Genomic DNA, 450,758 nt, shown 5'->3' with positions numbered 1-450,758 from the left:
CGCGGGTGGGAGCGGGGCGCATGTCCGCCGCCTCCCCGCCCCCGCGGCCGAGGGGCGGGCGGGGGGCAGCGCGCGGCGCGTGCGGCGCTCGCGGGGGCGGGGAGGGCCGGGCGGGACGCGGCGCCGCGCGGGCTGTCCCGCGGCCCCGGCGCGCGGGGGGGCCCCGCCATGTCCCGCGCGGGGGACGGGCCGTGGCCGCGCGCCGAGGTGGGTGCGCGCGGGCCGTCAGGTGCGCGCGGGGGTCGGCGAGGGGCGGGCGCGCGCCGCCGGCGGGGCGCCGCGCGCGCTCCCGCGCACGCTCTCTCGGAGGGGGCGGCGGCGGGGGGCGGAGGGGGCGCGCGCTCGGGGCGCCGCGGCGGCGCTCACGTTCCGCGGGCGGCGCGCGAACCCTCGCGAGGAGGCCCCGGGCCGAGGCCTGCCCGCCCCGCGGGCGCGCGCGCAGTGCGCCTGCGCGCCGGCGCCGCCGCCGTGCCCGCCCGCGGAGCCGCGTCTGCCTCAGGAGCCCGCCGCGGCCCGACCGACACAGCCTGGCCGGTTGGTCGGGCGGGGGCGAGACGAGGCGCTCAGCCGGCGGTCATGGGTCCCGAAGCGCTGCCGCGGCGGCGGTGGCGGCGGCTGCGGCTGAGTGACTGAGGGGAGACCCCGCCGGGGGAGGGGGCAGGCGGAGGGCGAGGCGCGTGTGGCGTGCGCGGTGTTGACGACGGTGTTTTTAACCCTTAGATGGTCTCCAGCGAGCCGCTGCTGCTGCCGGTGTCACTGGAGGGCGAGTTCTCCAGTAGCATGAAGGAGATGATCGGCGGCTGCTGCGTGTGCTCCGACGAGCGGGGCTGGGCCGAGAACCCGCTCGTCTACTGCGACGGGCACGGCTGCAATGTCGCAGTGCATCAAGGTGAGCGGGCAGGCGAGGGCAGCGCACCCGCTCCGGCCTCCAGCTTCCCCACTTCCTTCTCGCTGCTCCCCGTCCTCTTCCCCTGGGCCTGCTTCCTTCTCCTCCCCACCCTCCGACCGTTTTTCCCCCCTTTTTTCCCTCCCCCTCCCAGCTCCTTCTTTTTACCCATGAAGCCTGTTTCCCTGTTTCTAAGGCCACGTGCTTTCTGGTTTGACTTGCTCTGTCATCTTCTCTCCTTCCCGTCTGTCTGTCTTTTCCCTCTCGTGAGACTTAGTATAGTATGTTCTCCTGCATTATGGCTGTGAGAAAGAAGAACACCACTTTCCAATTTTTTCCCTGTTTCCTCTTCTCCTGCATGTTTTCTGTGTCTGTGCTTCCCAGTCTGCCTCTGCACCCTGTTAACAACTTCAGCTGAGCCTTTCAAACACTCTCTTAAAATTGCTTTTGGTCTTGGCAGAACTTGTTACTATATTCTGCTAGTTACTGCTGTATTTCTTTTTTCCCCCCTATGTAATCCCTGTTGTCTCTGCCTTTCCCAAGTTTGAAAAATTTATGTGAGGGGCAGCCAGGAGATGAGGAGTGTTTAGGGTTGGAAGAGAGGAGTTCGTAGGAAAGACTTAGCTGTCATGTGATTTCTATCTCTGCCTGCCTTTCCTTGAATGTCATTTGGCTGATGTTCCCTGGTAGATGAAGAGGCTTCCTGTTGTGGTTGTGCAGGGGGAGGGTGCTGTTTGGAATGGCTGATGCTGGATTTGTTTGGCTTAGTGGAGGCTGGTTGGTTGGTTTCCAGCTCAGTTCAGGAGCTGGCATGTTCCCTCTGTGTGATTGTTTTGTTTCTGTCAGTGGGTTGACCCTTCGTGTGAGAGCAGAGGAAGAAACGACTCTGCTGCTTACATTGTAAGAAAGGAAGTCATCATAACTTTTCCTTTATGGTTGCAGAAATAAGGAATAAGATTAAGGCAGTTTTTCTGTACCAACTCTTAAGCGGTCATATGAACTCAGTGACTGGCTTTTTGGCTGCTTACAGGTGGTGGACAAATTGGAGGAGACAGAAAATCCTAAATCCAATTCATTAATCTGAATGCCTGGTGCATGTGAAATTGCTACTAATGTGTGTCTCATGCTTGGTCTTAAAGTGTGCTGATGTCATACAGTAGTTGATTGTTCCAAGTATCTGCTCCTTTGTAAGCTGACAAATAGTGAGAAATAGTAATGATTTAAGGAGATATACAAAATAATGAAGTTATTTTTGTTAACATTGGGTTGAACACAGAGGGGAGCTGACAGAACCTCTGAAATTAATCTGGTTTTGAATTGGTTTTCTGTTATCTTAAGGGCTGAGTAATGTTAATCAGTAGGTTGCCTGCTCTTGAGGAATCTTAGGATCATGAAGAAGAACACTAAAATGTGAACACTTCTAGAAGTCATACCTGAAACAGCTATTCCTTTTGCATTATCTTGGACATCTTCCTTTGTATCTAGAGCCTTGCTGATATTTTCAGTGAAAGAATTGGATGATAGCAGCAGTTGGAGCTGAAATAGCTCAGGAACAGAATAGGAACAAAAGTCAGTTATAGAAAGTATTCCTAGTATAGAGACACACTTCAGCAGGTACAAGAAAACGAACATTTTTTTCCTAAAGTCATATCCAAGCCCGAATTGGAATCTGTCAGGAGGTATGCAAAGTACTGCTTTGTATAAATCCAGAAGCTGTAAAAGAGATCTTAAGAAAAGAAGTCCGTGTTTCGATTTAGTGTACTGTTGATGCTTTACATTTTGGATTTGATACATCATGATACGTCATGAACTAAGCTGGTAGAGGAGGCATGTCCACTCTTCTTGTGGACTTCCTGTAGTAAATGTAGTAGTCCTCATAGTCAAAGCTGATGGTCTGTATTTGAAGTACAAACAACAGTGTTATCCATAAAACTTCATTAACTGCTTTGTTTTGTTATTATAATTATTCTTAGTTCAGATTAAACTTCTTTTCAGTTCTTAAGTCTTTGGCAAGTTGTGAAGGACGAGGTCTCTCAATGTGTTTAAAGAAGGTTTGCACAGTAGTGGAAGTATAAACAAAACTCTGTAAATGGTATCATGGTATGTCAGAGCACAACCTGTGATGGACTCTTCTAGGCTATAGGTGTGCTGTGTTACCCTGGCAGATGTAGAAGTGCTTCACTTCAACTTTGGTCTTTGCCCAACTCGTGTTGCCTTTGCATCTACTTGCCAACCCTCTCTCTGAGTTGCATTTTATACTTGTTTCCTGTTCTGCACTGTCACTTGCTACCCTAAATGTATGATTACGCATTTCAAATCTCCCTCCTAATAGCTGAAGAGAAATTCAGAGTTCCCCCTGTCTGTGGTTAATATAGATGTAATGAAAATGTGACTTTTTTTTTCCTCATGTTAAAAGAGTTTTGTTGTACAATAGAAAGGGCTTATCAGAGTAGTTTGGACTGTAAGTACTTGAATGAAGTATTTGGAAATTGGACAACTGATCTTAATATGATTACATGTGTGTATTTAATAGGAAATTATTTCATTGACTTTCCTTCATGGAAATGAAGGTGTATTAGCCAGATGTTTTTATATCACTGTTGCATTACTATTTTTCATCTCCAAGCTACCGCAAAATCAATATATTTGTACAGTACAACTAGAAATTACTAATTTAATGTCAGCTTTCTTCATAACTTTAAATTATTCATATTGTTTTTCTACTTACACACTTAAACCTGATTTTTGTGTTTAAGTAACATATGATTGTTGAGAATTGAGACTGACTTACCTTTAGTACTTTGGGATTATCTTTGGGCGAAATGTTTGGCTTTTTGGTTCTTTGTTATTTGCTACACCCATACAAATATTAGAGTATACTCACAGCACTTGTATTCTTTTATTTTAATTCCCTCTATAGTTCTTGAGGTTACTTGATGTGTGCATTTCAAGCATGAGCAGTGTTGCCAAATTGCTAAACTCTTCTTTTCTGTGGAATTCGTAACAAACTCTTGGGGTTGCTTTTATATACTGCAAAAATATAGATGACTGTTTTGCAGATAAATTTGCATGTCTGAAAATCTCTTTCCTAAGGATTTATGTTGTAGCCTGGCTCACATTGCAACTAATCCAAGTCCTGATGCTCAGTTCAGTTTGTATTTACAGCTCCTTGAATTTTCTGGGGTAAAAAAGCAAACTTCGTTCTGTTCACTATGGATTTTCTGCTTAAGACCAGTTAATTTGCATATAAGAGTATGAAGACTGGATAGTAAGAGTATGAATAAATGTCTTGGGAAGAACTCAGGTTTATTAGTTATTTTTAGTTTTCTCTTAAAAAAGACCTCATAATAACAAGCATCTGTCATTTATAGTGAAGTGTCTCACCTGTTTTACAGGTAAATAAATAGCAAAACAGGTCACATGAAACATTGCTGCTTTTGAATGGTTATGTTACTTTTCAAGCTAATGTGTTTTTTTTCATTTAGCAAATTCTGCATAGTTTCTAAAATCCAAGCTTGTACATAATTGCTTGTACATAATTTCTTGTACTTCTGTGATAGGATTTAATGTGCAAAATATAGATGTCAATTTCTTGATAATGAAAATTATGTGAGATCAACTGACAGTAAGTTTCTTTTAGAACATACTAGCGTTGCTGTTTATATTTGCTGAATTGTTTTGTCTTATTCAAAACAGCTTGCTATGGAATTGTTCAAGTACCCACTGGACCGTGGTTTTGCAGAAAGTGTGAATCTCAGGAAAGAGCAGCCAGAGTGGTATGTTTTTTGTTTATTAAGTAATGCTAGTTGTAATCCTTGTGTGGATATTTACCCAAGTGTTACAGTAATAACAGAAGAGAGCTTTGCTTTCTGTTGTAATTCATCTAAATGCTGTTCAGAAAGACCGCTTATCTTCTTTTTTTAAAGTGGAAATATGTAACTGTCTTTGAAGTATTCAAAGTGTCACAGTGTCAGGGTATGGGGTTTTTATTTTAGATGGTGATTTTTGTTTAGTTGGTTTGTTGATCTGTTTGGTTTTTATCCTTTTTTTTTTGTCCATGGTGTAGGTTTTGGTTAATTTTGTTAGTTTAACACTTGCATAGTTAGGTACAGGAAGTAAATAAAATCTGTCTCTAATTTTCTTTTACAGCAACTTTAGGTTGCCAGTTAAAAGGTTCAGTCTAGGAACACTCTCAATAAGTAGTGTTGCTAATTTAAAAAACTAATGCTTACTTGGAGTGTGATGCTTAGAATTGAAGAAGTATTTTCATTCTGTTTTTCTAATTCTTTTATAGTAGATATTGGGGATTCAGATAATGCTTTTCTTTTTTTAACATGGTTATATGAGGTTTTGTTTTGGTCAGACTTGTATGTTTGTTAGATGAAACTGGGTGATGTCAGGCATTTTTAGAAATAGAGAATAGAGTACTTGGCACTTCCTGGTTTGTCTTCCAGCAAAAGATAAACTGAAAGAAGTGAGAGTATTACAAAAAGTAGGCTGTTCCTTTGCCTCTGAAAAAAATGCCATTGCAGGAGAAGGTGGTGCAGCATCTTAGAGCAGTGTGTAAAATGTTTGTAACTTTTGTATCTAAAAACAAATGGAGCGTCAGAGACCAAATTTTCAGTTACTGTCAGTGACTATCAGTGTGTTTACATGACCTGTTTGCTGCGCCTATTTCCTTCTCTAATATAAAGTGCTGTAGAAATGGTGGCAAGACTTACTGTTAAATGAATTTTTGGCACAGATCTAAAGAATCTCTTTCCTCTGCTTTTTCCCACTAATGTGCTGATAATGCTCAGGGTAATTGAGACTTAGTTCTTCCAAAGCAGACCTGTTGGCGGGAGCAAGAAGGGATTGATTTTTGTATGGTCTTCAAGTATTTGTCAATAGAAAATCAAAACCCTTTGTAAAGAAAGGGTGTTTCTTTTCTTGGGGAGACCATCAGCTGTGAGAAGTTTAAGAGCAGCATTTTTAAAAATTGCTGAGTTTCATGTGTACAGGTTAATAGCAAAGTTAACAATACTGAGGAGAGAGAAGACAGCTGGTGTCTACAAGAGGATTTTCCACGACTGTGATGGGGAATCCTTGTGGTTTGGAATGTAGTTAATCCTGGCTTCTCATGACACAAGGAGTGCAAGAGAGCTGTCCAGAGTTCTATAATAAACAGTGTTTCACAGTATTAGGATAATTTCTTGAGTTTACCAAGAGAATAGCTTTGATAGACTACTTTACTTTTCTACTTGAAGTGAAGAAGGGATAGTAATAATGGAATTCTCTGCTGAGTGTATTGTTATTATTTCCACCAAACAGTGTCTGTTTAGTTCAACATGTTGATTACTGCTTTTGTTTTGAAAAAAGAAATCTCATTTGTAATGTAGTGTAGGTTTAAGTGGTTCTTTGGTGAAACTGATTGTATGTGAGGTGTAACAGCTCAAGTTTTAACAGCTATTTATGTGTTAGCGAGTTAGAAACATGGTGGCTGTATCTGAAAGTGTCTTGGAGCAGCTCTTGACATTCAGAAGCTAAACTCAAGCCCTGACTTCCATATAGAAACTGGAGCTTTACAGTAACCAGACCCAGAAGTTTTAACACACTTACAAAAGCAAATGTCCTTATCATCACTGAATGAGACTTGGTTTTTCTCTTGGCCTTTTTGCCTAAAAAACAAACCAGAATTAAATTAATCATATTACATTGATTATGCTTCTGCTTACTTACTTTTAATCTTTAAAGAGACCTCAGTTTTGTGCTCAAGGCATGTTTTTCCATGCTGATACTGTCTCTGTTGTGTGTTTCCGGGGTGCCTTTCTTGGTTGTTTTTCTTTTTTAATCTTCAGTTGCTGGGCAAATTAATTAATTCTGATAAGCAACTGCAGTTAACGGCTTATACTAAAGTTAGTCTTGCTTTAACAATGAAAAGAAATGGGCTGACTCAGGAGCACATGATGCAGGTTGGTGGGTCACCAGGGAAGTTCACTTAACAGCAGACTAGGACAGGTGGCTGCCCATGTACTGTCAAGTGTTATGCACTGGTGTGTACTGTGTTCCCTTTCTTTTGTGTGCTGCCTCTAGGCTAGTGCATACTGGATGGGAGCCAAAGTGGTGACTGGTTGACCTCTGTGTTTTTGTTGGGAGCTGGGAGCCAGTGTCTTGGCTGCTGAATGGTCAGCTGGAAAGCACTGCTCCATGCTGGACAAGTCATACTGAATTTTGAATCCAGCAGGGTCATGTTTTTCTCTGTGAGAGAAAGTGTGACTTTTCATAAACCTGAACTGTTTGGATAACGGATGTATTGAGATAGCTGGTAATTATTTGTCTTACTTTTTAATCATGCTTGTAATTGAAGATGGTAATCCCAGTATGCGCTTTTTGCATCACTGTGTAAGTTTGTAACTATCGCTTGAGAAATCTTAATTTTCTCTAAATCTACTCATTTCTCCTAGCTGACCTATGGTGAGCTTGAAGTTCAAGTCTCTTCAAGATGGGTGGTGTCTGCTCTCAGCTTTGCCTGTGTCAGCACCAGCTGTTATAACCCTGCATAGTGGGGCCCTTTTGGCGCCTTCAGATGTGTCTGAATTCTGAGTAAAAAAGAAGGGCAAATACATATTGATGTAGAAAAAAGTAATTCTGAGGTCTGTGAGGTTGTATATGTATTGAGTACTACACAAGGGACTTTGGGTTCTGGCTTAAGCAATTGGATGGTGCATGTATGTGTTGTCCAAGGTGTGATAGTTCTGGTACCCAAAGAAAGACTGGAGAACTAAGATTAGGATTTGTAGCACAACTATTGTTCAAAAAGACTTTTTGTTTCCCCCATAATTCTGTTATGTGTCAAACATCTTCCTTGATGATCTTATGTTAAGAATAATTTAAATATAGTATATAGTGGGTTAGAAATAGACAGTGTGTTTATGGTTTACTACAAATTACTACTCTTCATCCTCACCATGAAGGAGCTGCAGTAATCTGTGTCATAGAGTTCAGGTGGGAGTTCATCATTTGTACAGGTAGCTTGGTCAGGCTTTTTATCTTTGTGTAGGTTCTGTTCTTCTGAATCCACCTTGATTCAGAGAGACCAGGAGATCTCTGTACTGAACTTAAGTGTTAAGACTTCCAGGAAGTTTTACTACCTCAAAGAGTAGCTCAGATGCTAAATTTGAGGTTGGATTGCTTGCATTGCAGGTGATTCATTATGTTGATCTGTTTCACTGGAATATGAATATTGTAGCCTGTCCTTGCATCTGGAAGAATCAGTTTGGACTTGATACAAGTTACTCTAATGTCATAACAGTGGTGTTTTTTTTGCTTGGCATTTCTGTGGGTTTTTTTTAGTGCAATGCCTTCTGAAGTTAAATGCAGTCATGGTCCAGAACTGAGTCAGCACATTTGTGTGACACTACAGCTTGTCTAGTAAGCCACCTGGATTTTAGTCCTGGCAGATGTGCTTGCTGAGGGGGCTGTGGCTCCCTGTGGATCTAGCCACCTAAGACTTGAGATAGCATCTATCTCAGCTCAGTCTGGCATAATTGGAGTCTCTTGCACGTGTGTTTTTTAGAACTTGGTGTGGAAATAAAAGGATTGTCATTGCAGAGTAAGCTTTGACCATACAGTACTCAGTACTTAAGGCTTCAGAGCAGTAGAAATGCAGCTATACTGTTAACCCAGTTCAGGTACGCTGTGTGCCCATAGTGATAGGTTCCTGCTGGTTGTCCTATGAGACCTGGGCTGCACCTGCATCTGCTGCACAGATGATCCAGAGTCTGAACACTTGAATTTTAATTAAAAAAAAGAAATATTTAATCTAACAAGAGTTGAAGCTCTCTCCAAATTCTCTTTCTTAAAAAATGGTTCATCACATTTCATCTACAAACTTTTTTTGTAGACTTGCTCATAAGAATTGTTTGATGTATCCATATTTTTATATCTCATCCCCAGCATTTATATAGTATAAAATAAGCAGAGGTGCAGTATCACTTGCCTTTTGCCTAAATAGGAAGAGGCAAAGAAGGAGGAACTAGGAATGCAGCCTTTCCATATGCAGACACTTCTGTGGTCAGAGTTCTGACACCTGTGGCTCAAAAGGCTATCTGCAGGGGAGCGGGATCTGTTCTTATTAACACCTGTAGCTGTAAACTAGAATGAATGTTGATAAATATGATCACAATACAGGTGAACTAAACTTTATTTTAGAAGAATAAAACTTGCTGGTTTTTTTTTCCTTCAATTTAAGTACTGTCCATCAATGAGTATTAATATTCTGTGAAGTCTCTTTGAAGATATCCCTTGAAATAATTCTTAAAAAAATGTTAAAATTAATGTTTCTTTGGTGTGTATCCATATTTTTCCTTAAAGGACACTTCATGTGAGAATATGACTAGAGGTACTTTAAGAATATTGTAACAAACATTACTAGAAGAATTGCTTTAGTTTTGAGCACACTACAGAAAAATTGGTCTTTGTGCTTTTGTTATTTGTCTGCTATTTATGAATGACTCTGCAGTCTAGAAGGCATTGAATATTAGTTTGTAGCTGGATGTCTTGGATAAAAAGTCTACCTAAGGATACTTAGAGAGAACATAATGTAATGGTTTTGTGTGACAAGGTTTTGTTAGTAAAGGGGCAACAGGAAAGAAGGATTTCCCTGAGAAGCTGCCAGAAACATCTCCTGTGAGTGCCAGAGCCAATGCCAGCCCAGCTCCAAGACAGACCTGCTGCTGGCCAAGGGAGGCTGAGCCAATCAGCAGCTGTGGCACTGCCCCTGAGATAACATGTTTAAGAACAGATAAAAAGCTCTGCTGTACAGAAACTGCAGCTGGAGAGAGGAGTGAGAATGTGTGAGAGAAACAACTCTGCAGACACCAAGGTCGGTGAAGAAGGAGGGGGAGGAGGTGTTCCAGATGCTGGAGTGGAGATTCCCTTGCAGCTGTTGGTGAAGACTGTGGGAAGGCAGGCTGTCCCTCTGCAGTCCATGGAAGCCAACCAGGGAGCAGAAACCCCCCTGAAGCCTGTGGAGGACCCTGTGCTGGAGCAGGTAGATGTGCCTGAAGAAGGCTGTGACCCTATGGGAAGCCCATGCCGGAGCAGGCTCCTGGCAGGACTTGTGCAGAGAGAGGCCTATGCTGGAGCAGGTTTGCTGGTAGGACTTGGGATCTATGGGGATTCTGTAGTGGAGCAGTCTGCCTATGGGGCTGCTCCCCATGGAAGGAGGGGCATGCTGGAGCAGTTCGTGAAGAACTGGAGCCTGTGAGAAAGACTTATGTTGGAGAAGTTGGTAGAGGACGGTCTCCTGTGGGAGGGACCCCATGCTGAACCAGGGGAAGAGAGTGAGGATTTCTACCCCTGAGAACAAAGAGAACAAAGCATGTTATGAACTTACCACAGCTCCCGTTCTCCTGTGCTGTTGGGTGAGAGGAGGTAGTGAAAATGGGGAGAGAAGTTGAGCCTGGGAAAATTTGAGGGGTGTGGAGAAGGCATTTTAAGATTCAGTTGTTACTTTCTCATTATCCTACTCTGACTTGTTTGGTAATAAGTTATTTTTTCCCCAAATTGAATTTGCTTTACCTGTGATGGTAACTAGAGAGTGATCTCTCCCTTTTTGTTGACCTAGGAGCCTTTTCTTCAATTTCTGTCCCCTGTCCAGCTGAGGAAGAGAGTGACAGAGAGTGTTGGTGGGCAACTAGTGTCCAGCCAATTCACCATGGTGTGTCTTGGTGCCACAGATGGGGCATTGGGAGGTCAGGATAAGGAAAGTAATTGGGTTGATAGCAGCCAAAACTTGGACTGAACAGAATTAGAGAGAAAAGTGAAATGATTGTGGAGACTTCATGTTGTTCTGATTGTGGTGAAGGTAAAAAATTGTTATTTTGAAATGCTGTTGATTGAGTGATGTGTGTTTCTTGTCCATTACATAGGTGGGTGAGCGTTGTTTGCTTTGCATTTCATGAGTATGAGAAAATATTTTTTTCTGTGCACATTTTGTTGGTGTATGTAGTGAATACAGACCTGAAACCTTATTGTACTGCAACTCAAAAGATGCCAGAATTGCTTAGCATGACAGTGTCTGGCCTTCAAGGTTAGGAGTACAAGAAGCGCAGTATGGTTTCTGTGTACTTCCCCAGTGTATCAAAGTGGGGGTATCAATGCCATTTCTGATTGTGCTTCCTTCATGCTTTTTTTTTTCCTTCCTTTTTCCCCCCTGCTTGTATGTGTACTTGTTAGTTGGTTTGTAAACACACAGATGAGTTCATAAACTTATCTGAAGCACTTTCCTGCAGCAGAGAGAAGGTCTACTACTTTTAAGTTTTGATTAACTACAGTTTACTGAAATGTACATGTAATTTGTGCAGTTGTTTATAATTACATTATACAAATTATGGTTACATAGAGTATTCAGGCTTCAAGGCAGTGTTACATGACTCAAGTACTACTTGGTCAAAAACTTTTAAACATAGATTTCAGTATAACAGGTACTTCAGTGAATAGTTGAAAGGTTCTTTGGCAGAATTACTAACCAAAGTGAGGCTAGAACAAAATATTTTCCTTTATAGGAATTGCATAATCCTTATGTGGAGATGTTTTATGACTGTTTATTTCATTGTATTCATTGGCAGAAGAAGCCTCTAAAGTAAACAAGGAGTTCCTCAACTTGTGAGAAGCTTTGCTTAGAATTGATGCTAACATTTTTCAGTTAGGCATTTTTAGGATTAAACTATGGTATGTTGCAGAAGAACATTACGATTAACCATTGCATACTGTGTTTTCTTCATTCAGATTGAATCGGGTCAGTCGCATACTTTGAGACTGATAAAAAAATTGTTATTATTTAGTTGGAAATGCAGCCAAATGTGATAGGCATTTCTCATAGCCTTCTGATGCTTTATATTGAAGATCATTGTATAAATCTTAAACTTTATGTATGTTTATAATCCGGATTCTTGCAACATCTAGTAGGGCTTACTAGTCTTGAGTATATGGTAGGAGATTTATGGTTTTGGACTTCCAAAGTTGGAGTAGCCCAATCATGATACACCTTGTGTGTCATCACTGTGTTACATTGTACTCTACATTATCTCACTGCCAGTTACCTTACAGACCCCGAGTGAAAGTTTGACTAAATGTCACCTGTAGTACTTACTGAGTGGATGGTCTTGGAAGAATGCTGATTGCATGTTGAGTGCCTCTAATCTTCTTGTCATAGACTACACATTTATTATCTACAGTAGATGTTTTTGACAGAGCTAACTGAATCTGCATATATTTTTATCTGATGCCTTAATAAAAAGAACTAGGTCAAGTATCTTTAATTTATCCAGGTATAAATCCCAAAATGCTTCAGGTAGTCAGTCTGTTTTCTTTTACCTGTCAACTGTCTGCTTTAAAAAAAAGTTCTTTCCTTCTCTTGGGACAGATGACTGCATAGAGATGGGGCAGAGATTTGGCAAATTTGTCAGCATTGAGAAATGGTTATTTTAAGATGAAGATGACTTAATTTCTTAAGTTGTCAAGTTGTAGAACATAGCACTTTGGAAGAGAAGTACTGACAGCATGCATTCGTGTGCTCTATTAGTGGTGTCAGCCAGTTGGGGATTCTTACATGTGGCAGAAGATACTTTGATTCATGTTGGTTCTTCATTGGGGTTAGTGAACACTGAAGTCTGGTGTGAATCATAGTGAAACATTGCAACTTTAATTTGCCTTTTTTTGGATATTTGAAAAATTGTGTAGTTAGCTCCTTGCTGACTTCTGTTCAAATCCTGACATGGTTGTAAGCTATCATTTATAGAGTCATTTAGATCAAAAGAGTGAAGGTGGGTATTTTGTGAGTTTATAAAGTTTATATAGGATTCATAATGTCTGAAGATACCATAGGTGAAGAATATTGACAAAGTGTATTGCTATTCCACTGTAGTTTAGTAACTGATAAATCAGGAAGTGTGGATTTGGTTTTGTAGATAGAAGTCTCTTCTTTGGCTGGGCCACGTGCTCCTAAAGCAGCTCATCCTTTTTTGCTGTATTGAGCTGGGGAAAAATGAACTTTTAACTAGCAGGTATTACAAAGCATGCATGTTAAAATAGAAAGAAACTCTAATGGGAATTTTCATAGTACCTTACTGGTTTTAAAGAAAAAACACAAAAATTATCATTAAAATATCAGAGCAGAAGCATTTGGTATGAATAGATAGCTTAAGTTTGGTGTAAGTAGATGTTCAGTAATTTTCAGCAGCTGCTAGGAATGCTTGTGAGTTTTACTGGACTTTCTGGAGGCTTCAGGGGTGGAGATTTTCCTTAGTTAGTCTTTGTACATTGTCAGTAGTGACCTTGCTTCATTGAGATTGTTTGAAGCAGGGAATAGAAAGATGAGATGTCACTGCATTCTGAGAGCTGGGGGCTGCCAGCAGATGTGGATGTGTTCAGTCTGGTGCATACCCTGTTGCTGGGTCTGTTCTTGTGCTAACTGCCTGTAACTTCGCATCTATTGATAGAATTTATGTAAAGATTTAAATTTCCTGATAAAAATGTCTTGGCAGCAGTGTAGTGGTTTGCACTACTCTGCAAATTGTCTGTGGGTTTTTCTTTTTGTTGTCTAGTCTTGCAAAAACTTCCTTTGTAGGCTCTGAGATACTTGTTTTTCTGTAGATAGCCTCTGATTAGCTGAATTTGAGTTAGGTTTTCTATTAACTATAATCTAGTTGTCTGTGGTTCTTAATTTTAATTAGCATGCATTCATTGAAGCATCTTTAGAACATGCTGTCTCTTTAGACAGAGCTGTGTTTACATTGATTGTTCAGTACCATATTTTTCTGAACTTAACACAAATTAGTCACTAAAATTAACCCAAATTTTTCCAGTTTATTAGGGGGGAAAGAAGAATTTTTCCTGTCTTCAGTGTTTTCATTCCAATGTACATGTGTTGTACTTTTTTTTTTTTTTTCCTGTTGAAGAAAACGTACTAGGGTAAGAGGAATGTGGAAAGTATAAAAGAAAATCAGAAAATATGGGATTCTTTCCCCTGGAGAAAATTGAATATTAATTTCAGATCCTTTAGGGGTAAAGGAAAATAAATAACAAGAACATTTTGAACTTAGAAGATAATTTTTCTTTGAAAGAAGTGAATAAACTTCAAATAGTTATGTATAGGTTGGATGACATATATACAGCATTGCATAACTGAAACTCTAGATGTGATTTTTAGTACACTTTGTGTTCAGAGCGGTTTTCTAAACAGTCTTTTTTTCTCAGAATATTTACATTTTTGACAGCAATAGGTATGTGTCTGCCAGCATTAAATTGTTTGCTTTAACTAAAATAACTACCCATATAAAGATCTCTACCCTGCTAAACCAGTTTTTAAATCCATATTAAGATATTATTAGGTCAATATTATTATTGAGGTATTATTTGAAGTGGGAGTATTGAAGACTACCTGGCATATTTGAAGTCTGTAGAATTGGGAAAGATCATCTCAGATACAATAAAGAATATTATAGGTGACTTCCACAGGTGTCTTTTTCTCTGGTAACACCCAAGGATGATACAAAATGTTACAGAATACTGTGAAAGCAGGTGAAGCTGTACTACAGAACTTGGGATATGAGTATCTGGACGCAGTCAGTTGTGCTGCAAGCTTCTGCAGCTACTGATAAGTGGCAGTCAGGGCTGCTAAGAGCATTGTGGGCTGCCAGGTGGAAAGCCATTGATTAGAAGCTGACCCTCTTGTCAGCTGCTTTGCTCACCTTTGTACATCTGTCCATGTGCTTTGGGAAAGAGTGTTGAGTTAGTGCATCTTGATGTGCACAGAAACACCCAGTAGCGTGGTGTGCTGTAAAATAGATGTATTTGAAAGCAAATTCAGAAATAGAGCAGTAGAAGGCTTGGCAATTGACTCTTTCCTCCTAGGTTAATTTTAAAAGTCATAAGAATTTGAAGATTCGTGGAATCATCTAATGGTTAAGGTTGGAATAAAACTCTATGATGGTAGAATCCAACTGTTAACTCAGCACCACCTTATTCACCACTAAACAGTGTCTCTCACATGTCTTTTTGAGCACTTCAGGGATGGTGATTTAACCATTCTTCTGTTTGTTTAATGATTACCAGGAGCAGCAGAATAACATGTTTTGTCTGGTAACTTTTAACTCCTGTTGATGACAAAAAAGAAAATTGTAAGAGCTTGATTGTTGGCTTTTAGGAACTGTTATGCTGATTGTATGTAACTCACTTTTTGTTATTTGTAACTTCATGGATCATGTACTGCCATCTCATAGGGTTGTTTCTTTCAGTTAAATACTGTTGGGGCTTGGAGTTTTGTTTTTTTTCTCCTGTTGTCAAGCACTATGAAACAGTAATACTGTGATTAAAGTGTACTTTGGAGAATAGAAACTGTTGTGGAAGTGTGTCATACTGAGTATGTGCACCTTGACAGAGAGTTTAAGTTTTGGAATTTAATTACAAACGCAACATTTTGCATATATGGCTGATGCCTTTCCCTTTTTTTTCCCCTTTCCCTTTTTTTACCCCGTTGCGGTTTTTTTCCCCCATTGCGGTTTTTCTTGCTCCTTTTTTTTCCATTTTTTAAATTTTTCCTTCGTCTTTCTTTTTCCTTCGTCTTTCTTTTTCCTTCGTCTTTCTTTTTCCTTCGTCTTTCTTTTTCCTTCGTCTTTCTTTTTCCTTCGTCTTTCTTTTTCCTTCGTCTTTCTTTTTCCTTCGTCTTTCTTTTTCCTTCGTCTTTCTTTTTCCTTCGTCTTTCTTTTTCCTTCGTCTTTCTTTTTCCTTCGTCTTTCTTTTTCCTTCGTCTTTCTTTTTCCTTCGTCTTTCTTTTTCCTTCGTCTTTCTTTTTCCTTCGTCTTTCTTTTTCCTTCGTCTTTCTTTTTCCTTCGTCTTTCTTTTTCCTTCGTCTTTCTTTTTCCTTCGTCTTTCTTTTTCCTTCGTCTTTCTTTTTCCTTCGTCTTTCTTTTTCCTTCGTCTTTCTTTTTCCTTCGTCTTTCTTTTTCCTTCGTCTTTCTTTTTCCTTCGTCTTTCTTTTTCCTTCGTCTTTCTTTTTCCTTCGTCTTTCTTTTTCCTTCGTCTTTCTTTTTCCTTCGTCTTTCTTTTTCCTTCGTCTTTCTTTTTCCTTCGTCTTTCTTTTTCCTTCGTCTTTCTTTTTCCTTCGTCTTTCTTTTTCCTTCGTCTTTCTTTTTCCTTCGTCTTTCTTTTTCCTTCGTCTTTCTTTTTCCTTCGTCTTTCTTTTTCCTTCGTCTTTCTTTTTCCTTCGTCTTTCTTTTTTCCTTCGTCTTTCTTTTTCCTTCGTCTTTCTTTTTCCTTCGTCTTTCTTTTTCCTTCGTCTTTCTTTTTCCTTCGTCTTTCTTTTTCCTTCGTCTTTCTTTTTCCTTCGTCTTTCTTTTTCCTTCGTCTTTCTTTTTCCTTCGTCTTTCTTTTTCCTTCGTCTTTCTTTTTCCTTCGTCTTTCTTTTTCCTTCGTCTTTCTTTTTCCTTCGTCTTTCTTTTTCCTTCGTCTTTCTTTTTCCTTCGTCTTTCTTTTTCCTTCGTCTTTCTTTTTCCTTCGTCTTTCTTTTTCCTTCGTCTTTCTTTTTCCTTCGTCTTTCTTTTTCCTTCGTCTTTCTTTTTCCTTCGTCTTTCTTTTTCCTTCGTCTTTCTTTTTCCTTCGTCTTTCTTTTTCCTTCGTCTTTCTTTTTCCTTCGTCTTTCTTTTTCCTTCGTCTTTCTTTTTCCTTCGTCTTTCTTTTTCCTTCGTCTTTCTTTTTCCTTCGTCTTTCTTTTTCCTTCGTCTTTCTTTTTCCTTCGTCTTTCTTTTTCCTTCGTCTTTCTTTTTCCTTCGTCTTTCTTTTTCCTTCGTCTTTCTTTTTCCTTCGTCTTTCTTTTTCCTTCGTCTTTCTTTTTCCTTCGTCTTTCTTTTTCCTTCGTCTTTCTTTTTCCTTCGTCTTTCTTTTTCCTTCGTCTTTCTTTTTCCTTCGTCTTTCTTTTTCCTTCGTCTTTCTTTTTCCTTCGTCTTTCTTTTTCCTTCGTCTTTCTTTTTCCTTCGTCTTTCTTTTTCCTTCGTCTTTCTTTTTCCTTCGTCTTTCTTTTTCCTTCGTCTTTCTTTTTCCTTCGTCTTTCTTTTTCCTTCGTCTTTCTTTTTCCTTCGTCTTTCTTTTTCCTTCGTCTTTCTTTTTCCTTCGTCTTTCTTTTTCCTTCGTCTTTCTTTTTCCTTCGTCTTTCTTTTTCCTTCGTCTTTCTTTTTCCTTCGTCTTTCTTTTTCCTTCGTCTTTCTTTTTCCTTCGTCTTTCTTTTTCCTTCGTCTTTCTTTTTCCTTCGTCTTTCTTTTTCCTTCGTCTTTCTTTTTCCTTCGTCTTTCTTTTTCCTTCGTCTTTCTTTTTCCTTCGTCTTTCTTTTTCCTTCGTCTTTCTTTTTCCTTCGTCTTTCTTTTTCCTTCGTCTTTCTTTTTCCTTCGTCTTTCTTTTTCCTTCGTCTTTCTTTTTCCTTCGTCTTTCTTTTTCCTTCGTCTTTCTTTTTCCTTCGTCTTTCTTTTTCCTTCGTCTTTCTTTTTCCTTCGTCTTTCTTTTTCCTTCGTCTTTCTTTTTCCTTCGTCTTTCTTTTTCCTTCGTCTTTCTTTTTCCTTCGTCTTTCTTTTTCCTTCGTCTTTCTTTTTCCTTCGTCTTTCTTTTCTTTTTCCTCTGACTTCCACTCTGTTTTTTAGCCAAGGTAGATAATACCATCTCCCAAATAACGTAGTTATATCCTTTATATCTTTTCCTCACCACCTTTCTGTGTTCCTGTTACATTTGTTGTCAGATATTGTGTAGCCGTATGGAAAGGTGGCTCAAAGAAGTGATCTGACTGAAAAAAAATTGAATTATTTTTAGGTTACTGGTTAGGATTTCCATATAGTCAATTGCATACTTTTCCCAGAGCAAGAAAGACAGTAGAAAGGACACAACAGGGGATGGTCAGTGATCTTCTGGCAGCACAGTGCAATTATGCTACCTTAAAGTGAGCCTGTAGTAAAGTCAGCTGGAACTGCAGCCTGATGTCATGACTAACTTTAAGGAAGTATGGTCTGTTTGATCTGCTGTAGATCTTGTGTTATTTAGGTTAACAGGTCACATTGAAAGAAACATTTTATTGCCTCATTGCAATGCTGGGAATTCAGTCCTGCAGGATTTAACTTGGTTGACAGTCATTATTCAGGTGAATGGTTCCAATGGCCTAGCTTGGGCGACAATTCAGTAAATTACTTGCACAAGAATTCTTTGACCTTTGTTTTCTTATAACAAGAGGCAGCGTATAATGGATGTCTGCAGATGATGCTTTATGAATGTGCTCCAAATTTTCAGAACCCTGAGGGAAGAACAATGTTATATTTCTATTACTATTTTTCTTCTCTCCTACTTGTGTAGTCTTGTCCCTGTCTATCTTCCCTATTTACCATGTGCCTTTTGCTCTTTCCCTTGATTTCAACATGAATAAGGTAGTCTGGGATTGAATCAGTTTCTCTATGCCTTTCCAGTTGAAAAATTGGTAGAGCTAAGTTTACCAAAAAGACTTGGAAAATGGTATTTGTATAACGCTACGTAATGCTGCTTAAGGTAGCTCTTAGTCCTGGTTAAAATGGTAAGGCATACTTATCTAGAATAGAGGAAAAACACTTTATACCACAATGCAGTGGAGCCAAGCTGGACTGTAAATTATTCAGTATGGGAAGCTGGAAGTGTTTAGCTCCTTGTTTTACTTTGGTCTTCCGTTCTTGCAGCTTTTTTCTGATAGGTATCTTTAGTGGACACCACTGTTCCTTTATGTGATTATTTCAGTTCTTTATTTCTTCTTGATTAGTTTTACTTTTTAAATAATGTTGAGAGGATAAAAAGTTTCTTTCTTTTTCTGCATGGATCTCTCATGCTTGTGATTTTAGTTCTCTGCTGGGTGGTGCTTTAAAGACTGGACTCCTCAGGAGGCAATGGGTTTTTCATCAGACCCGGGTAATCTCAATTTGCCTGAATGCTCAAGGTATAGAATCAGTCTTTGTTTACTTAATTAAGTTGCTGTTTATGTAGCTCAGAAGTGAGTTATGACAGTCACACTGTCAGACTCTCCAGCTTCACAGCTTTGAGATTGGTTTCACTTTAGTCCTCTACAGGAGACCTCACAGTCCAAAGCCATTCCTGCTGAGCGTTCACCCCAATTCTGCATGGACAGAAGCTAGATCTGTGAATTTAGTCTCTTCCACCAAAGAGCTGGAAAAGAGACATGTCCTTACACTCTGTAGGGACAGGAAAGAAAAGGATTATGTAATTTTCTACAACTTCACTGTGTTCCCTCAGCCAGTATTTGTCTCCACTCTCTTCAGATCTAATTCAGCTGCCTGTACCTACAGCACCACATGTGCTTCTGCACCTCCCGAGCTAGTGCCCTTTAGCACACCAAAAGATGTGATTATTCTCTGGGGTCACAATCAGCCTCCTTAGTGCTCACATTTGCACGGCTTAGCCTAATGATATTTATCTGAATTGTTGGTCAGTCATAGTAGCTTGCCCTATTTATGCTGTGGTATCTTGTAGGTATTGTTTCTGTCTCTGCTACCTACTCTGTCTGCCCTGCACAGCTGGTTTAGAAGTTCCCCACAGTGTTTCTGAATGCTCTGACAATAAATTTGTTTCAGAAATCCTTTGCCAGAGGTAAGACTTACAACACACACCTGGAGAAAAGAGCCTTGTCATGGTCCATGTGCTCAAATATTAGAGACCATCTATATGGATCATCAGTTTATTCCATGTACTGTGTGGCATCGTCAACATGCATGATAAAAAGATCAAAATATTATTCCATCCATCTTAGAACTAGTAATAAAGTGTTAGTTTAAAGAAAAAAATTCTCTGCTAGCTACTTGTCTCAAGGCATGAGGTTCACTGTTCCTACCTGGCAAAGCTCCTGGTTTTACTACGTGGTGTGTGTTGAAACTTGGCAAGCAGAAATGGGTGGCAGAATCTGAGTGTGGAGGCTGGGAAGGTGTTAGGTTCCTGCTGCAGGGAAAGGGTGTAGAAGGGCTCCTGGTTGCTGTGTGCTCTGTTAGCTTACTAGGGTGCTACTTTATTGCAGATTGTAGCCAGATTTCATGGCACCAGAAGTTCTCTGTGTTATCTTAGTGTAATAATCTCTGCGCAGTTACCAATTGTCAGCACCATGAGAGATGAGTGCAATTTGGCACTCAAGTTTTCTTCCTGTGTCAAAGCTTCCTTCTCCACTTCAGTTTTCTGTCTTGCATCTTCTCTGACTGGTTGCAGCCAGGACTGCAGAGGATTAATGAGGGACCTTGGTCCTTGTAGACATAGGAGACAAAAATAGTTCAGGTGAAGCTGATGAGACTGGATGGAGCATGCTTAACTCTTTTGCACAAAGGACTGACTCAAGTCATTGCATCTTAGTATCCTGTGATCGTTTTGATTTATTTTGTGGTAAAGTTTGCACAAGAAGTTTGCTGATTCTTTAATTACTGATGCTGCAGTGCTGTGGCTCCCTGCCTTTAGTTTTGCTGATGCAACTGTTTGTGTCATTATACTTAAATTGCATAATTGATATGGCCTGAATTTAAAAAAAAGAAGTTAAAAAGTTTATTTCATTCTGTTTCACTGATCTGTTCTACAGATAGTTGTGGGAGTGGTGGAGGGAAAAATTAAGGGGGAGGTGAAGGGAAGAAGAGAACCTCCTAAACTGGTTTTGCCACTAGTGAAAATGTATGTCAGACTTCCACAGCTTGCAAAGGTGGGGCAAGGTAGAAGCTGTTAGCGACTTCTCTCAGTTACATCATCTCATCTCATTGGCTTTAAGCTGCCAGCTTGCAGCTTTGGGGTGGGAGCAAACTTTATTGCACTGTGACCATCAATGCATGCCAGACTTCTTTTTTAGAAATCTGGTTCAGTGTATGAGAAATTCACTGAAATGAAACTGTTGCTACTATGTGTCTCTCAGCACTTTAGTATTTAATATTTGGAGAGCTGAAGTGTTAAGATACAGCTCACAAATATACTAAAAAAAAAGATGTAATGATCCAAGTCTGCAGGCAACTTGCAGAATGATTAAGATCACTTTTATATCTAAATTTAACCGTGGACTTAATGCTGACTTTCAATAAATTGCTGATAATTTTAGTGAGAGAGAGATGAGTGAAGCAAAGGACAAAAGGCTACAATCCTAAAGATTCTGCTTTCTGTGTGCAGCTCTTTATACCAGTGCACTGAGAAAAAAAATAAGTTTTCTTCTATTTTACTTTCCATGAAAGCATCTTTGCTGCTAATATAAATTTTTTTACAGGTTAAGAAAGATAGTCTTACAGATTTCTTACAGGTTAAGATAGACCTTGAGATATACTTTAGCCATAGGAATTTCAGGAATGGAATTTCTAGTTCCTCAAATAAGTTTGCACAATCGGTTTCTGAGGCACTTCTAACATCATAGACTCCTTTATCTGCTGTCTTGTCAGTTAGCTGGTAATGGAGAATAGCACTGTTCAGGGAACAGCAAAAAGAACAGGTGTCCCACTCTGAAGGATGTGTGATAAGTTTGCATCTGATGATCTTGATTTGCTTAAGAAGATTATTAGGTTTGTATGCTTTGAGTTGTCCCTAATCTGGAAATATATAAAGGTTGGAATATAGTGATTCCTAGGTATAGGATCCGGTGTAGTGGTGTTCCTGTGCTTGTAATTTGGAGCACTTGATGTGGAATGTGTGTCAAATTTGGTAATTTCTGTCATCTGTGGTTTGGAGTTGGTTTGCATGCTGTAGGATACTTAGACATAGACATGCTCTTAGGAACTTGATAGGAGGCAATGGTAGCAGAAAAACTGTTCTGTTGTGATCCTTGTGTATGTTGGAGGAATATTACATCATAGATGACTTCGACCCAGCACTGGAAGGGACACTGAGCAAGTTTGCAGATGATACAAAACTGGCAGGAGCTGTTCACTCCATCGAAGGTAGAAGGGCCCTGCAGAGACCCCTCAGCAAGTCAGAGGGCTGGACAATCACCAACCACATGAAACTCAGCAAGGGAAAGTGCTGGATTCTGCACCTGGGGTGAGGCAGACCTGGATGTACGAACAGACTGGGGAAAGAGAGGCTGGAGAGAAGTGCCACAGAAAGGGACGTGGGGGTCCTGGTCAATGGCAAGTTGAACATGAGCCATCAGTGCCCTGGCAGCCAGGAGGGCCAACCCTGGGGGGCATCGGGCACAGCATCACCAGCAGGGCAAGGGAGGGGATTGTCCTGCTCTGCTCTGCTCTGGGGCAGCCTCACCTTGAGTGCTCTTCTGGGTGCTACAATATTAAAAAAGACATTAAACTGTTAGAGTGTCCAAAGGAGAGCCATGAGGATGGTGAAGGTCATTGAGGGGAAGCTGTGTGAGGAGCAACTGAGGTCTCTTGGGTTGTTTACCTTGGAGGAGACTAAGGGAAGACATCACTGGAGTCTACAATTTCCTCATGAGGGGAAGATGAGGGTCAGGCACTGATCTCTTCTCTGTGGTGACCAGTGACAGGGCCCCAGGGAATGGTCTGAGTTCTGTCAGGGGAGGTTTAGGTTGGATGTTAGATAAATGTTCTTCACCCAGAGGGTGGTTGCACACTTAACAGGCTCCCCAGGGAAGTGGTCACAGCACTAAGAGTGCTGACAGAGTTCCAGAAGCATTTGGACAGTACTCTTGGGCACATTGGGATGACTCTTGGGGTGGTGCTGCACAGGGTTAAGAGCTGGGCTTTGATGAACCTTGTGAGTCCCAGTTTATTCTGTCATTCTGTGATCAAACTGCTTATTTCCAGACATGTTTTTTGCTAGTTGTTAACTTGACCTCCTTTTTCTGAGACAGAAAGTGAGGGTGGTTTTCGTCTCTCAGTTTATGTGCACCTATGCTGATCATATCCACAACACTTCTTTGTGACTGACCCTCTCGGTCAGTACAGAGAGGCTGGGAGAAGGAAATACAGTAGGGAGTTTTTGGGCTGTGTCCAAGCTTCATGGCATTGAAGTCTACCCTGTGCTGTAGTTTCTGGAGGCTTGTCTCCAGAATTCCATGATGCAATCCAGGAAGAAAATCTTGGAGGTAGAATTGTGAGTAGCTTTAATGTGTGTCATAGTTCCAACATCTGGAGGAGAAAGCTTTATTTTTCGCAAACTGACATTAATATTCAAGTAAAGGTTAAGTGAAAACACACCCATTCACTTTTGAAGAATGGTTGCTTCCTTAATATCAGATAACAATTTTAATGTGTGTGGTTTCTTTTTCAATGCTTCTATGATCATTCCATTTTTTTATTTTATTTTTGCTTTTTTTCCTAGAGATGTGAATTATGCCCTCATAAGGATGGTGCTTTAAAGAGAACAGATAATGGGGGTAAGTTTTATTCTTGCTTTTTGTGAACTCTCTTACTTTGTATGAGGGAAATAAATCTGTGGAAATAAAATTATAGAGATCCTAAACATAAAAGAAAACACTGCTTTGGAAAGAGAGAACTATTTTACAGTAACCCTTATTTGTCCACTTTAGGTTCAATTTACTTTGAGGACATCTATCATTATTCTTAGTTTCATTTTTAGGAAAAAAGTTGTAATAGAAAAACTGCATTTTAACATAAGATTTAATGGGTAAAATGGATGAATTTTATGTGTATTTAGTTGGAGCCTGAGCATTTATAGGAAGCTGTTGAAAGTACACCATTCATGGAGGAAAGTGGAATTTTTATGTCCTTAGCCCAGACTCAGTGCACCAGTGTATTTTCAAAGGTTGACTCTTTCATGCCTGATTTACTAATAGATTCTGTAACAAAGAAATTAGAGCTGGAAAGTTGCAGTAGTGATTACCTCTCCCTTGCATCTTTCTAATTTCACTGTTCAGGTTATCATCAGTTCTGCTCCTGCTGTGTAGAACTGCTAGAGAAAGTCCCCTCTGAATATCCTGTCTTGATTATGTTTATATTAATAGCTGGGTGATATGAGTGAAAAATTTCAATTAACTTTTCAATCACTTTTGGAATGCTGCCTTCTCTCTCTAGTAGATACTTCTAAATTCCTATCCATCATCTATCTGTAAATAGCCTGGTCATTTTGATACTGAGCCCTTTCTGTTGTGAGAGGAGAAAGTATGATCTGTATTCTGGAATTCGCTTGGACAGTAGATGTAAATTGTGTTCTGGAGATTCTATGCTGTGTACGTAATATTCTAGCTAATTAAATCTTAGCTTAGTGTTGATGTAGCTTTTCTATTTCTGTTGCATTTGAGTTGCAGGAACACAGGGCCTGCTCATGTTTGTGCTGATCTACCCTTTCCCTTGTGTACCTTTGACTGCTCTGTTCATATATATATCTCTAGGTTTACCATTTTAGTGTCAACTGACTCAAACATATCACTGAACTTAGTGCCCAGTACTTAAGTCTTATTCATCTTCTTTATTATTCTTCTCATGTTGATACATGCAATGTTGAATTAATTTCTTTAGAAATGGCAGCTGGACATTTTCTTTTTAGGAAGTACTAATAAGAAAGCCTCAAACGTCTTGAAATACACGGTAAAATTTGTGAAGTATGAAGTAGCTGAAATGTTTTCTGGTTTTATACTTAAAGTAGTATTCAGGAATGCTTTGCTATTGTCTGTGGTGGCCTTAACTTTTTCTTTGCATGAAGTCTTGAGAACTTACTTTGATAATGTGCATCAAAGATGTGAACATCCTCTTAGTTATCTCTCTTACGACTCTATTAATTGTAATTATAAATTCTTGTCTGAAAGTGAATTACTCTATAAGATTGAAATGCTTTAAGTTTAAATAACAAAGATATAACACTGTACTATAATTTTAATACTCAAATGTTTCTGTCAGTGAAAGCTTCATACTGAAAATTTCATATCTGAGAGGCTTAAGAATTTATATTTTCTTCTGAAAATACCCAGCCTCTGTAACAGATCTGGTCTGTGGTGTTGAAAACAGCGAATTCTACTTTGTGGACCAAATGCCCTTTAAATAATAGCTTTACAGAAGGATGTGCACTTTGGAAAATACTTTGACTTGTGTTGCAGTTCAGAAATCTGCATTCTTACCTGAAGCTTTCCTTTCAAAGAGTTGCCTAACAAAGGATTGTGCCAGAAGATTTTTAGACTTAAAGAAATACTGTTGAGGCTCAGATAATGGGCTTGCCAGTTGAAAATGGCATTTTCAGTAGGTTAATACTTAATTTTTGTAATGCTGTTACACCTTTTGTTGCCAAGTGAATAATAAAAAGATGCAGGTATTTGAGAAGAAACTTGGAAACAAACATTTCTGGTAAAATCTTGCAAGGATCTAACTTTATAAACTTGTAAATATGCAGTTTTTCTCGAAGTATAGAAAGAATTAAATGGTCTTAGTTTTTCAGAACAAGAGAAGAAATTGCTGATTTTAAGTCAGTGATATAAGGTTTTAGTCTTTCTGCCTTCTGGCAACAAATAACTTCATTTTATGACCTGAATATGTTTGTTTTGAATATGCAGATAACTTAGCCCATACATGGCCTGCTGCTCCTGTGGTTTGTTTTTTTTTTAACAGTCTTCTGTATATTTGCTCTATAATAAGGTGAAGGACTCTTTTGGGCATTGAAGGTACTGTATTTTCTTTTATGTTTGGAAGACTAACAGGGTACTGAGCTTCTTTATAGTACTCCATGCTTTTCTTAACCTGGAGTAAGATGCTGTTACTGCAGTGAGGGTCCTTTCTGTAGGTTGTTTCCTCGTCCTTTGTGATGGTACTAGCTTTTAAAACTTTTTTTTTCTGCCCCTGCATTCCTTTTCAGCTACATGAAAGCTTCTCTAACCTAGCTGCCCATGCTAATGCTAATAGAAGGAATGGCCAGGAGTGTTCTTTTAGCAGCAGCCTAAATTACCTGTGTTCAGTCAGTTGCACAACTGTTAGCTGCAGGCAGCCTAATCTTAGAGCTCTTCTGTAGTGGTGTTATCTTGCCTTTAAGAACTCTAGGGCACTACATATATGACAGTAGTCTGGGAATCAAACTTGTGTTTTTTATAAGTATTATTAACTGACTATAAGTATAATTAACTGACTGTGTATTATGGTAGCATATGGTGTGGTTGTGTTGGTATTCTGTGAGTTTTTTGTCCCTTCCTCTCCCCACCCTCCCCCCCCATAGTGCAAGGTTCCTTTGTGTACATTCTTCCTCCTTCTCCTCTTCCTTTTACTGGGCTGTTGCTGCTTATCTGACCTTTTGGCGAACGCTTTCTTTAAATTTGCTTTTTGGGTTTTATGTTTGGAGTCTGATTCTGCCTCAGTTGTGCATATCAGGCTAATAGGGGTCCTCTAGTGTAATCTATGGCAAATACAGGATTACAGTTTTCAGTGATACCTTAAATACAGCATTATTGGAAATATACTGTTGTGAATTTTACAGAGCACTTAAAAGTGACAGCCTAAGATAGTAAGAGTATATAATGGAGGCCAAACAATATTTGTCCTGCTCTCTTTGTCATTATGAACTGGACTCTTGAGAAGGGTCTTGTGTGCCTTCTCAGAATAGTTTCCCAGCCTACAAGCATTTATACTTTGTGACTTCTTGCTCCAGACATGGTATTTTTGTTTAATGGAAGACGAGTCCATCACACTATTGAGGTACTCCCTTCTGTATAAAGTTCAGTGTCCATAAAGTCATGTGGCAAGGCATTTTGCAGTTGATCAGTATGGTGTGTCCATGGGTTTCTTTTGAACCTGTTACCTCATGCTTTTATTTGATGCCACTTGGTATTTGCAGGCTGAGGTGGCAAAGGTCAATTACTCTGTGCTCACCTTTCCTGTTCCTGTAACCTTTTTGGGTACACTGGAGAGTACACAGATACCTACCTATTCTTGGTTTGGTGATGGTGGCTACTGGTGCTGTAATCAGAGCCTGAAGTGAGCCCAAAGAGATAATTCTGTCTGGATTTGTGTGGAGGTATGTCCTAGTCTGCTTCAGTGACCCTCCTGTACTTTCCATTGTCAGAGACCTGGACTGGCCTTGAGCAGGAGTAGCTGAGGTCCGTTTGCCTGTGCTTGTTCAGTCTCTGCACGGAGTGAAAATGGCTGTTCTGCTCCTCCACGTGCACACATCTTGGAAGCAATACTCTAGCATTTAACTGAGTGGAGGCTGGACTATCTGTGGTGTGCCTTATCTGTCATTGGATTTATCTGTCCTAAGGATTGTTAAGAGTTGACTGTATTTAGCTACACATTTGATTTAATTAATTTTGAAGAATAATAGGATATTGCACAGTGATGAGCAGGGTATTTGTAATGAAGTTTAGGAATTAGCTTTGAATAAGTTTTAATATTTTGTCTTCCTAGTATCTGTGACTGTCTTAGGGCTAAGGTTAAGTTTTGTGAACAAAAAAGAATCCTTCCTGCATGTGGACTTCTTTCTTACATAAACATTAGGACTTTTCCAGTGTTCAGAGACAGGAATTACATAAATTCCATTAGACTATTACCTGTTTAAAAAAAATTAGTTATTATTTTCTTATTGATACTAAAAATAGAACAGTAAGATTGAATTGAAAAAGGAACTTTTCTCTCTGAATATATGACAGAATTCCTCGATAAATTTGGTATTCATGTTCATTTAGGGGAACCATTGTGGTTTTAAACATGACTGAATATTAAAGTTTTTTAAAATTAGAAAACCTGATATGTATATGAGTTACTTATTGATTTTCTGTCATGTGTAAGAAGGCTATTGAAAGATTAATTTTCTTTTAGCTTGATGGATTGGTAAGTGGATTAGCAATTGGATAAACACACTTTTTGAAAAACAGGGAAGTAGCAAGTGATCATTTGTTTGAAGATACTTGAGAACTGTTGGCATTTGTCAGTTTTGGGCCTTTCAGTCTAGTAATATTTCCTTAACTGTTGCGGGAATTTCCTTTGGATTTTTTGACACTCAGTGAGGAGGAAATAAAGTCATGACTCTGGACTGATTATAGCTTTTTAAATCTCAGTTCTTTTATCTTCTCATAATACTGAGTACGCATTCTGTTTTTTAAGCAAATTGTTCACTTGTATCTAATACAGTGCATCTCACTTTCAAATAGATTTCTTGCAGTAGTCTTTTCTTGCAGGAATCTACAAAAAAAAGTTTTCTGTAAGCTTAAAAGGTTTGATTTTGCTATTTGAGTTGTTACTTTGAAATCTGATTCCAGTGGATGATGATCAGGAATGCTGTGTAACAGCATTCTTTGTGTGACTTCACCAAGACTTCTTTCATGCAGCTGCTTGGGGAAAGGCCAGCTAACAATGTGGTGGTTTTATGTCATGGTCCAGACCCTCTTCCCACCCCCTGGGTTAGCGGCAGGATCTCCCAAGTCTGTAAAAACATTATATACTAGGCTTTCCCGTTGCTGTTATTATTAGAGTCTCACTGTCTGGTTTACTGTTCTGATGAGTTTTCTTGGTGTTAATGTCTAAGAATATGGATGATACAATGTTGTATGTACACACTGAGGTGTATGCATTTTGCAAGTGCTTACCTACAAATGTTCTGGCCTTTTACAGTTCTGGCAGATTTTACAGTGGTATGTGTAGTTTTTTTTTTAACTAGGAAAGAATAAAAGATAATAAATTTAAAATACTGCAGTAATATAAATGCATGTATTACCATATAAAGTATTGTATATTTATTATTTACATTATAGCTAATCACAGTGTATATGTTGAAAATTTTTTTTAGAGTTTAGATGCTTATTTATGCATTTCTTCCTTTTGTTGTATGAAAGCATTTCCTGAGAGAGGTGGAAGAAACTCAGTGATTCCATAGCCAGATAAAATAATTAAAGCTATTAGCTTACTCAGTGGACCAATGGAATTTCATTTGTAGCTGTTTAAAAAACCAATTGTTTGTTTTGCTGCAGAGTGATGATTCAAAGGAATCAATTCTTTGCTTGAGGAGCAGATTTTTCTAAATAGAGTATTTTGTGAAATTCAGTAGTAAGACTTGGTAGGATGAAGCTTTTTTCTTCATAGACAAATAGTATTTATTTTACCTTTTTAACAAATTTTCCATTCTATACCAATGATGAGGTTGACTACCAACCTCAACAGTGACAGCTCTAGTGATTAGTATGGCACCTTCTTTTTACCCCTCTTCAAGGAGTGGATCAAACAATATAATATGAATAATGCTGTATCATTCATAGCAAACTCTAAATCTTTATTTAATAGAAAAAGGAAAAGACAGTAACTTCAGCTGATAGAATTCTTATCTGCAAGTTTTGTTGTTTTCACAGGAAAGGAAGATCAGAGTTAAAAGTATATGGAATGTCTTAATGAAGAGACACTTTACTATTAAGGTTTAAAATAGTTGTTAATCTTTTCCCTTTGGCAAAGAGTAACAGTAATGGTCTTAAGTACATGTTTGAAAGGTGAACCCAGCAGAGTTGGATGGAGCTCAGCCTTTGGGTCAGTCAGCAGATCTGATAGTTGTGGAAATGGAGGGTGCAATTTCATGTAATCTAGGACAGCTGTTGACCTCTGCTGAATGAGGGGACTGTGGTTTTCCCCTGGCTGGGTGTTTCTGCACTGATGGTTTTGTGTATGGTAATCATGTGACCCCAGTGCGGATTGCTTCAAGCCATTGACTCATTTGGCTCAAAGGTAAACTACTGAGTTTCCGGCAAATTTAGTAATGAGATGAAAAAGAAATTATCTGCCCTGCTACATAGCAAACTCATACTGCAAGGAGAGGGCAAAAATGCACAGTTGAAAGTGAAGAGTGAGGTGAGATCCTGCTTTTCAGTGATAGTCTACAGCTGAAATGGATTGAGGTGTGTCCTTAACTGACAACTTGAAGCAATCTTCATATGAAGCTGACATTTCAATGAAGAAAGATTTTTTTCCGTACTAGAATAATAAATACATTCTGTTGGTTAGGGAGTGAACTGTAGTTAGAAATAACTTCTTTAATTAAATATAATGGACTCTTTAGGAACTTAGAATGCATAAACAAATTTTGCTTTGGCATTGATGCACGGTTAGAGGACGGTGATAACATCCCAGAACTGTAGTGCTACCAAGCTGGTGCTGTGGCTGGAATTCAGTGTGGCTTCCCAATTCTGGTCTGTCCTGTGTTAGTGCTTTGCTGCATAATTTCAGCACTGACTGTGGCTCATTGTGGAGTCCCTACTCTGTACCTCTTACTTCATAAGCAAGACATGGGCTTCCCTTATTGTGGATGGTAGGATGGATTATATGTTTGTTGCTGTTATTTTATTATGAAGTCAAAGACTATAAAAACAAGGCTTGAAAATGTGCGCTGGAAAGCAGTTTAAAAGTACTGTGAGTTTATTTACAGGGAAGGTGCTTGTGAATCAAATTTTGGGTAATTAAGCAGTAATTGTAAAGGCAAAAATTTAGTTAGATGGGTAACATACTGTGTATTATTTGTCTTCCTGGGTTTTCTTTGTTAATTTACTTTGGTAGAGTTTACTTCTAATTATAGAGCTCTTTGTTGGCAACAGTCTTGTGTTTGCTGATGGTGGAATTGCTAGGAATTGCTTTTCTCTGTCACATTGGGATAACAGATCAGCTATGTATTTTCAGCTAGGGGTCTGAAGTCTGAGCTTTGTTACTCTGAATGTTAGTGAACAATGTACAGTAAAATTATATGCTAAGTATGTACTACTAGGTTTGCACTGAGTTAAAAATCAATAAGGCACCAGAAATAAAAATCTCAGTGAAAGATTGGTAACATCTAGATAGATTCTGTGGTGATAATTTAACATTTTGGGAACTAGAATGAAATAAAAAATTGGCAAAACCCAGTTGTGTGTCTTTCCAAGAGATAACCAAAATACAAATTCATGTAAGTGAAATGCTACAAGTCTCATATTGTATATTTAAACTTGGAAGACTTGTCAGTATGTACTTCCAATTTTTAATATTGGAAAAATTGTTTTCATTATTGTTATCAAATCAGATCTTAGAGTTGCTTTATATGTGGTTTTTTCATGTTGTGTTAAAGTTGGTAGAATTAGTTTTCTAAGATCTTTCAGAAAGAAAAGGTCTTAGTTCTATTTGTGTGATGATTTTTTTTTTTAGAAAGCACACTTTCTAAACTTCTTTTTTTAGAATTTTTAGAGTCTTTTTTTTTTAAAGGTAAGCAGCATTTCCCAAAGTTACTGAATTTGACAGTGCAGTTGAATTAAATATTTTTAACTTTGTCTATCACCAGTAAGTAAAAATTAAAAATAATGTTTTATAATTTCTGGATGGAGACAGTAATTGTTGTGGGATACTGGGGTTTTTTGAAACAAAAGAGGCAGTGACTCTGTCAGCCTGTCATGGCCTGAGGGGTTTTCTTCAGCAGTTTCGGAGAAAACAGTTCTAGTAAGAGTGCACAGAAGCAAGCAAACTTGATCACTAATTTGAATCCTCATGATATGTTTCTTAGGTTTTCTAGTTTAAAAACAAGAAATTAAGTTAATTTTAAAGTAAGCAAGGCAAGCAATATCATCTGGTAAAAATACTACTATTGCAAAGGCATATATGTCAAAAGGCCACCATCTCAAAGATTGAAAAAGAAATAAAATAAAAATCTGAGTAGAAGGGAAAATTTTAAGAACATGTTGCAAGCTGCCAGTGTCTCTATTTGCAAAACCATGTGTCCTGCCCTCTTTTCCAGTTGAAGTTGTCCTGAAAGTGAGATGAAACCAAAAGTAAATTGGATATAAGGAATTCCGTGGGGATCGTAAGTTTGTTAGCAATTACTGCAAGTTTCATAGGTAAAATTTAAAAAGCGAGTAATACATCTGTGGCCATTTGTCTGGATTCTAACCATACATAACTAAAGTGAATAGGAGCTTATAATTGACTTAAGGAGCAAATTATATGGTTTACAGAGATGGGTTTAATAAACTCATTTGGAGCGAAAGTGGTCTCAAAAATAGCATGAGTTCCTGGCTAAATTTGGAGAACAATTAAGAAAAAATAGGAATATCTTGCTGTTATTTCTGTGCAGTGTTTTGGTGAAGACAAGAGCTGATAAAATAATTTCAGTTGCAACAGAAACTAGGGAGAATGTTTTTGCGTGTTATTGAATGTGTATAACAGTGCTGTTGGAGCTTTCTATTTTATAATCTAAAACATGGGTGTACAACAGTATTTTTCACACTTAAACATTGGTAAAGGTTAAAATGACCGGATTTAGCAATGATTTTTATTACTGGGTGAGAAGGGAAAAGGTGTATAGTTGCTGATGAAATTTTAGTTGCCTTAGAATAATGTAGTGAGTGATTTTATTAGGAAGTTTGTAGTGCAAACTTTATGGTTCATATGGAGTAAATGGGAAAGTATGTATTTTAAAGTAGTCTTAAATACCACACATTCTTTTAAATGCTTGTTTCTTATATGGGCTTCTATGTACAGTTTGGATGGGTGTCTTTAGAAGGTTTCATTGTCCCTGCAGACAAAGAAGGCAGTTGTCATCCAAGTAGGAAACAGCAGACAAAAGCATTCAACATTGAACATGGCGATAGGTCCTTTATTCTGCTGGGACTCTGAGCTCTGTGCTCAGCCTCAGTATGTCAGCAGAGGATCAGAAGATGGTTTTGGACTGTGTTACGTAGTCAGGAACACTCTCAATTGGACAAAACATTATGAGTTAGACTGTTTGTAGGTTAGTAGCTCGTTTTCTCATCAGTGAGACCAAGGAGCCCTATCACACTTTGGCTATAGGTGTCCTTAATTCCAAGCTTATGCTTTGGAGCAGGAGTGGCTAGTCTCTTTGATGCTTCAGAAGATGGTTCTTGTTTGCTTTTTTTCTATTTTCCTCCTACTGTCTGGTATTTACATGGCAAAATGGAATCTTTTTCCCTTAACTATAAAAGTTTCATGGAGGAGTCTACAGACCTTGAGTTCTCAGAAGGTAGAGATTGCACAGTACCTTTAGACAATCACTTCTTAACCACATTTGTTATGGAAAAGTATCTTCCTTCCTCTTCGTGAAGGGAACTCTCCTTGACACTTCCAGGTCAGCTGGGTGTTGCTCTCTGACAATTCTGCATTTCTTCACCAGTTAAACTTAGGAGAAAAGAATATTTAAGAAGTTGTGTACAGGGTATCTTGAATCCAAGTGGAAGCTGGTGCTGGGGATAGGGTTCTTTTTCGGTGTAGGCGTTGGAGGCTAGTAACATAAGGGTCCTGCAGCCACCCCTCTGGTTAAATTATTCTTGGACAGTATTGTGATTTTATATTATCTAGCATCTGAAGGTGCCAGATGGAAACCAGTGAAAAATGTCCGTTGTCCTCAGTTCCATGGGCACGTATTAAGCCATGTTCAAAAAGTGGTTTAGTGCTGTGATGCTTCATTTGTTTCATTATAGAGGTACTGGTTTTGGTCTCATGAAAATTAAAAGCCTGCTGGTGGCCACAGCTGTCTTGGATGTGTACTTTCTCTTTGTAAATAGAAAAAAGTGGTTTTTTGTTTGTTTTTGTTCTTTCTTTTTTTGCGTAGTGGTGGAGTACTATTCAATTGAAGTTACAGTAATTTCACGACTATAAGGCGCACACTTCTGACTAAAATTTTCCCTCGAACCCGGCAGTGCGCCTTATAGTCCGGTGCGCCTTATCTGATGGACAAAGTTGCGAAATTTGCCAAACCGGAAGTGTGAGCTGTGAGCCGTGGGGGGAACCGGCAGTGCCACGGCAGCCGGCTGGAGGCGGGCCCAGGGGCCCGTGGCACCGCCCCTCCCAGGTGGAGGCGGGCCAGGGGGCCCGTGGCTGCCGGGTCCAGGGGGGCCCGGTGGCTCGCAGCACTGCCCCTGCCGGGTGCAGGCGGGCCTGGGGGCCAGTGGCTGCCGGGTTGAGGCGGGGCCTCGGCCAGCAACCGTGCGGGGGGAGCTGGGGGCAGAGCCTCGCTGCAAAAAAAAAGTGCGTCTTATAGTCCGGTGCGCCTTATGGTTGTGAAATTACTGTACTCCTGAAACTGGTTCCTTATAGTAAAGATTCTTTACTTACCTATATTTCAGTTCACTTGGTAAGATTTTAGTAACATTGTTTCTCTAATGTCTCTGGTATATTTTATATATTTACATAATGATTTTCCGTTATATGTAAGTGTAACTGGAGTACAGGCTTAATTACATCTGAAGAAAAAGCTTTTGCCATCTGATTATGTGCAGCCAACTGAAGGTTTATTTTTTTCAAAATTTTAGTGTCGCTTTTTTTATTGGTGTAATGGCTTTATTAGATGAATGGTGTTTCTATTTGAGTTAATTTTTTGAGAGAAGTTTTAAAGATAAATATTCACCATTAACACCATGTTAACATTTATTTGTCTTTAGTAAGATGATTCTGGCTTAAGGCAGTTTGCAATTCTTAGAAAAGCCCTTATAAACACTCTTTCCCTGAAGATATTTCAAGTAGACAAGCAAACAAAAAAGGTTGTGGTTTTTATTTTTTCTCAGTCTGTCTGTTAATGATAATTTTAAAATGATCTGTTGGAAAGATTTTAAAAGCAGCTCAAGTTGGCAGTTTATACTTCTTTTACCCTACACTTTTATTAGTCTCATGCCTTTTCTGTACAAAATAATTCTAAAGACTTTTTGTGAGTAAAATTAGGGAGCAGCAGAGATACTGTATTTAGTTGCAGTTGAAATACTAAAACAATATGTGTGGTGTTAACTGTGGCTGTTGACTATAACTGTTGTGTACGTGTGCACTTTTTGTTTTCTGTAGAAATTGTAACTACCAATTTAGTAAATGGAGTGGGGGACAGGGGGATCACCAGATCTGTTGGCAAAAACTTTAAGAAAAGTAACTGGAATTGCTGATGTGTTTTTTATCCTAAGTACCATTCCTGAGTCTCAGCAATACTACTGTGAGCAAGCAGACCTTTGTGTTCAGCTCAGTTTAAGTCAGAGTACAGTTTGGTGAAGAAATTAAGAACTTTTAGATTCTGTAGAAGAGAGAAAAATCCAAGATGAAAGCTCAGAAGGGTCTGCAGTGGGACAGTATATGATGGGTTTTATGTTTAATTTTTTTTTTGCTTTTTTTGGGTTTTAATTATTATTGTTGTTATTATTGTTTTTATTATAGCATGCATTTGCACAATAATTATTTACTTTGCTTGCCTAATCTAATAATCTACTAGATTATCTAATTATCTAAATCTGACATTATATGTCCTTAATGTTTACATAGAAGTAAGCCTGGGTAGGAGGAAAGCAGAATTATTTTTAAAGTATACTGAGAGTCTTTTGACAAGAGACTTTAGTTTTTCTCTTGGGAAAGAATGGAATGATTAGCTGCACCAAATTCACTTTTCGATGAGGTGATAATACTTTTAATAATTCTATTACTAATGTCTGTATAGCAATATGTTGGGTTAACTGTGTAGCAGTTTCTGCTAAATTTACAGCTATGGCATATGCTCCTCCACTAAAACAAACCAACAGCTCTCAGAATCTCTGTCTTGAAAAAAAGGCATTAAATTAAATTAAAACTAAAAGGTTTGTCTCTGACTTCATGCTTTCCTCCATCTCCATCCAACCAAATGTCAGATAATTAAGAATGTTGGCTTACTCAAAATGTTGTTAAAGTAGAGTATGGTAAGTAACCATTTATTGATGGTCCCAAGTTAATGAATTAGGACTGGATATAGGTATTTGGATTCCTGTGAAAAAATGAGTTGACCACAACTTCATAAATGGAAAAGCAAGAGATTTCCTAGAGGGGATGTGAGGCTGTGTGCATGTATTGCAATTTCTTTGTCCAGAAAGAAACAGGAGTCTATTCAAATCAGAATGACATTTTAAAAATAAAAATTACACACAGAAGTCTTCTATGATGCTATGCTTTAAAAATACCAGTTTGGTGAGATGCTGATTCCTTTTTGTAGGACTTTGTGTAGTTTTTTATGCAATGACTGTTAATCCAAGAAATCCAAAAGTAATTGTTTTTGTGTTTGTGTGTCACAGTTTGTATAAATTATTAGTATTTGAATTTCATGGAGTATTACTCACATACATTCTCCCTGACTACATTAAAAAGTGTATTACTGATAATCTAAACTTTGGATAACAAAAACGAAATGTAAACATGACTTAAGTGTAATTTATGTCTTTAATATTCTAAACAGTTAAAATAGTCTGTGGAAAAAAAAGTGTTGTAAAAGGTTCTTTGTACTATAATTGTACTACACTGAAATGTCCTTCAAACTTCTAGAAAACATTAAATACAATTATAACTTTTTGTAGGTTGGGCTCATGTGGTTTGTGCTCTGTACATTCCCGAGGTGCAGTTTGCAAATGTTTCTACAATGGAGCCTATCGTGTTGCAGTCTGTTCCTCATGATCGTTATAATAAGGTACAATTATATGTCTTTTTATATCTAATGTATTTATTTTAAAACTTGTGAGCTTTAATAACATAGAACTACACTTCTTAAAATGCACTTTATATAAAATCCCTAAATGTGTGCAGTAGTGCTGTAAGTTTTCTGCAATGTCTTTATGGTAAATTGAAGAATTAAGAAAGCTGTATTATTAAATTAAGCTGTAAGGTTATCTGCCATGTTTTACTAGTCTTCTAGAGACTGTTTTGTTAATTAAAAATATAATGATCTTTGAATAACGGTTTATTTTGAAAGGAATCTGAAGTATTTTCCATAGCTTAAAATACTGTTGCAGCTTGTATGAGATGTTATTATTAATTACCACAAAGTCCTAGTGTTTCAAGTGTTGATATTAACGTAAACATGTTTATAAACATTTCTTTTAGGACAGGAAGATATGTTAATATATTAAGGCAAATGCTTGCAGACTTTTGCCTTTGTAAACAACATTCACTGTAGTGGGATTATTTGCTTATTGGAGAACTGGTTCTAAATAATTGTCAGTGAGATAGAATGTTTTATAAAGTGTGGTATGACTTTAAAGAAAAAAAAACCCTAAAGGCAGAGCAGTAAGCCAGTAGCTTGTTAGTGTTCTTTATTGATAGTTACATTTTTCTTATTTCGCTTGTTACTTTCTCCTCACTTAACTACGCTGGTCTTTGTATGTTCCCTTCTGCAGATGCAAACTGTCTGAATTTGTGATGAATTGTGTTACATGTTTTTCTTGTCTTGTTCTTTTAATCTCTAGTTTCTTTCTTCACTTTTATTTTATGGTGGTTTGTGGACACTGGAGTAAAGTAGGAATAGACTGGGTTGTAAAAAAGAGAAACAAGAAAAAGGCATGTATCATGTGTTGTGTTCTTCTTACAGGGAGTCCCTGTTCATGTTGCCTCTGAGACTTCTCATACTACCCCTCCATCTCTTTCCAAGTTTCCATCTTTGATTTATGAGCTACCCCTCCATTTTTCTAGCCTTTTTCCTTTTTTCTTTCTTTGCTCTTTTCCTTTTCTGTTTCACTTTCTCCAGTTACTGTCAATATGTTTTGTCCGTCTTATTTACCAGTGTAGCTGAAAATCCAGGAATCAAAGTCTAGGTTTTTCTCAAGCTTTCTCATTATTACCTGAACATCTTTATTGCCGTCTCACTATTTGGTTCCCTCTGCATTGGCAAGAACATGCAACAGTGAGATTCAGTACAGAACTGATAAAATATTTCTGCTTGGACACAAAACAGTAAAAATTTGCTGTAACAAATGAGTTTATTTTCTCTCTCTCCCCAGCTCTGAGGAAACAGAATATGTTTCCTTTATCCTTGAGTAGGAGTCAGTTAATTGGTAGCTGTTATCCCTTAATGTACTTCAAAAATTTCATGGAACACTTTAGATTTTGTTTTATCTTGCACCATTTCTATTGATGGTAATTGGATATTGGATGAGTAAATCCTTGAAACTTCAAAAAATGTACTTTGCATCTTTTTTTATTACTTGTTGACAAAATCTATTGTCTTTGTCTTTAGTCTTTAATTCCTTTTCATAATAACTAAAGTTACTTCTTTCTCTAAGAGTTTTTGTTCTAGATATATGACAATACAGTTGTGTTTTGCTGCTAAAATTCCAGTTTCCATTTTTGTTGGTCTGTGGTTACTGTGATTCTTTTTCTCACTAGATAGTTACTAGGAGCATACAGTTAATGTAGAGAGAGTTCCTGATGTTGTCCAGCTCTTAGTTCTCTGTGCTCTGGGCAGGTGTTCTGATTGAGGCCTATTTTCAATGTTAGCAGTCAGCCTAAAACTGCTTTCATCAGGCCACTACAGTTTATTGAAGTACAATGAGACTGGTATCAGAAATGTCAAAGTTTGGGGTCACGCTCCTAGCCTGTAGATCATTATTATTTGTGTTCTGTTTTTACAGAATTCAGATTTCCCTGTTGTTATTTGATCTCTTTGGGCCAGGGAGATGGCAGCTGCGGATTTCAGGGGAATCCAAGAAATGGCTGTACTGCAGTTGCTGAACCTTCTGAAACCAATGTAACTGCAGTGCCAGCAGCAGTCTAGTTACAACTGTAGTGAATTGAAGAAGTATTGGCTGTCAGGGAACTCTCAGCTCTTGCTAGGTCTGTAGCTGGTGCTGAGTTTAGTACTGCTGTGGTTAAACTGCCACGAGTTCCCAAGTACACTATTATTGAGCAATATCCCCCAAAACCAATAAAACTGTTAGTTCCCTTTTCATGTAGGCTGCAATAATTTTGCCTTCTACTCTTATTGCTATTCAAGATAATTTGTGGTCATTTAAATTTTTTTTTTTAGATCAGATAATTTGTAAAACATTTCACTCTGACTTCAATAATTTGCTTAAAAATGGGAAAGAAAAGTGTTTTTTGAGAAGTAGATATGACAAACAGTTATTGAAACATTTGTTGCACATTGAGAACAAATGCAAACATGTAATTAGGAAGAAATGACTGGAGTTGTTTCTTTTTTTTTAGAGAGGCTTAGTAATAATTTCAGCTCGGGTTGGAATAGGAGATTTTTAAGTAAGATATTATTTCCTGTGAAGTTCTAAATAATTCTTTATGCATGGCTGGATACATACAGAACACTAGCATATGGAATTGGGGGAAAATAGAGCCAAAGAAAATTACCATGAGGGAGAAATTATACTGTAGTCTTTAAAGTAAATATCATTGAAGTTTTGCCAGGACATAGTACTTAATTTAATGTTTGGGTTTTTTTTTCCCTGTGCACTTATTTCTTTACTTAACACTGTGAAATATTACCAAGTACAGTAATCTTAAATGGAAGAAGAAATGCTGTAGATACCAAAGCATGGGGCTTGTCCATATAGAGACATTTGACTGCTATTTCCCTAAAGTTTACCTACTTCTGGGGTAAAAACCATCACATTACATATCCACTGAATGATTTGATTAATGAGTTAGCTATCAGGAAAGCTCTTCTTACACAGTTGCTTCCAAAAAAGAAATTGACTGCTTAGTTGCTCTTCTTTACAGAAATAGGTGTTCCTTATTATTTGGATGGTTATGCATGGGTAGTGTCTTTTTATTTTATGTCAGCTTTGTTTGTCTCTTTCAGGTTCATTTGAAACTATGTGATAATTGTATATAATTACTGCTTTTAGGAATCTCTTTTAAGAACTCATTAAAAGATAAGTGTATTTGGACTTTCTTGATTTGCCTGGTAGTGAATGCAGCTGGCCAACTTCTCTCTCAGTACTTGCTGCAACAATGAGAAACTTCTGTACAATTCCTAGGTTTGATTTTGTGATCAGGGAATGCCATTGGGTAGCTGATATGAGTAAACTATTTCTGAAATTACTTTTTGCCTTATATATTTTCTTTGGCCTCATCTTCCCTTCTGTCTTTACTTTTGCAAAGAAGGTTTACACTTTGAATCTTTGAAGGGAGAATACTGACAGTAACATAAAGACAGCTGTGCAAAATATATATTTTGCCTTTAAAGGAAGTAAGGTATTTGTTGTGTTTTTGAGTAACATTTCCTTGCTGAGTCAAAAGCTTTTGCTTCTTTTCCAGTAAATTTGGGAGAGTACTCTCTTCCCTTAAGAGCTTTGAAGAAGGGTGCAGCTGTAGGTGGTGTGACACATTTTTAAACTTCCACATTTCAGAGGCTTCAGAGCTGTAGCATTTGAATGGATTTGCAAATAACATGCAAGTCTTCTTTTGTGAAAGAAAGACAGAGATTCTCAGGCTTCTGAATTGTTTGTGTGTCTTAAGAGAAGGTACAAATATGAGAAGCTCAGCTGTAGAGATCTTACTGTCTGTTGGAACAGGAGGATGAACCTTCTTTGTCCCTGCTTCATATAGAACACTAGGAAACAGGTTTAATGCTTCTCATGACTATTGAGGGAGTTCTTTTAGCTTCTTAAAATGAGTAGTCACTCTATCATGTTGCATTTAAACTTGTTTAATGTAGTTTGTAGTCATTTTACTGTAAATTGCTCGAAGAGCTCCTGAAACAGAGACCCTACACATAGGGTAAATACTGTAAATGGAGTCTGCATCTCTAGTGGAGTGCTTGTATTGCTTTTCTTTCTGACCTTCAGTGAGGAAAAAACTTAAAGAACTTGAAACAAAACTCTGAAGAAAACAGAAAGTAACTGGAGATTGAGTTTTATGGGGTTTGTTGAACTCTCTGTTTATAGAGGTATCTTACTTTGAAGTTACTCACACTTACTATGGTGACTCAGATGTTGATAGATCATGACCTTGTTCGTTCCTAAAACCTAAATGTGTCAGGTCATGGTATGGAAAGGTAAAAAGCAGCCAAGTCTTAGACCCTGTCAGACAACTGAATTATTGGTATTCACTACCTTGATGTACAAAAGAAGCAAGGCTAAGAATTAAGTAGGATTATCCCCTTTCTGATCTTTTAAATGTTATGTTATAGGGTGTGATTTTAGGATCTATCAGCTTTTTTAAGTAGTATGGAAACTGTACAAGAATAACTCTCTCTCAAGTCTTGCATATTAACAAAAATATTTTAGTTAGCTGACATCTCCTGTTAAATGTTCTGAAAACCTCTGTAACAGGCTGTTCTGATCTCTGAATTTCACTAATTTTCCTGTCTAAGTAATGTTGGTTTTGCATTCTATAATTTTTTTTTTAAATTTCAGTGGTCTTTTGGTCCATGTTTTTCCACCATGTTTTCTACTACCCATGGTTGATGTTATTTTTATTTATTGTTCTACTCATTCTGTGTCTCACTGAAAGGAGGTTGTGAATAAAATTGTAAGTCTGTTAAAATAGAGACAATTTTATTTTTTGGCATAAAAAGTTTCTCTTTTCTCATCAAGGATCTTATAGTGGGGTTTCCGCAGAGATATAAGTGTCTTTAATGTTTACTCAGTAAGATTCTCTCATAAAACACTTAAACCACCTCAGTGCTGGATGATACTTTTATTAAGAATCTCTTCTTAAATTTTTAAATTTTACACATGAATGTGATACGATACAGAATCTCTCTAAACACTGTTTCAATAATAAGAACAGGAAGAAGTGAGAAGAGATTTAGTTTTGCCTGATGTTTCTCCCTGGAGTGCTGGTGAGAGTTTGTATTGACACTTAGTATAGTAGTGAGCTTCCATACAGTATGTGCCACGTGTTAAAAAAAAGAAAAAGTATTGAATAATGAGGAAGAATTTGCATTTTTTTGTCTTAATTTCTTTTTTCTGTTTTACTAAGAACGTTTAGTAACAGATTAAAGATTAAAAATTGCCATAGCATCCCTGAAATAGAAATAAATTGACAGAAATACTATGAAAAAATTTCCAGGTAGTAAATAGGTTATTTTAATTTTAACTTGTTTTGGAGGTTGAAATGGGTTTGGTATACTCATTTAAACTTTTTCAGAGAAGGTTCTTGATCGATTAATCTACAGAGTGTTTATAGAGCTGTCCAAGTCATGCTGAAGTAGTCATCCAAACAAAGCAGAGTTCTGTTAAACACTAATTTAATTAAAAGAGCATCATATGAATATTAAATAATGCTATGACACTTCTGAAAATTCTTTGCACCAAATTTACAAATAAGATTTCAAGTTTGCAGGTTTTTTGTATGTAATTGTATAGACATAGATATGTACCATATGGCATATTGTACCATTAGGCACTCATCTGATGTCTCTGAATGCCACGAATACAGGTTATGTTAAATGAATGTGAAAGTGATTGAGACTTAAAAGGACATAAACAGAAACTTGAAAGCAAGGGCAGCTGGAAGCCGAATGCTGTTAACCCTTGGCTGTTTAACCCTTTGGCTGGTTGAGAGTGGTGTGCAATGTAAGCAAATTAGTATTTGTACTGCCTTAACATTGCTGAAGTGTTACACAAATCCCAAGAGTCTACCAGGTGATCTCTTTTTGTTAACAAACATGATTAGACTTTCATAAAGAAGTTCTTACACTGGCTTAGCTGCAAAATGCAATAGTTCTCAACCTAGAATCTTCTGTAACACAGAATTTATTGGTATGCTTCTTATCAAATTAAGTATTTTCTCTTTGATAGACATGCTATATTTGTGATGAACAAGGCAGAGAAAGTAAAGCAGCCACTGGTGCTTGTATGACATGTAATAAACATGGATGTCGACAAGCTTTTCACGTAACATGGTAAGTATATTTTATTATTTAGTATCTCTGATGTTCCAGAAAGAATCCATATGCACAGTGTAATGAATAAACTCCTTATTTAGTAAATCTTTGAGTAAAGAAGTGCAGTAAATTGGTTTGTTTTTATAATAGTGTTTAGTAACAATATGGCAATGGCAACATAGATTTTGCTGTGACCTGCAAAACCTGTCTGATAATACTCCCTTGGGTGGTATTAAATGGTGTGTGCTCCTGTGAATAAGTATAGGGGAGCTTGGTTTTTTTTCTTGGTCTTGGGTTATTTTTCTTAGAGGATGTTTAATGGAGTATGGGAGTGTGAAGACACTGTTTGTTAGCATTGCCTGCTAACTGTTTTTGATGTTTACTTTTGGTAAATCAGTGGGAAAATGGCTGGACTATACTTAAAAATTTACTAGACTCACCTATTCCAGTACAGATATCCAAACATTTGGGAGTAACAAATGGTACAGATCATCCTGAACTATTCAGATTTCATGTGTTACTACTGTGGGAAAAAAAGCTGTGCTCTCCACAATCTGATTAATTCCACTTTGAGATACTTAGTTTTCCTTGCATTCAGAAGATGCTTGTTTCACTTCATGGACTTCTAAACTGGCTGGATAATTAGATCAGATTAAACCACATGTCAACAGGTAAAAGAAAGCAAAAAGAGTTCCACTCCAAATTTTGCAGGCATTATTTGTTTTTTCAATTTCAGCTGGAGTGATTTTACAGTAGCAGGCAGATTTATATAGGCTATCTAGCTGCATAGTCTATGATTTACCTGTCTGTTTTATGGCTGCCCCAGTATGCTGCTTCATGACTAGTTTAGTCAGGGACATAGTATGTGCACATCAACTTAAATCACTTAAATGTATTTTCTTCAGTGTACCCAAGTGGTAATTTGTATGTCTTGTGGAGATTTTGAACGGTTTAATTCTATTGTTTGGTGCTGATCATCTTGGCAACTCTTAATTTATTTTTTTCTTTTAATTGCTTGACTACGTCACAGGTTTTATTCTTTCACAAACATCTAATTCTTCATTGGATGTGATCAGTGTCAAGATTTTTTTTATGGTAAAAATGGATTGTGTTCCTCAAAGCATGCATACCATGTAAAGGGATTACTTACAGATGTGAAAAAATGTATGCATCCAAGGGCTTGTATGAAAAAGTCTCTTTCCTTTCAAACACTTGGATACATACAAGAGTCCTTTTCATCTTTTTACTTTATTCCAAAACCCTGTTTTCAGTGTATACTGTGAAGAGCATGAGACTTCAGTTCAAAATTAAAACATCTATCTTGCTACTTTTAGAATGTTTCAGTTCAAAAATGTGGTCTATACTACAAAATGATATCTAGCTGGAGAGCAGTTTGACTGAAGATAATTATAGGCTTCTGTAATATTTTTTAAAAATGGAAGAAAAATGTGAAGACTACTAGAAATCCAGGGTAAGGTGTATCAAATTGGGATTATCAGAACTATTGTCTAATGAAAAATGAGCTTGAGTGCATTTTTTTGTAAGAGAAGCTTAGAAGCAATAGATTTTTGCTTAAAGTCATCCTCTTAATTATTTTTTCTAGTTGATACCAGCTGTAGATGTGCATGCATTTAGAATTTCTGGGTTTTCCAAGAACATATTTTTAAAAATATGTGAAAATGAACCACATTATTTACTCTTCTTTCATTTAAATACTCCCATGTATAATTTTGACTGTAACATTGCATTATTATGGTGGCTTGGTTTGAAAGACAGGTGTCTGGCAAGGAAGGCGGGAGCCTTCGTTAGAATGGAGAGCGTGACTCCCTCTGAATTATTATAACTTTGGAATTAAGGTTCTTTCAGGCAAAGATATGGAAAATGGAATAACAGTTCTTTACTAGTATGTACATGTATAACAAGGCAAACAAACAGCAACAATGGCAGCACAACAGACTGCAAACTCCAATAAAAGTTTCTTCTCGTGCTTTAGGCCCGTTCCCCTTGGTGCAGTTCTGGGCGCAGCCACCAGGGGTGCTGCTGGTTCCCGGCCAGCAGGGCAGGTGCAGTGATTCCCCCGTGGCTGCAGGGGGCGCTGTGGCGTGGGCTCGGGGAGCACGCGGTGATGGCTGCTGCACCAGAGGTGAAGGGATGGGAGAAAGGCTTTGCTACACGAACCGCCTGGGGCAGAACCCTAGAAAGGCTTTGCTACATGAACCCCCTGGGGCAGTCAGTGCTGGTGCCCCGGCAGGACCCTCGGGCAGACATTCCTTTGGGGGTGGGATGGGGCTCGGTGATCCAGAGGTTTCTCCCAAGGTACCTGAGCAGATGGCAAAGCGTCCCTGTTTGGTGTTAATAAGGGTGCATAGCAGCTCTTTGGAGCGGAGCTCTCACGGTGGAAGAAAGGCGGCAGGACACTGAACCTCGCATTGGGGACGAATTTGTCCCTCAGCATCCCAGCCTCTCTCCCCTCCCAGTGCTGAGAGCTCACTAGAGCGAGCAGCTGCCCAACCCCCTTCCTCCCAGCCCCATTCGCTGATGGTATCTCTCCCAGAGACACCCTCAGATAAGAGAAGTGCAGCCAGGTACCCTCCTCCCCTGAGTTTGGCAACTTCTTTTGTCTCCCTTAAGTACCCAGTAGTTGTTGTCTCCTAGCAACATATGGAAGAAAATTCCCTTAGGGAAAGAAACAAAAGGAAGAATCCTAAACCCCAACAAATGGGAATGAAAATTATATGGAAAATGTAACAATGTTTGGTTTGTCAATATCTAAGTTGGTTTTGATAAAAAATATATATATATCAACATTACAAATGGTGAGAAAGAAAATTGTTTGGAAAAAATTGTAGTAGAATAAGGTAATAATTAGCCCAGTCAATGCAAACTGTAAGTGTTGATCTTTTTAAAAGAAATTAGCCTGCCACAGTATTTTAAACTAGTAAATACAGTTTGATTTACTATGTAATTTAAGTTGGATTAAAAAACCCCAGTAGTTTTCATGGCAAATCAGAGAAGCAAGTTCTGGAAAAAACTCTTACTTGGAGCTGTAGTATGGTTTTGTTAAAAACTGTTCTTTCCTTAGATATTTTTTTTACTTGAATTTGAGCAAAGAGTCATTGTAGATTGCTTTGTTTATTTATTTGTGCAAGTAGCTGCATAGTAAATGTAGATTTGCAAGCTGTAAGCGTGTGTGAATGGCTTAAAGATTCTGAAAAAAGGCAACAGACCAAAATATGAATTATGCGTATTTTTCCCTGGGCTACAAAGGTTGGTTATGTGCTCACATGCCACTGGAAGTTATTTGTGTGGAAATCTCTTATTAATTGCAGATATAAGCATCCATATGTTATCAGGTGTTACATTGTGGTACAAACTGGTGTAAAATGGTTTTCCTTGAATATTGTTTGGTTTATTTTTAGTGCACAGTTTGCAGGACTTCTTTGTGAAGAGGAAGGCAATGGTGCAGATAACGTCCAATACTGTGGCTACTGTAAATACCATTTTAATAAACTGGTATGTATTTATTAAATTCTATAAATAAATGTTACTGACTTATTTTTTTAATCTGAATTACCATTAGCACTACAAATAATACTTTCATGTAGTTCAAAAAGTAGATTGTATTTCTTGAAAACAATGTTTTAATCACAGTTACAGAAGTACTTGCTGGAAATGTTTTTATAAGTGGTTACTTTATAGATGTGTGGGTTTTCCCCCTCTGCCAGAAATAGCATGCACATTTAGTGGGGCTTTTTTTAATTGAGTTCCTGGAATGTTTTCTTTTGCTGTTTGTTTAAGTACCTTCTAGGAATTCAGTACATTTTGGAATAAACTAGAAAATACTGCTTCTAGAGAATAAAGAAGCACTCAATTTCTTTCTGCTTCCGTTATTCTTGTGCCCAACCTCTTTTGTCCTATCTCTCACTGTGTAGTCAGTGAGTATTCCCCACTCCCATCTCTGAAACACAACCTTAAGGAAGTGACTTGAGGTTTGATTTTTAAAACGCAAACAAGACATGAAAAACATTGAAATTTTTCAGTTAATGCAGTACGTTTTGTATCAGACCTCTGGAGTCTTTCTTTTCACTTCTTACCAGTTTGACAGTTCCAGATACCTGTTTCTGCGTACATGTGCAAGCGTGTGGACTTGTGGGGTTTACTAAAGTTGAAAAAATTAACACTAAAATGTACAGACTTATGTTCAGATAGTGTTGTAAGTATAGTTTAATTTGCAGATTACTTATTTTCACTACTAAAAAAGTTGAATACTTGGTGTGACTTAGGTTGCAGCAAAGTACAGTAATTTCATGACTATAAGGTGCACTGGGAGTCAGCAAATTTCGCAACTTTGTACATTATATAAGGCGCACCGGACTATAAGGTGCACTTTTTTTTTTTTTTTTCAGCGAGGAGCTGTGCTGCGTGCAACAAAGTAATGAATTACTGGCAGGTGCTCAATTTGCAAACATTTTTCACGGATTGGCGTAGCTTTTAAATGCAGCCCTCCCCGTGCCGCGGACCCCGGCATTCCCGCCCGCCCCCAGTGCCGGCTGGCACAGCTCCTGGCTCCCACTGCACAACCATGCTGCGTCCTGGTGTCCGCCCGGTGGCCATGGCGGCGCGGCTTCCCCCCGACCAGTGGCTACACTGCATCCCTCCGGCCGGCGGCCGCGCGGCTTCTCCCCAGCTGGCGGCCGTGGTGGGTCCCGGCATCCCCCTGGCTGGCGGCTGCGCTGGCTCCCGGCTTCCCCCGCCCGGCGGCTGCGGTTCCTGGTTCCCCCCACGTGGCTTCAGCTCCCGTGGATCCCGGCTCGGCTCTCAGCTCACACTTCCGGGTTGGCAGATTTCCAACTTTGTCCATATATAAGGCACATCCGTATTATAAGGCGCACTTCTGGGTCCAGACCAAAATTTTAGTCAAAAGGGTATGCCTTGTAGTCGTGAAATTACTGTAAAATCACAGGACCTGTCAACCATTTTAGTTTCTAGAGGATAAGCTTGATGAGGTTAGTTTTGTGCTTTTGTGAATACTGATGAATTTGCTTCATAATGAAGATAAGTCAGGGCTTTTTAGACCCTTACTAAGCTAAGATTTTTTAAACTATCTTGAGCTAAGTATATACAGAAAGAGCGAAAATGGTCTCTTGGTGGTGAAGGCAAACCCTTACACTGTTATGCCTTTGATTTGAATGTTGCAGTGCTGCTATGATTGAGAGCAGGTATGTTTATTGAAAAACCAAGTTCAGTGATAAAGACATAACTCTATATTTGACATACAGTTAGTTAGCTTTCCCTTATGAAGCTGTAGTGGTAAGAACCGTAAAGACTGGCAAGATTGTTTTAAGTGTTTCAGTTTTTTCTTTAGGATTATTGTGACTGTTAATGCCTGGTAAATACAGGTACTTAGTATTTACTGCTGAAGGTAGTGAGTGTTCTACATCTACTATTCCACTGAAAACTGGTTGATAAAAAGAGTAGCCTGAAGTGTCTTTAAATACTTCCTCAGTTACTAGAAAACCAACATTTAGAATACTCGCCCAGCATAAAGTATTTGCACTCCTGAACTAGGCTCTCAGACATTACAGAAATACAGGCAATTATATCTTATAATCACAGACATGACTGTAGCATTCTGTATCCTGGATTTTAATCCATTTTAATGAAAATATACCAGACAGATCACTTGAATAATAAATAAGTCATGAAGTCACCTTACAATGCATTTCAAGCATGTGTCAGGACATCACTGTAGCTTCACGTGATATTCATTTGTGCAGCATCTTTTTTGTTTTATGTTATGAAAACTTGAAAATGTGTCTAGCATCTTCTAATCTTTAAAAAGTGGCATATTTCATTTCTCTTTGGAAAGCATATCTTGCAAATTTGTGGGAGATATAGGAGTTGATACAGGGATAGGCTTTTTTCCTGGTGTACATTCAGTAGTCTTGTGAATTTTAGTGTCAGTAATTAGTCAGCTTTCCAGTAACTGAAGCACTGAAGTTTTTTTCCTCAAGCAATAAAGCATCTTGTCAGTGGAAATGCTTTATACTTTTTATTTATTCAAATGGTTCCTTTTCTCTGTCCATAAATATATTTTCTCTTTTTAGAAAAAGAGCAAACGGGGATCTAATAGGTCATATGATCAAAGTTTAAGTGATTCTTCCTCTCACTCTCAGGATAAACATCATGAGAAGGAGAAAAAAGTAAGTGGATTTGTCGTTGCTAATTATGTGGCACATCTGCTTAAAAGTAACATTTTTCTGGTAAATTTAATTTTTTCTGAAAAGCGTGAAGAAAATCTTGTTCTGAAGCACTGAATAATAAATCACACGTGATAAACCATAGGTACTGGCATCCAATGAGGAAACCTCTTCAGGTGCATTTGTATATGCTCTTTCCTGTTTCTGTTTGTATTCAGTTTTGAGATACTGAAACACAGCCATTGGGAGGGCTGTTCCATGCAACTTCCTTTGTCTTAATTTTCTGTTAGAGCTATTCTTGTATGCCCTTTGTGACTACAAACCAGCAGTAGGTGTTTTAGCAACTGTGTGGCTAAACACATGCATCTAATTCCTTATGTTTCAACCTGTTATATCTTTCTTTCATCAAAGAACGGACATCTCTTTTTGACACATATTACTGGTGTCAGTGGTCAAACCCACTATGCTGGCAAAATACCTTGTTATTCACCTGGGCAGTCTTGCTGTGAGGGTACAGAGAACATAACTGCCAATTTCTAATGTTGATATATTCTTTTAATGACTTGACTTTGCATATTATTAAAAAATAATTTCAAATCTATGATGATTACTGTTCTAGTTTTTTTACTGCTGCATTAACAGTTGCCTGTAGATTTGTCATCTAAATTCAACAGAGGGTGATAACAGACACAAAAATGCAGATATGCTTTGGCACTTTTTTTAGCCTCTAAGGATACACGCAAAACTGCTCACTAGCACACATCCTGTACAAATAGCTTAATAGGATTTTGTGTGGATGTAGGTAAACTTAGTTTTACATTATTAAAAATCTTTACATAAAAATTAGAATCAAAGAATCTGTTGACCAAGTGTGTATTATACAAAGGAGCTATATTTATAGAAACAGGAAATTGAATAGCTAATGTCAGTCTTTAGACTCTTAGTCTCCTCAATATTTGATTTGGATTTTAAGATCCCTTCCATTTTGGATGAATATTGATTACCAGTTGTTCTTGGATAATCTTGTAAAAAGTCTGATCTTTAGACTTGTTTAATGGTGTAGGTGAATCATTCCGTCTTTATCTGGTAATGCAGAAAAGAGTGTGAACTGTGATGCTGTTGTACCTCTAAATCTAAATTTAGGGCTATAATAATAAAAGTATGGGGTTTTGGCAGACTTTTTTTTTTCTTAGTAACTTTGGTAGAAAAACACTAATTTTGAATTGCAGACTACAGTTTAGCTGCATGGTGAACCCCTACGAATATTTACCATAATTTTTTTCTTAGTTTTTCACTACTGTCATGTTTCAGATGTTTTATCAAAGTATATGCATGGGTTTTTACTTGCATTGACAAAACTTGTGAGTTGATGCGTTCATGGTTCTTTTGTTTTATTTTGGGTTTTATTTTTTGTTTTTCCCAAATGAATTTGACTGAAGATACTATGCTTCCCAGATCATACATCTGAAATCTACAGGGTGCACTTGGAGGGACTTTCAAACTGATTGTTTTCAGTCAATGGTGTCAGCTATTTTTTCAGCTTATGCTGTATATTTGATTTACTGTATTAAGTATCTTGAAGGAATAGGGCACTTCTTTAGGGTGACTTTCCTTATTTCCTCTTTTGTAAATCCCTTGAGAATCTAGATTTTTGTCATATTACCATAAATATTTAGATCTTTCTTCACAGATATAGTAGTGTTTGTGTGTATGTGGCACCCACATCCCCCTCAAGACCACTGTAGTTTCTGCTTTATCTTTCATCTTTGTTCTTTGGAAATTTGGATAATCTGGTAGGCATCATTAAACCTTTCTGTTTTGCCAAGCAGTAGCTGTATGAGTTGTGGCTTGGAACCAGTTTTCTTGCCAAGACCTCAAAAGCTGTCCATTTGTGCATGTGAAATATTACACTGCAGTAAGAAGAGGTTGGTCTGAAAATGTTAATACAGATAACTGTAATTTTTAAAAACAGGCCCTACTGAAAGCCTGTGTTTCACTTCCATAGCATATGTTCAGTCTCTTCTGGCCACTCTGCCAACAAAATTGGTAACAAATATGTAAGGATAAAATAATAAATAAAAAAACCAAACTGAACAAATCTAGCCAAAGCTTTGGTATGGTTTAATTTTCGTGATGATATTGAAGCTACAGAATAAATTCATTATATCCTGATTACTACTGCCTAAGCATTGTTAGTTCCTGTGGCAGAGATGCTATTTAGAAATGATTAGTGATGAGGCTGTGTCCCTTATAAAGAGGATTGGTAGTATGTTGCTTCACATTCCATTATAACATCCCTTTTCTTCAGGGCTCAGGGGTTTATTCAGGCTTTCTTGGGAAAACTTAGGCCACCATGAGGCTGTAGAAGAATGCCTTGCTTTAATGTTACTGGCAGTCTTATATTTGGAAGTACTAAAGAAGGAACTAAACATATGTGGAATTGACCTTTGTATAGTTAGAAGTATTTTTTTTTGCTACTAACATGAAAATTAGGCGTCACTTGCTTTGTATGTTTATAACTTCTGAAAAATGTGAATATATTATGTAGTAAGTTACTGTATAGCAGCTGAATTACACAGGTGCCGTTTTTATTAGAAGTGCTTTGGTCTGAGCTGAGCAGGAAGGGAAAATTTAAAACTCCGCTATAGTGACTCATAAAATGTAAATTAAACAGAAGTGGAGTCATGACTGAAGACTGCAGATGTCTAAGAAGTTGTGATTGAAGAGACAAAAATAAGAAAATAGCAACAAGGAACTTCTTGTCACTATCACAGAAGTTGGAGAGCTTCAGAGGAGAACCTAAAATGCAGGATCCAGGATAAGTGTCCTAAACACTGAGCTACTAATGTTTTGTGGGCATCATTTTGCCGCTTGCCTTTTTCTTAAAGAAACATTACTGCATTTCTGATTTTGTGGCTAGAAGCTTGAACACCTAAGAAGAGGTTGTAGCTGTGCGTTGCACTCTGCAGGTTCTCTGTAGCTGGGAGTTCGGTTGTGGGGCCCATGGGAAGGGAAGACTTGAAGCATGTCTTTGTGCATTGAAAGTTTCCATAGGCTGTGTGTTGGTTTGGAACTACCAAGACTTCGCCAATATGTTGTGAAGGAGCCTGTGCTCATGTGTCGGGGCCATGAATTTCATTTGGGAGAAAGGTGCTTGATGCTTTTTTACGAATTTAATGTGCTGTGTAAGCTGTTACAAGGCAAGTTGTAAACACTCAGATCAAGTGTTCCCGGGGCATTTCTTCATGTCTGAACAAGTGACTGTGAAAAGGTAAAATGGACTTGCTATGCATCAGATAAGATTCTAAATAGGTAAAAATAGGATCAGATTACAGGTTTTTGAGTTATCATTCAGCTGCATAAGCGGTGTTTTTTTAATCTTAAAAAAACAACAACAAAAAATCTGTTTTAGTCCCAAAGAATCACTTTATAGTGCTGTATAGAGTGTTTTAAAGATAATTCTGATTGTGTCATTCCTCTATGAATTGCCTCATTTCATAAACGAAGTGATGCTACTTGAACATCGGGGGTTTTATGTAACATTTTAGGGAAAAAAACCTCCAAACTTATTGCAGTACTGCAGTATTCCATTGCATTTTTATTAAATTTAAAAGTTTTGGTAATCAGTTTAAATATATTTCACTGCTTAATCCTTTCAACTGCTCTTTATGTCTGAAGCAAAAATGTAAGAATGCTAGAGATAACTAGAAGAAAAGTTATTTGCAACCACTTTGAAATAACTTCAACTTTAATAATTGAATTAATACTAGATAAATATTATTCAAATAAGAATTGTGTGGTATAGATGATAATGGTGATGTGTATCTGTGTTAATTTACTCCAAATTCTATCCAGTCAGAGGGGAAAAAAGCACACCTCTAAACAATCTCTAAAAGCTGGTCAATAAATATAAACCACATGTATCTCAGTGTATAGATACACTAATATCTGTCCAAGATGCAGAACCCAGTTCTTGTTTCCTCAGACTGAATTTTTGTGTGAGTTCCATGAGTTCAAAAAGGGGGATGTCTTCATTCTTCAGTCTTTACTGTTTTTGCCAGTGAATAGCATTTCTTTTTCTGGGAGCCTGTTCTGTACTGACTTGTAGAATTGTAGATTTTTCTTTTTTAATATATCTCTTAATATCAAATTCTGTTGAAAGTCTAACTGTTAGGGAAAAATTGAAGGCATGTGTCTGTGTAAACAAAATTTCATTAGAAAGCTACTCTAGTTGAGTATATTTAGTAATAGATATTTTTATCTACAAGATTAAGAAGAAAGGTGACAATCTTGTTTGACTTGTTGCTCGCTAAAATTCTGTTAACTCTGTGCTGTTTTCTGTCTACACTACTGTATTCCTGATGATCAACTGCATCAAATTTACTGGAACTGGCACCAGCACAATGATCTCTTGTGGAGGTTGAGAAAAAATACGTACAAGCTGATTTTAATTTATATTTTCTTTTATTTTAGTATAAGTAGGAACCTTTTGTCTCAATTCTCAATGGAATTAATGATTTGACTACCTCATTTTTTTAACCTTACAATAACATATCATTACTGAAAAAAGAGTAATGCTTTTAGTGTACATTAGCACAACAAACGCCTCAATAGTATTAAGCTTTTGTCAGCTGGGATTAGTTAATTATTATAAAATCAAAATGACAAACGTATCACCTCAGGTATACCTAAAAACTACTCTGCAAAATATAGGGCTGCCTAGGTTGCAACTGTCTTTTTCCATCTCAAAGTACACATTTTGGTCTTGGACTTTTAGTGTGAAAGAAAATAAACTCAAAACCCCTAGCCAGCAGCTCATCCCCACACAGCCACTTGCTCATTCTCCTCCGTTACAGGATGGGGGAGAAAATCAAAAGAGAAAAAAATGAAAAAACTTGTTGGTTGACATAAAGACAGTTTAATAGGTAAAGCAGAGATTGTGCATGCAAGCAGAGCAAAACAAGGAATTCATTCACCAGTTCCCATGGGCAGGCAGGTGTTCAGGCATCCCCAGGAGAGCAGGATGAAGGCTCCCTCACGTGTAACTGTTACTTGGGAAGACAAATGCTATCACTCTGAACATCCCCCCTTTCTTCTTCCCTGACTTTTATATACTGATCATGATGCCATATGGCGTGGGATATCTTAGGTCATTTAGGGTCAGCTGGCCTGACTGTGTCCTTTCCCAGGTTCTGGTGCGCCTCCAACCCACACTGGTGGGGTGAGAAGCAGAAAAGCATTGGCCCTGCATATGGGCTGCTCAGCAAAAAAGAAAACATTCCTGTGTTAGTAACATTGTTTTGAGCACAAATTCGAAACACAGCCCCACACCAACTAGGTGAAGTAAATTAACTCTGTCCCTTTCACAACCAGGATGACTTCAATTCTTGTAGCTTATTACTGTGAGAGATGCAGAAGGTGATTTGAAATACCTTTTTCTAGGCTTTTGATCCTGGATTAATACAGGATTACTAGCACTTTGACTTTGTAACAGTTTCTAGGAGGTAATCTGGATAATTTTGTTTGAAGTTGTGTATTTCACCCCTACCATGCTTTGGGTTCTGGTAGACCATATGCAGTTAGAGATGATCTACGATGTTGAACTGAGACAGGAGAATTGAATGAATTCCTTCTGTATTCCATCCTGCTCACCTATTCCTTGATATATATTTGACAGGTATCTTTATGTTACCTTGCAGACAGTGGAGCATTTCACAATATATAACATAATACATAATTTAAACTTGTAATTTTTATAGGGGTGAATGAAGGTGAGCACTGACAATACATAGTTGCATTGATTCAGTTAATCTTGCACCGCTTTTGACGTTACGAAGTGCTGCTCAAGGGTTCAGCACTGCATATCCATGGATAACAATTAATATTAAACTGTGCAAATAACAGAAGCAGTATATGTTAGTGTTAAATATTAAATGAATAACTTATTCTGGATAGGAGTTGGTAGTCTTGCACCTCATAGAAACTTTAGATGGCACTTTCATAATTGAGTCTTTTTACCATTGACAAGTTGAAATTATGACCATTATTCCTATATTTAAATGAGGCTTTGGGGTATTTTAAGTAACTGAATCAAGAACTTAATCCAGAACTTGTTCTTAAGAACAAGTGTTTGTTTAGAGCTGTATGTGTATCAACAATGCTGGCAGTAGAGTCCTACCTCTCCGTATAAACTATCTCTTGCCTGTATGCTTTTATTACTGTGACTGCAGGAACACTGCTGCTGCACTGAATTTTTTCTGCTGTGGGTTATACTGTTCAAATGTTAGCTAGATGAATGCCTGAGCAAGGGCTGTTCTTATAAAAATAAGATAAATTAGGATTTGAGTTTGAAACTTGGAGACTGTGGTCATCTTTCATTCTACAATTATTATTATGGCTATGTTACTAATAGCTACTGGTCCCAAGCAGATCTGGCCTCTTATGAGCAAGAATTCAGTGGAAAGCTCAACTTTCCATTCGGGGTGTTAGCTGTGATGTGACAGCTCAGGATTTACAGTCTTTGGTGACACGAAGTGCAGAAAATCTATAAATGAAAACCAGTATGAGTACTCTCTGCTAATAGAACATTCTAATACATTGGAAATATTTGAGGAAGTAAAAAAGCAGCTGAAAAATTAGGGGTTTAGGCATTCAGATGATTTTGCTTGCAATAATCAATAAGGAAAGTTGATTTTAAAATGTTGTTGAAGTTTAAAAACTTGGAACAGCCAAATGTAGTGGAGGATAAGGATTTTTGTAATAGAGAAGGCATAAAAATGCAGTAATTCAAGGTCAACCCAAGCAGTTTGGTCTTGAAGGACTAAGCACTGATGGTTTCTGATAATGTGCATGTGTTTTAGTTCTTCCAAAACAGAAGTTAGTCTCCCGTTCCCTGAGCCCATGAGCTCTTGCTTCTCTGTTCTGCATGTCTCTTGTGCCTGTTACTGTCCATCCTTCGTGCTCTTTCACAGAACTAATGTAGCTCACTAAAACAACAGAAAACCCTCCACTTGGTTTTATGTTGCTGCTGATAAGCAGTCTGAGTGGGCAGATGGAAGGTCTGACAAGCTAAGCACAGAGAAAGGTGAGAGTGGGGTGGGATGTAGCAGTGAACTGTTAAATACTGAACTTTGGAATGTACAGTAATTTCACGACTATAAGACACACCCTTTTGACTAAAATTTTGATTGAAACCTGGAAGTGCGCCTTATAATCTGGTGTGCCTTATATATGGACAAGTTCGGAAATTTGCCAACAACCTGGAAGTGTCAGCCGTGAGCCGCATGGAGCTGCACTGCGCGGAGCTGCGTGCCACGCCTCACCTCGCCTCACGGAGCCGTGAGCTGAGCTGGGCGGAGCCGAGCTGCACCGTGCGGAGCCGCACCAGCCGCGAGCACTGTGCCATCCGGCACTGGGGGCGAGCAAGAGTGCCGGGGTCCGCAGCACGGGGAGGGCACCTCGGGCTGCATTTAAAGGCTACGCTGATCCGTGAAAAATATTTGCAAATTGAGCACCTACCAGTAAACCCTGCGATTGCATGATTCCATTGCTAATTCATTACTTTGTTGCGCGTGGATCCTCGCTGCAAAAAAAAGTGCGCCTTATAGTCTAGTGTGCCTTCTGTATGGACAAAGTTCGGAAATTTGCCGACACCCGGAAGTGCGCCTTATAATCCGTTGCATCTTATAGTTCTGAAATTACTGTACTTTAATCATATAAACTCCTGTAGAAACTAGTTTCAAGAGGGCTGTGTATTCCTGAGAAAAAAATTAATTACAAGTAGGTGTAAATACCTTCAACAACTTAAATGATACTTCCATGTGGAAATGTTATGAATTATTAATGCTATTTAAAAGAAAGGCTGAACTCATTTGTTTCTTCTGTACTAGAAATAATTCTAGTTCACTAGAAGTGAACTATTGTTCCCTGGTGTTACTAATTTTTTCCAAACTTCTGAAGGCCAAAGTTTGAAAAGATACATTTTATAACATCTCTTCTTTTGGTAATAGATCAGAGCTAAAATGTAGTTACACACGTATCCTTAATTTGATATTTTGATGAGATGCTGGTCTCTTTCACTCATCTGACAAATGTTTCTCTGAAAGTAAGTTGAAAAAAATGAGTCAGCAAATGCTGATCTTTAGAGTGATGAAACAAGTAAATGAGCTAAAAAAAAGAATTGGAACCAAAGTGTATTTGTGAAGTCGTGTTATGTAATAATTTTGTAGATTGAATCTTTGTGGGAGAAATAGAAGCAATCAGAATGCATTTCCTTCCCCTTCTTCATTCCTCTACCCTCTGCTCTAAAGGAAAGCAATGCACAGAAGGTGCTGTAGAATTCCAGAAATTTTGCATCATATTTGTTCTGTTGTCTAGCAACATGTAGCTGTTGGAGTTAAAATGGGATTACATCATTTTTTAGGTAAGAAGCCAAAGCCAAAAATGAGATCCTTGGTAAGAAATAAAGCTTTCTGATTAATCATGATGTATGAATGTCCTAGTTCGGTGGACAGGTATCTGCTAAGAAAGGCAGGAGCCTCTCTTTGAAATGGAGAATGTAAACCCCCTCCCTCCATATTATTATAATTTTGAAATTAAGGGGCTTTCAGGCAAAGATATGGGAATTAGAATTAACAGTTCTTTACTAAGAAAATTAAAATAGAAATACAGTGCTACAAAGAAAAACCCCAAACACTGACAAAGTCAGAATACAGCCTGACACCCCGTCAGTCAGGGTGTTGGAAGCAGTTCGATTAAGTGGTGGTTGCAGTCCTCTTGCAGTGACAGATGTGATTCAGTTGGAGCAGTGCTCCTGTAGAAGGTGCAGTTTCCCTCTAAAGGTCCAGTGGTGATGTAGAGAAGTCTGGTTTTCCTTTGAAATCCAGTGGAAAAAGGGCTCCCTTGGTGTTCCAACTATCAGTTTTTATCTTGGTAGGAAAGGCTTGGCTCTTCCCACTGGCTGGAGCATCTCCCAACAGGATGAAGTAATTTTATCAGTCATACAGTGGGACTCAGTGGGCCATTAGCAGAAGATAACTCCCTGTGGGGAAGGATGGGTTGTGAAATGATAAAGAACAATGCCCCACCTGGTTGTAAGAGATGGCCCATTAGCAGAATATCTCCCGCGGAGATGAGGATCACTGCCCCACCTGGTCTCAACAGATGGTGACAGAATAGATACTTTTGGTCACATCCTGTATTGCAACCCACGACAATGAACTCAAGGCATTTTGTATTGGTATTTAACTGCGCCATAAATCTGGGCTCTTGAAGTTGTTCAGGATGAATGTTGTTAGAGGTACGTACCCAATGGCTGCATGGCAATCATGCCTTATTTTTCTTAGAGTAAGAAAAATTTCAGGAGCTACCTGAATCTGTTCTGCTCAACTATCTTACTTGTGAACAAAAGTGAAGCATACAGAGTTGTCCATGAGGAGCTAACTGTTTGTTGTTTTTCTGGCAGTAGGGAAGATGGTTAGGTTGGGTGGCCTTTGAGACAGACTTGATTGAAAGCTGTTGTATTTGTTAAGTATTGTGGGAATTCATGTCCCTCTGTTAATCCTCTTCTGAATTCCAAAGTGAGTATTTCAGAACTCTTCCCATACTTTTAATGCACCTTTGTGGTAGAAGAGGGTGCAACTGCAAAAAGTCATTTTGTGGGAGCTACATCTCTTCATCAGCGTGTTGTTGAAATTTTTATTGTTATCAGTGTAAAAGCTGAGCATTTCTTTCAGAGATTTTGCTGCAGTGTTCTCCAGTTATTTGATGTTGTATGCATTTGAAGTCACTTCACATTCAGAAGTAGCACTTCTCAGCTTTCCTTGAGAAGGATAAAGGAGAATTTTAAAAAAAAAAAAAAAAAAGAAAAAATGGTGAGAGGAGGTATAACCTAAAAGAAGGAGGAAATGTAGAGTTAAGGACAGCAGCTGTCTTGTGGACTAGATATTTGTGTGCAGAAGGCCTTTGGATGGGTTACCTGTGCAATAGCTTTGAGTGGAAAACTGTGACCTTGGTAAACTGTCCTGGCAAACTTTGTCTTGATGGTTTGATGGGAGACGAATTTGATGTGGTTGCTGATGCTTCACTTTACAGAAGTCGAGCATATTCTTTCCGGACACATTATGCCTCCCTTCCTTCTGCTTTTCTTGTGTCCTTTGTCCTTCATGACACCTCCTCATGTGTAGGGACTACTGTTGATTTCAGTATGCTACAAAATGTAATTTGAAGGTCTCCTAAGTGTTCCTTTGATCAGAATTTTTTGTTTTTTGCCCTTTAGATGAAATTAACACTGGAAGTAAAACAACAGTAGAAAGTTCATAGATTGTAAGACATGTTCATTTATAAGTTTTCTTATTGTTTTGTGGTATTTTGTGAATTTTAATCTTAAAGTGTACTGAAGTCATTGCCCCTTGGCTCCAAAATTATAAATACATAAAAAAAAAATCTGTAGGATGATTTGAATTTCCCAGTAGAGTGATGAAAGCCAAAGAAACTCAGGCAGTGGCTAGCCATTCAGTAGCTTCCTTCTTGAATCTTGTCTGGGATTCAATGAAATTGTTACTCAAGTTTTTATAAACACATCCACTGATGATGTAAGTTTGGTAGCTTAGCACTGGTGAAAGTCTTTTGTATCAACAGAATCGATGGATAGCATGGCAGTCTTGGTGTAGATGCTTCTATTTTTCCTTGATTCCTGATTGCTTTTCTGTTAGTATGCCTAGCACTTTGGGAACTGTTACATTTAAGATGTTACTGAAAAGACTGTGCAGTGCATGTGAATCCTTCCTCTCCATAGTAGATTTTTTTCTTTCTCATGTGTTTTCCAGGTATAAAAAGAGACAAACAAACTATCTCAAACAAACTAAAACAAAAGAAAACAAGCACAACCTCCCTGATCTAAAGCTCCTTCAAAAAACCTATATTAGGTTTTTAAAATTTGAACCTACCTTGTGGTGTATGTCATTGTAATGATGATATCTGCTTACTCTCTTATGAAGGGAAAAACTCCATATTTCTATCCATGTGGCAGAGTGGAAAAAAAAACCCCAAGTTCACTTGAGTGTGTAAATACCCCAAACCTAGAAATCCCCACCAACTTTTTCCAGTGTACCTGTGTTTGTGTTTTAAGAAGTGTACAAGAATTAAAAGAACTTTATATATAGTATCTAGCAAGTGTAGTTTTACATAATATTTTGCTGCTGAAATTACTTGATTTATGAATTTTCTCAGTTAAATTGTATTTCATTCCTGGCAAAATTAGTTTATTGAAATGGATTTGGGCTGGTTAGGGACAAGGTGGTCTCTTAAGTCAGTCATCTGGTATTTACAGTTCATAAAGGTGAGAGATAAGTTTTTTGCTTTCAGCTTTGCATCTAGCTTGTCAGTTAACCGATTCTACTTTATTAGAGAATTTGAGAACTCATTCTTTTGCTCTCTCAGGCTGATTTCATGAAGTAAGTTTCTGATATTTCTTCCATTGTGACAGAAATAGAAAGGCGATACTTGGTCATACCTTATAGAGTATGCACATATTGCATCTTGTTCTGGTGCTTGGTGAGATGGTTGTGCAGTTGCTGTTGAACAAATGATGTTCTTCTGAAAGGCTGGACAATCATTTTGCTAGTTAGAGAAAGATCAGCATGAGTAGTTTTTAAGATTCAAAACACTGACTGAGTTTTCATATGACTGTTAACTTACACGTCTTTTCAAGGTGCTCAGCGGGGTTTTTAAACCCCTTGTGTCGATCCGTAGGTATGCACGTTTTTAACTAGCTCTCTGTAGAAACAGTCTGAACAAATAGCCATACATTGTGCTGTTCTGCGGAGTTTAGTGTTAATTCACAAAAATTCCACAAATACATAATTAAAGAAATGTAATACTTGAGTACCAGGAGCTTCTAAGTAACTTTCTCTCACAGCTGCAGTTTCTTTGCGTCTTGTGACACTGTCTGTCTAAGTAAACCATATTACATTGCTAAGGAAAAGAATGACTTGTTTATGATTTGACTGGAAAAAATACTGAACTTCTGTGTTCTAAGTTTAATTGTTAGTTTTGTCAGACTGGCTGTTTTTGTATAGTATTTGTGTAAACTATTCAAACAAATACAATTTGGGTCTGATTCTGTAATCCTCCAAAAATTGATTTCTGCCAGTATGAAAGACTTCTGTTATACTACAAAGGCTCTGGGATAAGAAGTTATTTTCTCTCTGTTGGCACCATTTTGTTCACACTGCCAATGCTTCATTCATGTTTTAAAAAATAAAAATTAAACCAAACTGATTACATTCTCAGCTCTTTTAGGAAGCACATTTGGTTTGTATAGCTTTTGATGTTTTATTCAGTTTATCATGGAAAATACTTATTTAATCTGTAAAATGTATGTCCCTTTTTGGAAATGAAATCTAAATCAGATTTCACATTCTTATGCATGGAGATGTCAGTAGGGGAGCCAGAGCTAAAACCTTGCATTAGTTTACATTAGTATCCCAACAAAATTACTGTGCAGGTGCAGAGATGCAGAAAGATAGAAATCTTCAGTGAAAAATGAATGAAGATCTTTGAAATAGAAGCCGTGTCTCTGTTTTTATTCCTGTTTCTTTTGTTGATTAAGTGATTATTGTAAAGATGGGTTATTCTAACAAAAGTGCATTCGTAAATGCTGGTTATAATTGAAGAATTTCGGTTTATGCACTTTGAAAACAAACATAAATACTTGATTTGCTTTTATGAAATTATAAAACATAGCACAGAACATTATTGCCATCTCTCTTCAATTTTGATAATGCTTGATGCAATATAGACTGGATTGTGTTAAAGAAGCTAAACTTAGTTTTTTTTGTTTTTTACAACTTCTAGAAATATAAAGAGAAAGATAAACACAAGCAAAAATATAAGAAGCAGTCGGAGTCGTCACCATCTTTGGTTCCATCTCTTACTGTAACTACAGAAAAAGTAAGTCAATGTTTTTTTTTCTCCTCTTCCACTTCAGTTACTTCTGTCAAAATTTCATTATGTAATAATTCCACCATATATGCAGGTGTTTTATAGTGGGATAAATTGTATAATTATCAAGCACTCTTGGTATTTTTTCCTGTAATGCAAAATCCTAAAATACTTGGAGGTTTACCATATGGAGGAACGCTTTTAGAGTGTTGTACCTAAATTGTGAGTCAGGTGCCAGTGATACTCCAGTAAATTTTACTTAATTGAGGTGTATTTAATAAATTGAGAGGTTTTAGAAAGTCTTTCCTTCAAAATTCACTTGTGTATGCTGAGCTGACACTGAACCTGTAAGCATTTAAAACTGGTTGTTAGGAATTGTAGCTCATGCTTCATATATTTAAAATTTGCCTTATTAACAGGTTGTTCTGTTAGGTTCTCTGACCTTTCCTTCCTGTTGGTATGTTAGAAAATACCTAATTGCAGCAGCAACATACGGGGTTAAATAATGACAGTTCTCGCTGCACTCACCAGAATCACTTTTGCTATCCGCCAATAAAATGACACTAATGTTGACATTACAGAGTGGGAAGTACTGTTGAGGGTTTTCTGATTTCAGAGTTGAGAAAAGTGTGTCCCATTTATGTGGGGATGTTTGACATCAGAGTCAGAGAATCGTGGTTTGAACTGAATTCTGCTCAGTACACAGATCATCATGTTTTACCAAAGGTGTTGAGGCTTGTGTTAACTGTGTGTGGTTTGGTTGCTGAGGTGTTATAGTCAACAAATGTGTGTTTGCATATGGTACACCAAGACCTTATCAGGATGGGGTGAAATGATTGTAATACCAACATCCTCTGGTCTTTGAAAGTATTCTCTCAACTAGTGGTATAATTTTCAGTAATAATCTCCCAGAAAGTTAGATTTTCAGTATGCTTTGCATATTTCTTTATTCTCAATAATATTATTAACTTGAGAATTCGTACCTACTAACATGCCATTATTTGTACCTCATACTTCTGTTAAAAGTCTTGTTTCTTGTTGTACTGTATTCTTTGATGCTATTGTGTCAAGTGAGACTTTGTAGTCAGTGATTTTCTGAAACTCTCAATACCTCTCTCTATTAAAAAAATAGAAGAAAAAGTAGAGTCAATTTACCACTTTACTGGCTTGATTTAAGAGCAATTAGAGATTGCAATCAGTGAGTGTGACAGTTTCTATTGAAATTAGACTGTAGAACACTTTGAGTAGTATTGACTGGTCCACATGATTGGTTATTTAATTTTATTAATTTGCCCCTAAACATACTCATTTTGAGTCTGAGACAACTTCTAAAATTCATAGCCTGTAAGAGAGGCTTCATGGAAACTTGTGTGGAAACTTCTTTAAATTTTACAACTTTTGTTTACATTTTATACTGTGTATGATCTTATCTTTCTTGAATTACATCCGTCTTGTACTTGGATTATCTAATCACCGTAAGTTTTTACAAAAAGTGATATTACTATATATTTCTGTAAAAGTTAAAGAAAATATATGGAAATATTGATTTTTGCATCCTGCCATATGCTTTTGATGCCAAAGACATTTGATTCTGTTTTTCTGCTAAGCTTATTTCTAATTGCTTTGTCCTCCCTATCATTTTCCTAATTACAATGTTTACTCATATGGATAGTCAAAACGATGAGCTAGAACAAACACTAAAGTGAACAGAAAATCTCTAATTCTAAAACTTAATATACAACTTAATTAAACTAAAACAGAATATTAAGTGTGGAATTGGAATATCATCATGCCCTTACAGCATTTTTATTTAATCTTTTGCAGGTGGGTTTTCTTTACCTAACCTGTTTGCTTCATTTATTGCCTTTTTGTTATAGTGCTTCAAATCATCAGGAAAATTGGTGTTCAGTTTTTTATTGGTGTTTTTATTGGAAAATTGATGTTCAGATGTTCCTAAATGCGATTATGTTTTTTTAAAAGTATCTACTGGATATGTGGAAGTTTTTTTTTGTTGTTGTTGTCATGGCTGGTTCCTTCAGTTATTTTTTTTTTTTTTGTCCTAAGTCCTTTTAACACCATTACGTTCATTTGCTTTTCTAGGTTATAAACTCATAATGTGTTCCTCAAAACCTTGAAATTTTAGTAATGAAACAAGCTTTATTTTTTTCTAAGATGAATATTTGGCTCAGAATATTGTATTAATGTATTTCTTTTATGTGTCTTTCTACATAAAGTTACTAGAATTGATTTGAACCTGATCTCTGTTTCACAGCAGTCTTTCTTTGTGTTGAATGGATGACTTTATCATGGTATATAATCACTTCTGCTACCATAATGTTCCTGTGGGGGGAACTGAAATTTGAAATGGAATTTGTTTTTCCTTTTTAAAGATGTTAAACCTTTGTAAATCCAGTAGTAATGACCATTTATGCAGGAGATGTCTTAAAGAATGTTTTTATCTGGATGAATGGTTTCTTTAGATAGAATCATGAAAGGCTGCACGATAAACTGAATTTACCTTCTGTTAGTGTTGAATTGCCTGTTTGTTCTGCAGAATTTAATTTCAAGAAATCTTACTAAGGTTCCAGCCCCTGCTATTTTGAGAGGCACTCCTGTACATCCCTGTAATGTCACAACAGATGTTGTTCAGTCTGAATCAGTAAAGTTTGAGAAAGTTTGAAATAAGAAATGCCTGACTACTCTTTGATTAATGTAGTAGTACTACATTTTTTCACTTTTGGGACACAGATATAGAATGTTTTAAGAAGAACTACAATAATTTAGGAATTTTAATTCTTTACTGCCTCTTCTTCTGCCTGTCTTATTAGTTGGGAAGAGCCATCAGCCCCATATTTACTCCTGGTAAAAAATTTCTGTCTCTTGTTTTGAGCTTTGGCTCCCTCCAGCAGTGTGGGGAGATAGGGAGTGAGGGTTATGATCATGGTCACTGGTTGCTCCTGCAGCTGCTTTAGGAGAAGAGTCCTCCCTCAGCTCCAGCATCACTCCCATGGAAGACAGTTCTTCATGAACTTCTCCATCATGAGTCCATTCCATGGGCTACACTTCACTACAGACTGCTCAATGTGGCTCACTTCTCCACAGGGTGCAGTCCTTCATGCACAGCCTACCTCCAGTGTGGATCCCCCACAGGGTCACAAGTCCTGTCAGGAAACCTGCTCGAGCATGGGCTTCCTCTCTCCTCAGGTCTCCAGGTCCTGCCAGGAACCTGTTCCACAACCTCCTCTCAGGCATCCACTTGCTCTGGTGTAGGTTTCTTACATGGGCTGCAGGTCAATCTCTGCATCCCCATGGATCTCCATGGGCTCTCTGTGGTCTTCACCATGGGGCTGCAGGGGAATCTCAGCCCTGCTGCCTGGAACACCTTCTGCTCCTCCTTTCTTCGCTGACGTTGGTGTCTGCAGAGTTGATTCTGTCATGTGTTCTCAGTCTTCTCTTTGGCCACAGTTACATCTACCCAACAACCCCTTTTTGTTTTGCCTCTTCAGTATGTTGTCACAGAGGTGTTGCCACCATTTCTGATGGGCTCAGCCCTGGCCATCATTGGGTTGGTCCCAAAGCCGGCTGGAATTGGCCCTGCCGGAGATGGAGGAAGCCTCTGGGAGCTTCTCACACAAGTCCCCCCTATAGCCCCCCCTCTGCCAAAGCCTGGCCATGCAAACCCAGTTAGCTCTGGGAATTTTTTGGGTTGGTTGACTCTTGCTGCAACTCTCTTCTTACCATCTGGCATTTTTGTGGAGAATTACTTGCTGTGGTCTCTGCAAGAGTACTGCCTTATACATCTGCGTAGGGCTAAAGGCCACTCAAATCTTGGAACGCACTGTATATACCGAGCGTGATTCTTGCATGTTTACCATAAATCCCCAGAGGTTTTAAGACTTGCTGTGGATGGATGGTGTCACTCCTCAGGGTGCACAGAGTGATAGATGGAGAGCATAAAAATGACAGTAGCTCTCTGTGCTTAGGGTGTATTTCATCATGTTAGTGTTCATGATGCTCTGGGTAAGCATGCAGATTTCAGTACACCTTATCGCACCTTCTGAAACACAAACAGCTGTGGGAGAGAAATTTTCCAAAGCAGAACTGTGTTGTGCATGCATATTCTTCAAAATCTACCAGGAGTGGGATTCAGGCTTGCAGTCAAATCAAATCACAGCAGAGTGTTTGCAAATTAATGTCTACTTGTCATTGCCTGGCCTGGTATGCAAATAGATTGAAATATTTGCTTTCCTCTAAGCTCGTATATTTAGTTGTCTTGTGTCATTTGCAACTGAAAAGTAAGGTTTATGTAAACGTCTTTGCTATTTTAGTAAAATATGGAAAACTTTGTATAGCTGCTATACAAAGCTTTATGTAAAGATGAAGAAACATTCTGTTGTAGGCCTAAATTCAGCAAGCATCCCACTTGGGGCAGGGAAAATGTGTGTGTATGCTCAATTTGAAGAGGTATGTGTTTGTGTGGTCTTTAATGGAGATAACCATAGATATTATTTTAAATTTTGTTCTGTAAAGAACTGAAAAACAGACAAGCTCATTTTGAACAGATGAATAGCTTCTAAGTTTGATCCATTTTTTTTTTTTTAAGAAGCTTTAAACAGCTATTTTACTGGATGGCTTGAGCATAAATAACAGCAAAATTTCTTTTTCCTGGTTTTGCTTTCATTTTCTTTCTTATGTTGTTAGCATTCTGTTACTACAACTCCACTCCAACTTTTTTCCTCCACGAGAACAATAGTACTCTCTGGTATGGCTTCCTAATGTTGTGTATGCAGTTTCCCTGCCCACCTAATTAATTACTTTCTGTGAAACCTCTTTTGACTATTGTTCACCAACAGGAACAATTCTGGCAAAATTTAACAGACAAACAATAGACCCAAAGATGAGATTTTTGAAAGCCCTTTGGAGAGTGTATGAATGTAGGAAAAGGGCCAGAATTCTTGGGGTGGGTAGGGGTTGAGGAAGTAATTTGCATTGGGAGCTCAAGAGAGTTTTCATACCTGTCAGAGAGTAGGTTTGAAGTAAGTGTGTCTCGGCCACATCTCTCATGTGTCTTCTTTACTTGGTGATTCTTAAGGAATTGGATGAATGGAGGATGGTTCACATGCCAGGAGGTTGATTTTAGTTTGGTGTTGAGACTATAAAGTCGTAAAAATCCAAGTTTTAAGGTTCTGATGCCATCAACAGTTCTACTACTGATGGAACAACATTTTCAGTTTAACAAAGAAGGCACAAAAATTGTATGTCAGAAAAACACTAAAAATTTATTTTCTGATTTTTAATTTTAAACATAAAATAACAATATCCTATTTAAATAGACTATAAAGACTGTAGTCCTGAGATTTTTCCATTTACCTTAGTGAAGTAACAATTTCAACCAAAGCCATTATGCATTTATTTTCCACAAAATCATGTTTTATGTACTTCAGTTGTTTGCTGAGAATCTTCATAGTTCAACTGAATTCCTGCTCTTTCTAGCTGCAGTAGTATTTGAACACTTCTGTGTTTGTTTGAAAGAATGAGGTCCTTTAAATAGTTCTTACAGATTTTTGTGTGACTTGTTTCTTCTCTCTTTTGCAATGCCAGACGTACACAAGCACTAGCAACAACTCCATGTCAGGCTCCTTGAAGCGGTTGGAAGATACCTCAGCTCGATTTACAAATGCAAATTTCCAGGAAGTTCCTACACACGTTTCAAGTGGAAAAGATTCTTCAGAGACTAGAGGGTCAGAGAGCAAAGGGAAGAAATCTGCAGGTCACAGTTCAGGTCAGAGGGGAAGAAAGCCTGGTGCTGGAAGAAATCCAGGAACAACTGTGACTGCAGCTAGCCCTTTTCAGCAAGGTACAGATTGTTACGTTGTAACACAACTTCTGCTTTGACTTGAATTAGAAATTTTATGTATGCATAACTTGAATCTTTTATCCTCAATACTGAGAATGTTATTTCACTTTAGGGAAAAACCCAGCTTTTTTCAGGGTAAAGATGTTTGTTGGAATGACATGAAAAAAAGTTGTACATTTTTAAAAGGCAGAACTGATGCTTTTGTTCAGATTGTTTAGGGTGTTCTCTTTAGCTGCAAACAAAAGTGTCTTTATGTGCAAGAAAGTTAGTCTGAGGTAGACTTTACTTATGAATTTGAGTCTAGAGGTCTTAGTTCTTTAAGGGAGTAATACTGATGTTTTTTAGTCAGTGCACTGGCTAAAGAACAGAACTGGACTACCTAATGCATGGGATGCATTGGTTCCTCAATAATTTTTCAAGATGCAGATATATAAAGTATATAATTTTCTTCAGAATTAAAGACCTTTCTACTTAATTGTTTTGCCATTGAAATATATAAACAGAAGATGAGTATGTAAAAAGAACATAAAGTTTATTTACCTTACGTAATATGAAATCTATTACTTTTTAAATTTGCCTAAAACCCACATACATGCACTATGAACACTTCTAGAAAGCAAATTCTTTTATGACATCTTCATCAGAGTTGAAAAAAATGATTTTAAAAAATTAAAAGGTTTTTAAAAAATTTCCTTAATTATTAAAACATGTTATTTGGAAACACAACAAACTAGGCCTTTATAAAGTAATTTGTAGTAATTTTCACTCTGGTGTCAAGTAGCTAACTGTCCTTTATGCTTTGTGATATTTATTTTCCTTAATTTATGCAGTGAACACTTGTAAATTTGTCTAGAGCTCTTTCAATATTTCAGGTTTTTTTACTTGAAAGAAGAGGAAGTGCTTTTTTGTTTTAAATTCTCAAAATTTTGAAAATTGCCTTCTGGAATTCTTCCTTTAAAGAAAAATCTTACTGCAGATGGCAAAATAGATCTTTGCTATGTGTATGCATTTTCTTTTGGGCTGCATTAAGTGAAGTTGATACAACTTACTTAAAATATGACTAAATGATTTAAAAAAAATCTGTTTTTATGTAAATTGTATTTTAAATGGAATTCTTAACAGTTTTTAGTCGAGTACTAATAATAAAACGCTAGGTTTTAAAGGATATGGGTTTTTTTATATCTAATGTCGTGTTTAGGAATATATTCTTGATTTGTCATCAGTCTGAATTCTGTGAAACAGTACCCACATCCACCCACCTGATAAAATTAGTGCATTACAGTGCAAGTAGATGTTTGTCTTTCCCAAGAGTGCTTCATTTTCTGCCTTGAATGCACTAATACAGTGATGAAATGATTACATTCCAAATACTGAAGAAGGAATGTAATTCTGTTACACAAAAGATCTTTATGATTCTGTGACAGTGCTAAAGAAGTCTTAAAATGCCAATTTTATACACTGTTTTACACTTTCTCTCTTGTACTTCTGAAAAATATGTCTTCTGTGGAACTCTCCTCAGCAAGGGAGAATTAAGCCCACTTGTTCCCTTGACCTATGTCAGACTCTTGATTTTAGGTAGAATGGTAAGGAAGATTGCAGTCATAATGTATATGTGATCATAGCACATTTCTATCTGTTTTCTTTTTATATATGTATATGTTCAAAAAAAACTGCTCCAGTTTGCACCAAGTGTTTGTTATGGCTTCAAAACATGATGGATGTTAAAGTTGCCTAAGCAACAAAGTTGTTGTTCTTCTTTTATTCATTTTCACCTTGTTTGTGCCCCAGATGCAAATCTGAATCTCCGACAGGAATCTGAGAGTGAAGTTACTAAAAAAAATTTTTTAGCTCTTATTAAAGAGTTTCATAAAGTCTTTTCACATTAAAGTTTTTAAATCTAAGATCATTACACTTCTAATCAGTTTTCATCAACTACAGGGAAAAACATTATTGCACTTCTTTCTTTTTTTAGGAAGCTTCTTGGGCACCCCTGGGAGCATAAAGTCATCTTCTGGAAGTTCAGTTCAGTCTCCCCAAGATTTTTTGAGTTTTACAGACACAGATCTGCGAAGTGAGAGTTTCACGCATTCTCAACAGGCTTCGTCAACCAAAGATGTACATAAAGGAGAGGCTGGGAGCCAAGAGGGAGGAGTCAATTGTTTCACTTCCTTAATTGGTCTCCCTTCTTCATCAGCAGCTGTTACCCAATCTAAAAACTTTGACAGCTCACCTGGAGACATAAGTAATTCAAGCCTTACTTCTACAGCGTACAAACGAGCTCAAACTTCTGGAATAGAAGAAGAAACTGTAACAGAGAAGAAACGGAAAGGAAATAAGCAAAGTAAACATGGGCCTGGTAGACCTAAAGGAAATAAAAGTCAAGAAAGTCTTTCCCATCTTTCAGTTTCTTCTGCTTCCCCAACTTCATCTGTGGCATCTGCTGCAGGAAGTGTGACAAGCTCTGGTCTTCAAAAATCTCCAACTTTGCTCAGGAATGGAAGTTTACAAAGTCTTAGTGTTGGTTCATCTCCAGTGGGTTCAGGTAGGCATTTATTGGATTTGTTTTCTTACTTCAAAATATGTTTTTATTATTTTAGCTATAATTCTGAGTATGCTTTTCAAGAACATAGTATCATATGAAGTATCGCGAAAATCACACTGGGGGAAAAAGGACTGTTGGAAAAGTAAGTTTTGTTTCATGTGTAGGTGCCACTGTGCTGTAGGTGGCTGTAGTAGATTGACCTGTGTATTGATCTAGAGGCTAATGCAGGTTTTGAAGCTGTAGGGGGAAAAATTGCATGAAAATAAGTTCTTTGAAAATTACATGTAACAGGTTTAGCTAAAAAAAAAAAAAAAAAAAAAGTGGTAGTTAGTATGGACTTTATTGTCTGTGTGTTCTGTTACACAGAGAAAACAAAATTGGTACTCAGGTACATCAGCTTTGCTGAATGTGTCTGTCAATTACATTTTCCCAATTTAGCTTAACTGAAAATAAAAATGTCTACATGGAGAATGACCAGTTTAAACATGTAAAATTATATTCTAAATCTGGACTCCTGTGCACCTGGATGACATTTTCATATTCTCGTGTGCTATTTAGCAATTGATATTGGCTGGTTTGTTCTTCCTCTGTTCTAAATGTTATGCACATCTGGGGCTGTGAGAGGCTTTCTGTTTCCAGTAAACTTATGTGTGGAATGGCCTGACAGAATACTCTTACCTACTCAAGTCTTTGCTGCTCTGAAGTTTCTTTCAAAGCTTTTGTGGTATAAAAAATAACAAATTACCTCACTTTTGAAACTTCAAAATTTTATCCTTTTTGTTGTTATAGTGGGGTTTATTTTTTGCTTAATTTTTCCATTTTGGGTGAAAAGAGAAATGGAGCTTGAATACTTGCTTGTGAGGAGGGTTTTATACTTTTTGTACTGTATTCTTTCACTCTGTAAGCAAGAGATATTTTTAAAATGTACATAGTTCATGGAAAAAACCCTGTATTTCTTTCAGGGAAAGGCAGGTACTTAAAAACTTGATGTCAAAACCACATTGTTTAAAGCAGTGAGATACAGGCCAATTATTGTTTTTATTATGGGTAATAATGGCAATAGCAGTCTCAACTAAATTAAAAAATACTTTTCCTATATTAAAATCAATAGAGAGGAACGGTATATGACGGAACTTCATAGTTCACTATTTATCTTCCTATTTAAAATACAGTTTTAAGAACATGTTCACTTCTTACCTGTTACGAACAGTGAGCATCTAACAGATTTACATCCATGTTTTGTTATTATAGTATGAACTTTCTTATTCCTTTATAATCTCTTTGAGGTGGATTATGTATTGTTGTAGTTGGGGTATGAGATAGAAGTACAAGGTCTTGGTTTGAAGTGAGTGACCCCCATTTCCCGTCTTGTATTTGTTGTTGAAGTCTGCTCTCACCAGCTCCTTGAACAGGCGTTTTCCTGTCCACATCCATTCTTGCTTCCTTTGTCTTCATTACATCTCACTCTTCCTTCTCAAAATGCCAGTGATGATACTAAATTCTTTGTAAGTAAATACATGGATGGAAATACCACGTTGGTTTTATTACTTTTATCATGATATTCAGCCCATAGTTTCACATCTGTTAAGTACACTTAGATTCTTGGTGGCTAGCATTAGACCTGTCCGCTAAAACAGTGATGATACCCAAGAACATGGATATAAATGAACAAACAAGATTCATAAACAAAATCACCCCAGCAAAACCAAGAAAACCAAGAGATACAAAACCAGATGTCTTTGAGCATGAGCTCTAAATTTAAGTGGAAACTTTCACTTGAGTCAGAGCATATTTTTGTAATGTACTCTTCCCCCTCATCTCCCTTTTTTCTTATGGTTGTAATGGCTGCTTTCCTTGCTTCATCATAAGCATTTTTTGGTTTAGCAACCCAATAACCCAATTTACAACAGTTTTTTGTGTTGCAGTGAAGAAGGACATATGAATATTACCAGTATTATCAGAAACATGTATTTTCTCAGGTATAATATGCTAATTTTTCTCTTTTCAATGTGCCCACCACATTTGTTCAGTAACAGGATTCGACAAGTGAATCTAAATTATTTGACCCAAACCTCCAGATAAGATTTTGTGCATGTAAATATAGTGAGTGAAAACACAGAGTACTCAAGTCCAAAAGTTTTTATTATCTCTTATTTGGAATTACCTTGATACCTCAAAGAAACCAAATCAGGAATGAGCTAGACCATACTAAGCAAAGCTTTTGAGGCACTTTTGCAAGAATGTCCTCCTCTGTTTTTTTAATAGTCTTCCTAACAACAGCTGTCTGAAGCTATCATTCTCTTTCAACTTTAAGAGTACTTCTTGAGATCCATAAAAATTACAAAAAACATGACTTCACAGATGTGTGATAATTGTGTTCTTAGTTAATGTTCAAGTGAGATGAAGTGTGAAGGGAAGCTTATTTTAAAAGATAATGCAGATTAATCATGTACTATTTATACATCATTAAATGTCTTCACAAAAAGTTTTATTCAGAATAAGTGTATTCAACTAATTTTGTAAAAATGTTTGTCATATCTGAACTTACCCAGTCTACAGGGCTTCTTTTTCCTGCTTAATAAGAAAAAGATGTACCATGAATATAGGTATAGTATAAGGACATGTTATTAGAAGCTGTTACAACACATACACTCAGGTTGTATTTCAGTTGCCATGCAACAGATCTGGTGTGTTCAAGGTTAAACTTCAATGTTCAATCTTCATACTCTTTATTGTTTTTTTCTGAAATGTATTTATAACCCGACAGGAAACATTTTTTCCATTACTTTAGCATTGTATTCAAAGGAATAAAATTAATTCTAAAAAAATGAAACAAAATTTAAATTGGTAGGGGGATATGGAATTTTTGCAGTAAATTAACATTTTACTAATACCCTCTTTAAAAAAAAAACACCAAAGTTCTTTAAACATCAGCTCATTTACAAACCATACTTCTCTTTTTGTTGAGAATTCACAAGCACTGTAAGTTTATTGTATAAAAAGGCCTAAGTCAGTTGTTGGAGGAGTTATATAAAGTTGATAATGGTTCACCTCAAATAGGGCTGATCTTTGGAGTGATTTCAGGATCTAAATCTTTTAATAGGGATATGTGTGTGTGTGTTGATTTCATCTGAACTCAACAATTTTGTAGAGCTCTATCTAACTTTCCAAGTCATGTTAGCTGTATTCTTAGGATTAAGTTGATTCTCAGCATCCTTCTAGGGAATAATATTTGAAGATTACTAGTCTAGTATTGTAAAGCATTGAGAGCTTGTGTCTGTTGGCATTAGGAAAAAGAACATTTTATGTGATATACAGTACCTTCTGAATTTTGTGGAATAATGTAGCATGTAAAATGGAAAGAATCGAGTATCAGAAGTTAACTGAAATTTCTGTTTCATGATGAAGTTCTTGTGCAGTTGTCTTCCAAGTTCAACCTGGATACTTGCTGCTAGAATTATTTCAGTGCTTTTGGCACTTCACTGCCTTTCTTAGTTCTACTCTTGATTTCAAGCGTACAACAAATTGCATAGTATCAACTTCAGTAGCTAAAGACTTCAGGGATTATTTGCTTCAATATTTTAGTTTTTGTAAAATTGATTTTATGCCTTTGTGTGTACTGTAAACCCTAAAAAAGCTTGTTAATTTTTTTTTTTCTTTAAGAAGACTGGGAAAGGTTAAATCACCAACTGGGCGTTGGAATGGTTAGCCCGTTGTTTCAGAACCCTCACTTGTGTCCGTCTTCTGGAATTCCTTTATCCTGACTGAGGCAAAATTAGAATTTCTCTCTACATTTTTATCTCTGCATCATGTATATTCTGCCCTTAGCCAATCTTCAGTGTACTCTGGTTAGTAACAGTAGGCACTTTTTGGAATGAAGGACTCACCCAAACCCAGTATTGTACTTTATTAAACCAGTATTTCAGATTCTGAGAAACCCTTAATGTTTTTGGCACAGGCACCTCTGAGTTGATCTTGTCTTGAGCAGTCAAGTTTCAGCTTTATATACGAATTTTCTAAATGCTTCAGATTAGTTCCATGTATTTTGTTCTCCTTTCCCATCTGATTCAAGCAGTGCTGAAACCTTTGTCAATGTTACCCACGTTATGCTGTGCAAGATCATCGTACTGTTAAGCTCATTGTCACACTGATGACATAAGGGAGCTCTGAGTTTCAAAGTAGAAGAGAAACTTGAAATTATTCTCATTGAGATACAGTCCCTCAGTACTTATGTTAAATCTTCACGATGCTGTGTTTAAAGTTTGGCTTAGTAGCTGAATTTACTGGGAGAAAGAGTTTAGGAAAAATTTTTCTGAAACAGTTTGTGCTGTTATGTTTATCTGCAAAATGCACCAAAGCAGAAGTCTTGCTGTGTTAAAATGCCAGTTTGTATTCAGAGGAAATAGAATATAAAGAACAAATTGATACTAATAGATATTAATGGCCTTTTAGGACTGAGCAAATAGTATAGAAAGCACACAAGGCAAAATCAATGCGTGGAGAATTTAGTTCTTCATTTTTGAGGCTGAACAAAAGTGGTGTTGAGATTGGTGAATGGTGTGCAAGACTAAAATGTTACGATTGAAGACTGTTGGTGTAGAAAAACATGGAGACATCCATCAGGTAACAGTGAAAAAATCATATGAGGTAGTAGCTTATGAAAACAGGGATTATAATGAAATGCGTCGAAGTTCTTAAGTAAAACAGTTGTTATCAGCAGCTACAGCCAGAAGTATTGGCCTTTCCTGATGATGAATACCTTGTACTTCCATGCTTTTAGACTGTCAGTGTTAAATTTCGTTAAGTCTTTAAAACTCATGAAGTTGTAAGGGAGACTGGCAAGTGGTTAATGTTACACAATTAGGATGTGTCTGACAGAAGAAAGGAAGATATTAAGACATACAAAGGTGTAATGATTAGTGGTGGATATTGAAAGTTATGGAAAATAACTTATTTGACTAATTTTGCTTTTTTAATTTAAAAAGTGGCATAGTAGGTATCTGCATCTCAGTTGATACAGCATGACGCTTTAAATAAAATCTTGTAGTGATAAAAAGTCAGCAAATCCTTGCATTAACTGAAGTTAATAGGTAAGCTTCATTTTATTTCAATCAGAGAATTATTAAACCAATATTTTCTTTATTTTGTTATTTCCCCTTATGCTCAGTTGGTCAGAGCATGGTGTTCATAACACCAAGGTCACAGCTTCGATCCTCAATTCACCTAAGGGTTGTACTCAGTCTTTGTGAGTCCCTTCCAATTCAAAATAGTCTGTGAAATCTATTGGAAAATTCTGCAGTTTTTGAAAAAGTCTGGTTATGAGGACAGGGTAAAATGAATCTCTTGGTCAGCAGTACAAACTAAGAGTTATGTTGGTGGAGCTAAAGTAGAAGGTTGTGTTAGAAAGATGGATGTATACTTGCAGGATAAGGATGGCCTTCTGGGGAAAGAGGGACTGTAGAGAAAAAGGATAAAGGTGATTAATCAGTTGTGTCTGAGTTTCCTGTGCTGAGCTGCGTTTAAAAAGGTTTTAATGCATAAACAGCAAGCTAATGAGAAAGGCAGCTCCACATTCAGAGTGTGTCTGGTCTTTGAATACTGTGTGTGGTTCTGTGATTTGCTCTGTGTAAAGAAAAGAACTGTGAGAAGGATTCAGTGACTGGAAAAAGCACATTATTGGAGAATAGCAAAGGAGTGAGTTATCAGGCTATGGATATCATATGAGGAACTGAAAACTGCTACAATGATCCTTAACCTAACAAAAAAATAAAATGTGATCAAGTGAGAGAAGGTAATAGTTGAACAAATCTTAGTTCTGAACAAATCTTAGTTCTGAAAATGTCTTTCTAGAAAATACAGTTTAGTCGAACATGTTAATTTGATTTGCGAGAGCAGGAAGTTCTAGAGCTACGAAGTCAATGTGTTTGCAGAGATTCTTGTTTGGTCCTTACCTGTGAACCTAATTCTGTGCTGTATTATCTCTTTGATTTTTAAAAGAAAATTTAGCATGGTGCATATGAAATAGTTTGTAACTGGGCAAATAATGCATTTCAAAATACAGTAGTTAGAAGTAAATTTTCAGGCATCATGGGTCTGCTAGAATTAGTTCCCAGCATAGTATGTTTTATGTTTTATCAGAGATTGAGAAGTCATCTTTGCTGCTTGCTCTGAGGCTTCAGGGTTGTTTCTCAAAAACGTATGTTGTAAAAAATATCGATGTAATAAATGAGAATTCCTTGATAAGAAGGATGTGGACGGAAAAATACTGAACAATGAACCTTCAAACAGAGATGTGTTTTGGAAACAGTTATAAAAAACTTCTGAATAATGATGGAGAACTGAACATTATTATATTTTAGGTGAAAATTGTCATCATTGTGACACTCACTTCAAGAAGGGGTAGAAAAGTTACATCACAATTAATTGAAATTACTCCATACATGTTGCAGGTAGCAAAGTGCTATATTTCTATATGATGCAAATTTCCTCCTAAAATATAACTATGTATGAATGTGGAAGTTGAGAAGAAGCATACAATGATTGATATTTTTAAAACATGCTTTTCAAAGAGTCTGAAGCTCTGCACTGGAATATCTTTAATTTGAGAATATTTCAGTTGACAAAAATGTTTAGAAGCCTGATCATAATTATTATACAAAAAGAATACTGTACCTGGTCAAGATCTTTTTTTAGTAATTGCATACTGCATACTGGTAATTGCCCTATTTTCTGTTTAGTCAAAAAAAAAGTTAATAGAAAAATGCAGTATAGTGCTTAATTGGATGGGCTGCTGAAAACAAGAAATGTTCAGCTTGTTCCACTCTTGAAGTTTCCAAGCTTCATGACTTTCCATGGAAGCAGTGTTTGGGGTGCATGAGATGCAAATCAGCTGCCCTGTGAGTGTTGCAGAAACTCTTGGAACATCTCTTTGAAACAAAACTTGATTTAAAACAAGGCAAAGTTTTCCTTTCTCAAAAAATTATGAAGTTTTTCATTTTGAGTGAAAACAGATGGGAGGGCTTTCTGAAGTGAAAAAAAAAAAATGACCTCGGGAAGGGAAGTTCTAATAACTAGGATGGAGCTTCCATGTCAAGCTGCTAAGGCCTGCTGATTTCAGAGATGATCTTGGCAGCTGTAGAAATTACATGACTAGTTAGTTGTTGTATGAGAATGTGTCTGTCAGGTTAAAATAGAAATTTTGAAGATTTTATCTTTAAACTAAATTCCCAAATTATGGTGAGTCTGGGCATTAGCTTCTATTTAAATTTCAAAATATGTCATTATTTATTGATTATACTCTGATAGTCAACAGCAAGTAGTGTGTGTAAATTATGAACTTGTAATACATTTCAGATGCTAACAATACCCACAACAAAGCAAAAAAATCAGTACAGGAAACAGAATGTGTATTTTCTTGACTTCCCTTTTAGGTCTTTCATGTAATAACAAAAAAAAGAAAATTTTGGTAGTTAATAATTTTGGGAGAAAGACATAGTTTTAAACAACTTAGCAAAAAGATGTGACTATTTCTAAACTCTTTGAAATACTGTTGTTATTCAAGCTTTGTGAGTCTTCTGCCCAAATACTAATTTAATACCAAATACAAGAAATTCTGCAGGTTTTGCTCATACAGAATTATTTGCGGAATTGGCATCGAAACACAATCTTTTTGAAACATAATAAGTGTCTTGATGAATACACTGACTGTTTATTAGCTGTATCTGTACTGGTAGAAAGGAAAATGGACTGGGAAGGGCTTATAGGCTACTTAAGTTTCAGTACTTACTACTTTCCAAGTTTAGCTATAAATCTGTTCTGTTTGGTAAGGGAAGGTTTTCAGTGAAGTTCATGAGCTTTTTGTAAACTGCTTGCTTTTATATTATATTTGACCCATAAGCCTACAAAGTGCCTGGTAGATATTTGGTGCTAGGTTGGAACTCCTGGTGAAAACTAACTTACTTTAGGCCTGGGTATTCTGTGTAAACTATGCTGCATGAATGAGATCTGGCTGACAGCTTTGCTACTGTTGTTGTCTGCATAGTGAAGAAAATAAATTGTCTGCTTTTCCAGTGGCTGATTGTCTTTGCAGATACATGGAGTGAAAGTATGTGGTATTATTATTACATTAAAAAAAAAGGGTAGAAGAAGAAAAACTTCCAGTTTTGTGCTTAGAATATGTTAGTCCTTTAACTTTTATTACAAAACTAAGAATTATAATTTTAAATAGAGTGGGGGAATAAGGAAGCAATTAAGATTTCTATCCTATCAGATGTCTTTGTTGCAGAAATTGATATTTGCTTTAGAGATGTATCCCTTTTCTGAAGATCAAGGATATATTCCTTGATTCTATTGCTGCTTGGAAAATAAAGTGAGATACAAGTCTTTGTCTACTTGTAACTGTTTAGTTCCCAGAAACACCTTTAAAATGGCTTAACTTTGAAAAAAGGGCTTTCAAAGTGGTATCAAATTAAGTGAATTTTGTATATATATGTATTTTAAATTTAAAATATTCATCTTCTTGAGTGTGAACATTTTTCAGCATCTGGAGTCCATTACTAGAGTGTGGCATTCTTTGTAAGTCAAATGTGAGATAGCAATCAGTCTTTTAACTCCATAAAATCTGTTAAAGGTGACATGGGAACATAAAAAAGTGCTTGTGGGGGAGGGTAGAGAAGCGGCATGACTATAAAAGGAGCAGTAGGGTTTTCTACCCTTCCTTGAAAATTGTACTTTTCAGATCTTGCAGACTTTCAAGCCTTTCAGAAATCAAATATATCTGAAAAATAAGTGATGTGTATATGTTGATAGTTCTTGAAGCATTTTTGTCCTTCTGAAGACTGTCCAATTCAAATGGTAAAATTCTTTTTTTGTTGTTGTTGTCAGTCAGAGGTGACAACACTACAGTCAGGTTTTTAAAATTAAAAGGAAGTGTACTTAGCATTTAAGTTTTCCATTTATTTGATGTGAAGAGCTGCAGTGCCAGAAGTTAAACTGACTGAAGGTTGTCTCAGGATTATATCTGGGGAGAGGCTGTGATGTCTAGAGCTGTTCTTGATTATCATAATGATTTCTGCAATTCCTTTGTAAAGTTTCTGAAAGAAAATTAAAAAAATAAATAGAAATGCTAACATAATACAGTGGCATAAAAAAGACTAGTTATCTTAAAATAATTGAGCTTTTCAGTGAAAGGTGTTGCTCAGGGACAAATACATTAAGACTTAAAATGGAGAGATTCATGTGACACTCATATAGGATGACGCTCACATTCATATAGGAGCTATACTACTTTTTCTAACAAATATAGCAGAGCTGAGTGTCTGATTATCAAGTCCCTATGCTATCTTCTTATGTAAGTAATTAATTTTTCTTCCTTAAGCAGGTTATATGGGTGTGATAGGACTAAGAACAGCAGCTTTCTGAAGCTCCAGGTTGCCTGTGGTAATGTAGCATGTCACTTAGCACAATGCTGCAGCACATGCACCCCAGCAATTCCGGCTCTGTAGTGGAGGATTTGCAACCAGGTGGTACCCTGGTAGCTCCATGTGCATAAAGATTTGCCTTGGGTACATTAAGTGACAGTGTGTCCCAGTGCCTTTTCACTACATGACATTCCTGATACTGTAAAACATTACCTGTACCTGCACGATCTGCATCTAGATCCATCTGAATGTGAGGTCATTTTTAGAAATCTCCCCAACATGATTAAAATGCAGAAGATTGGCAGCAGTAAGCCAACAATGCAGTTCCAGGAGGTTACTCAAATAAAACTCTATTTCAAGAGTATTAGGCATACCTGAAAAGGTGTTGTAGGAACTTGATATACAGGTATGTCATATATACAAAGTGTGCTGTCAAAATTCTTAGCAGGACAGTTGTTGTAAGGGCTTTTGTGGTGGTTATGCAGGAAATAGTAAGTGAAATAAACTGTTGTATTGTTAGAAAAGCTGCTAGGTCTCCGATTCTGAATTTAAAGCCATTTTTGTCCATTTGAACCAAACTGCGATTTAACACCTAGTTTAGATGCAAATTCATTGCTTCACATCGCTCTTTATATACTTTTTATTCAGTTTTTAAATAGAAGTCTTCATCTTTCAGTGTCAGATTTGGTAGATATGTGAGAAGACCATAAGGAAAACAAGAAAAAAACTGTTCATTTTGACAGTGATCTAGCTTCCTGCATGTGTTTTTGTGAGAGAATTACATGCAGTGGTAGAAGGTTCAGAAAAGGATTCTCACTAACCTAAGTAACAGGAAAAAATGGAAAATTTTGGTCATAAAAAAGTTAATAAGCATCTATTTTCCTTGGACCAGTATAGCTCTAGAAATCAGAGTTGAGAAGGGATTCCTGGAAACTGGTGAGGGAACTGAAGATACGAACATGCATGGACTTGTGCCATGAGTAATCTTGTTAGATCCTATGTACAGTAATTTCACGATTATAAGCCGCACCATTCTGACTAAAATTTTGGTCTGAACCCGAAGTGTGGCTTACAATCGTGAAATTACTGTACTTGACTTGATTTTATTTCTGTTTCCCATTGTTTATTTGTTTTTAACACCTGTGAGATGAGAATGATTAGAGATTCCAAGTAAATTAAAAAAACATCAACAGAACCCCTGAGCAAACAAACAAATAGCCAAACACACCCTTCATTCCCCTAAACAAAAAAGTGGCTCATAGTTAGCTTGCATATAAGAATGTCAAATGCAAGTTGTTGGTATTTGTTTTGTTTGGATTTTTTCACTTTTTTTTTTTTTTTTTTTTTTTTCGTTTGAAGCATGATAACTGTCATGGACAAACACCTAATCTGATGGATTTAAGGCTTGGTTATATCAAATAACATCCTTCCTAAAGATGAAGTCACTAGGCTTTTTTCTGTTGTGTAGTAGTGGTAAGCTTAGAATGGAACTAACCAATTCCCTTAAAAACAAGCCAGAGAGTGGTGGCTTGGATGTAAATATTAATGCTGAGTCGTTTCAGAAATTGAAATGAATGAGCTGGAAGCATCATGGTTTTTCTGAGCAGAGTTGGTTTTAAGGAGGAATAATTTTAAGGTTCTAAGTGAAGCAGACAATAACAACTGCTGTAAGGATTGGATGAAGAGAGAAAAGATTTAGCCAAGACTGATACGAAAGCGCAGGAGGCAGCAGAGATGGCAAATGAAGGAAAACAATGAGAAGTGAAGTCCGGTTATTACAGTACATATATATAGATATGGATGTAGTTACCTTTCACCATCCCTAACCTTTCTTGACACCTTAGCATGTTGGATTTCAATTTGGCTGTACATTGTAGCAGAAAACTGGGAGGCTGGGAAGGGGGGTGCTTCAGTGTAGGAGTCGGGAAAGATGTAGCTTTCAATAAAGGCAGTTACACAGCAACTAAGACAGTAGCTCTTTTTTTCTTCCAGAATAAAACACCTTTTTTCATCTGTCTTCTACTAATTTATGGAGTGTGGAAGGGAGTGATGGTAGAGGAACAGTTCTCCTTCTGTTCTGTGGAGAGGCTTGGGGGGGAGTCTAGAATGAGCTCCGTCAGTCACAAGCAGGACTGATCTAGTGTTAGCCCTTCCTTGTGTAGTTGGATGAGGTCTGTGTTAGAACAGCTAATGTTTTGTTAGCTCTTTAACTGCATCTCTTCCTCGTTTGTCTATGAAGTGTTTTCTTACAGTAGTAAATTTTGCATTGGAACATATCTTGTCTATTCTGCTTTGAAACTTTCTCATACCTCTTGGGTTATGCTTGGGAATATGTTGTATATGATTGTTTGGATTAGTGGTGGCTCTTGTTTGGTACAGTTTTAAAGAAAGAAAAGCAAAATATTTGGCAGTCTAGGTCTGAGCCTGTTTAAATAAAATAAAAAATAAAGAAAACCCCCCCCCCACCACCCCAAGCCTCCTTCCAAACGTACCCAATAGCTTCTTAAATTTGAAAAGGACTTTCTTTAGTGTTGAAAGCAATGATGGATCAAAATGGCTGCTATTTCTTGTGCACAAAAATTGAGCATAACTGGAGAGAACGGATACAATTATAATCAAATAAAGGTTGTGGAGAGTAGGTGTGGGTGAAATGATTCTGCACTTAAGAGTGGCAGACTGCAGTTGCATTGTGTCCTCTTCGCCTGAGAAAGAATTTGTCCGTGTAAGTATAATGTGGTTCCAGTCATATTAGCTCTGTGCATTTTAGTAATTTTTTCCTTGTAAATTATGGGTGTTAGTTCTCTGGAAACTGTTAAGAAGGTTAATTAAAATTATCAGTTTCATTTATTTCAGATTAATGCACTTTTGTCAAGAATCATGCAGTATTTTGTACATTGTGCATTTTTTATGTACCATAAAATTTAAACCTCCAAACATTAGTATTTATGTTTTTAGAGAACACACTTTGTATATAATGCTTTAATTTAAGTATTCAAAATTTTAGAAGTATTTCCACTGAAGTACCTTTAGCTAGTTACTCAGTTTTAGTCAGTAGGTGAAAGTCAAAGCTTTTAAATTTTATAAAATTGCTTCTTAGTTATTTTTGTAATCTTTGAGTATGAATGACAGAAGTTTAAGATGTCTTTGTTCATTCATATTTAAAAAATTTTGATGTTCAGAAGACCCTTCAGAAGAGTAAAAATTTGGCTTATGACAGGACTGTTTAGTACCTTCCAATTGTGGCAAGAGTAAAGAAGAGAAAAATAAAGCATTAAAGGCAGTTGCCCGGTTGGAACCCAGATAAGTTACTGCAGTCAGATCTCAGAGGCTGATGCAGGTACAAAATTCCCCCATGGGAATATGACAGAGGTGTTCACCCCACTCTGGCCTGTAAAACCATTCATTCACTTACCTTGTCTAACCAGATGTGTAAACTGAGGGCTTTGTTCCTTAGTATTGTGACAGAGTGAAGGAGCAAACTGAAATGAAATTGATTCTGTAGTCATGAGGTCCCAAGCAGGAGTGAGCTGGTGGGTTAAGTGGGAGGGGGCTGGTGTCTGCATGACTGCCACCACTGTGCAGCTGGGCATTACAGTGCTGAGGTGCTGTGGAGACTGTGTTGGAGACTTCAGCTGCAGGGCTGCGCATGTGAGTGTGTTCTGGCACTTCAGGACCGAGATCAATACTCTCGAAAATCCCCAGCCCATGAAGGAAATTAAGTTACGTGAGCATCTCCTGTGGTACCACTAGTTGGATATTCTGTGTATGTATCTGAGTTGTTCTTGAATTGAGCTCTCTGAAGTCCAGGAGACACAACCGTTTTCTGTTAGACTTGATTGCTTGAGTTCATCTCAATCTATCAGTGAAGCAAAACAGATGCCTTGTGATTAAAATTAGCAAGGCGACTTCCGTTTGAGTTTCTAAATTTGTTTCAGACAATGAAATTAAAATCAGTCTTTTCTTGGGAGGACTGATTGCCACTGGAAAGAATTTGAATTTTTATTTGTAATACTAGCTTTAGAATACAGCTAATTGGCATGTACTGGAATGTTCTTATACTCGACATTTAATATCTAACCAACACTGATAAAAGAAATAGAAGTAAAAAATTATAGTAGATAGAAATAAATCCATTCTACAATTTGTGCTACTGTAAATGATCAGAGCTCTAATACAAGAAAGATGTATTCAGGTATATTATTGTCCACCGAAATTCCTATCTATACATACATTCTTTTGTGTGTCTGTTAAACATGATCTTAACATGAAGCCCTTTTTCTCCTAACTCAAAAGCTTTTGCGAAGTTGATGAATGCCATACATAATGGTAAGTTATATTAGAATCTTTTTCAGAGGTTCATTTATCACAAAGGGTAGCCTTTTGTGGAAAAGCCTGATTGAAGGTCTGCATATTCTATGGATTGGGTGAAATACAGGTCTGCAGTGCGTCAATTGTTCAGTACTTGAGTGAAAACTTTTGTAGATTGTCTGCAGGAGCCTGATAGGTCAATAGTTCCTCAGTTCTCTTTTTATGATCTTTTTGTACGTGTGAAGTAAAACGATAACAGTTTTATTCCAGTTCTGAGATTCTTTTCTTTAATTTTGTGAATAGTGTTTTCTAGTCCTTCTTCTGTGCTCCATTCATAGGTGTGTTATAGTGGTGTCTACTTCAGGCATTCTCCCACTTCCCTTCCTGACTACTTAAATTACTACAAGTAATGCATGTGAAGGTAGCCTTGTTTAGTCCATTCTTTGTTCTGACAGCCTGATGCTACTCATTTGTGTCACTGATAACAGAACTATCAGTTTCAGAGGGAGCAATATTGAATCTTTAATGTATCTGATGGCTGTTTCCTTTTAGTATTGGCTTTGTACCCGTGTTTCTGTATTCACTCATAGCCAGTGGAAATGAAATATCTTATTAAATTAGAACTTGGTTTACTTTTTCAAGACTATTGTTAGTTTGTAGGAAACAGTCATAGCTGTATTCACAAGTTACTGGAAGACTGAAAACTTTCTCAAAAGGCTAATTTTGAAGATTATCATGTTTGTTTCTCAATGTGATATTTAATTGGTGTCAGGTGATTTGTTAATAAAAATTGGAAATTTTTATCCATCTGTGCCAGCCACAAATAGAAGTTTTCTTACTGCTGTGCATGTATGTTAGAAGAGCAGTGCTGTAAGCATTGCTAATTGTATTGACTTAAAATTAAAATTCAGCATATGCAAACAAGTTTAAATGTTTGAAACTGCATGGTCAAGTTTTTTGTATTTTAAGCTAGTAAACATTACAGTTTTATAGAACTTCTGCTTTTCACACTGGCAGAGCCATGAATTTCACCAGTTAGGCAGAAGTCTAGAGTGGTGGGTCTCTTAAATAATAAAAATTTCAATATTGCGTTAACGTTATTTTTCGTAGTCTACACGTGGTGAGAAATGTTGAAATTTCTCTAGATTTGCTTTGCTTTAGTAAAATAGGTTTAGCTTTTTTCCCTTTTGATATAGGGTTTCCCTCTCACTCTCCCAGGTATACAGTGCTCTGAACCAGCTTTGAGATGAAGGAAAGCAAGCTCACCATTTTTCTGAACAAAAGTAAAACATCTGAAGGGTATCTGACAAAGTGTGCTGAATTTGGACTTGGTGAGTTTCTGCCGTTTTATAAGCAGAGCCCTTTTTGCTGTTCAATGTTGAAGAGGTATAGATTCACAAGAGGGTTCAGAATAGAAATCAATGGAATGCCATTTGTGACTTCTTTCCCATTGCACTTTTTGTTTTTTAAACTAATGGCATAGATAGTTGGAAGGGCATGTATTGCCAAACAATAGTAATGCTTTATATAACTTACTGTTGTGGAACAGCATAATGGTAGCTAGAATGGTGTTTGGACAGGATTTGTCATCTAATTACCTTCTTTTGGGGTGGTTGGGTGGTGATGATGTTTTATGATACCTTCTGAGTGTAAGTTGGTTACTTTTTTCCCCCAGTATTGCCTTTCTCCCTTCCCTCCCTCCCCCCATCCTGGTATTGTAGGGCTCTTGTTTGTCAGAAGCATGTATCTGGGTGAAATCAATGAGAGTAGGTAGAAATTTTGAAAATATGAATAGTGAGAAGAGATCTTGTCATGGGTGTTTATATAGGATGAAAAGAAAGTATTACAACTTGAGATAAATGTTTAAATAAAGAAAGATCAGTTACTCCAACAGCATATTCAGATTATGTGTCAGGTAATGCTGAGGATTGTAAATGTCACTGGCAGGAAGAGTTTTGATGGAGTCTGTGTGAGGAGCTTGTTTTTTCATTGCACTGAATTTTAACTGGCTGAACATCAGCAATAAAGTACCAAAAAGAAAATCTGTGAGTTTTAGTTTGAGTGGAAACAAATACAAGTTTGGAACAGAGAGGTTTATTATTAGTGGTTTTACTATAAAGGTGGGCAAACCCTGTCAGTTGAAATTCGGTGCTGACAAACTGTGAAGGAGGAAAGATAGCTAAAATATTGAACTACTTTGAAAGAATCTAGTCCTAAAGAAGAGGACTAGAAAATGGAGTCATGAAAGCTGTTCCATTAAGATGCCTGCCTTAATAGAAAAGAACCAAAACACTTAAAGGCAGACAGTGGAACACTGCAGTTTTGCCTGTAACAGACTTGGTATACTCAGTGCTGTTTTGTGGTTGTATAGTCAACTTCTTAAATCTTTCATGCTTTTTTCAAAGCCTTTTTTCTAAAAACCACAGAATTTGCAGTTGAGAGATGTAAAATTGTCACTGCTATTTGCTGTGTGATAATGTGCTTTGTCCTTCCAAGTTGTACTCTAGATCTTACAGTCAAACTTTTTTGACTTGACCTTGCAGTCTCATTCTTCTCTTCTTGTATGGGTCTACCACTGAAAAGGAGCAAGAGGCATATACGTATCTGTAGATGAATATATGTACATATAGAGCATACATATCTCTTGGCAGTTTTAGTGCATACTTTAAAAAAGACTGTGAGAAGCAATGACTTGATTACTTTGTTAGGGATAGTTGTAAATTATAATGTTTGCTTGTTGCCTTTCTGTGGTTGCTTCAGTTCTTGCTTATTCTGTCTTCTGTCTGTTTTATTTCATACTCCTGTTGCTGTTTTTAGGTCTTTGTTATTGATTGTTCTGTCTGATGCTGATTTTTGAGTTGCAGTGAGGAGAGTCATAATACAGAACAGACATCCGTTGTGCCAGTCTCAGTGCTGTGATTGTTTTTAGAAGACAACATGTTTCCAAAGAAACTTCAGTTCTGTAGTCTTGGCCTCTCTGTCAGTGCAGGCAAAATTCAGTATATATGGTAGGATTTTTAAAATAAGATAACCTAAACTAAAAAGAGTCTGTACTGAGCATGAATTAAAATTTTTTAATCTAACTTGGGCAGAGTTTTTCAGTGTTGATAAAAAGGCATCTGCTTGTTTTGAAGCATGAAGGCAGTAGTGCTTGGCTAAACCATCTAAATTGATAAAAAAAGGGCAAATTAAAAAGTCAGCCTGAGGTAGTTCTGTTACGCACATTTTGAAATACTGAGTACAGTAATTTCACGATTACAAGCGCACTGACTATAAGCCGCATCTCTGGGTGTTGGCAAACATTTTGTTCTTTGTCCATACACAAGCTGCACCCAATTATAAACCGCTCTGCTGTTGGCAGCGAGGACCCGCGTGCAACAAAGTTGTCAAATAGGAACAGAATCGTGGGATTGGGGGGGTTTACTGGCTTGGCTCGGGCCGTGAGGGCTCGGGGCTGCCAACAGGGCCAGGTGGCCCAACTCAGCGCTGCCGCTTGGCAGGGCCACTTGGGGCTGACCGCCACCGCCGCTGGGCTCGCTCGCCCTGGCCCGGCGCTGCCCCGCGGTGGCAGGGGGGCACGGAGCCCATTGGCACCTGCGGCGGTGGTGGGAGGCGGGGATGGAGCCTGCTGACAGGAGCCCCCCGCCTCTCCCCGGGCCGCGGGGTGAGCAGGAGGGAACCCTTTGCCTCCCCCGGGCTGCGCTGCCTGAAGGAGGGAACTCCCCCGCCTCCCACCCCAGCGCTGCCTGTACGGAGCCTGGCTCCACCCGCTGTGCAACAGAGTAACCAATTTGTAACAATCGCGTAAAGCCGGGTTTTACTGGCAGGTTGCTCGACTCGGCACCTCGGTTTGCACTTCCGGGGTTGTAAGTGTCAGAAAATTATTCGCATATTGGCCGCTCCTGAGTGTTAGTCGCATTTCCGGTGTGGGAGCAAAATTTTAGTCAAAACGGTGCGGCTTGTATTCATGACATTACTGTAATTACAATTTGGTTGTCAGATATTGCAGTTGTAAGTGTAACTATCTGATCATGAGGTTCTAGAATACCACTTGAAGGCTGTAACTGTTGTTAATGACAGCTATTTGTAAGCCTTCAGAAATTTGGGCAACAGCTGTCCCACCTTTGCCCTGCTCCCTCCCTACGAAGACATCAACCTCCGATCACTGGAATCCAAAAGGGAGAAAATCCCGTAAAAGACTGTTATGTTGACAGTGAACAGAAATCTGGTGCTTCTAGTGACTCAACATCCAGCACTGAGGTAGATTGCTATCACAGTGGTTTGAAGCTGTGCTATGTTTTCAGAGATCTTAAGCAAACACAGTAAACTTTTCTGAAATCATTAAGAAATGTAGATCACAAGTCATGCTCATCTCTTAATGAATACTCCTTAAGTGAGCCTAAAACTGCTTTGGTTTTAGTTTGTTGTATTTAAGTAAATTGTATATATTGGCTCACTGTTGCAAAAGCGGACATTTTAAATGTTGAACCTCAAGAAGTTAAGGTCTTTATGAATTGTTCTTACATATCTGTTTAACTGTTTCTTTTACAAAGATCTTTCTTTGTGTTGTGGCACACTTGAAGTACAGGTCTTTTTTGTGGTTATGAGCATATGTGTCTCAGATATGATCACAGAGCTCTTTATCCTAGTATTCTATTCTAGAAGAGTACTTGAAAACTTTCTGACTCATGGTAGAACAAGCATGAAATTCTTAACATGTCCTATTTCATAAAGCTGAACTAGTTGTGAAACCTGAACAGGCAGTTATAAAGCATTTCAAAGATTTTTGTGAGAAGTCAGAACACCTGGAGGAAATAAGTTAAAGGAGTTTTGTCCCTGTGTCAGCCATCTTCCACTCCAAAAAAAAGACTGCACAGAGGTGTAGCTTTACCATGAGATACGTTATGAAAAGTTTCAACTCTTCAGAAGGGATTGGAAGATATTCATTGGGGCAAGGCTGGAAGCATATTTAAGGCTTATAATTACAAAGACCATTCCTCACACTCAGATTTTATACATTACAGATTTCTAGAGGCTGGGGGAACATTTGAGGATGGTATTATTACATGCTTGCCCTTTTTTGTACTTTATCTTGTATGGCTGTTATTGGTCACTGTAAGAGATGAATATAGTGAGCTAGAAAAGCAGCACAGTTCTCCCTTGTCTTCATAGTCTATCACGTCATTCATCTGTCTCCTCATGTCACAGTCAGACCTTTTCTTTCAGAGAAAATTCATCTTGGGTGGACTGTGAAAAATACGGTTTTGAGCCCTTCTGCAGTGGAGGGCTGCCGTGTAAGACCTGTATAAGCTTGAATTAATTCAAAGTGGGAGCTTGACTGCTGACATGAGTGGTCATCAATGAACACGGAATCAAGTGTAAAATACCATGTTCACTCTAGCAGTTGGGACTAACTGAACACAGTAGATCATTTCAGTAGCACGTGGATCTTTTCTGATCCTTTACTGCTACCCTATTGCTGAACACATTTCTGATTGATTATAGATAGCTATACAGTTGGTTTGACTATAGGGATGGAAATAGAAAGAAGAGATACCTGCATATCTTTTGCTGGCTGAGCAACCAAGGATTTGGGGTTAATTGTAATGGAGTTTGATAGCAGACACCAGATCTTGGCTGTCTATATAGATGATATGATCATGGATTCACCATATATATGCTATATTGCCCATGCTGGATCGCGTTCCTCAGTTGTGTCAAGGTTCTTGTTAAGTACAGTAATTTCATGATTATAAGCTGCACCTGATTATAAGCCGCACTTTCGTTCGCAATGAGGATCTGCGTGCAACTTTCACAAAGTTGCCAGTTAGTAACAGAATCGTGGGATCGCGGGGTTTACTGGCTCGGCTCAGGGCCAGGCAGGCTCTGGCTCGGCTCAGGGCTGGTGCGGGCTTGCACTTCCAGGTTGGCAAAATTCAGATCTTTGTCCGTATATTGGCCTGAGTATAAGCCACACTTCCGGGCTGGGACCAAAATTTTAGTCAAAATGGTACGGCTTATACTCATGAATTACTGTATTTTGGTATTTGACTATAAATCCACTCTCCAGAGTATTCTCAAAGGTAATAATTGTGGCAGTCTGCTTTCTACCAGTAAGTATGAAACTGGAGCAACTGTTTCAAAATAGTTAGAAAACCAGTTTTTGAAAATATGTAGACATGTACTTGTATCTTCCTTCCTCCCCTCCATCCCCAGCAGTGTGCATTCTTTGGGTATTTTGAGTCTCTTAACTTTTGCCTCAGTTATGGAGAGTACTCAGGATGCCATTTGAGAAAGGAAGCCATTGACTGTTGATCTGTGACAAGCTACTGTGCCTCCTTCAAAAAAGGATGCCCAGTCACTGAAAGGGAGGGAAGTGTTGCTTGTTATCCAGTTGTAGATCAGTAACTTTAGTTTTTCCATGCACCTCTGTAACTGTTACTGCAGAGTCTTGTAGAAACCTGCCTGAAAGTGAACTCTACCACTTTCTTCATCACCAGCAGGAAAACTGTGTGATTATTTGATTCTTAAATTTCAGATTTCTTCATGAAGGAAACAGATTGGCCGTAGCATCCAAGCTCATTATCTCATAAATTTAAGTGAAATATTGTTGCTACTTTGGCAGTTTCAAGTGCAACTTCTCCTTTGACAACTGTCAAAAATAACCTGTTTTTATTTGTTTCTGTTTTATATTAGATTCACTTCAGTTTATGAGCATATTAAAAATAACATAGTGGGGTTCTTCTTCCACTGTTAACATTGTACTGGAACAGATGTGTTCTTTCTTGTATAGTGCAACTTAATCAGTTTTTTGTACTTGTTTAGTTACTAATGAATGTTACTGCTTCATGCAAAGACACTTTTTCATTTTGCACTGTATAAGAAGTTGCCATGGGTTTAAGGAAGACTTTTTGAGATTGCCACATGAAGTGAAGGTACTGAAAACGTGCTTATAGTTTCAGTTTGTGTTAAGAAGTTCTTGTTCTTATAACTCAAGATTTCCTTTTATTTCTGCGATTTCTACTGTGAGTTTCCTTAAGGTTGTTGTCCCAACCCCATTCCCATCTGTCTTCCCTCAAGAAGGGGGACCTTCCCAAATAGGAAGGTTTTGTAGTTCTCTGCAACTTCTGTGGGCCTACAAGTTTACATTTGAAAAATTGCCTCTTTGGCCATAATCTTTTTATTCCTGAAGTTTTGACAAAATGCTAACAGATATCTCAGATAACTTCCTCTTCTCAGAATTGTTGTAATACTTTGAAATTTCTGACCTACAGAAGAAAATGCAACTTTAGGGAGAACATTTTATGAACTTCTTAAGGAAGCAGTCTAGGTGTTGTCTGTCTTGATTTTGGCTCACAGTAAGCTTTAAGTCTGTTGTCCAGTTTACAGAAAAATAACTCTAAAACATACATTCCTGTAGTAGGAATGGATGGTGTATGGGTACAGAAGTAACCAACCACTGCCTGTTTTTTCTCTCGTGCTGAACTAGGCAGTCACCAGCATAAGAAGGGGATGTAAGAGAGCTGGATAATGGAGAGTGCTGTAGTACTAGAAAAGAAGTGAGGATTTCATAGCTAGGTACAGAAATTGTGGTGGGAAAGCTTAGTGTATTGATGTCATCTGTGAGATGCAACACTATGGAAATGCCGGATTTAATCAGTTTTGTTACCTCCTCTGCTCATGAAACTACTTATTTTTGAGATTTTAAATAAAACCACTAAAATGGTTTTGTGTGCCACCTGGTATATATTGCTAGTTTTGATTTGAGATTATTTTGATTTTCACTATTCTTGAAGTGGTATTATATCCTCTGTTACTGAATTTGTCATTGGTGGTGCATAAATAATGCATTTTTTTCCAGTCTGCATTATCTGATATGTTCCCTCCTCTATATACTACCTTTCTGTGCTAAGCAGGCAGTTATTTGTGGGCCAGAGACACTTTATTTTTTTTCTTTGCAGCTGCCTTTTTGTTAAGCCTTTCAAGCCAGAGGTGTAGGCTACATGTGCATTTCATCTGTTAGAACCTGAAGTCTGTGTTCTGCAGCTGTGTTAGTGGTGTTATGCACAGTCAGACTTTACCTGAGCAGCGTTGTGTCCATTTGCACCTGGAGCTGAAGAACTGTGCTATGGTTAATGCTGAAGACTGTATTTGGTCATGCTGTCTATGCTGCTGGCAAATTACACAATGCCATTCATCATAAGTTTCAGCTCTTTGGCTTTTCAGTAATATAGGAAGGACTTCAAGGTGGTTTGTTTGTTTTAAACATTAATGTAGTTTACAGAGATTTGCTCAGGTTTTTGTTATCATTCCTTGCTGATCCAGAAAGTGATTTATCTCTCTCCAAACCCCATAGGACAACTTAGTATGTTAGAGACATTTCAGATGTGTACTGTCTTGGCTTTCTAATGTGATACATACGTAGTTTTTATACAGGTATTTTTGAAACAGTGTGAAAATCAGTAATTTATTTGAATGTTCAGCATACAGTTCTTATTTGAATGCTGCATGAAGTAGTATCTTGGCTGCATGACTAGTTTCAGAAGGTGCATGCACTTTGTGTTAAGTAAGGGATTGATAAATGGAGATACTTACCCCAAAAAGAGTGTGCTGATAGGTCATATATGTCCTGTATTTCGCAGCAACAACAAATAATGTTTTTAATACTACTACAACAACTGGCAACAAATGTTAGCTTACCTCATTCCACTGGCAAACCAGTTTGCTGCTTTTCTTTCTTTTGAGATATTCTTTTGCCTGTGATTTCATAACTATGCTTGTATTCCAGAATTTTATTTTTAAGAGGAAGAATAAACCTTATCATTAAAATAGAAGCAGCAGAATCTCTGCAGTTATTAAATATGTAAGATTGTTAAAAATTAAGAATAAATAAATCCATAATAGCATTAAAATGTTGGAGTTGTTTTCCCTTTCTGGCAAAATATCCTTCATTTTTAGTACTTGTCTCTCACCAAAAATTTTGTTTTCTCCTCTCATTGCTGTTGATGTTTTATGAGAGTGACAGTGTTTGCGGTGATGAGCTCTTATGGTTTACTCACAGGTGTTGTGATATTTCATTATTTTTATTCTTAAAATTTATGGTTCCTGAAGCCTGATAATTCATGAGAATCTCATATTTTCAAGAAGGTTTGTATGTTTAATTGTTTTATTGCATTCAAAAAACAAAGGGTCAAATCTCATCCTTTTTATTAATTTGAAATTGTTGATTAAAAGCAAATTGAAAAATCTTTTGAGGACCTGGGTTATATTTCAGTTTTTGTGGTTGTAATTATGTCACATTTAAGAGTAGACTCAATAGCAAGGCTTTTTGTTTATCCATGGTCATTTTGGTGGTGTGTAGGGACAAATAAGAGCAGGATCCATAAAATGTGCTGTCTAGTTAGATGATCCAGCTAGAACTGGAAAAAAATCGTAGCAAAGTGAACACTTGAAGGATCTTAACTGCTAATAAGGCTGTAACTGTAGGTGTTGGGGATGGTGACAAAAAAAACCCAAGGAGGGGGAGGTATGCTAAATGGTAAAAGAGACAAAGGTTAGTAGGAAAGCAGAGCAGGTGTGGAACTTCTCTATGATGAAGAGATTGGGGAGAAGATGGTTAGGCAGGAAAAAAGTGTTGTCGCGAAGTGTCTTCAGCTGCTTTTTCGTATCTTCTTTCTCTAGTGGGTCTGGCTGATTTTCTCTTCCATTTTTCTTGACAGTTAATAGAGGCAGGGAATTTAAGATGCATCAGTGTTTGCATATTATATGTGGGTTTGGATGATGTTAGTTTCCCTCGACTGCCTGTGCTCAGAGGGATATCTGGGTGGCGAGTGGTGTTTTAACATTGCGTATCTTCTTATTGTCACTGACTTCTTCAAATCATTATTTGTATGAGTGACAAACTAGCTCCACCCTTTGCCTTCTAACTGGCATTTCAGTTCTGTTGCTTTTTTTGATCTAACCATGTTCATTCTACTTCTGTTTACTCCCTGTGGCACTCTTCCTCTAACTGCAGTTCAGTGCTACCATGCTTGATATTCCTTGGCCAGCTGACAGCTCACTTATCTAATGCACGTGGAGCCTAACGGTTTCATAGACAGGTACTACTTCTTGTCCTGGGCTTCTGGTCAGTAGGGTTTTTTTTCCCAACCTCTATAATGAACTTTACCCTGCATGTAGATGAACAGAAGTAATGGCTTCACAGAGGGGTGTGAACTCTTCCTATTTAAATTGCTAACTTGCAAGTCTGAATAATGTTAACGTGTTTAGTCATTTATTTGTTGGCTGTTCTAGCAGAAATGTTAGTCAAGCATTCATTTAGATCATGGATGGAATTATAGTTTGTGAATAAATGAAATATCACCAGTTCTATTGGCAAATCTGAGTACCTTGTCCTCAGACTTGCTGCCAATATTTTTCTGAAAAGGCACAAGCAATCCTTAGTTGCCAAAATAACAGTTTTGAACAAATGTATGTTGTTTAGTAACATTTGCTTTAAAGTTAAAAAGTATTTTTTCCATTTGTATGGTGTGTGTTCAGTTATATAGCCCAATACTTCATTCTTTACTTAACAGTAATACATTGAAAGAACAAACTCTGATAGCAGACTCAGTTGAAGGCAGGCATTTTAGCCAAAAATTCTGCCACTGTTAATATTTGAGCAGTTTGTAATGCACATAAATATTTGATTTATTGCACATGTTTTACAAAAACTTAAAAAGTGAATCAATCTGTGTTCCCTGAACTGTAGAATGTTAAATAACGAGAGCACTTTTATCAATCAGCATGGTTAGAATTTCTACACAGGAGTTTTCTACGTTATGTATTAAGTGATCTTGTTTGTCTTGATTAATTTTCTACTGCATATTTACATGGTTACTAGTAAACAGAGGGAGGGGGAGAGAGAGATGCATGTAATCGTTTTTGTAATTTTTTTCAGGTATTTTTAGCAGCAATGATGTAGCAGTATCATTTCCAAATGCAGTATCTGGCTCAGGATCTAGCACTCCCGTTTCCAGTTCTCATTTACCTCAGCAGGCTTCAGGCCACTTGCAGCAAGTGGGAGCTCTATCACCTTCAACTGCGCCTTCTGTAACTACTGTTGTTGCTGCAACTCAGGTAAACTATCACAAGAGTTTTAAGATAGAAAACAGTGTTACTGACCTGCTTAATTTCAATGTTAAAAGAAACTAATTTGTTTGGAAAATAGGTTAATAAACATTATATTTGTTGTGAAATGTTGTAGTGGCTGGAAGTTCCCCATAGTATTACATAGTCTTAATTTGTAAAGCACATAGATTTTTTTAAAATGTAGTCTGAGGAAGTGCTTATTAATAATAACTATATTATGACTAGTAGCATAAATGCTGGTTGCAGTTCATCAGTGTTCTAGCCAATGTTTTATCAGAACATAAGATTTTAAAAAGTAAAATATGTAAAGTTTTCTGTGTTTTATGCAAAAGTGATGGTATCAGTTAAAGAGTGGTTTGTTTGGGAGATTTAACAAATGGACACCTAGGCTAGCTCTAGCAAAGAGATGACCAAGGCTGACATCTTGGTAGCAAATGAATGTTGATGTATATGTTATAGTTTTGTATTTGAAAAGTCATGCAAATGAAGATCCATAGTTCATGTTTGATGGTGAAGGAATAAGGGAGGCATGGGAGAAGTGCAGAAGGGTGGCATAGTTGAAGTAATGAACCAGAAAAAAATACCTTTATGATAGTATTTTGTATGAATTTAAGTTGGACAAGATTACATTTATCAAGATAAGAGAGTACGAGGTTATAGTTGCAGAAAGTCACTGTAATTACTGTTGAAGTATGAAGGAATACTACAGTATGCATTATGGTTTATACTCCTTGTTTCTTGCATTTTTCATTTTCTGATTGGAATCTCTCTTACAATGAACATATCAATTATAAATCTTTTTGTGTGCTTATAAACAATGAACTTGGAAGTTGTCTACAATGATCTAAATATAAACATGAAAAAATCAAGCTTAATGTGTGTGTTTGCGCACAAGCAGATATGTATAGTGCCTGGATAGAAATGCTGTGTGAAGACCAACACAGATTACATTTCAGTATCAAATAGCAATTTGTTCTTATAGGTGGCAGTTAATATTTTTACATCATTCTTCTGGACTGGTTTGCTAGAAAAATGAGGTGGTTTCACCCAAAATTGAGTGCTACCTCTTGCACAGATTGATGGAAACTACTTTAAAGAAATTAATTAAAATTTTGGTACTTTAGGAAATTCTCCTCTTTTTTTCATTTCCAGAGATCACTGCACACTCTAACTCAGTGACAACACTTTAATAGAACAGTTTGGAGTTCGAGGGAGGGGTTGTGGCATCGTTCAGTAGCAGGTTAAAAGTTTTTAAGAAAACCCAAATAAGTCAATGCTCAGTTTTCACAGAGGAGAGCTTTGCCAGCAGTCTTGGGAAGACTCGGCCTTTTGTACTGCTCAACGTATTCATAAATGATCTGGGGAAAGGAGGAGGAGGAGCACACACCAAGTTTGCTGATTATGCTGGGTTATGCAGTGAGCCATTATGAAGATCAGCTGTCACAAACTGCTGAAAGACCTCACCAGCCTATGTTGACAAGGTGGTGAGAGGGCAAATAAAATCAGTGTTAAAGGGAAAGCACAGTTTCTATTCAAAACAGATACGGTACATGCCAGAAGAGGTACAAGAAGAGCCATGGTAGTGAACAATGGCAAAGAACTTCTTTATAAGGAGTGAGTAAATAGTGAGGGACTCATGGCCTCAAAAAGAGACACTGAGATGGGATAAGACAAAGGTCTGTAAAATCAATTGACATGGAGAAGTTAAATAAGCAGGAGTTGTGCACCATCACTTCTGTTTGTTAACCTCTGTCAGAAGATAAACAGATTGAAAAAGCAATTGGACAAAACCCATATTTTATGAGTCAGGAAAATAAATACCATAGTATTTTTTTTCTCTTATGTTCTCACAAAAAAAGGACAACTATACCCTAAGAGAAGGACCTTCTCTTACTGTTTAGCTGAACTAGAGAGCCCTCCATAGGTTAATTGCTTAAAATTCCTGTCCTTTCTTTGCCTTTGTTTCTAGTGAGTTGCCTTGGGGGCTTTGGCTTTTTTTTCATCCGCAAAGGAGTTGTGTATCTTGCCTGACTACCAAACTTGTTTTCAAGTGGTCATAGATTTACTTGTCAGGATCTTATTCACAGGTACTACTTAGAGAGTCTTGGGTTTGAGATATATAAGGAGATTGAAATCGTGAATTTTGGTTGACAGCCGTAAAGGTGAGCTCCTGTATTTGAATTAACAAAGTCTCCGCTGCTTCAGTGAGTCTCCTTTCAGTGCATAAGGTCTGTACTACCTTGGTGAGATTCAGTCAGGAGAGCCTAGTTTACCATGTAGTTGTTCTCCACTTGAAGCAACCATTTATTTATTTATTTAGTTTTAAAAAATCTCTTTCCCAACCCCCCACCCACTTTCCATTTAGCATAAATGACTGATTATACGTCAAGGACTAGGGTTTACCTACTTACATCTGCAAAGTTCCATCAGAGTGCTGTCTGCTTACTGGGCTCTTGTGGATGTATTCTCAGTGTTTACCCACCTCTCTAAATAAGAGTGTGCTAGTATGTTTCTTGTGTAGTATTCTGATTGAAAGAAAACCATCATCCTAGGCTATAAGCTAAGGTAAGCTTGTACCTCTATAGCTGGTAAAAAGTAATAGTTAAAAAATTAGGTTTTACTTAAACTGTTAGTTAAGAGAGCAAGTATGACTGAATTTTGTCTGCTCATTTATTCAGTCATGTTAGCAGATGGACTACTGGAATAGTGCTAGAACTTGGAATTGCCTCAAAGATGTGCTGCTAAGGTGCATCCTGTAAGATTTCAGCTGGTTTTTTAGATCTCTGTTGGGCATTTGTAATTATGATTTTGGGGACATCATAAATGTATCCATTTTGAAGGTTTTTTTGTATGTCTCTTTTTTTTAAAAGGGTGTTAAGAAATTCTAAGAGAATGTCTTGGGAAAAAATACATTCCCATAGAATCAGTCTCAGAATTAGCTGATATGTTCTGATTAGAATGGCATGATAGACCTAATGCAGAAAATTTTGTTCATAGCATTGAAAAAACTTGAAAACAGTTGAAAGCAACTGCCCTAGATTAGGTAATACTATTATTAAAAACTGCTAGTAAATTAATACTACTCAAAATGACAAAATAACTTCTATTATTTTTAATAACTTACTGGCCTGTGTAAAACTTTGGTGATTAAAAACTCAAAGTGCTTTTTTTTCTTCAACAACTAAGCAACACTGATTTTAAAGCTTAAAAAACCTCACAACTTGAAAATCCTGGGTTTTGAATTTTCGTTCTATTGACTAGTATGATAATTTCCATACTGTGGTTTTTGTTTGTTTGTAAGACAAAAGCACTGTATGGACCTTGTTACAATCTCCTTTTCTGCCTCATTTTCTTTTCTCTCATGCCACTCATAATTTTTTTTCATAATTTTTATTCCAAACTAATAAATCCAGAAGAGATTGTGAACTTGTGTTCCATGATATGTCATAATGGATTTGAAGTGCTGGTGTTCCTCACCAGGTGGGAACTGGTGGACAAGTGAATATGCCATGTGCTGGAAATGCAGATTATTTTGCATTTTATTTTTTTTTAAATATGTCTTGGGCCTAGACTGCTTATTCAAAATATAAAATATATATTAAGCGTACACTGCTTAATTCAAAAAGGCTTTATTAGCTAACGATGCATTTAGCAGTTGCAAAATGTAGTAGAAAAGGGGTACAGGCCACACAAATATTTTCTCCTGGTTTTCCATGAATTGATGCTCTTGACATGGTTGTGGGTACTGCCTATTTCATATGTAACAGTAAATTGCTGTATGCCAAACTTGTGTCTTTTCTCTCAGAAGTGTGTCTTTAACTTTCATATGGTTATTGATATGTGCTCTGTTATTGAGAAGAATCTCTTTCTTCCATTTGGATTTTGAGTATCATCTTTAACTTTCCCCTTTTAAACCAGGTCATGAGTTGCACCACTTGAACGTTGTATGCTCAATTTCTATCTCAAATATTTCATAGTGCTTCATTGTTAGAGCAAAAATGTTTGTTAGCCTGTTCTGTAACAATTTGCTGTACTGCTCTTTCTGATAAGTTATTCTTTATTATTAACATGTTCATAAAAATGTGGTAATCTGGGTGCCTCAGCATCTCCTAGTCTTGTACGGCAGGATTTGTTTTTATTCATTTAGTGCTGTATAATTGAATGTCTACTACTTTGGTTGGGGTTGAGATTGAAATTGCTTGAGCTGTGTGTTCTTTTTGATGACTTAAATGAGTGAAATTACCCTACTGGAGCTCTGTGGCCAATTGTTTCTGGCATCCCCAGGTGCTGAATGCAGAATCAAACTGCAGAATTGGGAGTAAAGGTTTTTGACTGGGCTTTCTTCGGTCATTGATTGTTAAAGCCATTCAGTGGTTCAGACTGTATATCTTTAAAGAAAAAAAAATGTGTTTAAGTGTCTTGTAATCTCATTTCAATAGTGCTTTTAGTGGGAGTGGAAATGACATGTAGTAGTTTGCTTAAACACACTGTCTTTTACTTAAAAAAACTGTAGCTCATCAAATTTCTGGGGTTGGTATTGTATGATCCAGTAAGGTATGATCTTTACATTATAGTAATCTCAGTTCATTGAGACATTTTAAGATTTTATTCTTACTCTGAAAATTCAATATCAAATTTTCACTTTGATTTTTTTTCATTCTTCTGTGTGATGGTATCTCTGCTCTTGGTGACTGTAATAAGTACATCTGTGAGACAATTTCAAGCAATATGGCATATATTGTTACTAACCTCTTCTACAGATACAGTCCCGAAGATTTTCTTATGGTGGGATTTTTTTGCTGCTGCTAGATTCTTTTTTCTTTTCTAAGTGTTTTTTCTTCTGTAGCTTCTGTTTTATTTTCTTCCTAAATTCCCAACTCTTGCTTTATGCACAGTGCTTTCTTTGCCACAGAGGCAGATAATGAAGAGAGAAAAGGACAAGAAATATCTGTAACTGCAGTTCTTGTGGCTTGCACAGAGATAGGGAAACTGAATAGTTGCTGTTTGTTATTCTTTACATCCAGGATTTATTTGTGATGGCATGATAGGTCCTCTTCAACATAGTGTAATGTACTGCTGCCTCCAGGATGCAGATGTGGTAATTGGGAAGGTAGGTACTGCTGCTGTGTTGCAATTCTGAGTGAAGGAAGTTTGCTTTTTATCACTTCCATTGTCCCTTCCAAAGTTCCTTTGGCTTTATTTCCATTAGGAACAGTACAAAAGCAGCAGGGTTTTCTTTAGCATTCATATAGAGGTAGTTATCCTCCTTTGTCTGATCCAGCTTCTAGGGGGAGATAAGGCTTATTTTTTTCCAGTAGATTTGGAGTTATTTGTTAACAATAGGGGAATGTGAAAGCTAAGGAATCCTGAGATCTTTTCTGAATGTAGGGCATCTGATGTTTCAGATGCATCTGTCCTGTGGTTTTTATTTTCTCATTTTCTGAATTAATCTAGTCCCTAATTTTGGATCTCTGTATTCCCCTGCTCTTTCTCCAAATTACTAGTCTACACTATTTTTGGCTTTCTGTCTTAGTGGGTTTGTTTCTTGTCATAGTTTAAGTCTGCTCATCATTTTTCATGCTATCAAGGGAACTTTCTTGTCCTTTTTATTTTATATTCTGGCACTCATGGGAAAATAAATGAAAAGACAGGAAATAGGAACTCTATTCTTAGTTTTTGTTCCTTTCAACAGAGAAGTTAGGAACAGTTTTGGGACCAATCTTATTTGTAACTTTCCACAACAGGGGTGGAATTATGAAGGAACTTAAAAGTACATCTTAAATAAGTAGATGTTCCTCTGCTGAAAATTCAGGTTGAGAGGGGTTTTTGCAAGTCTGCGGGAGGGGGTTGGGCATTTGCATGGGACAGTAAAATGCACCCACCTAATCGATACTGCTTCCAAGTTTACAGTTGTAACCTGAAGTTATGGATGCTGCATTCTTAAATTCAGTATGGCCAAGGAACATACTACTTTGTGCACTTTTTGTTTTCCATTCTTGTTCAGGGAAACATTCCCTGTTCCTACTGGTTTGGATTTGTGTTTTTTAAAATTTAATATTCAGCAGAAAGTAAATGTGAGGAAGGAAAGAAGAAAAGTTTCAGGCATCTGAAGTCTGCTAGAGCTAGGCAGACTGCTGTGTTTTAAGGGACGGCTCTGGGCCATCCTCCCTGTGGATAGTCTAATGGCAGGTCTATCAGCCATCAGTGTTTAGTCAAATTTTATTTGGTGAGTAGAATAAATGCATGGGAAAAAAAGCCAAGCTGCCCTCAGTTCCAGGACTTTAAGATGCAACAGCTGTGACTTGCATTAGATGTTTGACTGCTTAAGTGAGCTTCCTACTCCACTCCTGAAGATGCACATCTCAACCATATGTAAGTTAGGAGTTGGTGTGAAACTCCTGTAGTCACCTTTGGATCAGAACATCTTAAAACTGGAGACTTTGACATTACCTCAACAAACTTATTTAAACAATAATCCTTTTTTTTTTGCAGTGCAAAGGAACTTAGCATAATTACTGTACATTAAACTGCATTAGACATGTAATCAGAGTTGATTTCCAGAATTAAGAAGTTACTCCCTTTTTACATTTTCTTCAGGCCACTTTTTGAAGTCTGTTCCTCAACATGGAAATCATTGAGATACTGAGTGCTGTAAGAGCTGTTAGGAAGTCCAGAGTGCAGATAGTATAGATTTCTACTGCGTATTTGGTGGGTGCTTTGTGGTGAAACCTCTCACCTCTTAGTCATTAAGATAAAGCATAGACAGCAATTATGGCAATGTTAAAATATTGCTAAATTTCACCAAAACAAGTAAGTTAGTTCATTTTTTTGAGTTTGGTTTATACATTGTCATACAGGGTATGTTGTTGGTTTGGAGAAGGGGTGTTGTTTGTTGGGGCTTTAGTGGCTTTTTGGTGTTTTAGGTTTGTTTTTTTTGTTTTACCTTTGATATGAATGATAATTAAATAGAGACTAATAAAACATCCGGAGATAATGACGTTGCATGGTTTAAGCAGCATGTTTCCAGAAAAAGGAAATTGGATCCTTACTGTGGTACTAGAATTTTCTAATCGATAGAAATGCTGGATACATGGAAACCAATTAACATATTTTATGTTACTATCAAAACACCTCTTGATGATAAAGTCTCTTGAAAGAGGCTCCTACTCACTGGGTGAAAGGTAAAATATCAACATGGATCACAGGCTGTTTGGATGCTGAAATTATTTGGTTTTCTTTATCTTATAACTTAACAAAAAGATACAAATGGAAATCTCAGTCCATCCAGAACAAAAAGAAATAATTCTTAACAGAGTACGTTGCTCGTCTTTAGGACTCATTGCCACAGGAAATTGCCAGTGCTTCTAGATTTGCAAAGTGTGCTTAATGCATCCTTTAGTATGTTGTAGACAGAGAGGTTTGATATTTTGGTGTTGGATGTCAGTGCAAAACAGAGACTTTCTTTCCAAACCTACTAAATCATATTTGTGTCATAACCACTTAAATTTCAGTCTTGCAAAATGAAAAATGTGAAAGAACTGTACCAGTAAAAGTTTTTCCATCAAAATTGTCTTGTTTCTCACTTTAAAGCTGTTTTAATTTCTAGCTACTTCTGGGCAAAATGGGTAAAAATCTAATTTTCTTTTTGTTCAGTCTAACTGAGGATTTTTGGGGTGGGGGAGGAGGAGAGTAGCAAGGAGGAAGAATTTACAGCCAGAGGGAAAATTCCTTCTAACATGTGACTCAAGTAGAAGAACAAAGGAATCATAGTTGCAAATAATCTAGTATTTAGCCCAATGAAATTCTTGTTTTCCTCTTGCTTCAGAAAGCTTGTCTTCGTGTAGACTTGTGCAATATAGAGTAGTCTGAAAGGCAGTTGGGAGGTTTTGCACAGTGCCGCACGCTGAGACAACTGCATCAATGTTTCGCTCTGGCAATAAACGTTTTCTGCCTTCAAGCTGAAGCTTATTTAGCTTGGCTTATCTGGTGCTGCTGTAGCAACCATCAGTCTCCAGGCAACTGAGGCACATTGACCTCTTCGTTGAACTGAGTGTAGCACTACTTCAATTTAGCTGCCTGAGACAATAATAATGGTGTTGAATGTAAAAAGTGTGAAATTTTCCAGTTTGTATGCAATGGAAATAATAAAACTATTTAGATGAAACAATGTCTTACTTGAAAAATATTTCAAGTATGTATGATGTGTGTTTGTTGCAAGCTACAGAGTTGGTTGCTGAGGTGTTGTTGGCCTTATAGGCCTTGTGTATATGTTGAGGATGTTGCAAGCATTTCTGCACAGCAGCAATTCTGCTACTGTAGGTGTTTGTTTCATCACTTAAATTGCAGAGACTGCTGATATTTAGATAGTTAAAATGTCCGTGCTTATGAATAAGTAACAGATTATTTATTGTTACTCTTTTTGAAATTATGGATGATCTCAAAAGCAGTTACTTTTCTATTAGATCTATTAGACATCTATTATTTGATATATTGCAAGTGTCTGGCTTTCTTTGGAATACTGGTATGAAGAAAATAGATTCCTCTATGGGTATACTGAGTTTGTTTCCTAATAAAGTAATTTTTTTCTGCTAGTTAGTGTGAGAGTGAAATTGAGATTCTTCATATATAGATTAAAGTTCTTAAGTAAAACAGATTCTTGGGCAAGGTACAGCTTCCATGTCCATGTAGAGCATATACAGTTTAAGTGCTGTGAAGACAGAGGTAGATGGAAAAGATAGAGCAATCAACTTAAGGTGAAAGGGCTTTGTGTTGAAAGGATGGCTCTGTTTTCACTTAGGTCTGTGGAGGAATCCCAGGGTCTTATCTCTACAAAGACTCCTTTAAAAAACAAACCAAACCTGCAACAAAACAAAATCTCCAAACAAAAAAACCCCAACCTAACAAAAAAGACCTCTTAATGATGTAGCATTCTAGTAAGTTTTTTTTTAAGTCTCTTTTTTATGCTGGTATATAAATAAATAGATCTTAATTGGTTAAAAATTTATATAATGTCTAGTTAGTTAACGTGAAAGAGAGGAGCAAAGTGGTAGTACAGTTGAGGTTATAGTGTTTTCACATTATTGGAAGATGGGCCTTCTATCCATGTGGTTTTTAATGACTTTATGTGCCCTTGTTGTACACTGGGCAGAGGTATAAATTAGTTTCTGTAGGTGTGCCATTAATTTTTCATTTTGCCTTTCAAATCCCACTGTGTTTCCCAGTTGTATTCATTCATACCTTTCTTGGAAAATACTTGACTGCTGGTGTTTGAAGGTTAGGTGGTTTAATTTAATTGAAGGATTTATTTGTATGTTTAATCAAAACAATTGATTCTCAAAGACAGTATTTGATTATTAGCTTGTTCATAAGCCAGAGTCTTCATTACAGGAAGAAGTTCAAAGGATTTATTTTTGCTGCAGACAGAAAAAGTACTACTAATGTGAATAGTGTATCCATGGAATGATGTCACAAATACATTTTTCCTGACAGATTTAAATTACAACAATTTTTACACTTGTAAATAATGTTGTTTTTCTTCTTGAATGGAAAATTGCGTCTTCTAAGACATCATAAACCCTTTTTCTGATTTTATTTTAATGTTTCCAACCTCTTAATTATACTTTCCAGGTAACTCTTTTATTTCAACCAAGTGGTGAAAACATTTTTTGTGCAATTGTACCTTGATTATCTGTTTTAAAAAATCCCCAAACTTTAAGGGTTTCAGAGTGCTTGGATGGTAATGGTGGCAGTATGGGAGGGCTATCTTTTCAATCTCAGTGTTGCTTTCGTAGAAAGAATGTATAAAAAACTACTGTAGATGTTTGGGTTTGATTTCATTGGTGATTGTGATAGCAGATGAGGTGAGGTTTGCTATAAAAACTCACTCTGATTCCAGTAATGAGTAGTGCTGTAGTAGTGTTTTAGTCAAGTGGTCAGTATTGTTTGCTTTAAATTCAGTTATGTTCAACTTAAGAGAGCCAAAACATATATTAAAAAGATGTAAACCAAAGTATCAATTTAATTAAAATTTGTTAATAGTAATTATTGTACTACAGATTAGTATTGTTTTGTGTTGTGCTAGTTGTTTTGAAAAGTCAGATGAAAATTTTTGGAAGAAATGTGGGGACTGTGTTTTATTAAGGATTTTCTGTGTTGTCTTCCATCTGTGTTTCTTGGCATATAGGAAAAATGAAGAAGAATTTAGATTTTTGTTTTTCCATTGGAAACAAGGTCTTGATAAGCATTCTAAGATATCTAAGCAAATTCTGTATTTGTGGTGAAAATTTTCAAGGGTTGTGTCGCAGGAAGTGGTGCATGAGAAGAGGTACCATGTGGCAGGTCTCCTCTGTATTGCTGTGAATTGTGCTGTGAGCACCCTTCTGTGGGTGTGCTTTGCCATCCCAAGGAGCAGCTGACAATTCACAGGAGGCGAGTGATGGTGGGTGTTGCTGAGTTCCTCACCTCTCCTTGATGCAGTTAAAGGTTGTACCCTGAGTCCTGAAAGAATAAAAGGAAGCATTGGCATATTCTTCCATTTGCCTTCAATACACAAGCAAAGGCCTTAAAAATTCTAGGGATAAAAATATTTCTTCACTTGCACAAGTTAAGTAGGAAACACAAGGCAAGTTTGATTCTGCTGCTGTAATTTGATAGGCAGCTCTTTTCACCTCTCAAGAGAAGAAAATAATTTTTATATATGCACATTATAATTTTTTATTATAATTATTTGTCTAGAATGTGTTCATATTTAATCTCATTCAATTTCAGTGCAGGTTTTAATTAATTGTTCAGATAAATGTTGCTTGCCATAGACCAAAATGCATCAGCTTAAGATGTCTTCTAGATGAACTAAACAGATGCTAATACTTGGTCCTGTGTTTGAATTTCCTTCCATATTTCATGAAGCTAGACCTTCATGGAAAGTATTTGTAACATCTCAGATGTGTAGCAGAACAGCTTGCAGAAAATTTAGCTTTAAATTTCATCTGCATCGAATTTTTTTGTATTATTTCAGTCGTAGTTGGCCATAAGTTGTCATTAGTGGTATCTCTGATTCTCTTTATTTCTTGACTTTGTGTTAGTAGGAGTAAGGGGGAGTTCCGCACTTTGTATCACAGCATCATGCTGTGATGAATAACCTATATGATTGGTAAATGGTGTGACCCCAACCACAGGAACAATTATATGTTTTTATTTTAAACAAGAAATAAAATTAACCTTTGAAATGATTTTTGACAAATAAATATTGGCAGAAATAGGTAATTAGGTAATGCGTCACTAATTGTAAAGCATTATGATGATATCACACAAAGCTACAATATAGCAATCACAGTTTTTAAAGTAGAGGGGGAAAGGGGTGTTGATTGGATATAAACTGATTAAGAAGCTGTCTTGGAATTGGTTGTTCTGGCTATCCTTGTTGCCCTATCACGAAAGGAAGAGAGTTCAGTAATGGTTTAACTACAATTAAATCCCTCCCCTTTCTTTGTGGAAACTCAACTGTAGGCATTTCAGCATTAGCCTAAACAATGGTTTTGAATATGTTAAGCCTCTAACAATTAGGGAGCAGTTTGGGGCATTGAATAATGTGGAATGATGCAATTGAATCTGACAGCTTCAACAGTCAGCCTACTCATGGGACCCAAAAGTTGTTCACACTTGGTTTCATCTCTCATCACACGCTGAGTATTAAAACCTTACTGGTGTGGAGCTGAGACAGAAATGAGGCCTGTTATCAGAAAATATTTCATAGCATAAAACTTGAAAGGAATGGGGAAAAAGGCATGTTCAAAGAGTCTCAAAGTTTTGCAACTCAATCTGATTGCATGCAGCTAAGCATTATCTCATTTTTCTCCCATTTGTTTTCTTGTACTGAAAGAACATGTAACTTTTGATTGAAGAGACTGCTTTCCCTGGAAATTTCAGATGGGAGTAAATGTTCAGATATGAATGCTCTGGAAACTTTATAGTCATAATGTTAGATACTATCCTGGAGTCATGCAAGCATATAAAACTTTTCTAAATATTTTGGAGGACATCTGTATATATGAGTTAAATGTAGTTAACTTGCAAGTCTTGTTCTTTAATTAGAGGAATATGCTTGTACTTTCTCTCTTGCTGTAGAGGAAATATTTTTAAACATCAGTCAAATATCAATCATTTCTTACTGCACATGGGCATTCTCTGAATTACAATGCATCATCCTTCTGCACTGCTCTGCTGCTTACGGCTTTACTGATTTATTGAACATGCCATAGAGGAAAGCAGTGTGTGTGTACCTCTAGATGGCTTAAATCCTTCTGCTAAAATATTTTCAGGAAAATTTGCTGCCTTTTCAAAATAAATACTTGTTAGTCTTGAGTTTTATTAGTTCATACATTTTGATCATGTATTGTGCTGAGTGTTTAAATAGAAACAGTTGAAATAAAGAATAATATAGCATTAAAAGTTCTGCATTTTAGAACATGTGTCAGTCCTGTGACCTTAATATGTATTGACAGGATGATTTCGCATTTTTAATAAATGCTTGCTACAGCTTGTTTCGACTGTGAGTGAAACATGAAGCCCCTATTTCACCTTTAAATAATGTAGCACTCCTCCACCTTCTCTACTTCCTTGTCAGATGAAGTCGTCACATATATAAGAAAGCTTCACAAATCATTATTCTTGTCATTTTACGTTGCCATTTTAAAAAAGTATTTTCAAAGGTTTTTTTAATTTGCCTTCAACTTACTTGAACAATTTTATTGTGTCTTTTTGCTTTAAGAGTTGCATAGGATGCAGGATGGCATTGGAACTTATATAGTTCCAACTTTTAAGACACCTTTATTATTATTTTAAAATGCAAACAGGGTAGCATTTAGAGTGAAACCACTGCTTGTGAAGAAACTCAAGTTCTTAGATATTGTTTAAATCCTTCTAAGTCTTTTGATCTGTTACATCAACCCACTTAGCAAACGTTTAATTCCTTTGATGTCTTCTGTTTCGTGGTGTGATAGTTAACTCAACAAACTTTAGCAACTCCCTTCAAGATACTTAGGTACTTTCAGAAAGTTCTTAATGCTGTTTGTGTATGCTCCAGTCAAATAAATGTGTATCCCCCTTGCTGATTATAGCTACCCTGCCATCATAAATTAATATATAGCTGCTATTGCACAGTTTTAATCAGCCTTGCAGTGAATTACATGGACTGAGAGCTGAGTATAGAAGCTTCTGTGTAAAATGTGAGCTGTACATACACTTACTGGAAGTAAACGAAATCTTTTAGGGAAAAATGCTAAAATTAAATAGAAATAAGACCTGGTGTTTGGAGTTTAAAACCTGCTCCCACCCTACCCCTGGAGCTATGAGTAGAACTCATACCATCATATAAACTTCTATTTTCCTAGTCTGGCCTTTTAGATATGGTTGAATGATAATACTGGTTGAATCTCTTAATAATCCATTCTCTAAGGTTTTATCAGTGAAAGGATTTGACTGAAGTTGGTTTGGTTTTGAGGGGAGAACAGCTGAAGGTTGCTGGGAACAACAATAGTTAAGTTGGAACTGCCCTATAGACATTTTTTAAAAGGAAAATAGCAGGACTTGTGCAATATTGCTGCCTTCGTCAGTGTCACAGTAATACAGATTGTATTTCTGGAAGCTGTTGTACCTGGGTAGGTGGAAATGCCTGCATTATTTTTAAGACTTAGAAATAGTTCAGATGAATTCTACTAAGGATACGCAATTCTTTAAAACAACCCCAACAAACAACCGAAAGAAGTAACAGCCAAATTTGAAGTGAACTGTGGTTCCATGTCTAGCAATCTTGCGTGTGCCTAGAAACTGAAAAGTGAATGAACCCCTGATCATTCTAAGCAATTACTTGTGGCTTTTTCTAACTTTGTGACAGTAGAAGAATGTAAATATCAGGCACAATTTCTCACCAGTATATAGTAAATAAAGCATCATTGAAAACAGTTGTGTGAATTCATAAAAGTCCATTCATCAAGTTTAATATGTTGGCAGAAAGCCAAAAGTTAATGGTAGTGTGTGATTCTTTCCAGAGACATAGTTTATACTCTGTAATATTTTGCTGTAATAACCAGTATGTTTCCCCTGTCTCTTGTGTGCAGTTATGCACGTCAAAATGTCCCACAAATTGAGTTCCTTACTGCTCACCTTCTTTTTTAGTTTTTCAAAAAAAGTTTCATTTATAAAGGTTGTTTACATTCTCTTAGAAGATTAATTTTAAAACCAGTGATCACACAGATTTGTGTATCTTTGATTCCACCTCCTCTTCCCCCCCCTCGGTCTTTTCTTTGTTCTGAAATAATTTTTTTATCAGGTAGGAAAATGCTTTTAAAATAAGCAGCTGTGCTTTAATTTCTTTGATTGCCTGTCTCTGCAACTTAGCATTTGATACAAATCTTTTTTTCTTCGAAAGGGAAAAAGCATAAGCAGCCAAGGAAGAAGGTATTTTTATTGCATTGGATTATGCAAGATTTTGGCCAGCCTCCTTAGCTTCATCTGTTTAAGGGTTCATTTTCGCTTGTTTGGCACAAGTCCCAGCAGAGACCTTCAGAATTGTGGTTAGCAACATGAATGAACACAAACTTTGGGAGCTCTTCAATAAGTAGAGCTGGCCAACTGCCAAAAATACAGTTCCTTATATGGGGTCAGGGCAAAGCTGTGGTTCCCGGAGCCCCCTATTGTATAGAAAACATACTTGTAATGGCTGTTTGCGTTCTTTAAAATAAAAACAAAACAAAACAAAAAAACACCAGGCTTCCAAGTCTATCAAAATAGGAAGTAACAAAATACTGTGCACGTTTTACTAATGACGGAGTCGAGCAAAGGAAATATGGCTCTGTGTAGTTAAACTATAGAGCTGAAAGTTGGACCTTTTGACCTCCACAGCCGGCTTGTGATGTAAGGAACCCAAGCATTTGTGAGACATCTGTTGTCTACCTGCCCTTATTTTGTAAATGGTTTAATAAGATTAAATAATTAGTAGGATAACCACATGGTCGCCATGCTACTAAGTCCAAGCATTGAGCGCATACTTCAGGATTGCAAGGAAGTCTGCCCATCCTGCAAACTGTGGTTGTTTTATAATGCACTTTAGGTATTTTTAATATTTGCTACAGTACTTTTTTATTAGAAGGGTTTTCTGTAATTATAAGATCTTGCCAACCACAAATGCAGCACACATTAAAACCTGATCTATTTTTTGAAGTACTGCAGTTGTATTTCTATGCTCACAAATGGAAAACTTTTTCTTTTAAATACACTGTTTTAAAAAGCATCCTACTTACAAAAATAATAAATGTGCATTTAGGAAGCTTCTTCAAATACATTTAGCATTTCTCCCCGTTTATTAAAAAAGGATTAAAGTTTTAATTGGTTTCTTGCAGGCGAACACCCTACCTGGATCTTCTCTCAGTCTGCCTCCATCCCACATGTACGGCAATAGGCTGAATCCAAATTCAGCCATGGCAGCACTTATAGCTCAGTCTGAAAACAGCCAAGCAGGTAAGCTTCCTCTGCCGGTGCAAATGTGCAGCTTGATAGAACTCCTTGTTTTTCAAAAGGCTGTTAAATAGTATGTTTGATTTCTGCTCAACTTTTGGTTATTAAATGTCTGTACAAAGTTGTTCTGTGTTGGAAGTAAATTCTAGTTGTTCTGTGGAACAGCGTGGGTTTTCTTCCTCCTTTTTCTCCCTCGGTGTGTGAAATGTAAATGTTTAAGCAGAGCCATCAGCAGGCAGGAATGCACCAGTGTCTCTTGTGACTCCCGTGATTGATGCGCTCAGTTCCCAGCTCTTTGCAGCCGGAGTGACACAGCTCTGGGTTTTGTCGTGAATAGTTGAAACCTTTATTTGCATAATTCATGAAATTGCATTACATACAAGTTCGTGTGAAAGAGATCCCGTTAGAGAACTTGTGCAGCATTTAATAATCTTGTGAATATTTACCGATTGGCATTTGGTACCGCGGGCTCTCCGCTGCGGTTTTAATGAGCCGCTGGCTTTGCTTTGTTTCATTCCCTCCGTAAGGATTTGTTGACATGTCGTAGTAGTCATGCCTGTTTGGGGGAAGGGAATGAGTTTAGCAGTTTACCAAGAATGGATCAGTCATGTCTTTGCCCTCCAAGGGGTCGGAGGTCGCTTGACTCAGAATAGGGGGAGGGCAACCTTGAAGGGGGCAGATAGGGTTATTTTATTGAGAGGCCATAGGGAAAATAACCCTTTTGAGTCCTTCCAAGCAAAACGTTTTCGTATATTTAATGAGGCCTTTTTTGTTTGTTTTACTACCTTTTTAGCAAGGGGCTTTCCTATGCTTTGCTTATAAATAGGAATTAGTGAATTATACGCTTTCATAAAGTTTTCAGTAAATTTGCAGCATAATGTGTTCTTGTTAGATGGCAGCAGTAAGTTTACTACGTTATATATTTTATGAGTTGTTTTGGGATGCAAAGTGTTAAAAAAATACAGAGCATCAGGATTTGCTGTGATAAGCATACAGATTAGCTGTCCACAGCTGTGATTCATTACTTTCACCGTACAAATTAAAAGTGGCTGAGGGGAGGGTACTGCAAATGCAAACCACGCTTCTGTGCTGTAAAACTGAAAGGAATGAAAGAAGTGAACATAATCCATGGCCTGGTACAGCCTCAGAAATGTGTAAGGACAACACCTTACATGCTACAGTTCAGCAATCCTAAACTAGTTACTTATTCACTCTTCAGCAGTAACTACAGATAGAAGTTGAGATTGAAGGTATTTTTAAAATATCCACATCAGATATTAAAGCTCTTATCTAAGAAAAGGCGATTTATCAGCTGTGAAATATTTACACTGCAGATCAAGATCTCGGAGATAACAGCCGAAGCCTTGTTGGCAGAGGAGGATCACCCAGAGGAAGTCTCTCACCACGGTAAGCGTTATTTACATTGGAAAGTGCAGGCAGAGGAAATGTTTTAAGATTTGCAAACTTCAGTGTTTCTACCAGCAATACCAAAGTGTTTTAAAAGCCCATACATAAAAAAGTATAAACACACATGTATAAATACATGTATTTTTATATCAATATGTCCTTCTAAAAAAATCCCTTATACATCCAGAGAGCTAAAATTGTGCTGAAATTTACTTTTGTATCAACTGAAATTAGGCTTATAAATTAGCATTTGTAGGTAAGTTAGTTTACTCTCTTATTTAAGAAATGGAGTGTTGCTTTAGAGGGATTTATCTATTATTTAATCCATATGTACTGCTTATCTCCTCAGATTTGTTACCAATCCTAGTTTAGTAGTATTTGCAAAAATTCCAAAATCCCATATACTTGACAATGATCACAAGAATAAGATGGTGTGAAACATTAAATATCAGTAAAAATTCCAAGCAAATATTTTCTTCTTTTTCCCTCACAAGTTCAAAATTTGTAGCAATTCTCTATAGAAAAAACATATTTTTTTTGTTCTGCTACAATTCACATTTGCTAGAAAACTTTGAGATAAGAATTCTGCTGAAACTGTATCATGTTATTTTGTTTTAAAATATTTGCTTCTAAAATTTCAATATTATGTTTTAAATATTTCAGTAATATTTTCTGTATATTTTAAGCAAACCTTTGTTTTAGAGGGCTTTATTTTCCATGCTGACTCCAATGTGAGCTAGACTTTATGGTGTTATTACTGTGGTTTTTACTTGGGGACTAATCATAAAAAAGATATATCTGAAAAAATATTTATCCTGAGAAAGATTTTAAGATAGTTCAAAAAATGCTAGTTACACAGAAATAGCATTATAATAATGAATTTCATTGCTATATCATGTGTTTATTATGGTAATTTATAACAAATATCTCTAAATTGGATAATTTAATGTACATGCCTGGCGTTGTTGATCTTGTATTATATTCCTTAATTAATCAAAAGACATCTTGCTGGGGTGAGATTATCCATTATAATACTTAGGTGTTATTACCTAGTCATGAACTTGTTTTTAAGTTTTTCAGTATGTGTTGCTTCTAAAATAAAAATAGAGAATTTACAAATTAGTTTAAATGGTATTCTTAGCATAAATATGTGTACTTACATTAGCATATAAATTGATCTGTGCAGACAAGGAATTTCAGAGAATTTTGCAAAGGGAAATGCTCATCAATTAGGAAATTCCAGAACTTTTGATTTTATATTATTTATATTATTTTATATTATGCATACATGTTGTGGTAATTCCGAGTTTTAATGCCTTCTTAGTTAATACGCAAAGACCTGGTCTTTGCACGATTTGCATCGGTCATAGCTGAGTTCAGTCTGTCTTTTGGTCAAATACTTGGGAAGGTAAACTTCTTAAATGTGATACTTCTACAGAGTTTGTCTGTTCAGGTATCTTCAGTCCATGCTTGCAGCATGTAAAATACCAACTGGTTTTGATGGGGATGCTGAAGGGTAACCAGATGATACAAAGGCCACCTCAGTCCACAACTGAAAAGCTTCCTGCAGTGTATGGAAGCTGTAGCACTTTGCAAAGAGGAGAGAGATTTTGCTTGGCAGGGTTGTTCAAAAACAAGCCAAAAAGGGGAGGGGGGGCGGCGGTTTGGGAGTGGTGTGAAAGCAAAGAGGTGAAATTGCTGCTGTAGTAACAGAATTGGAAGATGGAAAAACTTAGTCTGAAATACCTAGCATGGAAAAAATGTGGAAAACCTACTCATTCAGTTAAGTTCAGTAGTAAGCAAATTTCATCCCTGGTTTGCGTGACAAAAAAGACTAAACATATGTCAGAGTTTCTAAAATGTGTAGGCAACTCCCCACCTTCCCCACTTCAGTAAATAAGTAACTCTGGTTACTTAAAATACAGTTTATAGTGAATAAAAAGCTAATGTAAAAAAATCTGCTGTCTGGAAACTTTGCAACTACGAATGTTACCTGCTTTATCTATTAAAATTATTTAGCTGCAAGTTCTGACTCTGTTCCCTTTGAAGCTTATGAGATACATAAATAACACAGTTCTCCGAAAGAACCATGTGATTTTCAGCGAGTTGCTTAAAATAAAAACACTTGCAGAACATTTGTTTGCTGTTGATGACGCAGCTGATTGCAGCTCTTCGGAGAAGACATATGTGACTCATGAGCTTGTATGGTCATTTCCAATTCATATTGTTATATCTTTGTACCCCAATATAACCACAGCGTTTGATGTTTAAGCTGTCGTATTTTAACTTTTAATATATATATGAGAAATATAAATATACCCGGTAAATGTGAGCTGTTTCCATTTTGCAAAGGAATTGCTGCTTTTCCCAAGGTAGCACTTAAACTTTTTTTTACTCCGTATTTAACCTTAGATTTTAAAATGTGTTATGTAATACCTGCAGTGAAATCTGTATGTCTGCTTATATCAAAATGCAGTATTGCTTCTAATTAATGCTCTATCGTATGGGTAACTTTACCAAACTTAATCAAAAAACAGTTGTGAAAGCAGGCAAGCTGTGAAACAGGGTTCTCATCTCCGTGGCAGGATTGGACCACTCCAGAGTGCATATTTATAATCCTCTTGGAAACTCTGATCAAATACTATTTGGAATAAGGATTCAACCCTAGCACACAGGAGCCATATCCTGTCTAAAGGATGAGTTAGGGGTTCAGTTGGAAGAGGAGAGATTGAGTAATATCGCAATACACAGAAATCTAGATTTTATTTTTTTTATTCTTGTTTTGTAAAGGCTTCCAGTGAAGGATTGCAGAGGTTATACATCATGTACTGCTTTGTTTCTGCCTTTGCAAAATTGATAGGAAGCAGTCCAAATCCCAGAAAGAATTTTGTTGGTGATTTAAAATTCAAAAGGCACAATCTCTTAGGGCAGCATTATGTGCTGCTCAGGACCATGCAGCCAGAGAGAGAAGTTTCTGGGGGAGTTGTTCAGGGGTTTTATGTATTTGTTTTCTGGTTTTGTTATGTTTTTTTTTTTTTTTTTCTTCTGAAGTGGGTTGTTTGTGTGAAGTGTAAGTGTGGTACCTCTGTGTAGAATATTTCTGCATAAACTTTCTTATTGCTTCAGCACATAGTGTAAACAGTGCGTTTTAAGACTGTTTTTGCTGTCTCTGTGCTGAACTGTTGCATGCTGTTGTCATCTCTTGTCAAAAAACACTACCTTGGTTACCCATTCATCAAGGCTTTTTGTTTTAACAAGTGCTTTCCTTTCTTCCTGTATGCAAAAGAGGAACTATTTATAAATACTTAACAGAGCTCTTAAGTCACCTACTTAAAACCTTTTCTCGTAAAAAATTGCTTTGCTCTGGTGCCTACAAAATGCTCGACAGTCATTAGGTAGCTAATGTGCTGTGACCACTGCTTATTACGGTAATCATAATTAACACACTGATTTCCTGAGCTCTCTGTGTTGTCCTGTACTGGAAGTGTGGTGGTCTTGTTGATAAGTTTGCACTACGGGTGGAACAGTATGGCTGTGATCCCACGATGCCACCAATTGCTTGCAGTAGTAACTAATACCTGAGAATCTGAGCTCACTGGAATTGATTAAACCTGCTCCCCACCCCCTCCCCAGTAACCAACAGCAAAACCAAGAACCAGCATTTAGTGGGCTTTGGTGTTGGTCCTGTAGGAGGAATGGGACCATGCAGACATGAGACCAGAAACCTGAGTCAGAAATACATAGAACATCTGGCTTTGCCTACAAGTTAAATTGTGCCCCATCCAATGCAAAAGAAGCCTTCTCCTAGGGCCTGAGAGAGGTAGCCAGTTTTCTCAGTGGCTGTGTGCTGAATATTTAATTTTCTCCTGAATGAGAAAGACATGTGGCAAGGGGATTATTCTTTCAACTGTGTGTGATCATGAGTAAAAAAGGAGGTATATTAAGTGTTCACAGTACAGGCAGAGGGTAACTTCTAACTTGCATTAGATCACTTGTGAACTAATATTTTCATGTAGTCCTTCAAAAATCCAGATTTACATGACTTTTTAGAACAAGTTAGTGGAATTATATATGGACTTTCTGTATGATGATTTTAATAAATTGGTTTTATTTTCCCAGTTTTCTCAGGGAAAGGTTTGAAGTTTGGTGTGGGTTATTTTTTTTGCCCTCAAAGTCAGTGCCCTGTGTATCCATATTATAATGATTTCCTGCTGTAGAAGTGTGTTGTATAATTTAATTCAGTGCTGTTTGTCAGTTACTGTCTTTTTAGTCTGTATGCAAGAAGAGGTTATGTGCTTTCTCAGTATAAATTCTCGCACTGTAATAATATGTCTTTCTTTTATTAAAGCCCTGGCAGTGAGAACCAGGAGTTCTTCGTGATTTTGATGAATTAACTTAGTCTTGGAAGCATAAGATATGTAGGTGCTAAGAGCTGATATAAGATAAGAAATTTCAACAGCCTTTTTCTAATACATTTCCTTTCATCCTTTTCTTTAAACAATAAATTCAATATTTCCCACAGATCCCCTGTGAGCAGCTTGCAGATTCGGTATGATCAGTCGGGGAATGGTTGTGGGGAAAATTTGCCCCCAGTAGCAGCCAGCATAGAACAACTTCTTGAGAGGCAGTGGAGTGAAGGACAACAGTTTTTATTAGAGCAAGGCACTCCCAGTGACAGTAAGTATTCACAATCTGTTTATTATGACTTTTGCCAACTGTTACTCAGAATTGCTATTTTGTGCTTGTCCAAGAATTTTAATAAAATTTGTTTTCTGCTGTGAATTGAAGTATAACTGTGGTTATATGTAGCACATGTCATCAATAGATTGCAGAAGACTTCTTCATAATTATCTACGTTTTTATAGATAGGGAAATTGTCATGCAAGAAGAAGTAACTTGCAGGTCCAATTGCAGTGTTTGGAAAAGAATTCTGAACTCTTAGATCCACTACAGTAAATATTGTAGTACAGTTCCCCATTTTTCTTTATATTGTGTGATATAAATTGGCATAATAATTTTTATTGTTCTATCTTTTATTTTTAAATCTGACTTTTCTACTTCAGTTGCTCTTTGAAAAGAAAATATTTACAAATGTTAGGCAGGTGTCCTACTGGGTTTTCGTGTCTTTATTATGTTCTGCCTTTCTTGTGGGTTCCTAAAGCAAGCAAATTATTATTTTCTCAAGTTATGTTTAATAGAGTGGAATAGTCTAAGAATGAATGTGTTAAAAGCATAAGTGGTCAGTAGATCACGTGGATCTCCATCTTCAGCAATGTATCAGTATCAAAGACAATCACTGAATATGTTAAAAATTTTATTTTATTCCAGGTTATGATTTGTGTTATATTTTATTGAGCCATTATTCTTCTCATTGGTAGTGTAAAGAAGTATCTAGTTAGTATTTTTATGAATGGTATCCTGACAAAAATGCTAATTGTGAGGAAATTCATGCAGGGATAATCCTTTAAACATGATAGCTGGAGGACAGGTTTAGCTAAGTCTTATTGCATCTCATTTGAGCTCACTGAGGGTTCCTTTGTATGTTCTTGAAGAGGAGGGATAAAAGCTAAATCCTTGGGAAATGACCAGATGTGCCTATACCAGTAGACTTATGTCTGTAGTAGCTCCAGAGGTCATGTTAAACAAATACAATTTAGAATTAAAAAAAAAAAAGAAGAAAGAAAAAAAAAGGAGGCTATCCCTGTGGCTTTACAGTCACACTCTGGTACTGTTTGGGAAGTCCAAGTTCTGAAACCAAGTGGGAGTTTGAGAAAACTGTGCTTGGTAAGAATGAGGTCGGTGGAGAAGGTGATGCCCTCGGTATGGAAAGGCGGGGGGTAAGTGTGGTGCTCACAGAGTGCTCCCTGCTGGGGGATTCCGAGATCGCCGCGCGCAGCTCCCGCCAAGGTGCGCTGGGACAGCTTCGCGTCGGAGGACTCCTGGTTTTTCATTGTTCTAATCGTTTATGATGCAGTGTAAAAGTCATTAAATCAGAAAAATCCCTTTTCATAAACTTGTTTTTATATAGACGTTGTTGGTTGCCGGTGCTGTTAGTTGAACATATTCTTGTCAAACTTCACTGCATTATAAGATTTGCAATTCCTAATACTGCAGGTGAGCTGGATTTAACCCAACTAAGCTACTAACCCAACCTGTGCTACTAAAATACTACTGCTTTTATATTTTCATTTGGGGCTAAGTTATTACATACTGCTGTTTACTTAAAATCTTTGCTGGCCCTAATGATGCTACTCTATCAGTATTTAAGCCAGGATGTAGAGATATTCCAAAATTACTATCACAGCACACTGTGAACTTTTTTCTGCCATTTAAATTACTCAAAATTAATCTTAAATCTTTCCACTAAAATTCAGACATCTGTAAAATTCTGTATTTTCACATATATGCTAGTCTTAACGTAATGCAGAATTTAAAACTGAATGAAAGTGTTAGGCGTTCCTTGAATGTGTCTGTGGAATATAATGTGGCATTTTTGTCTTAGTTTTAGGAATGCTTAAATCATTACACCAACTTCAAGTTGAAAACAGGCGATTGGAAGAGCAGATAAAGAATCTGACCGCAAAGAAGGAGCGACTGCAGCTTCTCAATGCACAGCTTTCGGTGCCCTTTCCAACAATAACTTCAAATCCCAGCCCTTCTCATCAAGTACATGCCTTTCCAGTACAAGCACGTAAGTAGAGGGGATTATTAAAGTGTCAGAGTAATTTGAACATGTATTTATATGAAATAATCTATTTCATCCACACATGCCGTTGATGGGAGAGGAATATAAATGTAAGATGAATATAGACCAAGTATTTGCTGATGTGTTAAATGTTTAAACATCAATTGGTTTTTACATTACTACTTGTTTCAATGCAGTTTCTATTTTACTTCAGTTTGGATCACATCTGTTTGAATCTATTGATTCACCAATTACTTAGTTAATAATTTACTATTCAGCAATGATTTTAAAGTTGACTTTGCATTTTCTATGTTTAGCTTTGTCATAATTTTGAAATAATTATTCTGGATCTTTTTACATGTTACAGAAATTTAACCACTGTGTGTTTTTTGAAATAATTACCTAGCACCTAGCACTGATTCCTTGAACAGCAGTAAAAGTCCTCATCTGGGAAACAGTTTTTTACCGGACAATTCTCTTCCTGTATTAAATCAGGTAATTTTTATTTCTTTCTTCTAAACCTAAACTTGTTACAAGTTAACTCATCCCAGTCCTTGCATTGTGGTGTTAGGTGAAATTTTATGCAGCTGAGGGGGCTTTGTTGTTTGTTTTGACACCAGGAGATAACCTCCAGCGGACAAAGCACCAGCAGTTCATCAGCGCTTTCCACTCCACCACCTGCTGGGCAGAGTCCGGCCCAGCAAGGCTCGGGAGTCCCCGGAGTTCAGCAGGTCAATGGTGTGACAGTGGGGGCACTGGCTAGTGGTATGCAGACTGTAACCTCCACCATTCCTGCAGTGCCGGCTGTGGGTGGAATAATTGGAGCACTGCCAGCCAGCCAGCTGGCAATCAATGGAATTGTAGGGGCTTTAAATGGGGTAATTCAGACCCCAGCAACAATATCACAGAACCCTTCTCTCACTCATGCAACTGTGCCACCCAATGCAACGCATCCTCTGCCAACCACGCTAAATAACAGGTAAGAATTTGCTGATTTTATGTTTTTCCTCATAGTGCCTGCTGTTCTTCAGGTTAGCTGGGTTTTTTTGTCTTACTCCAAATACATTGTTTATTCCTTCACCTGTAATTGTCAAAGTAACTTCTGCTCCTGGCTTGTGAATGAAAGTGAGGAGGCATTTAATAGAAGCACAAATAGTCAAGTTTAAGAAAAGATGTTTTCTCTAGAGCTTTTGGGAATCCTTGTGAATTCCTGTTTTTTAATCAAGTCACATTCCTAAACAAATGTAATTATGTAAATGTGCTTCAGCTCCTTTTTTTAGTTCAGAAAACAATATTCTTTGCCCTGCCAATTGTTCTTCCAGGATTAAAGGAGCACTGGAAAAGCTACCATTTGTTGCAGTAAGAAGGGGGGAGGGGGGAAGGAGAAGGGTATATGGTCATGTAATTCAAGATGTAAAAGGCATAACTAACGAAAGTTGTAATACAGTTGCATGGTTTTCAGTTGCCTGCACTGACTCCAAACCCAACAAATTTAGTTTTTCAAGCAGTGTTCTTACGGATTTCTAAATTCATAAAAAGATTAATTTGTGAGGATTCCTAACAGCCCTTCCCCAAAGCCAAGTACTGTCAGTAGCATAAACTGCTGCTGCTTGAGCTGCAAGGCAAATGGGTAACAAAAGAAACAGCTGCTTTCCAGGAGGAGGAATGGACTTCTTGGTCTGGAAGTGTTTTGGGATAGAGCAGAACCTGGGCCAGCTCTTTCTCGCTGCTCCCTTTCTCCACATACCTTGTGCTATCCTTCACTTAGGAAGGAAAGCTACATATCTATGTAGAAAGAAGTGCCTGTAAATAGGGAGTGGATTGCTTGTCTTTAAGTAGAGTTTATTTTGGGAGATTATGGTGGATTATCCATCGAAAAAAGACATACGCGATTGGAATGAGGCAAGGGATCCCTGATTTCCTAGCTTGCTTTTTCCAGTTTCTTTGCTTCCTGTTGGTTTGGCAGCTCCTGAATATTTGTATACTGTATTATTTATTGTGTGGTATTGCTTCAGTAGGCTCATAAAATCTGACACTTTCTAGTGTACACTGTTGTTTGCATGTGTCATTACGTTTTTCCTGAGGAGCCTGTATTTTTCATAGTTTATATCCTCTGTGAACATGAGGTTTCATAGGATAAACAAAACACATTCTGTTCATGAAAAGTTTGTGTCTTTCTTGAGCCATCAGAGGTTTGCAAAAAACACAAAAATTTTGCATTCTTTCCCCCAAAAGTGTGAGAAAGAGTGAGAAATACTAGACAAGATCAATCATATTAACCAGTTGCATGCTGCTTTTCACTTTCAGGTACTGCCAGTGTATATCAGTTATGCTAAATACCAGTCATGCCACTGTTTTCTCAGATGATTTTGTTTTAACACAGATTATTTGCTTCTCTTTGTATTGCAAAAGTTCTCTTTCTTTTTTAATACCCATTTTTAGTGCTGTAACTCTTAATTGTGTAGCCTAGTGGTAGAATGTTCCAATTCATGCAAAATACTGCGGCGAGTGTCCTGTTCTTAAGCTCTCATTCTAACCTTTAGTAGAGTCTGAAATACTCCCAACGACTCCCTGTTTTCTGCCACAACAAGCTTATGCTGTACAAATCTGTCAGCACTTCCACTTCTCTGTTTCTACTATGGCATACTCTCTTTCTGCACTGCTCCCTCAGTAATACTAATTTAAAATTAATGTTTATATTAAATTTATAAGTGCACTTTTCACACAGTTCTCTGCTTTATTTGAGCTCACCCACATTATTTCCCAGGCCCTCTTCCTTTTGAGGTGTTTCACAATTATGCTCATTTTCTGTGACTTCTCAGTATTTCTGATTGTATGTTTAGAAGGGAAAAGCTCAGAAATGTTAGTGCTATTATGATTCTGGTAATGACATGTGCATTCCTCATTCCTGTTTGTCCCACTACAAATGCTTTAATGAAATATATGATAAACCATTTTGTTATGGGAACTGAGTTTGCAAAGAGGCTCTGGGATGATTTTGAAGGAAGGAAAAAAAAAGGGACAAAAAATACTTTCCACTGGTTGAAATTATTGGTTCTGGAAGTCCATGGGACACCTGCCAGGCTTGAGTTTGGTGCTTCAGTGGCAACTGGTTGACTATTTATTTAATGCTGTATTTCCCAGCGTACCCTTGCTCTTTGAACTGCCCTGGTGGGAAGGTTGAATGGTACCAAGCTCAGACAGGCTCAAAGGTTAGGTGCTGTGGTGATGTGAGCTCTTGGACCTTGGTTAGATTGTGTGCTGGGATCAGGGTTGGAGGTGGTTTAAATTAGTATTGGCAACATGTTGGAAAGCCATGTGAGAACTCAGCCATGCTTTCTAACTTCAGGGTATTGTTCTGTAACTTTAAAAGACTTGCCAGATGTTCCTGGAAGTTGCTTGTTACAATAACTTCCCAAGCTTCAGAATCTGATCCAACAGTTTAATGTGAAAAATAGGCCAAGTGTTCACCAATCCATGAAGACTTCTTTATGCATATTGTCCTTATTCATATGAACTCTCTAACTGTGGCACACAAGGAGGTGAGAGAACACTGATTTGTTGGAGAGAGTTTCAAGTTGTAGGTAAAAGAACCCACATTCATTCAGCAGAGAAAAATACTTGATCCTTTTCTGGGGAAAAAGATGGCTTAGTACAGATTGCCAGCAAGTGGGAGATTAAGTGATTTGAGGAAAGAGATAGGATTGTTTCTTTACATTCACAACCAGAGAAGAGTGTAGGATGGGGAGTTTCAGACCGATCATATACCTTTTAGTGAGAAGCTGAAAAGGATTAAATTTACATTCCAAGCTGGTCCGGTTTAGAGAAAGCTCAGTGGTGAAATCCAGTGAACTGTCTCTTCTGGGAAGCTTGGGAGCTGCAGCATTTTGTTCTCTGCAGTTCAGTTTTGTTTCTAGACACCAAGATCTCAGCAGCTGACTGAGGGTATTTTCTTTCAAGTGTCAATGCAGAGCAAGAGAGGCAGGCAGAGTGATTAAAGAGAAGTGAGAGCAACAGCAGAAAAAGAAGTGCAAAGGTAAAACATGATCTGAGAGAAATATAGAATGGGCTAAAAGAACGAACTAAAATAGTGGAGAAGATTTATTCTAGTATAAAAGAATACAGAAAAAGTGAGGTAAAAAGAGAAGGAAATTATGGTAATATTAATCAGAATACTGTGGGAAATAGTGTGAAAGGCTTTACCTAAGTTCTGGTAGATGCATTCTCAGCCTTTCCCTCACCCACCAATCAGGTCATCTTGTTTGTCACAGGAGATCAGGCCAGTCAAGCAGGAGCTGCCTTTCACAAAACCTGTGCTGGCTGGGCCTGATCCCCTGATTGTCTTGTACGTGTGATGGCTCTCCAGAGGATCTTCTCCATGGCCTTCCCTTGCGCAGAGGTCAGACTGACAAGGCCTGATGCTGAGATCCTTCTTCCAGACCTTCTGTTTGCTATCCATTTGCTATCTTGCAGTCAGCTGGGATCTCGAGATCCCAGTCAGCCAGGGCTGCTGGAAGATGGTTGAAAGGGTCTCTGTGTGCACTTCCATCAACTCCCTCAGTAGCCTTAGGTGGATTCTGTCCGGCTCCATAAACTTCCCATTGACGTAGGCTTCTGTTTCCCCATAGGAAATCCTAAGTGCAGCCCACCAGCTGTGTCCTGTAGTGCTGAGACCATGCAACAAAGAATGAGATAAAGTTTATATGTGGCTTTCCCTGTCCCAGTAGGAGAGAATGGTTATCTTTGGGTATTTTCTGGTATATTGGCTGGTTAACACAAAGTCACATTACAGCAGTTGGACCACAGTTTGCTGGCTGCTGTAAAAATGCAAGATAAATACTATGCCCTGAGGAGCTATGTGATTGTAGCCTAATGGTGTGGATTTGTGACTGATTTAAGTGAATAATTCCTTACTACCAATCCCAACAAGCAATCCTGTCATCCTGTACACACCTTCTTACTAGAACTTGTGCATCACACAGTGACCTCATTTACATGAACAGAGAATCTGTCAGTGTGTTCTGTATTGGTTCAAGTTTCAGCTCAGTTCCCACAGGTTGCAGTCCTTTGTGCAAGACCCAGTATGAGGGGAGGAGACAGAAGTGTACAGCTGAAAGGGAGATACTTACAGTAATTTCATGACCATAAGGTGCACTGGATTATAAGGCGCGCTTCCAGGAGTCAGCAAATTTCCGAACTTTTGTCCATATGTAAGGTGCACTGGACTATAAGGCGCACTTTTTTTTTTTTGCAGCGAGGATCCGCTGCCGGCTCCCCCCGCGTGGTTGCTGGCCAAGACCCCGCCTCAACCCGGCAGCCACGGCGCTGTGGGCCCCTGGGCTTGCCTGCACCCGGCAGCCGCGGCCCTGCTGGCTCCCCCCGCGGCTCGCAGCTCACACTTCCGGATTGGCAAATTTCCGAACTTTGTTCACATATAAGGCGCACCAGACTATAAGGCACACTTCCGGGTTCAGGCCAAAGTTTTAGTCAAAAGGGTGCGCCTTATAGTCATGAAATTACTGTAATTTTTCAACAGCAGGATAAACCTATCATGAAACCACCTTTAATATTTTAATGGGTGTTTAAAACTAGTAAAAGCTAACATTGTACTGAAAGAGTAAATCCAGCTGTCTTCCGGGTCTTCTATTCCCAACACCCTCATTCATGCTGTTGGTTTGCAGTAAACTGGTATAGCTGAAGAAACCCTTCATTTACAGCCTAGTTGTCAGCTGGATCTATGCCCTGCCCAGGTCCCTAAATATTTGCAGACAATTTTTTGTAGGCATGAAAATAGAGACTGGGAGCGAAGTAGTTGGCAAAAGCCCAGGCGAGTTCATTCAATAGCAGCATCCCTTGGCCCCTTGCAAGGCTGGTGTTTGCTGAATTACAGACAAAGTGTGGGTAATATGAGTGGTTTGAATCACACAAAAGATGGGAATTAGAAGGAAACCAAGGTAAAATAAATGCTTAGTAACTAGGTGTTAAAGTTTGGCAAGAGCTGTCTTATAATATAAAATCTGGTTTTTCTATACAAAGTATTTGAAAAGTACTTTATAATTGGTAATTATTATCGAAGTTTCAAATAACATGCATGGAGTAGACTTGTTACAGGCAAGATGTTGCTGTTGCTCAGCATAAATGAGACTTGGGTGGTGTCAGAAATTGCAAATGGACAGTCAGACAATATTTGCAGTATGAAATCAAGTGCAAAATAGGGTCTGTCCGTTCATGTACATCTTTTCTTTAATGGAAAGCTGAAGCAAAAAGTTCCCATACTTCCATATAAACCACAGTATTGCCCTGTCCAACCCTACAGTGCCTCGGGACTAGGATTGCTTTCTGACCAACAGAGACAACTATTACTCCATCAACAGCACCAGCAATTTCAGCAATTACTAAGTACCCAGCAACTCACATCAGTAAGTTTTTCAGTTAATTATGATTTATTCCTCTACTGTATTCTAAGGCATGGATAAACTCCTCAGCTTAATAGAAACAGTAGTAATGCATTTAGCTTGATATTAAAGGCTTTGATAATATTTTAGTCTTTCAGTTGCTTCAACCTTTTTGGATTATAGTCATGTAAAATGTTAGGATATTATTGGGCTGTGTGTATAGCTACAAGAATCATTCCCTACTGCCTTCAGTTCCATTTTGTCCTGTGTGGACATGGAGGCTTGTCTCTCTCAGCATCAGCTGTGGGCAGCAGAGCTTGGGAGCATGTGTGGATTCTAACAGTATTGTGACCTGTCTTTGATTCCACTGGAACACTAGTAAATACTTTGGGTATCATCTCATGAGCTGTCTTTGCTCTGCTTGTAGTATTCATATAGGCCATTAGGTAACCGGTTTACTATTTGTATCATTAATTGTGTGGTTTTAGTACAGAGGCCTGATGAAGCCAGCAGGCTTAGCTGAACTTGTGCTGAGCTACTGATTTCAGGAAGTCTCAGGAACTTTGTTTCCCATAGTCTCATGGAGCTTCATTAGTGTAACCAAAATTAGCTGGGATTAGTTTAAGGGTTGCACTGCCTGAAGATCTGGATAAGCAGGAACCCAGGGAGGAGCTATTTTTCAGCAACTAATTATTGATCTTTTTTTCTTCCTCCTCCCTCTCCCCATATTACTCAAGGAACAGCATCAGGCCCTTTTGTATCAATTAGTACAGCAACAACATCACCATCACCAACACCATCAGTCTGAAGTACAGCAATTGCAGATTACTGGAGGAGCACAGATACCCATAAACAACTTACTTTCAGGCACACAGGCCTCACCACTTAATGCAGCTGCTACCAACCCATTCCTTACAATTCATGGAGATAACGCAGCTCAGAAGGTGACAGTAAGTATACTTCTCACCTCACTTTCCATGCAGTACCTCCAGGAGGTACCTAAAAGATAAGGAGCAGGTTATGTGCCTGTACTCACAAATCAAAGATTGTGGATTTTTTGTCTTTATTTTATTTTTCTTGAGCCTTGGGCTGCACTTAAATGAGGCTCGGAACTCTGTGAACTTGTAGTCGCATCAAACATGTCTGCTGCATGCTGTTGCTTCCCTGGATCAGGACACCAACCCAGTGACCCTTGCCTTCCTCTTGTAATTACAACTGCAGCCCTAGTCCTCCTCACCCTACTTCTTACCCAGCATTGTGTCCACTGTTTTGTGCATCATTTCTTTTACCGCCTTGCTGGTGAATTTGCCTTGGCCAGGCCTCAGGCCCTGTGGAGCTGTGGGGATTAGCTGATGGCTTGAGAGGTGAGAAGCCCATTGCTGGAAAGTTGGAATCTGTGTCAGGAGAATGAGCATCTTGGTGCTGGCCTGGGAAAATGAGGCTGTACATTGGGAGGCTGAGCAGCTCTTCCGCTTCATAGAGTAATAAACCTTTCCTGGACAGATTAAAAAATGAGACACATTTTTCTGGCAAAGATGTTTCATTATCTTCAGTATTTGCCTATGATCTCCATCCCCAAGACAAGACATCATTCTTCAGGAAATCAGAGAACAGGCTTCATTCTTTAAGGATCGTACAGTTAAGATGAGAGGATAAAGGAAGGAGCATATGAAACTTGGTAAACAAAGGATGAATAGAGCAGGAAGACATAAAGTTTCAGCATTCCTTGGAGAAGACAGCAAGTGGTAGTGGTAGAGAAGAAAGAGAAGCTTGTCTGCAAGAGCAGGTGGGGAGAGTGTGGGCTAAATGTGAATCCCCTCTCTGCTTCCCACTCCCAAATCCTCCAGCTACTTTAGGAGCACTGTGCTGGAGGACTGGGCTGTGCTTCTGTGGTACTTCCAGGCAGTACACACTTCCAGACACAAACCACATAAATGATGAATTCTCAAGATGATTTTTCCTGGAAACAGCTCCCTTCCATTCAAAATTGTGAACACTTACTTTTGTTCAGCTTTGGGCAGTTGTGACATCGCGGCTGCGAACGGTCACTGTGGTCAGGCCCTGCTGTCAGGGTCACTGACTGTCACAACAAATGTGCTGGCATTGCCTCCAGGCCTTGCCTTCATTCATAAATTTTCACAGTTTGTTCTCATATGTTTAAAACTGATCTCCCCGTATTTTCCAAAAACTAGTAGTGAATAGAATTAAGACCCTATATTTGGTGTACGTCCAAGCAAAAATATCTTATTTTTTTCTAAATGGCCATTACTAGGTCTGTGCCCTGCAGTACTTTTACAAATATGCCATTACAGTTTTCATGTTAACAGTTAGCTGTAAATAATTCCAAGAAATCTCAAAACATCTTTCGAACAAATCCCTTACCAAAAATTTATTTTTGAAATAGATTTTTTTTTTAAGGCTAGAATTGAGACAAGTTGCACAGATTGTTGAACTGTTTTTAACAAATTCTCTATTTGCCAGAGTTCGACTGTTTTAATCTCATTTCTAGTTTAAACAGGTTTTCAGGCATTTCTGAATGCTCAGTGAATGAGATGAGATTTTTGCTCACTCCTATTCATTACTTGCAGGAAATGTCTTTGTAGCAATATATGAAATAAAGAATTGTGATGGGCAAATTGGAAATTGTATTTGTCCTGGTGGAGAAGTGTAGATTTCAGCCCTCTCTAGTGGGCAAAAGTAGCAGAGGTCACCTGGTGTTTCTCTTGACCGTCTTGCAGTTTTAGAGAGACCCATGGCCAGGAATAGCCACTTTTGTTGGAAGGAAGGAGAGTTGGTGTTTTCTAATGCTGCCTGGCATGACCTTAGCATTAGTTGCTTCAATCCAGGACTGCTCCTTTAATTATTCTTTCCCACTTTTTATTCTACAGTACGTGGTTATTTTTTACAATGATGAAGTTACTACTTAGATTGCTCTAGTGAATGTACCTCAGCTGCTTTGTCATCTTTATGAATTGGATTTTACTTAGCTCTGTATGGTATAATCTGATTTTTAGAAGTATTTTCTCTTACACAGAGGCTCAATGATAAAACTGGACCAGTTGCGTCAGAGAAGAGTTGACATTTGAATGACACTTGAGCCGTGCACGTCCTGCTGTTATAGCACTTCATGTGGCTGCAAACCCCAGGTTCCCTTTCTGCAGATTGAAAAAGAGCAACAAGGAACTCTTACTGCACAGCAAGAGGTTAATAATTTTCATAAGGATATTTTTGGTAGGCTTTCATTTGCTTTCTTGTTGCACTAAAATGGATGTACTTTTTAATGTCTCAGACTGTGAAGTAGATAAAACTCTGCAAATCATAATTATTTTGTCAATATGATGGTACTAAGTACAAATTCAACCACAGAAGAACATCCACTTCACTCTTCAGTCCTAATCTCACAGACTGAAAGGCTGTAACCTGTCTGCAGTGCTGCATTGCTTTGGTTTCAGAGCAGTAGTTTTAACAGCCCAACCCCAGCCCATCTGATCTTGCTGCTGCAGTTATAACAGATCCTTTTGGACTGAGCTTGTAATGGCAGCTGGGACTTGCTGTTCATTGTTTCTTTTTTAAAATGCCTGTTTTGGAACCTGACTCATAAGGGAATTGACTTCTGAACTTTTTATTCCTTTAAATTCCTATTGTTGTATAGTTGGAGTTTTTCTTGAATAAGAATTATGGTATGGAATCCAAAGTTTATTAATTTTGGTGTAGGTTTTAGAGTTCTGAGGTTTTTAAAGGAACCAGTTTGGTTCCAGTGACAAAGTTTTCTTACCAGATGAGAAGGCCACGCTGGAAGAAGTTTGTGTAGTGTTTGGCCTAAACCAAGTGCCTGTTGCTACCTCCATTTTGTTGAAATGGCTGCAAACAGCTGATCATGCACTAGATGTGTCCTTGTTAGCAGCGGGAATATTCTGTCTTGCACCAGCAGCCTTGTTCTGCCTTTCCTAGAGGTGTTTATACCACTGTAGAGAGCTCAGGCAGATTGTTACCTGGGTCACTTTTCACTAATAAATTACCAAAAAAGTGAGTTACCATTTCCCACTAAAATTTCCCAGTGGTTGAAACGGGTGAACTTGTGTTACAACACTTCGGGCAGTTGCTGATCTCGTGGCGAGTCTATGCAGGGTGGTGAAGGACAGTTTAAATGGGGGTAATGACCACTAATCAAGAGAGGTGGGAATTATTAGCGGAAACGACCCAGCTGTAATTAGACCTCCACTGTGTACTTATTTGGAAGAACATGCTAATTCTGCAATATGTTTCTTAGTTAAACATTGCACAGTTCTTACCTCATTTCTGTAAATAAAGTTTTGTGAATCTGTTTTGTATTGTGAAGAATTCATAAGAAAACATTGATATTTTGATTTGTAATATTTCTAATTAGTAGATTTAATTGAAAAAGTAAAAATAATTTATTTTTATATGTTCTGGGGAATTTTTAAAAAATGTCGCAAATCACTTTTGTAGATACTTTACAAAAGTAAACCAGTGGTTTATTTTACTTACTCGCCCCACTGGTGGATATTCTGTAACAATTTGTACAAAAGGTAAGATGGAAATGTGCTGTTATTTTGACTAGATGTAAAATTCCAAGTGTATGAAAAGATATGTACAAAGCTTTTGTTAATAAACTTTAATAATGTTTATCATTGTATATGACTTGTGTGAATGTCAGTCTCGTAGAAGAAAGGAATATTTTTAGTAACATCACACAAGAGGGTTTGATTTGCACATGGCTACTAAATTTTATTACAAGAAGTTTGAAGAACTATTTTTCATGTAAATTTTTGCTTTCACAAGACACCGATGTAGCTGAAAAACTGTCCAGGGATATTTCTGCTTACTGGACAGAAATGCCTGTTGCAGCCCTGGGTCTGATGTCAGATTTTGCTTTCACCCTTCAAAGAAGAATGACTGGAATGACAGGAGCAGTGGCTGTTGTCCTGCAGCTCCAGTTTGTTCTGGTGTAACTTGGTGAGAGCTCAGTGGGCAGGGGATGGTGCCTTATCTGCACCGTGCCTGGGTGAGGGGAGTGAGGCTGAGGTTGTTGCTGTAATCTTTGAACTGTACTTTCTGTAAAACCAGCACAGTCCTTGTTTCCATGAATTTTGTTTACTGTCCATGGGAAGGTTGGTAAATAGCTGAACTCCTGGTCGGGCCCCAAAGTTACAGTTGGTACTGCCAGACTGAGAGGAGGGGGAAGAAAAGCCCAATCTGCCCCTGCTCTTGGCACAAGGCCTCCAGGCAATCCTTAGTGCCACTTCTGGAACCATGGACTGCTGCTTTATTCATGGACCTAAACCAAAGGAAAAAGTGCTTAGGCAAAAGTGCAAAGTCACCTTGCTCCAATTGGAGCAATACCATAGGGATCAGTAAAAGTGCTAAGTCCTCCCTTTCCTCGTGTATTTCTTTATTGGAGGGACTGCCTAAAAGGAAATAATGGAAAGGACAGTTCTGACATCCAAACAAAAATTCAATTCACCAGCCCTTTAAAGAAAGAGACCACATCAAAGCCAAGTTCACATGAGGACCAGATGCAGTCAAAACCAACCTTGTTTCAATGATTTTTCAGGTCCTGACATGAGAGGTGATGGTCTGTGGCTGATTTGGCACCAGTTCAGTAAAGCCTACAGTGCTGTCCCTGCAGAATGCTTTGGATGCCAAAGCAGCCTGGGCCCCTGTTCAGGTCCCTGGCAGCCAAGCTGCTGAGCTCTCCAAGTGTGCTGGGAACTGCTCTTGGCTCAGTGTCACGACAGCAGCACAGACTAAAGTGGCTGCATTCAGAAGATTTTTGACCAAACCCTCACTTTACTCACAACAATGACAACAAACCTTGCAGAAGCCAACTAATTCTGGACAGTTTACAACACCTGAAATCCTGCTTTTATCAACTTTATCCATTCAAGCTGTGTTAGCAGGAGCAACTCATTCAGCAGTAACACTGTGTGACCTTTAAACTGACCAGTTTTCTGATGCCTGTTTTTCATAAGCTGCACTAAAATCTTACTGTTGGGTCTGCCTAAAGGAGAACTCTTCAGTTGCCCTCTTGTTTTCAGGTCCTGTCATCTCACAAAGAGGTCACGTTGCAAAATCTTTCCTGAAACATACCTGTTTTAAAAATTAGTTCAAACACTGAGAACTATAAAGTTGAAAGTAATAAAGTCCAAACACCTACATTTACAAAAGGACACTGCTGAACAGCATCTGCTGGTCTTTTCTCTAGAACTAAATGAGAGCACTTCACAGCATCTCAGTCATATTCTACTCACTTGTGTATGGTTGTCAGGATCCTCTAGCTTGGCAGTGGACTTTATCCTCAGCATGTAAGGGAGTATTGCCCTCCCTGTCTCATCTGCTCCAAAAAACTCCTTTCCATAGTGCTCTGCCTGTGCCAGCAGCAGAGACAAGCAAAGACGCTCAAAGTAGGCTCAGATCAGACCTGTTCAGGTGCAAGTCAGAGTCTAGGACCTACAGCACAGACTGTCTGTAGGACTGGACACAAAGTTATGGTGCAAAAGCATTGCTGAGATGCAACTCAAAACTGCCCAGGAAAGTAAATGTATTTTGCTAGCAGGCAAATATTAGTATTAGTGAAAGGAAATCTGCTAGATTCTGTGCTAGAACAAAAGTTGGATGAAGTTGCTTAAATCCAAAGTCTTGCGTGACCTCGGTTTTCATGGACAGAAAATTTTAGAAAAACAAGCTGTTGTGGTGGGTAACAGACCCGTGAGAAAACAAAGCCTGGCTACAGTCTTCCACTTCTCTGGTGAGCATCATGTCTGACCTCAGTCACCACAGACTAAAGGTACTGCTGAACAGGCTGTGTCATTATCCAGAAAACACCTGGCAACCCAGAGAGGACCCTGAAAGGTTCTGAAGGTCTTGGACTCCTGTCCAGGCCTCCTTCTTCCCCACTGCCAAACACTAAAGCTAAGGCTCAGGGTGGGCCAATTCCTCTTGAACTGAACATGAAGCAGGACTGGATGTGCCCTGGATGAAGCCTTCACTAACCCCCTCTGTGAGGGATGGCTCCCAGATGGGATCTGAACATCTGGTTGCAGAGCAGAGATCCACTGGTGCAGGGCACTGATGTACATTCCCCATCCAAGACCTTCAGTTCCAAAGGACCCACCCCTGCTTTGCAAAACCTTCCCAGTTCTTGATGCTGAGACAGTTGGGCCTGTCACCAATTCCTGGTGCAGTGCGACTGTGCAAGAGGTGAGTGCATTTCTCTTACACAGCCAGCTTGCCTCTGCTTTCAGGAAGGTTCAGTCTCCAAGCAGTAAGGATGCAATCCATTGATTCCCTCCATACAGGCATAAGCAGCACCTGTGATTAGACAGACACCCAGCACTTCAGGTGTTCAACCCCACAAGTGTGACAGCATGGCATGTTTAACCTTTGCCCATGCTTAAACATCTTCCCTCTGGTAAAGTGGATTTGTCAGGAACGTTGTTTTAAGTTTCTCAGTGTGAATGGTCTTACAAACAAAAATTCTTACCAGTCAGCAGTGCTTGTCCTTCTTCCTTTGACCCCTGTGCAGAAAGGCTGTGGTGGAGGGAAGCAGAAGGTGTTGGGAGAACAGTGTGTGACTATTGCCACACACCCACTGGGGATGTGGCCACTCCTGAGCAGGTGCTTTCGTTAAGTTTACATCTCCAGCAATAAAGGTGTCAATAGTCCTCCCTTGTTACATTTGCCACTGGATTTTTTTGCCCTAACACCTAGCTAAGATAGTTCTCACTCCAAACTAAGCCCATTGTTATTCTTCACAGCCACAGCAGATTTGTAACAGTTCCATATGGATCACATCAATTGCAAAGTTCTCTTCTACATGCCTGGAAGATTTTTCTCTCCCTCTAGTCTAGAGCAAATACCAACAATTACCTTCCTAGCAAATCAGGCAATGCAAACACTGGATCATTCTCTCTGCTCTCTTCTGGATGGTCCACATCTCAAAGTGTGATACACTGAACTGTCCCAGGTCTAGTCTTGTAAAGCCAGAGTGAAAAAGAAACATGACTCTCTCTTCCTCACAGGCTAAACTCTTCCATTACTTGCTTTCTCTTTTAGAAACTGCAGAAATATTCCCATTACCAGTCTGGTTTTTTCATGAACAGTACATCTCCATTTGCTCATGTTCTACCCCAGCTCCACCCATTAATTTTCACCAATTTGCTTCACCATTTTAGCAGCTTTTCTTTGCAGCCATTTCAATTACTGTGCTTTACATCTAGTCATCTCTCATTGAGTGTTCTGGATGACTAAATGCTTTTGAAAGTCAAGTTTTTCTGGTACCTCTTGAAAATACCTCACTTAGCTCACTAAGATTCTTCCTTCAAAGTAGCACAGAATTCCTGTTCCATTGATTAGCACCCAAATCACAGCTTCTAAATATGTTTAACTTCCAGCGCAGTTAAGCTGTGAAGTTCTCTGTGAAAAAAAAATAGATACATTATTTTGTATCTATGTTTCCAAAAGAAGGTATTGCAGGTGCATATGAATATATGTAGAAGTTACTATTAAAAATACTACTTATTTCAAAACATTACTAGATATTTATAAGAATAAGGTATTTATAAGCATATGGTCTTGGATTTAGAGGTGCAAGAAAGAAAAATATATTTTGAGTGCAGAGATTCATTACTCTCATGCTTCCTTAACAGTTTCAGGTCAATTCTCTCTTTCAAAACAAATATAAGTTATTTGTATATTCATTGGCTGCAAACCTACCACATTCAGTATGTGGTTATCAGAGGGAGTCTTCCTACAGCTCACTTTTAGACTGTCATCCACATAAGCAACTCTTCAATACAAACACACCTTCATTCTTCAACACACAAACCAGGTAAGACTGTATAAGATTTATTAATATTTTCTTCTACTAAGGCACATGACGTATAGAAATACTGAGGTACAAAAATGCAATTTCCTGCACATGAGATTTAAAACCCCATTTTGACAAAGATGAGCTATATCTCTTCTTGCTCACAACATTCAGCTTTTAGCCATTTTTTTCTTTTGTACCAGTTCAACAAGCAGCTTGTATCTTGCTATACACTCCTCCTGAAAGGAAACACAAAAGCGTTATTCAAAGGTTGATATTTTAGTACTGCTTTAACTCTATACATGCTACTTTATTCCAGAAGAGCAGCTGGGTTCTGGGGGTTGTGTAGGGGCTTTTTATTTGTTTGGGTCTGGGTTATGTTTTTTGTTTTGTTGGGATTTTTTTTGTTGATGTTGTTGTTTGGTTTTTTGTTTGTTTGTAGGGGTTTTTTGTTGTGGGTTTTTGTTGGTTTTTTTCTTGGTTGGTTGGTTGGTTGTTTTCTTGTTTTAAAGCTGCATGCTGGATTTGAGAAGGGGAATCTACATCTAGTGAAGAGGGGATTAGAAAAATGAACTTGAAATTTACATTTCTTAGCGGTTCATTTATCTGTTTGAAGAGCACACAAACCCAAGAAACAGTTGCCCAGTACTTTTTGACAATGACTGCAAGAGCAATTATAGAACAGCTGTATTGCAGCATCCATTTAAAACAGTTACTCAGGTGTGAGCCACACTGCAAGCAAGGTAAGCCGAGCCTTTGAGGTCACTAATGCAGCACCTGCTGACACCAGAACCTGCAGAACTTTAGAGCCAGAGAGACCCAAATCCTTCCCCAACGCACTCCCTGCTCCCTCACTGTGTTTGGCACAAATATTACAGGGCTTTTCTGCAGTACTACGGCTGAAGCAAGCAAACTAAGCTATCACAACTATTAGGAAAGTCTAGTACAGACTGTCTGTATCAATGACAATTAATGCTATTTTTAAAAACTACACTTACAAAAAGAACATTACATTGATTATTGAGCATTTAACACTTGCAGATGGATTAGTTACTTTGTTTGTTCATTGAGATGGGTTCAGAAAGGTATTGTGAAAATGTAAGCAAAGCAGCTCACAAACATTTGGTTACTAATTATGAATCAAAATTTGTTTTAAGATCTAATTTTGTCCTGCAATTGAAGATCTGAAAGGCAGAGGAAAGGTAGGTATTTTAAATGAAACAGGAGTTATTTCAATATTTTCTGTATTAGATCAAAGAAGCTGAAATAAATGGAAAAATGTTTTAAATAAAGCAACAGACACAACAGTAATGCTCTTTAGGTCACCTGAATCTGGACTGAGAGGCCAAGTAAAGGCCTCACCTTTCTAATGGACCCTCATTCTTAAGGTAATTATAAATTGGTAGCAAATATTTTTCCCCTCAATTTATACTATAGTTCAGTCAAAATAAGTCATACCTTGCTTTTTCCAGGAACGCATTTTGCTATTTTATCCCAGCGGTCTGATGTTCCCTTTGGATACTGCTGCAAGGCCATTTCAAGAAGTTTCTGTTGATTTTGAGTCCACAGTTCTTCTGGTGCACGGCTTTTCTCCCTTCTTCTGCTTTCATCATCACTCTCTCCCTCTTGCTCAGTGTTATCAAAATCTTTCTGACGTCTCCCTCTGCCCTTCTCTTCTGGTACCTCTTTTGTTGCCAGCAGAGCCGCTTCAGGTGCTTTGACAATTTTTCGTCTGCGGTGTCTAGTTTCACTTGCCATGGTCTCCTTTGGATCTGTCTGGATATCCATCTGCTCTGACACAAGATTGTAGTTCCCCTCCTCCTCCACCTCCTCTTCCCTTTCCCGCTGGGTGATTATGTGATCTGGCAGATTCATGTTGACTTTGAAATTTTTGGAATTGTGAGCCAGCGTTTTAAGCTCCGAGAGCCTAATGATACCTGTTAGAAGCACTGCTGTTACACTTCTCAAAAAGTAAAACACCCCACAAACAAGCAGGGAGCTGCCCACAAATTAAAGGTTCTCAGAATAGTGCAGAGTGGACAAAAATCTCTTATGGACTGACTTAAGAAAAACAAAAGCTTAAGAAAAACAAAATAGAGAAATCAAGGCATTCACTTGATCATCAAGGTGATGAACTTTGCCAATTTGGAGCTTATCTGATCTACAGGAAGTGCTACTTAAATTCCCACATGATATGAAAAAAAAACAACCTAAACAAATGACCAAGCCCCACCAAAAACAAAATAAGAAAGTCTGGGAGGATGTAACTAAAGAGAAATGTTCTCTCAGAATACCCAGCAGTTCTCTTTTCTCAAAGTAGGGCAAGGTTGCAAAAATCTCTCTGCAGAGCAGACTCTGAAAGGCACAGCTATCACCCAAACCCAGTAATTTTCATAAGCACACACCTGGTGTATGTGTAACAGAATCCTTCACTTGTTTGGCTTTCAGGGTAACCTGCATGAAAACAACAAAAATTATATCATTGGGGTATTGAAGAGTTATTACCTTACCACAAAACACCTACATTGAAGACACAGTAAATATGGTGAGGCTGTTTTCTTTGGCTGCATTTGCTCATATGTGGAGTTCAAACTGGCTTAAAGTACAGTAATTTCACGAATACAAGCCGCACCAATTTGACTAAGATTTTGCTCCTAAACCGGAAATGCGGCTAATAATCAGGAGCGGCTAATACAACCTCAGAAGTGCCAGCCAGAGTGCTGAGCCGAGCAGCTGCAAAGTCGGCATTTTGCGATTGTTACAAATCGCTACTCTGTTGCACCGCGGGTGGAGCCTGGCTCCCTGTAGGCAGCACGGGGGGCGGGGAGAGAGGCGGGAGAGCTCTCTTTCCTCCTCTGCCACAGCCCGGGGAGAGACGGGGGGGGCCCGGCGCCGCCATTGCCGCGGCCCAGGGAGGAGAGGGGGGACCCGGGCCGCCCCTACCGTGGCCCGGGGAGTGGGGGGGAAGCCCGCGCCACCATTGCTGCGGCCCGGGGGGGGGGGGAAGCCCGCGCCGCCATTGCTGCGGCCCAGGGAGGGGGGGGGAAGCGCGCGCCGCCATTGCTGCGGCTCAGGGAGCCGACAGGAGCCCCGCGCAAGCCATTGCTGTGGCCCGGGGAGCCGACGGGAGCCCCGCGCAGCCATTGCCGCGGCTCGGGGAGCCGACGGGGTGCTTTGTCCCCGCCCGCCGCCGCCGCGGCAGGAGCGGGGAAACTCCGTCCCTGCCTGCCGCCGGCGCCACGGGTGTGGGAAAGCTCCGTCCCTGCCCGCCGCCGCTGCCGTAGGAGCGGGGGAAACTCCGTCCCTGCCTGCCACCGCGGGGCAGCGCCGACCCGGGGTGACTGAGCCCAGTGGCAGCGGCGGCCGGCCCCGAGCTGCAGCACCGTGCTGGGCCACCTGGCCCTGTCAGCGGCCCCTAGCGGGCCGAGCCTGCACAGCCTTAGCTCAGCCAGTAAACCCCGCCCTCCCGTGGTTCTGTTACTAATTGCACGCGGGTCCTCGCTGCGAACGACAAAGCGGCTTATATTTGGGTGCGGCTTATCTATGGACAAAAACCGAAATGTTTGCCAACACTCAGAGATGCGGCTTATACTCAGTACGGCTTGTATTCGTGAATTTACTGTAACCTTCTAGATTTTTGTTCTTTCTAAACCATTCTTGGTTTATTAAAATAATATAAATGATGATACACATTTCTGTTACTATCACCATAATACACCCCAGTTGATACTCAAATTTTATTTTCTTTCCTTGTCAAACCCTAATTTTCTGGCCTAAAAATACCACAAGAATAGGGGGGAAATAACCAAATGAGTTATTTTCTACATATATATTAGTTTCTCAATACTGAACAAAAGAACAAAATAACCCACATAGGTCCAGATGATGAAGCACACCAGTGGACAGGTATTCAGTCACCAAACAAAAGGTAACAGTTTGACTACCAAAGATTAGCAAAGACACCTCCTAAGTCCTGGTACTGCAGCAAAAGTTATTACTGATAGTCCAGAGGATAGAGAGCTGCTTAATTCAACCTCTCCGGGTGTACTGAAACCTCAGTCCTGGCAGAAAAATAGCACTAGTTTTAGTATTTTTGGATTTTTTAGAGTAAAAAGTGATTGTTTCAAATTCTGTTTGTAAGCAAACAGGCTTTCTCCTCACCCAGAACAAGGAGCTTCCTCATCCCAGTTTTCTGGACTTCACTACAGATAACAAGCCAGGCTTCACTTAAAATTAAGATTCTTTAATTACTTAGCATCTTTGTTATATAAAATGACCACAGATTTATAGAATGGCTTGGGTTGAAAGGGACCTTAAGGATCATCTGGTTCCAACCCTCCTGCCATGAAGACACCTTCCACTGGACTAACCAGGCCTTGAACACTTCCAGGCATCCATGACTTCTCTGGGCAACCTTTTCCAGTGCCCCACCATCCACACAGTAAAAAAATTTCTTCCTAATATCTCACCTAAATCTACTTCCTGTCAGTTTAAAGCCCTTGCCCCATGTCCTATCACTGCAGGCACTTGTAAAAAGTCCCTCTCCAGCTTTCTTGTAGCTTCTTTTAGGTAGCAGCCTACAGTCCCAAATTCAGGTATCACAAAAAACCATCTTAAAATGCAATATTCAAAGAGTTATACAATCTTTTACTGAAAATGTTTGATGAATACTAGATATCAATTTCTTTTTTTCTTTTTGAATGTGAAGACTTCCTAAAAAAGCTAGAAATTGAAATTGAGTAGTCTGAACCACTCAAATCAAATTTAAAATGTGAACAGGCAACAACTGAATCAAACCTGATATTACATGGCACGGGTTCTCTGTGCTCCCTGAATTTAAAATGTGAACAGGCGACAACTGAATCAAACCTGATATTACATGGCACGGGTTCTCTGTGCTCCCTGCGCCTGGGACCTCATATGTTAACATCCATTTAGTATAAGGTGTGTGGTAGTGTGCTACCCAGAGCAAAAATAAAAAATACATCACTTACAAAGTCAGGAATTCCTCTATAGAGGATTTATGGGATTTAACCAAAATAGGAATCAATCTTACCACAGCACAGACTTAGCTGTTTTAGCTACCTAATGTTAACAATTATTCCCTACTCAGAGCAGCACTAGAGAGCAAACCTGCCAAAGCATTGTAAAGCCTTATGCTGTGAAAGAATTAAATATTAAGATTCAGGATTTTTGTTCTATGACAAGATTCATAAGTAAGCACCTCAACAGTTAAAATACCTTGGTACCATCTGCTTCTAGTCTGGTCTGTTTGCTTCCCCCCACCCACCTTTCTGCCCACAAAATTGCAGCAGTTTGCTGTAAAAATAGGCTCATGCTGGATCTCCTTAAGGAAATGACAGCAAGACTTAACAAGGCAAAGTGGTCTATTTTCCCTACAAATTAAGCCTCATTTTCTGGGATGATTAAGTTCAAATGAAAACTCTGTGAACAATGAAATCCCAACTCTAATTAACCAAAACCTTTATCCAGAGGTAGACATCTGGCACGCAAAACTCCAGTTCCTAGTGTTGCAGTACGATGAAGTTTTAATTGTTCAAAAGAAAAATGTCAGCATACTGTAATATGAACAGATAATTTTAAGTGTCACTAACAGCTAATAGAAATTGCCTTCCTTAAAAAATTTATATTCTAAAATAATCAAAACTAAAATGTTTGTGTTCCATCTTTAGCAGTGTCTCTACAGTACCAATGACTGAAAAGGCTCAGAGGAACAGAAACCATTCTTGACTGCTGAACAGAATGGATGCTTAATGGTGTCCTGCTATGCATCTCTTAAATAGAAATCATGTTATATAAACTGGATTATAATAGATTATTTTCAAATGAGGGAGAAGAATTTGCCATGCAAACAAGTAGCTTTTAGAGCCTCCTGCTGTGATGCAGTGGATTCATTGTAAATATGACAAGGCCCTGTCTTGTGTATTCCAGAAAACTGGAATACACAAAAAACTGGAATAATCCTTGCTGTCTTTAAAGTAGGTCTTTCAGAGATCTACAGCCTACTCATAAAGACACAAAGGCAAGAAAAAGAGAGCAGAAAAGATTTCCTGAATAAAACAGAGCAGAATGAATTGCCAGCAATGACAGGTACCATGAGCTGCTGCCTCAGTGCCAACTGGGTTCAGTTTTCTCTCAGTTGAACCTCTGGCATTTTCAGAGATCAGCAATTATCATTCTATCTTTCAAGCTGAAACTGCGCATGCAACACAGACTTTGCTTTGGAACTGGTGCATATCAGCTGAATTTCAGTTTTCTTTACAAGACAGGTGTCCCCAAATTCAGTTACTGTATGTATCCCACCGTGGGTATAAATTTTGCTGCACATTGCATCTAATTAGGCTGGAATCTAAACTGTACCTCTCCCTTTGACCAATGAAGGATTTTGGCTTATTCCCAGATCTGATTGCATTTTGTATTTTCCCTTACATGCAAAAAATTCAGGAGTAACAGTTTTTCCATAGGTAATCTTATGTTGGCCAGCTTCACTCATTATAGCTTGGTGAACCCAAGTATTAAGTTCATTTACTACACCTAATATTTCCAAGACTATCTTTTGAAGGCTTTATGATATCAGTTCATATTTTGATGGACTTTCAATTTGAACAATCACCAGGTAAGCTGGAAATAACAACTGTGTGTATGGTTTAGATACTGAAAATCTACTATTTCAAACATTGAACAAGCACCTTCAGTTGACATAAGTTTGACAACTCATCAAGCTTCCCACAGCTTTACTATCACCACTCACAGGTTACAGGGGAAGATTATTTGTCTATTATTATTTTTATCAGCTTTCTTCTTCATACAGATGTTTGCAAGTCCTTTTTCAGGTGCTATGTACAGTTCATGTTTACTGCAGCTCTGACACTGAGAGTTCAGGTATCACTTATTTAGGCTTCAGATTTATGTGTCCATCAGGCTCAACTGTCATTGTCATTCCAGATGCTGACACAGGGCAAGAATCGTTAACATGTTGGTATTAAACTGCTGAGGATTATTAGGAATCCAGCCTATGGAACATATGAAATTGTATTTCAATTTGATCGGTTGGAGTTTAATCATTGTTCTTGCCACTCAAGTCTGCAGACTCTTCTGTTGCCCATTCCTCCATGCTTTTTGACATCCTTAATATCAATTTAAATTCCCTCTCCAGGGGTGAATAGTGTTATTTACTAGCTAGTTTCTAACTGATTCATAAAAAATTCACTAAGTTATGCAGCATAAGTTGCTCTATTGCTTTCTCTCCTCATTACTTATCATAGCTTGCTTATATAATATTATTACTTTTTCATTAGTTAACAGATAACATACTTGGAAAAAATTATTCAGAGTATGAAGTAGTTGTAGAATACTCTCTTGTAGTTATTATTGCTATTTTATCCTGCATAATGCTTTAAAATTATAGTTCTCATGTATATTAAATTATGAGTTTTGTCCTGACTGTGAGAAGGTGTGCTAAAAGCCTGCTTTTATTGACAACAGCTTTCACCAGAATATCAGCCAACCCCCTTAAGAAATCCTGGGTCTGGGGACACCTTAAATAATAAGGATCGAGACTGTGAAATTGATTTAAAACACAAGACAGAAGATCTCATATCCCTGCAAGTATTTGTACTGCTGAACAGACACACTGCATTATTTTATAGGAATCAACTTTAAATGTTGTAGTCCACCAGGGATAACAGAAGTCACAAATAAAGTCAGGTAATATCATACACAGTGAAACAGATTTCCTTAGACAGATAAAGATGACAAAAAAACCCCTGGATGCAAGCAATCAAATTGCTGAAGTAGAAATCAAACTATCTTACTGTGGGACCTACAGAAAGAAACCACAGGAACAATTTGCTTCTGGGAACTCCCTTCTGAACTCAGTTTCAATAGCTCTTCAGCTATAAAAAGATTCTATCGAAAGCAAGTGGGATTAGTGGGATGATTTTATGTGATGAAAGCCAGGCAGAGCTGGTTTCCTCCTGTACTGCTAACAATTAGTCCAGATCACAAAGACTAGTTGCTACTTAACAAGACACCTAGCAGTAAAAAACATTCCTCGTCATGACCATCCAGATGTTAAATCTCTTATTACCCGGGACACCTGCCACCTCTTTCAGATGGGACAATTGATACTTCAGAGATATATAGGGGAAAAAAATCAGCTTAAAAATCTCTTAGATGCACAGGCAAAAGCAAATTTTTCTATCACACGAATGAGAGGGTACTTTTCACACTGCAGGGAAGGTAGACATTAAAGAAGCACAGAACTATGACAGACCTAGAGGGAAAACCCTGTAAAGTCAGGTACAGTGATCCTACTGGTGCTAAACACAGAGACAGAACCCTTTTGCAGAAGATGAAGAGCAATTCCCCATCCTCACAGCAGCAGCCACCAGCTCAGCTGAGCCCTCCAGCAGCACCCCCAGCCCAGCTCTGCAGGGCACACATGTGCCATTGAAGCCTTCACCATTCGCTGTGTCCTGGGAATCTTCTGTGGGCAACAACCTACCCTCCTTCTCTAGGATAGCATTTTGTCTAGGATTGCAGCAGATAGTCACAGAAGTACAAACCTCTTGGGTTCTAATGATATTTTGAGAAAATAATAGAGATATTTTTTAAAAATAATTCTTCCTTTGTAAAGAAAGAAAATTTATATTTGAACACCCAGTTGTTCTCTTCCCGCATGCTCTCCATCTAGTTATGTCACGAAAAATTGCCAAGACCTGTGGAACTACAGGAAAAAATACTGTGGAGACAGCCTATGAGTAGCTGAGGTCATATGAAGCAATAAGAAATTTCTTGAATCTTTGAGGCTAATTTGAGTTGTAATCACATTTTTTCTTACAAGGGAAAGCCAGATACAGAAGGATTTTAATGCCTTCGCGGCTTTGTCAAAGTAGTAGGTTTTTACAGATCTACAGTTTTGAGGATCTTCCAGAACCACACATAATAACTTGCCAAATTTAAAGTTTTCCTCTTGTAACCAAAATACTACCTGCTGCACTGAATTTTCTTCCAATCTAAACTTTTTTCATATGAGCCATAACTCTCTCAAGCACTGTTTGACACAAGTCAAAAAACAATAATGACCCATTCTTTTATTTCCATGTAACTCAGAATTTGTTGCTTTATACAATGACTTCCCTTTTAGACACTATAAGAGCTTCTAAAATGGTCTTTCAGTTTTACCACATTGGGGAAGCTTCAAATACTGAGGCATTGAGCCAAATCATTCTCCATTTTTCCAAGTAACCTCACTTGCAACGTACAAGACCACTTGAAATAAACATTTCAAATCAGATGAATCTTTGTTTTGGCACTGCTTGTAACAGTTCACTTTTCCCAAAAGTTGTTAATGTAACTGATCTCTAGCCACTGTGTAGGTTGAATTTGATACTAACACTGCAAATTAGCATTTTAAGGACAACATTCTTGCAAGAACTACAAAACATGTTATGAATTTAACTGAATTTGCTCAGAACCACCAGTTGCAGCCAGCACCAATACAGTTTTCTTATGCTTATGGACTTTGAAGCTATGTGTGATTCTGAACTTCGCCACAGCAACAAATATCTCCAAAACAACCGTAAGTTCATGAGGCAGTTTAAGATGTGGACTGCCAAAAAGGCAAATTTGACCTAAATCATCAGATGTAGAACTTTTTCCAGTTAAAGTCCCCAAACAGTTAGTTTAAAGCAGCAAAAGAACTGGTCCTTTTTTAGGACACAAGAGGAAGAACTTTGCAATTAGGCTTGAGAAAATGCTGGAGATTTCACACTGTGCTTGGTTTTTGTCAGTTAAAATCCATGAGAGAATCTTTAGCTCTATCCTATGCAGGACAGGAGTTTGACTCAAATGCCCACAGTAACAATTACTTTGACATCTTATTTTGTTACTGATGATGCAAAATGAATTTTTTGGCAGTCAGAAATTTGAATTCTGCAATGAAATTCAAACCCAGCTCACCATGAGCTTTGTGAGATATTACATAAATTTACTCCACTCTATAAAAAGTTGCAGCATCACTGGCTTAACCCCTTCACAAACCATCTATCTGGACCAAAATTGCTGTCCCACTGCCTTCTGTAAAAAAAACTTTTCCTTAAAGTGAGAAGAATGTTCTGGTCATGCATTATGAGATGAAAATCCATTTTGTTGTAAGAGGCATTTTACTGCCCAATCCTGTAAAAATGGCAGGGGCCACTGTAGGGGTGCACAGAATAAAATTGTACAATGAGAGTGTTGTGAAAACAACTACCTTTTCTTGCCTCCAAGTATCAACAGAATCACTCTGGTGTGTCTGGGATTAGACAGGTGTTTTGAAGACTTCACTCTCAGATTGAGGGATCTACATGACCTATATATTATCTAAACCCCATCTCAGATATTCATAACCTCTCTTGGACCTCGATCTAGGTCTTTATACTTCAATAAGCAACTGGGAAACCTATTGATTACATAAATATATGCAAACTGCTAAGGGTGAATGTTTCAGAATATCCACAACTGGATTGCACTGGAACTGAGTTAATACAGACACAATACACAAAATGATATGTAAAACAGTCTTAGGAAAACAGTTAATCTCCATAAGCAGAAGACCTAATAAATTCATGAGCTTTTACATATGGACCATTTCTCATACAGATGTTTTCTTGTTGGCAAAGTCATGAGCTTGCATTTGTCAAAAATAAGAAATCTATTTTACAATGGCATATAAAATGTAATGAGTATGAACTCACACAGTCAGACTTTACAGGCTGAAACTGCTGCTTGGGCATACAAGAGATATCACAAAATAAGCACCCACCCCCCCAAACCTTATGCTTTCAGGTTTCATGGCAATTCAGAATGTCTACCACCTGGCTTTTGTTTTGCTGTCTACCTCAGTTTCTTCTATACAAGCAGCAAATCCCAATCAGTCTGTTTTTGCAACACAAATGCATGAGATTAGTGGCTGCAGGAGCAAACAGAATCAGTTTAAATCCTGTAAGACAAGTGAATGATATTACTTCACAAGTATGAAATCTGAGATCTCTTTGCCTTTAATTTAAAAAACCTGTACCTAATAATCACATTAAAGTCTGTTTGGCATGCCAGACAGCTTTTACTTCCTCTATTATTTTTACAATTTGAACGTCCTTTGTAGTTACTGAAATTAATTTATGCCTTTCAGCAAATATTTTTTTTAAACTTTTTATCTATAAAGATTGGTATTGTGAAGTACAATATACTTCTATAATTTCACATCTAAGTGCATTTTCTCAATTTTTTGAATTCAGCAAAAGCTGACAATCATTATTATCAATCTTCATAAGGCTTAGCATTTGTCAAATCAAATAATATAATTTTGCAGAAATAGTAGTATTGCAACTCCACTCCATTCATTATTTATACTGTGTTGTAGAGTGTTCACAGTGCTTAGGAAATTCAAACGTAACTTTTACATTTTGTTTTAAAAGGTCAATTATTTCCTTAAGTATTGGCAGACAGGAATGAGAACTAACCCTGGAGCAACAAATTCAGCAAGGAAAATGGGTCAAAGAACAGATGTTTGGAGGATGACAGAGAGCAGTGGAACAGGTAACCAGGTCAGCAGGCAGGAATCCTGATTAGAGTAAACTGAACTCCATTTCCCTTTCATAATCAAAATACTTGAAAACCTAATTTACAATAACAACCAATTGCAACAAAAATTACTTAAAAAGCTGCAGAAGCTTTCAGTTATGAAAGCAATAAGATTTCATTATACTAAGCCAGCTGAAAACCATCTTTATAGGGAAAGATTGCTAAATTCCCTATATGCATATACTGAAGTGACAATTAGCAATTTAAGTAATTTAAATAATTAAACATACTGATAAACGAGCACAGCTTAACCTCATCTATTTTAGGTCGATTATTCATTGGCTGTTAAAAGATGTCTTCCTGAAGAGAGACAAGATAAACATGTCCTCCATTTACATGACAGAAGTTAAAGTAGTAACCCTTAGAGTGTCTGCATCATGGCTGCAAGCCTACCCTGGCTCAGGTGAAAAGCACAGGAATATGCTGCAAAGACATTTATGCTGCTATCACATGAGGCAGCATAAATAGAAACAGTAGAGCTGAATGAGCTCAGGGGCACTGCAGCATGGATGTAGCTGTTCATTGCTGGATTTTGGCTGGCACTTTCCCAGCAGCCTGCATCACACTGGGTGGAAGTCCTTGTTTGGACAGGGAATCTGGTCGACATATCCACCCAATGGGCCTTACAGTGATCCTTATTTGGGCTGTGCTTTGGGAAATAACAATTAACAAACTCAATGTCTACAAAACACCAACCTAAATAGTAGCAGACAAGAAAAAAGCTGAAGGAACGCTATTAGGAATTACTGAATTTAAGAAGTCAAGCTAAGGTATATGCAGTGATTACTGACCAACTATGGTGACTATCTGGCTTTAATTTTACATTTTTAAAAGTGAATTCACACATGCTTCCAATTGTAGGGAAGGGTTTGTTTCCTCCCCTTTTCCTCCCAGATAGCTTGCACTAGTGTAATCACAGACCATATGAAGAGAAGGACCTAACCTCAGGCAGAACAACTATATTGATGTTTTTTCTTGCAGATGTTTGTGTAACCTGTTCTTAAAGGCCCACAGATACAGAGACTCCACAGCAGCTTATTCCACTGTTTTATCATCTCCATTACAATTCTTTGTCCTTCAGTGTCTAACTCTGCAGCCTCTGATTAAATTTGAGGCAATAACTTCATACCCTGTAAAACTAATACAGGGGACAAGACCCTTCCTCATTATGGTTTTCTTTTTATGTAGTTGAATACTTTCTCAGTTCAGTTTTTTCCTTTTCTTTTTTTTTTTTTTAATTTCTTTTTAGCTCAACAGCATGAATCCCTTCACAATCTTCCCTTGTAGATAACATTTTAGGAACCTATTATCCTCATCTGGACTCTTTCTATTAAACCACATGTTCAAGTGCAATACTGAAAACTAGAAACAAACTAAGGATGTAGTAAGTTAAAATAACACCATGAAGCTGAAAAGTTAAAAAAAGTCAAGAACACTCTCCTGAAGTCACTGATTCACACTGCTTAAAAATTGCAAGTGGAAACAGTTGGATGTAGTAGGAATTTAATTCTTTAAAAAAAGAATAAATTTAAGACAAAACAATTTCTTTGGGGTGGTTAGAGGGAGTGAATTTCATTGATGCTCTTCTGATATATTTGAACAGTTTCAGTTTATTCTATAAAGAGTTTTGGGATTTTTTTCTTTTTTTTTTTTTCCTGAGGAAGAAAGCTTTGAGACAGAAGCAACAATGGAGACAGCATTTTGGACTGGATTACTCCGAGCTATTTTTATTAATACCTATTTAGCTAATCTACTATTAAATAATGTTTGAATGTGTAAATTCCCTTGGAAACAAGCACATTGTACCTTATCAATTCTTTCTGTCATAATTCTCTAACTGTGAAAGGAAAACCAAGCCTTACTGCTCTTGATGCTTTGCAGGAGAAGAAAGAAGCAGACACTAATCTCAAGTTTTTAAAAAGTATTTCTTATAATAGAAAATATTAGAAAACCAAATTAAAATTTCTCCTTGAATGTTTTTCTTAAGACCCAATGCATTTGCTAGATAATACATATTCAAACCCTCTCTGGCTTGACTCCTGTTAAGCCAGCTGTAAGCAAGGCATTCCCTACCTCTGTTACACAAGCTGTTTCAAAGCAGCACCTTGTACAACAGAACTTATCTCCTCACCCTGCTCTCAGCAGAAACAGGGAACAGCTGTTTGGGCAGCAAATGCTGCCTTGCACATGCAAACACCTTTTTTACTGCACACAAAGTTTTAACAATCCAGAAGTTTCTCCTGCAGCTTTAACATAACATTTCTTATCTAATTATGGTGATGCCCAAACAAAGTAAGAATCCTTGCTGTAAATTGAGATTCTATATTATCTTTAAGAAATATACAGGATAAGTTGCACATCTTATTGAATATTGAAATCTTACTGAATGGATAAATCTGAAGTACTTTCCAGTTTCACCATTTCTACTGATGCAGTAACAATCTGAGACCCAAAGAAGTTCCCATGAAGCTTTTGTTTAAAACATTCATTTTGTGAAACATTAGTTTTTGTTTCCTCGTCATATCTAACTGCTGCAATTCTATGTAACATAATGATAAAAGTAGCAGAAACTTTAATAAATCAGTTTGTGTCAAGAAACCTGACCCAGCATTAGCAGCAGTTGAAAATTTTTAGAGAACTAAAAATTTGTGTGGAGAACAATTACATTAATAATACAGTTGGAGGTTACTAGAAGTAAAAGGATTACACTCAGATCTTTCTCCACACATAAAAATCCTGGGAATTCCTTTTTTCATACAAGAAAATGACATCTCTTAGGACAATCACATTTCTTTCATTTCTCTTTCCTACTCAAACAAACAAAACAGCAAGTTGCTGAGGACCTCTCATCTAATGGAAGAAACAAGTTAGCTTTGTTTTTTTCTTCCCAGCACTGGATGTGTGCAAGTATGATGGCCAAATATATTATGCAAAGGATTCTTAATATACCCAAGTCAAGGAACAAAGCAGACAGTGGGTGCAAAAGGCAATCTGAAGATAGTGTTAGTTTTCTGATGGATATATGAAGAACCATTACACATGTCTGTACTATCTGTATCAAGATAATAAAATTTTCCGAAGCTATCTCAAAAGCTCTTTGCAATGAACTCTGTATACTACCAACATATTTGAAATATTTTTGCTGTTAATATCAGTAAAATGTAGCATCTTTTTAATAAAATCACTCCAGTTCAGTAGTATGAATCGGTCAAGAAATATAATAATACTGAACACAATAAACCTTAAAAACCCTAATTTCATTTGATTAGCAGGTTAGTAACTTCTTGTTTACACACACTATTTTGCAAATAATGTATTGTTCTAAAATTAGTATAGTGCAAAAAACTTATTTTTTTAGTATATTTATCAGAACAGTATAGGTGCATTAAAACTTTAAAAGCAAGTTCTAAAAATATCTTTTTGTGATTATATCAACAACAACAAAATATTTAAGAAGTACACAAATTTCCCAGAGGGCTTTAATATTTCACTGTAGTCAGCGGTTTTGTTTCCCATTATTTAAGATACTTCCTGAAATATGATAAATAAAAACCATCTAATCTCAAAATGTACATGAACAGATTCAAACATTTCTCATTAACCCCTACAGAGCCTATAAAATAGGGTCAGCTGAAAGGGCTTTCAAATGGTCCTCAGCAGACACTACATCATGTTTTAGTGATCTATAGCTTGAAAAGGAAAAGTCTTTTACAGCCTAGCCCCTAAGGGTTTTAAGATCATAACACTTAAAAAACGTAAGTACAAGCTTGCTTTGGTATCTGGTACATACTATAAAATGTGAATTTAGAAGGACATTAATTATTTTACATAATATATTTTTAAAGCATGCTATAATACTGAAAAAGGCACTGAGATAGTATCATACACATTACTTGTTTTAAAATTTGTCAAGATATTTCTGCTTAATTAATGGAAACCACCTGTCTAAACACCATTAGCTCATATGCATTTTTTAAGGACTGACTTGAAACAGAGATGTAAACTTTAACCAAGTCACACAAACATTCACTTGCAGTGAAAGGAGGTTGCTACAAAACCTGCAGCACATTGTTTTTCTGTTGTTGGGTTACAGTAGCTGAAGTTTGCAAGCACCAGCATCCCCCATCCAGCTGATCAGTTACAGCTGTTAATTGTGGCGGGAGAGACTGGCTGACATCTGCTTCTTGCATAGTTAGTTAATGGTTCACTTCCAGGTCCTAAAAGGATTGTAGCTTCTCTCAAAAGACAATGTCAGTCCCCATATATGTCTGCCTTCTACACTGCCTGTCTTGTTCTGGTTTGTCATCCTCTACACAATGCAAATCTGAGTGAACTCACATCTGCCACTGATCGACCCAATTCGTGAGCAATCTTTTCCCATCGACCGGGGGTCCCCCCTGGGAACTTAACCATACTTCTTGTCAGCTGGCTCAGGTCCTCCTCTGTCCATTCAGGTGCCTGTAAAACATTTGTAAAACATTCATTACACTGGAATACTGGACATTTATTTGCAAGGTAATATATGGACAAAAAAAAAATCTTTAAACAAATTAATCTAATAATGTAAAAAAATAAATCTGAGTATCTTCTCTGTGTCTTGTTGCTGAAAATGGATAAAAAACAACAGACCAATAGTAAAATACGAGAAATCCTGAACATGCAAAAATTGCATTTTATCTATTATGTAGACAAACACATTTAATTTCTATTAACTTTAATACAACATACATAACATAACACTATAAAATATAATAAAGATAATATTCAACAGAATTTTTTATTAGTTTATGGGGTTATGCAAAAATTAGATGGGCCCAACTCCCAATTTAATCTGACTACTGTTGTAAAACACAACAATTCACAAATCCACGAGCAACAAAAGGAGAGCAAAGGAGAATCTCCATCCTCTTCCAGATGCAGGCAGACACAATGACACAGGATGAGGAAAAGGCTGAGGTATTTTATATCTCCCCTTTGCCTCAGTTTTTAATGGAAAGATCCATTGGTCTCCATGTACCCAGTTCCTGACCTGAAAGACCAAGCACAATGAAGCCCCCATAATCCAAGCAAAAATGGTCAGTGACCTGACACACACAAGTACATGGGGCTGGATGGGATCCATCCAAGGGAACTGAGGGAGCTGAAAGAAGTCCTCACTGAGCCCCTTTCAAACATTCACCAAGATAACCAGCTGACTGGGGAGGTCCCAGCTCACAAGAGGTTTCCAAATGCAATACCTATCTAGAAGAAGGATTAGAAGGAAGATCCAGGGAACTACAGGCCAGTCAGTCTGACCTTGGTGCCGGGGAAGGTCAGGGAGCAGACCCTCTTGAGAGCCATCACATGTCCAGGACAACCAGGGAATCAGGCCCAGCTAGCACAGGTTTGTGAAAGGCAGGTCCTGCTTGACTGACCTGATCTCCTTTCCTATGATAAGATGAGGGGATGAGTGAAAGGCTCTGGATGTGCCCACCTGGACTTTAATAAAGCTTTGGGCATCATTTCCCACGGCATCTCCTGCAGAAGCTGGCTGCTCATGGCTTGGCTCTGTTGGATGTACACAGAACTGTTGGGATGGCCAGAGCAGAGGGTGTTGGTGAATGGAATTCCAGACAGTGCTGTTCCCAGGGCTCAGTGCTGGGACCAGCTCTGTTTAATATCTTTATCAGTGATCCCTGTGAGGGGATTGAGGACACCCTCAGTGAGTCTGCAGACACACTGAGCTGGGTGGGAGTGTTGATCTGCTGGAGGGCAGCAAGGCTCTGCAGGGGGATCTGGACAGGCTGCATTGATGGGGAGAGGCCAGAGGTCTGAGGTTCAACAAGGCCAAGTGCTTGTGCCTGCTCCTGCCCCTGGGTCACAACAACCCCTGCAGGGCCACAGGCTGGGGCACAGTGCCCGGAAAGATGCAAGTTGGGAAAGGTCCTGGGGGTGCTGGTCAACAGCACCTGAACATGAGCCAGTGAGTGCCCAGGTGGCCAAGAGGCCAATGGCATCCTGGCCTGGATCAGCAACAGCGTGGCCAGCAGGACCAGGGCAGTGACCAACCCCTGTGCTCAGCACTGGTGAGGCCACACCTTGAATCCTGTGCTCAGTTCTGGGCCCCTCGATTCCAAAAGGACATTGAGGTGCTGGAGAGAGTGCAGAGAAGGGCAATGGAGCTGGGGAAGGGTCTGGAGCACAAACCTGATGAGGAGCAGCTGAGGGAGCTGGGGGTGTTTAGCCTGAAGAAAAGCAGGTCAGAGGAAACCTTATTGCCCTCTACAATTGCCTGAGATAGAAAGGTTTGGCGAGGTGCACACTGGCCTCTTTCCTAAGTAACTAGATCTGAGACAAGAGGAAATGGCCTCAAGTTATGCCAGGCGAGCTTTAGATCTTCACCAAAAGGGGTTTTGAGCATTGTAACAGGCTGCCCAGGGAAGTGGTGTAATGGCCAGACCTGGAGGTATTTAAAAGACCATGTGGATGTGACACTTGGTGGGCTTCATAGTGCTGGATCAATGGTTAGAGTCAATGATATGAATGGCCTTTTCCAACTTAGATGATTTCTTGATTAAATCACAGTTTAAGACACAAAGTTTTAAACATTTACTTAATTGCCTAATATTTTTTCAGCAAAGACACAGAAAATATCTCCACTTTGACATATTAAAAAAGCCTCTGAATGAAACAGAACAGTCATCTTAGCTTTTTGTCACTGTCACTATGTTTTAGCATTCTAGAATGAGCTAGGAATGAAATCTGTTGACTCTAATATTCCATCAAGACAATTAAACAACACCCTTCCCCCCTCCCTAAAATGCAGTTATGCCACAAAACCAGACCGGATGCTTCCACTACCCAATAACCAACAGATATAAAAATGTTTTGCTCTAACTACATGCCAAGCTGTTAACAATGACTGTCTTCATAACGGCCAAATAAAAGTGAACAAAGCAAGGAACACACAATTAGAGCAGTTTAAGGCATGAAATCGCAGTTGCCTCAGAAGGCAAAATGCAGTAACCATCTTTGACATTTGCAGAATCTTTGGCAATGACTGCAGAGCCAAATCTTTGTTATCACCAGCAGTTTGCCATTTTATTTATTTTTAAGGAATTCTTTATGACATACCTCTTCTAATCACCATTTCCGATAATGAACAGGCACATATCAAGCGGTTTGCATTACAGAGCCATCAGCACAGAACAACAGTCAGAGGTGAGTGACCCCAGGGACCATCTCCACAACTACAGCAAAGCTTCTCCCTGACACTAATCCTGCCTGTCATTCTCCCACTGTGCTCTAACCACACTGACATCCGCCCGCCGCACTGCAAGCTTAACGGGGCCCTTCCTGACTTTTTACTGTCTCCCCCAATCAATGGTTCAAGCGTGCTCTTTTCACCATGTCCAAATGGCAGCTTCACTCATAATCAAAGTGCATTGCTCCCGTTAAAGGGCTTCCCGAAAGGCTTCACCATTTGCATTCATTTGCAAAGCAAACTACTTTTATTCACTTTGTTCTGCTATCAAGAGTGTTCCCTGAAGCAGATAAATTGGCATAAATACAACCTGCCACTTAAAAGACAGTAAATAATAGCCAATAGTAGCAAGGATTTTATCAATCGTCCTGGTTTGGATCCATGTAGTTCTTTATTCAATGCTGAAAGCCTCAAACATTCATAGTTTTTAATACAAGAATAAAATGAATTATCTCTGATGATTCAAACACAAGATGTTTAAATAATGTGTCTGTATGTGAGAGATCTCACACATACTTTGCTTGCATTATATAATTACACCCTGGCCTACAGAAGAAATTACATACGTAGAAAAATCTCCACATTGCAAAACAGCCTTATTACTTTTAATTTTTTGGCTTAACCAAGTTAATTTACTAAATACCTTTATTACATTATACTCCACATAGATAATTTATATGGAAATATTTCTCAGGGATTTTTGTAAAGAAAGATTTCCAGTGCCTAATGTTCTACTTATAAAAATTTTTACCACTGTAATAAAATAATTAATTCTTCTAAAAAGGTCTGGTAAAACGTCTTTTGTTTAAAAACCAGCCAAATTTCATATTTCAAAATTAGGGTTAGTATGCAGTTTACTGCATAGGTTTTGTTTGTTTGTGTTTGTTTTTTAAAAAAACAGATTCACAGCTACATTCACAGCTATTCTCTCTTGCCATATCCAAAGCATATCTAAGCAATTACACATGGAAATCAAGATGATCTTTCAGTGATGTACAGATGTTGGAAGCTTTCTCCTAAGTTTTTTTTTCAGACTTTTTTGTAAGCTTTGATTTGTGCTCACAGTTTTACTAATCACTTGTAAATATTACAGAACACCTGAGGTTATCTTCCTAAATAATGGACAAAACTACAATAATTCTGTAGATCTGAAGTTAATTACACAACTAATTCAGGGCACACAAATTCATTAGTTACATTAAAATATCAACTTCTTAGTCTTATTTCAAGCTGACAATAATTTCAGAATGTGAAGATCTAAAACATTTATAGACTTGGAAAATCTCTGAAAATCCACTCTCAACAGCAAAAGCTGTAAAGGAGCTTTTGTGAATTTGCAATTCCTCAGCAACAGTTAATTGTGTCTTTAGATGCAACAGCGCCTACTGTGATCCAAGTACTACAAGCAGCTACGAGGGTGGTCATGGTGTGAATGTATTCTCCCTGTTCTAATCTGCAGCCAACTGTAACTGCGAGAGTCAAATGAATGCATAAACATACTGCTTTGTCACCTAAAACCATGTGTGTCCAATATTACTGAAACACTGGGCCAAAATTCATCTCTACAGTAAAGCAGTGGAAGACACCACATGGTGAGGGGACAGCTGTTGTTACTACAGAAGCATTCAGATTTTGCATCCAAAAAGCCCCATTCTGGGATTAACTCCCCATACTGAATACAAAATTAAAAGTAGAGAATTATGGTCTGAAGTCTTTAAAATGAAAATAAGCTAAAAGTGTTGATACAAAAAAATTCATAGCATTCCCATAAATAATAATCCTTTAGCATGATTTATCGTACATAGCTGGCAATATTGAGGGATTAGTTCACTCAAACCACTATGTACCTTCTATAGAAAAGAAATATGAATGTGGTTTATTGTTCAGCATCACTCTTACATGTGCATCTGCACTTGGCAATTCCATCCCACCTCTTTCAGCATGACAGTTTTACACTATTAGGATTTTTTAAAAATATGAGCAACACTATTTTCAATTACATTAAAAGCAAGTTTTTAGACAACAAAGCATTTCTTGTCAAGATAAGTCTGACTCATTTAATCCTGTTAATAAGTATAAAACTATATGTGCTTTTATTGATAAAATGGGAAAGTGGCTGGTATTAGAGAGTTTTTAAGGAAACTTTCAGAGTAATTTACAGTACCTTGACATTGAAATAATTAGATTTTTCTAGATTAAATTTTTAGATCTAAAATTTAGATAATTTCTTCCTGTCATCAATATACTGTATATTCAATTAAAATCACTGTTGTATGGAAGTTTGCCTAACATTTCAATCTACTTAGAACTTTGTGCCACACTTAATTTAATTTTGGTGATTCACTGACATCTAGTCCATGATCTTGCAAATAAAACATGAGGCATCATCTATTTAAAAATACCTGTACAAATATTTTTAGACCAAGGGTCCTAGTAAAACTATGGACAATTTTACAAATCAGAAAACATTTAACCTACTAGATGGTGGTGTTTTGGTCCAGTAACTAAGGAACAGAATATGAAAGTTTTCCTGATTTATAATTTTTTTCTCATATTTTAATTTTTATTACAATATTTTTCTATATTGTTTCAATTTCTTGATTTACCTACAAGAAGTCTGAAGTCAGTCTTGTTTTATCTAGTCGAATACACATTTGGCATCGTGATCTAGCTGTTGCTGAATGCAGAGTCTTGCTTCAGTTCTAAAGATCTGTTGTGAAGCTCTGAAGATCAGCTAAAGGGTATTAATGACCTGAACTCATATTCAAAGCCACATGTTCATATATAATCCTTTGGTCCTTCAAAGCTCTTACTCACATCCAACTTTCACTAGTACTGTTTTTATTAGGTGAGCCAACAAAAAGACAGCTATGCTGTTTCAGACCAATGGTCAAAGCAGGTCAGTAAGCTCATCATTTGTGCTCAGGGAATGCAGCAGCAGAAAACTTTGTGATAACAAGAAAGATTATGTTTATCATTCATTCTTTTCAGTCCCACCCTGCTCTGAAAAAAGAGGGACCATATGCACATACAGGAGTTAGATGAAGGCAAGCATATAGGTTACCTATGCTTCTCCCAATATTGTCCCAACTCCAATTATTGTAATCTCAAGCAATTTCTCTAGCCTGATATATTTTATCTATTTAGATTTATTTATCTCAATCTGTTTTTAATTTTTTTCCAGTTTCCCGTGAAACTAAGTAAACTTTCTGGATTTGCAATATTGTTTATCGTTTATGAGGAGCTGCATGTATCTGCTACTCACTATACACGAATTAAGCTTACAGTAGTTTCACGAATACAAGCCGCACCATTTTGACTAAAATTTTGCTCCCACACCGGAAATGCGGCTTATACTCAGGAGCGGCTAATATGTGAATAATTTTCTGACATTTACAACCTCAGAAGTGCCAGCCAGGGTGCCGAGCCGAGCAGAGTAGCTGCCAGTAAAAGCCGGCATATCGCGATTGTTACAAATTGTTACTCTGTTGCACCACAGGTGGAGCCTGGCTCCCTGCAGGCAGCACGGGGGGCGGGGAGAGAGGAGGGAGAGCTCTCTCCTTCCCTCCTCTGCCACAGCCCGGGGAAGAGACGGGGGGGCCCCGTGCCGCCATGGCCGCGGCTCGGGGATGCGACGGGGGCCCCGTGCCGCCATGGTCGCAGCTCGGGGAAGAGGCAGGGGGCTCCGTCCCTGCCCGCCTCCACTGCCGTGGGAGCTGGGGGGGCTCCGTCCCTGCCTGCCACCACGGGGCAGCGCTGGGCCAGGGCGAGCGAGCCCAGAGGCGGCGGCCGGCCACAAGCGGCCCCGCCGAGCGGCAGCGCCGGGCTGGGCCACCTGGCCCTGTCGGCAGCCCCGAGCGGGCCGAGCCTGCACAGCCCGAGCCGAGCCAGTAAACCCCGCCCTGCCGCCATTCTGTTACTACTTGGCAACTTTGTTGCACGCGGGTCCTCGCTGAGAATGACAGAGCGGCTTATACTCAGGTGCGGCTTATTTATGGACAAAAACCAAAATGTTTGCCAACACCCAGAGATGTGGCTTATACTCAGTGCGGTTTGTATTCGTGAATTTACTGTGTTTTGTGTTTGAAGCTGGCTCCCACTAGCTTTGCTGACATCTGGCTCTTGGCTTTCAGAGTCACCTCCAAATAGTCTGCATCTACTGACTTCCATGTCACTTACAAATTTGTTCAAAATACCCCTCAAGATTATTCCTCTCTAAGTTGTCTCTTTCTGGCTAAAAAGTTCTGATCTACTCAGCTGTAAAGCCATGTTACACATAGTACTTCCCACGAAGCCTTTTTCTAAACCACCTGCAATTCCATTGTAACCAACCACTTTGAAATGAGGTACCAAGCTGCACAGAGCAGGATTAATTGTAAGTTATACAGTGGAACAATGGATTTTTCTGTTTTGCTCTCTATTATTTCTTAATAATTTCTGACAATTTGCATTGGTTTTTAAAATGATCCTGAGCTGATGTTTTCAATGAAGCCAGCACTGTTAACTCCTCAAGGATCAAGGTCAGCTCAGAGCTTATTATCTTGTGCATGAAGTTTGGACAGTCATCCACTGTATCAACCTTTACATCACTAAGTATTTATATACTGGGAAATTCTTCTGCTATTTTGTTGCCCAAGCAGTCAAACACCTAAGATCACTCCGCAGTTCTTCAGTGTTTGTTCTCATGTTCACTCTTCCACACAACACTCTCTCATCTCAAGAATCATCTTTTTACCATATTACCATCTTCACTATAGGAATACATTGAACAGCACAATTCCTAGTAGAAATTCAGCCAAACTGCACTGTTCTATTGAAAGAATATTGCTGTATTGAAAGCCATATTTATTTCTACCCTCCATTTTCCATCTTTTAATTCATTATTTGTCTGGGAAATAGGCTTTCTCTTTACCCCATGACTGTTTTCTTTCCTTAGAAACCTATGAACCTTTTTAAACCCTTCTGGAAAATAATCAGACATTATCAATCAGATGACCTTCTCCCTGCATGTTTATTTAACTTTCTATGAAGCACAAAGGGTTTAAGACAGGACTTCCCATTATAGAAGCAATGTTCAGGACTCCCTGCAGGTCATATTTACCTGATGCTCACGATTTCTTCTCTTTGTATCAGTTTTTTTTTAGTTTTCTCTAAAGAGCTGTTGGAAGTACAGGCCTGTAAAGGTCCCTGAATTCCACTGACAACTTAATAAATATGCAGAATGACACATTTGCCATTTCTGTCCCCAGGCACCCGTGAATATAAACAGTTACTTGAATTATTTAATCCTTAAATTTTCTTTGAACTCTGTGTTGCACATCCTCTGGTCCCAGTAACTTAAATAATTTAATCTTAAACAATATATTACAAAGATTTAAAGGAACATTAATTTTAGAATTTTTCAAAGTAACTACATGTAAACATGAAGATGTAAGTAACTGTCTTCTCTTATAAAGTTGTCAAAATAATAACCTAACCATAACCATTTTTTGTTTATACTATTCCTCAGACAGGAACGCCTTTGGCATTAAAAGCATTAAAATATTAAACAATATACATAAGTAGACAACAGCTCCTAGAGAAGAGTGAGAACCTAAGAAGAAAAGCATGAATTTCATCTGCCTCAGTATCAGGTCTTCTACCACATGCAGCAGCAAATATTTTAGGACAGAGATTCTTTCCTTGCTCACAGCTTGGATTAGTGATTTCCTAAGCATGAAGTTGAGTCCATTTTGGTTACAAAGCCAACGATGAAGTTGTCCACTCTCCTCATCCCATTTTTGTTCTAAATCAACATCATAAGTGAGATTTCTACACATTCAGTTTCTCACTTCTTACCATACCCTGATGCCTTTTCATTTCTCTGTCCTATATATTTCTGCTGTGCTCTACAGCTTCAGATATAATATAGGAGGGAGAAGGAGAACACATTAAAAAATAAAACCCACCAAAAACCCCACTACCAGGAAGTAATGTGATTTCTTTACTTTCTAAACCCAGTTTCTTTACTTTCTAAACCACAGCTGAAGAGAGTCCATAAGAAAAGATAGTATTCCTTGGAGAGATTTTTCTAGACCTTGCCTGTTTGAGAACGAGGATTTCACAGACATTTCAATTAGTGCTGCCCTGAATAACTCTGTTACCCCTTGCAAGTCACTGCACTACAGGCCATTTCCAGTACTGAACAGATCCTTGCAGATTGATATGAAACTCCTCTAGTGACATTTTGCAATAACAAAAATGTATCTGTTTCTTGTTCTTGACAAGCATTACTCTAAAGATTTTCCTTTCCATCTTAACATTACTTTGTGTCTGTAAGAAGTCTTGCTGACAGAACCTGTCAAAACCTTTATAAAATCCAAGTGCATTGTAAAGCTCTAATAGTAGGGCATAACTTTTCTTTAAATTCACACTGAATTCTTACTGTTATTTTAAAATTGGCATTCTTAATAGTACCATTCATTTCATAACTTAAAAAAATTACCCAGTATAGAATTCATGCTAACCAGTCTGTACTTCCCAGAATCCTCAAGCAAGCTCAAAAATTGGTATCCTATTTCTATCTTTCATTTCAAGGCTCATTTAAGTAATTGCTAAAATATTAACAGGAGTATTAAATGGATTTGATATTGGAGTTCTTTTCAGGTCAACGAATGGTGAAGACCATTGTTCCAAGCAATTTGTTATTTATCATCCTCAGATGAACACTTCAATCTAAAACATTCCCTTCTCACTTGTCTTCAATATATGATGTCAAAAGTCTCAAAACTTCTTGTAGTAAACATGGGTGAAAAGGACTTTTGGCCCTAGCATCTTCTAGAAACTGCTTTATATTTTGATCATCCAGTATTTAATCAAAATCCTTTCTCTATTTCTTGGGAAAACAAAAAGTAGTAATTTTTTGTTCTTGGGCTTACCTTATTCTGGATTTGCACAAGCCTTTCCCTTTTTGAAGCTCCTCACCACACTGACCCCCCCAAAGCAAATCTTCACTTTGTAGTATGAAACAAGAATAACTTAATTCCAGTAAAATGGTTGTATTTGTGATTCCTCCTCTGGCCACCATATTAATTATACACAATTTTGACAATTTTGTTTTACCTTCAAGCTATATATTAACCCATCCTAACTGCATGTCAACAGATGACCTGTAAGCATTGAAACAAACAGGCAAAATCAATCCCCCCATCGAAAAAAAACAAAACCAAAACTCAACTCCGAGAGTTTGAGCATATTACAAACCAAAATGCAAATATGTCCATAAACATATAATGTCAATACAAGACATCCCACATATTTTAGGGAAAACAAAACCAGTTGCCATCTATTCAGAAACAACAATGAAAATATTTATTTACAAGTACACCTCACTAATGCAGCTAATGCAGGTCCAAAAGTAATTACTATTCAGTTCTCTCATTCCTAAGATGTGCCTCTCTCTCTATATATATATATGCATAAATATATCCACATCTATCTTACTTAACCTCAGCAGGAAGCTGTAATGAATGAGAGATTCTCCCATCACCACCTTCAGCAGTATTTGGTGCTGCCTGGGTATTCCCAGATTTGGAATAAGACATACCTTAAGATTGAAGAATTTGTGTTCAAAAAGACAGGCAAAAAGCAGGGGAGAAGGAGGAGAATTAAATATAAATCAAGTTAAGAACCAGCTACAGGGAGCAGTAAGACATTTTGTAAATTTATGACTATATTCAGAAAGTTGCAGATACTTGAAAAACAGTATTAATCAGTCATCTTACAGAAAAGGTGGCAAACAGAGACTTGAAAATGAAGCACAAGATGTGCTGTATACTCACAAGATGAGTGCTATTATTCTACATTCAGTCCAACATCTCTGCCTTTCACTGTCTTCCTCCCAGACCAAGCAAACCTTTAATAACAAGTATTTTCTCCCATAAAGGTCCCTCTCCAAGTATCAGTAGACAACATTTCCAACTCTTCAGTAATTTCTAGATTTTCTTTATATCTATTTTTCACATTTTTAATATAAATCTCTAAATGACAAAAAAGCCAAACATTCAGAGTTGATTATTCCTACTTCAAGAATTCAGAGCCAAGAGGAGTTTTGAATACTGACTTTAAAAATGCTCCAGTTCTTAATCAATAATCTGTAGAGGAAGGCACAGCTAAGCAGAATTCTTAGGTTTTGCAGAACAAGAATACCTCAAAAACAACTTTATATTACTTTAATAAAAATACTTTCTTGTCAGTAGAACTAAAAATGCTCAAAAACAATGACTTGTTAATGCCTAGTCATTGATATGAAGTAATCTGGTTAAAGCTACATCACCTTGGAAAAACGGGATGTAGAAGAATGAAAACAGTATTTAGTTGCAAAAATCTTTAGCAATAGGACAGAAAAACTGACAACTTTTTAATCAGCTGTGGGCAGAATTTTGGTAGCCGAGGCAGCCTCTCTAAAAGGAGGTGAGGAGCTGCTCCGTGTTGGGCACTGCAGACCCACTGCAGGACACAGCTGAGCCTGTGAGCCAAGCTGGTGGCAACTCTGGAACCTCTGGTGGCACTATATTTAGGAATGGGCAAGTGCTGTCCAGCAGTGTGAGGGGAAGTGTGAGGAACAGCCCTGCAGGACCAAGGTCAGAGGAGGGCAGAGACTCCCTGGCAGCCTGTGGAATAGACCATGCTGGAGCAGAGCCCCGTGCTGCAGCCTGTGAAGGACTCACACTGGAGCAGGAAAAGGTGTGAGAAGGAAGGAGGGGCAGTGAGCAACTGTTCCAGACTGACCAAATGCTCCCTTACCTCAACCTTCCAGGTTACTGGGAGCAGGGAAGAGGAAGAAGAATTGGGAAAGAAGTGAAGTTGAGCCTTTGACTTCAAGGGGAATGGGAGAAAGGTGTTCTAGGTCTTGTCCTGATTTCTCACAATCCAATTCTATTTTACCTGGCAATAAATTAAATTTTTCCCAAGTCAAGTCTACTTTGTCTGTCTCACCAATGGATTACTTAATCTCCATACCTTTACCTCAATCCATGAGCCTTTTCATCTTATTTTCTCAGCCAGTTGTGTTGAGAATAAGGAGTGAAAGAGTGGCTGGGTAAGGACCTGGCAGCCAACCTCAGTACACCCACTGAAGAATTATGAAGTACCAAAATAAATGGTTTGTATCTAGGAGAAGTTCTGGGGAAGAAGTTTTTGGTGATATCTCCTTAAAACTACAGATTACCACCATCTACAATTGCTGCTGTTGGTTGCAACAGCACAAATACCAGATTTTAAGTAAAACCCTCCTAGCAATAAAATAGTCTGCAGATCTACCTCAACAAGAAATAAATATTAAAAAAATATTACTTATTGGTACAACATAACAAATTGGTTGAATTTCCTACACCAACTAATGATAATTTTAATAAAAAGTTATTCCCTCAGTGATTTAGGTGATTCTGGGGAAAAAAATACATTCAGAATTTTTCTTTTCTTACTATGTTATAAAAAAGGGAAATCCTCCATAGATGTCTAAATTCTAAAAATTGTTGTCATCCCTTTAAAGTGGCAGAACATACTGGTTAACTTCACTTAAACGCTGAAGCCCTTTCATGATCTCAAAGGTTCAAAGAGATTACAGATAAAAAATTACAATTCTATAAAACACAGATAAAATGAGCACATATGAAAAGGACACACAACCAAAAAGGAGGCTGTTAGACCATAAATGACCCCATTTGAAGTCAGAGAACAATTACAGTAATTTCACAATTACAAGCTGCACCGTTTTGACTAAAATTTTGCTCCCACCCCGGAAATGCGGCTTACACTCAGGGGCGGCTAATACGTGAATAATTTTCTGACATTTCCAACCCCGGAAGCGCAAACCGAGGCGATGAGTCGAGTACCTGCCAGTAAAACCCGGCATTTCATGATTATTACATATTGGTTACTCTGTTTCACGGTGGGTGCAGCCGAGCTCCTGGTGGGGAGGCGGGGAAGCTCCCTCCTTCAGGCCGCGCAGCCCGGGGAAGAGGCAGGGGGCTCCCTTCTGCTGGCCCCGCGGCTCGGGGGGAGGTGGGGAGCTCCCGTCCCCTCCTGCCGCCGCTGCCGTGGGTGCCAGTGGGCTCCGTCCCCACCTCCCACCACCGCCACAGGTGCTGGCGGGTTCCGTGCCCCCCTGCCACCGCGGCACAGCGCCGGGCCGGGGTGAGCAAGCCCAGTGGTGGCGGCAGCTGGCCCCGAGCGGCCCTGCCAAGCGGCAGCACTGAGCTGGGTCACCTGGCCCCCTCGGCAGCCCCGAGCCCTCATGGCTCGAGCCGAGCCAGTAACCCCTGCCATCCCGCGATTCTGTTGCTATTTGGCAACTTTGTTGCACGTGGGTCCTCCTTGTGAATGACAGAGCGGCTTATAATTGGGTGCGGCTTGTGTATGGACAAAGAACGAAATGTTTGCCAACACCCAGAGATGCGGCTTATAGTCAGTGCGGCTTGTAATAATGAAATTACTGTACTCCCTACAGTGCACGCAAATCAGAAGTATAAGAAGCCTAAATGAACTAATGAACTTTCTACCCTTGGTTTTCTTTAACTAAAGGTGTTTGGAAGAATCCCTTCTATTTCAGTTTTACTTGACCAGGAAGATATAAGACATCACTTATATCTGATGAATATGATGTTTCTCTTACAATACTTTCTTACAGTCAATTAAAACTGACATCACTGTGGAATTGTTTGAGATTAGGATTAAAGTCCATGAGTAACTACACACCACTTAATACAGGGAGCTGAGCAGCTGAGGTTGGAAGGCACCTTTGGAGGTCATCTGGTTCAACTTGGCTCAAGCAGGTTCACTACAACCAGCTGCAAAGGATTCTGACCAGTTTTTGAATATCTGTCTCCAAGGAGGGAGACTCCACAACCTCTGTGGGCTACCTGTGCCAGTGGTCTGCCACTCCCACAATAAGAGAGCATTCCTGATATTCAGAGACACTCACGTTTGCACCACTCTTGTATCCTGAGCCACAAAGACCTGTTAGAACAGTTGAATTTGGATGAAGGTTCAAGTGATTTATCAAACAGGAAATTGTTAAGAAAAAGACAATGTTTTTCAAAGTTATACTTGTTAAAATTCTACACAGTTTTCTTACACTGTACTCTTTCCCCTTCCCTAAGCAGATCCACCAGTCTTGCTGACACTGCTGTTTGAAGACACTAAGTTAGGAGGTTGGGACTTGAACTGAAGGACTCTTCTGGTTCTTGCCAGAACAGAGTTAGTTTTTGCAGTAGCCAGAAGGAAGAATGGTTAGAACCAGAGGTTATTCTGTACCACCTCATGTCATCTTCAGGGGGCCTGGGGAAGGGCTCCCTTACGGGTGGCAAGGGCTGAGGTCAGGTATTGTCAAGGGGTTTCTGTGGGAGTTGAGCAATCACATGTGAATTGTTCACCTTTTCCTGTAAACTCTGTTATTACTATTGCTACTGTTCACCTTTATCTCATTGCTGTTTGCAGTAAATTGTTCCTATCTCAACACATGGTCTTTATCTTTTGTTGCCTCCAAGTCTCCTCTGCAGCCCATCACAAGGAGAGGGGGAGTGATCCAGCAGCAGAACATGGTTTGTAGTGTTTCACTGAGAACCCTAAATCGGGAAATAGCATTGCAAACCCACAACACTGTCCTGTGATGTCCTCTCCAGCAACAGTCTCTAAATGATACTAAGAGCCCTTCTTGGTAGTGAAGCTGCTGTGTCCTCACCGCAGCATCTAACTGAGGCACAATTCGTGGCAATACCTGAACTTGTATAACAGAAAGAAATACAGAGAGGTTCATTCTTAAGGTTAATTTTAGCCCTAAGATACAATTTTTCATGAAACAGATCTGAAAAGAACTTTATGAATCTGGTAATATAATTGGGATGGCATTAAATAAAGTGCATGATACTTTCAATTTATACATAAGCTGGAAACTCATCAACTGCATATTGATGCATCAACTGCAACATCATTCTGTGATATAGAACCAGAACTGGTAGAAGGGTCACTATAAACTTCCACTGTTATTCAGAGATCAAAACAACAAAAGATACTACCAAACGGATGAAATAAGATCCTTCCAGAGACACAATCTCACTTTAGGCCAGGTTTTGTTTAACTTAATCACAGTTTTCCAATTATATTCATACCCCTTCAGCCAGTAACCTGAACAGAACAGAGTAACACATCACAGAAGAGGAACATGAACACTTGGCTTATTATTATTTACCAGGAGCTTATTCTGGACAGTAGAAAATCCTTCAGTGTGATTTTTAGCATGCTAAAAGGACCTGGAAGGTTCAGAAGGGAAAAAAAATCTTAATCTACTCTGATAAGGACCTTGTTACATAGCAAGTTCTCTCTAGCATTAACATAAAAATGTGTTAACTAGCTGTTCTCAACGCATCAACTCACAAACCATTTCCTTTATAAAAGAAGGAGCTAAAGCCAAAGTAGTAAAGCATCTGTCTCTAGCAATACACACCTGAAAAAGGTGACTGCTCTATAATGCCATTTTTCACACTTCAGGTTCTACCGGGCTTTGGGTTTAGACTTAACACAAAGCTTTCTTTAACCTATAGCTGTTAACATGACCAAGTACATGCATGGATGTTTCAAATACCCATCTATACTACCATAGAGCAATCTGAGTATTCCTCCTCTGAAATAGATAGTTTTTAAAAACATGAAAAATAATTTGGATTTCAACATATTTTTATGGTTTTTGAAATTAAATTGTTTCATCATATTTACACAATGCCCAGGTAGTTCTATTTCTTTTTGTCATTACAGCATACCATGAGGGGGAAAAGGTTGCCACATTCTCAAAATCAAATCTACTTTTGCATCATGCATGCCAGAGGAAAAATGTCACAATTAAATAGTTCATAAGTATAACACTAAAATTACTATTTAAGTCAATGTAATTGAACAGAAATTAAAATGTAGTTTTTAATTGCATATTACAACTTAAATGGTAGCACTTAGCAGAAAGTGTTAACTCATTTATTTTTTAATTGTTAGCTGCTTCAAGGCAATTGTTTTAATGCAGAAAAAAGTGAGAAGCTCTTCAGTAAATTTGATTGTAGGACACTCAGGCATGTAGATCAAATAAAATATAGGTTGAATAGGTAATTAGGTTTGGCCTGTGATACATTAATGTGGAGACAAATTCTGAAAGAAAAGGAATGAATGTTTTTCATTTCATTTAATTTCATTTCATTCTCTCTCAAACACCACTCTATCTGGATTCTTACATGCAGTTTGAAAAGTATTTCCATTTGATAGAGAACATGAAATTGAAACTCTTCTGTAGTACATAGGTCGATGAATTCTTCAGGAGAATTTTGTGAATTTCATAAACTTCAATAAGTACATGGGGTAGTAAGTCTCAACAGATTGCACATGGTAGCTTATTTCATAATTACTTGACACATTAAAAATCTTCAGCTATGCTAAATTCACTGGAGAAGACAAGCCCAAGGGTATGCAGATACATTAAAGCATATGATTAGTCTTTACTAATAAGGAATGTTTTCCTTGCAAGGTTATTGTTTTACTCATGAAAGTGTCAAATATTTTACAGCATTAGGCTGTATACCCTTCTTTTATCGACTTTAGTACAACATGGCATGATACGGGTATTCTGAAAACATTAAAATATGGTATTTAAATACCACTGAATTCACTAAACCATCCTGTGTTGGTGTCATAATGAACAAGATACTATTACACAGCTAATCCTGCTGACTGCAGAGCAGTGCTGTCCTCTTCTCCTTCTTCTATCTTTTGTCCAGCTTTTCTGTCGGGTTTACTGACACCATTTACCATAAGCTCATCTCACCTCAATAACTTTTGGATTTTTATTTGGTTTTGTGGGTTTTTTTTACATTGGTCTGTTGCTGGCAACATATTTCTTCTACCTTCATTCATCTTAAATACCTTATCCAAAATCAGGGGGCTTTTTGTGTCCCTTGACTTCCTTCAAATATAGTTTTAACTGTCTCCCTCTGAAGTATTTAATCACCACAGATAATGTCTAAATAATGTTCTTCCTTTCACATCAAATGCAGCTAAATTATTTTATTAGCAGTGTTATCTTGCTCTAATGCCCTAAACCAGCCTGAATATTCTGATCTCTTAATATTCAACTCAAATGTAGGAGGTACTTTGCATCCTCAAAGTGTGTAGATGTACTGTGGAATCCAGTAGTATATAACTAAGGTCTACCAGTATGCTAAAACCCAAAGAAAAAATCAGCATCCTTCTACAAAGGGACAAGATGTCCAAAGATGATAACATTCTGCTAGGACGAATATCAAAACTAGAGATTTGCTTTCAACACACAAGTTCACTTTTGCAGAGGACAAAAAGAGAATGGTATCTAGCTGACAATCTAACAGATGTTCTGACACGGCTCAAGGCAAGTGAGAATCTTGGCTATGAAGTAGAAAAAAAAAGAAAAGGAAAGGAAAAAGAAAAAATCGGCCGTCCCAGCAGGATATGCCTGAAAGAATGAGAAACACTGTATGCATTTAGGACCCTAAATGGGCAACCTGGACAATGTCATGAACATGGTCCATACTAAACTCAACTTCAGTTCTGTTTTTCAACAGTCTTAAGTTGTCAAGTAATAATTGGGGGGGGGGGTGTGTGTGGAATCTGACAAGTTTTCACATATTCATAAAACACACATTTGTGATGACAACCTCAAGCAAATCGCTGCTAAAAACCTCTCAAAATTCAAAATTGTTAATTGTCATGAAATAGTATACATGTAATTTAAAAGAAGGGAAATGCTAGTAAAACTAGTTAAAACATATAAATAGTGAACCTGCCTGTCAAATTCCCAAATATAACCACAATGTTTGGCCTAATTAACAATCAAAGGTAGCCTTTTTTCCATATGCACAGATTTTCCTTCCCATAATTTGTGGCCATTTCAAAATGTCCCATTAACGTCAGGCTCATTCTTCCTGTGCTCACTTTCTCATTACCAGGCAAGTTTTCCAACCAAGGACAATAAAAAGAAAGTGCTCAAGGCAGTGATATATTTCAGTTAGTGGTATATATCCAGTCATTGAGACCAGTATCATTAAAAAAAACTGAAACACACTCATACACTAGAAACTACAGACTTAGATCCTCTACTAATATATTTTCTTACTAGACTATTCCAATCCAGATTTCCAATGTGAATTACAAATATCACCAAGTAAATAGTAAAAACTGAAGTATTGTTTTTTGTGTTCATGTTTGTATGCTTCTTAAAAAAAAACAAAAACAAACCCAGCCACGCAGTTCACTTTATGATTAAAAAGCACACCACTGGGAGAACTTTGGATGGTCAGAATGCTAATGTTCCCTACAGAGGTCTGTGTTAAAAATCCTGCTGCTATACAACACATCAGGTAAATGCACACTGTAAATGCATGCTTACTTTGTGGCAGTCTGGGGGCTGCAAAACAACACAAGCTTTCCACAGTACTCAATTACAAATGATGCAAAAACATCCACTCCTTCACAATTTGCATCTCAACTCCTAGTATTTTAAAAATTCTGCATTTTGGAAATTATAGAAAGTGCTATCACTAATGTGATAAACTAACCTTACTACAATGTACCATTTCTCATACTGTGCCAACTTTAAGAGTGTTGTCCTCTTTTGCAGGTTTGGGTAAGTAATATATTACACAGTAGCATTTTATAAGAATGGTTATGGACACAACTCCTATTCCTTTAAATGGAATACAATTGCATGCTCAAGTATGAACGGAGAGTTTGAAGATTAAACAGGATCATTTCAACACTGCATCCTGCCTGACAAAACCCATACAGAACACCATTAATTAACTGGATGAGATTCTCTGAAAATTCTGAAGTGACAAAAGGTTTATGGCAGAAGTATTAAATTCTTCCTTAGCAAGGCAGCATTACATATTTATCTTCAGTACAATAACAAAAGCCAAACATCTCTCATACTGTTCAGTTTATTTTTAATGATTGGAGTTTACCATAGATTACAGTTTCTGGGTAATTTCTATAAATAATTCTATAAATAAATCTATAAATAAATTTGACCAAACCTCACTGTATTCATAGGCCCCAGGGAGAAAAGGAAAGGAAGGGAAAGGAAAGCAGCAGCACTATGCACTGTGAAAGAAAGTAAGATGCTGAATCTAACCAATTTTAATTGGTTTGTCTGGAAAATATGATATAGAAACATCACTATGGATTTACACTTATAAATTAAAACTGGATTTATTTGAAGCTAACTTCCTTCTCCACCTTAAAGATAGCTCAAATCATATGAAAAAAAGTAAGTAACTGTTTTGCAACAGTTTGCACTTTTCAAATTCATGTTAAAAAGTCAAAAAGAGCAGCAGTGAATTGAACTACAGAAGTCAGTGCTATCAACTGCAAATTCTTTCTGATCCCTAAGTTGTGGATCCTGTGAAAATCCCATTTCAGGGATATTTAACATTCTTGCCTCTCATTTGTTGCCAAAATTGTGAGGATACAGGGATTGTTGAATTGCTTTCTCCCTTCCCTTGGATGGGCAGGCAAGTGGGGCAAGGTCACAGTGATTAACCAGCTTTCACATCTTCTTCCAGCTCCTACCCCTGATATGTGCAACTACTCCCCTTGTGTTTCTTTACTCTTTTGTAGTTGAGATAGGAATAACTTTGTTTTGGGAAGTGAGTGAGGGAACTCTGCCTAGGAAAACTAGGTTTCCACCATCCCCTGACTCCAACTAGGCTCAATCACAGCAATCCCATCAGGTGTTTTTCTGCATCTTCCCAGGCTGAGAGGAAAACAAAACTGGTGCACCAAAAACTATTAATTACAAAAGCACTGCACAATTTCTTGCAAATTTATGTAGATATGACCTTCAGGGCAGAAGAGACACCGACAATGACAAAAGTCAGATCTTCAAGGATTGACTGGGAAAGTTAAATTTCCAGTTTCTCCTCAGAGGAATGAGGTTTCTCTTCTGTCAGCTAGCATGTTTTTCTGTGATAGACAGCTACCAGGTCAATCTCAGAAATGCAACAGGACTCGAGACCTGAGGTAGATTAACAAATCCAACCAGAGCTTTGAAAGTTAATATAAAAAGCTATACAGCCCTAATCTGGACCCAGCAGGCACCTGACTTGACATAATAGTACTGCCCAGTGCAGAAACAGAGCTGCATTTTAAAAACACTGTGTGTTTGTCCCCACAGGTTAATACTTTGCACAATTAACTGGAGCTCTTTGGTAGTTTTCAAGTTGACAAGACTCAAAAAACCTGAGGACTACTGAAAGTACATGTGTGAAACTAGTCAGATTGAATTATGGCAGCAAGTCACATCAATCACTTTTTCTGGAACACAGATTCAGTTGGAAAACTATTGAAAGCTAAAATTTGACACCACAACATCTATAGCATGGTGTTGAAATCAGCGTATTACTCTTGTCTGTACAAGACAAGAACCCATGCCACTATATTTAATTAGAAGGAAAGTTTAAAAACTCAATCAAAATCAGGAAATATCAGGCAAATGTCAACTGTATTGCCTTAATTCAACACATATGCATGGCTGATTTATGTTTTTAACTAGTGCATAAGTGTTTATATAACATAATGTTACTATCTTTAGGAAATGTCCTTAGGGAAATATATATTTTGGCTGTTTCCTTTGCAATTTAGACCGAATTTTGGTTATGCCTTGAAACATACCATTTCCAAACTCCCTTCTTTTTCTGGTTGTCATATCAAATAATTTCTCTATATCATTTAGATAAATTTTAATATTATCTTTAAATGTTCACAGCATGGCTTTCTTGCTTGCAGATCCAGCTGGCCTGAGCATGGTATATTTGAAAGCAGGATATTATTGAATGATCTATATTCTAAAAACACACCATTACTTTCTAAAAATATGAGAATATATAAAGAAATAAGGTTTCCTATGCTTTGTTAACCTAACCTAACTAAAGGTCAAAGAGAGCAAGGCAAAAAAGAAAATACATAAATTACGCATACTTACACAGCAGTTATTCAGTTTGTGTTTATTCAGTCTTTACATAGTCATGACCTATTTCAGGCAAAACTCTGTAACTTGGTTTAATGCTTACTATTTGTGGCATTTGTCTCAGCCATAGAAACTATTTTCTCTGAATCCAAGGCTAGCAGAAATTAATTACTTCATTATGTGTTTACAAATACAATTTGTTCTTTTAAGTATATTTGCCATACCACTGAAATCATCAACTTGAGATGCTAGTAAAAGAATGTATCATCATCCTGTCATTTTATTGTTCTTTAAGAAAACCCAAGGACTAAAAAGCCTTGCATGTTTAATGCTGCAGATTAAATTAGATTCCTGACCCTAATGATTTGATATTCACAGCTCAAAAGCAGACAAGCCTTAGTCTAGATTTAAATATGTGGGTCATCCTCTCAAAGGAAAACTTAATAATTAAAAATAATATTTTTTTAGAATCACATATATTCTCTCCTTAAAGCTATTCAAGTCCAAAGTAAAGTACTTAGAGGTTCAAATACTCAAGACAGAAGCCTGAAAAGAAGGTTATTGTCTGCATTTAAGATTACTCAGAGAGCACATAAAAGTAAATAAATTTATTATTTCTAAACAAAATAGATAGACTGGACAGAAATATGCTAAATGCACTAATTTCCTAGAAACAGATGGCTCTGGTTCAATAGTCACATAAACAAAAACAAATTAGACAGAAAACCAAAAAACTTGACTGTCAGTTAAAATGCTTGAAAAATTGAAAAAAATCTTTCTGGTTTTCTTCTGTTCATTAGGCTGAGTTGGTGGCTAGCAAAGAGGAAAATAAAGAGGAATAGAATCACTAAAATGTAATTACATAAACATTTTAGAATAACCAAGAAATTATTTTACTGGTATATCCCCTACTCTTCATCACCAACACCATGTAACAAAAGGATGCCTTCTCCACACTCTCCCTGGGTGCCAGGGAAGGTCATGGAGCAGACCCTCTTGAGAACCACCACATGTCCATGACAACCAGGGAATCAGGCCCAGCCACACAGGTTTGTGAAAGGCAGGTTCTGCTTGACTGACCTGATCTCGTTTTCCATGATGACACACTTAGGGGATGAGTGAAAGGCTCTGGATGTGCCCAAGTGGACTTCAGGAAAGCCTTGGACACCATTTCCCACAGCAGCTCCTACAGAAGCCCCCATAATCCAAGCAAAAATGATCAGTGACCTGACACACACAAGTACATGGGGCTGGATGGGATCCATCCAAGGGAACTGAGGGAGCTGAAGGAAGTCCTCACTGAGCCCCTTTCAAACATTCACCAGCACACCCAGCTGACTGGGGAGGTCCCAGCTCACAAGCGGTTTCCAAATGCAATACCTATCTAGAAGAAGGGTTAGAAGGGAACTACAGGCCTGTCAGTCTGACCTTGGTGCCAGGGAAGGTCATGGAGTAGACCCTCATGAGAGCCATCACATGTCCAGGACAACCAGGGAATCAGGCCCAGCCACACAGGTTTGTGAAAGGCAGGTCCTGCTTGACTGACCTGATCTCCTTTCCTATGATAAGATGAGGGGATGAGTGAAAGGCTCTGGATGTGCCCACCTGGACTTTAATAAAGCTTTGGGCACCATTTCCCACAGCATCTCCTGCAGAAGCTGGCTGCTCATGGCTTGGCCAGGTGCTCTGTTGGATGCACACAGAACTGTTGGGATGGCCAGAGCAGAGGGTGTTGGTGAATGGAATTCCATCCAGTGCTGTTCCCAGGGCTCAGTGCTGGGACCAGCTCTGTTTAATATCTTTATCAGTGATCCCTGTGAGGGGATTGAGGACACCCTCAGTGAGTCTGCAGATACACTGAGCTGGGTGGGAGTGTTGATCTGCTGGAGGGCAGCAAGGCTCTGCAGGGGGATCTGGACAGGCTGCATTGATGGGGAGAGGCCAGAGGTCTGAGGTTCAACAAGGCCAAGTGCTTGTGCCTGCTCCTGCCCCTGGGTCACAACAAGCCCTGCAGGGCCACAGGCTGGGGCACAGTGCCTGGAAAGATGCAGGTTGGAAAAGGTCCTGGGGGTGCTGGTGAACAGCACCTGAACATGAGCCAGTGAGTGCCCAGGTGGCCAAGAGGCCAATGGCATCCTGGCCTGGATCAGCAACAGCATGGCCAGCAGGACCAGGGCAGTGACCAACCCCTGTGCTCAGCACTGGTGAGGCCACACCTTGAATCCTGTGCTCAGTTCTGGGCCCCTCAATTCCAAAATGACATTGAGGTGCTGGAGAGAGTGCAGAGAAGGGCAATGGAGCTGGGGAAGGGTCTGGAGCACAAACCTGATGAGGAGCAGCTGAGGGAGCTGGGGGTGTTTAGCCTGAAGAAAAGGAGGCTCAGTGTAGGTCGGATGACAAGCACTAGAACAAGAGAAAATTGCCTCAAATTGTATCAGAGAAGTATTAGATTGGTCAGTCAAAAAAATTTCTTCTCTAAAAGACTGGTCAAGTATTGGAACAGGCTACCGATGGAAGCAGTGGAATCACTGTTCTTGAAAGTTTTCAAGAGACTGACAGATGTGGCACTTAGACGTGGCTTAGGGTGAACGTGGCTGAGTTGGACTAGATATATTGAGAGGTCTTTTCAAACCTAAATGATTATATCATTCTAAGTTATCAATATTTCATCACTAGAATTCTGTTGCATAGAAGAAAAATATATACATTGTTCCATACCTCAGACAGGAGGCTCCTCACACATGAGCCAAAGAAAATAGGTAGATTTAAACAATTATTTTAAAAAGCATGTGTATAATTTTTCATTAATAGTAATAATGCTAATATAAATATGCCAGCTGCAGGAGTAGCCTAAGCAACATAAACTGTAGAGTTTTTTTAATATGCAGACCCCAGTATTCTGCTCAGGCTAAGCCTGCAATATTCGCAGTGACACTAAGCATAAAAAGCCACAGGAAAGTCTGAACTCTTAACAATTTCAGCAACACTCTAATGCAGATTTTATTTGATTTTTTTTAAAATGAAGCATCTTTTCAGTAACATTCCATTTTTAAGAGTTTGGTAATAGAATACTGAGATTTTCACCTCAGGGTTACTAAATTCAATATGGCCCAGATCAATAATGACTCAAAGTCATCAACATTTGATGAGAATTTGGAGCTCAGGTTAAAATGTATTATGAACTTAGACTAGCTTCAATGAATAGCTTCATAACTGACACTAACATGTATGGCTGCTGGCAGTCTCAATACAGAGCCTTATATTCACTGGGAACACAGATTTACTTTCTGGACCTACAGCAATCCTTCTGAATCAGGATTACAGCCCAGAAACTCGCACTATGAGGAAGTTCAGACTGCTAGCTGCTTATTCGTACCCGTCCCAAGAATAAAACAGCATTAGAACCCAGACACACTTTTTAAATAGCACATTTGCTTCATTGCTTAGAAAGAGAAAATAAATTATTTCAAAGCTAGATGACCTCAGGCTGCACACCAGAACAGAATAACCCTTCCCCTCAAAGACCAATTTATTATAACATCTGGTTTACACAGCACCTTAATCCTGCTAAAATACAAACTGCTTGTTTAAGAAATTAACATTTTTTAAAAGCTTGGAAACTGTATTCAGGTAATCTGTCATATGACATCTGATTAGAACAAGCACCACATTATTCGCTACTAAAGAACAAGCATACTCAGATTTCAAAGCAGCACAGATGTGGGAAGATCCAAGGCAGAAGAGAGCAGGTGGCAGGCTAGCTGGCAATTATAAAATGCGCACGGTTATAAAATGACTAAGACTTAATTGTCAAACCTATACATTTTAAGCTAAGAAAATAGTAATTGAGCATTTGTATAGCATTTTGCCTTTTAATATTAGAAAGCAGAGAGATCTCTTCTGTACATTTAAAGTTATGTCGCTGTTCCACAGCCAGCTTTCAAATAAAACCTTCATGATTAAAAACCTCACTCAGTTATCAATATCCTATATCTGAAACACAGTGCTTTGATAGCCCAGGTTGAGAAAAACAAAAGCACAAAATGCATTTTAACCAGAAAGGAGTTCAGCACCAGAATGATCAGAGTCTACAGTTCAATAATTAAGAAAGAATGGTAACTACCTCATTTCCAGCATCGAAATAAACTGTGTAAAAACAATGCTTATGTGTACTTTTACTTCCAGTATTTTTGACAATCCTAATTTAAAGGTTAACAGTATATCAAATACAAGTGACATATACTAAGTTTCCCATGCTCTGTGCACAAAAAAAGTTTTTACTACTCCTGCTTTGGTAAAATCAAGCCAGGTGCTCCTGCAATATCAGAAACACCCAAATGCCAAGAAGTGCTGCAGGATAACATGAAAAACAAAAATAATGAGAAACATCATTTTCTATCCATACATCTGGTCCAGCTGGAAGGGATCAGGCACTGTCTTTCTCCACCTTTATCTCCTCTTTACAGAGCAAGCAAATATCAAAAGGTCAAAAGTATTCACCAGTCATTGAGACAGAACTTGGAACTCTATCTTCATAGATTAATGAGCAAAATAATGATATGAAATGGAGATTCCAATGGAGATGATGAGGAATCTGTAAACCAAAAGGAATTATAATCCTGGCCTCACTGAAGGCAATGATAAATCTCCCAATGATTTCTTAAGGGCCAAGATTTTCATGCAACAACAATATTCTTCATACAAGCAATGAACTCTTACAAAAACAACATGTGTTACATATCACATAAAATCAAATCAGAACAAAGAGTATGAGGGAAATCCCATTGAGAGAAATGATTCATCAATAGTATGATTCCAAAAACAGTGAATACACATATTCTTGCACGAATATTTGCAGAAATGATTGAACAAGATCAGATGTAACAAAATATGTCCTTCTAATAAGTTCCTTTTCTTTTTTCTACCTCCACATAATAGGTTGCTCAACAGGGAAGTAAAGGGTTAAATGGCTAGTAACTAATGCAATAATGGCTTAACAACATATTCAGGCTACAAAATACTACATCTCAAAGGAAGTCCATTGCCTCTAAATTTCCCTTAATTACTAATAAGCATACATAGAACAAGTTTTCCAGTCACCTTTTAGTGAGCTATAGGAAAAAAAAATTCAGAAACCTGAGCTAAGTAAATTAAGATCTCAACAACCTGTAAGATCTTACAGATCTTTTCCTTTTCAGAAACAGAGCACAGACATTCAGTCATAAACCAAAAACGATCTTTTAAATAAACTTTTTCTTGGCTTGTTTTGCTTTGAAGAGTTTTGTTGATCAGCACGAGAAGAAGTTTTTAGCAATTCCTCCCAGGTTCTTACTCATATGCAGTTTGCATGAATAGTAGAGCCAGCACTATATGAATATGCAATGTAGTCCTGGGTAAGTATATGAGTTCCTATATAGCAAAAAAACCAAAACCAAAAACAACCAAAAAACCCTCTCTAGAGCCCCATTACTTCATTTCCATGCTCTCAAATACAACTGAGTCAGCAACAGATTGAGTTCAAGAACAGGACAGATGGAAAGGTTTCATAAATTATACAGGTAACACGCTCTTGGTATGTGCCTCCACCTACATTTGTTCCCAAATCTGAATTTAAGCATCCTGACTGCAAAGCAAACTGAGTATTTTTTCTCTCAGAATTTGTGAAAGGTAGTAAGTCATAATAAATTATTGCAATTTTACCTAAAACAAAATGGGAATGGACTGGAAAAGCATTGTATCCTATTATTTCCATACAGCCTCCCTTTTTTTGTGGTCTAAAATTCCAACTATTTAACCTTCCCTCATAAATATGATTTTCTAAATTTACTATTACTGTTGACTTAGTCTTTCTGTTAAGTATTCTTTTTCTCTTTTTTTAAGTACCACCATTAAAACTACACTAAAAATGTACTAAAGGCGTTTGGATCACTGCTACAAAGAAATACAGAAAAATTACCTCTCTGTTTTGCAATACTGATACTATCAATCTCCCAACAGCTTGATTTCTTTTATTATTTAATTTAATTTTCAGTCCTAACTAAAGAGTGACAACATGGCAAGACTAGCTCCTTATGGACATAAACTCAGTGCATTCTAAAACTTGGGCAGAGAAATAACTTTACAATGCTGTAAGCATGTTTTCATCCAGCTATATAACCTCATGGAAGGAAAAGGGAAAACATTACTCTTTCTCCTTCCCTTGGTAAATCATTTTACAATGCCTAAGAAGGAAGCTGTTTTCTTCTCTACAAACCATTCTTTATCTACTTTGATACTTAAACCCTATGGAAGCAGTAATCAAAAAGAATAAATTACAAGGAAATAAAAACCTCAAAGTATCCAAAAATAATAATAAATCAACCTAAGAACTGAACATAATCTAATCTTTCTATCAAATTAGGCACTGTGTACAGTATAGTGCTTCCAAAACACTAGTTCATGTATTAACAGGCATCTCTAAAGTACAAATATCAACAGTGCAGTGCAATTGATGAACAATATTAAATTACTGTAATCATCTACACTTGGGATGCCAATAGCAGGGAAAGCAACTCCACTTGTTACTCCCAGAAGGATGAAAAATATACTACTTTATCAAACTATTTTGATGTTGGCTGGCACACAGTCCACATCCCTGAGCTACCAGAGAAGACAAGGGAAAAAAGAAGCTAACACGTTTCCTTAGGAGTGAAGAATGACAATCCCGAGAAAAGGTCTGATGACAAAATGATTTAAGACAGAGTAACATTTTGCTAAAACAAGCAGAACTGAGAGGTGGACGTTACACACCACTTGGTTTCATGTCTGTGCAAGAGGCAGAAGAGGGATGATGATCCAGTTCACATCCATGATGTGATGAAAAATATATACAGTAATTTCACGACTATAAGGTGCACTGAATTATAAGGCGCACCTCTGGGAGTCGACAAATTTCGCAACTTTGTCCATATATAAGGTGCACCGGACTATAAGGTGCACTTTTTTTTTTTTTTTTTTTGGTAGCAAGGGGTTGTGCCACACACAACAAAGTAACGATTTAGTAACAGATTCGCACAATGGTGGGGTTTACTGGCAGGTGCTCAATTTGCAGACATTTTTCACAGATTGGCGTAGTCTTTAAACGCGGCCCCAGGCACCCTCCCTGTGCCGTGAGCCTCGGCACTCCCGCCCACCCCTAGCGCCAGCTGGCACGGCTCATGGCTCCCACCCGGCGGTCGCAGCAGGTCCCGGCTTCCCCCACCCAGCGGCCGCGGCCACCACTGGTCCCGTCTTCCCCCGCGCAGCCACGGCTCCCGTGGGTCCCGGCTCCCCCCACACGGCTGCAGGTCCTGCGGGTCCCAGCTCCTGCGGGTCCCAGCTCCCCCCGCACGGCCACGGGTCCTGGGTCAGCTCGCAGCTCGCACTTCCGGGTTGGCAAATATGCAAACTTTCTCCATATATAAGGCGCACTGGACTATAAGGTGCATTTCCAGGTTCGGGTCAAAATTTCAGTCAAAGGGTGTGCCTTATAGTCGTGAAATTACTGTATTTCTAAAATGGAAAATCTGTCAAATGACAATTAGGAACAATTCACTTGGGGTACAACCATTTTCCCACTGAGCTTATTACAAATCATGTGACACAGCCCTTCTCCTATTAGATACAAATGGCTCCTACAGGCTCCTAGAGCCCATGACATACATTCTCCATTTCTTCGTGCAGTTGATGAGTCTGTTTCCCTACACAACTGTATTAAATGCTGATGTTGCACCCTAATAACATATTAGCTGTCAAGAAAAGGAAGCACGACTCGTTCAGGTCAAACACTTTACCCAGCCAGCATACCTACAGACTGCCTTATTGTCCCTAAAAGGTAAAGCCCTTTTGTAACAGAATATTATTTTTAAAATAAACTACTTTATCAAAGCAATGGGATAATACTAGAGCATCCAGATGGAAGTACAGAAAATCAAGTTAGTTTTGTTGAGGACATCTGGAAGGACGGACCTACAGCTAGTTCTCCTAGCAGTGTCTCTGAAGACACAGCTTCTATATATTTTGTGAGGAGGTGTAAATTTATAGATAGGAATAGGGCCAGTCTTATTCAATTTCTCAAACGTCATGGAAATTCAAAGACAGACTTGATTTCTCTCTTTGGGGAGGGGAAGATTAGTTTGGGGATCCAGATGATCAAGCACACAACCAACCCAACTTTGCTTCAAACACACCCTTTTCACTTGTCTTCCAAGGGAGGCAGATTTTCAAGACAGCAGACTAATTTACAATGCTTATTCTCAGTTCCAACATGAAAATTATACATTTTCAATCTAGTATGATTCAATAAAATTTACCAGAACACAGTTATACTAACTGCCATTAAAACCCTTATCTCTGATTAAAAAGAACCTTAACAACAGGCCTAAATCGAATTGTTAGAACTGTTCCATGCATCAGATAAAATGCACAAAGTACCTAATCAGTTCTATCATCAAAAGATAATATATCTGCATATTACAAAGAGAAGGTATCTTCTTTTTCCTTTGCTTTTCTTTTAATAGAGAAGAATCTATTTTTGCAAGTAAAATGTTATTAACTGCAATTAAGAGAAAGAATCAAGCCTCATACAACTTGACAGCATTATGTTCTACTAATTTTTAGTGAACAAGAATAGTATTTATATTAGAAACCATAGAGAGCTTTCATGTGGCTTAATCAACAACATCCTATTATAACAACATTTCCAGTATCATTACACAAATTACACTGAACATTAATATAATTTTTTCTGTTGTATCTCTGCCAGACAATTAATACTTCTCTACACTTTAATGGTATATGAATACTGTGGTGGTGTACACACAATATTCTGTTTTCCTGAGAGGCAAGCAAATGAATCAACATTCAAAATATATAACAACATGAAAGATTTTGAACCTACCTTCTTTTTCTGGGTTCTGTTCCTGCCTCCCAACCAATCATCCATCTGCTCCTCAATCTCTTCAATTGAAGCTCCATGATCATAAGATGGTATATATGCATTTGATTCCAGAGCTGTGTATACAGGGAATTCTAATTTTGGTTTCTTGACTTTAGGCTTCTTCTCTTCTATACAAAAGCAAAAAAGAAGAAAAAGTAATGCTACTAGTACTGCAGGCATTACTGCAGGTAAAACTTCAGAAGCAGGTTTAGCTCCTCAACTCTTAATCCTATCTTAAAACTTCCACTGAGAAAGTGGCTTCAATTTCTTTGTTAAAAAGAGAATCAGAGTTTTGCATAATTTTATTTTTATTAGAAGTAAATAGCAATGCACTCACTTAGCCCCTCTTCCATCTGAACTATGTCTGAAAGGGCCAGATGAGTTAGCTCTTGTTACTGCTACACCACTTGGCAAAGATTAGTACAGGCAAAAGCACAGGAGCTGTTAAAAGATTCTGAAGTTCAGCTAGCTTCACAGAACTTGGCAAAGGCAGAAAGGTGAATTTTAGACAATTCTGTATTACTTTATGGTCAGCTATGCTAAGTAGAAGCCTCTGAGTCAACAGATGGTTTCTCTATTCTCAGATTTCTTCTACCACAAATAGCTCTGTTCTAGCACTTACATATCTAGGAAGATTTAAATGTTGGGCCCCATTTCTAACACTGATTACTCTTTTCTGCTCTCCCTGCCTTTCAAATGATATGAAATGGGAGCAGCAAACTCATGGGAAAGGAAGGAAGGACCACAATAACCTAAACCCCAGCACCTAAAAATGCATCCACTATATAAGATGATTTCAAAAATAAGATTTAAAACGGACAATTGACAGAACTTTAGGAAAGAAGATGAGTAGTAGAAAGAAGCTTGAATATTCAGAAAGCATCCAGAAACCTCAGGTGTGCCAAGTAGGACTCTTCTCTTTTTCCCTCTTGTATTCAAAATATGCTGTATTCACAATGACTAAACGCTCCTAAACTGAAAGAGCTGATCTAATATTCCACTGCAATCAAGAGGGAAGTTCTACACCCCACTCCAACTTTTCACTTTCAACTGCATGTCTTTCTATTATGTTTCTACAATCATCCAATCACTCAGCAAACTACTTCAATTTACTATGCAAGTAGAAAACTACTCTTAATACTCAAAGAAATAGAAAAAATCCAAATAATTTAAAGGTGGTGGGTAAGGAAAAGAAGAACCACACTTGTCTGATCAGTTTATCTGCCTTTGCAACCACACCCTAATATTTCAGAGGAGAAAAATCTCTTTTAAAAATTCCTAAAGAGGACAGAGGACTGTTCCCTGCACACTCTCGAGCAGAATTTCTTTTTCTAAAAGTATATGTGCAGAAACAGCACACTGAAAAAGACTCTATGGATTTGACAAACCATAGGAACTGAGTATTTAGGAAAACAATAAAGGGATAGAGAACTGTTTCAAGTCCAAAATGAACAGAAGAGCCATAAAGATCTTGAAAGTTAACAGGATGACTAATGAGCTTTTAAACTTTTCACTGTTCAGAGTTTCAGAGTTTCACTGCACATTGTTCAGAGACCTGCTTTTGTAAAGAATTTTCAAATTTACCTTTCAAATTTCAATAAATAAAACACTAAGTTCAAATTTGTATTTGGATTTTTTTTTTTAACATCCTTCTGTAAGGATGTGTAGAAAATATAATGAAATGACAGATATCCCTCAAAGTTAAGAGAAAACCCAAAAGTGTAATACTAGCATTTGTCTCACTATGCAGATAATAGTAAAGACAACACAGGTACAATTTTTTTTGTCTATTTTAAAAGGTAATTTTTATAATAAATAAATAAATATTATCTCGTTTTACTCCAATATTGCCATGTGTAACAGCTTCTAGAATCCCTTAAGAGTTGTATGGGAAAGTAACAATAGCTATACCAGCTCTTTATTGCAAACACTGATACTGGCAAAAATATTCTAGGAAGTTAACTTCCATGACAATTTTCACCACCTTATTTCAATCCGTCAAAATAATCAAGCACACTGTGTGTGTTCACTAGGAATTACTTAACAGTGGAAATACCCTATGACAGTTGGCTTTTCCTGAATGTTGCACTCCATTAGCTACTGCTTACTAAAATATGCAAATAGTTAAAGCCTGAATGCTTCTAACCAACATCTAAAAATTAAGAGCACAGCCTGAAATAGGTCATCTAGGCTCTTGCTGTAGTTTTGGAAGTATTTCTGTAACAATTTCCAGAGGACACTGTGCTCCACTTTAAAATGAGGTATCAAAGACAGTATCTAGGCTTTCTTCAGGCAGTTAAGTGACAGAGGAAGACCTAACACAGATAAGACACCCTGCTGTTTGCTGACTATCAAAGGAATGAGAAATCCCACCTAGAGAAGATGGCTGTACAACCTCAAACAAGCACTCAACCAGAATTAAAAAATCCTTATCTCTACTGTCTCCCATGCATATACAAAAAGATGAAGGAGTTCAACATATCTCTTGATACCACAATGGTTGTCATATTGAATTAAAAAAAAAATAAATAGAATTGAAGTCACAGCAGCTTTGACATAGGGCAGCCAAGTATTGGTGCTCTTTCAGGTTAATATGGAGAAAGCAAAACAAAGCACTGGAACTATTTCACCCAAACCACAGAAGTCCACAGGAGATACTCAGGAAGAAACTTTCCCTCTTTCATGTTATCTTTTCACTATCAGCAATTCAATTGGCAGCCTAAAAGACACTTCCGACCTGACCAGGCACTTTGCCCTGAAGAGGATACTGATCAGGTTTTCCAAATAGTAGATGACGCCTAGACAGCTGAATCCTGTATCTGCTAAGGCTTGACAGACAGCCAGGAAGTTGGTGCAGCTGCCCACCACTATGACCTAAAGTAAGGATGTGTTTGATCGTGCTGACAGTACAGACAACTGCAGCTGTGATTCTGAATTTTGAAACACAAGTGTTCCCTTAATATTTAGTGTTGTTTTCCAATGGTGCTGGGTTTAGGCCATCCACTATAACAGAACAGGCTTTAAAAAGATGTTTTTCTCCTCCAGTCTCAAATATTGTTTTAATATTGTTACACACAAAACTATCTAAAATGCAGGGAAAACATACAGAAAAGATTTTCTAGGTTCCTCTCAGTTCTGTGACAGTGAGGTCAGTATCTGCTGGAGACCCAGTCAGACCACAGTGCCCTGTGTGGGCACCAATATCCAGCAAAACCTTCACTATAACCAGAGTTACTGGCACTCATACAACTAAACACTGGGGAGAGAAAACAATCCTGGTAAAACAGAGCCTGACTTCAACAGGGTAAATTAAAAGCTTACTCTCATTAATATTTTCTGGGAAGATGATGTACTTTAATTGCCAAATTATAATGTAGTAACTTTTTTAGTTTATCAAATAGAATTCAAAAACAAATGGAAATTTTTTGTATATATGGAATCTAAGATCATAAGGACAATGGAAACTGTTTAATATCTACCAGTTCAATGTCAATGGATCAGTATTTTATATGACTTATAACTTTCAAAAAGCTCTACTATTTTTTAGCAGAAGGAATTTTGTTTTATCATTTCCCAAATTCACATGGTAAAAATACTAATTTTCTGTAAGTATTTACACCTTTAGAACTATCAAGTTCCTTACCAGAAGAATAAAATCTACTGTGTATTTAACAACTTAAGAGTTAAAAAAAGAGAGATGCAGCTATGTCCCCTATGTTTGAACAGCATATGAACACACCTATCACTGGGATGCCCAGACTTTACAGATAACAATTAGCTAACTCCCCTAAAGTACAAAATGTTATGTTTTAAAGGCCTCCAATACTGTTCTTCTACTGGTTATACATTTTACTAGTTTATGGTGCCATGATTAGGGTTTTGAAGTCTGATGAATTACTCGCACATAATCAGACACTTTGATCTTCCTCATTAGTTCTTCCACCTTGCTACTACATTAATTTTACCATTGGCAGAATTAATAGTTCTAGCTAATGGTTAGTTGCTTTAAGATACATCAGGTGTCAGATAAAGAATCAGCTATACTTTATGGATCAAGTGGCATGTAATAAAACAGTGATGCTTTTCCCATAAGTATCAGAGGTGCTCCATTTTAAAGTTTTCAGAAAAAATCATATTGATTTTACACATTAGCTGATCTAAACATAAAGAATGTAGAGAATTTCCACCAAAAAAAGCAGCTGCTTCACAGAGGAAGAAATAAAACCAAATCTAATTACTGAACTTTTGCAAAGAAATTTCGACACATCAAGTTGTAGCTCTCCCTCTCTGCAAGGCTTTTAAGCATGAACAAGAATTCACAAAAAATACAGTCAAAAAAAGTCAGTGATATCTTGAAAATCAAAGGGACAAACTGCCTGATATCTCATGCATTAGTAAACAAGAAATATGACCACACAAAATATTAGACAGCAAACATCTTTTTGGCAAATCAGTATCTCTTTTTTCAACACAGTTCACTTACCTATGTAACTATGTAACTATGAAAGACAATCAAAACACTTGTAGCATTAAAATTTTTTGAAAACATGACAAGAGAAAAATTCACTTACATGTACAGTAACATAGACAGAACACAAAGAACCCAGAAGTCTGGGGGGAAAAATGTACTAAGGTTTTGACAGACTATTGAAAAAATGGAGCAATTTATGTTCAATGTAAATACAGAGCAAACACATATACGCTTAAAAAAACATTTCTATCACAAAGTCAATGGGATTATATGAATGTATGAAGAATCAGACACAGATATATAAATCTTCTGTACTGGGACATACAAGCTACCTTATTTTTGAGCAAACTGACTAAAGACATGCTCAGGGATGAATGCATCCTCAGCTACAAAAAATGTCTCAAGCAACAGTTTTGATGATTTTCATCTTTTTTTCTGAAGATCTTCCCTTCCCAAAACTTCCAATTCCCCCAAAATACAAAAGGGTTAGAAGAAACAAGGCACCAATATTTGAGCACTAATTTGCCTTCCAACCGACATATAATGAAGCATTCATGTCTCTCTCAAATGAGACTCGTGCACTGTATTTTTGTGGAATATTTTCCATACAGTCTAAAGCAAGTTTTGTGGGAAGAGGTACCATACAAGTCTAGTTGAAACAACTGAGAAAAATACACAAGCTTAAAAGTTCAAAATTCTTTCAGCAGTCCTGCCAAAACAATCAGTGAAATGGATGATACATAGTTTGCCATAATTAGGCATCAGAGGTAACAATTAAGTGATCAGAACATTCAAACCCATACCGACCAAAGAAGCGTGTATTGCATAAATTAATTTTCTCTGAACCTGCCTGTCAGGAAATCATTACTGAGCAGCCATGTCAACACTGCATTTTGAGATTAATATTAAACACAATTACCCCAGATATTTATCAATTATTTGGAAATAAAAGAAAAGTAACTTTCAGTGTAGTGCTAGATTCCATAAATTTGGCCCAAATGGTTTACAGTGAAGAGGAAAGCACAAGAAGTAGGAACATGGACTGGCTGGCACTCTGGAACCAATCAAATCAAAAGCATTTTTGAAAATTACACAATTAAGGGCCTTATGCCAATCTGTACTTAGAAGGGACTTTGGGCAACGAACCTTTGAGGTGAATAAGCAACCTGAAATGAACTATCAGAGCAGTGGGAATTAATGTAAACTATGATTCTGTAATAACTACAGAAGAAACATGATTTTATAATCAGAAGATGACAAACTTTAGAGCATTATATACAAACCCAGGGCCCAATACTTCTAGATACATTGAAAAAACTGAATCAAGTACAGAAGACCCACAGAAATTACGGGCTCAAGAAAGGCTTTATATTCAGAAAACCTGTAGATAAATAATTTTTTTTAGGCACAGACATGCTAATAATGAACAACTGAAAGTTAAACCTGGAGACATTCATACTGAAATTAGGATATAACTATATAATAGCAAAATTAAATATCTGAACAAACCACGAAGAACAGAAGGCATCTCAAAGTTTACTGATCAAGGTTGTATCTTGAGTAACAAGGAAGCACAAACCTGAAGTGCACCACTGGTGCAAGCCAAACAAGACAAGTCAAGAGATTTTCACCTGTAAGAGTGTGAAATAAACCCATTATACTAAAAGACCTAATGATGTCTCCTGTCGCTAGGTTTCATGAAACAATATAAAAAGCTACCCAAGCAGCATGCTGTATTCCAAGCTGTCAGGAAAGGCTGACCAACCAAGCCTAACCAAACCTGATCAAATGTATTAAAGGTTTCACTCCAGCTCTGGATGTTTGGTGGCAGGCACTTGGGTAAGAGTGCTGTAAGACCCTATGGAGAAACATAAATACCACATCAGAAAAGCCTGACACAGAAAGGCAGCTCATAAAGCAGCCATAGGGCTCGTAATTTTGTATTTCAGTTAAAGCCTGAATGATGGGGGTAAGGAAAAAGGAAAAAACCCACATACTATTTCAACATGGTTTAGAAACAAAACAGTTTCTTGCCATAGGTTGTTCCACATGCCTTGTACATTGTGGCAAGAATTCTGGATTTACAATGCAATTATATTTTGTAACTGGGATGCCAGTGAAGAGCTCACCTGCAATACTTAGCAGGCACCATTTTTTAAAAAAGTCATATTTTAAAAATAGATGTAAGTTTTCATACTAAATGTCAGGGAAAACAAACAAAGAAGAAAGGAAAGTAAGAGAACTGCCAAAGCTAAGTATAAAGAAAGAAAAATTGATGTGCTGATGTGCTTCCCTCCAAAATGGACATGATGAAAGAAGTACTCCATGCAAAAACAGCTAGCTGCTAGAATTTCTACTGATAACTACTCAAACCTTGCAATTTAAATTTAAAAACTGAGTGATCTGTCCTGATTGTATGCCCATGTCATCTAAGTTTAATAATGCCTATTCAGTGCAGCTAATACCTACTGTACTTTATATCCTGTGACTACAAGGAACAGGGTTCTTCATTGTGAAAGAACCATTTCCTGATGCAGGGATCACACATATGACATGACAGGAGAGGGAGAAGTTGGAAGAAAGTTTATTAATTAAAGCACTTCCATTTAAAAATAAAACTTTGTGTTCTCACATCTAAATGTGAAAAATGCATCAAAAAATGAAATGTAAACAATTTGTACCATTTCTTCTTTTGTCCCTAAAATACACAGCTCTCTGGAATTCCTACAAAACCATATTTTATAGAAACCTAAGATTATATTGTAAGTTGCTCTATTTTTGTAAGGTAAAGTTGCTATATTTTATTAATGTAGTAACGACAGTTTTGGATGAATTGAGAAGTGCTGCAAAAGTGCCAGAAAAATAAATCAAAACTGCATAATATTGACTTCCCAATACATTATTTTTTCACACTCCTTCCCAAAAATAGAACTTTAATGACATCTCAGTACTGTCCTCTCTTTCCTGCTTAGCAAACTGTATTTTCCTCTCCAGTACCCTACTCTGGTTTTAGTTCAAACTGCCTACAGAATACTGCACAGTTTCAGTGGGAAAGCAGACAGGCAAGGGGGCAAACTAGCAATTAGGGCATGAAAAAACAAGCACTGTAAACCAGCTATTGCTAATCAGCATGAGATATGTTTACTCAATTAAATAGATGGAACCTTTATTATGACCTTGCATCCCAGGAACAGTACCTAAAATTAAGAAGAATGGGGGCAAACAAAATGCACATTTGGTGATTTACAACCTTTCTATGCTAATTGTGATGTGACAATGCAGAGTAACGTAATGAAATAAGCAAATTTAGCCTTGCATGCAAGCTTCAGGAAAAAAATGTTATTTTTTTGCCTACAGTAACATGGATGCATCACTTGTTCCTCTCTTGGGAGTCTTACTTATTAGACAAAAAGGTAACTGACAGCTCATTCTGCTGCCCAGCTATAGCACTGCTACAGCTGACCAAATAATTCCATGGCAAATCTCAAACTGCTAATTATAGGTGATCATTCTCAATCCTCCTTGCTCCCTGCCTTCAAGCCTAGGAGGGGAGGGCAGGATGCCAGTCAGTGAGACTGGTGAGGACTGGCCCCTGCTCACACGAGTGGCGCTGGGTCACCTGGCAGACATGGGAGTGCCTGACAGGGGACAGGTGAGAGGTCGAGATGACCTGGGAGGCCAAACTCACCAAACTTGTGCCTCTCAGGAGTGGGCACTAAACTACTGGAGGTAACAAGGAAAAAAGTGACTTTCACACCTGGCAGCACTTAAAAGTTCACACGTGGCCTTTCAGTGACACACAGGAATGAGCACACAATGATTTTAATACCTTGATACTTTCATTTGCACTTCTGTTTTCAAAAACCAGTCCTTCTAAAACAGTAGTTCACAGATTTTAACGAGGAATGCATGCCAGCTATTTTGAACAATGGTAATACATCGCTATCTGAAAATTTAACGAGTTTTTAATAACCTGAGTCAAGACCTTTTTCAAGGGCCCATTTTGTGGTAGGTATCTCAAATATAATGGCAGGTCTTCCTAACAAGCATTAAATGCACTATTTTGCTAGATTTGGCCTGGGCCCATGATGCTCACTGAGATGCTGAACGTTACTCATTTTCCCAAAATAGATTCAGCTACAGATAAGTTGGGAGTTATTGCTGGAACTGGATCTCTTCGCTGATTTTACAAAACTAAGCTATTTTGTAAATATAAATAATGCAGCTGTATTTTAAGTACCTAAAGGCTTATGCTTACTCCAAGCTAGTAAATTATCACGAAGCACTCAATGCACTTGTCAGAATAAAGGAACTTAAAAGCATGCATTTCAGTACAGTAAATAAAGCAAGCATGCACATACAAACACAGACAAAAAACTGTTAAAATTGTATTCGGAAGAGGGTAGGCTTAATCATTGTCAAAAGTAAATAACAAAGAAGAAAAGTCACCTATAATTATTCTGAATACTTTATTAAAGGAAATGTTAATTGCCTTCTCTGGTCTTTTATAAGAGTATAAAAACTTTAAAGCATTTATTTCAACAACAGCATGAATCCATCTCTGAAGTCTGCATCCATGCTTTTGGAAATTCAAATTAGTGTCACTTTCTATCAAAAAACAACTCCATAAAGAACTTTTAAACACATTATTTAAAAAAAAAATTACAAACAACAAGAATACAAAAATGCTCAAAAACCCAAGAGGTCACTTCTGAAAACATACAGTACATTTGAGATCTTTCCCTCCAGTAAAGCAACATTTCTAGCAAGATATGTTCTTCTTGCTACAATCTAACTGACCATCTGAGTTGTATGTTTCTATAGGAACAAACCAGCAGCCTACTGCAAAATTAGTCACGAAATTAAAAGCTTATTTAAATTTAATAGCAGTAGAGTAATATATAAAGCATGTATTTTAGAAGATTAGAAAAATGTCTGTTCATATACATCCAATGTAGAAGGTATATCGTATTACATCTTTGTTTATTAAGACAGTGGTAAAAACTCACTCTGAAGTGTTTCAAGTTCAGCCTTAGCCAGGGCATCTTCTTTCGCCTTCATTTTTGTTTCTTTATATTCTACATATAATTGTCTGGCATCCTTTAAGAAAACGTTGCAATGGCATTAGCATCCTTATACAAACAAGTAATTGCAATGGCTCTGTTTTAAGTTCTCACTTAACCTCCCAAAAAAAAAAAAAAAAAAAGGAAAAAAGAAAAAAATATTTGTTTCCTTGAGTTACAGTAATTTTCAGTCTAAAACATAGAATTTGTGTAATAAATGTTCAAATGCAATAGCGTTCATATTACAGACTATGATGCTCATTGACAGCCTGAAAAGCAAAATAGTTAGAGAAACTACCTACAGCTTTGCAGACACCATGCACCCACTTTGCTCAAATCAGCAATCTGGAAGTTCAAGGGAGAAAGAAATGTTTTTAATTAGAGCAGTGTGTGCAGGGACAAACAAAGGCAACTGCTGTTAGGCAGCAATCACCTTAATGTGAACTCATTAAGGTAACACTAACTGCATGTGCCAACTTGTTCCTCCCACTTATTTTTTTATACAACTTCTACATTGCTATAAGTGTTGAAAATACACTTTTTTTCCCTCAAGGATTAGATTCTAGTCCAAAATCGATAAAGCAAATATACACTTAAAACCAGAAGTCTTATCACACATAAAGCACAATAAGGTACACCTTTCCAAAATCTGATTAATGAGTAATTACAGATTTCTGTTGAATGCTTTCCAACATGAAAAAACAGATTGCTAAAGTAAGAAATATGGAGAGCTTTCTTACTCTCACCAGTTTAAGAGACTTATTTACTCATTGAAAAACAAGAAATCCATAATAGAAATGCTGAAACAGAGAAATTGTTATTTATCTTTATCAAGCATGCAGAATACGTGTTATATTACATAAAAATTAATTACATTATTAGAGAGACCAAATCTTAGATCTTTTTACCCAAAAATGCTTTTTGGCATTATTATACTAACAGTACTGCTTTTTACAGATAAAGGGTAACTGAAATTTGAATGCAGAATGTATTGTTAAATGGCAGTAAATACTTTTTATCATTTCAACTGTATCGGAACAAAACCTGGTATGAACATGAAAAAAGACACCCTAAGTAATCTTGAAAACAAACATCTGGCCTATGCAGTCATTACTGCTGACTAATAGTAGAAATCATCCCATTCTCCCTGCAAAGATACAACAGTTGTTCTTCATGTTATACCTGCATCTACCCTTTCAAAGCTACTTGAAGGAGGCTGGAAAGCACATGACAGGAATCGTGACCAAGCTCTGAGCAGAACTTTGTAGTGGTTTGGAGACATCTCATAGATACAGGTCAGCACACTTGAAGAATAACTCCGACAAATTCCCACAAAAGATCAGTAAAGTTCCACCTCCTTCCAAAACACCTTTTTTAAAAAAAAAATATTATTATTTTTAAACTGGGTACAGGAAATATAAATTTTGGGGGGTTTTGCCAGTTTTATGTAGGACATCTCTGCACACAAAACTAATTTTAAAGGGTTTACATAACTTTTTGCTTCTGAAACGTAACAGAAGAGAGCATCTCACGTGCTAATAGTTTTAGGATTAGGAAAAAGGGCATTCTTTAAGTAGAGTTGTGGCTAAAAAAAAAAGTGTAGTTACAAAAGGACTAGCATTACCAGCAGATACGTACATAGAGGAGACATATTTGAATTACAAAATTAGGATCAGCACTGGTTCTCTTTGTGGTTAAATTGAAATAAGAATTCATACCACACTGGAAACTTTCCTTACACTCTCAAGGTTGGGCCTACTTGCAAAATTAAGAAACAGAAACAGCCATAAATGCAATAGCTCATTTCTGCTGAGTTTGAGACATTTGGGTTGCATGGCATACACAGGATTCAGCTTTATGGATATCCAAAAAACGCTTTTGTTTAAGGCTGTGATTTCAAAATGGCTACAATTAACTGGCATTTAAATTTAACCCATTTGACACTGAAAGCCAATATTTGATGCTAAATTCTGGTGTAAAATCCATTATTGCTTGTGGGATCTCCAGACAGCAGGCACTAGGGGGTAACTGTCAATCTCTCCAGCATGTCAATCACAGAACAATTGGAAATGTGGCTCAGATGAAAATGAGACACAATAGCTGAACAACAAAGAAAACTAGTCAGAAGCACGTAAATGAAATTTGTAGTATTGTTACTTTATAGATATAGAATGGATTATCACTACAAATGGAGTAATACGCAGGTAACAAAGGCAGCATCAGTCTTTTATCTTATCAGTAATATTATTATGGCTAGTACCATAATAACAAAAAAAAAAAAGGGAAAATGCACACTTTGAAACATACATAAGTGTATACACCCAAAGAAAAGCAAAGCAAAAGCCAACGAAAAGCTTTACTGAAAATGTATTTTGAAGATTTGAAAATCAAATCCTTCCCACAAAATATAAGAATGGCTCTACAGGTTGTAAAGAAAATTAACAGGCACACCTGAGTAAAGACTTTAACCACAGACACAAATTTTATGTGTATTAGACCTTATAGGTCAAAATGAAAAAACACTAGAAAACCATTTAACATAGGAATTTCTCTGAAGAAAACTTCTGCCTTAATGTAAATACATCCCTCTCAATTTATTCTTCATTAGCTTTCAGTAAATCTAAACAGGAATAGTTGTTTTCAAGAAAATTGAGTTTTTGTAGTGTAAGCATTTAAAAATAGATTTATGCTCAGATTTTTTATTTTTCCAAAGTGATAAATGTAAGCAGTCATTTTGTATCAATACAAGGATTTTAGGGCTCTAAAGACACTGACAATATAGATACAGTCTCTTCCAATCTAATGCTCCTTTCCCATGATTCAGTAACGATTTTACAGCTCAAAACATCAGCATTTAATACTTAATGTATACTTCACCTTCAAGAGGTAATAGACATAAGAAAAGCAGCATTTTTGTACTCCTGGGGTGGAAAGATACAGAGAAAAGAAAAACAAATACATAGCCTGGAAGAGTACTAACTAAAACTCCACCTTACCTAATCAGAAATATGTTTTCATTTGCAGGAGTTTAAGAAGTTTTCAAAAAAAATTCAAAACAAATACATTTTTTCTTCTCACCATTAAAGCAGTATAACATGTAATTAGTTAAGTATAAAGAATAAGTAAGAGGGCTGATGTATGCTGGTTTATTATACTATAAATTAAAACAGGAATAGAATAAATTCAATTCAAGGAACAGAATGAAAAAAGAATGTATTGGAAATGCAAAATTCTGCTATTAGTATACCTAAATAATAGTTAAACTGCCATATATAGGAAAATCCTGTGATTACCCTCATATTTAATCACAAATGAGAATGAAGAATATTGAAAAATTCTTGAAAATACAGTTTCTCTCTTTATATCAGTATCATCTCATGTTATTGAGATTGCCCAGACAAAGCTGAGCCTGAGTTATGCAGAAATACAGAAATTCCTGACACTGAACTTTCAAGGCTTTCTTTCCTCTCTTTGTTTTAGGGTTTGAGGTCTTGCTTGGGGTTTTTGGTGTTTTTTGTTTGTTGCTTTTAAATCAAGAGATACAGCATTTATTCAAACTGTACTAAATCCAGAAGTAAAAACTTCCATTCCGAGTAAGATTCAGTCATTTTGGCTTCTCTTTGATTTTTGGGGAGGGCGAGGAGGCTTTGTTGGTTTGTTTGCTTTCTGGGTTTTGGGTTTTTCTTGTTTGAGTATTTCCCCTCCAGTAAATATCAAATCCTTCTGGCTTTCTGGTCTACCTCCTAAGAAACTAGAGATTAAGAGAAATAAAGCAAACAACTTGAAACAACTTGCTGTATGAAAATCTTCATTTCAGATTTTGTGATAAAAACAGCTTACATTTCAGTTCTTTGGGTAAGCAACTGATCCAAACAAAATTCACAGTTAACTGAAAACTTTCTCAAAGGCATACTTAAAATCAGTATACTGAAGTAAGTTTCTTTGGACTAATTTTTATTACAGAAAAAAAACTTTTTTGGAGCTATTGAACTAATTTTCATCTTTTTGAGCACAGAATTATTGTACACAATTTATATTAAAAAGAGAGAAAAAAGTTAAATTAAATTTACTCCACCAGCCAACCTTCAATTTGATACTGCAATAAAAATTCCACCCATTACATCACAGCAAAAATACTCTTTGGATAGGATTCTGAACTAGTGATATCAATGTGTTACGGTAAGAAATAACATTTCAAAAAAGAGTTGAACATTATGATTTATACTTCTTTTTGGTATTTTTACCTCTTTGCCCAAAGGCAATCTAGTAGACAAATAGGAATTGCATTACTTCCTCCTTTATAATCAAAAAATCATGCTTTGCCTGTAGAATAATCCCAGGTGTGGGGAGGCTCTTCAGCTGTGTACAGCCTGTGGGCAGCTGTGGCGTGGCTCCCAAGCCTCAGTGCACTGTGTGACCAGCAGCTGGCTGTGCCACTGCAGTCCCTGCTGGGAATTCCATGTGCCCAGCGCTGAGACAAAGGCAGCCAGAAGGGGAAACAGAGGTCAGAGCTGCAAGGCCTTTCTGGGACCCATTTCACACCCCATGAAGCCTCATACCACAGCAGACCAGTAGCAATAATTGAGAGCCAATATTGACTCGTACACGAGCTACTCACACTCTTGTGGTAGGACATGTAGACTTACTTTATATTTTTATACATATAAAGAAGCTGCCACAGCACAGGAGGCAACTAAAAGCAAATTTCTTTACTGTCTTACATTTATTAAAAACTTTTAGTGTTTTTGCAGCACATTTTTCATCCAGAGCCTCAAGCAGTACCCTGTTAGACACAGATTATTTTTGCTCACTTGCATACACCCAGAATACTTGTTTTACAATGCACTCTCCTCTGACCTGCTTCTAAGCTTCTAATTGACCTCAGGGTCAAGAGCTTCATCCTTACTTTGGTTCTCCCAACAGCTGCGAAATAGCAAGAAACAGAGCAAATGGGCAATCACTCGTGCCACACATCCTGCAATTGCTCACTCCCCACAAATTATACCAACATTGGTGCTGTACAGTAAATTGGAACATGTCAAAACCCTCAAAACCCTGGAAAGCTGGGAAATAGAGATATTTAACCTTACATACGTCAATAAATTTTTTTAGAATCTTTTTAAGGCATATGTTATTAAATGCAATAAATTTTGTTTTAATCTCACACAATTTTATAGAAAGTCACAAGTGAAGACAGAAACAACTCACAAATACATTTGCTGACCTAATCAAATCTTGCTTGGAAGCTAACTTGCCAAAGGAGATGCCCTGCTGGCAAAGCCTCTTGAGTTTAATGACACATTGCCAATCCGTTTAAGGCCAAAGCTGAACCATCTCTAAACAGGTGTTGAATTGTGATCATGGATTAAAAGAAAACCTGAGGAAAAAATGCCAAGAAATTAAACACCTCTGGGTCACTAGTTTGAATCTATTCCAGACTACTAAATCAGCTACAGTAATTACCATCTGGTAGTCTACATAAAAATAAATTACTGGCTTTTTTGTTTTAATTCATGTTTTGCTGTACAAAGGTCTTTACAAACCTAAGTTTCAATTGTAATTGAAAGCTTTGTTGATAATCTCACTAGGTTATACCTAGTGCAACTATGTACTAAGCTCCAACTGCCCTCTCATTACTGGTGAGCCACCAGTTCTCCCAACAGCTCACTGCAGGAGTGTGCTCTACACCTACAGGATTACAGATAGAAGAAGGAAAATTTATTTTCCTAACAGAAAACCATTTCTGTCCGAAACAAACAAAAATGCTTTCTGCTCCATTACCCTCAGGACAACAGCAGGCTCATAATTCAGTCGGTGTTAAAATAAATACATTCACTGCTAAATTCACCACATCAGTGAGGAGGGAAAGTTGAAGAACCACTAAGAAACATGCCTATCTTCTGTTTTCTGAAGGAAAAAAATTGTGAAGAATAATTAAAAACATTTTTCAAAAAGACCACTTTTCTTAAGTCATATGTCCGAACACACAAAAAAATCACCCTCTGGTCAGCTGGTTTTGGAATAAACTGCACTTTACTTATGGCAGCTCTCCCTCAAAACATAACTACACTTAACACAACTGTCTGTTCTGTACAGCATACACAATTTGAACAGAAATTCTTGCACACTACGTTTATTTCATTCTAAGAAGAAATTTCAAACTCAGCAAGCATTTTAATTAAGTTTTCGGGAGCTCTTTTCCTCCCTTTCTTTTTAAATATGCTGCTATTTTCCAGGTCATTCTCATGAAAGCGTTAACTAAAATGGCCTCAGAAACAATTTCTATTTTTTTCTTATCCTGTATTACAAGAATTAAACTTGGTAATAGGCAATGTAATTTACACTCCACTTAATGTTTCTTTCACAGCACACATATTTGATTTATGATACATTTTATGTATTTTTCTCCCTTTGCTTCTTCAAACAAACTTAAAAATTCTTTTTTCACTCCTAAATTTAACTAAATTCAATGTGTGGGTATAAAAACCCATGTAGTTTTTCTCAAAATACAATTGTCAACAGTTTAAAAAACCTGCTCATTTTCTTAGTTTCTCTCATCTTCCTCTCACACATTTTTCTTCCAATTTCTTGACATAAAATGCAGGCTACAATAAAATGGCATAGGCCATCACAAGGGCATGCAAACAAAGCATTTTTCTTCAGTAAAGGCCCACCTTAATTATTTTAAGTGCCTCCTTCTGAAATCTGACATTTTGAAGGAGGAAGGGAAGTAGGAGAAAGACACTCAATTGGATAAATGAGAGCCAGGCATGAGCAGAAGCTCAGCAACCTGAGTCCTCAGACACAGCTGTTGCAAGAATATTCACATTAACTAATAGGGGGAGAGATGGATGCTAGGTAAAAAAAATTCAATACAAGAAGGGCTAAAAAGTTTTATTCGTTGTTATTGTTGTTATGCTGTTTTGTTTGATTTGTTTTGGTTTTTACAGTTCAGCTGTTTTACTGGCAGGGCTTTGAAAACCTCAATGGCAGAGCAACATTCAGTTAAAAGCATTGCTACCTTTTCCCCTTTCCTGTCCCAAACATGGTTCATTTAAATATGGATGCACTTTTAGAAGTTCATCTACAATTGCATGAGTTGCAGCTGAACAACAGATTTTGAAAACAATATGTTGGCTGTAAAATGACTGGAGAAATAATTCAAATTAAAACAATAAACAAAATCCGTAGCATCCATCCTGATATCAACCACTTTCAATACAACATGTGACACTACTCAGTATCTGTACAATCCCTCATCTTCTACCTTTGTGATTTTACTTATATTAAAAGCATTAAGTATCCTGAAATCTCAAGCCTGTGTATTATTAAGAAAAAAACACTCAGATTTAAAACAGGACCTCTGTACCAGGGTATAATCTTGCAAGTACAGATAACTTTTTGCTCCATGCTGGTCATTATGCCAAAATGTTAAATATACATGAAAATCAAAAATCAGAAAGAACCCAGAGGTCTCTCTGTCAAGTTACAACACACCAGGTATCTTTTCAACTGTCATTTCAGAACACAGCTCCAACATGAGGTCACTGCTGTTCTTCTGCTCTTCAGAAGAGCTGATACCTCTTTAAGCATTGTTAATTAATAAAAAATAAGCTACAATAATTTATTTCAGTCACCTGAAGTCCTGAATAGTTTTAACACTGAAGATTATTTATGGTTTATTGCATTTTAACTCATGTAACTAGCCAGTCATGTTAAAAAAACAACAAAACAAACCCTCCAGTTAAGCAGCAGTGTCATTTACTCTGGAACCCCTATCTCTTTCTTTGCTCTTTGCTTCAAAGCCTTCCTGCTCTGAATTCCTCTACAACATGCTTCCCTTCCCCTGCCACCAAGTCCCTGCTTGATGGTCTCCAATTTTCCAGGAGTTACTGGACAGCTTCTTTGCCAGTACTACTAATTTAATGGAATAGGAATCCAAACAAGGGCTAAATTCTACAAAACATGAAACATCACTTTTGTTGTATTTTTTTCCTGCCAATTCTGACAGGCAAAGGAGATGCTTTTTGAACAGCAAACCTGAAACCTCTTATACTGACATAACACTACCTTAATATCATGAAAATTATAACAAGCCCATAAGAAGTCCTGACTTTAAATTACTCACTAATCTTACTATATTGTGTGATTTTTAAAAATTTTGCAATTAAAGCAAAAGGGAAAGTAGTATAATTATTAATAAAGTTTCAAAAATGCAGCAACAGAGTTTGCTGACCTTAATTATTTTCTATCTGACTCACCTTGATGAGGAATGAACATCAAAGCTTAATTTGGACACAACAGTTGATTAAGCATAATCAACTTGCTTTACAAACTTGAAAAAAGAAAAGGTTTTTTTTTAATAAAACAGCCCCAAAGTTCTGATGAAAATTTTAAGAGAGAGATATTAACTTTTGCCTCTGTTTGTAGGAACAGTTAAAGGCCATAAAAATGCATGCTGGAAGACCAGGCATTATTGCATTTGCAACCTTTACAAGGGTTTCAACAAGGTAAGTTTTATAACTACAGTCCTTTTCTAGCTTGAACACAGTCAAAACCCAAACACTGATGCAATTTCTACTACTTATACTTTTAAATTAATATTCAATATTTCTGTAAACCAAAGTAAAATCCACCTCACATTTCCTGACCCATATTACCAGTGACAAAGGTATTAAAACCAAAACAATGTATTTAAGGAAGATGCAAAGAAAAAGCAGGTGATATTGAAAAATTATTCTGGTAACTGATCTGACAATCCTTCTATTGGTTGAATACCAGCTAGATTTTACAGTTTATAGTATTAGATTAAAACACAATAACTGTGAGCAAGCCTGCCACACTGATATTTATAAATTATAACCATACCTTTGTTATTTTACCTCAGCAATTTCAGGTATCAATTTGTACCATTATCCAGTGAATTAGAGAAAGAAACTCCATCATAAAAAGTAATTTTTCACTGTTACCCCAAATTTAAATGGCATATTAAAATTTGCTATGGAAGTACAGCATTTGCTGATTTGAGATTAAAGTACTTTTGTTAACATCACTTAAAAAACATTGCTGTTCCTAATGAGATGGATATATATCACCTCTCTCACATCATTCAATCTTGTAGTTTTGCCTAACAGACACTGCTTTCCTAGCTTGTTAAGATTAATATGCATTTAAAATACATTAATATTTCCATGAACTGACGATATCAAATTTGCCTCCAAAGAGTAATTTTTATATATATATATATATATATATATATATATATATATATATATATATACATACATATATATGCTATGTGTTTGAGCCAAAAAATAATTAAGAACAAGTGCTACACATCTGATTATGCATTAATAACACCATCAAGAAAAATTAAGTAACACAATTTAACGTTATTACTGTTACCTGGAATAACTGAGGTAAAGCTTTCACTGTGAGACAGAACCATATTCCCAGCTTGCATGGAAGTAAGTCATGCCACTGTGGTTTGTCCAGTACCCTGCAGTCAAATAAAATTTTAAGTTTTTCATTATTGCCACACAATCTCAAAGCCAGAATTTTCCCATTACACTTTAAGATGATTAGCACTTGTCAACTCCCATAAAAATGTCTATAACTATATAATAATAAAGGTATATTTTAAACATTCAATTCAAAATATGTAACAGCTAACTTCTAATAATTTCTGTATTTTGATCTCCTAAAAGGACTTTTCTTCAAGAAGATAAATTCATAAGCCACATAATCACTTTAGTTTAAATAAAAAAACAAACCAAAAAACCACTCAAGCCTCAACCAAGTGTTCTCAAGTGCTGACAACCAGATATGAAGACTGTAGCATAAACAAAACAATACATAAAAATTAATGTCATTTGCAGTTCACTGGAGCATTACTCACTGATGTCATCAGGAAAGACGACAGGCAGAATGGTCTCTGATCTCTATCCCTCATTGATCCAGTTCATGCCCCTGCTGTGTGAACTATTTAAACCCTTTATTTCTTTCTATGAATCAATAGAAGAAATAGTGGTATCTTTTGGAGTGTCCTGAAAGTCACTATTTCCCTATGTGTTCCTTGACAAACAATATGTTAGAAGCCTTTACCAACATGCTCATTTTTAAGTTAATCACATAAAAAGAATTTATTCAGACAAGCATTAAAACCCCATAAAAACTCCTTGCTTGGAATAAATAGTAATAAAGTAATAAATTAAAGTTCAAATAAATTGAAATTTGTTAACTGTAATCAAAGGCAAAAACCCTTAAAGAGGGAAAAAGTTCTAAAATCTTCTAAAAATCAAATTGTAGAAATAATACCGTTTTCTAAGACAGATGCCTTTAATTCAGCCTTAATCTTTCAATGATTATTGATCTGATGAATAAACACCACGTGTTTATTTACAAATCCAAATCTGAAAACACATCTGCACTGGCACACTTTGTATCAGCAATAGCTGTTACTATAAATAAAGTTATTTTTCTCACAGAAAAAAGAAAATGAGCGAACTAAATCAGTAGCTGACAGAACGTTTTAAAATGCAGAAAACAAGAGAGTTCTTTCCCACCTTTCATTTTTGTCTAGAGTAGCAAGTTTGGCTTCATCTGTACTCCTGCCGCCTGTTTTTTTCTTCTTCTCCCTCTTTTTTCTGCTAAGCAGTTCATCCTTGATGTAGAAAGAACTATGGTTACAGGTTATCATTAGCATGTAAACCACAAATGTTACTGGGACTCTTCTGTGAAGGGTAAACAGTAGAGTAGCATTTATGCAAATGTATCTGGGGTCCTACATGATTAAGTAAAATGATCTATCTTAACAATAACTGTTGCCATGGTATCCAGTCTTTAAACACACATGAAGTCCAGTTCTGTCACTCATGTGTATCTCCATAGCAATCAAAGTTTTCTAAGAGGAGAAAGCATTCAACTTGCCTCCTTTCTCATTCATCAACTTCAATAATGCAGTGGAAAATAAAAAAAGTAAATAGATGCTAATGTATGAATATTTTCAAGTTATGCTCAGTTTTTTTCTTAGTCTACTAAGTGCAACAGACTTTTATACGACAAAAAATAAAATTATCAAAAAATAATGTGATTCATACTGCTTACCAATTCCCATCCTGTTAAGAAGAACTCCAAACAAAAAAGCTTAGAACAAAGGCAAAGCAAGTATGACTTTTGAAGCAATAAAACCTGATTATTTTTAAACCCTAGATATGACTACAGTAGCATATGATTCTTCATCAACAAATTATAGACATTTTTCTTCTTCCTTCCAGCTAAAAACTCAGGACCAGCTCTTGCAAATTATTACCAATTCTAGAAAAATTAAGTAGCTTTTAGATTACTATTTCTGAGATGCTGAATATCACATTCTGTAATCATAATAATTTTAAATATAATAATTTTAAAATATGAAAAATCCAAATTCAAACCAGGGGAAGTGGTAGAGATCTCTATAATACGCAAACTTCTACAGGAAATTCAGTACTAATAATTGAAGCAAGTTTGATTTATTACCAATACTTACCAGCTGTTTTTCCAGGTAGATTGACCAAACCACAGCATAATGACCCACTGTGAGTATAATGAACAAGAGTAATGCCAGCTCAGCATTGCTCATTTTTCTCACCCGCCTGTAGTAGAACACAGGCTGTCGCCAATCTGGTAGTCCATTGATCAGAATATCATCATACCTACAGTAACAAACATAACAGGCTTTCATGGAGAGCTAAAAATGAAATAAGCCAAACCATCCAATTATAAAACAAAAGATAATCCACAGAGTGCTTGAATAATACACACACAAAAGATCATTTAGTAATTTTTTTTTTAGAGAGCAATGCCTTGTTTTGTCAGCAGATAGGCTTGCATGTGGAAACAAACAGGCTCCAAACACTGGGGCAGGGAAAAAAAAATTTCAAATGTTTGCTCCTGCAACACTTACCCCCGCTCCCCCTCCAAGTTCATTCACTCTTGAAGTAAGAGACTTCCAGAAATGTCGATTTGTTCTATGCGCTCAGTAGTCAGTGGGCAGGTCTCAGTGATCGAAGTAACAACCCACTAACAACTAAACAGGTAGCCAAGAACAAATGTCTCAAACACTAGAAACCCGGTTGTTTTTTGCAAATTAAATGCACAAGTGCTGGGGGGAGGGGAGAGATACCTCTGCTTTTTGTTTTTGTACTTTAGTGCCACAAAATCCATTAGGTAAGAACATGGCAGACTTATCATACCTTCTTTGTAAGATAAGAGTTGAAATCAGAGGCCTGATATTGATGTTTGTAAACAAAGTTCACCAGTTTTTGATTTTCCATTTGAAACACTGCCTTCAAAACCACTCTATTTTAAAACTGTTTAATCACTAACCCTACCAATTGTACAGAAACTATTTTTGACAATTCCTTTTCCTTCACACAAATGTCTTCAAGTATCTTAGTACGTCTGAGGCCTTTTATTTAGAGTATTTGATCAATTTTAAAATAAACAAACCACAGACATGCAAACCAGATTTTTTAAAATTAACTTTTCAGAGTAAAGTTTCAAATAAAAATCCCTACAGTAAACTCAAAAACCTGTATGTTCAAGATGCACAACCTGTTAATCTCAAATTGAACACAACTCATTACATATTCTAATCACACCATTTCCAGAATTAAATCTGCACTGAAAGGCCTAATTTGGTGCAACACATTGACCAAAATATTTTAATTAAAAATATTCTGAGTTAGTCGCAGGCCTAATTACAGGAATAGAAATAGGGCCTATATTGTCATGCAGGTCAGTAGAACTCAGTAGTAGGTTTTTCTCAAGTAAATTGACCAATCCAGGAATAATAGCGCAGCTGCTAAACTGCCAGTCTTGACATGTAAATCAATTTAAATGCAACAACTGCACTAGCTACTTTGATAGTTATTAAATTGATACCTTGGAGATGTACTAAGAAAAAATTTTCTACAAGCAAATTCATTTTAAGCAGAAAAAGAAGCAGTGGTTTTCAATTAAAAACTATACCTCAATATAATGCTTATCTGAAAAGCTAACTTCTGATAAAACATTTGTTCAAGTTGGCATCATTATGTCTGCATAAAAGACTTAACACCTCAGGCTTCTGCTGTGTTCTGAATGATACCAGAAGTAAAATTCATATTATAAAATTTTATCTTCCATTACAACTATGAGAATACTAAGGTTAACATCTATTATTGTAAAATTTGTACTAATAACTTTTTTCCTTTCCCAGTAAGTCAGAACAAATTAACTACTGATACCTTAATACAAACTGTTCAGAAAAATAACTTATTATGTTATTTTAAAATTAAAATTTCTACTTAAATTTTGTTTAGAAAATAAGTAGAAGTTTCAGCCTTTAAAAATATTAAGACATCTACAAGATTTTAGTGATAATAAAAGAGAATACTTTAGAAACAGAACCATCTTTAAAACAAATTAGGTTGATAACAAGGTTTTAAGATGTTCTTCCTTTGAAATCTTCAGAGAAATACACGTACAATCCAATTTAATACTAATATACATTTATCAAGCAGTTGCCTTCTTAAATACTGAGGGCTGTTAACTGACGTACTGAAAAAGTGGCAACTGATTAAATAAAATCCATATATGCTGATGGTAACAATACAGTAATATGTAAACCAAGATTTCAAACTAACATTTGGCACCCATGTTCTATTATAAATTATCTGTTAAGAAAAAATAAATGAAGACAGCAGAGCCTCTTGCATTAAGTGCTTTAAACAGCACTCGGTATTTACCAGGCTATGTCCGCTGCTCGGAACAACAGTCTCCACGGATTAAGTCCCAGAATCAATGCTCTATTGATTTTACTATCAATGAGCATTATGGCTCACACGACTGGCCATTTTAAGGGAAGATAGCTTCTATTATAACCCACTTTTTAGAATATATACTGTTAAAAGATAAATCACTGCTTTCAATAGTAATTAAGCTCTGTATTTGAAAAATAAAGATATCAATGATTTTTAGGTTTTCAACTGGAAAATGATCCTACTGAAACTCAGAAGCTTCCATTATTTTTAAATCTTAGTTTTCAAATTTAGAATGTGATTTAATTAAAAGCAAGTTTCTCATTAAAGAATTTCTGTATAGACATTTATATTGACTATGAAAGACAGTTAATCCGTGCACATCAAGAACTACATTTGGAATTTAATTACAAAGCATTCTTTTGGCAACCTATATTAATTGTAACTCTATGTAGGGAAAAAAAAACAACCTGAAAAGATACATCTGCAGGGTTTTTTCCACAAGCATACACACACAGAAAACAGCAATTTTTTCACATATGAGTATGCCTACCAGTTACCTCTGAAATGTAGTGGTCAACAGGCTAAAAAACCCCAAAGCACCATTACAGAAACAGAAAGCCAAAAACATTCCCCATTTAAAACTAGGTTGAGTATTTATTTTAAAACTCAGTAGTCTATAAATAAAGACTCGGTAGTCCTGTACTAAAAGTAATAAATTACAAGATTATCAACATTTCTTTTTTTCTGTAAAATTTTGTAAAATAGTCTTTAGAGTTCTTTGTGAATCAATTACATTGCAAGTAAAAAATCCATTAACTGTAGTAACTAATTACAGTATCATCAATCTTAATATCATTATAATTTACTTTTCCCTTTAAGAGAGCCACTGCACTTAATATTTCAAATAATTTCAGAGATCTAATATAGTTTATATACTATAACCTTGAATTAATGAGGAATATTCTGAACTGTGGAAAGATTGCACTGGTGGTTTTTATTTTGGGGTTCTATTTTCCTCAAGTTGTCAAAGACATCCAGCACAACATCAGCCAGAACAATTTAAACCTACAAATACAGACATTTAATTATTAATAAGAACTAAGACAGACACTTTTCTTACTCTCCACAAGTGTATTTTGATCCCTTTGCAAATGTTTCCTGTAATCAAGCCAACATTGTTAAAGAGGATAGGCCTGGTAGGAAAAAAAAGCTCCTTAAATGGTAACAAACAATGAAATTAAGACCTTAGTTTTCTTTTTTGTCTAATTACAACTAACAGAAGTGCATAAAACTATTTTTTCATAAACTAAAATAATCAAAGGCTAAAATAAAAAATAAAATAAAATAAAATTTATCACCGTGAAGTTGATTTACCAGTAAATTACCTAAAGGTGAAGTGTATTTTAGGAAATGCACCTACTCTATATACCCTAATGATAAAATTTTCTGTGGAATTTCACACTGGAGTGTGTATACAAAACATAAAATATTGTGTTCTGCTTCATGTATGTTTAAATTAATGTTAAACAGTGCTACATTAAATGATGCTGCAAGTATGTTTATTGTTAAAATATTTGAATATTTTGATCATGTTTCACTCAAAAGTGTGTAGGAAAGAAGTACTAACATGGTAGTAATGCTATATTACGTAGTACTACTAATGATACTGGGATACTTCATGAGAACTATATAACTTTCTCAAAAAAGAAAACCATAATTTAAAGCCCAGTCATATCACCGCCAGTAGAGGAACTGTAATATTTTAAGAAAGGCTTTTGCCATTAGATGAAGTAAAAATTCACTGATAAATAAGAAGATGCAAAGGCTTTAGAAAAATAATTACTTGTAGCTGGCCAACAGATCTGCCTTTTTAAAACACTGTTTCTGTACTCACACAAACGAACACCACTGACATTCACCAAGAACGACATTCAGCAAGAAGGGGTTTTATTGTTTCAAAATGAGTTCATCACTCTCTCGTACAGTGCAGGACCTTATTCCTGACTTTGCTGGCTCCACTCTTTGTACACACACCAGGAATGATTACACCACTTTTGAGAGGAACAGTAAGAGTCAGGTACACCTGACTTGACTGCACAGAAGTAGAAGCCCACAGCTCGCTCTTCTCTCGGTGGTACTAAGCCATGCCCACGCAGGTGTCCAGCTGGGAAGGGATTCCCAGCTCAGCTGCCAGCATAAGGCTGCTGTGCAGCTTCTGCCCAGTGCAGGGGTACTGAGCAAGCTTTGAGCCTATTCCACTATGTTCATCACCTCACACAATTCAAAGCCAAATATCAACATTTAAAGTAGAAAGATTCCAAAAAGTAGTAACTCCCACCCTTTCCTTTGTTGCACAGCTGCAAGTAAGCCTCGAGTCACCTTACAACAGAACCAATATAACAGGGAGAGCAGCTCCTATCACACTTACTGAAGACTTGTATTAGAGACGTGCTACAACAACGCCTTACAGGCCACCCTCCGTTTACCAGCTCAGCTGAGAGATTATCGTTACACTCTGCAATAAACCTGATCAATACAGGCCTTCTCAAAGCAATGAGACCATATAGCTCTGCTCTACAGGTTATTTCTAAACTCTGCATATTATTTCCAGATAACTCTCTGAAAGTAAACACTGTTTAATCCACCACATTTCTATTTATTCAACTATAAAATCAGTATCAACCATACATCCACATTGTGCAAGAAAAATATGTACAAAATAAGTTAGTGACAATTAAATCAATCTAAGATAGAACACTGCTACTTTAACTTCTCATTTGTAATAACTGATGCATTTATTAACACTATTTGAGTAAGCTAGTCACATTTGTAATGTATGCAAGGCTTATACCATCATTTTTGCAAGCTACGGCATCACAGTTCAGTGCAAAAAGCTTCTATTGCTGCTGCAAGGAGATTCCTACAAGTTCCATGATGGAACTAAGTTCCAGAGAATCAACAATTTGAAGTGTATGCAAACAATGTTATAAACAAAAAGTTGGGAAGATATGGGGAATAACTCACTTTAAATGGCCTGAAATAATTTAACTAACATTTTTTTAAACTTCACAATTAAATTCTTCTTAGACGGATGAAATAAAAAACCCCACAAATTTCCAAAAGTGCTTCTATGAAGTACATTTTCATGACACTTGAAAAGGGGATTATCAAAAAAGTAGATAATCTGTTCTATAAACCCTGGACTCCTGCCAAGACATCCACAAAGCCAAAATCCCTTCAAGAAATGTCTCATAAAACCCCGTTTAAAGACTTGTAAGCTGAAAGATGATCTACTAAAACATCAACCTAAAAGCAGAAGTCTTTCAGTGTCTCAGTTTTTCAGATAATCATTGGCTGAAATTCCTATTTGTTTAAAAACAGAAAAAAAAGTTCAGAATAATCTTCCAGAAAGCAAATTAGCCCCAGGTTTCCAGTTCTTTATCCTACCCCTTCAGGTACTGCTGGAACTGTTCCTCAAGCAGCAAAGACAACTAGTGTTTATTTTAAAAATATATAAAAGTTTGCACTATTAGAGATAATACACCCAAAAGAAAAAAACTCCTATGAACTAAGCAACAGAAAACAATGCTGAAGACAACAGACAATGGAAGTAATCCCTAAATATCATGCAACAAGGTTTTTACTGATACAGGGAGATATGACTGGCATTTGAATATGTGACAAATATTTTTTAATCACAGTTTTTAAAAATTGACAACTGAGCAAAAAAGCTGATATAGTTGTTAAGTATTTTTAAAAAATGCTTGAAGTAACAGTTAGCTTTCAAATGTCTTTCAAGTATTAGTTTTAAAGGAGAAAAAACCAGTACGTCATGCAAAAACACCACTTTGCCTTTTAAGCCACATACAACCTTTAATTAAACAATTACATAGAATTTACTAACTTAAATTATGAAAAAAAATCTGAAAAGTTACAACTAAGTCAAATAGGGCTTGAACATAGCACTGGTATGAATGCTTTATTTCAAAACCTGTGCAATTTAACTCACCTCTGCCTCCTTTCTTCATCCTTTAAAACCTCATAGATGGCCACCAACTAAAACAAACAAACAAAACACCAAATAAGAAAACACAGAAAGGCTTCACTTTATGATTGAATTTATAAAATTTTAACAGCAGTATCATATTTACATTTGCCAACAAATGACCTTTGCTAGTTTTCATTTTTCCTTACACCACTAAGTAGCAAACCCAGTGTGCAAAAAGCTCAGTAACATTCATATAAAAAGTGTCATCAGACACAAACAAGCAACTCTTATACAAGACTTTCTTCCTGTCCTCACTTCTGTCAAACTGGGTCTTGTCTCAGGTAGGTATCCCTTGTTTCATCCTGAAGATCTTACTAAAATGAAGTAAGCTGAATTTAGCCAAAGAGTAAAGCCAATTACAGTCCTGTTATTTCACTCTATAAATATTTAAAAATAACTAAAATGAAATATTTTAATTAAATTATGTCTATCTAGGACATAATTGAGAACTGTTGAGAACTGATGAGAAATTTTCCCCATTGCTTTTGGAAGTGCAAATCATTTTCCTCCTAAGAGTATAAGTATTACATTCAAATTAATTTTGATATACAGGCAAATACAAAATCATATTAATGAATAAGTTAATTTCAAAAAAAGTACACTTGGTTTTAGTCTAGCTACATCAGCAAAAATGTAATTCAATGTTTAACTTACTAATTTCAAAGGTGTACCACTGTTCTTACTAAAACAACATCAACATAAAAATTCTTATTTTCCCCTGTAAGTTTTATTGCCACAAATTGCACTTACTTGCCTAAACTGTATTTCTGCATTCTCATCTTTATTCTTGTCTGGGTGTAAAATTAGAGAAAGCTTTCGATATGCTTTCCGAATGTCTGCAGATGAAGCGTCCTGAAAAAAAGGAAAACAAAGTGAATTGTGAAAAACCGATTCCCTGAACTTTTTGAGGATCTGAAGACAGTCAACCAAGTGTAGGAACTAAGGCAATGTCATTTGAGACATCTAACAACCAAACCTGCAACCAGCCCAGCCTAAATCACTTAACAGCCATTCAGCCCAATTCATCTTTCATCTTAACTCCTTTCATTACCATACACCCATTACAACGACATTTGCCAATACTTCTAAACACTTTCTTGCTTAAAACCTAGCCTGGGCACCTTCTGCACCATTTAAAAGTTCAACTGAAAACTGAAAATTATTGCATCTGCATATCTTCAAGACAGACATAATTTCAGCAAATTATCATGCTCAATTTCCCAAACTCAGGACTTGCTAGGAACTCTTCCCTTATTAATATTTACATGCAATTCACTCCTAATAGGACTTCCATTCAAGTTCAGCTTCACCATGTCTAAAGAACTGTATTTTTCTAAAGTAGCTTCAAATTGCAGTCTTGGAGCTATACTGTAGCACTGACATCAATCTTTACCTTAACCATTATAAGAATTGCACACATTTTGGGAGAAAAAATAAAACTCAAACCACAAAATGATGTACCAACTAAGCTGCACAAATGCAGATTTCTGAATTAATGACTGCTATTTAGTACATGCTGTAAAGATATCCAGAAATGAAGATAGCAAGAGTTGTATTCTATGTCATATAGGTGTTATCCTCACCAGAAGATACACAAAGCATAACATTTAAACAGAACTACTTGAATTTTTCTGCTAACATGTCCAAGGCAGCACTTTAGAACTGAACTGCTTATCTGACAATTTTTATTTTTTGATTTTATACATATTGTTCCTGAGTATATTATCTCTCTCAAAATTACAGTGTAAACAGGGATTAAAAACACAGACCTGAATTAGCTGTGGAACAGAGCGAAATAAGATAACAATTAATGCAATACTGTAATTAGTCTGCCAGGCTTTTTATTACAGATCATTACTTTAATTTTAAAATTTTCGGTTTTATAACATAAGGCTATTTAAATGCTGCGTACAAGCTTAGGCCCAGAATGAATAAATAGAAAAAGACTGAATGAGGGGAAGGAGAAAAGCAGAGGAAAGTGCAGAATTTGTGGAAATTCAGCACGGAAACGATATTTTAAGAAAGTTGGCATTTTCCCCTAATAAAAGACTGAAGTTTCCGTCGTCTCCTCTCTGTCAAAGGAAAATGTTTCTAACACTGAAAGAAGATTTCTCCTAAAAAGACCACATATAATTTTTAAATTTTTCCATTTTCAGTAGCTACTTCTAAGGCATGTGCATACCGAAGCAGAATTCCTCTGCTCAAACAGAGGCTCGCTTCCAGTTTGATTACTGCCAATGAGTTGCTTCATATTGCCATTGTTTCATTGTTTTATTTTTAACTCTCAGCTAAGGGGAAGGAAGAGACAGTGACTAAATATCTATTCTAAGCTCAAAGAATATCAAATCCTCGAGACATAGACTTAATAGAACTATATTAAATACATGTCAAAATGAGATGTAAAAGTATCTTTTAAAAATTAGGGATTGAAACCATGATAATCTTGACAAATGAGTACCTCTAGATTTGCATTTTGGATAAACTACAACTTATTCCTTCTCTACCACACATTTAGATGTGCTGGGCATTATTTTTGGAGCACTCATGGTTAACAGTTAAAAACCTGATAAAAGCATATTAAAAGCTGTTCTGCAATTGAAACTTCAGTTTTATTTGGGAGCAGCAGGATTATTTGAGTAAGAGATCAAGACAAAAGATAGTTTTTCTTTTCAATGCTTAAGCAAAGCAAAAGATCCCAAGACAACTCTGAAATAATAAAGTTGCTTAAATATTTATGTTGTTTCACCTCAAGCAGTTAAAATAAAAATGTATAAATTTACAAAACCAGATTGTTCATCTTAGTTACCAGAAATAATGTAGCGATTGCTTTGTTTCCCCTCATCTACCAACCCAAACAGCTACTTCATAAACAACAAGGGCTTGTCTTCTAACAAAATATAATTATTTAAACACTACTACAGCAAATAGAAAACAGGAAATAGTTTACAGGCCATTGTTTTACCTAAATCATGAAAGTGATCTTTATCAACATACCAGTTTATTGCAATTAAGCCTCCAAAAACTTGAAGAGTGTATTATAATATCAACAAATAATTAAATAATGTGATATTACTGTCAATTATTTCATTACAACTGGCACACATTAATTTCTAAAGTAGTAAGTCTGCTTGCTAACCCATTCTCCATAATACCCCCAAACATAACACAGGACCATTGTATATTCCAAATATTTTGCCAATTAATGTCCCTATGGGTAATGTTAGGCATCTTCAGGAAGTGTGCCAGATCCTCTAGGACCTGCCCTGAACAAAAGTAGCTGGTTTTTGAGAAAAGACTCATCTCTACAGAACCTCCTACCAGTATATGACTCCAAACAAGCTATAAAGAATGATTATTTTCCAACCAATAAAGAAATACCTCCCACATTGATGTCAGCTGTTCTAAGAGACCCGATTCTGCTGGCGACCTTCAGTAACATTTCTATAAAAACTAAGGCTTTATAGGAGTCAGTGTTTTCTGCAGAGTAAGACATTATTTTACATATTACAGCAGAAGTCTGGAGACCAGAGAAAGCCATGAGCACACTAAGGCTTTGCTTGTTTTAAAGAAACAATATGTTAGATTGCTTTGTTTACAAGTGAAATCTCAACTGCATCTAAGGAGGGAAAAGTAAAATCCGAAGAGGCATCTCAGTTAATAGCAGAAGGAGCTGGTGCTGTTAGCACTGATTTCTCCAACACTGCTTCAGGTTGGCAGGTTTTGCCACCAATTATGGCAAACAAGCCTGTCATAATGTCACCCTCATGTGGATACAAACACCATGAGTATCACCTTATCTTCTGCTAACTATCCTTCCAATGCAATATTGTTCCATCATACTTCCAAGGTTGAACATCTTTGTTTTGTGCTAGAATTAGTTCTCAGAAATACAAAACCGCAAGTTTGCACTCAGGTAAGGCCATAGTCTGGCTTCTTATGGATGGAAATATGCAAGTATTCATTTTTTAATGCCCAACACTCCATCAGAGTGTATCTAGTTACATGACCTCTAGGCAGAAGTTAGAAGTTCAACCTTGTACATTTTTTAAAAGAATACCTTATATTTCAAACATGTATTTTAACAGAGAAACAAAATTAACATTGGAAGGAATCAACAGAATGTCAAAAGTTAAACACGTTTCTTAAGGTTCTCTGTTGGACTTTCACATTTTTGTCTAAAGCACAATATATTTCAGATTCAAAGAGTGGGACAGAACAGGAAACATTCTTCTCCCTATTTATGATGTACCTTTGGCAGCTTATTGAATTCTGACAATGAAAACCACATTACTAAATTTTATTTTGCTCAGCATCATTTCCATATTCTTTAGTATTACCAAGGAAAGTTCTCTCATACTACAAATATATAAGTAGGAATACAGAAAGGAATTTTGTACAACAAAAAATAAATAAAATACACAAATGTACATTTGCCTTCCATTTTTAAAAAATTAAATTCCTGCTCAAGATGCACAAAGTTTTAAATCTGGTCTCCTTCAATGGCTATACAAATTCAGAGTCCCACAGAGTTCATGTCCACCTTTACAATAAATCAAACAACTGGTGTAGTACACAGTACCAGCATATTACTCCATTGCCTTCTATTCCTAATGTAACTATGATTACTAATGAAGCTAAAAAAAAGCCTCATTGTGTTCCCAAGACAATTCTTGCTGAACACATATCAGATATTGCCATAGGCAAACAGTGATTAGGTCAAGGGGAAAAAATAATCAATGTCTAGATAGTTTTCACTTACCAACATACACAATTCAAAACCTAAATTGTTCCCTTGAGTGCAATGCAGTTATACAACAAGACTTAGTTACTCACAATTTAGCAACTGCTTCTAACACAGTAAATGTGCTCAATTCATCTTGGGTTTTAAATATGCCTGCCAATGTCTTCAAATAGGTGGCAGTATCTTTATTAGCAATGGGAAAGCACATGGTCCAGGAACCAACTATGCAGATAGAAATCACGTTTGTATTCACTTGCAGTTTGCCCAATCACTAGCTAAGGGTGAAAGGAAAATGACTTCAATATATCTATTCATTCCAATGCTGCTGAATGACTGGGTAGAATTTTCCACAGCCATGTTTACTGAAGCTATAGGGCAAAGAGTGGCAACTGTATAGAGCACCAGCTGACTGCATTTCATGTCTGAACTTGTAAGTAACATCAGTGCAGGCAAGCTTTCATGAAGCCTTTTTTAGCCTTCCCAAACTATAAATCAAGCCTATGAAACTTCTGTGTTTGGATTTTCTGATTTTCTTTTTTAAAAATTCTAGAGCAACTCTAGAGCAATGTATTGGGTTTCTTCAATAAAAATATTTCATTCGGTACTTCTGTGCAGAAGAGAGGGTATAAATCACGACTTTCCTTCTGGTGAGCATCAGCCATACAAGGGGAAGCAGAATGGTACAGAAAAGGAAACAAAGTAAGCTTTGTAAATTCACAATCACCTGATTTTCTGCTATGATTTCAAACTGCAGGATGTACAGCCTGTCCCACCAAACTCACAAACAAGCAGGTGCAGATAACTGGACAGAAGCTACCACCGTCCATTAAACATTGTGTCAACACTGATACTATCTATGTGTTTGTCTTCATGTGAAATCCACAGAAAACTAATATCCCTAAGTGTCAGAGAACAAACAAATGTGACTGTAGGTCAACAGTTAAATATCCACTGTCCTCATTCCTTAAGCAGCATTAAGGAACTCAGGGTGATCGCCTCCTTAGTGTCTCTTCATCATATGGGGACAGAACAGTGACGGCTGTGACTCCACAACCCCTCTCTAGGTAACCCTTAGAATGGAAACCATACAGCTGTGACCCTTCTTCCTCATTCTTTATCCCGTCTTTGGTTTAGCACAGGCTGACACAGACCCTCTATACCACTCCCAGATTTACTTCACACATACTCACTGCAACCTGGTCCTAGTTTAAGCTCCCGTGATCAGATTAGTTCCAAGAAGTACACCTGAATTTGCCAAGTCTGCATGTGGAAAAACATTTATGAGGGAAATAGAATCTTGTAGAAAATTCCAGAGGTGGGAAGGACCTGCTGGCAGTCCTGAAGAATATAACTCCAGGAAAGGAAAACAAGTGTCTCCCAGAAGACCAAGCATTATCTGTGAACTTTCATAGTTAATAGATACCAGCTGAGTTTTGGCTTAAATTTCTCGCTGCATAACCTTTGTTCAATTACCCTTCATTTTTACTGAACTTTTTTCTAAGACACTCATCTTTTCCAAGGATGTAAAATGAGTTAAACTCGAATTTTCTGCTTATCTACAGATGAATACTTGAAGCATACGCAGGCAGGAGGAGAGATCTGCTCTGCTGCAAACCCAAATCACAACATTCCGTTGATTTAAACTGAATGACAGCACAGCAGGGAAATACATAGGAACTAAAAATAATGCTAAAAAGGTGTTTTAATGCTTTTTTATGCTGCTAAGTTTTAAAGCAATTCATGAAATAAAAATGAATACAAACCAGCACAATGTATTCCTGTAAGCTTCTGATAACTAGCACAATCCCTTCACTGGCATGTTTGTTTCCAGGGGAGTGTGTCAAATGAAAGAAGACTCTGTTTTCAGCCTAGCATGCCAAATGAATGAAAATTCTGCTGTCTCATGCTTGAGAAACCAAAAAAAGTGTACTCCTCAGCATATGTGCACAATTACATGGGCTTAGGTTTTCTTGACCAACTTGAACAACAGTATTTAAGTATAATTTTTTTTCTTCCTTTCAACTATTTCAGCTTCTGCATTTTTTCAGAAACTGCTTACGTAGGAAAAATTAGATTGTCCAAGAGAACAGTGTCATGTACAACCATAAGCTTATATCTTAACATAAACTTTGTCTCTGAGATGCAGAAAAGACTTATCAGCTCTCAACAGTTTTAGAATTACTCTTCAAATTCACAACAGATAGACACTATCAAACAACAACTAGGACAATTCAAACCAATATTGACTTATTAAAAATTCTTCCTACTGCCGTATTTTATTTCCATTTAGTTTTTTATTCTGATAGTTCAAAAGGAAAGAATTAGTATTTCATATGCTTTTCCAGAAACACTATTACATATTTATTTTTATTCTATTTGATACATTACATTTATTGTTTACATAGTTACATGTGTTACGTATTTTTATAATATAGATAGTTGTATATATTTATACATACATGTGTGCATACACCTTACAGTCTAGTTTCTAGTGAGTTCTCTTAAAAATCTGCCTATTACATCTCAGATTTCCAGCCTACAGCTCTCACATAAAAACACTACCTACAAAATTCCTGATCCTGCAACATTTTCAGAGGAACTAAGTTGCTATAAAGAAAGACTACTGCTTTTGCAGCCCAGGTTGGCAGGGAAAGCAAAATACGGCGTTTCCTGCAGTGCATTTCATGCTCAATGCCTTTGCTCTCAGATAGCAGAGCCCCTTGATTGACAAGAGGTGACACCATACCCAAGGACAGCTGCATGCAGTCCACATTCACTACTGTGGAGCCTGAGCAAAGATTTTGGGGTGTTGCATCTGACAAGTTCCAACCCTTCCCATGAGGTAATGCCAAAAATATGCTACCATTTGACTGTTTGTACAGTTTTCTTGCCACATTTCTGCTTCAGAACGTTTCTAACTTCTTTTCTTAGGGTAGGGAATTAAAGAAAATTATAAAATCGGCAAGGCTACATCCATACCACACCTTTACCTCTTCCTCCTTTTGCTATTCCTGCTCTCATTACACCCTTCCACCAGAACTGTCCCGTGCACTCCAACACACCTAGGCATCTTTTCAAAAAACGCTTCCCTGATTTCAGGTCAAGGGTAATTTTTTGGAGGTAGATTTCTAACACCTACAGACTTAGGTCTTAACAAAAACTAACTACTTACTAAAAAAAAATTAATAAATTAATAATCCCCCTAAAATTGCTTGAGCTTCTAATTACTGAATTCCTGTGTCACCTAAACAGTTACTGCCACTTCTGTGACTACTTTTTCAATTGTTAAAACTTTTCGTATTTTTGTAAGGTATTTATTACTCTCCTTCTGATGGCCAAAATATGAAGAAACAGCATGTGAAGGACAGGATATAGGACGTATTACTGAAAACATTATAAAGAAATGTCACAAGAAATGAACAGAGCACAATTGCCTTCAACACAGAAGTCTTCAAAAACCTACTCATTATCTTATGCATCAACAACATTTACAAGGTGAATAATCCCCACAGGCATTAATTTCTAGAATAAACATTAACTATTTATTAGCAACTTCTTCAGCTTATCAGCAGTGAAGGACACCAATTTATATGCCAATGTACCCAGATACATCCATCATATATATTTTCACATACATACATACACACACTAGTTTAAAAACAGGTATAAACAACCTTGTATCCCCAGCACTCAATGTTTATGCAATGTTCAAATTTATACTTGCAATTGTTGCTTAACTTCATGAAACATTTTAAGAACAGTGAAATAAGCTTGGAAAGAGTAGTGTGACCATTTTTGTAGGCTGACTTTAGTAATGCTCTTAGTGTACAACCTTTTTTTAAACAAATGACAAAAACATGGATATCATAAAGCTTCTCTTGCAAGCACAAGACAAAATGAAAAGAAAATAAATCATACCTTGAATAGTTAAAGACTCTAATAGTCAAAAATGAAAAGGTATATAAAACAGCATTTTATGAAGCCTGTCCCAAGTCCATACTCAGTATTTTAACAGGCAGGTAAATTACAGAATCATGATTGACTAGTTAACACTAACCCAAAAAACCTACATAATGCAAAGAGAACTAGAATTTTAAAATAGCTGGACAAAATGGAGAATTGCTGTAAAAAAATATGACATTATATCCTAAGTGAAAGACTAATGGTCTACATCTGGACAGAATGCATCAACTACAAAAACATAGGATAGAAAAAAGCAGTTAGGCAGAAATGATCAGTAAATCACAAGCTGAGCATGACTCAGAGGCATGATGCTGCCTTTCTGTGCTGCACAGCACTGTGACACGAGCAGTATGGCAACAAGCAGCCGTGCCATGTCACACAGCAGTTGTAAGACCTCAGCAGATTGCTGCATCCAGTTCAAACAATACAATTAAAGACAGCCAGGAACACGCTCAGATGATTAAAAAAAAAATCTTACTAATAAGAGGTCTAGAAGAATAAAATAGTGACTTGTTTAGAAAAAGCAAAAGAACTAGGGTGACTTAAGCTTACAGACAAGGCAGCTGACACAAAGAAATAACATCTTTAAATATGCAAAAGGTAGTTTTAAAGGAAAACTTTAATTATTGCTTTGTTTGATCAACCCAGGGCTGAGCACTACCAGTCAGCTGGCAGCACAGGAAAATTCAAGCTAGGTACCAGGAAAACATTCCATAAGCAACACAAGCACATCACTGGAACAGACTGCTGAAGTCTCCTTTACAAGCAAGTCTTGCATAGATTTATCAGGCGGGACTCAGATTTAACCAGCTCTGTCACAGCAGGGTACAGTAGGTCACTAACAGTCTTATCTTTTAGAATTTAAATAGCCTTTTGATGATCAATTTAATAATTACTCTGAAAATATTCTAACTGGATTTACTGCATCTGTTTATGTAGTTTTAACAGGTCCTAGCTGAAAGACAGTATTCTTGTCACATTGAAGATGACAGATGTTCGTGCCGGAAGAGTCCATGAGATTTTCACAAAACCTAAAAGGGCCTCGAAAGGAGTGGCAAATAAAAAGGGTGGCAGGAAACACTCCTTTGCTATGAAAACCCATGGGACCCCACTCCATGACTTGCACCACTAGGCATTAGGCTTATTTTTCCTGTTACACTGCAGCTGCTCCAAACTAAGAAAAGTCATTCTGTAGTAGATGATACGAGTAAGGCATCCATATAATTTGAGTTTAGAATACTTTTCCATCCATTACCAGCTTTAACCTTGAAAGTTGGTAATACAGAACAGATATGTTCTGTATTTTCATCTTGACAATGTCAGATGAAAGTAAGGACTCAGATGAACAAGAAAAACAAGCAGAAATTTCTACAAGGAAAACTTTACTTTTAAAAATTAAACAATTCCTTTAAAAATGTTCTGTAATTGGTTTATTAAAAACACGTCCTTACAGGCTACAACAAAAACCACACAAATTAGGATAGGGTAGAGCTGCTGTAGTAAACCACATCCATGCACAGTAGGCATAATTTCTTCATTTAAGGCAGAGAGCAGGAGCATCTCTCTCCAAATCTTACACATATTATACATGTTCACAATATATTTATATCTTTTTCATTTAATATATTTCATATTTGCTTCCACTCTCCTTTCCTATAATATTACTGAAGGGCTCATTTTTAGAAACAATGTTATATTTGTCCACTGTACTTGAGCTGTGAGATCCAGGTGTACCTGAGTCCACAGTCTGTTTATCCTCCTAGAGCCTGAAAGAAGACATCAAGTGAGATCAAAAAGTTTTTCATCTCACTGCTGCAAAATCCACATTGTTCACTTTGGATAAATTCTTAGCACCTTTTTCCAGAAAATAACTGTAGTTAAATAAAAAAAAAAAAAGAAAAAAAAGAAAATACAGCCTCATATGTGAGGTGGTTATGTTTTCCATGAAAAAAAACATATTTGGGGAATGCCACTCTCCTGCCACAAGGCAAAATTGTTCCACTATTTATTTTTGGCATATAAACCAGAAAATGTCTACAAATCCTGAGCTATGGGACAGTCATTTAAGAGTTGGACTTGACCCTTGAGGGTCCCCTCCAACTCAGAATATTCTGTGATCTTAAAAAAACATCAAATGTAAGCATTTACAAAGCAAAAAGAATTTTCTCTTTTCTTTTTAACTTCAAACCCAACTGATCAGAAGTGGCAAAACGCTGCATATTTTTAATAATAGATGCTTCATTACACTATGTTAAGGGAACTTAGGGATTATACAGGATACTAATATTTCTGAAAGCCCTAAAATACATTTTAAAAACGGAATTAATTTATTCAAAATTTATTTATATTAATATTTTTCTCAAAACCATTGCTTTAAATAGCTAGGTTTATAAAGAACCACCAGCAGCATTTGTCAAATTCTTTCCTTCTTTATTCAGAATACTTTCTACTGAACTAGTTAGGATTTAGCCCTACCAGTCATGTAGGAGAGTCGTATAATGATCCCTTTATACTCATTAACTACCATTTTAATGAGCTATTACTACCTCGGGACTCAGAAGACCTCAGGGAGGTTGTAACATGCCACTACCTATATAGTAATTCACTGCTGAGTTAGTACATAGCCTCCTTGAAAGAATAGAGGAATGCCCTCCATCACTCTCTTTAGTTCAGATGCCAGCATCAGCAAAATTTCTGCATGTAAGACACATCCCAGCCTAAAACTTAAAAAGCATCTCAGTTAAACTCCAATAAGCTTAACAGATTACTGTAACTATAGCCCACCATGTTGCTAAATGTTTGCACACTCCTAACAAAATGAGCTGAAATCATGAGCACTGTCTGATCCCTTCAGCTCACAGTTTGATGGCATAAAATACTGCAAATCTGATCAAGGGCCAGGGTAGGAGGCAGGGGACACCATCATTGCAAAAGGCTATTGGCAGAATCTGTATGAGTCATAAATTACATAGCTGATGTCCAAAGGTACACAGATAAAGAAATCAAGTTTAGCATTAGAAACCATCAATTAAAATTCACACACAAAATTAACTTATAGGCAATTGAAGCCTAAATAATGCTAAAATTTTAAAATTGCAGACATATTTTAAAAGCCACATACATGCAATGACTTATGATGGGACTGACTTGAAGACAGCCTTTCCCATTCAGTAGCAATTTTGTATGGAAAACTGGTATTATGGTCTCTAAAAATGCTTTTCTGACATTATTTCTAGTGAGAATGAGCCAAATAATCCTTAAGGAAGATAATTACCTCTCAAGATTTATGGCAGCTGTGGGCAGATACAGTTACACACAGTGGCATGCAGTTCCCTGAATTGCCCTCTGTGTTTTTCAAATCAAAATGTTTTAACTGAACCACACAAGTCCAAGCAAGGGGCAGAAAGATCCCTTCTCTGCTTTTTATAAAGCCACTCCCTGCAAGCAGTTATTGCTCTTCTCTTCCACTACTTTGGAGGCATCTTTTGCATCAGGGAAGGAGGGGTAATTCGTGCTGATCCATAAACTGCCTCCTCTCTTGGCCTGCAAGAGCTGAACCAGACCTTGAAACACAGACAAGAGACAGAGCACAGGTCTGCACAAGGAACAGAAGCAGAGAAGATGAGCGTGAAGGAAACACTTCTGATATACTTCAAGCGTTCTTCAGTCAGCTGAGTACAACACCCAACAGCCTCACCACTACAAAAGGCAGTGGGTATCAACCACATGTGTGTGCCTGCTTCTCCTCTTATACATAAAAATAACTCAGCAAAAACAAGCCTTTTGTGCCGGTAAGACAGATAGTTCATCACCACCCTCAGAACACCGAGAAAGGCACAGTAATAGCCTTTACTCAATACTCCCCCTGAAGTCATGACTGAAAGAGACTGGGAAATGCTCCCTGTTCCTGAGAGAAAAACAAGTAAAGGAGCCAATGTAAGGTCAGTTTTTCAGCCATTGATATTCCCATGTAGCAGATGCATGGATTGTATTTGCCTCCCATCATGTGTCATCCACCCATAGAGACCTGTCCGCAAGTCACAGAAGCAGAGCTGGAACTGAACTACTAAAGAAATCTCTTGCTTCCTCCATTTCCATTTTCATTTCCCTACCATCATAAGCAGAAGCAACAGATAAGAGGAATTTTCATATGACATCTCTATTTCAAGGATACCTCCTCATTCTGGAAGGACTACAGAGCAGAAAAGAGAGCAATAGCCAACTGCAGGACCTACAAAGTTGGGTGAGCAGAGCTGGTAGCAAGACAAACACTGAAAAAGCAAAAAAACCAAAAGTATGCCTTTTTCTATGCCTGTGGAAAAGAAGAATCAGCAGTTGAGTGAGCAGCAATAAAAACTTGGCACAGGTTACATCCCATTAACTGTGCTACCAGAAATCTGTTTCAGCCAACAGACGGCGGAAGATAGTGGCTACTACCAATTCATTACTTGCCTCTCAACATGGGATTACAGGATTATCAGCATCAAAGATAACAGTGAAAGTTGGGAGATAAAACTGTGGTCCTGCTGCCTAAAATAGAAACACTGGCAAATGTAGAATATTTCAAACGCATAAGGTAAGATTTAAATGAAGCAAGGATAAATCCTAACATGGGTTCTATCCAAGTTTTCACGTTATGAAGTCAAGGCTAAAAGAAAAATAAACATACAAGCAAAAACAGAATTTATTAGGTAACTTTTCATATAGGGGGAGAGGAAAGGCCTGCAAGTATACAGCTACTACATGGAAATAAGCATTCTGTTACTGACAATCCTGCAAGTCACAATAATACACCAAAACTGCATTTCCCTCTGTGTCATAACCCCAACCATGGAATCTAATCCATGGAGAGATTTTTCCCATCAGATGAAATGCCTTCTTCTCATAACTTATCTTTTTTGGAAGGAAGAAAACCAAAACACAAAACAGTGTAGCAGAAATACTGCAAAATTAGTTCTGAAAAAATCTCTCCCAGTAAGTACCACTGGACAACATAACAAATATTTACTTCAAAGTGAAGAAACCAGGAAGCAGGAAGAAAGGACTAAAATTAATCTGTTTCCTCATCTAGCTCCCCTCTTCCAATTAATACCAACAAACCCTGAGCCAACTTTAAGCAGATGCCAGCAGTGGAAGCTGAATACCCTGTGGCAATGTCAACAAAGAGCAAACAGACCTAAAGGGTAAAAATATTTGGTCAAGTTCTATTTTTACTCTTTGAATCAAGAGAAGGGGTGAAACTTTTTAAGTAGCAAGAGATGGTTAGAAAATAATGAGATTACAGAAGATAAGAGGCTAATTTGAATTTAATTCCATCTAAAATGTAAACTTACAGTTCACAAATTAGGAGATAACAGCAATATGATAAAGATAATACATGCTACAAACAATAATAAATATTCCAAACAAGTAAAGAGGATTTGGGAAGAAATCAGTGATTCCCTGAAAAGGAACTACAATCTGTTGTCGTTACTCCTGCCACTCTGTCTTTATGTGACACACAGAAGATGACTGCTTACCCAGCGAGCAGCTATTCAGGATTTTTCTCCACGCATTTATTCATGTGTGGCCTCATCTGCTCGTAGCTGCATGCTGTTCAAACACGTTTGGAAGCGGTAGTTATTTGTTTTGAAGCTCATCTCAATGGCATCAGAGTTCATCAATATTATTCACCATTGTAGTATCTTAAGAGACAAGAGGACATTACTTGCCTTTTCTAACATATCATAAAATGAGGCACAGATTAAGGTAAAATCCTCAGTAATCTCAGGTGCTAATTTTATCTCAGATATGATTTTTCCAAGTGCTCAGTATCAAACAACATCTCATACATTCAGGGCACAGACTTTAATCGACTTCAGCTGCAGCTGCAAACCCTCAGCATTTCTGCATATAAGGCCCTAGTACCTCAAATTATGCAACCAGAATTGCAGAGCACTCAAATCAATTAGTCACCACTTGGGAAAAGTTTCGTTTAAACGACTTGCCGAGCATCACATAGGAATTCTGTGGCAGAGAGAGGAACAGAATTCAATCCTCAAGGGCACTTTTCGTCTGACTAGCTTACCCATGAAACCATTTCCCCCCGCCCCTTGCAATCTTCTCCCCCACTCTCTACATACCCTCAACATCTACAGGTTAAACAGTTTTTACAGACAACAGTCTCTTTCAATACATAAGCCTGAAGCTGCACTGGGGCCAGATCTCTCCCTGAGCCTGAATAAGTAAAGACCCTGTAGAATATAATGTAGTGAATTAAAAATCATCACAATGAACAAGCACAAAGAAACCAAATTAAGATTTGAGACATTCTGAAAACTGACATTCCCTAATTTTAGAGTATGAAGCCCCAGAAATTTGTTTCTAGTCTTTTAACAGTGATATTAAGGTACATAGCTGCTGTACAAAAAGACAGAAACAAGCAGATTCGGAAAGGAAAAAAAAAATTGATTTGCATAACCAATGCAGACCTGCTTTATAATACTAACTCACAAGCAGTGTTTTCCCCCCTCCCTTAAATAAACCCCAGCTTCTCTGAAGCATCATTTTGATTCTAACAGGCTCCACTAAATTGCAGAACAATCTTGCTAGTTAACAACTTGCCTATTTCAAATTACAGATCTTAACACAAAGACAACATAAAATGGATTTTTCCTTAAAAGTGTAATGTTTCTGTGAGAAGTGCAGTAGTACTGGTGACTGCACAGAACAAAAACCCAGAATATCATTGTAGAAGGAAAAACCAGAATATCATTGTAGAAGGGCTTGGAGAAATCAGTAAAGCAAGTGCATCAATTAGGAAAGGAAAGGAGACTGCATTTGAAGCAGATGAGCCTGGGTGTGGATGGACAGGTCTGAAACACAGTGTCCACGCAATCCATGATTCTCTTACAGGAAAATGTACTTTTTGTCTCAAAAGACCCAGAAGTATTTACCAAGCAGTTTCTGCAAGGCTTATGTATTTTTATCATCTATGACAAAGCAGCCCAAGACCCAGCACCTTGCAAAATCTCTCAAGTATAGTGAAAGTAATGAGATTCTAAAAATAATGGCAGCCACATGAGAAAGTGGTAAAGTGTTTTAATTACTAATTCTCTTATGGTACAACAAAGTTCTTCCTTAATAATTCAACAGAAGTTCCCTACACAAGAGGATACTCCAGAAAAACAAATGGAGATATCTATTTTTAAATCACAAATAACTGCAAAAAATTTTTAACCAAATTATTTGGAATCTTACTGAAATATAATTTGTGAGGCACATTTTCAGAAGTTATAAATAATCCAAAACCATTTTACTTATGTGAATGGCATTGCTAGCATTTATCAATACAAGACATATAATACTTTATATCACTTCTATCTCAATTTATCACATTAAATGTAAAACATTTGACTAAGAGTTGAAAAGCTTTATATACCCTGGAAGACAAATTCCATAAAGCTGAATAAACATGACTAATCCAAGCCTTTCCTTAAAAAAGCCCCAAGACTCTAAGTATTGTAGTAATATTTTTGAAACAATATTTCATGTATTTGATGCAGTTTTCCTGCACTATATAAAAGAATAACTTAAAATATAGAATCATACTATTCCCCTATGGAGCAATCAAAATTTTCATGCAATGAAACCCACATTGTTTTAAATACTGAAATTCAAACTACAGGAAATTCAAACTTTCAGGAATCCTAGGACTCATGGATGTACTTACATGGGAGTCAAATGCAAGTGCTGCCTAAATACTGATGGAAATATGCTCTCAAACTGACAGGCATGCTAAAGTTTAATTTGATAATATTTACAGATTTTCAGTCAGGCTCATATCTATAAACTGAAAAATTTTGCTTTCTTTATGAAACGAGTCTACAGAAATCTTTAGCTGGATCTGAAATACAAGTGGGTATTGAATAAGGGCACGCAAACAAAAAATTTGCTGTTCACTGCAAAAATAAGTTGCAACAGAAATTCAAATTCTGAAAGGCTCTCTCCTGGCAAAAATAAAACAAAACATGAAGAGTTAATTCTATGAGCAATTTTAAATTCTTCATATTAATTCTGTTCTCACTAATACTTCAACAAGAAATGCTAATCATTACAGTTTTCTATAATCAGTTTCTATACTTGTAACAAAGTAAAATAGAATTGTTTAGTAGGTCTCTTCACTGAAGTGAAACTTCTGACTCTTTTCAGTAATTCAGTAGCTTTGAATAGTGAATCTCCTCTATCACTATTAAAAAGCAAGTAAATGTGAAAACAAAATCCACAATAGTCTTCAGTTCTCGTAAGGCATTTTTATTTATAAATTACAAAGTAAAGTATTGCCTACATAAAGGGAATTAATTCTTTGTTCAAAATACACATCAGAGTAAACACAGGAATATTCAAGGATATTAACTCCATATATTGGTTGGTAATTTGTTCAATTTAATGCCTTTTCCAAGAACTGACTTGTTCCTTCTGCCCACACAGGAAGTAACCATTTGGGATTTGCTCAGCAGTCAAGGATAAATAAAAATGCCATCAACAAACCTCAAAGTTTTAATGATAAAGTTAATATAAAGATATAACTAAGAGACAGTTTCAGGGCAAAAATTATCCCAAGTGTTAGCACAGTAAAAGAAAAAGGCCAGAGGATTTCAAAAAGATCAATATGAATTTGCTGACTTCCACAGAGATAAAACCCAGAAATTGAGACCTTTACTATTATCTGCAACTCTTTACCAGATAAGGAGAAATAAAAGTAACACATTGCTTCTGGGGAATTGCTACTACTGCACTGATTAATATAGAAAGTATTTAGCACAAACTAGTTACCCTCTAGGAAGCATGAGAGTTGCATTATACTCACAGCCTTTGTTTCCTCTTTTATAAAATGTGATTTCTTCCACACAATATTTAACAATTGCATGCAGTCATATAACATGCACCCTTGAATAAGTTGCCTATCACCTAGATAAAGTTTATCTCTAGGATGAAAAAAACCCAAACAAACAAACCAGATTTTTTTTAAAGTTATATTTGCTAAAATTCTTAACAATCACCTAGAAAAATAAAATTTATTTTGCGCAAATACACGTATTCTTCTCATATCTGATTTTTGGCTTTTATGTTGTTCATCCTGGCAAGCAAAACACAGTAAGATTAACATTAACTTTTTAAAACAGATTTCAGTTTCCAAATGCTACCATAATTTTCTTCTATCTTTCAAATTTCAGATTTCCCTAAATTGAACGGTAGCAGCTAGAAAAGCTTGTACCATCTTATCATAAAATTGTATTGCCCCACAATAGCTAAGATTTTCCAGTGACATTAAATAAATACAGCCATACCATATAATGAAGTAAAATTACATTGTTTTCTAACAAATCTTACTAAAAACAGCATTGACAAGAAACCCATCCAATACCACTTTATGCCACACAACAAACTAATGCCATAGATGAAATGCTATGGTCTCACCAGGGCATCTCCAGCAAATGAGTCTCCCCTGACTAAAACCATCAGTCTAAATACTGCACTATCTTTGACTCGATCTTCTAACCTTTTCTTTCTACCACTAGACAGAATTTGTATTTGTTACTTATTTGATAAGATAAACTTGAATTTTTTCCAGTAAGTATGCACTGGCTGCCCTTATACTAAACCAGCACAGCAATCCATCAATTTGAATTGCTAACACTAATATGAGGAATAATACTAATTACGAGGAATAATGTGCTTTAATGCTTTTTAAAAATAAGAATGGCATCTGAAACCAAAATAAATATTTGATAGCTCTGGAAATTTTAACTTATTTTCAACTATGAGTTTATATAGTACTAGTATAGAACTAGAAAGATGCTAATAATGATTAAAACATTCAATAATTATGCAAATTTAGAGTTTGCTTTTTGACATTATCTTAAATTAATAACAGGCTGAACACATGGAAACTTAAACCAAGTTCTTTACTTAGCATCCAATCAAAAACATAACTGCAAAATATTAGCTATGTGTATTTTAACAAAAAAGTTCAATCAAGTTGAATCTGCATGGATGTTTTTGATACTCATTCAAAATCACTTACACGTCAAAGACACTGCATGAAATTGAAACCTTTACTAATGCCAAGGTTTGACCTAGGATCCAAAATAAATCTGCATGTACAGACCCTTGTACCTACACAAAGCACCAATTACTTCAAATAAGGTTTTGTCTGTGCACTAGAGTCCACCCATGTGGAGCCAATTACTACAGCAGGGCCATTATATGGTTCATTTCCCCATACCAGCTTGGCAAGAGGTGTACATGGGTGTAGGAAGTGCAAAAGAACCTTCACTAATAAAGCGCCTCAAACACACATCCGTGCATTGTAATATTTAATGTTACAACAAACACTTCTTCAATGGGACCAGACCACGCACAGTAAATACTGCAGGGAAGTTTCCACTGAACAGTATTTTTCAAGTTTCTTTTTTTGGTCACCAGTGAAATCCAACTATCTTCTTTTTACAAAATCTTGAAGAATTATGTTGATCCTTAATCTACAACACACATTTTTAACAATACTTGAGAATTCCTAAGAATCTTGAGAGGTTGTAGGATTTGAACAGAAGGTGTGAGAAAAATGCCAGAATTGACACTCCTCACATAGTATGCATATAATAGCAGAAGCACTGACATTACTTATTGATAATGTCTGGTATCATTCCAGGTCTAAATGGGAAAGTTGTTGTTAGAAACAATTATTATAAATAGGAGAAAACCACTTGAGTATAAAAATCTCTCCCCCATTGAAAGTACTGAAGCTCCATCTAGAGGCTTTTCTCTATCTACTGTCATTTGTGGTATATGTAATATCACCTAGAAATGTGAACAATATTAAATGTCAGAGGCTTCCTTTGTACCTCCTCTTTTGTTATTCATAATGGGTTCTTGCCCTGAACCTTTGCCCGGCAACACTAGCTCCTTCACTGCCATCAAGTGGTAAGAAACCCAAACTGAACTTAAAAATGTAAAATTGCAATCATCAGATTAAATGATCAGTATGGTAGAGAGATAACTATAATTACTGAATACTGAAAATCTTTATATATTCTTTTAATTGAAGTTCTGGTATATCTACTCCAGAGCAGTACAGTGCCTCACACAATAAATTCAACAATGGTTTCAAATCTCTTTTTATAACCTTTATTTTTACTACAAATAGCACAGAATAAAAATCTACATCCATATTCCCAAACACTAAATTTAGAAAAAGAAAGGCATTACAATAAAAGAATTTATTTACTTAAAAGGAATAATATACATAACGCTTAACACTTTAAAAATACTTAATTTGGCAGTTAGGAAGAATTTCATAACATAATTAGAAGGAACAGCACAAACATCTCCTCAGACTTCGTGCTGCCTGCTGGCAGTGTCTCAAAAGCAAGAGCGAAACAGCAGCTCATCTCTCCAGCAGTGTCTAATGCAGCAAGTATGCAGCTATGTCAGGCTCTTTGTGCTCCACAGCTGTAATCAACTGTGGACATTTGTTATGTCAAGAGAAGCCTTAATGCTCTACAATCCCAAGTTACCTGCTGGGAAACAAGCACACAACACACCAAAAAAACTGGGAGGGTTTGTCTAGATCAAATAAATAGGAAAAAGAATTAACAAAGTAACAGCAGAATGGAGCCAGGCTGCAAGACCTTGATTATTTCAATTTCAGCCCCTCGGTGACTTATGGTACAACTACTCCCATCACTCCCACACAGAGTGCTCTGAGTCACAGAAAGCCACAAGCTCTCCACCATGACCAGGAATACCACTGATATAAACCCCCTAGCACACATCCAGTGTCACTGCATTAAGAACTTCTATGTGCTCCTATGTGCACACAATCTTATTTCACTACCTTTTCTTTTCAGCAGTTATTCCAATTGGGTATTTTGCCCATAGCAGAAGATAAAAAACAAAGACTTCTTGGTGTTGTCCTATTAGACAGAATAGTGACCAGTACATGCAACAGAGCTTAGAAATTCAACTTTGGTTACAGAAATTTAAAAACAGAAAAAGGAATACGTATCAAATTAAAACGAACAGGCAAAAAAACCCAGTTTCGATAACAGAGATATTCTATGCCTTATCATTACTTCATTGGTAAAGAAAGAATTATTGATCTACTTCTATCAAACCCTCTGTTCACCAGTCCGCAGATTCAACCTGATCTGTGTAAATACTGGGTGGCCACTTACCTACTTCTGAGCAGAGTGATCTCTGCTGAAAAGAAGGCTCACAGAAAGCAGTCTGCTAAAATTCTCCCATTTAAAAAGCAACCTCCAGACAGTCAAATTTTCCAGCTGGTAGATGTCAGTCTGAAAGATTTGACTTCTGTGTTTGCTTGTCCCTGGAACCCAGCCTCCTCATTTGAAGACACTTAGTTTCTAGACCAGCAACTTTCAAACATAGTTGCAAAATATCTTCCTTCAAAATAATAATTGATACAACACCTCCATATTGAAATTTAGAACACATCAAGTATTTATTTGAGAATTACTTTTAAAAGCCACAAATAATAAAAGCATATATTGGGAAACTTAGGACAATTATTTCTTCTACAATGTTGGGAAAGGAGGGATAGAACTGATCCTGGCAGGCAGAAGTAAAAACGGATCTTCAGGAATTACATGAATAAGAGAGACTAAAAATTGAACAGAAATCAGTGAACTGTCAAAGACAAAAAACAAATAAAAAAGCACCACAACACCAAACTATATGAGGATTTTAAAAAAAAAATAGCAGGATTTTAAAAATGGGAATATAAAGGGCAACTGTAACGTGCAGCCTAAAGCCATGTGTAGCTTTAATATCAAGGCAACACTAAGTGCCTGTTGCTTGGCAATTCATCTCCAGGTCCAACTGAAAAGCCAAAACCAATTTTAGACAGTCATTTTAGTTACAGAAAGCAGAGGGATTAGATAAAGAGGGTGTTCCTGAAGTAATTGAAATGTAAGTTAACCAGGGTGCATGCAATCACTTTAGCTCCAAGCTGAAAGGACAGACTGAATTTATGATGAGCAGTGAAAGCCTCAGTAAAATTTGATGGCAGCAGGAATACATTTAAAAACAAACCAACCAACCACACAATAAAGAGAAAAGATGACCTCAAAGATTAGGAGTGACAAACAGAAGACATTGGAGATTAAAAAGAAATTTTAAACTCCTTAGTTTTTCCTCACAAACATGATTACGCGTAGTTTGAACTGATTACAGATATCTCAGAAGAATCAAATACATTGATAAGAAAAAGTAACCAGAAAAAGGGTACTTTAAAAGTTACAGATATCCCTGTAAAGTATCCCTGATTGGTAACTCTGGTTCTTAATGAGAGGATAAGTTAAAAAAAAAAAAGAAAAGGAACTCAGAAGGCAATGTACAGTATAACTCAAGTAGAACAGATAGGACTGTCAGATGGCTCATTCTTGCAGCTTCTAAAAATTAGAGCAGAAAGAAAACCAAAAAACAACTAGCACAGAATCCATGGAAAATCCCATCAACTAATATGGAATTAATATTAGCTCCAGAACTGCATTGCAGAAGTTTCTTAGGATGCGCTTACAAAGCTGTAACACTACAAGCATCACAACCAGCACAGCAGTTCCCAGCTGCGGCCACAGGGGACCTCAGACACTGCCCTCATTAAAGAAACACTCAGTACTGGCTGGGTGAAAAACAAAGCTTTAGGCATACCAAAGAACAAGAAACCATTTACTCAACTGTCTCGTACTTCATCAGTATTCTAGGATTAACAGTTAGAAGAAAGGGATTTCATTTGGGGGAAAAGGATGCAAAAAAAGGAAAAAAAGCAAAAAATGGAAAAAACCCAAAACAACAACACATCAACAAAACCACCAGAAAGTCCAGCAAGCTAAAGGCACCAAAAACTGTAATCGTGTTGCCAAATATTTATCTAGAAAATGAAGTCATCATAAGAAGATCTATTATGAAATCTAGAGAGAAATGAAGAGACTGAAGAAACGAAAAATTATCAGTGTAGGCAATTTTGAGTTTTTGTTTGCATCTTTTCTGGGTAAAGAATATAACAAAGCTCAACTAAAACAATACATGCAGGAAGTCTACATGGAACCATCATCTTTCTTTTTGGGGCCACAGGTGTTATCCTAGTGGTAATCAGAAGAAAACCTGCCTTTTCTCTGTCAAGAGTGGGACACGAGAAGAAAGGCTATGGTCTAGAAATTGAAGATCAACTCATTCAAAATACAATCTGAACCAGGCTTTGTCAGAAGATGGGATAGGCATTCATATTCTATCCAAATAAAACCACCGAGGTCCAACTTAAACAGAAACCAAAGGACAGCATAATAAGCAAGATGTAATTCAAAATGTCATCAAAAGATCAGCAATTAATCTCTTGAAGATTAGCTTCTCTCCTTGGGTTTTATTAGAAACTGCAGTACTTTTCCTGATGCTTGAAAAGAAACACAATTTTAGAACAGTTATACCAGAGCACATGCAATAATTCTTCCCAAAACCATCAATTAGATATTTATCTTAAAAATTCAATACAGAATACCTCAGGCCTGTTAGGTCAGCAAGACTGACCATAAGAAACTTCCTTGGAGTAAGCTGCTATTCCAAGCACATGCTGGTTCACTCTATTCTTCTGCTCTCCTTCCTCTTGCCTTATGTTGGGCCTCAGCAAAATGCTGTCCTGCACTGTGCATCAGCTGAACCGATAGATTTTACACTAGTACAGCTCATCTAGAGTATTATCTCACCTCTTGCAATAATGCTTTTCCTTAATCAAGTCATTGCAAGAGAGAATACTTGTGAAAACAAATCCTGTTTTCAATGGACCTATGGCCAGTATACAAATCTGTTACTACCAAAATCCCGGAACACAAGCCTTGGGCTGAGAGTCAGAACAGCATTTTCAAGACCAAAAAAATTATCTCAAATACACTTACCATAGCCTAGCAGGGAGGGAGGGCGTGAGATCTGTTAATTTCCACGTTTCACTGGATTTTTCCATGCTTTTAGAGTATCTGAGAGATCAATGTCCTTCATGGAGTCTTAATTTTTCTTTTTGCCTTTACTTCAGGATTCATACCATCTCATCTTTAACTGGCAATACTGGTTTCACTATACAACTGGACAAAAGACTAGATTTTTATCGTAACAGTTTGTTATTTTTCAGCTTTGCCAACTCATACAAGATTCCAGCTTTTCAGGCATTCTTACCTTCATGTCTAAATCCACTAATAGATTGGGGGAAGGGGAAGGTCAGAGGGAATACAGAGGGGTTTTTTGTGTGAATCTTTTTATCCATCCATGCCTTGCCAGTGGAGGGTCCAAGAAGAAACTCTAAGTAAGCTACCCCTCAAGAATAGTCAAAATAATAACCTTACTAAATTATCCTATGCATCTCATACTCAGGTGAAGCATGGCAATATACGTACTCCTTTCAGGCTTGCAGTATATATATCTAAGTACATATATAAGTAATATAAGTACAATATATGCACTCCTTCCAGGCTTGCAGCCAAACACTCTGAGACTACACAAGCAGCCCTGGCGTAAGCTGGGGGCAGGGAGGTGTTTGCTTGTATGACAACAGCAAGTTCTACACTTGCAGCTGGAATGGGGAATAGTTTGTATATTTGTCTTAGCTGAATTGCAAAATATTGAATACTTGATCAAGATACAATTCTATCTTGACTGAGAAATCAATTTCAGAAAACAACCTAGTCCAGTACTGTCTTTCCTGGCCATAGTATCAATCCAATCACATCTAACCAGCTGTCATGTAAGGCTCTCATATCTCATGACAGCAGACAGGATAACCAATACCCTGATAATAATGGGATACCATTAATTCAATGACAGTGTCTTTGAGTTAATCTGTTAGAAAAGACCCCAGAAGCTACAGGAATGCATCTTACATATTCCAGAACTAAAGACATTCACATTTTACAGCCTTTTGCTTCTTTTAGATCAGAAATTTAAGAAGATATGCTCCTGTTAACAGTTGTCTAAATGCCAGTCATATTGTCTTTTACAAAAAAAAAATTTTTTTTGTGTTAAAATCTGAACTTTGAGGAAGTCAAACATACAGAAGACAAATGAAAGGATGTTTCTTAGAAAGAAAATGTGGATATCCACATCCAATGTTGAGCAGTATTTCTTTACACAAACATATTTACAAGGGAAGTCAATATTCTGCAATGCAAAATGGCAACCTATGCAACAGCACTTTTTAAACCAAGGTGTCCCAATTTACTTTTTAGACTTAAATTATTATGAAACAAATGCAACAAATGTTTTGTACTGAAAACTTTAAAACAGTATGATTTAAAAGAGGAAGGACAATATCAAGATTAAAGTTCCTTATTATTTAGGGCATGATTTTTAATTTAAATGCCTTTCTCTCCAACTCTATCCCTTTTTATTGGAGAATGTAGTATCCAAATACTTTGGATGTAAATACAGTCCACTCAAGAATACATCTTCAGAGACTGAGAGAATTAAATATTACAGTTTTACCTAAAAATCAAGATAAAGCTACCTATATATTGCAATTTTCTGTCACACTAAGACAAACTGCAGCCTTAAAGAGACAATCCCAAATGGAAGTCAAACCAGGAAGCATTTACCACCAACACCTCTGCTTCCATACTCTCCATCTGAACTCTGCACCCAGTACATTACACGTACAAAACTACTGTTCCCAGAAAAGTCCGATTTAATCTTTCATTACTCCACACTTATTTCTAGATAGTGTTTGTGTTCTCAAACTTAACTTCTCAATGCAGCACATCAGACATGCAGATGCTAGCAAACAGCAGTCTACCCTAAATTCTCATCTCTTGATGATAGTCAAAGGTGCATGCACAGCACGGAAGCAATGCATAGGATTAGAGACAGGGTTTAATTCCTTTAAATAGGACCTAGAACTACGATTTTATTACGTCCCTGAACAGATCAACTCTATTTACAAGAAAATTGATTATACAATAAATAACTGTACTAAAACCTTGAAATTCAATACCCTTTATCTGATACAACTTTTAGCTTTAGTATGTTCAATTAAAGCTCCTCTATTCTGAACTAGTTCCCTGCTGCAAAAGTTATTTCAGTGAGTCTCTACCTCTTAGAAAGTTCTACAAGTGACGGTATTTCATAAAACCTTGTCATGTTTTTCCTCACAATCCCAACATCTGACAGCAAACACAAAGTTGAAGTTTCCACTGTGATTTATACAACAAACAATGCAATACCAAAATTTTGCCTAAACACTAGGAATAAGCAAAGACATAGCGAGTAAGTGGTACCATCAAAATTACAATAAGTCGATAATCTTATTGCTTCCAAAACAATATACTTAAGTACATCCCAGTAAGAACTTTGCTGCAGAATTAATAAATCCACAGATTTACTATAGTATAAAGAAACCATAAGTCAAAAAGGAGGAAGGAGGAGGGATGACAGGACACAAACCAACTCTGCCTAAGTCTTAACTAGAGTAGTAATACAAGCCCCAGCCCTCTGTCTTACTGCCTGAAAAGAGAACTACTGTCCATTACTGAGATGTTACAGAGTTGAGGCCAGTAACCAAAGCAGTGACCAGAAGCAGATAATATATTCCTGAACTCCCTATGGATATCTCAGTTAAAAGCCTGAGTTCCTATGAAAATGTGCTCAATCATTCATGTGTAGCAGTTAATCAAACAGGAAAAACGATGTAACAGCAGCTATTCTTCCTTCTAATGATAAATAACCACAGCAGTAACATGGTGGATTTTTGTGCCAGCTCCATTAGAATTCATGGAATGCATGGCTAAAACATGTGTTACCTACTTCTTTCCAGCATGTTACTGAGGACTTTTGCATTTGGCCAAGCAAACTAGAGTGGTAATTTATTTGATTTTCAAAATCTTTTTATTTTTTCAGATGTAATCAAAGCCAGGGTGTTAGAGACTGCTTGATGATAAAACTATGAAAAGTTTTATTCAGGAACAAAAATACAGCCAAGTAATTTAATAACTTATTTAATGAATCTTCCCTGTTGGAGATGTTCAAGAGATTGCCACACCAACATATTCTTTGCAGGTCAAAAGAAGCTAATTCAATTTGAAATATGTATTAAACCTATTACCACAAACAGACAAACTAGATGCTAGTAAGTCAGGACCAAAGCTATCACCTGAAACTGTTGAAAGAAATTAATACAAAAAACCGCACACCTGCAGGTGAGGAAGATAAGCCAGTGCTGCAAAGAAAATACCACCAGGGACCCAGCAATTTTGAAAAAGCTTTTGACAAGGTTCCATACCAAAGGCTATTAAAGTGACTAACTTAACACAAGATGGGAGGAAAAAGTCTTACAAATAGAAAATTAATGAACAGGATACAAAAAGCAAGGTCTAATGGCCAGTCTTCAGGGCAGAGAAGAGGCAGCTGAAAGGTCTCCTGCTGGGGGATTGGTGCTGGGACAGGCTTCATTCAGCATTTTCAAAGACAACCTGAAGAGCCAAGCATGCAGTGACATTAAATGTTTTGGGTAGGTACCAGACACAAGCAAGGGAATACCAAACCAAGTGATCTAGCAAAAAAGTGAGAGATGAGATTTAATGTAGGTAAGAGTGTTGCCTTAAACTACACCTTCCCTACATAGTGCAGAGCTTGCAGCTGGAATTTATAAATCGCTGAGTGATCCAAGACACATTGCTAACAGTTCTAAAAATCCACTGTACAGCACTAGACTGAAAGGTACCACCAGAAATGAACCTTTGATCACTGTTAATCAAAAACTGTGGCAGCTGAAAGGTGCAGGGGGCAAATGGACTGCAAAACATGGTTAGGTTACATGTGCTCCTCAGTGACACCATCTATTGCCACTGGCTTTACTGCTTTTACCAAAGAAAGAAGTTCAAGGATAATACAGAAGTGCATAAATAATAAGAAACAAGAGTAGAAACTAGACAGCACATTGATAGCATTCAGCCTTCCTTGAAGGTATCCAAGGAGTTTATGGATGACATGGAGAGGTGCTCTAACTGGAGACCAAGAAGACGAAGGATGGAAACAGGCCCTCACAGACATCAGCATGCACTGCTCAAGACAGCTGCAGACTATTATTAAACATCTACAACCCAGACAAGGCAAGCGTGTTTAGTACTCTCAAATGCATTAAAAATCACATTATTTTTTAACTGATACAACAGCTATTGTCCTTTAAGTTCACTAAACAGAGGTCATCCAGAAAATTGAGGTGTCTACAGATCATATCTGTTTGTAGGTAAGAAAGTTAAGTATAAGTGTATGAAAGACTTCAGGATTGATGAAATTCTGAAGTCAGTAGCTCGTTGATAGCTTAAGTCTGTATCTCTCCAGCAAACAACTAGTTTCATTTTATTTCCTTTAAAACAAAACCAAAAGCTCACACAATTGCTTTCTAATGAAACACCTAGTATTACTCAACCAGAAAACACAAAGATCAAAAATATTTACTAAATGGACTAATGATGAACTCCAGCATGGGAACTCTGTACTATGTAAGTGAGAATGAATGTAAGTCAGATACAATTAATTTTCAAATACAGTATACAACTTATGTACAGAAGAAGTTCTCTCACCATATTAAGCTGCTAAAAACAACTGATTGGCTGATCCCCTCAATCTGTATTTCAACTATGGAAACTCCATTCCCAACAGACACAAGCCAACATTTGAATTTATTGCTTTGTTTTGAACGTTGTTGGCTTTGCTTGTAGTAGCTTTAGTAGCCTTGTGAAAAGGCTACTAAAGTGGAAATAGAAAATTCTGAAGTAGAACAGAAACTACAAGCTACACAAGTTACAAGATAGAGAATAAATACTTTTTATTCAATAGATAGGTAGACTCAGACTGGAAAACATATTTATTTCAAACCCTTAATCAACTGAAAGAAATGCATTAATTAAATAAGATTTTTAATAAATCTTAATAGGAAATGGGAAGAAGCTTCCATACAGGATTAAGTTTTACAGACTTTTTTGTACTACAACATTTTAGCAGCTGCTGTTAGACACAACATCCAGTAAAGCAATTCATAATATGACTTAGACTGTCACAAAGTTCAATGGCATACAAACTCTTTTACTCTCCCGTCACAGCATTTATACCCCATAGAAGAACACAAGAGAAATCACAGAGTTTGAAATGGTGAATATAAAAACTAGTCTAAATCAGTTTGATAAAACTGAATTAAAACTGATCAATTTGATAAAACCAATTTAGGCTAAATAAATAAATAAATAAAATTTAATAAGGCATTGATCAATCACACTAAAAATAATTTGCAATAGTTTTAGGGGTAGATAAAAACAATCATTGCCACCTTAATGGAGAAGCTGTTCAACCCAAATCAGTGCAATAAGGCTATTTCACAGCTTTCTCCTGTTCTCATCAGCACTGAATGCTTCCTTCAACAAGTGAAGGTACTTTACAGTATTTGAGACAGCAGCATTTCATAATTACAGCCCATGTGGCAAGATCCCTCTAGTTCTTCCTTCTCTCTTCAGTCATAAAAGGATTGCCACGTGACTTTATTTCAACAGCTCCTATGCATTGTCTGGTTTCCTCCACAAATTTTCCAGATTAACACTGATAAGGGTGAATTTCAGATCTATCAGAGATTGCACATGAACTTTCTTCACTTCTCATCCCCCTGCTCATTTGACGTCAGTAAGAAAAGTTTGCAAGGCCTGCAACCAGGTCCTTTAGAAAGAAATCTGCACTTAAGCAAACCCTCAGATGATAGCCCAGGAACACACAGTCCTGCTTTAAACTGCTACTGTTTGCATAACTGTAACATACACCACGTGTACAACACATTGCCACGTATGTGAGACAGTTTACAAATCAGTTGTACACAGAGTTAGCAACATCCAAACAAAATTGATATACAAACAATAAGCAAAAGAAACCCAGAAACCCCAAATCTCCTCATGATTTAGGGAAACCCAACAATTTTACACTGCAAGGGAAAAAAAAAAAAAACAAAAGAGAAGCAAACTTCTAATTTGCACAGCTTCTAGCTAAGCAAAAGCACAAAGACTAAGAAGCAAGTCAAAAGCAAAACTGCAGATTTTCATATGCTACATGAATTTTGTCAGCCCAGTAGGATTCTGTGGAAAACCAAAACATTTCAGATATTAAAATGAATAAAAGGAGGAAATTAATGTATATCAGACCCATTCTCAGAGACAAAAAAACCCCTTTGTTATCACTTATACTCTCATTCTTACTGGCTCAGCTGTGCAACAGCACCACAGGCTCTTTGTTACCAGCTCTGCTGAGAGCACAAGAAGCACCAAGCCAATTAAGAAACATCTTACATGCTGAATTCTCATTTTATTTTTTAAATTTTACCACATACTTAAAGTTAAAATAGCACCATGGATACCTCCAAATATCTCCCTTCAAGCTACAGTTTTCTCTAGATCCGATTAGAAACCCATGTTAATCTTAATTGTAAAATGACTCTAGATGGAGCATAAAAGCTTTATCATTCAACAGAATGAAATTAGGGCTGCCTCTAAGATTTTTTTTTACACAGCTTTACAGACAATCCACAGCAGTCAAGAAGTAAAAGGCCCACTGGGAAGTTGTTCACAAAATTCCATGTTAGATCAATTATGTGGCTGCTTCAGATACCAACATGGGCACATACTTAGAACTTCAGGAAAGGAGATGAAGTTTGAACAAGCATAAAATGTAGCGCCTCTTGTAAGCACCAAAGGACACCAGCACAGGTTACCTAGCCTTTTACACTAAGAAACTGGTCAACCCCTTCAATGAATTACAGATGAAACACAGAACCACTGGGGAAAAAAAACCAAACATTTTTTATTTCGGCAATTTGAAGATCAAACTATTATGGATACATCCTTAAAGGATTAGTGAAGCAAGAAGTACAGAGAGAAAAAGTTGAAACATTATTGCTGCTGCAGACAGAAAATAAAACCAAAACCAGCTTAGGTTTTGATGGGAGAATTGTGGCACTGATTGCTGAACTCATACACTATGTCAGAAGCTGATGTTGACCACAACTGACAACATGCAGAAGGCATTGTGGGAAGTGCAGTAGCTCTCAAACATGCTTTGGTGATGTCTCTGACGTGGATTTTTTCACTCAAATTGGAGAGAAATGATTGGGGTTTTGTTTTGTTGCTGCTCTATGCCTGCAGGAATACGGATTTTGTGTTTGGTCATTTTGAGGGCCTTGTGGAAGCCTCCTGGCATTGTCAGGTAACTCATCCAGCTCTAGTAAGGAGTTAGGTTTGAGGTGCTGTAGTGTTTTCTGATATCAATGGCAGAGATAGTGGATGATCTAAGTGAAGTGATTGTTGTGGCTCTGAATGTGGAATGACAAAGTAAGAGTAAGATTGTGACTGGTTTGGCTGTTAAATAACTGGCCTTTGCTTCTGATTTCCAAGGGGGATTGGCTGAGCAATCTACAAATACTCATGGAATAGTCAAGGTTGGAAGGTCCCTTGTTAGGTCCCTTGTTAGGACTGAGCACCTAGATTAAGAAGTATCTGATTTTTATACAAGGACACAATCTATCTATTTGGGTTTTTATCAGATGAAATAGTAACATAGCATGAGGAAGTCTTGCATTTTTATGTTATTACTATTGCTGTTCTGACCTATGTGGGAATTGCTCTACCTTCCCTTTCTTTGGTGGTTCTTAAATTGATGTGATTAACTTAAATGACTCATTTAAAGCATTGTGTTTTCAAGAAGTTTGACCTAGCAGAATGAGGATGTAACCTTTGGCTTGAAAAAAGGTTGCATTTCCCTGTCCCCCAAGTGATTACTGAAGAAAATAGAACCATTGCCTCTTGACAAATCTGATGTAATAATAATTTCAGTAATCACTTCAATATAGCCAGTTTCAAACCAATAAAGGGATCAGGACCAAATAGTATTAATCTAAAAGACTCAGATGAAGCAGAAGAATTAAACCAGAGGCTATGCAGACTCAGTAATATGATGACCTGTTACCTGAGAATAAGACCGTAGAAATGTGATGTTAACTTTTTGGAAAAATTCCAGGAATATCTGAGGAGCTGCAAGTTTATATGGTGGACAAATGAATGGGTCAAGTAAATGTTACCATCTCTTACAGCTTTTAATGGTTGATACCTTCATGAATATGATATGCTTTGGATAAATAAACCTTGCATCAGTTGAACCTGTGGATCTCCTTCCCAAAATAATGCTTTTGATTATAACTTTTAAATATGGCTTCAAGGGAATTATTTGTTCCTCCACTTTTTTGGCTGGCAGCCAGGAAGGCACTATAAGCTTCAGAATGTCTTTTGAAACTTTGCGATACAGTTCTTGGATACAAGGAATCTGATAAAGAAATTTTTAGGTAATGTTTGTGAAGGTATATTAGAGTGCATAAGCTGTATTGCTGGAATTGAGCTGTGTGGAGCTGTCAGGAAGGTCTGCATAAGACCTTGGCTTTCACTGGTAATCACGTAAGGAAAGGGGCTGGTATTGAATGTTCTGCTAGGCCTGTGCAGTGTAGGGAAACAAACACAGAAAGGTTCTCTGAGCGCTCTTTGAGGTAATGGAGGAGGCCCTGAGAGCTCAGGTTGTTGAGGGAGAGTTAACAAGCAGGACTTGCTGGCCAGTGTGGTGGATAAATATAAACCTGAAAAATGCTGAGAGGGATATTTATTCAGTATTGACTTATGGCCTTCTTATGGAACATGAGCTTTATATTGAACCAGCTCCAATGTGTTTATGTGACTTTACTGTAGAGAACTAAGAGCATTATATCCGCTGTAAGACGATGGGTTTGCTAGATGATGCTGCAGCAGAAAGAACTGCATGTACAGAACTTGATTTTGGTCTGACAGCCTGTGAGACATTGGTATGCTAGCAACTCCAAGAAAGTGCATGACATGAAAACCAAGGAGCTGGATTTCCATGGCTGTGGGAAACCACAACCTCTCCAGATGAGCTGGATGTGTTGGGCTAATAGGCTTCTTTCAAGAACGCTGGAACAGATGAGCTGTTGTGTACTGCGTCAAGTAGCAAGATCTAACAGGCTTATGTCTGTAGAATGCAGTGTTTGGTGCTGCAGAATTGATGTCCATACTGTTTGCATTTCAGGGATTTTTTTTTTTCTTGTTGTTGAACTAATTCCAGGCTGGCTGCATGGACTCAATGCCTGTTTGTGTTGAAACATGCTGTTTCTACTCTTGGTTTCACATCTGATGGTTCAGTCTTCTCCAAAAGGAATCCTGTTCATCCACTCCAGAACTGTTTCATGATATGCAGTGAGTAGATACAATAAAAAGGTTTGCTGTACACATGGACTCCTGGGTTGCACTAAAAATGAGGTAGCTGCACCTTTAAGACTATAGTTTCTAGTAAATGTCTGACACTGAATTTTACCTCTTGGCATTGCTCTGTAAGAAGAAAAATGAACACAACAAACTGTGTGGCTTTTATGGTATTATCTAGTGTTACTGGAGATGGAAGAAAATTCTCCTAAGATGTTTCCATGTGGTCTGTTTTATGCAACTGCATTGACTATTGGCATGCAATGAATATATCACCACAGTTCCAAAGTTGTGAATTTCTATGTTATAGAAGTAAAGTTCTTAGATGTAGATTTGGTAACCTATCTTCAAAAAATAACGGCAATCTCAGAAGTTATCAGTGTTGTTTTGTCTGGCCCTGTTGCCGTTCTGGCTTTGAATGGGTTATTGTCCAGGAAAAAAAAATCTACATGAAACTAATGTTCCCATAGAACTTCTGGGGAACTCTGAGTATGTAGACTGATCCCCTCAAGCAGGAAGAAACAGCCCTCCCTCATGTGTGTCCGTCCAAGGAATACTTTTAGTCTGCATCAAGAACAGTCTACCTGTACCCACGCAGTTCTGCCTTTCCTGGCAGGCAAGGTACACATAATAAGAGCAAGGAAGGAGGGAAATAAGGAGAGGTAACCTAGAAGCTCAGCAGTTTGTTTGTTCTTCCCAATGACAAGGCTGGATCGCTCTCCGTAGACATATTTTGGTTGCTCTTCTAACACTTCAGACTGTTCTCCTCCCTGCTGCTTTTTAAGGTTAATGTATGTGGGAGCAATGTTGCTAAAATCCTGGAGTGTGCATCATCTACAAACGTTTTAGCAAAAATCTAGGTTGGTGATAGCGGTTCAGTCTTCCCAGCTTTGGAAGTATTTGAGCAAGTGAGACAAGACTTGCAACTGATTGTGTCAAAACTATAAGCTGTAAGCTATTCTTGATTTGTTTTGCAAGATGATTTTGTCTTGCATGGCAAGTAAGATATTCTCTATGACCTTCAAAAGTGTTGCACTGTGAAGTGACATGGAGTCACATAGCACGTTGGTGTCTCACTCGTTTCTGACAAAGCAAAGTTGTTTGGCTAGTGATTAAACATCATGTGTGATGTCTCAGCCTGTTTTGAGATTGCTTTCTACTTCTTGTTCAAGGTATATGTTAAGGAGATCTAAATCGGAAAGCATTAGATTTTAACGCACTGTCAATTGCAACATCAGAGTTCTCAGTTAGAAAGATGAAATGTTTCCATTTTCCTGCTCCAAGCTTTCAAAAATAATTAACTTCCATAATACACAACTGAGTGATAGTAGTAGCAGACCTTTATTTGGACACTGAGGGATTTTAGTAATTCCTGAAACTGTATTTCTTTTAAGCACATGAATATGCAGTCAGCATTGAGGCAGTAATAGTCCATTGCAGTGGTTCAAACAAAAGTAGTATCAGAAAATCCAGTTTTGTTTCTGGTGGCTTTAGCTGTAATGTCAGCTGGTTCGCTTTAATGCCTTAAGGAAGCATTGGAGTCATTCCCTATATTTTTTCAAAACACAAGATGACATGTTTAGAGGAAAACTGGCAGCTCTGACACACGACAGTTAACAAACACAGTTGAGCATCCATATCTCAGATGTAGAAGTTACATCCTGCACGATAGAGAAGTAGTCCCTCTCCCAGAAGTATATGAAGGAAGAAGGGATTACCAGGACATGACACAAGACAATAAAATAAGAATGGGTGGGAGGAAAATCAAGCTTTGATGAATGAAAGATAATTAAATAGTTCAAAGGTGTGGCCATAAAGGCTATTGTCACACACACAGTCAACTCTTGTTGACAAGAAAACCACCTGAACTCAGGGAAGGAAACCTCTAGTATCAGAACTACAAAAAGTGAAATTTCAGCACTATAGTAAAAAGTATCCCATCTAAAACAATCATGACATACAAAACAAACAAGCTCCATTAAATCATAGCATTAAAAAATAGAAGACCTGAAGAAACATGCAAACATCACATGGAAACATTGCGGTAAAAGACAGCTTTGTGTTGAGACATCCAAGGCAGGATACAGCACACCTGAGATTTGTGCACTTCCCTTTATCCTGTCACAAGACCAATTACCCTTCTCATAAGGTAACTTAAACAGCAACAGCTGCCTCGAGAGTCACTGCAAGACAACATCCCTTCAGGATGACACAAGGACCTTGCTGGAAGTCTCAGATAGAGGTCAGAGCCTGAGAAGCAAGCAGCAGGAACAAAGCATACGGTGCGAAAGAACCTGTAAATCCACACAGCATTTTCCAATCTTACAAATTCCTGCTGAAGATCAACTTCCAACACTGCACACTCCATTATTCTCTCACAGGTCTATTCTCCTGCATGTGTAAAGTATCAGCACTATGTACACTTCCAGTCTTGGCTACAATGACATGATGAGTGACCATTTCAAAGAAAAGTACACTTTAAACAAAAAAAACCCCTTAGTTTCATTTGTGTTGCACTTCAACCAACTTTCTCCTTGCTCCCACACTGCAAGTGATACAAGTTTTCCATTATGACTAGGAGTAGAAATGTGAACTAGAAGAATATTTGCTTGTTAAAATGAACGATTTTCTAAACATACAGGGCAGGGTACAGATTCGACCCTAAAAGAAACGACTGTGAAGATGTTAACAAAGAGTTGAATACCAGACCTGAACATCGGTAAGAGAAACAAAGTTTTGCATTCCTACATTATCTAACACTAAAAATGTCTTTTAGAATTAATACTTATTTTTTAAGAGCCTTGAAAATGAAACATTAATAGCAGTGCTTGCTGTGTTGTATAGATGATGGTATTCCATAGTATTAAACACTGGATGCTTAAGAAGGACTGAAGAAAGAGATGAAACAGAGCCAGAACAACCACAGCCAGTAGTTTCCAAAACTAGACCCTGATATATTGCAGACCTCTTCACCCTCTTTTTAGACATGGCCTTAATGAAATGCACCTGAAAATACAGTCATTACTCTCAAAATCTACAAGAATTACGTAGGTATAACTTCAAAGTGCCAGGGATCACTCACCAGAACATAGCACTGGAGAGAGCTGTACTAGGGGTACAGAATGTACTAGGAGACAGAGAAAGAGCAAAATGTCTTTTGGGGACTCTGGGTGAAGTAACAGCATATAAAGAATGTGTATCTCATTATTGAGGAGAAGAGCACTGACTGGAAGAAAGTTGAAAAAATTGTTAAGATGCATGTAGAGACACTAAGCAAGGTCACACACAGAGCAGAGCACATAGGGATAAGAAAGGGCATCACATCGGGGCCCAGACAAGTGATACAAGTTGAAGATGCCAAGCGGCAGTGAAACCAGCAACCACATCTAAGATGTACACAAGAACCATGGGATAAAAATGTTCCTAACAGGAGTTCCTGTCTTGACCACACCGGCATGAAAAATTACCTGAAGGTGCATAAAAAATTCTTTCAGATAATCTTAGGTATTACTTATCAAAGAGAGGTGAAAGTCACGCACAATAACCAAGATACAATGAAAGTAAACAAATATAACCATCTACAATCCATTAACACAGCAAAGGGTCACAGTCTACCGCATGGCACGAGTGAGAAAACATGAAGAGCAACACATGGTGATGCATAATGTTAAGGAAGGAGCAGCTATGCAGAACGAGGGAAAGGTGAGAAACTGCCACATCGACGATATGAATGGGAAGTGTGAAAAGCCTAGAAGCTACTTTTGTCTGGCTGTAGATGCATTTGGAGAAAATAAGGTATGTTCAGGAAAGCAACAGGCAGCAGCAACACACAAAGGTGCAGTGGGGGAGAGAGAGGGCTGATTTCTGGTGGGGTAGGAAGGAGAAGCAACAGAGCAGTAGCTGAGGCAGAGCAGAGCCCCCGCGGGGGCAGCGGGGAGGCTGGACAGGGACAGACGCGCGGCCCCAACCCAGGGGAGCCGGGGCAGGAGCAGGGTGACAGCGCCGGGCGAGCGCCGGGGGGAGCCGGGCAGCTGTGCCGGGGTCAGGGCCGGCGGTGACCGGCGGTGACCGGCGGGGCCCGCGGCAATGGGCTGGGGCAGGGCACGGGCGGGCGAGCTCGGTCCCTCGCTCACCTGCTGCACCCCCAGGAAGTCGTAGAAGTTCCGCGGCACCTCCTCCACCAAGTCGAAGAGCTCCAGGTCGCCGCTGTCCCAGGCGCGGGCGCGGGGCGCGAGCAGCGCCAGCAGCGCCAGGAGCGGCAGCAGCCGAGGGCGCCGCGCGGGCCGCAGGCGGGCCATGACCCCCGCCTGCGGTGGCGGCAGCGGAGCGGCGGCGGAGCGGAGACGCGCCCGGGAGACTCCGCAGAGACCGCGCTCACCGCGGCGGCCGCTCCGCACTGAGGGGACGCGCGAGGCCCGGCCCGGCGCCGGCAGCGGCGGTCCCACGGCGGGGGAGGGGAGGGGGGGCGCTCCCCGCCCGGCCAATCGCCGCCTCCGCGCTCGTGACGTCACGCGGCCCGGCAACCGCCGGCGCTGGCGCAGTGGCGCGGCGGAGGGGGAAGGGCGCGAGCCCTGTGCGCGCGGAGGCCCCGCCCCGCCCTTCCCCCCGCGCGCGCCCTTCCCGCCGGGGACAGCGGGAGCGGGGACGCGGGGCGGCGGGACACGGGGACATCGGGACACGGGACATCGGGACGCGGGGACACGGGCAGGGCTCCGCTCCCTCGCGGCTGCCGCCGTGGCCCTGGAAGCCCGGTGTCTGCGGGGCCAGCGGGGCCCCCGCGCGCTAAATCGTCTTTCGATTTTCTGTCTTCATTAACTCCTTACGGGCGTGCTCGATTCCTGTAACCTCTCTTACTCTAAAATCGCTTCACCCTGTTGTTAGAAAATCAAAATCAACCCGATTTTTAAGGTGTTGTCCCCAAACCTTTTGTTCTTTCCTTGCTTCAATTAATGTGAAATGTTTCATCTGGGACTCTAGATGAGAAATTAGATGGAAACTTAATGGCTGAACAATACAAATTATCATCATTAAATCACTTTTCTCTAGCACGGGCACACTCCTCGGCACACCCCATCTGTTTAATGTCTCTCAAAACTAGGCCTGGTTAATAACTCACTTATGGGAATCTTTCTAAGAAAAGACAGATTCACTCATCTGAAAAGTATCCATGAACTAAATTTTTTAAAATAGGGTTTGCAATTTATGAAAAAAAATCCCAAATGCCAATCTTATCTGCACCTGGATTTACCTAAGAGGAGCTAGCTACTATTTACAGAACCACTGTACAGTATATCACTTACTTGGATACTCCATGGGAATATCAAGATGTGGCTTTAAAATACATTCTGCTCAGTTCTGAGTAGGGATTTGAACCAACATAGCCATTATCAATTTTCCAACTCATAAAGTATAGAGTAGTGTTAGGTATTCTCTACAATTGAAACTGTTCCCTTTTGTATAAACTACTTAAATATTAATTAGATTGATATTTAAACTCATGTTTCCATATCCCATATGCATGCCCACTGGGCTTTTAGGATCACAATTCTGCCTCCGGCTCTGCTTTCTGAAGAGTCCTAAACCCATTTGCCAGGAAATTATAATTTAGCCAACAGTATCTTATGTAGACTCTTTTAACTTATCCTTCACAAAAAGGTGCACTTAACTGTTCATTCTTATCATCTTAAAAAAGGTTCCTCCCACTTGATCACAAAGAAAAAAAATCCAAAACAAAACAAAAAAACACCTTATTTTCTAGAGGATGACAAAGACAAAGTAAAGAGAAAGTCATGGGGTAGTTAATTTATCAGCTGCTTTGTTTGGCTGGAGCAACTGAACCTGGTATAGATCAGTTTCTTCCCACGTCCTTACTTTGTTAATCTGTTCCGTTTTGTATGCAAGTATCCACATTATAAATTTGTTGCCCCATATATTTACATTATCCTTCCTTTTAAGTCTGAAGCTTTATTGCACAAAAATAACTTTTGATTCTGAACATTATCTACTCATAAGGTTGTAGAACAAAGTTTAAAGATGCAAAGTATCCTCAGAAACCAGGGGTAAATAAAGAATTTAATAAAGTAGCTTTATTTTTAAACCAGGTGGAAGATTTTTTAAAATGTGAGATTAGTGGTATTTTATTGCCCTTACTAAATTCTTACAAATTCTCCTTTCCTTCTGACTCCTGTATTTTTCATGTCTATTCCCTCTTGCTTCATTAGCTTCTAAGCCTCCTTAGTTATGTTGATCTAGAGTGACGATGAACCTTCAAGAGGAGCACTTGTTATTTTCATCTCATTTTTTGGCATTTGGAATTTATTATGAAAAATTTCTCCTTTCAAAACCCACCTCTGGCTGCTCTTGCTGAAACTGTTGAAAAAGCCTTCAAAAACCCTGATAAAAATAGGTCACTTATTCCATTCTACTGAGACCAGAGAAACCAGTCCTAACACTGATCACACATCGCAGGTGGTTTGTGGCACCAATGCTTCTGAGAACACAGCAGATAATAGCTATTTTGAAAGATATACCTCAGAATTGTTCAGATAAATTATGGGCTTCTTTTAGTCAAGGGGAATGTGGATTTGGAAAGAATAATAGAAGAAAAAATGTGCTAATGTTAATGGGATTATGATTATCTAAATACATATTTAAGAGATCTCTTAATTTATGTCAGCATAGTTAAATTATTCCAATTGGTTTTAACAATGTGAGAAATTTACAACTCATTTTTATTCTGCTCCTTAAAGCATTGGAACAGAAGGCCCAATGGAACATTTCCAAGAGATTTTTTTTTTTAATTCTGTAATATGAGATTAGTTTAAATGTTTCCATTAAAATTGTTCTGTACTCCAAGCATAAATACTTAAATTTTGGGAAGAAAATGCTGGACATGCTATTAAAATGCTATAAGTGCCTTCATAATAATGACATTTCCTCATTCTTCAGTTTTCTTCTTTAAAGTCATGAGAATGAATCATGAAGAGTACTTCACCCTTCTCCAGCACTTCAATTAATCCAAGTCACATTAGGCCTCCCCAGTATATATTTACAAAATCAGTTAAATTACAAGTCAGTTCTCTCTCTTGCCTTCAGAGAAACTTAAAATATAAAACAAACATAATCAAATTCAGCAATGCTTGGCCTTTCTATGAGGCCAACTACACGTGAGACATCACAGACTGGTGAGTTGGGAGACTGGTGATGACAATTTAAATTTTTCCTGTTGCAAACTCTGACACAAAGGTAGAGGGGAAGGTAAAAGATTACACATGGCTTTTTCATCATTGTCTAAAATTACTCCTGCTGGGAAGTATTAGTATTTTTTCCTGTGACTCAGCCATGACATTTAAATGCAGTTTTAATCCTGTATGTAGTCTCTGCAGCTGGGCAGCTCCTTTACCTCAAGAATATGGAGAGCTATGAAGGCAAGGGTAGCATTTTCTTCCTGTGCCCCAAGTTTTTTGCACATGCAGATAGATGTCACTGAAACAGGTCCACTTGGGCATGAAGCTCCACTTTACAAAGCTTAAGGGAAAGAAGCATATACAGAAATAATTTGTTTAAATAAATCTCTGTTCTGACACTAATTGACAGTAGCACCCAAGAACCCGAGGCATGAACCAGTTATTATGAGCGCTTTTAACAGCACTCAAAGACCAACATGCTTCATAAGCCCAGTAGGATTCACTCGATCATATTCTGAATAGCTAAACAGCCCGCGATTTCGGTGTCTCAAATGAAGAGCAGACGTCTGGGGGAAAGAGCTTATTAAGGGAACACCCCTTTTCTTCCTAAAGATAAAGCCTTATCTCCAGCAATTGAAGAGCCTGGCTGCTCTGCGGTCTATTCCAGCTCTCTCTTCTGGCTGCTTGGTGCAGGGGCTCGGCACGGTTTTGTAGAGCCACAGAACTTCTCTCTGCTCACAAAGCTGGCTGAAGAGTTTCCTGCGCCCTCCCCCAGCCAGGCGCTGCTTCCACCTCTGCGCCGCTGTTCGCTGCCTCCTCTCTGTGCTAATTCATCTCTTTGTGGGCCACATTATGAATTAAATGACTGAGATGATCCAGCTTTAAAAGGGAAAAAAAAAAAAAAAAAAAAAAAAAAACCAGAAAAAAACCAAACCGAAAGAAAAAGAAAAACCACAAGCATACAAACAAAAAGCCCACCACAAAACTACCCGCGCACACACGAACACAGGCTCGGATGTTCCACTGATCCATGTACGGCTCAACCCACGAGCAGCCGCACCCGCACAACCGCGGGGACAGCGAGCCCCGAGCAGGGAGCAAGAGCGCCGAGCAGGCAGGAAACACCCGACTTAAAGCGGCTTTCCCAGTGTGAGAAAAGCCCTGTGCACAGCCAGAGGCGGAGGGTGCAGGCCAGCCGTGCCTGGCAGCAGGGCTGGAGCTGCGGCAGGAATTGTGTCCCGGCTGGCAGGACGCGCCCCGGAAGGGAAGGCTGTGCCCGAGGCGGAGGCTGCGGCAGCCCCGCTCGGAGCACTGCCCCGTCCCCGCCGGCCAGCCACCCGCTTATTGCCTTCTTAAGGGATTTTCTTCTAAAGTCAGATCATTTGGAGATGCAGTTTAGCGTTCAGCCACGCGAACAGGCGAATGGAATGGAGACCGGGAGAAGATGACATCCAGTGTGGCAGCGGGAAAAGAAGGACGGTGGGGACAGGACCGCGTTACAGCAACCCTGCCCACTGGAAGATTTGTGAGGAATATGCCATTTGTGTACACCAGCTGTTACCTTAGGCCAGACATAAGTCGAAGTAATGAGAAAGAAATGTGGGAATGAGAAGAGAAGCAAAAGCAACAGAGCCAAAACCAGTCCATCAGACATGAAAGAATATTATTTAGGAAACAGCTCATTTGTGCCTGGTCTGGGCAGCTCAGTCGTCTCTTTTAGTACATTACTCTTTTTTTTTTTTTTTTCTTTATGTTACATCCTTAGTGCCAACATCCAATAGTGCCTGCTGAGCATGCCATACCTTTGATGCTGTTTTCCAAACTGAAAAGCTACCCGAACCACATTTACCATCATACAAGATATGGTAATATACTCGGAGAAGTGAGATCATCTTCAGAATATCAGCCATATCCTAATAGTGTGAAGGTAACATATGAAAACCCTGATCATTACAAATGGCCTTTTTCCAGCATAAATGTATAATGTTTTGCTGCATGACATGACAATAGTCTGTCATTAAATTTTAATATATATATTTTTCTGAAGAACATCAACATGGGGAAGCACTCTCAGGCAGAAGTTTTGGAGGCACAATAATTAAAAGATAGAACAAAATCAGTGATTAGAAGGCTAATGGCATATTTTTAAATAATGTATTCTTGACACCTTTCAAAATGATCTGTGGCTAAAATTGCAAGTGGATGACTACCAGTGTTAATTTTGTTATTACTATTCCAAGAATGACATCCTGGTAGTCTGTTCACATATGGAGATGCTCAGCATATGCAAGCTGAAAACCTGCAGAAACTAATAGAAATATGTACAGCTATTTTAAAAGTTGAATCCAGGGAATGTTATTCTAGTGGCCCAGAATGGGAGCTCTCAATGTATGGACAGCATACAGAAAAGGGCAGATGTAAAGATGCTGTTCAGATGAATATAATTTCCATAGTTCATTTCCAATAAGAATTGCAAGACTACCTTACATTCTCAAGACATTTGTTCTAACCCTCCCAAAAAATCAGAGACATGATTTTGAAGTATTGAAGGTTTCATGCAGTTTTCAAACTATTTTTCATCTATTCTGCAGTGACTATCAAAGATTGATGGAGCTTGCTTATAATAGGATTTTTCGTAATTATGTTTGAACATTAAGTGTTGCTTAGCAGTTTATTACTACTTGTATTCAATGAAGCAATTAGCATTTATTTTTCATTTCAAGTAAATTTTCCTAAAAGTGTTTTGTAATATTTTTCAAAATTAATTCACCACCAGGGGGCAAAGAACTATTTCTCCGGAGGGAACATTTTTATATTGGTTTCATAGGTGCATGACCCTTCCGAGGTCCTTTTCTACTTCACAGTAATTGCAGATGTGATTAAAAACAGAAAGTGTGCAGACCTGAAAATACATCAGAGGGACATATTTACCATTTTTGCCAACTTTGACTGCTCCAAGGTTAAGACAACTGTTGGGAGAGGGAGCAAGCTGGAGGACCAGAAGAGGTGGTACAAGATGGCTGTGACATGAGCGCTGCTTTGGTCCTCTGCGTGTGGCTGTTCTGCACCTCTGTCAGGAGCATGCAGTGCCGTGTCTTGTGCAGAAACAAATGACAGCCATCTAGGCATTAAACCAGGCAACCAATTATTGTAAACAGCATCATAACACTTATCACAGAATCATAGAATCATTCTATTTCAGCTGATTTTAATTCCTCGCTCAATTATGTCAATGCTGTTTTGTTTCTGCTTGGTCCCTCCTATTTTTACCAGACATGAGCTGATGTTTGGAATAATTAAAAATAGAATTTAATTTTGCAAGTGAAAAAAACATTTTGAATATCACCTGGAAATTTTCTATGAAGATAATACAATTTCATTTATCAGTACATAACACTAATTTCCCCATTTATTAATGTGGTAGGTATGTATGTTAGTGAAATTTGCTAAGGCACCCTCCCAAGAAAGGAATTCTATAGGAACCATAAAGTATTGGAGAAAAGAAAAATAATTGGACAAATCCAAAACTAAAACCACATCACCATAAAATAAACTAGTATGACTGTGCATAGAGAGACTGTGCAACCAGCAGCACAACATACCAGCAGTGTAACAGAAGAGCCTGCTACAGCAAACACATGTAGGAATTAATCATGGACAGCATTTGGTTTGTGGGATATCTTTTCAATAAAATGATTGAATCCATTCGCAGAGGAAACTGAAAGCTGTGATGGATGAACATAGAATACACTATTTACTCAAAACTGCTGTTTCTGTACCATAGGGGTTTTTTGGTGGTAAATTGCTGTCCTGTTCAAAATTGAGGATAATACTTTGAAATTTGCTCAGGATATTAAAAATATTTTCTTCATAAAATAAAGTTAAATTTCAAGTTAAAACAGTTTTCACATTTCAGGATTGCATTAACAAAGTAGTTGTACTCTGATTGCACAGTGCAAAACCAGCAGAACTAACTAAATATGGGAAGACCATTAATATGATGTATATGTACAAGTGTCTTTCTAAGAAAAAGCCTATTAAAATTCTTCAAATTCCCCTTTAATGTAACAGTGCATTTAATTGTGACTGGAAAAAAAACCCATTGAATTCTCATCCACAAAATTCCAGTATATGCAGATATGGAAAAGAAGATCCTAGGAATACCAGTCTGGATTGAATAATCACAACTACGCAGCAGAAAAAGTACATTGGTAGAAGCCAATATAAAGAAATCAGGTTTGATTATTCCATGGTTGTATTTACCAAAAAGCACCTTTGAAATCCTACCTACAGCTACAACTGCAAACACATATCTGCTAAAATAAGCATTATAATGTCTGACATAGCTTTTGTTACATTTGTATCATGTCAAGTAAAGATATATTTACTTCATGATCACTTGCTTTTATTAAATTAAAAGTTCAGTGTTAAACATGTCACAGCATCTTGCTGGTGGTGGATTATATTTGTGATTTCTTCAAATCATGTAAATGGCCAAAATCCTTCCTCTGCCTGGACAGTTGTGATCTCTCAAGGATTATATTTCAGAAAACAGAGCAGGGCATGTTACTCTTATTACAAAACATTATTTTCAGAAAAACAAATTACTGTCCAAAGCACTTTCTTTGCCAAAAATTCCGCAATGTAATTTCTCACAAAATCCCATTAGCCAATACAATCTCTCTAGTAAGCAGTCTTTAACAGAGCTTTAACAGCTCTCAACCACATGGGGATTTTGTTGCTGCTGTTGTGACTAGATTTTGCTGTGGTATGAGTTTTACTCACTACATCACAGACTAAAACAATGGAAAAGTATAAATGAAGATTTCTCATACTAAGATTCTGTCATTGAAGATAAAAAGTGCCCTAAACGTGGAGAACCCAAATGGTCCAGATCTGATGTGAAGTGGCTCATTTCTGGAGTTTTCTCGAAGCAACACGTTTTTAGATGAAACATGGCTGCTGTTAATAGTAATTTACAATCTCCTTAAACATTTTTTTTCTTAAATTTATTGGCTTTTAAATTCTAAAACCTAAATAACTGGACTTCTCTTGCTGTTTACTTTTTTCAGAATCACTACAGTCGTGTAGAAATATTTCATGTTCCATCTGTGTCCTTTAATCACTTCTTCTTCCTCCTCTATTTGCATTCTCTCTCATCTCCCCTGTATCTACTGAATTGTGCTAGCAAATAAATATTAAATATGTTGTACTCATTTAGGTCTTAACTAGGCATTCAACTCACATAACAAATACTTCTGTGGGCAAATATTAGACAAGGAATATGTAATATAGAGTGTTATTTAGCAAAATATATTTAATGAATTCTATCAAGTGAGAGGTATAAATATTGACTTCTCCTCCATATGGCATGTACAGGAAGAAATCACTTAGTGGATGCTCTTGGAACATATTCCTGGTCACTGGTAGGCTGAGGAGGTGGATTGCAGAGCACAGAGCAGGAACACACAGAATGGTATTATGTGGATCCACTTCTATGTGTGTAGTACTAATGAGCTATACCTTCAACACAAAGCATCAAAAGGTTACAAGACAAAAACCTCCCAATAGTATGTCAATCCTCCCAACATCAAAACTATCTGTGAAAACTACAAAAAGCAACCTTCCTTAATAGTTGTGCTAATGGAAGTGGTTAGTTAAATTACAGATTCACTAATTTGTTTCCCTTGTGTTGCAGAGGCCAGATGAATATCCTCTCCTTTCTTATCTCATAATGAGAGCTTCAAAACTCTCCTATAACCTGCAAATAAAAAGGAATTTGATGTCCCTTGCACACCTTCAAGATATCCTTGAATATAAATATTAATGTCAAAGAACAGCCCACTTGTCCTTATTCCACTTATCCTGCAGCCATGCAGCCCCTTCCTGCTGCTTCATACAGCCTTCTTTTCCCCACTCCACCCTAGACTCTGTGTTCCCCTGCTGCTGCTCCAGCCTCTGCTCCAGCGTCTGTGCCAGCCTCAGCCTTGGCTATGGAGAAAGGAGCTGGGCATATCTGTTCTCATCTGCTCATACACCTGCAGAGTGACACCCAGAGCTGGGCCCCTCTTGCTCGCTCCTGTTATGTACCAACAGCCACTCCTGCTGACTTTTCGAGGAGAAAAAAACTGATTTAGACCATGCAGCTTGGGCACTAGTATTAGGTAACTTTCCAAAGGTTGGTCATAATGGACAAGTTCTAACCCAAAGTCATACATTCCCATTTTCCCAATTTTCCTGTAACAAGTGGCCTTTTCCTTTAAAGGACTTTGGGGCAAACTCAGCCTATTCTGTCAGCAGATCCAACTGAGAATGGATCAAGTACTCTGGACATGAAAAACAAGCTAAAAGAGGTCAGTGGAGCAGGAGATGCATCTGTGACCATCTGCCCTCTAAAGACCTGACAGAGGCAATGAATAGCCCTCTGGATGCTGTAGCTCCTGGCAGGAAAAGGAAGAAACCTGTCCTTGTATTTTTCTGAAATTTGACATTGAAGAATGCAGTACATTGAAACATAAAAGGTTAAAAAAATAGGTTTTCTGTTTAAAAATATTAACTGTGGAGGTTTTTAATCTGTGTTTTGATTTGGAATAATTTTTCCTTACCCCTTTGGGTACACATGTGATTGTTAGTGTTGTCTGGTTTCCCAGGAGTATTAAAAAATGTAACCTAGGCCTTTCTGCAATTACAAGCAAGTGGACTTGCCACAGCTGTGTGCCGTGTTCAGGCCCAGTAGCAAAGTCTTCCCCCAGTCTCCACACTGCTTTTCCTGTTCCCACTGGGCACAGGACTAAAATTCACCAAAATGACAGTACCTCCTTAACTACAGTATACTTCCTGCTGTGCCAATATCCCATCATCTCTGCAGTCATTTTAAAGTACAGGAATATTGAAAACAAAACCAATCTGGAAAAAGGCACAAGTGCAGCAATAGGTCCCTCCTGAGCTGGAATTTCTGTGTGTCTTTATAGACAATGTTAAATACTGTTGTAATCAGATACCTGCTGCTGTTGTTGCTCCATGGTTCACTATTGAAGATAATAACCTATTTATTTGCATTAAAAAACATATTTGTGTTATGGAAAAGAATATTCAGTGAACATTAACAATAGTATGTACAGGACAACACCATGTACAGACACACCACATCCTCCATATTAAAGACTGTACAAAATAGCAATGGCAGTCAAAGTAAACTGTAAAATGGTGATCATGATGCTGTCCTGGTTATCATTTAATTATGCCTCAGTTATTGTGTGGTTGATTCTTTCACTCTTACCTACATTTTTGAAGGCTGGCTCCTGAAACTGCACCCCACTCCAGAAAATCTTGGATATGCATCAATCTACATGCCTGTTTATAGAATGATCTCAACCTGAAAGGAAAGGAATCAGGCTGGTCAGTTTAAATGTCTAAATTGCCTTTAGCCATCAGCTCGCTCAGCCAGAGAGCTGTAATTACCATTAAACACCCAGGGAGGCACTTGCCATTGTTGCTTTCTTTTTGTACTAGTCTGTTATATTTGGAGTTATGACAGATTATACTACAGTTACTATAAAGTAGTATTTCCCAAGTGAAAAGACTCTTCACAAACTATTGTCTTTCTTTCTGTTTTCATTTTTGCCAGCAAGAGACCAAAACATTTGTTAGAAGGAGAAAGAAGCAGCATAAAGATTTATTTTGGAAAGCAGATTTTGTAGCTGAGGAATAAACAAATTGGATCTTACTGTTTTCTGGTTACATTTTGCCTTTTCACAGTAAGTAAAACAAAATGGTGGTTTCTCAGCTATTATGATTTTAGAAATACAATATTTAATTAAATCTTTTTATAGCAAAGTGTTGTACCTGCACTCTTTGTGTTTCTTGTAGGTCTGAGGCTTGCCAACTTTCACTCAGTTAGAAAGAGATCAGTCATTCCAGAACTGAAAGCAGTTTTCTGGAATACCTCCATAAAAAACAACATTGAATAACTGGATGTAAGAACCTCTAAATAGCAAGGCATTACAAGCCAATTTTTAATCTTGGTCTTTTAAATTTGGTGCATAAATATACCATTTCACTCCTTCCTCATTTAACTTCAGAGACAGTCTTAAGTACATAACACCTCTGAACATTCAATAACACTCACAGTAAAAGGCAGTTTAAGAAGAATTTTATTCTGGATTAGCTTTTGCTACACTCAGTCAGTGCTGAGCACCTGATGGAGTAAAACATACCGATCTTTCCCCAGCATTAATTTCTTTTCAGTTATGAGGATTGTTGTTCTCTGAGTCCTGATTTGGAGCTCTGTTTCACTGCCACCTCAGAAGACAATGTAGTACCAGCAACAAAATAGACACACAAGTAGAAGAAAAAATAGTGAGTAAAGGATATCTTAGGGAAACCAGTAAAAACTGCAGTATGCATCTAACTTTTCAGAAAAACACTAGAGAACTGAACAAAGAGGACCAGGACAATTTTTTTTTTCTCTATTCTTGACAAGATTAAAAAGTGGCCTAATACATGCTGAGGCTCAGATGCACCAGATTAGACCAATAGACTATGTGCAGGTGAGAAAGAGCAAGCCAGCTGTCACACAGCACTAAATAAATGAAGACTATTCTTCAGTTACAGAAAGGTAAAGCTGCAGAGGGATCCGTTTCCTCTAAGAAATCAAAAAGGAGATGTGCGATGCTTTATATGTTTAAACTGTAAATCCATAAAGAGATGCAATTGCGAAACAAAACTGAAGGCTCTAGAGAAGTCCACAAAATACAGTCAGAATAGATTTGCAAGATGTGACATAAAAGATTGCACAAAGGCTTGAAATAAAATATAGACCCAAGCAGCCTCTGGGTAAATCCATTATATTTGTAAGAAGTAAAACAATTCTGCAAAAGTCTGTGGCCAACGGCTGAAGAGAGGCAAAGAAGAGCTAGAAAGAATCAATTGTATCAGAAATTTTGGAAAGCAAAGGCTGGATTATCACTTTGGATGTGAAAAGACTACATATGGTTTATATTTGGACACCATACACAAGTTATACTATATTTGAAGTCCCAGAAATACTTTTGAAATGAAATTCTAATTATATTGTGCACAAAGAAGCAAAAAACAACAACAACAACAAATCTCATAGGAGTTGTGCTGTGGGGAATGTGAACTGCAAGCCTAGACAAGACAAAATTTAGAAAATCTAATATTTGCAGTGGTTTCAAAAATGAAACACTGTATCTTTTTTTAGGACTGGAAATGTCAGATACTAGATGATAATGCAAATTATGAAGTCCAGAAAGCAAAAACATAAAGCGAAAGCAGAACATAATGAAATGGAATAGAGAAGTAACATAGGAGAGGTAGCTTATCTGTATCCTCCTCTTTGAGATGTGTCAAATACTGTCAATGTAACTATAGCCAAGGAGAGTTAGCCAGATAATTTATGTGTTGATGCAAGAGACACAGAATCAAAGGCATGTCAGACAGCTCCATCCTGGGAGTATGTAGCTTGAGAGCAGCTGATAGAAGCCACTCTCCCATCCAAGAGAGAATGCTGACACTGCTTGGGAAGGTATTTAGGATAAAGCACAAGCATTGGTGTAAAGCATAAACTCTAAAAGATGTACATGCCTGTCTGTAAATAAAGGCTGCCATCCTTTCTACCCTCCTGGCTGAAATAACTGATGCTGATTTTACTGAGAAACGAAGAATGGAGAAAGATTTGGAAAGTGTACAATCATCTCATCTGGCAAGGAGGACCAAGACCCTGATGGGAAGAAACTTGTGGAGTTTCAAGAGCATTCAGCAAATCCAAGTGGAAAATCCTTCACTTGTTGACACAACCTGGGTATGACTATGAGGGCCATTTCAAACAAGCTGATCAAAACATCCTGTCCTATAAATCATCATCACACATTAGCACACTTTGCTGCATGTGCCTGCTGAAATCTCCACTGTTGTTTATCAGGGTATCACAAACCAGAATAAAGAGGTAAACTGCAATCCAGGGAGGCATTGCCTACTGTGATCTTTGCTTTGTGCTTTTGCTTATGGAGTAAGGAGTTTCTCCAGAAATATCTAACAAAACATTGGAAAGCCTTCTTGCCTTCCAGGGAAGATAAAGAACAGATTACAAGTCTGACTGAGTCTTCTGATTTCTCTTCTGCAGTGTAAAGGGAGTTGTAAGGTAAAGGTAAATGCTGTTGAATCAGAGACCAAGGTTCACAATAATAGAAAGGAAAACCTCAGAATACAAATAAAAGCTATTAGAAGAGAGAGTGAGTATCCAGGACCTATCTATGAATGACTCTGGGAGGAGCAGAGTACCACTGTGGATCTCAAAAATGTGAGAGGAATGACTTCTGAAAAGTCTCATGAGTTGCTGTTCCAAACCAAGGGGTGTTGGAAGACATGGCCTAAGCCAAAGGTGAAGAGCCAACCTTTGCAGACCTACATCTGACCAAATCAAAAGCTTGTTTCTTCTTTCTGGTTGTAAGAGCATGAACTAATCCAAGAGCTGTCAGCCAGTTCATTCTCCAGGCTGTTTGACTTTGTAGAACTTTTGGATGTCCTCATTAAGTGTTCTCAGGGATAACACCAGTGATCCATGCTTCTGAATCCAACTTTGAACATCTTGCCAGGGATTGCACTTCCCTGCAGCATTTAAGAAAACAGCAGACATCAGAATCGGAAAAATAGGTTCCCCAGGGAAAAGTCCAGCAACCTATGCCGTGCAAAGGAAGCCGGTAACTTCTGGTGAAATTTTGGCCAAAAAGAAGCTGAAAATTGCCCAAAGTTTATATTTACATGCACTTATATTGACGCAGAATTTTAAAAATCCATACTTCATATTATTTACATATGGATTCTGCCTAGACATATATACATCTATGTGTGTATATATACATTCTATAAAGAAGCTTTTTTAATAAATAATTCCATCTGTACAGAACTTTAACCAGGATCTAGGGTCTTGATCCAAATCAGATGGACTACTAAGATGGGGCAACAAAATCCTTCAACACTGAATGCCTGGAATGAGGACAGGGCTGCCTGCATTTTGCATCTCCCACTGGGATCATTTTGCTTCCTCATCAGTACATGACAGTGTAGAGACATACATAGATAGGCACTCAAAAGAGAAAGCCAAGTTCACAGCCAACTGACAAAACCTCGGACACAATAGGATCATAAAAATATTGGTAAAGTATGCCCAAGAGAAAGAAAGACCACAACCTGATGCTGGAGACCAAAATGCCGAACACAGCTTTTCCACATTGTAATCCTCATTGATTAGAAAACTGTATCAAAATTGTTAGTTCTTTATAAATATCAATAAGTATATTTAAGCAACCACAAGACAGCATGTTTTTTATATATAGATACAACAGCAAAACAGAGGCTCAAAAGGCATAGAGATAGTTCTTGTCACATACAGACTGCAGAGGGGTGACAGACATCCACAGTATCCGATGGAAAAGAAGGAGGAAAATTAGTAAGATCCTAAATTTACAAATTCCAAAGCAGAGGAGACTATCAGGAAGCCAGAGGATGATCAGCTAATATGAGGAGAAGACTATGCACAGAACAACACACAAAGTGAAACCCTGTGGGCAGTCACTCTGCAAGCACTCAGGCGCGGGCTCCATAAGATGGAGACCAAACTGGCATTGACTGAGCTCTGTAGAAATACACTTCTTTCTTTTAGAGGGGGAAAGATTTTTTGATGGCTGGCACTTTAAAGCTTTCTGCCTTCTGCTTCAAAACATAAGTCAAGGTGACTAGTCACCAGGTGCCTGACAGAATGGGAGTATTTCTCCTGCAGATTTCTCCCTCCTCTCTGTGATAGCTTAACTTTCAATAGGAACTAAATTCTTTCTTTCACTAGCATGTGAGAATATGGATTAAGTTGCAAAATTTAATGCACCCAATAGATGAAAATGTCAGTGTTCACTTTCATATTTCTTTTTTCTTAGCTATAAAATAGGGATAGTAAATTTAACAATACAGCTCGCATGATTCATTAGGCTTCATTAAGATTTCCACAGATTGTATTTTTTAGCTACTGAGTGTTATTATTTTTATCTCTCTCCCTCTGATAAAAGAATTTAGAAGGTTTCTCAGCATATTCCTTATCGCATTGCCTCTTTTTTTCTAAAATTCAGACATTCAGGAACTGGTTCTTGAAAACTCTGTATAGTATCTGGGTTGATAAAGCATCTTGAGACTCCTCTAGGACAGTTCCAAGTGTTTTACGCATACACTGCAATTAACATTCTTTGGTTTAAATTACAATACAACCCCAAATCCTACCCCCTCAGCTAAGAACCACAAATACATTTGTGCAGATAATCTGGAGGGGCCTGCAATTTATGAGCCTAAATTCACATTCACTAGAAGCTATATGTAAGGAACATTGTTAATATTGTGAAGGCAAATATTTGAAAGTTAAATACCAGAATTAGAACCAATTCCAGAATAATTGACTTCCTGTTGACTTTACGTTAATGTCTAGATACAGAAGTAGGAGTTTTGCACTGGTCACTTAGAAGTTGCTTTACAGGGCATGCTCACCTGAATATTCCAGTACCTTCATGCATCTGCACAGATTTTTCAGTTCTTTGTGAACACTTCTGCTTAGTTCAACACCCACACACATCCCCATCAATGCCATGACAAACCCACTGTATGACCTATAGATGCATTTTCTCAAATAATTGAGTTTATTATTTTCATGCCAAAATGAACAGATTTATGGAATTTATGCAGTGGAGTTTCCTTCTGTACACGATAATATTCTAAACTATGCGGACAATTTTAGGGTTTTAAATCACCAGAAGAACAACTAACAACTCTTTATGATACCACAAAATGACTGTATTGTGCTCTGGCTGTAAAAAGCTGATGTGAAAATTACAGCTGAGGTTTTACCTTGGTTGGGGTTTCTTTTCTTTTCATTTGTGTTTTCAGGCTAGTCTGAGATGGATTTTCACCACAACATAACAAGCAGTGACAGCGGCTGAACAGAACATTTCTTTACAATGAAAGTTTATATCCTTCTGTTTTGGCTAATTATGAACTCAAGGAAGTTCCTTAGCAAAATAAAAAATCACAATAATTTTTTATTAAAATAAATTTTAAAAATTGTTATCTATAAACATTTTATTAAATATTTTGAACTCCTATTTTCCTACTTTCGTTGCAAATTTTGATCTAGTAAAAGCCCAAGCAGGCTACAGGGATAAAATATTTCCCCTACTTATTGGTTACTCTCATAGCACTATCAGACTGCATTTTCAGTTACAGCTTCTCTTCCCCTGCTGTTTTTTAACCCTAAATTTTCCCATTACAGAGCACCCAGAGATGCTCTACAGACCACCCATATTCCAATTAAGCTCTGCTTCACATGCTTTAGCAGGTCTTAAATGATATGCAGAAGCCAGCTTGACTTCTGCCCATCCTGTACATGTGGGAGCATTGGGTGGATGGATTGTAAAAAACCCACAAGGCCCTACAGTGCAGAGAACTTGACCCACCCTTCCTCCCCAGCCCAGGCAGTAGGACCCTGACCAAGCTGCTTGTATGCTGTCTTGGCATCCTACTAAAGGCAGGAGGAAAGGGGCAGTAAATATTCAACAAATGGCTGGAAAAACATGACCCAAGATGAAAGTTGCAATGTAACATTCAAACCTATATGACATTTTCTCTCTCTTTTTTTTTTTTTTTTTTTGGCAGGGGGAGGGTGGAGAGGAGTCACATTTTCCCCCATCTGGGTTGCTGAGTAAAAGCACCTTTTTGGAATTCTTGAATTTACATTTTTTTCAAAGTGCTGCTTTCCATCCCTACATTTATAGGGCAAACTAAATACTTCATTTAGATGAGCAGCTTTTGGGCATGAATGATAACAACTGTTCATATGGATTTTTATTATGCAGATTAAATACTCTCTAATTACACATAGTGGAATACTTCATAACAGTCTGCTGTGTTATGTCAATAATCCATTAAGATATGAATAGATGCTTGGTAAAACTTCTGCTGAAAGCAAATGAGCGTTTATAATCTTATTGGGGAAAGCACAACAATCCTATTGACAAGAGCCCGATGGGATTGCAGGGATACAGTCTCATGAGCTGCACTTGAAATCCAGAGAAAAGTCCTGTGATGCTGACAAACTGTAAATACTAAAGAAAGCACAGAACTTCAAAACTAAACTTCTTTTTTTTTTTCTAGATTAATTTCTCATTAAAGTAGGACCAGCTCCACTAAGCCCTCTGATGCTTTCTTTCTCCTGCCCATAAACAAGTTTAGACCTAATTTTCAGTGTTTTCTGTCCTCATCACATAGTTCATCATACATAATAACTTTTGAGATTCCCTCAGTTCAGAGCTAGAACAAGGACAGATTGAGTCAGGAGATGATTCTGGAAGAGATAAGAGGGTATCAAGGTACCCGTGCTCTCTTCCACAGTTTCACAGAATCAAGGAATGTCCTGTGTTGGAAGCTACCCACAAGGATCACTGAAGTTCATCTCCTGACCCTGCACTGGACACAAGAGTCACTCAATGTGCCTGACAGCATTGACCAAACACTTCTGGAGCTCTGTCAGGCTTGGTGCTCTGACCACTGCCATGGGCAGCCTGTTCCAGTGTCCAGACACTGTCTGGGTGATGAATCATTTCCTAATATCCAACCTAACCCTCCCCTGACACAGCCTCATGCTGCTCCCTCGGGTCTTGTCACTGGTCACCAGAGAGAAGAGATCAGCATCTGCCCTTCTGCTTCTCCTTGTGTCCTCTGTGCCTGCTCTTGCCACCTCTCTGACACTGGGTCAAGGAGTCAGGGGAACCAGTTAAAAAGGGCCAGGAAGATCAAATCAGAAAGGATGGATGATATTCAAAAATGATGATGATCAGAAAAAGACATTTTAGACCACTGATCTGAGTCCTAAGCCCAACAATGTACAAAACAAACAAATAAAATATAAAGTTATTTATACTTTATATTGACTTCCCAAAAGCAGCAAGAGGTATTAACTTAAAAACACTAAAACTCATCAACTGCTAATATAACTATCCTGTAATATCCTTTGCAAACTGAGTTTGCTGCATCTGCTTGTAGCTCCAGTGTGATTACAAGATAGATGTGCCTTCCCTCCATGTCACAAAGTATTCTCCTTTATTTCCAGACGCTTATGTGGCTGTCACTGGAGCATCTAGGCATCCATTTTCCAACAAATATATTCAAGGGAAGTTGTACTTTCTCAACATTAATTGCTCTGAAGAGGTAGCAAGAAAAAGCAGCACGTCCTATCCGTGTCAACAGTGACAGGTACAAGAGGAAGGAGCCACTTGACTCAGGGCAGAGAGAGACAGTGCTGGCAGACCTGGAACCAGCCAGACAAGAAACCTGAGGGCAGAAAGGCAAGACAAAATGGAGAATGGGAGGCAGGAGAGACGGGATTGAGAAACTAGTTGTCTTTAAGGGACGTGCTGGTATTTGACGAGGAGCCTCATGAAGAGGAGTGACTAAGTGCAATGTGGTTTTCCAGTGGTATCATTAATTAAGGACTATCAGAAATACTCAGAAAGTGAGATTTGCAGTCACAAGGAGTGAATTTCATTGAATCAAATTATGGTGGTTTGGAGAATAAGGGCTTGGAGAGACAGACACTTCTTTAGGTCTTATATAGTGCAATCTTCAACATTAGGTACAAGTGCTAAGATTTACTGGCCATGAGAGTCAAAACAGTTATAAACTCATAATTGACTGGAGTTACACAAAACCCCATTTGTGAAACTTCCTAATTTTTGTGAGTTTGATTTTTCAACCTCATGATCATGATTTATATGTGTATTATATACCTGTAACTCCTGTGTTATCCCCAGAACAGAGGAGTGTGAATGCTTAGAGGATACCCCAGCATTTCAAAATAATAGATTTGGGATAGTTCTTGAAAAAGACCCTTCTTTTTCTTTGATAAACTCATTCAGTATATTATGCTAGTGCTTTAGTTTACCAGGATAAAGTTTGTCTCTTTCCAATTCTGTGTTAGATTAACAGGATGCATTGTAGGTTGTCTAATTTCACTGTATTCCTCTCCTTAGCTCAGTATTGTAGTCTGTTATTCATTTTGAATAAAGCAGCCTCCAGATGAAACAAATAAAGCTTATTTACAATCTATTAGCAATAAAAACCTACACAAACCAAAAAAATACAGGATGCTTTTATTTATCTTTTGATTTCTAAGTCTTTGGAGCATACATGAACATAGCTTGCAGCATTGTTCTGCAGGCAGGGACTTACTTCAAATTTAATTAAAGTTGGAATTCCCGCTGTAATCATATGAATTTAAGAGTTGGGCCTGTAAAAAAATTACTAAATATTTTCTGACTCTCAGCTGAATTGTGAGTTATCAACACTGAACTGCAGAGCTGCATGATTCACTGTGAAATTGATTTTATCACATGGTTCCACAATGCATCCTATGGGGGGTTTTTTTCATATTTTCCCATGCATTTTTAATGCATTGCCTGATCTTTGGATACAAATTCCTTTCCCTTCAGCAAATTCTGACTTTCTAAACACCTGAGCAGTTTCAAACACCTGATATTTAATTTTCATCAGTCTTCTAGGGAATTATTTTTGCCTCTCACATGTGAATATCTTTCTGCTAAAATTATATACTTCTGAAGTACACTATTCAATCTCAAAACATGAGGAGTTGAAGGGCTAAAAGTTAGATCTCTGTCATTATAGACAGAAGTGGATATAATTTTCTTATGGAGCTCAGTGCTTGCTTCTGTCACTGGCAAGACAGTAACAGGTATTCACCATTTAAATGTTTATACTTTCATTAAAAGAAGAACCTACAAATTTTAGAACTGGCTTGTCTTCAAGTTCTGCTACTTAAATTCTCTCACAGGCCTTAAGTGCATTTCTTCAGGCACATTTATTCTGTTGACACCAGTGTAATTCCATGCCGTAACGTACTTAAATGCTTTGCAGAATCATAACCCTGCAAACATGGGCCCTATAGGTGAAGAGTCCCAAAGCATCTTAACTCTAATGTAGCTAAAATTTTATTTTTAAAAAGAAGTGACTGTGATTCCAGATATATGCATGTCTGTCCATGGTAAAGGTCATATGACAAATCAGCTTTTATTGTTACTTGTTTGGAGGGATATATACATGCACACATAACTAGCTGAGTTTTATAGAGGCTCTGTTGTCGAACCATACAGTGGCCAAAACACAACTATTTTTAATGATCAGGATAACCACACTCCCTATTTACTTGGGTAATTGGCTAAATGGCATAATTCAGCTTCATATTTAAAAAATGAGGGGTCTATATTAAATAATTTGAGATAAATCATGGACTGCTTGAAGGACTGTAAACAATTAATAATGATAAATAGGTTGCAATTTGTTGAAATAGATGCAAAGAGGTATCTGGGGAGATACTGAAGACATCAGTGTTGAAACAAATTTACTATAAGCATAAATGTTCTACAAGGGGTGGTTGATTAAATGAGTAAATGATATATCTTTAAATTTCAATGTAAGGCCAAGATGGGGGGGAAAGAACTGTAGTAATTGAAAGAACGTAGCAGCGTGAGGTTACTTCTGCTGAAATGTAAGATAATAATATGAGAAATATGAATTACAATCATAATTATCTTCTCATGCAATTATCTTCCTATATAGTTATTGTTTAAAATAGATTCAAGAACTTAAGGCACTGCTGGCTTTAGGAGCCTGATACACAGGCTGTTAAAATGAAAGGGAGCCTTTCCCTTAATATCAGTAACTTTGGATCCAGCCTTACAAAATCTTCTGGATTTAGGATGGAGTTAATGTAAAGAGTGATAGAAACCAAAGCATGTTAAGGGATACAGCTAAAGATAAGGTGATCAAATAATGGCAAAATTTCCCTGTAAGGGCACAAAAAACACTACAATGATAATTAATTGAATCACATCAGTATTTGTGAACACAGGTTGGGGTAAATGCTTCAGGTAACCTTACATTGTGTAGTTTTCTCCTTCTGTCATAGCATGAGTACAAACTGTTACAGTTCTGGGGTTATTACACAACATGCAGACTTCAGAAAAATAAGTAATTTATTTCTATGTATTTTCTTGATTTTGGAGAACAGAGCTCTAGGAAGTCAAACAGCTGAAGAGATGTCTATGATAAAATATGAAAGTATGAAATTTAATTTTCAAATAATATAATCTTCCCGAGCCTGATGTGCTAAGCATAATAAATGAACAAGCATGCAGTACTTTATGCATAAGCAAAAATAAATCAGTGCAAAGTCCCTGCAATTCATCTGGTCAAGAAGACTTATTAGACAAGGTCAAATTATCTGAAAATCAATCTTCGTAGGCTGAATCTGATTTGCATTAGTAGATAAATGTTTACCATAATTCCAAATCAAGAACAAGACCATACAGTAATTCCTTCATCCACGCTCGTGGTCTGTCATACCTAGGGACACACTGTTACACAGGCTGGGCTTGTGCTTGCCTCAGCCAAGGAGAGCTGTGCAGAAATGCAGCTCTAAGCAGGGACACAGAAATCATTTTTGTCTGACTTTGGGGAAAAACCCTGTCCTGAGTTAACCTAAACCTATTTTTTAATCAATTTTTTAAAAATTAACAAAATTTATTGTTTTCCTCTATCCTCTCTAATATCTTCAACATTAAGGAAATCTGCCCTCCAGTCCCTCTCACTTGACCAGATGAGGAATTTCACTTTATCTCCCATTTCAGAGAGCTATACATGGTCTTCAATCTGCAAGAAGTTTGTCACCCTGCAACAGACTCATCTTCCTCAGTTATGTGGGCTGTACTCAGGTGTGCCTATGAATCTAGTCTGAAAAGGACTCAGGAACAAGTTCAGAAAATGCCAAACTGATCTAATTTACTTTTAAAAAAAAATTTTAATCCAAATCTATTTGCCAATTTCAGCTCACATTTGCAAATAACTTTGGTTGTCCTCAAATTTCTTTTGGTGGCCATGTAAATAATTGAAAATCCTAAATCCCAATCTTAGTTCTAAACATATATTTATTCCCCCACTCTCCCCTTCAGTCCTGGTCTAGGTAAAGGCCAAAAGAGCTTGTAGTGCAGCTCTAGTATAACACCAAGATACCACTTCCTAAACTCTTCTATATTATGTTGCAGCAAAAAGCTGAGCACTCTGTTTAAAGTATTAAATTGCAGTGCACAGAAGGCAGAGGGCTGGTGAGGGATACTCACATGAGGGAACACTTAGGTAATTTTTGAGATGGCTTCAGCACCCAAAGCAGCCATACAGCAGGTCCAGAATAAAACCATCACATCTGAAGTGCAACTGGAGTAAGATTTATGACCTCTTTATACTATATATATATACTTTAAGTTTGTTCACACTGGGCTTTATTCTGATTTTTCCTATGGTGGCTTTACATTGATGTAACTCTGCTAGTGGGAAATAGAGCTGCTCCAGATTTCACCTGACATCAGACCTCTCTGAATGACACTTTATCGACATCTGTAAGACAGTCCTGGGTCACAGGCAGGCATCTACCCTCCTGAGTTATAAATTCATCCTGTCACATGAAGTTAGCACTAGGAGAGACTGCACTGCTGCTCTCAGGGAAGCCAGCAGGGCTGGAGGGTGCTCATCACCCTTGAAGGATGAGGGTTCCTGGAAGCACCCCCTGCTGAATGTCCACGTCTGGATTCAGCAGTAACAGCTGTACCGAATTTTCTTTCCTACACTTTAAATAATTAGAAAGCTTTAAAATCTGAATATGACTCCATATTTCTCAAATTCAAATAAGAAGGCTTTTCACATTTGGGCCAAGCTCTATTGCAAGCTGTCTGGCTGTGACACAAACAGTGGACCTACGCCAATGAAATGTGGTGTGTGTCGTGCTGCAGTCTGAGCTGTCTTCTTGGGAGGCTGGGAAAGCCTGGAACAGCTGCATCATTTTAATTTGCTTACTCTTTCCAGAGTTTTTCTAGCACCAGAGCTACTTTCTGCTCTATCAAATACATGATAAATTATTGGAAACTACTTTTAAAATTAAGCAAAAGATGTAATGGATGCTGGTGAACTGCTGCCAGAGAGCGCAGTCCACTGCAGGAGCACAGATGTTGACCTGATCAGTACTTCCTTGCAACCTTCTCCCTTTTTAATTCCTCTTCTCTCCCCCTCTTTGCTCTTTTTTCTGTGTGCTAAAGAAAAGATGACTTACTAGCCAAGCTCACCTCCCTGTCTTGCTCACCTCCCAGGTCAAACCCAACAGGCCCTGCCATGGGGTCATGCGCTAATCAGAGCCACCTCCTCATGATCTGGGGAGGATTTCTCTGCCTCCATCTGTGACTGACACTCCACAGGATCCTGTTAGATTACAGTTTTGTAACTAATGGAACTAGAAATTGCTTTAGGAAAAGACATTTCTCACCTACAATCTGCAAAGTACCCCCTCCAGAACAACCTCTTAGAAATGAAGAGCCTTCTTTGTTAGCTATCTAGAAAACCTTCCCAAAGCAGAGGCATCAATCCATTTCACCTGTAACAACAGACACCTTGTGAAAAAATAAGAGGTCTGGCATGGGAGCTAAAGAATATGTGACATCTGTGCTGTTCTGCTAACAGTATCTGTGCCTCCTCTTCCCCCTGCCACAGAAGAGAATTCGGCTGGGCAGGGCTAGAGCAGAAAAGTGGAAAAAAGCCATTGGCACAGCTTGTCATGGTGATCCCACCCATCTCTGCTGAGTACAGCATCCAGCCTACATCCAGGGTGTTCAGTCACAGCAGCTGTGCTCAGGCTCAGGTGTGCTGAGCCAAGGGACAAAGATCAGGCACCTGCAAAGTGTCACCTCAAGCTTTGCTTCCCTGGTTGTATCCATGTATCCTGGGTCCTGCCAGGACAGAGTAAATTTTTGCAGTAGCTGTGAGGGGGAGGAGCCTGGCACTGTGTGGTCATGTCTGGGTTGTGATTCTCTATCACTTACATCTTCACCAAGGGTGTAAGGCACTCTTGCTTCCAAGATGAGGGGCATGGCTTTGGGCTGAGAAAAGCATGGTGGGGGTGGGAAACCTGTCTGCCATTGTTCTTGTTGCTGTGGGATGAGCATTTTGCATGTAAGTCGCCCTCTCTTTTTGTACCCTTTTGTAAGTAATATTGTTGCTGTGTCTTTCTTACCTCATTGCTTGTCTCATTGTTTCCAATAAATTGATCTCAGCTCATTACCTGTGCGTTTTGTCTCTCCCAGCAGTGTGGGGAGACTGTTTTCATTTTAGTGGGAGTACTTAACTGGGGACTACCATTCCTAATCCGTGGCACCTTGCTATATTTTGGCAGGAACAAATGTAGGATCATTAATACACTTTAGTATGGCCCCTGGTACTCACAACTCTGGAGAAGGCAGAACTCTGCCAGGTGCCTCCTGAAACAGGAAACGAGCAGAAGAAGGTGGGATATGGCTCAATATCTGATCTCCAAAAAATCCTTACAACATGAAATGCACACCTTGCACTACAAGAGGACGATTTTGGGTCCTGAGCAACTTAGGTGACCAATTTATAGTTTATATTTCCACTGACCAGACAATCTTTAAGGACCATATCTGTCATGATGAGACATTATGCTTCTGTTCCCATAGAACATTTATCCATGAAAACTTCCAGGCAGTGACAGAGACTTACATCTCCTCTGCTCTCCAGATTCCCACTTTCTGGGCTGCCAACACAGCTCCCAGAGAAGCTCTGGAGAAGAAAGGGAAAACCACAGAAGAGATGTAACGCTCCAGCTGGTGCCCACAGCAGAGATGCTGAGGGCAGGACAGGGATGGTGGGTGGGTTACTGAGGGTGAGTGTGGATGTACCCGGGGCCCAGCACAGGATGGCTGGGGTGATCCAGACCCTGGGGAGATAGAGCTGGCCTGTGAAAACTGAACTCTGCTCTGGGGTCCTGCTCAGCTTGTGCCTGAGTTTCTTGACCAAAGACCCCTCGGGATCTCTCTGCCATGGGCTGGGCTGCCAGCCAGGACCCGGCACCATGTCAGTGACAAATGAACTGCAACTCTCAGCATTTTGGGTATTGTTCTTCCAAATCCTCAGTTCCTTCATAAAATATTGAAATAATGAAGTCTTGAGATGATCCTGTACTTTACCACTACTATCGCCTTAAATTTAAATCCTGTAGCAGTTCTTTAACTAATCCATCCAGATAGAAGCAGTGTCAATGCCCACCTCTGGCCTCACCCCTCTGCCACTGCTTTCCAGTTAATTTATGTGAGAGGAAAGGCCCTTGAGATCTGGCCTTTAATACCACAGCTGTAATCTTCTCTGAGGCCAGGAGAGAATCCTGCTTAGGGGATGTCTGCAGAGCTGTGTGGCAGTCCTGTCTGGTCTTATGTCATCTGTATATTTAAAAAATTGTTTTATATTTTCTTTCTCTTATTATTAAAAGCAAACAAACAAACAACCCCCAAACAATGTTTTTTTAAAACAAAGAATATAATGTACATATACATAATTTGCCCAAGAGGCGAATACAAATTAATAGATAAAATTTCTGATGCATATTAGAAAAATAAAGAGGGAAATCAATGTGCTTTAATGTAGAAGACAGACAAGTTACTGACAAATTAAAAATTAGAATTTATTATTTCCTGTTGTTGAGGTATCAGAGTACAGGAAGAAATCAGAATTGTCCCCAGACTTCAACATTTGAGGGACTGCAATTGCCTTGCTGAAAAATTTGCTGTTCAGCCCCACTGCTTCCACCCTGAAATACAGTGAATGAACCCACCATTAAATGTTTAAGACAGAAATACTTTATCTTTTTTCCTTTTAAGCTAATCAAGATCATTCTGGTTGAAAACCCACATACCTCTCTAACAGTAAAAGTTCTGTTCAGATGTCTTGAGCTTCTGCCATCTCCTCCAGATTTTCTGCATGGCTTGAGTGGTGGGCTGTATATTCAAACCATGTACAACAATATTTCTTACAGATGTCAAACATATGCAGTAGGAAAATGAACAGTATGGCAGACTTAGTGACTGTGTAAAAGTGACTTTTATGTTAAAGAAGTCCCCTTGTAGAGTGAATAGAAAGAGCTGGTGAAGGACTTGGAGCTATAGAACAAAATACTGCTCCTTGCTGTCACATTTCTGCTGTGCTCAGGGATCAGGACTGTCTGTGCACGGTCTTTGAAAATAATCGCAACAGCGTCAAAGAAATACATTCTTCTGCCAGCAATTTCTTATTACATAAAAATACTCTTATGAAGCTGATTTTTGGTTAACCACTCACGTCAAGAACATGAGTAGCTTTTTTTTCCTAGGTCCTGTCTTATTAAATGCCAAAATGTCTTCTTGATTGCTCCCTTTGACCACAAGCAAGGGTTTTATGGTTTCCTTGCTTTAGTGATAAACAGAATCTCTGAATATTCTACTTTGGAAGGGACCCACAAGGATCATCAAGTCCAATTCTTAAATGAACGGCCTATGCACGGATCAAACCCTGGATCCATGGATCAAACAACCTTGGCATTACTAGCACCAGGCTCTAACCAGCTGAGCTGATTTCAGGGAGTGGCTACATTTCTTCACATCCTCGTGAGATGATAGTAAGCCTGGAAGCAGTTGCCTGGGGAGGCAAGCCATGGTTTTACCTCTGATGGCTGTAAAATTCACAGCCACTCATCCTTCTCGAGGCACAGATACCATGACCTTGGATAGGCACTTCCCTGCAGATGGAACTCCAAAGAAAAAGACAACTAGCAGCATAGAGGCTTTAGAGTGTGAATGCAGCAACTTTTAGCCTAAGCTTATGGTTTAAAAGGTGAAGCAGAATGGCACAAATTGGCAAGATGTTTACACGAGTAGGTAAAGGTATTGCTAGAGGGTTTTTTTCCCATAGATTCTGAGTTAAGATAGATCAGTTTATCTGTGTTCGAACTTTGTGTGTGGTTCAGCTTCTGCTGGTCAATCAGGCTAATCCTCATTTTCCATACACACCTTCGAATGTGTCATGAATTATGTGCATCTTTTTAAAAGGGTCTCATTCTCATTTTAGCCCTTCCTCACCTTCCAATTATAATAGGGCCTGTATTATAGTTTACTACTACATTTCCAAACTGTACATAACTTGCACACTACACAGTTGAATTTGCTTGCAAATTCTTGAACCTTTTTTTTAATAGTCAATTCAAAGAGAAACAGAAGCATAATTTTTGCAACATGATGTAATTTATATGCATACATATATTACTTGACCCTATTGCATGTCTTTTGTGTGCTAATGTGCTTATTCTTACACAAGACTAGTTGAGTGCTACATATTTGTGTGTTTCTCTAATAAGAGTTTACCTACAGAATATTACTGATCCCTATTTCATTCATACTGACTCGGAATTGATATCCCGATGGCTGTTTATACTGTTCGTATGATTGTCTGCTGGTGATTAATTTTAGAAGATTCCACCTGAAAATGTGGTGTTTGCCATGATAGTGTGGGCAGAAAGTCAATGCTGCTGGCATCCACACTTCTGCCCTAAGCATCTTTTTTCTCCTTCAGCCAAGGACCAGGAACAAAACCTTCATTGCAAGACCCTACAGGATCACACCTAATCAAGATGACACAACTCCCAGGCACGGATTATGGAATACATACAGAGAACTCTCAAGTCACTTCATAGTGATTACACAAGTTATGCAAGCACAGGAGAAAATGATAAATTTATCAACATATTTGGGAAAAAAATGGAGCAGTTCTCATGAGTGCCATGGAAAGGCCAGATCAAAGCAGCAGCCCATGAGCCAGAGCTGGCTGCCAGGACTGTGTCAGCTGGCATATTCCCTCCCCAGGCACCTCCACATGCCCAAACACTTACTCTGTAAACTGTCAGCCCACCTGTGTTGGAGGAGAACCCTGCTCTGATGGAGCTCCAGAGATCGACTTACAGAGGTGCCCCAAAGCTGACATTTGGCTCACTGCACTGAAAAGGCTAAGCCAGCCTAGGCTGAGTTTTTATAAATGACTGGCTTGCTTTCTACACCTCTTTGTCACCTCCAAATCAAGAATTACTATAATCTTTAAAGATTATTTATTATTAGTGCAACCAGAACCCCTGTTTAGAGACCAAGACCACCTGGCACAAACACAGAACAAAAGACAGTCCCTACTCCAAAAGTTCACATGTTAAGCATGTTCCCTGGAAACAGTCTTCCAACTGGGTGAAAACCAATGACCTGACTTGTGTTTTGCTGTAAATCCCACTCTTCAACAAAAAGAAAAAGGGACCCTAAATGATCTGCATTTTGCTATCTGTCAGTGGTAGAGTTCTACAATAAGTGCAGCTGACAGCATTTAGACCTGATGCAAGAGTTGCACTTATGGAAGAGCTAGAAAATACTAAAAATGCAAAACCTGGCCAACATTCTTTGCATATTTATGCTCTTCAGATCTTTATTTCTCTGAGGTGGCAAGGGACATATGGTGAATCAACATAAAATTTAGCTCTTTATGTGCAAACCATTCTTTTTTTATTTCCTTTTGCCAATTTAGTTGGAGCAGCATATTTTACATAGTTACAGCTGATAACAAGTGAGTCAGCTTGATCTGAAGCTTGTAAAGCTGACAGAATCTCACTGATAGTTATATATTTTATCCCAGCACTATCCTTGGGCAAACAATGGTTAAGTATTTTATTCTTCCCAGTCTCTTTTCTCTCTCCTCTGATTCCATCCCTACTCTACTAGCTACTGTAGTCTACAGTGAGCTGCTTTTTCCTCCTTTTCTCTTAGTAATGATGTCCTGTTCTACAGAGTCTTCCTTCTCAGTTTCTCTCTCTTGTGGGGTGCCCTTCCCACTCTTCTTAGAAGTGTGAGAATTTTTAGACTGTAACTAAGTTGATAGTGATGCTTTCATAACTTGCTACCAATATGAAATATACCTTTGCATTTTGGATTCTAACGAGATAACAGGTAAATAAGGTATCTGCATTATTTTATCTCAGGGCTGAGGCTTCTCTGAAGTTTTCATTTCCTAACAATTGTTCTTTCAGTACCCTCCAAATAGAAAGCTATTACTCTGGGACTGTGACATTATCTGCACATCAGTAGACTATATGACTCCAGCACCAAATAATGGAGACTATGGTGATAGTGCTAAGTTAAAATAAGTTGCAAATAAGATTGTTAGCTTTATATTTTTGTATGAATTTGTTTCCATTCTTCAGCTCCTCCTATTGCAAATACTTCACATTCTACTTTCTCCAAAAATAATGGTTAGATTTATGCAAAGTTCTTAAATTTGATTGTAGATAAAATTTTAAAGCACAGTAATTGTTCAAACAGAAAATCATCAACTTTGAAGGAAGTTATCCCTGATTTTAACTAACATGTCTTAAGTTTTTGCGTTTTATCTAAAACTCAGCTACATCTTGAGTTCTAAAGCTGCAAAATCGACCCCATATCCAAATGAATATCAGTCATTTGTATTCTTTATGGTTGATACAATAATCCAATTATCATGACTAGGGAAGTGGTACTGAAAATCTCCTGAGCTGCAGCTCTGGTCATGCAATTGTGTACAAAGCAGATGTGCTCCAGGGAATGCCCTCAGAAAGAGCTGACACTGACCTAGCAGATCTTCTCCATAGCCTAAGCCAAGGGAACAAGAATTTCTATCATCCTAACTAGGAAAACAAGGATTATAATCAAGACAGGAAAGACTTGTATTTTCTTAATATTATATTAAATGTATGTATCTACATTGTCAGTCTCCAACACGGCAATCTATCCTGGAAACTGAAATCAGAATTTAATAGGGTGGAAGCTGAAAATTAACTTCTGAACTGGAGGTCATTACCATGACAGAGAGAACTGAGAGGCTCAGGTTTTTCACATGTTGCTAAAATGCTCAGGTACTGAAATAGTTAATGCAAATGCAGCTGTCACAATTAAGTCTTGGATTTTATCATTCTGCTGAAATGGAAGCTCCCTGTTTTCATACCATCTGCAGACTCAGGCAGACAGTGCCGCAGCTCTGCTGTCTGCTGGCGTTTTGATGGGTTCCCTCCCAAGAGCATGGAGACAACATCCAGCTCTCTGTAGCTGCACCACGAGTGACAACAGCACTGTCACGAAGCTTGGTTGAAATCTGTTGAATGTTCATCAGTGAAAAGCAGCCAGCGAGCAACTGTGACAAGCATCACACTGGTAGGCAGAGAAAAACACCTGGGAAGTTTGTGGCCATGCCTCAGGCTCTGCTGATTAAGACACCACTGTTATCTGTCAGGTTGCAGCTAGCAGAGCTCCTCAACTCCTTCTTGAAGTTCTACCAGGGATGGATTTCGAGCAGGAAGAAATAGAGTAATAATTAAGGGAGCCTCAATGCCTTTGCGAGACTGTTACAGTGCCGTAGCTGTTTGTGATGCTGTAACAGGAACGAGCTGCCTGCTACCATGTCTATCTCTCAAAAAAACCCTGCCCCATATCCTTGTATGTGACAATGCTCACGTGCCCTGTGATGTGCATGTGATAAAGCTCTGCCACTGGAGCTGGGGGTCAGAGCTGTGCTCCCTGGGAGGAGGGAGAGGTTACAGGGTGTTTGGACACAAACAGTGGTTGTGGTATAATAACCCGAACTGAGCAAAGGGGACTACAGACTACTGTAGTACTTTTGACTTACAGTACAGGACAGTACTGTAGACTTTTGCTTATATGAGATTTCAAAAGATGAAGCAAAGCTCTGCAGCATGATTGGATTCTGCAGTTAAAGGCCCAGAATACTTAGGGAAGGCTTAATACAGTTCCTGCCTCAAGAAAGACATGAGTAACAATGAAGATGTCACTTGCCCACCGGTAAAGAAAGAGATTTCTCCATCTTGTATAAAACTCCTCTCAAGCAAAGGTGCAAACAGCATCACTGTGTGAGCAGGAGGTTTCCCAGCTAATGGCTTCATCTGCAGGAGGCAAAGTCCTTCTGTCCTGCTCAGCTGTGCAATAGTGACCAGGGCTCAGCACTTGCTCAAATCTTTCTAGTGAGGTAGGAGAGGCAGAGCAAATCTATAAAATAAAAATTATGGTAATTTTATCCCATAGTTTTTCCGAGAATCCTTGCACTGTAATATCAGCATGTGCATCCTGTGCTCACAATATTTAAAGTTCCTCTGGACAGAAGGCTCCCTCCAGCCCTAACCTTCTTTCTTTCTCCCCTCCAAGCCCTTTTTTCTCTCTTGATCCAATTCAAGGATCTGTCCCTCAGTGTTTGTCGTCAGGCTCCATCCTGTATCCCTCAGTGCCTTCAGGGTGTCTTCTTTTTTCTCTGTTCCAATGGTTCCAGGGTCATTCACTGCTCCTAAGGGAACCTGGCTTTTTTCTTCAATCCCCAGACATCAGACATCTCTGGACCCCTCTGTCTATTCCTCTGTCTATCTTCCTTCATGGTTCTCTCTTTCAATTTGCAAAACCTTCACTCTATCAAGTTTTAAGCAACAATATTTCAAGGGAATGGACAGGAAATTCCCATGCCCATAATTAAATTTCACATGTAGGGCTGTGCGTGCCTTAGTGCCCACACTGACAAATACTTCTCATAATGAGCCACAGCTAGTACAAATCAAGTGACACAAAACCTGAAATGATTGGAGAGAAAAGAATGTGACTCAAATACGTAGGACCTTTCTTTTAGCACAGAGAGCTTTTCATTGTTAAAAATATGCTTGAATACAGCATTCAAAACCTGAACAAACTGATTAACCAGGGACCAAGTCAGTAAAGGAGCAGTGGCACTCTGTGTTATCATGTGAGAGGCCCTGGTTTGGGAATGACAGAGGCTGATGATAAATGGCTGCAACATGGCCATGATGCCACAAGTCTCTGTGGAACAATGCTGGCTCTGCTGCCCTTCCTTGACAGCAGCACTCAAATCTCTGCAAACAAGGATTGCTCCAGAAGGCCATTTGCCCTTCTCCTGTTGAAAAGGTTGTCTGGGGAATACACTGGTCGCTAGCTATGGGGACACACTGAAAGGATCTCTGGTGCACAGCTTCACTACATGTCCCTGTCCCCTTCCATTGGGGCTGGGGACCTCTGTACCAGGGAATGAGCACAGAGATATTACACTGCCAGTGGAAACTCTGTCTACCAACTAACTTAGAAAGCAGCCAGCAAACACGTCTCCTAATACATCCCCCTAGGTCATGATGATCAGACACAGTGTTGGAACTGAAAGAACAAAATACTAGTTGACCAATGAAGCTTTCAATTTTATTCTCCCCAGGTGATATTTTGTGTTTGAAGTCCTTGTGAGCAGAGGCAGGAGGAGACAGAGTAAATGTGCTTGAAGTCCACAGCTATCCATCCATGTGCCATACAGTCCATCCTATGGAGCTGATTAGAAGCAATGCTTTCTTTAAAAAATAATTACAGTTTCTAAAAGTTTCTGGTTTCTAGTTTTAAGAAATGTTGTTGTTTGTCCCTGTCCTCTGCCCTTGTATTAAATAGATGAAAATTATTTTATGAAACAAAAGGAATTTTAGACGAGTCCTGGACTATGCAGTGTCTCAGCAGAGTGATATTGTGGGACCCTTTACAGGGTTGTTGTTTGCTCCCTTACAGATTAACGTGCTTTGGGATCAGCTGTCTGCCCCACCCCCTGCATTATCACATGGCAGCCTCAGCCTCACCTTAATAAGAATGTATTTTCCACTCTTTTAAGTTCTTCAAGTTACATCCTCAAAAGTACGTGGTGCCCTATATAGGGATTAAATTGGGAAGTTTAGACATAGCCAGTGATTAAGGTGGATATTTATGACCTTCTCACTGGCAGGAGCCAATCTGTGGGAAAGCAATCTGCAGCACAAGCTCTACAGACAAAGCAAGGCATGATGCTGTAAACCATACCCCATTCTGTTGTTGTGTTATTCAAGGAGCTCCATCAAATTATTACCATTATTTATACCCTAATAAAATGTAGAGGTCTCTTTCAGGTTTCAGGTTCTGTGGTGCCTGATTCCCTCCAAACACACAATGAAACATAGCTTTAAGACTGGTAAAATGAAAACAGTTGGGAGAATTTAGCAGAATTCATAATGAACTATTTTCAGGCATATGGTTGTTTTAAATGCTTTCTCATAGCTGGTAGTATAGCAGGGAAAAATAAATAAAAGACATGAAGCCAGCTAGGGATTTCATTGTCTTTAAGTAAAAGAACATGACATAAATCTGATTTAGATAATCCCATGTCATAGCAATGGTGGCAACCCAGGTCCCATCCCAGTCTGCTTCTCCCAGTCCCAAGACAGGGACGAGACACTTCCTTCCTCCAATGAAACAGAAGGAAGAATGGGTGTCCCAACTGTGGTATGGCCCCACATGCCCTGAGGTTTTACACATATGGCAACACTTTGTACAGGTGCTTGTAAACATGATACAATTTATTACTGTTTCTCCTTCCCAGTAAACCAGAATCAGAACACTCATTTTCAGACAAAATTCTTTTTTTTCCTAACAGCTGGAACACTTAAAAGTTTAACTGTAAGCTTTTATTTTTTCTTCTAATTTCCAGAACTAAAGCTACTCCCAAAAGCAAAGACATGCACCCCTCTTTCAATTCATCTATACATATATGAATGTATGTGGCATCTATTCTGACACCTGGTGTTGCTAAAAATGTATTGGGAATTTCTGATGCTGAGCAGCAGCTTTCTCTTAACAAAGAAACAAAGACCTCTCAAAAAAAATCTTATAAGCATTGATTTAAGTGTTGATAATTACAAAATATTGTTTTATAATGTTTACAGTCTTGATGAAAAATAAGAAGGAAGATAAATCTCATTTTAAACAATCAAACATCCTCAAAATATTTAATGACTTTTCCCAGTATCATAGAGGGAAAAAAAACCCAAAACAAACAAACAAATAAATAAACAAACAAACCTAGTCTTACTTTTTCCTCCTTTCCCATGTTACTTTAAATGATGAATGTTAAATCTTTACGTATAATTAGTGCCCACTCAATAGGCAGCTTACCAAAACATAGTCAGAGGTTTAGTTTGCTTTTGAAATATGAAGAAAATTTAAGGAAAGCATGGGGGAAATACTTCAAAACATGATTTTGTTGGTCAGCTAGAGGTAGCTCCAGAGTCTGTATTTGCATCCTCCGGTTAGTAGAGCTCTCCAACAGTATCCCAAGAGGTCTTGCTTGCATCTTTCCATAATGTAGCACATCCTCCAGACATTTTAGAATTTAGTTGAGACTATGAATGGGAAGTGAGATACAAGAGAGGCTGATGAGATTGTTGTCAAGAAAGAAGTCCATCAAGCCAAAGAATCACATTTGTATTGTCTGCCTTCACATTAGATCTGACTGGCACAGTGCAGAGCAGGAACTTAGACAGCAAAGAACTTGAAAGTCCTGGACCCAGACCTGGGAACTGAGCTTCTCTCTGGGCACTGCCAGGTGGCCCAGCAGCCACAGAAAGCCATGGCACAATAATGTGGTTTTTTTCTGGCTGCTACAGGAGGAGAGGAGCTGGAGAATATTTTAAAAACTAAACCCTAAGAATATGAAAGTCTAGGCTTCAAGTGCTAGAACTGTTCAGTGTGTATGTTCCTCCAGTGCTGACCTTATACCTATGACTGCACCTTCAGCCACTGATCTACAAATTTCTTGTTCATGTGTTTGAGACCAGAGCTCCACGCAGTGCAGAGACCAGGCAAACTCCATCACAGGCTCATTGCTCAGCAAGCAAGGTAAGGCTTCAGAGAAGGGCCACACCATCACCTGTACTTACCAAAAACCACTCCTGATACTACCTGCAGGGAATGCTGGTACAGTGTGGAAAGCCAGTTTCCACCAAAATCTTGATTTGGGTTCACTCAGTGAAAGAGCAACAGAGAAGACCACGGCCATCTCTGCTTGTGAGCTGCTCTATGGTGCAGTCAGCAGCTCCTGGCAGACAAGGACCACACAGGCACAGTGTCCAGGAGCCAGGCCCAGGAGTGGGACAGCCCTGCTTCACTCTGCTGCGTGCTGGCCACACACCAGAGGAGAGTGAGAAGTTTATTGGAGACCATCCCAAACTCTGTTAACCCTGAACCGGCTGGGGAATATTTCAACTATAGGTTGTCTTGCTTGAGGTTGATCCACAATACAATTTAAATTTAAAAAAAAAAAAAAAAAGTGTGCAAGATCCTACTGAATAAAAAATGGCCTTTTCTAGGATCAAAATAAAGCCGTACACTGGATGACCACTACCACCAGAGTCACTTCATGCAACAAGTGACACAGTTCCACATACAAAATTAGTCCAAATACATTAGGGATATGTTTCTTACAGATGTGTGCATGTGACCAGTACATAGGACGCGGGAGACTGCAAGAATGGCATTGCAGACTTTTGTCACCAGTATTAATGGTAGAGTTATGCTAAACTGGTTGTCCAGCAGTGATGCTGAAAATCTTCCTGTCTGAAATATTCCTTTATTAAAACAGTAATTAAAACTTGTGTCTATAAAAAGATGAGAAGCAGTAAGTAGATTTAATTGTTTCTACAACCTTGTGTACTAGGCATGTGTACCTTAATACAGCCAGGCATGAAGCCTACATCAGATGGATTAAGAGGGGAGTATAGACATGATTGAGGTCACTGATTGCTTTACTACCACAGATTTTACTCCATTCTCAGGAATGAAATTTAAGCAATATGCTGTACCTGAGCTGCTTAGCTAGCAGATACAATTTGCAAGCAAAAGACCTGCAAGAGAGGTCAGCAGACGAACTGAAGCTTTCTGGCTTTGAAGCAGAACAATACCCCAACACTCAGAGTCTCTTGCACTTTTCTTGTCCAAAGGAATAACCAGTTCCTTCAGCAGCTCTTCAGACCATGTGCTGCCAGTACAGGGACCTTGCCATCCTAAGTCTATTAAGAAAACCTAATTTGTCAAGAATATGCCTGGGAAGCAGCTAAGTAAACAAAACAAAAACGTAACACATTGCTGCCTGAAAATACACTGCAGTTAATGCTCACACAGGAAAATTCTTATAAACATCAAATACTTTCAGACTCTTTTAGCTCTACTTGCTGCAGCAGATTTAGCCTCCTGTTATAGAATCACCCTGTTGTTGGAATATTACCAGCAGTGGTAGCCTGCACTGGAGTTTTATTCCTTTTTCTGGGCCAGTCCTTTCATCTTTCTATTTTTTTTTTTCCCTCTGAAGGTTATTTATGCAAGTGTGACATGCAGTTACAGTAAAGTTCCTTGCAATGAATGGAGTGCAGGGCAGTGGTAAATTCCATTCCAAAATCATTTTGAATTTTAAAGGTTCCATTTAAGGGATAATGATGGGAGCAAAGGGCATTTCTCCAGGATTAATCACTGGCTGGGTGAGATGATAGCCCAAGGCAAAGCCACGGGCCATTAACCCCTGCAGGTCACCTTATCCCTACAGGAAATGCACCGGGTCAAGTTCACTGTTGCTATTATAAACTCTTATTCGAGAAAGGGGTTACACTTCTGTGTTTATATATGTCTTCCATTCCCATGTTTGTAATGATAGTGGATAGCTTTTGGCAATGCCTCTATATTGTACCACTGAGAGATGTAAAAACAAGTTCTATTGTTATATTTGATGCCAAAGACACAAGTGGATTTTTAATGTTTATAGCGAAACATTTAAGATTCTTGGAAAATAATGAAAAATGAAATGACAGGAAAATACCACATGAAAAAGACCCAAGGAAATTACATTAGAAAAGAGGGAACCTCTCTTCAGCTGGTGTAAATCATCATATCTCTGAAGGCAAATGAGCTACATGAATTCACACCAGCTAAAGAACTCAGACAGAAGTTGAGGTTGAAACATGCTGAAGAATAAATTTTAGGCTTGGCTTCTATACCATCACATAGGGAACATCACATAAAGGAGCAGTTTGACAAAAATACTGCTAAATGGGATTTATGTGCTTGTGAAAACAGCATTTTAAAGTGCTGCCTGAATCCTCTATTATTGGCATGGCTCCCAGTCCCACAAATGTCAGTCAGGTTCAATAGTTTCTAGCCACAGCACCAGGCAAAGGCCTTCCAATCAACCCCTTGCAAGGGTAAGGCTGTCTCTGTAGCTCCATGGGTAGAAGCAGCAGGAATTTCCCTCACAGTGAAGTTTTTCTTTGCTCACATGAACAGTAGCCCCAGAGTTCAAACTCAGATCCAGAAGGAGAACTGTGCAAAATCTCCAGGATATTCACATTTGAATAATAGGGCAGCAGACAAGGTCAAATCAGGACTGTGTGAGCTTTCTGCCTGCCTTCCCAGCCTTTCTTGAAATGCAGTAAACAATTTCAACTTTCACTAGAGAGCAAACAGTCCTTAGCCCTCTGCTAGAGGAGAGCACTGAGGGCATGGGCAGTTCTCTCTCCCTGCTCGAGGCAGCTCCTCTCTTCCCTTGGGGCTGTAGTATCTGTATCCTTTGGGTAGGCACTGTCTGCAACTCTCTCTCTACTTCCAGCCTCTCTTTCCAGAGGTGGAGCAGGGATCACTGGTTTTATGATGCCCCTGCAGTTAGCAGCAGTAATCCCTTCTATAAAATCGTTTCCTGACTGAGGACTTGCACAGGAACAGCAGACTTAGCCTACTTCTCCACAGACTGAAGGGAGTTCAAACACTCCTAGATCCCATCCACAGAGCAAATCTGCAGGGGGTGCACTTAACCCCTTCGTTTTGAAGTCGTGCTGAAGTTCAGCCAAGAAGTGAAGATCCACTGAGCCACAGAAAGTGGCCAAGAGTACATCACCATACTGAGCAGCAGAGGTGGTGCCTGAGACAGGGAGTCCATCAGCTACTCCTGCAGCATTTCTACATCTATCCAGTTACAACTAAACTTACAGTGCATAAGCATCCCTGCTTATATCCCATCCCATAAGCCAGGGTGTTACACTCTCCCTGAAGTAAATAGAAATCTCTCTGCAGAGAGAGAGCTTTCCCCAGCAACGCGCCTTTCCCTCAGAGACTGTCCTGGTGCCTCTGTCCCCTGGGAAAGGAGCACAGAGCAGCAGAGCTGCTTGCTGCAGGCTGCAGGTCCTGCACACACCAAGGAAGCTCCTTCCTGACCACAGCCAGGTGCTCCAGTTCTGGAGACAGGTCAGATTTCAGATGGACCTCTTTCTCTTGCACAGTGTAGGTGGCTTACAGACTCTGAGTTTGTTTAAATCCCACTAGGAAGTGGCTGCCTCTCCTTGTGTATACAGTGTCCAGACAGCTAACCTGCACGTCTGATTTCTCTAAAGAGTTTTAAATTTGCAGAGGAAAACATTGTAATTTCCCAATTTCAGAATACTACACTTTGCAGTTTTTATGTTCCTTTAATGGAGTTTGTAGGTACAATATAAAAGTACAAACATATTCAGCACACGGTAATAAACTCCATAGTAAATAGAATGACAATAGCTCTCACCAAACTGAAACCTTTTTCATTTTACTGTTAAATGACTAAAAGGATTTGGAAATGCTGAAAACAAAACTTTGGCATCCATATTTAATCAAATACAGCAATAAGATACTTTTCATCTGACAGGATCAAGCAGCTAGATCATATGATATATGATCAAGTGTAGAACTGATGGTGCTCTTTGCTCTCTAATTAATTCCTAAACCAACTTTCAAACAACATAGAAGATCTGGGTTAGGAAAGCTGTTATTGCTATTCAGTTTGAGGAAAGACCCATTATGTGAGTGAAGAGCAATGGCTCTCATGGCCCTGACCCCTGTGAAGATGCCCAGGTGTAAGGCAGACTTCAAAAGGAAAAGTCCAGCAATGTGTCTTGCAGTGCCAGTCAGGAGGAGCAGTGCAAAGCTGCTGCAATTGGAGTTTTCCACTGCTTGCCCTCCCACAGGGAACACATCGTCATTTCACAGCACCAAAGCCTCCAAAGCAGGTAGAGCTGTAACTCAGAGTAACTGAGGTACCTGAGATGATGTCTCCTCCTTCCCCTACATTCTCACTTGCTTAGAGAGAGCAAGGAAAAATTACTGCAGAAGAGGAATGGAAAAACAATATTGCTGCAAAACCTGGGCTACCTCCAGCACATGATCCAGTGTAGGAGAGGAAGCGGTGGGAGCAGTGAGGGCAGTGGGAACAGGGGAGCAGTGGAGCAGTGGGAATGGGAGCAGTGGGAGCAGGGGAGCAGTGGGAACAGTGGGACAGTGGGAGCAGTGGGAACAGTGGGAACAGTGGGACAGTGGGAGCAGTGGAACAGTGGGAGCAGTGGGAACAGTGGGCAGGATCATCCAGGTGCTGCTCACAGGTATCAGCTGACACAGACCCCAGGGCTATTAAGGTGCTGCCACATCCTGTGCCTGTCCAACTCCCCACCCAGTGATTACTGAGCAGTGGCCAAATCCCACCCTGCACATCTCATGTACAACTGCAATGTGTGCCCTGCTCTGTTGTGCCCACACATCCCCTCTCTGTGTTCTTGTATTTGCCAGCCTCCTGGAGGAGGTTCTCTTTTTTGTTATGCAGAAACAGTAGCTCTCAATTTCCAGCCACTAGTGCCTCACTACTGCTGCAGTACACAGCAATCATTGTAGGAACAGAAAACATCATTCTTGGAAGATGAAAAAGAGGCTGAGAAAAAAATGCATCATAGTCTTAAATTTAAATAGTTAATAAGAAAAACTGAGAGAAGCAAAATGTAGTTTGTTGCATATTTGGAGATGGCTAAGATTTGGAATGCCCCCTTCAAGTACTCATCTCTTGCAGAATTTTACATATATATATATATATATAATTTTTTAATATATATATGTTTGTATATATTGCAGCAGTTGTTTTTCATCAAACTGTTGAAATACTGTAATGATCACATGTTTCACTTTAAATAGAAACTCCTACTGAAAAGATCTGGTAGGTAATTTTCTTTCACATCTGTGATGGGAGATGTATTATGCATTTGAAGTTTGAGCCAGCATTTTCTCCTGCTTCTTTTTTTTTTTTTCCCTCAGAAGAGCCAGCAAGAAAGAATGCTTCATTTTACTGCTCTGCAGTTTTGAAAAATGAAATGGGCTGGCCCATCATGAAAAGCTGAATAGTTTGATCCGTCTGTGCTTTGGCTAGATTTTGCTACAGCATGAGGAATTCAGATCTCCCCACAAAAAGTGCTCTAATGATAGGGTACCACAGCCTAGCCCCAGTGGCAGGGGAGCTCTACTTTGGCCTTTACTCACTCTGATATGCTTAGTCCAAGTTTTAATTCTTTCAGGAATAAGATTAGAAACTGTGCAAGTCTGCATCTCTGCCCCATGGCACCATCTTTATGCTGATTTTACCACATTAGGTATACGTAGGAGTGGGGGCTGGACAGGATCAACACTTTTTTTGGCTGCCTCCATTTTATGCTATGTTGTTTAGCCTGCAAGTTCAGGCCATTTTCAGAGGAATAGTTCATAACATCCATCAAATTTGGTTTTATTGATCAACTACTTCAATTTGCAACGAACACAATAAAGGATGTCCTCCATATGTTCAAGCAGCAAAGGAAAAATTCTGTGAAAAAGACACATCAGCAGTTATAGCATATACAGAAGGAATTTCCTTCCTTCTTTCCCAGGACTTCCAAAGTCTTCATTAAAGCATTTGGGCCCCATTCTTGACTCATGGACATTGGTACAACCTCGTAAGTGTCAGTGGAAATCAGGCCAATTTAAACCAGCCCAGAATCTGGAAATGAGAAATGGCTCCTTTTTATGCCTTGAACAATAGTCGAGGCACAACAGCTATACATAATAATTTGCATAAAACGCTAGACTAAAAAATACCCTTATACAGAATACTTATTTGTTATTTGTTACATTACTTACCATGTTGCAAGATGGTGTTCAGCTAAAATATCCCCAAATCTATGTTCTATGAATATTTTCTGTCCTGCTTTTATGACATCTTATCCTCAAACTATTAATTTGCTTGTTTTAATCAATAGGTAGTGTGGTAAAGCTGACACAAGAGATTACAGCACATGGCAAAGGAATTCTGCTGCTCCTCAATGATGCTTCTAGGTGATCTTTGTCTTTAAATGCTCAAGAAAAAAGCCAACAGTGATAAAGAATTGCATTTACATCACTGTATTTAGGTTTATATTCCTATTCACCAACAATGAGGATTTGGTATCTTCAAACTGTAACATATTTTATAATGTGATCCAAATACTTTATCTTGAGTTACTACATAAAAATATTATAGATCATCCAACAATATGAGAAAATGTCACCGTATTCATTTAAAATAGCTATCTGGGAAATGTGTGTTACCGTATTTTGCTTGGGGCAATATATTTCCATGCTTTATGAAATTATTAATTCTCATTAAATTCTAATGATCCCATCTGAAAAGAGCAGAACTAATTAACTGCTCCATTAAAGTTATTACTTACTCCTGATGAGGCCTGTAAATGTTTCTACTTTGTTAGGCCAGTGAAAGTTTTCTGAACCACAGCTCCTGGCCTTACAAAGAAAATTCCCATTATTCCATAACAGTAAAATTACCAGGTCCTAACAACACCAATGTAGCCTCTAAGATTGAAGTCTTACACCCTGAAACAAGTATTTTCCTCCTCTCACAAATAAAAGAAGATGAAGCTCATGCTGGCAGGAAGGATGTGCAGAACCTGCATCCCACAGGTGATGTCTACTCAGGGCCAGCGTCTGTACAGAAAATAGTTGTTTAAATATCTCTGAGTATTTGGATTGCAGTGTCTCTGTACCTCTGCTGTCATTTGTAAAACCAAAATGACTTTGCCACTTTTCCAGAGGGCTGTGAAAAACGATGACACCCTGAGGTTGTCACAGGCTGTGTCTGTTTGGGTTCCATGCCTGCCCCATGGACAGATGGCAGAGCCAGGAGCAGCAGCAGAGCCTGGAGAGCAGCACTGTCCCCTCAGATTACGCACTGAGCTGGAGTGTTCAGCATAAATTGGTAATTTTAAGAGGATATAGGATCATCTTCAAAAATGGGATCTGCTGGAAGACCATCGTAACTGCAGGAGGTGAGTTCCCAACATGGAATAAGGACAAGTGAAACCCCTTCAGCAGTCTCAGCACTGCCAGGGTCAAGATCACAGAAACTCAGTGAGATGTCACCAGTGGCAATGAAGGAAGAAAAACATTGATCAGAGCTGATAAGAAAAGCTTGCAGACTGAAACAGCAAACAAGCTGCAACAGCTGCTTTCACAACCACGTAGTGTACAAACATCCTTATGTGAGGGAGTTTTTAAACAGACACATGTAAAAATCTCCCATGATAAGGCTGTGTGCTGATCTGACCACAGAACTGGAACAGAGCCTATTATTGCTGCTACAACTCTGACCAAGAGCTGCTCCACACAAGTATCAAATGCTTCAATCCATCAGGTAATAATTAAAATAGAGATATATTAGTTTAAAAATTTGAAAAAATATTATTTTAGTGATCTTTTAGATTATTTACACACAATGAGTAAATTATGTTTTTAATTATTTGCTCAGCTTCATTATTAAGACATTTTTCATACTTTTATGATTCTTGTTGGGGGGACAAGATGTTGTTGGGGTTTTTTCAGAGTTTACTCTTTTCTAGATAAAGGCTGAATTTTTAGGGAAATTAAATAGTTCTTAATATGCTCCTCAGAGAGTAAACATGATTGTTTTTTTACATTCAAGTCCCATCACTCCCCAAGAAGCACTTCAGTTTGCAAGGCTTCTGCCACAAAACTAGGTTTTTTTTAATGGTCATTGATAATTTGGAAATGATCAGAAGTTAGATTGGCAATCTAAATCGACAAATGCATGCTGTATTTTGACTCATTCCATGCCAATATCTGCTGTGTTGGCTCTGGGGTTTGGCTGAGAGTTTTGGATGCTTCTCTGCAACAAACAAATGCAAATACTTTTTCCTCTGCTATGTCACCCCTTTCAGTCACAATAATAAAATTATCAATTCTTATAATTAGACCCTTGAAAAATGTTTTGCCAAACATTTGCAGCTGCAGTTTTTGACAGCACAAGCTTTCCTTAAACCCCTCACCCTTCCCTGCTTTCCCATGGCCTCCATGTGCACTGGGCATCCCCAGGAAGGGAGCTGACTCACCATTTGGGGCAATCCCAATAGGCTGGGGAGTTGGTTCACCATTTGGGGCAATCCCAATAGGCTGGGGAGCTGGTTCACCATCTGGGACAGTCCCAATAGACTGGGGAGCTGGTTCACCATCTGGGACAGCCCCAATAGGCTGGGGAGCTGGTTCACCATCTGGGACAGTCCCAATAGGCTGGTGATCCACTGCACTTCTTTCAGTGGTGGTGCACACCAAGGTCAGTAATGCTGTCTTGGGCCCCAAGGCAACTGTGCTAGGAAGTGTTTCTAAGCAAGGAAATTCCAAATTATTTGAGTTTTCTCAGCAGCAGAAACAGCAATAGGACCTAAAATACACTCACACTATCAGGCTGGACTCCTCTGCAAGCAAGCACCACACAATGCCCCAGGCTCAGCTGCTTCCTGGGGGAGGCTCCATCATTCCTTGGGGGGACCTGGCTCCATCACCACACCAGCGTGGTGTTTCCACCACCCACACACTCCCTGGAGAGCTGTGCCACTTGCCGAGAACTTCCAAAATAGCAACTTCCCAGCCCATGAGCTAGAAGCTTTTGAAAACATTTGCAACCAATTTTACAGTTAATTAAACCCAGATTTGCTCTATTCAGTCATTTGTTCTATAACTTTTAAATCTTTTTTTGGTTTAAAGTTTAGGGTTTTTTTTAAAGTCGTGTGCAAGCTTTTGCTGTAAATAGGTTAATTGCAGCTCTGATCTTCCTCCAGCATCTGCCAGTAAAGACAAACAGTTTTCAAACATCCAGGCCTAACATGGATCACAGCATTTCAAGGTGGGACCAGTCCCATGAAGCTGCCAGCAGAGAATCCCATGCCAAATCATACAGCTAGTAAATAGTATGGCATCAATTCCTCAAAAATTTCCATAGCAAGAGTTTTAGGAAAAGATCCAAATACTCCATCAGTAAATCTCACAGAGTAGGTAAAGGCTTTGCAGTTGCCATTTATTTCAAGAGGTCTTTCTCTCACATGTGGTTGCAGTCCACAGATCCAAAGCTTCCACAAACTAGATATGTCACAAATTTTGAAGTTCTCCTCTGTCCTCTTCTCAGAACAAATGTAGGAAAATTGTATGATGCGTAATCACTTTTTTTTTCTCAACAAGACAAAAAAATCGTTATTCATGTTTTTCTTCTAAAATCAATATTTCTACCAAGAAAGAGAAGTAAGTTGTTGCAAGAAGGAGTGTCTGGCTTGAGTTTAAAGGCAGGCTTCTCCTAACTGGCAGTTTCCCCAGCAATGTGCCTTTCTCTAGCTCCAAAGCAGAATCTCTTATGACTCTTACATTGGGTATGTAAATGAGGAAATACCACTTAAAATTAAGGTCCTGCTCACCAGAGACTAATTGTTGATTTTCTTCCTCTTTTTACTCAACGAATACAACAGACAGTATTTTAAAAGATTTTTAAAAACTTTGGGAAAAAAAAACCTATTTAACAACTTCTGCAGTGAATTGTAAATATTAACAAAAAAACCTCATGTCTTGCCTCCATTTCTGGTGAGTGCTATAATTTTTTTTTGAGAAATAAGTAATCCACATGCAATGAATAAGATCACAGAAACATCCCTGTGCCTCGAAGAGCAGCTGGAATCACAGACATCCTTGGCAGCTGTGGGCACCTACACTTAGCCCTAGCCCTGGACAAAGGAATTCTTCCTACAAAATCTGAGGTAACCAAATGCATAATGTGCTGGTATGTTCCAGAGACACGCAACAGATGCTATGGGGAGCTACAGGCTGTCCTTTGCAGCAAATAATTACTGATTTACTTAAAATGAGACCTTAAACCCTTCCTATACTAACCTGGAAGGTGTGAACTGATGTCCAGTAAAATCAAAAACCATCATGTGAACCCAGATTAATTATCTGCTTGGTTTTGAAAGCAAGTAATTTATTTATTCCCACAAACAAAGCCCATTTGTGAGTTAGAATTATGGCAATGGCTTAAAACAACTTTCAGAAAAGCTTTCCTATTTAGCATCCAGTAGACTGAACAGTTGGAAATTTCATTTCTGGCATTAAAAAACCCCAAAACCCTCTGGCGTCTAGTACCTCCAAATTGATATTAGATATTGTTATAATTCTTTAAAAAAAAATCACCGTGCAATTCCTTAAAACGATGATATTGGTGCCACTTACCATCATCTCCTGCTGCCGGGGAGGGAGCACCGATGCCAGTGAGAGTCTGACTCAAGGCCAGAGCCCCACCCCTGCAATCCTGCCTGTAACAAGCAGGGTGAGATTTCCCAGACCACATCCAAGCACTGGGGATCGGAGATCACTTGTCAGTCATTACCCACATGGGAGACAACGCCTACTCTGAAAGCACAGCTGCATTCTGGCACTTTTCTGTCTTAAATTGCACATCCTCACAACCATTTGATTTTTAGACAGTTGTTTTTATTTTGCAGAGAACACCCTGTGTATTTAGGCAAACCTGCACCACACTCTAATAGACCAGAAGTAAGAGTCAGATACCATCCCATCAATCTGTGTCAGTCAGGCCATTCCCTTAATAACTGGAATCAGGAATCGTTGGGTCCATCCCAGTTCAGAATATTCTGTGAGTGTGTGTGAAGTCTGACCCAATACACAGCAGCTTATGCAAAATGTGCAGGATATACAAAATCCACATCAACCAGAGATATCACCACAGCCTTGATATAAATCATGATCCACAGATCAAAATCCAAGACTCTAGTTTAAATAAATTGGAGTCCTGTATAAGATAAGGTTCACAAATTCTTCTTCTTCTTCCTCTCATTTGAGGAAGTGTGCAGGGCTAGAAGTTATACAGAAGGATGTTTAATCTTATTTAACAAAAAAAAAAACCACAAAAACAAACAAACAAAAAAAAAACCCTGCAGATTTTGTATCCAGAAAAAATATTATGCCAGTCTCATAAATATTCACTTTTTGAACCCATTCCAAAATTCACCAGAACTCATGCCAGTTTTTTCTCCAATTGCTTTCTGCATCAGTGAGACTCCTGACCTCACACACAGCCACTTTCCTCTTTGACATTTTGACATCATCATTTAAAGGCTGTTGTTTTCATGGCAGGTTCTTTACAGCTGGAACAAAGAAACAGTATGGTTTTACTTCTTGGGAAGAACATTTACTGAACATCCTGCTTCCAGTCTACTCTTAATCCGTGGAAACCAATGGTTTATGTTCTGGGGAAGTCAAAGGATTTGTGGCTACTTACTGTACAAATCAGAAGGAAAAAACATATAGAGTTTGTTGCTGAAATTGTCAGTGATTGCAATTAAAGGTGAATTAAAGGAGAGACACAGAAAAGAACCACCAAAGAATGGAGTATCAGGTGAAAAAAAGGTAAAAAGTATCTTCTTTTAAAAGAGAGAAGTATTCATTTTGCCTTCAAACTGCTTACCAAGATTGCTCTGTACAATGGATTATATATTATTGTAACCTGTTGTAATTCCTGCTTAATTAATAAGTAGTCTACTATTCTTCAAATGCGGCTCTCTCCTCTGTTTTGGATTCTATTTCTAATCAATAAAAAACCTATTAAATTTTGAAAAATAATCAACAATTTTATGGGGCATACTGCATGAAGTACTACTGTTTCTTGTTAATTTGAACTATTTTGTTCAGTTTAATTGTTTTTGAAATATTAAAAATTTCTGTCAAATTGAGATGTGCAGAATTCAAGTTGCTGAACTAATTTTAAATAATTTATTTTAAAACAAAACATTTTACATTTCTATAAACATGGTTTTCCAGGAAAACCTGATAAAAGGAGATTTTCTCCAAAGGATTGACTGGAATCAGTCTGGCTCATTCAGGTACATTTTCCTCTTTAACAAGTTTAAGGTACCATGGCCTAATTTTAGTTTAACCAAACACTTGCTTGCTAAAATTAACATTCAGAGTTGTCATCAAAACTTCAAAATTAATTTTTTAAAAAACATTGTAATTTTAAATTTCAAAGTTACATTTAAAAGTACAAGAAATCCAAACTGTAGAAAAAAGCAAAACTGTATTCATTCATGAGTATGTTATTGCTAACAAGAATGGGTAACATAATTATATAATTGTATTTAAAGGTTATCTTTTAGCAGCATCGCTGCCCTTAAGATCAAAACTGTGTCTGGAAAAATGTATCAGTCATTTAGTTTACATTAGCAGTTAAAACATTTCATGGGATCGTTAATTTTTAATTTTTGTCATATTGTTTTGACTCCCTGATACCCAAAAAAGCCCCCCACAAAAATCTAGAGAAAATTACTTCCTACTCTATTGCTTTTCAGTGTGTTTAGCAACCACATTTCTAGGCGCTGTCATATAGCCAGACATACAGGAGCTATGAAATGCACTTACAATTTATTGCCTATAATTAATTACACTCACAATCCTTTACAAGGAAAAAATTGTACCAATAAAATGGAGACCTTATAAAAAGAACTGCGTATTACTTCGAAATGACAGGCTTCTCTAGCAGTTTCACTACTGCTTTTTGGCTAAACTCATTCTTGTTCAAACAGTGAATTCTCCACCTGGGCCCGTCCCAGCTCTCTCAAGAGCTCTGACTCCAGACTGGCAGCAAAAGCTGCATTCTTCAGCAGCAGTTAGCAACCCCCAGGATTCTACTGCAAGTCTTGGTATAGTATGGTCTTGTGATTTTTTTTAAAGCTTCACCTCTTGGAATTAACAGATTACATGAAAAATTTAGTTACCTTGTAACAAAACTAGTTTTCAACTTTTTTGTAAAAACTTGGGGATGTGGAAGGCAAATAAAGCCAAGTTTTTCTACAGTAGAGGTTTTCTAGGCTGGCATGTTTAGTTTATGTTCTATTTCATATTTTTGGTGCTCAAGATTGACAACATTAACAGTGGAGTTTTATATCAAATGTTAAACACTGCAGAAGAGCAGCCACCCGTCAGAACCATTTACAGGACATTTACAGGTTAGAAAAGCCGAGTTCCCTATTAATAACCAGCTACAAAATCCATTGCTTATATAAATGTGAAACGGGGAGGGGATTAAGCATAGTAAGGGCTTTGTTCTGGTGGACTTGTTCAGTGGAAAGCAAAGTCATGGTTAGTACAAACCCACTTACTTGAGAAAGTGAACGGGGACAAGAGAAATCCCCCAAACCAGGAAATGTGTTTCCCAAATTATTTATTTTTTAAAATCTGGTTATAATTTATTTTAAAATGTGATTCCTAGCTATCCTACTGCAAACCCTGGGCAATCTCAAGCCCCTTGCTGTTGTCCTCTTGAGTCTGTAAACAGGCAGAATTAAACAACAGCATTGCTAAGTGCGACTTACTCCATTCATCTTAATGGACTGTTAATTATGACCACTTAAATGCCCACAGTGTTAACCCTGTCACCGCTGGCTGCATTTCACCCAAAAAGGCAGTTTATGGATGTTGATTTATACACAAGCGAGTAGATGTAAAACTCTCCATCAATCCACTGTTAAGTGAACCAAAGGATTAAGAAAATTATGAATATGGATTATGAAGCCAGTTGCAAAATCTAATAATCATCTTCTGAAGTTTATTCCTTTCAAAGATTAGAGCAAGGTGCTGCTTTCAGAGCCAACACTGCTGGCTAAATGTTTGAGGGTTGATAAGTTTGAAATAGGATGGTGGTCGGTTTGTAGTGAATTTTCATATAGTGACTTTTCAAGGGCTGGTGGGGTGTAGTTAACTGATTGACTTTGCATGTCCTAAGTGATGCAGTAATATGTGATGTCAGGATATAATAAGGCCAGTTGACTTTTACTTCATTCCAGAAATTTTTATAGAGCTATGCAAGATATGAAACTATTTTTAAAAGCCAGGTAAATATTTTTTTAAAGTAGTAGATTTTATATATTGCTACCTATAAAACTGATGCAATTAACAGAATTAACAGGTATGACAAATGGAATCAATTTTTTGGACACGACTATACATGTTTTTGGAGGGAGCACAAAAATCACAGTGGTTTTGAAGAATTTAACAGAACAGTATTTGGAGTACAGTCATTGTAGGAATTGCATTTTTAGTATTGTATGTACTGCAAAAATAATAACTAACAAAGCCTTAGGTTTCATTGTCTCTCTGGTTTTCCCCTGGCATCCCTGGCTATTTGAGGAAAATCTTGGCACCAAAAGGGACCATGTCCATTTCTTCTGTCATGCCATAGGTTTTTCAGTCATTCCTTCCATCAAATCCTGTGGTTGCTCCTCGCTTGCACGAATCCCAGAAACTGGGGTTATGTGATAAGCTGGGTAGCACAGGGAAACATTCATAACATGCAATCCCCTTGTAAATATTTTCTCAGTCTGCACTGGCAGCTACAACCAGCATACTGCAGCACCCCTGGGCACCAAGCAATGCAGACTCTCATTTTTGCAGCATATTCACAGTTCCCAGAGTCCATGAAACAGCCAATGTGCCACTCCACAGTGATTAGAAAACAACACATCCACCAAGTAAAGCAACTCTGAAACCAGAAACCATATTCCAAAACCCTGAGAACCCAACAACAATTTGTACTCAAGCGTGTGGTCTCTTTTCCCCATTTAAGCACTTTGGGGGCATCAATTTTTTTAAAAAAATAAGAAGTAGTTGTAAATGAGCAGTCAGGCCCGTGTGGTCAGCACATAACGCTGCCAAGAGCAGCAGTACAACAGCCCGTGGGCCGATGCTCTGGGTCTAGCACCACTCTGGAGACCCCCCTGATAGTTACCATAGAGATAGTGGGAGCCACAAAGAGCTTCGATCGCATTACCGGCTGGGAGGGGGTCAATTTGTATGCGCGAGCCCTGCTGGGATTGAAAGAATGCAGAGGAGGACAGGAAAGATAATAGAGAGAAAAATAAGTGAAGGGAGAATACAAGAAATGAGAAAAATGAAAGAATGAAAGGAAAAGGGGGCAGGGGAAAATGGGAAGGCGACCAAAGGGAGTGAGGGTTCTCAGAAGAAAAAAAATCCAGCAGAAACACCGAGGGAAAATGAAGAGAGGGAGAGAAAACACGAGTGAGAAAATTCATCTTGTGCAGACAGCACTCGAGTTGCTGCCTGACAGGAACTGCTGCTCCAGAGGAGCTAAGTCAGTAGTGTGGGCAGCTGCAGGAGGGATAAAGGGATGGATGGATGGATGGATGGATGGATGGATGGATGGATGGATGGATGGATGGATGGATGGATGCTTGCAGCACCTGACCCACACCAGGAAAAACTGCTCCAAACGAGAGGTTTGTTTCTATATGCCCACATGTGAACATCCTGAAGCTATTGCAAACTGTAGCAGCACCACCAGCAAATGAGTTTGTTTCTTTCTTTTTTTACTCCTCAATGAAGGGCACTGAGGGCTCAGGGAAGGACAGCTTTTGCCTCTGAAAGCTGTGACTGCCAGGTCTGGTGGGGCTGGAGCTTCAGCAAATGCTTGGGGTCTCTGTGAGGACCACAGCATCGTCCCCATCCCCAGCTGCCTCCTGCAAACACCTAAATCCCGACTCCTGAAAGGCTGAGAAGAACAGTTTGAAACACTAACTAAATCAGCAGCGTGTCCCAAACACCAAATTTGGGAAATAATCTCTTAGGGATGACAGTGACCACTGTAATAAGTGGACTGTGCTGCTGCAAAAATCTGTTTTTCCTCTGCAGGTTAGTAATGTCACAGGCAAATCTGCTTGTCTACCAAGAGGAATTTTAGCAAAGTCAGAGACAGAGAGAGAGGTTTTATACATAACCAGTAACAGTTAAAGGAAAATGTCTTATCTGGTGGTGTTCCTCAGCCCTGTACCTCCCAGAAGGTAGGGGTAACAAAGGATACCTTGCTTTGGTGCCCTCATTGATGCCATCGTGCTGCAGCAACTCACCTTGCAGCTCCCAGGACACTTCACAGCCTTGTGCTGGTACTCAGCTGGGATTTTAGTTTGCTGCCAGAGGAATGCCCCAGAGGTTGGCAGAGCAGCAGGCTGCTGCAGTGTACTGCAGCCCCATGGCTGAGCGACAGGACAATTTTTCCTGGGGAGAGTGGCCATTTGCTGAGTTTTTCTAAAATACACCTTTTTTTTCTTAGCAGGAACACCACAGTATTCCTCACCTGGAGGGCCATCCTATTCAGCCCTGTGAGAACAAGGCAACATCCCTTACATTTTCTTACAGAGAAACAGATTCAAACATGTTCAGTGAAAATTTAGCATGGATTTCAGAAACAATTCCCAATTACCAATAGCATCAATTGGCCCAGCTGTATCATGTGCTCAGTACACACAGACCAGCCTGGAACTGAATGTGAAGGTGGGTTGTTTTTCTTTTTAATGAACCAATACTGGGTTTGTATCATTCCACTTTTCAAGCCAGCTGCCAAACTGACCGTAAAGTAGATTTCTCCCTTGCATATTAACACCAACGTCAAGTTACCCCTAAGATCAACAGTACTGCCTTTGAGTTAAAAGCACACAGATGTCTGAGTAATAGTAAAATTACTGAAGTATGTAAAAGCCTTTGGAAATGTTGGAAAGCAGCTTTTCCATATATAACAGTGTCACCATTTAAGTCAAATACATTGTGATTTTAGCTTAAAAAGCCCTCCAAAGCAACACAAACTAAATTGAAAACACATTCCATTCAGAGGAATATGCTCTTTACACAAAGCTGCAAAATAAAGCAAGAAAATGGCATGTATAAAACAGCAAAGTGCATTTGTAGGAAAACCTGAATAGTTTTATGCACAAGTTTCCAAACTGTCCTATGCATTAGAGCTACTATCTTTTTTAATGTGATTTATAATACAGAATCATTTTAAAAAGAGATGGTGGCAGTCCAGCCACAGATATACTCAGAGATTTCCAAGCCTTTTTTCAGCTCTTCCCTTATCACCACCACACATGTAGGGAGGGGATCCTCCAGTAAGCCCTGTAGTTTCCAGCCAAGCCCAGCCCAGCCTCAACAGCCTCAGGCTGCTGTAGTCATTAAGATTTTTATGAACATCTACTAGCCAGATGAGTCCTCATTTCCAAATCCCTTACAAATTTTTCCACCACAAGAATACTTTCCAAAAGCTGGGTATATAGGCCCTAAACAGTTCTTTCAGTACTAATGTGAACTGGAAACTAAAAACCACCCAGCAATGGTAATTTGTACAAGTCTCTTAAATCTTGAAATTGAGGCTATTCATTTTCTAATAATAAATCTTTACTGCAGATAATCTTATCTTCCTTCCACAATAAACTCCTAATTATTACCTTTCCAGCAAGCATATCTGGGATTTTAAAAGTATGTGACAGCAGTAAAAGCCAGTGCTGGATCTTAGGACTGAAAAAAGGGACGAGTTAGGTTAGGCATACAGAAGTTTTTCAGGATCTGGACAACATGCTATAACAGAACAAGTTACAAGCTGGGAGTGAACTATTCATACACGAAAAGTCAAGGACAGCCATGGCCCCACCAGCTGTGGGGAAACTCCACCTTTGGTTTGTCTAGACCTGTGCTGCCCAAAGGAAAATGAAAGAGGAAAAGTCTTTCCTTTTTTTTTTTTTCATTTTAAGTTAGACCCGGTCAAACCCAGAATCCATTGCTAAATATTAAGGGAAAATGAACAAAACATTTTTGCAAATATTTGTCTAAACTGAAAGCTTTGCACATCATCAATTACAAGTTTTATCTCTCATTTATACTGGAAGTACTTCAGGGCTGACAACCCCGTGAGGCCCAAGAGTACCGAGCACAGTGTGTCATGGCACAGACCTTTTCTGTACCACTTTCACTCTGCTGAGGCTAAGCAAATTATGGAGAGCATCTGCAAGGCTAATTTTTGAGCTTCAGAATATTTATGTCACCCAAGAAAAAGAGTCAGATAAAGTATGTCCTCACATTTAACTGAAGATCTTAATTTTGAGTAGTAACCACTTTTCACTGCCTATTTTCAATTGAACCGTAGGAGAGGAAATATTTAGAGATAGGATCTGAAGAACACATCTGTCTTAGAAAACCAGAAACGTTTGCAGGGAATCTGTGAAGTGAAAAGGAGACCAAAATTGTCACTCTAATCCTGCCATTTTACTTCACTGCTTTACAATCATCTTTTAAACAGTACAAGGGATTTAGCAGCACCAACTTTTAAGCAGAATGTTTACAAACAACTCTCAGCTTGTTAAACCAATTATTCCTTATCAATATACGCACTACTCTAGCACTTGACAGTTGCTTGCAGAGCCTGATATGCCAATGACACAACAAGAAAATAAAATAAGCAGAATATCCTGTCCATTTGGAATAAAATATAAAATCACCAGTCCCTTGGCCTCAGTTATTTGGAAATTCCCAGATACTCCTTGCTCTTCTGGAAGGTGTAGATAGAAATATTCCCACACCTTTCCCTGTCTGTTTAACTGTGAAGGTGCAATTTAGTTCTCTTTGCCAACAAAGCTATGACAATGACAAAGGAATATAATACTTAACAGAAAAAATTAATCAAAGCCTATCACATGTAATAATGCTTTAAGTACATTAGGGCAAATGAACTTCATATTCTTTAAAGGAAAAACATTTTACTGGTATTTCTTTTCTTGTGAATGCATTTCTTTGGGCAAAAGATATATTTTGAGTAATCATAGAAGTATTTTAAAACATTTTATATTTTATTGATTTATAATTTCAAAATAAATTTATTTATTCTATTTATTTCAACAAAATTTCTCTGTCCTTTGTATCTGTGGGACAAAATACAGTGTTATGTCTCCTTGGTCCTTCTTCACACCCTGTTTCCTTCCTGGAACCCCACATACCTTTCACACATAAATCGGATTTCCATGACATTTAAATGCAGTTCCTTAAGCTTTCAGCAAATGTGACACAGCTTTCCTCTTTGGGCCCTTCAGCAGTCCCCAGTATTACTCAATCTGGTTGTAATCTTCCTGTTTCCCAGATAATATTAAAAATCTGAGCTGAGTGTCACTTTCATTTTCTGAACAAGGCTTGTCCATTAAAAAGTCAGTGCTTTTCTAAATTATTGTTTCTAATCTATGCATTTTTTTTTTCTCACAAGCACAAGTTAGTAATTTTAGCCTTTGATGGAGCTTGTCATTTGCATTTTAGTAATTTTGCTCACTCTACTTTTCACAAACGCTATTCTTTGGAGATTCTTGTGTGCTACAATTATAAAAAAATAACTAGGAGGTTGCTTGATTTTATAGTGCCTTTGATTCAAAGAGTCTCAAGAAATGCTGTACCAACATCAGGATGTATAGGAAAGAGGTGTTTTTATGTATTTTATGTTTTTATGTATCAATCCATGGGGAAGGATATGGAACTGAGAAATTAAAGGAAAAATGTTCAGTTACAGAAAGTAAGCTGTACCAAGATGCTGAAATAACCAGGAACTGCATATGCAGTATCTCCGAATTTCCTTGAAAAATTAAAAAATTCCTTAAGAACAATACAGTTCACAACAGGAATATTATCCTTAACAATTAGGATTAAAACTGCTGCCCAAATTGACTTTAAAGAAACCAGTAAGTGAATAAAATCAAGCAGCTCTGTCTCAAAATCCTATTATTTAATCTTCAGACAATGATCTCCAGCCATCCCTGCATTATATTTTTTTAGCTGTCTTTGTTTCTTTGAGTTTTTGCTTTTTTTTTTTTTTAATGCATTGTTTCTGCTGTGCTTATCTTTGAAGGAGTAGGTCCAAAGTAAGCAAACAGCAACGAGAAAAGAAATAAATAAATAATCCCGGGGAAGGAGCCTTTCTGAGGCTGTGTAGCTGAACCACTGACTTATTGTCTCTGCTCTCACCACACCCCCCCCTCTCCAGTCGGTTGTTTCTCTGTGGAAAAAAAACAAACCAGAAAACCAATAACAAAAAATTTTAAATTTGTGAAGGCCTAACCGTATTAACAGCCTTTCAATTCTTGGGGGAAAAAAAATCTTAAAAACAAAAAAATAAACAACTAACCAACCAAACAAAAAACCCATGGAAAATCTATTTTGCAGTTATATGAAAACAAAAAAGCATCTGAAATCAGCATGTTGTATTTGTTTTCACCATCAGTTTGAGGTAGGGGGAAAAGAAAGAAAAAATAAAGACAGCTGCTAACCCATTTTAGTAGAAGTGGAAAAAATCCTGGGGACTTTTTAAGCCTAATTTCAGCCTAGAGTGATTTTTATGGCCAAACAATGAATCCTTAAAATAATTGGTTCATATCATGAATACACAACAAATTCTGAACCCAGGCCCTGATTCAATTTCCAGGGTAATCGGTAGAAATACCTCCTTTGATTTTGGTGATGGCGACAACATACAATATCATAAAAAACAAAAAATCTTTACCGATGTGTTCTGGTTGAACACAGACCAATTGTTTCTTTATGTTGCATGAGCTCTGAGAGTGTTTTTGCAGCATTACATGTGACTTATGTCGATGAAAACAAATCGATATAAATCGTGGGTTAAAAAAGCACCATCACTTAGAGAGGTACTAAATTTCCAGACCACAGTATTCAGATTATGATTATTTATTGCCATTGTAGGTAGATGAAAGGCTGCGGCGTTCCTTCCAGTCTCCCTGCTTCGTGCCAGCTGAATTCTGCGAGAGGGATGGTGTTAGAAATGGAAGGCTACAGTAATGTTAACTATGCTGTTTCCCTCCAACATCCATTTTGTTCCAAAGAAACACTTGCCAGAGATTAAAATATTCAAGATGGCTGTTTTCTGCACCCTTTCTGCGAGCTGTACAGTTTTTCATCTTTCCAATACTCCGGGTCCCCGTCTTTATTGAGACCATGAATATTTTATTCCCCATCTTATCTGCCTCCCAAGTCATTAAATATTGGCCAAAGTTCAAAGGGAGTTGCTTCACCCCGGCCTCGCTGGCAGCCCGGACACCGCAGGGCCCTCCGGCCGCGGCTCCGGCCGCTCCCGCACCGCCGCTCGGTGTCTCCGCACCGGGACACGCCGGCCGAGCCCCCGCCCGCCCGGCCGCGCTCGGCCCCGCCGCCGGGAGGCAGGGCCGGGGCAGCGCCCGGAGCGCGGCGGCTCCGCGGGGGCGGCGGGGCCCGCGCCCCGCACCGGGACTTCCGCGCGGGCCCGCGTCCCCTCCCGGCGGCGGCCGAGCAGCTGCGGGGCGGGCCGGGGGCCGGGGGGCGGCTGCGGGGGGGTCCCGGCTCCGCGCGGCCCCGCCCGCCGGCAGGAGGCAGCGGGAAGCCCCGGAGAGGGGCGGGGAGGCGCGGATCCCCCCGGCTCCCACGCACAGCCCACCTCTCCCCTGGGGCTTCCCGTGGCGGGGGAAGAGTGTTCTTTGTCCCCGCGTGTCCCCGTGGTTGTGAGTGTCCCGAGCAGCGGCCGGGTGCTCCCCATCCCCCAGGACTCCGCTGGACGCGGCGGGGAGGGGGCCGGGATCCGCACCCGCGGGGAGCGCGGGGTCCCCGAGCTCTCCATCCCTCAGCGCCGGGCCACGCGCGGCCGGCGGGGGCTGCCCCAGCCCCGAGAGCCGAGTCCCGGCGTGCTGCCCGGACCGCGGCAGAGCTGTCCCTGTGTCCCCAGCCCCGAGAGCGGAGTCCCGGCGTGCTGCCCGGACCGCGGCAAAGCTGTCCCCTCTGTCCCCAGCCCGAGCCCCCGGCCGCCCCCAGCCCCGCGTCCCCGTCCCGTCGCCGCGCGAACAAAGAGCCGCGGCGCGTTGCGGGTTGCTGGGGCTTATCCAGGCGCTGGTGATGCCAGGTTGAGACTGCCGGCGGTCCGCTGGATCTGGGTTCTCCTGAACGTCTTAACGGCGAGTCTTCCCCAGCTGCCTTAGAAATTGCTTGGAATATCGGTTGGAAATACTTACTCTGGAATTTATCTCGGTGTTGGTTAAGAGGTCACTTTGAATATGTCAAGTCTTTTTCCTAAAAGCATCAGACGGTGCAGTCCCCCATTACATTAAGAACAGCGTTTATCCTAGACTGCGTATAGATAAATGGATTAAGGCAAGGACCGGCTGGTTTGTCTGGGTACATTACACAGCTACGAGAAGCTTTTTCCATGCCTTAGAACTGAAAGCTTCACTGACCTCTGAAAAAATTTTACTTCATACAAAGAAAGCTTCGATTCCCTGTCTAGTCCCAAAAATGTATCAGGTTTCCCGTTCTCCACAACCTTAATTGTAATTAGTTAGTGAGCAGATGGGATGAGGCACTTCCCATGCACGAGCTTTCCACTTCCACAAAATGAGTTTATCAAGCACTGCCTAAACGTCGCTTTGTATTACCGAGCCCATGATGAGCCTCCTCCTGTACACGTGCCGCAGGACCGCGGTGTGGATGCTCACACTCCGCACCGATTTTAACAGGTTTGACGGTGCACGTTTGTACAGCGACGTGTGGCAACTGGAATGAGCCTTAACAAACCCCGTGGTCAGCAATAACCACCCCTATAAAACGCATCTGTGACTTGCTAAGGAGAGCAAGACTCGCTTTATGGGAGCAGAAACGCCTGTCCTCCCTCACGAGCCATCAGTTAATTTTAGTTCCTAAATTGGTACTGGTTTTCCAGATACTGCTGCTTCACATTGACAAGATCAATTTTTTGTCGGTGGTGGTTCCTGTAAGCTCTTGATGCCTGCCTGCTAGCGCGACGGTCCAAGCACTGGCAAATGCAGATTTTTAGATTTCATCCCCTGCGAGGCTTTGCTGGCTGCAGTGGATGCAGTGCTACCGGGCTGAATCCATCCTGCACTGCAAACAGCGTGGAAATATCGAGCAGGGAATCTACCTGAACCACTTTAGTTAAAATAAAATTCTCCCTATCAGCAGGAAATATTTACTGGTTAAGCGTGGCTAACGGTGATAGGAGGGTCCTGCAGAGAGCTACAACTCCCCTGATGTTCAGCACACGGCTGCCAGTTTTTCAAAATGTTTTACCGAAATGAAAAATATATGGATGATAGGGGAGGAAAATATATTATCACACCAACGATTTAAGGTTTACTACTTTCAAAAGATTTTTCGGTGTTTCTAAATACATGTCTCTTCTCTGCTATCTTGGCTAGCGAGGGCCGTATCTTGTCATCGATGGTAAATCAATGGCACAGCCTGACCTTTAAGAGGGTTGTATCCCTTATTCAAACCAGGCGGGTTGAACAGAAAGATCTGTGAAATACAGCTTCGCTGGGGAAGGGGCATTTTTAATACGGATCCTGTTCTCTCTGAACTGTAAATAGATCTCCTCAGAGCTGGCAGAGGTCGGGCTGGAAGTCAGCCGGATTTCACGCAACCAGAGCGCTCGTTGGAATCAGCTCTCGGGCTCGGATACGGCGAAGGTGCCAACTTCTAATTGACACGTTTAGGCGAAGCTCCCAGAGTAATTGCTTTTAACATCCATTTATGTAAAGCGGCTTCGCGCGGGCAGGGCGAGCCCGGAGCGGCCGCGCCGCCTGCCAGCAGGGAACGGGCCTGGAGCGCGTCCCGCCCCGGGCGGGGAGGGACCCGCGGGGCACGGCGCTGTCCCGGTCCTGCCCGCCGGGCCCCGCAGCCGCCTCTGCCGCCGGGCTCCCGTCCCTCCCCTCGCTGCACCCGGCTGTGCGGGCTCCGTCCGCCGCGGAGAGACGGGGCCGCCGCTCTGGGGTGCGCGTCAGCAGCGCCGGCCGCAGCGCACTCGGCAGCGATCACGATAATCCTCTCGCAAGCGGCGTTTGCCCCCGAGCCTCGGCTCCCACCCGGGCTGTCCGCTGGCCATCGCTCGAGTGCTGGAGCGCCGTGAGAGCCTCCCGGAGCAAACCCCAACGGCCCGGCAGCTCGGTATCCCGGAGCAGCTCGAAGACCGTACTTTCTTTCGCACCTCCCGCCGGGGGAGCAGGGGGTGCAGAAACTCCCGGGCACTCGGATCCCCGCCAGCCTCAGGACAGAGCCGGCGGCGCTCGGGAGCCGCTCGCAGCAACCTCATCACCGCACGCAGGAGCAGGTCTCGGGTGTCCCGCACCCCTCGCTCGGGAGCGCCGGGCCAGCTCCGTGTGTCCCCGGCGGAGCCGGGTCTCCGTGGGCAGGGCGTGCGCTCTGCGCGGAGCTCAGGGCTCGGGGCGGGCCCCGCCGCAGCTGGGGCCGCCGCGCTGCGCTCCCCGCCGGGGGCCCCCCTGCCCGGCAACACGCGGCGCCTGCAGGGCCGCCGGCGCTAATCTCACATCCTCCCCCGGCGCACACGCACAAAACGACGGCCGGCGGCGGGGGCGGCGCCGAGCCCAAAAGGGGAACCCGTCCCTGGGTGGGCTCGAACCACCAACCTTTCGGTTAACAGCCGAACGCGCTAACCGATTGCGCCACAGAGACTCCGCTGGAAGCGCCTCCGTCCTGCTACCCAAGTGCTGCGGCACCGCGCTCGCCGCGTCCCCGCCACCTCCTCGGCCCTGCCCCGGCCACCACGGACCCGCCGAGCCCGGCATCCTAAACCTCGGACACGCCAAAAAAACACCGAGGAAACAGCGAAACGGCGGCTTTTCTTCTACCTAAAGGGAAACTCATTCCCCAAATCATTGTTCCCAGTAATGCTCTTTATTTCAGGGAATATATTCACGTATCAGACTTAAAACTGCTTCTTCTTGGGTGCTGCTAACTCATAAGTTACATATGCAAACCAAAATATAATTTCCAAGTATCATGGCAAACTTCCCCTATTAATATATTTAGAAGGTAATTTTAAGTGACTGCAGGGAACAGTTAGACTGTGCAAAACAGGCAGCAGTCCTCTGTGTGTATTTGCTGTTCTAAGTACTGGAACCAGCCGTGAAGAAAAGCTAACATTCCTATTTATTATTTTATCAAAACCTTCTTCCCAGAGCACCTTACAATACCTACAGCTCTGCAAGCACAAAGTTTCACATCTGAACTTGAGCAACTGTTTCCCCTTCGCTTTCACAGGCTGATGCTGTTTGAATCTCTTTGAACTCTTACAATATTGTTGGCTTCACGTTGTCCCTATGTCTCCCTGAAGCTCTGCCTGATGACTCTTTTGCCCATTAAAAGCCCTTGGAATGGGACAGGCACACGGCACTCAGAACACCAGGACAGGCACTGATGCTCTCCAAGCACTGCTGTTGTCTCCTGTACCCACCCATCCATGACCAAGAAGTCCCAGCTCACTCCTGAAAACAGAGAGTCTCACATTTTGCACAGTACCTTGTTCATCAAGACTGTTTGACTTCATTCCTCATCCCAGTAACTTTAAACTGATCATTTACTGATTGCAGCTCAACCTTTCCAGTTTTTCCAATACTTTGAAAAGACCTACCTAAATCCCAGCATTATCTCAGGATGGCTCAATTATCTTTGATTGTGTATTTTTGGTACCTTACTGACTGACACCTTAAAACCTGAAAAAGAAAGACAAGATATGCAAGCTCTAATTGAAATAATTATTTTATAGATTGCATTTCGGGACACCGTGCCTGCTGCTGCATATTTTCCTAGCCAGGTATCTGCTATTCTCAGGGTCAGAAGAATCAATTCACAGGCTGGACCACTTCTGCCTGCTTTGTGTAGGAGGATAAGGAAAAAGTCCTGTGATTTTATGCACAAGCCAATGGGTATTTAGTGGAACAAACAAGATTTCAGTCTGACTAAAGAAGAATGGGTGTGGGTTTTGGGCCCTGAAATTTTTCACCTTATGCACATGAATACTCACATGAGTTTTAATGAACTCATTAGGCTATTTTCAAACTCTGTGTCTAGAGGCCAGGTCTAAAAAGGGTTTTCACTATGTTGATATTGAACACAAACTCTAACTCTGAGCTGTCTGACCTGGTGTTGGACATCCAAGGCTGCCTACTCAATGCACTGGGACAGTGGGAAAAGTGCTGGAGGTGAGGCTACACAGCCACTTGGTACCTTTCTTCTCAGCAGTCTTCCTCAGAGTCTCAAATTTCAAGTCTCACAAGCTAAAAAAGAAAACAAAAAGAACATACACAGCTGTATTACCCCTCCAAGCTTGAAACCCACAGATCAACAGAAGACCCAAACATGGATGATTTGGCTGACTGTGGAAGCACGAAGCAGTGAGACATTGTACCAGAGGGCAGCATTATCTATCACTGCTCTGCAAATGGAAAAGATTTTCTATCTATTCTTGGAAGAAGGTGTCTGACTGTATCTTTAGAAGAAAGGAAGAGCCCAAGTAGTGTTTAAGGCATTCAGAAACTAGAAAGTGCTGCTACTTTAGAATAATCACCCTTCCTATCAGGGTTTTGTTCTTTCTTTCTGGACAGCTCTGTTCCTTTATATGCTGTTTCTTGTGGATTTTATCTGCAATCTAGTTGTTTGCAATATCCAGTGTATATAATTTAAATACTATTATTGCATTCACTAATTATGATTTATATTATGGTTTATATTTTTATTAAAACATAAATGCATAACAATATATTGCATATTAATATATTAAAACAAGATACTATATAATGTGAAGTAATTTGTGTTTTATAACTTTTTTAAAAAATTTTAAAATCTGTGCACTTAAATGTTCATTGCTATGACATCTGTGACCTTCTTCAGATATAGTGGTCCATTCTTAAATGTCAGAGAAAGTTACTGCAGGACAGAGGGTGAAACTGGTATTGTTTACAAGATTTATAAACATACCATATATTAATCTCCTGTTCAGAAAAAAATAAATCTAGTTTTTCACGCAAAACATTTCCTAAAATCAATTCCACAGGATATAGCAGAAGCAAAAGAATCTTTCCACTTATATAGCAGAACTACTCTATTTCTACAATTTCTACATGGGAAAGGACCATTTCCCCCCAACAAGCACATGCACCTACTTTATTAATTATCCTCTGTCATTTTTGGTTAGCTATTTGTCAGCTCTCAAGTTACAACTCTGTCCAAACTACAAAAATTCAGTCACAAAAAAATTGTGTAACAGGTACTCAGTTTCTGCCCAAATGCATTTCTGATTCCTTACTTTGTGACAGAAATCTCAGGTTGCCATCCAAAGATTTCTTGTGTTTTCCTCAGAAACATACGATTCTAATCCTTACAAGAACAGGGACATTAAGATAAATGGACAGATAATGCAATTCAGCATTGCTATTAGAGTTATTATGGGCAGAGAACAAGATTTCCATCATAAAGGATTTTTCTTTATGGAGCTGCAAGCATCAAACCATGGAAAACATAATTCTTGAAGAAGGATTCAAAAGGTTGGAAGAAGCAGGTATTGACGGTTTTTCTTGACCAATTGCAAGACTTCTGCTCTTTTATTCTTCCAATACAATGCATGTATATGGGGGTTTTCTAGTTGTTTGTATACAGATACAAAGATGTCTTATATTTCTTTACAGACTTTATCAATTAAACACTTCTATTCTTGGGCCTGTTAATAAAATCAGAAAAGTGTCATAACTGAGAGGACATCCCTCCAAATCTCATCAACTTACCCTAAAAGCAAAGAACAAGACCAAATAATAGTATTTTACTGAGTTATTTAGTTCATTTATCTCTGGCTTCTCTTCTGATGTGACACAAAAGATGACTAGGTGAGAATATCCAGAAATCTTGGGTTATTGTCAACTGCAGACTGTTGGGTAAACTAAGTCAACCATACTCCCAACCTCCATGTTTACCAAAAGGAAATGGCACAGGCTGCCTGGTTCTAGATCACAACACATGTAGTTGCACTTATGTTCAGGAGAGACAGAAAGTTGTTTCAGTGTGACTTGTGACAAAATTAGAACTGCCATTGCTATTATCAGTAATTTGAAATACAGTCTGCAATTGTGGGAAAAAGCCACCAAAACCCCACAACAAAAACAAACAAAACAAAAACAAACCCCAAACTAAGCAGGGCTGTATTCAGAATTGATCTTCAGATCTCAAATGACATACTGTAAGGGGAATTTTATTTTGCCATTCTCTGCAATGTATCTGTTCTGAGTGACTATTGAAAAGAGTGCAATCATTGTGGCAGTCAATTCTATAGTTTACATACACAAAAACATAACAAAAAAAAATTTAAAAAGCAAATTAAAAATCCCATATACAATCTAAAGTGAAAAGAAGAAAATTTTACTGGCATAAGAAATGAGAAGAGTAATAATGATGCTTCCCACATAGCATTTATTTATCTCAAGCATTTATTATCATAGTAAGAAAGGCAGAACTTTCCTGTCCTTGCAGGTTTTTTGAGCTGCTCTAGGAATGTCAAAGAGTTCTTAAAATAATAGTGAATATTATGAAAATAAGAATGAGTCTTATGCAACTGAACTTCAGCGTTGTCTATACAATACACACATGAAAGCACAGGAATTTCCAGCCGGGGTTTTCAGAAGCACCAACCTGTTTTACCTTTTTCTGAAGTCCAGAACTCACATTTAAATTCTCAGCATAGGCCTCAGTTCAGGAAAGCAATTGCATTCAGAATAATATGAAAGTATACGTTGCCTCCAAGTAAATAAGATTTATACCATACTAGCATGGTATAAAACTCCTTTCCTAAACAGCTTAAATTTCAGGGAAAAAAATAAGAGGCAAATTTTAGAGTAGACCCAAACCCATAGTTTGTTAAGAAATGAGAAGAGCACAAGTTTAGTATCCCTGCAATGCTGAACACATCTCCTTGATAGTCTCACCAGAAAATACCAGTTCTAAGTTATTTTGCAGGTCATGACACTAGTCAGGTTTACATCTGCCTAAGTGCTATAATTCAGCCAGAATGTCTGAAGGAAAGGCAGCGAGAAAGGAAAACATGGGTAAGTTTTGTGGATCCAGTCCAGATATTTCCAAACAGGAATCCAACATGTTTGGCCAGGCTGCAGGCTTAAGAAGCCTGTGCTGACAGGTTGTATTGGCAACACCGCTTTTCAAAGAGTAAATAATAAATCAGATTCCAGTATCAGAGCTCTTTTCAGGATGCATTTACAGGCTCAGAGTGTTCTTGCACTGACTTCTAGAAGAGCTCTGTGTGACAGATGGAACAGAGGGTTCAAAGAACCATGGAAAAGCCAATATATTTTAGTTTTTCCATCTGCATATATTTTCAGCTAGCAAAATAGCAACAAAGGTTTATAATCCTGTAAATCTGTTGCCAAAAGGGAGGGAGGTTATGATACCCAATCCTGAAACCAAACTTGAGTTCCTATGGTTATCGTTACCTCCAGCAGAATTCTCTCTCGAACACCTCTTGCGCAAGGAAGTTTCTTCCATTGCTGTCCCCTAGCTGTCCCTTGCAATGTGAGCAACATCCTGTAGGATGTCAGGATACCAAACCTGTTGGTGGTCTGAACCTGCAGCAAAAATCTCCTTCCTGGAGTTGCAATAGGAATGGTATACAAGAGATTTTTCTTGTACCTTATAAATACTATGTAAGAGATACTCAGAATATTCTTAGTAATTCACAGCAGAGAGAAACTAAAGGATACAGCTCCCTATATACATTATAACAAATCCCTTTTCTTCATATGGTCTCAGACACAGACGAGTTTCACAATAACGGGGCCTCAAAAACTAAAAGCAAAACTGTAACTAGACATTAGTCTCTTCCAATTCAGTGGTAGAGAGAAAAACTGAGCAAGTTTGTATTTACATTGGTTGAAATAATGGTTGATGAATTTCTACTGTTCTCTGATAGCTTATCATCACTCAGCATGGACAGGAATTCAGAGGGGGTGGAATATTTAAAGAATAATTTTTTAAAACCCCAAATTAATCACCTTTAAGCCCTCAAATTAAAAATACCTATCCTAATCCGAAGTCCTGGAAAGTATGAGGTAGAGGAAGATTAGAGTAGGGACAGTAAAGAAAAAAGAGAGAGATTTGGGAGAAACTAAGGAGGACAAAGTTGAGCGTGAAGGAAACAAAAGGATTTAAAAAATCAGAAAAATTAAAATAAATCTGAATTAGATCATTTTTGAGTCAGGCCATATTCCTGCTTTCAGAGATTTTACAGTGGAAAGGAACCACCATATTTTTGCAGCTTCAATAGCTTTCAGTGAGACTGAAGGCAAAAGGAGAGCACAGAGGGAACTGACCTGTGTCCTGTTGCTCCTGTCCTAAAGGATGATATAATCTCCACTGCAGCAAAGGAAGAGAGAAGGCACTTGGTAACTCACAGCCTCCTGTCCCCTCCTCCTCTTCTTGGCCCCCAGTTTCTCAGATCTTTCTATTAAACTTTAATAGTGGGGACCCCCTCACTCAGGGCAGCACTGCAGTCATTCATTAGTGTCCACCTAGGGAGCAAATAACTCTTTAGCTGCACTGTAGGTGTCCAGCTTGCTTTGTGCCTGGAGGGGGATTTGTAATCGAAACAGGGAAGTGCGGGAGCAAAGAGGAAAAATGGGCAGTAATAACCCATGAACTCGCCTTTCATTCAGGTAACACACAAGACACATGTTAATGATTTCAGCTTAAGTACCAGGAGAGAACTAACTGTACGCTAACCAGGCAGAAACCACCTGCATGTGCCAACGTCCCTCCTAAGCAGGGACTTCCTGGAGAAGGGACAGCAAGAGCTAACTTGCTGAATTTGCAGGAAATTGTTTTGTTGTGTATTTTACTGCTCTGCCTTTGCAAAGTCACTTTGCAGCTCTCACCCGAAAGGATTGGCAAGCTAAGATTTGTGTCAGGTCTTGTGTTTTAGCTTGTCTGCACAAAGTTCCTGTGACTGGATTAGGAGAACCCATGAGTCTCCAGACAGAATGTGCTGGGATTTCAGCAGCTCTGCTGTATGATGGGACCAGAATATCAGCCAGCTATGGGCTATCTTAGGCAGGACTGCTTCAGGCCTCATGGCGTGGATCATCCAGATATTTCTAAATACAAATTAATGAAAAGATAGACAAACAGGAAATGGGCTTTGCTTCCTATAATCTCTGTCAAAATGCATGCATGTGCAAAAGCAATCAAGCAGTCCTTATGTAAGCACTGTCCTTCAGTTTGCTCTTACAGGTTTTTGGTGGCTGCTGGCCCCAGCAGGATGAGGCAGATGTTTGCCAACCTTCCCAGTGCCCTTCGATAAGCACATCAGCCTCCTGCACATAAAGGTGAGAAGACAGAGAGAAATACAAGGAAAGAAAGCTCTCTAACAGAGGAGAGAAGGCTGCAAATACCTTTGAGGACAATGTTTCCCTTTTCATCCCTAAATATTTGCAATCAATAGAGCTTCAGTATTTCACAAGCTAATCAATAATGCAGTGACAGTGAAAGAGATGTGAGGGTCTTCTTGGCGGCTACAAACTGGCAATGATGCTTTGATGGCTCCTACTGAGGATTTATCATTTCTTGGATAATCTCCTGCAGAACACTGTGGGGTCTGAGAGTATAATACACAATATGGCTATAGGAAAGAAACTGGACAGATGATTGCACTTTATCTGAATTCCCTATAGCATCATCTGCCATGGAAATGAAAGGTAAAATAAAAGCATGATAGATGTCTAAAAGTATGAATACAGTGTACAAAGATTGTTGTTTAGACATTTAATATAGCTAAGGTGTCCGAATAAGACAGATCAAGAGTGTTATGAGGAGCCACTTTCCTTTTTTGCCATTGTCCTTGCCATGAGAAATTTCAGAAGGACTTTATCATAACTAAAGTTGGACTATACTAACGATTATTTCAGAAGCATCCACAAGCTAATTCTCTCTCCTTTTCCGCACACATCCAATTCACTGAGTGTGAATAAAATGAAAAATTGTCCCTAAATACAGAATCACATCTCCAGAAGAAGTCACATCTCCAAAGTTTAATACGTTTTGGTCAAAATGCCCCTGACCAGAACATTTAGTGAGATGTGCCACCCCTGGGGGAAGGGATCTTCCATTCAGACACCTGGACTGCTATGCAGAACACTGTCCCTTACACACAGCACAACCCTCTCAGGAAAAGGAGATACAGGCTGTGCACAGCAGCACTTTCTGACAGTATCAGATCCTCCTCCTTCTCCTCGAGGCTGTGATCTAAAGCCCTAATAATAAGCCCAAGAATAGTAGACAATACGTTAAAACTCACCATTTCACCTGCCTAAGAACCCTCTAGGCCTGAAAGGTCTAAAATTATTCCTTTCCTCTTATCCTTTCTCCTTTTCTTTCCTTAAATAAAAGCCTTTCTAGATTTCCACAGGTTTGTTTTGTGATTATTTACTGTCTCCAAATCATTATTGCAAATATTTTAAATTTTACTTCTGGAAAAAATGGTGTATTAATAAACATCCACTGCAACACAACCCAGTTGCTACTGAAGAGACTCCTAATGATGCAGCATTACAAGTTAGTACAATTTTTTAAAATAACACAATCCAGCATTTTCATTTTTCCACACAGCCAAGCTATAACTCTAGGACCATTAGCTTTTTCTGTATTTCCACACTCTCTGCTAATACATTGTACATTGGTTCAGCTTCCACAACTACTTACCTAAATGTAAATACAAAATACAAAGAACACCTGATTGTGTACAGCATATTTCTAAGTCTTACAGCCCTTCCTACTCTTGGCATCACTACATTAACTAGCTTCAGAAAATTCTGCTAACACTCAGAGCACTTTAACAGTTGCTTTCCTCATGTGATTGGCATTTCCAGATTCTCAGAGGTTAAACCTTTTTTCTTTCTTGCAATTTATTGAAAAAAAAAAAAAACAACTAAACAAAAAAAATCCCCAACCCCTACCCCTTAAAAAACTCTCACAGGTGTGCATGAGTCTGTCAGTCACTTGGAATTTTTCTATTTTTTTAAAAAATTAGGATAATCAATGAAATTGTAGTGTTAAAATCACTCTCAATTAAATTCTCAAGCAACCTTAAGACAGATTATTTTCTGAAATTCTTTCATTTTTAAACTCATGATTTTTTAGAGCATGTTAAAATATTATGCTTAAACCATCAAGCAAAAACACATCAAAAATAATGATGGTATTAATGATAAAAATTGTATTTATGTTCTTTTACAAATCACAGTATCCAGTTCAATGACACACAAGCAGATTTATAACAAAACTAATCTCACAAGACTACAGAAGCCTTTTAAAGCAGCATTTCTGCCATCTTCAACAGGCTTTTGCAGCTTGGTAGGTACAGATAATTTGTATTTCATCAGCTAATGGTCATTAAAGACTCCCCCATATTTCTCTTAAATTGCATAAATTAGAAAATTGACCATTTCCTCTTCCTCCAGCTCTGTTTTCATGTATGATGAATTTAGGCATGTTTTGCTGAAAATGGGCAAGAGATTATGCTGCATAGAGATATGTCTGCTAAAAACAATTCAATGAATTGAAAATAACTGTGGACTGCAACTGACCTTTCATATAAACCATATATCTCTATATTTTTTACATGCCTTAATGATTATTAGAGTCTGGCACAATGAAAGCAACCAAAGAGTACAACGTTTAGCATTTGTTTTATATTATTTATAATTTCAGTGTTCTGTTTACAGATGTTTACAATCCCCATCCTGGCAATGTTACTGAGATGAGTAATCCAATCTCTTGATTCTATTACTGAATGGAAGATGAGCACTCAAGTATTCTGAATGGAAGCTGCAGGAGTGACTCTTTTATTCGGATATAAACACGAGATAAACGGGCAGACACACCACAGAGATCAGCTTAGGTGGGGGATGCCTCCTTGCTGGAGACAAGGAGTCTGCACAGGGCTCGCAGGCAGACGAGCACAGCTCTGCTGAATCCTGACATGCTCCGAGAGCTCTGCAGCACTTGTGATGGAGACCTATCACAGCCAGCTCTGCACCGCGTGTCTCCTCCTCCCCAGCGCTGAAAGTTCACTGTCTCCAGCACCGCTGTGTGCATCAACATTCTTCAATATTGCACTTCAAGTGTTGCTGCTAGTCAATACAAGGATGGCAGTCTTGGGTGTATGGGTTTACCTCCCTGAGGAAAAGGATATCTATGACATCATTTCCATCCTAAGTCCAGCTTTTAACTAAAATTACTGCAGAAATGCATGTTTTGAACGTTTTGATATTAGATGAGTGGAGAGTCACAACTGTGAAAAGTAATTCTGTGCCTAGCATCTAGCTTAGAAGATTAAATTCTGTAAATACATACTAAGCTATTACTCATGAGGATTTTTAAATAACAAATCTTAGCAACACATGGAATAAGTGTATGTATAAAATATGATAGAAGTTTTATGCATTTCTAGCTCAGAGCAGATGCAGCTATGGCTACATCTTCCTCATGATGATTTTTGGTTTCAGTTCAAAGGTTTGCACAGTGAGTTTCATGCACGTGGATTTTCTGACATTTTCAGGACCTGGCCTTACAAACACTCAAGTAACTTTCTCCAGAGGTGCAATCCAGCTCTGCTCCAAAACTTCTCATCTGAGCCAAGCTGCTTTCATATTTGCCGGATGAAGCTTCTGGTATTGACACGGATACACGTGGCTAAATGAGATTTGGCTGCCAATTTCACAATGTGGTATTCTGTATCAGACAAAGCAACAAAGAAAAGGTGACTTGTTCCCCTGTGTGAGCTGTAAATACCAACCATCACACCACTTAATAGGTTTATTTTATTAATAGCATATATTTAAAGACTTCAATGCAAGTTTCTTTTGAACGATGAAAGGCTGGCAAATTCTTAAAAGATAATAATCAGCAGTACAGCAGTTCTTTGATGGTCTGTAATTACCCAACTGTCCACTATTTGAATGACAGCAGCAAACTACCACTCACTGTTAGTTTATTTTTATTTATAACTTGTACTTTAGGTAAGAATCCATTAATTACAAGCAAAACAAATTGCTTACTCAAAACACTTCCCACAGAGGCTATTTTTTCACATGCATTAATCTAGCTGAGATATACATGACATTTTAAATGGAGGTTAAACTGATGTAAATAAATGCAATTATTTGAAAGCAAACAGGATTCAGTCACATTTATTTCTGTGCAGGATTACTGTACTTTCTCCCCTTGTGACCAAGCACTGAACCACAGGAATTCTGGAAGACTGTGGATTTTAAAATTTCCTACCGACATGAAATTTGAGGATATATCACTGTACCCTTTCTTTTAATTTTATACAATCTGCTTTAGTTGGCGTCTTGTGTAATTGTTTTTCAGCTAGAACCACTAAGCTGGAGGAATGGCAAAGGTTTGGATTTCACACACTTTTGTGTTTTGCTAATAAAAGAGGTACAGATGAGCTACCTGCAAGGCTGAGCTCCGCACATGGAGTTGCTGGACCCTGCTGGGAACACCATGGGATGGTCACCACCATGGGACCTGCCCTGGGCGAGCCATGGCCAGCCTGCAATGCCCACCAGCACCCACCCATAGCCATCCTGAGAGCCTGGCCTTCAGCCAGCTCCAGAGCACACCTCAGCCACCCCCAAGGATGCCACAGCATCAGGGCTCCTTGCCATTCTTCTCCATCTGGCACCACCCATCTCCCCTGGCTGCCACTGAGTAACGCAAAGCAAGCTCCCTTGACCCAAGGCCAGGGTCACCTCAGGCAATGACAACCCAAGAGACATGCCAGAACTGATAGCTGAAATCCTTTTACAAGGGATTTAAATTTCAGAAGTGCATTTGTTTTGGTGTGCACAGTTTTGGTGTGCTTCTCTCATACTCTGAGCTCTGCTAGTTTCACTGCTGTGGAGCAGCCCTTGATGAAGCTCTTTGAGACAAAGAAGAAAGAGAAATCACTGCACACCCACAGCAACTCTGAGGAACCACCCGATTTCTATGCTGCAGGCACTGGGAAGCCCAATCCTGATTCTGACAAAGACAGTAAAAAGCGGATTTTGCCACCAGTATCAATGGCAGTGAGATCCAGCTGCCCACAGCAGCAAGGTTCCATAAATCTGTTATGTGGTATGATAAAGACTCTGGGACACAATGATCTTATTGTAGTCAGTAGGGACAAAAAAATCCCACACAATTTGATGCACCAAACTATTTCAGTCTATTTTTGCCTTTTGCCACGGCGGAGGTCTTCTGAAAATTATTTAAAATAATATATCAATATGAGTGCCAAAATGTCGGTTTTACATCCTGCCAATTTTAGCTAACGTGCCATGTAAGGGACAATGGATAACCTCATAAAATCTAATCAATAAAATCAAAGCATGCAGCTGAACAATCAGCCTTCCACGAGCTGACCAGCAGTCTTGATGATGGTTGTTTCAAACTACACAAGTTAGGAGTAATTGCAAAAGGGCCAATCTTTCTACAATCACACCAGTGTATGGACATTGTTGGCTTCTGGTACCTTTAGCAAGGCTGTTCTTGTGTCGCTGGAGAGGCATAAGCATGACCCTGATGTGTTCTTGCTCCATTGGAGAGGTTATCCAGAGGGCTGGGCTCCCAGCTCTCTCTTACCAGACTGGATCTCACACGCATTTTCAGCAGTGTTACTGGGTTAGGAGCAGTCACAGGCATAGTCTGGTCCATGTAATCCATTAACCCAACCAGAGATCAATTCCTGGGAGCAGTCTATCCCATTTTTTAAGAATGGCTTTGTCGCCATCATTGTAAATCTAGCAATAAACTGTTGTGAAACTCTATCCTCTCTCACACTTAAAGAGCTTTGCAGAAAATGGATCTTGAGGGATAGGGAGATGCAGGAATATTTTTCTGCAAATATTTCAAAGAGAAGTTTTTCTACCTTGGACTAAAAACATTTTTGTATTTTTGAATATTTCGGTAACTAGTACATTTTTAGAATGTTATTTTTATCATTATTTCAATAAACCATAGCTTTGTATTGTCAATTCCATAAAACACAGGCAGGAGTATCTTTGTCAGAGTTCCATATTATCATCAGACATACATATTTATAACTCTCCATTTCCTAGAATGCTCCACATAAATAGATGCTCAGTGCTTGTCATGTAACATGTCTTGCAGATAGTAAGAACAAAAGAAAAACAACAAAGCAACAATACCAAAAATAATTTTTAAAAATCTCAGCTGAAAACATGAAAGAGAAATGCTCAGGCATTCACTGGTAACAACCATACATTTGAAGCCAGTGAGACTGTCCATGTTTTGCTTTCCTCATGCTTATGAATATGATTAATGTCATGTAAATGGGAAGAAGATTATTTAAATCTAATAATATTCTTTATGTAAGTGTATTTTATATTGATACACTGACTCAAAACCTACACTCATCTTTACCTGCATTATAAAGTTCCAGCCTGCAGGAGCTCTAGCAACAGGCTAACCTTAATTTTTTTGCTTCATTCACATGAACCTGGCCAGAGTCATGAACAGTTACATACAGCCTGTCATATGGCACAAGGGTCAGTATATCTACTAATTCCAGTGGCTACTGCTACAATATTCAACCAGCAAAAGTTTCAGATCAGAAGTTGAAAGTTTGAGACATTTATGAGTGAGAACAGAGGGTCCTAATTTAAAACGTGTGTGACCTTAATATAGCATTTGGGGGTTCAGAATGTTCTTATGTACTTTGTCTAATACTGCAGTTTTACAATACTCCCTTGCTTCTAGTCATAAAACCTTATCTGTAAATTTTGTAAGGATGTCTGAGAAAAGCAAATTTACGTTGACTATGTGAACCAGTAACAGGCAAACAGTTTTTCTTTATGCAAAGGCAGAATAAAAAGAACATGCATCTAACCCCTAATTCCAGATGCAAGTTGGCATTTTTCACAGATGTGTACATTTTTCAGAATGTACAATAAATCAGAATGATTCTGTACTTGTCAATGATAACTCTGTTAATGTAAAATAATCTTATAACAGGACACCAGAATAATCTATCTTAATCAAAGACAGATTTATATCCATACAGTCCAGTTATTCACAGACTGTAACAAACCATATAAAAATGTGGATCTGACATCACTGTAAGTCTTGCATACACAATTGCTTTCTTCTTGTATTGTATAACAATGAAAACCTAACACTTACTTCTGCTCCCATTGAAATCAGGGACACATTCCCATTTACCTCGTTGCCATTTGGATGAGAGATCAAGACTAATTCCCAGCATTTGAAAACTCCTTGAGACTGAGTATCACATGTATTTGAATAACTCTGATTGTTCCACAACTTATTGAAAGTATAAATTTTTTTCCTCATAATTAGCCCAAAAAATCAAAATGAAATTCAGAAAAGGATGGACATGCACAATATTTTCCATAATTCTATCCATACATTTTCCGATAATTACAGCTTAGATTACAAGAAACCAACTCAGAAACTTGGCTCATCTAATCATTTTCTTGAGGAAATTACTTAATAAATGGCAGTATGAAATAGAAATAGAAGATCTGTAGGTTGTGACATATTTAATTTTCTCTGGTGGAAATTAGTATATTGTGGATGAACAATATTTGGAGCAAAACCTTTCTTTATTTAATCATGTGTACTGTTTCTGAAGCCAAAAGTCAGTCTATCTATAATATAACTACAAAAACTGTGTCACCAAATATGATCAAACCTACAGTCATTATCCAGTCAAAATATCCATTATTTACTTGATGACTTTGTCTATGGTTCCCAGTCATGTTTCAACAGCTTTTTTGATAAAAGTCTTAATATATGAACTGACAATAGAATCATTAAAGAAACAGATGAACATATTTTTAACAGTATGCAAAGGTTTAATACAGATATATTAATTACCTGGTTTCTGTATCAATGTCAGTAAAATTTCACGATAGGAAGGTAAACTCAAGAGCAATCAGAATTCTTTAAATGGGCTCTGGTTTGGATAAAAATAGTTACATTTTATTCAAAGTATGAAAAAAACACAATAAAGTTTTAGTGAGACAGAATAGTGCAATAACTCAAGAAAATTAATGCCATGAGCAGTTTTTCCTCTCTTTTTGACGGCAATGGTCAACAAAATAAATGAAGAACAACAAAAGAGAATCAATGCAAAGGCCTAGAGAGTAACTCCAATTTTTTTAACTATTAATTTTACTCTTGGTGTCAAAGGCAATGACAGTAAGCATTGAATAAATACAAAACTTCTTTGGGAGTGCTGTTTTTTTCGAGATGAAAAATGCACTGGTTTGGAATGTTTATTTGAACCAGCTGTATGGTATTACTATAGAGAGTCAGGAAGTTAATATATTCTTTGGAAGTCCAGTATCATAACATGTTATTCTAGCAGGCACAGTGAATGAACAGAGGACGTGCAATGGACTTGGCAGCCCAAGCACTGACACTGCAGACTCTCCTATGTTCAAGCTACACAGCAGCTCTAAGTTACCAGCACCATGTCTTGCTGCTAATTAGTAGAGTGACTGGTAAAGGAGGCAGAATGAGAATTTATATCCACATTTCCTAGCAGAATCCATGGGGCTGATCCTCTCTGAAATTTACAGAATGGAATCTTCTGACTGAGATCTATCATGTAATGGGATCAGGCTCACAGCACATTGCACCTTTTCTTGTTTATTATAGTGCTTTATTCTGGGCATTTGTCTCCCACGATTTATGCAACTGTGTCCTCATTGTTATAGTCCTGGCAATTCAGCAATATGTTGTGATAAGAAAGGCTGGAAAATCAAAAATTTTTCTGCCAAAAATTTCCATGGCAAGCTGAGTGTTGTAGAGATGGAAGGGTATATATTCAGATATTCCAGTTAAGAACAGTCATGAAATCTGTTTATATTCTGAATCTCTCTCATAAAACCATTAAATGTGAAATCTCTCATAACATTACAATCAATCTCTCTGTAGCCATTTAATAGCTATGTTGAGGCAAATCAAATTATTATCATAATCAGGAATAAAATCCAACACATTTTGCAATCTATCAAGTAGAAGATCTCTTACTAGTGCAATTAGTGTCTAAAGATTGTAGTGGGTTCACCCTGGCTGGATGCCAGGTGCCCACCCACTCTGTCACTCTCTTCCTCAGCTGGACAGGGGAGGGAGAATATAACAAAAGGTTCATGGGTGGACATAAGGACATGAAGAGATCCCTCACTAGTTACTGTCATGGGCAAAACAGACTTGACTTCGGGAAATTAGTTTAATTTATTACCAAGCAAGTCAGAGTAGGGTAATGAGAAAATAAAACCTAAATCTTAAAATACCTTCTCCCCACCCTTCCCTTCTTCCCAGGCTCAACTTCACTCCCCGTTTTCTCTTCACTCCCCCCAGCCCAGGGGCATAGAGAATGGTGGCTGCTCAGTTCATCATGTTTTCTTCACTGCTCCTTTCTCCTCAGGAGGAGAACTCCTCACACTCTTCCCCTGCTCCAGCGTGGGGCCCATCCCATGGGAGACAGTCCTTCACCAATTTCTCCAATGTGAGTCCTTCCCAGGAGCTGCAGTTCTTCCCAAGCATCTAGAGCATAGGTCCTTTCCACAAGGAACAGTCCTTCAGGAACAGGCTGCTTCAGTGTGGATCCCCATGGCTCACAGGTCCTGCCAGCAGCCTGCTCCAGGGTAGACATCTGATACAGTCACAGCCTCCCTTGGGCACTCACCTGCTCCAGCATGGGGTCCTCTGTAGGCTGCAGGTGATCTCTGCTCCACCTTGGACCACCACAGCCTTCACCACAGATTGCAAGGGAATCTCTGCTCCCACACCTGGAGCTCCTTCTCCACCTTCTTTCTTCAGTGATCTTGGTGTCTGCAGAGTTGTTTCTCTCACATATTCTCACTACTCTCTCCAAGTGCAGTTGCACAGGATTTCTTCCCCCTTTTTAGGTATGTTATCCCAGAGGCTGTACCAGCATCACAGATGGGCTTGGCCCTGGCCAGTGGCAGGTCTGTCTTGGAGCAGGCTGGCACTGGTTCTGTTGGATGTGGAGAAAGCTCCTGGCATCTTCTCAAAGAAACCTCCCCAAAGTCCTCACACTACAAAAACCTGTCCAGGCAAACCCAACACAAAGATCAACTGCCGTGTTTCAGAGTATTAATTTTATTATATGAAGTGTAAAGCAAATAATTTAAAGTTAGAGCTGAATTTCAAAGCTAGATGTATACTTTTATGGCAAGATGATGTAGGAACAGAAGTAATGACACTGCAACAACCAGAAATAACAGGGTAAATAAAGTTACCATAACAGATGTTTCGACTTTGCATTCTCTTACTCTAGCTAAAGTTGTCACAATCTTCTAGTTGCCTAAATATGGATTACTGCTATCAGCCATATCCCATCATCCTTAGGCAACTTTCCCAAAAAGGGAAAGGGGGATTTTCTTTGAGTGACAGATGCAGAATAGTGACAGATGCAGAAAGCACCATTTTTTATCCTCTGTCTGCTATGTAAGATACAATGTAAAACAATTCTGGAATACCTCTTCATTGTAAAGAAGGACAAAAGCCTCTTCCACAAAGTACCACTTTTACCTATTTTTTTTACTTTCATAGGGTAATAGAGATGTTACCAAAAATTTACTGGAATTTTAGAATGTATTAAGCACCTGTCTGAATTTATTTATGCTTAAAAATGGGTTATACTCTAAGCTAATGTATCTTCACTTTCTTTAAAATTCAGAAGCAATTTATTTTCCAAAATATGAACAGACACATATAATAGTTTAGTTATTTAAAGCGGTCTAGCCAATAAATGGTACACCTACATAGATCCCAACAGGGTGTTATTAGATTGTGCTAGAAGATGCTTTGGCTGAAAATATTAGTCTAACACAGTCCTGTAAATAACAGAATAAGTGAACAAGTACTCTGGAATGTGCTTACATTTTAAAGCATGTATTATCTACCTGATATAAGAACACTTCTTAAGTTAATCAGGTATTTTACTATATTCACATGTTATTTAAAAACTGGACTAGGTAACAGTGCAGTATAGGATATTCTAAAATCTGCTTGGTTTATTTGGGGGTTTTTTTGGTTGGTTGGTTATTTTTTGGGTTTTTTTGAGTGCTTCAATATCATGATAATATCTAATCTTAAATACAGATTACTGCCATAAAATGCATGCTTGTCCTAAGTTCTATATACAAAATTCTTACGGCATTTTTCTAGTGTGATGTGGCACAGTGATCTTACTGGTAGGAGGCACAAAGCAGGACTCTACCTCCAAACCTGAGCAGCATAACTTGCCCAGCCTGATCAGCTCTGTAACTTCCATGGAGTGAACAACTTTCAGCACTGAGAAGTTCCAACACTAGCAAAGCTATCCCCAGCATTCATTCTGAGCTAGTCATTGAACCCCAGCATTCTTCCCTTCTCCTCTGACTCTCATTTGTCACAGCCACATTCAAAAAATCTTGGACTTTCTGCCAAATGGTGGTCTCCAGTTTTACTCTGCCTTTAGGGAACCAGGGGAAATGAGAAAAATCCTAATATTAACTGGAGGGGTTTGCACTTAGGCTCAGGCCACTGGCTGGGAGATGAAGGCCACAGTGAAACAGGGCAGGGGAAAAGGTTTCTGACAGCTTTCCCTGCCACTGGGAGAACTCCACAGATGAATGCACTCTTTTCAGTCTCATCATACAGCATGAGAGACAAAATCCTACCATAGAACCTCCCAGGGTTTCCAGCCTCTCAGATGTGCTTTGCCTCAGAGAGGACGCCTTGACAGGAACAGATGTGATAACAAATGACCTTTAGAATTGCACCCTGAGAGCTGTTGACCGTTTCCTGAAAGCTGTTCATCTTCCTGAGTTCCTGGCTTTAGTTTGGAAACCTTGAGATCCTGGCATATAGCAAAAAAGGGTCAACAGCAAGAAATAGAAAAACAGAGTGTAAGATCTAAAGAAAGAGGGGACAGAACCACAGTACATACACATTTAAAGATTCTTCCTTTGTTAAAATCCCCAAATGAAAGAAAAAATTCAGAGATGACACAAAAGGCTATCCAGTCATAGTACAACAAAAAATTGATTCAAATCTATTTAGTTTTTATTCCAATTCAAATTAAACCAAATGTATCATATTAGATAACATAACATTTGTACATTTCTGTGGAAGTAGTTAGATTTGCTATGTAACACACAAAACTGTCTTTCCCAATGACAGCTTACAGTGTAAGTGGAGCACAGAGAGCAGTACACCTCGGGAAGTCCAGAGAAGAGGCTGCACATGCAGATGTGTGTCCACAAGCATGAGAGAGGCAGATGGGAGATAGTTTATTTGTGTCTCTTTGACTTCATAAAGAAAAATTTCTCAGCACTGACTTCTTGCAAAGCTCCTCGAAATCAAGACTATGACCATATCCCATGACTGACATGGAGCAAAAGTCACACTTCACTCATATGCTCACTTAGGTTTCTGTTGAGGATTTCAGGCTGTCTCCACCGAGTCTTGCAGGGAAATGAGGGGAGAGAAAGGCTGAAAGAACAACAACATACTGGCATTCCGTTTTTAAGGCAAGTTCAGGAAAAACCTGGCCCTGCTAATACAACGATATGCTACATCTCATTCATTGCCTGTGAGAGGCAGAGAAGAGAAAAAGGGGAGGGGTAAGCAAGAGACGGAATGAGACAGAAAGCAGAAGCAGAAACAAAGATGCAGCATTGGGAGAGAAAATGAAAGGAGGGATGACATGGGGGAATGTGCTCAAGATGCCTCTTCTTACATTTGTTAAAACTAAATACACACACAAACTACAAAGCAGAAATGAAAAGCACAGGCGAGCTTATTTGGTTTAATCCTTTCAGGCAGTGAAATGATTTTCTCTATGATTTTTTTTCCTGTCAGTTCCTGTCATTTCCTTGCAATGCCTACTCCTTTCCCACTTGTCTTTTCTCCTTTTTCTTTTCAATGCCATCTTGCTTTGTTCCTTTTTCTTTGGTTCTGTCTGCTTCTTTCTTCCTCTTCCTTTCTTCTCTTGCTCTCCCTTGTCTTTTTTGTCTTGCTCTCGCTCTCCCATGTGTTCTCTAAGTACATGAAGAACATGAGCACAAATAGTCGAAAAGCTTTTTTTTTCCTGATGCTCCTTTTCTATCCCCATGTGGTTTTGACTGTTGTAGCTCTGTTAGGTTTTAAATGCACGTGGGGAACCCACTTGTAGTCCCATGTGTTTTAGAACTATCTACAGTAGCACACTGCAGGAAAAACATGTGGGAAGGGAATGTGTCAGAAGAGTTTCTTGTACTCCCTCCAACACGTGGGCCACATTTAACAAGGTCAAGGGACAAGTGTGGCTCACAGGCATTAGTTTGACCGGTATGATAAAAAAGGATCAGACATTTTACTTTCTTTTACCTGCACACACTCTGCAGTTAATCACTCACCCAAACACAGCTCATGGAGTCGCAATTGATCTACTTTTTTTTAGGCTAGATGATCAGCTTAACATATTTTAGGAAGAGGTTATTATATCTTTTTTCCTGATTTGATGATTCCAAGATAATGAAGTATATCAATGTAACAGAAGGAAATCTTTTTTCTTTCCTTTGTCTTCCCTCCTGCATGAGAGCATCATGCACGCTGTGATCGAGCAGACAAGGCTCTGCCTGTTAAACTGGCTGGCTGTTCCTAAGGCAGATAATCTCTGCTGAGGGTTCCTTCTAAACTTTCCTGATTCAATACCAAATTCACACAAAATGCCTGTGAACTGTTGGTTCATGTTATGCACATTTTGACACCTTTCAGCTGGCTTTCACAGATTTTCAAAGCACCTGTTTCAATACAACCTGCTTTTTTGGCAGCAACCGGTACCAGTAAACCCCTGATTTTCTTTCCTCCGTTGCTTAACCATTTTAAATAATGTTCATGTCAAAAAGCATAATCAAATGAAAGAAGGCAAATACTGTCCAGTTTTCCTAGATACTGGACCACACTTCCTGCAGGAAAAAAAAAATTGTTTGCATTGTTACAAACTAACTGAACTGTTCTTCCCTGTCACTCATTTCTTAGAGGAAAAGTCCAGCTCACTTGCAAGTGGGCTGCTTGCCATGTGAGCAGATGGGCACAGGCTTTGACAGCCAAGAAATGATGGATCAAATTTTGAAATTTGTTGCTCAGTCTCCACTCTAGTAGTTCCTAATCGGCCTCAATGGAACTTTATTGCTGTAAAAATGGTGTAATGGCAACAACATTTGACTGAACAAACACACATCCCGTGTAGGTGCTGCAAGCACTTCCTGGCTGACAGAGGCAGGACCACACCACCAGTGAATATCTGCTGCAAGCTGACGTAGCCCTCTAAGGTTAACGTGCTCCTGGGAGAGCACACAGTGGAGCTGAAGGGAGCTTCCAATGCTTAATTTGTAGGGTGGTCTAAGATACAGACTTTTGCCTGCAAAGATCCTTTTAATAAATATAACCATATAAACAAAGAAAGGCTTTACTGATGTTTTGTAACAAGCATAAGGCAAGAGGAGGGAAGAGGATTTTTCAGTGACATGCTGTTTATAATACATTATCTAAAATTGTTATCACCTTTATGACAAATGCAATTCAGGATTTTATATAGAAAATTGACCAAAATTAAATTCTATTTGACTGCTACTAAGAAATTAGGAAAACAAATTTGCCTTTAGAAAAACATTGTTTCCCAGATTTCTAAGAGCTGCTATGGCAGTATACATTCACTTCAAATTCGTGTGTACTCAGTGAAAACAACAGATTTATAATTGATTTCATTGATCTATATATATATATATAAAATAATATAGTTCTGGTTTGTATCATCAGTAATTTGAATTATTTCTGATTAAGTGCTATTTAACCCATGAAATAGAGACTTCTTAAATTTCATATTGATTGTACAGAGCTGTGTAATTTTAACTCTGTCTTTCTGTTCCCATTTTAACTGCATCAGCAGTGTATTAACTAATACCAGTAGCTGCAAGACAGGATTTTAACATTTTGTTTATACTATAATTGGAATTTCTCGCCTTGTGACGCTTTCTTCTCTACATTTTGACAGATTACTGGTGCATTTGCAAAAATAGTTGAATTCTATGATTGCATAAATAACAAGTGATTATTATTATAATTAGTGTTATCTTTAGAAATTACATTGTATTTTTTAATAAAATTGCAGATACAGAAAAGATTATAAAAATCTTTATAAGCACCTATACAATAAATTTCATTAATTTTTTTCCAGGAAAAGAAAGCAATTTCCCAGGGTCTCTTCCAATTTTTCTCCACCACCTTAGGCCCAGTGCTATTTGGTACGGGCAGATTAGGGTAGCTGATGATTCCTATTGATTTAAATGTCGTGCTAGGAAGCCTAAATCCCCAAGAGCAATAGAATCTCCCCTATCACTATCCTACTGCTTATTGACCTAATTCACTAACCAACCATCAGGGTTTTCTCTCACAACAAATAAATCTTGCATGAAACAGAGAGTACATGGACACTCGTAGTTTCCAGTGGTGTTGCTATGTGTAATAAATTTAGAGTCACCAAAGTGTTTCTCTTTGTTTTCTCAGAGTGACCAGAATGTCATTTGCTATTTAAAATGAGCAGAAACCACAACTGTATTTTTAATAGCAAAACTATTTCCACAGCCTGAAGTAAACTTGATGTCATCTAAATGATGCAGACAATTCAGCATGTGTAAAATTCCATGTACTTCAATGCTTCAATTTGCCCGTAAGTTATTGCTGGAGCATCTGCTGAACAGGTTTAATGGTTGCAGCATCACATCCACTAATTGAGATACTTCTTAGTTCCTGTGTTTACTGCTCAAAATTCGGAAAACTGGTAAATTGTCATTAATTGAGCCAAACAAATGAAGAATGAACCAGGGTTTGTTATGTTACTCTGTGTCTCACAGGGTCGTCATTTCAACTACAACTTTTAACTTGGAACTCCGCAGATGCCTCTGTGTCTGAATTCACTCTTGGTGACTTTACTGAGTTGAATAACACATTTGTTTATATGTAAAAGCCAGGATTCTAAACTTAGTGGTTCTGTAAAATGTGGTTGTTACAAGATATGAAATACATGCAGCAGGAGAGTACGAAAAACATACTACAGATATAAAATAAATTTTAAAAAGGAAAAAACCCAAACCACATCATACTATTTTGATAGGCAGGTCTGTTTCAGAGGAGAGGCCTCATTCTGCTCCTAGAAAAGTTAATTAGAGCAACAGAAAGATCCTAAATTACTAGTCCTCTCATCAATATCAAGTTAAGCTTTTATCAATGTAATTTGAAGCAGCATTAAAAGCAATGAGCGCTAATTTATAATTGTTGATATTATCAAAGCAAGATCCTTTGCATACCATACATAACTGTGCCAGATTTTTATCACACTATAAAGGTTAACATAAGTGTTACAAGAAACATCAATGAGCTACGTACACTACGTTTGCTTTTGGTTAGATAAGTATGCTTTGTAGTAGTTGATATTCCCTCTAGATAATGGATATGGGCCAGATTCTCTGCTGACACAACGCAATAGAAGCAATTTGAAGGCAGATATGCTGATTCACACGAGGTGCAGATCTAGCCCTAATTTATTTAGATGCAACAAACCATCTTAAGTAAGTGTGATTCCTAACTATTACTCAGCCATTCCTCACTGTTGCCAAAAGGGAACTGTGAATGCCAAGGTCTGCAGGACTTTATTTATCAAAGCTTCTTTTAAGGCATCTTCCATTTTGGCATGCAAGTCTCGCTTTATGACCAGAACCAAACATTTTCATGAAATAGCAGGTCCAATTCTAGCAAAAAATGCCACATAGTGCTTGTTCTTGCTGCAATATTACAACATCTTTTTCAACAAGTTTTTTATAAAAACTGTTTATTACATTAGTAGAACTAGATATTTTTGCTGCTTGATACTGTGGAACTGTATAAAGAGAATTAAAAATGCTTTGTCACATACCTCTAAATACTGGATTAATGATAACTCACTGTCTGTATTTCTGTTTTTATCTAATTTGATAGGAAACTAAGTGCAGAGCTACGAAAATCACATTTCTTTTTGTTATATAAATACAAAATTATTTTACATAGCAAAATTAGGTGCTATGCTGAATAACATTTTAGTGTCGTGACATTAAACATCTGGAGACAAATAGTACCTAAGCCACACAGCTTAATTTTCCTTTGAGGTTTATCTATTTTTACTTACATTTCCTGGATGTCAGCTTATAATAATTACTCTTCTACACACATCTCCAGCACTAATGTGACAGACTGTGAATGCTTCTTGACAATAGAACATAATATCCTCCTTACAGGTTTCCACCAGCAAGGCTACAATCTTACCATCACGTGTATAAACATGTAAAAAGCCTTACTTTAAACATTAACAAATTTCAAATGTATTTGGCTTACTGTTAAAAATCACATACAGATTAAACTTTTCTCAATAAATCTACAAAATAAAGCTAGATGTAAAGAACCTCGGGTACAATGTGTGACATTTGTACCTGAGAGCTGCCTCAACTTTGAAGCATCTGTAAATTACCTAAGATCCTTTGAAAAGTAGCAAAAAAATTCATTTAAGACCTGCCTCCAGTAAGTGTTGCTTACAAAGACAGAATGCCAACATAATAACTAAAAAGCAATTTCTAGTATTTTTGTGAATATGACAAACTGTTCATCTGTGACACAGGACCAGAGATGGAATTACAATAGTAATTCCAGTAAAGCAGCAGGGATGTTTGTATTTCTCCATCTGACATTAAAAGCAGCATGCTTTCTGTAGGCCTCATTTGTAAACCTCCACGAATTTAATCAAAGACCTCAGAGTTTTATCCAAAGAAAGAGCAAACACATTATGAACTATAGAGCTTTATTTCTCTGTGAAAGAAAAAAGAAGGAAAGAGAACGACTGAAAAATCAGAAAATGCAGGACTTACATTTAATTAGAAAGAATTCAAAATAAGTCAAAACACATAAAACAACAATTCTGGAGGATGTACTGCCTAGCACATCGCAGTACACATCCAGCTCACATCCACAGATCTTTACTGATTCTTTTATAACTCAGTTTTTGCATGATCTTAGACAGAAAGTATGCAAATTATCCCTGTGATTTTTATTTGGCAAGAAATTGTAAAATATAAATTCAAATAAATTTCTAGAGTTTTGATTTGAGTTTTCATAAAATAAGGGGGTAATGGAACTTTTATAACATATAAGATTTTCCTGAATTGTTAAAAATCAGAGGAACTATAATGTTTTAAGCAGTTTCTTTAGTTACCTCTATTCCTGAGCATTTAAATAAGGACTGAAATATCAGAAGCTTAAAAGTAAAATTAAAATGTGAAAGCTCTAGATTTTTTTTTTCACAGTCTAGGAATATCTGACTGTTTTAATGTATAAAGGGAAAATCAGAAGACTATAAGTTCTGACAAATAGAAGATAAAAGTCAATTGAATAAAGCTAATCAAAAGGCACATAAATAAGACCTACTTCTTTTAAAATAAAATAATCTGATTTATCTCCAAAAATACTACCAGTAGAAAAAATGGTTTTCATTTTAAATAGTCAAAAAATATTAAATATCTGGTAAAAAATGTATTCAACTACTATAGATTCTACCTTAACAAAATAAATCAAGTGCTTTCACATATTTAAATAAAAAGCTAAGGTCCTTAACTGTTAATCAGAACTATTTGTAAGCAAACAAAGCATGTTTTATTGAATAGTCCTCGTGTCTAGACAAACAATGCATTTATTGAAATTAATACATACCAAAAATTTCTGAAAGCAAATATTTTCTTCTTAATATGAGACAAGTGCTGCACTTTCACCAGATATGAGCACTGTCTACAATAATCATACCAATTAAATAATTCACATAATTGCCTGGTTCAAGGCAGTATTTTATTTAATATATTGCACTTTTGTGCCTGTGATTATGAGAGAAATTTTCCTGGGCTTTCTGGCATATGCAGACACCTTTTCTTTATTTCTGTCATCATGTCAGTTACTGGTATTGGATATTATGCTGTCTCTAAAGATATCAATCCAGCAAAAAATAAATTTTGTAGAAAACACTGACTTATTTTTATTGCTTTGATCTGCTTAAAATATTTTATTCAGAAAAATATATTTTATAATGAAGAAGGCTTGATATTGACTTAAAAGAAAAGTTCAAGGGGCATTCTATTAATCTGTGGAAGAAACCCTTGGAATTCAGGAATACTTCAACAAAAAACTGGTATCAGAATATCATCTTTTGTTACTATCTCTTAACTCTATGTAGAGCAATACACAGATGAAAACATGTTAATCTGAGACTTTTCAGAAATATTTATGCCAATGTTTAAATTTTATTAATTAGTCCTCTGGAGATGCTAATGATTTCCCTTCATTTTGAATGGCTGAACTATTTTGTTTTAAGTAACAAAGTTCAAGCTGTAAAAATTACTATCTGGCATGGGCTGAGGCAGTCTGTTTCCCTGATTAATTATTATTCAAGTATTTATGCGTTTCTGTCATAATTTCTTTATTCAATATAAAGGTTAGACTTCTCTAAGAAATTTTAATGAACAGCTCTTTAAAATGTGTGTATGGTCTAAACAAGTAGTAAATTCTCATACCAGTCTTTCCATCTGAATCTATCTCATGACCTTCTTCGAGGGAAAAAGAAAGAACAAAATGTCAAGCTGAGAGACAAGGTAGAGGACTTGATAATACAAATTTTGTGATGAAATTTTGATGTGTTACATGTACTATATAATCCTGCAATGAATCTTTAGCAGTTGTGTTAATTTATAGATTCCAATATGGTATAAATGATTAGGGGATGTTGAAGAAGAAATTTCTGTAATGTACAATCATACCCTATGTGTACATTCTAATATATTTTAGGTGACAACTCTTTTCTTATAGCCCTGGTCTCTAACTTTGTAGTTCTACAGCTCAGAACTCTCTCTCTCCTCCATGTTATGGTTTTTCTTCTCCTCCATTTTACGCTGGCTTTTCTTAGGCATCCTGTATGTATTTGATAACCATACCAAAAAAAAAGAGAGAAAGTCTTATTCTGTCAGCCCACCTGCCAGACAATACCCCTTTCTTGTTTCTGGCAAAAAAAAAAAAATTTAAAAGACTGGGACTTCTTTCTGCCAGACTCTGACTTTGTAAATTCAGTGGTATTAATTTTTATGTATCAGGCCAGAGGGAGTATTTCAGATCATGTTCCAAAACATTCCATGTTCGTTCCTCACAGTATCAGGAGGCCTAATATTATACATGAGAGTTATAACTGAGAGCCAGATCCTGCAGCCAGTTGATTTTCCTCTTTACATTAATTTGGGCACAATTAAGACCTAGGTATACAAACATGTTTTTTAATAACACAGTGACCAGACAACCCACAGGAGGCAGGGAACTGGAGGCAGAATCTTTTGATAGCCTGCATCCACAGTGAAGGAGATGCACACACAGGCTTGGTTTACAGAAAATATTAATTAATTAATTAATATCACAAACATAGTAAAATCACAAAAAAATGAAAAAGAAAAGAAGTTGAGGGATTATCTCAAATGGAGCATGATTCAAATAAACATAAAAGGCACTGTGGTGAGATGTGATAAAGTCTAATCTTACCATCTGTACTAGGACAAAGCTGGAACTGGCCTCCAAAGCTGGACCAAGCTTTTAGATGGTGGATTGCAATTAGTGAGAGTGAAGGATACAAAATTCCAAAAGGCTTTTTAATTAAATCAGCTACCAGTCAATTACCATGAAAGTTCAGAAGAAATTAAATTTTTTGTTCTTTTTGACATTGTATAGACATTATTTTAAAATAATGAATCTGGCAAAGGCCTCTAGCTTTTACGCATGTTTTTTAGGCTGAGTAGCTTTCAGCATTGCATTTCCCTTTAAGAAATGTTCAGCAGAAATGTTTGTTCAATAAAGAATGCCAAGTAACACAGTAACATTCTTGACCATTCAGAATAGGCACACACGAAGAAAAAATAAAGATATCTAAAATATTTTCTGTACATAAACTTCAAAGGTCATATACATCATGTTCCATGTAACACACTAAGGCCTTTACTTTTTTTGATTACATCAGTCCCAATTTGGTCCTTAGCTGAGATATAACCACACAATATTTCATTGTTTACTTTCAAGTTACTTAAGTAAACTTTATTATTTTTGAGGATTATGGCAATGTTTCAATAGTTAAAGAATAGATGCTGACAAAAGAGGTTGATACCTCGTGAAGAAATTATTAGATTTTCATGGAGATGTTTTCAGACAGCAGTTGTACGCCTTTCGTAAATCACCATAAAAGGCTGTTTGTATGCCAAAATGTGCAAAACCTTTTGCCAAAACGCAACAGCAATCCTGGCTAGAAAATCAGTTTAGGAAAACAGAAATTAGTTTAGCAGTAAGTTCACATTTCAGCTGACCATAACCACAGGTAAAAAACGTGGTTTGACACACAAATCTATAACCACGGGGGCAGGGGAGAATATCTGATGATACACATAGACGTTTCAGAAGCAAAATAACATTCTTTACTGGGAGTGGTTAAGCATTGGAACAGGCTCCCCAGGGAGGTGATGGAGTCACCATCCCTGGCAATGCCAAAACCCCCGAGCAGACCGTGGCAGTCCGTGGTGTGCTTGAGTGGACAGGGTGGTATCTGGTCGGGGACCGGACTGGATGATCTCGAACGTCTTTTCGAACCTCAATGGTTCTATGATACCACATAACGAAGGGATAATCCTGTTCCTGAGGATTTCATACTGCCAGCAATACATTTTTTGGTTGAAAAGCTTTACACATACACATTCACGTTAGACATCTATTGAGGAAAAGAGCTTTAGGGATTTCATGATGCACGAGCACTTTTAAGATTCATTAAGGGCTAATTACACCCCAAAACACGCCCTTGCGACACATCTGCCACCAAAACAGCATCGCACCCCACTGTAACCCCCAGCAGCGAGGGGCCGCGCTGAGAACACGCGTGGCGAGGACGGCGGCGGAGCGGGGTGGGGCAGGGGAGCGGGGCGGGCGCGGACCGGCACCGGCTCCGACACCGATACCGACACCGGCACCGGCACCGGCACCGGCACCGGCACCGGCACCGACACCGACACCGACACCGACACCGACACCGGCTCCGCCAGCGGCGCCTCCTGCCCGGCCCGCCCCGCGCGCGGCCCCGCCTCGCGCCCGCGATCAGCTGCGCGCGCGTCACGTGGGCGCGTGTCGAAGGTCACGGCGCCCACAATGGAGCTGTCGCCGTACGCGCAGGGCGGGTGGCGGCTGCTGGGCGACCCCCGCCGCTTTCCCCGCCGCCCGTTCGCCGCCCTGCTCCGCGCCGCCTTCCGCAGCCTCCTGGATCACCCGCAGGCCGGGTTGGGTATGGCGTGGCGCGGGGGGGGTGCGGGCCGCGCCGCTCCGCGGGGCGCGCAAGCGGGCGCGGGGCTCCGGCCGCCCCCGCGGGTGTCCGCGCGTGTCCGCGGAGCAGCGGGCGCTGCCCGCGCACCCGCCCGGGGCGGCTCCTGCCCGCGGGCGGCTCCGGGGTGCCGCTGCGCGGGGTGTCATCGCCAACGCGCGCCCGCTTCGAGAGAGCTCCGAGCTGTCCGAAGCAGAGGGGGCGGGTCGGGAAGGGACCCCGCGCGTTCGTGTCCGCGGGCGCGGGGGGCTGAGCGGGCGCCGCTCCCCCGCCGCTCTCCGCGACCCGGCGGGCGGTTTCGCGCGTGGACACGTCCTGCGGCAGCCCCGGGACGAGGGTGCACGGCCGTGCCGGTCATTTATCGGTGTCAGTGACTCCGCCGCCCCTCCGCGGACGGAGGTACCGGGCGGGGGCGGTCCCGGAGCCCCTCTCGGCCCGTGGCCCCAGTCCTGCTCCTCGCCATTAAGCGCCTGCTGAGGATCGCGGACAGGGCTCGCAGGGGAAATTGAGGTTTTCCTTCTTTCTTGCTTTTTTTTTTTTTTTTGTTCCCCTTCCTTTTTTTAAAATTTATTTTCTTTCTTACTTTTTTTTTTTCCCTTTAATGGGAAGGGGCTGTGGAGGCGGCGGGGCGCTCAGCGCCGCACAGCCCCGCCTGGTACGGCTTGCCCCAGCCAGTGCTTCAGCCCCTCACCTTCTCCTCCGCCTCCTCGCCTTGCCTGTCCTTCGGCTCTGAAACACCGAATGTGTTTCATTTTGAAGTTTTTGTGGGAAAGATAGCTTTCAAAGGGCGAGCAGCAGCCTTTGGTACCGTGTGCAGGGGTTTGGCAAATGAGTGTCATCAGTAATTCATTTATTTTAGACGATCCAGACCTGAAAGATATTGACCCTACAGTATTAAAACATTGCCATGCTGCGGCTGCAACGTGTATTCTGGAGGCAGGGAAGCACAAAGCTGACATATCTGCTATAAGGTATACTTGGAAGCTACACCATTTCTCTAGCAGTTGTTACTTAAAAGTGTACTACTGAGTTAATGTTAACAGAAAGCTAATAAATTCTTTTTCCCCCTAGCACATGCCTAGAAGACTGCAAACTGGATAAAGAGAGAATAGAAATATTTTGCACCGAATATCAGGTTTTTAAACCAATTTTAACGTATTAATTTTTCTCCTTTTATGGGAATTTATTTAAACTAGCAAACTTTTTTTTTTTTCTCTTACTCCAGAAAAACAAGGATGCATTGGAAATCCTATTGGGAAGGTAGGTTAATCACTCATCAGAGACATGGTTTCACTTACAGTTAGTTTGAAACTGTCCTGGAAAACACTTGTGCATACTTTAGGTGATTAAAGTAAGTAATATTGTTCCATTAAAAAATAAAGTGCAGTTTTAACAAACTCTAGAAAACAGCTGTTGAAACTTTTATTCATTTGGAATTCTACCCTGAAATAATCTTTTAGAGCTTCCCAAGGAACATTACCAGGATCATGAAAAAGTTCTTTATTGATGGACAGCTTGAAAAAATAACCTTTTCTTTTAGCATAGGGAATATGTAACTGTTGTGTTTTTCAGCATAGGCAGATCTCCTCTCCATATAACTGATGTGTCTTGGCGCTTGGAATATCAAATCAAGGTAATTTTAACAGATCGAGGTGTTTCTTTAGTCCTTTTTAATGCTGAGACCTGGCTTTTTTATATGTTTTTTGTTTTTTATTTAGAACAATCAACTTCATAAAACTTATCAGCCTTCCTATTTGGTGACCTTAAACGTAGAGGTACTGTAGTCCCAGCACCCTCAAAAGAAAAAATGCAAATGCATGATATTTTGAAAATAAAATAGACATTGCTGTTTCTTTTTCCCCTTCAGAACAGTGATTCAGGATCACACCCAGATGTTAGTTTTAGTTGTACAATGGAGCAATTACAGGTACTTGTTTCCTTCATCATTCTATACTTAGCCTCAATTGTGGATGTCCATGTTTTTAACAACTTACCAGTCAAAGAGAAATCATATACACTATTGCTTAAAAAAAATCCAGTACTGGGAGGGTAAGAGAATTTTCATAAAAGTTATCCAAGTGTATTTTTATTGTCTTTTCAAATAAAGTTGGAAAGTAACTGAATTTAGTTGCGTGGGGAGTATTTTACATACGTGCATAAATATTTTGTCTGTTTTCATAACTGTAATCCATATGTATATGTGGGAGGAAGATCATCATTTTCTGAAACTCTGATTTCCGTGCTTTAGAGAAATGATTAAAGAAGCTGGTTCAGTGATTTAAATGTGTCGTGATTAAAAATAGAGAAGGAACTGAAGGCTCTTCAGTGGTGTTAATGACATGTAAGAAATGTCCTGAAACAAACGTTGATCTTTGTTTAGCGATTTAAATGTGTAACTGAACAATAGAGGTATTGTAATGCTTGGAAGTGACCAAACTGTGGAGGATCGGGAAGAGGCTTGGTGGGAGAGGAAAAGCAAGATATTAAAACTTAGGGTTTACACCTCCTCTTTTTAAGTGTGTCTCAAAAGTTGTCCTTTCATCAGTAATGAGTGTTTCTAGTTGGTTTGCTGGCACAGTGAAATCTGATGTGATTTAGCTGGAGAATGGTCCTGGTACAAAATTGTACTCAAACTATTTTCAGTATTTTAGAAATCCATGTAGTACTTCAGAACCTGAAGCAAATGTCAGCATTAGCCATTGTGGCAATACCAATAAAATCAACGTGTTAATAGTAATGATCTATTTTAGGAGAAAATACATTTTTAAAGAGTTTTCCTTCAGTTCCTACTTTTCTGACTACATTATGAAATACAGAGCTATTTAATTATTTGCTTGCACTGTTCATCAGTTGCAACACTTCTTTGTGCTACAAGGTGCTGGTTTCATTGCATCTCTATATAAAAAAAACCCTCTGTTCTTCTGGCTGACCTTTTAAAAATATTCTAAGATACTGTTTCATCTCTTAGGACTTAGTGGGAAAGCTAAAAGATGCTGCAAAAAGTCTAGAACGGGCGACTCAGATGTGACTGAAGGAAGGGGTCAGCCTGCTGAAGCACTCTCCTTCCTAAGTGTCTCCTAAATGACAAATGTCTTTCATCTCTTGATGCAAACTGGGGTTTTTCTTAAATCCTTGGATGTGAATTAAGTGAAACAACTTTTTTTACATCTGCATTGGGTATTACTTGCTCATGTAATTTTTTTTATTAACTCCTCTGAAATATTTGCTGAACTGTCATGTCATCAAAGTATTCCTTCTATCTTATTTTGTATATTTTTATAACTGTCGCTGCTTATTTTTCTCTGTGATCTAATAAAAGTTTATTCACGCCTGTTGTGCACGTTCTATGGATGAATTAGCTGTACCTAAAAGATGCTAAACGTTAGATCAGCTCACTGAGGCAAAAGCGCCTCTTCCCGTGCCGCGGCTCCGGCGCGGTTCCTGAATCGCCCGCCGCGCTTTGTCGTTTCCAGCCCATCTCACATCTCTCCTGCGAGGGAAAGTTGGACCCCGGCGCGGGGGGACAAGAAAGGACTCGGTTTAATCTTGTGGAGCCGGGGCGCCTCACGGAAAGCCGGCAGACGCCGCGGAATGGAGCGGAGCCGGGTGGCGGCTCCGGCTCGACGGCGCGGCTGTTCCCGGCATCTGCAGCGCGCCTTGGGCCGGCCCGGCAGCGCCGGGCTCCGCGGGGCCGCTCGCTGCCGCCGGCAGGTGCGGAGGGGCTCCGAGCCGCGGTCTGTCCGCACCTGCCGGCCCGCGGAGGATGCGCGGCGGTGGCCGCTCCATCGCCGCGGAGCGGGGCGTTTTGCTCTCCGCTACTGCGCGCCCGAGCGGCGGGCGGCGTCTTATCCTCGCCAGAGGCGAGCACCGCGAGGGTTTCCCCGGTTCCCTCCCTCCCGCTCCGGCGGGGTGTGGGGACACCGCGGGTCCCCGCGACAGCCGCCCCCGCCGCCGCTCGGGGCGGAAAAGCTCCCGCGCGGCCCTCGAGGGGACGCGCCGCCTCGACGCCGGCGGCTCCGCGCGGCCCCGGCGGGGCGAGGGGCGCGCGGCAGCGCGCACGCGGTGGCGGAGGCGCGAGGCCGCGGCGCGGGTCCCCCGGGGGTCGCTCCGTCGCCGGACGGGGGTGGGAGCGCGCAACAAGTGCGCGGAGGGAGGCGAGGGCTGCGGGGGCAGTGGGGCGGGCGGCGTGTGGGGCCGGCGGGCGTGCGGGCTGTGGGGCTGCGGAGCTATGGGGAGGATGGAGAGGGCAGCGCCGGGCAGGGCGGGGGGCGCGGGGCGAGAGCGGGGAGCGCAGCGGCTGAAGGGGAGCGGCGGCGAGGGCGGAGGGAGCGCGGAGAAGGAGGGCGGGAGGCGCTGGGGCTGCGGCGGGCGGGAGCCGCGGAGCGGGGCCGGGGGTCGGGGCGGGCGGTGAGGAAAAGGAGGAGAAGGAGGCATCGGCGGCGCGCGGGCGAGCGCGTGCAGGGCCGGGGGGAGGGGAGGGAGGGAGGAAAGGCGGAGGGAGGGAAGGGAGGGGGTGGCGGGCGGGGGAGGGGAGGGAGGGAGCGAGGGGGGAGGCGGAGGGGGAGGAGGCGGCCGGGTTGCGGGATTGGGTCACGGGGAGGCTGCCGGGCCCCGGCGGCAGCGCCGCTAATTCCCAGGCCGCCCTTAAGGAATGAGGCGCCCCACGTGACGCTGGCGGGGCGGGCGAACTCCGAGCCATTTTGGGGACGGTGTCAGTTTCCACTGTGTGCCTTCAGCGTTGCATTCTTCCCTCCTCCGCCCTCCTCCCGCCCGCCCGCCCGCCCGCCCTCCTTCCCTCCCCGGGTCCCCGCCACCAACTATGAAATAACAACAACAATAATACTCGTAATAATAACAATAATAATAAAGGAAGGAACGCGAGAGAGGCCGCGAGGCGGAGCGGGGGGCAAAGGGAGAGACAATGGGCTGGTGGAGAGAGGACCCATCCGGACCGGGGAGACTGTGCGCTCCCAGCGCCTGAGCCGCCCGGGCGGCCAACTCGGAGGGAGCGAGAGAGCGAGGGAGCGAGCGAGAAGGGCCCGCGAGGAGCGGAGGAGACCCGGGCGTTCTGTAACTAAAATGAGCGGAGCGCAGCGGCGGCGGCGGCAATAAGCTTATTGCAATTGACAGCGTCTGCAGTTCATTTCAAGATGGCCGCTTGGCTCACATTCATTTTCTGCTGAACGACTTTTAACTTTCATTGTCTTTTTTGGCCGCTCCGATCATCACCCACCGGCTCCGTTTTCCGGGTACGTATGAAGCGAGGTGTCGCCTTACCAAGGGCGGGGGGCGGAGGGGGCTCGGCGGCGGTTTTCGGCCGGTTTGGGGGCTGCAAAGGGGCGCCTAGGTGTCCCCCGAGCTCTCCGTATGGGAAAAGCGCTGACAGGCTGCTCTAGCCACACACACACATACAGACACGCAGCAGCAGCAGCCTGTGCACTCGCTCGCGTTACGCACCCACATTTGCAAATTTTAGTTCCTTTCTTTCTCCAGACGCCCCCTAAAACCTTTCTGTGCACATGGCCCCCGAGGAGAATATTTATATTTCCCGACCCTGCTGCCAGCCCGGCCCGAGCGCCCTTTGTTTAAAGGCAGATTTTGATTAAACAGGGACGTTCGTGAAATCTGGAGCTGCCTGGGTCAAGTGATTTCAGTCCTCCCCGAAAGAAATGTGTCTGGGGGGGGTTAAAATGTCAGATAACGCACCCATTTTATAGAGACGGAGCCAGCGGGGGGTAGCGATCCTCCTGGGGGGGTTGTTAGGCGCCGGGGCACCCAGCAGAAAATGTTATTAACTTAAGTTGGACAAGTACTTCTGTGAAATTGGATGGGTTGTAAGATGGCGGTTCCCAGTTGTTTCCAATGTCTCCTCTTACATTTCTGCTCTAAATGCTGAACTTTAGGGGTTTGTGCCTACTGGGAGAGGCAAGGGGTGGTCAACGCCGAGAAATAACTTTTTTGGGGGGTCAGGACAGCACTTTTAATGCGGTCTTGGGGAGCTGGGACGAGCGGTTTGCTGGAGCCTTTAGAGCAAAGGTGATGTGTCTGCGGGACGCGGAGGGGGGGTGGTGTGTGTGAATTTCTCTTCTCTGGTCGGTATTTTTTACCCCTCCCCTGAGCCCGGGAAGGGTAAATTTACATGAAATCCTTTGTCAGATCTCAAAGATGTCACGAGTGGGCTCCTCGTGCTCTTTATGGGTAGCACTTGAAAGTTGCTGGTGTTATGTTTTTATAATTGAATGGCCTTGGCAGTATACAAAGCGGGATGTTTCTGTGTGTTTGCTGTAAACATTTGCAAATAATCTGGTGAAAATAAGGAGGAAAAAAATCGCATTTCCATAAAAGTGAGGCAGTAACTTTTCAGCCTCTAAAAACTTTCATTCACTTCTCTACTCTCCAGAAAAGTCGAAGAAAACCTGGGCATGTGTGCCCATTTGCAAGCTTGGCGCTAAAAGAATTTTTTTTTTTTTTGCGTAGTCTGTAGTGGTGAGAGCAGCTTCTGTTATGGGACTGTCTCTAAGAGCAGGGACGTTCAGTACAGTACAGTCCAGTAAAACTACTTTGAGTGACTCTCTGCATCCCGTCCTGGAAACTGAGACTTGTGTTGCACTTTGCCAGAGACACGAAGCCTTGACCTACCTGATCGCTTAGATATTACAAAATAACATTTTAGGGTATTTTTTAAAGTAGATAGGTTGCGTCTTACGCCTAGTCCCAGGAAGGTGATTTAAGAGACTGGGGTCCTTTTGCACTCTGTTGCCAATATTCAGGTCTTTTCTCGCTACACCGAGTTGTGCAGAGATACTTGAGGTTCGTGTGCCTCTTCTGAAAGAAATACTGTCCTCTCTTTTAAAACATATGCGGCCATTCTTAAGCGAAAGAGTAATAACAGGCTCGATAGTTCAAGTGGCTCTGGCTGATAATGGGTGAAGATGTAGAATGAAGGCTTGCTTTATTCCTGATGAGAGTTTTCCGAGAGGAGATGGGTACAAAGTACACAAACCTACCCGAGCGATGCTTCTATTCTTTATGTATGTATTTTCTGTTAGAGACCTGTCGAGCAAGGTTTGATAGCTTATTGCCTTTATGGATTTTTAATAATGCAGCTGATTCTTAGCAGGAGAATGCACTTCTGTTTTTCTTCATTTTGACATAACTTGTTTAAGGCCTCTGTATAATCGGTTGGTTGGCAGTGTTTACTTCTAGCAGGTATTATCCACATATATTTTACGTTTAGTTGTTCCATGTGTCAATGTGTAAATATATATTGTCCTGGCTAAGAGGCTGTTTGTATTTCTGTGAAGTGTTGGCATTCACCGTGTGATCAGCAGGAGCAGAAAAAACATCTGAAAGGGTTTCCTCGTACCAAGATATTAAACTCAGGCTGCTGTAGTAAAATGTGCTGTGTTCATGTTGTATCCCCGCAGGCACAGACACTCGTGTGCCTGTGCGGGTGGCTTTTGGGGAGAAATTAGGTGCCTAGTTCAGCTCGCTGGGGAAAATCACTGGTTTTCAAGATAGCTCATAGCACGTTAAAAATGTGCTAACTTTGGGCAATAAATAATCCGCATTTAGGGGTTGCTTCGACAAAACAGGTTTCACGGTTGAATTTAATCCCCCTCCATTTAGGAAGGGGCTATGCCTGCGTGAAATAAACGCGTTAATGTCTTGAAAGGTTTGTCCCAGTCTGTCAGGGCTGGGAAGGAATTCTCGGTCAGCCGACTTGTGTGACCTCGGTCACTGCTGGGTTGTTGGGGGGTTTTTTGGCTTTTTTTTTTTTTTGGTTTAGATATTTATGAATTATAAGGTACTGACTTGAACAAATAAAACACAGAACCGTGAAAGCAGCCTGTCCATGTGTAAGTACCTAAAGGGACTCCAGAGCCGCCGGCTTCAGGGCACTGGGTTCTTCAGAGAGGCGTGCAGAAACTCCGTCTCTGCCTTTTCTGGGAAAAGCAAAACCTCGGTATCAGTTTAAAAGGAAGAAGCGGAGGGTCAGGGACCCTGGAAGCGACATTTAAACCGCAGTACAATGCAGCGGGTGTCTTGCTTTCCCGCACGGTGCTGGGAACAGCTTTGGGGACCTGGTCTGTCTTGGTGCTTCTGGAACTTTGCTTTTCTTCTTGCTGGCCGGCTCTGGTTTGATGTTGGGGTGTTTTATCTGCTGTTCACTCGAGGGTTCTCCTGCAGCAGCAAGAGAAGTTTCCTGGTCAGGGTCGCTCGTTGGCGCTGTGCACACTTTTGACAATATTGTACCCCTGTCCTGGTCAGTTTGGCTGACGTTCAAAGCTTTTAGAAAGCGTGATGTGTTGCCTCTTTTTTTTTTTTTTTCCTTCTTTTTTTTCGCTGCCTAACATTGAAGTTTGCGAGTGGCTGCTCGCATCTTGAGCATACGGTGCTGCGGTGAGAGGTGGCTCGCAAGCTCTGCCTCGGGAGGAGAGGGGACCAAGGACTGGAGCTGGTGTGCTGGGAGCACTGACCTGGGCAAATTAATAGCTTGGACTGGAGCAACGTTGTTACATTGCATTTTTCAGGATGTGGTTGACAGAAAATAATTTACTCTACAATTGATGTCGCTGACAGGGTTTTTTCCCCGTGTGTGCTTTTCCCTTTATCTGTTATTCCCTCTCATTTTAAACAGTGTGCGTGCGTCTAGCGTTGGTGCCAGTGCATCCGAGGGGGTTTTATGGATTTCAGACTATGAAAATGACATTTGTTTTTCACTCTTGTCTCTGCATTGTGTTGACAAGGTGTTGATTTAGCTTTAGGAATGATCTGGTCACATGGTCCTTCGCATGTTTACACTAATGTACCGTTTAAAGTCGGTTTGGGCTTTCCCCCCTTCTCGGTGTGCTTTATTGCTGAAAAGGGGGGTTACTTAAGGATCCGGAGACTTGTTTTTTCCCGTCCAAGCACCTTACTCGGGTGATGCAAATCTCTTTACATCTTTTGCAAAACTTTGCACCGCGCTTGCCTCGTCCGCGGGATGATTTTCAAACAAGCGTCAAAGGTCGGAGAAGGAGAGAAAAAGAAGGAGTTGGGCGTCAGAGAAAGCTAGGAAGGGGAAAAGTGAGGAAAGCAGAGAAGGAGGGAGCGGGGATGCCGGCGCGGTGGAGCCGGAGCTGGGGCTCGGCACCCCACTGGCGGTGCAGGGGGCTCGGTCCCCGGGAGCGCGGCGCGGTTCTTCTCGCCGGAGGGAGGGCGCGGAGGGAGAGAGGAGCTATCTCAGACCAGCTCCTCGCACCGAGTCGACGTGGAGAGAGGCCCCTGAGAGGATCCGAAATGGCCGAGGCTCGGGAGGAGCCTCTGGCACTCGCCTCCGCCAGGCTGAGACCCCAAAGCCCGGGGCCGCCCCCGCCGCCCGGGCTACCCCACATCGCGCCCGGGCACCCTCCGGGCTGTGGCACCCGACCCCGCCCGGGCTGCTCCCGCCCTCCCCCTCCCCTCCCTTCGCAGCCGGGCTCCCAGACCCCCGCGGGCTCCCTGACTCCTCCACCCCCTCCGCCAGCCCCCGGGCCCCGCGTCCCACCCCCTGGCCCGGCCCGGCCCGGCCCGGCCCGCCCCCCCGGCCGCCCCCCGCCCGGCTCTCGTGTGTTCCCAGCGGTGGCAGGATGCCAAGTGTAAGTGTAAGTTGCTATAGCAACCCCCTCGGAGAGCGGAGCAGATCCGGATCGGCACCGAGCCGCAGCGGCAGCCGCCCGGACCCCCCCGGCGGGCCGGCCCCGCCGTCCCGGTGCCCGGCCCCGCTCCGAGGTGCGTGTGTCCCCCCCCCCTCCGTCCCTCCCCCCGCCGCCCCTCCCCGCGCTCCGGAAATGCCAGGGCAGCCGCACCGGGAGGCGCTGGTTCCCCTTTGTGCTGCTCGCCGGCAGCCCGGTGCCCGCCGTGTCGCCCCCGGAGCTCCCCGCCGCATCGCCGCCGAGCCGCCCGCGCAGCCCGAGCCGGCCGGGGCCGCCGCGCCGCGGGAACGGCCCGTGCCCGCCGGGGAACGGAGCGGTGGGTGCCGCGGAACTGCCGCCTCTCCGCGGGGCTGCGCCCAGGCCGGCCCGGGGCGGTGCGGTGCGGGGACGCCCCGCCGGCCTCGGGACCGGCCCTCGCCCGCCGCCCGGCCCCGCGCCGCCGCCGCCGCCTTCGTCTTCCGCGCTTGGTCTTCCTCTGCGCCGGAGGATGCGATGCGATGCACGGGGGAAGGGGATGCGCCGGACCGCGGCACCTGGGACGCCGCCGCGCTCGTCCCCGCTGACCGGTCCTCTGTGTCTGTGTGTCTTTCAGAGCCGCTCCTCGCCACGCCAAAATGCACCGAACAACCAGAATCAAAATAACCGAGCTAAACCCCCATCTCATGTGCGTGCTCTGCGGCGGGTACTTCATTGATGCAACAACCATCATAGAGTGCCTCCACTCCTGTAAGTACGACCGGGCGCTCCGCGTTTTCCCCCCGCCGCTTCCCTCCTTTCCCGGCATCCCGGGAACACGGAAAAAAAAAATCCTCCCAAGCTCATATCCCCCGAGGGGCTCGGGACCGACGCCCTCCTCCTCCTCTCCGACGGGAGGGGAAGTAGGTGTTCCAGCCGCGGTGCAGATTTTCTGAGGATGGCCCTGCGCTCTTTGTTAAAAGTAATAATATATGTACCATAAGCGTCTCCTTTTCATGGTAATTGCCGCTTATTTGGGTAGTTGTTTAGCTTAAGCAGCGTGTTGCTGACAATGGACGATTTGCACTAGCTTGCATAGTTTAGAAAATCGCACCTTTATCTATGCATATCTGAGCGGCACCTAGGAGCATCACTAAAAGCCTGTGGTGTTTGACTTACAGTCTGTAAGACCTGTATCGTGCGTTACTTGGAGACCAGCAAGTATTGTCCTATCTGTGATGTCCAAGTTCACAAAACTCGACCGCTTTTGAATATAAGGTAGGAGAAAGTTGCGAACTGCATCTCTCGTTTTGCTTTATATGGGGAGACCAGCAGTAGTCGGTGTCAATGTTATCTCTTCGTCTGCAATTTAAATCTGAAAGGGCTTGTCAATTTACAAGCTACCTCGTGTGTATGTGCTCTCTTTGGAGTTTCTTCACAGATTGAAGCTGAAGATGCCTCTAGATGTTTTTGTTGGGCTGTTTTAGCCTACCCTAGTCATTGATGCCTCTTCCCTCTCCCCATTCTCTTGTACCACCCCGACAGTTCTTGCCTCTACTTTCTATATCTCCAAGACAAATCACTTCAGCCACAGCTCCTAGTCATGAAAAATCCTGCTGCAACTTTACAAACTAAGAGGCAAAAAGCCTTAAAATTAGGTTTGCCTTTCAGAAACGTTTTTGTTGTCAGCACTGCATTTTGCTCTCTGTACTTTCTAGGGAGGACATGGAGTTTTTAAGGCCTTCCTTCAGAGAGAGTTCTTTTTCAGTTGTGGTAAAACGGATGAGTTTGGGTTCAGAGTGGTATTTAGAGCAGGGTTAGTTTGATTACAAGGTCCTGTAAGTCAACTTTTTATGACTGGCCTCCCACTTTGTAGAAAATGCCTCATTGTTGTGAAAGTTTATAAGTGAGGAACTGCCATTTGGATTAAAATATTGCTTCATCTGCTTAATTTTATGTTGTGGGATTGTTCTTTTTTCAGGTCAGATAAAACTCTCCAAGATATTGTATACAAGCTAGTACCAGGCCTTTTCAAAAGTAAGTAGTTAAATCAGGTATTTTATTAAGAGCAGAAAAACAAAACCAGAGCCGCTATCCTATATCAATACTGTGAGTTACAGAGTAACTACTAAAAGAAAAACTATATGCTTTTCCATCTAGATGAAATGAAAAGAAGAAGGGATTTTTATGCTGCTCATCCGTCGGCTGATGGTAAAAGCTTCTCGTTCGCAACTTTATTATGTGTAGCATTGAGTTAGATGTTTTTACTGTTTCCTTTTTAACTTACAAGTGATGTATTACCATCACGGAATTTTAAGAAGTAAAGTCAGCATAATAAAAGTTTATTGTTTTAACAGTCAGGTAGCTTTCATTCATTATCTAACTGTGAAGATTTTTTTTTTCTTGTTACTGAGAATTGCAATTCTTCCTGATTTGAATTTCAAAATGTAAATTATTGTGGAAATTTCTGTGCAGCTGCCAATGGCTCTAATGAAGACAGGGGAGAAGTGGCTGATGAAGACAAAAGAATTATAACAGACGACGAGATAATAAGCTTATCCATTGAATTCTTTGACCAGAATAGGCAAGTTCCAGAATGGCAAAATTTTTCAGTTTACCTGTTTGATAGCACCTGTATTTATTATTTGTTGTAATTGTGTAATTTCTTCTTACAGACTGGAGCGAAAAGGAAATAAAGAGAAAGAAAAATCAAAGGAAGAGGTAAATAACTTTCCTTTACTCCAGAGGAAACATCCCACACACGCACACAACTTTGGGACAGGTCTGTAGCTGAAAAAAATACGTAGGTGTGTGTATTTAGAACAAAGGAAGCACACCTCCTATTATGGCACTGAGTACAGAAGAGGTAAAACATTTTTATAAAGCTGTATGTGTAGGCAACTTTTTAAAATTAAAAATACCCACAGTATTATTTTTAAAGCAGAATCTGTTTTTTTGGCAAATATTTAATATTTGAAAATATTTAATATTTGGAAAAATATTTAATGATTTATTTTAAAATAATATGTATTGCATATGTGCCTTAAAAAGATATTAAATATAATACAAATATTTACGTATAAATTCAGTTACAATTTTAAATTACTTTCTTTAGAACTATAATTTACTGTTTATTTCTGATGTGCCCTCTAGGACAGCAGGCATTGTTGTATTACAGTTCACAATTTAGTAAGGTGCACTTTTTCCAACATGAAACGTTAGAATACAACACTGGTGGGGGTAATTGCTCATTCTCTGATGTTCTTTACTATGCCACTAGGTGAATGACAAAAGATACTTGCGCTGCCCAGCAGCAATGACAGTGATGCATCTAAGAAAGTTCCTGCGGAGTAAGATGGATATACCTAACACTTTCCAGGTACCCATGGGAAAGAGTGATTTGTTTGTTTGGAGGTTTTGGGGGTTGTTCTTGATAGGACTCATTTTCTCATTACAGCCAGTCCCCAGCAAGTGGTAACAGTCAAGTATTTCTGGTGTGTGCCATTTATTATTCGGTCTATTTTAAAAATTTCTCTCTGTAGACTTTGGTGACACTGTAATTTTTTTAGTGCTGTAAATACCAAAGAATTAAGAAATTGCTCCTTGATGTATTTGTGATATCTGTGACAGTGGGGCTACTTTTACCTTAGAGCAGTGTCGTGCTGGGGGTAAATGCCTGGATGCTCCTTAATGCAAGGGTTCATATCTTGAACAGATCGATGTGATGTATGAAGAGGAGCCTCTGAAGGATTACTACACCCTAATGGATATTGCCTACATCTATACCTGGAGGCGGGTGAGTATTTCCAGTGTGCCTCCTGGGAGGGTGCAGGTCATGGCCTGGGCAGGGCACTTACCAGGGTCTCCCTTTTGCTTTGCAGAATGGGCCCCTGCCCTTGAAATACCGTGTCCGACCTACTTGCAAGAGGATGAAGATCAGTCACCAGAGGGAAGGCTTGAATAATAGTGGGGAGCTGGAAAGTGACTCTGGGAGCGACAAGGCGAGCAGCCCAGCAGGAGGCATCCCCTCCACCTCCTCCTGTTTGCCCAGCCCCAGCACACCAGTCCAGTCTCCTCACCCCCAGTTCCCCCACATCTCCAGCACCATGAATGGCACCAGCAGCAGCCCCAGCAGTAACCACCAGTCCTCCTTTACCAACAGAGCTCGGAAAACATCAATAAATGGCTCCTCAGCCACTTCATCTGGTTGATGTGCCAACCAGGCTACCACCCTTGCCCCTCCTTTATATAGATCTCTCCATGCCATTACAGCTTTATAGATGCTAATCCATGTGACTATCATCCAAATTGCTTTCTTTTGTAGTAACACTGAACTTGGCTATAAAAGGCGGACTAGGTGACATTCGGGATGGACCTTAATGGAAACACAAGATTGAAATGTAAATTGTTTTCAGAGGACTGGGAAGCAAACATAAGTTACACCTTCACCTGTTCTGAATGATGTGGAGTTGTTTCTGTCCCCATCATCTGGAGCCAGGAGTCTCCAGAAGTCAATACAAATCCTGGAAAGTAGTTTGTTAATCCAGACTAACTCCTCCATTGCGTTCTCTTCGATTGTTATTGTTCTTATACTGTTTTGTGAACCTGTAGAAAGCAAGTGCTTTTTCATCTTGAAATCCAACAAAATTGAAAGAATATGCATAGAAAAATGCATATATGTAGCCATGTCACTGTGAATAACAATTTTTGCGTATTAGCCATTTTGATTCTTATGTTGCATCTTTTACTTCTCTGTTGCTGCGCAGAACCGATCAAAAGAAAAGTAAACTTCAGTTTTACAATCTGTATGCCTAAAAGCGGGTATTACCGTTTTATTTACTGACTTGTTTAAATGATTCGCTTTTGTAAGAATCAGATGGCATTATGCTTATTGTACAATGCCATATTGGTATATGACATAACAGGAAACAGTATTGTATGATATATTTATAAATACTATAAAGAAAATATTGTGTTTCATGCACTCATGATATGGTTGTTAAATTTCTAAACTGGTTCGACCCTTGCAGATGCCGCCTGTTTGAGCTTTGCTCATACTGCAAGAAACACGTTGTGTGTGAGAGCTACAGTATTGGGAAAGCACATTCAAGTCTCTGATAACCTGGAGGCAATTGGCAATCTTAAAAGGATTTTACTTGCTTTGTCTTTTTTTTTTTTCTTCCAAGTGGAATATTTTTACTTTACCAAATGTTGAAGTGATACAGTGAAAAAAAGAAATCAAGGGACATGGAAGTTTTAGACCTGTTTGATTACCTTTTTTTTATTTGGTGTGGTGGGACTGTGTTTTTAAAAGCACATGGAATCATTATAGAAGCCATAAACTATTTGATATAAATTTTAAGGAACCAGCAAGTGGCTGGGTGAAGGCATTTTATCTAAATTTGTTTTAATATATATGTACATGGTACAGTACTAACTTCATTAAAATTTAACTGGTACTTTAATATTTCCAATAAATTGTGGAGAATGCCTTCTCTTCAATGGCCTGCAAGTAGGTGCATTTTGTTAAGAGGCTTCTAAGGGTGGGGTTTTTTCAGTAGGAGGAACTTTTCCACCATAAAATATGAACAGCCCAGAACACTTTTCAGTTTGTGCTTTGCTTTGGTCGAACTTTGTGTGTGTTCATCACCCATCAGTTATACATTTGTGAGGGTGTTTATTCTATATGGATATTGTTTCATGTTTGTACGGAAAAATTGTAGTTAAACATTTCATTGTCTCCAGTCTGCAAAAGAAGCACAATTCTTATTGCTTTGTCTTGCTTATAGTCATTAAATCATTACTTTTGCATATAAATTGCTGTTATTTGTCCTGCTTGTTTTTATAGACCAGGTGATTGCAAATCCTCCACAAGGTTATTGCTTATTGATGTATATGTCTTGTTAAACAAGAGTTGATATTTTTTCCTGTAGTAAACATGTACAGTTCAATTTCAACAGTAAAAACTTCAGTTTTATATACACGAATAACTTTCATTTATAGCTGATCAAAGAAATAAATAAAAGGGATAATTCATTCAAAAGTAGCGAATTACCTCTGTTGGTAATGTGGTGTTAAAGGACAAACATCTTGTTCTCATGGGAAGGATTTCTGAGTGTGCCAAAGCTTTTAGTGAACAGTACAGTATAGTATACTAAAATCACAAAGGGGTGGGGGGAAACACCTAGAAATTATAGTGATTTGTTTTGGTTTGGCCTGTCTTGAAAACGTTTGCTGTTCTTTATTTGACCACAATTTATTCTTGAAAATAAGCAAATGGTGCATCCTCCCATCCCATTCAGCCACCGGTTTTGCCTTCTATCTGTTCAAACTTAGCCCCTGTTAAACTGTACTGAAAGGAAGAACTTGATTTTTGTGATGGCGAGTGCCATGTTCTGGCTGTGCTGCCCTGGATGACTTTCTAAAGCCTCAGTGGAACTAAATACGTTTTAATACAAAGATATCTCTCAATGCGACTGAATGTCTTTCTTGGCATGATTCCTTCAGCTACATGAATGAATCACACTGCACTGGTTGAATTATTTCACCCAAAATCCGACACTGAACCTGCAGCAGAGGCTTGTACGTCCGCACACTGAGCAAAATGGGCTTAATTTTATTCGGAATAGCAGTTAATCACTACTTCTAGCATCAATACGGAGCTGTTCTCAGTCTTTGTGGAGTGCCCGTGAAGCACTCGGCAGTAAAACAGGAGTTGGATATTCCCCTTCGAGATTTACTAAGCTCTTGTAGTATTTTCGACATCTCCCAATTTGACATCTCCTGTCTGATCAAGAACAAACGCTCTGGTAGCTCTCTTGCCGAGCTGCAAAAGCCGCCGAGGATGTTTGTGCTGCCATGTGAAACTTTTGTTTTGCTGCTGGCCCTGCGCAGATGGCACTGCGATGCGTATATACTGCTAAGCACAACTGGGAGGACGATCAAAGATAGCATCTTGGTGTTCTACTTGTGAAGCTGCTATGTCAGCCTTCCCGGTTTCACAATATTTTCCTTTGCATATACATAGTGACAGGTTTTACATGTACCTAGATTCTCCCTGATAGAAAAGAAATCTCTGCTCGGTACATGTAAGTGGAATCTTTTCATTATCCGACGTTGCATTTATATAGATGGAGGGATAAAGGCGAAGTCTGCTGCGTTTCCTGAGCTTGTTCAACAAGCAGTCTGGTCAAGGATAGAGGCAGCAGCGGTCTGTGCCGACTGGAAAAGGATGTTTTTCTGCCTTCGTCCGACCAAATTTTCCGCCCTGGTTCAGCTGCCTGCAGCTCCAAGCAGCGCTTTTGTGTCCGGCGCGAATGGGGATCCAGCCCCGGGGAAAGCAACAGAGAGGGAGCATGAAAATCTCCATACGCTTGTGGGGAAGACGGACAGAAACAGCGAATGCTGAAATATGCAGGGAGAGAAAGAGGAGCATGACGAGCTTGCTGAGCCGAGATGGTTGATCCCCAACACTGACCATTTCTCTCAACAACCTGCGCCCATGACTTCCAGAAAACCGAGGCTGGCAGGCGGGTACCACCCGTGAATTTCCGACACCGGCAGCGTCCCGCGGCCAGGAGAGGGAAGCGGAGGGCGGCACCGCCGCGGAGCCGGGGACCCGGGAAGCACCGGGGGAGCTCCAGGAAACGCCGTGAGAAAACGACGCTCCCCGAGTTTTGAATGATGAGGGGCAAAGAAACCCGACGGCGGAGGCAGCGGCAGCGGCGGGCGCCCTTCCTGACGAGGCGATGCCTGTGGTGCTCTGGCCGCGGCCGCCGGGCCACCGCCGCCACCACCGCCGCCACCTCCGCCGCCACCTCCGCCGCCACCTCCGCTGCCGCACCGCTGCTCCAGCAATCCGTCGTTTCGCTGGGGATTTTCAAAGCCAGTCTTCCCATGGCCAGTACCGGGGCGAACTCTCCTTCCTTCCGCCTCCGCCAACCCCGAGCCTCTTTTCTTCGCCGCGGCCCCGAACCGCCGGCTCCTTAGCCCCGGTGGCAGAGTACTCCTACCTTCCAAACATCACTTCTGGACTGTTCATCTCTCACCACGCAGGAACTCCTGCAGTTCCGATCTTTGCCACCAAACTAGCTGACGAGGATCGGGTTGTCTCGTCGTGCCGGGCTCCGATTTCTGGCCCCGGAACGGGGCGGTCGGCGGCGGCCCCGTCGCCGGCACCGCAGCGGGAGGAGGGTTGCGGCGGCCCCGCCGAGCACCTCGCGCCCTCCCAATTTTAAAACGGTGAAATTCTGAGACAATATTTACTCAGATAAGTGTTTCCTGTTTCCGCTGTTAATTTTTAACGTTCTTGCTCCTACTCTGGGTACTTGAAACGGATTTCCTTTATTTTACTATAAACAGTTTGTTTTTCATCTTTTCTGCCCGTCTCCTGCCCGGAGGACGCCTGGAGAAGAACCTGCCCTCACCTCCCAAGGGCCGCGGATCTCCGCTTTCCGCAGCTCAATGTCGTTGCCCCGTCCCGGGAGTTCCGACCCACGGTTGATTTGTGTTTTATTAACTCAAGGATGGCAAGGATTCTGCCAGCGATGAGTTTTTTCCAACTCTGGCTCGTTCACTCGCTTTCCCCGCGACCAACAGAGGAGTCCCGCCAGGAGAACAGAAAAACTTGTAAAGCCCGGTGTGGACCAGGCAATTCTCGATCTCGCCGTCTTTGGGGATGGGATATTTGTATTTATTTAACAGTGATGATGTGGGTTAAAGAAAAAAAAACAAAACAGTGTCAGTAACGGGTAGAGCACGAAGGACACGTAACATCCACGGCAAAGGAGATTTTCCTGCGGGATTGGGCAGGGAGAGGGACTTCCATCCCCGCTCGCTGCCGCGAAGACGCAGCCGCGACGGGCAAGCCAGCGGCAGTCACGGAAAGGCCGCGAGTGGCGGTGCCGGAGGCGGGCGCTGCCCCAGGGGTGCGAGGAGCCCGCGGGCCTCCCCGCCGCCGGGCGGGCGGCCGCTGCCCGCCCCGGGAGCCCCGCCGGGAGCTGCGCTTCTGCTGCGCTTCCCTCCGCGTCGCCTCCGCCGGCGGGAACGCGGCTTCTCGGGCCGGCGTTGAAACGTGGCGCTGGGCGCCGCCGGTGCCGCAGGCGCGGCCGGGCCCCCGCCCGCTGCCCCTCCACGGGCGGGCCGCCCCGCTCCGCGCCCCCCGCGCCCGGGCAGAGGCCATCTTGCGCCTGCGCACCTCTCGCGCCCGCGGAACTTCCCCCGCGCCGCCAGATTCGAACGGGGCTGCGCGGAGCGGGACCCGCGGGGGAGCAGCGGGGGAGCCGCCGGCCGCTCCGCGCCGCGCCCGCCGCACACGGACCCCGCCCGCGCCGCCCCATCGGCCTCCGCCCGCGGCCGCGGAGGGAGCACCGTCGCGCCTGTGGCAGCTCTCAGGCCGCGCTGGGTCCGGCCGGGGGGCGGTGGGCACGGCTGGCAGGCAGCACCCTCGGCCGCAGCCGCCCTTCGCTGAGGTGTAGCGGTGCCGCCGCAGGCTCCGCACTGTCCTGTGTCCAGTCTGCCTTCCCCCGCCTCCGGGCCTACAGGGTGTTCCAGCTAGCCCTGACATTAGGGGATGTGCGCAGCGGGACGGGAGCACTCCGGGTTTTCCAGCTGCGGGGCGCCGCGGTCCTGTATCCCCGTCAGCCTTGCCGCAAGCACACGGCCTCCCGCCGAGGCCGGCCGGCACCAGCCCTTCCCGGGGCACGGTGGGGCCTCGGGGCGAGCCCACCTCCCCGAGGGAAAGGAGGGGGTCGCGGTAGCCATTTGGCGTATCTATTTCCATGGCCCTCAGCTGAATATCGCACCTCGTCTAGAGAGACAAAGGGCTGTATGTTCCTGTCGCCGGGGACAGGCTGATGCCTTGCCCGTTCCGAACAGCGATGCTCTCAGCGGTGTGGAGGGGGTATATTTTCCGGGAGCGGCCGGGTGAAAACTCCCCGGTGGCAGGGAGGCACTTTCCAATAGCAGAGGCAGCCAGCAGCCCTTCCCCCTCAGCGCCCGCCGCCGGGCTCCGCGCCCCCGCTGCCTCTCAGCCGCCGCATCCCCGGTGGAGGAGGCCGAGGCCGGCAGGAGCCGCCTCGCATCGTGGGGCCTCCGCTGGGCGCAGAGCTCCCAGGCACTGCTGTCAGTCGTGGCATTTCTTACTCCTCCTTTTCCATGTGCTGGGGATGCTCGAGGGTTGCCTTCTCAACAAGGCACTGTCTGATCTGTGAGACAACATCGTGAAGCTGATGGAGGCCTCCAAGGTGGACTGAGACTACAAAAAAAAAAAAAAAAAAAAAAAAAAAAAAAGAGAACAATAACCCAAAACAAATCAAACAAAAAAATTCCCCCCAAAATCGGAAAAAAAAACCCTAACAAAAAATAGCAAAAACCCCCACGCTCCACCAAAGAACTCCCAAAAAACTCTGTATACACAATTCCAAAACTTTGAAGGGGAAATGAGGGAAAAACCCCTCAAATAAAACAAACAACAAAATAAAAACCAGAAGAAAGCCCAAGCAACTGAAATCAAGATACCCAAACAGCAATGCCAGCAGGGTGCTGACAGGAAGGTGTTGGCATGGCCAAGGTGCATGGATGCTGAGTGAGTGATGCCTCTGCGAGGCAGCTCTCGCTGCGCGGGGTGCGGAGCCTGCGCGCACCCTCCGTAGGTTCCCGACACCGGCAGCGCGCGAGCCGCGCTGGATGCGCGGTGCGCGGAGCCGCCGCTCCACCCGGCCAACGCGCGCTTCCATATAGCCGGTCGGGACGTGTCCCTTCCGAAGGGATGGCACTTCGATTTCTAGGTTGGGTAGGCTGGCTGCGAAGGGCGAAGGGTTGCGGCTGGAGCCCCGGGGGACACCGCGCTGCTGCTCCCCGGGCTGGGGCTGTGGTGCCGGGCAGGCGGGGAGAGTCCCCAGGCACGGAGGAGATGGCAGCAAGGGGGGACCGGCGGAGGAGAGACAGGGGCTCAGCGCCGGGAAGGATGCCTACAAACCATGAGCTGCCATTTTGTCTCTTTTAAGAGGGTTGGCTTTCCCCTCTCCTGGAGCGCAGTGCGCGGCGGTGGCAGCATCTCCCCTTGCCCTGCCCCTCCTCGGCCGTGCTGCAGGGAGGCAGCTCGGGGCGGCACGGGAGGTCCCATCGGGAAAGCGCCCATCAACCCCAGCCTTCCCAGCCCCGGCGCTCTCCCTGCCACCTCCGCCCTAGGTGCTCGGGGTTTGCAGGCTGTTCAGCTGATTTGTTGCTAATAGCAACCACACGACAGCGATTTGCAGCCTTTGCTGCTGCCAGCGCCTCTCGTTACACCTTCTTCTGCAAACCGGGATACGGTCGTCTGGCTGCTGCCTGTCCCCACCCCTCTAACCGCAGCAGCCAGGGACAATAACGGTGCAGGAGGACGGGACGGCCTCAGGGCGAGCTGCGGGCTCCGCTGGGCACTGCGCAGATTTGGTCCTTCCACATTAAGAGCTAAATACTGGCTTTCAGCCGCAGCCGCGCAGGCTCCGCGCATTTCGCATTGTGTGGTAGCATTGTTGAGAGCAGCAATCCGACCGGCGCGGGGGGGAGAAGCGCTGCTGGGTTTACATATGTAGATGCGGGCAGCGTTCAGAGCCAAGCCAACACACACCCTCCCCCGGAGCATCAGACACAAAGGAAGACGTCGATCCTTTCAAGTCCCCAGAATAAATTAAGCTCCGGCTTTCAGTTTTGGAACGTCCCAAAAATATTTTTTTTGTAATGGCACTGCACAGGCGCGGACGGTTCCGCAGGAAACCAGAGGTGTAACCATACGCACGTGGTAAAAAGGGCTCAGCCCTAGTAGCTAATATTTCCTGGTCCCATCCTGCAAGTCAACCTAACATGTTTTGCCCTTTTCCGGTATATTTATCTCTTAAAATTTTTATTCAGCCTTTCCTAGTGTAATGGTGATACACCAATCTCCACTAGCCAAATCTGTACCGTTTACACGTTCACAGCTACAAATATCTGCTCAAATGCCAGCGTCGTCCTCTTGGGTGAAGGAAAAGGAGAAGTCCTCTTTCTAGTGCGTCTGAAGTGCCTCGACGTTTCTGTCTTCGCCTCATAGAAATAATTTACTCTATAGGAAGATCTTACAAAATAAACTCACCACCGAAAATCCGGAGAGGGGACCCTAGAATAGAGTGAGTCCCTGCAGCCCCGAGCCAAAGCTTAGGGAGAAAAAAGAGAGAACTCTCCATTCCTACGGTCTCTCTGACAGAGTTTTTGCTAAAATCAGGTAATGGCATAGCCCAACTTTAATTTGAAAAATAAACTATTCAAGGATTCAAATGAACTTTAGTAGAGGCTGTACGTGGAGTTGGAGATCCTTCACTCAGTGTACTCTTTTCCAGAGAGCACTTCAGTTCCCTACATCCCATTCACTGCCACGAACCTTTCCACGTTCAAACTCCTGCCTCTTAAAAACTAAGCACTCCCAACTCCGATCCGTGGGAGAGTTCGCGCGTTGCTCTTCCCACCAAATGAGCCGAGTCGTGCAAATACGGGATTAAAAGCCCTAATTTCTGTAACCCTATGAATATCTCCTCAACGCCTTGATCAATTTGCCAGGCGTGTGGCAGGAGGAGCAGACCTTCCAGAGGCAGATGGGCGACCCAGCTCCCCGCCGACGGGCGCGGGGGGCGGCCGAGGGCGGTCCGGCTCCAGCCCGGGTGACCCGCAGCCCCGGCGGGTCCCGAACCGCTGGGGAAGCCGCCGCACCAAGGCACGGGGAGACCTCACCTTTGAAGGATGTCGAGCAGTTTTAAGCCGCGGCGGAACATCCGCGGCTTGACCAGCCGAGGCACAGCGGGGCATGAGCCGTCGAGGGGCAGAGAGCCTGGTCCTGGACCGGCCACCCAGTGCCCTTCCAGTCGGAGGGTCCTGCGGGGGGGATCCGGCAGCTCCCGGAGCTGTCACCTGTTGCCCCTCGCACCCGCGGGGACGAAACCGAGCCAGGAAAACCCACTCCCTCGGCACGCCTCACCCCTCAAAACACCCCAGCAGCAACTTCGCCCTTCCCCGTCTTGGGGAAAATGATGCTTCCCCGCCCCGTTCCGGGCGTATTTCAGAGTGAATCAAAGTCTGAGATTAAAGAACACCCACCAGAAACCGAAGGCACGTTATTTATTTGGATAACTGTTGCCTATTCCCCTGGTCTCCGGTTTGTTTTTTAAGCTGACGTGTGCGGTAACGCAGTCATTGCTAACACCATCCGCTTAAGGATATAGGTTTCCTACTAATGAACACCCCAGCAGTAGGCAAAGAAGTCTCACAATTACGTCATTTCCATAAATGATTTTCCGTCTTCAGCACTTTTGCGAGAACCGGTGACATTTCCGTAGACCGCATTTGCATGGTGTTTATTCCTCATTATTATTACTAACCATGTGAACAGACTTAGTATCAAGCAACGAAGTGTAACAGCAAGTCTTGGTGGTACCCAGGGTGCGTTTTGTTGTTCCTTATACAAACATTAGACTTAATTAGACAGATAAATCAATTTATCTGTAATCGACACATCTGCTTTTTTTTTTTTTTAACCTCTGGAAGTAATTAATCACCATTTGTTTATTTTTTATTTAACTTAGGAACAGAAATAAGTATAAAGAAATGTGTTTAACAGCTGTTCCCTTCTCAAGTACACATGGTGATAATTTCCCAAAATATTTTCTGTGGCAAACTACCTTCTCACCAATCCGATTTTATTTGTCTCCTTTATTTGTAAAGAATAGCACACCGCCTGTTTAATTTGTTTGCTTAAAGATTTTTTTTTTTCGCACTAAATACTCTTGGAAACACATAGCTCATTTCAGACCATGATATTGTGTATGTTAGCCCCTCTCTTCTCAGCTGAGCAAACATAGGATTTCTAAAAAAATTAGACGTCTCTCATACACTTTTCTAAACTTTAAAAAGGCAGCTGAAGTACCTTCAATGTGCCAACTTTCAAGGTATGAGACAAAACTTTATATTACCTCTCAGATAATATGTTTATATAGTATCAGCCGTCTGATTTTGTACATTTACATCTTTGCAAGAAAAATTACCAGCCTATGAAATCTTGAAGCCACTGTGCAATAATGTGTGGCTTTATTGACCATTAACTCTGATTTTCTGTTGTGGATCACAATTTCACTTGGAGCAGCCTGATCGATAGCAGAGCTAACTATTACCTTCGTTCACAAGTATCCTGCGTCTTGGGAATCGCCCTCAAAAGATACCGGGGGAGATGCAGAGTCTATTTCTCTTCAAGCCCTGATAACACTGATTTCATTTTCCAGTCCCACCGTTTGCATTAGTTGCTATACAGAACTCCAAGGTTGTGTTTACTCGCAGATGCAACCATGTCTTTGCCAACAAGTTATGAAGAGAATTATTCGTAATTAGTCCTTACGGCCGGACACCAAGATGGGGAAAAGTGAAAGGCAGTGCGCAGCTTATCTACCAGAATGACACATTGCTGGAAAGAAAAAATAAAATTAAAGCCCCCCTATTACAGTGCACAGGAATAACTTGTGTCTGTGCCAGGCAGAGCTAGAGGGCTGGTGCCGGACCATCCTTCCCCACCGTGCCCCTTTCCGCGCCGCTCCCCCTGCACCGAGAGAGCGGATGCTGCTCCCGGCCACCTGCGGCCGAGCGGGGCGGGGAGCTGCCGCTGCGCGAGTCTTCTGCGCGAATGGGTGCGCTGGGGCAGATCATGAAGTGCGCTGTGTATCCTCGGAGAAAAGCCTTCCCTTCCAGCGGGGCACGGCGTTTTCTGCCGCACTCCGGTGGCTCCCGGCGGAGGCGGTGGCTGCAGCCCACGGGCTCGTCCCTGCGCGTCCGCACTGCCCGCACCGCCCCAGCGCCTCCGCGCTCCGCGGCTGGACGGGGGTTCCGCGGCCCTACGCGGGACAAGTTTATTTCCCGCGAGGCGCAAAAACCCCTGCGTGGGTCGTCGCGGCAGCGCAAGGCAAGAGCGGAGATCCCCGAGGAGAAATCGCGACGGTAGTGAGAAAGGAAAGAAAAAACTAAAACCAAAGGACCCCACTTCCCGAAGAGTAAAGGCGCGGCGGGGGGCGAGCAGCTTCGAGCTGCCCTTATTTTTCTTTTTTAATTTTTATTTTCCCTCCGCACCCAGGGAGTGGAGGGAAGCGGGACGCAGGGAGGTGGACCCCAGAGGACCTGTCGGGAGATGGGCTGGATTTCTCCAGGGCGGCGAGGCTCTCCCTGTCTGCCCGCCGAGCCCTCGGCAAGCTGCGCAGCAGCGGAGCGGGACAAGGGACGCGTCCCACCGGTGCGCACCGGCGGGGCGGCCGCAGCGCCTCTCCCAAATGTCAGCGGGGGCGGGCAGGCCCCGGCCTGGCTGTCCGACATCTCCCTGGCAGCCTCCGCTGAGCGGGACTCGGCGCCGCGGCGGTGGCCGGACACGTCCCTGCGCTGAGCCCGGCACCGTCCCGCGGGCGCTGCCCGTCCCCACCATGCCCGGCGCTCCCGAGAGCAGCAGCTGCCTGCCGGTGGGACGGGAGCGCGCACAGCCGCTGTTCACGTTTTCACGTCCTGCTGATACACCCCTACAGGTGCTGCGCTGAGCTGTGCGTGGGCTACCGACGTGACACAGCGGGGCTCCCCTCTCCGCGGAGCTGCCGGGGACGGGACGGGACGCGCGGGGGCCCGGCGGGCTCCGGCAGGGCATGTGACACAGGTGTGGGACCCGCCGCCAGCTGGGCACTGCCCGCCGGGCCCGTCCCGTCCCGTCCGGTCCCGTCCCCGCGGGCACGGCCCGGGCGCGGCGGGCGGGCGCGATGACGTCACGGGCGAGGCCCCGCCCCGCGGCTCGGCTTCCGCCCGGTTGCCGGGGAGACGCGTCCACAGCGCGGAAATCCCCGCGGGCGCGGAGCCCGCCCGGCGCCGCCATGAGCCAGCGGCAGGTCCTGCAAGGTAGGCTGGGCAGGGGGCCGGGGCCGGGGCAGCGGGGCTGGCGCTCGCCCGCCCGCCCGCTGACCCGGCGCTGCCGCCCGCAGTGTTCGAGCAGTACCAGCGTGCCCGCTCGCAGTTCGCGCAGGCGGTGGCCAACCTCGCCGCCCGCCCGCAGAGCATCGACACTCTCCGAAGTGCAGGTACGCGGGAGCGGCGGGGCCGGGCCGTGCGCGCCCGCGGGGTTTGGCGTGCCCCGGCAGCGGCGCGGGGCCGCCGCGGCCTTTCCCTGTTTGTTTTTTTTAACTTCACTCCTCCCCCGTTGGCCGCTCAGTTTCCGGAGATTTTTTCCCAGCAGGATTTGGCTCCCACTCTGCTTGCCGAGTCCCCCTCGTTGCGATGGGAAAGCAAATTGCGCTGCTCCGCTGCGGGCGGTGCCCCGCGTGCCTGTGCGGGGGTGGATGTCTGGCTGAGACCTCCGGGTTACTTCAGGGAAAATTTCTCAGTATAATCCTTTCTAAAATTTACTTCCTCCCGGTTCCGATACAACTTTATGTAAAGTGCAGAAATTGGAATTCCCGATGAAGACAGCACTAATTTGCCAAGGAAGTTCTACTTTTAAAATAAATACATTTTTAAACTGGCTTTAAAAGTTGTTCCTAAATTCTTCCATGCTTTCTGCCGGCAGATTGGCTCAGTTTAGGAGGGATTTGCTTTCGTTATATTGCTGCCATGGGATGTCGTGAAGCAAATTGAACATTTTTAGAAAGAGGAGCTGCGGGAACACTTCTGCCAGCTGTTGTGCTGCTGGCATCTGGCAGACCCACTCCGCTCGGCCAAAGTTCCTGAGCTTAAAAGAGGAAAAAGAAATGCCTGGTAATTGATTACCTGAATGATGGTTTGAAAAGATCAGTGCTTGGTTTGCCATGTGGTATTCATGAATTGATTATGTTTTGGTGTGTCTAGATTTTGTTTTTAGTACTTGTTTCCCAGATCTAATAAAGCTATCAGTCTTTTCTTAAATACAATGACATCTAACAAGCAAATTAAAAAGAAAACCAATAATGTAAATATTTACAACTTTCTATTATTGTATTTACAACCGTTTATTAAAATTGTTTTATTAAAAAGTCTGCCACTTAAATTCTTGCTAAGGAAACATTTCCTTTCATTATGTGAGTGACATGTTCACACCAGGCCTTTTGTATTACATTGCTGCAGCTCTCAATTTTTTTGTTTTGTTTTCCATCTTTTGGCGAGTTAATGCCACTGCTGTAGTTTATACAAGTGATGTCTGTTTGCCAAAGGGACATCTTGGCTATAGGAATAATTTATGCCTTATTTGTTTGAAGAGGTCCCTCTGTGTCCTTTTACAGTTCTGGTTTTAGCAGCTCCCAGAGAGAGATCCCAGATAGGCAGGCTTCTTTCAGCTCAGCGTTTTAAAAAAGTAGAAATTTTCTGTTTTAAGAAAACAATCAAAGTGCTAGTCTAACTTTAAGTGTATTGTATTTATTTTTAAAATAACTATTTTCATGTAATTGGTTTGGTAACTTTACTTCAAAACTGATTTGTTGCTTGTGCAGAACAAATAATCAGTTCAGAGGCCTGAAACTTTCTTCTGCACATGGCTGGTGTTGGTCTGAAGGTTAAATGTGCAAGGATCAGGCTCTGGGCATCAGTGTGGAAATGTGCATTTGTGTAGATTATCCCACTTGGCTGTTTCTGGTCATGAGCTGCTTTTCCACAAGCTTTAGTTTTTCAGATGCTGGACAAGAGGGGAATGTCTGCAAATAAGGTTGTTATATTTTTTTTGGATGGCCCACAAATATTTTACCATCTTTCCCACTTGTATTTTAAAAAAGACTTTCTAGTTATATAATTGCAATGAGAGTTGTTCATTTTGGCCTTTTCTCCATGTGCTAGACACAAGTTTTAAAACCTCCTCCTAAATTATGTGTGATTAAGTGTTTTGCTTTAAAACCTCCCACCAAACAAAATTGGTCCTTTTAATAAAACAAATATTTTGGGATGCTGCTGTCCATCAGATAACTGGTGTGCCTTTTATGGTCTTAATCTAGTGAGTGCTGGAGCAATGATTTAAGTAATATGCCTGTCTATATGTGTATCTCTGTATAAATCTGTATTTAAAACAGTTTGGGGCTTGTTTCTTTTTCTGGTGAATAAGAATTCTAGCCATCTGTTATGGAGATCTCTTTTAAGAAGATGAGAAAAGTCTTTACCTGCTGTCATTTTACATTAGCTATGGGAGTCAGGGGCACCTTGCAGGGTTCTTTTGTTGAATCTCAAAAGTTGTCAGGGTTTAGTATCTTTCTGGCAAAAGCAGAAGGCAAGATTACAGTGACTTGAATTTGAACAAAATGAAATCCTTAAAATGTACATGTACTCTTGCATTAATGGCCTCAGTTCATATTCCTGGAATAAGAATGAAAGATGAGTGCTCAAGGAATAAAGCATCTGATCCCATTTTAGAAGTCCTTTTGATAAATACTTAACATCTTATAAGGAAAATAAATACTAGTTTTAGACCTTAATCTTTGCAGAGGTGTCTTTGAATACCATGCTAACATCATGAAAGATGGAAGTGTTGAAAAAGTAATTCTTTATTATCCTCTAAGCCCTGCTTCTGTGGTATTAAACCAGGTACAGGCAGTGGTATTGTTGCACAGTTGGAGCTTGCAGCCTGGAGGGGAGCAAGCAGCCAGGATCAGAGGCATGAGTTCCTTATGCTGGCTTGCCTGTTGGCAAACCTTAAAGTACCATTATTGTGGAGACTCCTATATATGACCTGTAAGGAAAACTGGTGGGAAGCTGAAAAGAAGGTCGGAGAGATACAACAGGAAGCCCACCTTTTCTCAGGGCATCTGTCGTCTGAAGCTTCTGTATCTCATCAAGTTCTGGGGCTGCTTTTCCCACTGGGCAAAAATCTCAAAGATGGTGTAACCAGGGAATTGGAATCTGGCCCTGGGCTTTGACACATGTGCATGGCACTGGCTCTGTCCTGGTCAAGAATGGGGTTTAGTGCCTGGGAGCTTAACAGCTTTCTGGTGGCAAGAAAGTGCAAGGAATGATCAGAGAGATTCTTTTGTTGGAACTCATTCCTGTGTGTTTTCCAGCTCTCTGATTTGCTTTGATAAAGTTGTTCCTTATGATGAAATACTACCATGACTAATTATAGGATTTGTCATTGGAATGTTTAATTGGTTGATACTTGGGGAGAAAAGTCTGCTCCAAAACTCCTAAACCTTTTCCATTTAGTAAATATACATGCAAAACAATGACAGACATTTTATCAAATCTTGTTTCTGGAGGGCTGCTGACTAATGGGAGAAGCTACTTTGATAGTAACAGCTTTAAATATAATCTTTTAAAATAAATCTATTCATTTGGCAGCTACTGCTCATGAAGTTTGGTACTGGAATGCATTATTCAGCTCCACACCCCCTCATCCTTCCAAAATTTAAAATCCTAGAAACAGGCTATTTTCAGTTATAATGGCAGATGAACTTGAGCTCTCATTCTTGCACTGAGATTTAGGCAGCTCTGCCTTTTAGAAGAGCTAGATGAAACTCTGAAGTGCTTCTAGTATGTTTATAGCATTTGTAGTCACTGGGTCTAATTCTTTGGCTTTTTCCTTGTGAAGTGCAGCCCTCTGTAAATAAACAACCCCTTTGAAATTGCATTTTGCTTTGTTTTTTTTGGAGGCATTTGCAATTCAGGATTCATACATGTATCAGAATAATTACTTCTGGGCATTTGTTTTTGATTTTTTTTTTTAAATTTATATTTATATTATATTATTTTTATTTATCTTGCATTAGACCATATGATAAGATTGTTGCTTTTAATATGTGAGTTATTTAAGGCTATCATTGTGATTAAGAAACAGTTTAGTCTTGCTACTTTGACTTTAAAGATCAGCTCTTTAAGCCCTTCCTTGGGGCTAATCACATTCTTAAGTGTGATGGCTGCAGAAGTCATGGGGAAGGCTGAGCATGGAACATGGAGAAACAGATCTCTGCTGGGGCCTGCACACCTGGCTGCCCTTCACACTGCTGCTGGGATGTTTTTGTCATCTCGGACAGATAACTTCAATTGCTGTTTGTCTGCCTTGCTGGCCAACCTGCAGGGTTCCAGGAGAGTTCCAAAATGTCGCTGTAAATGAAGATCCTCTCCCAGTGAATCTCTTCCAACTGTCCTCCCACTCCATCAGCCCACAGCTCTGAGCCCAGGTCTCTCATTATTCCTGGTATCAAACTGCTTCTCAGGCCTTATACTCCAGTCCTGAGCCCTCTCCTCTGCTTTTACCTCTGGGCTTTTTCTCCTGTACCTGTTCTACACAACCCATGTTGGTAAGAGGCTAAAGCCTGGAGGCAGGGCTTATCTGAATCAGACTAGGGTCCACCACCAGCCCTTGTGGCATGGCAGACTTTCCCCTATTTCGTGCTCTGTTTTTTTGTAGCTAAAGGGTGATGTCATCAGTGTTAGTTCTTTCCTGGCTCCAGACCTTTTCCACTGGTGACAGGTTTTAAAGCTGTATTTCTGAATCTCTGGGTTTGTTTTAGGAGCCTTTATTTTTAAGAAAACACTGTTCAAATTGATTTCTCTCCTCCAATTTAATTGAATCTTTTTGCCTGTACTTTTCTCAGATTTTTGTTCTGATGTTTGTATTTTAAATGTACTGTTTTTGAATATGACAATTGGACACTTGGCCCTGTGTAATCAGAGCCCGACCCTTGGGACAGGATTTTAGGGTATAGTTCCATATTTCATATAATATAAAAGAAAGTGATTTGATAGCACTGTGCTTAATAGAAAGCCCGGGAGCATTTGGATCTTGCAAGTGGATATGCATGACAGACTCTAAGTAGCCAGTTTCAGCACTGGAGTTTATGTACTCTCTTTTGTAAAGGATGCACACAGGTTTGGGGTTCTTTTTTTGTAGGTTGTTTTGTTGTTGTTTGTTTGTTTGTTTTGGTTTTGTGTTTTCTAAAAATATTTTAGTTTTTAGTTTTTAGTTAAAAGCTTTACTAAGCTTTAGCAGCAGGGGAAGTGGGAGAGGATTATGCAATGTGGCATAAAAGACAAAAGGTTGTCTTTGCAGTTGTAGTACATCAGGTATGGGGAGTGGCTTTCCCAAAGGCCTGATGACATTGTGGTGAAGATGGCCTGATGAAGGGAAGAAGGAGACTGTTTAAGGAAAGTACAAGAGAGAGGACAGAGAAGGAGAAAATAAATGCAGCTGAAGCTGGAGGATTGACTTTTTCTGTAACTCAACCAAGCTCAACTGTTCCAGGATACCTCCTCTTCTCAGTCTTCTGGCCTGGAGATTTGCAAGTAAGATGTCAAAACCAGAATTTTTAGAAACTTCAGTCACATCTTAACAAGTGGACGTTAAAAAGAAGCAGCTCCTTATGACCACCTTGGTTTAGGTGTGTCTGTGCACAATTGCATGGTGGCCACCAACAGCCCTGTAAGGGGTATTTTCAGAAATTTGTCCTCCTGTAAGAGGATTAGTTCTGCTTCATTAATGCAGAAACAGGGTCTGGCATCTAAAGAGGAGAAACTTTGTGTTCATCCATCCTTCAGGAATCTTCAGTGATCCTGTCAAACTGAATCCGCGTTATGTCCCACACCATCTGGTAGTTGGTGTATGAATTACTTGATCTCTGTACCAAGCTGTATTTATGTTCCCTTTGGTTTCTGAAGGATGCTAGTTGGGCTGTGGATGGAACTGTGGCAGTGAGGAGTCCTTTCTTGTGACGAGTCACACTTGAGGAGCATGTACTTGAGACTTGCATACTCTGCTGTCTCTGGAACAGGCTATGTCAAGATGAGTGAGTGTGAAAATTCTCTCTCACTGCTCTTCTGGAACATTTGTTTTAAGTAGGGATTTAAAACCTACTGCTATGCAGCTCCTGGAAAAGGGTAGTTGAAGATAGGGTGTTGGGGTGAGGCAGAAATAAATTTCCATTTTATTTCCTCGTTAAGTCAGTTGAATTTGACATGAGGAGCTCTGAAAAATCAAGCTGATATGATGAAAGTTTGAGTGCTAATGTTAGCTCTGTGACTGTTCTAAATGTAACAGGTAACATGCAAAAATGAGAAGACATTATTTTGGTCCAAAGCATAAATTAGAAAGACAGCATCTTCAAGACAAGAGTGTGTCCAGAGACAACAGTAGTGTAGAATGGTATTTTCCACATTTTAAAACAGAAATTATTTGTCCTTTAAGGAAGAAAGATAAAGTAGCAATAGTCATCTTCAGATGCAGAAATTGAAAGAATTTCCAGCATAATAATGTTTCTCTGTTTTGTGACTAGTCAAGTTTGACAAGGATTTGATGGGGATGGGAGGAGGGTAGAAGTACTTTGCGTGCATTCCAGGTTGTTTCCCCCAAAAAATCGAAATGGCCAAGCAAAGATTGCTATCTCCAGAACAGTGACTGTTTGTTTCCTACAGAAACTTAGAATGAAAAAAATTGGAACCTGCTGCTGCCCCAAGTGATTTTTTTTTGTTTGCTTGTTTTCCAGATAGGCAACAGCCAACACGTGCTTGCTAAGAGAAAGTGCATCAAGCCTGTATGTAACAGCTCCACTTGAGAAGTGTGTGTTGAGAGTGATTCAGCTTCTAAGTGTGTCATTCTTTGAAACAAATTTGAGTGGGAAACTGAGGATAGAAAGAGGAATCGTTCCTTGCCCAGTGTCAGTCAAGGTTCTATGATGCAAGAGAGAATATTTGGCAGTAATTCTCTGTTACTCAGTTTCTGAGTGCTAGTGGGAACTCTTCCAAAATAAATCTAGTCCAATAGTCTAAATGCCTTATTTTGTAGTTTACTTTCTGTGTGGTTGCTTTTGAATTAGAGTTAATGAATTTCCTACTGCTGTCACAACAGACTTATTTAGAAGAAGACCAAAGAGTTCTAAAGTTTTCAGCCACAAGACACTGCTACTCCATGATCTCTATGGCCCTCTTCACTTGAGTGAATGGTCAAGATAAAAGGAAGTAGTTGGAAGGTTCTTGCCTATTTTCCTGCTCTAAGTAATGTTAAATATATTTGAATTTAATTAAAAATGCTGATAGTAATCCTGGCTTGGACCTCTTTGGAGGAGTAGACTTTGCTGTAAACAGGATAGATGAAAGGAGGAGATCACATAGAGGAGGTCACCAAATACAGCTGGAACAAAGAGCTGGGTTGGGCCCAGTGCAGGAAAGCTGCATCCTGTGTCAGGCACATCTGTCCTTTACAGCACTATGTTCAAAACTCATAGAAGAAAAGGTTGGATTTCTTGACTTTCCTATAGGTGTTTTAGAGGAGGTCGTAGCATCTCTGTGTAGCTGTTTTCATACTCTTAGAATTTTTTTTTTTTAAAGTGCTGTGAATAAAGAAATACTAGGTTTGCTGAGGACACAAAAATTATGACAATGGTGAAAGCTCCTCAAGCAGTTGGTCTTGCAGAGTAATTGGAGGTGATGGAAAGCATCTTGGCACAGAGAAGGAAAGTGGTTTTAAGAGAAGGTAGAAAGTAGAGGTAAAAGCTTTTAATTATGTTCAGTGCACAGGCATAGTCTAGGCCTAAATGTACTTCTCTCAATTCTCAGTTAATTTGATGCTAATATAAGGCTTTTACAGCACCAGGAATAAAATAATTTGTCTTGTTTCTCCAAAACTTGTTCCATTATAATTATTTGCCCACTGTCTCTTCTTACATTCAAACATGACTGTTTGAACGGACTTATAGGACCAGCACAGTTATTATTTCCTAACATGATTTTTTTTCTAACCCTGTTGTAACATTTTGTGTCCTTTCTTCAAATAGTAACTCCCATTTCAGTTTTCATCTCTTTCCTCACTGTAAGTTGTACCAGCTAAAGTAACTTGCAGTAGAACATTCTGTGCTGATGCTTAAATGTCATCACCAAACTTTACATGGTTTATACTGTCATGAAATGAAAGGCATTGGTCATGGGGAGGCATGCTGCTTGGAAGCATTTTCAGATGGAAGGCTTTTTAGGCTCTTCCAAAAGTGAAAGCTGTATTAGCTAATTTTGAAAATACAAAATATATGAATCTTGCATTTGGAACAACTCAAAGCATATATGTATGTAAACCTTGTGGTTTTACATTTTGTCGTGTCTAAGTATGTCATAAAGGTTAGAAATGTGTCACGTGGTCTGGACCTAGCTTCCTGGTAAAGTAATTCTAGTCTGTTTAATTTCACTGGATTTGAAATCGTCAGAATTGAACTGTCTGACATATCCTGGTTTAATGTCCCAGCTACCAGGCTCTTGGCAGTTTTAGGGTCAGGACACTGCATGCTGAAGTGTTTCTTTCCCTCTCCCCCAACTGCTTCTGACAGGCTCTTTTATAAAAAATCAGTAAAATTGCTTCCCCCGCACTTTTTTTTTTTCTTTCTATTTGTTAAATAATCTTGTTTTCACATTATCTCAAGTCAAGGGCTCAAATGTAATATCTATACGGTAAATACAAGTGAACTATTTCTAACTGTTCCTGCTTCACTGAAGTACCTTCAGTGTAGATCATAAGAACAGTGTGAGTTCCCCTTAGAAATTTCAGCAGCTGTTTGACCATGCAACTGATGTTAGAGGGAAGGACAAGAAAATACCCTCCCCCAGAGGATGTAGATGAGTGGCTAGAAGATAATAAATGATACATGGCATTGGCCCAACTCATGTGTTTGTTTTTATTTCTAATATAAAGTATTTAGTGGTTTTTGATATGAAGGGTAACTTGCTAACAACACCATACCTGCTATGGAGATTTCATGAGAAGAAGTTAGTATGATGACCACATTCTGAAGTAGTGATTTCTGCAAGCTGCTGAATGAATTCACATTGATCTTACAGTACTAGAGGATCTATCTTTTGTCATTTGGTAATAGGAGGCCTCTTTCAGCTCCCAGCAGCTTTAACAGAAGGGTGAGCAGGCCCCAGCTATATTACAGATTTGTTTCCATAGGTTCAGTTTACTTTTCTGCTTTTGTTATGTGTCCCCCTGAAACCTGTGTTATTTTGTCTTGTGAACAGGCTGGGAGGCTGTACCTCTCATGACAGTGCAGCTTTTGTGTAGACTATTTAACCTCCTACAAATTTGTTAGTGGATAGCGTGGCCTCCATGGTTAGTTTTCTGTGTCCTCCTTCCCAGCCCCTTCAGAGCCATGTATAGACAATTCAGCTATTTTCTTCTTGCTGGGAGAAATTTGGTTTTGGTGTAAAATAAAGGTGAGAATTTTACTGCTGCTCTACTTCCATTTTTTTTCTTTTTAGGGAAAGAAGTATGTTACAGGTGTAATTTGTTATAGCCTCCATCTCTTTGGACTATTCTCTGAGGTCCTCAGCTTTTCCTGATGAATGAGGGACATGCCAATGTCTTCTCACCAGGATCTCCAGATGGAGTTTCCTGTGCACACTGTAATAAATGAATTTTATGTATGTTTGAATATAACTTGAGTTTATTGTGTAAACTTTAAGATATATTTTATAGATATTTGAATACACCTTATTTCTACATGTGATTTTTTTTTTACATTTCAGAATTGTTTTGTACCTATGAAAAGTGAGCACAAACATTGCCATATATCAGCAGTGCTATCTATCCAAGTGCCAACTTCATTTCATCGGAACACCTGGATTTCCTACATGTTCTTATTACCTGGAGGACTAATTTAATAGATTTTTATGAGTAAAGGCAAATGTTTAGAAAAACTTCTGCTTACCAAATTGGTTTTTGTCTTCCCGCTGCAACTCAGGTGTAGTGCGTTTGCTGAGACCTCTTTTGCTGGATGTCATCCCAAGCGTTCGACAGACCGCTGCCTTGGCTCTTGGGAGGCTTGCTGATTATGACATGGAGCTGGCAGAGGCAATCGTGAAGGCAGGCATTCTTCCACAGCTCATATGTTCATTGCCTGAGGAGAATGTAAGGCATGATTGTTCTTTTAAGTAATAAATTTTTTAACTATTATACAGGGAAAGGGAAATCTTTCTGTATCAGCATCTGCTGTTATTCTAATAGGACATTAAATGTATCAAAGTCAGAGCATCATGTGAGTTTGAACCCCTGAGAGATCACTGTGTACTGTATGCCCAAGTCTGACTTCAAATAGGCTTGACTTTAAAATATTGTATTACCATTTAATGGACTATAGGAAATACATTCATTGCACTATAACATTTTTAAAATGTTGAGTGATGCTTTGTAAAAGGTTCCTCTTCAAAAAGGAGACAGTTTGGTAGCTGTGGTGGTAATGGACTACGTTTTGTCCCTCATACCAGACACGTGTAAAATACCTATAAAACCCCTGAACTTCGGTAATGAAATACTTTGTATCTCCAAACAAAGGCCTTTGGAAATCTGTAGTATGAGAAATAACAGACTTCTGACACAGGAAAATATATGGAGAGGTTTTCATCTTCATATTTGTCAAAACCAAACAAAGTACAGTTACAATTGCAATGCAAATAAATCTTTTGGTCTCTTTCACTCCCTTCCTAACATTTTTCTTCAAGCTCTGTGTCTCTTTCAACTTTGATTTTTCAAATGATGCTAACCCAGATTAACAGAAATACTTTCAAATAAAGTTCCTAACAGCTGGAAACTGATAGCCAAAAGGTTAAGTGTACTGATATCACAACCATACTTATGTTGCAACTTTGACCGAGGAAAAGTAAGTTTTCAATGGAAATATAATTTGGAAAACCATATATTTTCTTTTTCAGTCTTTTGAGGAAAACAGATGTAAATGTACTCATTGTATACTTTTTGCACGTATAGAATCATTGCCTATACAATTAAAACTGAAAAAGAAAATGCTAAAGAAAAACTTTCATGGCAAATACTGGTATAGTACGACAAGAAAGTGATGATTTTAATTAGACAAGGTTATAAGCATTTTGGTTATTTTATTTCTCTTTTTAACGGAAGATGCGGAACAAAACTCTACCCACTGTTGGTTTGAATACTACTCCTGCTACAACTTGAAACCCTCACTAAATTAGCTTGAGTACCTAGAGACAGAGTAATTAGGGGAAGCAACATCAGGACCTGTGTGAGGTTATGGAAAGCCTACTATGCCTTGGTGACTGAGGGCAAGTGAAAGAAACTCAGCCAGTTCATGGAGAGTTTAGCAAGCAGACAGTTTCACTTCACACAGGCAAAATAACCTTTTCCATTCCACTCTTTACTGTATCAACATCTGTATTTAAGGATGAGATTCTTTGAGCACACAATGAATACTGTTTCTACTAATCTATGGGGAACAGTCACAGGGTAACATCCCAGATCAATGTTTTATCAATTAAACAGAGCAAAATTCAGTTTTACAGCATGTTCTGACTATGCCTGTGAATATGGTTTGTTTGTGAAGAATGTGTTTTGAATAATAAAAACAAAGAAGTGTTTTTCTTTGCCAAGAGCATAATTACTTAAAAGAAACAACATACCCATTTTTGTACAGACATAGACTTACGTAAACAAATATGGCTCTGTCAAGTTCAGCAAAACTTACATTATCTAGGGATTTGACCATTTGTCTCTACTGTTTCCCTTAATTTCTGTTCCCCCTAAATGAGGTTTAATGCTTTGCTTGTAAATTATGTTTAGTGTAAGGTCTACCTGCTTGTAGACCTTAACTTAGAAACCTGAATTTTTGACATGGGAATTATATCAGTACTGGTAAACTAAGGAAGGTGAGGCCATGTGTTGGAGCTCTGAAAGATGACTGTGCTCAGTAATTAGTAGCATGCTCTCTGATGTGGTTTTAGCCAATGCCAGCCATCAAACTGCTCAACAATGCTTGGACATGGTTTAAGGGATAGCACAAGGCAGGAACAGTTTCCAGTAGCATAGATGAGGCCATTGTACTTTGAGGAAGGAGGAGTTTAGGGGGATGGATGTGTTATGCTGTGTCACCTTCCTTTAGGGCCAGGGAGTGGGCCTGGGTACATTTTATTTCCTGAGGGGCCATTGCAGATACTGTTCTGTTGTCATATCTTAGTGCTTTAGATCAGGCTTTTGAAGGTGTTTGGGTACCTTACAGGATGCACAAAAGCACTCACATGGCTCTTTGTTTTTCTGGACTTGATCCAGAAAGGATGTGGGCTTTGCATTGTTTAAATTTTGGGTACCCTGACAGTAGAACTGCGCTGTAAAGTGCCCAGGCTCCTGTGCAGAGCAGGGGAGAATCAAGCATCTTGGGATGAGATCAAAGCCAGCTGGCATATGGAGAGAGAGCCCTCTAGAGCTTGTCCATAGGGATCATCTGTCAATGGCCAGGCTGGAGGGCATACTCCAGGCACATAGACATAGCTGCTGGTTACTGGTGTCCCCACAAATTTGTCCTTCACGAGGGAGGGGGGAACTGTCTTTTCCACAACATGGTTTTCTCTGGCCAGAGTACTTTAACTGGGCTCTGGATTTGAAAATGTAAGGCAGTAGAAGAAATTTAATCTTCAGCATACATATCCTGATGATGGTTATAAAACTGCAGGAGGAGACTGAAATGTGGCTTTTTGAGGAAAGACTTAACTGTGCTTTTAGAAGAAATCACCACTGCAGTTTGCCTGGGAACCCCATGCTGTGTGCAGTGTCATGTATTACATACGTACTGAAAGCATTATTTGGTCCAGCACTGAAGGAGATGGACAGAATTGAGACAAGAGCTTAGACTTCATGTGCTCATATAACAAAAGGGCCAGGGTGCTTAGTCTGTTCAAATTGAGTTTTTTCTGGATACAGTCAGGAGTAAAATTTCAGGCTGATTGATCAAAATGGAGGGTTATTCAGTATTGGGTGTTGGTGAGATAGGTTTTCAGTATCCTAGCTGGGGGTTTTAGGCAGTATTTAGGCATTGCAGGATTCAGATCCTAAACTCTTTTATTGGATCTAATTCTCTATGTCTCAGTTTCCTATTTGCAAATGTAAGTAGCGTTTTCTCATGGAGATGTTGTGAGGGTATCAATTTTATAAAGTGTAAAACCTTGGAAGTGTTACAGGTGGGTAGAATTATTTTAGGAGCTTGCCCTGCATAACCTGTGTAATCTGGTTAAATATGTTGAGCTATTGTTTTTTCAGCTCTTGTTGTTCACTACTCACTTAAAAGAAAAAGACTTACCTAGACTAGTTTTTTCCCATATCCTTCTAGCTCTCTCATTTTTTCTGTTTGTTTATGCACTTGCTGCAGATTTTATATTGTGAGCTGTCCCAAAGAACTGTAGGTTCATTGTTTGTGTGATGTCTAGAAGTCCTGATTTGGATCTGTATGAGATACTGGTGCTACTAAAAAAGTCTAATTTAGGCATGTCTGTACAATGTTATGCTTTGAACTTCTTAATGTTAGTGAAAGTTTGTTTGTTTTATTCTGATTTGTCTAGCGTTACTACAAGAAAGCAGCTGCATTTGTGCTAAGAGCAATTGCTAAACATTCTCCACAACTAGCTCATGCAGTAGTTCAATGTGAAGCACTGAAAATGCTGGTGATTTGCTTGGAGGATTTTGACCCTGGAGTCAAAGAAGGTGCATCTTGGGCACTTGGGTATATTGCCCGCCACAGTGCAGGTAACAAGTTTCATGTGTGTTGTCCTTTAGCCTAATGTCATGTGATAATAATAAATAAATAATAAATAAATAAATAAATAAATAAAAAATAATAATAAATTGTGTTATTTTGGTGAACAGAACAAGATGTTTTTTCTTCTCTACTGTTACAAAATTTTAAACTTGGGATAAAATCCTAGTGTAACTGTACGATTCCAACAATGCTGTACCTTTTTGTGGGAAACTGGCATACCTGACACCAGCAGTGCCCAGTTATGAGAGGTGCTTTAAGAGGAGATGTGTTGAGCCCATGGCCAGAAAAGGACACTCTGCTTTATTCCTCTTCATGAAGAGATTTCTGAATCTTTATATATTGTGTCGGTGTTACTGCAAAACCAGGTTTCTTTTTCTTGACATTAGTTCTTCTTTTATATACATAGTTGAAAGGAGAAACCTAAGAAGAAGCAAGTTTCATTCCATTTACAGTAGTGTTTGCAGGATAAATAGACCAAATTTATTGCAGTATGTTGTCATTAGCCAGTGGACCACACTACTCTCTGAGAGTCAGGAATAGATCCTAGGAATCCAATATTGGACAGTTCACTGCTGTCTCACAGGCAGTTGTATAACTCACTGGTGGTGTCATGTTCCTATTTAAAAGCTGATCCACGTGGCTGATAGTTCTTTTACCAGCTATTTATATAGTTCAAGTAAAAGTTTAGACTGTGAATGAAAGAACTGAGGGAGGAAACAGCTAGCTGGAAGTGGTGGGAAAAGTGGTTAGTGTTTGTATTGTTCAAAGTTAAATTAATTTTAGGATCATAACATTAAGTCATGGTTTTATATTTGGTTTTGGCTCTAAAATGTGCATAGACTGATTTTTAAAGTGATTTTCTTTGTTTTTTAATCAATACAGAATGTTGGAGTGCAGAAGTCATGGGGAATTCCCCTTTCCCACTTAGAGGGTTAGCTTACTGGGACAGTCTCCAAAGTTGCTAGCACCTTTCTAAGAGACTGCATTTTTTGGGGAACAAATTAATTCTTGGGATACCTCTCTGGTAATGATCTTTTATCGTTTGATCATCAGGGTTGAATTCCACCCTTGGTGGAAAATAATTGTCCTCCCATCAGAAAGTTATTTATTTAAATATCAAAGGCATTAATTTGTATAAATGTGTGTAGTGTGTGTGTATGACTGTGTTACTCTTAACATAAACATTTCTGCAGTTTTGTTATGTCACTAAATCAATATTGACTCACTTCAATTGCCCTTCATGCTGTTCACTCTGACTGTTCACTGCTGACTGAGCTTTAGGGTGATCCAGTTCACTCTGTGACAGCATTGTCTGCAAAGATGGAGGTGATGTGGGGGTATGGAAGACAACAAATTTCTTGTACAAATTTTTATTCCATGGTTATGAATAATTTATTTGCTGATGGTGAATGGGTGCATACTTTATGTCAATTTGCAATGACAATAAGAACAGCATCCTCAGAAATTAGGTTGAAATTGTGAATGTTACCAAGCTGCAAGCAGATAGACAGATCGCTAGATGTAATCAGTAAAAACAATCTGAATGCCAACAAAAGCCCACCAAAAGACCCCTGAAAAAATTGCTCAGGTACAGCCAATTTAGAGGGTTTATCTGCCTCTATAACACAGTCACAGGATGTCTCTAAAATGATTATTGAAAGTAGAGGAGTTATACTGAAAAAAGATTGCTCTGTGCATCACATGTTTCTTACACAGCTACAAGCATGCCTTTGCAGCATAATATTGTTGGAGATGGGATAAAGAGATAAGAAAAAGTCTTTCTATCCCTTTTCTCTATCAATAGATGGTGTTTGATGTTCAGGAAACTCTGGATTAGAGTGACATGCTCCTATTGACAAAGTTTTGTGGTTATGATTTTCTGTCATTGACTGTCTATGGACACATAATGCAGCTTTAACTTTAAAAACAGAGCTGGGTGTGAAATGGTTTCCCCCAGCCACAAAAGGTTTTTCGGTTTCAAAAATTGTTACAGTTCTGGACTGGGACAATATTAAGACAAGTCTTTTTATCTCTCCTAAAAAGTTTGGGGGGTAGGGAGATTTGTTTGCCCCAGCAAGACAAGTTCAATAATTAGGGCATATCTTTGAGATTAAAGTCCTGGTTTGTTTTAGGCAGGATCTGAACCTCTGTCTTTGTGAGTGCAGTCAAAGGTTCCTGGCATTCAGTGATAACTGTTTGCAATGGTGAGGGTCTCTTTCCTTTTAATCAGAAATTGCATCCATGACCCAGTAAAGATACTAAGAACTGCAGTGTTTTTGAGAAAAATTTTGAGAAAATTGAGAAATTTCCATTTTGAGAAATTGAGGCTTCCCCCCACCCCCTGATGAAAACACTGTCTGCTTAGCAAGTTCTATACTGACTTCATGCAAAAATCTCTTAAAATGCAATTCTTCCATGAACAGAAGGCCTGTGAGATTTTAGGTAAAGACAAATGTCTCATGAGGTTTCAAGATGCTAGAAATCTTTCCAGGTCAGATTCCAAAACTACTCTTGCAGTTCTGCTCTTTCTTTCCCTTTGAGCTGAGTTTCAGATACTGATCTTACTCCAAAGTGTGCAAATCAACGTGCTGTGATTTTGCCATTCATTATTTCTGCTATTTGTGTTTAGAAAGAAGTGTAAAGTGTTTGAAATGTCATAAATAACCATCAGGTCCATGAAAAATATTTTGTAACATTTTACTTATACCATATTCAGTTAAAGTGCAAAATTGTTTTCTTTGAAGTATGCAAATAATTTGGACTTCTGTTTTCTTTGTCTGTATTAAAGGTGTAGTTTATTAATTGTCTCATACCTACTTCAGTATATTGTAAATTGGTAGGAAAACAAAAATAAGCAACACTGTTTATACTGAAGTGTATTGCTAAGAGCAGAGTTTTGCTAATTTTCTGTCATACAGTCGATCATAGCTCAGCTTAGAAGGGACCTTGGGAGATCTCTAGTCCAACTTTCTGCTCAAAGCAGTGTCAGCTACAAGAAGTGGTTCCTCAGCTCTTCAGTGATTTGAGTCTAACCTCCATCCTCCTGATGAAAGGTTTTCCCACTGGTTCAGTGGAATCTTCAGCACTGTAGTTGTAGTGGCCTGCATAAACCTCTGATTTTGAAGTGCAGCCTTTGAGCTACTTGTGGGAATTAGAGTCTTTCTATGTGGCCATAACATGATCACACAGTCCTCAGAAAAATACAGTATTGGTGGTTGTTTTGGTCAAAACCTGTTGTTTCCTGTGGAGGCACCTGCTACCACAGCAAGGTCTGTTTGAGAGCCCTGGTCTCGACTGAAACTTGCATTTCCTTCCAACCAGGGTGTTGCTGCTGCTCTACTATGGGAGTATTGTATATTGTCAATATAATATTGAGCTGATTTTCTTTCTCTGGGGACAACCTGGACATTTTCTCACCTTCATCTTTTTTATCCTCATCTGTTTTTTGAAATCCATACTATTATTGCCAATGTGTTAATATTAGTAGGTTGTTTTTTCAACACCTTAAACTAGCTTAAAATAACCCTGTAAGACTTCACATTGTTTTTAGTGGGTATATAGGTAGGATCTTGACTCCACTTTGTTGGCTTTTCCTCTTCCTGATCATATAAACTCATGACAAATCTTCAACTTATTTTGATTAAATTTCTTCATCCCTGATAAGTACTTTTGTGTTTTGTATTTCTATTTGAACTAGAACTGGTGGCATCTCAGACTCCAAAATCTGTTTTTATTAACCTTTCTTCTACATCATTTGAGTCTTGTCTGCAGTATCTCCAGTTGCTAAAATCTTCCTCATGTAGATCAGGGTGAAAGTGATTAATTTATGGTCAGTTTTGAGCCATAGTTCTCTTGTGTCTGAACATGTGGAGTTCAGTTTTCTGTTTACACTCACACAGGGAGAAGTTCAGCTTTATCACTGTGTACTTAGACAAGTTCCTTAAGTTGTACCCCAATGTGAGTTCCAAGCCCGTGTTTCATAACCTTCTGTAGAATTAAGTGAGATTCATGCACTAGCTTTTCTATGCTGTCTTTCTCCTCTGCAGCTATGGGTCTTGTCTTTGCCCTTATAATACAGCCTTGATGTTGTATTTGGAAGAGTATTTTTGTAATTTGTTTCAGTTATTTTAATTTTTTCTGACTGAATATTTGGTTTTAAAAATTTAATATTGCCAAGTTTGTTTTCGCTTCTAACTCCTTCTCAGTCTAATTTTTTTCCTCTGTGTTTCTAATTGGATGGCAAAGTTTCATGGTATATAATCTCCATTAAAGGTGTTCTACAAGTACGAAGATTAATCAGCCTTTTCTTGAGGAAAAAAAAATTGCAATTTATAATAGAATCATTAATACTTAGAATTGTAATTTTGGACTGAATTTTCAGGGAAACATGATGGGAAGTACTGTATTTCCTTTCTTCCCTGCCTCAGCTTTTCTGTTTTCCTGACAGTCCATTTACGACTTGTCTGTCTTGACACATGGTCCAGCCCTCCATGTGGTAAGTTATTAGCCATGAACCTTATAAACACCACTGGAAGAAAAAACCATTTAATTACCCATGACCAACAGTAACCATCAGTATTTAAATGATATCAGACTCCTAACAGCAAGAGCTGATCTAAATTGAATCAGATTTAGTTTGCTCTTTTGAAATAACTTTTACAGTTACTTTTGCATGCCTGAGTGTAGCTGTGACCTGAAAGTATTGCTCTTTCTTTCCCTGCTGGAACTTCATGATTTTAACTCATAAGACATGAAAGAAGCCCATTCTTCTAGCACTGTGTCCTTCTTGACATCAGATTCTTGATTTGAGCATTTCCCAGCAGACTGTGGGCAATGGAGCTGGTTGGTCTGAAGTTCTGAGGCACAGTTGGAGAGGTTAATCTGGACTGTTGGTCAGTAGGTCACCAGGTATTCCACTTGGTCAGTGCTCAGCAGCAAAACACAATCTGAGAAGAATCTGAGCATGGCTTTTCCCATTAAAAAAAAAAAAAAAAGATTGTAAATTTATTAGCTCCTTTTCAGATTTGTTTTTAAATATTAAATAGTTCATTTCAGATTTTTAAAACTGAAGATATGGCATTCAAGTTTTTTTTAAATGTTATGATTTGTGTATTTTGAGGATGCATGCACTACATTTTCAATCAAATATTTATTTGAAAAATGAACTTTGTAGAGTTAATTTTACAGATTCACAGAATGTTCTGAATTGGAAGGGACCCACAAAGATCATCGAGTCCAGCTCTTAAGTAAATGGCCTGTACAGGGGTTAAACCCACAACTGTGCCATTATTAGCACTATGCTCCATTCAACTAAACTAATTTCAGGGTATTGTTTAAAAATTACTGCATGATTTATTTTTTTGATGTAATATTTATATTTATATACTCTAGCCAACTAAGCTAATTTCAGGGTATTGTTTAAAAATTACCGCAAGATTTAATTTTTTTGATGTAATATTTATATTTTCTTTAAAATATTTTATCATAAAATAACATACAGCGTAAATATTTGACTTATCACATGTATTGCAGTGTGTGGCTATAACTCACTAATTGAAAACCAATCTGGTCTGGAACATTATTTGGATATTAACAATGTAATGATGACATGACTTACAGATTTCATGAAAAACTATATTAGTCTATGTATATTTAATGAAGTATGCTGTATTTTTCTTAGTATGAAAATCTCTTTATGGATGGACTATAAATCAAAAGCTAAGTTAGAGTCTTGAAATACAACAGCCATATGTTGCCATGGTACTGTAAGTCAAGATAAATGTTAAAGATAATAATGGATATGCATAATAAGGTGTAGCAAAACTGAAGGAAGAACCTAATAGATTATTGACTCCCCTATGGTTTTTACCACTTTTTCAACACTATTTTAAAATAGCACAGCTTGGTTATAATATAAATTTTGCTTCTGATATCCAGTAATTCTCGTTTTAGAACTGTGATTAATGCTGCATACACAGAGAGAGCTAATGAATTTCTAATAGTGTAATTTTTGTCCATGTCAGCTAATCACATGCTCAGATTTTTTTTGTTGTTTTTTTTTTTGTTTAAGGTGCAGTTAGTTAAGGATATTGTGCTAATCTCAGACACACAATGTCACTGATGATATTTCTCGTTTGTCTAATTGTGTATGATAACATTTTCTTGTCATTAAAGTATAAATTCTGTCTCATCCCATGTAGCAAAGACTAGTTTTGATCAGCAAGTTCCATTTTTGCAATCTTTTATGTAAGATAAATATTTTATGTGTGTTTTTTGTATTTTTGTTTTTGGCATTTGATCTATGCTAATATCTGCTTATCATTTAAAGAGGGTAAAATGCTCTCTAATTAGCTGGTTGATAAAATTTTGGTACTTTGGCTTTCTGTGTTGTTGTTAGCCATGCATAAAATGCTTTCCTATTGATCAGTGTAGAATAGCCAGGGTTTAAACAGCTGACATCTGCTTACTTTAAAAAAAGAAAAAGAAAACAGAATAACAAACCATTTCAGCCTAATCTACCTCAAATGTGTGCATGTAAATGGGGGTCCATCTATTGACCTGCATTCTTTTCAGTTGTGGATTGGTCCACACGGTTTATGAAACCAGGAGGGCTGATTTGAAATGCAGATGTCGAGACAGTGAACTACACCCTCCCCTTTTTCCTTTGCTGTATCTGTCAGGGTGAAAAATGGCTTGCACAAGGGTCAGTCACCCATACTCACTTAATTACTTTCCTTGGACCTACAGAACTGTCACAAGCTGTGGTGGATGCAGGCACTGTTCCTCTTTTAGTGCTCTGTATCCAGGAGCCAGAAATTGCTTTGAAAAGGATTGCTGCTTCAACTCTCAGTGATATTTCAAAGCATTCTCCAGAGTTAGCACAGACAGTAGTGGATGCAGGAGCTATCGCTCACTTAGCTAAGATGATCCTGAACCCTGATGCTAAACTGAAGGTACATTTAATTTTTTTTAAAATCTCCATTATACCGGTCATTACTTGAGATTGAATCAAAGACACGGATGTGCAGATTTATTTAGAAGCTCTTGGTTTGGGTATTACAAAATGTAACTATGTAGTTAGTGACAAAGAGTTCTGAACATATTTACAAATTTAGCTACTGGATATAAACTGCAGTTCTGTGAGGATTAGCTAAACTAATCCTTAAAGTGAGTAGTATGGGGTTTTTTAGAAATATATAGTATATGAAGAATGTGACAGATACTTTTAATAGATAAAATTTGCACATTTCAGTTACAAAAAAGGTTTTGCATACTAAAGATTATACGATAAGCCAGTTAATAGTGAACTTATTGTATTTTAGAATGTACTATCTGATGTGAATCGCTGTTGTCAAAGGTTTAATCACTAGCATTTAATTGACAAAAAAAATTGATTTTTATTATAAATTTTCTGTCTAAATCTACCAAACAGAAGACAACATAGAAATGCCACAAAAATGTCTTAATATAAATCTGACAGAGCCAATTTATGTAAATAAAAATACATTGTATAGCTTTTACTGAATTTTAGATTGCAGTTTTAAATGGTGTTTATATATGTATTTATTTTTTAAAATACATACAAGCTTGAATGGGATAAAACAAAAGAGAAACTTTTATTCAGGAACCAGCGAATGTTCTGTGCCATTATATTTGTGCATGAATTGACTCAGTGAATTGTAAAATAGCTGTAATTGTTTTCCCTATCCCGCTTTGTTTTCCTTGATGCAATAGATTTTTGTGTGCAGGGGTAGTGTGTGTTGTTGAATGTTTGTATACTATTGATTTTATAACAATTTTTGTTTACTAGCGTCAGGTGCTGTCAGCTCTAAGCCAAATAGCAAAGCATTCAGTGGATCTTGCAGAGTTGGTGGTTGAAGCAGAAATTTTCCCAGTTGTGTTCACATGCCTGAAGGACTCAGATGAATATGTCAAGAAAAATGGTGCAACTTTAATTAGAGAGATAGTAAAGCATACGCCTGAGGTAAAACCTTGAAAATGCAAATACAAGGTCATATCATTAGATTTTACACTTTAAATAAAATACAGGATTATTCTGTCATTTGCTTTTCGAAAGGGAGGGCAAATGGCTGTTTGGCATGTTCATTGGAAAATATGGAAATGCTTGCTGATATTATGAGATGTGTATTGAATATGAATTGGGTTAGGAAACTGGGAATCATAAAATGTATACCTAGCTACTTCATTCTGTGAGATATCAGCACAGAGAGGGAGTTCTTGGCTGACAGTACTGTCAGTCCTAGATATTAAAAATATTATGAGAAAAGCCTCGCAGAAGTCACGATACCAGCTAATAAATTGCAAGATCATCCTTTAACAATAATAGATGGTGTGTGTCTTTTGAAAAATCTTCAGGGGGGCTTGGATCACATTTTAATTATTTTTCCAATGACAGCGAAGGTCAAAAATTTTCTTATTTATTATTAACCTGATGGTAACTTGAGTCTGTAATTTGAGTTTGAGCATTTACAGTGTTTTTGCCCATAGGAACGTGGGGATGTTTGGCAAAGTCAATACAAAATAAATAGAAAAACCATGTAATTATAACTATGTTAATCTGTCAGACCACAGAGATAATTAAAAGGCTCTAAATATGACTTTGGGATGAAATATAAGCCATGTATTTGTGGAACACACTAATGCTGAGCATAGTAATTTCAAAATCATGATACTAACTTAACAACTGAGAAGTGTTTAAACATGAATATTGTGCAGTTTCTTCAGCCTTCCAGTCTTTAATCTGGTGATAAAAGTTTATAGTCTTGGCACATTTGCTGCTTTCTCTTTGTACCTCATGGGGAATGCAACTTCACTTCCTCAAAAAAGTAAAGGATTTCTCATTATCTAAAGGGCGCCCTAGAGTCAGAAGCTAGGAGAGAACAAACTCAGGATTGCAGGTACAGTCAGAAAAGATGCTCCACCAGTTCCTCCATGCAAGAGGAACTGACTGTGTTAGCAGCTCTCCAAAGGAGCAGTAGAAATATTTGGTGACTCCCAGTGGGAAGTCACAATCCATGTCTGACTTCAGAGTGACAGAGATGACTGTCCAGCTCTGGGAACTCTATTTGAGCAGCACATGTTGCTCAAACAGGCTGGCAAATGGCATTTCTAGAGAACTTGGCTGTGTCATTTGACTCATGGCTGTTGGATCTCAGTGCCCTGTCTGCATATGCAGTGAAATTCATGTGCAGGTCAGCAGCAGAGGGACTCAGAGCGAGGGCTGGGGGACACGGCAGGAGCTCTGCACATCCGGCTGCACAGGGCTGTGTCCAGATGTAGGACTTGGTTGCCACTGGCTGTAATTCACAGTCATGTGAACAGATTTTCCTAAGTACTAACTGAAAATTTCACCTGGCTATTTCATGAAGAAAACAATCCCCTTTTAAAGGCTCTAAGACAAAGGTATATTTCATATTCGCAGAAATCAACTGGATTGGGAATTGACATGCTTCAGTATTGTTAATTTAATTTAATTTGGATTTTTAAGAACATGTTCCTTTTGCTTTGGAATCTGTTGGGAGAATAGGATATACCTAAAAAAGTGAAGAAAATAATAATAATATTAAATAATTTAAATTTCTATGCATTATTTATATCATACATATTCTTCTGCTGTCCCTCAAGTGATGTGAGAAGTTTGCTTTTGGTAGAAACCCACGTTGCATAGCTTGATTATAATTTATAAGCAAAGCTATGTAATTTGGTGTTCTGGGGCAGACTCACCCATCAAGTGTGTTCCCTGGACACTTCCCTCAGAGCATGCTGCCATGGCAGAATGGTGCAGCCCAAGTCAATTTTGCAGATCCAGAACAGTCCTTGGCTTCATGCCTTGGCATGAGGATCCACAAAGGATTTTATGCCACAGAGGTAATTTAGAATGGTGAGAGGAGGAATGGGCATTTCCCTCTGTCACTGCACAGACCATAGGATGTTAGTTTGGGAATGAGGGGGCACTAGGATGAAACAGTATCTGGATCAGTAGGTGCATCTTCAAAATCAGTCATGTGATAGGCTGTTATTTGCACATCTCTCTGGTGTGTGATGATGGAGTTGAGAATACATCATTCCATGCTGCACAGCATCAAGGATTCAGAACCCTAATTTCCTTGCAGTAAAGTCAATCAAACACAGTAGCAGATTAGCCTCAATCCTGAAAACTTGATGCTGCACTTAGCTCCCAGCAGTCTGTATGATACATCACTTTTATTCCAGCTTTATTTTGTAAAACAGGAGCAACACATTAAAAGGTTTCTCTGACATGGTTCTTTATGCCTGTTGATACTTCACAGTATATCTAATCTCTTGTGTTTATCTTTTCAGCTCTCACAGTTTATAGTAAATTCAGGTGGAATTGCTGCTGTGATTGATTGTATTGGCAGCTGCAAAGGGACTGTCAGACTGCCTGGCATCATGACACTTGGTTATGTGGCGGCTCATTCAGAGAACCTGTCAATGGCAGTGATTGTCTCCAAGGTTAGCTATCACTTTGTTGTCTTCCTGTAGTTCTTCAGCAATATTCTTTGCTACAGATACAAACTAACATAGGCAGAAAATGTATTTTGTGACAGGATTATATACTGGCTCTTGATGAATGCACTTTCTCCTAGTATTGCTGCTTTCTATGACTGAAATTATGTGGTGACCTGATGAAAGGGTGTCCTCATGGTGTTGAACCTTTTACAAAACCTGTAAAAGGTTTGTGTTGCAATTGCATCAGTACAGAAATAAATTTTCTCTAGTCTGCTTCCTCTTAAAATGTATATTTGTTACTGCATAGAAAGCTTCTTTGAAACAGCTGTTTAATGGCATGTTCTTCATTGTACTAGTGTGACCCTGCTAGTACTGCTAGAGTATCTTGCAACAGCAATCTTCAGACTTGAAAAGACTTCAGTTTCTAATGTAGTGTAGTTTGATTCAGTTGTGCAAGTGACATTTCAAGTGAGTAAGTTATACATTTTCAGTTTAAATAAATTCTACTGGGCAATGATATAGAAGAGGGAGAATTTGCAATGTTTGCAATAGGTGAAATTAGTACCTGGCTTAGTAGTCTGATGTGAATAATATTAACTAATGACAGAAGGAAGGAAACAATTTCACTAACATTTTTGACCCATTTTCACACTATGTCAGTCATTTAAAATCTAAGAATGGAGCAACAAAACAATACAAACAAAGGAACAGAAATGTCTTCTAGTAGAAATGCAAGCTGAAAAATGGAAGTTGCTGTAACATAGTGTAGTATGCAGGGAAAGTAGGAATGATCAAAAATTGCTCTTCTGTATTTTAAAATTAAAGAAATAGATGCTTTTTTTGCCATCTCTGGAGGCCCTTCTTCTCTGGATGTGTCTGTCTTTCCACTTTCAGGGATGCCTAGAGCAAATATGCTTCTGCTGTTGAGTGCTTGACATTAAGTGGGATGAAACCAGGATTAAGTTCTGGAGGAAGCCCCTAAGTTAGATTTTTGAAGAATAGTAATGATTCCTGTCATAACTGAATGGAACTGCTGGGAGAGCTGTTGCAGGGATCTGGGCAAACTTTGATGAAATTAAATATGTTAATGAATGATCCAGAAAAGAAATAATAATGAACCCTAATAAACGCAAAAACCGTTAAAGAAAAACTGCTTCAGGGGAAATTAAGCTTGTGGAGTGGTACATAGTGCTGAGGACAGGGCTTGGTAAACTGGAACCATTTGAAAGAAATGCACTGTGACATAACCATCTGCAGTTAGACACTGATGATGTTATGATGTAAAGTGATAGTTCCATTCCATGGTGCTCTAACCTGGAAAGGATGAATTTTGAACAATGATTTTTGGGATCATAGTGGACAAACACTTTATTGTGTGTGTACTGTAATGCAGTGGCAAAACTCCCAAGATTTAGTCCTTTGTGGTATGAAAGAGTAGAAAATGAAACATTATTGGAAAAGAGAATTTAATCTATTTTTTGTAAAAATATATATAGTTCCACTGTCTGTATCTTGTGGATAAAATCCAAAAGAACAAAGCAGAAAACTAGTAAAGAGTAAAACCAGTAAAGAGTAAAAAAGAATTCATGGGATGGAGAAAAAGGTTTTTGGGATAGAGGTTTAGTAGTCTTTCTTTACCTTAAGTAACATGAAATGTTTCCTGTTGGAGTGTTTTGGCATAAAATACCAGCTAGTAAATAGTTGTGTAGAAAGTGTAAAGACCCTGAACTGGAGCAACTTTAGTAACAGCTAGATGTGAGATCTCCATCTCTTGATGCCTGCAAATTAAGAGTTGAAACCCTTCCTGAAGTAATTGGGTGAGTCAAACATGAACTACTGGCCTCAAGAAGAGGTTGATCAGTTGAAATTTATTGCTGTGGGTACTAAAAAGGAAAGACTCGGTGATTGAACCCTTCTAGTCTTAAACTGATTTTGTAGAATCACAAGCACTCAGATTCTCTTATTTTCAGTGTGAGAAAAACTGCCGTGTTTACTCAGTACAGCCAGAATTATGTTGTGTATTCTTCTAATACCTTAAATTTGCGTGTTCAAACTGCTTTCTATCTTAGAACACTGAATCTATTTCTTTTTAGCTATATTTATTAAGATTTATTAAAAATTTTTGCAAATCATGATGCTGTAAAAATATGACACCACTAGCATGCCTTCTCTTGTAGCTCTTTTTTAGAAGAGTGTAAATAGAGAAATATTTCTATCTATATCTGTTTCGCATTGTCATTCCCTGGTCTACATTTGTAAAGGTTGTGCTTTTGATTAATGCTACAGGGAATATCACCACTGAGTGCCTGCTTGATAGAAGAACATGAAGATCATATTAAGGCAGCAGCTGCTTGGGCCTTGGGACAGATTGGAAGACATACTGTTGAGCATGCACGTCATGTTGCAGTAGCAAACGTGCTGCCCACACTGCTCGATATCTTTATGGACACAAGCAGCTCAGAAGATCTTAAAATAAAAGCAAGTAGATTTGTAGTATGGTATATTAATTGTAATCAAGAGGTTTAAGTGCTTAAAAACTACTAAATTATATGTGTTTTTAGTGATGTTCACTGAGTCACAGCTTTCCTGGGTGCAGAGCGTCTGAAGGCTGTGTCATTTATTAGGGGACTGGCTGGTCCTAATGCATGTGCATATGCTGTATACCAAATCATATGCTACAGTCACCACAGTCTAATCCCTTATTTTTTTCCCAGTTTAGATCAGAGTTGCACAGACCCGTAAATGCTGTAATTTCTTGTGACTCATTTCCAATTATCCACTTCTTTTTTTGCAAGTATAAGCTCTTGTAGAAAATATTACAGTCCTCGTGATAATTTTGCCTACATTTTTATGATTATAATAAAACTGTAACAGCTAATCAAGGCTCTGCTCTTTAAAACATGCAACTGCCCATGTTTAGGGCCTTTCCTTGTGTGGGAGCTAGTAGAGTTGCAGTTTAGTAAAGTGTATTTCTGAGTAACAGTAAGAGTGCAATAGGACAGGATATGATCTCCCATGTTGCACTATGCTGCTGTACATTCCACTGAAATACCACATTCCAGATTTGTAAAGTAACTTCTATAAAGTAATTTCCAGTGGTCTCAAAAATATTGAAGCCAAGTTAGCTGTACCTGTAATCCTGCCCGAGAAGGTCACTACTGCTTGTATCAGTCAACATTGAGTTTGTTTTCAGAAATGTGCACCAATGCAAATTATTTCACTCTCTCTTTTCCCCCTTGCCTGGACAGTACTGTACTTTGCTATCCCAGACCAGCAGCTTCTCCTAGTAAGCCACTTCTAAAATACAATCTTTTAAAATGTGTTTTACTCTAACTTTTCTTATTATATTAGAGTACTTCAATTTACTTAAAGAGTCTACTCCAGCTTTCATTACAGTGAAAGGAAAATTGCCATTACTTTGACCATAGATAACATAATAATAATATGATGTACTGTAGGTTTTGAGGTTTAATAAATGTAAGTAGAGAATTGATTCTTCATTAAGTGACCTGATAGATATCATAGTTTCTATTCAGAAATTGCTCATTGAAAATTCTGACCAATTTGCTTTTTTGATCAGACTTCAGTGATATATATATGAATTCTTGTTGTTTTCATTGGTATCTTACTAGAGAAAGTTTGTTTTGCATTTCAATAGACTAAGAAAGCCTTAAAGAACATTCTTCAGAAATGCACATATCTTGCAGCACTTGAACCACTGCTTCATGACGCCCCTCCCAACATTCTGAAGCATGTTATTGCACAGTATAGTAAGGTAAGAAAGAAAAGGCTCTGCTTGGTGAGTAATATGTTCTTTGCTAATTTTTTCCCATTTAGCAAGGAAGTTATCTTTCCAAAGAAGTCAATCTAAAGGTGTCATTGTTTTCTCAGGATCCTTAAACATGCCTTTCAAATGCAGTTTGAATCCTGTCCTTTTGTCTAATACAGCTGGATACTGTTTCATTTGGAATCTGCCATAATTCATCCTAAGACTGAGAAAACAGTTTCTTATAAGCAAGGTGTTTTTTTCTTCCTTGCCTCTTGAGATTGAGTGGAATATTAACTCACGTGCAAATATTTTCGCAGAGCCAATGTATCACATAAATCCCAGTCACATCTGTTTTAGATAAACTACAAGCTGTCTGTACAGGAGTGACTTAAGTCAGATATTCTACAATAATATAAAGGCATCACTCCTTTTATCCTCATTAATTTTTCTTAAATGAGTGTAAAAATTCCAAATCTTTTCTCATGCCTCTCAAAATTTAGAAAGTTAGTTGTTCTATTGTTGATTTGAATGCAGCAGGTGAAAGTGATACAATTTATTCAAAATATTTTAAATTTGTAAGTAATTGCTAACTAATTGAGAGAGTTGGAGTGTCTGTCATGTTCAGCTCCTGTTGGGAATCCTGTTCAAGTGTAGACTATGGTTTGTACAATACTCTGCAGTGTAACCTGTTAGCAGGATGTACCAAGCTCTGTTGGTGAGATGTTCTCCTGGAAATGGCTAAGTAAAACACTCTTGATACTCAGTTCCGATTATGACAGGTCTGGAAGCACTGCTGTTGGTAGTGCAGATTCCTGACTTCGTTGCTGCAGTTTAATTTGTCCTGTCTTCTTGCTAAGGCTGTTCAAAGACTGGAGATTTGCAGAGAATCCAGTCCTTTTTGCTTCCCCATTCTTACTGGAGCTGTCAATGAGCCAAGTGCATAGCAATTGGTTATCCAGTGTATATTTGAATGTTGCTTGCTACTGAAATGGTTTTATGTCTTTCATATCAGCTGATATTTTGTTTTGTTTCATTTTTCTCCTTTGCCTATACATTATTAAATTATACTTGCCTGGCATTTGCTCTTCTGAAGTATATGCTTAAAATTAAGTTCTCTGCAGTAAAAGCATTTTTCTCTCCTGTACCATAGCTTGGGAATTTCCTATTCGTAGAGCTGTGGTCTGTTACTTCTGTGGGCTTATTTATGACACAGTAAAAGCCTTATTTCCAAACTGTACTTCAAAATGGGGTGCTATTTGTTTTTCATGCTGGGCTGTGCATTTTAACGTTAGTGTTTCAGGGTTTGTGCAATTCTGTTGCTGTCTCAGGTTGAACTGAGGGAAGGGTCTGTCTCTCAGAGGTGCTCTCTCTCTTTAGGACCCCTTCCAAGAGAGTTTGCTGCGTCTTATCCAGCCTGGAAGTCACAGTGTGGAGGAGGAAGGCAGGGAAAGGGCCATATCCTGTCTCCTTGCTAGTTCCTCCTTGGCAGTTCTTGTTGTGGGAGATATGTGAAAACAGACGTCTGTTCAGTTCCCACAACAAAAAAATCACAGTTGTTCCTGACACTTCTGTGGAGCATATAATAGAGAGAAGTCTCTGTGCTCTCCTGCTTTTTCTTTACCTGTATGTTGATTTTGTGCAGCCTAGAGGAACATATGAAGGTTGTTTGCCTGTACGCATGGAAGAAATCTTGTTCTTTTTCTTCATCCTTTTTTGAGGCTCTTGTTTTACACTGAAATACAGTTAAATTTATGGCTTAATGTCTGACCAGTGTGGAAGCTGACAAAATGCTTTTGCCCTCATAATCTGCAACTCTCAGAGTTGGTTTTAAACACATCTGGTTTTGCTGTAGATGCAGCTGACATCTTGCATTATCTTTCTGTCTTTTTCTCTCTCTATTTTTTTTTTAATAATATTGCAGCCCTATGGGCCTATGGACTACATGCTGTCATTCTCCCTTGCCTTGCCCAGCCCCCACCTCCCTCCCTTCTTTCCTCCCTCCCTCCCTCCTTCCCTGCCGTCCTCTGGACAGAGCTGCATATTGGCATCACTCAGGGAGCACAGAATGTTATTGTCTGATCATTTCTGCTTCTCATCCCCTTTGGCTGCAGAAACTTCACGTTTTTGCTTTGTGTGTGTTTGTAAAAGGCTTCCATGGCTACACAGTGTGTTAAAGGATTTTAATATCTAGGAATTTAATAGTAGCATGTAATGCTTCAAGGCTGTATTGTTCACTTGCAACAATTCTCAGTATTGTTTTCATGCACTAATCTATACTAGATCATTATAATGATATAAAATTCAGCTCTACAATTAAACTGTGGGAATTGACATAAAAGACCTGAATAACTTAGTTTAAGTGGAACAGATGCTGTTGTTATTCCATGTTAGTGTTCTGTTTTTATTATCTATTTATTCTGCACACTCTTATTGTCTCTGTAGAAATAATTCAAGAAATATTATTTATGTAAGGATAAATATTAAATTCATTATTTTTATATGTTATGTATTAAAGTATGATAAATTATGTTGTAATCATAAAGGCCTGGTTTATGGGTTTTTTCCCTATACAACTTGGTGTTATAATACAGTGGTCATTACAGATGTTGTTTCTCTGATTTTCCATTTTATCTGTCCTCTGAATTAAAAACAAATAAGCTATATTTGAGCCTAGTGGCATACAGATTAATTCAAAAGAATTTTTTAAAATGTACTATTCTGTGTGTAGGTGTTACCACATGACAGTAAAGCACGTCGTCTCTTTGTAACAACTGGTGGACTTAAAAAGGTTCAAGAAATAAAAGCAGAACCTGGGTCACTTCTTCAGGAATATATCAACACTATTAACAATTGCTATCCAGAGGAAATAGTAAGGTAGGGAAAATGAAATTTAAAGAATTCATACTTCTAACACTGTTAGATGTTTTTCACAGGAACAACACAAAGGAAGGATGTAAAATAGTAATTTAACTCCTATATGAATTTTGGTTTTAATAAAACCAAAGCGTAACTTTTGGTTAATTGCTCCAGCAGTAACACAACCTCTGGACACAGACATTAGAATGCTTTCTCTTTTTGTATTTGGAATCAAATTTCTTTGTCTGTCAACAAAGCCCAAATAACCAGGTTCTTGTAGGAAAGTGCGCTGTAAAGTCAGTCCTGCACTGCCCACGTGGACTCTGAGTCTTCAGTACAACACTCATATTTATGAATGTCTGGGGAAATTGATTACTCAGGCTCCACAATACAGGTATTGGTGAATCTTTGGTCGCATCCTTGACTTTCATAATAGAGTGTCTGAATTAGTGTATTCAGAGGCTCCTTTGAAACTTCCTCTGATGTACAGCGGGTCCAGAGGCTCTCCTGCACAGTTGGTCTGCCCACAGCTGCCCTTCCTCCCTGAGCCTCATCACGAGGCTTAAGTGTTATATAAAAGGACCATACACCAGCTGTCTGCACCAAGTTGAACTTTGCCCTTAATGAATACAGAAACACTATTAAATAGCTTACAGTCAAAATGTCACCATCCTAAATTGTAATAATGAGAGAAATGCCCTCCTAGATTCTAGATATCCATTTACCAGTCCTTCACTCCATCAACACATCAGAAGGATGTTGTACTCATGTACTCCCTCTACAGGCTCTGAAAATCTGCATCATAAATTTTAATTATAGCAGCAGAGTTCTTCAGCTAATAGTAGCTAGAAACTAAGTCTCACTAAATGAAACCCTGCTTGTCTTTACAAAGAAAAGCCAGTGGCTGTCAAATGGGAAAAGCAAAGTCATAAAGAAATTTTAGTCTAGTACAGCTAGTACTTCAGAGGGAAAGAGGAATTTGTTTATGCTTTTCTGGTTATTAATAATATTTCTTTGTTATAGCTATTTTCCCCCCTGTAAATGAAAAAAGATTACTCATCTAATCTGGGATGTAATAAAGAAAAAAGGCCCCTTCGAGCATCTCTTGCTTGCCTGTTTGTGCTGCTGCCTGATGGTGGTTGTGCTGCCTGAGGCACAGCAACTGTGATAGAATCCAGCTCTGGGTTTGTCCTGGAGACCTGTTATTTTAGGCTGTTTGCAGACTGAACACAGTAATGCATTGGAAAGTTAGCTTTACAAATCACAGAAGTAATATGAGGTTTAAAAAGAGTTAAATTATGCAGAAATTATCCAGAAAAATGAAAATCAACAAAGTAAATAGATTTTCCTTTAAGGGAAAACATTTGGGATATTTTTTTTTAGTATATTTTAGGCCTACATTACATGAAGGTGTGTTCCTCTCTCTTTATAGTTGAAGCTTTCAGGGCTCAGAGGTGGCAATTCACATGCCTGCAAAACTAGAAATATACTGAGATGTATGTTTTTAGAATAATACAATATTAAATTTCAGATACTCTTAACCTGGAAAACAAGAACTAAATGCAGCATTGATGCTTGCATATTGGATGCATGTAGTTGGTCCATTGTGGAAAACCAGTTGAATGACAGCAGGACAATAATGGCACCATAGAGTCCTGCTGTAATGAAAATGTCCAGGATAATGTCCATCCATCCTTGAGTGGCATTAGAGAGAGAAGGTCACTGTGACATATTTTTTTGTTCCAGAACCAGTGTCCCTCTCATGGATGTATGCTTCATCTGAGTTTCTGGCTGTGTGCTTATGTCTGACAAACAGCAGCAGACTATTGTCATTTGGAGCCTACAGTTCTGTGTAAACTCACACTTTTTTATTAAAGGCCATAATCTCACACTTACACTTCTTAGTAAAGACAATGTTTATGGCAGCTGAAGTTGAACCAGTCTAAAATGTAGCTGCTTGCCTACATGCCCTAAAAGAAGCTAAATATATTTTAAAAAACCTGACTTCCAAGTATAAAGGATAATGTAAGTTGAAAAACAGGTTGCTAAAACATTGTAGATGAGTAACTGTAGAATTCCTTGACCAGTGTTTAATGCTAGGATTTTTTCCTGATTTTCAGTAGAAATATGCATAGTATTTCATTGCACAGAACATGCCTTGTAGTCTAACACACAAACAAAATGTTTCTCTTTCAGGTATTATTCCCCTGGATATTCTGATATACTTCTGGAAAAGGTGGAAAATTACCAACCAGTTTTATAAACTTCAGTGTTTTATTAGAGCTGCATTTCACATTTATGCCTTTATGACTGTAATACAAATACAGCTGTTAAAAACCTTGGTTGATTCTCAAATCTCCTCCTACTGTTTGAACTACTGAAAAAGCTCAGCAATTCTAGCAAGCTGTATTTTGTTCTTTATAAACTTGTTTGTTGCTAAGTTTTTGTTCCTTTTTGTTTTTCTTTAACATTACTACCAGATATTTCCACATATATGAACGGAGTTTCATGCAGGGGTGATGATTTGTCACAGAAGCTTTTTTAGAATCAGTCATTTCCTTTTCCTTCCACAAGAAAGGTTTGTTATCTCATTCAAATTTTAGCCTTCTCAGTACTATTACCATTTTCCCCTTCTGCCTTTGCGTGTTGTTTAAAGCTTTCCAAGCTTGATGAGGGGAAAAAAGCTGGCCCCTGTGCTTTTTCTAATTATGGAATTCTTTCTGCAGTGAGATATCTCCTACTGCTGTCTTTGAGGAAATGTTGTGATTTTGCATCTTCAAACATGTTAGTAGCAGTAAACAAAGAAATAATCAGATCTGCAGATGATACAAGGGCAGAATTCTGCATGATATGATAGTGTGGTGATCTTGGCCTGGTAGGTAATACATCTGCAAAAGTCCTCCTAACTAAGGCAGGATTCACTGTGGAGGAAAGGAGCAATACATTGTTTGGTCTGGGCATTGTTGTTCCTCTTGGGAAGGACAGAGTGAACTCAGAACTTCCAGGAATGCAAAGGGAAGAACCTGGGAGCTTTGGTTCTGCAGGGGTCAGCAGCACATTTGTGTAGCTCAGAAGAGAGGAGATTTGTTTGGCTGCAGGAACACTGTTAGCAAAGTTCTGAGCACCTTCAGAGGAAATCTGAGGACACTCGAGTCACACTGATTGGACTGATGGGACTAAGGTGGCCTAGGATTTATCCTTCAAGAGCTGAAATAGCTGAAGTGTTGAGTTAAAACACATTTGGAACTTAAGTCTTGAAGCTGCAGATCACATCCACATAGAGGTATAAGCTCTTTCCCATCTATAGAACATCCTGAAACTATTTTTACCTTATTTTGGAGAGTGAAAAGATTTTTACATTCTGCTTATTCCTCTGGTGTATCACACAGCAAACAACCCTCTAGTCTTCCCTAATATGTAACTGTGTAACTGTCATTTACTATTTCTTTTTTTTTTTTTTTTTAATTTGCAGTGGTTTGGGGGATGGGGTTTTTTTTGGGTTTTTTTGGTTTTTTGTTAAAATGTTTTGTGTTTTTTTGTTTGTTTTTTGGTTTTGTTTGGGTTTTTTGTTTTGTTTTGTTTTGTTTTGATTTTTGGTTGGGTTGGGTTGTTTTTTTTTCCCCAAAGACTAGTAAACAGTGTTTCTGGAATGAGATATCGAAATACTGGCAACCACAAGGAAAGACAATATTTGAAAACCTCCACTGGAGAGAAACTTACCTACTTTCTTAAAGATATAACTGAATGGATTTATGAAAGTCTCATCTATTACTTGTAAAGCAGGAACAAACACTGATTGCAGTTGGAAGTTATTTAGAGTGAGTTTTATTTGCCAAATTCCAAATGACTATTTTTTTATTTTTGTCAGCATATTTTTCAACAGTTGACAGAAACATTGGTGGGCTGTCCTGTGTTAAAATTTATTTCTACAGAGGGCTGTGAGGTACTTGGTGCTCTCGAACTCTGCTTTTCAGGAGGGGCAGGGGATGCACAGTACCTTACTGTATGGAGACTGAGACAGAAACTGTCACAAATGTTGGTATAGAATCCACACCAGAAGGGTTCTTTCCTTAGCCCCCAGCTAAATGAAAAGCCTTGGAACTGACTAGCTTTTACCAAATGTTTTAGTGTTTATATTCTGACATTAATGCTGGGATATTCTGGCACTATTAAGGCTAGTGGAAAAACTTTGAGACTCTTCACCAGATCGTTGTTAAGAGTAATACTCAATAATTTTCTCACGTGCATTTTGAATATTTAAAAATCAAATCTTGTACAATCTCTGAAACAAAATGCAATGGAAGGGCTTCAAGACAGTCTTGAAGGATCTGAAGCCTCTCTTTTCCCTAAGAGTGCAGAGGGCTGTGTGCAGATGGGAGGCAGCAGAGGCTGCGTGTCCCCATCGCTGCCTCGTGTGCTCGGGAGCACCCCCACCCCACACAATGCTAATGTATATGTTTTGTGCAGAGAGAGCACAGAGGCTTCAGTCCCCTGACAAATGTGCTCCTGCTGTGTCACACTGTGCTACACTGTAAGGATTCCACAGGGTTAAATTTCAATGCCTAAACAATTTGTTCACAGTCTTTTCACAGTCTTTTTCTGATTCCTGACAAAGGAAATGATTGCACAAGGCAAACCTTCAAAGCGATCTGATTGTGTAGAGCACAATCTAAATCAGACCTAGCATAAATACATCTTTACATCCACTGGGCAGCTCTGGCCCAGGCCAGTGGCTGTTTGGCCTCTTGTTGCAGGATTCCTGGACGATGCCACATCCCATTAGGCTGTGGCAGTGCAAAGTCCTCTCCCACGTAGTTTGAGACCCCCGCAGTTGTTCTTTGCTGGCAGACTCCTTCTCTGCCTTGCACAAACACCTTGTGGCTGGAGGCTTCCCTGGAGGTACATGTCTACACAAGACAAATCTAGCCCATTACAGCAGAATTACTGCTAATTTTTATTTTACTAATGTAACTGTGGCAAGAGTTGCTTTTTTTCTGGTAGTGTTTCACGAGGTGTTTCTTCAGTGTTTCTATTCCATCCTCTCATTTGGTTGAAGTCATCATCTAAAACTGTATTAATGTTTGTAATAGGTACTCTGGCAGGCTTCAAGTGTGTATCATTTGTCTCAATTTCGTATAATAAAATGTAGATTTGCATTTTAATTCGTTCAAATGCTGTTTTCATGCGAGTGTGTGACTGTGGTGCTAGAGAAGATGAACAACGGGCTCGTTTTGTAGCTTGGGCTTTGGATGTTTGTCTCAGCTTACCACTCAATGGTGCCTACTTTGCAGCTTAGGACATACAGGCATTTCAAGTAAGAGTCCCTCTCACAGAGGTGGCTTATTAAGACACACAAAGAAAATTAAGCCAGTGCTTTGGCAGAAATAAATGTAAGCCCTTAAATCATTTTGCCCATTCCTTTGACTGCATCGGGACTTTTCAACTCAATTCTCTAAAGATCTTCTCTGGGGGCCTGAGCCATGATTTTCTGCATTACTACAGTTATTATTCCATCTACAGATGTAAACCAGGGCCTTGACAGAACATGTGGATGTGTAGAACTATTACTATATTTCATTCAGTGGATGGATTAACTAGCCTACAAAAGCTCCTTTCTTTATCTGAATGACTGGAAACCTAGAGGATCTGAAAAGAGGAAATTCAAGGAGTTCAACTCTTGTGCATATAATATGTTCTGCATGTCCAGAGGGATTTACCAAGGGATTGCTTTGTCTCATCTGAAGTGATCAAGCTGCTGGAGATCTGCATCTTAACAAACAAATGAACAAAATGTTGAAGGAGCTGAATGGAACTGGTGGAGGAAATTAATCTCATTTTGTGAAGTAAAGCATAAAGTTACTGTAATTAGGAAGTGGATGGAGTGTGAGTAGATCTTCAAGTGTTCTTGATTTGGTCTAGGGGATTGTGAATTAGCCTGGCTGAAGGGGGGTTTTAAGCATGGAAAATGCCATGGGATACTTTCAACTTCGTTATAAATTGGAGTCCTCTGATTTCTGGGTATGTAGGGATGGCAGACAATTGTCTCACCATGTGAGGAATCTGTGAAAGCATGCTTACCTCAATTTCTTCCATAGTGGCTGCTTGGTTTCCAGTATCTTGGTTGTTGGAATTTTAGATCTCCCTTTGTGACCAGAGGGAAGGAAATATGAAGTAGGACTGGATTGCAACGCCAGTGTTTCCACTTCTCACACTGACATAGGATTGCTTTTATGGTCTTGGATAATTATTACAAATCCCTATGATTCATCATCTTCATCTGTGAAGTATCTGTTCTACTCCTTTGTTAACTTACAGAAGTGCTGGGAAAATTAAATTCATATGAGAGATTGATGCAGCAGAACTAAACTTCTTTATAACTAATACCATATTCAGAAAGAAATATTGTTCAAGAACCTACAAAAACTTACCTAGGAAATCTTGGAAATGCTTTTTTAGAATTGGAGTTGAACTAAGAGTCAGTGGATTTTGTGAGTTTCCTCATCTGACGCAATTTAAAGGGATCACCGAGAAAGGAAATTATTGTATCTTGTGACTATACTAAAACTATTGATGTTATTTTTTGTATAATGCTTAACTGATAATATTGATGCTACTGTGCTTTATTCTGCAGCCAGCTCTGTAATTTAGCTAGTGAAAATACTAATTACGTTATTACCGCTGTACTGTATTTCTAGATACAGCACAAAAGGCTGAGTTAGAAAATATGTATAAGCAACAGTAATGTGTACTTTGATGATGAGAGTGCCTTTTAAACCTGGAAATGGTTTTGTGCTGCCTTCCATAAGAAGTTACCCCTGCTTGGGTTAAACACGTTTCATGGCTGTGTCTCTCCTGCCCGGAGGTTGGCTCACGAGGCTCCGAGTGCTCAGTGAGCTGCTGAGGGCCTGGGAGCTGCTGGCCGTAGCAGAAACCGGTTGTGTTCACTCTCATGCATCAGCAAGCCATGGAGAGGAACAATGCAAGGCTACTAATGTCATCCATTTAGCATATTTCCACTGAGATTTTGAAGGCTTGCTTTTTCTTCATAAATTTATGCTTGTTCTGACTTCCAAATTGAGCTAAATTATAGGTACCCAGATTAACATTAGCTGTTCTGTATTTTATTCCTTTCGTAACAAAAATTAAACTTAAAGAGGTGACAGAAGTGTGTTAATGTATTATGTATTTCTTTAAAACAAAGCTTTTGATTACTTTTTTGTGTCAAATTTAGCAGCAAAACTCTTCATAATCTTATGACAAGATCTGTGCCCTTTGCTCTCAAGGAAAATTTTGTCATCACTGATGCAGACTAGTGATGTGTTTTATCCCTGTTGTCCTATATATAATTAGGTATGGTGCCCTCTGAACACATTCACCTTTCAAAATTAGGTCAGTGTTAAAGCTATTGTCAACCTAAAAGGTTGGATTACTATCAGGATCCAGCCTTTGTTGCCTCACAGTGCTATAAATTATATTACAATCTATTGTTAAAAATTAATAATATGCAACATAGAGGTCTGATGGAATCATGTTAATGAGAACACTGAAGCTTCATTGACTTGCAATATCATTAGAGCTCTGAGACAGGTTTATAGCCTTGTGCAAACTATATTTGTGTTGGTTTAGACACAGTATTTATTTGGTCACACCCAGCCAAATATTTCCTTACTAAATTAAAATAAATGCTGGTTAGTTCAATGAACTACCAAGATATATAGTGTAATTTCAGGTTCTCAAGTCACAGAAAATAAGCCCCAGCAATGGAAATCAACAGAGAATCTAAAATGAATATGAACAAAGAGGGAGGGGAGTTTACTGGGTTGGGTGCGGTTAATATTTTGTGACTCAAGTAATGCGTAAAATTTGGAAAGAAGAGCTCCCATTTATAGCCTACCCTATCTTAGTGTAACTCCTCTCTGTGTACACATATGTACAAGCATAATCAACCAAAATGTACAGTAATTTCATGATTATAAGCTGCACCATTTTGACTAAAATTTTTCTCCCACCCCGGAAATGCGGCTTACACTCAGGAGTGGCTAATATGTGAAAAATTTTCAGAAATTTCCAACCCCAGAAGTGCAGCCAAGGTGCTGAGCACCTGCCAGTAAAACCCAGCATTGCGTGATTGTTACAAATTGGTTACTGTGTTGCGCGGCGGGTGCACGCGGGCTCCGTGCCGGCAGCATGGTGGGGAGGGAGGTGGGGGCTCTGTGCTGCCATCTCCGTGGCCCAGGGGGGAAGCAAGGGGCTCCCGCCCCCTCCTGCCGCCGTGGGTGCTGGCAGGCTCTGTCCCTGCTTGTCACTGCGGGGCAGCGCCGGGCCGGGGCGAGCGAGCCCGGCAGCAGTGGCAGCCGGCCCCGAGTGGCCCCGTCGGCAGCCCCGAGCGGGCTGAGTCCGCACAGCCCAAGCCGAGCCAGTAAACCCTGCGATCCCGCGGTTCTGTTACTACGTGGCAACTTTGTTGCACGCGGGTCCTCGCTGCGAATGACAGAGCGGCTTATAATCAGGTGCGGCTTGTGTATGGACAAAGAACGAAATGTTGCCGACACCCGGAGATGCGGCTTATAGTCAGTGCGGCTTGTAATCGTGAAATTACTGTAATCAAAATTATATCTGTCTGCTTGCACAAGACTGGCCTCTGTAAAGCATCTGTAGGGGCTGGTGGAAAGCAGGTTGTGGGCAGCTCCTTTGTTCACTAATTCCAGCTTTATAGCTTTAATTTCCAAGGCCAGCAGCACACATCTGAGTTCCATTGCAGTAAGAATCGGGCACTAGATCTGCATCACTTGTACTCCAAACAGCTCTGCTTTTTACTGGAAGCAAAGCAGAAGTGAGAAAATTACTTCCCTGCTTTCTCCTCCAGCAGTGCTACAAATGAGGGAATGGTAGGAAAATCTTTCTAGAGTTGGGAATGGCTCATGCTCTGTGTTGGAAACATGACATGCAGCCATGCAGAGCATGAGATAGAAAGGGAAGTTTTAAGAATCAGTAACATGCTGGTGTTGCAGCTCTTACCTTCTTTGGGAAATGGGTGTTAACGAAGCTTCAAGTTTCCCATCTCCTTTCATGGCTAGCACCTCCTTGCTGTTAGCTGTCTCTGAGTTTGGTCATGGGGATCTCCCTCCTTCTCTGGGGACAGGTGATTGCATCAGTGACACCGTGGCAGTGCTGCTCTTGCCAGCCAAGCATTGGATCATGATTCATACAGATATTTTTATTTTATGGAAATGGAAAGGAGGATAATTTAAGTGATTTATAAGCAGTTTAACAATATGAAACTTACCTGCTTTCAGTCACTCCAGAGCAAATCCTGTACCAGCTTATCTAAGAAGGCTACAAGGTCTTGGAGCACACAAGACACAGGGAAATTTGGCAGTGGGAGGCTGAAGAGGGTTCAAGGAGAGTGGGCATTGTGCTGGTGCTGCTTGTATGCTGTCACAGCTAGAGGGTGGAACTGAAATTGGTCTGTCCTTAATTGCGTGGGTCAAGACCCCACCCTACCTTGGACAGAGTGTATTCTCACCCAGAGCATATGCCTGCAGGCTTGAGAGATTACAGATTCCTCTCCCTGCCTCCATCCCATGTCCACTTGGTTTTGGTGCACCAACCTTACCTAGCTGACTCCTGCACAGTGAAGACTTCCACCTCCGCAGGATGTCCCAGGGGTGATGTTCACAGTGCTTTGAAGTTGAAAACTGCTATGAGTGCTATGTGCTGTTTCCATTCATCAGTGGCATCAATGTGCAGCTGACCAGAAATTGTTCTCCTGCAATAATTCCCTTGGTTAAACTGAAGAAAATGAACTGTTTTGAGGACAATGTTTTAAGAAGCTACCATTTCAGAAGCTATAGCTATGCCTGTGATGTATCACCCTGACCTACAACAAGAGCAGAAACTTGGCTTTCCTTCTGAAATGTGGAGCTCAAGTTTGGACCACTTCCCCTTATTTTTTTATTTTTTTTTCATGTCAGACATGACCTACTAGTAATAAAATCTGTTAAAATTTTTGCCATGACTCGAATTATCGCAAGGTCATGAATCACTACCTTAGCCCTTCCCCTCCTAAGTGTTTTCTAGAATCCAGATTTGTGTTTATTCTAATGTAGTCGTGCAATGCGAATGTTTGGTAAAATTGCCATTTAATTTACAATAGAAGACTGCTTTAGCAGCTGTTTTATAGCAGTTTAACTACTCTGACCTAAATGACTGTTCTTAAGAGACTGAAAAGTAATTGAAAATGTAAAAAGTCCAGGACCACCCTTTTTTTAAAAAACATCTTTCAAATGGCTTATAAACAACTTGAATTCCTCTGCAGAATACAGATTAGAGAGGAAAGAATGTCAGTTTACTAGGAATTGTTCTCTGACCACCTGAGAAAAATGAGTTTTTCATCCCCTTGAACATCATCTGGAGTTATAATAAAACATTCTCTCAGCTGGATTCCTTCTGTGTGAAAATAGACAGAGCTACATCATTGCACACCTAAAGGAAGCACACAAAACTATAAAAGCAATCTGAAATCTGGATTTTTCCTTCTTCTCTGAGGCCACAAGTAATTTTCTGTAATCTCAATGAATATTATTTGAATCTTGAAAGAAGGATATACCTCTTCCTTCCTCTCAATGTGAACAGTCCAAATGAACAGAGCTAGACATATTTTATACAGAGTTAAGTCACCTGTCAAGATCATAGAGTGAAAACCCTTAAGCAATAGCTATTGAAGGAACTGCAAAAATCCACAAAACTAGAAGGTAATTTGTGAAAATCAACAAGTAAGTTAATAAAACTTCAACTGAATGTTCATTTCAATCTGTAACAGATGAATGAAATGTGGTGCTAGTGGTGTTGGAATCCTGTGGTGATAGACACATGAAGAATAGATAAAAGATGGTTGTTAGTTAGCTAATGGTGCAGACAGGCCATCCTACTTGTCTGGGGAGCTGGTCCTGAAAACCCTCAGCCAGGCAAAAGCTTTTGTTCATCTGAGGGCGACTGTGCACAGAGGGAACGTTCTGGGCTGGGGCATATGGCAGTCAGATGACAATGGTGCAGCTCCCATGATGTGCTCTGCACTGGTGGGATGGTGAGATGACAAAACTCTGCAACTTCACACAAGTGCGGTGTAATTTGAAGCTGTTCTGCAGGGAAACCGTAGGCAGCAAGTACCGTTTCTAAGTCTGATATAAATTCCGTCCTGTTTAACTGCCACCAGTTCTACTGCTGCAGATGAGCAAACCAAGTGAAAGAACAAAGCAATGGAGGAAGTTGATCTGGCTCCTTACTGCAATTGAAAAACTCTCCATTAGAAGAGCATTTGCCATAGCCCCAAAAGCACAGAACTCAGGTCTTTGCTGTCATCTGTTGCCGTATTGCTGTGCCTTAAGCGGGCAGCTGGTCCATTTGCTTCCTTCTCTTTCTCCTACTGAGCAAAATAGTAGTTCAGTCACTGTCTTCTGGATTTCCTTCACCTCTTCTCTGTCTCTATTTTTTTCCCCTTTCGTTTCTTTAACTGAAATTCACTGATGCACTTATCTCCTACATGATTTTTTTCTGTGGGACAAATGCAGGAATCTCAACTTTAGCTCCTTCCAATGTTTTCCCAGTCCTCACATACTCCCTCTGTTCCTTGATTCCAAGTCATGATGCACTTAAATAATTTGTCCCGTTTTTGTTTATTTGGCTAATTACTCTTCACATCTCCTTCAGCCCTTCTGAATTACCACTCCACACATTGCTTGTCATAGTTCACACTCCTTTTGTTTGACTTTGCTTTATCCAAAGCTAGTTACTGAGTGTTGCCAGAATTGTTACAGCATCTCACAAACAGCTGTTTTTTGCTGTGACAATAGGCTGATGTATGCTCCAGAGCGAACACACAGCCTGCATATTAAATACTTAGTGTCGTGACAAGCACAACCAAGTTTTTAAACACTTCAAAAAGAAATTAACATGGAGATTCAAAATAAGAAATAATTGAAAAGAAATAATCCCAAACTAAGGAGCAAGCATGCTTGAGATGAGACACACGGTATCAGCTGTCAAATAAGATCTCTTGCAGTAAAAGACTTTGGGAGAAAAACATCACGAGCTCCATGATGTCCTGTGCATAGGCAATGCAGTGTATGGGTGCCTGCACAGTTTCTCCTGGGTTGTACCTGAGTGAAGGGATCACAGAGCAAATGCAGCTCTATATTCCTATGTTCCTGATGTTCCTATTTCACAGAATGGATTTATTTCTTCAAATAAACTTTTAGCAGACAGCTACGTCATGGTCACACTGAGAGGATATTCTGCTTTGGTTTAAAGCTGTGGGGAGTTCACTGCTGCTTTCATCCTTCTCCCTCCTCTCTGTATCTTTCCTCCACCTTTCCATTACTTTTCCCAATTAATGTTCGATGCACGCTCTAAGGTATGTCTGTCGGTGGGTATTACTTTCAGCAGCCTTTCCTTGCAGTAGTATGTCTATAAATGGCAGACAGCATCATTCCTAATTACATGTTGCCCCCAGATGCTCCAAGGGTGATGCTGATGGATTGCTGTGTGGGTGGTGTTGAAGGGGCTGGGGGAGGGGAGCTGGGATGCAGCTCCTCTAAGTGGTAGCAGAGATCTCTCTTCGGGCTGGGCTCATCAGTCCTCGCTCGGTAAAGTGAGCTCAAGAATCTCCGAGATCATGGAACTGGGCATTGGGAAAGGGGACGCGGTGCAGGGAAGGCTTCGGAGTACAGCCCAAACAGCAGGGGAAGCGGGAGGAGCTGGGAGAGACAGAGAATTCACCCTTTATCCCCCGTGCAGGAGGCACACAGCCCGGGGGCTGGCAGAGTACACAGGCTGCCAGAGTACACAGGCTGCCACACCTCGCTTTCCCCGGGTTCCGCGGGGCGCGGAGCTCAGCGCGCAGCCGGAGCGCGGCTCGGCTCCTTCCCCTAGAGCTGCTCCGGACAGCACCTGCCGCGGGGTCAGACAGCCCTGATTGCTGGGGGCAGGCTGCCCTGATTGCTGGGGACAGGCTGCCCTTTGGCATTGGATCAGGCGGGTTTGGCTGCCCGGAGCGTGGCCGTGGAACTGGTTGAGCCACTGACTCCTACCAGCTACTGCTCTGGAGGAGCAGGCAGAGCCTCTGCCCGAGAAAAGCGCCACGAAAAGCACCAGGAAAAGCCCTTCCCCAGCCCAGGGACGGGCATTCCTGCACCGGCAGGCTGAGGAGGAAAAATGAGGTGGTGAGTGATGCTGGACCTTAAACGTATGCTCACCAAACCCCAGAGAAATGCAGAGAACGGTGAGGAGGTGAAAGCTGGGATCTCCGCTCAAGCGTTTGTCGGTTTTGAGCAGACCTTTGCTCTGCGAGGTCTGTCAGTGGGGAAGGAGGAAGTGAGAGAACGCACGTGTGCGAAAGCACATCTGCAGGATCTGTTTCCTTCTCTCTCTAACTGTTCTGGGGTCCTTGAGGGGGTTTATATTTAGTGTGCCTGCCAGGTCAGCCTGCCAGCTGGGCAGCTACGAGGAAGACATGGATGGAATAGGCAGTTCTGGCTTTGGGGACTGCGGCAATTGGACTACAGGGATTTTTACATCTCAGCCTTAATGCCAGGATGGGAATTTGCTCCATCACGGTGTGCACTGAAACTGGGAATTGTCTAGGAATGGTGTGCAGAAGCACTTTCAAGAATGTAAACATCAGCTGCTGCATCAGATCAGTGGTCCATCCAGCCCTGAGTCTGACAGTGCTGCCCACAGAGAGCAGGTGAGCCTGTCCTCTCTGCAGGGTGTGGATGTTGGAGGCTCATCACTGCCTAAGCCTTCCAGTGTCTGCTTTAGAGCCATTGCCAACTCACTCAGTTTTATGAAGTCCTTCTAGAGTTACTTGCCTGAAATAACTTGTGACATACAAACTTGAGGACTTCACTGTACACTTGCTGTTCAGGTACTCACTGAAAATCATCAGTAAAGCCAGTTCCACCATCAATCCCACAGTGTGGAGATCTTGCTGATGCCTGTTTTCCACCTTGAAAAGTGGCTTTTAAGCCTCATCTTTTGCTTCATGTCCTGCCTCCAATCTTCTATCTCTAAAGAGTCTTCTCATCATGTGGTGAGTTATTTTCTCTGAGAAGCTTTGATATAGAACCTAATCTATCTGTCTTTTCTGATGCACTCTGAGGGCTGTGGTGGGTTGGTGAGTCAGGGTTTCTCTCCACAGAAGCCACACTGCCTTGTTTCCAAGAGACCATGTTTATGCTTGTCTACAGTGACTCTATTTTTTCAGACTCTACTGCCATTAGTGAGGATGGATGGCAAACTTCCTGGTCTGCAATTCCCAGGGGCCCTTCTGAAGTCCTTGTATTGGCTGTGAGTTGCAGTGGCAGGTTGCCAGCCCACTGACAGCCTGTGCTACCCTCCCCATCCTGTGCAGCCTGAGACTGAGGGGTGTGGATGAATGGTAGTCAAAGTGGAGCTCTACTCAGGAGTGGAAACCACCATCCAGAGAAGTGTCAGTAACTAATTTATTTTAACTTCAAAACACATTTGCTGACCATCTGAAGGGAGTACTTAGGTGCCAGTTATTTCTCCCCCTCTTCCCTTCAAGGCATTTTACATGGCTCCTCATACAATGGTCAGCAAAATACTGTAGAAATGTGAAGAGATTAGGTGAAATACAACTTCTGTCATGGGTCTCATAGCTACTATTGATATATAATTGGTACTTGGTTTGATATTCCCGAAAGTGTGATGGAAATATCTGTATTGGCATTGTATTGGAGTGAAGTGGGGGGAAGGGAGAGATTGTACTCTCAAATCATCTAAACCAGGATTTAACAGAAGGCATGAGCACAAAACTGAAAAACATAGCTAAATATGAACTGTGGGCTACAGAAACACCACAATGAAAAGGTTTTGGCTCAAGTATTAAAGCAGGTGTCTTATATGACACCTAATGAGGGACAAATGCTGCAATAGAGTCTCTGAGAGGATCCAGCTTGTGAAAGACTGTAAGGCAGCAATGCAGATTTGCAGGTAATGCTCTTTACTGATCATCACCAAAACAGGAAGAAATGAAAATACAAAAGCAGAAAAGAAATAGCAAACAGTAAATAGAAACACAGGAGGCAGAAGTAAAATGTCAATTTTTTGTTGTCCTCAATGTGACTGCCAAGGAGCTTTGTTCTGGAAAGAGAAAGTGCCACAGCAGGATGGGAATGCTTGCATTGGATGGGTTGTCATATCTGTCATCATTATAAACATGGACAGATGATGATGATCTCTCCATTCTGTTTCTAGTTTTTCTTAGTCTCCAGAGATGCTCATCCAGCTGTTTTCACCGGAAAATTTATTCAGCTAATTTGTTCACTTTCCTTTCTTGTTTTCTTACAGTGCTTCTTTCCTCCATCAAGCTGGTAACATCTCTGTGCTTACTGCTGCTTTAAGCCCTTCCTGTTCCTGGAGATGCTGACTACTTTGCAGTGCCTGGAGGTGTGTTTGTCTTCCTCCTTCACTGATTTTTCTGCACAATGTGGCATCGCACACTGCTTGAGAAGGGGGCAAGGTGAGAGAAGAGAAGCAGGCAGTGACTGAGGCTCTTTAAGCAGGTCACTCCTCATAGATACAGGTTCCTTCCTCTCCTCTTACACGCTCATCCCTCAGGTACTGACCCCACGTTTATTTTCTAGCCTGCAGCAGCAGTGTGTCTAAACCCAGGCAGCTGACAGCACAGCTTGAGAGTTCAACTGCTGCTGTAAGATTTTAAAGACAAGCAGGTTTCACAAGGCTGCAGCTTAAGGTAAAGTATTTGTAGAAGCCAGTTCCTCTCCAGAGTTTCCAGAGAGGATGTGTGTGTTCAGTGATGCTTTCCAGTCTTGGTCTTTGGTAAGTGAGTTGAAGAAAGGTACTCTAGGTATGTTCCTTCTTTTTTCTCCCCAGATGATAACTAGGATATAACAGTCCTTTCTAGTTATGTGGCTTTCCTCACCCTGTGCTTGTCACAGCCTGTGTCTGAGGAAGACCACTTCAAATGAGATTTATGTGCATTTGGTATAATTTGAAACAGACTGAAACTTAATGTCAGGGCATTTTGTGACATGCAGAGCCTTAAAATTATGATGGAAGTCATCTGGGGAGCTGCACTGGCAGTGTACAGCCCTTCTCACTGGAGTTGTTCCTACCTGCTTACCACAGCCTGCAAAACAAACAGCCACCCATGCAATCACAGCGCAGAGGAAATGCCGTGGTGATGGATGATGTCCAGGTGTGACCTTTCACCTGCTACAGTAGCCAAAAATCTTGGTGGGAAGAGAGCATGATGGAAAATTGCGGGATAATAAAATAGAAAATGATCAGTCAGGTGTAGAATTCTGTTGTAAAAAAAAGTATTAATTATTTTGAAATACCCACCCATCTGACAGGCCAGGCCACACCTGAAAGGGCGACTGGCAAAGCCCTGGTTGGCTGAAGTGGTTCAGTCCAAAGGGCAACTTCTGCTGGCAGGGGCAGAGCATTTCTTCAGTGAGCTGCTACAGTGGATGCAAGAAACTGAGCACACAGTCTATTATCAAATGCAAGGTGGAAACTTGACATTTCAGCAATGTAATGTGCTTGTTTTTCCAGTAGAATGAGACTAATATGCTGCTTTTCTGTGCTTGATGCAGCGTCATTCACATCTGAGCAAAATAAATGGGGAAGAAGACAATTTTGGTAGCTATTCTAGGCATTGCTAATTTTAGTGCCACTAAGGATAGGGATTTTTCCCCCCTCTCTTTTCCTTTTTTAAAAAAGAAATTATAACAAAGCACATGAATCTTAGAATAAAAATTATTTTGAAGGGCAATATCTCTGCTGATTCTTTGATATGGCACCTTGGTAGCTGCAGTACATCCCTTGTATTGTCTGGAACGAAAACCAGCCATCAAACTCTGACACAGTGGAGTTATGAAATATTTCCAGTTTCTCTGAAACCCCAAAGCGAACCAGTGTTTGTGTAGCTGAAATTAATAATCACCATTTTGACACCTTCTGAATTCAGTGCCATCAATACAAAAGATTCCATCTCTAGTCTGTGTGCAAGAGGTTTTGAATCCTGATTTTTGAATCAGTCTCCTTCTCCTTTTTGCAGCTCCTCCTTCTGCCATTGTGGTAATTCATAAAAAACCAGACTCGTGTATCGAAGGAAAATGGTGGAGAAAGGCTTGTGCTTGGCCTAGCTTCTTTGAAATGCATGCAGACATATTTATTTCTCCTATGATATAGCCCCTATTATGTGCTTTGCATCTTTAAATGTGTGAAGCATCATGCCTGCCTGGCAAGACCCTGAGATTCAAGATGGAAGAGAGACAGGCTTTGTTTTCTCTCTCATGGAGATTTTGCTTTGGTCTTTCTTTACCATTTTGTTGGCTTGTCGAGAAAGTTAGTAAAAACCCTATCATATTTTACCAGTTTATTCACATTTTATGTGCACAAAGAGCAAAATGCACATTTTCATCCTGAACAAGGAAATGCTAGGAAAAGAAAATGTGCAAAGCCTCAGTGCAAGAAGCAGTGTATCCTCCACTGCAGAGCCTTCTCACAGCAGACAGGCAGGCTGCATGCTCACATTGGAAACTGCTAAACAAAGAAGAGAAACTCACAGGCACACATTCTGGAGTGCCTAAGAACTATTTCTGTTCCTGCCAACCTGCTCCCAGCCGGGGCAATAATGAAGACATGCTGCTGCAGGAGGCCCCATATATGCCACTACATTTTCCAGACGGGGCATTTGCCATCACAGTTTCAGGTTAATTTTCTGCCTTGTTCATCCATATTCTAGAGTACAAGAAAGTAAGAATACTGTGGAAATAAATCTTCACCTGTGGTAGATTACTAGTTAAACTGGTTAAGCCCTGGTCTGATTTTTTTAGTTGTTCTGCATGAGCAAAGTGAAGGAGCTGCAGCCAGCAGGGAGCGAGGCTTGACTGCATTCAGTGGGGGTGACTTTCCTGCAGAGTCACAAATTCAAGCCCTGATTTTTCAAGAATAAGTTTCCTTCTCCCCATTCCTATATGGGCTTTAGCAGCTGCATGGTGGCTGTTTTCTGAAAGGAGGTGAGTCTAAAGCAAGCCAAAGTGAGTGAAGCCACATTAGCATTAGGGTTTGTTTGTATGGTCAGAGGCTTAACCATGCTGTCAGTCCTGATGAGTTCATGAAGAAGTTGTGGCAATTTGTGGGGAGGCCTCCAGGCTTTTGCATGAGGTGTGGACTGACTGTGGTTAGAGCTGCATTCTTTCTTCCCCCTGTGTAAGTGACCTCCTTGGAAAATAAACCCCAGGACTTATGTCAGAGGAGTATTTGCATGCATCGAATAGTGACACCACTGTGGTGTGTGTAGAAGTGTGTGTACAGGGAATAGCAGTGCTCATACCAACATCCTCCCTCAAGAGTCCTGTTTCAGGAGGACAGTTATAAATAACTCTTTGGCCACTATAATTGTTCTGCCAGTACAGGCTGCCAGGGAAACACATTGACTCAGCACATGCCTGAGCAAGGTCCTCTCCCAGGCAGCACCTCCCACTGTAAAACGTCCCTGCAAAGTCCTGTAGGTGCCTGGTGGGGCAGCCAGCCCCATCTGGCTGCTGCTGCACGCTACCATGAGCCAGTGCTGAATCAAATGAATGTTTGTAAAACATACTGGAGACAAAAAAGCACTGCTTAGGCACTAGTTAATATCATTTCAGTGCCCCCAGTTACAATTCTGTTGTTGCAAGAACCGCAGGTGCCGTTCCCTGCAGTGGTAACTCTGGGTGTTCCCAGTGGAGAAATGGATGTTGTCCTGCCACTCTCACAGAGCTGCACTGGTCTTTACTGAGCCAAGTAAGATGGCCTGGCATGTGTTCACTGACAAGAGGAACAAAACTGTGCCTTGTGCTGGTGTTCCTAACATCTTAACATCTACTGCTGCAATGGCTTTTGTGCTCTTCTGGCTGCCACAGTCTTACCAAAGACACCTCCCTGGCCCTGTACTGGTAGGAGTTTACAGTCAATTTTTGCTGTTGTTCCTGAAATTATATGAATTCTTTTTGATAATTACATGGGAGACTCTTTTTCTTATTTTAAAAATTGCTTTCAAAATAGTAATTAGGAGACTGTCATTGTTCATTTTTTCAAAGTGTGTTCAAAGCGTGGAGTAAAGAACCTAGAGATGCAATTTAATTTTTATCACTTGGAGTACCAAAATGGCTATAAATGAATCCAAAAGTAATTTTCCTGGGAAAATAATTCCTCTGTTATACAGGCCCTTTTTGCTATACATTTCAGGTCCTGTTTTAATGGTGTAATATGAAATTACTCAGAAGAAATCCCTGATTTTTTGTTTGTGTGAATATCGATTCTGCATTTTTTATTCTGCTAATCCTGTCTCTGATACTGTTTTTTTATTAATGTCTACAAGTAATTGCGAACTCTAACTTTCCAAGAGCCAATTTGAATATACACAGCATGTTCTCTTGACTGCATGTCTCCATTTAAACCAGTGCAATAACTTGGAGATACCTAGGTCTACTAGTGTGTTACTCTTACAATGTTGTATCTCTTTCCTGAAATGCATCAAACCTTTATGTGAGTAAAATTGCATGTACAGTAAATGTTTTGCCAGTATAACTACTTTGGTAAAATAAAATTATATCCAGTCTAATTATAATGAAAATACCCAGGGTGTTGACCAAGACTCACCTGTTAATTCTTTATTACAGCACGTTTCCAGCTGCAACAGAATTTAAATACCATATTTTCTCTTGTGGCTTATTTTAATTTTTTTCCATAATGTCACGGATTTATTATTTCTGAATGCAATTACAACATCTGTTACAATGGGAACATTTTTATCTTTGCCCTGTGTCCCATAGAGACAAACCTTGAGAAGTCAAACAGTAAGCTTTCAAAAATGAGCTTATCTGTGAGGTTAAACAAGGTGTGGCAACCCTGACATGGGGCTCCTACATCAATAAAATGTAATTCTTCTACACCCTTGTAGTGGTCCTCATTCTGTACTGTGAAAATAGTTTTATAGACGGGTATTTACATATTTTTAGCACTGTCATATACTGTGTTTTCAATGGAGATGTTATATTTAGAAGTTTCTCAAAATGTGGAGCATGTGCTAAGTTTTTTTGCGTAATCCATCAAGACTAATTTGATTTGAGACCGGTGCCTTTTTTTCCCCCCATCTGTTTGGAAAAGTGCAGTTGTAGAGACATCAGTCATGTAACACTTTCTGTAAAACAGCTTTACTGACAGTTGGGAGTTGTCAGTAACCATGTGGATTTCAAGCTCTCAGTCTGGCTATGATGAGAAAAACCCTCTGACACATAATTTCCACAGAACCACGGAATCTGAGGCTGGAAAGACCCGGAGTGCTCATCTAGCTGACCTCCCACCTAGCCAAACCAGAGGTAAGTCATATTTCAAGACTAATAGCTGCACAAAACACCAGTTTTTGGGACAAACATACACTCAATTTAATAGCATTTACTGACCAATCACCACTGATTCAATAGTTAACTACTGTTATTTATTTTGTATATATGTTGTGTACATAACTGTGGCTTGTTTTCTATTTCAGTGGATCTAGTTTCAACTTCCAACCTTTGGGGCAGCTTTAAGTGATGCTGAGTCTGTGTTCCTTGTCTAAATACATGGAGACCAAACTCTGTTGGGTGAGGGTAGAACAAGCAGATGCCCCAGAAATGCAAATTCCTGGAAGCAGGAAGAGTTCTGCGGAGGTAAAACCATGTCCCTGCTGCCCATGCCCACAGCCCACTGAGTTTGTCACCCAGTGCTGGGGAAGAGGCAGGAGCAGGAACTTGCAGGGCTTGACACAGGCTTGGTGGGCTTGGCATGGGCTTGCAGGGTTCTCTGATGGAGGAAAACACTTTGACGTGTTTTCCTCCATCTCCTACACAAAGGCTTCCTCCTTATTGTAGGAGATGGAGGAAAACACATCAAAGTGCCCATAAAAGCTCTTTTCTTTTCAACTTAGAAGCAGCAAAACTCAGTTTCGCCCCTATGTCATTGAGAAATGTGGGATTGTCTCCTCAGACCTGTGCAGCAATCTGCACTGTGTTCACCAAAGGTACCATACTGAAATGTTTCCATCTCTCACTGTAAGATGTTCTGTAGCCTCTAGGACTCTCTCCTGTTCATTTGTGTCCCACTCAGGAAGTGGCCTGGACAGAATAGCCCATGAAGGCTGAATGCAGAGATGACATAATTTACTGCATTGTACTTGGCTTATATCCATGTCTTTTCCCTAACCTCTACTCATCATCATGGGCTCTCTTCTGCTGCGAGTATTTCATCTCTCTATGTGTCTGAACTTGCTTTTGGCTGCATTGGAAAGCTTATGGTTTCAGTGTGTCCATGCAGATAACCAAGTTGACTCTTCGGGTTACAATCTTTTCTCCTTGTTGCATACTGTTGCACTGATTTTGGAGTTTTTAAAAATATTACTCAGGAATCAATGTGTCATATTTTGTGCAGTGCAAAAATATGAAATTGTGCATATTTACCTACCTTCTTGCAAATTGGAAATAAATTCACTTAATCTTATTTATAATAATATTTTTCTATCAATTCATACTGTTATCATTTTATTTAGATACTTCTAGAATCAAGGAGTTCATCTAGGTCAACATCCTGCTTGAAGTGGGGCTGTGTAGTGGATGAGGTCAGCCACACTACAGGTAAATCTTGAAACACCCACAGGAGCAGAAGTTGCACAGCCTCTCTGGGCAATCCCAGTGAACATGTCCAGACCTCAGCACACATCCACTCCTAAAGCCTTTAGCACTAAGAAGACAAGTTTGATTCTCTTCCATACAGCCACTCTGTTCCAGCAGCCCTTAGCCTTCCCTTGATCAGATTAAACAGGCTCAGCTCCCTCAGCCCCTCTCATGTTGCTCCAGGCCTCTGATGATCTCAGCAGCTTTACTGGACCCTTTCCAAACTGACACATTTGGCCTTATGCCCTTTGTAATCCCCAGCTCCTTTTAACCAGGATGGCTCCTCAGCGAGGTGCTTCCCAGCCTGGAGCAGATCATGTTTCCTTGTTGAACATCATGAGGTGTCTGTTGGCCCGGATCTCAAGGATGTAAAGGAGCCTCTGCATGGAAGCTTTGCTGTTTGTCAGTGCAGACAGCTTAAGCCATCAACAAACCTGACTGTCACCATCAAGGTATCTGATGAAGATGCTGAACAGTGTGGATTTTGGTACTGAGCCCTTGGGTGCACCTCTGGTTGCTGGTGACCTGTCAGGCAGTTTTCAGTCCCTCTTTCAACCTGTCTTTTTAGCCCACACCCTCTAAGCTTCCAAATGATATTATGTGGAATGGTGTGAAAACCTTACAGGGCACATTACAGCCAGCACTTTCATATTCACACATTCACTAATTTCATTTTAGAAAGCAGGCTGATCAGTCAAATTTGGTTTGCCATTGGTAAGTCCATTTATTTGTTCCCAAATAAGCTTTTGTCATTTATGACCTTAGAAGTGGGCTCCAGGAGGGGGACACTCCCTGATCTTCTAGTGACCAAGGTGGTGATCAGCAGATAGTTCTTGCCGTTCTAAAGATAGATGAGGTGTAAGATTTTTTCCAGACATTGGGGATTTCCCCAGTCTAGACAGCTGTCACAGACAGCAGTGTTACAATCCCACTGGCCAGCTCTTTCAGGAAATGGGTACTGTGCCTCATGTCCATCTCTTGAATGTTCCCTTTTTGCATCTGGTTTCATCAAGAAGATGCTTCTGTAGCCAATTAAATATTCTGCTGAAATTCCTTCTTCCTGCACAACAGGATAATTTTTTGCTGAGCTACTCAGTAAGTTGTCTTTAAAAATAATTCAGAACTTCTGGGCACATTTCCACACCATGGTTGCATCTCAAGGGATTTTATTTACCAACCCTGTGAGTAAACTGAAGTTTCTTGTTCTGAAATCCAGAGTAATTATTCTGTAGCTTACCTTCCCAGCCTTGTTCTGGATCCTGAATTTAATAATGGTGACAGAAGATAAATCCAGGCTGATACTGTGACCATGTTCACCACTGGAAGTCGAGTGTAATCCCTAGCTGTCCCCTCCAGCATTCACATGATGGAATTATCACTTGCGCTGTATAAGGAGCTCCTGGATTGCCTGGTCATTGCTGTGTTACCCTTCCAGCAGATGCCTGGTTTGAAATGCTCTGTAAGAATCAGGGACTAGGAGGAGATTTCTGCCAGTTTTCTGGAGGAAAACGCTCCTCCTGGCTGGACATGCTGTGAGAGGCTACCCTGTTTCCAGCAGGGTCTGTCCCCTCTGCTCCTCACCCAGAGGCTCCTTCCACTCTCAGCTTTCCTGCTGGAGCTTGGTACAGTCAGAGAACTCCTTAACAGAGAGCACATGATTGTTTGGGGCTTTGGGGTATTAACCAATAAAAAAAGAATTCTGCTTTTCAGCCTGATGTTAATGTTGGTGCAGTACTTTCATTAGCACAAAAATTTGCTCACATGCCCCTCTAATACCTTCCACCTTCACAGCTGTAGCATTCTAGGGCACAAACTCATATTGAGAGCACAACTCATATTGTTCACGTTTGATTCACTGTGATTCACATCTTCTTGATTAATTTTGAATCTCTTGATTCATATCATTCTTGTTTCCTAATCAAGATGTCACTGATCTCTAACCTTACAGTCAAATGCAGTCAAAGATAAGAAATCTAATTCATTTTCTTATTATCTGGGCTTGGTACAGAATTGTAATAATAATAATTACATATATTTCTTTATCCTCAAATTCTTTGACCCTGACCTGCACAGAATTTAGTGTTCTCCAAGTCAAGCCTTCTGCACATGATGACATCAGAAGATGAAGTTCTGTTTGCCACAGAGAGCTGCATTTGTGCCCTACAGCTGTGAAGGTGGAAGGTATTAGTGGAGCACGTGTGCAAATTTTTGTGCTAATGAAAGTACTGCACCAACATTAACATCAGGCTGAATAAGCAGAATTTTTTCTTTATTGGTTAATATCCCAAAGCCCCAAACAATCATGAAAAGAATAGACTCTCATCTTTTGAATGAAAGTCACACATTATGTTTTATATTTTCTCCCACACCAGTTGAGAGGTTTTGTTTGTTTGTTTGTTTGTTTGGGCTTTTAAAATTTTTTTTCTCCCCCATTAATTCGTTTGACCAGGTTTTTGTGTCAAAAAACTGAAGTAAAGTTGGTGGGGTATTTTTTGTTTGTTTTTTGTGGGGTTTTTGTCAGTGTGGTTTTGTTTTGGTTTTGGTTTTTTGGTTTGTTAGGTTTTTTTGGTTTTTTTGTGAGCAGAAAGCTTGATACAGATCTGGGGCTGTTCCTGTAGCCAGAAGGTGCAGCAGCCTGGCTGCACGGTGACTCATGGCCCTGTGCCACATCGCAAATAATGCTCTTATTAATCTCCCCAGGCTTTGTTCTGGCCCCCCTCCTTGCGGTGTCTGATTTCATGGTGTGGCGTAGCCAAAGGTCAGATAAACTACATGATGGCCAGAGTTGCTACTGCAGAAGGAAATCGGAAATGCCTCTCCCAGCAGTTTTAGCAATGAGAAAGGAGAGAAAAATAATTTCTTTTCGTACTAACCTGCCTGATGCGTCATCTGTTGTTGCTGTTTCAGTAGAGGAAAGCTGTGGTATAGCGGTAACCCAGGGAAGCAGCCAAGCCCAGCTGTGTTGCAAATGCTTCTGGATCTGCCTGGCTCAGTACATTTTTCAGCAAATATGTTCTTTCTTTAGGTGTTTGATCATTTGCAGCAAATGACAGTCCCGAGCTAGAAGAGATACTGAGCTTTGTCCTTAACTGAGCTGGTGTCATTGACTGATTCATTAATTACCCACTTTTCCCCAGATTAGATTCAACATACTGTTCACAAAGAGATAACCAGTCACAAATTAGTCAAGCTGAAGTTTGATGTGCTTGGTTACAGGGCCATTTTTTTGTTACCAGTTTCAGATGAGTGATTACTCTTGTGAAACTAGCAAGTGCTTCTTGCAAGTTGTTTCTTTTCCTCCACGGCTACCCAAAGTGTTTTTTTTTTTTTTCAAATGAAATGGAGCCCATACGCACTGGGCTGGGCGCTTTGTGAGCAGCTAGCACAGCCAGATCAAACACGTATGCTTGCTGTAAACTGGTGCGTGGTTTTCCTTGCTCTCCTTTGAACCAAGCTGTCTGTGGTTTCTGGTGACTGCAGTCTCTGTGCTATAGGCTCTGGCTAATGCTGACACATAGAGGACTTATCTGGAAAAAGAGGGGGAGAACAAGACAGCATCACTTCCTGCACACACAGTCCTGGCCATTTCTATCAAAGGTTGAGACTTTGCTGAAACTCTTTCCAAGAGAAGCTTCCTGCATCACATTTGAATGATTTTGAGGGCAGCAGAACCTGCTGTTGGCTAGACAGATGCAGGAGAGCAGTAAGATTGTTCTTCTAAAACCCCATAATTTCATGGACAAGCATTGCAATACCAGCCTTGCATTACGACTTTCAAAATCACGTTAGTGCTAGTCTGCAGTGTGTGGGGCTCTGTTTTTCTGTCACATAGACACTCTGGCCCTGCTCTCCATTGCTGTGTTTGGGCTGTCCCTTGCAGCAGGGCTCCCACTGCCCGAGTGGGCACAGAGCTCAGCTGGTCGGAACCAGCAGCTCCCATCTGGAGCAAAGGCCAGTGATTGCATAAAGCACAGAAAAGGGAGAGACTGGCCCAAGTGGTCTCTGTTAAACCTGTTAGGACCATCAGGGCCAGGTGGGGCTTTGCACCGAGCAGATTTGGGGCTCGTCAGCTCCTGTTCCAAGGGGAGCAGCCCCCAGCCCATCACCCTGTTTTCCAGCTGCCAGCAGCTGCCCTGGGCCGACACCCTGTGGGTCCCTCAGCCCAGAGCTCACCCTGTTTCTGCACCCCAGCTCACCTGCTCTACCACGGACCATGGCAGGCACTGAGGAGGTGACAGCCAGGGCCAGCCCTCCTGCCTCGGCCTCGATGTCCCCTTTGTCCCTGCCAGCCCCTGCCTGCTCTCAGATTAACCTGATGGCTGCTGGCTGGTGGCAAATTGAGCCCTGCCCTCTTTGGCTCGCTCAGCCAGGGGGGTTTGCTTGGCGGAGCGTGGTTATTACTGCTCTGCTTTTGTTCTTTGTCGCCAGTCCTGCCTTATTTTTACGTGCATTAAGTGTTCACAATAATGTGAAGCGTTAAGCTTTGGCAGCCAGCTGAGCTCTGCACAAATCCGAGGATGGCACGGCTGCTGGCACGAGGCTGCTTGCTGCCACGCGGACACAGGGACACACAGCCACATGGACACACAGCCACACGGCCACATGGACACACAGACACATGTCACACGGCCACACAGACACATGGACACACAGCCACACGGCCACATGGACACACGGCCACATGTCACACGGCCACACAGACACATGGACACACAGCCACACGGCCATATGGACACTGGACACACAGACACATGGACACACGGACACATGGACACACGGACACATGGACACACGGACACATGGACACCAGACACACAGCCACACGGCCACATGGACACACAGACACATGGACACACAGCCACACGGACACATGGACACTCGGACACATGGACACACAGCCACATGGACACACGGACACATGGACACACGGCCGCACGGAGCGCTCAGTTTGGCCGCCGACAGGAGCGGGCACTTGCCGGTGTCCTGGCAAGGCAGCAGGGAAGGGGAGGGCAGCCCAGCACATGGCGGCACAGAGCTCAGCGCTGGCCTGGCTCTCCCAGCACTGCCCCTTGTGCTCCTTCCCACTCTCCGGGCTCCTCGTCATCCCTCAGGAAGGCGGCGGGAGGAGGGAGGAGCAGAGGGATGGATGAGAGCTGGCTTTACTCACAGCTGCTGCTGCTGCAGAGGGAGGCACCACCACGGGAATGTAGACGGACAGGCAGAGGTGATTAATAGTGATACATATTATTTTAATTGAGTCATGTTTGGCCTCTTGCTTTGCCGGTACTCAATTTTTTTGCTATTGTTGTGGTGTGAATTTGGAATTAATTTAAAGTATAATAAGAATCTCTCAGCTGGCAAATGCAGGCAAGACTGAAAATTAAAATGCTATGTAAATCTCACAAGACTAGGGCATAAACTGCAGCAGGCAGTGGAATGGCTGAAGCTTCAAGAAGCTGGAAAAGCCTCTCTCCACATTATTCCTGATAATACAAAATCAATTTACATTGAATGTATTTTTTCCCAAATAACCATCCACCACATTCTAATTGATATTACTAATGAATGCAGAAATTGGATACTAATACATTCCAGGGAAATATCCTGCAGAGGTTTTATTAGTTCTAAAAATACTTGGTGGCATCGCAGTACTTTGTCATTAAAATTGCCAGGTTTTGTGATACAGATACCGTGGAATTGTAATGAGAATGCAGCGGCGGTGGCAGTGGTAGCATTTTGTTTTGAAATCCCAGGTCCTTGCTGATTTTTTTGGAGCACCGTGTACAAGAGGCGCTGCCCCCACCGCTTTCAGCTCTGCCACGGCAGCAGCGAGGCAGGGCGGGGATGGTGCAGGGGACACGGGAGGTGTCAGCCACGCTCACGGACAGCACCGAGCTCACAAACACGGCTCTGCTCGGAGCTGCCTCGTCTTCCCCTGGAGAAAAGGCACCAACAACAATTACACGAGTTTCTCCCGGCTGGGATGCGGCGGAGGCTCAAGGCTCCGAGGTCCCCCCCTCGTGCTTTGGGGGCTGCAGGCGCTGGCTGAGGCTGCTCTCCCGGGAATCCCAGCAAACCCCATCCAAAGGAGGGCAGGAAATCCCAAAGAGCCTGACCAGGAGACCTCCAGGGCTGAGCACAGCCTGGGCTCACCATTCCCCTCCCCACCTGGATGGATGCTGGCACTGCCGGGGGCTGGCAGTGCGGCACGGAGGCTGGGAAATCACTGCCGAGCCCTCTGCGTGCAGGGCACCCGCTGGATCTGCCTCCAGTTAGGAGGAGGTGGAAGTCCCCTGCCTTGGCTGCTGCTTGGAGCTCCATCTGCAGCACTGCTGAGGAAAGTATCGCTCTTCCTGCGCGGAAGCCATTAATGCCCAGCTGCGGGAGTGATCCTGCGTGGGGAGAGTGCAGCCCTGTGCCTGGAAGGAGGGCTGCGGAGGGCTCCCGGCAGGTCTGGCTCACCTCACGCTCTTTCTGACCGGCCCAAAAGTGCTGCTTATCTCGGCAGATGAAGGGCAGAGCCGGGGCTCGCCTGCAGCCCCTCCGCGGGGCTGGGGCGGCCAGGCTGCTCCTCCCCTCCGCTGGCTCAGCTTCCTCACCTCGGGAATCCGGATAATCCTATCTGCCCGTGGGAGCTGCATCGCTTACAGCCACTGCCTAAAACTGTCAAACCAAGTGAGAGAAAAGGGCCGTGCCTTGTTAGGTTTCCCATCAAGATTTCTACATCCCCCGCCCGCCGCCTCCCGCCCCCATCTTTTATTGGTAAAAAAAACCCTATGTGGATTGAAAATGAGATACCTGGAAAAGAAAAAAGAACCCCATGGAATCTCAATGAGACCCTGTTTGTGTGAGGCTTTCTACTGTCTTTAACTATTCTATTGTGCATATGGACAGCAATGCAGCTCTGGCCCAGAGGAAGGTGAAGATCCCCAAAATGAGGGCTGCTGGAGGCAAAGAGGAGAGATGAGCTACAACAGCAGCATTAATACTTTTTTGACATCCTTTTCAGACATGGTTGCAACTCCCATCTATTCTGCTACTGATTAATTTGATCAAACATTGTGAACAAATAATTTGTATTAAAAATCGTGCGAGTTCCACCCTTCCTGTAGCTGGCTTCAGGCAGGTATTTATTGGATAACATAGTCTCAGACTAGTGAATGTTGACATTTAATTAATATGGAAGCTTAGCATTGTGAATATGAAGAACAGAAAAAAGGCCCAAGAAAATCCTGTGATAATGAAAGGAGATGACAACCAGGTTCTGGTAGTCAGACATTTCTGTTGACATTGAAGGGTCAAATGCAGATATCTGGTGGAGGGCTGCAAATAACCCTGTGGGTCAGGGTTTGCCTGTACAAATAGTTCCACACGATGCCTGACTTACACTCGAGCTGCTTGCACTTGCACTGGCACTGCTGGGGTGGATATTTTTGTCATGACTATATTAGGAAGATACTACCAAAATAGGGAGAGTGGTGTGACGTACCAGCACAGTCCTACAGCTGTGAATGCCCACCATACAACCACGGGATTGCTTTCCACACAATGTAGAGGTTAAAACCCCCAAAATCAGGCTAGTAAAATTGAATCTGTGTTAGGGGATTAGGTACTGTGACCAAAAAAAAAAGCAAAATTAGGCTAGTAAAACTGCATTTATGTTAGGGGATTAGCCACCATGACCTACATGCCTATGCCAGCAGAACTCTGGAGTATCTCAAAAGTACTTGTGTCCTGTCTAACTTGTGACGGGTAACATCTGTGCCCACGAAAAGCAAACAGACTGCAAAGAACTTGATTGTAATAAAAAGAGAGTGTTTTATCATAGAAATGTACGGGAAGTGCTCCTCTTGTCCTGCATAAATCAGGAGCGTGAGGTTGCCTGAATTTTCCATTCCATTAACTCTGCACTTTTTGAGTTGAGATGAAAATAGCTGGCAAAAGGAAATATTCTCTGCTGCACAGTGAGGATATCACAGGACAAATTAAATTGCCCTGCTACTTTGTTGGGCATTAGTCTGCTACGGACTTCTGTTTATTATATGGTTTACCTTACAAAGTAATTGTGTTCAGAATCCTGTTTATTGCATGTGCAGGAAGGGCATTATTTTTTTCTTACACTATTGGGGTTTATCCCCTACACTTTGATGTACTTCATGCTGAAATAAAAAAAATTTAAATAGAGGTGAGAGTGAATCTTTTTCATGTTTCATGTTTAGATTCAACAGAGAGGTTTCTACTTAGTGGAAACAGATATTCCATTAAAAGTCCACTGCTGCTGTATAATTTAAATGCTTTTTCAACACCACAAACTACCTCAAGCCAAACAGCTGGTGTTGACTAAGAACGGTATTTCAGCCTGTTACATGCTGTGATTATTACTTCCCAAACAAGAGTTTATACTTCATTTTCTGTGAAGATTAAATTAATTAGGATGGCAATGTGATACGGGAATAAGGAGTTGAGTGAAATTAACAGTTTTCACCTACTCTGAGATTTATTTAATTAACTATTTTAATTTGGAAGTGGTGGTCTGGGACTATATTTTAGCAGTAATACTTCTTTTTGGGTAATGCAGGGAAGCACAAGCTCATCAGAAACTGAGCAGTACTTCCATTTTGACTATGCATGACATACTAAAAGAAAAAAAATCCTATTGAACAGATTTTAAAATCTGCCTTTTCATAGCATGTACTGAAAATGAGTAGTATCCTCCCAGTAAGTAGGAAGAAATGTAATGTATGAAGAAATTGTATTCTGTATATATTTGAAGAAATTCCTTTCTCATGTTGCTAGAAAACTGTCACAGTAGAGAAAGCTACTAATTCCTCTTCTCTCCATTAAAATGTAGTGAGCATTCTCCTAAACCATCAATATTATTGCAATGCTTCTCTCTTCACAGATCAGGGGCTATTTCTCTCTCATCAATAATAAAGTTTCATGTTTAAAATCTTATTTCTGCATTTATAACGAATCGTTGATAGAAAAAAAAATCTTCAATACCCTTACAGTTGTCTTGAGATTTCACAAGTCATTTAAAAAAGAAATAAAAATGAAAAACATCTGCTTTAGAGACCAACGCCTAGGAATGTGATTCTACAACAACGCTGGTTGCCCTCACATGCCCTTAATGACCACTTATTGGCAGTAACATAACTTAAGGTTTTAATTGATGTTTTAGCCAGGCTTTTGACTTCAGAGTAGTATTTGTAAAGATTCTAATTATCATGATATAGTAGAAATTAGAAGGCAATTTGTAAATGTTTAGATCAACGTGATTAATACAGTAAAACCAGAGCAGCCTGAACATGTATATAGCTTTACTTAGAGAAGCAGTCTGTGCTTAAAAAAATACTGACAAATAACTGCAGATTCAGGTCTTAGGAGGTAAAATACCATCAGTCTGACCAGATTTTCATTTCCACAAAAATCTGTGAGTAGTACCACTTGTATTCCACCAATCCCACATAAATAATTTGTATTCCATAATTTATATACAGAAAATTTATCTCTTCTCCTGTTTGAATTTCAACCACAAATGCATATTGGAATATCTGAATGTATTTGCTATTCTGAAATACGTAAGCAAGTAAATCTTAGTGTTAATCTTCATGAGTTTTTGAGAAGCAGGTAGACATCTGAGGTACCTTGACTGAACCTTGAAGAATGTTTCTTGCCATGAAATATAGCTCTAGAAATCTGTATTTCCACTATGTGCCATAGTAAATTCCAGATTCCCTTTCTGTGATGATTTTCTCACTTTTGGTTAAAAATGACTGTATCAGTGGCAGTCTCACCAAAACTGGACAGAATTTTGTCCCTCTGAAGCACATTTGAAAACACTGGATACAAAAGGAGTGTAAACAAAGTGAAAACAAATTAATTAAACAACAGTACTGTTTTGTAGTAACATTCTAAGGCTTCTCAGCCTTCTGCCTTAACCCTCACCATTTAAGAAAAGACCAATTTAGAGGCTGCATTTGCTGTTCCAAACAAGTGAGAAAAGCTTTGACTGTGCATTGCTTACAGTTGTACAATTCCTTTACAAATACAGTAATTGAACATTTCTGATCATAGCATTTTTACTCACCTCCTAAACTGTACCCTTTGCATGCAAAAGCCAGCCATCAGAGTTTAAATAGGCTTCCCCCTACAATTCTTCTAAAAATGGCTTTCCTTTCATAATTTTGGTACAACCTGAGGCACCTTTATTTCACAGAGGCAGAGAGGACAGAAGCAGTTTGTTTCTGGGCACCATGGAGTACCTGTTTTGAGTTAGCTCTTGCTTGTCTGACTCCCCTGAATGATTCTATTGATTTCAAGGGGTCCACTTGCATGAGAAAAGTGAGCAGCAGAGACTGGATGCTCCTTTTATTGTTTCATCCAGCACAGATTCATTTTATAGGATCAGTTATTCTGTGTGATGAATGGGAAGTGCAACTGAAAAATTGAGCCTAGAAATCTAATGTTAGCAGTGAGCGTATGAAAGTCTGATTGTGAAATATGATCCAGAACACATTTACTAACAGACAAAACTCAAGACTCATTTCTCACACAGGCAGGACTGTTAAAGTCAGTAATACTTTGCTTTTCCATTACAGCCAACAGGATTTCTGCTGCACAAAGGCTAAGCAAAGCAAAGATAGAAAGATCTGGTGCTTGGAGCAGTAATGCTTTCATTTGCTAAAACCTCGTGTGTGCAGAAGGTAGAATTAATTTAATTGCAAATAAATGTCAAGAAATAAATTAATGAAATAATACTAGATTTGCCAAGAGAATATGTTATGTGTAAGCTATTCTTTTGTGTCAGTCTTCCTAAAGAGAGGGAAACAAAGGAAAATGGGTAGGGGGAAAAAAAGGCTGTACTGAAAGCACATACAGAAATCAAACACAGGAAAACTGTTGGGGACTTAATAGTGCTAGAGGTAAATTGGCCACTATTCTTTCTATCAGAAAGAGACCAGAGTATTTGATTAAGTTAAACAGAAGCCATTTCTTTGTTCCTGAGAACAGAGAAAACGGCATTTCAACCAGACAACTGAGACAGAGAACCCAGGAAAAAAAATCTATTAAAGAGATAACAAAGGAGAAAAGCACTTACACTAATTCTGTCAAAACTCATGAAGCATCCTGAGAGGTTGATAAAGGTGATATTCTTCTAAGGCATGTAGAGACAGCTATAGTAGAATATTTGTGGTAGGTCCAAAGGATTGGTGATTTCTTTACAAGTTAAAGGCCCAGTAATGACTATGAAATTAGATAAAAAGATATATTTGTGAGGGTCAACAAAACAGCACAGCTGTGTGGCTTAGAAATTAAATGTCATAAAGACAAAAGCATTCAACCTCTTTAATAGTGAAGTTATTTCAAGAGGCTCTGTAGAAAGGCAGGCCAGCAGATTTAATGAATATTTTAGTTGTTTTACCTAGAACAGGCACCTCTTATGTCCTAAATAAGGGACCAACACTAGTATTGATTTAAATAAGAAGATAAAAAGCTATGATTTCTGGAAACTGGTCATATCAAATCATCATCCTTTTATCTTCATAATAATTTTTTGTATTTACCAGGGTGTAAAATAAAACAAAACCCTCACCTGATTCACTTAAATTAATGTCGACCATCAAGCAAAATATAATTCTAGCTATCTACTATTACATATAGTCAGATTTTCAGATGTGAAGAAATAGTTATCCTATTGAAAAAAAAAAAGGCTAATTTTCCTATTTCTCATAAATTCACACTGGGAGTATTTTACAACAGTTTGTAAACTGAACACATTTTGTGCAAATACAAAGGTATCGCAGTATGGCTAATTTAGGGTATGTACTGATTTCAGAGCAAAATATGGCCCATCAGCTTCCATATTTAAGCTAATGCAAAGATTTATTAGTCCTCTAGGTAAACATTGACCTTGGCTTCACCTTGGTCAATATTTACTTCTCAAGTTAATAAATCTTTACATTAACTGCAATTGAAGTCACTCTCTGCTTAAAAGATAAAGACCAAACAGGTCCTCATAAGAAGACAGCATTCATCAGATAAACGCTGCTGCTTGGTTTATCTTTTTGCCCACTTGTCTTAAAAAAATGGTAATCCATAGATGGTGAAAGATGTTCCTCTCTGGAGGGAAAGAGGCTTTTTTGGGTGTGTGGCTTTTTTTTTTAACCTGAAGATTTGTGCATTTTCCTTACATTTTAAGGTAATGGAACCCGCTTTTTGTCTCTTGCACTTAGGAATCTTCAGAGTTTCCAGGATGTTATTCCAAAGGATGTTACGTCCATCCCTACCTAATCTATTTACCTATGGGCAAACCTGGAGACTACTTTGCTTGCTGGACAGCCCTCTTGGCCACTGACTTGGTTGCTATTTGGTTTCAGCAAGGTGACAGGTTTAACTTTTTGAAATTCATAGCTATTTTGGAAAAAGGTGCTGACTGGGGTTGATGAGAATGACACTGCAATGAAACACCAATAATACACAAATCAACTAACATGCGAGTACCTTGGAAAAAGAGGAAACTTTGAACTTATCAGAAAGAAAAGACATCAAAGACTTGACTTAATCCAGCTACCAGGAGTGAGAATCTGAATTACTGTAAAAGAAATTGTCTCAAAGAGCAATTGGATAAGTCGAGGATGAAGTTACAATTAGAGATTTCCCTGAAATTATAAATGAGAAGGAAAACCAGACAAGAACAGATTTACACATCTTCTCTTTCCATGATTCCAAACATTATTGCACTGATTAAAACCTCACCATGCTGTTTTCTCCACATTTAACTTGTGCTTTTATAAGCCAAAACAAACAACATATGTTTTATCCATGGGTCTCTCTGATTGAGTCCGGATTGGATTAAATTATACCATATATCACTTCTTACTGGGTTCTGAACAGTATCAAGCCTTTCTGCTTGCACAAAAAAATGAGGACTTGCTGAGAAATACTCAATTACAGAGAAATTAAAAATGGAACTTTCTGAGGAAGAGAATCAAAGCAGCAGTAACTTCAGAAACTAAATGGCAAAGCTGTTTCATTTTTAAAACATATTTAAGATCTCACTTAAACAAACATCAACCACTTCACTTATGCAGGCATTCCCTTTGAAGTCAATGGGATTAGCCATGGGTAAAATTCATCCGAATTCTGTGTAGAAAGCCAGGTACAAAGTCACTGAATCACTTAAATCCCACAGTCTTGGGCTTAAAAGCTGCAAAGGTTTCTTGTTAGTCCTTTGGACTGGAGTGCTTAAAAATGTGGAAATCTGGGGGGCAGGATTTGTCCTCACCGGAAGATGCTTTGAGTTTTTCCAGTTACATTCCTGTCTTCATGCAGTTTCAGCATCCTCTTGTTTTCCTCATGCAGTGCTGATGAGTTTACAATGATGCTGTGGTGCCTTTCTGCAGGCAGTGCAGGGAAATGTCATGCAAACTCCATTAATAAATCATCCTATTGGCATAACTGTTTGAATGGCACAGCCAGCTCTACTAGCAAGACAAATGCATTGCATGGTAGTGCGTGTGTACAAAATATATATATATATATATATTCATCTTTCAACCCAAAAAACCTGATCCACGTTTTTATTTCTTTTTTTCTCCCCTTTGAAAACAGCAGCTTAGTCACTAAGTGACGAGTCATACAAAGGGGTTGTATAAAGTCAATGGTGACTGGCATAACACACCTCTGACTTTCATTGTAAATGGTGTAACTGTTCAGAGCTGTACTTCTCTCTACACTTTCTTATTTATAGTTAATGAAAATAAAACACAGAATTTCAACATAGTTATAAAATCTGCCAGGATTTTAAAATAATTTCCAAAAGAATAAGCATGAATAAAGACGGTTTAATTTACTGGCACGAGAACTGAGGGCTGGGAATATAGCTGTTTGAAGGCTGTACTGTGAGCAAGAAGTGGCAATCCTCAGAGACGGAAAACCAAACAAATTACGGCTGCTGACTCCCAATATTGCACTTTAATTGGTGGGGGCTGTCCTGGAGAAAGATACATGAACCTTTCCCGGCGGCAACAGGAATCTGACATACATAAATACAGGGGCCCATTTGCGTTTGAGACTTTCACGCACCCGCATGCGAGGCTGGCTCAGGGAGGCGGCCCGTGTGCCCCCGGCGGCAGCGGGCACGGGCCCGCAGGGCTCGGGATGTGGGACCGGACCCGCCGGAGCAGGAGCGCTGCTCCGCCGCTTCCCGCACCCCCGGCCCGTCCCGGGCTGCGGAGCAGGGCTGAGATGCGGTGCGGGGCTGAGATGCGGTGCGGGGCTGAGATACGGGGCTGCTCGCAGCCCTCCCGCCCTGCGGGCTCGCCCGCCCGGTTGCCATGGGACCGGCGCCGCCGCCCGGGGCCGCCGCTCCGCGCCCGGCACCCGCCGCCCTCCGGGAGCCGCCGGCTTGCGGGCAGGGGGAGGGGGCTCCAGGGCGCTCCCGCTAATTTTAACAGCCTTCTCCTTTTTCTCTCCCCGAAATCAGGCGGCCGAAATTGCCGGAGAAGCGCCCCCGCCCCCGCGCCGGGGCTCTCGCCTTTGTTGTGCGGAGCCCGGCACCGGCGGAGGCGCCGCTAAATGAATGGCAAAGTGTCTTTAAAAGCGCTGGCGGGCGATGCCCGGTCCCGGCGAGCCGGCGGCGGGGGCGGGGGGCGGCCAATGCCTGGCGCTGGGACACAAGAGGCGCGTTCGGGAGGTTTCAGACACCTTTCTTCCCTCACTTAATCCCCTCTCACCCTGGCGTGACCGGGTCCCCACACACTGAGTGCCGAGTGAGCCGGACACACAGGGTGTGCAAGGGCGCATGTGTGTAATTAATAAAGTAAATTAAAGGGTTTTAAAAATTAATTCTACTCATTTAGTCACCAATCTGTTAATGAGGCATGGAAAGCCCCCGGGATCGATAGTCGGGAGTAAAACCGAACTAGGTGAAGGAGGTGCCTGCTGAAAGATAAAAGCTTTGTAGAGGAAGTATCTGTATCTCGGCCGATACAAATATATATAAAAGGATGTGTATAAATCTTTGCCTGCTCTGGCGGGGTCTGGATTCCATCGGCGCGATGGAAGCAGCCGCCGTCTCCCCAGTTTATGGGGCTCCGAACTTTCCCTTCGCCGGTACCGCGGGGCTTCAACCTTTGCTCCGCCGCATCCTCTCAGCCACAGGAGCCTCTGGCTCCTACCATAAATATTAATACTCTGCGCTAGTGCGAGGCATAATTATCTCCCCTTAATTGCAAATTCAACCAAAAATTGAGCCTGCTGTCATTCAGGCACCTCTAAATTATTGTAATTAGGGCTTTTTTTATGTCAAGTGAATCCCTGGGCTGAATGTTAGTCCTTGTATGCAGTAGTGCAACATGTAAACCATATGCTGTGCCGCTGCTCGGGAAACCCCACGGCCGGGAGAAGCCGCCCCCTCCCTGCTCCCGGCGAGCGGCTCGGCTCCAGCAGGGGTCCGGGGGAGCGGAGCAGCCCTCGGGGAGCCCCGCGGGGTCTGCCGGCCTCGGCAGCGCCGTCCTGCACCGGGGCGATGAGGGGTGATGAGGGGGAGATGAGGGGGAGATGAGGGGCGATGAGGGGCGATGAGGGGTGATGAGGGGGCGATGAGGGGGAGATGAGGGGGCGATGAGGGGGAGATGAGGGGGCGATGAGGGGGAGATGCGGGGGAGATGAGGGGGCGATGAGGGGGAGATGAGGGGCGATGAGGGGGCGATGAGGGGCCATGAGGGGGAGATGAGGGGGCGATGAGGGGGAGATGAGGGGCGATGAGGGGGCGATGAGGGGCCATGAGGGGCGATGAGGGGGCGATGAGGGGGCGATGCTCCGCACCGGCACCCGCGGCTGCCTCCCCATTTCGGCACCGGCGTCGCATCCCCCGCGAAATGCCCCTTGGAGAGCAGACCCGCTCCCCCTGCTCGCCCCGGCCCTTTGTTCGGGGGCTGCAGGGGCCTGGGGGGTCTCCGAGCCAGGCAGGACGGGCTGCGGGAGCGCCAATTCCTCAGCTGGGTGTTGAACCAGCTGCCAGTGCCGGTGTGGGAGCTGCCGTCAGCAGGCGCTGCCCAGACTCCTGTCGGTTCCCATCGTCTTTTGGGAGTGAGGGAATGAGCCGGTCTCCAGCACAGACCCCCGGAGTGGCCTGGCACGGTGCAACTGTGCTGGAAGTGAGGCTATGGGAGGGCACCGGGCAGCCCAGGGTGTGCGGACACAGTGTTCCAGCCGTGCCTCTCACTCAACCAGCCCTCTGAGCCCTGCTATTCCTCTGAGTGCTATTCCTGCAGCCTGCAGCCCTTCCCAGGGCACCCGGGGTCTGGGGCCTTCCTCAGGCTCATGAGAAGAGCTTTGTCTTTCTCCTGAGTGCAGTGGTAGCTAAGGACACTGTTCCTGACCAAGGACGTGCATCATTCTGTGTGAAGCTGGGGTGCTGTGCCAAAAAGAATACCAGGTTTGTTGGGACAGCAAGACAGACAAGAAGAGAGTCCGAAGTCCATGCTGAGGACCTTCTTCCAGGATGCAGGGAGCCTGGGTCTCTGTCTCTTGTGAGATTTATGCACTTTATGCAGGAATTCTCATACAAAATACATAAGCAGCATTTATGTCAGATGTTGGAGTTATCCACTTGCACGTGGCCTGCTAGTGCTACTGTTTGCAAGTCTTAAATCTTGCCTTCCAAGCTGAAAGGGTGAGAACTAATAATTTGAATGGGACGTGGCATCAAGCTTCCAGAAAACTGCTTAAAACTGCAAGTTTTAAAATTGGTGCTCAGGAAATAATCTAGCACAGCACTAGGTACAAGAGCCATGTGAGCACCATGTGTTGTCACCCAGACAGAAGGTGATGCTGGCTCTGGTTGTGATCTCATGTTGCGTGGCAAAGCTGTGTAAGGAGCCCTTCCTCTCTTATCTCCAGTTTATTCATTCCTGTCCTTGTGCTGCCTGCAGTGCTCGACTTGCAGAGCTGTTTGTGTGGCCATGAGTGATGGAGACTGAAGAATTGTTATGGCTATTTTTTATTCTCCCTCAATTCTAATAACTCGGAATTCTGCTGGGAAGTTGTGCACCTCTCTTTCCTAGGCACATCCTTACACTGGGCCTTCATTAGCACAGGTCACACAGGATTCACCTGCAGCTTCTGATTTCCCAAGCCATGTGATGGAGGGCAGCATAGATGGAATTATATTCAGTGGAAAATTTCCTTTTTCTGTAATGTGTAGTGTTCTCAGTGGAAGGTTTTTTTCTGAGTAAGAAACTCACAGAATAAAATATCATCAAAAGTAAAAGTACATAGTATGGACCACTCAGAAGTAGAAAACGATTGGATGGAACCTTTCCCTGCAAGTTAATGTGGCCCTACTATAAAGGGTTTTTAATACATTTAGATTTTGCCTTATCTTTGCTGCAAGACTGTCTCATTTGATGCAGAAGATGCCTCCTGCCCTTCAAGTGAGTCCAGATTGTGTTTTTGTCCTTCCTTGGCATGGGCTGCAGTGTTGGGTGGGCAGCAGGAGCAAGCAATGGTTTTCCTGAGGGGAACCCCCACAGGCAGCAGCTTTGCATCCGATGTGACAGCTCATCTCCCACCTGGACTGACCCTTGCCACAAAATTTTCTGATATGGCTGTTCTGTGCTGTGCTTAGTTCTGGTCCTCAAAGAGCAATCGAGACCTGAGGTGAAGGGGACCTGATTTGGGAAAAACTTCTGTTTAAGTTGCTGAGACCTATGCTGTGAATCCATGAAGTACTACAAAACCTGGAGATATCACAAGACTCAGCTCAGAGGGTTTCCAGTTTGGAGATCCAAAACTCAAGACACTGACACATCCCACTGCGCCTGCCCAGCCTCACCTGGGGCCTCCCTGGCCCTGCCCATGGCCCAGGGTCCCTGTGCCAGCCCAGCCCATGGCTCTCAGTCCTGCCCTGCTGACCCCAAGGGAACAGCCAGCCCTTATTGCTCCCTGAAGAAAACCGTTCAAGAGATCGGACGTTTCAGCTTTAATTTTTCATTTTATGCCTTGCATATACAACTAAGAGAATAATGCCACCTTGCCTCACAGTGATGTAGTGCAAATGCATCAGTATTTCTAACAAAATGAGCTGGCAAGGTGGGAAGGTCAGAGAAAGCCCCACAGGGAAACTGCTGACAAAGTGAGAGGCTGGAGAGTCCCCACTGGAACGCAACTACAGCAGCTCCATCTTAAGGCAAACACATGGGAGTGGAGAACTGGATGCTTCACTCTTTGTTGCTGTCTTGAGCAGCTAAATTGCTTAAAAGCTTAAAAGTTCCTTTGAAAGTCACCAGACATGTTAGCTGCTCTTTAAATCTGAAAATAATGTTACTCTCTGATATTTTTCAGTCTTGCCTCCTCCCAAAGTTTTACTTGCTGAAGTGGTTTGCAGTGGCAGAAGTGATCCTGTTCTGGCCCTGTTAAAGTCAACGGGAATTTCCCTGTGACTCATGAGTGTTAGTATTTCCCATGGGGCAAAAAAATTTGCATTCGTTTACCTCATTGAATTCAGCCTAGGTCAGTACAGATTTCATGAGTCCTAAGTGTTACAGGAAGCTCTTTCCTTGAGCCTGCAGATACTGCCCCTGTTTGAGATAAACTGAGTTGTGTTTTAAGTTCCAATTTTAGAAACAAACACAGATGTGATAATTACCACCTATGAGCAGGAAACCAAGATGGTGTAAATGGGTCAACATGCTGCCTGGGCTTGAGCCAAAGAAGTGTTTTATTTATGTAATAGAAGCCATAGTTTGTTTAGAAGGGAAGTCTTAGTTTAAATCATAGGCCTTTAGAAAGAGGAATGGTCAGTGCAGCTTGTTTTATTGTTAGTTCTCAGCAATTCTGCAGAGTTAACATCTGCTGTGCATTTTATTTATTTTGTATATTATTTGCAAGAGTGTTAATAACATTGTTTGCAGTATTGATAGTACAGTATATCTGTGGACTTGTGCTGAGCTGTGCAGGAGAATGGTTTGGGATGGTACCCATGGGGCCAGTACCACAGCACCTGTGAATTTGCAGTTATTAATTAGCAGCTTTGGTTGGCAAGCCCACCGTGCAGAGAGCCCTGCCCTCAGTCCCAGCTGTGGCCCGGGGCAGCATCCCGGCCCGAGGGGCAGCAGGAGGGGGCCCGGAGAGCGGGGCTGGCTCTGCGTGCCTGGACCCGGGCTGGCAGCGCGGGAATGGCACTCAGATGTCTCTGGCCCGCTTGGTAATGGAGGAGGATGTGAGGGTGAGCTTCCAGAGGAAGGAGGACGCTTTTCCGGAAAATACATTTTTGCGCTGATGAAGAATTTCCGCTGAGTACCTTCGCAGCAAAGAAAAGCGGCTAATGAGATGCAGAGCTCCCCTTTCTCTCTGCCCAAGCTCTCACAGGCGCTCCCTGCCAGGATCCAGCCCTTGCTAGCTGTGCTGACACAGTCTCAACCCAGATTTTCTTTGTGCCGAAATAAAAAAGCAGTTTTGGGAAGCGAGCGCTGTGCCCCGCAGCTCAGGAGAGGAAGGCAGGAGAGGGACCGTATCCCATGGAAACTGCAGGGGGCACAGTGTCATTACTAGAGGGCCGGGATAATTAGATGCTGTTAACTCGCCTTCCCTAACGAGGAGCTCAGATGGGGCTGTGAGCGGCAGGAAATCGAGCCCGGCTCTGCTCACCCAGCCCTGCAGAGGTGCCGGGGTGTGATGCCAAGCCAGCACAGGCAGATCCTTGGCACGGCTGCCCGGTGCCAGCGAGGCCTGACAAGAAGCCGCATGTCCATCGGGGACACGGCCCGTGCCATCCTCTAACACTGCACTGATTCCTCTAACACCGGCTGCTGCCCCAGCACAGCGGACCCGGCTCAGGAGGATGGGCTAAACACCCAGCGCTGAAAATTTACGGGAATAGGTCTGCCTCACCTTTTCAAAAACGTTAAAAAGCACTGAATATAAAGGAATTCTTCTTAGCAGTATGCTTTCAGGTAATACATAAATTGTTTTATCTTTGAAATATATTAGTTTGGAAGTCCAATACGTTCACTGTTACTTTTGGTGCATTTTTCTTACATGCGGCCGTGAGGCTCAGATCCCTCTCACCTGTTCTGGGTCAGCAGGATGAGGCACTTGCTTTCAATGTGGAGACATAGATAGGGCCATTCCAATGGTATCTTGTGGCTGTTTTTTCCCCTGCAGAAATGCTTTGCATAGCTGACATCACCGGTTCAGCAATCTACAGTGCTGAATAATCATAAACATGTTTGCCCTAGTTATTCCCCTGGAGGATTTTACTACCTAAGATATTTAAAGGAATATATTCTTGCTGTCACATAGCTCTACTTTAGAAATACTGTCAAATTATAGTACTGCTAATGTTCATGGATTTAGTAATTGTTTGCCCACAATTAAAACCCAAAAGTACATACAGAACCCTTTACCAGCTGAAAATGTCATAGCTGGCTAAGCAAAAACATTTATTTCATTTATATAAAAACATCCTCTCAAATACGTATATGTGAAGTGACTGTTTTGTGGTCCTAGAACCACAAAGTAGCTCTGGAAACATTTTTTTCTCTGTGTGTCATCTCTGTGAAATATGGCTGGGTACAAAAGGAATGTGATAATATTTGAGCACTTGCTCTTTCGATACATTTTGGATAGTGTTAGATTTTGCAAACTTTCCCCCTTTAATATTTGTCTCAAGGGATCAGAGCAAAAAATACGGCTTTTTTTGTTTTTCAAATTATGTCCAGGAAAATGACAGTTAAACAAGAGAAAACTACTAACAAATTTTAAAAACAGTATAAGGATTGCTTACTCTTATGTAAATTCAATTTTTGTGAAAACAGGGGAAAAGAGAAAATTATTGGAGAAATGGCGTTTCCTGAGCTTCCAGGAAGCATTACTAAAAGTTTATTAGAATTTGTTGTAGTAATTAAAATAATTTCAATGAAAGTATTAATATTATTTAATAATAATCATAGACTAATTAGTAATTATTGATTTTAGTAGTTTCCTTGTTTTGTTTTTATCTGATACCAGTGTTATTTGCAGATTACCAGTCAAATAGAGCATTAGGACTTATTCAGATACTTTATTACAGTTAAGCTAGTTAATTAAGGAAGTTTATGAAATATTATCCAAAATACACTATTATAACAGTAAAGTGGACCCTATATTTCCCTAGTAAAAAAATAAAAGTATCTAGTACTTCTGACTATATTTAACATCAGAAGAATTCATTTAGGTTGGTAGAGGTTTCACCTATATTTAGGTGACTGCATCTTTAGCTAGTAAAGGAATCAAGCAGAGAAGAACCTGTCAGCCACTTTCACAGATGGAATTAGGAAAGGAGTCCAGTGGAGAAGAATCTGCTGAGTACTTTTCATACATGGAGTTACTTATAATCCGTTTTTCAGCTCAGCAGGTTCCTGTGATGAAAGGGAACTGATCAGAGAAGATAGGGGCGGGGGATTCCTGCAGGTGCAGCATGGCTCAGCTGCAGGGAAGATGAACCTTCCGTACGGTTTCTCCCTTCTGACGTGGCAGCACCACCTTACCCTGACCTGGCCTGCTCTGCCCTGGTTGTCCTGGAGCTGTTGTGCCAGGCGCCACTCCGAGGGGCAGCTTTCTTCCCCCTCCCTTGACTTCTGGTCTGTCAGCACCTTCCAGCATCTGGGGCTAAGCTCTGCTATTTCTGAGGGGAACCAGAACAGATAATTCTGCCCATCTGGCTTCACCCCTTCCAGCACTTCCTACAGATCTGTGTTTTGTGATTGATCCTGAGTTCCTAATGGAACTTTGCTGTGAGTAAATATTCACATGGTGTCTCGGTTGGTGACTGGTACATTGGGGGGCTGTTCTTTGATTTTTGCTTGTGTAGGATGCTTAGTCCCCCTTATCAACCTGAACTTCTGTTCCTCTGAAGATGTATAGGAACTTGGTAGCTCAAAGCAATCTGTACTTCCTTGTTAAATTTGGTTAAAGCTGGCCAGAGACTCTGTACAAGAACTGGATCAGGCACATACAGAGACACATGGTGCCTTTGCGTCTTGGTTTCCTTAGGAAACGAAGTTAAAAAAGACATCCGACTTTTTCCTAAGATCAGAAGCCAAATTAATACATCTGTGTCCATGGGGAAATCCTTCCTTTGTGACTCCTGTACTTAACAGCAGAAAGCTTAAATGTGATTATTGAAGAAAATAATAGCTGGCTTCATGGGAGGCTACAAAACTTTCAGGTCTGGCCAGTATCCATAAAAGAGTTGGGTGGAAAACTAGTTCCAGGGTCAGGAAGGACAACAGCTATCCAGCCCAACTTAGGCACGCAGTTGTTCCTTGGCTCACACTTCTATGACTTGTTTTCCAAATTTTTATCACATTTGTACAGCTGTCTATAAGGAAGCTGAGAGATTTAGAAAAGTCAGCATCACGATTGCACATAGAACTGGTCTTGGGAGCAAATTGTACTGTAGCAAAATCAATTCCTTTCACTCAATATTTCCATTTGCACCTTATGCCACAAGCTTGTGTTCTGGATGGCCTTTTCAGCTTCCCTCTGAGAAGCTGATTTTCAAAGTATCTTCTGTCCTTCCAGCATCCCTTGCATTTCTGATTTTCATTAGACTTTCCTGAAATGTCCTGTGGGGCTGTGTCCATTTGTCAGAGCACATACGAATAACGTGTTCACCTCTTTCTGAAGTCCTGGATTTTAGTGCCATGCACAAGCTCTGCTGACCAAGCTCTTACAAGATTGAGTAGACCGTGATGGATAGATAAAAAGACAGAACTATATTAAGGAGGTTCTCCCAAGAGAGGCCTGTTCAGATATTTTCTCATTAAATGACATGTTACATTTTGATATTCTTCATTAAAATGGTTTTTAATCTATGTGTGCCTTATTATCTTCATATAAAGCATCACCTGTCGTGTGGTTCCACCTAAAAGAGATCCAGTTGTACTGGCACGGCCTCCCTCTGCTTTCTACTCAGCTGTCCACTGATGTCAGGTCCGTAACTTCCGAGCCATTTTCCCATGTTTTAAAATGAGGCACAATTTGGCATTTTCTATACTTCTAAGGGAACCAGGGCTGTCCTGGCAGAATTTGAGCTGAGAAGCTTGGTGTAGGGACAAAGGCTGTGGGGAGTCCTGAAACACAGAGCGGAGGATGGGGCAGAAATGGATCAGTCCCAAGGACAAAGACTGGAAGTCTGTGTTGATTACTAAAGCAGGGATGGGATCTATGGTTTCTGAATCCTGCCTTTCTTTTGCAATCACAAAGTAACTAAGAAGTTTTCTGGTGAGTTGTGCCTTGTGTTCCCTCCCAGTGTGGGGATGCAGATGTGTTTGAGGTGAACCCAAGGGTGTCAGCCCAAGTGCTGAGCCGTGTGGTCCAGCATCCATCATCCATCCATCCATCCATCTATCCATCCCTCCATCCATCCGTCCGTCCATCCGTCCATCCATCATCCATCCCTCCATCCATCATCCATCCATCCATCAGAGACAATTGCTGCTCCTTGGGGGGTTTTGCCTTCAATAAATTTTCCTCATTTGCTACAGAGGTGGTATAACAATTGTTTAATGATTAAAGCAGCCAAGTGATGGTCTGGAGAACTGCAGCCTATCCTTGCCACTGCTGCAGAGTTCTGTATTTTCCTCATCAGCTTATTATTTAAGCCAAATCCTTTCCAGGTAGTCACTGTTTTTGTGTTTGTGAAATAAGATCTGTGGGAATGCAAGACACTCAGAGGTGGAGTTGGCATGATGAGAGATGTGCTTTGAATCTATGAAGTCCTATATAATATCCAATGCTTCGAAAATAGGTTACAGGCACCACAAAATGAATTTCTTTTCCCCTAATCTGTCTCCAGTTCCTGGTCCATAAAATGGGAGTAATAATGGTGTCTCAGATCTAATGTAGCAGAAAAATAGTACAAAATTAGAGAAATAATACATTTGATGCAGAGATTAATGTCCATAAGGAAATGAGAAATTAATTTTGGATAGTAGAGTACCATGTACAAATAAAGTCTTGGATTATACCTTGAATAACAGGAAAAAAACAGAATGTTGGGCCTCTGTTCAGTAAATTAACACTGTCTTCTCTGCATGGAATAACATAAAGATCTCATGGCTGAACAGTGTGCAATCATGTAATCAAAGATCATATATTAAAGTCTGATAAACAGATATGCATCTGGAGGCAAATTAAAGTTGTACAGATCTTCAGTTCTATTGTTTTCCCAAATCCAGCATCAGAAATCCACTGAAGTGTTAAGCATTTTGTTTCAACAGACTGCCTGAAAGATTATTTATCAGAAAAACAATATAAAGAACATGACGAGGGGTTTTGTGTGTCCGTCTCCCCGTCCTCCCTCCCTGCCTGTTGCCTTATCCATGTCGTAAATCCTCTGCATTGTTGCTCTCTAAGGAACTGTGCAACTGGTTCATTGTTCGTTTGTCAGTTTGCATATGCAAATGGCACGGCGCCATACATTTCAGCAGCAGAAAAAGCTGTTTCTATAATCAGGAAAACTAGCAATTAATGAGGTGGGAGTAGAGCAGATATTGCTATGGGCAGGAACAGCAGGCTTTTGTGCCGTTCCTCCACCACTTTCCGTGTCTCCGCCTGGGTTTTAAAACTCTTACGTGGTCGAGACAGCCCCTGCTCGCTGTCTTTCTGGTCAGTTCTGTCTCCCAGGGGCTCAGCACTGCGTTAACATGCAATTGAAAACTCATTTGCTCTGAGAATGAATCTGAAGGTGAGGAGACTTGATTTGAAGAAAGCAGCCCAACTGGATGGCTTTTAGAAATGTCGTTTCCTCAGCACGTGTGCTGCTCTCTGGGCTGCCTTGCTGCAGAAGGTGGGAAAATCAGAAACTCCAACAATTGAAGCAGATAGTGACTAGAGATATGTATGTGCATGAGAGCTGGGTCACCATGCCTGGAGGGACCATGGGCAGGAGATTCTTCATTCTGGGCATTTGCTCTGCTGTATTTTCTGTGTGTACTTCCACATAAGCCCTGTATTTATCTAGTAGCACTCCACTCTGGTATAAACTGACATATTTTACAAATGGTTTGGATTGTAGCATGGTATTTAAAAGGAAACACAGATGTTAGAGAGCAATTCAGAGAGGAAATGAAAAGAGGAAGAGCATCTGGAGACTTGAGTCTGGGCTGGAGCCCTGGTTGTTGGTTGATTTAGTACTCTGAGGTCTTTGCAATCAGATCTGGCCTTTCTGCTTTTAAGTAGGTGCTCTGAAGCATTCCCCAGCATACCTGACTTTGTTCTGGGTATGGGACTATGCACAGTGCCAGTTCGAGGCTCTGAAGGAAGGACAGACACAGGAATTACTTTGATGCCAACTCCAGTTGCAATATCCACAGCCACAAGTTTTAGATCCTTTCAGATCTTATCAACCCCTTCTAGTAGCACTGGTCCACAAACAATCTAACTGCCCACAAACAGCTGTTTTACAAAAAGTTGGGAAAGGACAATCACCCAAAGGAGACTCTACCTAAAGGTTTTGTGTTTCAGTCACTGCTCTGAGTCCAGGTAAAGCTGAAAAACCTGCTCCTTTCACAGGTTTAATAGACAGGCTTGTGAGCATCTGCACAGCAAACTGCTACACCACCTGTGGCGATGATAAATATTTTATACTGTGCAGAATTTGTGTCTTGGTTACAATTACTTGCATGTTTCTGTTGTGCTTGTGTCTGTTTGCTGAGTTTGTGCAGATGGTATCTGTGCATCTGAACAGGCTTGACAGAAAATTCTTGTGTTATTCATCTTCTCTCAGGCTGAGGAATAGAGATTTCAGGAACAGTTTTATGTTGGAAATGTAGTGGTGCAATGTTATTTTAATTCCCTGGTATTTGTCGGGAGGTGTTTCTTTAACTTCCCCACAGCCTGGTACTTGGTTTCCCTCAACCTCTCTTCGTCCTCAGTGAAATGTTAGATTTAATGAATTCCAAGGCTTATACATAGCTAATCTCTTTTCTCAGCTAATTTTATTATTTAAACAAACATTTTTTATATTTTGTACCCTTCCACTGACTGTTAAGCCCTGGAAATACTGAGCAATTTATCTTTTACTATCAGGGATGTAGTTCATGTCTCCTAATAAGTAATAAAGCCATTATCTGTGTTTAATGTAGAAATTTCTTTCTTTCCTTGAGGTTTGGTGCTGTATATTATATGCTATCTAAATCTTGTCAAACTTAAAAGCATCATAGAAGACATTTGATGGAAACCAACCTTAGGGTTGATTCTTCATTGCCTTTGGAGTTTCTTGGGAACAGTGTGAAGGAAAAAGAATCATGCAGATTTTTTTGCAATTTATATTTAAACTTATCAAAAAGTGTATTCTGAAGATAGAGAGATAAAATTCCTTTTATTTAATTTTTTTTCAGGTAGTTTTTCCCTTTCTTCCCTTTCTTCTTTTTGTTGTTGTTGTTGTAGGAATATTTCAGTCCACTCTGGGATATTGACCACTTTAATCCTCTAAACACAATATTCAAGCCTCCTGGATGTTTCTGCCAGTGCAGCTAATTCAGGCTCCTAGGGCTGCAGTGACAGAAAAGTATGAGAATACATGCAACACTTGTGGAGGCCAAAGGCATTAAAGGGTTCAGGGAGGGGTGGGTCCACTGAGGGCTATTAAACATAATGGCCCAGATGCAACTGTGGTGTTAGTGGAGATGTGGACTCTAAATGCAAGCTCTTTGGTTAGATCAGAAGATTTTGTAGTATTATGTATGTGGGTTTGGAGATATTTTTATTTAGTGTGTGTCTGTTTTCTAGATAACTAAATCATGTGTGAGTGTTGCAAGTGTATCAGGGTTTTTATTTCTCAAAGATAGAAAAGAAAATGTACCCTTTATGTGGGTTCCTTAAAATACTATAACATTTAGGAGAGTATAATAGATTGAGCTCCAGGCAGGCTACACAATGCTTGTTTTTGAGGGACTTGTTCTGTTCTTTTTGGAAATCTGGTAGAATATTATCAACATGAATAGGATTGAATGGTAAATGTTTAAAATTATCAAAGATAAATACATGCAATTTAGCCAGCCACAAATTACATACAGTAACGAAAATATCACTAGCAGAACTGGTAAAAGAGTGTACATATGGGCTATGGTGAGCTTCAGCATTTAGAGGAAAAATGATGAAAAGAAAGAAGAAAAGCAAGCTGCTTATGGAAATCATTTTCTGCCTATCTTAGACCATAAATAATCTGTGCCAAAATGCACAAAAAGCACTAAAAATGTTTCTTCAATGCATGTTTGACTGTTCTGGTATTGGACAAAGCAGCTAGGTTTGCACAACTGCGTAACTGCTGTGTGCACAGGCTGCCCAATTTTTAAAAAATTGCTGTTATTCCTTCTGGTATAATGAAGTCTCTATGGCTAGGACACAGAAAAGTTTGCAGCCTTTAGCATTTTACAGAGTTTAGAATAAACTGCATACATTAAAAAAAAAATCTTAATTTCTTTATAAAACCAAATGGCACCACTGCTAACTCTATGTGAACAGGAACTCGTAGGTTGTTTTTACCCCACATTCATTGTCTTCTAAGGATAATGCAAGTTTTGATGGTGCCTTTATGTGCCATGATTCTCTTCATATTGTGAAAAATGCTTTCATGTTTCTGATAGGGAAATGATAATTTGCAATCTTGAAGAGATTGTCACATAAAGGAGACTGCATGTACTGAGCTGCATATGCTGCACAGATGAGGTAATGTCTGTGGTGCACACTTGAGATTAACCTGTTTGAAGCACAGAATACCATTTTAATGATGAATTAAAAACCAAAGGGGGGATGTGTGTGTGTGAACATATTACTTTGAGCAAAAAGGTGAAATCCTTCTCTAAAAAGGTTAAACGTGAAAGTAAAACACTGTGCTGCAGAAATGAGCTGGAGAATTAATGCATTTTCAGAGGGAGTTTGGAGGAAAAAAGAGTATCTTCCCAAGATGACATATGACTTAATGAGAGGGTGAAGAAATGTAGTGGAGGTGTAGAGGGGAAATAGATAAAAATAATTCCTGTTTCCTCTGACCATCAGACTTCCAGGTGTTACATATTTTCTTTTGCCTCTTGAGTCTAATAAAAGACTGTGGGAGTCAATGAAAACATTTTTGCCTCTGTATTCTATTTTCCCCCAATAACAGAAATTTTGAGAAAAAAAATGAAACACCATGGTAGTCTGAAAGGCATTTGTTTAGACGATGTAGATGGCAAATTATTTTCTTACAGGACAAGCAGTGCAATCTTGGGTCATAGTTCTGCTTTTACACCAGTTTTGATCAATTTTCACAAAAACAAGGCTTTAAGAAAAGTAATTGCCAGACAGCTTTAAAATCTACTTACTATTGAAAGTAATATATTGAAACATACCTTTAGGAAAATAATTGAGATATCATCAGTCCATATACTACCTGAAATTAACTATTTTATATACAAAGAGAGGAAAGAGCAGGTTTCATGAACTACCACACTGAAGCTTTAGAAATACAGCACAGTATTGAATATCTAGATAGACTTAGTAATTGCTGAGATTTTGTAGCCTAATGATTGAGTCTTCATTTCCAGCCTCTGTTGTGCCAAGAAACTTCTTGCTTTATTTGCATTTCTTTTAAACTGAAATTGTAAGCTGCTTCACTAACATGCTCCATTTATTGTGACACTCACAAAAGTACACCTTAAAAATGGATTTTGTGTTACTGAAGAAATGGAAAACTGAGAGGCAGTTTTAGTAATTGAAGAAGGTTAATCTTGTATGGTGGACTTCTTGAGTGGATAATAACAAAGGTCAGCAAAACTTTTATTGTTTGCTGATGTCCCATTGTCACTAGTTACAATAATATATATTATATTAACAGGACAATTATATTAATATAGAAGTCCTTAGATAATTGTTTTTATTATGGTAGTTTCTAATTCTTGATAAACAAGTGGAAGAAACACCTATAATTAAACCACTGCACATAATGTTGATGGTTTTATGGCAGCCAGGAAGAATCTTTCCCCTGGAAAGGCAGCCAGAATACCAACAGAAGCATGATGCAGGTCAGTGGATTTACGGATTAATGACATGAAGGTGTGTCAGGGGAAGTTTAGGCTAGTTATTAGGAAAAGGGATCTTCACCCAGGATGTGGTTGCGCACTGGAACAGGGTCCCCAGGGCAGTGGTCACAGCACCAAGCCTGACAGATTTCAAGAAGCATTTGGACAATGCTCTCAGGTACATGGAGTGACTCTTGGGGATGGTGCTGTGCAGAGCTGGCCTCGGTGATCCTGATGGGTCCCTTTCAACTCAGCAGATTCTGTGATTCTGTGCTGCTTGAAGTGAAACTGCAGCTGCAAGTGGTAAGTGATTTCAGTCGATGCACCTTCCTATACAGCATCTAGAGGACTGGAGGGAGGAGTTCTTCCTGGATTTGTTTCATGTTACACTGCGGAACAGGGTGAGGAGTTCATTACTGTCCTTGTCTCAGCCCCATCAGCAGCGCTGTGGCCATGCCATGGTCATTTAAACCACAGAGCAAAGGCTGCTGTGCCACCCCAAGCCCCTGAGTGCTGGGGTGTTCCAGACAGAAACTGCAGCACTTCTACTGGCTCAGCCTGTGCATTGAGCCTGAAGCTTCTGGAAAGTGTTGGATCCACTGTAAATGTGCAATAAATTTAGTGCTCGGGAAGTATTTCGGGCTGACTGTGAATGTGTGAATCAGTTGTGCAGGCTGTTAATGGCAGATCTGAAGCTTCCAGGCAGTGTCAGACCTATGTGTGTGAATGTGCAGTCAGAATCATAGGTGGGTTGGCTTGGGTGGGACCTTTGGAGAGCAGCCAGTCCAACCCTGCTGTCATGGGCAGGGTCAGCTTTCACCAGGCTTCTCAGAGTCCCCTCTGGCCTGGCTTTGAACATTTCCAGGGATGGGGCACCCTCAATTTCTAGAAATGGCATGGTCACCTCCCTCACTGTAAAAAACACTGTATTTTATTCCTAATCTAAATGTCCCCTCTTTAGATTAAAGCCATCACCCCTGGTCCTATCACACTAGGTCTGGACAAATCTTCAGGAAATGCATTTCATTTCCAAATGACAAGTAGCTGGAAAAGGGGCTTTGTTTGGAAAAGCCTGGGCTAAGGCAGTCCAGCACAGACTGCTGCAGAGCTGGTCAGTGCCTTCTGACAATCAAGGACACTTCAGCCTTGTTCTTAGGTTTGTTCCTGTAAGGTTAAGGTTAAGATTTAAGGTTAAGGTTCCTTTAAGAGGGCTATATAAGGCCAGAAAAAAAAGAAAAGTGTTGTTTTTTTCTTTCATTATGGTTTTGCATTGTCTTCCCATAAACCATGTATGACGTAGTGATGGAATGTAGAATGTAGAGCTCCTGGAGAAGAGTTTTGGGGGAACAAGTATAGGTATATATCCAAGATAGCAAAGTGTGCTTCGCCTCTTTCAGCAATGAATTTGCTGAAGAATGGATTTTTTACTTTTAATCTCATTGAGAATAATTTTGTTGCCTGGTCTTGAACCTGGAGGCTATTTTTGATTTTAAGAGAATTTCTCTCTTGATGAGGTGATAACCTAAAATGGCACATGCAGTATGTTTTCATTCAGGGAGTCTGTTTTACAGTCAAGCCTAGCAATACAAGAAGGAAGCTTGAAAAGAAATTGTTAACTTTATTGGTCTAAGGTTGTTCACTTTTTTGCACATGTGTATTTATAGTTTTGAACACTACACCGCAACTTACATGCCAAAGAAATACTTGGATCCCATGTGATCGTCCAACTGCTTATGTATATCCAGAATGTTGCTCTATACATAGAAATAGACATATTTGCGCAAAAAGTGTCTAGAAGAAGCTAGGGAAAGCTACCCAGGACAGGAGGGGATTTGAGGATGGACTCCAAAAATAAAAATAAAAATAAAAATAAAAATAAAAAGAAGAAAATAATCTACTCATAGAATTGTTTAGGTTGGAAAAGACCTTTCATATCCCTGAGTCCAACCATTAACCCAGCACCAAGTCACCACTAAACCGTCTCTAAGTGCCACCTCCACACTCATTTAATACCTCCAGGGATGGGGAGTTGTGAAAGACTGAGCTGTTAAGTGGCAATGGCTCATTTGAGGAGTGTGTAAGGGCTCAGACAGAAGCGAGCTTTTGGGTGTGTAGCGGCCAAACCTCTGATCTGATGAGACAGAGGTGGAAAGAATGAGGGGCTGTGAGTGAGATAGGAGACGATCCTGTGGAGATGGATTGTGCCTCTCATCATGCTAAATTGTCTCCCTCGCACAAACCGCAGGGGTGTGGGGCTGTCCCTTCCTCCCCCGGGGAAGGAGGACACTGCTGTGGCCCGAGGGTGTTGGTCTCTGCTGATGGGCCATACTGGACCCAACTGTGCTGATGTGATGGGCAGCTGTTCTGTCTTAGCAGGCAAGGGCTCCCAAGTGTGCCACCATCAGCACTATTGCATCCATCTCCAGGGGAGGTCCCTGGGGGTCCTGAGTGGATATAAACCCAACAGATGGTGTGCTCCCGAGATTTTTCCCTGCCACTTGTTTGGGACATCCTCCTCCACCCGATGCATCCAGTCTGTGACAAAGACTACAAGCAGCCAAATCTTGTCGCAGGGCCTGTGGATGGTGACAGCTTCATTCTGGTCCCTTCTCTCTCTCTCTCTCTCTCTCTTTATTTTGTGCTTCATGCTGTTGTCCTTTCTCTCTTTCTTTTCCCTTGTGCATGTCCTTGGATGATGTTGTACTTTCATATTGCAATACTCTTATGTTGTTCTATTATGCAGATAGTAATAACCAAAATGGCTACATACCTGCTTTCCTTTGCAACCAAATTGTTCTGCAATAAACTCTACATGTGTGTGTTCACTGACCCCAAGCCTTCCGTGTTGTTTCCCTCTGACCTGCCCCAAAGGGTCTAATAACAAGAACCTGGGCTACCCTCACCTTCTGCAGGGGGCTGTAACAGACTCCACCACTGGGCAGCCCATTCCAGGGTTGATAACCCTCTTGGCGAAGATTTTCTTCCTATTAGCCAAACTTACATCTCCCCTGCTGCAACTTCAGGACATTTCCTCTTGTCCTATCACTTGTTACTTGGGAATAGAGACCAACTCCCACATTTTAAGCAGAAGTACCCCAGGACAACCATGACAAGCAATTGCAGGACTTCTCCCAGCTGCTGATAGAATTTTTCATCTGCCTCTTCATGGTTGGGAGGTCTGTAACAGACTCCCACCATGATATCTACCAGGTTCTTAACCATAAAGATTTGATCCCACTGGTAATATCATTAAGCTCCAGACAATCAAAACTGCCCCTAATGTGCAGGGCTTCCCCACCTTCTCTCCTTCCTTGCACATCCATTCTGGAGAGTTTACACCCATCCATTGCAGCTCTTCAGTTGTGTGAGCCATCCCACCACACTTCTGTCACAACAAGTATGTCAGAGTTTTCCTGCTGCACAACAGCTTCCAGCTGCTCCTGTGTGCTGCATTGGTGCAGATAGATTTGCACTGGTCACAAGGTTAAAGCCCAAACAAAAGCCAGAGGGCAGAAGGAATGTCACCACGTCGGGAAATATGCACTCACAGCTAATACTGTTGCTGTAGATGGATTTTTTGGGCACAATAGCTGGTAGCTGTCCCAGAACCAGCACAATTGGTGCTTCTGCCCTACGAACAGCTGATCGTGGGTGGTGAAATTGCTGCCTTAAAATCAAGTCAGGCCATGAACATCCTTTTTCTCTGCCCTTATTGTTCTCTCTAGAGTGACTTCCAGGGCAATTTAATAACAGTTCCTTGGTACATACACCAAAGGTATCTAATTTTTTTTTCTCCCACTTTTTTTTTTTACCAGAACAGCTCTTTATTTCTTCCTGTTTGCAGCCCCCGCCCTCGCCCTGAGGACATGGTAGAAGGCTGTGAACTTCTGGAGCCCAGGATCAGTCCCTTAACTGCCATAAAAAGTAAAAAAAAAAAAAAAATCTGAATGAATCTTGGCGTATTTTTCTAATTGATGTGAATGAGATGAAAGGCATAGCTGACTTCCATGACCTCTGCAGGATAATTGTGTATCATGTTTTGCATGAATAAAGGGGTGTGCCATAGCTGCAAAAATGGGAATTGACACCACTCTGCTCTTTAACAACATCCATTGATGTGTGACATCCAAGTACATTAACAGCTGTCACCCTTCATTTCTCTTCTGCTCACCTCCCACTTTCTTTGTTCATTTGCATGAAACAAATGAAACTTGGTGAGTGAAACAGTTTGATGCTTACAATTGTTGAGACTCTTGTTCCAACTTATTTTCATAAATGTAATTATTAGTCTGCTGGTACTCTTTCCATCTTTATCAGAGCATGACAGCAGGAAAGTCAGTAGAACATCTGGGCAGGTTCTTCCACATCTTGCAGTATTGGAACTTGGAGGAGGAGTGCTTTGACAAAGGTCTATGCTACAAGTAAGATACTTATGAAAGGAATAGGTTCTTCAGTGGTGCAAACTGATATGTGCATGGTTAGGAACTTAAATTGCGCTCCAATATTTTTTTCCAATAAAACTATTTTGAGTTGATTTTGTGGTATTTCTTTCTCAGTCAAGAATGAGTAGTATTGAAAAGGTTTTGAGAAAAATCAAAAAATTATATATTTGTGAAAGCAATATTGCTTCCAAGTTTTTGTTTCATTAAAGCTTTTGCATCTGGCTGCAAACCAAGCTTCTGTCACGTCTTACTCCTCATGGAAAGTTTTGCAGCAACTAAAGCTGAAGAACATCATCTTACTCCATCATTTCAGTCAACTTAGAGTAGAAATGGTCATGCTTGTGTTTTAAATTATGTATTTAAGTATCTTTTGGAATTGAGAAAGTCTAACACAGACAGTGTGAGCCTGCTTTCCCCTCCCCTGGTTAGGGCAGAGTTCTCCTGTTGCACAGAGAAGCTGCATGGTGCTAATTACACTGTAGGAAAACTAGCACATACTCTGTGTGTATGGTGGAGCTGGATTTGTTCTGCTCTCATCTGGTCTGTGGGAATTTATTTGACAGTTGAAAGGATGTTTGAGCTGGCTGTTAAGTACTACAGGAGCATTAGGCAAGCGGGACTGAAGATTCTGTTCAGGAGAAAGTCTGCTCAAACATCTGTCTTGCTAACTCATAATACTTAATATAGTTTTACTCAGTAAACCTTTTGGCGAGAAGTTTGACTCTCCTTTTAAAGCTGCAGTTATGCTGTAAAATTTTAACTTTTAGTACAAGAACAGTCATAGGTCTTATGCTGGTACAAAGCAGAATAACTTCAATAAGCATCATAAGGAAGTACTGGGATATGGGCTAACAATGTTAGTACTTTTACCAAAATGTATTTAGATCCATGGTAAGAAGGACTGGAAATTCGAGTTTATGCTGGCACTGTTAAAATAGCAACACCTTTTAGTTTCACAGGGACTAATTTGTGTGAGTCATGGATGATGAAAAGGTTATGCTTGAAGAACCTGGTTCAATAACTATTGAATTTAGAGGGAGACTTTCCTTGGCTTTGGATCAAGTTATAATTTCCAACTCAAGTTATTTGTAAGTTAGAAAATACTTCAAATGCCTCTGGATTTCTTTTGATGTGTTGAATGTGTTCCAAAGCGAATAATGGTTTGAAGGAATAACATGTGCTTGACAGAGTGAACTTTAGAAATAGTACAACTTGCTTTTTACCACGTAAATCTTTGCTATAGGAAACTCATAGCTAAAGCCAGACCTGATTGTGACTGAACAGGGGGGCAGTGCAAAGTAAGTTGACGAGACCATTTTCTGTTATTCTGATTAAAAATCAGAGCACTGCACTCCAGGCTGTGAATTAGTCTGGAACGTAACATTTTGATTTGTGGAATAAACAAGAAGGGTCTGAAGCAGTTTCTGTGAACAGCTTCCTTAAAAACCACATTAAGCTACACAGGAGGTCTTTTTAAAATTACTTTGTTTAGCAAAAAGCAACAATTAGAATTAGAAACACTTTGGCTGAGACTTCATGGCCATATCTGTATTATATGAAAGACCTAAGCCCAAACATTGGTCAAAATATCCTGTAAAGGTCCAGGAATATGTATGGTGGTCGGTGCCTGGTTTCTTTGAACTATCTGAGCTTTTCCACCTTTTATCTTCAGGAGAAACTGTAAAATGTTTAACTGTAAAATGTAGCTCTCTGGTTATGCTTGGCCATGAAGTTATGTTTGTAGGAGCTGGCAAGTCCTGTAACTCTCTTATGCAACCTCTCGTCTTTAGCTGTCCCATGTAATGACAGAATGTATGCTTGGAAACATCGCAAGTCTGAGCACATGGGCTTCCTTTCCAACCACTCCTTTCTCCCAGCCTCTGTATTTATGTGGGCTGTGGCTGCTTTGCAAAAGCTACAGCTGCCCTGGTGCCCACGAGGTCCAGCAAGAACAATGCTCTGAACAGGGTCGCAGCAGGGCTTCTGCTCTACTCACAGCTTGTGCAACTCATTTACTCCCTGACTTCAGTTACTCTGATCTTATTATGTCCCAGCTGCACTTTTCACACTGTCTGCCTATAAAGTATGGATTAATTCAAGCTGATAATTTTGATCTATAAAGCATTTAACAGCATAAAGCTTGGCTGTTTGAAGATCATCTTCAGCCTTCACCTTCTGGATATCTGTGATCGACCATGGTTCACTGTGTAATATTTCCCAACCTCCTGCTCTAAATTAGAGATGCATACTTGTCCATACTAGGGTGCAACCTGCTTTGTTTCTCATCTGTTTGAAAAAGCTTATGTTTTAGTTTTAGAACGTAATGGAATTTGACTAGTAACAACAGCCCTGTAAATTCTTTCTCTGCTGTTTGCCAAGAATCCAACAAATGCTGTTTCAGTAATAATTTTGGTACTAAATGTGCAGCTCAGTGGTCATGTAGGGGACTGTGCCTTTGTAGAGGGTCCGGATAATGAGCCCTGACCACCAGCACAAGAAAATATATGACAGCAGGCTCTTCTCTGGATGTTTTTAAGTATAGAACCCCATTTTGGGAAAGCGTTTTTTATTTAAAACATTTTATTCTAATTCTTCAGAATAACCATACCTTTAAAGCATGAGCCTTCAACTGCTATGTAGGTATCAGACTAGGTGACTTCTGGATGTGAGCTGTGATCTGCTCTTCCACTGCAGCATCATCCAATGAATTGATGGGCCACATGATGCACCTTCCCCAAGAAGGCAAGCTGGAGCCCCGTTTGCTAACTTAAAGGCTGAACTGAGGGTTCTAAGCCAACTCCCAATACTTGAGAAGGAAGAGCTGCTTCACAGTGGACCTTAAGACAACGACAGTCCTTTCACACCCATCTTCTCTTTTGAAGACACTGTTCCTCTATCAGCTCTCCCTTGACCAAATGTGCCCATGAGAACAATTGTGTTAGGCCAGACAGCTCAGCACTCTGAACGAAGGCACAAGGTGTTTGTGGGGACTGTGTCTGATGAAGAGGCTGAGTTAAAATGGTGGGAGATACAGGCTACACAGAGCATGAGGAAATGTTTCTGTCCAAAGAATACCCCATCCAAATAAAGCATCTCCACAGACTGGTTTGGGTCACAGAAAGAGCTTATTTTGATGATGGAAATATTCCATGTAGCCATCTTCCTGCTCAGTCTTTTCTGTATCAACATACTACGATATGACCCAAGTCCAGCACTTTAATTGTTTTACAGGAGTATTTCCTTTAACATTTTGCTACACTGTTTTTAAATACGCTGTGGGTTTAGGTTTTTTTTAGGGTTGCTGTAATCTGTTCTCTAGGCTGATCAGTTCTCTCTGATTCACTCTACTGCTCTACTTCCACTCTTACACCATAGCACTCTTCCCATTATTTCAGGTGAAAAGGTAATTATAGTAAAATGCTTGTATGGTGTTGTCAATGCAGTAATTTATGCCTTTCCTTTTGCATCATAATCTTTATGGTCTGAGACTTCTTCTCTTCTCCCATGTGGCACTGTCCTCCCTGACCCCAGAGCAGATGCAGATAATGCCCAACCCAGGGAGCATATTCTGTGTTGCTTCTTTGTATTTTGTTTCTTATTCTCAGCTTCATTTCTTTACTGGCCTCAGTACTGTCTCTTCCTTGTCACTTCAGAAAAAGTCTTTTGGTTTGTGCTCTCCTTTTACCTAAACCCTGTCACTGCAATCTGTGGAACCCCACTGGTGACAGGTCACCAGTCTGAGGTCACTCCACTCACTGTAACCCTTTGTGCCTGACCATGAGCCAGCTGCTCTCCCATCATATGATGTTTATCCAGCTGTGAGCTGGACATTGTGTGCAGGACACTGTGAGAGACAGCACTGAAAGCTTTACAGAAAGCCAAAAATCTCATTGTATCAGCTGGCTCCCCTTGATCAACCAGCTGGGTTACCCTGTCACAAAAGGAAATCAGGTGTGATGAGCAGGACTTTCCTCTCATGAAGTCATGCTGGCTGTGCCCAGTCACTGCATTGTACAGAAAGCACATTCTTCTCCCTCCAGACCAGGACCTCCAAAAGCACCAATGTACTGCTGGGTCCAGTTTCAAGACCACAAACACGCTCAGGTTTTCCATCTTTCAGCTGACTCAGTGCCATCCCACTCTCCTGCATCCTAGGCTGAACGAGCAGCCTGTGGCATGTGAAAGACAACTTGCAAACTTCTGCTCCAGAGCACTTCACAGTGCAATCAGATCAAGCACTTTAACTCCTTCCACACAGATCTCTGCTGATTGAAGCAGCAGAGCAGTACTAAGCAGGCCAGTATGCATATCACTGCTTAACTAAAAGCAGATTATTTCCATTCTACCTTATGAAGAGATGAGCATCATTGCACAGTACAATTTGATATTTTAACACCTTAAATAGAAAGTCTGTGGTGCAATCAATGTACAAATAAACTTCTTTAACTTACTTCTGAACTAAGAGAGGAGAGTGAAAACATTCAAGGCACAAAATGTTTTGTTTTGTTATGCAATTCCACAGTGTGAAAGATAGGGCCCTGACCCAGAGTGTAAAGTTCAATTTAGCACTAGGTGCCTGGTTAAAGTAGGCACTAATTAATCAGACCTACCTGGCAGAAAGGATTCTTCTGCATCACTCAAATCCAAGGTGCTGGGATAAACAGGCACATCTTGGGAACACAGGACTGTCTCTTAACCAGAATAAAACATGACCCTGTTATCCTCACGTGATGAAAACAAAACAGAATTGTTGTCAGCCCAGCCCCTGGAGTCAGCCCCTCTCTCTGCCTTGGTATGACACATGCACTCTAGACATTAGAGTGACTGAGATATTCTTGTAACAAAATAGCTTTATGCATCCACTTAGAAATATAAAGTGGAAAAGAAAGTAGAGTGCTTTGGCCTTGGGCAAGGTGAAATACCAGAAATGTAATGAGTTAAATTACCTTCCAGGCTTGTGTGGAAGTGCTAACGCTCTTCAAAACACAAGGTTCTTACACAAACACCATTTATCCCAATAGGACACACATTGCTAAACAAAATGAGTCACTATGAATGAATCAAATAGAGTTGGAATAAAGTAGAAGCTTTTTATAAGCTCAAAGCATATTGGGCAGTAACTAATATGCCTACAAATATTCAGAGTACTGGGTAAGAATGACTTTATGCTACCTTGCAAAAGGTATTTTTTGTATCTTAATACTTCTGGCCAAACAATTATTTTATTTGATTATCACTAATGGACATGAGGCAGGAAACTGTGAAAACGGAATATGATGAGAAGAGCTAAGATCGTGATATTGTTTAGTTTGGGAAAAGGGAAAAGCAGTATTTTATTGCAGTTACAGGAACAGCTACAGCCAAGGATTAGCTGTGCTCATTTTGAAACTGCACTTTGTGCAAACGGCAATTATGACAATTTTTTTAGTAGAAGGTAAATGAATGGCCAAAAAATTCTCAAAACAGAAATTCAAGAAGCAAGAAAATTTTTTTCTTTTTTAATTACGCATTAGAGAAAATGGAATAGGCCATTCTGCTTTGTTCAAGCTATTCTGATAATTTTTTTAAATAAGAGAGGGAATATTCAATTTAATATGTGCAAAAGCTAATATTTACACTGCTCAGTACATAGAGGCAGGATCACATTAAGAGAAACTGGAAGAGGAAGAGAATAAACTGTTCTTAGGGTCCACTGTAGATAGAACAAACATTAATGAGCTTAATGCATAGTAATATAGTCAGGTAAGATTTTAGAAAAAAGATCTTCATAATGATAGAGCTAGTGAGGCATGGGAAAAGATAGCACAGGGAAGTCATGGAACTACCCTTCCTGGAGGAGATTAACCCAATTTTCACCACTGTTTATTTACAGCTGAACTGCTTTGAGACAGACTATAACTACCTCTTCAAGTCCTCTCCAGACCTCTTTTTTAACAGTTTTAATAAAGCAATTGTTAATGATTTCATCTTATGTACAAGGCCTTTGTCACTTGGCATTTTAAGGGACATGCTGACTGCCAGAAACAATTCCTGCCATAGAGAAATCAGGACAGAGATAAAACAGATTTCTCCTTTAACTGCTCTCAATTTTTTGTATTTTTTTCCCCCATTAAATATATGAGTTTGAGAGAAACCAAATGGACAGCACATACAGAGATCAGACACTGGATAAAGGCAGGCTTTGAGATAATCAGAATGCAATGGTCCCACTTGATGCAGGGACTTTCTAACTAGTATTACTTTGGAAAAGAAGTGGGCACAAGGGAGGTAGCTGGAAATTCAGATTATGCCTTTAGGTTATATAGCTGACATAGAAAATTATTGTTTCCAAGAATTTTTAATTTACTTATTTATTTTTTAATTGCAGTCCTTGCATTAATGAGCCAGCTGGATCTCCTATGTGGAATATCATCACTGCCTTCAGGAAAGATAACCTTTTCTTACACATTGCCATGTACACACTTCTGCTGAAGACAGGGTCCTGCAGCTGCTTGCTGCCCACCGTGGCTAATGGTCCACGTAATTTGAGCAGCACTCCTTGAGCACCATGTTCACACTAAACTCTCAGCAGCTGGAGCAGCTGTGTGAAGTGCAACCTTAGATTACTAGAGACATCATTAAGTGAGTAATTAAGAAGCTGAATCTCTCCACTCTCTATCATCTCACTACTTTTAATAGAATAGCTCCTCAGGTACCTTGTCTTTGGGGTATATCTGCTTTATCATTAATTCAGTCACGTATTTTACAGGCAGTACTGGTGAAAATACTGTTTTGCTAGATCTGTGCAATAAACTGAAAAAACCCAGAAAGTGACAAATGTATTAAAAAATTAAAAGTTAAGTTAGAATAAATACAAAAAACACTTTTCTGCCGTTTGCTCACAATGTGCAGCACAGGCTGTATCATACACTGAAAGCCCCAACAATCAGTCTTGAAATTCTAGAACTGAAATCCCTCCC

General features: G+C 39.6%; 5 protein-coding genes and 1 non-coding gene across 16 annotated transcripts; 4 read left to right on the top strand and 2 right to left on the bottom strand.

The window, feature by feature from the left end:
- The first annotated feature begins 640 nt into the window (after positions 1-640).
- MLLT10 (MLLT10 histone lysine methyltransferase DOT1L cofactor) lies at positions 641-129,416 on the top strand. Of its 6 annotated transcripts, none has more exons than XM_033052913.1 (20): positions 641-889; positions 4,583-4,662; positions 23,186-23,240; positions 36,105-36,214; positions 42,279-42,382; positions 45,784-45,877; positions 48,472-48,567; positions 61,420-61,515; positions 67,108-67,363; positions 69,336-69,905; positions 94,572-94,750; positions 110,158-110,275; positions 111,607-111,679; positions 116,202-116,356; positions 118,182-118,370; positions 118,771-118,859; positions 118,985-119,343; positions 124,681-124,783; positions 125,497-125,709; positions 127,794-129,416. In XM_033052913.1, the coding sequence occupies exons 1-20, from the start codon at positions 721-723 to the stop codon at positions 127,836-127,838; spliced, it is 3,153 nt and encodes a 1,050-aa protein (XP_032908804.1). In that variant the 5' UTR covers positions 641-720; the 3' UTR covers positions 127,839-129,416. The 6 variants fall into 6 exon arrangements, with proteins under 6 accessions (XP_032908804.1, XP_032908800.1, XP_032908840.1 ...); XM_033052909.1 differs by having other exon boundaries at positions 721-889; positions 125,497-125,703; XM_033052949.1 differs by having other exon boundaries at positions 721-889; positions 127,777-129,416.
- Positions 129,417-133,611: 4,195 nt separating this feature from the next.
- DNAJC1 (DnaJ heat shock protein family (Hsp40) member C1) lies at positions 133,612-244,147 on the bottom strand. Its single transcript, XM_033068521.2, has 12 exons — positions 243,983-244,147; positions 207,567-207,668; positions 206,778-206,824; positions 200,512-200,677; positions 199,550-199,647; positions 198,390-198,483; positions 188,931-189,021; positions 179,412-179,578; positions 149,574-149,693; positions 135,995-136,043; positions 135,048-135,526; positions 133,612-133,828 (listed from the first exon to the last, which is right to left on the bottom strand). The coding sequence occupies exons 1-12, from the start codon at positions 244,145-244,147 to the stop codon at positions 133,760-133,762; spliced, it is 1,647 nt and encodes a 548-aa protein (XP_032924412.1). The 3' UTR covers positions 133,612-133,759.
- Positions 244,148-303,361: 59,214 nt separating this feature from the next.
- TRNAN-GUU lies at positions 303,362-303,435 on the bottom strand. The gene has a single exon. It is a non-coding gene; the product is annotated as a tRNA-Asn (tRNA).
- A 28,686-nt stretch (positions 303,436-332,121) lies between these two features.
- On the top strand, positions 332,122-335,642 carry COMMD3 (COMM domain containing 3). The gene is made up of 8 exons (XM_042779697.1): positions 332,122-332,275; positions 333,171-333,282; positions 333,383-333,446; positions 333,537-333,571; positions 333,884-333,944; positions 334,030-334,086; positions 334,179-334,238; positions 335,280-335,642. Exons 1-8 carry the CDS (start codon positions 332,143-332,145, stop codon positions 335,337-335,339), a joined length of 582 nt encoding a protein of 193 aa, XP_042635631.1. The 5' UTR covers positions 332,122-332,142; the 3' UTR covers positions 335,340-335,642.
- Positions 335,643-337,091: 1,449 nt separating this feature from the next.
- On the top strand, positions 337,092-347,760 carry BMI1 (BMI1 proto-oncogene, polycomb ring finger). Its single transcript, XM_033070568.1, has 10 exons — positions 337,092-337,560; positions 342,581-342,714; positions 343,125-343,221; positions 343,925-343,980; positions 344,104-344,154; positions 344,419-344,527; positions 344,619-344,664; positions 345,224-345,322; positions 345,659-345,739; positions 345,825-347,760. Exons 2-10 carry the CDS (start codon positions 342,603-342,605, stop codon positions 346,152-346,154), a joined length of 981 nt encoding a protein of 326 aa, XP_032926459.1. The 5' UTR covers positions 337,092-337,560; positions 342,581-342,602; the 3' UTR covers positions 346,155-347,760.
- Positions 347,761-357,789: 10,029 nt separating this feature from the next.
- SPAG6 (sperm associated antigen 6) lies at positions 357,790-391,003 on the top strand. 6 transcript variants are annotated; one of them, XM_033070180.1, is made up of 11 exons: positions 357,790-357,867; positions 357,951-358,046; positions 367,632-367,798; positions 371,251-371,434; positions 378,195-378,400; positions 379,258-379,431; positions 381,789-381,941; positions 384,225-384,416; positions 385,597-385,713; positions 388,436-388,581; positions 390,760-391,003. In XM_033070180.1, exons 1-11 carry the CDS (start codon positions 357,843-357,845, stop codon positions 390,824-390,826), a joined length of 1,527 nt encoding a protein of 508 aa, XP_032926071.1. In that variant the 5' UTR covers positions 357,790-357,842; the 3' UTR covers positions 390,827-391,003. The 6 variants fall into 6 exon arrangements, 4 of the variants coding, with proteins under 4 accessions (XP_032926071.1, XP_032926077.1, XP_032926078.1 ...); XM_033070187.1 differs by lacking the exon at positions 357,790-357,867 and adding an exon at positions 358,532-358,719 and having other exon boundaries at positions 357,958-358,046; XR_004419114.1 differs by lacking the exon at positions 390,760-391,003 and having other exon boundaries at positions 384,225-385,224; positions 385,646-385,713; positions 388,436-388,457.
- The last annotated feature ends 59,755 nt before the right edge of the window (positions 391,004-450,758 follow it).

The sequence above is a fragment of the Catharus ustulatus genome, chromosome 1, assembly GCF_009819885.2.
Source record: "Catharus ustulatus isolate bCatUst1 chromosome 1, bCatUst1.pri.v2, whole genome shotgun sequence".
NCBI classification, from domain to species: domain Eukaryota; kingdom Metazoa; phylum Chordata; class Aves; order Passeriformes; family Turdidae; genus Catharus; species Catharus ustulatus.
This window is presented reverse-complemented; position numbering and strand designations above follow the sequence as displayed.

Bases quoted from the DNA above. Each gene is read 5' to 3' on its own strand.
- MLLT10 (XM_033052949.1), top strand. From the start codon at position 721: ATGGTCTCCAGCGAGCCGCTGCTGCTGCCGGTGTCACTGGAGGGCGAG. The intron at 45,878-48,471 runs GTATGTATTTAT...TTCTCTTTTTAG, and splicing joins AATACCATTTTAATAAACTG to AAAAAGAGCAAACGGGGATC. The intron at 118,371-118,770 runs GTAAGTAGAGGG...ATAATTACCTAG, and splicing joins TGCCTTTCCAGTACAAGCAC to CACCTAGCACTGATTCCTTG.
- DNAJC1 (XM_033068521.2), bottom strand. From the start codon at position 244,147: ATGGCCCGCCTGCGGCCCGCGCGGCGCCCTCGGCTGCTGCCGCTCCTG. The intron at 206,825-207,566 runs GTAAGTGCAATT...TGTTTGTTTTAG, and splicing joins CAGAAATACAGTTTAGGCAA to TTGGTGGCCATCTATGAGGT. The intron at 199,648-200,511 runs GTAAGTATTGGT...TTCTACATCAAG, and splicing joins TCTACCTGGAAAAACAGCTG to GATGAACTGCTTAGCAGAAA.
- SPAG6 (XM_033070180.1), top strand. From the start codon at position 357,843: ATGAGCCAGCGGCAGGTCCTGCAAG. The intron at 384,417-385,596 runs GCAAGTAGATTT...GCATTTCAATAG, and splicing joins CAGAAGATCTTAAAATAAAA to ACTAAGAAAGCCTTAAAGAA. The intron at 388,582-390,759 runs GTAGGGAAAATG...TTTCTCTTTCAG, and splicing joins TATCCAGAGGAAATAGTAAG to GTATTATTCCCCTGGATATT.
- BMI1 (XM_033070568.1), top strand. From the start codon at position 342,603: ATGCACCGAACAACCAGAATCAAAATAACCGAGCTAAACCCCCATCTC. The intron at 344,155-344,418 runs GTAAAAGCTTCT...ATTTCTGTGCAG, and splicing joins TGCTCATCCGTCGGCTGATG to CTGCCAATGGCTCTAATGAA. The intron at 344,528-344,618 runs GCAAGTTCCAGA...TTCTTCTTACAG, and splicing joins GAATTCTTTGACCAGAATAG to ACTGGAGCGAAAAGGAAATA.
- COMMD3 (XM_042779697.1), top strand. From the start codon at position 332,143: ATGGAGCTGTCGCCGTACGCGCAGGGCGGGTGGCGGCTGCTGGGCGAC. The intron at 333,945-334,029 runs GTAATTTTAACA...TTTTTTATTTAG, and splicing joins GCTTGGAATATCAAATCAAG to AACAATCAACTTCATAAAAC. The intron at 334,239-335,279 runs GTACTTGTTTCC...TTCATCTCTTAG, and splicing joins GTACAATGGAGCAATTACAG to GACTTAGTGGGAAAGCTAAA.